The sequence below is a fragment of the Mastigoproctus giganteus genome, chromosome 1, assembly GCF_048544385.1.
Source record: "Mastigoproctus giganteus isolate SK-2022 chromosome 1, ASM4854438v1, whole genome shotgun sequence".
Lineage (NCBI taxonomy): Eukaryota > Metazoa > Arthropoda > Arachnida > Uropygi > Thelyphonidae > Mastigoproctus > Mastigoproctus giganteus.
In genome coordinates this window covers 957,681-1,502,591 of record NC_143575.1, presented here as the reverse complement: position 1 = coordinate 1,502,591, position 544,911 = coordinate 957,681, and the positions used below count along the sequence as shown (strand labels likewise).

At 38.6% G+C, this 544,911-nt stretch overlaps 3 protein-coding genes and 1 pseudogene across 7 annotated transcripts; all 4 read right to left on the bottom strand.

Moving 5' to 3' along the window:
• Positions 1–74,131: 74,131 nt before the first annotated feature.
• Positions 74,132–331,880, bottom strand: LOC150090485 (murinoglobulin-1-like). 2 transcript variants are annotated; one of them, XM_090371163.1, is made up of 33 exons: positions 331,737–331,880; positions 305,045–305,139; positions 292,367–292,524; positions 282,500–282,697; positions 278,880–278,935; positions 274,155–274,227; positions 265,939–266,052; positions 258,175–258,259; positions 254,450–254,558; positions 250,581–250,695; positions 243,215–243,333; positions 233,540–233,755; positions 226,618–226,815; positions 219,332–219,664; positions 216,800–216,949; positions 214,233–214,305; positions 205,687–205,754; positions 196,000–196,096; positions 186,020–186,239; positions 170,624–170,852; positions 168,093–168,332; positions 160,178–160,229; positions 153,334–153,426; positions 148,800–148,976; positions 146,430–146,668; positions 111,530–111,767; positions 104,872–105,062; positions 103,394–103,606; positions 96,845–96,963; positions 93,766–93,856; positions 87,025–87,099; positions 78,709–78,811; positions 74,132–74,332 (listed from the first exon to the last, which is right to left on the bottom strand). In XM_090371163.1, exons 2-33 carry the CDS (start codon positions 305,110–305,112, stop codon positions 74,286–74,288), a joined length of 4,557 nt encoding a protein of 1,518 aa, XP_090227289.1. In that variant the 5' UTR covers positions 305,113–305,139; positions 331,737–331,880; the 3' UTR covers positions 74,132–74,285. The 2 variants fall into 2 exon arrangements, with proteins under 2 accessions (XP_090227289.1, XP_090227298.1); XM_090371172.1 differs by having other exon boundaries at positions 186,020–186,188.
• Positions 331,881–336,051: 4,171 nt separating this feature from the next.
• On the bottom strand, positions 336,052–341,521 carry LOC150090484 (uncharacterized). The gene is made up of 2 exons (XM_090378421.1): positions 340,331–341,521; positions 336,052–336,145 (listed from the first exon to the last, which is right to left on the bottom strand). Exons 1-2 carry the CDS (start codon positions 340,639–340,641, stop codon positions 336,142–336,144), a joined length of 315 nt encoding a protein of 104 aa, XP_090234547.1. The 5' UTR covers positions 340,642–341,521; the 3' UTR covers positions 336,052–336,141.
• Positions 341,522–358,844: 17,323 nt separating this feature from the next.
• Positions 358,845–542,671, bottom strand: LOC150090482 (alpha-1-inhibitor 3-like). Of its 4 annotated transcripts, none has more exons than XM_090371129.1 (33): positions 542,612–542,671; positions 490,500–490,615; positions 468,513–468,670; positions 467,065–467,253; positions 462,249–462,301; positions 458,958–459,030; positions 452,769–452,882; positions 451,699–451,783; positions 445,503–445,611; positions 438,457–438,571; positions 437,457–437,566; positions 435,039–435,275; positions 433,347–433,550; positions 429,005–429,325; positions 422,971–423,120; positions 422,760–422,832; positions 421,449–421,564; positions 419,817–419,964; positions 413,511–413,628; positions 413,012–413,240; positions 409,307–409,546; positions 406,992–407,043; positions 406,766–406,858; positions 405,577–405,753; positions 404,965–405,203; positions 388,326–388,563; positions 382,497–382,672; positions 377,702–377,914; positions 377,443–377,561; positions 366,289–366,379; positions 363,692–363,775; positions 361,075–361,177; positions 358,845–359,151 (listed from the first exon to the last, which is right to left on the bottom strand). In XM_090371129.1, exons 2-33 carry the CDS (start codon positions 490,568–490,570, stop codon positions 359,102–359,104), a joined length of 4,548 nt encoding a protein of 1,515 aa, XP_090227255.1. In that variant the 5' UTR covers positions 490,571–490,615; positions 542,612–542,671; the 3' UTR covers positions 358,845–359,101. The 4 variants fall into 4 exon arrangements, with proteins under 4 accessions (XP_090227255.1, XP_090227264.1, XP_090227237.1 ...); XM_090371138.1 differs by lacking the exon at positions 542,612–542,671 and adding an exon at positions 536,198–536,217; XM_090371111.1 differs by lacking the exon at positions 542,612–542,671 and adding an exon at positions 501,267–501,395.
• On the bottom strand, positions 402,987–403,521 carry LOC150090483 (large ribosomal subunit protein uL11 pseudogene; annotated as a pseudogene).
• Positions 542,672–544,911: the final 2,240 nt, after the last annotated feature.

The following is a 544,911-nucleotide window of genomic DNA, read 5'->3' as shown; positions in this document are numbered from 1 at the left end:
GGGCTGGGCAGCTGAGGTGATTGTTCCCTCAGTTGGCAGATAGAGCTTGTTTAGGACTGGTTCTTTTTGTAATTTCGTGTAATCAAAATTTTGTGAGTGGTCAAGAAAGTTGTAGAGCATAATGCCAAGAACTAGGAAAAAGATTCCGGTCCCTCCAGTGGAAGAATCAGAATCAGAAGAATCTTCGGAGGAGAACTCGGAGTCTTCAGTTGAAGAAGTCACAGGAAAGGTCTCGAGTAGACCACCTGTAAAGAAAAGAATTCCAGATGGGAAGAGTTCAAGAGAGAAGACACCTTTAGATTCTCAGGAGAAGTCCTCGGAATATGTTAGAACCTACCACCTTGGAGAATTTGGATTTTTATAGAAGTAAATTTAGGTTTTTTGTATCGGCTTTAAAACAGCCAAGTGTACACGATCTGGATATTGTAATGGGATACTGGGACAAGATGGCTGAGTTGGTGCAGTCTTTGGCTGTTCGAAATGTGCTCCTTGAGACTAAGTTGAGCACTTTGATGGAACAGAAAGAAAAAGAAGTGGCTGTTCAAAGATCATATGCAGAGGCTGTCAGTTCCAGTGAGGTAAAGTCCAAGAATAAAATGATTATAGTGAAGGCAAAGGCGGACAAATATAGTACTAGTGACCAAGTTAAGAGTGAGTTGATGGGACGAGTTGCTCCTGTCTTAACTGACGTCAAGATAGTATCGGTTCGACCTATAAGAAATAAAAGGGTAATGATTGAAACTGCTTCTGAAGTCGATGTTAAGAAAATTGAAGAGTGTACGGAGGTACAAAAGCTTGGGATGGAGGTTGAAAGGCCCCTTCGTCGGTTGCCAAGATTAGTAAGTTTTGATGTTGATTCAGATGTAGATCGAGAGTCCCAAAAAAATGAATTGTGGGAAAGGAATTTGGTTGACGGATTCGTCAATAAAGGCCAAATTCTTTCCGAGATAAAAATACTCGCAAAGAATAAGGCAAGGAACTCTCCAGGGTACAATGTAGTGGTGGAGGTTTCCCCACGTGTAAGGAGATACCTTTTAAAATATTCAAGAGTGTTTTGGAATTGGAGCTCACACCGTGTTCGGGAGTTGTGGACACCGACGCAATGTTATAAATGTATGGTGTATGGCCATGTGTCCCGGTACTGTGATGCGGGCGAGTTCTGCAGTCACTGTGCCGGGAGTGGTCATACTTTTAAGTCATGTACACAAAGAGCGGATGCTCCAAAATGTGTAAATTGCTGGAGGATGAAGGTGCCTTCTGCACATGGTGCTAATGATCGAACTTGTCCAGAATATTTAAAGGCGGTTGATAATTTAAAGAGAAGAACTGAACAAGATTAGTTGGTATCATGTGGAGGTACCCCTTTTTTTAGTAATTGTAGGAAGACTTCTCCCGGTGGTGAGTGGGGGTCGTCAGTCACAGTAACGTCAGTGTTGGGGTTCGCAGGGACTGGACCGGTGTGAGTATTGTATGATCAATTTTGTTATTATGAATTTTTGAAAGATCAATTTTTATTATTATTTAGTCTGACAGGTATCAGACTATGTTTCACTAGATAGGGCAACCTACCTCCTCGTGGTGGGGACGGAAACTCGTGGTGGGGGCGGAGATGCCGACTCCACCGCGAGGCTAAAGGTTGTGCTGTCTTTTGTTATGTCATGAGTCAAGTTAGACTTTTGTAATTGTTTGTTGTTTTGTTAAAGATTGATTGACTGAAGTTATTAACAAATAAAACAGTTATGATTGTAAGTGGCAGATGAGCTACAGCTCAGGTGGCCATTTGGTTTAGCTTGATTAAATGAAATGTATTTGATAGCCTTCAGCGGCGAATAGGGGAAACCCTGGAGTTTGCCAAAAACTAATAAAATACTTTGACTTTGACTTGTATTTGATAGCTAATCTGGGGCAATTGCTGTATAGTAAGTGAATAGGCTAGTTGTCTAAGTGATTGAAATTGTTAATTTTTCGTCCCTTGCTGTGTTGTTTTTGTTCGATTAGCTGTCCTACTTCCACGAAGTCTGGAGGGAGCAGTCGGGGTTGATCCCGGCTTGCTAAACGGGCCCAAAAAGTTGATAGTTACAGAGGAATTTTGAGTTAATTCTTGTCCTAGCTTCTGGGACCATCCCCGTTAAACTTGGGGGCGGAGTTTTTAACTGCTTAGTGGATAGATTTCCTAAACGCATTATAAATCCATTTAGGGCGTACTGTGAAGAGACCTTTGATCCCTGAACTTTGATTGACTTTGTATAAATTGTATATAGTTGATCCCTGCTCACTGTTGAGCAGGGATTTTTATTGTAAATAGTAATTATTCTTTATTATATGAATGAGTTCTATAGAGGAAGAAGAGGTTTGTTTTTCGAGCGTGAGGTGATGAAAGCAACCTCTGATGTGACTGATGATTAGCGAGAGGAGATAAGTATGGAAATACATTCTCAGGTTCAAGGGTTAACGGAAATGGAAGTGTCCTCAGATAGTTCATTAAAACGGGCACCTCCAATTAGGAGGTCGTCGTCTCTTTCTGGCTTCCCACAATCACAAAGTTTGAGAGAATCTAGGAAACGAAGGAAAAAGATAGGAGAAGGTAGTTGTGGTAAAAAAAAGGTGTAGAAAAAGAAGGACGAGGATGTGTGAAAAAGAAAAGAAGAGAGGAAAGTAAGTAGAGGCCTAAGTATAGTGAATTTAAACGTATTAATAAAGTGAAGACTTGTTTGAGATCCTTTTTCATGTTGTTAAAAGTTGCGAACAAGTTAAGACTGAGTTGTGAGGCCGATTCCTGATAATGTAAAGATAAAGATTGTGGTGTGTTGGTGGAGGCTGGAGGGGATGATGATGTTCTGAAGTTCAGAGGTTGTACGAAAATTCAGGAGATTGGACTAAAGTTTTCTATACCAAAAGCGACTTTTCCGAAGATGGTGATGTATGATATGGAAAAGGATATTAACCAATCTGATTTTAAGGTTCAAATTTGGTTAAACATTTGTAAAGACTATGGTGTGACTATGCTGGACTTTAAGGAAGGTTTTGAGATTGTTTCTATAAATAAAAAAAAAGAGTGAATTATTAAATTGGGTAGTTGAGGTGAAGCCAAAAGTGTGGAATGTATTAAAAGATAGAAATAGATTGTATGCTAATTGGGTAGCATTTAAGTGCAGAGAGGTCTTTCCACTGACACAGTGCTACAATTGCTTGAATTTTGGGCATGTAGCTAAGTTCTGTAAGAGAGATCCTAATTGTGGTCATTGTGCGAGAAATGATCACACTTATAGGGATTGTATGCACAGGAATGAGGAAACCGCTTGTATAAAATGTAAAAGCAGAAAGAAGCAGGCGATTCATTCTGCAGTAGATAAGAATTGTCCAGAGTATGTAAGGGCTTTAGAGGTGTAGAAAAGTAGGATTAGTTATGGCTAGTTCTATTAAAGCGATTCAGTTGAATGCAAACTAGCTAAAGGAGTCGCTGCACAGTTACATTGTCAGATAGCAGCTCTAGATATTGATTTGGCACTGGTGCAGGAGCCTTATAAGTGGCAAGGATGTGTGAGAGGGTATCCTCGAAGATATCGAGTATTATCTCATGGTAGACATCCAAAATTGGCTATAATAATAAGGAATGGTGATTTGGTGGCCACTAAGATTCAGAATTTAAATACTGAAAACGTGACATGTAGTGAGATAATTGGTTCATTTGGTAGCCTGTACTTTGTGTCAATGTATTGTCCTTCGAGTGAGGACTTAGAGCGTTATATAAGACAATTAGAAAGAATGTGTGAGGTTTTGACTACTAAGCAAATTGTGCTGGCGATTGACACAAATTCAAACTGCATTCTTTGGGGTAGTGAGGAGTCTGATGATAGAGGTGAAATTCTAGACGACTTCCTTTCTGCCGCACGATTGAAGGTGTTAACAGAATGGGAAGTCTGCCTACATACTCGACGATACATGGACAGTCATGTATTGATGAGACCTTGTGCACGGGGTCCTTAATGAATAGGATAAAGAATTGGCAAGTAAATGATCAAATTATTACTAGTGATCACAATGCGATCACTTTCGAAATATGTTTCGAAAGGTGCAGGAGAACTGTAGTGGAGCTGGAAAGATTCTCAGTACGTACTCCCAATTGGGATAGATTGGATATGGCTTTTAATACCCAAGTGAATGAAGTAGATTGGAATATGTTGTCACCCATAGAACATGTTGTTATGTTAGAAAAAATTTTATATAGTGTATCTAAGATTAGTATGAATAAACTAAAAGTGAGAACAAGCTCTGTTCCTTGATTGGGAACAGAGTTAAATAATAAAAGAATTGAACTAAGAAGGATAAGACGTCGATTTCAATATTATAGGAGGGTTGGAGATGCTCATCTGTCGGTAATATATCAGAGATTGTATAAAGATGTGAGAAAAGGTTATGTAAAAGCTATTGTTAATGCTAATGGAGGATTTTTGGTAAAATCCTCCATGGAAAAAAATCCTCATGGAGGATTTTTTTTTTTTTTTTCAAGTTCATGGATCAAGGGATCCTTGGTCTTTTTACAAAGTTATTACTGTTAAATATTATTTTAGAAACATAAATTGTATAGTGAGAAATAGGGAGATTACTGCTCTAAATTGGCATGAAACTGTGAACATGATCCTAGACGAATTGTTTCCCCAGATTAGTGAAGATGAAATGTCGGAAGAACAAAAGGATATGATTCCAGAAAATTCAGTATATTTTGCAGACTGCATTGAAAATGATTTCACTGTAGAGTAGGTGACAGGTGCAGTGCTGCAGGCTGCGGATGGTAAGGCACTGGGCCTTGATTATATCTAAGTTAAGGTGTATAAGAGGGCATATAATTTAAGGTCTGGTGTCATTGTAGAAATGTATAATAAATGTTTCAGGAGGGATGTCTTCCCACCTGTATGGAAGGTTGCAGATTTGAGGCTCATAATAAAGAGTATGGATAAAGAGTTAAGTGAATCGGGGTCATACCGGCCAATTACTCTGTGGTCGATAATAGTAGTAGTGGCATGTGATGCAAGAAAGCAAGTGTATGAGCTTAGGCAGCATCAGCCAAAAAAAAAAAAAAATCACACCATTCCCTCTAAATGCCTGTCTAGTTCCTCCTTAAATTTATTTACCTCTCAACTTCCACAACGACAGATGGAAGTTTGTTCCAGCAATTAAACACCCGCTGGCTAGAGGCAAATTTCTGCACATCTATTCTACATCTGTCTTTGCTTAATTTGAATTTATGCTCCCTTACGTTCGTAATCTGAACAAGTGGAAGTATCCCATCAGAATTCAGCGTGCTCAACCTATTCAAGGCCTTATACACCTCAATCAGATCACCGCGCAGGTGCCTAGTCTCCAGCCACTGCAATTTGCAGAACTTAAGTCTCTCTTGGTAAGAGGATCCCTTCATTCCCCTCATCAATCTTGTTGCCCTTCTCTGTACACGCTCAAGCAAATCTACATCCTTCCTAAAATGAGGCTAAGATTTATGAAAGGCTATTAATCTAATGGCTAAGATTTATTATTAATCTAATGGCTAAGATTTATGAAAGGCTGTTGAACAGTAGATATAAGAGTATGAGTTTATACTCAAGTAGCCGGTATGGCTATAAATGTGGGTACTATACTTAAGATGCCATTTATCGTATGACAAGATATGTACAGGAGTATGAGGGTAGGTATGTATGACTCTGTTTATAGATTTTCATGGAGCCTTTCATATGTTTTGGTGGGAGGGCATCCTGTGAAGATTGAGAAAGATGCAATGTCCAGACAATCTCTATTCAGTTTTTAAACAATATTTTAGTGAAAGAAGGATTGTCGTAAGGACATCTTATATTGCAATAAGTAGAGATATAAGTAGAGGTTGCCCACAAGGCTCGGTTGTCGGTCCGCATGCTTGGAGCATCGTGCTGGATGATTTCTTAAATCGGCATTATGTAGGTCTTAATACTATAGCCTATGCTGATGACTTTTTGATATTAGTGTATGGAGAAACAAGGTCTCAAATATAGAAAAGTGTAAGTGAGATTTTGAGTGACTTGCTCGAATGGGCTCAGTTGTATGAGCTGCAAATTTAGCAAAGAGATTGAAAATGCTGTTGAAGGGGCTCAGTATGAATCAAAGTCTGGAAGTTTGCATAGGAGAGCGTATAGGAAATCAAACCAGATATTTAAAAATGAAGTAAAGTATTGCTCCCAAGGACTTTTTCGCTCCCCAAAAATTAACGGTGAAAAAGTACATACATTCAAAATACCGATTAAGCCAACCCACCACCCAAGCCGCAGCTTATATATGGTTTATGGCTCAACTCAATTCTAACTTTAGCTGTCTTTAAAACGTTTTAACAACTAAAAGAAATTTAAAAAATTTAACATAACTCAATTTTTTGGGAAAGCTCACACCACTTGGCCCTAATCAAGAAGAATTAGACTTTGGACAATCATTGCATATCCCCCCATCACAATACACTAGGTTTTCATCCCTGCCACTGGGAGGCAGGCTCTACCATCAAACTTCAACTGCGCTCTCCTTTTAAATACAAAAACAACAAAATTGTTAAAGGAAGTAAATTTGCACCTTTCTGCGAACATGCTCCAGATGAACTGTTGTTCTGGAACTGTTCATCCTAAAGACAATTCTAATTGACTCCTAATGTCAACATAGTTGTCTGACTGAAACATTATATGAGCCGTTGTCTTCTCTTCTTTTCTCCACAAGTACAATTTTCACTATCTACAAGGCCTACCAGGAAAAACCTCTTTGCCAACAAATGGCCTGTTATAGACAAACTAAACTGCTATTATATTTAAGCCATCCGAATAATTAAATTCATCTGCCGTGCTATGTGTCTTATGTCTGTTTATTGCGTGTGTTCTATGGTCGGTTTGTCTATTTTGATGGGCGAAAAACCCCAGTTTCTGGGGAAAACCGGGTACTTACGTCTGAGACCGACCAACTCAGCCACGGAGTGAAAAAAGCCCCATTAAAGTTCCTCGTGTCATGACGAGATTCGAACCCGCGCCTTTTCCATCCTGTGTGGGGAGGACAGTGACGATACCACTGTGCTACTGCACAGACGGCCTGTTATAGACTGCCTGCATTTAACTCGAATTGCTGCCAGGGTTTCTTTCTCATCTCAGAAATGTCTACTCGGGATAAGAACATGTATGTCACTCACCACCGTCTCCGAAATCTCCCATCTCCTTTGCTAGACCTGTACCAATTCACTCAAAATTGTTTTCTTCTCTTCCTTGACATCGTGTCTTGTGTACAGCCTTTCTTGATCTGGACATAAACTTATGTTCAAAATCGACCTTCTCAACTTATCTTTAGTGCAATACAGTAGTGCTGATAAAATGATTTGCAGATCTGCCTGAGAGCACTTGTAATGCCTCTGTCGAAACTGTTCAGCATACTCTAGTAATTGATAAGAGAGCGAATTTTTTGAGCCTGCGTAATATACTTTTTGACTATGGAATTTGACATCCTGTAAAGCCAAGCTATAGAAGCATAGGAAGTGACGGGGACAAATAGGAAATCATACAGTAAATTCTATGTTTAGCCCTTTATATCCCAATCAACCCTTATCACTCTCTTAAGCTTGGCACATAGTGTCCGAATTTTTCCTTTTAAATACTTGGCATACGTTATAAAATTGATTCGCTCTTCAATACTCACACTTAAGTACCTGACAACAGCGTTATGTCTTATGGGAATTCCTGATGCCCTCACTAGTGGAGGCCTATTCATTCTTAAATTCTCATAAGCTATCATATCCGCTCCAACATAATTTGTTTCCCAAAACTCACCTAGCGTCATGTACCAAGCATGAGGACCGATCACAGAGTCCTGAGGACATCTAACTACATTTCTCACAATTTCTGTATATGCCGTTCTAGCAATAACTTTCATCTCACAAAAATACTGCTTAAATACAGAAAACATTATTTGAGCATTCAGTAACCGTTATTCTGGATAGGATCCTATCCGACCATAGCCTGTCGAATCCAGCATGAAAGTCAATGAATATACGTAGAACACACGTCCCCTCATACTTTGCATATACTTAACCATCTGATAAATGGCATCCTTTGTGGACTTCCCCTTCTTATAACCAAACTGGTATCAGAGGAGAAGTGTTTCTCTATATAGATAATCATTACTCTGCTAATGCACAGCCGTTCACATATCTTCGCCATTTACCGACAGTAAAGCAATTGGACCGTATGCTCCAGGCTCACTCGGGTTCTTGCCAGGACTTTTGATAATCAATCTCAATATACTTTCGATAATCCCGTTCTCCAAACCAGGGGAAAGGAACTCCGTTACAGATATTATTAGGACATCAAATCTTAACTGAAAAGCCCTCTTCATTACCTTTGTCTATGTAATCTGTCAGAGGCCTCTGTTAGACCGAGAGTTTCGTATCTCTCAATAACCAGGCGGAATTAGTTAACTACTAAATAGTTAATACGGTGTCTTAGGATATTTTAAATTATTAAAACCATGCTTCTTTAAAATCTTTGGTCTACCCAAAATCAAGCTGGTACCATGCCATTGGATTTATTTATTGTCTACAGAGGGTTTTTGTACAAATTGAAAAAGGGTACATCAGTAACGTTTTTGGATATTACAATTGATTTGGAGAATAATATTAAAGAAGAAAAACAACGAATATGGAACAAATTAATGGATTTATGGCAGACCAGATGGGAAAGTCCTGAAAGACCTGATGTTGGAGCTGTGACGAGGAAATATATTCCCCAGGTGAACTATGCATTGGCAAAAACCGTGGCATCTTGGTTTACGCCTTCTATGTACACTTCTTATTTGTTAACAGGACACGGCTCACTTAGGGCCAAATTATATGAGAGAGGGTTGGAGACAGATCCTTTCTGTACATGTGGCGAGCAGGAGACTTGGATGCATGTAATTTTTTTATGTCGGGAGTATGAAGACCAAAGGCGGATTTTGATGGCGCATATTCCTGACTTATCATTTGATACAGTGCATTTGCTTATTGCAAATCGTGACTGTTTTAATTTATTTCAGGAGTTTTCAGCTGCTGTTTTGCAGGTGTCGTCCAGTGTGGTTTATGTGTAGTGAATGTGCTCCTGCTTCTTGAGATATTTAATGTGTTCATTGACAACCCCCCTATGTATAAATATGTGTTCTTAGAAGTTAAAGTTGTGGTGAGTTCATAGGTGATTTTTTGGTTGTTGGGACCGCGGGGTTGTGGAATTATTTGCATGAGATTATATTACAAACTGAGTAATTGATTTCATAGTCGTACATTGAATTGCATAGTGCATAGTGATTTTTGGTTGTTGGAACCGTGAGGTTGTGGAATAATTTGCATGAGATTATATTACAAACTGAGTAATTGATTTCATAGTCGTACATTGCATTGCATAGTGCTTATACTTATAACTCTGAAATCTCCCATAGAGATACCATTATCCCATAGACTTTGTATGGACGATAATGGCGACTTGAAATATTCTATTTTTGAATTTTGTCATGGAAACGGAAAACATTTACTAGCGCCATCGCAGTATTTTGATTTAATGTCATATGTTCATTAGTCTTCACTTATCTTAGCACTGTATTGCTAGTTTTCTTTTCGTCCATCTGCTGTGCAGAAGCTACCTGCCACCGAATTCACCTACCAAGCAAAAATAAACTTATTTCGCTTTCAGGGAAGAGGATTTTAATTAACAGATCTTGTGCGTTTTTTTTTTTTTTTTTTTTCCAATCCCATGGATGAAAACATACCTAGCTCTCAGAACTCTGAGTCTGAGACTATAGACTCAGATGCGAGTGCTAAATCTGCATCAGAACTCCTGTCTAAGAGTGCCAGGAGAAAACGTGCCACGATTATGTCTGATTCAGACAATGAATTCTCAGTTAAAGCTGGAAACGAGGGCCCAAAACGGACTGACGTAGATGCTGGGGAGCAGATAGTTAAGACAGCAAATGTAAAAACTGTTGGTAAAAAAGGAGAAAAGGAATTGCTAACATCTAGCTTCGCCAAAACTGGGAACTCAAAATATGAGGGAACTAATAAAAATGTGGGCAAAGTGTACCCTAAGACAGTGATCAAAATATGTGTTCAGATCTCCAATACTGATGAAAAGAAAAACTCTCTTACTTCGGATTTCAGTGAAGTAAAGGTATGTAAAAATCATGATGTACAGGATACCTCAAACTTAAGTTCTCTGAGTAATCAAGAAATTGTACATGAATACTCTGAAGTAGTTAAAAATCCTGAAAAGGAACAAGCTTTGCCCAAGTCTGACTTGACACAAAACACTTCTTTTGTGGAAGGATTTGATTTTTCTGAACCTCTTGACCCAACAAGGGTATATAATACAATTACAAAAATTAAAAGATCTTTAGGGGATTACTTAGCATCCGAATCGAGTAAGGTAACAAAGGTTGCCTCTAATTGTATCCAGAGTTTATGGTCAGATTTTGAAGCTGTAACTACTGCACTAATAATTGAGAATGAGCGTTTAAAAGTCAAGGCAGGGGAATTGCAAATAAGAGTAAACCTCTTTGAAAGCCTTTTTAAAGAAGATCCTAAACTTACGTCTTATGCGGACGTTGTTAGAGAAGACACTAGAACTAGGGCACAATGTCCGGCTGATCGGACTATCCCCTCAGGAGTTATTACTAAAGAACACATAAGTGTATCTGAATCCAGAACTACAGAATATGATAAACCCAGGAACAAAAGTGCGGTCAGTAGTGATCCTAACAATATAATAATATTAAAGCCATCACCTGACAGTTCAATATCCAGTGGTCAGGACATAAAAAACAAGGTCATCGACACAATGAGAAAAGAGCACAGAAATATCAAGATTAAAAACATTAGATTGTTAAGAAACAATGGTGTTCTATTCGAAACGACGAACTATACAGATGCAAAAACCATTTGCAATTCAACAACGCTGACTGGTATTGGTCTGGCTATGGATAAACCCCGTTTGCAACGTCCCACTGTTCTAATATACAATATCCCCAAGGATTATTCCAAAGAGGACATTGTAGAGGATCTCTACATTAAAAACTTGAAAGACTTTGGCTGTAGCTTGGAAGAGGTGAGGCAAGGAACCACTTTCAGGTTCAGTTCTGGTGCAGGAAATCGTGTTACTAACTGGGTCATTGGATTAGCTCCAAAAATATACAAATATATAATGCAAAATGATCGTATTTTTCTGGGGTTCTCCTCACACAGGTTTCGTCATTTTACAGCTGTTTCTAAATGTTTTCGCTGTCTGGGGTATGGACATTCAGCGCAAAACTGTTCGCACAAAACAGTCTCGTGCGGCCATTGTGCCAATGGACGCCACGTCTTCTCGGAATGCACGCACAAAGAGGAGCCACCAAAATGTGTCAACTGTAAGAGGAGAAATCGAGATTTTCAACATTCTGTTCGTGATAGTTGCTGTCCCGAATACATAAGAGCGGTGGAATTGACAGAAAAGAGAACACAATATGAATAATACGGCTAATCGAAATCCTCTTTTGAGTGTAAATTATTCTTACCAGGGCATTAAAATCCTGCAAATTAACGGCCAAAGAGCTAGAGCAACTATGGACGAGATAAGGGTGGCGGCATTTGAGAATAAAATGGATATTATTTGTATTCAGGAACCTTATTGCTCTGCACAAATTGATTGTAGAGCATTTAAGCTAATCGGCTTCCCAACTTCTGCAAGAATTGTGCACTCGCTTGACAGTTCGCCCAAGACAGCTATCGTCATTCTGAATAACGATTTAGTGGTCACCTCTATTTCTGGTGAGTGTTCTCAGAACGCAGTCTGTGTGCTTGTCTCCTCGAAATTTATAAATTTCTATATCGTTTCTCTCTATTGCCCGCCGTCAGAAGACTTCCAATTGGCTCTGCACAGTATAGATAGATTATGTACAAAGTTTGCCTCGAAAAACTTGATAATTTCTGGTGATGTAAATGCAAAATCCAATATGTGGCATAGCGGGTTTAATGACCCTCGTGGTTCGGCCCTGGAAGATGTTATTCTTGCTCATGGACTTACTGTTCAAAATTTGCCTAATAAACCCTACACTTTTTCGACTGTCAACGGTGAAAGCAACATTGATATTACTCTGACCTCTGTCAAAATTGATTGTTGTATCTCTCATTGGGATGTTGTCCCAGAGTTAATCAACAGTGACCACCGTGCCATAGTTTATGGTCTTCTTCCTGGGCAGCGAGTCGACGACCTTCAACTTACTGATCTTAGGAGATTTTCCATTAAGACTATTAAATGGAACAAATTTAAAGATTTTCTCTCTGCTGTCTTTACGACCGAAATGATCGAATCCCTTAATATATTAAGGGCTGAGGAGATTGTTGATTTTGTTCAAACCCAGCTGTATCTGGCCACGGATTATGCAGCGAAGAAAAAACACAACAAGACAACTCCTGTCCCTTGGTGGAACTCAGATCTTGCAAATTTAAGATCGCAAGTTCAGAACGCAAGGAAGGAATATCAAAATCACAGACATCTGTCTCAACAGGATGTTCAAGCATACAAGGATTCTTATAGAGATCTTCGAAGGAGATACCACAAAGAAATAGCTAATGCTAAAATAGATTGTTGGCAAGGATTTGTCAAACAGATTGGAAATTCAGAACCGTGGGGATTAGTTTACAAAATCTCCAGAAACAAATTAATCTGTGGAGAAGTGTACAATACAGTAAGAATAAACGGAGCAGAATCTGAGGACTGGAGCTCCACGGTACATGCTATAGTGTCAAGTCTGTTCCCTAAAGATATTCCTGAGTTGGATACATTGGAGCAAGGCAAGATACGTCTTGAAAACAGTATGTACACGGGTTCAACTGATATTGAGTGTTTTAATCTGTTGGAGTTGGGTTCTGCCATAGCTGGATTAAACAGCAAAAAATGCTCCGGAATTGACCTTGTGGAGAATCTTGTTATCGTCAAGTTTTTCAACTTTTACCCACAAGTACTGCTAAATCTCTTGAACAAATGCGTCCTGGAAGGATATTTTCCAAATCAGTGGAAATTGGCATTGCTCAAGATTCTTCACAAGACAGGGAAAAATATATCCGATCCCCGTGCTTACAGACCAATTTCCTTACTTGCTAATCTGGGAAAGTTATATGAACGTCTTCTGGCTCCCAGAATACTAAAGAAATTTGAGGAAAACCAACTATGCTCAAACTGCCAGTTTGGCTTTAAAAAAGGGAGGTCCACCGACGATGCTATTCTTACGTTGATGAACTTTATCCAGAATTCATCTTCTAAATATGTTTTGGCAATTTTTGTGGACTTTGAGGGCGCTTTCGACTCCCTCTGGTGGGAGAGTGCCCTCAGGTCTTTAAGGCTGGCTAAATGTGATAATTATGTGTACAGGGTACTGAGATCATACTTTAATGAGAGATACATTATGGTCAAGGCAAAGCATCTGTCTTACAAGGCCCAGGTTTCGAGAGGATGCCCCCAGGGGTCGGTGTTGGGGCATCTCCTCTGGAATGCCGTACTAGATCAGTGGCTCACGAAATCACACGAGGATTCTCTAAAGGTGGCCTACGCCGATGATCTCGTGATTGCCATAGAAGGAAGGTCACGCAAGGTATTAGAGGACAAAATTCAACCGATCTTAGATGATTTGGTGGCATGGGCTGACATCAACAAGCTCAAGATATCTCCGAGTAAAACAAATTTCATGACATTTAAAAACCACTTTAATTACGGAAGACCACCAAGAATTCAACTGAATGGTTTACAGATACCTTATGTTCCCCAAAACAAATATCTTGGCATAATTCTTGATGATAAATTAACCTTTCTCCCTCATGTCACCAAACTGAAGGAAAAAATTAGAAATTTTACTGCTTCGGTCATAAGAATCTCCAAAAGAGACTGGGGTTTGAATAAAAAGACCTTGAAACTATATTATAAAGCAATATTTCTGCCTATAGTTTCGTATGGAGCAGGTATTTGGCGCCAGAACGTCGTTAAGGTGATAATTAAAAACAAGCTACTATCAATTCAAAGGACAATGCTTCTGGCACTAAACTATGCCCCTCGTACAGTATCAAACAATGCCCTCCAAATTCTTGGAGGAGAACTGCCTTTAGATTTGTTTATCTTATACCGTGGCATGATTTATAAACATAAGAAAGGACTGCAGGTATCCATTATGGGAATTACAACCGACCCAGTTAGTAACTTAAAGACAGAACGGAAAAGATTATTGAGTGAAATGATTAGTATTTGGCAAAGTAGATGGAATGCGTCTGTGCACGGCGAAGTCACAAAGAAGTATATTGAAAATGTTGAGTTTGCTTCTACTCAACCTTCTGTTTCGTGGTTTGCACCAAGCATGTTTACAACGTACTTATTAACAGGCCATGGATCTCTGCGGGCCAAACTTTTCGACAGAGGTTTGGAGCCGGATCCTTTTTGCACTTGTGGTCAAATGGAGGACTGGATCCATGTTTTACTGTTTTGTCCGCAATATACAGACCAACTAGTATTGCTACTTAATCAGGTTCCAGATCTAGCTGAGGACAACGTGAAAATACTAGTTGAGAACAAAACAAACTTTGAGACTTTCCAGACCTTTGCAGAATCGGTCTTTAAGAAAAGACTTCAACTAAGATCTCAAATCCAAAATCGAGTATAAATCTGACAGCTGAGCAGTTAATATAAATGTTGGTATCCCATTAAATATAAATAGGATGACTTGTCAGATATGTAAAATTGAATTGTATTACTAGGATTTAGAGTCAAAATTCTATTATCTTTTGTACATATGTAAATATTTACTTTTTTTTTTTTTTTTTTTTTTTTTTGCTGGTTTCCAGGTTTGGGCAACCTGGGGACGGGATTGCTGGCACCCACCGGTATTGCACTATCTCCGGTGGGTGTGGGATTTGTGCCCATGGCACTTAAGGTAATAGTAGACCCAGGCTTGGCTGCTTGTGCCTGGGGGCAGGCAGCGGCTGCCTGGGTGTTGGCTGCTCCCTGATGGCAGGGTGGACATACACAAGCGATAAAAAGCTTGCTGAGTTTCTGCACCACCACAGACGTGCAAGGTGGAGATGGGCTAAGGCCTAGGAGCCACCCTTGATACAGGTAAAACACACACACACACACACACACACGTGTTCATATATAATATAGTATATATATAGGTATAATGAGAATGATAATGCTAATGTATATAAAATTGTATATATATCTTCTCTGTAAGTTCTTGTATATAAAATGTAAAGAATTGTGTGTACAAATAAATGGAAAAAAAATGGAATGCTGTTTTTGCAAGAAGAACTGTTCTCAGAGCCTTTCTTCAGAGGCAAACCTAGTGTCTTAATTGTCTTCATGGAGTTTCACTATTGGTTTCTGCATCTGGCTGGCGGCTGGGGTGCTGGACCTGATTCATGGTGTTGGGTCTGGTGCTCTGGTTGGTTGTCTTTTGTGCTGAATACTCCATTCTGGATTCTGCCGTGCTGGATCAGATTCACTGCGTCGGGTCTGGTGGTCTAAAGCGTCTATTATCCATGGCGTACAGTTGGAGATTGCTGGATAATACCGTTATTGGTTTTGGAGGTTCCAGTGCATGTGAAACAGCAGCTGAGGAAATATTCAGTTGAACTGTGATTTTTGAAGTTTATAGTTGTGCCATCCAGACTATTGAATATTATTGTTGTTTTATTATATATATATATATATATATATATATATATATATTTTATTATTATTATTATTTTTTTCCCTGCTGGCTCCCTGGTATGGGCAACCCGGGGCGCGGGATTGCTGGCACTCACTGGTATTGCACTACTTCCAGTGGGTGCTGGATTTCAAGTGCGAATAGCGCTACAGTAAAATCAGACTCAAGTAATTTAACATACTTTTTAAGGACTGCTTTGTAAAGACTATATATTCCCAAGTTCTCAAGGTAGATTTGGGCTTATGCCTGGGAGCTACCCTGAATAAGAACACACTTGCACACACACATGAGAGTTTAATGTTTGTCAGAGCATATAATTATATGTAAATATATCTTGTATATAAATCATGTATATACTTTTATGTACATAATGTTGAGACTATATTGTGTGTAATTAATAAATGAATGAAAAAATGAATGAATACCCAAAATCAACTAAGATGATTTTGGGTAGACCAAGGTCATCTTAGGTAACAACTCTGTAGGATAAAATTATAAAACTGTATTCATTTGGAACTTACGTTTAATACAATAAGGGAGGAGAAACTTATTTTCCAGGGAGTGAGTGTATATGGACAGATATTGCGCAATTCCTCGCACTAGTTCTCTGTCGTTGGCCTCTCACCAACAGAGCGGAAGGATAGGCGAGCATCTCTGTTCGCACGCCCACAATGGTACTAAAAAGGGTAGGCTGATGTTCCTGCACATTTAATATTTCCAACCCTGAAGCAGAAAAGAAGTCGTTGAGAGTTTCACCTTTTTCATTAGTCTCCCTACTACCCCAGAGCATGTAATTTGAATTAGAATCAAGAGCTATAATAATATTATTAGGCAACAACAAGTGACAAATTCTTTCCAATTGATTTACATATGGTGAAACTGTGCAGTTAATAGTGGTTAATACTGTATATTCTTCATCAACTGGATATGACTACGGTTTTGGATGCAAACTTTTTTCAAACTCAAGTTGCGTTTTAGCCAATGATGGCTTTAAGCATTGGCGAAACCCCGTTTTAATTAAACAACACGAGAATTCAACTGATCATAGAGCAGGTCTGCTCACATATTTATCACGAAAAGGCGGATCCACTTTCGATTCAAAATTAGATAAAACAAATTATAAAAAACAAAAATATTGGAGGCAGGTGCTACTACGTATTGTTGTAGTTGTACATACTTTGGCACAAGGAGGATTGCCATTTCCAGGCGATGACGAGAAATTTAATTCACCTCGAAATGGAAATTTTCTGAGCTTATTAGAACTAATTGCTCAATTTGATCCTTTTCTCGCAGGTAACACGACACTACACAACGCTAACACACACACACACACACACACACACATTACACTTTTTAAACTTCTGGCCTTCACAGAGTTCTGTGATACACAAACAGAGTACACAACGAGGAGATGGAGGAAACCCCTGGGACCGTTAGACATCGAACACTTTATTTACCTAGCAATAGGACCATTGTCAACGACCAACCTATAAATAGAACTACCACGGACTACTGGAATTGACTTCAACACAGCTCTGCTGCCAACGCTATTGGCGATCTCTTGCACGGTAATTTCTTTCCACTCCCAGGGGGAAGGAGATGGTTTCACTGTCTCCCCCCCCAATTTTTTTTCTCCTGGTGGGACATGGGCCTGTTCCACTGACCACAGGGATCACCTCCTCTATCGACTTCTTACTTCCTGTTTTCTCAGCTTTCAGTCTCTGTGTACCTGTTCACTCTCACAGTGTAAGCCACAAGGATCACCTCCTCTATCAACTTCTTACTTCCTGTTTTCTCAGCTTTCAGTCTCTGTGTACCTGTTCACTCTCACAGTGTAAGCCCAACACAATCTAAATTTAAAACTTTCAAATTCCATTGTACAAGTATTCCTCTTGGCTTCTCTCCCTTTCAGCGCTTAATCCTACCGAGTTTTTTTTTTTTTTTTATAGGTCCCGGCCACTGATATCTCAGGAAACTAGGTGGCAGGAGAATACTTACTTAAAACACTAGTGTACGTGGTCTGCCTCCACAGGGCCAAGTACGGTCCCGAATAGGGGTCCAAAGGTTAAATGACTAGATGAACAATGGTACATGACATTACACTTAACAACATCCATACACTTTTAAATATCTGGCCTTTACAGTGTACTGTAACACACGACACCGTATACTACGCGGATATGGGGGATATTCCTGGTGTCTTCAGACCCTAAATACACTTTACAATTTAGATCATATTGGTTGTTATGGGAATTCTGGTCCGGAAAACCATCATATTTATCAAAACAACTTGTGACGAAATTATTCATTTAATGACTAAAAAATAAGAAAATCTATTTTTGAAGGTTTATAAAGGAAGCCGGTTATTTCAGTTTGTCTGTTGATTCTACACCTGATCTGTCACATATTGGTGAATTAACTGTAATTGTAAGATATGTATGCCCTCACGATGGTCATCCCGTTGAACGATTTTTAACATTCATTCCAATAGAAAACCATTCTGGAGAAAATTTAGCCAATTTAATACTTGATTGTATTATAAATGAATGCAACATTGCTTTTAAGTGTAGAGGACAGTCCTACGATAATGCATACTCTTTCCCATGTCCGGGAAAGGGTATGCAGCAAAAAATTTTAGAAACAAAACAAAACACAGTTGGTAGAACCGTTGGTTTCTACACACCAGGTGGAAAAGACATAAGTTCGACTCCCATCAATGACATGAGGAATTTTTATGGAGGTTTTTCACATCGTGGTTGAGTTAGTCGGTCTCAGGCGAGGGTAGCATGGTTTTTCCTCCCGGAAACTTGGATTTTTTGTCGAGCAAACAGAAAATTGATCTCATAACACACGCAATTTACAAATATGGACAGTCCGCGATGCTACTGAAACCTTATTACAACAACAATAGCAAAGGAAAAAATATAAATATGCCATATATATATATATATATATATATACCCTGCACCGGACATTCGTTAAATTTGGTGCTGCCGTTGATTGTTGAGTAGACGCAATAAATTTCTTTTCAATTTTGCAAAAAACCTGTGCATTTTTCTCTACAATCGATAAAATGATGGTCTATTTTAAAATCGCATTTTGGATCCAAAACTTAAGTTCCAAAACGTCTTTCTGATGGCAGATGGGTGGCACATATTAAAGCTATAAGAGCAATTATGAATAATTATGATTCAATTATCGATGCTTTAATTAAATTTCAGGATGATGAATACGAAAATGGCGAAACCAAAAGAGAAGCCTCTGTTATCCACAAAAAAAAAAAAAAAGGAAGAACTTGAATTTATGATTATGCTTGTATTATGGAATTATGTATTGGAATAGTAGTAGTAGTGGCATGTGATGCAAGAAAGCAAGTGTATGAGCTTATGCAGCATCAGCCAAAAAAAAAAAAAAAAAAAAAAAATCACACCATTCCCTCCAAATGCCTGTCCAGTTCCTCCTTAAATTTATTCAACCTATCAACTTCCACAACGACAGATGGAAGTTTTTTCCAGCAATTAACCACACGCTGGCTAAAGGCAAATTTTCGCACATCTGTTCGACATCTGGCCTTTCTTAATTTGAATTTATGCCCCCTTAGGTTCGTAATCTGAACAAGTGGAAGGATCCCATCACAATTCAGCGTGCTCAACCGATTCAAGGCCTTATACACCTCAGTCAGATCACCGCGCAGGTGCCTAGTCTCCAGCCACTGCATTTTGCAGAACTTAAGCCTTTCTTGGTAAGAGGACCCCTTCATTCCCATCACCAATCTTGTTGCCCTTCTCTGTACCCGCTCAAGCAAATCTACATCCTTCCTAAAATGAGGCCTCCAGACCTGTACGCAGTACTCAAGGCGTGGCCTTGAGTATTTGAGTAAAATTATTGCCTTATACAGAGGGACAATCACTTCCTTCTCCCTGCTAGCAAAATTCCTATATATCATTGACAAAACCCCATGACCTGCCCTGGCAGCCTGTTTGCATTGCTCAGAAAACTTCATATCTGACTGCACAATTACTCCCAGGTCTTTTTCATTTTCTGCCATCTTAAGTGTAGTACCACCAGTGGCACGTTTCTCTGGGGTTACTTCTACCCTTATGCAGTACTTTGCATTTGTCAAGGTTAAATTTCTGTTGCCACTTCTTAAACCATCTGCCCAAATTATATAGATCCTGTTGCAGTAGCACACTGCCATTACTGTCATTAACAACCCTGCCAACCTTTGTATCATCTGCAGACTTCGAAACAAAGCCTGATATACCTTCATCAATATCATTGATAAATATACAAAACAACAGTGGACCCAACACCGAACCCTGTGGGACTCCACTAATAACATAATAGTTTTGCAAAACCAGCAAAATATTACAAGACCCTCAAACATTATTATTATTATTAGCTATATGGTGCAAGGAAGCCTGAGGCTAATGCTGCACCAGCCAAAAAAAAAAAAAAAAAAAAAAAATCTGAATTTCCCAGAGAGAGAGAGAGAGGGAGAGAGAGAGAGAGAGAGAGAGAGAGAGAGAGAGAGAGAGAGAGAGAGAGAGAGAGAGAGAAGCAGAACGGAATCACCAAGAAAGAAAGAGAAGAATGATGATATCCAGCTCAGGACCTGGGTGTGCCAAGCCCATACTCACCAAATGCGATCCCCTGGGATTAAATCATTAAGTACATGTTCAAATCTGTATGCATATTTATCAGATTTCATAAAACAAACGAGAAATAGTTTCGATGAATTTGAACAAAATGAAAAATTACCAGATAACATAAATTATAAGACTGCAAAGAAGAGCAGAAGATCTAGAAAAGTGCAGTTTAATAATGTTTGTTTTTTGGAGCATTAGCAACTAAGGCCATATTGCTCCGGGTAGTTTGCCGTGGTCATTCCCTGACCTTTCCGCATCCTCCGTATTTCGTGATCACGGGTTCGAACCCCCAGTCTAACCAAGAAGCGTGTGCTACGCACTACTGCCCACCTGGCTACCGAGGCGCCAGGTTAATAATGGAAATGCATCTTATATTGACGATATTTCTGCAAGAGTTAAACTTAGGATAAAACCATTCATTCCTATCATGGAACCTTTAGAAAGTAATTTACAAAGAAGAGCTGAAATATACAAGAATATTTTTCAAAAATTTTCATTTTTATAAAATTTTGGCCAGGCAGACAAAGAGCTCAGAGAAAATGTAAAAATTTTAGTAAATAATTACCCCGAAGACATAGATGATAACTTATACGATTTTAAATCGTATAAATTATCGTCGTATGATAATTTATACGATGATAAATTATCATACGATGATTTCATTTTCGTATGATAATCGTATATGAGAAAAATAATTCTCGAACAAATGAGTTTAATTATCAAAATTTATACAATATAACAATTCAAGGCAGAATATAGTCAGTTTTTCCAAATGTTTAAACTATATTTAGAATTTTTCTTACCTTGAAAGATAATTTAGCAGGCTTAAGGGGGTAAAAATTGATGCCGTACAACCATGATTCAAAACAATCCTTGAGCAACTTATATATGAAAAGTGACACAAGGTTAGAAGCTTATCTTTTGAAGATATTGTTTCAGATTTCGCCATAATGAAATCACAGAAATGAATATTTCAAATAATTTGAATCAATAAGTTTTTTATCAATAAAATTATTTATTAATTTTAAATAAAATATTATTTTATTTATCTGTTACAAGCAAAGAATTGCGTTTTATTTCATTTTTTAAAACAAAATGAATGAAAATAAGTCTTGTTTTATTATATTATTAATTTGATAATATTGCTATTATTATCAATGTTAAAAATATCTGTTTTTCTTTTTTAACAATTAATACAAACGTATCTATTACTATGTATGCAGCATTTTATACGCATCCTTTGCCAGGCAGGCACTTTACCCACCCGGGCTAGCCGGGTGGGTAAAGTGCCTGCCTGGCAATCCAAAGGTCGCGGGTTCGAATACCGCCTCGGGCTTGGATCAAAGTACTGAAAAAACCTTGGGAGGCGCATTATGGCCACAGAAGCCCATGCGCCAAGAACTACAAAAAAAAAAAAAAAAGAATACGCACCCTTTGATGAGCATGAAACGCTATTAAACCTAAATTTTACTCAATATAGGGGGGAGCCCCTTAAAAGTTATAGCTTAGGGGACACATCAACAACAACCTTAAAACTGGCTATGCCTTAACCCCTTTCGCATCTGGTACCCAACTACCTTTGAACGGCCCTACTTTGAAACTGTTACCTTAGCTGGTTAATTCCATTAAGATATAACTATAATAAAAACACTATTATTCCTCGAGATTTACCTGTATCTTATCTATCTTCCTGTGGAAGATAGATACAACGGGTACAGAGAAGGGCAACAAGATTAGTAAATGGAACAAAGGGTTGCTCTTACGAAGAAAGGCTTAAGTTTTGCAAATTACAGAGTCTGGAGACTAGGCACCGGCGAGGTGATCTGATAGAGGTGTATAAGGCTTTGAATGGTTTGAGCATGCTCAATGCCAATGGGATTCTTCATCTTTCTCAGAATAATCACCTCAGAGGGCATAAATTCAAATTGAGGAAAGACGGATGTCGGATAGATGTGCGGAAATTTGCCTTTGGCCAGCGGGTGGTTGGTTGGTGGAACCGACTTCCATCACTTGTTGTTGAAGTTGATAGCCTAAACAAATTTAAAGCTCAACTGGACAGGTATTTCGAACGAACGGAGGGGTGAAATGGGAGAGGGTTTTTTTTTTTTTTTTGGCTGATGCTGAATAAGCTTGCTTTCTTGCATCATATGCCTCTACTAATGCTAATGCTAATGCTAATGCTGTGGCTTGTCTATCTTATTTATCCTCCTCCCCGGGTTTCCCTTTCACCTGATGGCGTTTATTGCTCCATTGATAACCTGGAGGATGCCTTCGCCTACATCCTCCATATTTCTAGCTATACCCTCCTTTCCTGCGTACACTCTGCACTTCCCCGACTCTACCTTTTTTTTTTTTTTTTTTGTCTCCGTCCAGGAAGCTCTGGCGACCCTGGCGGAGACAAGCCAGAGTATAATGGGCAGCCTGGCTACCTCCTAATAGTGTGTGCGGGCAATGTGGAGTCCCATCAGGGCCCTGCGGCCAAATGCGAGGACATACAACAGAACCTAACGCAATATAATAATAATAATAATATGTCATATACAACACACAACGCTTTTCTGGAATTTACAGTAGACTGTATTTCTTAAGAGTGTACATATGGTGCAGATGCGGTAAACCACAGGTGGCGCCTGATCCTAATACTATGCACACTATACATGAAGATCTCTTCATACCGGTAAATACCGCGGAGTAACAGTGTTTTTAATTGTAGTTATATTTTTGTATTATTATTATTATTATTATTAGCCACATAGTGCAAGGAAGTCTGAGGCTTATGCTGCACCAGTCAAAAAAAATTTCCAAGTTACCCTGAGAGAGAGAGAGAGAGAGAGAGAGAGAGAGAGAGAGAGAGAGAGAGAGAGAGACAGAGAGAGTAGAAGGGATTCACAAAGAAATAAAAAAATGATGATATCCAACTCAGGACCCTGGGTGAGCCAAACCCATACTCACCAGATGTGAGCCCCTGAAATCTTAATGAAATCTTTACTCTCCTGGCCTTTAAACCGCAAAATTTGTTTAAATTAAATCATTAATGTTCGTACCGTTCATAATATCATTTTCTGTTGCTATTATTGCTAGATCTGAACATGCGGTTTTGACACATGGTGTCAAAACCGTATGTTCAGACCTTAAACACTTTTTGATAATTTTCAATTTTGAAAAGCTTTATTCTCCTGAAGCTACTGAACCGGTAGCATTTAGGGCCAGCTAACACAGTGTCTTGTAAGCAAGGCATAGGGGTGCCAACAGCTGGGGGTGCAGAAATTCAAAATTGTAATTAAACGTATCATCTGCGCGGTAGCACAGTGATCCTCCCCATCACAGTCTCCCCCACAACACCTGGTGGAAAAGCCTCGGATTCGAAGCCTGTCGATGATGCGAGGAACTTTAATTGGCTTTTTTTTCACTCCGTGGCCGTGTTAGTCGGTTTCAGGTGTAGATAGCAAGGTTCCCCCCCAGAAACTCAGGTTTTTTCATCCAGCAAAACAGACAAATCGACCAAAGAACACACACAATTTACAGACACAAATACGGGTTTATGTAATGAATTACAGGTGACCTAAATATAATAATAAATAAATAAAAATATAATTAACTTATCTCAAGGGCATTAAATACATTTCTGCTTCGAGGCGCCAAAAACCCTAGTGCCGCGCATAGCAGCATTGATAAATTCGTAGAGCTACTACGAATTTATTAATGATGTATTAGGAGACGAATCCAGGGGCTCATATCTGATAAGTATGGGCTTGGCACACCCAGGATCCTGAGCTGGATATCATCATTCTTCTCTTTCTTGGTGATTCCCTTCTAGTTCTCTCTCTCTCTCTCTCAGGGTAATTCAGATTTTTTTTTTTTTTTTTTTTTTTTTGGCTGGTGCAGGTGCAGCATAAGCCTCAGGCTTCCTTGCACCATAAGCCTCAGGCTTCCTTGCACCATAAGCCTCAGGCTTCCTTGCACCATATGGCTAATAATAATAATAATAATAATAACCAATTTCTGACATGAGAGGGCGTATTTATATCAATAAACATTAGACTAAGCAGACGATGTATGAGACGGTGGGTTAGAAGAAATATTAAAATCAGGTTAGACTTGTGAGAGTTCGTATATTTGTTTTGTGATTGAATCTGAAAAAAAAAAAAAAAAAAGGTGAATAAATGTGTTCTCAGTGAAGACTGAATATGGTTTCTGTTACAAATTGACTGACGCACAATAAAGAGGGAACGAGTTACAGAGAGACAATAAGTGAGGTAGGAAGAAAATATTTGATTTCATTTTTATATTGCACATAATTTCTATTAACACATACAGATTTATATAACAAACTGAAACAGCAAAGAGGATCGCGATAATCAGGTAAGAAAATATGATTCCATTTCATGAGTTTTAAATTATTCTTGACATGTAGCTACCAACCCATTAAGTATTTGTATTAATGCTCAAAAGTTTGGACACCATTGAATTAACCAATCAGTATCAGTGTACTGCTTAGTGTTATATTTGTATTATGAATTAAGCCAGGTGTGTCCAAACCCCGGAGTAGATGATGCCCACTTCATCACAAACGTTATGCGTCCACCGAGTTTAAAATTAGCGTCTCAGAGAATATAGCTTCACATTGATGTTTGAAAATATTCGTTTTTAATAATATTCGATTTAACTGTATTGTGAGTTTTTATTTATATATTTATTATTATTATTATTTTTTGTATCTTCCTCAGAATTTAGCTATATCATTATACCAATATAATGGGTGTGTTATTAGTATTATGTATTAATTGGTTGATTTATTGTATTAAATTAAAAAAAAAATAGTAAATACATACTATCGTATTTCAGCATCCGTGTATTGCTTAGTGTTATGTAGCGAAACATAAAGCAGTTCATCAAATGAAAAATATATGGAAGATTGAGTTATAAAACTAACACATACAAGTAAAAAAAAAAAAAAAAAACCATAGAAAACAGTGTGTGTGTTGGAATAAAACCATATATGTCGGGATAAAACAAAGAAATAGGAACCGATATATCCAACTAAAGCGAGTAGAAGAGTTAACGTAGCCCAGTGGTCAGGAGCGAGAGTGCATATCACGCGTTCCTTGAGTGGACGGGGGTTCAAGCCCGTGACTACTAAATACGATAAATATTTGTATTGACGATTTATTGTAAACTCTACTGACTTGGTTGTCGTGCCGGAGTATAAACAGAAATTTTTTTTTTTTTTTTTTAATTAAACTCTCTTAACTTTTCAACAAAACAAATGGATCCAACTTTAATGACCTAAAACATAAAGAATTAATATTATACGAAAATTCAGTGATAATTTTTAGTGAAATTTAGTTTTAATTAATATATGCAAAAGATAAAAGAGCTAAGTTTAAAAAATATAAAACAATTTTATAGATCCAAATGAGTGAAAGTAATTGGAATCCATAAAGTTAACATAGTCCTCTTCCTATATTCTCCCCCCCCCCTTTTTGCTGAACGCGATCGGCAACTATTTAGTCACAGAGCATGTGCAAGGCATGTGCAATATATTTTGACCTGCTGTCGTGAACATCATTAAGTTCACAAATAGGGCACATTGCCTCGACAGCTACTTACTTTGTGTGTATTTAATTATTTTATCGCTTCCCCCATTTCTTGTATGATAGTCTATTTTTATTGTACCTATTTTATTTGAATAAATTTTTTAAATAAACATCTGGTATTTATCTGTTCGTGAGTCGGTGCAATATGGGTTCAAAAAACGTAACTACTAAATACGTGATTCTCTTGTATCTCTCTGCCTTGTGTATCCTCTGATCTTATGCTTTTTATCAGGAGTATCAACAGGAAATTTATTTCAAATGAAAAGTTATGACTACTGATTTGTTCAGCTTTAAACATGAAGATGACCATTTCTGTAGAGCGCACTAAACAAAAAAAAATTCACGTATTGATCAGCTGAGGTCTAGTTCTAGTCATTCACGTAAAAAAATGACGAAATCTGACATGAAATCTCGAGTAAGTCAGACAGTAATGGAAACTTTCGAATAATTAATTTGTACTTGATTTCAGATTTGTTGAATACAATGAAGTCTTATGCGGCATTCTGATCAATCGCGCACCCAGGATTTTTATTTTGGGGAGTGGGAGACCAGAGCCACTTATTTGAACTAGGAACAATACTCAGTTTTAATTATCCCCCCTCCCCCCGCTTTGATCAAATCTCTTTGGTGAGGGCCTAAAACCAGTTAGTCCCTTTGGGTAAATATCTGTATATTTAATAAGGAAGCTGTTTTCTTTACTCCATGAGTGTGAATGATAGGCTTAACCGATCGGGATGGAAGTGGTCTCAAATTGAAGCTATTTCTTCCTAGGTGTGCACAAATTTGTTAAAATTTAAAAATTTACGAATTTTTCTTTTTTTTACGGAACGGGCCAGTTTTGTAGTACAAACAAGAATAGTTCAACATTCACTTCATAGATGGAGCCACAGGAAAATGTTAACTGTTAAACAGTTGTAAAGTTGATAAGGCATTTTTTTCTGATTAACAATTTGCACTTTCGCACAATCCTATCCTTTGTTCCAAAAAAAAAAATAATAATAATAATAAAACTCTGCTACCAATTGCGAAATTGCCTACCTTAAAAGTAAGAACTAATCGTTAGGATTCCATTGCACTGCGCACTATGTCCCCACGTTACGCACACGAGCTCATACACTTATTGCCGTTCGTTATGTTTAATACATTCAGAACTCATCATTTTATTGTTATCGTTATAAACTTCGAGTAATTTGTTTTGAGGTTATTTAAGGATTTAGAAGTATGTCACAGTCAAAACGCGGAAGATATGTCTGTCCCAAAATGCTACGTTGACTGGTCATGTTGAATGCCTTGTGGCAAAGAAAAAACACGCCTTTTCATGTTTCTGCAAATGTATTCAGGATCGGTCTTTCAGAACGATTCTGAAATTTATTTTACAGAAATGAGAAAGGATTCGACGTGTACTGGCTTACCTGCTCACAATCAAACATGGAATACATTTCTTAAGGACAGCTAGAGAAAAACTCTGCTAACTCTTATACTGCTAGTACAGAATAAATTGGAAGAAGTAAAAAGCAGAGAAATAGCAATCCATCAGTAGTCACATTGTTAGCAGCATTCCATATCTCATGCGCGCATTGCTTCAGACTTAAAAAAAATAATAAATAAATAAAGATATACTAATTACCTCATTAAACTCAAGAAATCACTGTAGAGATGATTATTCAGAGACACAGAAACCCTTAAAAGTTAGAACACGTTAATGATTCAACTGGAAATCTCAATGAGACTGTGCTCAAAATTTCGTGTTATTGGTTTTACAAAAAATATTGATAAAACTTCATGGAAATTAAGGTACTGCGTCAGTAGATAAGGTTGGGGTTCTAACCGAGTACGGCTCTATGAATTTTGGCGTAAATTTTCGTGCGTGCTGCTGCCTCGGTCTTTTGTTTTGCCGTTTCGGTTTTGAGCGTGTGCCGAGGTTTAGGCTTAGCTGTTGCGCCGAGGTTTAGTTGCTGATTCGGAGGGAATAATATTTTAGTTCTTATTTCGCCCGCTAGATGGCGCCACTTATTTTCGAGTTTAATTAAATATAAATTTTATTTTTCTGAGGCTCAAACCCATGTCATCATCAGTGGCAATCCAGTGCTTATCCCCACAGCTACCCTTTCAGTTAAGAAGAATATGTGTAAATGTACCTGTTATAGTTAAGAATGTGTGTGAGTGTGACGTAGGTAGTTTGTATATTCGCCTTGTTCTGATTGGAGGGGGTATGAACCGATGGTTATACCCCCGATGGAGGGGGTATGAACTGATAGTTAGTAAGGATTTTGGACTAAAGATGAATATGGCTAAAACAAAAGTAATGATGAACAAGTATGCCACGGAAAGGGAAATAATGATTGAAGGAGCAGTAATTGAAAAGGTGGAGTCATATACTTATCTGGGACAAGTTATTAGCTGTAATAATGATAAATGGCTGGAAGTCAAGAGAAGAATAAATTTTGGATGGATAGCATTCAGGAAATATAGTCACATACTGAAGAGCAATATCCCAGTTTGTCTGAAACGTAAAATAATGAATCAATGTATACTCCCCACCATGACTTATGGAAGTGAAACTTGGACACTCACCAAAAGAATGGAAGAGACGCTGAGAACTACACAGCGAAGAATGGAACGAATCATATTGGGAATCAGACTTTTAGATAAGAAGAGAAACACATGGATTAGGCAGCAAACTCAAGTAAAGAACATTCTTATCAAAACTAAAGAACTAAAATGGTCTTGGGCAGGACACATAGCTCGAAGACATGATGACAGATGGACTAAGAAAATAACAGAATGGTATCCAAGAGGAGCTAGAAGAAAACCTGGAAGACAAAGGCGGAGATGGATAGATGAAATTCATGAGTTTTCAAGTAGTAAATGGATGGCCAGTGCTCAAAACAGAAGGAACTGGAAAGTTGCTGGAGAGGCCTTCATCCTGCAGTGGATTGAAAATGGCTGATGATGATGATGATGAACCGATGTGCTGATTGGTCTCGGGGTATAAACCGAGTACCGCTCTGAGTTTGCCGGTGATTTCTGGTCGGTTGATGCCGTAGAAATCGTCTGTTTTTTGCCACATTGGTTTTCAAGGTAGCGTTGGAGGGTGTGCAATGAATTGTGGGTTCACGCACGCACACACACACACACACAAGCACGGGCGCACACACACACACACACACAAGAAAATTGAACAGTACACATTCTTTCCCAAGATCTGAAACAAAGGATTTGCCGGGAAAAACGTGGACGCTGTAGACTTCGACTAACATACGGGTACTTGGGGGCCACAACAGTTCGCGCACGTAGATTACCATGACATCAGAAGACCCAGAAAACTGTCGCCATCTGTTGAGCCATTCTGAAAGTTGAAAATCTGAAATTAAAGATTTTATTTAAGGTGTTTAAATATATTTTTTTCCCAATAGCTATGACTTTGACGTTTAAATATATATATCCGTAGCTTTGCAAGGTAGTATTGTGGCACCATCTTTTGGTTCTATCTGCAAGCTGAGAATCTGAAATTAAGGATTTTTTATTTCATTTTATGTCCTTTTGTTTAATGTTACGTGTTTTTTTTTTTGATGGCTAAATTTATATGTATATATTTTTACCCATAACTATTTATGATGGTTCCCATTTTCCTCTGCAAGTTGAATTTGTATCCTGATGTTTAGAGCCTTTCTATCTTGGGAAAAAACCTGAAAAGTAAATGTCTTGATGTGTATATATATATATATATATATATATATATACCGTCTTCGTGAAATACTGGCGCCATCTTCTGTTTCTATCTGCAACTTTGAATTTTTTTAATCTATATTTGAAATCATTTTATGTCTTTTTCTTTCCTAAAAGTAACTTCTCAATTTTTTTTTAAAAAGGTTATTGAGTAATGGAAAATTAAAACTTAATTTCTACATTCTAAGCAAAAAAAGACATACAATTTTTTTTTTCAAATAGATATATTTTTATTGATAAGTTTTACAGATGTAGTTACTAATCACAAAAAAAATCAACACAAACACTTACATATGCACATTGCTTTGATCAGAACGGATACTTCGTATATTTCACCGTGTAAGCAGTTTGAAGTTCTTCGATCATCGAAATTACAGCATTGTACAAACCATAATCGTTGAACTCCGTAACTACACCTTCTTTCAAACACTTAGCAGAAAAAATTTTAACACTTGTAGATGGTTCAGCATTTCTAACATAATAAGCATACACTTCGTTAAACGATACATCGATAGAACCGATAAACACAACATTCTTTATAAGCTCTCTAACACAGTCAAGATGTTCCAATATAACTGTTTGCATTAACAGAAATGCAGGTTTTTCGTTTTCTAAACGTTGAAGAAAAGAATCTATGTCTATAATTCTAATAGATATACCTTCAAGTTCAGAAATGTGTAGGGCAATTGTCGTTCTGCAGCTAGTGAGAATTGCTTCCAATAGAAATCACAAGCACCACCATCTGTATTGATTCGGAGCCCATGTAGTTGGATTTCAACTTTAGATCTGGCTCTTACGGAAAGCAAGATATCATCCATTTTGTCCTTGAATTCATCCCACTGTCTTCTCGATAACATCATATGCGTATTAGCTGTCTCGATCGTAACATGTGGCTCGAATTCGTAGCAATAAACACGAACTGTGCTACTGTGACGCAGACGTCTGTAGAAAGTTACGTTGTTTTCTTACTTCGTCAAATATTTCATGCCGTGACATTTTGGGAAAAAAAATTACAACAGTGGAAAAATTACAACCGCACAGAGAAAGTATCAAACTGCAAATGAAGTCCAAATGCTACCACATAACGTGCTCCGAAAACTAGTCACGCTGTTACAAACGCAAAAACTCGTGATGTGTCGGGAACCAATAGAATGCGCATATCGTGCAATGAAACAAAGGTTAGTTTGATCTCAATCCTAAGACTTTTTTGCTTTAACTGTAGGGTGATAATAACAAAAGCTAGTTTAACTTCAAAGAAGGTGACCGCGTTAAGATCACATGATGTTTGAACTCAGTGATAGTGATGCCCAAGTATCACTGCTCACTTTAATTGTAGAGTAAACAAAATATTTCTGGTCTCTCGCCCCAGCCCAATGATGTTATTAACAACACCAAATATCCGATTTTTCTTTTAAAAGAACTCATTTATCATTGAGCATATTTTCTACAATGTATATTCGTAACCTGGAGAAATGTTTCTTCTCAACCATGAAAATAACTAAACTTCCAATGCTCCAGGGTTCATTTGACACGTACCAAATTAAGATTGCTTTTCTGATTTGTGTCATGCATTCAAACCATTCCTATTTTTCTTAGGAATAAGAAAAACAGAGAGAGAGTGAGAGACAGAGAAAAGTTTTTATTTCCAAGGCTTGATAATATTTGTATCCCAATGTTTAGAGATGCTTTGTCTTTGAAAAAACTTGACTGCACAGGGAAAGTTTCAAATGCAGCCGAATTTTATTCCTTTTCTTAGGAATAAAACACTACAGAGAGACCCTTTCTTAGGAATAAAACACTACATAGAGAGAGCTTATTTTATTTATTTCTATTTACTGTATACATTATTTTTAAAATTCATATCGATCCTTTTCCTAACAATATTCAAAGTATCGCTTCTAAGTTTAATGAAAAAATATACGTTTATTCTGAAATCAAAAAAAAAAAATGGTTTAAACTATCAAGGAAAGTTAAGAGTTGGCGCCATCTAAGGAGTGTTTCTGCAAGTTGATTTATTATTATTTTTTATTAACTGACTTCTTAGAAAGACAAGCATGCGATTTTGTGTTTTCTTAAGTTCATAACATTCCTTAGAAAGACAAAATAGAATCACAGCAACCAAATATCTTTTTTTAACTCCAACGCAATTTTTTCAAAACAGTAAAGATTTTCTTTTTTTTCTAGCACTCACTGCTTTTCAAAAACTGCAGTTCAGCTTTTAAAATTGCATTTCAAAGCGCCAACCATTCAAGCCACACACTTTAATTACACACTTACAACGTATAGGATGTACAAGAGCGAACTTCGAACACAGAAACCAAAAAGACAAATCAAACGCATCCACAGGCCTTCGTGAATGTTCGGTTGGTTATACCAACAGTACCGCTGTCACTTCCTGCATACGAATTCCAAAATTCGATATCATCGTCAAGCTCCAAATCAACGTCGTTGTTCGCAGCCTGGAACTGGTCAAGGGAGTATGATGATTGCCCTGAATATGAACTAGGCATACATTTCAAAGCAAGAGCATAGCACAAGATGTACGATGACTAAGAAAACACAAAATCGTATGCTTGTCTTGCTAAGAATAGTATCCAGTTAATAAAAAATAATAATAATAAATCAACTTTAAACTAATTCACCATTTTGGTTGTGAGAAAAGGAAATGAGTTGTTTCCGTTATATGTGTGAGATACAGCATGTGATCATAAAGTGACCGTGTTATTTTTGAGATTAAACAGATTGCAAAAATATTAATAAATCAACTTGCAGAAACACACACACTAGATGGAGCCAGTCTTTAACTTTAAAATGCCATGTCATCGAACTTGTTAATTGCCTTGAAATGCATTTTCGAAAGCAATGAGTGTTAAAAAAAATCTTTACTGTTTTGAAAGCATTGATGTGTTGGTTCCCGACACATCACGAGTTTTTGCGTTTGTAACAGCGTGACTAGTTTTCGGAGCACATTATGTGGTAGCATTTGGACTTCATTTGCAGTTTTAGACTTTCTCTGTGCGGTTGTAATTTTTCCACTGTTGTAATTTTTTTTCCCAAAATGTCACGGCATGAAATATTTGACAAAGTAAGAAAACAGAACGTAACTTTCTACAGACATCTGAGTCACAGTAGCACAGTTCGTGTTTATTGCTACGAATTCGAGCCACATGTTACGATCGAGACAGTTAATACGCATATGATGTTATCGAGAAGACAGTGGGATGAATTCAAGGACAAAATGGATGATATCTTGCTTTCCGTAAGAGCCAGATCTAAAGTTGAAATCCAACTACATGGGCTCCGAATCAATACAGATGGTGGCGCTTGTGATTTCTATTGGAAGCAATTCTCGCTAGCTGCAGAGCGACGATTGCCCTACACATTTCTGAACTTGAAGGTATATCTATTAGAATCATAGACATAGATTCTTTTCTTCAACGTCTAGAAAACGAAAAACCTGCATTTCTGTTAATGCAAACAGTTATATTGGAACATCTTGACTGTGTTAGAGAGCGTATAAAGAATGATGTGTTTATCGGTTCTATCGATGTTTTGTTTAACGACGTGTATGCTTATTATGTTAGAAATGCTGAACCATCTACAAGTGTTAAAATTGTTTCTGCTAAGTGTTTGAAAGAAGGTGTAGTTACGGAGTTCAACGATTATGGTTTGTACAATGCTGTAATTTCGATGATCGAAGAATTTCAAACTGCTTACACTTGAAATATACGAAGTATCCGTTCTGATCAAAGCAGTGTGCATATGTAAGTGTTTGTGTTGATTTTTTTGTGATTAGTAACTACATCTGTAAAACTTATCAATAAAAATATATCTATTTGAAAAAAAAATATTGTCTGTCTTTTTTTCTTAGAAAGTAGAAATTAAGTTTTAATTTTCCATTACTCAATAACCTTTTAAAAAAAAAGTTGAGAAGTTACTTTTAGGAAAGAAAAAGACAAAATGATTTCAAATATAGATTAAAAAAATTCAAAGTTGCAGATAGAAACAGAAGATGGCGCTAGTATTTTACGAAGACGGTAAATATATATATATATATATAATTAAATTAAAACGACAGGAACTGTAAATAAGTAAATAATATTTATGAGTCAATGCAGTTGCAAGCAATCATGCAAAGAACCCATAATGTCTATAATATTACAGATAATAGAAAGAATAAGCAAATAAATCCAACAATAATACCATCAGGGACCTAAGATAACGCAAAAAAAAAAAAAAAAAAAAAAAAAAATTATCGCTTTTTACCGACAATCTAGATGACGTCAACTGGGGCCAACCACCCAGAATGAAGGCAAAAAACGACAAGAGGTTCTCTGTTTCTGTGATGATTAATATATGCTAAGTAATTTAAATCTAAACCAAATGTAAACCACTATAGGCCTAAAGTAAATCGAATATAAAACGAAAGATGATAATAAAAATTTTAGCAATATTAGAATCAAAGGTAGGAAATATAAGTAAAATATAAATGTAAGCATATATTAATCATCGTTGACCCGACAGAGAACGTAATCTAATGATTAAAATAAGATTAAATATATAATACATACTACATATTGACCGTATCTAGGACATAATGTAATAGTCGTCAAAATAATATGTGGTGTCCCCTATGTGATGGATACGGTAAAAATAAATAATTAAATTAAATTAACGCATAGAGAAACATGCAGATAGTAAGAAGAAAAACTAAAGGAGTAGGAATAATAGAACCTGAACTCCACAAAGGCGAAAAATAGTGGTATAGATAAGAAATAGTTTCTCCTACGTCCTCGGATTGCCCTAATAATTTCGGAGAAATAAAAATAAAGAGTGTAGGACAGTTTAAAGACATTACAAGATATAAGTTGTGGCTCGGGTATGCCCGGGATCGCAAACCCGTTCCTATAGTAGGACCCTGAGCTGAATTTGCATGTTATCTCAGCGTGAACTTAAGTAAATTTAAATAATATTTAACTATATTAACTATATATTTAAAAAAAAAAAAAAAAAAATGATACACTGTAATTTGCAAGCCGGTGGGTACAAGTTTTCTACGCCGTAAGACACCAAGAATGCAAAGTGTATCCTATTTACATATATACATGGCACTAAATATAACGATTATATTGAAAATTATATTAAAACAATAGGTTCAGAAAACAAATTTTTGAAATTAATAATGCTTATTGCTTTCCTGAAATGATATTTCAGGTAAGCGATGGGGAAATTATTATTGATCAACTTGCCGTACAACACTGTTAAGCCCGCTGAACAATTTTTATTACTATTGCAGATATAAGCAATCCTTAGACATTGTGATAAAATTATATTAGCATGCACTGATTTTGATATATTAGATTTCCAATTTGTAAGGCTTACTACGTTAAAATTGAATGCATCTCTTTTATTATATACGTTTACGTCTATATTATTATTATGCAATATTTCTATATGAAGATCCAGATAGTTTGCTATAGTATCAGAACTATTAGTTTTTTCCAATACAAGTTCTACTGGATATAATTTACTGTAATCCTGGACAAAATGTGGACAATTAAAAACACATATATCATCTACGTATCTATATATAAGTAGGTTATCTTGGAATTCTCTTTCTGTATAATGTAGATAAAGGTTTGCAATTATGCTTGATGCTGGACTTCCCATAGGGGTGCCAGTGACTTGCAAATATAACGATGTTCCGTCATATACATAATTATTAAAAATGCATAATTTTATTAGAGTATCCCAATAGGTTAAATCAACCTTTATAGCATTTTTATTTTCTAAATATAGTTTCTGGAGGACGACTTCTAAGTTATTAAGATTAATGCTCGTAAATAGACTGTTAAAGTCAAATGTTTGTATTTGATGAATATTGTTATTTTTTAGAGCATTTATAATAGGTAAGTTATTATTTATTATAATAGTTTTATTTAAGTTATATAATATAATTTTAAGTAACTTTTCTAACGTTTTTCCAGGAAATTTAGCATAACTATCTCTACATGATGTTACGAATCTAAAAGCAATCGGTGTTTTATGAAATTTGGGTATGCCATATATAAATGGAAATTTTAGGTTATTATACTTTAATTTTAATTTTTTATGCAATGCAATTAATTTTTTTGATGATTATATTATGGGAAGATGCTATCTGTTTATATGTATGGCTAGACTGTAGTTCATTTTTAATGATTTCTATATAATATGATTTACATATGATTGCATAATTACAAGCAGCTTTGTCAACGGGCGTAATCACAAATGTTCATGTATATCTTTGAGCTGCCTATTTATTAATTTGGTATTATATAGATTATCTTGTATGAATTTCAATTGATTATATTTGCTAGATATGATATTTAGCATTGTAAATAGCCACATGTGGTATGCCTCAACCGTTATGTTATGGTTGTATGCTGATTTTATACAATATTTAAGTAAATCTAGATATAACAATTTTTTAAAATTAGATTTAGTAATAGGTAAATTAGGTCGAAATTTAAAACCCAGTGATAAAATATCTCTAAGTTCAGGATATGGAATTATATCTAAATTGCCGGTTATAATGTGATTATGGTTAGGATCCACGTATCTATGAAATGAAGGTTTGTGGCAAACACATGTATCCTGTCCGATGTTAATATTGTGAACATTTGTAGCTATTGTTTTATAGTTACACGCTTTAAGACCAAATGGTCTAGAATATCTAAATCTGATATTAATATGTAAGTTATTAATAGGCAGCAAGTCATTGCGTAAATTAATAGTTTTATGTATATCTAAATCATCCATTAATTTGTTTTGAAAGTATAAGATAAGGACAGAATATTCTGGCTGCTTGTTAACATTCAAAATATGACATCTGAATTTGACAATGTCTGATATGATGTCCATAAGATGAGAAGATACAAAGACGTAATCATTGGTTTTTCTATTTAGTGCTTTGAGTACACTAAGTTTAATACTGAAAAGTGTGGTATGAATTTTACTGATATTTATAGGATCCGTGTCCCACATTTTGAATAAATCTATGAAGTCTCCTAGATGTTCTCGGTTGCTATTATGTGTGTTGGATTTTCTATATTTCCTATTGCGATTATATTTACCAAGTTTGGCAATTTTAAACATGTTATAAACGCAAATATCTTTTAAATTATTCGTCAAATATTTATGATTAAATTTATTATTTAGACCGTATGGATATAGTGTTTTATATTGTAACATGCTAATATCTTCTTGCAATAATCTATCATTTGCGTTATTAATTACGTTAAGTATTGAAATGAAAATATTACTAAAGGTATGTTTTTGGAAATGTCTAAATTCAATATCGTGTTCCAAATTACCTGTTTTCTTGCTGGATTTGTTATTATAAGTTTTAATATCGGAACGATGAAGGTTCATTCTAATATTTAGTTTATTGCTAGTTTGACCAATATATTTAACATTGCAAGTACGACATGTGATCATATATATGACGTTATTCATTTTACAAAATATATGTGAATTCGTATTAATTGTAGCATGATTTGGATGCATATAGGGGCAGGTAAGACATAATTTGTTGTTACAAGGTTGAAATTTAAGAGATGTGATCGGATATTAGTGCCAGAAGCATTATATGCTAAACTTCTCTGTAAAGTGTGTGATATTTGTGTATGTGTCGATGTATTAACATGGTTAGGATTACTATCCAGGGCAACAATAGTATCCTCGGTCACTTTTATCCTACTCTGCCGATGTAGTATATTATTATTATTATATTTAAGTGACATAATAAGAGCAAAGTTAATATAAAATAAAGTAAAAGCAAAGTTGAAATAAAATAAAATCAAGATGCGCAATCATAAATCCATGAAGGTAAAATTAAGAAGGATCGAAACAGTTAAGAAAATAGAAAAAGAAGAAAAAGCAATCTTAGGTAGTGTGTACTTAACCCAAGCAAAGCTTATGTATTTATAATTAAATTAAAACGACAGTAACTGTAAATAAGTAAATAATATTTATGAGTCAATGCAGTTGCAAGCAATCATGCAAAGAACCCATAATGTCTATAATATTACAGATAATAGAAAGAATAAGCAAATAAATCCAACAATAATACCATCAGGGACCTAAGATAACGCAAAAAAAAAAAAAAAAAAAAAAAAAAAAAATTATCGCTTTTTACCGACAATCTAGATGATGTCAACTGGGGCCAACCACCCAGAATGAAGGCAAAAAACGACAAGAGGTTCTCTGTTTCTGTGATGATTAATATATGCTAAGTAATTTAAATCTAAACCAAATGTAAACCACTATAGGCCTAAAGTAAATCGAATATAAAACGAAAGATGATAATAAAAATTTTAGCAATATTAGAATCAAAGGTAGGAAATATAAGTAAAATATAAATGTAAGCATATATTAATCATCGTTGACCCGACAGAGAACGTAATCTAATGATTAAAATAAGATTAAATATATAATGCATACTACATATTGACCGTATCTAGGACATAATGTAATAGTCGTCAAAATAATATGTGGTGCCCCCTATGTGATGGATACGGTAAAAATAATTAATTAAATTAAATTAACGCATTGAGAAACATGCAGATAGTAAGAAGAAAAACTAAAGGAGTAGGAATAATAGAACCTGAACTCCACAAAGGCGAAAAATAGTGGTATAGATAAGAAATAGTTTCTCCTACGTCCTCGGATTGCCCTAATAATTTCGGAGAAATAAAAATAAAGAGTGTAGGACAGTTTAAAGACATTACAAGATATAAGTTGTGGCTCGGGTATATAATTTTTTATTGCATAAAAAATTAAAATTAAAGTATAATAACCTAAAATTTCCATTTATATATGGCATACCCAAATTTCATAAAACACCGATTGCTTTTAGATTCGTAACATCATGTAGAGATAGTTATGCTAAATTTCCTGGAAAAACGTTAGAAAAGTTACTTAAAATTATATTATATAACTTAAATAAAACTATTATAATAAATAATAACTTACCTATTATAAATGCTCTAAAAAATAACAATATTCATCAAATACAAACATTTGACTTTAACAGTCTATTTACGAGCATTAATCTTAATAACTTAGAAGTCGTCCTCCAGAAACTATATTTAGAAAATAAAAATGCTATAAAGGTTGATTTAACCTATTGGGATACTCTAATAAAATTATGCATTTTTAATAATTATGTATATGACGGAACATCGTTATATTTGCAAGTCACTGGCACCCCTATGGGAAGTCCAGCATCAAGCATAATTGCAAACCTTTATCTACATTATACAGAAAGAGAATTCCAAGATAACCTACTTATATATAGATACGTAGATGATATATGTGTTTTTAATTGTCCACATTTTGTCCAGGATTACAGTAAATTATATCCAGTAGAACTTGTATTGGAAAAAACTAATAGTTCTGATACTATAGCAAACTATCTGGATCTTCATATAGAAATATTGCATAATAATAATATAGACGTAAACGTATATAATAAAAGAGATGCATTCAATTTTAACGTAGTAAGCCTTACAAATTGGAAATCTAATATATCAAAATCAGTGCATGCTAATATAATTTTATCACAATGTCTAAGGATTGCTTATATCTGCAATAGTAATATCAGCGGGCTTAACAGTGTTGTACGGCAAGTTGATCAATAATAATTTCCCCATCGCTTACCTGAAATATCATTTCAGGAAAGCAATAAGCATTATTAATTTCAAAAATTTGTTTTCTGAACCTATTGTTTTAATATAATTTTCAATATAATCGTTATATTTAGTGCCATGTATATATGTAAATAGGATACACTTTGCATTCTTGGTGTCTTACGGCGTAGAAAACTTGTACCCACCGGCTTGCAAATTACAGTGTATCATTTTTTTTTTTTTTTTTTTTTTAAATATATAGTTAAATATTATTTAAATTTACTTAAGTTCACGCTGAGATAACATGCAAATTCAGCTCAGGGTCCTACTATAGGAACGGGTTTGCGATCCCGGGCATACCCGAGCCACAACTTATATCTTGTAATGTCTTTAAACTGTCCTACACTCTTTATTTTTATTTCTCCGAAATTATTAGGGCAATCCGAGGACGTAGGAGAAACTATTTCTTATCTATACCACTATTTTTCGCCTTTGTGGAGTTCAGGTTCTATTATTCCTACTCCTTTAGTTTTTCTTCTTACTATCTGCATGTTTCTCAATGCGTTAATTTAATTTAATTAATTATTTTTACCGTATCCATCACATAGGGGGCACCACATATTATTTTGACGACTATTACATTATGTCCTAGATACGGTCAATATGTAGTATGTATTATATATTTAATCTTATTTTAATCATTAGATTACGTTCTCTGTCGGGTCAACGATGATTAATATATGCTTACATTTATATTTTACTAGTAAATTGATAAGAGGAGTGATTGATAATTGATAATTGATACTCCTCTTATCAATTTACTAATATTATTACCAACGTAGAACATATTGAGTAATACAACTCTGATTCATACTATCTAATTTATATTTTACTTATATTTCCTACCTTTGATTCTAATATTGCTAAAATTTTTATTATCATCTTTCGTTTTATATTCGATTTACTTTAGGCCTATAGTGGTTTACATTTGGTTTAGATTTAAATTACTTAGCATATATTAATCATCACAGAAACAGAGAACCTCTTGTCGTTTTTTGCCTTCATTCTGGGTGGTTGGCCCCAGTTGACGTCATCTAGATTGTCGGTAAAAAGCGATAATTTTTTTTTTTATTTATTATTTTTTTTTTTATTTTTTTTTATTTTTTTGCGTTATCTTAGGTCCCTGATGGTATTATTGTTGGATTTATTTGCTTATTCTTTCTATTATCTGTAATATTATATATATATATATATATACACATCAAGACATTTACTTTTCAGGTTTTTTCCCAAGATAGAAAGGTTCTAAACATCAGGATAAAAAATTCAACTTGCAGAGGAAAATGGAACCATCATAAATAGTTATGAGTAAAAATATATACATATAAATTTAACCATCAAAAAAAAAAAAACACATAACGTTAAACAAAAGGACATAAAATCAAATAAAAAATCCTTAATTCAGATTCTCAGCCTGCAGATAGAACCAAAAGATGGCACCACAATACTATCTTGCAAAGCTACGGATATATATATATTTAAGCGTCAAAGTCATGGCTATCGGGTAAAATATATTTAAATACCTTAAATAAAATCCTTAATTTCAGATTTTCAACTTTCAGAATGGCTCAACAGATGGCGCCACATCTTGCAAAGCTACGGATATATATATTTAAATATCAAAGTCATAGCTACTGGGAAAAAAAAATATTTAAACTCCTTATATAGAATCTTTAATTTCAGATTTTCAACTTTCAGAATGGCTCAACAGATGGTGACACAGTTTCCTGGGTCTTCCGATGTCATGGTGATCTCCGTGCGTGAACTATTGTGGCCCCCAAGTACCCGTATGTTAATCGAAGTCTACAGCGTCCACGTTTTTCCCGCCAAATCCTTTGTTTCAGATCTTGGGAAAGAATGTCTACTGTTCGATTTTCTTGTGTGTGTGTGTGTGCGCCTGCGCTTGTGTGTGTGTGTGTGTGTGTGTGCGTGCGTGAACCCACAATTCATTGCACACCCCTCCAACGCTACCTTGAAAACCAACGTGGCAAAAAACAGACGATTTCTACGGCATCAACCGACCAGAAATCACCAGCAAATTCAGAGCCATACGCGGTTTATACCCCCAGACCAATCAGCTCATCGGTTCATACCCCCTCCAATCGGAACAAGGCGAAATACAAACCCGCTACGTCACACTCACACACACTCTTAACTATAACAGGTACATTTACACTTATTCGTATAACTGAAAGGGTAGCCGTGGGGATAAGCACAAAGTATTTAAAGTAATCTTGAGAGTTAATGATGGCAACCAGGGTTTCCCCTATATCCGTTGTGTAGAAGGCAAAGCGCCAAACGCCGGCAAGGAAAAAAAAAAAAAAAAAAGATTTAATAAAGATTCAATAACTACTAAAGGAAAGCTAATTGTATTAATGTTGTGTATATATGTTGTAAATGTTGTGTGTGATGCCGGCACCTGGCATTTAGCAGCAGGAGGCCAAGAAGAGAGATATCTTAACCCCCTGCTCCCGTCCCTAACCACGAGGAGGTAGCCAGGAACTACTGAAGCGATAGTCGATAGTAAGGGGAATTTGAATTATCTTCCCGTGACTACTGCAAGGAAAGTTTTATAATTTAGAATTTTGAATAGAAAATAAATTAACTATATATAGTCGGTACGGATTACAGCATAAGATACAAAAGACAACACTCCAAGAAAACATTTCAAGGAGAGAAATAGGGAAATCAAATTTACAAGTAAGTTTTCAAGTAAAAGATAAGTTAAACAGACTAGTAAAGTTACATGTTAAGGGAATAAACAGCAAACTCAAAACAACAACGTTACATTACAAGTTATGTCATAGGAACAATTATTTACAGTGAAAAGAACTGAGAATTAACTTCACTTTTGTCATACTTTGACTAAAAATCTGACTAAGAACATTTGACAGTGTTGACAAGAGAAAAAACAAAACTAAGACAAAATCCGCGCAGTATGTGGGAGAGCAAGATCTTATCATCCCACACACCACGAGGAGAAACACAACAAAACAAGAAAATTTAACATCAAGGTTACCAAGGAATCAAATATGTAGTTTCCTTGAGACAGTAATTAAGAAACTGGAATTAAATTATAAGATTAAGATTACTTAGCTCTAGATATATCAATTAAGAATTAGGTAATAACTATTTGCAATAATAGATCTGATGTTCACCGAAAACACTAGATAAAATTATACCTTAATTCGTAAATCGAACTTAATCCGAAGAGAGTTACTAGACCGAAAACCGTGCAGTATGTGGGAGAAAAAGGCATATCATCCCACACACCGCAAGGACAGAAGACAACAGAATATTAAAAGTTAATAAACGAGAGTTATACTAGAGTAACTTAGATTAATTATATAAAATATACAAAATATACAAGAAATCCAGAACAAAACTAAACATAGGTGGTCCTGGATTCCACAGCATTATACGCTGCTTTAAAAACAGGACAACTAGGGTCCTTATAAGAATGATTGCAAATGCAATTTCTAGTTTTGCAATTGGAGCATGAGGATGAAGAATCCAGATGGTTGCAAGAAGAAATCTGGTGACCGGAACCACCACAATGGCCACAACGATGCACTTTCTGTCTGCAAAGACGAGCTCAGTGTCCATACTGCAGGCAAGTTCTACATCTAGTTGTGATAACGAAGTCTTTAATAGTATGCATAGACCAGCCAAAGAACACACGACTGTGCATACCAACAAATAATGAGCGTAATCTAGGAGAAACTTCGAATATCCAATGCAGATTACCTTTGTTCTTTGCATTGATTGTAAATCTTAATTTAAATTCCTTTTTGAAGTCTTCAAAGGAGAAAGAAGCAGGATTAAAATTTCTCAGGAAGATATCTTCAAGAAGAACCTCCTTTTCAGTTGTCCGAGGAACATCATACCGGATTAAAGTTGGATTAATCTTTTTTGGAAAGGTAGTTTTAAGCTGAAGGTCTTGAAGCTTAGGGCAAAGTCTAAGAGAATCCAAGTCTCGAGCAGACGCAGTCTCGACAGCAAGGCTATTGTCTCGAGTGGGTCTAAGAGACTTAAATCTGACATGTTTAAGATCGTTACCTAATTTCTCCTTTACAGAAGTACAAATATCGACACCCGAAGTTAGAGGACAATTAACATCAGGTTTGATGAGTAGAATAAATTTTTCAGAGGTAGGAGTAGAATCGACAGGAACCAAGTTTGGAGGAGACTGAGAAATTGCAGGAGCAGGAGGAGGAGCAGAATCAGGAAGTTGATTCACCTTAGTAAGAACGTCTGTCACTTGCTCTGAAAAAATATTTAATTTCAGTTGAAGTGCACTGATTTGAGCCTCCTTAATATCAAGAGATCCAGCAACATTTTCAACCGTGTTAAAAATCTCTTCTTGAGAAGAAAGTTTGTCTGTAAGGTCCTTTAGTTGAAAGTCTTTTGACTTTGTTAGCTCTGATAAGTGAAGGTTTTCCCTGGCGACTTCCTCCATAGAAGCAAGAGAGGTCTCCATTGAGGAAATAGAGGACTCCAAACCAGAAAAATGAACAAACTTATATGTTCGTTTTCTGGAAAATAATCAAGTCTCTTTCCTTAAGGTCCGATGAGACCTGGTCAAGTTTTGTGTAAACCTCCTCCAGTAACAAGAGAGAGGCTTCCAATTCCTTTATTTTCTAATTTTTTGAACTTAATTCCAAATCTTTAGATTCTAGTTCAGAAATAAATTTTGAATTTTGTTCAGTAGCAGAGTTATTCAATGTATTCAAGGCAGTAAGATGAGCTTCAGCTGCTTTTAGACCAGTACGAAGGAGATTAACATGATTAACAGCATGATTATAATGGCTAGCCATAGATAAAAATGATTCCTCAAGTTTTTCAGCCAATTGGGCGGCCATGACCCCATCTGCAGGATGCAATTTACGTCTATATCTCAACTCGAAACATTGATCTCTATAAAGATTAAAATCCTTATAGATATGATCCAAACTGGAGAAAGTTATGGGAACCCCATCACATTCTTCGCAGGCAGATTCCTGTATAGTAAACGAGAGATCAGTTCCACCCTGGGGAGGGGGAACAGAACCATCAGAAAGAGCTTGAAATAATTCAGAGGGGGCTAGATTGTCAAGACCTGGAGTAGAACAGTGAGCCATTTTAAAATTTTAAAGAATTATCAGGGTAAAAACATTTAGAATATTTTTAGAATTTAGAATATTTTTGGAAATCACCACCAGGGGGCGCCACCTATGCCAAAAGAAAGAGAAGAAGAAAATTAACTTAGAAATCAATTTTGAAGTTAAACAGAGCAATAGGAAAAAAAGTTATGGAAGTTTGAAATTTTTGATAAAATGTGTCAATTTTAGCCGGATGAAAAACCGGTTTTACAGAAAACCCTATAACTCAAAGACTATTAGATGAATTAGGCTGAAACTTTGAAGGAACAAGGAAAAGTATGTCTACTTCGAGATGCAGAACCTACCAAAAGTTTTGGGACACTAGGAAAAAGATATGGGCGATTTTAAAAACTTACCACCAGGGGGAGAAAAAACCCCTTGGGAAGAAAGAGAAGAGACTAAGCCAATAAACCTAAGATCAGATCACTAGGACCCATAAAAGCTGAGTAATTTAGAAAAGAATTTTGTAGCGCAAATCAGCCCAAAAACCTCTAAGGACACCCTCAAGAGATATAAAAGCCTAAATATAGTACAGACATATATAAGACGATGTCAAACTAGTGGTTTGTAAAATATAATACCTTAAACTAACAATTTTGCTGAAGTGGTTCCCAATAATTTTTACCAAAGATACATATATTAGGAAATGGCTGAAAGGATGTGAAAATCAGTATATACTTAAATTACAAGAAGCGTTGAATTCAAAATGTCAGCCTCTAGTGTAGGCAGCCATATTAACATAGTGCTCAGAGCAGTATGGGAAAGGTAATCAGACAACAGCCCTTGCATAAAGTAGTGAAGCCCCACAGTAATTACGCAGCAAGTTTAGAAGTTTCCCTCCAAAAGTATAATAGGGGAATTTCATTGGCTCCCTATTTGGGGAAGACAATATGGCAACCAAAACAACAAGACAAAATAAAATTCTAAGAGTCTGTAAGGCAAAGCCAATAAATTCATATCTTTTCACTGACTGGGTATCTTTTCACTGACTTTTCATATCTTTCACTGACTATTCATATCTTTTCACTGACTTTTCACATGAAAAATATAACAATAAAATCCCCGTGCTCCAAGCAGTCACCCGGTGTATCCAAAAAGTTTTTGCGAGTCCTGGACACTCTAAGACAAGAGGTCAAAGGCACCAATATAAAAATCATATAGTGAAGGAACCAATGTTAATTGTCAGCCATGTTATAACGTTATTGAATACAAAATATCGCTAACACTAACGGAAATTTCGATTAAATAGCACAGCGCTATTCCTTCACTAAATGACGGGAAAAGTAGATCAGTGGACTCACCACACATTAATCTTTGAGGGACACACCAACATACTTGCGGGGAAGGCCTGAAACACAAAAAAAAATCAGTAATCCAAGAGACTAAATAGTTGCATCCTCACAATACAAAGTCATCCACAGTAGTAGTCGGGGATAAGCACAGGACCACCAGTAACGACGACATGGGTTCGAGCCTTGGAAAAAGAAAAAGAAAATTTATATTTAATTAAACTTGAAAATAAGTGGCGCCATCTAGCGGGCGAAATAAGAACTATAATATTTTTTTCCTCCGAATCGGCAACTAAGCCTCGGTGCAACAGCTAAGCCTAAACCTCGGCACGCGCTGAAAACCGAAACGGCAAAACAAATGACCGAGGCGGCAGCACACACGAAAATTGACGCCAAAATTCATAGAGCCGTACTCGGTTAGAACCCCAACCTTATCTACTTGCGTCCAACATGGCGGCTAGCAAAAGTAGGAAAGCAGTGATTGTCAAGTTGTGATTCTGCCTACTGGCCTCTTAGGTTGATATGCCTAGGGTGTTTTCCCCCACTTGCCGCTGTTTTTAGATCGTGAACTCATTTTCCGATTCAAAAACAGCGGGATTAGGGGGAGAAATGCCCTACTTAAGCTAAGCACCCCCTTCCTCGACAACACAAAACAATCAGAAAGAAAACGCCCCCAGAATAATCTTCCAATCACAAAACTTGACCGTCAATCACAGCACTGGGTGGGAGGTGCCTTCACCTGTCAATCACTTCTTTCCTCGGCATGTTGGACAGGGTACCCTAATCTGGAGTCAGCCAAAATATTCTACATAGGCGCAATCTGCAATTTAAAAAAATTGCAAATTTCTTATACCACTGGTTCTTTGTGTGTAATAGCGTAAATTGCTATTTATTATTATTTTTACAAATTTATTATTATTTGCAAAAAGTTTTGCAAATTTTTGTAGTCTATAATGGTTAGCGTTGCCAGGTAAACTCTGCACAGATAGCTATTGGTGTCACCCATCCGCTGCCGCCCTGTCATTTGTCTGCAATTTCCAATGTCGTTTTTCTTCAACTTAGGTTTCAATATGCATCTTTCGGTTTAGTAACCCGGAATTCTGGTTTAATTTACCTGCATCATCTGGTTTCGCATAAGCACGCCAGTTGCTTTCAGGTAGACATTTTCAAAGTGTTCGTTTCAAATATCAGTGATCTGATTTAAAGTTAGTTGGCTCTTTTTCAACGAGGCTACTTGTTTTCAAATGTATGTGTTTATTTTTAACATTAATTAATGTAATCACATGTATCTTATCCCGACCTTAAAAAGGGCCTGTATACTTTATGAAGGTTGCATTATTCAACAGATTGATGTTCCCTAATGTACAGTATTCCATAACATGTACATTGTTCTGATATTGTGTATTTAAAAAAGAAATCTCTGTTATTTTCATTAGAGCAGATAAACAGTATGAGGTTGCAAATTAGTTTCCAAACGCATTTTAAGCGAGAATAAGCTTAGTGATCTTAAGATTACCCTTAAACAAGAGAATGATCTCATATTGCAAATTCTTGTGTGTGGTTTAGTTCCATCATGTACTGAGATTCTTAAGAGCAGTCGGAAAACAAGAAATACTCTGCATTGGATTTAATTACAGTGGTTGAGATCAAAAGGCAGTATTTGATGTACTTTTGGTGGATCGAATAGCAAGGATGTTTTAAATGGTCTCATCCAACTCACTTCCTTTTAGGATAAATCAAATGCAGTATATAAAAAATTTCCACTTTCACCAGAAGATTATTATAATTACAGGCCTGTATAGTCAGTATTGAGCGAAGTTAGAGGAAGTTATAACATATTACGCATTAGTAAATGCTTACATAAATATAGTTTGTTAAACACGGTTTTATTTTAATATCAGAAGAATAAAAGCAACAGACAGTGTTAAAAAGTACAACAAAAACCTGTCATATTAGGGCGCTCAAGAATTAAATTACTGTATATGCCTATGTGTATTATGCCCATTAATTGCGTATGTCGATTTGCCATGCTTTGCTTTACGGAATACCAGTTTCCAGGGGTAGGGGGAGAAAATTTTGTTATCTCTACTCCTCAGACCAACTAACTCGGACCCGGACTGAAGGAAGCCCATAAACGTTCCATGTGTTATTGATGGGATTCGAATCCCGTCTTTTCTGCCCGGTGTGGGAGAAGGGAGACTGGTGTAACGTGGTCAAAGAACCGATCCTTGGAGGATCTGTTCTTGGACCACTGTTTCTGTTTTGATAAATGCATCAGCAAAGTGATAAAGGGCGTAAAGATTAGAAGATCAGTGCCAGGCATACGCCTAAGGAATATCACCAGGGCTGTAGTGGGTATACGCTGTATACCCTCTGGATTTTTTTAGGTGAATAGCCTAGTTTTTGAAAGACTTAAAAAAAAAACAAATATTATTAAAATATTTAGTGAAAATTAAAAAATAAATTTATTAAAATTTGATTCTTAGGCAATACTTTGATTTTATTATTTTTAATATACAGTATATATATATATATATAAGTAACTAAATATGCCGCGTGTGTATATATATATATATATATATATATATATATATATATATATATATATATATATATATATATATATATATATACAGGACTGCGCCAGGCTATATAGATGCTCTTCTAACTTATTATTGCTGGCTCTAACCCCACGGTCATTTTTCTTATATCAGTTTTTTTTGGGGGAATTAAAAAAAAAGAAAATGTGTCCAAAATAATATATAATTTTATTTTTTAAACACAAAACATATATTATGATACATGAAGTAAATATGTTAAAAATAAATTAAAATAATGAAAATACATAATTTTCTTTGGCTGCAGACAATAGCAGTTTCAGAGAAAGATTTGAACCTGTTTTTTTTTTTTTTTTAATATTGGCCACCGTTTAGTACTACTAGAAAAAAAAGATATATATAAAATTCCTGTAGACTTCCAAAAAAATCAATTGTCTCAAAAGATATTTTTATTTTTGCACCATCATTCACCATTACAAATCTTAAAATAATTGTCAATTGTTCCTGATGACCGGCATCAGGTATACAATTTAAACTCAAAGAATAATATTTAGGTTTCTGTAACTTATCTAAAATTTTTGTCCTTATACTATTTCCTATTATATTTAAAATATCATTTTGAATTTTGTCTCCTAAATAATGTGGCATGTGAAGTTTATCAATCTGAATATGTTGGATGTGTTCCGATAAAGTGGAATCAAATTTGGCAATCATTTGTATTAATTGCAAAAAGTTTCCATTATTGTTATCGAATAATTTTGAATTGGTACCTCGTACAGCCAAATTGTTTTGCCAAATATTGAATGCAAAGAACAATTCTCTTTAATACAGATTGCCATCGTATTTTGTCTTGATTTATCAGACTTTGATGAGTATCTTACTGTAGATGTGCATCTACTATATTTTGTAATTCTAAGTTTTTATGGAAATTAATTAATTTGTTAGTGCATTCAGAATGCATATTGCATGAATATTCAGCTGTCTTGTTAAATGTTGCCAATCTTTGAATCCACCGTTTACAAGTGCAACTGAAACAGTACTACTGTATTTAAAAATAATTTACAATAATAACAGAAGACAGCATTTTGCGAAATCGAGTGCAGTAACTGATTGCGCGAAAGTGATTCACCGTTTTGTAATTTTTTAGTGTTATATTCAATAGAAAAGTTACTTCTATTATTATCTTTATTTTTTGGAAAATCAAATTTTTTTAATTGTTCTGTTTTGTTTTCAGCTAACATCATTCTTATTTTATTATTTAAAATTTTTGGCCATTTACCATAATCACTAAGTGAAATTAGTTGTTCTTGTATACCACTATTGTAATCTTCACTTTCCTCTTCATCCGAATTTTCTTCACTTGCACCTAGCGTTTTTTGCTGAATTGGAATGTCAACATCTTGGACAGGTGATAATTCACTTGTTTGTTTCTTCATCAATAGTAGTAAAACTAAAGGAAATCGAAGTTGATGGATCTGGCTGTGGCTGGATATCCAGAAACCTGGTAATCGAACTTGTTGGTTTTTTATTTGGTCGCGTTTCATTTTTTTTTTTTTTTTTTTTCTGTATTCATAACCAGAGTCATTTCCTTCATCAGACATCTGAGAAATATTGAAAACAAATGTTTTAAATTAAAAATTCATTGTTTGTTAATATAAAATACGACAAAACACGATACAAAAATTCAGTACACTGAACTTTTAGTCTCCTTAGTCTTTGCCGTCTTTTTAGTGTTTACAGAACATTGGTCTTTATCGTCTCTTAGTCTCTGCCGCCCCTTAGTCATTGACGCCCTGGTGCAGTACACCACCCGGATGGCGTGGCTATATATATATATATACATGTATATACACCCGTGTATATGCCGTATATCCTCTGGAATTTTATTTATAAGCACAGTATACTCTTCATACGTAACATTCACACACTACAGTATACCTTTTGCTAAATTTTACAACTACAGCACCCCATCACCCCAAAATAACTTTTTCACTCGGTATGGTCGAATTGAAAACAGTAGAGGTAGAAAGCGATCTGGGAGTTACGATACTGGGAGATATGGAGTTTTCTGAGAAGCGTAAACAGGCTCCCAGGAAAGCCCATGGTGTCCTATCAATGATTTATCGAACAATATCCTGTAGAGATAGCGAGATGGTAATCCAGCTGTACAGGGCAGTTGTCCAAGCATGGAGACCTCATCTGAAAAAAGATATTGAGCTCCTTGAAAGGGTTCAAAGAAGGGCTACTGGCATTGTTAAATCGGCAAAATAGCGACGGTGCGAAGAAAGACTTCGATTATGTGGCTGTAGAGCTTGCAACCAGGCACCTTTGGTGGAACCTGATTGAAGTTTATAAGACTCTGAGAGGGGCTAGTAAAATGAATGAAGGTGGAATTTTTACTGTTATAACAAATTCCAGTACTAGGGGTCATAAGTTCAAATTACAGGAGAAGTTTAGACTAGATTTTAGTAATTTTTCTTTTAGCCAGCGAGTTGTTGACTATTGGGAACAAGTTGCCTTCACAGGTAGTTGAGACTGACAGTTTGAAGAAATTCAAAGGTCAACAGGATAGTTAACTTTGTGAGGAGGGAAGTGCATAATTTGTATTTTCTTATCTACATCTTTTTTTTTTTTTTTTGGCCGGTACAGCAAAAATGTGTAGCTTCCTTGCACTATATGGCTAATACTAATACCAACAACAATAATAACCATTGTGCTGCCGTGACAGCAGACATTAGAAAATTTAATGGATTCTTTTTATTTATAATTAAACCAAATTAATTTTTATTTTAGTCTTGTTTTTAAATTTGACCAAAGCTTATGACTAAGTAGACATTCCTACAATGGCAATATAAATCACTGAAATTTGGAATAAGGGAAGAGCTAAATCAGTTATTAGCTGGTTACTTGAAACAAACAAAAATAATAATAAATAAAAAATAATAGTAACAGTAATAAATAACTAGTTTACCCTCGGCTCGCTTTGCTCACATACAATGGAACATCAAATGATGCTGGGCGTGGTCGTGTATTAGAGTTAGACAGTGAAGCATGTGCACAAAGTTGGTGAACATTATAGAGGCAGTTATGGCTGGAATAAGTGACGTAATTGACCCGCCGTATTCTCCCATTTGCTCAAATAAATATCAATAGGAGGAAAACTTTTTTTAACGTATAGAGATAATAAAAAAACCGTGAAAGTTGCTCCAGGGACCTACCTTCCCCAAGGCCGGAGTGGCTGCTAGGGTAGATAGTGGCATCATCTGGTGTTGCTCCCAAGAACTAATGCTACCTCTGGACGTAAGCCGAACCTAAACAGGTTCACCTCCATAGATGGATGGATGATTTGTTTGTCCGGGTCTGTGATGGTCTAGTTAGACCATCACAGAGATCCGAGGTGGGTTTGAACAAATGTTCCAGGTACTGCCCTACATAAATAGACAGATATCCACATGTCCATAAATGGATGATGTTAAAGAGAAATAATAATCATACAGCATCGAGTGTGGCACAGGAGAAAGCCATTTGCATTCAAACTTAAGCAAAGGGGTGGGTTCGAAAAGTTGGAGACTCTCCTAAGGAAGACAGTGGATCAAGTGGCACTGTCACCCGTATGACTACTACAAGAGAAGGGTAAGACCAGTTGAAAGTGTTTCCTGTGCAACTGTGCTAGTGACCAACCAGGAAAAAAGAAAAACTCCAATGCACAAAGTGGAGCATTGAAATGAATATGTGCATCATGTGAGCCTACCATGAAATAACCAACCTAGAGACCAATATGACAATGTACAGGTCGAGACTATGTATCGAGTGGTTGGAATTCGGATATTCATGTCACTGAACAGCGAATGGTGGACCAGAAAATGACTGTCATCACGAAGAACCCGATAGCTCCTGCAACCTTGGTAAAAATCAAGCAGGACACGATTGATCGACTACAAAAAAGAACAAAGAATATGGACAACAGAGAAGCAGAGGAGTAAGGACAAGAAGAAATACAACCCAGAACAGCTGAAGTGGAAAGAGATGAGGTTATGATATCGAGACGAGAATACAAGTGGAAGAAGGCCCTAACAGAATTCATAGGCATGGACCCCACAATGACCCATGTGATACTGAAGCAGAGATCCAATAGAATCCTGTGGAGAGTCACAGACCAACTCAATCGGCAAATAATATCACACTACCTCAACAAAAATGGTGCGACACTGCGGTCATCCACACAGCCGTATATGTGCTGCCATAAGTAGGATTAATGGAAGAGAAACGAAGAACAGCATCAGCAGAAGAACCAAAAAAAGAAGGAACCGCTACCACTGGAAAGAAGACTTTAGCAAAAGATAGAACAATTAGGAGTCAAGATAGGCCAATTTACCTGTACCAACAGGATAATAGGAGTAAGAAATTGATTGGAAAAGTGAAGAGCATCCTCAATAGAGACAGCTTCCACACCAAATAAGAGACTAAAAATCAGAGAATAGTAGAATACTTGGACACACACACTCAGGCAGAACCTCCTTGCACTCAGCAGGAGACTACGCCGATAAAAGAGAGCTTCAGAAGAAAATTAACCGAATCTCCTACGAGGACCAAAGATCCTACTGGAGTTTTGTAGAAGATGGGAAAGATGGAAACATGTCACCCAAGCAGAGCATGATCGAGGAGCTCTGGGGGAAACATATGGAACAGTGCAGTAAGACATAATAGCTGGGTGCCATTGATAGAACTAGAATGGAAGAAAACCAAGGATGTACAAGAGATGAGAGACTCGGAGAATCAGGAGGAAGAAGTAAACCACAGTCGATCAGTAACTTCTGCAACTGGCGAACTTCAGGAATAGATAACGTCCACAACTACTGGTACAAGAAGCTCTTTTGCTTGCACAAGCACCTAGCAGAGCAGTTCACCCAAATGATGAGGCAATCTGCACAGGTACCACAGTGGTATCGTCACCATCCTTCCCACACCAGGTGGAAAAAGCTTGGGTTTGAATTCCGTTGATGACGCGAGAAACTTTAATGGGCTTTTTTCATGGCTGAATTAGTCGGTCTCAGGCGTAGATAGCAAGGTTTTCCCCCCAGAAACTAGTGTTTTTCGTCCAGCAAAACAGACAAATCGACCAAAGAGCACATGCAATTAACAGACATAAGACACACAGTAGGGCAGCTGAATTTAATTATTTGAGTGGCCTAAAAATAATAATTTGGATTTTTAAAAAAATGATAAGGCATCCAGAGACCATCTTAAAATTTCTCACTCAAGGAATCATATTCTGAAGCCTAAAGACCAAGATAAAAGAAACTTGGAAAAATACAGGCCAATCACCTGTCTTTCAACGCTCTACAAGATCCTGACCAGCTGCATAACCAAGAAGATACCAGACCAATTGGAGAGCCAGAACATAATGGCCGAACAGCAGAAAGGATGCAAGCATATGAGCAAAGGATGCAAGGAGCAATTAATCATAGCTGCCACAGTTATAGATCATGCCTACAAGAAGTGCCGCAACCTGTACACTGTCTACATTGATTACTGCAAAGCTTTTGACTCCATACCTCATAGCTAGCTAATAGAGGTGCTGAAGATCTACAAAGTCAATCCGACAGTGGCAAAATTCCTAGAAGCAACGATGGCGAAATGGACTGCCACTGTTAAGGTCGAGAACATCACAACCAGACCAATCCCTATCAGGAGAGGAATATTTCAGGGAGATGCCCCGAGTCCACTGTTGTTCTGTCTAGCACTCAATCCGCTATCCATCACGCTCAACAGCAGCAAGTATGAATATAACCTCAAAGAAGGAAGGAAAACCCTGTACACCCTCACCCACCTGATGTACATGGATGACATCAAGATCTACATGGCAACCGAGAACGTTACTCCAGCAACTACTCCGGATTACCGAAGAATTCAGCAATGATATCATGATGGGATTTGGTCTAGACAAATCAAGATTCACGGATTGCATCAGGGGAAATTAGTTGGTTGAAACTACCAGCTGCAGATTGGTAAAAAGATTGAAGCCATGACAGAGGGAGAGACCTACAAATACCTGGGATGATGCAGGCTCACAGCACAAGGAAATTAAGGCCTGCTTAATCAAAAAATATCAGAGACTCAGAAGCCTGCCCAAAGCAAAGTTAGCATTACATTAGTAGAGGCATATGATGCAAGAAAGCAAACTTATGCAGCATCAGCCAAAAAAAAAAAAAAAAAAAAAAAAAAAAAACATGCTCCCATTTCACCCCTTCGTTCTTCCAAGTATCTGTCCAGCTCAGCCTTAAATTTATTTAGGCTATCAACTTCCACAACAAAGGATGGATATCTGTTCCACCAACCAACCACCCACTGGCTAAAGGCAAACTTCCGCACATCTATCCTACATCTATCTTTCCTCAATTTGAATTTATGCCCTCTCAAATGATTATTCTGAGCAAGAGGGAGAATTCCATCCACAGCATTTAGCATCCTCAAACCAATCAAGGCTTTATACACCTCAATCAGATCACCTTGCAGGTGCCTAGTCTCCAGACACTGTAATTTGCAAAAGGGTTGCTCTTCCTTCTTAAAAGCAACCCTTTATTCCATTCACTAATCTTGTTGCCCTTCTCTGTACTCGTTCCAACAGCTCTACATCCTTCTTAAAATGAGGCCTCCAGCCTGTATACAGTACTCAAGGTGTGGTCTGACCATTGCTTTATATAAGGGGAAGTTGAACGGAGGTAATACAGTTAAAGCCATAAACACCTATGCAGTCCCAGTGCTAACATACTCCTTCGGGATCAAAAATTGGACTAACACCGAGTTGGAGGATATCATGAGAAAGACCCCCCCGGAGTCAGCCATTGAGAAACTGACAATAGCTCAGAAAGAGGGAGTAAGGAGTTTGAGAGACCTCATCCAACAACAGAAAACAGCGATAGCTATCTTGAAGGATTACTACCAGAAAAATTCAGCAGCACTCTACCAGGCCATAAATAGATAAGTGGCATAATCTACTCAACCTAAGAGAGGAGTCCCCTCCCGCCCAGACGGCACAAGCGAAGCTAGAAAGATGGGCAAAGAAGAGAGTCCATGGCAGATACTACAATGACCTCCATTTTTCATCTTCCATACACCATTCTCCTGAGATAGACCAATTTCAGCCCCTATGGATGGGATCTTTAGAAACTCTTTCCGTAATCGAAATGACTCTAATCCATAACCCTTGAAATGATTGACAAATAGATCTTGTCACTAGTTTTAAGCGGGCTTAAACTCTCACTGGGGAACTATACAGATTGGAAGAACGTAACAAATAACGACAATATTTACATCAGGATTTTAAATATTTGCAGAAATGGATGCAGGGTAACAAAGTAGCACTTAGTTTTGAAAACAAGTAGTTTTTGCCTAGTTTGCCATAGGAAACTAGGCACCTGCGTGAATAAGCATTTAAGGCTATGAATTCTTACTCCTGTTCTGAGAACAGAGAGAGAGAGAGAGAGAGAGAGAGAGAGAGAGAGGGAGAGAGCATAATGAACTTAAATTTAAACATCCAGAGAGTGAGTGATTGTTGGAACAAACCATCTAGTGTTGTAGAAGTTGGTAATTTCAATTATACAAATTATTAGAGAGTATGGAGAGATAATATGGATGTGTTTTATTTATTTTATTTTATTGATTTATTTATTTTTTTGAAGCTGGTGCCGTAAAAGCTTGCTTCCTTGCATCATTTGTCCCGAGGGTGGTTCCTAGGGTAAGTGGCCCCCCATGTGCCAATCGCAATTTTGCCGTCCCCTTTAAAATTTTCTTCATATGTGTATGTAGATTTTGGCAACCCTTGAATGTTGGCACCTAGGTCCAGTGCACCCCTTTACCCTCGGGACAGCTCGCCCCTGTTTGTCACTACTAATATTAGTAATTTGATACTAATATTAGTAATTTGATATCCCTCTTTTTGATTTGTCTGTAAAATAAATTAATTAAATTTTACGTTTAATTTTTTTATTATATAAGGAATAAGTTCAACATGAGAACAGAATTTTTCCATACATCATTCATTAGTTTATTCCCCACTTAATTATGTAATTAATGTATGGGCAAGATCTAATTTAATGCTATAGGATTGCAGGGGTATATCAGCTCGATGATTGAAATCACATCACACTTTGTACAATTTACGTGCATTCAATTTCAAACATCAAGCGACTTTCTGCTCTCATTGAAGACTGAGCACCAAGTCTTCGGTGCTGGCCTTAGAGACAAATATTGTCATCCACAATTCTGGCCAAGTTGCTAATATCTTTTGTTTTTTGATTGCATAGCATCGCCAGTTTAGGCAATTTTGCTGTACATTTAAAAATCTGAGACATCGCCAGCTTAGCTGTTTCGATGCTTACTGGCTTTTCATCAGCTGGCAGGTAGATTATTAGCAAATCTGAACTGTGTATAATGTATTTTGCTTAAGTAAAACAGCCAAGCGGTGTAAAGTAAAACTTCATTTAAAAACGACCTTTTAATCCCTAGAATTTTGACAATACAAAGGTTAGCAGCGTGGTCAATGATAGGAATTAGGGTATGTTACTGCAAAAGAAACTAGGCAAAATTACTACCAAAATTAGCCAGGTGGGCTGAGAAGTGAAAATTGAAGTTTAACATTGAGAAATGCAAGGTACTTCATTTGGATAGCAGCAATTCCAAATAACACAATTCAGGAGTAAGCACACTCAAGGTAACTAAAAAGGATCTAGGAGTATTTGTACATGTGCAATTTTGAACATGATGTTCTTTGTGCAACATAATGTTCTTTGTGCCGCCCCCTTGAGCAAATGGGCTGAGAGGTGGCAACTGAAGTTTAACATTGACAAATGTAAAGTACTGCATATGGGAAGCAGTAACCCCAGAGTACCGTATCAACTGTGTGGTACTACACTGACAGTGGTAGAGAATGAAAGGGTCTGGGGGTTGAACATGACGTTCTTTGTGCAGTTTTGATAGGCTGCTAGGATTGTTCACATGTGGCATTCTGTCAATGATATAAGATACAGGTTCTTAAATTTTTATAATTTAAGAACCTGTAACCTGTATGTTTTTTAAACTCTGGTCAGTAGAGTATAAAAAAACTTAACACTAGAGTCTAGTGTCAGTTTTTAGCAGTTTTAAGTAAAGTGAGAAATAGAAATATTTCAATAGTTCTATAATAAATATATAATTTACTCACGTCTATCATTGTTTGTTGTGACTCCCAGAGAAGAACATTAACATTAGTAAAGGCACGTTATGTAAGAAAGCTAACTTATATAGTATCAATCAAAAAAAAAAAAAACTTCTAATTTCAGCCATCCACTCACACCAAATGTTTGTCTAGTTTTGCCTTAAATCTTAAGCTATCAACTTCTACAATGACAGATGGAAGTTTGTGGCGCCTCCGTAGCCAGGTGGGAAGGAGCAGCAGTGCATAGCCCGTGCTTCTTGATTAGACCGGGGCTCGAGCCTGTCACCACCAAATACGGAGGATGCGGAAAAGTCAGGGAATGACCACCGCATATCCCGGAGCAATATGGCCTTAGTTGCTAATGCTCTTAAAAAAAAAAAAACCGAAAACTGAAAAAAAAAATGGAAGTTTGTTCCAGCAATCAACCACACGCTGACTAAAGGCAAACTTCTGCACATCTCTCCTACAACTGTTTCCTCAATTTGAATTTATGCCCTCTCAAGCAAATATTCTGAGCAAGAGGAAGAGTCCCATCAGCTTGAGCATGCTTGAATGGTTTGAGCATTGAGCATGCTCAAACCATTCAAGGCTTTATACACTTCACTCAGATCACCTCGCAGGTGCCTAGTCTCCAGTCACTGTAATTTGCAAAACTAAAGCCTTTCTTCATAAGAGCAACCCTTTCTTCCATTCACTAATCTTGCTGCCCTTCTCTACACTTGCTATAGCATTTCTACATCCTTCCTAAAATAAGGCCTCCAGACCTGTATATAGGTACTCAAGGTGTGGCCTGACCATTGCCTTATACAAGGGGTATAGTCACATCCTTATCCCTGCTAGAAAAATTCCTGTATATCATACTCTTGCAGATCATCTGCTCAGAAAACTTCATATTTGCCTGCACAATTACCTCCAGGCCCTTTCATTCTCTACCACTGTCAGTGTAGTACTACACAGTTGATATGTTACTCTGGGGTTACTGCTTCCTATATGCAGTACTTTACATTTGTCAATGTTAAATTCAGTTGCCACCTCTCAGCCCATTTGCTCAACTTTTCTAGATCCTGTTGCAGCAGCGTACTGTCATTAGTGTCATTAACAACCCTGCTGACTGTATCATCTGCAGACTTGGACATTAAAACGGATATACCATCATCAGTATCATTAAAAAATACAGAAAACAACAGTGGACCCAACACTGGACCCTGAGGGACTCCACTAATAACATTAGTCCACGATGAACAGTGTCCATTGATTACCACTCTGTCTTCATCCACTCAACCATCCCTTTATCCATAGTAGCAATTTTCCTCCAATGCAATACTGCTCCAATTTGTGCAGCAGTCTTCGATGTGCAATAGTATCAAAAGCCTTTCTAAGATCCAAATAATGCTATGATATCAAAGTTACTCCTTGCATTCAGTTTCTCTGTGACCACATCATGGTATCCAATCAAATTGGTCAGACAAGACTTCCCCTTAACAAAACCATGCTGTGTCCGAGCTATAATTGAAGTCGTCTAGATGATCTGCAGTGCTTCTTTAATCAGTGCCTCCATTAATTTCCCTGGAACAGAAGTTCAACTAACAGGGCTGTAATTACTTGTTTCGCCCTTTGATCCTCCTTTGTGAATTAGGGTCACATTTGCACATCTCCAGTCCATGGGTATCTCCTCTGAGTCCAAGGAAGCCCTCATAATTATGGCTAAGGGCTTGCTTATTTCCTTTGCTGCCTCCTTCAATATAACTGGATTGATCCCATCCACCACCAGGTGGATGGGATGTATCCAATTTGCTCTCAATTATTATAAAATCATCTGGAATTCGGCAACAGAACAAGACTCTGGTGGGGATTGGTGAATACAGCACCACTGAATACCAGAACTGTTTGATGGGATTGATGTTGGTGAAATTGGAGGCCAAGGGAGTACACAAAATGCTTGAACATGATCCTTGAACCATTCCTGCGCAATGACGCTTGTGACACGTGGCATCTTGTCGAAAGAGTCCAATACCATCTGGATACATGGTCAACATGTAAGCAAAAATTTGGTTTGGTTCAAAACAATGTCAACATAGGAATTGGCATTAATGGTGTTTAATGGGGATGAGAGAGAGAGAGAGAGAGAGAGAGAGAGAGAGAGAGAGAGAGAGAGAGAGAGAGAGAGAGGAATGATGATATCTAGGTCAGGACCCTGAGTTTGCCAAGCCAATACTCACCAGATGTGAACCCCTGGGTAATGAGGAAGCTGGAACTTTGTTTCATTAGACTAGTCTATTCTTTTTGTCCAATATTCAGGAACTTAAGATGCTGGTCCACGCTCTTCTAGCGCCACAAATCATTTCACAAACTTTTTCAGGTTCTTCTCGTTACCCCATTGCACAGACATCATACTGACAGGAACTACCTGTGCCGTTGCTATATATGCTTCACTGGGCAATGATATTACTCCTAAGCACTGTGGATACAGGCTGGCCATAATGTTTTGGTTCATGAAGATATATTCCATTACAACAAGTCCTGAGATCAGATCAAGCTCTTTATTAATGCATCCTCTATATCATCTCCTTCTATACCATCCTATCACTGAGGATTGAGAGCCCTGTAGAAAGGAGATATTCAATCACATACATGTAATAGATACAAAAATGGAAATACTAAACAGTGGTTTCTGTGTACCACTGATGCTATTAAACATGCAAATGACATCCCAGCTTGCTTAGCTTCATGTCTTTAAATGCAAATCAGGCCTAACTACATGTAATTATGGGTACTATATAATGAAGGAAAGACCTTAATGATTTTGAAAGGGACATGATTGTTGGAGTATATTTAGGAGGAACTTTTGTCACTAAGACAGCTTAACTCGCTAACATTTCAGAAGGAACAGTTTGATGGGTCATGTATTTGCACAAAACTGAAGGGAAGATATCATTTGCAAAAGGCAATTGGGCAAAACTGTATACCTCAGAATTATGATCAATGCCGGCCACAAGCATGTTCAACTGATTCTGTTGAACAGGGCCCTGTGCTGAAATGGTCTAAATAATTATTCAGATCATTTTCTAGCAGGGATAAGGAGGTGACTATTCCCTTGTATAAGGCAATGGTCAGGCCACACTTTGAGTAGTATATACAGGTCTGCAGGCCTCATTTCAAGAAGGATGTAGAGCTTCTGAAACGAGTACAGAGAAGGGCAACAAGATTAGTGAATGGAACAAAAGTTGCTCTTATGAAGAAAGGCTTAAGTTTTGCAAATTACAGTGTCTGGAGACTAGGCACCGGCGAGGTAATCTGATAGAGGTGTATAAAGCCTTGAATGGTTTGAGCATGCTCAATGCTGGTGGGATTCTTCCTCTTGCTCAGAATAATCACCTGAGGGGCATAAATTCAAATTGAGGAAAGACAGATTAGGATAGATGTGTGGAAATTTGCCTTTAGCCAGCAGGTAGTTGGTTGGTGGAACAGACTTCCATCCCTCGTTGTGGAAGTTGATAGCCTAAATAAATTTAAGGCTCAGCCGGATAGATATTTCGAATGAACGGAGGGGTGAAGTGGAAGTTTTTTTTTTTTGGCGGATGCTGCATAAGCTTGCTTTCTTGCATCATATGCCTATGCTAATGCTAAATATCATCCTTGTCTTTTTTGCATTTCTATCAGTTAGGCTATGCCCATCTTAATGTCTAGTTACCCTCATTATCTTGATTAAGAAGAGTTTTTCGATGAAATCAGTATGTTCAGTTACGTTGTTTTGACTAACGCAATGTGTTTGGAAATACACAGTACATATATATGAAAAATTTAACAGAATTATACCTGTTATGTTGTCGTAGCCTTAAGATTGATTTTAACAAGCCCCATTACAGTGGCATTAAATCAGTGGCGTAGCCAGGATTTTTTGTCAGAATGTACATTCACAAAAAAAGTGCCATTTGCTTTCTAAAAAAGCACCACAATACCAAATTTCGGGATCAGAGGGCACAGTGTACCTGCTTGCCTACCCTGGCTATGCCACTGTATTGAATGAAAGATTCAATTCCATGCTAAAAATAGTTAAAATTTGTTTTAGGTTGTCCATTTCCTTGGAAAGACTAACTTCACTCTCAGTTATTTCCATTGAAAATGATGTAGCAAAAAAAAAAAAAAATTGGTTATGACAACATCATTAATGACTTTGCAGCCAAAAGGGCTAGAAATATTTTGTAATTATCAAAGTAATGTTTGTGTGCGATAATTGCTTTAATAATATGTAAATGTGTGTGATTATTGGTTTCTATTATTATTCTTTATTCGTGTTCCTATTTTTATGAGATGACTGCAGTTAAAACTGAACAGGACTGCGGTACCAGGTTTCATAGATAAATAAAGAATTCAGTTTAACTGGTAAGAACACAGTAACTAAGTTTAATAATATAAGTTATTTATAGGATGTGTACGAATGCTAAAGCATTTACTGGACAGGACTAGATGATTGTTGTTGATGCAGTGTGTGCATATGGCCGAGTGCCAGCATTTGTTACATTGTAAACCTACAGATGCCATGATTGGGTGTAGCCACACACCTCTATTGCAATTGAAAATGCTATGGTAACCAGATATGTGCAGTAACTCAAGCCAGTCATTGATGCTAGTGCCAGGGTTGGTCAATGACCTTGGTATCATGTCTGGGATTGCAGTTGTGTTGAATTGACCTGCAACTAGCAGGTCAATTCAACACAACTGCAATTAGGTGGGCATGGGCTAGCTCTGCAACTAGCCCATGCCCACCAAATACGGAGGATGCAGAAAGGTCAGGAAATGACCACCGCATATCCGCGGAGCAATATGGCCTTAGTTGCTAATGCTCCTAAAAACCAAATAACAAGCAACAACAACAGCTCTGCAAGTGCAGAGACAGCCAATTGAATGGCCCTTTCATGTTCTGAGAGGCAGCCCTGGAGCCTTCCCCCACATAGCAGCTACCACAATTGTGGCAGGTGATACAGTATATTGCACTGCAGCATAATAGAGGGGGAACGGTGTCTTCACCCTCGAGACAAGAGATCACAATCCCCTACCAGGATAGCAAGCTTATTGCATTGGCTAAAAAAAACCCCTTCCCATTTCGCTCATCCAGTCACTCCAAATGTCTGTCTAGTTCAGCCTTAAATTTATTTAAGATATCAACTTCCACAACAACAGATGGAAGTCTGTTCCAGCAATCAACTAGCTGCTGGCTAAAGGCAAACTTCTGCACATATATTTTACAATTGTCTTTCCTCAATTTGAATCTATGCCCCCCCTCAGGTTCTTAATCTAAGCAAGTGGAATATATCATCAGCATTGAGTCTGCTCAAACTATTCAAGGCCTTGTACACCTCAATCAAATCAACTCACAATTGCCTATTCTCCAGATGCGGCAACTTACAGAATTTAAGTCTCATCTGGTAAGAGAACCCCTTTGTTTCTCTAACCAATCTTGTTGCCCTTCTCTGTATTCATTCTAGCAACTCTACATCATGCCTAAAATGAAGCCTCCAGACCTGTATGCAGTTCTGAAGGTGTGGCTTAATACATTGCATTATAGAAAGGTATAATCACCTCCTTGTCTCTGCTAGCAAAATTTCTATATGCCATTGTGTCTGCAATTCGGCCCACACACGATAGGAGGGAGTACATAATGAGAGCCTTGTCAATCAATTTGGCCCTGGAGGAAATGTGCAAGGCTCAAGGGGTAGAATTTTTTTCAGCATGGTAACAGGAGATTTACAACTGCTTCTACAGGGATGGGATACACTTAAATATAAAGGGTGCAAGAATATTTCCTGATGCTATCAAGGCAGTGTTAGGTGGGTCAGAAAACTGATAGCGGGGGGGGGATTCACAGATTAAAAGGTCAAAAGTAGCTGCAGGCAGAGGTGAAGGTGATTCTTGTACTACTTTTATTAGAATAAGCTGTGGTCTGGAGCGAGGAGTGCTGGGGGGTTTCAGGGACTGATAGCAGTCATCGTGAAACGGGTGGGTATATGGGATTTGTTAGGGTAACTAAGAATAGGTGCATGTATACTTGCATGTATACCAATGCTAGAAGTATAGTAAATAAATTTGATGATTTGAAGTGTTGGTCAAGACATCAAAGGTGGATATTGTTGGGATATCAGAGAAGTGGTGTCACACAATATTAGGAATGCAGAATTGGAATTTGAACAGTACAATATGTACAGAAAGGATAGACAGGATAGGAAGGGAGGAGGTATTATGCTGTTAATTAAGAAAAACATAAAATAAAAAGAAGTGCATCCAGTTGATATAGATGAACAGTGCACTGTTGAGTCAGTTTGGTGTGACATAAGCACTGCGAAAGCAAAAATAAGAGTAGGAGTGTGTTATAGGCCTAATAACTCGAATGAGCACAATGAACAATTGTACAGAGAAATAGTGGGCTAGTAATTCAGAATGTCTTATAATGGGGGATTTTAACTTCCCAGATGTTGATTGGAATTTGTGGTTGGTCACTCTCACACTAGTAAGACTTTTGGGGATTTATTGGATGATTGTTTTCCTCAGCAGCATGTTCGAGAGGCAACCAGAGAGGGTAATACTCTTGATCTGGTTATCGGCAGTGATCATTCGTGTATTAAGAATCTGCAGATAAAGGAACCACTAGATGGCAGTGATCACAGTGTGCTGATGTGGGATTTACTTAAAGATATAATTACCATCAGGGGTAAAGGAAAGGGTTTTTGCTTCCATAAAGGTGAGTACAATGGTCTCAGACAGTTCTTAAATTCTGTACAGTTGGATCAACTGATGATCTTACCAACAGCAAATTCTAAGTGGGAAGCATTCAAGGAATTAATCGTGGAAGTTTCATACCTATTAAGAAATATTATTTAAGGTTTAGGCCTAAATGTTTATCAAATGAACTAATGAGACTCGTGATAGAGAAGAAAAATGCATGGGATGCATATAAATTATCAGGCGACACAGAAGCCCATAGCAGATATAAGCTAGTCTATAACCAAGTCAAAATTGATTGATTATCAAGTGGACCATGATTGGTCCACTTGATAATCGATGGTTCGACTGTTGATGATCCTGCTCAGATAGCAAACAAACTGAATGAGTATTTTGCATCTACATTTACACATGAGGAGTTATTAAGATTTGAAAATGCCAGAAGGTTATCAAATTGTAGCAGGGTGCTTAATGATTTCGTAATAACTGAGAGCAAAGCGGAGGAGAAATTGTTGAAGTTAAACATAAGAAAGGCACCTCGGGTGGATGAGATCAATCTAGTTATATAAATGGAGGTGGCAAAGGAAGTAAGCAAACCCTTAGCCATAATTATGAGAGCATCCTTGGACTCAGGGGAGGTCCCCATGGACTGGAGATGTGCAAATGTATCCCCAGTTCACAAAGGGGGATCGAAGGGTGACACCAGTAATTACAGACCAGTTAGTTTAACTTCTGTTCCGGGTAAAATAGTGGAGTCACTGGTTAAAGATGCATTGCAGGATCATCTAGACAAGACTGCAGCAATAATTCACACACAGCATGGATTTGATAAGGGAAAGTCTGATCTGACAAATTTGATAGGATATTATGATGTGGTTACAAAGGAACTGGATGCAAAAAATAATTTTGATATCTTATACTTGGATTTCAGGAAAGCTTTTGACACTGTTGTGTATGGAAAACTACTGTACAAATTGGAGCAGAATGGTATTAAGGGTAAGATGCTACAATGGATAAAAGGATGGTTGAGTGGGAGAAGACAGAGGGTGGTAATCAATGCGTGCTGCTCTTCGTGGGCTAATGTTATTAGTGGAGTCCCACAGGGTTCGGTGTTGGTTCCACTGTTGTTCTGTATATTTATCATTGATATTGATTTTCTACCACTTAAGGTGGTAGAAAATGAAAAAGACCTGGGAGTAATTGTGCAGTCAGATATGAAGTTTTCTGAGCAATGCAGACAGGCTGCCAGGGCAGTTCATGGGGTTTTGTCAATGATATATAGGAATTTTGCTGGAAGGGAAAAGGAGGTGATTGTCCCTCCGTATAAGGCAATGGTCAGGCCTTGCCTTGAGTACTGCATACAGGTCTGGAGGCCTCATTTTAGGAAGGATGTAAATTTGTTTGAGCGTGTACAGAGAAGGACAGCAAGATTAGTGAGGGGAATGAAGGGATCCTCTTACCAAGAGAGGCTTAAGTTCTGCGAATTGCAGTGGCCTTATACACCTCAATCAGATCACAGCACAGCACAGGCACGTGCACTGTGATCTGATTGAGGTGTATAAGGCCTTGAATGAGTTGAGCATGCTTAATTCTGATGGGATTCTTCCACTTGTTCAGATTATGAACCTAAGGGGGCATAAATTCAAATTAAGGAAAGACATGTAGAATAGATGTGTGGAAATTTGCCTTTAGCCAGCGGGTCGTTAATTACTGGAACAAACTGCCATCTGTCGTTGTGGAAGTTGATAAGCTAAATAAATTTAAGGAGGAACTGGACAAACATTTAGAGGGAATGAATGTGTGAATTTTTTTTTTTTTTTTTTGTATGGGTGGGATCTACACTTGCTTTCTTGCATAACGTGCCGCTACTACTACTATTGACAAAATTCTATGACCTGCTCTGGCAGCCCATGTGCGCTGCTCAGAGAACTTCATATCCGACTGCACAATTACCTTCAGGTCTTTTTCATTCTCTACCTCCCTGAGTGTAATACCACACAGTTGGTATGTTTCTCTTTGGTTACTGCTACCCATATGCAGTGCTTTGCATTTGTCAACATTAAACTTCGGTTGCCACTTCTCAGCCCATCTACGAGGGGTTTCTGAAAAGTAAGTTAACATTTTTTTTTTTCTTAATAATGGTGAAAGGGAATGAGATGAAACATGGTGGACAGATAGACCCGTTAATAACGTTCAAAAAGACCGCCATTGCAGTGTACTGTCGCCTCACAGCAGATTCCAGTTACAAAACGGTGGCTACCTTGCGAGTGTTATCCAAAACAGGTGTTCGTGAAGTTATTTGCTTTTTGAAAGCAAAAGGGTCTTCACCAAGGTGCATTCTCCGTGAACTGGTTGCTGTGTACAGCAAAAAGGTGATGACAAAGAAGCAGGTGTTTTTGGTGCAATGAATTTAAAGCGGGCTGTGTGGACATTGAAGACTGACATCATGGCCACAATGTTCTGGGATCACCAAGGCATTCTGTTAGTGGATTTCTTGCCGAAGGGAGGAACAATCAATGCACAGCTTTACTGTGCAAAATTGGAAAAACTGAAAGCCAACAGTCGACACAAATGACCAGGACTCCTGACAAACAGTGTGATTTAGTTGCACGACAATGCAGCTCCATGCCACTCATGAGTGGTTGCGCCATAATCGTTGGGAAACTGTCACATCTCCCCTACAGACCCGACTTAGCGCCTTCAGACTTCCATTTGTTTGGCCCTCTGAAAAAAGACCTTTCAGGAAAGCTTTTCACCACGGATGAGGAAGTTCATCAGGCAATGTGATGTTGGTTACTGTGTGTGTGGACACAGACTTCTTCAGTACTGGTATTGATAAACTGATCCATCACTGGGACAAGTGCATCAATAAAACTAGAGACTTTGTGGTGTGTAATTTCAACTTCGTATTATTAAACATCATTGAGAGAAAAAATGTGTTACCTTACTTTTCGGAAACCCCCTCGTACCTAACTTTTCTAGATCCTGTTGCAGTAGCATACTGTCTTTACTATCATTAACAATCCTGCCAACCTTTGTATCATTTGCAAACTTGGACATTAAGCCTGATATACCTTCATTGATACCACTGATAAATGCGCAAAACAACAATGGGCCCAGCACTGAACCCTGGGGGACACCACTCATAGCATTAGTCCACACATAGCATTAGGCCTTGAATGGGTTGAGCATGCTGAATTCTGATGGGATCCTTCCACTTGTTCAGATTACGAACCTAAGGGGGCATAAATTCAAATTAAGAAAAGACAGATGTAGAATAGTGTGGAAATTTGCCTTTAGCCAGCGGGTGGTTAATTGCTGGAACAAACTTCCATCTGTCGTTGTGGAAGTTGATAGGTTGAATAAATTTAAGGAGGAACTGGACAGGCATGTGGAGGGAATGGTGTGATATTTTTTTTTTTTTTTTTTTTGGCTGATGCTGCATAAGCTCATACACTTGCTTCCTTGCATCACATGTCACTGCTACTACTACATAGAGCAGTGTCCATTTATTACCACTCTCTGCTGTCTCCCAATCAACCATCCCTTTATCCATGCATCAACTTGCCCTTAATGCCATACCACTCCAATTTGTACAGCAGTATTCCATGTGGAACAGTATCAAAAGCTTTCCTGAAATCCAAGTATATGATATCAAAATTATTTTTTGCATCCAGTTCCTTTGTGACCATATCGTAGTATCCAATGAAATTGGTCAGACAAGACTTCTCCTTAACAAACCCATGCTGTGTCTGAACTATTACTGCAGTCTTGTCTAGGTGATCCTACATCACTTCTTTAACCAGTGACTCCATTATTTTCCTCGGAACAGAAGTTAAACTAACAAGTCTATAATTATTTGCATCACCTGTTGAACGTCCTTTATGAATTGGGGATACATTTGCACATCTCCATTCCATGGGAACCTCTGAATCTAAGGATGCTCTCATAATTATCACTAAGGGTTTGCTTACTTCCCTCAGTGCTTCCTTTAATATAACTGGATATATTCCATCTGCTCAAGGTGCCTTTTTTTATGTTAACTTTGCTCTCCATTATTACAAAATCGTTTAGCTCCTTGTTAGAGTTTAGTAAACTTTTGTTCTCCCCTTCCTTACAGAATTCTTCATGTGTGAATGTAGATGCAAAATAGTCATTCAGTTTGTAAACTATCTGAGCAGGTTCATCAACAGTTGAACCACAAACATCAAGTGGGCCAATCTGATTCATCCCCTTCCTTTTAGAGTTTACATAAGTAAAGAAGTCTTTGTTGCTTTGCATCCTTTGCCAAAGATTTCTTATAGTCAGCAATCACTTGCTTAACCTCCTTTGTGACTTGATTACAGACTAGCTTATATCTGTCATAGGTTTCTGTGTCACCTGCTAATTTATATGTATCTCACGCATTTTTTTTTTCTTTTCCACAAGCCTCATTAGTTCATCTGACATCCATTTAGGCCTAAATCTTGAACAGTACAAATTTGTATTTCTTAGTTGGTATTAAAAACCTGGTAGCTTCCAAAATTAATTCCCTGAAGGCTTCCCATTTCGAATTCACTGTTTTTAACATCATCAGTTGGTCCTACTGTACAGAATTCAAAAATTACTGAGACCACTGTAGTCACCTTTACGAAAGCAAAAACCCTTCCCTTTAGCCTTTATGGTAGTTACATCCAGGGCCGCTGCAACCCTATGTGTCGCCAGTAAGCAAAATCAAATTTGCTGCCCTGAAATATTTCGATTAAAAAAAAAATAAGGTGTAAATAATTATTATTAATTTATTGAAAAAGAAAAGAATTACAACAAATCTCACATATATAATATAATGAAACAACAAACAAAAATAACAACATCATTCTGAAATTCTGGAAATAAACTTTAAATTCTAAATCGCAGTAATCATACTCTATCGCAATAATAAAATAAAAGGAAAATTATAATGTTAAAAAATTATACAAATTTATGTTTCTTTGCCTTAAGAGATGTGATTTTATTAAATATTTAATTTATGTTTATTTGTTCCAAATAATCATTTTCTATTGAAATTATTGCCAAATTAGAGAGTCGTTGTTGAGACATTGTCAGTCGTAAATAATTTTTTAATAATTTTGAAAAATCCGTTCACCTGAGGCAACTGAAACTGGTAAAGTCAGAAAGGGTATTAATATTAGTAGTGGCATATGAGAGCAGAAAGCAAGCTTATACAGCATCAACCAAAAAAAAAAGGGGGGGGGGGAAACCCATTTCCCATTCACCTCTCCATCTGCTCCAAAATTTTGTAGTTCTTCAGTGAATTTATTTAAGCTATCAATTTCCATAATGACAGATGGAAGTTTTGTTCCAGCAATCAACCACGCGCTGGCTAAATGCCAATTTCCGAACATCTATTCTACAACTTTCTTTCCTCAATTTGAATCTATGCATGCTCAGGTTCGTAATCTGAGGAAGAGGAAGAATCCCATTAGAATTGAGCCTGCTCAACCCATTCAAGGCCTTATACACCTCAATCCAATCACCTTGCAGGCATCTAGTCTCCTGATGCTGCAATTTGCAGAACTTAAGCCTTTCTTGGTAAGACCGCCCCTTTGTTCCCCCTCAGTTGCATAAATTCTTAATGCAACTGCTGCATTTGGAAAAGTATCTTTAAACTTGTTTTTAAAAATATATTGTAACACTTCAGATGGAGTAATATTGTCTTTAATATAAATTTGAAGTACTCTTTTAAGTTCTTCAATAATGCTAAATCTATCAAACTCATTACAATCAACGTCACTTAATTTAATATGTAAACCTTTGCAAAGATTTAAGAAAACGTTATATGACCATTTTTTTCAATTCAGAAATATAAAATATTTTAAATATTTCTACATGTTCTTTCATATTTCTGAACCTTTCAGTTAACGATAAAATTGTTGTTTCCATAATTTGAAAGAAAAAAAATAATTTTGAAATTTTGTTGCAGATCCTGATTAGCTTCCTCTCTACTTTCATAATTGAAATGATGTCTTTTCCTTACAGTGCTTACTTCTGTAAACTAAGCAGCAATGCCAATGACAGTAACCATATTAGCCAAATCGAGAATTTTTTGGAATGCTTTCTCTGTTCTATTTTCTTGAAAATATTCCGTGATTTCCCATTGGTAGGGGTGTAAGGCAAGAATGTGCCCTGTTCCCCGTACTATTTGATTTATATGCTGAAGCAATGGTGAAAGAATTCAAAGAGGAGCTTAAGCTGTAAATGTTTTCATATTAATGCTTTCACCATTTGCTTTCTTAATTCAAGAAGGAATTAAGAAATAAAATGGTGAAAACATTAATATGAGCTGTTGTTACTATATGGCTTCGAAACATGACACTGGGATAGAGGAGATTAGATGCCTAGAAGCTTTCGAGATGTGGGTGTAGAGGAGAATGGAAAGGGTGAAATGGGTGGACAGAGTGAGTAATGAGATTTTGAGGAAGTAGAAGGGAGAACGTTAAAGAATTAAGAAGGAATTTAGTTTGATTTGGTTTTTAATGGCGCATTGGCAGCTAAGGCCATAATGCGCCAAGTCAAATTAAGAAGGAGACAAAATAACTTTACAGGACATGTATTGAGAAGAGAAAGCATGTAGAGGAAAGGGACTGAGGGGTAGATGTGTGGGAAGAGAACTGTTGGGAGGAGGAGAATTGGAATGGTGGATTGGATGATAAGAGGAAATTATGCAGGAATTAAAAGTATAGCACAAGATAGAGAAGCATGATGTCGATGGAGCCCTGAGCCTGTCTGAGGGCAGAGAACTTGAAGAAAAAGATTTTATAACTGCAAAATATAAATATGAAACACAGATCCAGATAAGCAACTTAACATGTCTGCAATTTCATGTACTGTATTTATCTCAAGTGAATTATTTGCCTGCCATGTTGAATACTGGTAAATGATGGAAGTTGCGTTGATCATCTGATTGTATAAAACCAATCAGATGACCATCGTGACTTCAGGGTATGTGAGACAGGCGGTTGGTTAGGTTTTAAGAGTAACACTAAGTTGCAGAATGGTAATACCTTTGGCTCTTAATTCATGCTTAGCAGCAGCACTAATTGGCTGAAGGCCAGAGATTATACGTTCCCAGTAAAGTCTCTCATAATCTGTTTGTTATATGGAATTTTCTTCATTCTATTGAAACTATTATAAATGTAATTTAACCAGGGGAATTTTAAAAAAATTGCTAAATAGAAAATTTCCCTATAAAGAAGTTCATTAAACAGAGGTCCGACTTGTGTATGTCAAATTTTTTTGGTGCCCTCCTGAACTGCTGCCCGTTAGCAACACTTACCTCGCCTACCCACTTGTGGCAGCCCTGGTTACATCTTTAAGTAATTCCCACATCAGTACATTATGATCACTGTCAACCCAGTGGTTCCTTTATCTGCAAATACTTAATGCATGAATAATCACTGCTGATAATCAGATCAAGAGTATTACTCCCTCTAGTTGCCTCTCCAACATGTTGCTATAGAAAACATCATACAATAAATCCACAAAAGTCTTGCTAGTGTGTAAGTGACCAATCCACAAGTTCCAGTCAATATCTGCAAAGTTAAAATCCCCCATTATAAGACATTCTGATTTACTGGCCCACTCTATTTCTCTGCACAATTGCTCATTGTACTCATCAGAATCATTCGGCTTATAACACACACCTACTCCCATTTTTACTTTCCCAGTGCTTATTTCACACGAAACAGACTCAACACTGTATTGTCCACCAACATCAATTGGATGCACTTCCTTAGATTTTATGTGTTCTTTAACTAACAGCATAACCCCTCCTCCCTTCCTGTTCTGTCTATCCTTCCTGTACACATTGTACTCTCCAAATTCCAATTCTGCACTGCTTATATCTGTGTGACACAATGTCTCTGATATCCCAACAATATCGGCCTTTGATGTCTTCATTAGCGCTTCAAGCTCATCAAATTTATTAACTATACTCCTAGCATTGGTGTACATGCAAGTATACATCCACCTGTTCCTATTCTTAGTTATCCTAACACAGCCCATGTATTTACTTGTTCCACTATGACTCCCAGCAGTCCTGTAAATCTCCATTAATTGCTTTCCAGGCTGATGCTCATTCTAATAGAAGCAGTGCAAGAATCACTTTTGCCTCTGCCTGCGGCCACTGTTAGCCTTTTAGTCTGTGTATCCCTCCCAAGCTAGCAGTTTTCCGACCCACCTAACACTGCCTCGATAGCATCAGCAAATATTCTTGCACCCTTTCTATTTAAGTTTACCCCATCCCTGCAGAAGCTGTCTCTTCTGTCAACAAGCACAGACCAGGCTGAAAAAAAGTTCTACCCTTTGAGCCTTGCACAATCTCTCCAGGGCTGAATTGATCGACAAGGCTCTCATCATATACTCCCTCTTATCGTGTCTGGGCAGAATTTCAATATCATTACATATTTTTCAACATCACTCCTATAATTTCTCATTGACATAAAGGGTTTTTCTTCTGTAAATATCAATGCAAAGTAACTGTTGAGTTCATCTGCAATATCAGCTGGGGTATCTAATATTATATAAGGGTCCTAAAGAAGAGAATGGCATTTATATATGTGAAGAATTCCTTATCTCCACCCTTTGCTCTCTTTGCCAGCAATTTCTCATAATCTGCCTTTGCCATCCTAACCTTTTTTGTAGCACTATTACAGATCAATTTGTAGCTGTTATAGGCTTCAGTACTTTTGATTGCTCTGTAACTTTTCCACGCCATCTTTTTATGTTCAAGTAATCTGGCAACTTCATTATTCATCCAATTTGGAATCCTCCTCATGGAATATTTTTTTAATGGTATGACCATGCTTAAGCCAAAATACATGTCTAGTCTGCTATAAACCCAGTTTAGGTTTTATTGGTACATTAGCAATGAAGACTATTGCACCCAAACTAGGTAATAAAAATAAAATTATAAACAGAAAAAATCAACATTAGTGACCGAGTTAACATCATTTAGGAAGCAGGGAGTGTGACCTTATGCTCACGACCACTCCTTCCTAAATGATTGCTCATATACTTCCAAAATGTTGTCTCGTATTTTCATTACCAATCTGCTTTACTTCAGTCCAAAATATTTAGTATGAATGATGTAACGTTTTATGCTCATGCCCGCTACTTACTCCACCAAATCAATGTTAGTGACTACATTAGTGTCATTTAGGAAGTGAGGTAATCTGCATAATTTCTGTTTCACATTTTCTGTAATGGGCCGAACACTGACTGTCGGACTGAAATTTAGTAGATGCCGCCAAAGGTGTTTCACATCAAGAATCAATGTTCATGACTGCATTAGTGTCATTTAGGAAGTGATGTAATTTGCATCATTTCTGCTTCACAGTCACAAATTTTAAAAAATTAAAAATAGCTAATGCATGGCCATCATCATCAGCAGTGGTGATTCCAGGATTTTCTGAAATGCTGGTTAAAGCTGTCTTCAGAGAATCATTAAGCTTTACTTGCCATGTAACAGTAAAAAAAAAAATCCACATAATTTTGATCAAAAGGGAGGGAGCTAGAACCCCTTGAGCATTAAATAAAATCAGTATGTAAGGCTCAGTTAGATAACTGAAAGCAGTAAATGAGTGGAATTCATCTATAAAATGAGGGCATTTGCATAAAATGTCTCTGACTGTTAAAATATTTGGTGTCGCAGTTCTTTCACATGGGAAAGGGGGAGGTACTATATTGGTGTGTATGAATATAAAGAAAATTTAAATCTTAAGCTATTACAGCAGTAAACTGAAGTAATAAGAAAATAAACATCTTTATTCATTAGTCTTGAAATACAGCAATGATGAAGTTAACAAATTATATGGCTTTGTTTATCAGGTGGGTACCGAGATGAGGGTAGGTGACAGTTGCCTGTGATAAAACTACGGACAACTCATGAAGGTTACCATTATGGACATCGACCATCCACGCTGTATAGGAAGGACTCCTCACGCTCTGAAAATGAAAGAAAAAGAAAAAAGCATATTTAGTGATAATAAAAATAAAATGTTGGTATTAATAGAGATTGCTGAAATTTTAAATGGAGAAATCAAAGCAAACACTTCTGCTGATGGTTGCAAGTTTCAGCTTTATGAATAGAGTAGAAGTTATAAAATTAATTACTTGTAACACTCTGAGATTGACTAACTACAACTGCTCATGAAAGGGGTTTTAGATATCCTTCCAGTCATCAATGGGAATTAAACCCAAACTTTTCAAAGGGTAGAAGATAGTGAAGTATTGTGGCGACTAAGCTGCCACAGAGAACACACTTAATGATTCCAAAAATTGATACAATTGTTTTACAGTTAATTTCTTAATGGATACAGCTATTGTAGGAAGCACTTTAAATTAAAAAAAAAAAAAAAAAAATTCAATTCATATTAGCATTAGCATTAGTAGAGGCATATGATGCAAGAAAGCAAGCTTATTCAGCATCAGCCAAAAAAAAAAAAAAAAAAAAACCCCCACTCCCATTTCACCCCTCCGTTCATTCGAAATACCTGTCCAGTTGAGCTTTAAATTTGTTTAGGCTATCAACTTCAACAACAAGTGATGGAAGTCGGTTCCACCAACCAACCACCTGCTGGCCAAAGGCAAATTTCCGCACATCTATCCGACATCCGTCCTTCCTCAATTTGAATTTATGCCCTCTGAGGTGATTATTCTGAGCAAGATGAAGAATCCCATTGGCATTGAGCATGCTCAAACCATTCAAAGCCTTATACACCTCTATCAGATCACCTCGCCGGTGCCTAGTCTCCAGACTCTGTAATTTGCAAAACTTAAGCCTTTCTTCTTAAGAGCAACCCTTTGTTCCATTCACTAATCTTGTTGCCCTTCTCTGTACCCGTTCCAGCAGCTCTACATCCTTCTTGAAATGAGGCCTCCAGACCTGTATACAGTACTCAAGATGTGGCCTAACCATTGCCTTATACAAGGGAATAATCACCTCCTTATCCCTGCTAGAAAAATTCCTGTATATCATTGACAAGACACCATGAGCTACTCTTACAGCTCGTCTGCACTGCTCAGAGAACTTCATATCTGCCTGCACAATTACCCCAGGTCCTTTTCATTCTCCACCACTGTCAGTGTAGTACCGCAGAGTTGATACGTTGCTCTGGGGTTACTGTTTCCCATATGTAATACTTTACATTTGTCAATGTTAAACTTCATTTGCCACCTCTCAGCCCATCTGTTCAACCTTTCCAGATCCTGTTGCAGCAGCATAGCGTCAGTAGTGTCTTTAACAACCCTGCCAACCTTTGTATCATCTGCAAACTTGGATATTAAACTTGATATCCCATCATCAATATCATTCATAAACACCGAAAACAACAACGGACCCAACACTGAACCCTGAGGAACTCCACTAATAACATTACTCCACGTTGAGCAGTGTCCATTGATTATCACTCTCTGTCTTCTGCCACTCAACCATCCCCTTATCCATAGCAGCAATTGTCCCCAATGCCACACTGTTCCAATTTGTGCAGTAGTCTTCCATGTGCAACAGTATCAAAAGCCTTTCTAAGATCCAAATATATAATATCAAAGTTATTCCCTGCATCCAGTTCTTTTGTGACTACATCATTGCATATATATATGCAATAATTTGAAAATAATAAAAAATAAATAATGGAATATCAATCTGATCACAAGAAAATTTATGTGACTATGAAATATGCATATATAAACTAATCAGATTAATGTGCAGAGAAGAAAAATGTGGGGGATATTATAGATTAGCAGGGGACAAGAAGTCTTACAGCACAACTATTCTACAATCAGGTCACTAAAAAGGAAAGTTCTGATTTAGTCGAGATGTTCACTAAGTGCTGAAATGCTTGTGTATTTGTTAGTGTTTATTTTTTTGGTATTATTTCATTTATGAGTATATTTCCATATGCATTTGTCTACAACTTCTATATTATTTGGGCTGTTATTGATTATGCAAACCTAATCCATTAATGAATCTCACGTAATGGTAAAGTTTAATGTTAAAATGAACATAATTTTGATGTAGTTCTTAAACGATTTTACTTCGAATTCTATTATTTTCTTACCGAATTTTCACATTAACCAAGTGAAACTATGTAAATACATTTAGGCTGTGTGTGTGTGTGTGTGTGTATGATATTGTAATTTAAAGATGTAATTTTAATATGGTCTAGTACAGGAGGAGGTCCACGGGGGTGACACCATGAGTTACCACACTGGGTGATACCAACCCTATTGACACCACTTAAAGAGGTGGAGAACGAAAGAGACTTGGGAATATTTATACAGTTGGACATGAAGTTCTCCAAGTATTGTACACAGGCTACTGGAAGAGCCCATGGAGTTTTGTGAACGATATACTTTGTTCTTGTTTTCACTAACATTGTTTATAATAAAAAATTCTCTCTCTTTTACACACACACACACACACACACACACACACACACACACACACACACACACACACACACACACACACACACACACACACACACACACACACACACACACACACACACAGTGGTGTCTAGGATATTCCAAGAAACAGTATTTGGAATTTAAGTTATATCCAAAATCTATTTCTCACATATTTATCTCTTTAATTGGGTTTTTAACAAATAGGTTCGTTTTTAACATTCGATAAGTTAAAATCTTATGTTTCAATAATAACTATTTTGTTCCATACTTTTCCACCAAATACCTGGTTAGGTAGTCTTTGCAATAAAGATTCAATGAGCTATAACTCTGATGATCACTTTAGTGCAGAAATTCCCAAACTTTGCACTACTGGATATTTTAAATTTCTGAAGGAAACACATCAATATTCGACATCTGTCGGCCACTGCATGAACTACTAGTTTGAGGTAGTTCGCAGTTTCAACATTACTTATTAAGTTTTTTGGACCTAACTACTTAATAATGGAACTGGTAGGTATTTCTTTTCACCTAGGGGTGCCATGAAAAAATTACTGACACACTAAGGGTGCTGTTAACTGAGAAAGTTTGGGAACCTCAGCTTTAGTGCATATATTGAAAGGCTTTTGATACTGTTGTACATGGAAGACTGCTGAACAAATTGGAGCAGTGTGGCAATGGAGGCAAATTGCTGCTATGAATAAAGGGATGGTTGAGTGAGAGAAGATAGTGGTGAAATTTGCGGAAATGTGCGGAAATTTGCCTTTAGCCAGCGGGCAGTTGGTTTGTGGAATAGACTTCCATCACTTGTTGTTGTTGAAGTTGATAGCCTAAACAAATTTAAGGCTCAGCTGGACAGGTATTTCGAATGAACGGAGGGGTGAAATGGGAGCAGTGGTTGTGTTTGTTTTTTTTTTTTTTTTTTTGGCTGATGCTGAATAAGCTAGCTTTCTTGCATCTATGCCTCTACTAATGCTAATGCTAAGGCAATGGTCAGGCTGTACCTTGAGTACTGTGTACAGGTCTGGAGGCCTCATTTTAGGAAGGATGTAGATTTGCTTGAGCGTGTACAGAGAAGGGCAACAAGATTGGTGAGGGGAATGAAGGGATCCTCTTACCAAGAGAGGCTTAAGTTCTGCAAATTGCAGTGGCTGGAGACTAGGCACCTGCATGGTGATCTGATTGAGGTGTATAAGCCTTGAATGGGTTGAGCACGCTGAATTCTGATGAGATCCTTCCACTTGTGCGCCTCCATAGCCAGGTGGGAAGGAGCAGCAGTGCATAGCACACGCTTCTCGATTAGACTGGGGTTCGAGCCTGTCACCACCAAATAAGGAGGATGTGGAAAGGTCAGGGAATGACCACCACATATTCCTGGAGCAATATGGTCTTAGTTGTTAATGCTCCTAAAAACTATATAACAAACAAACAAACAAACCTTCCACTTGTTCAGATTACGAATCTAAGGGGGCATAAATTCAAGTGCAGAAATTTGCCTTTAGCCAGCGGGTGGTTAATTGCTGGATCAAACTTCCATCTGTCGTTGTGGAAATTGATAGGTTAAATAAATTTAAGGAAGAACTGGACAGGCATTTGGAGGGAATGGTGTGTTTTTTTTTTGTTTTTTTTTGGCTGATACTGCATAAGCTCATACACTTGCTTTCTTGCATCACATGCCACTACTACTACTATATCTTGGGATATTATCTGTTGAATATAAGATGGGGTTGTTTTATACTTTCCCTCCAGTTTCTTATCATCTTGTTGAGTAATGTATGTACACAAGATAAAATCAGTTGTAAATGGCAATCTCTGGATATCACTCTGAAGATTTATAGGATATATTGGTGAGGTGTGATTGAATTCATATGTGACCATTTCAGTTAATAGTGATATACATGCAGAATACTCACCTCTCTCATAATAGTCATACACTCGGACAGTGGAGGGCTTTATATCCTCCACTTCCAACTCCTCTTCCACAAGAAAATCAAAACACTTCTCTTCATTTGATAGCTGCAAAAAATAAATAAATATATAAAAACTACTGTTCTTTCTACATATTATCAGCTAATGCAAAATGTGGGTTGTTTATTGGTTTTAAAGAGCATTAGGAATTCTTTAGAGAAGGGGATGCAAAATACTTATTCAGTTTGTCGGAAACCTTGACAGACTTGAATAATGAATGATTCTGTGGTAACTGAGTGGAAAGCGGAGGATGGGACATATCTCATCTTCCCAGAATATCTTGGGAGGATGGGATATGCCCATTATCTTAGCCCACAATGTTATAGTCAGGTGTGTGTGTGTGTGTGTGTGTGTGTGTGTGTGTGTGTGTGTGTGTGTGTGTGTGTGTGTGTGTGTGTGTGTGTGTGTGTGTGTGTGTTTACAAGCGAATTCGCATGTTGTTTGGGCTAAAAAGTGTGGAATGACTCTTAGATGGAACCTTATTTCTTCTTGGGATCGGCTAACTACAATCTTATTTAAGAATTCCTCCAGTTTTCGATAGGAACTGTCAGAGACGATGCAGAATGTGACAGAAATATAAACCTTTGCCAATAAGTAATTCTCCTCAAGAACTGCTTGTACTGAACTGCAATAAAATTATATTCAAGGCTTTATATTTCTGCATCCTTATTCAGCTTAGAGAATGCCTTATTTCTGGACTTGAAAAGCAATTTCTGTGTCAGCATATATTTTTTTTACAATAAGACACCGAAATGCATTTAATACTATTAGGCTGTTAACATAGCAAAGGTTTAGTTTAAAATCCTGTAAATGACTTAGTAATTCATTTAAAGCCTTTTCAGACAGGACTGAGTTGGCTCTTTTCAGGTTTTAAGTATAAGGTTTTCCCTTAATTATTCCAGCAATTGCCACCCCACAAACTGAAAAAAAAAACAAAAAAAAAAAAAACAGATTTTGTGTTTGTCATTTTCTGCAGAAAATCCACTGGCATTTCCAGGCATGAGTTGCTGATAAGGCAACTCAATACAATCCATCCCATTGACTATAATTCCAATCATACAATGTGGAGATGATGAGGAAATTTATTTAGATATAATTGTAGAGTAATCCTTTTTGAAAAGCACCAATTCCACTGAAGGAATGATATAGGATGTAGAAAAAATGGTAGAGCATGTTGTTATTGTTTGTTTTTGCATAAAAGAAGTAAAGCCATAAGTGTATTTTGTGTAAATTGATGTATTTTATATTCAGACTACATACATGCCTCTTCTGTTTTAATTGAAAGTTTATTCACACCTGTTTAATGCAACTGAAGAAGCAGAACCTTTAAGATTTCACATCAGTACGCATTGTCAAGTAAAAATTATTGGTAGTCATGGCCTAACTTTTTGATAAATAGGTTTTTGGTGCCCGTGGCAAATTTGTGGCTACTCGCCTTTTTTTCGATAATTGGTAAAATCATAATAAATAATAATAATTATAGTCGGGCCTCTGTTTAAAGAACTTCTTCATAGTGAATTTTTTTGAATTCCTCTGAAATTACATTTAAAATGGTGTCTGTAGAATGAAGGAAAATATTTCATAATAATGATGGTATATCAAGCTTAATGTCCAAGTTTGCAGACGATACGAAGGTTGGCAGGGTTGTCAAGGACACTACTGACACTATGCTGCTGCAACAGGATCTGGAAAGGTTGAGCAGATGGGCTGAGAGGTGGCAAATGAAGTTTAACATAGACAAATGTAAAGTACTACATATGGGAAACAGCAACCCCAGAGCAATGTATCAACTCTGTGGTACTACACTAACAGTGGTAGAGAATGAAAGGGACCTGGGGGTGGTTGTGCAGGCAGATATGACGTTCTCTGAGCAGTGCAGATGGGCTGCAAGAGTAGCTCATGGTGTATTATCAATGATATACAGGAATTTTTCTAGCAGGGATAAGGAGGTGATTATTCCCTTGTATAAGGCAATGGTCAGGCCACACCTAGAGTACTGTATACAGGTCTGGAGGCCTCATTTCAAGAAGGATGTAGAGCTGCTGGAATGAGTACAGAGAAGGGCAACAAGATTAGTGAATGGAACAAAGGGGTGCTCTTACGAAGAAAGGCTTCAGTTTGGCAAATTACAGTGTCTGGAAACTAGGCACCAGCGAGGTGATCTGATAGAGGTGTATAAAGCGTTGAATGGTTTGAGCATGTCAATGCCGATGGGATTCTTCCTCTTGCTCAGAATAATCACCTGACAGGGCATAAATTCAAATTGAAGAAAGACAGATGTAGGATAGATGTGCGGAAATTTGCCTTTAGCCAGCGGGTGGTTGGTTGGTGGAACAGACTTCCATCCCTTGTCATGGAAGTTGATAGCCTAAATAAGTTTAAGGCTCAGCTGGACAGATATTTTGAATGAACAGAGGGATGAAGTGGAAGTGGTTTTTTTTTTTTTTTTTTTTTTGGCTGATGCTGCATAAGCTTGCTTTCTTGCATCAAATGCCTCTACTAATGCTAATGCTAAAAATGTTTATACTAAAAAAAGGTTTTAGGGCTGAATGCTTCAGACTATGGAAAATTCACTAATCAAACAAGTTAGTGCATAGCATCATTTTATTTCATGGTAAATCACAGAAGTATGTAAAATGGCATCATTTTTGTTATATCTGATATTGTGAATGCCTTCACAATGAGTTGCCCTGATATTGCACTACTTTGAATAAGCAACGCTTCACCAGTGGAGAAGACAAATTTTTCTCCACTACTGTTCTTTTTTTCTCCATTTCCATTAGTCTTCTCCACTGGCAAAGCATTGCTTATTCAAGGTAGTGCAATATCAGGGTGACTTGTGAAGGCATTCACAATATAAGATGTAACAAAAATGATTCCATTTCACCCACTTTGGTGATTTACTACGAACTAAAATGATGCTATGAATGTAACTTGTTCGATTACCAAACCATTTATATAATTTAATATTTTTATAATATAAAAATAAAGAATTTCTGTATTTGAAAAATGTATTAAGTAGGAAAACATCATTATAATAATACACTGTGTATTCTTTATCATGACCTTTTTATGCGGGAAAGCTTTTTAACTGGGAAACTTCTTATGAGGGAAAATAATACATTACAATATATAGAGTTGCTAATGGGAATTAAGAAACCAAATCTAGTACAATACCCTACACAGAGTATCGTACTGTGTAGAATACAATACTCTGTATAAGGAAAGGGTGTGTGTGTTGTTCTTCTGGCCCCTTAGGCAGGGAGCCTGCCGAGAGCCGCCAACGCTCCCAGTTTCCATCACTGTCTGAGGAGGCAGACCAGAACACAAATAGGAGAGAATAGCTCTGGTGGAGTCAACCCTGGGGTAGTCTAAGCATCCAATAAAAGCCCAGAGGGAAAAAAATTCTATCTATTCTATATCTTTTCTATATTGAATAGATATAGAATAGATTTTTCTATAGAAAAATCTATTCTGTATTTTTTTTACATTTAAAATTTTTTAATGTTTTCTTACATTTTAGGTTTTGTAATTTTTTCTTACATTTTATAGACAACGTATTTTATATTTTTTCCTTTTACAATGTTTTTTTTTTTTTTTTGGTTTGTTCATTCATCCAACATCTCTTTCACACTGGGGGGGGGTTTGCAGTCAATATGATAAATGTAATATATCAATAATGAAGACATTTAATCTAGCCTATATGAAAGTGTAACTACTTAAAATAATTGGTCAAAATAATAGACAGTCACACATTTATGTGACCTTAATATATGAGGTAAAAGTTCCTTTTATGCCGAATATTATTACTTGTGTTCTTTCAGTCAGTTTATTTGATTAGTGTCAGTCAGTCATTCTCTCATATACTTATTTTCACTCAAGCACTTCCACATTCATCCAGTAATGCACACAGTCATTTATTCATCCACATTCATTTGTTCACTCAGTGAACTCAGTTTCCCATTCACCACAACACTCAGCCATTCTCATTCACACATATTCAGTCATTCACATTTCCTACAACATTTTAATCTTTCACATTGACCGCAACTGCTTAGTCATCCACATTTAACCCACTAGCCACTCACATTCACCAGAACATTCAGCCACTCACATTCACCACCACGTCCAGTCTGTGACATTCACCACAGCATTCAGGTAATCACATTCATTGCATCATTCAGTCCCTTACATTCATCACAACAATCAATCAATCACTTGCATACACGAAAAATACTCAGACTTTCAAATCATTAACTCACAGCCATGCATCTCACTTCTTGGCATTTATATCACTTATTTCCTAGCATTTATACTGCTCATTCACACAAATTACAACAGTGACTCTCAGCTTACTGTTATTCTTCAGCTGAGAGGTAGCCTAGGCTGCAGGCACCATTTAGCCTCCTGGTGGTCCTATTGGTTATTTGGTCAATTTAGGTATGTTTATCCAAGTCGGGTTTTAGGATGTGCTATGATGGAGGCAGTACTAGCCTACCCTTATTTCCATAAGAAAGCCGGGTGGTTTGACTTAGTTAATGAGCTATGGATTTGGTAAAGGCACTGGTTGCAGTGCCTGTCTTTGGAAGTCTCTCCTGATTTCAAATGCTTTTTGTGCAAGGTTGGTGAAGTCCTTATAAAGGCTCTTCTCCATTATAGATAGGTGTTCTTGGCTCCTAGGAGGGGGACCAATTTCTGTAATAAGCTGGTTTCTTTTGTTTTCATATATTATACAGTTGTACGTGACATGCGGCCAATCCTCACTTTCACCACAGGTACATTGTGGGTCATCAATCAGTCCTGAGGAAGCCACTTTGGCATTCAGAGATCCTATAACTTTGATATTATATACTTGGATCTTAGAAAGGCTTTTGATACTGTTGCACATGGAAGATTGCTACACAAATTGGAGCAGTGTGACATTGGAGGCAAATTGCTGCTATGGATAAAGGGGTGGTTGAGGGGGAGAAGACAGAGAGTGGTAATCAATGGACACTGCTCATCGTGGACTAATGTTATTAGTGGAGTCCCTCAGGGCTCAGTGTTGGGTCCATTATTGTTTTCTGTATTTATAAATGATATTGATGATGGTATATCAAGCTTAATGTCCAAGTTTGCAGATGATACAAAGGTTGGCAGGGTTGTCAAGGGCACTACTGACACTATGCTGCTGCAACAGGATCTGGAAAGGTTGAGCAGATGGGCTGAGAGGTGGCAAATGAAGTTTAACATTGACAAATGTAAAGTACTACACATGGGAAACAGCAACCCCAGAGCAACGTATCAACTCTGTGGTACTACACTGACAGTGGTAGAGAATGAAAGGGACTTGGGGGTGGTTGTGCAGGCAGATATGAAGTTCTCTGAGCAGTGCAGACGGGCGGCAAGAGTAGCTCATGGAGTATTGTCAATGATATACAGGAATTTTTCCAGCAGGGATAAGGAGGTGATTATTCCATTGTATAAGGCAATGGTCAGGCCACACCTAGAGTACTGTATACAGGTCTGGAGGCCTCATTTCAAGAAGGATGTAAAGCTGCTGGAACGAGTACAGAGAAGGGCAACAAGATTAGTGAATGGAACAAAGGGGTGCTTTTACGAAGAAAGGCTTAAGTTTTGCAAATTACAGTGTCTGGAGACTAGGCACCAGCGAGATGATCTGATAGAGGTGTATAAAGCCTTGAATGGTTTAAGCATGCTCAATGCTGATGAGATTCTTTCTCTAGCTCAGAAAAATCACCTGAGAGGGCATAAATTCAAATTAAGGAAAGACAGATGTAGGATAGACGTGCGGAAATTTGCCTTTAGCCAGCGGGTGGTTGGTTGGTGGAACAGACTTCCATCCCTTGTGGTGGAGGTTGATAGCCTAAATAAGTTTAAGGCTCAGCTGGACAGGTATTTTGAACGAACAGAGGGGTGAAGTGGAAGTGGGTTTTTTTTTTTTTTTTTTTTGGCTGATGCTGCATAAGCTTGCTTTCTTGCATCAAATGCCTCTACTAATGCTAAAATGCTAATGCTAAATGCTATGATTAGTCAATAAATAGGTTGTAAACAGTTCTAGAGTATACCACTTTCCAGCAGAAGCAGTGCAAGGATTACTTTTTCCTTGGCCTGTAGCTCTACTTAGTCTATTAGTCTGTGTATACCCCAAAGCTAGCAGTTTTCTGACCCACCTATCACTTCCTTGATAGCATAAGCAAATATTCTTGCATCCCTTTTATTTAATTGTATCCTAATCCTGTAGAACAGTTACTACTGTTAACAAGCACAGAAAATGCTGAAAATATTTCTAACACATTTGCCTTGCATAGTTTCTCCAGGGCTGAATTGATTGATAAGGCTCTTACACATGCTGTCTGTTATCGTATCTCGGCAGAATTTCAGATACTTTCAAATTTAATCCTAACTCATTACATTTCCCAACATTGCCCTGTTTTGGTGGTACCGATCTCTTAGTCTTAACATCATTAGTATGAATGTGAACATTGTCTTTTGTGCCCTTAAAAGATGATATCTGTTGTACAATATCAACTACTTTTGCCCCTGGTAGGCATACCATGGTCCTACTTGTCATTCTTTCGTTTTTGCATAATATATTTCCCCCTCACTCTGACAATAGAGGCACCGACAGTAACGGCTAAGGTAAAGAAAGCCAACTCGAGAACCATGGGAAACTTCGGGAAAACTTACTGTGCAAACGTGTTTCCTGCTACTGCAGTTTCGCCCTGCATTCTCAGTAAACAAATGATGTATGTTATCAGTAGTGGCAGTAGAAGTTGATAACGATGTATTGATTAGTTTTTTCTCATTATTAAAAGCAGATTATCGGAGTTCACGAGTGGGCTGAAATTTTACGTCCTCCAGACTGCCTGAGTCTTAGGCTGTTTATCTCCCTGCTTCATGCTGTTTTAACCTGATATGAAAACGACGTCTACAGACAGTGCGTGTTATTGGTAGTGGCAGTAGAAGTAACTAAGACTGAGGCAGTCTGGAGGGTGTACCCGTAAGTAAATTTTAGCTGCAAAGGCATTACACTCATGAACTCCAATTATCTTCTTTTAATAATGAGAAAAAATTAATCAATACCTTGTTATTGACTTCTACTGCCACTACCAATAACATGCACCATCTGTTTACTGAGAATGCAAGGAGAAACTGTGGTAGTGGGAAACAATTTTGCCCGGTAAGTTTTCCCAAAGTTTCCCATGGTACTCGTGTTGGCTTTCTTTACTTTTGCCACAATAACTACTTCCTGTGAGACCAGCACATTCTACCTTGGGGATTGCTGCAATGTTGCCTGATGTACAAGTGGAAGCTCTGGTGCTGAGTTGGGCAGCTGAGAGCTTGAAATATACCCATTTTAATTCCTTTGAGGGCATCTATCTTATTCTTCAAACTCTCATAAATACCCATCAGAATGCTGAGATGGCACCTATTTCTTCACATTGTATGCACCAAACACCCAAAGACATCATCCCCATTGGCTGTATCATGTCCTCTTTCTTGTCGACTGCAAACATTAGACAAGTAGCACATTTTGTTAGGCCCTGATTCATAGGAGAACTGTCCCCTGAGCTGCAGCACTCCTGCTACTTTGAGCCCGTTGTTGCTCTAGTCTCAGACATGAATTCTCCATAAATTCAATTTAATTTTACTATGCTGCACTAAGCCAATAGATGCCTAAATGCAGTAATACATATTACATTATGAAGTTTATATATATAATATCATTAGTGAATTTAATAGTCATAAGCGCTCAAACCACATTTAACTGCCTGACAAAGTGGAAGGAGACTGACTTACTAATGATGAGCTCTTTATACTAACTCAGCCATGGAGTAAAAAAAAATCCATAAAAGCTCCAGTGTGAGTGATGAGATTCTCATCTCAACCTTTTCCACTCTCAGTGTGCGGAGGCTGGTGATTATAACTAATGTGCTAAATATGAGGTCAGGTTTATGGCAAAATTTGATAGTTGTTTTATGGTGATGAGAAAATATGCTTTTTTTTTTTTATATATTAAATGAGTCCACTTCTTTGTATCATTTTCCATTCTAATACTAACACTAAATCTGAAAAAAATTAATGAGCTAAATTTATGTATCAGTGAGTATATTGTTTCTTTAACTCAAAAACTCTTCAGCTCTCACTTATGTCCTTTCGTAATTATATTACTCACTGACTATATTATATTATTTAGCACAAATTAACGAGCCACATACATTCTGGTTATAAATTATAACAATTTTGGACTGTCCTACCTCATCAAAATAGAAGTTTAGTTTGTTTTCATCCACTTCGTACCTTTTCAGCTGGACATGCTCATCAGAAGATAACTGAAAATTGAATAAAGGATATTTGTAATGATATTGTACAGAATGCATATTAATTAAGTAATCAAGCATTTAGGCTAGAGTTTACTAAAGGTGTTTTTTGGTGCTACTGAGAAATTCTCACTTCCCAATCCTCCACAAATGTAGTGGTAGTTTATTCCAATGGTCAGCTACTCTTTAACGAAAGCAAAGTTTTCGGACATCCAATCTATCAACCCCAGGGGCTCACATCTGGTGAGTATGGGCTTGGCAAACCCAGGGTCCTCAGCTGGATATCTCATCCTTCTCTTTCTTGGTGATTCCTTTCTACTTCTGACTCTTGCACACCTCTCTCTCTCTCTCTCTCTCTCTCTCAGGGTAACTCAGGAAATTTTTTTTTGGCTAGTGCAGCATAAGCGGTAGCAGTATACTCTGCCTCGGGGAGGGGATAATAATAATAATAATTATTATTATTATTATTATTATCCCCTCCCCGAGGCAGAGTATACTGCTACCGGGTGCATACACAGGTGGCAGATAGTGGAATGACCTTCAGTATGGAGGTCAGCTGTGAATAACCAATAAACAGCTGCAGACCAAACCTGGGCTCAGCTGGCTCCGGCTGTCAGTACTTAGCAGGGCCCCTGCCTAGGGTTACAGGCTTCCATGCTCAGGATAATGAGCGATGGCTTGTAGTTAGTAAATGACAGTTAGTAAACTGAGGAAGAAAGCAGATTTGCTACAACCTCAGAAGACAATGGTTGTTTCAAGTGAAGGAACTGCTGGGAAGAGAGATGGTGTTCTCGGTGAACACACCCGGCAGAAGGCAATGGTAAACCACTGCTTAAAATGCAAAGAATGCCATGGTCATGCACAATTTAAGAAAGGAAGACAACAGCGTAAAGGGGATCTCAGTTTTGTCAGATGCAGATGCCTCGCTCAGTACGGATAACCATGGACTGCAGGTGGTGCCAGATTGTCAACAAGAAACTATAAGCAGAACTAGCAGCACAGAAACAGACACACGTTGAAATTGGCTACTTGGAATGTGAGGACTCTTTTCCAATGCAACAAACTTGATAATGTAAAACAGAAAACGGAACGATTAGAAATTAACATACTCAGATTATGTGAGATCAGGTGGAAAGAGAGCGGAGACTTCAAAACAGGGCAACAAAGAATGATTTATTTGGGAGGAGACGGACACGAAAGAGGAGTTGGGGTTTTGTTGAATAGGACAACGTCTGAGAGCGTGTTAGGTTGGTGGGCTTTATCAGACAGAATACTGCTGGTCAAACTCAGAGGAAAACCTTTTGATATGGCCATCATTCAGGTGTGTGCTCCAACAGAAGAGAGTAGTGAAGCGGAACTAGAAAAGTTTTAAGAGCAGCTGGAAACAGCAAGGAAACAATGAAAATCTCAGGAAATTATAAACATAATTGGAGATTTAAATGCAAAAGTAGGAAGTGAGCCAGATGGAGATGTGATAGGAAGATATGGATTGGGAAATCAAAATGAAGGAGGCAAAATCTGGCACAGTGGTGCAAGATAAATCAACAAGTGATTACCAACACTTGGTTTAAAGAACATCCAAGGTGTCCTGGACATGGAAAAGTCCAGGAGACAATTTAAGAAATCAAATAGACTATATCACTATAAATAAATGCTTTAGGAATGCTGTCCTTCAGGCAAAGACATATCAAGGAGCGGATTATGGAAGCAACCATGTACCAGTAGTAGCCAAACTCCTGGTTAAGCTGAAAAAACTGAAACAAAGCACAAGAATGGAATGTTTTCAATTTGATCTATTGCAAAAAGATGATGGCATTAGGAATGCATACGCCGAGGCGGTCAGAGGCAGGTATGAGATACTTGCAAATGAAGGAAACAGCAAATGGCAAGCACTGAAGGAAGCCTTGACCAACACAGCATGTGAGACCATTCCAAAGAAAGAAAGGAAAAGTAAAAATTAATGGATGACGAGCAAAATCCTGAGCTTGATGAGGCAAAGGTAACAGATTTTTCCAAGATGCAGCGAAGAATATCGGAAGATGGACAAGAAAATTAAGAGGGAATGCAAAGAGGCAAAAGAAGCATGGTTAAATGAGCAGTTCCAAGAGATTGAAAAATATGAATGCTCACAGCCAGCTACAATGTACAGGAAGATCAAGGAGTTGGTGGGACATAAGATTTGTCCAGCAGTGGGCTGTATAAAAGCGAAGGACAGAACAGTAATCATGGAAAAGGGCAAAGTTATGAACAGAAGGACAGAATACGTCGAAGAATTCTGTCCATCATCGTTAGTTTTTCCCCACGTCGTCACTTTCAGGACGAATGTGGGGAAAAACCAACAAGCCATAGGACCCTGAAAGGCCCGGAAATACTGAAATTGGAAGTCAGGACAGCTGTATCCCGATTGAAAAGTAATAAGGCGGCCGGACCAGACTCCACCGTGACAGAAATAATAAAGGGCTTTGGATGATTTTGGCATTGCGATAATAGCTGAGGTGTTAAATGAGATATGTGAGTAGTGTGATACCAGAGGATCTTAATAAATCCATATTCATAGCTCTGCCAAAGAAACCAGGGGCTATTGATTGTGAACTACATTGTACTATTAGCTTAATAAGTAATATTACTAAAATTCTTCTAAGAATAATATTGATGAGGATAAGGAATAAAATAAAGCCAGAGATAAGAGAAGAACAATGTGAATTTATGAAAAATACGGGAACAAGAAATGCTATCTTCATGATAAAGATAATGTCAGAGAGGGCCATTGAAATGCAAAGAGACCTGTTTATGTGTTTCATTGATCATACGAAGGCATTCGACAGGGTGAAACATGAAGAACTCTTTGACATTCTAGATTGTTTGGAAATAGATGGGAAAGACATAAGGATACTCAGTAACTTATACTGGGAACAAACAGCCAGCGTAAGACAGGGCTGTGTTTGCTCTCCCGACCTATTCAACTTCTACAGCGAGGAAATTATGAGAGGAACACATGGAATTGGAGGATTTGCATTTGGCAGACAGAATGTAAACAACATCTGATATGCAGATGATATCGCCCTCATTGCCGAGACAGAAGAACTACAGGAACTTCTAGACTTTGTCTAGAAGTTCCTGTAGTTCTTCTGGAAAGAGAGAAGCCTGAAAAACAAGATGCAGGATTCAGAGACTGCTGGGAGTCATTGCGGTACAAGTAAACACATGGGTTGTGTTAGGATAGCTAAGAATAGAAACAGGTGCATGTATACTTGCATGTACACCAATGCTAGGAGTTTAGTAAATAAATTTGATGAATATGAGGTATTGCTCAATACATCAAGGGCAGATATTGTTGGGATATCAGAGACGTGGTGTCACACAGATATAAGGAATGCAGAACTGGAATTTGGGGAGTACAACGTCTACAGAAAAGATAGACAGGATAGGAAGGGAGGAGGGGTTATGCTATTAGTTAAGAAACACATAAAATCCAAGGAAGTGAAGGCAGTCGACATCGCTGGACAGTGCAGTGTCGAGTCAGTTTGGTGTGACATAAGCATTGGGAGATCAAAATTGAGAGTAGGAGTGTGCTTTAGGCCTAATGACTCTGATGAGAATAATAAGAAACTGTACAGGGAAATAGAGTGGGCCAGTAAATCAGAGAGTCTTATAATGGGGGATTTTAATTTCCCAGATATTGACTGGAATTTGGGGGCTGGTCACTCACACACTAGCAAGGCTTTTGTGGATTTATTGGATGATTGTTTTCTACATCAGCATGTTCGGGAGGCAACTAGAGGGAGGAATACTCTTGATTTGATTATCAGTAGTGATTCTTCATGCATTAAGAATCTGCAGATAAATGAACCACAAGGTGGCAGTGATCACAGTGTGCTGAAGTGGGAGTTACTCAAAGAGGTAACTACCATTAGAGGTAAAGGGAAGGGCTATTGCTTTCATAAAGGCGACTACGATGGACTGAGACAGTATTTAAATTCTATACAGTGGGACTAACTGATGATGTTACCAACAGCAAATTCAAAATGGGAAGCATTCAAAGAAGTTATCTTGGAAGCTACTAGGCTTTACATACCAACTAAAAAATATTGTTCAAGGTTTAGGCCTAAATGGATGTCAAATGAACTAATGAGACATATGGCAGAGAAGAAAAATGCATGGGATACATACAAATTAACACGTGACACAGAAGCCTATGATAGATACAAGTTGATCTGTAACCAAGTTACAAAGGAGGTTAGGCAGGCAAAGGCAGATTACGAGAAATCTTTGGCAAGGGATGCAAAGAAAAACAGCAAAGAGTTCTTTACTTATGTAAACTCTAGAACAGGCCTGGGCAAACGTTTTGGCTGAAGGGCCACATTAGGAATTCAAAAAGAAGGCAGGCCGCACGTAAAATACTATTTTTAGATATATATTATTTGTTATCATGAAGAAGAAATATAACATAAAAAAAAATTATTTTCTAACAACCAAGAATTTAATGAGATGAATGGAACTGTTTTACATCTTTTAACATTTTTTTAAATTTCGGATGTTAATTTTGTATTTGAGATTCTTAAAACTGCTTGTAAAAGTTCATCGGTGATGTCTGATTGTAAAGAATTTTTATTTAGATTCATGATGGGAAATGTTTGTTCACATAGAACTTAAAAAATTTTAAAAGATTTTTCCGGCAAAATCTTTTAAGTTCGTCGAATTTGTCCGAATTAAGAGTATTGTAAAATTTACAGATTTCCTCATGACGGTGCAATTCCCTTTTAATCGGTATCACACTGCAGATCTATAATCTGAAGTTGTAGTTCATTCGGTGCACTATCAATTTCTATTGAAAATGGGTCTCGCACTATTGCCAAACTTGTCTCAATTTTTCGGAAGTCGCCAAATCTTCGTGAAAAGTTGTCATTCAAAGCGTTGATAATTTCACAATATTTTTCAAATTTATTTTCTGGAATCTTCAGCAATGTCATGGTTGTAAAGGGGTCTACCTTGTTAATCAATAAATGTCGAAGGAACAATTGGAGTTTTGGCGCTTCCGTAGCCAGGTGGGCAGGAGCAGCAATGCGTAGCACACACACTTCTTGATTAGACTGGGGTTCGAGCCCGGGACCACCAAATACGGAGGTTGCGAAAATGTCAGGGAATGACCACCGCATATCCTCGGAGCAATATGGCCTTAGTTGCTAATGCTCCTAAAAACCAAATAACAAACAAACAGCTGGAGTTTTAATTGAAATCCCTTCAAACTTTTTAACATATCATGGGCGTATAAATTTTTCCCTTGTAACACGTTGTTCCCTTGTTGAAAGTGTGTCACGATGTCCAGGGTAAACACAAAATCACAAATCCAGTTATTATCAGTTAATTCGGGAAAGTCCATAATATTTTTCAGTTTTAAAAATAGAATGATGTCATCTTTAAGATCCCAAGTTAAACCATCGAATTTGGCCATGATAAGGAATATCTGTGTACTCAGATTCAATATCTTGAAGAACATTAACGAATTGTCTGTGTTTCAGGCCCCTTGATCGTATTAAATTTACTAGTTTAATAATACAAGATGTGACATGTTCAACTTTTTTAACACATTTTTACATAATACTCGTTGATGTATAATACAATGAATTGTAATTAAATTATAATCAGGATAATTTTCACAAATTTTATCCCAAATTTTCTTTAACGCTCCAACATTTTTACCTGTCAAACTTGGTGCTCCGTCAGTTGTTACGCTTATCATTTTGTTCCATTGTAAATTATATTTTGTTAAGCATTTTTCAACTTTTTCAGATATATCAGCTCGTTGAGAGCTATCGAGTACCATGCTATGGATTCTAATACTGATAATAATTGCTCTTTCAAATTTGTATCACTACATTCAATTCTTCTTACTACGGTTCGCCAAGATAAACTTATATTCTCAAATTTGTGTTTAATGTCAGGACATATAATTCCACAAGCTTCAGTCATACATTCTTTAATATAGTCTCCATCAGAAAAAGGCTCGTTGCTTTTTGCAATTATATGAGAAATAACAAAACTTGCCTCTACAGTAGCTTCTTGTTCCTTAGTTAGCCACATAAACACATTTTGTTGTCTAGATAAATTTTGAATCAATCCAGCAGCAGTTTTCTTTCTCGCTTCCAGAGTTAAATTGGCCCCATGTTCGGAATGTTTAGTAGTGAAATGTCTTTTAATATTGTACTCTTTCAACACTGAGACACTATCCCGGCAGATGAGACAAATAATCTGATTATTTATGTTAGCAAAAAAATATTTTGTGTTCCCCTCTTCATTGAAGACACGATGCTCTTGTTGAATTTTTCGGTTTTTATTTTTATATTACATAGTTATGTTCTGTAATTTGGATACTAATTCAGACTACCCTTTCCCTTGTTAATCAATATACCAAAAGATTCCAGTGTAATTTTTATGAGCTTGTGCCAGCTGACCTTCATACTTTTCAGTCAGAAATAATTTCTCACACTAGTTTCAGCTTCCTCTCAGTATATTTGCTCTGTGTACTATAGCACTTGCAAGGGTTCTAGAGTTGGAATTGGCTGCCTCTGCAAATAATATTGAAAAATCTAATAGTGATAAATGAGGATGCATGGTATTTGATGTTCTTTGTCATTTACACTTATAGTCGCAACATTACAATGAAGTACTTGTTCATACCTTTTCTATGGTTTCTTTGACAGGTGCAAATCCAGACAATAACTTGACCTCCACTATTGCCATGTTTGACTTCTCACCATCAGGAATATATCTACAAAAATGGAAATAGCATGGGATTAAGCACAGAATTTATATAAAGTAATATGGAATCACTTCATTCATGATTATGTTTCTATGTAAAACCAGTTCTTTCAGTTTATTCCTAATAACAATGGAAGGCAAACAACCCAGGGGCTCACATCTGGTGAGTATGGGCTTGGCACACCCAGGGTCCTGAGTGGGATATCATTATTCTTCTCTTCCTTGATGATTCCCTTCTACTTCTATTTCTGACTCTCTCTCTCTCTCTCAGGGTAACTCAGAAATTTTTTTTTGACAGGTGTAGCAAAAGCCTTAGGCTTCTTGGCACCATATGACTAATAATAATAATAACAAGACATGAAAAAAAAAAAACCAAAAAACAAACAAACATGCTTTCCGACTAATTTTAGCATTTTTTTTTTTGGATACCACAGGCTATTTGTGAGCTATTTTTAGGTTCATAATCCATCAATAACAGTGTTTTACCCCCACATGACTACTAAACAGAGTAATGGTCTTACAAACTCCTTTGACCCCTATGGTAGCTGTTCTAGACTGTAAAACTAAAATTAAATTTTATTTATATGTATAATAGCTTTCTGGTTTTGAAATACTAACTTCAGACCAGAAAAAAAAAGAACTGTTGTTACATTTCTACTTTTCTTATTGTTAGGCTGTAAAATGTAGTGTACCACATTTGGTGAAAGGGGTCGATTGTTTGTGGGTATTTCATATTTCCCTGTATTAAAGATTTCACCACACTTTAGTTGCCAGCCACAAGAGTGCTGGCAGCTAAAGTGTTTTGGTAGTGTTTTCTGTACATAAACATTAACTAGACAGTGATGATGCATCAATAACATCATTTCTATTTTCGAACCTAAACTACAAGAGGTGATCATTTAATTCGCTGACTGGTGCAAGATCTTATGTTAATTGCCATCATCTGAATATTTTGTGGATTTCTTCTTCTTGAAATACCCTCTCTTGAACTTTACACACTTTTGGCACTGTCATACCCAAACGTTAAATGCTTCTTGCAAGCCATTTTTTGAGAGACTGCAAAATGCTTGCCTTTCAGAGCTTTCTTCAGACCTGGAAACAGGAAGAAATCACACGGAGATAAGCCTGGTGAATAAGGGGGATATGTGGCAGAACCTTGGCACCTATGGCAGTGATCACTGACTGCACAATATTAGCTGTATGGGGACTGGCATTGTTTGATGGTGAAACTACTTCGTGAGATTCTTGTCATACTCTCTGCCTACCATCAGTGAAACACAAAGTGTATCATAATTCATCTGACCACCTAACTTTCTTCTACTGTTCCACTGTCCAATCACAACATTCTCAGCACCATTGAAGTGGAGGTTTTTTTTTTTTTTTTTTTTTTTTCCTGAAACAAGTGACTTCCAAATTGCCAATACCCAATTTATTCAATTTCCTGCACATGGTATGGGTTGAAATAGGGCAGTTCTGGGCTTGGTTGAATTAGATGTTATTTACTGCACACTGTTTGCTATTTTTTTGTACAGTCCTCAGAGTATGACAGCTTTACTCTTGAAGTACTGTTTTTCTGACACATTTATGCCTTTGAGATGTGGAAGAACCACTTGCTTTCCAATAATTAAAAAATGGATTTCACATTTTCCCCATTCTGGCTTCAGATTACTGCAGTCAAACAGCCTGTTCAGTTTTTATACTAAATGAGGCAACACATCATCATCATCATCATCCAAAATTGCAGTTTTCTTTGCATTTATTCTATCTGTGACTGTCTTAATACAAAGGTTCATATATTTTTTGGCAAGTGTGTCTATCTAGGAGCAGAATTTGAAAACTTGAGCAAATGAAAAATGGTCAAAACGATTGGTTCGGCAGTTCTAGTGTGATCTGGAACCGCTAGTCCAGTAAATTCTCTAGCATGGAAAGAGAATTTACTGGACTAGTGGTATGGGGAAGGAATCAGTTGAACCATTTTCTCATGCGTGTGTTTACTCTTATGATGAGTGATACCCAGGGATGGGCCATCCCAAGGGTGAAGGGGTGCCAACGTTCAAAAGGCACCTGAAAACCTGAAATGAAACTTACATACACATATGAAAAAAATTTTAAAGAGGGGTGCCAAATACCCTAGGAATGCCCCCGGTGATACCGGATACAGTTTAATGTGTGTTAGTTGTCTGATGGCACCAGGGGTTTCTCCCATCTCTGCTACAGTTTAATGTGTATGCATACTCACTGTTATGCTATTATCAGTAACATTAGTAGAGACATATGATGTAAGAAAACAAGCTTATGCAGCATTAGCCAAAAAAAAAAAAAAAAACCCTCCCATTTCCCCCCAATTCATTCCAAATGTCTTAAATTTATTTAGGCTATTAGCTTCCACAACAAAAGATGGAAGCGTGTTCCACCAATCAACTGCCTGCTGACTAAAGGCAAATTTCCACACATCTATTCTACAACTATCTTTCCTCAATTTGAAACTGTGCCCCCTCAGGTCTGAGCAAAAGGAAGAATCCCATCAGCATTCAGCTTGCTCAACGTGTATATCCAGGGTGGGTACAGTTTTGTGCTGTCATCAGTGTATTAATTGACTGGTAATGGACTATTTCATAGGCCCGTCCCTTGTGGAAATCTATTTTCATATTTCTGCCTTAAATTGTAATTCGAGTATTGCTGTATAGTTGTTTATTCATTTGTCTGAAAGTAATTCCTATGTGTGTGTGTGATGGTCATAAACAATATCACATCATTACGTCTATACTCTCATTAAATAGCAGCTTAGCTGACTTATTTAAAATGAGTAGTAATATAACAAAAAAAAAAAAATGTATTTAACAGAATATTTGGAAGAAATCCGTGTGAGGCAAAAATCGCTCTGCTAATATTCTCTGGCAGTTGATTAAAACTCATTAGTTTGTTCAGAAATGTATTGCGAAATTGTAAGGTGAATATGGAAGAAAGAAAGCAAAAAAAAAAAAGTCTCTAAACTCACCTGACACAAACTTCTGTCTCTACCTTCTTACAGTCATGGGATACACTTCCATTGGTTGACACTTTCAGTTCAAAGTCCTTTTTCTCAGAGATGCCTTTAATGTTGTAGCGAACAACAGTCTGAAATACACACAGTAAAAATTAATAAATAAATATATTTTCTTTCATATTCCGCAATGACCACACAGTCAGAGAGTTGAGTGCATACACACACACTTTCAAATAACATCTATTATATACCAAGAGAGGAAAATTGTATGAGAAAGGAGGCGAATTTTCACATAAAACAATTTCTTTGAAATATTTTTATTTTATTCATTTTTATTTTTTTTATTAATTTTATTTTAATTTTATCTTTTATTAAATTTATTTTGGCTAAGGTAAAGAAAGACAACACGAGAACCATGGGTAACTTACGGGGCAAATTGGTTTGCCACTATGGCACTCTAGTGCTGCTCGCATGGTAAACAGATGGTAGGTGTTATCGGTCTGGAGCAGAAGTCGAGAAGTATATATATTTACTGACATGTAGGCATGACATGGGATGAAATGATTGGTCGTGGGCAGGACAGACGACAAGATACTGTGTAATCATTGGTTGACATTGATGTGTATTTATGAACAAGGCATAATTAGTAATTAGTTTTGTAATGAACGGTAAACAGGTAGCAATGAATCTTTTAAAGATGGAAGAAATTTGTAAGGAAAATAAAACATTACTTAATTTTTTGATGAAAACTAAATTAATAAGACCGAAATTGTTTTAAGTGCAATGATTATTTTAAACTAATTGAATCATGAACAGTCATGGGGAAAGTTCTGGCATTGTAAAAAATGTTCTGCACAAGTTTTTTTATTAAAACATAGATTTATCGAAAATACAAAACTTCCATTAAAAAAGATAATGTATATTACCGGTATATACTTTTGGTAAATGTGCACGCCAGTAACTAAAACAGCATTTCATCTGGAGATTTCAAAAGTAACAGCAATTAAGTTTTATAAAAAAACTAAGAGATATTTGCAAATTGCAGTTATTAAAAAAACCCATTAAGTTAGGTGGATCGGGGAAAACTGTAGAAGCAGACAAAACTATTTGTGAAATCAAAACATCACAGAGGAAGCAATTTAACTGCTGAGCAGAAATGGGTGTTTGGAGCATTTGATAGAGAATCAAAATTAGTGTTCATGAAATTCATAAAAAAAATGGAAAGCAAAAACTCTTTTACGCATTATTATTATTATTATTATTATTATTATTATTAGCCATACGGTGCAAGGAAGGCTGAGGCTTATGCTGCACTAGCCAAAAAAAAAAAAAATGAGAGAGAGAGAGAGAGAGAAGTAGAAGGGAATCACCAAGAAAGAGAAGAATGATGATATCCAGCTTAGGGTGTGCCAAGCCCATACTCAACAGATGTGAGCCCCTTTCTTTACTTTTGCCTTGAAAATGTTTAATAATTAAGTGGGGAGACAACCCAGAATACACAAATTTACTTTACTGAAAATTCCTTTACAAAACCTTACTTTTGTGATTACCATCACAATAAATATGTTACATTTGTGTGATTACTTCAAAAATATCACGAATATATTTTTTATGGCTGTCATGAACTACATGAGAGTACGGTAAATAAATAAACAAACAAAATTTATTTGTTACCAAAATAAATAAATAAACTTATAATAAATAATGATAACATAACTGCATGAGCCTCACATAACCTTATAATAGGGAATTTTCTTTGAATGTATTCAAGTAAAAAATATACCATTATATGTTAATCATGATTTACTGAACAGAAGTGAAACAGCCCTAATTTTATTTGTCTTAAGAGAGTTTTAATTTTCTTTTGTGTAGGTTTGAATGGCATCCATCATTTCTCATCTTACAATAATTATTAAGCAAAATCTTTGTACAAGTCCAGCATTTTGCCATAATTCCTGAGAGGAATGCTTATTACAAATATTTTCTCTTTGAAATTCCTCATGGGATAAAATAATGTTAATTATTAGTTTCCAAGCTACAAATCTACAATTTTTCACATGTGTCGTGGTTCTGCTTACATAGCAATTTTTGCATAAAAATAAAAATATATGATAAAACTGAAATTGGCTGTTGCTGGGAGTATTTTAAACCTCCTCTATCTACTCTTCTGATTAAATTACAGTCCAAAGAAGTAGTATCTCTCTCTCTCTCTCTCTCTCTCTCTCTCTCTCTCTCTCTCTCGCATAAAGAATTATTTACAGTCATCACATTCTGGTGTCTTTGAAAGTGAATAACAATAGTACCCAGCAATGTACATTAAAAATTTGGTTGATGAAGATCATCTTCATCAACCAAAATACCAGAAAAAATATTAACTGCATCATCATCCTTTACAACTTCATTATCATTTGTGTCAAGATCATCAACGGTAAGTTTCTTTGAGGTGGATTATGGCAACTGCAATAATCTTAATAACTGTAATTTTTTTCCCAATTCAAAAATTTTTCTAATTGAAACATTGTTCCAGGATCTTGACAGTAGTCTGTGCTGTCCAAACCTTGCATTCAAAACATTAGTTTGAAATTTCCCAGGCAACAAATAAGTCATACGAAGCTCTGATGAATAGCATTGGTAGAGTGGTAGAGAATGAAAGGGACCTGGGGGTGGTTGTGCAGGCAGATATGAAGTTTTCTGAGCAGTGCAGACGGGCTGCAAGAGTAGCTCATGGTGTATTGTCGATGATATATAGGAATTTTTGTAGCAGGGATAAGGAGGTGATTATTCCCTTGTATAAGGCAATGGTCAGACCACACCTAGAGTAACAGGTCTGGAGGCCTCATTTCAAGAAGGATGTAGAGATGCTGGAACAAGTACAGAGAAGGGCAACAAGATTAGTGAATGGAACAAAGGGGTGCTCTTACGAAGAAAGGCTTAAGTTTTGCAAATTACAGTAACAAATTACACTGGCGAGGTGATCTGATAGAGGTGTATAAAGCCTTGAATGGTTTGAGCATGCTCAATACTGATGGGATTCTTCCTCTTGCTCAGAATAATCACCTGAGAGGGCATAAATTCAAATTGAGAAAGGACAGATGTAGGATAGACGTGAGGAAATTTGCCTTTAGCCAGCGGGTGGTGGGTTGACGGAATAGACTTCCATCCCTTGTCATGGAAGTTGATAGCCTAAATAAGTTTAAGGCTCAGCTGGACAGGTATTTCGAATGAACAGAGGGGTGAAGTGGAAGTGGTTATTTTTTATTTATTTATTTATTTTTATTTTTTTTTTTTTGGCTGATGCTGCATAAGCTTGCTTTCTTGCATCAAATGTCTCTACTAATGCTAATGTATTCTGTTGATTCCATTAAATGGTGTGGTTAATTTTAAAGCATAGTGAGCTTCCTTTGTGAATTTACCTTTTGTCAGGTTTAGATTTTTCCAGTTATCAAGCCATATAAGAAACTTCTCCAAAAATTGCTTCTTTATGTCCTCTGCAGCATTTGTTAATGGTTTTTGCATTTCCTATATGCCAAAATGCCTTAAATCTGGCATTTTGGCATTAACCACCTTCCACCAGCAAATAATAATTTATAAAAATTTTTCAGTTCCCTCAAACAAATGGGAAATTTTGAATAGGTCCTACTTCTAATACATCATTCACAAACAACTCATTAAAATTTTGAGTAACATATTTAACATTCTATCTCTTGATAGTTGTTGGCCACAGTGCTTTTAGTTAAACCAGTGGTTTCAACCTTTTTTTGTTAACAACACCCCTTAAGTAATTTATTTTATTTTGTGGCACTCCAACTCAAATTTCTGCCTGTTAGATCCGATTATTCGCTGTGTGTGTGTGTGTGTGTGTGTGTGTGTGTGTACACACACACACACACACACTAAATGTAACTTCTTAAAGGTAATGTTTAGAAAGTTACATATGATGAAATGGTTTCAATGAATAAAAGATTAATAATTTAGGTATGACAGATGCACCTAAAAATGCAAAGCAGCATTAAAGATGCAAGAGTATATATATAAGTTTGTATTAATATATTGAATAAAGTATGCATAAATAGATGTGAAAGTTACACAAAGTGCCAGTAACTAGAAGGGTGTGGAAATTAGAAAAAGAAGTGTAGTGGATTTGTGAAAGGTGAAAGAATGTTAATATCCTAAAGGTTATGATGAATTAAGAGAATTATGGGCAGAACTACCAAGCCAATAGAAAGTGGGAGAACTGTAAAGTAAAATTAGTACATCAAAATATAAACCATTTTTATATTAAACCATTAAACCTTAAACCATTCAAGGTGTATAAAGCCTTGAATGGTTTAAGCATGCTCAATGCTGATGGGATTCTTCCTCTAGCTCAGAAAAATCACCTGAGAGGGCATAAATTCAAATTGAGGAAAGACAGATGTAGGATAGATGTGCGGAAATTTGCCTTTAGCCAGCGGGTGGTTGGTTGGTGGAACAGATGGTTTGTGGTGGAGGTTGATAGCCTAAATAAGTTTAAGGCTCAGCTGGACAGGTATTTTGAATGAACAGAGGGGTGAAGTGGAAGTGGTTTTTTTTTTTTTTTTTTTTTTGGCTGATGCTGCATAAGCTTGCTTTCTTGCATCAAATGCCTCTACTAATGCTAAATACTAGTAAAAAAAAAATGCAAATGAAAATAAAATGATAGTGTTATCTGTCATCAGATATGGGGGGAACATATTTAGAAAATAGTTGAATATAGGTAAGGCAAATATGCTTGATCTGATGTCAGCTGAAATAAATAAATATTGACATGATCAAGTATTTCATCAGGGGACTACACCTGACCATGTATCAGGAACTGCATTTCTATAGTTGTCCATAGTAGTAGAAAAAAAGTGATAGGCCAAAAAACAACGAAAATGAAATTGGCAATACAGTATAGACTGTGTGTGTGTGTGTGTGTGTGTGTGTGTGTGTGTGTGTGTGTGTGTGTGTGTGTGTGTGTGTGTGTGTGTGTGTGTGTGTGTGTGTGTGTGTGTGTACACAGGGTGTCTCAAAAATACACGGCATAACTTCAGGAATGAGTTCCTCATATGTGACAATAAAAATATTTTATATCAACATAGTTGGAAATACTTGGTTCCCAAATTATTAACTGGAATGACTTATCTCCTGCAGGTGATTTCCTTCATCACAAGGTACTGACAGAATCTGGTGGTTTTCCATTCCGACCATGTACTCAAATCAGGAGCAAGTGGATATGCACTTTATGTAAGATTTGGCAGACGGCGATGCTTTGGAAGCTTGTCATTTGTACCACGAAAGTTTCCCAGAACGAAGATGTCCATACGGGAAAACGTTTGAAGGTATCCACCGCCTTTGTGAACATGGGACCTTTACACCTCGTGCTGCCGATAGAGGACAACCAAGATCTATGATGCCTGAAGTAGAGGAGTGGACAAACTGCCTGGCCTCCACGCTCATCTGATTTAAACCCAATAGATTTCTTCTTGTGGGGCCATTTAAAGTCATTGGTGTATTTGACTATGGTAGCTGATGTGGAAACTCCACAATCGAATTGTGGCAGGTTGTGAGACAATACAAAACATGCCAGGAATTTGGCATCGTCTTTGCGAGTCCATGAGACGTCGATGTGAGGCCTGTATTCAAGGAGAAGGTGGACATTTTGAACAATTACTATAAGGTGATGTGAACAGTTAAGTGTCATAGACAGACCTTTAAAACTCGCAAACCAAGCATTTCCGGAACTACATTGATATAAAATATTTTTATTGTCTACATATGAGGAATCCATTTCTGAAGTTATGCCATGTATTTTTGGATATCCTGTATATATATAAACAGTATGTAATCATTATAAAATATAAGGGAAACATTTAAATAACTACGAGTGACAAAATTTGTTTTGTGCGGGACCTGCCACTAAATGCTAAAATTCTCATCTGTGAATAACCGATGTCCTTTTTTCTTCTAAATTTAGGTTATTAGGAAATTTAAAAAAGTGCACATTATTCCTTTGTAATCACTTGACCTTAGGAATACAATGTTCTCACTTTCTAATCATTACTGACAAAAAAACACTTAAATGTGTATAAATCTAAAAATTTGCATGTGTATGAAGGTCACTAACTAAGGGTCATTAAGGAAAACAGTGATCGCCTCTTTGTGATGGCATCAGCAACAAAACTTTATCCAGCCTCATTATTTGGAGGGCGGTACTCAAACCCAACCATTTACAACAGGTGCCACTTGACTATGGCATTATACTATGGCCTTATACCGATACAGCTGTTTGCAATATTTGTACCATATGTTGATTATAGCATAAAATTAGTAGCACAGATAAGATATATTTGTAAATTAAAATGAATGCAGATAATTGTCTGTTTCCAATAGTTCATTTCTATTTATATTTGGAGTTTGCCAAGGTGTAGTCTTGAAGAACAGTTCTGATGCTTAACTGCATCAGGAAAGTAGATGTTACGAAAGAGAAGAGAATCGTACAACCTTCTGATTTTAGTAGCATTTAAAAAAGAGCATTAAAAATATGTGCAATAATCTTACTTGGACCAAAGCACACCCGCTTCCTTTGGCTTCCATGGCAAAATCTGAGGGGAGGTGGGGGATCTTCATTGTCTGTACGACCAGCTTATTGTCTTCTGTCAACTCGAACACTTCTTTAGAGTCTTCTCCTAGAACTTTCACATTCAGATCCATGGGTTCCAGCTTAACGAGAGTTGCATACTTAGCGAGGGCTTGCAATGCCATCACAGTGTCCTGCAATGAGAAAAACAGTATTCACTGAGAGAAGGGAAAAAAAAAAAAAAAGAGACTTGTTCAGATATGTTGACTTACAGGGTGCATCCCCACTAGCCATACGAGTATTAGGATATAATGTTCCGACATTCAGCAGTTTGTTAATTTTTTTCCTGTTATGTAAAGAAAGCCAACACAAGAACCATCTCAAACTTCAGGAAACTTACCAGCAAATTGGTTTGCCGCTGCCGCAGTTTCTCCTAGCATTCTTGGTCAACAGATGGTGCATGTTATTGGCAGTAGAAGTCAAGAATGATATACTGATTGACACATAGGTGTGACAGTGTTAAGTAATTCGTTGATGTTATAATATTATTATTATTATTAGCTATATGGTGCGAGGAAGCCTGAGGCGTACACTATTCAAAAAGTTAAGAAATTTAGACAGTGGAAAAGAAAAAAATTTCTTAACTGAACAAGCAAAAAAAAAAATTCCCGAGTTACCCTGAGAGAGAGAGAGAGAGAGAGAGAGAGAGAGAGAGAGAGAGAGAGAGAGAGAGAGAGAGTGAGAGTGAGTCAAAAGTTATTCACCAAGAAACAGAAGAATGATGATATTCAACTCAGGACCCTGAGTGTGCCAAGCTCATACTCACCAGATGTGAGCCCCTGGGGTTATAAAGAATCTTTCTTTCTTTTCCTATTATTTCCTAACCTAACCTTTAAGTTTAGGTTATGAAATATAAAGAAAAATAAGGAAACCATTTCCTATTATTTCATAACCTAACATTTAATTGTCAGGTTACGAAATATAATGAAAAATAAAGAAACCTTTTCCTTTTTTCCTAACTTATCCTTTAAGATTAAGTTAGGAAACCTAACTTTAAAACATACAAAGAAATCAGTAATATGGTTTTTTTAATAGTGAAAACACTTATGAACTCCAGTAATCTGCTTTTAATAAGGAGAAAAACTAACCATTACATCGTCTGTTACACCTGCATGTCAATCAATATATCATTCTTGACTTCTATTGCTGCTACTGATAACATGCACCACCTGTTTATCAAGAATTCAGGGAGAAACTGGGGTAACAGCAAACCAGTTTGCCGGTAAGTTTCCCGAAGTTTGCCATGGTTCTCGTGTTGGCTTTCTTTACCTTAGCCAATTGACCAATTTGACGATAAGAATTATTTGAATGATAATTGGAATTTTAATAATTTTCTGGTAATTGTGTATGGAATAACTGGAATGCTGATAATTTCACTAATTGGAATGGTAGCTCCTACCTGTGTTGAAACAAATCCTCCATTAGAATTTCTCTGCTGTGCAATCCACCTGACGATGGGGGACGCTTTAGCAATGTTTTCGGAGTCTCCTAAAGCTAACAGGGCAAGAACAATATAAGCTGCGGTTTCGATATCGGTAGAAGCATAAACCTTTTTTCCATCCCCTTGATTCCTCCAGTAGGTGAAAGAGCCTGAAATTAAGAAATAAATCACACTTAAAAAAAAAAAAAGAAAAGAAAAGGGAATCGAGTAATGAATAAGTGTTAGATACTGTGTATATTTTAATGAATGATTCTTAATGCACAAATAGACACTCTTCATGCATTTCTCTTATTGCCTCTAACATTTTTTTTGAAGAAAACTGTCATTCAGTAAATCCAGAAAATTTCTGGTGGAGTGGAACCCACAAGTTCCAGTCAGTATCTTTAAAATTAAAATCCACTATCATAAAACATTCAGATTTGTTGACTCACTCCATTTGTCTGCATAGTTGTTTGTCAATCATTTGGCCTGTAAAACTTTTGCTCTCAATTTTTTTTCTCCCAGTGCTTAGTTAAAATACTAAACTGATTCATCATTGCACTGCCCCCCCCCCTTTGTGACACGAAGCATAATTAGCACAGCATATATGAGGAATCCACTTCTTGTCGTGATCACCTTTTACAAACAAAATAAAGTTCATGTGCTTTTGTTAACAACAGCATTCTAGACTGTCTGTGAGAATTAATTGTGTAATCACCGAACACATAACAAAAGTTATTTGGTGAATTACCAAATACACTGACATGAAATTTTAAAAGCATGTTCAACTGAAACTGATTATTTTAGGAGCATCAGTGACTTAGGCCATATTGCACTGTATCATCATCATCAGCCATTTTCAATCCACTGCAGGATGAAGGCCTCTCCAGCAACTTTCCAGTTCCTTCTGTTTTGAGCACTGGCCATCCATTTACTACTCAAAAACTCATGATTTCATCTATCCATCTCCGCCTTTGTCTTCCAGGTTTTCTTCTAGCCCCTCTTGGGTACCATTCTGTTATTTTCTTAGTCCATCTGTCATCATGTCTTCGAGCTATGTGTCCTGCCCAAGACCATTTTAGTTCTTTAGTTTTGATAAGAATGTCCTTTACTTGCGTTTGCTGCCTAATCCATGTGTTTCTCTTCTTATCTAACAGTCTGATTCCCAATATAATTCGTTCCATTCTTCGCTGTGTAGTTCTTAGCTTCTCTTCCATTCTTTTGGTGAGTGCCCAAGTTTCACTTCCATAAGTCATGGTGGGGAGTATACATTGATTCAATATTTTACGTTTCAGACAAACTGGGATATTGCTCTTCAGTATGTGGCTATATTTCCTGAATGCTATCCATTCAAAATTTATTCTTCTCTTGACTTCCAGCCATTTATCATTATTACAGCTAATAACTTGTCCCAGATAAGTATATGACTCCACCTTTTCAATTACTGCTCCTTCAATCATTATTTCCCTTTCCGTGGCATACTTGTTCATCATTACTTTTGTTTTAGCCATATTTATCTTTAGTCCAAAATCCTTACTAACTGTGCATAACTGATTAAGATTTTCCTCTAATTCTTTGGGATCGTGGCTCATGACCACAATGTCATCTGCAAATCGTAAATGGTTTAGGTACTCTCCGTTCACATTGACTCCTTTCTGCGACCAGTCTAATCTTCTGAAAGCTTCCTCAAGGGCAGCAGTAAACAGCTTCGGAGATATTGTGTCTCCTTGTCGAACTCCTTTCTCGATTTTAAATTTGCTACTGTCTTTGTCTAGTCTAATAAAGGAGGTAGCACTCTCATATATTTTCTTCAAAATCATAATATATGGAGTATCTATGCCTTGTCTTTCCAGTGCCCGAAACATTGCCTTATGCTGTATAGAGTCAAATGCCTTTTCATAATCCACAAATGCCAGGCATAATGGTGTTTTATATTCATTTGCTTTCTCCATTAGCTGTGATATTACGTGAAGGTGATCCATAGTTGAGAATCCTGTCCTAAAGCTAGCTTGCTCTTTCGGTTGATTCTCATCAAGTATTCTTTCTAATCTGTTAGTAATGACCCTTGTGAACAACATGTAGATATGGGATAACAAGCTAATTGGTCTATAATTTCCAATTTCTGATTTATCTCCTTTCTTATGCAGCAAAACTAGGACTGCATTATTCCACTGCTTAGGCATCACACCTTTTCTAATGCACTTTGTGAAGAGCCTTGCCAGTTTTTGTGTTATGTCTCTTCCTCCCAATTTTAACAACTCTACAGTAACTTCATCTTCCCCCGGGGCTTTCCGATTCTTCATTTTCTTCAATGCATGTTCTACCTCATCAGGAAGAATATCGGGAATGTCGTATGTGTTGCTACTTTGCAATCCATGTTCCCCACTGCTGGTATCATTCCCTCGCTCCTTGTATAATTCTCTATAGTAGTCTTCTGCTATTTGAATTATGCCTTCTCTGCTGTTTATAAGTACACCATCGCTATTCTTCAGTTTCAGTATCATTTGTCTTTCTGTATTACTGCTCATGGCTGCTGATTTAAATCCTTTGTTTTCCCTTAATGCTTGTTCTACTTTTCTTGTGTTAAATCTTCTTATGTCCTCTCTGAGTCTCTTTCTAATGGCTTTGCATAACTCAGTATACTCAATTTTCTCCCTGTCAGTGTTTTCTTGCTCTTCATTTGTCGTCTTTGGTTCATCATGACAAGTGTTTCTTGACTAATTTTTTCTTCTTTGGATTTCTGTTTCCCTATAGGTTTTTTGGGCTTTATCACTTTCAGAAAGTTGTAATATTCCTCGTCGATATCTTGGTCCTGAGCAGTCTGCAGAAGCTCAAACTTGTTCTTAAGTTCCAGTACATACTACTTTTTCTCCTCCTCTGTTATTTCAAAGACCTTTGTATTATTTACTCGAGTCAGTTTTTTCCTTTTCTTTCCTACATCTATATCAAGTGTACATCTTACCATTCTGTGATCACTTCCAACATTTACCTTATTCAGGACGGTAACATTATTCACAATATATCTTCTGTTAGTGAGAATGAAGTCGATTTCATTAGTTGTTAATCCATTTGGACTCTTCCATGTCCACTTTCTGTTCACCCTTTTCTTGAAAAAAGTGTTCATTACTGACAGTCCTTGAGATTCTGCAAATTCCACAAGTCTTTCACCTCTTTTATTTCTTTCACCAATTCCAAAATTTCCTATAGTTCCTCTTTCTGCGCTGTTTTGCCTTTTTCCAACCTTAGCATTGAAGTCCCCCATAATAATAGTGTAGTGGGTTTTCTTCTCATCTAGAAGACTCTCAATTTCTTCAACCTCTTCATCATCATGGCTCGATGTTGGTGCATAAATCATTATAATCTTTAGCTTGTACCTCTTATAAATCTTGAGTATTAGTCTTGACACCCTTGGTGATGTACTTTTGAATTCCAAAATGTTGTTTTTTAAATCTTTATGGACCAGAAACCCAACTCCACCTTCACTCCTTTCACTGTTTCCATTGGTGTACAGCAGATTTCCACTTGATAGACTTATAAGTGACTCATTTCTTCTTCTTGTTTCAGCCAAACCGATGATATTCCAATTCACATTTTCTAATTCCTTTTCCAGCTCTAATATCCTGTCTTCACCGATGAATGATCGTACGTTATAACAGGCCAAGTTCAATTTCCGTGCATGGCAGCCTGGTCGTACCCAGAGATTCTTAGCACCCTCTGCTTCCACTCTGATCCTCTCGCTGCCGTAAGAGGGAGAGTGAAAGCTGCTGGGGACTGAGGGCCATTTGTATTGTTGTGCTCTCATTGCTGGAGGGTTTGGTGTTTTCCTCTTCACGCTGACCAGGCGTCTTGAAGAGAACCACCCTACACGTTCGTTGCCACCTAAGTGACGTAACAGGGCTTACCATCGAGAAGGTGTGCATGAGTGGATTTTAGGGAGGCAGGCCAACCGGACTTCTCCTAAATCTTCTGTAATAGAGAGATATTGGATCCATCAGTGTTTTAGGCTGAGTGTCTGATAACACACAGGATACCTGTTCCCCTCTAAGCCCCATTGCACTGTATGTTATATTTGTGAAATGAGTGTGTTTTTGCACTGTATACTGTATATATTGCACTGTATACTGTATGTTATATTTATGAAATGAGTGTGTTTTTCCTTTGGTCAATTTTTATCTTTTCTGGATGAAAATCTCAAGTTCCTGGGAGTTAAATCATGCTGCCCTGGCCTGAGACTAACTCAGTCATGTCATGAAGAAGGCCCATAAAAGTTGCTCACATCTTTGACGGAATTTAAACTCAGGTCTTTTGGTCTTTTCCATCTGGTGCAGGGAGGATGGCAGTTATACTAACTGTGCTACCAAGAGGGCAGAAACTGACACCAAAACTATGGGGCTATAACTAGAGCTAAAACTAAGCCTATAAAAACTATAAATCAGCACTAAATAGTGAATCAAAAACTAACATGCAATAAAAATTTTAAAAAAAGTTATAAAAACTAAAAAGTATATAAGGAATGAACATAAGGAATATATCTTACACAGATATAAGGAATGAAGAATTTGAATTTGGGGAGTACACTGAAAGGACAAAATTCATGGAATACCTTGTTCCTGGGCAATGCGACACTGTCACCCCTCTTGTTAGTGGACGAACCCACCACTTGGCGGGTATATAGGTACACTGCATCACTTTATTCACGTTCACGTAGATTCAATGTCAATATGGATAAAAGTCATTGTTTAACTGACTTTGAAAAAGGAATGATATTGGGTGTCCGACACATGGGTGGAGGTGGTACAGAAATTACATCTTGGAGGTGGTACAGAAATTACACCATCCTTGTTTAACAATATCAAGAGTGTATTGGGAATATGCCACTTCCGGAATAACTGTCCACTGTCATCGTGGACAGTGCTGTGGGCAAAGCAAGGTGTTGGATGAACGTGGCCGTCGACTTTTGTCTCGCATTGTTTCAGCCAACTGAAGAGCAATAGTGGCACAAATCACCTATGACTTCAATGAGGGAGGTACCAAAAATGTCTCCACCAAGACCATCATGGTGATCATTAGCTGCAATAGGTTATGGGAGCCGCCGACCCACCAGAGTCCCATTGCTAACACACCACAACATAGGACTAAGCTTCAATTGGGCAAAAGAACATTGGTACTGGACCTTGTATGATTGGAGACGGGTCTCCTGGTCGATGAGTCCCATTTTTAGTTATTTCGAGCAGATGGGAGGGTGCATATCTGGCAGAAACCACATGAAGCTATGCACCCATCATGTCAAGAAGGAACTGTTCAGGCAGGTGGACAGTGGGTAATGGTCTGGGGTATGTTAAACTGGCATATGTTGGGATCTCTGGTACGTCTAGATGCATCTCTGAATGGTCCGGGTTACATGTCCATCCTTGCTGACCATCTGTATCCCTTCATGTTCATCGTGCACCCACAGGACAATGGACTCTTCCAGCAGGACAATGTGCAACTAACCCGTGGTGACTAGAACATAGTTCAAAGAGCATTCCACAGATTTCACCACAATGGAATGGATTCCCTGTGGAGCATTTTTGGGATGCTGTGGAAAGGTCTGTTCGAGCTTTGGATCCTCCACCCAGGAATGTGATGGAATTATGGACAGAGGCACAGCAAGCAAGAATGGAAATACCTGTGGAATGCTTTCATGAACTAGTTGACTCAATGCCTTGCTGTGTGACTGCCCTTATCTGGGCAAAAGTTGGGCCTACCCATTACTACCATTAGTAAAGGCACATGATGCAAGAAAGCAAACTTATATGGCAGGAGTGGCCTACTTAATTTGTGATGCGATCTACTTTTTTCCTTCAAAATGTGCTGCGATCTACCATCTCAAAAATTACATTGCACAAATCAAGGGATGACTGTATATTTAAAATTCGTCGTGATCGAGCGAAATTAAATCCGCGATCGACTCGTTGGCTACCCCTGTTATATAGCATCAGCCAAAAAAAAACAAAAAAACACTCCTCATTTCACCCATCCACTTGCGCCAAACATTTGCCTAGTTCTGCCTTGAATCTATTTAAGCTATCAACTTCTATAATGACAGATGGAAGTTTGTTCCATCAACCACCCACTGGCTAAAGGAAAACTTCCACACATCTATCCTACAACAGTAGGATATATGTGTGGTTACTAGGTAGGTATCCCGTGATTTCTGTCCATCTACTTTCTAGACTGTTCTACTTCTACCAGCAGGTAGAAATAGAACAATCTAGAAAAAGATCACTGCAGTAAGATATGTAAAGCTCCAACTCCACAACGTAATCAGCAGACCAAGTAAGATGAACTGCACAAAATCTAAGTATGTGAAAACTAAAATATATGTATATAAAATACACAAACTGAAGAAACTAGGGAAAAACTGGCTGAAGATTTGAAATTAAAAAAAAAAAAAAAAATACACTAAACACATCATATCATATTTCTGTTGTTCAGCGAAACCAGAACATTGTTCCAAAACACACACGTGGCGTGCACACAGAAAAGTATTTGATTATTCATACACAGCATTTGTCTTTCAGTAGTCTTCATTGTAGCTTTGTTGTTTTATAAATAATTTTATATGCTGTTCATGTCTCATAACCCATTTTCTTACCTTTTTTAATAGCGAGGTCCCACATGGTTTCCAGGTACTTCTCTGCAGATGGATGGTCTGCCAGGGAAGCTGCATAGACAAACAGAGAGAGAGAGTAAGGAGATGCATCTTTTATGTTCTCTAGACACGATAATGCTGCTGTGGTGATATTTTCATTGGAGAACCCTGACTCCAGCAGGGCAATAAGGATGTACGCAGTCAGTGAAGCTCGGGAATCTATTTCTGCCTTGATTCCACCCTGGAAAAACAAAAGCAAGCTGATGTGACCAAATGATTGTGATTGTGATGGTAATTCCCATAGAGCAGTGGACTTGGGGATTGTTCGAAAAGTAAGAAGACGGTACGCACCCAGAGGTGTCAGTTCGGAATTTGAATTACATTCTGTTTTAATGACACATATGAATAGAAATTACCAGGTTTAGGCTTAGTGCACAAAATATAGTATGAATAGGGCATTTAAGTTGTGATTTTAGTCGTTGAAACAGACCCTCTGGCACCGTAATAGAATCTCCTTGTAGATGCTTTTAGATGTCTATATTTCAATGAGATAACAGTGTCTGTAAAAAGATTCGCATTCGAATACTGTCGATGACTCAATGTCCGGTTTATTTAGCTGTTGTCAAACGAAGGTATGGACTTTCATCATGATTTTTGCAGCGATTATCATCTCACCACCTTACAACACAGATCCCACGCAGCTTATGCCGACAACAAATTGCAAACACTACAACTATGGTAAACCAATAGATATAATTTAATACATGAAAGAGTTGCACATGTAAGTAATGGACAAAAAATTTGAAACTCCAAGGAGTAAAGCTTTTGCAAAACAGCAGCATCTGTGTGCCACTGACGAAGGCATAAAACATGCAAATCCCAGCATGCTCAGCATCATATCTGTAAAGTCAAACCTGGCCTAACTGCATGTAATTATTGGTGCTATGTCTTGAAGAAAAGGCCATAGTGATTTTGAAAGTGGCACAATTGTCGTGGCAAGTTTTGGCAGGAGCTTTGGCCACTAAGATTTTTTTCATGAGTAACATTTTTCAAGGCCATGTCTGCATGGGAAGGAACTTGCTAATCTTTCACGAGGAACAGTTTTCAAGGTCATTTTTGCACAGGAATGAATCTAAGTGGAAGACATGTGCAAAAGGCAAGTGAGTAAAACCGCATACTCAAAAATTGGGATGTTCCAACATTATTACAATGTACAAAGCGGGGAACAACAGCTAATCTGTTGTGCACCTCGACGCAAGAGGCCTGTTTCCTCAAAAATATTATGTCGAGAACTGAACAGAGATATTACAAACTGAATGAATATTTTGCATCAACATTCACACATGAGGAGTTATTCAGCGAGGGGAATGCCAGAGGTGTATTCAACTCTGGCAGTAAGCTAGAGAATCTTGTAATAACTGAGAGCAAAGTGGAGGAGAAATTGTTGAAGGTAAATACAAGAAAGGCACCTGGGGTGGATGGGATCTATCCAGTTATATTAAAGGAGGCAGCAAAGGAAGTAAGCAAACCCTTAGCCATAATTATGAGAGCTTCCTTGGACTCAGGTTAAGTACCCATGGACTGGAGATGTGCAAATGTGACCCCAATTCACAAAGGATGATCAAAGGGCGACACAAATGATTATAGACCTGTTAGTTTAACTTCTGTTCCAGGAAAATTAATGGAGGCACTGGTTAAAGAAGCACTGCAGGATCATCTAGACAAGATTTCAGTCATAGCTCAGACACAGCATGGTTTTGTTAAGGGGAAGTCTTGCCTGACCAATTTGATTGGATACTATGATGCAGTCACAAAAGAACTGGATGCAGGGAATAACTTTGATATTATATACTTGGATCTTAGAAAGGCTTTTGATACTGTTGCACATGGAAGACTGCTGCACAAATTGGAGCAGTGTGGCATTGGAGGCAAATTGCTGCATGGATAAAGGGGTGGTTGAAGGGGAGAAGACAGAGAGTGGTAATCAATGGACACTGCTCATCGTGGACTAATGTTATGAGTGGAGTTCCTCAGGGTTCAGTGTTGGGTCCATTGTTGTTTTCTGTATTTATAAATGATATAGATGATGGTATATCAAGCTTAATGTCCAAGTTTGCAGACGCTACGACGGTTGGCAGGGTTGTCAAGGACACTACTGACACTATGCTACTGCAACAGGATCTGGAAAGGTTGAGCAGATGGGCTTCGAGGTGGCAAATGAAGTTTAACATTGACAAATGTAAAGTACTACACATGGGAAACAGCAACCCCAGAGCAACGTATCAACTCTGTGGTACTACACTGATAGTGGTAGAGAATGAAAAGGACCTTGGGGGTAATTGTGCAGGCAGATATGAAGTTCTCTGAGCAGTGCAGACGGGCTGCAAGAGTAGCTAATTGTGTCTTGTCAATGATATACAGGAATTTTTCTAGCAGGGATATGGAGGTGATTATCACCATGTATAAGGCAATGGTCAGGCCACACCTAGAGTACTGTATACAGGTCTGGAGGCCTCATTTCAAGAAGGATGTAGAGATGCTGGAATGAGTACAGAGAAGGGCAACAAGATTAGTGAATGGAACAAAGGGGTGCTCTTACGAAGAAAGGCTTAAGTTTTGCAAATTACAGTGTCTGGAGACTAGGCACCGGTGAGGTGATCTGATAGAGGTGTATAAAGCCTTGAATGGTTTAAGCATGCCCAATGCTGATGGGATTCTTCTTCTTGCGCAGAATAATCACCTGAGACAGCATAAATTCAAATTGAGAAAAGACAGATGTAGGATAGACGTGCGGAAATTTGCCTTTAGCCAGCGGGTGGTTGGTTGGTGGAATAGACTTCCATCCCTTGTTGTGGAAGTTGATAGCCTAAATAAGTTTAAGGCTCAGTTGGACAGGTATTTCGAACGAACAGAGGGGTGAAGTGGAAGTGGTTATTTTTTATTTATTTATTTATTTTATTTTATTATTTTTTTTTCTTTGGCTGATGCTGCATAAGCTTGCTTTCTTGCATCAAATGCCTCTACTAATGCTAATGCTAATTACTGTCGAGTTGCACTTCACAAGCCATTCTTTACACTGGACAACTCACGTCATGTCCAGTGGTGCAAAGAACACAAGCATTGGACTCGAGCAGTGGGGGAATATTATATAGTCTGTCGAATCCACCTACACTTTGTTTGCGGCAAATAGAAGATCGCACATGTGACGCCAACCGAAGGAACCTTATGACACCGATTGCTTTTGCTTGAGCGCTATCCTTTAGCATGACAATGCTCTCCAGTGGACTCTCCCTTGTTCAGTTCTTTAGCTTGAAAAGTTAGCTCCCTGATAATTATTTTGTTTTGTTTGTTCTTAGTCACCTCCAGTCGAAAGAAGGTTATCTTATTTGTGAAGTGTCGGTGAGTTAAATGGCTTAGTTTCAAGTTGACAGTTGAGGTGTAGCTATTGATGTAAACGGATTTTTAAAACTGACTTTTGTTTGGAATTCTTTATATTTTTCAGTTATGGTGGCTATGGCTTTCAATATGTCTCCCACACTGTCAGCTTTGATATAATTAAATTTAATTGTGTCCTCTCAAATACTTAATTGGGGAGGAAAATAGTTTCATTTTTGGACAGTTGGGCAGCTGCACATAGTCAAGGAACATTTTTTGACTACTTTGTGCTGGCTTGGATTTATTTCAATTTTTCAACTCTTGCCTTTTAATATACAAAGACACGAAAATATCCAGACATTTAGCCTTCTTCCTCCATTGAGACAGTGATGGCGTCATGACGGGAAAGTTTGGCGGGATTTCGTACTATTGGCTGCCATCTTCGATAGTGACATCAGACACTTGACTTTTTTTATTGGAGAGGAGATATAGTGGAATATACATATACACTGTGCTGATATTTAGATAACTGTGTTACTATAAATTGTCATGCTGCTAATGGTTTGAGTAGGCTGGAAAACATCGTTGGAGGTTGCTATATTGACTGATTGTAACATAGATATTCAGCAATTCACAAAGTATTGGTTTTTAGTATATATATTCAATATAATAGTTGTTATACAAGGGTGTCTCAAAAATATTGGTACAAACGTTTAGGGGGAGCTAGGTAACATCTAAAGGAATGTGAATCGCATAGGAACCGATAACCGGAAATATCACCATAAGTCGGTACACGGCACTGTTCATCAGTTCGCGATAGGGAAAATTTCTGGTTTACTCATTCAAGCAGTAGTCACCGCACGAAGAGCATGCATCGATATACGAACTGTGAGCTGGCAGACATGCACCTAGTGTATGGATTAGCAGAGGGCAATGGACGAGCCGCTCAACGAATTTATGGAGAATGCTTCCCAGACAGATGTACCGGACCACCGTTTGCTTGCATGTGTGCATCAAAATTTGTGCGATTATCAGTCATTTAGAGGTAACAGGAGTAGTGTAGGCAGACACTTTCGACACGAACTCCCACCATAGAAGAAAGTGTGTTGAATACCGTCCAGAATAATCCTACTACCAGCACACGTGCCGTTGCCTCTGCCTTAGGAGTGTCTCGTTGCAGTGTACAGCGTGTCTGACCCGACGATTCCTTAAACCCTTTTCATATCCAAAGGGTTCAGTTACTGCTTTCCCAAGATCATCCTGCATGTGTGGCTTTTACGCAGTGGTTTCTCCAAGAAAGTGTTCAAGACTTGAATTTTCCAGCCTATGTTTTGTTCACGGATGAGGCTTATTTCACTCGGGAAGGCTTATTCAATCAGCACAATGCTCGTGTGTGGGCTCACAACACCCACACGGTGTGCACCTCCATGCGACACAACATCGCTTCACAATAAATGTGTGGGCAGGTATGGTCGGTGACTGCTTAGTGAACCCATACCTGTTACCATCCCGCATGAACTCCGTTAAATATTGGATCTTTCCTGAAGAAGTTCTACCAGGGTTACTTGACGATGTTCCAACAAATGTGAGACGCAACATTTGGTTTCAAAATGACGGGGCACCTGCCCATTATGGAAGGTGTGTTTGTGACCATTTGAACAGGCGTTTTGGGCGTCAATGGATTATCCGTGGTGGACCTGTTGCCTGGTCCCCACGCTCACTGATTTATCGAGCCTTGATTTCTTTCTGTGGGGGGCCATCAAATCTATCGTGTATGAATCGCCTGTGGAGATGGATGGATCTCGTGGCGAGACTCGTCTGCGCTGCTGCTACTGTCAGAGAAACTCCAGGTGTGTTTGACCTTGTCCACCAATCCATGCTGCGTCGGTGTCACGCATGCATTGCATCTCATGGTGGAACCTTCGAGCATCGTAACATCATGAAATGCATCCATCTCGTACTCCATTGTTAATATTATGTCAAATAAATGTTTGCCACTAATTACTGTCTTGTGTAATTTCTGCTTGTTGTGCCTCTGCTACTACTTTCCCGTGACGTTTCCGGTTATGGGTTCCTTTGCAATACACATTCCTTTAGATGTTACCTACCTCCCCAAAACGTTTGTACCAATATTTTTGAGACGCCCTGTATAATGTATATATGGCCTTGTTTGGGGCCCTAAATTACGCTTACAGAAGTTCAGTATTGATTTTTCTGTGTTTTATTGAAAAGGGTTCCTGGAATAGAGAAGTTTTTTCTCTTTTATTAGCTTAAGTTGGCATATTAACTTATTTTCTAGAGTAGCTTTATATTCCTAGTTGCGATACTTCGTTTAAAGTTTAACTTAGATAGAGTTTTGTAGGTATTACTTAGTATCGGTAAGGGTACAAATCCACGTGTTACAAGTTGCGGCTCCGCTGAGCCAGAAGATTTTTAGCCATATTTAGCTGCTTTATTGACCAATTGTTATATCAAATTATTTTCTATAAGTAGCTTATAGATCTAGTCAGGATCCTTAGTTTATTCTGAATTGAGACAGCGAGATTTGGAAGTTAATTAATACTTAAGTGTCCATAGATTTTCCGTTCATAACTTGCCGCCATTGTTATACGATACAACGTTATATCCTGAACTATGGGTTTTTTTTCACTCCGTGGTTGAGTTAGTCGGTGTCAGGCGTAGATAGCAAGATTTTTCTCCCCAGTAACTGAGGTTTTTTCGTCCAGCAAAACAGGCAAATCGACCATAGAACATACGCAATTTACAGACACAAATACGGGTTAATGTATTTAATTACGGGCAACCCTAAAATAATAATTAATATAAATCCCGAACTAGATAACGTAAGCTTAGTATAGTATATAATATAATATTGTCAATTGATCAGTAAAATATATTAATCTTTTTAAACTTCATTGTCAATTAAATTGTACTTTTTAACTAAATACATATAAGGACTAAGATTACAAACGTAACGTAATTAATTAATATATTACTTGATACGGAAGTTATATAAACGGAACTCGTAGATAATACTCGATACTGAAAAATACATAAGTGTATAGCGTTATAACTGTGTTGGGATACAGGTTTAGGGTTATAACTTTGTACTGAAATTGAAATTTTATTGAAAATAAATCGAAATCATGATTCAGACCAGAGCAACAAAGCAAAAGGCTCAAGCAAATGGGAGTGCTGTGGCTCAGGGGAGAACTGAGGGGGGCATCAAAGGGGGTGGGAATTTGCCCTCTGAATCACAGCCTTTTAAAATGCACTGTTTGCTTGATGTTTGTTGGGCAGTCGGGTATGGGACATGATATTGCCATAGGGGATATCTTTGTGTGCGTGCGTGCGTGCACGATTTAAGGAGAGTAAGGAAATCAGGCGAAAACTCAGCGTTGTTATGGGCCTATATGAGAGCTTGAAGGACAGGGTGGATGCCCTCGAAGAATCTAAATTGTGGGGCCCATCAAGCTCTCAGCTGCCCACATAAACGCCAGACTTGGTCATCACGCAACACAGCGGCAACCCCCAAGGCAGAATGCGCTGGTCCCACAGGAACTAGTAGTTGTTGGTAACTCTATTGTCAGGGAAACGGGGCACATGTTTTGTAAAAAGGATAGGTGGAACAGGACCAGGGTATGTCTGCCAGGGGCAACGGTTGATGACGCTGTAGAGCTGATATCATCTTTTAAGGGCACAAAAGGTGATATAGTTGTACACGTTGGCACTAATGATATTAAGAGTAGGAGACCGGCAGAATTACTTAACAAGTACAGGTCACTGTTGATAAAAAACTGTGAATTAGGGTTGAATTTGAAAGTGTCTGCAATTTTGCCCAGACACGATAGGAGGGAGTATATGATGAGAGCACTGTCGATCAATTCGTCCCTGGAAAGATTGTGCAAGGCTCAAGCAGTAGAATTTTTTTTCAGCCTGGTCTGTATTTGTTAACAGGAGAGACTGCTTCTACAGGAATGGGATACACTTAAATACACAGGGTGCAAGAATATTTGCTTATACTATCGAGGCAGTGTTAGATGGGTCGAAAACTGCTAGCTTGAGGGAACACAAGGACTAATAGATTAACGGTAGACACTGGCAGAGTTAAAAGTTAATCTTGCACTGCTTCTATTGGAATGAGCAGCAGCCTGGAAAGCAGTATATTTCAGAGACTGCTGGGAGTCATTGCGGTACAAGTAAACACATGGGTTGTGTTAGGGTAGCTAAGAATAGGAACAGGTGCATGTATACTTCCATGTACACCAATGCTAGGAGTTTGGTAAATAAATTTGATGAATTTGAGGTATTGCTCAAAACATTAAAGGCAGATATTCTTGGGATATCAGAGACGCGGGGTCACACAGATATAAGGAATGCAGAACTGGAATTTAGGGAGTACAATGTGTACAGGAAAGATAGACGAGTAGGAAGGGGGGATGGGTTATGCTATTAGTTAAGAAATATAAAATCCGAGGAAGTGAAGCCAGTCGACATCGCCGAACAGTGCAGTGTCGAGTCAGTTTGGTGTGACATAAGCATTGGGAGATCAAAATTGAGAGTAGGAGTGTGCTATAGGCCTAATGACACTGATGAATATAATAAGAAACTGGACAGGGAAATAGAGTAGGCCAGTAAATCAGAGAATCTTATAATGGGGGATTTTAATTTCCCAGATATTGACTGGAATTTGTGGGTTGGTCACTCACAGACTAGCAAAGCTTTTGTGGATTTATTGGATGATTGTTTTCTACCTCAGCATGTACGGGAGGCAACTGGAGGGAGTAATACTCTTGATCTGTTTATCAGTAGTGATTCTTCATGCATTCAGAATGTGCAGATCAAGGAACCACTAGATGCAGTGATCACAGTGTGGCAAAGTGGCATTTACTCAAAGAGGTAACTACCATCAGGGTAAAGGGAAGGGTTTTTGCTTTCGTAAAGGCGACTACGATGGTCTGAGACAGTATTTAAATTCTATACAGTGGAACCAACTGATGATGTTACCAACAGCAAATTCAAAATGGGAAGCATTCAAAGAACTTATCTTGGAAGCTACTAGGCTTTACATACCAACTAAGAAATATTGTTCAAGGTTTAGCCCTAAATGGATATCATATGAACTAATGAGACATGACAGAGAAGAAAAATGCATGGGATACATAAATTAATGGGTGACATGGAAGCCTATGATAGATATAAGCTGGTCTGTAAACAAGTCACAAAGGAGATTAGAAAGGCAAAGGCAGATTATGAGAAATCCTTGGCAAAGTGTGATTTTGTAATAACTGAGAGGAAAGTAGAGGAGAAATAGTTGAGGATAAATACAAAAAAAAAAAAAAAAGGAAACCGGGGTGGATGGGATCTATCCAGTTATATTAAAGGAGGTAGCAAAGTCACTAAGCAAACCTTCAGCCATAATTATGAGAGATTCTTCGGATTCAGGGGATTTACCCACAGACTGGAGATGTGCAAATGTGATCCCAATTCACAAAGGAGGATGAAAGGATGACACATGTAATTATAGACCTGTGAGTTTAACTTCTGTTCCAGGAAAATCAGTGGAGACACTGGTTAAAGAAATACTGCAGGATCAACTAGACAAGACAATAATGATATTAAGAGTAGGAGACCGGCAGAATTACTTAACAAGTACAGGTCACCGTTGAACAAAAGCCGAAAATTAGGGGTAAATTTGAGAGTGTCTGCAATTCTGCCCAGACACGATAGGAGGGAGTATATGATGATAGCCTTGTCGATCAATTCGGCCCTGGAAAGATTGTGCAAGGCTCAAGGGGTAGAATTTTTTTCAGCCTGGACTGTACTTGTTAACAGGAGAGATTGCTTCTACAGGGATGGGATACACTTAAATGGAAAGGGTGCAAGAATATTTGCTGATGCAATCGAGGGAGTGTTAGGTGGGTCAGAAAACTGCTAGCTTGTGGGGAGACAAAGACGAATAGATTAACATTAGCCACTGGCAGAGGTGAAAGAGATTCTTGCACTGCTTCTATTAGAATGAGCAGAAGCCTGAAAAACAAGATGAATGATATTTCAGAGAATGCTGGGAGCCATTGCGGTACAAGTAAACACATGGGTTGTGTTAGAGTAGCTAAGAATAGAAACAGGTGCAGGTATACTTGCGTGTACACCAATGCTAGGAGTTTAGTAAACAAATTTGATGAATTCGAGGTATTGCTCAAAACATCAAAGGCAGATATTGTTGGGATATCAGAGACGTGGTGTCACACAGATATAAGGGATGCAGAACGGGAATTTGGGGAGTACAACGTCTACAGAAAGGATAGACAGGATAGGAAGGGGCGAGGGGTTATGCTATTAGTTAAGAAACACATAAAAACCAAGGAAGTGAAGCCAGTCGACATCGCTGGACAGTGCAGTGTTGAGTCAGTTTGGTGTGACATAAGCACTGGGAGATCAAAATTGAGAGTAGGAGTGGGCTATAGGCATAATGACTCTGATGAGTATAATAAGAAACTGTACAGGGAAATAGAGTGGGCCAGTAAATCAGAGAGTCTTATAATGGGGGATTTTAATTTCCCAGATATTGACTGGAATTTGGGGGCTGGTCACTTACACACTAGCAAGGCTTTTGTGGATTTATTGGATGGTTGTTTTCTACATCAGCATGTTCGGGAGGCAACTAGAGGGAGGAATACTCTTGATTTGATTATCAGCAGTGATTCTTCATGCATTAAGAATCTGCAGATAAATGAACCACTAGGTGGCAGTGATCACAGTGTGCTGAAGTGGGATTTACTCAAAGAGGTAACTACCATTAAGGGTAAAGGGAAGGGTTATTGCTTCCGTAAAGGCGACTACGATGGACTGAGACAGTATTTAAATTCTATACAGTGGGACCAACTGATGATGTTACCAACAGCAAATTCAAAATGGGAAGCATTCAAAGAACTTATCTTGGAAGCTACTAGGCTTTACATACCAACTAAGAAATATTGTTCAAGGTTTAGGGCAAAATGGATGTCAGATGAACTAATGAGGCATATGGCAGAGAAGAGAAATGCATAGGATACTTACAAATTAACACATGACACAGAAGCCTATGATAGATACAAGTTGATATGCAACCAAGTTACAAAGGAGGTTAGGCAGGCGAAGTCAGATTACGAGAAATCCTTAGCAAGGGATGCAAAGAAAAACAGCAAAGAGTTCTTTACTTATGTAAACTCTAGAAGGAAGGGGATGAATCAGATTGGTCCACTTGATATCGAAGGGTCAACTGTTGATGATCCTGCTCAGATAGCTAACAAACTAAACGAATATTTTACATCGACATTCACATATGAGAAGTTATTCAGCGAGGGGAATGCCAGAGGTGTATTCAACTCTAGCAGTAAGCTACAGAATCTTGAAATAACTGAGAGTAAAGTGGAGGAGAAACTGTTGAAGATAAACACAAGAAAGGCACCCGGGGTGGATGGGAACTATCCAGTTATATTAAAGGAGGCAGCAAAGGAAGTAAGCAAACCCTTAGCCATAATTATGAGAGCTTCCTTGGGTTCAGGGGAGGTACCCATAGACTGGAAATGTGCAAATGTGACCCCAATTCAGAAAGGAGGATCAAAGGCTGACACAAGTAATTATAGACCTGTGAGCTTGACTTCTGTTCCAGGAAAATGAATGGAGGCACTGGTTAAAGAAGCACTGCAGGATCATTTAGACAAGACTTCAGTTATAGCTCGGACACAGCATTGTTTTGTTAAGGGGAAGTCTTGCCTGACCAATTTGATTGGATACTATGATGCAGTCACAAAAGAACTGGATGCAGGGAATAGCTTTGATATTATATACTTGGATCTTAGAAAGGCTTTTGATACTGTTGCACATGGAAGACTGCTACACAAATTGGAGCAGTGTGACATTGTAGGCAAATTACTGCTATGGATAAAGGGGTGGTTGAGGGGGAGAAGAGAGAGAGTGGTAATCAATGGACACTGCTCTTCGTGGACTAATGTTATTAGTGGAGTCCCTCAGGGCTCAGTGTTGGGTCCATTATTGTTTTCTGTATTTATAAATGATATTGATGATGGTATATCAAGCTTAATGTCCAAGTTTGCAGATGATACAAAGGTTGGCAGGATTGTCAAGGACACTACTGACACTATGCTGCTGCAACAGGATCTGGAAAGGTTGAGCAGATGGGCTGAGAGGTGGCAAATGAAGTTTAACATTGACAAATGTAAAGTACTACACATGGGAAACAGCAACCCCAGAGCAACGTATCAACTCTGTGGTACTACACTGACAGTGGTAGAGAATGAAAGGGACTTGGGGGTTGTTGTGCAGGCAGATATGAAGTTCTCTGAGCAGTGCAGACGGGCTGCAAGAGTAGCTCATGGAGTATTGTCAATGATATACAGGAATGTTTCCAGCAGGGATAAGGAGGTGATTATTCCCTTGTAAAAGGCAATGGTCAGGCCACACCGAGAGTTCTGTATACAGGTCTGGAGGCCTCATTTCGAGAAGGATGTAAAGCTGCTGGAACGAGTACAGAGAAGGGCAACAAGATTAGTGAATGGAACAAAGGGGTGCTCTTACGAAGAAAGGCTTAAGTTTTGCAAATTACAGTGTCTGGAGACTAGGCACCAGCGAGGTGATCTGATAGAGATGTATAAAGCCGTGAATGGTTTGAGCATGCTCAATGCCGATGGGATTCTTCGTCTAGCTCAGAATAATCACCTGAGAGGGCATAAATTCAAATTGAGGAAAGACAGATGTAGGATAGACGTGCGGAAATTTGCCTTTAGCCAGCGGGTGGTTGGTTGGTGAAGCAGACTTCCATCCCTTCTCGTGGAGGTTGATAGCCTAAATAAGTTTAAGGCTCAGCTGGACAGGTATTTTAAACGAACAGAGGGGTGAAGTGGAAGTGGTTTTTTTTTTTTTTTTTTTGGCTGATGCTGCATAAGCTTGCTTTCTTGCATCAAATGCCTCTACTAATGCTAATGCTAATGCTAAGATTTCAGTTATAGCTCGGACACAACATGGTTAAGGGATATTTTTGCCAGACCAAATTGATTCAATACTAAGATGCAGTCACAAAAGAACTAGATGCAGGGAATAACTTTGATATTATATATTTGGATCTTAGAAAGGCTTTTGATACTGTTGCACATGGAAGACTGCTGCACAAATCGGAGAAGTGTGGCATTGGAGGCAAATTGCTTCTATGGATAAAGGTATGGTTGAGGGGGAGAACACAGCGTGGTAATCAATGGACACTGCTCATCGTGGACTAATGTTATTAGCGGAATCTCTCGGGGTTCAGTGTTGGGTCCATTATTAATCGCAGCCAAATGACTTGAATGCGAATTGACTTGGTGTTGCCCCTGATGTTCTGGAGGCTGATTTGAACGAATTGCAGGAACCGTTCAAGAAATTTGTTGATTTAATGGGACGGGATTTCCCACTGTTGCATTCAACACAAGAAAGTTCAATAACTCTGTAAATATTCAAAGTGGTAATGTACTTGCAGTTGATACCTCGACATTAGACTTCATCTTTGCGTTAAAAAATAACCTTTTAGATGTTTTGAGGGATGGTGCAATGTTACCTCTTAGCATTAGGATTAGCATTAGCAAGGGCACATGATGCAAGAAAGCAAGCTTATATAGTATCAGCCAAAAAAAAAAAAAAAAAAAACCGCTTATTTCACTTGTCCCCTCGCTCCAAATGTTTGTCAAGTTCTGCCTTGAATCCATTTAAACTAGTAACCTCCACAACGACAGATGGAAGTTTGTTCCAGTAATCAACCATCCGCTGTCTAAAGAAAAACTTCTGCAGATTTATTCTACAACTGTCTTTCCTCAATTTGAATATATGCTCTCTCAGGCGATTATTCTGAACAAGAGGAAGAATCTCATTAACATCGACCATGCTCAAACCATTCAAGGCTTTATACACTTCCATCAGATCACCTTGCAGGTGCCTAGTCTCCATATACTGTAATTGGCAAAATTTAAGCCTTTCTTCGTAAGAGCAACCCTTTGTTACGTTCAGTAATCCATTCTCTGTACTCGTTCAGACAGTTCTACATCCTTCTTAAAATGAGGCCTCCAGACTCAGTGTGGCCTGACCATTGCCTTATACATGGGCATAATCACCTGCATATCCCTGCTAGAAAAATTCCTGTATATCATTGACAAGACAGAATTAGCTACTCTTGCAGCCCGTCTGCACTGCTCAGAAAACTTCATATCTGGCTGCACAATTACCCCCAGGTCCTTTTCATTCTCTACCACTGTCAGCATAGTACCACAGAGTTGATACGTTACTCTGGGATTACTGCTTCCCATATGCATCACTTTACATTTGTCAATGTTAAACTTCATTTGCCACCTCTCAGCCCATCTGCTCAACTTTTCTAGATCCTGTTGCAGCAGCATAGTGTCAGTAGTGTCCTTGACAACCCTGCCTACCTTTGTATCGTCTGCAAACTTCGACATTAAGCTTGACATGCCACCATCAATATCATTTATGAATACAGAAAACAATAATGGACCCAACACTGAGCCCTGAGGGACTCCACTAATAACATTAGTCCACGACGAGCAGTGTCCATTGATTACCACTCTCTGTCTTCTCCCCCTCAGCCACCCCTTTATCCACAGCAGCAATTTTCCTCCAATGTCACACTTCTCCAATTTGTGCAGCAGTCTTCCATGTGCAACAGTATCAACAGCCTTTCTAAGATCCAAGTATATAATATCAAAGTTATTCCCTGCATCCAGTTCCTTTGTGACTGCATCATAGGATCCAATAAAATTGGTCAGGCAAGACTTCCCCTTAACAAAACCGTGCTGTGTCCGGGCTATAACTGAAGTCTTGTCTAAATGATCCTGCAGTGCTTCTTTAACCAGTGCCTCCATTAATTTTCCTGGAACAGAAGTTAAACTCACAGGTCTATAATTACTTGTGTCAGCCTTTGATCCTCCTTTCTGAATTGGGGTCACATTTGCACATCTCCAGTCTGTGGGTACCTCCCCTGAGTCCAAGGAAGCTCTCATAATTATGGCTAAGGGTTTGCTTACTTCCTCTGCTGCCTCCTTTAATATAACTGGATAGATCCCATACACCCCGGGTGCCTTTCTTTTGTTTATCTTCAACAATTTCTCCTCCACTTTACTCTCAGTTATTACAAGATTCTCTAGCTTACTGGTAGAGTTGAATACACCTCTGGCTTTCCCCTCGCTAAATAACTCCTCATGTGTGAATGTCGATGCAAAATATTCATTTAATTTGTTAGCTATCTGAGCAGGATCATCAACAGTTGACCCTTCGATATCAAGCGGACCAATCTGATTCATCCCCTTCCTTCTAGAGTTTACATTAGTAAAGAACTCTTTGCTGTTTTTCTTTGCATCCCTTGCCAAAGATTTCTCGTAATCTGCCTTCGCCTGCCTAACCTCCTTTGTATCTTGGTTACAGATTAACTTGTATCTATCATAGGCTTCTGTGTCATGTGTTAATTTGTATGTATCCTATGCATGTTTCTTCTGTGCCATATGCCTCATCAATTCATCTGACATCCATTTTGCCCTAAACCTTGAACAATATTTCTTAGTTGGTATGTAAAGCCTAGTAGCTTCCAAGATAAGTTGTTTGAATGCTTCCCATTTTGCATTTGCTGTTGGTAACGTCATCAGTTGGTCCCACTGTATAGAATTTAAATACTGTCTCAGTCCATCGTAGTCCCCTTTACGAAAGCAATAACCCTTCCCTTTACCCCTAATGGTAGTTACCTCTTTGAGTAAATCCCACTTCAGCACACTGTGATCACTGCCACCTAGTGGTTCATTTATCTGCAGATTCTTAATGCATGAAGAATCACTGCTGATAATCAAATCAAGAGTATTCCTCCCTCTAGTTGCCTCCCGAACATGCTGATGTAGAAAACAACCATCCAATAAATCCACAAAAGCCTTGCTAGTGTGTAAGTGACCAGCCCCCAAATTCCAGTCAATATCTGGGAAATTAAAATCCCCCATTATAAGACTCTCTGATTTACTGGCCCACTCTATTTCCCTGTACAGTTTCTTATTATACTCATGAGAGTCATTAGGCCTATAGCACACTCCTACTCTCAATTTTGATCTCCCAATGCTTATGTCACACCAAACTTACTCGACACTGCACTGTCCAGCGATGTCCACTGGCTTCACTTTCTTGGATTTTATGTTTCTTAACTAATAGAATAACCTCTCTTCCCTGCCTATCCAGTCTATCCTTTCTGTAGACGTTGAACTCCCCAAATTCCAGTTCTGCCTTCCTTATATCTGTGTGACACCACGTCTCTGATATCCCAACGATATCTGCCTTTGACGTTTTGAGCAATACCTCAAATTCATCAAATTTATTTACTAAACGCCTAGCATTGGTGTACACGCAAGTATACATGCACCTATTTCTATTCTTAGCTACCCTAACACAACCCATGTGTTTACTTGTACCGCAATGACTCCCAGCAGTCTCTGAAATATCCTGCAACTTGTTTTTCAGGCTTCTGCTCATTCCAATAGAAGCAGTGCAAGAATCTCTTTCACCTCTGCCAGTGGCTACTGTTAATCTATTCGTCTTTGTCTCCCCCCAAGCTAGCAGTTTTCCGACCCACCTAATACTGCCTCGATAGCATCAGCAAATATTCTTGCACCATTTCTATTTAAGTGTATCCCATCCCTGTAAAAGCAGTCTCTCCTGTTAACAAGTACAGTCCAGGCTGAAAAAAATTCTACCCCTTGAGCCTTGCACAATCTTTCCAGGGCCGAATTGATCGACAAGGCTCTCATCATATAATCCCTCCTATCGTGTCTGGGCATCCATTGATTACCACTGTCTTCTCCCTCTCAACCATCCCTTTATTATTATTATTAGTCCTATGATGCAAGGAAGCCTGAGGCTTATGCTGCACCAGACAGAAAAAAAAAACAAAAATTCCCGAGTTACCGTGAGAGAGAGAGAGAGAGAGAGAGAGAGAGAGAGAGAGAGAGAGAGAGAGAGAGAGAGAGAGAGAGAGAGAGAGAGAGGAATCACCAGGAAAGAGAAGAATGATGAAATCTAGTTGAGGACCCTGGGTTTGCCAAGCCAATACTCACCAGATGTGAGCCCCTGTGGCAATTTGCCTCCAAAGCCACACTGCTGCAATTTGTGCAGCAGTCTTTCATGTGCAACAGTATCAAAAGCTTTTCTGAGATCCAAATATATGATATCAAAGTTATTCTTCGCGTCCAGTTCCTTTGTAACTACATCATTGTATCCAATCATATTGGTCAGGCAAGACTTTCCAATAACAAAACCATGCTGTGTCCGAGCTATAACTGAAGTCTTGTCTAGATGATCCTGCAATGCTTCTTTAATCAGTGGCTCCATTAATTTCTCTGGAACGGAAGTTAAACTAATTACATAATTCAGTTAAAAAGGAAGACCCAGGTAATTAATCTGTAATTACCTGAGTCTTCTTTATGATCATCCTTTGTGGAATTGGGGTCACATTTGCACACCTCCAGTCCAAGGGTACCTCCGCTGAGTTCAGGCCAGCTCTCATAATTATGACTAATGTTTTGCTTACTTGCTTTGCCGCTTCATTTAATATAACTGGATAGATCCGATCCACCCCAGGTGCCTTTCTTGTGTTTATCTTCAACAATTTCTCCTCTACTTTACTCTCAGTTATTACAAGATTATCTAGCTTACTGCCAGAGTTGAATACACCTCTCGCATTCCCCTCCCTGATTAACTCCTCATGTGTGAATGTAGATGCAAAATATTCATTTAGTTTTTTAGCTACCTGAGATGGATCATCAACAGTTGAACCATTAATATCAAGTGGACCGATCTGATTCATCCCCTTCCTTCTAGAGTTTACATAAGCAAAGAACTGTTTGCTGTTTTTCTTTGCAACTTTGCCAAAGATTTCTCGTAATCTGCCTTCGCCTGCGTAACCTCCTTTGCGACTTGATTACAGAGCAGCTTATATCTATCATAGGCTTCTGTGTCACATGTTAATTTATATGTAGCCCATGCATTTTTCTTCTCTGTCACATGTCTAATTAGTTCATCTGATATCCATTTAGGCCTAAATCTTGAACAATGTTTCTTTGTTGTATGAAAAGATTTTGTGATTATAAGGCTGGAATTCAGTGGAGAAACAATTTTGTGATTATAAGGCTGGAATTCAGTGGAGAGGGTGATGCTTCACCTAACGATAGAAAATGAGAAAGGCCCCTAGCTTTGCTAGTGTGACTGCCTCTAAAAGAGGAACCAGGTCTCGGGTGATAAAGGGCTTATGCCAAAGCATATAGTGATTGCCAGGGCAAGACAGAATAGTATCTGCAAAACTAGTGAAGAAGTGAGAAAGAAAGTCTCAAAAACTTTACATCTGAGTTTAAACAGTTAAAAATAAGATCAGTGAGAAATGTTCGTGAAAAAGGTATATTTTAATAGAAACTGCGTCAATAGAAAATGATCTAGATATGCTTAAAAGCTGTAATAAATTTAAAAAAATAAATTTGTCTGTGGACCTACCAAAGAAACTCAATCCTACGTTAATAATTTATGACATCAATAAAGATGTCTCTGTTTCTTACTTATTTGATCATCTTTATGATAAAAACTTGTCTGATCATGGAATTACAGTAGAAGAATTTAAGCGCACAGTAAAAATTAAATTTAAAATCAGGTCGCGGAATAAAAATAACCTACACTAGGTTATAGATACTCCTGATATTATTAGAAAAATTCTTATGGGTTTGGGTGCTAAGGTGTACTTAGGCTGTTCCATGCACGGTTGGAAGGACTTTTTAATTGCTTCGCGATGTTTTAAGTGCTGAAACTATGGACATTCGTCCAAGAATTTTCATCAGGAACAAAGTACCTGTGGGCATTGTGGCGACCAGGGTCACCAAATTGGTGAGTGCTCAAACAAGCAATCTACTGTCGTGTGTCCAAACAGTAAGTTGCGAAATCGTAAGTCTGGCCATTCTTATAGAGATATTAAATGCCCAGAATTTATAAGAACTCAGGTAGCCACTAAAGTTAGAACTGACTATGCTTAGTACACCAGTTAATAGAAATAATATTAGTGAAAACAACAAAACATTGCAATTGATTGTCCGCATGCAATTGCAGTTGTGAGTGATTTGTCAAAGCTCATTGTTGAGCATAATATCAAACTCCTTGGTTTACAGGAGGTATACACATATAAAGGCATTGTAAAAGTTTTGCCTTCTCGTTGTAGAGTGATTCCATCAGATGCAGAAACTACTAGAGTTTGGGCTGCTTTTGTGGTGGCAGATCCCGGGTTTATGGTCACTAGGATTGATAGCCTCTGTACTACTCATTCTGTTTGTGCGTGTTTGGACTGTCCATTTGGACAGATTTACTTGGTTTCCATATATGCACAGTGTCATCAACACCATCAGGCTACAAAAACTTTTCTCAACTATAGTGAAAACCTCTTAATCAGACTGTCTGGCGAAAAGAGTGCTTATTATGACGGAAGCTAACGCTTCATCCAATCTTTGGAATAGTCCGGTGACTGATCCTAAGAGAGAACTACTGGAAGAATTACTTAGAACTAACAATCTAACGTTGTGGAATTCTCATGGTCATCCACCCACTTTTGTTTCATCACAGGGCCAGTCGTTTATCGATATTACAATTTCAAACTCAACATTTGGGCAAGGTGTTAATAACTGGATGGTCCACACTTCGTGGGGACCATAATACTATAACCCCAGTGACCATAATACTATAACTTTTGACATTGCTACCAATTGCGACTCGCGTTCCTTGAGATGTTCTTTTGATTTCCCTCGTTATAAAACTAAGGAGGCAGAATGGAATAACGTGAATACACTTCTCCAGACGACATTAAATATAGGGCGGTTAACTGCCATGCACTGGAGGTGAAAGTACCAAAACTTATAAGCAAAGTTTGTGATGCCTCATTACAAAAAAAAAAAAAAAAAACGTAAGAAAAATTTTGTTCCATGGTGGATCCAGGGACTCACATCTCTAAGAAAAAATTTAAAGACAGCTCGCAAAAATTATCAACGTACTAAAATAGGTAATAGATCTCGGGTGGAGATTTGGCGTCTCGAGGAACTGTATAAAACGGCAAGGAGAGCATACTTTAATAGTATCTACAGAGAAAAGCGTTCAGCTTGGGATAGGTTAGTTGAATCTAAGCTTAAAGATGACCCTTGTGGTTTACCCTATAAATTGGTCTGTGAGAATATACATCCAGGCGAAACTTTTTCGTCTATTGTAACTTCGGCTAATGTCGAAACACTTACTTGGTCCGATTCTATCAATGCTCTGCTTGATGGAATTGTTCATCAAAATGTTACGGTCCCTGAAAGTAATGAACAGACTATAATGAGACTCGAACGTTTAACCTATGTTGGCAACAGTCATGAGGATCCTTTTTGACAACTTGAAATTAAGAATGCAATAAACACAATGAAAGATGGAAAATGTCCCGGAGTTGACCTACTTGAAGTTGCGGTATTGAAAAGGGTTTGGAAGGTCTGTCCTAAACTCATAATAAATTTATAAAATACTTGTTTAAATGAGGGGGTGTTTCCAAAACCTTGGAAACTGGCAAATCTGTAACCGCTATTAAAGAATTCCGGCAAGCCGCTAAATGTACCTACTTCATATAGGCCTATCGCCCTTCTGCCGATTCTCGGCAAGGTTATGGAGAAATTAATTGTAATAAGGTTTCAAAATTATTATTTCGCCAAGGAATAAAATGCTAAAACGCAATTTGGTTTTACAAAAGGAATGTCCACAATAGATGCAATTAAAAAGATCATGGTTTCAGTTTCTTCTTCACAGTCCAAATATGTCCTCGGCCTCTTCGTGGACTTCAAAGGGGCCTTTGACAACCTTTGGTGGCAAAGTGTCCTGGCGAGGTTCCGGGAGACCGGGGTCTCTGTTCCTATTTACCGGCTTATTTCAAGTTACTTTAGTGATAGATTTGTTTCTGTTATTTCAGGTTATTGTTCTGTGACGAGGCCTATCACTAGGGGCTGCCCTCAGGGATCCGTTCTCGGCCCTGTTTGCTCGAACGTGGTCCTTAATGGGTGGTTCTCTGTGGACCGGAATAAAGTTCTAAGAATTGCTTACGCCGACGGTCTTGTTATGTTAATTTTTGGATAATCAAGGCCAGAATTAGGAAACAGAGCTAATGATATATTGGATGGCTTAAATTGTTGGTGTTTAACACATAAAAAAATTTCAATCCCTAAAACTAATCAGATGTTGTTAAAAGGCTACTTAAATTTAAATCGACTCCCCAATATTAAGCTTAATGGTGAAGCAATTAAAATTACTCGTACTTATAAATATTTGGAATTATGTTGGATGACCGCTTTAATTTTGTTAATCATGCTAAATATGTATTACATAAGATCAAGGTGTTGATAGGTAAAATTTTGAGAATCACCAAAAATATCTGGGGCCTTAAGCCCGGTACTCTCAAATTGTATTTTACTTGTTTATTTTTACCAATAACTTGTTATGCTGCTGGTGCCTGGGGCTCCATTGTTCAGTTAGAAAGTACCTTTTGCAGGCACAGCGCTTTTTTCTTTTGGCTGTATCTAGGGCCTGCAGAACGGGTTCGACCATGGCTCTGCAGGTTCTCTGTTGTAGGATACCAGTACAATATGAGGTAATTTTTCAATACCTGCAGTATCATCGTAGGAAACATCTACCGGCTGGTGTGGGGAATTACTTTCCGAATCTCGATTTACCGGAAAAAAATGATATTGCTAGGCTACGGAGTGAATTTTTAAGGGATTGGCAACAAGACTGGAGTGAATCAGAGCTGGGTAGAATTACAAATAAATTCATTCCTAATTTCTCGGAATATAATAAACAGATGAAACCAGTTCATCTGTTTATTATATTCCGAGATACCTTAACAGCAAGTTATTCTCTTTTGGTTTGGTCAACTCTCCTCTGTGGAGCATCTGTTATTTGATTGCAACATATATTTGGATATTAGACGTGAGCTTCAAATCCTAACTGGGATATTTGATTCGTTCAATTGGACTCAGTTCTTAGAGAACAAGAATAATTTTATGGCTTTTTCTGATTATGCAGATAGGCTGTTTAACAGAAGAAAATCTATAATGAATAGAGATATACCTTGAAGTGATTATGGTGCATTACTTTATTAGTATGTATTTGGATTCTAAGATTTATAGAAGACAATGATTGGATATGAGCTGGATGTTTCATGAATGGAACATTGCAAATAGTTGTAAATAATCTTTGGACAGAAATTAAGGTTACATATTTCTGATCAGATTAATGATTCTGGATTAAAAATTGGAAAGAGTATTAAATGTATTTTTGCTGTATTACAAAACGTTAAACTATAGTCTAGCCTTATTATTACTGAATCAGACAGATGATTGGTTTTATTGTTTTTGAAAGTGATATGTTATTGAGTATTATGTTTATTGAACTTGGATTGCACTGCTGATATTTAGTTACTCTATATGAGACTTAGTTTGTACTTGGTTAGATTTCTCTTCCGTGTATGCGACTTTGGCTCACAGAAGTATAGTGGGAATTCATTATTGGTTTGTCCAAGCTGTAGATATGGCAGTTGTGGATGTGGATTGGCAGTTGTTGTTTTGTTGGGCGTTATGTGAAACTTGACGATTTAAGCATTAGCATTAGTAGAGGCATTTGATGCAAGAAAGCAAGCTTATGCAGCATCAGCCAAAAAAAAAAAAAAAAAAAACCCACTTCCACTTCACCCCTCTGTTCGTTCAAAATACCTGTCCAGCTGAGCCTTAAACTTATTTAGGCTATCAACCTCCACCACAAGGGATGGAAGTCTGTTCCACTAACCAACCACCCGCTGGCTAAAGGCAAATTTCCGCACGTCTATCCTACATCTGTCTTTCCTCAATTTGAATTTATGCCCTCTCAGGTGATTTTTCTGAGCTAGAGGAAGAATCCCATCAGCATTGAGCATGCTTAAACCATTCAAGGCTTTATACACCTCTATCAGATCACCTCGCTGGTGCCTAGTCACCAGACACTGTAATTTGCAAAACTTAAGCCTTTCTTCGTAAGAGCACCCCTTTGTTCCATTCACTAATCTTGTTGCCCTTCTCTGTACTCGTTCCAGCAGCTCTACATCCTTCTTGAAATGAGGCCTCCAGACCTGTATACAGTACTCTAGGTGTGGCCTGACCATCGCCTTATACAATGGAATAATCACCTCCTTATCCCTGCTGGAAAAATTCCTGTATATCATTGACAATACTTCATGAGCTACTCTTGCAGCCCGTCTGCACTGCTCAGAGAACTTCATATCTGCCTGCACAACCACCCCCAAGTCCCTTTCATTCTCTACCACTGTCAGTGTAGTACCACAGAGTTGATACGTTGCTCTGGGGTTGCTGTTTCCCATGTGTAGTACTTTACATTTGTCAATGTTAAACTTCATTTGCCACCTCTCAGCCCATCTGCTCAACCTTTCCAGATCCTGTTGCAGCAGCATAGTGTCAGTAGTGTCCTTGACAACCCTGCCAACCTTTGTATCGTCTGCAAACTTGGACATTAAGCCCGATATACCATCATCAATATCATTTATAAATACAGAAAACAATAATGGACCCAACACTGAGCCCTGAGGGACTCCACTAATAACATCAGTCCACGATGAGCAGTGTCCATTGATTACCACTCTCTGTCTTCTACCCCTCAACCACCCCTTTATCCATAGCAGCAATTTGCCTCCAATGTCACACTGCTCCAATTTGTGTAGCAGTCTTCCATGTGCAACAGTATCAAAAGCCTTTCTAAGATCCAAGTATATAATATCAAAGTTATTCCCTGCATCCAGTTCTTTTGTGACTGCATCATAGTATCCAATCAAGTTGGTCAGGCAAGACTTCCCCTTAACAAAACCATGCTGTGTCTGAGCTATAATTGAAGTCTTGTCTAAATGATCCTGCAGTACTTCTTTAACCAGTGCCTCCATTAATTTTCCTGGAACAGAAGTTAAGCTCACAGGTCTATAATTACTTGTGTCAGCCTTTGATCCTCCTTTGTGAATTGGGGTTACATTTGCACATTTCCAGTCTATGGGTACCTCCCCTGAGTCCAAGGAAGCTCTCATAATTATGGCTAAGGGTTTGCTTACTTCCTTTGCTGCCTCCTTTAATATAACTGGATAGTTCCCATCCACCCCGGGTGCCTTTCTTGTGTTTATCTTCAACAGTTTCTCCTCCACTTTACTCTCAGTTATTTCAAGATTCTGTAGCTTACTGCTAGAGTTGAATACACCTCTGGCATTACCCTCGCTGAATAACTCCTCATGTGTGAATGTCGATGCAAAATATTCATTTAGTTTGTTAGCTACCTGAGCAGGATCATCAACACTTGATCCATCAATATCAAGTGGACCAATCTGATTCATCCCCTTCCTTCTAGAGTTTACATAAGCAAAGAACTCTTTGCTGTTTTTCTTTGCATCCCTTGCCAAGGATTTCTCGTAATCTGCCTTCGCCTGCCTAACCTCCTTTGTAACTTGGTTGCATATCAACTTGTATCTATCATAGGCTTCTGTGTCATGTGTTAATTTGTATGTATCCCATGCATTTTTCTTCTCTGCCATGTGCCTCATTAGTTCATCTGACATCCATTTTGGCCTAAACCTTGAACAATATTTCTTAGTTGGTATGTAAAGCCTAGTAGCTTCCAAGATAAGTTCTTTGAATGCTTCCCATTTTGAATTTGCTGTTGGTAACATCATCAGTTGGTCCCACTGTATAGAATTTAAATACTGTCTCAGTCCATCGTAGTCGCCTTTACGGAAGCAATAACCCTTCCCTTTACCCCTAATGGTAGTTACCTCTTTGAGTAAATCCCACTTCAGCACACTGTGATCACTGCCACCTAGTGGTTCATTTATCTGCAGATTCTTAATGCATGAAGAATCACTGCTGATAATCAAATCAAGAGTATTACTCCCTCTAGTTGCCTCCCGAACATGCTGATGTAGAAAACAATCATCCAATAAATCCACAAAAGTCCTGCTAGTGTGTGAGTAACCAGCCCCCAAATTCCAGTCAATATCTGGGAAATTAAAATCTCCCATTATAAGACACTCTGATTTACTGGCCCACTCTATTTCCCTGTACAGTTCCTTATTATACTCATCAGAGTCATTAGGCCTATAGCACACTCCTACTCTCAATTTTGATCTCCCAATGTTTATGTCACACCAAACTGACTCCACACTGCACTGTCCAGCGATGTCGACTGGCTTCACTTCCTTGGTTTTTATGTGTTCCTTAACTAATAGCATAACCCCTCCTCCCTTCCTATCCTTTCTGTAGACGTTGTACTCCCCAAATTGCAGTTCTGCATCCCTTATATCTGTGTGACACCACGTCTCTGATATCCCAACAATATCTGCCTTCGATGTTTTGAGCAATACCTCAAATTTATTTACTAAACTCCTAGCATTGGTGTACACGCAAGTATACCTGCACCTGTTTCTATTCTTAGCTACCCTAACACAACCCATGTGTTTACTTGTACCGCAATGGCTCCCAGCAGTCTGTGAAATACCATACATCTTGTTTTTCAGGCTTCTGCTCATTCTAATAGAAGCAGTGCAAGAATCTCTTTCACCTCTGCTAGTGGCTACTGTCAATCTATTGGTCTTTGTCTCCCCCCAAGCTAGCAGTTTTCCGACCCACCTAACACTGCCTCGATAGCATCAGCAAATATTCTTGCACCCTTTCTATTTAAGTGTATCCCATCCCTGTCGAAGCAATCTCTCCTGTTAACAAGTACAGTCCAGGCTGAAAAAAATTCTACCCCTTGAGCCTTGCACAATCTTTCCAGGGCCGAATTGATCGACAAGGCTCTCATCATATACTCCCTCCTATCGTGTCTGGGCAGAATTGCAGACACTTTCAAATTCAACCCTAATTCCCGGCTTTTGTTCAACAGTGACCTGTACTTGTTAAGTAATTCTGCCGGTCTCCTACTCTTAATATTATTAGTGCCAACGTGTACAACTATATCACCTTTTGTGCCCTTAAAAGATGATATTCGCTCTACAACGTCATCATCCTTTGCTCCTGGCAGACATACCCTGGTCCTGTTCCACCTATCTTTTTTACAAAGCATGTTCCCCGTTTCCCTGACAATAGAGTCGCCAACAACTACTAGTTCCTTCGGGACCAGCGCATTCTGCCTTAGGGGTTGTCTCTGTGTCACGCGATGCCCAAGTGCAAGCTCTGGCGTTGATGTGGGCAGCTGAGAGCTTGATGGGCCCCTCAATTTAGTTTCTTCGAGGGCATCCACCCTGTCCTTCAAGCTCTCATATAGGCCCACAAGAACGCCGAGTTGTTGCCTGATATCGACACACTCCTTGCATCGCGCACACACAAAGACATCCCCCTTGGCAGTATCATGTCCCGTACCCGATTGGTCTGCAAACATCAAGCAAACAGTGCATTTTATAAGGCTGTGAGTCAGAGGACAACTGCCCCCCTCAGTTCTGCTCTGAGCCACAGCACTTCCATTAGCTTGAGCCTTTTGCTTTGCTGCTCTGGTCTGAGTCATGATTCTATTAATTTATTAATTAATTATGTTATGTTATTAATTATATTACGTTTGTAATCTAAGTCGTTATATGTATTTATTTAAACGTACAATTTAACTGCTAACGAAGTTCAACTAACGCTATCTAGTACGGTATATAACCTACGGTATATCTAGTACGGTATCACAATGGCGGGAAAGTTACTAACGGTAACGGTAGTTACGAACACGTGGAAACCCTTACCGATACTTTTACAAGGCCGAGTAAAGAATAAAAAAACCAAATTAATCAAAAAATCACAAAATAATGTTATACTACTAAATTTAAATCAAAAGTTTTAGAAAAACAATAATTTCAAATCAATAAATAAGAAAAATCCACTTAGCGGCTTTGAACACGACCGTCACTAGTAGCCTCGTCAGCAGACTGGGCCTTGATCAGGAAGGAAAGGAAAAGAAAGGATACACGCTGTATGTTTATGTTCTCTTTTAGATGTGTGTTGATTAACCTACTTGATAGGGTTAATGAAATTGTATTCTCTAAAATGGATGGAGTTTACATGCTAAAGCTGATTTCATCATTATTGCTTTGTTGTAGAATTTTAGTTTTTTTTTTACTGTCTTATTATGATCGTTTTGATTTCTTCGCATAAGTGCAGGAGTGAAAACACCTTTCCTACAAGGGTTAAATTAAATTAATCTCAAAAAGTGATTGTAGTTTTCATAACCAAATTTGGTATTTATTTATTTATTGGTGTAAATAGTTATTTGTCTATTCTTCTCTAGTTGAGAGAAATGTGAAATTGTTGGCTTTGTAAATAATATATATATTAGTTTTACTTTTATTTGGCTGTGTGGCCTTACCTAACTCTTAAGCTTTGTCTACCAGTATCTTTTAATCTTTAATCTCTTGCTGATTTCTTCTTCTGGGGATTCCTATTTCTTTCATCCCCTTGCTTTCCTTTTCTTTCCCATCCATACCATTACCCCTACTTCTCACGCTATGTTCCTTCCTTTTCATTTTTCATTATTTATTGGGATAACAAGTTTTCTTGTTATCCTAATAAGAGTCTTTACCTGTCTGTGGTCTCTGGCATGCCTCCACGTGGCATGGGATGGGAGTCAAGGGGCAGTGGACCAGGTGTTCACTGCCCTCTGGCTGCGAAGTTGTCAGGCGCCGGGATTCAACATTCAACATAACACACACACAAGCTTTACACACCAACTTATTCACACTTGCCGGCTTTGGCAAATTTGCTTTTCAGACGCTACTGCGATACATAGGGGAAACCCTGGAGACCGCCTCAAAAAACAAGAATACTTTAAATACCTTAAATGACAATGCTCTAGTCCCTAGAGCACAGGTGTGACCCAATGGTTTCAGGAGTATGAGACTGAACTTTTTCTCATACCATAGCCATCGCAGTCATCAGATCTAACCCGAAAAACAGTCTTAAGGGAACTTCTGAATAACCTCTGAGGCAGCGTTTTCCAGCTCCATTGAACAAGCAGAATTGATGACGTTTCCTTTGGACGAATTGTGTTGTATCCCTCCTGTTGACTTTCAGACACTGGCAGACTCAATGTTACTGTTACTGCTTATTTTACTGTTTACATTTTTTTTGTTCATTAAATCTACAATTAAGTGTGTCTGACGTACGTACAGTCTTGTGCAAATTAATGTAAACTATAGGCTGACCATAATTCCTTGAGGCCAAAACGGGACGGGGAACAATGAATGAGCTGATGCTTTGAACCGAATTCCAAGTTTTCTCAGCATCATTATGTTTCTGGCTACGTAGATGTTGGATAATGTCACTCCTACCTCTGTGACTTATGGATGACCATTTGGTCTTGAGGCCAAATGGTCACCATGACGGGGAGAAGAAATCTTGTTCGGAATGAACAGAAAAAAAATATTCATCAAAATGTTTTTAGGTCGACGTGGAGGAGGACTGCACATCATCAAGTTCACACCAAGAATAATTTTCGATTAATGTATTTTGCGTAACAAATTTTGGTCTTTTCAAGATCTTGTAAAACTTATCACACTCCATATTAAAATTTTTTGTTTTATAATTAACATGGCTTTCAAGGTTCCAACACTTAATCTGGATTTCTCCTTCGACCACAAGCAAATGTGGCAAATATTCTCTTCACGGAAGATGTACTTCCAGGTAGGCAAAGAACAAATTCCACAATATTACTAAAATCCTGGAAAGCTAGACATTTTTCACGCATTTTAGAAAATATTTAAACCCATCTATCAGGTCTGACAACTATTGCTTTTATAAATACCCACTGATCAAATATGCGAGTTTCGTCGACTCTTGTTCGTGTAATAAGCTCCTTATTGAGACTGTCCAGTATTTCTTTCCGTTCAGGTACCTTTCTCAGTAATATCCATTTAAAATTTCAGTATTTTCCAAGATGAATTTCCACTTGTTTACATATTCTAAGCTGGTTTCATAAAAGTTTTTAACTACTTCAAAAAACTTAACCTCACTAATTTCACCACCGTCTATTAACATTTTTGGTTTATTTTTAACATCTGTTATAGGAAGTTCGTTTTTTCTGGCTTCTAATATGTTTGTACGATTTTCAATATTCATAGCTTCTTCTGTAGCTGAAATATCTCTTTCAGTAAAACTAATACAGTATATGTTTGGAAATTTGAAACTTGATCTCTTGCGAGTGACAACCATAATTTCAAACAGGGATCTTCAAATATTTTTTTAACATAACAGGACATGTCTCTTGAGAAAGAAAATATGAACGAAGTCCATCAGACATGATTAAAATTCTGTCAACTGTTGGGCTTATGGACAGAAGCCTTGTATTTCCATGTTCTAATAATTTTGCATAATTGTCTTCTGCAAATTCACAAAATTTTTTTAAGTTCTTCGACTCTGACCGTATATATAAAAAAGTATTTGTCGACTGTATACCAATCGATATTGATTGTTTTGCAGAACAAAATAATCACTATCGCTGGGTAGACAGTTGACAGCACACGAGACAATTGTGAATAATATGTGCACCACAACCAGTAATCTCTCACTCCAACTCATTTTCAATTTTTCTCCATACTCTATTTTTACCAACTCTTTTACAACCTTCAAAATTTGTGTTAGTATTATCGGCACACAGAGGTAACGATTTTGTTTTGTAAGGAGATTTTATTTATTATTTTCTTCAACATTATACTTTGTAGTTCAGATGTTTCACCAGGTAAAGATAAAATCTATTATTTTAACTTTGACATCACAGTTTGGCAAAAAGTGCCGCACAACAATCGGAAACAGTTTCATGTCTTTTTTGTTTGACGCCTAAACTTTTATCATTCAAATCCATTATTACTTCATCCAGTATATATGATAAACGTTAGTAATCACTGCTCTGATTTTGTATGTAGAAAAGATTTTGTATGATTTTGTATGTAGATTTTGTAGAAGAAAATTTTGGTTGATAATTTTTTTTTTATCAATTTTGACAAGCAGTCGTTTGTACGAAAACTGTGATTCTAAGGCACGGTATGATAGGCAACACTAGCCTCGCATGCTGTGATTTTATCACTTTCTCCATCGTCACGTCTTACGATGATCGAGCTGATGCTTTGAACAGAATTCAAAGTTTTCTCAGCAACCTTATGTTTCTGGCTACGGAGATGTTGGTTAATGTCGCACCTACCTCCATGAGCAACAGGAAAATGAACATTACAATGTTGACAAGCCACTTTTGTTTTATCACTATACCAATTGTCCAGTTTAATAAATCTGAATTCTTTTCGAAGGTCTTCTTTAAATGCGCAATTTCTCTTTTTTGACATTTTAAAATTTGAGGCTTAAACCTTTTAAAATTATAAAATAAAAACTTTCAAATATGTCTATGCGATAACCGACAAGCACACAGAACAAATGCCGCTTTTACTACTGATCGACTACTGACACGCAACACATTGACCTGATGTTAAAGGGTTTTTGTTGGTCGTATTGGTAACCACCAGCAGATGGAATTCTCGGCATTCGATCGACGCGACCTCTGGTTACACGAATGACTAATACCCACAGTGGCTTGGCGCACAATAGCCGTAGATGCTGATGTGCCTAATAATCAATCAACCACCCAACCCGCAGTGGCGGCTATCCTACCATATAAATACGGTTATAGTTTATGTTTCGCCATTATTTAAGCGCTTTTTAAAGTCTTTTTTTTTTTTTTTTTTTAATGGGACAAATGTGATATTTTTAATAAAACGACGGGACGACCGGCGTATAGCAAAAAAAAAAAAAAAAAAAAGGGGACATAAGTAAACAGAGAGAGACAGTTTTCAAAAAGATACATTTATTTCATAATTTAAGTTCAAAAACCAAAAATACACTTTTTTAATAATTAATATGAATTACTAAAAGAGTATTCCTTCGGTATATTAAAAAAATGTATTTATTCGGTATAAGGAAGTGATATTGAATATATCGTAATATTAAATATTTCATATGACTAATAATAAGAAATATTTAATATAAATTTATCGTTTATTTTTGGATCATGGAATCACACCTTCATCACAGCACAAAGCATTGTATGTTTCAATGTAAAGAGGCGCCTCCGTAGCCAGGTGGGCAGGAGTGGCAGTGCGTAGCCGTGGGCTCGAACGGGGTGGTATTTGGTGGTCGTGGGCTCGAACTCCGTTCGAGCCCACGACCACCAAATACGGAGGATGCGGAAAGGTCAGGGAAGACCACCGCATATCCCCGGAGCAATATGGCCTTAGTTGCTAATGCTCCTAAAAAACAAATAACAACAGCATTTCGATATAAAGTTCCATTTCATGAGCTTTGTTGCACAATTCCATTTTTTTGAGCTTATTCTTACAGGTAGCCATTAGCATGAGTAGAGGCATATGATGCAAGAAAGCAAGCTTATCAGCAACACACACACACACACACACACCACTCCCATTTCACCCCTCCGTTCGTTCCAAATGCCTCTCCAGCTGAGAATTAAATTTATTTGGGCAATCAACTTCCACAACAAAGGAAGGAAGTCTGTTCCACCAACCAACTACCCGCTAGCTAAACACAAATTTCCGCACATCTATCCTACATATGTCTTCCCTCGATTTCAATTTATGCCGTATCAGGTGATTATCCTGAGCAAGAGGAAGAATCCCATCCGCATTGAGCATGCTCAAACCATTCAAGGCTTTATACACTATCAGATCACCTCGTCGGTGCCTAGTCTCCATACACTGTAATTTGCAAAACTTGAGCCTTTCTTCGTAAGAGCAACCATTTGTTCCATTCACTGATCTTGTTGCCCTTCTCTGTACTGGTTCCAGCAGCTCTACATCCTCCTTGAAATGAGATCTCCAGACCTGTATACGGTACTCAAGGTGTGGCTTGACCATTGTCTTATACAAGGGAACAATCACATCCTTAACCCTACTAGAAAAATTCCTGCATATATCATTCACAAGACACAATGAGCTACTCTTGCTTCCCGTCTGCACTGCTCAGAGAACTTCATATCTGCCTGCACAATTACCCCCAGGTCCTTTCCATTCTCTACCACTGTCAGTGTAGTACCACAGAGTTGATACGTTGCTCTGGGGTTACTGTTTTCCATATGTAGTAATTTACATTTGTCAATGTTAAACTTCACTTGCCACCTCTCAGCCCATCTGCTCAACCTTTCCAGATCCTGTTGAAGCAGCATAGCATCAATATTATCCTGAACAACCCTGCTAACCTTTCTGTCGTCTGCAAACCTGGACATTAAGCCTCATATACCATCATCAATATCATTTATAAATACAGAAAACAATAATGGACCTAACACTGAACCCTGAGGGACTCCACTAATAACATTAGTCCACGATGAGCAGTGTCCATTGATTACCACTCTCTGTCTCTTCCCCTCAACCATCCCTTTATCCATAGCAGCAATTTGCTACCAATGCCACACTGCTCCAATTTGTGCAGCAGTTTTCCATGTGCAACAGTATCAAAAGCCTGTCTAAGATCCAAATATATAATATCAAAATTATTCCCTGCATCCAGTTCTTTTGTGACTGCATCATAGTATCCAATAAAATTGGTCAGGCAAGACTTTCCATTAACAAAACCATGCTGTGTCCGAGCTATAACTGAAGTATTGTCTAGATGATCCTGCAGTGTTTCGTTAACCAGTGCCTCCATTAATTTTCCTGGAACAGAAGTTAAACTCACAGATCTATAGTTATTTGTGTCAGCCTTTGATCCTCCTTTGTGAATTGGGGTCAAATTTGCACATCTCCAGTCTATAGGTACCTCCCCTGAGTGAAAAGAAGCTCTCATAATTATGGCTAAGGGTTTGCTTACTTCCTTTGCTGCCTCCATTAATATAACTGGATAGATCCCATCCACCCCGGCTGCCTTTTTTATGTTTATCTTCAACAATTTCTCCTCCATTTTCCTCTCGGTTATTAGAAAATCATCTAGCTCACTGCCAGAGTTTACTTCACCTCTGGCATTACCCTTCCTGAATAACTCCTCGTGTGTGAATGTAGATGCAAAATACTCGTTTAGTTTGTTAGCCACCTGAGCAGGATCGTCAACTGTTGAACCATCAATATCCAGTGGACCAATCTGATTCAACACTTGCCTTCTAGAGTTTACATAGGTAAAGAACTCTTTTTCTGTTTTTCTTTGCTGCCTTTGCTTGCCTAATCTCCTTTGTGACTTGGTTACAGACCAGCTTATATCTATCATAGACTTCTGTGTCACCTGTTATTTTATGTGTATCCCCTGCATTTCTCTGTCACATATGTAATTAGTTTATCTGACATCCATTTAGGCCTAAACCTTGAACAATATTTCTTAGTTGGTATGTAAAGCCTAGTAGCTTCCAAATAAGTTAGTTCTTTGAATGCTTCCAATTTTGAATTTACTGTTGGTAACATCATCAGTTGTTCTCACTGTATATAATTTAAATACTGTCTCAGACCATCGTAGTCGCCTTCACGAAAGCAAAAACCCTTCCCTTTACCCCTGATGGTAGTTACCTCTTTGAGTAAATCCCACTTCAGCACACTGTGAACACTGCCACCTAGTGGTTCCTTTATCTGCAGATTTTTAATGCATGAAGAATCACTACTGATAATCAAATAAAGAGTATTGTTCCCTCCAGTTGCCTCCCGAACATGCTGATGTAGAAAAAAAAAATCATCCAATAAATCCACAAAAGCCTTGCTAGTGTGTGAGTGACCAACCTAGAAATTCCAGTCAATATCTGGGAAATTAAAGTCCCCCATTATTAGACTCTCTGATTTACTGGCCCACTCTATTTCCCTGTACAATTTCTTATTATTATATTCTTCAGAGTCATTAGGCCTATAGCACACTCCTATACTCAATTTTGATCTCTCAATGCTTATGTCACACCAAACTGACTCGACACTGCACTGTCCAGCGGTGTCGACTGGCTTCACTTCCGTGGATTTGATGTGTTTCTTAGCTAATAGCATAATACTCCTCCGTTCCTATCAAGTTAATCCTTTCTGTACACATTGTACTCCCCAAATCCCAGTTCTGCATTCCTTATTTCTGTGTGACACAACCTCTCTGATATCCCAAAAATATCTGCTTTTGACGTTTTGAGCAATACAGCCAGGCCTTGAGTTCGTTTAACGTGATTTCAGTTAACGCTATTTGAAAAATTATACCACTTTATACGATGCATTTTTTTTTTTTTTTTTTTATGCGATGGTTAAAAAAGATTTGAATCGCGCGTTAAGCTTACCGCGAGTCTTATGGTCAATAAACAAACGTTTTCCTGCTGCCCGCCTCGGTGTGTTCCATCAACCATTGAAAGAAGGCGTGTTATTTGTTTGTCTCCTGCTAATAAAGTCAATGCACACTTGCATAAAAATTCAAATTTTTAAATGAGCCAGATCAAAAGAAATACCTAACAGTTCCGTTTAGTAGTTAGGTCTAAACAACAATAAGAAATGTTTAAGCTGTGAACTAAACTATCTCGAGCTGGTAGTTCGCGCGGTGTCCGACAGATGTCGAGTATTGCTGTGTTTCCCTCTAAAATTTAAAATATTCCGCGGCGCACAGTTTGGGAACCGCTGTTTTATGCAATAAACATTTAATTCCATAATTATTTTCATTATCTTTTACATTGTATACAGTTAAAAAGTTATTTAAAAGGTATTTTTTAAATTCTTTATGGACATTCCAGAAGGTCAGGGATCAATTATATTTTTCCTATTAATTATTATATTCGATTAACGCGTTTCCGTTTTGCGCGATGCGGTCGCCGAACCAATTAATCGCGTTAATCGAGGCCAGCCTGTACCTCAAATTCATTAGATTTATTTACCAAACTCCTAGCATTGGTGTACACGCAAGTATACATGCACATGCACCTGTTCAAGTATACTACATAGCCCTTAGCTTTTCAATGGGATTAAAGTCATCGGAGTTTCTAGGTCATTTCACACACTTTATATTGTTGCCACCTAAAAACTCTGTTTTTTTTTTTTTTATGATTGACAGAGAGTAGGGTCCTCCTGAAAAATGGTATTCCCAATTGCATCTAGCTAGATGCAATTGGGAATGCCATTTCACACACTTCTCGATGCAACTGGGAATGCCATTTCACACACTTCTGCCTTGCGCAGATCGTATGGAACGATTAGTACCCAAGTTGAGTATGAATTATTATTAATTGTACCGACCCTACATATTCAGGGTAATTTTTCAGAAGACGTAGGGCATTTCGACAACCTTCGCCATCAGTACAGTGATAGCATAACGCAGTTCAGATTTGCAGCATGCTGTTCAGTAAAAATTCTAGGGTTATGACATTTTAAATGTTGTTTAGATAACGATTCTGTTACATTTCTGCAGTTACTTACCTTGAGGTTGCTGTGAATAACTCTCCCTACCTCTGGGAAACACCCATCCTTCTGCTGCAGATTTATCACCCACTCTACAGAGCGACTGAGATCGGTGTTGTCCACTGGAATGAACCGCTGAGCCTGTGAGAAAGCTTTAATCACGAACGCCGTCAGCCAAATACTTCCTTCTTTATCTGAATTCCCGAAGGCACTGTAGGAGCCATCCACGTGATGATACTTCAGTTCCCTCTGGTAACCTGGAATTGCAAGTTCACTATATTAACTAAGGGAAATACTCTTAGATGAGTATGTTCAAAAGTTGAAATCCCTTGCGAGAAAAATTTACAAGAGACAAATGAGACTTCGGCAAAAAAATTGATAGATAATTGCTGCTACATTGTAAACAAACTGAACAAAATCTTTATTTTACTCATGTAAGAATTAGATTACAAATTTCCATCGCAAGGATTCGTCTTTGATGACGGGATACGCATCTAATTCTTGACAAGTTAAGAGTAATTAAGATTTTAACCACTTTTGTTAATAAAATCTTGTTTCATAATAAGAGGAGCATTTGAAAATTTCGTGTCCTGAGTATGAAAGGTTAGTTAAGAATTTCTGTACTTGATGTACAACACTTAAAATAGTAATCCACCAAGTTTCATGCAGTTTGAATTACGTCTTTTTTAATTACACATGCTGAAGTCAACAAAGTTGTGAATGAGAAAAGATGAACAAAATCAGTCAACCTGCAGTCATCCAGTATTTGGGTTAAAGGGGCTAACACCAAAGGCAGTTCGTGAGGATATACTAAGACAATTTGAGGAAGATGCCCCGTCTATTCATTCCATGGTTAAGAAGTGGGCAGCAGAATTTAAACGAGGGAGGGAGAACCTGGAAGATGACCCGCACTTTGTGAAGACCTGCAACGTTCGTCACTCCAGAAGTTGTTGACAGTGTGCATGATATGGTAATGAGTAATCGACAAGTGACATTTGGTATATTGCCAGTGTCTTGGGCATCTCAACTAAACATATGTATCACATAACAACAGAGGTTCTTGCTATAAAAAGGTATCAGCACGGCGGATACCAATTTTTTTTACAGCAAATCAGAAACACAAGAGTTGTCAAGTCAATTGAACATTTGCATTGTTTTCAAGCAGATACAGCAAATCTCATTCATGGTCACAAACTTTGTACGGAAAATTGCTCGATCTGCTTGAAAACAATGCAAACAATACTAATGGAGTATTATTACTGGATTACCTTCAGAAAGACCAGATAGTCACAGGAGCATATTACGCAAATCTTGTGAGGCGTTTGCTTGAAAACTCAAAGATAAATGCCAAGGAAAACATAGCAAGATGTCTTGTTACGCTAAGACAACGTGCCTGCTCACAAGTCTGTCACTCATGACTGCACTGCATAAGTGCAGCTTTGAAACTTTGCACCTTCGGACTTTCATCTGTTTTCTAATTTGAAAACATACGTGACTGGCATTCATTTTCCCATCGACAATGACCTAATTTCTGCAGTGGATGCATTCCTGGAGGTCTAAGAGAAAGCGTTCTTCTGAGGTAGAATCAACGCAAAGCAGCACTGGTGGCAAAAGTGTTTTGACTTAAAAGAAGACTATGTTGAAAAGTAACAGTTACCAGGTTGCTCATACTGTATTAACCCTTCATACTGGCGCCTCCATAGACAGGTGAGCAGGAGCAGCAATGCGTAGCACACGCTTCTTGATTAGACCGGAGTTCGAGCCGTTGACCACCAAATACGGAGGATGCGGAAAGGTCAGGGAATGACCACCGCATACTCCCGGAGCAATATGGCCTTAGTTGCTAATGCTCCTAAAAAACCAAATAATAAAAACCCTTCATACTCAGGCAGCGAACTTTTCGAACGGTCCTCGTTGTTTGTTGTTTGGGGCATTAGCAACTAAGGCCATATTGCTCCGTGGGTATGCGGTGGTCATTCCCTGACCTTTCCGCATCCTCCGTATTTGGTGGTCACGGGCTCGAACCCCGGTCTAATCAAGAAGCGTGTGCTACGCACTGCTGCTCCTGCCCACCTGACTACGGAGGCGCCACGGTCCTCGTTAATACGTGTCATTCTCTGAGAACTAAGCAAGACATGTTTAAATTATCTTCATTCCTGTAATTGTTACACCATATTTATTTAGGATTTTGAGAAAGAGAGAGAGCGTAAATTTTTAAAGTCACCCACTTGAAACCACGTTTTTTTTTTTTAGTTTTTTTTTTTTAAATTTTTAGGCTGATGCTAAATAAAACAGATTTCCTAGCAACATTTCGGTTTTACTAATACTAATAATGCTCTAATCTAAAATAAATTACTTAAATTTTAACATAACAACGCAGGTTGTTACCGGTCTTCAGATGAGAAAGTGCCTGGGACTCAATAGCCTGTGTCAGTCTTCCTGTAGATTTCAGGTAGTCCAGGACAAAGATGTTCGGCACAAACAGAATCATGTTCTGTTCCCCGCATCCAGTTGGCAACCTCACCAACTTATCCAAACCTTGAACAGTAGGCCCCATTAAGTCTCCTGAGAAAAAAAATAAAATAAAATAAAAAATAAAATAAAATAATAATAATAAAAGCATGGAAATCTCATTCTTGTAATACTAGATTTTATAAGCTTTGTATTTGCCACACTGTGAAATAGCGCTGTGATCTAGGGAAATTTAAATTTCATTCAGAGTGTGTACAGGGTGTTTCAAAAATGATAGTCAATAATTTAAAGGTGAACTGTACAGACTACAATATGCAAAAAAAAAAAAAAAAAAAAAAAACCTAGCAAACATGGGTCCTTAAGTGAATCGTTTTAGAGATATTGCACATTTCTAATTGGGATCCACCACTGACAAGGTGAACTGTACAGAGCTGGGATCCAGCACTGACTGTTTGTTTAGGTTAAGTTATGCTCATTCTTTTCCTTTCCCCTCTCTCAATGCTCTGAGACGTAGCAGTACTTGTCAAAGGATAGTCAACATGGAAAGAGGTTATAGCAACGAGGAGTATGCGGACATGCACTTCATATATGGTAAAGCCAACAGGCAGTGCACTCGAGGCTGCACATTTGTACCAAGAAGCATTTCCCCGCCGAAACCAGCCCAACAGGCGCACATTCATCAGGGTACATCAATGCCTTAGAGAACATGGGCGCTTCGCACATGGAGTACGAGCAGGTAGGCCCAGAAGCATAACATCTGATGTTGAGGAAAGGGTGTTAGAAAAAATACATGTGAACATGTGTATATGTAAAGGGCGGCACCTGGAACATTCGTTCAAATCCGCGTCGTATCTCTTTGAAGAACAGTATCACTACAAATGGGCCAGATATGTGTGTGTGACGTAGATTTGTGTGGGTTCTGCTCTGGCCTCTTGGCCACCCAGAAACATCAGTCACCTGGACAGATGATTCTGGGTACTCATCCACACCATGGGAAGGTGGGCCAGTCCCAGTATGTCACGTAACATCTCAAAAGAGAATCTGACTCACCTGGTGTTGCCTGCAGGTGGGCCAGGATCTTCTAGGGGACCATTCCAGAGGGACATCAGCAAAAAAAAAAAAAAAACACAAACATTCACCCGTGGTGCAGGTTTTGAGGGAAGAAAAAAAAATAAAAAGAAAAAGAAGGAAAAAAAAAAGAAAAGAAAAAAAAAGAGAGGCGATGAAAGGAAAAAAATAATAAAAAATAAAAATAAAATAGAATAATAATATGCCTGAAAAGGTCAATAAGTTGATCGTTGATTGATGCTTGAGAAAGAACAGAACAAAATCCAGGAATTTCAACAAGGAGGGTTGCTCTGCAAGAGCGTATACTGAGTCATAGCAGTGTGTGGAGAATTTTACATCGCCAATTACTGTACCCCTACCATATCTAGCGTATACAAGGTTTCTGCAATACAGACTACCCTCCCAGGGTGAACTTCTGCCAATGGAGGCAACAACAGTATGTCCTGAACCCCCAATTTTTAAACAATATTTTGTTCATTGACGAAGCTGGGTTTAATCGTGATGGTATTTTTAACTGTCACGTTTGGTCCAACGAAAATCCTAATGCAATTCACGAGTCATGACATCAGAAACGTTTCTCGTTGAATGTCTGGGCAGGACTATTAGGAGACCGTTTAATTGGACCACACTTTCTGCCAAACAGGCTAACAGGAGAGCTGTACCTTCAGTTCCTGCAGAATGTTCTTCCAGACCACCTTGATGATGATAATGTTCCACTTCAGCAGCGCCAGAACATGTGGTTTATGCATGATGGTGCACCTGCACATTTTGATTGAGTTGTAACTCGATATCTAACTAGAAGGTATGGTCAATGGTGGATAGGTAGAAGTGGTGGATAGTAATGTAGCTTCCCAGATCACCAGACTTACATCCTATGGATTTTTGTATCTGGGGTCATGTAACAAACTTTGTGTACACTTCTGACATTAACACAGTTGAGGAATTGCAACGTCGGGTTGAAGGAGCCTTACAGGAAATCAGAAATGACCAAGGAATGCCTGAGTGGATTCGTAACTCAATGCAGAGAAGACTACAAAGCTGCGTACGGATACAAGGACAACATCTTGAACACCTTTTGTAACACCTGTAACATGTAAGATCTATAAAATCCTGTGGTGTTGAAACCAAAATTAAAAATGTATTATCATATGTTTAATAAAACCACCCTTAGCAAAGGATTCACAGCTTTTTGCTAAACTAATGCTCCCATAGTCATTGGCGGATCTTAACAGAAAATGTGCATTATCTCGAAAACGGTTCATTTTCGGCCCGTTGTTCACTGGAACTTTTTTTGCTTATTTTAGTTTGTACTTTTCACCTTTAAATTATATATATATATATAATTTTTTTTTTTTTCCAAAACCTGAAATTGAAAATGTGAATTTTCTGAGAAAATCCATATTTTGAATATTTCAAGTGTTAACAACTACATTCAACGAAACAGTTTTTTATCTTAAGCATTTTTGTGAAGAAAGGTTTTCGAACTTTTATCATAATCTTTTTCCAGTATTTTCAGAAATATTTTACTGGGGATAAATAAAGAATTTTAAGTGTGAGCAAGGTCAGCAGACTTTTGAAAGTGAACGATTGCTAAAGGAAAGTAAAATGAAAATAAAAAGTTGAGTGCGAAACGGAGAGTAAATTTATTAAAGAATAGTAAGTGGTCATCTTTATTGCAATAGATAATAAAGTTTTCACTTTATAATCCCTTCGTTGCCAGGAGGCTAGGAATTATAAAACGAAAACGATAAATTAGTTAAAATTTGTGCGGTGATCAGATTTAGGAAAAAGACAAAAAGGTAATTTTTCACGATCGCTTATTTTTACGTATACGAAAACGACCAGAAAAATTCAATACATTTTTATGGTCGTTGCATCACTAAACAGAAAAAGAAATGCTAAACCCGCTTAGCATGCATTCAATTTGTATACAGAAGCACCACATCGTGGTCTCAGTTGAATTAGCCCTAATCCAAAATAGTTCTCGCAGCATACTGTTTCTCTGTCTAGAGGTGTTCATTTGAAATCGTCGTGTTCTTTCTTTTTATTTTGGTGGTTATGTATCAAGGGATGGGTGTTCCAAGTAGTCGTCGAACTTGAAAGTGTAGTGCTTGGATCAAAAACATGATTTCGGTGAACAGTACTACAAGATGTAGTTCATATTAATTGTGTCTGCTTGCAGATCTGTTTAAATGTTATGTGGTTAGGTTACTGTATAAATTATATACTGGTTATGGCTTCCAAATGTGCAATTAAGCGAAACAATTTGAAAATTGAAGAGATCCAGATCTTTCAGATTATAAAAATAGGCTTTGCTGCTCCAGTCAGGGCCCGCTCAAGGCTCTGAAGAGCACAGATGTAAATAAAAAAATTCCGTCCTCCCCACTGCATGAAAAGATCCCATTGGTACTATTCATTTTGTCCTTCCCCCCACATCTTGAGGGCTATTCGGTCGCTTCTAGGTTTACATCTTAACACGGCCCTGGCGCCATTCACATTTAACACCATAATGCAGAAAGTAAAATCCCGTTCGCAGGTAGAAATATCTCACGAAACCAGCAGGGAAAAGAAGCTGAAAAGTATGCGAAGTCGAACATTTATTTGCCTAGTGAGTCACACATCGTAGGGAAAAAAAAAAAAAAAAAAAAAACAACACACTGAATGGACCGATATTGAGGAAAAAGGCAGAACAAATCTGCACAGTATCTAATAGAGAATCGAAGGCACAAAATGACTTGTTGGAGCAACGCAGTAATCAGGCTTGCTTAGGCTACAAGATTATTAGAAGAGAATGGGACATTGCTAACAATGAGTAATTTGGAGTGCGGATTTATAGTGTCTTGTAACATCACATAACGTAGTTGCAAGAAATGAAAACAACAGTACAACTTTAACAGTACAGCTGGGTTTTCTTCTATTTCCTAGCGCAGCAGTATTTCCTAATACGGATAATACCAGGTTGTCCTTGTTGCTACCGAATAATGTAAAAAAAAAAAAAAAAAAAAAGTAAATTACACCTTTTAAAAATAAGGCTGTGGGAAGCTTAAACAATTCCAACTGATTGGCATTAACTTAACGAGTATAAACTGTACCAATGGTTGTCATTACACAATCTGAACCTTCGTGGGTGGGATAAATAAAATAAACAAAAGCGGTCATGAAAATACAAATGATTTCACGATGATCAGTAAATTGAAACAGTTGCGTGTTTCGGTTGCTTATTGGAAACTTCTATCTTGGGAGCTGTGCTAAGCTTTTTTTAAGTCCGCAGACATGTACGAATTCACTGACGCTGCTAGGGTCAAACAGAGGTGTTTTGTCACAAGAGAATATCTTGCCTATCTCTCTTTTATGGTTTAGAAATATTCCCAAATATACTCACCCGACACAGTAAAGAAGGCCCTTGCAGAATCCTCCACTACGTCTTCCGGTAGGACCAGTTTTTGCTCGACATTAAACACTCCACTTGGTGTGTCTGTAATAAGAAAAATTAAACGTGTTACTTAAAATTCTACATTTTGTTAGCATAAAAAAATGCCCTAGCTTTAGTCTCTACTACATAGATTTAAGGCATTTCTAGGACTGGATTTAATCGCTTTACTGATCTAACAAAAATATTTATCCGGGAATGTTTTCTGTTTATACTGTTCCTCTTAACAGCTGGGTTTTCTGACAAAACATAACAAGAGGCACACTTGAGCCTGTAACAATTCATCTGCACTTTAGACAGTTATGTCTAAAGTATTTACTATGCCACCAAAGTGTCTACTATGCCACTAAAGTATCTACAATGCCAGCAAAGTGAGTCTCTTTGGTGGCCAGGTGGGCACCACTCACTTTGGTGGCCGTGCGTCCTCGCCAGACTCCGGGTGGCAGAGAAGGATAGGAGGATAGAGGTAGTCACACCATTCTGGAAAGTGACCAAGAGCATCCACAGGGGCTGCCCAAAGCGATCGGTCCTGATGCCGCTCCCGTGGAACATTCTCTTTGATGTTTTTTTTTTTTTTTTTTTTTTTTTTTAGGAGCATTAGCAACTAAGGCCATATTGCTCCAGGGATATGCGGTGGTCATTCTCCGCATTTTGGTGGTCACGAGCTCCCCCGGTCTAATCAAGAAGCGTGTGCTACGCACTGCTGCTTCTGCCCACCTGGCTACGGAGGCGCCTGCCTTTGATGAATTTCTTGCAATGGACCTGGCGGAGGTTGGTATTGCCCTCCATTTGCAAACCCTCACTCACTTTTCCAATTTCTCTCACAGTGGACGTATTGGGCTCAGATCGGCGCGTGGTCCACTAAGCAAATCAAGCCGTCGCACAATACTTTTTATGACAAGGAAAATGATCCGATGCCAGAAAAATGTATCGTCTTAAAGAATGCCATTATATCATGGGATTATCTGTACCGCGCTTTCTGGAATTGAGACATCTATGCTAAATTACAAATTCACGATCAGAAGCCGAACATCGTGATTATCTGCCTTCCTCGCTCAGTTTCTAAATAAGTTTCGTTTTATACTTTTCGACGGTCACGCCCCAGTGAATTTTTAAAATTGGTGAGCAGTCAGTTAACCATGCTTTGTGAATTTTTTTTGTTAGTGAATGGATTCAATCCCGGAATATGCATAGCATTTATTAGCATTAGCATAGGCATATGATGCAAGAAAGCAAGCTTATATAGCGTCAGCCAAAAAAAAAAAAAAAAAAAAGAAACCTTCCCATTTCACCCATCCATTCACTCCCAAAGTTTCAATTTATTTAAGCTACCAACTTCCACAACGACAGATGGAAGTTTGTTCCAGCAATCAACTACCCGCTGGCTAAAGGCAAATTTCCGCACATCTATTCTACAATTGTCTTTCCTCAATTTGAATTTATGCTCCCTCAGGTGCGGAATCTGAGCAAGTGGAAGAATCCCATCAACACTGAGCTTGCTCAAACTATTCAAGGCCTTATACATACACCTCAATCAGATCACATCGCAAGAAGCCTAGTCTTCAGAGTGCAATTTTCAGAACGTAAGCCTTTCTTGGTAACAGCAACCCTTTGTTCCACTCAATAATTTCGTTGTCCTTTTCTCTGTACTCGTTCCGGCAACTCTACATCTTCAATTACGTTCTGCAATTTGCAGAACGTAAGCCTTTCTTGGTAACAGCAACCCTTTGTTCCACTCAATAATTTTGTTGCCCTTTTCTCTGTACTCGTTCCAGCAACTCTACATCTTTTGTAAAATGAAGCTCCCAGACTTGTATGCCGTACTCAAGGTATGGCCTGACCATTGCCTTATAGAAGGGAATATCACCTCCTTATTCCTGCTACTAAAATTCCTGTATATCATTGACAAGACCTCATGACCTCTTGCAGCTTATCTGCACTGCTCAGAAAACTTCATATCTGACACATCCCCAGGACTTTTTCATTCTTCATATCTGACACAATTATCCCCAGGACTTTTTCATTATTCACCAACCTGAGTGTAGTACCGCACAGTTGGTATGTTACTCTGGGGTTACTGTTACCCATATGTAGCACTTTGTATTTGTCAATGTTAAACTTCTTTTTCCACCTCTGAACCCACTGCTCAACATTTCCAGATCCTGTTGCAGTAGCGTATCGTCCTTAAAACCCTACCAACCTTCGTATCGTCCGCAAACTTGGACATTACGCATGATATACCTTCATCAATATCATTGATAAATACAAAAAACAATGACCCCAACACGATCCCTGGGGGACACCACTAATAACATTAGTCCACGAAGAGCAGTGCCCATTGATTATCACTGTCTTCCCAGTGAACCATCCCTTTATCCATAGCACCAACTTGCCCTTAATGCCATACTGCTCGAACTTGTACAGTAGTCTTCCACGCGCAACAGTATCAAAAGCTTTCCTAAAATACAAGTATATGATATCAAAATTATATTTTGCATCCAGTTCCTTTGTGGCCACATCGTAGTATCCAATATAAATGGTCAGATAAACCTTTCCCTTAACAAACCCATGCTGTGTCTGAACTATAACTACAGCCTTGTCTAGATGATCCTGCAGTGCTTCTTATCAGCCTGCTGTGAACTCCTAGACCTTTCAAAATTACCCAGAAATACAAATTTGGAATTTAATTTTTTCAACGGTCATACCCGTGTATGTGTATTTCTCTGCGAAAGTATGTATGTATTTACGAGTTTATTTGGATGTTGTACGGGTTGAAAACCCAGAATAACTCACGGGAGAAAGCTATGTATCGTGCGGACTGAGCTACAGTGAGGGGGAAAAAATCATTTTAGATGCAGCATACAAAGAGATAAAGACGGCCTACAAATAAAATTACATGACCTCACTAGGACTGTCTGTGGTAATGGGACCATATAATTTTATTTATAGGCCACCTTTGTATGCTGCATCTAAAATGATTTCTTTTCACTGCATGGTAATCTGCAGGAGCATTTCAGAATTCTCTTTCAGGAGCATTTCAATACTCTCTTTCAGGAGCATTTCAGAACTTTCCTGTATTTGCCAGTGCAAGGTTGTGCAAGTGATCTCGTGTTATGGCACGGGGGCACGTTCATTAAATACTAAGGTGTGGATTTGAAAAAAATATTCATTTCTAAGTTGCGGAAGTGAATTTGTACCGGATTTTGCAGTTGGCATAACTTCAAGTCAGCTAGTGAACACACACACACACACACACACACACACACACACACACACACACACACACACACACACATATATATTAAATTATAAACTAGCGTATCATGGCGCTGGAGCATTAGGACCAAATTGGTAATTTTTTCCACGAATCTCCAAAAAGCAACCAAATATTTTTGTAACATACTTTATAGGCCTACTACAACTAATTAAAGTTGTCTTTGAGTGTAGCACAGCGGTTATCATCACCGTTCTTCCCGCACTGGTCGGAAAAGCCCCCGATTCGAATCCCATTAATAATGCGAGGAACTTTTATGGGTGTATTTTTATGAGATAAAACATCTCATACAGACCCATTAATAATAAAAAAACACTCAAAGACTAAAGAAGAACATGTATACATGTAATTGTTTAGTGTAGCGGCGGCACCTGGAACAGAGTTTAACTCCGACAATTATCGTTTTGGTACAGAATGCTGTAATTTTGACCAAATGTAAATCACATGCGGTTTGTATGTGCCACCTTAACCGAGCAGCAGCAGCAGCAAAGCTGTACCTTGAAGGTACTTACCCACCGAAGGCAGTGCTAAATCAGTGGGGGCCAACAGATTTCTCTAGTTGCCGAAACTTAAAAAAAAAAAAAAAAAAAAGGGGAAGAAAGAAATAGCCACTGACTTCTTCGTGAATTTCAGTACTACTAAGGATAATCCTGAAAGACAAGCAGGGTGCGAGAAGAAAGCATCCATTCATGATGATGCCTTATTGGAACTCATCGTGGAAGTTGTCAGTAACTGCCTTCTGTTGAAAACGTCAACAGCAAACGTTTGAAAATGGTTGAAATTGGAGAAGTTTTTTCATACCAACTAAGAAATATTGTTGAAGATTTAGGCCTAAATGGATGTCAGACGAACTAATTAGACATGTGACAGTGAAGAAAAATGCATAGGATACATATAAAATAGCAGGTGACACAGAAGCCTATGATAGATATAAACTGGTCTGTAACCAAGTGACAAAAGAGATTAGGCAGGCAAAGGCACATTATGAGAAACCTTTGGCAAAGGATGCAAACAAAAACAGCAGAGAGTTCTTTACTTATGTAAACTTTAAAAGGAAGGGAATGAATCAGATTGGTCCACTTGAGATCGATGGGTCAACTGTTGATGACCCTGCTCAGGTAGCTAACAAACTAAATGAATATTTTGCATCGACATTCATACATGAGGAGTTATTCAGGGAGGGGAATTCCAGAGGTGTATTAAACTCTGGCAGTAAGCTAGATAATCTTGTAATAACTGAGAGTAAAGTGGAGGAGAAATTGTTGAAGATAAACATAAGAAAGGCACCTGGGGTGGATGGGATATATCCAGTTATATTAAAGCAGGCGGCAAAGGAAGTAAGCAAACCCTTAGCCATAATTATGAGAGCTTCCTTGGACTCAGGGGAGGTACCCATGGATTGGAGATGTGCAAATGTGACCCCAAGCCACAAAGAAGGTTCAAAGGAAGACAGGAAATTAAAGACCTGTTAGTTTAACTTCTGTTTCAGGGAAATTAATGGAGGCATTGGTTAAAGAAGCATTGCAGGATCATCTAGACAAGACTGCAGTTATAGCTCGGACACAGTATAGGTTTGTTAAGGGGAAGTCTTGTCTGACCAATTTCATTGGATACTATGATGTAGTCACAAAGGAACTGGAAGCAAAGAATAATTTTGATATCATATATTTGGATCTTAGAAAGGCCTTTGATACTGTTGCACATGGAAGACTGCTGCGAGACATTGGAGGTGTGACATTGGAGGCAAATTGCTGCTATGGATAAACGGATGGTTGAGTGGGAGAAGACACAGAGTGGTACTCAATGGGCACTGCTCTTCGTGGGCTAATGTTATTTGAGGAGTCCCTCAGGGTTCAGTGTTGAGTCCATTGTAAATTTATAAATGATATTGATGATGGTATATCGGGCTTAATATCCAAGTTTGCAGACGATACGAAGGTTGGCAGGGTTGTTAATGACACTAATGACAGTACACTGCTGCAACAGGATCTGGAAAGGTTGGGCAGAGCACATGGGCCGGAGAGGTGGCAAATGAAGTTTAACATTGACAAATGTAAAGTGCTGCATATGAGAATCAGTAAACCCAGAATAACGTATCAACACTGTGGTACTGCACTGGCAGTGGTAGAGAATGAAAAGGACCTGGGGGTAATTGTGCAGGCAGATATGAAGTTTTCTGAGCTATGCAGACGGTCAGCAAAAGTAGCTCATGGTGTCTTGTGAATGATATACAGGAATTTTTCTAGCGGGGATAAGGAGGTGATTATTCCCTTATATAAGGCAATGGTGAGGCCACATGTTGAGTACTGTATACAGGTCTGGAGGTCTCATTTTAAGAAGGATGTAGAGTTGTTGGAACGAGTACAGAGAAAGGCAACAAGATTAGTGAATGGAACAAAGGGTTGCTCTTACGAAGAAAGGCTTAAGTTTTGCAAATTACAGTGTCTGGAAACTAGGCCACATGAGAGGTGATCTTTGAGGTATATGTTTTGTATGCAATAAAGAGTTCTTCTTCTTCTTCTTCTATAAAGCCTTGAATGGTTTGAGCATTCTCAATGCTGATGGGATTGTTCCTCTTGCTCAGAATAATCGCCTGAGGGCATAAATTCAAATTGAGGAAAGACGGTTGTAGGATAGATGTGCAGAAGTTTGCCTTTAGCCAGCGGGTGGTTGATTACTGGAACAAACTTCCATCTGTCGGTGTAAGAAGTTAATAGCTTAAATAGATTCCAGGCAGAACTTTACAAACATTTGGAGCGAGTGGATGGGTGAAATAAGGTTTTTTGTTTGGCTGATGCTATATAAGCTTGCTTTCTTGCATCATGTGCCTATGCTAATGCTAAGTTTCAATTAAAACTTTTCCATTGTCAGGCGACGACTGCGGAACTTTTTCCAGTAGGGAATTTCTAAAGTCACAGTAATAAGGGCAGTGGAAGACAATGTGCGTCCAGTCTTCTCGCTGCTGACAGAGACAAGTGTCATTCTTTTATAAACCCAACTGAACAAGTTTCGATTTGGTTGAACCGTGCCCAGTAATGAGAAAAGACGAGTAGATATTTGGAGAGAACCAAGATGAAATTCGTCGATCAGAAGCAAACAGTACATTATCTATAAACTTGTATGTGATTCTACCCTTGACTGACGTGGAACAATGATCTTACAAAATGTTGATAAGTTCCGACCAGATACGACGTTTTTCCTGCTTTATATCATTTAAAGAGTTTGCAGTAATGCCAGCAAATTCCATTGGCAATACGTGCTTGAGACGATAACAGAACGATCTAAATATAAGATGAAGATCCAAAGGACATCCGTGGAAACTATCTTGCAGGCACGTAGCATACAAAGCAGCATTGAGCACTGAAGAGAGTACAATGTAAGTCGAAACTTAACAGTTTTAATACTCTCAAACCACATAAGTGAACCCGCACAACCAACAAACGGCCGCCATCGTTAGAAGATCCTAGGAATGCTAGGAATTAATTGAAAAAAAAAAAAAAAATAGAAGAAATAAATACTCACCGTTCATGCAGAAGAAATTGTTATAGACTTCTTCCACCGGAAGTCCTTCTGCCTGAAAGAAATGGAGTTACTGATTGTTATAATTTGAATTTTAAACGTTTAAATTATTTAAATCCATTCATAAAACTGCAGTTTTATTGCAGATATTCAAAATAGAAAGGAAAATATGCAAATAAGCAACGTCGATCAGTGTTGCTCAAATTAATTTCCATGTATATAACTAAAACTTTCTGTACTACGATTCGCATATAACGAATGTCAGGTAAAACAGAGGAACTCGTAGTTAGCAAAGTGATGCTTTCTTTGGAACAACATTTTTCTCTTGTCTGTTGTTATTATCACTATGGACGCGATAATAACAGCGTTATATAAGTTGTATATTAAAGAAATAAAAAGAATAATGAAAACAAAGATTGTTTAATTCAATCCTTGCAGGCACTGATGTCGAAGTCTGTGCAGATTCAGTGCTATACTGCTGAAAAATGCAAAGGCCATCCCTCGGTACTTGTAGAAACTATTTGAGAGATGAGTCGAACTGTAAATGAATTAACTTCTCTTTTACGTTTTAGAAAATACACGCGTTTACAAATACCCAATATATCCTTGCGGGTAGCATTATATTTATAATCACCGTCCTCCAACTATATTGGGTGGAAGAGGCCTGGGATCTAATCTTGTCAATGATGCGAGGACATTTATGGACTTTTTTTTCGCTCCATGGTTAGTCGGTCCCAGGCAAGGACAGCAACGTTTTCTCTCCCGAAAACTTTGGTATTTCTTCCAGAAAAACAGGCAAACCAAACAGAGAATACGTAATTTATGGAATAACACACATTGCAACCCGCCGCTAGTATTTTGATAATTGTCTTTATATAAACTTGACTCTTTTTTAAATTGTTATTGTTAATGTTTTAATACGACAATTAACACATTATAAATATTCTAGTTGTCTTTTTAATTTTTCTCTAGCAAAAATAAAAATATTAACTCAATAAAAACACTGTCTTAATTTTTTTCTATATGGACGGGGGCGCAAATATATCTCGGGTCGGCCCTGCTTGCATATACCTCAAGAGTTCTGTTTGTTACCGCAACAGATTATACACTGGTGTGCAAACCTTAAGGACCAGTCAGGTTTTCACCTGTAGCTTCTCATAGGAGGGGCCTGGATATGGGAAAAGCATACCAAAGGAACCACGTGAGGTACAGAAATAATGAAGGAAACAATAACGGAAACAAAACGGTACAGAGGGACTTTATTCAAAAATGGCAACATAGCACTGGCTGCCATGATATAGATGCATCACTGCCAAAGATGGAACAAAGGAAAGAGGTGGTCCTCAGTAGAAGATATGGCCACCCCTAATGCCAATGCAGGCTTTGGACCGCCTGTCCATACTTAGAACAATGTTTTTGATAAGCTCTTGCGGTAACATCGTCCATTCCTCTGTCAGCACCATTTTCAGCTGGTGAACATTTTCTGGTGGGTGCGGACGTGCCGCTAGTCGTCTTCCCAGAGCGTACCATATGTGTTCGATGGAATTTAGACCGGTGGAACGAGCAGGCCGATTCATACGAACAAGGTCCTCACTTTCCAAAAGCATATGAACAGCTGCAGTGCGATCGGGTGTGGCGTTGTCATCTATAAACACGAACTCGGGGCCAATAACACCTCGGAACAGACGCGTATGGGGAAGGATTACCTCAGTAATCCTGCCCCATGCGCGTCAGGTTATAGTTCCGCCTTCCAGTATCTGGAGTTGTGTACGTCTATACAAATAACGCCTCCCCAGACGAGAACACCTCGACCGCCATATCGATTCCTTCAGTGTTGTTTGCGAGGTGATACCGTGTGCCAACCTCTCGCCAGATTAGCTGACGTTCAGAATCGCTGCGGAGACTGAATCTACTCTCATGAATAAAGAGTACCTTACCCAATTGCGCTGCTGTCCAGTCCTTGTGTTTGTTCGATGCACTACAGTAAACGGTGTCTCCGATGGGCAGGTATTAAAGGGACACAGCGTACTCGCCGTCGGGCAAACAGTCCACCTTTGTGGAGTCGGCTGGCCACAGTAAACCGTGATATCCTGCGTCCTGTGCTTCTTTGCAATGGATATCGCTGTCTGGTGTCGGTCCCTCTTGGCCTGTAGGAGTATATAGCTATCATCATTGTACGTTGTTTTTCGTGGACGCCACTACTGGTCCTTCGAACAGCTGTACCTGTTGTTCTGAAGACGACCACGCACATGCGACGATGCTATGGGCGATACTGAGTCCACAGCCACACTCCTCGAGCTTCCTAATTATTCGACCCCGGGTAAAATCATCCAGACGTAGTCTACTGGCCATTTCGTTGTCTGTAGCACTGTATGAAACCTCTCTATTGTCAGAGTCTGCGGAACAGTTTCCACCGCTGCAGTGCAAGTTATTGCGAGGTCTCTTCCTTTGGATCTATTTGTCATCTATCGTGGCCTTTGCTTTCGACATAAAAAACAAATACCTTCAGACTTACTTGGTATCCAGCTAAATTTAAATGAATATCCTAATAAAGAGAAATCCAGATGCTTTAACAAGCTAATTAGTATCTGGCAGACCAGATGGAACACCACCTTACTTGTAGTTGCCACAAGAAAATTCCTGCCTGATGTGACCATCTTGCTCTCTAAATCGGTTAAAACTTAGTGCTCCTTAACTATTATTTTTAGGCTATCCGAATAATTAAATTCATCTGCCGTGCTGTGTCTTATGTCTGTTAATTGCGTATGTTCTATGGTCGATTTGTCTGTTTTGCTGGACGAAAAATCCAAGTTGCTGGGGGAATACCTTGCTGTCTACGGCTGAGACCGATTAACTCAACCACGGAGTGAATAAAGCCCATTAAAGTTCCTCGCCCCATCGACGGGATTCGAACCCGGGCCTTTTCCACCCGGCGTGGTGAGGACGGTGACGATACCGCTGTGCTACCTACCTGCGCAGATAGTGTTCATTAACTTATTTATTTATTTTTTTCATTCATGTGTTGTTGTGGCGGATCCCAGGGTTCCCCCATAAGCCGCTATTGTACTTCTTGTGTTGAAGTTTATGCCAAAACCGGCCATTTGTATGTAGTGTGTTGGACGTGTAAGTGTTATTATGTGTTCTGGTGTTATGTTATCGGCCGGCGCCTGGCTCTTAGCAGGTAAGAAGCAGTAACACCTGGTCACTACGTCTAACCCCCCCCCCCCATCCCCGCCATGCGGAGGCGGCCAGGATCAACTATCTCCTGCTGGGCAAGCCCAGGGCATAACACCTGAGAGTGCCCGAAAAAAGAATGAAGTGGAAAAGGAGGAATACAGAGGGAGAAGTTTGGGATCTGGGGAGGTAAATGGATAGAATAGAGGAGAATCAACAGAGGGACTCTCCAATAGTTAGAAGTTAGAAGAAGTAAAACAGGAATAAAGTAGGGAGAAGTGGACTAACTTCTCTAATCCCATGGAAAATCCCATCCTAGGAACTAGGATCAGCAAAACATCTTAATTTACAGTTTGCCTGACCCTTGTAGGTAGAACGTCTTCAGTTGTTGAAGAAATAATTGATCTTCTAACATAAAACACAGTGAAAGCAAATTCCACGAATTCTGAAAAGCTCCACAGAAAGACACTATGTGCAACTTTAACTATGGTGTTCATTAACTATGGAAACTTCTTTTCTGGTAACTGGACATGGCTCTCTCAATCAAAAACTCTATCAGTTTGGCTTGCATAACAGAGATCTCTGCAGCTGCGGGAATACAGAAGATTGGAGTCACCTGTTCTTTAACTGTGTAATCTACGACGATCTTAGGGCGAAGATCCGAACTGACGTTCCATATCTCTCTCTCCAGGGCAGGAGGAGGTGCTTCTACAGAACAAGAACCATCTTTCAGCTCTTCAGAACTTTGCCTCCGAGGTGTTTGCTCGCAGAAAGAGACTCAACGCCGGAGTATCGAACCAAAATAGCCCACCAAATACACCTGTGTGAGTCTGCTAGCCTGGATAACAAAACATGTACTTTCAGACGACATTCAGATTTCTGTGTAGTGCTGGACACCAAAATTAGCTATATTTTCTTCTATGGGTCGCGTACGCAAGTACTATCATTGCACTGATCCTTTAAAGGTCATCAGTTTGACTTCTGAATTATCCTGGATACAGGAGTACTGAAGACTACTTTTTATTATTATTATTATTATTCATAACCAGCAGTACCGTTCTTTTTTTTGTTAACCAGCACCACTGCCATTTATTTATTCTTATATTAATTAATGAATTAATTAATTTTTTAATATATATATTTTAAAAAAAAATTCTATTATCCCAACCAGCACCAATGTATTATTTTTTTATTATTTTTATTATTTTATTTATTTTTTTCCTTCTTATTTAACTATATTTAATTTTATTCTATTTTCTTTCATAATCAGCACCACAGGTTTTTTTTTTTTTTTTTTTTTTTTCTCTCTCTCCCTCTTTTTTTTTTTTTTTTTTTTTGTTATGGGCCCCAGAGGATCCTGGCCCACTTTTTTGGAAACACTAAGTGGGTCAGAGCCTCTTTTGAGACAGTACGTGCTCTACTGGAACTGGCCCACCATCCCATGGTGTGGACGAATAGCCACAGTCATCTCTCCAGTGACTGATGCTTCTGGAAAGCAAAGAGGCCAAGCCAGAACAGAACAAAGAACACACAGAATACACGCAAACCTACACCAACATATTTCTGGCCCTTTTGCAGTTGACTTTGTTCTTCACAGAGGCGGAGTTCAACAGACGTTCCAGGTGCCGCCCTACACATATACACATGTCCACATGGTTGCAAGGAAGGCCCATGGTGTCCTAGCGATGATTTATCAAATATTTGCTAGTAGAGATAAGGACCTCATAATCCCATTATATAAGGCTATTGTTAGACCACACTTGGAACAAGTTATGGGGGAAAAGGTTTAGACTGGATTGCAGGAAGTTTTATTTTAGCCAGCGAGTTATAAATTACTGGAATACGTTACTTATTCCAGTAATTTAAGTTGAAATAAGACAGCAAGAAGTTGTCTTATTTCATTTTCTTTTATTATTTAATATTTATTAATTATTTATTTTTTTTTTTTATTATTACAGTAAACTCTCGCTAATCCGATTACAGTTAATCCAGATGGAAATATGAAAAATTCTGTTCACAGTTGAGTACTTTGACAGACACACGGGATTTATGAATCAGATGGCCCTATCTGACTGCGCAGCGAGAGAGAGAGAGAGAGAGAGAGAGAGAGAGAGAGAGAGAGAGAGAGAGCATTGAATTGCGTGTCGTTCAGTATCGTTGTTGATGAGTCGGATGGATGTTATTGTTTTTTCGCTTCATTTGCGTACTGCTTTATACATATGTACAAAAGTTAACATATTTTATATAATTATGGGTTCTAAAGAATTAAAAAGTGAAATAAAAAGAAACATTTTACTTTAACTATCATTAACAAGCTCAAAGTGATAGAGCAACTTAAAATGGTGTTCCTGGAAATACAAAATTGCTGAAGAATTTGGTATTGGGCAACAGGCCATGCCAGATATTAATATATATATATACAAAGGGTACTAGGAAAGTTTTGCAATATGACGCAACAATGAATCACATGAAGCTGCTTGTTGCTGCATGTTGAGACATGTTCATACGTGCATAGTAGCCGCCGCGCCAAGTCGATGGGCTCAGTTATTCATTAGTAGTGAGAGTGTAAAATGCTTGCAATGGCATCGTGGTCACGAAATGAGATAAGGACAGTTTTGCGGTATAATTTCGTGCGTGGTTTAACCATAGACCAGTGCTTAGAAGAAATGACTCTTGCACTAGATGATGATTGTCCACATCGTACAACGATATTCAGGTGGTATAGAGAATTCCAAAGGGGAAATTTCACTCTGGAGGATTCGGAGAGGCCGAGAAGGCCACGAACGTCAGTTACGGAGGAAAACGTTACTGCTGTGAGGAAAATGCTTGACGAAAACAGGCGAGTGACCTACCAACAGATAGAGGATACTTTGGGCCTAAATGCACCAGCAATTCGTTCGATTCTGCAAGATCATTTGCACGTGAAGAAACTTTGTTCTCTCTGGGTGCCGCATCAACTGACTGAAGAGCAGATGACACGACGTGTGACTTGGTGCCGGGAGATGTTTAAAAAGTTTGATAAGGGACAATCTCGGTATGTGAACAACATCGTGACAGGTGACGAGACTTGGCTGTACTATTACGATCTGCCGACCAAGGCTCAAAACAAAGTTTGGGTCTTTGATAATGACGACACACCCGTAATTGTCAGAAAATCCCGATCTGTAAAGAAGAAAATGATAGCTGTATTTTTCAAATCGAGTGGAATTGTGGAACGTGTCGTTTTGGACACGCAGAAGACAGTCACAGCTAAGTGGTATACTGAACAATGCCTGCCTAAAGTCATTGGATCTATGAAGAACCTGCGGCCAAAGTCAAGAATGGACACCTGGTACCTCCATCACGATAATGCTGCAGCTCACCGCGCCAAAGCCTGCACCGAATATTTGACCACGACAGGACTGAAACTTCTCGAGCACCCTCCCTACAGTCCAGACCTTGCTCCCTGCGACTTTGCACTGTTCCCGCATGTGAAAATGAAGCTAAAAGGGAGGCGGTTTTCCAGTGATGAGGGCCTTCTACGGGCTTGGGACAACGAGTGTGCTTTACTCCCTAGTGAAACTTGGCAGAACTGGTTTAAAGATTGGTTTCGGAGGATGGAGAGGTGTATTGAATGTAGAGGAAATTACTTTGAAAAAATTAAATAAACAAAGCTGTATTGCAAAACTTTCCTAGTACCCTTTGTATTTAAGATATTAGTTGTAGTGGTAAGTTATAATAGTGCAATAATAGACAAAGTTAAGCCGGCTATAATGTATAATACGAAAGCTAGTAAGTTATAGCTTCTCAAGCAACCCAACGCCTTATGCAAGAGCCCAACGCAAACTAGAAAAAAGATATATATGCCAAATAAAGTAAGGAAAACGTTACATATCAATAACATTAAAAGAAAAATTTAAATGTTAATTATAGGCAATTAGATACATTGAAAGGGACTTTTTCAAGGGCTAACCCTTTCAATGTATCAACCATAATTAACGTTAACGAGCTATCCGTTTCTGTAGTCATCATCCAGCATAACTGTGTCCAAATGATAGTCAGGTAGTATAAGATAACCAGGTAGCATAAAATAACATTAAAGATGTATAACAACCATCCTTTGGATGGTTGTTATACATCTTTATATATATATATATATATATATATATATATATATATATATATATATATATATATATATATTTATATATATATATAAATATATATTCTTCAGAAGTTAGCATCAGCAATAGTAAAGGCACATAATGCAAGAAAGCAAGCTTATATAGCATCAGCCACAATAAAAAAAACTTCTCATTTCACCTATCCACTCGCTCCAAATGTTTGTCTAGTTCTTCCTTGAATCTATTTAAGCTATCAACTTCTACAACGACAGGAAGAAAAATTCCTGTATATCATTGACAAGACACCATGAGCTACTCTTGCAGACCGTCTGCACTGCTCAGAAAACTTAATATCTGCCTACACAATTAGTCCCAGGTCATTTTCGTTCTCTACCACTGTCAGTGTAGTACCACACAGTTAATACGTTACTCTGGGGTTACTGCTTCCCATATGCACTACTTTCCATTTGTAAATGTCAAACTTCAGTTGCCACCTCTCAGCCCATCAGCTCAACTTTTCTAGATCCTGTTGCAGCAGCATACTGTCACTAGGTGACAGTACGCTGTCACCTAATGACAAAAAAAAAAAAAAAAAGCCTCACTAAACTACGTTACGATTCTTTGTTACAAATGACACTTACCTCGACTAGTAATGACCGTGTCACAGCATCCCTCGCTGTAACTCTGGCTATTATCTCATTATCGCAGACATTATCCTCCTCAATAGACTGCGCAAATACAGTAAAGTTGATGTTGCCGATCACTTTTGGCTCCACCATAAACTTGTGGACTACGCTCTTCCCTCCGCATACACACAGTTTGGTTGTCGGGGTGTCACCGAGAAGAGTGAAGTTCTCACTGGGCTCCAGAGACAGCTTGATCTATGGTCAGAATTATATTAATTTAATTAAATGCATACTTTTTATTGGAATAAATTGTTACTACTGTTGCATATTTAAAATTTCAACTTGCTCTGATTAACAATCTTAAGGGTCACTATATTTATTAATTTATTTAAGCAATACACCACTCGAACTGGGGATATTGTTAGGGGTTGTAAAAACATCTCCTTTGTTTAGTTAGTATAACTGCATTAAATGCAGTGTTAAAATTGAATATCTTATAAGGATATTCACCTTTATTGTGATAATTTTAATACTATAAATCCTGATAAATTGTGTGTCTTTGTTTTAATATAAATAGTTTTTAGAGTTATATATATATATATATATTTTTTTTTTAAATAATGATTATTTATGTAACACATAAAACGTGATTCTTAAGTCAAGAATTGCATTATACCTATAATTAATAAATAAATGGAGATAGTCAAGGTTAATAATTACCATCTTAAACCCTTATTTTTTACACCTTTCTTGTAATCAGTGTAATCAACAAATTAATATAGTGGTAATTGTTTCTGCCATAAAGAATTCTGTACTTTTAGGAAAGGGTTTTTTTTTTTTTTTTTGTAATTTTAGGGAGAACTAATATATTTACATATTTCGTTATTATTCAAATTTAGAATTTAGGCTGTGACTATAAGAAGAATATGGAGGCTCAGATTACTATTTGAGCCCCCAATGCATGTTGATAAACTTTAGTACATACTGTATTTTGTGGAGTCTGCTACAGTCAGAAGAAATTCATCAGGAGGATCAAGGTCATTAACTAATTTCTCTGCGTCGCACTGACGCCACAACACTACCCCTTCTTACGAACAATTGGTCTAAGAGCAGTCGGCATCACAAATTGTGTTGGTGAAAGGCATACGGAATGAGAGAGAATAGGGGAGCTAGAATGACCTTTAGTGGCCGTCTGATGATTTTTTCCCTCTGAATATAGATAGCAATTCTAAATACAATTTAAATATTACTTTATTTCAGCTTATCGTGGTAGGAGAATTTGTGAAATAAAAACCAAATGAAGTACAGGAGAAATGCAAAATAAGACTGATAAAATACGAGTTAAATTGAATCGTATACAGTTTTTAATCTCGTTCTAATGATGCATTAGCCATTCTCTTATTATATTAAGGAAAATATTTATTCGATGGGTTCGTTTAATAGTTGTAAGTAGTGTTTGGTTTAGTGTTTTTTTCTGCTTTTCGAGTACTCTTATAGACGAAAGTTTGGATATTGATGACGTAGTTTGCAAATCAGTTGCTAAAAGTCAGTGAAATTAAATATGACAGTGTACTCTCATATCAACTTTCACTGACTTGTGTCATACGATATCTTATGTGAAGTTATAGTCAAATCATGAAATTTATGAAATATGCAAATTAGCTCCTGCAAAACTAAGAACCTCACAGTGGAGATCGCGATTCATATACGGAATTGTATGTCTTCTAGAAAGGAACTGTGGCTGCTCGAACATATAGTAGACGAAGTCGTCGAACCCTGACCAAATTTGTGTTCTACAGAGTGAGGATACTTTGGGAACAGAGTGGTCATGAAGCCTCCAAACTTGAATCCCATTGAACATATATGGGATGCTCTAGGCAGACGAGTTTCAAGAAGCCATCAACTTCTAAAATCTTTTGTGAACCGCAAACTATTGTTGTGGAAGAGCAGACTTCCATACTGATAAGACACTTCACTCCTTTCACTAGTGATTTTCATATTTTAGAAATAGCAAAAATTTAACCATAAGAATTTTACACACGGTATCTGTTGCATTATAACATAAAGCACTACCATATTTCATTGACTTGTATCAATATTTTTCAACCTAGTGTAATCTTATTATTTATTTCCTTAACTTTTTGTCCATATATGTTTCATTTGCTAGCCGTATTCTTCTTGTGAATTGTCAATCAGTATTTTTGTAGCGTAAAAAATGTACAATTTGTGTATTTGTAAGATATTTTTATCATTTCTTGCAATGTGAAATTGTGTATCGCATTGTTTTGGGCACTTTCCGCATAGCTAAAGTATTATTATACGCTCCACTCGATGACGGATAAATAGAGTTTAATACATTTCACATAAAATAACTAAGTTTTAAAAAGATACTGGTGATGTGTGATAAGCGCCAAAGAAACTTAGGCTATGAGGAACAGTATTTTATGTCCGTAATTACACGTATTCTTTGGTGGATTTGCTGATTGCTGGACGAAAAAGCCCCAGTTTGCTGGAAAAGAAATCATTTCTTTCAAAAGAGCACTTACTGGCAGGCATTCAGACAGGTAGTTGAAGACAGACACCGTGATGGGAACTTTCTCTCCTCGAATGACGGAATACGGGAGGCGGAACGACAAGAAGAAGACTTGAAAGGCAGTGACTTTGCTTTCCTGTGACAGACCTATTCCGAATTCTCGGTGAATGCACACGGCGTCACCAACCCATTCCGTAATGGTATGGGGAAGTTCTTGCTTTATCTCCAGCTTCTCAGAGTCTCTGGAAAAGAATAAATATAAAATAATATAAACATGCAAGCCGATAACAGAGTTAATGCCCAAAATTTCAGCTTAATTTGAAACCAATGATGAGAAAGTGAAAGGTTGACGGAGAGAAGCCGATCAATGACACACTGCTTTAAGATAATCTAATTTTTTATAGACCAAATATTGGGACTGATGTTCACTATCTTGGGCTGAAAGTGCGGTCGGTAAGTTACCACGAGGATACTACTAGCCAAAAATATTTTTGTTATCGTAGGTTCTGAATGTAAATAATAATTTACATAAAAACCTGTTTGATGTCTCACAAATGTTTACTGTCCAATGGTCTCCAGTCATTAAGCTGTGAAGAGCTTCCTACAAATAAATAATGAAGTTACGAGCAATATTTGTTTACAGTAATGCTCCGATTATCGGGGGAGGTTTAATCGGATTGCAGATTAATCAGAGACGAAAAAAAATGATATAAATGTCTTAAAAAATCAATTACAGTGCTTACTTACAATAATATATTTTTAAATGTAAATGTTTTATAAACATACTGCTTATGGTCCCACAAACCCTTAATCCGCCACTGGGAGTCTATTGTACAATCCTGTTCCTTAGAGCAGTGGTTCCCAAACTGCTCCAGAGGATCAGTGGATAATTTCTGTAACGGCTACTTTGAATTTTACTTATTTTTTTAAAACAAAATCTACAATATAAATATCGTTACAGACTGGATGTCGCACTCGACATGAGAAATCAGTTGTCTACAATCACTCCTAACTTTTTTAAGACTTGGGAGTGAGTCGAAAACACACCATTCTTCAGACTAGTAGCCTATGAGGTACGATTGGTTGTATACTCAAATAGTGACAGTTTATTATTCAGTTATGTTTTGTGTCAGTCTGGAAAAGGTAGATTGTAAACATAATAAATCAGTGCTGAGATATAAATTTTTAAAATTGGATACCTATCGTCCGACCACCCCATATTTAAGTAATAGTAATAGTGGCATGTGATGCAAGAAAGCAAGAGGGCTTATGTGGCATCAGCCAAAAAAAAAAAAATATTCATGCAATCATTTCCTCTAAAATTTTGTCCAGTTCCTCCTTGAATTTATTTAAGCTATCAACTTCCACAACGACAGATGGAAGTTTGTCCCAGCAATTTCCACACATCTATTCTACAGCTGTCTTTCTTCAAGTTGAATTTATACCCCCTTAGGTTCGTAATCTGAACAAGTGGAAGAATCCCATCAGAATTCAGCATGCTCAACCAATTCAAGACCTTATACACCTCAATCATATCACCTTGCAGGTGCCTAGTCTCCAGCCACTGCAATTTGCAGAACTTAAGCCTCTCTTGGTAAGAGGATCCCTTCGTTCCCCTCACCAATCTTGTTGCCCTTCTCTGTACACGTTCAGGCAAATCTACATCCTTCATAAAATGAGGCCTCCAGACTTGTACGCAGTACTCAAGGCGTGGCCTGACCATTGCCTTATACAAAGGGATAATCACCTCCTTTTCCCTGCTAGCAAAATTCCTGTATATCATTGACAAAATCCCATGACTTGCTCTTGTAGCCTTTTCTGCATTGCTCAGAAAACTTCATATTTGACTGCTCGATTACTCCCAGGTGTTTTCATTTTCTATCACCCTAAGTGTAGTACCACACAGTTGGTACGTTCCTCTGGGGTTACCTCTACCCATATGCAGTACTTTGCATTTGTCAATATTAAACTTTAGTTGCCACTTCTCAGCTCATCTACCCAAATTTTCTAGACCTTGTTGCAGCAGCTCACTGACATTACTGTCATTACCAACCCTGCCAACCTTTGTATCATCTGCAAACTTCGACACTAAGCCTGATATACTTCATCAATATCATTGATAAATATACAAAACAACAGTGGGCCCAACACCTAACCCTGTTTGTGGACTAATGTTATTAGTGGAACTCCACTAATAATATTAGTCCACGAAGAGTAGCGTCCATTGATTTCCACTCTGTCTTCTCCCATTCAATCACCCTTTTATCCACTGTAGCAACTTACCCTTAATACCATTTTGCTCCAATTTGTACAGTAGTCCTCCATGCACAACGGTGTCAAAAGCTTTCCTGAAATCCGAATATATGATATCAAAATTATTTTTTGCATACAGTTCCTTTGTAATTACATCATAGTATCCAATCAAATTTGTCAGACAAGACTGAAAAAGTTTGGGAAACACTGTCTTAGAGGATTCCTTTAATCTTTAAGCGCGTGCACATACAAACAGGTATGCATCCATTGATCATCATTTAGTGCGTGTTAAGCGGGCAGACACACTTTGAGTTTCGGTTGTTCAGTAAGTACTGTACATACTTATTTTGTTTGCATTTATTTTAAAAATTTTTAAAATTGCGTATCATGTTAAAAAGAAAAAGAATCGTTCTTTCAATACAACAAAAACTTGAACTCATTAATAAGCATGGAAAAGGTGCTGGAATGTCAGCTTTACTGAAATAGCACATGAACAATGTCACTGAACAAACTATACGAGATTTAATAATAAATAAGAATAAAGTTATATTAATCGGATTTGCTAAGAAGTTTTAGATAGTGCTGGCAGTATGCAATTAATTTTTTTATATATATTAAATGCATATTGTTCATAATCCAGATTTTTTGCTTATTTGTGTATTATCCGAGGAAATTAATTTTACTACCTTTCTGGCTAATTTGGAGTCTTCTGCATTTACTGCGCTCACTACGTGCTTACTTGTGCAGAGGTATTCAAACGATGGTCTGTGTACCACGTGTGGCGCAGATCATGTGTTAGCACGCGGTTTCCTTAAAAAAAAAATGGTGATACAAAAATATTTATTTTACTGCATCCTCTACGTGCAGGGTTTCCCGACCAGTGTCTTAGTACCATGGGCGGTGCCATTGTTGTGAAGGGATATGCGGTTTCCTTAAACAAAAAATGGTGATGCGAAAATTTTGATTTTTTATTGATAAATATTATTACTATTATTACTATTACTATTATTAGCTATATGGCGCAAGGAAGCCTGAGACTTATGCTGCACCAGCCAAAAAAAAATTCCCGAGTTATCCCTAAGAGAGAGAGAGAGGGGGGGAGAGAAAAAATAGAAGGGAATCACCAAGAAAGAGAAGAATGATGATATCCAGCTCAGGACTCTGGGTGTGCCAAGCCCATACTCACCAGATGTGAGCCCCTGGGGTTAATACATTACAAGGATTTCATTATTACAGTGTACGAAAGAACATTAACGTTTGTCAATACACTACAAAGATTTAGGAAAAAAAACAGTATGTGGCAAAATTACAACAATAAAATAATAATAATAATAAAAGTAACAAATTATTAGTTCAGTGATATTCATAACATTTGTTGTAAAAATGTTCATTGGTAAATATGGGTCTACTTCTTTTATATCCAAGAGTCTCAGTAGTAAGAACATTGAGCTATTTTTCCATAATCTGTTCCATACTGGAGCGAAAACGTGAAATTCTTTCTTGTTGAACAAGACGGTACATTCAGTGAAATTAAGAGAAGTAACACAGCATTAGAACACCTGCTGTGAAATACTTATAAACACTAAAGGAGGTCATATTAAAAACTGTATTTCTCTGGTACTTGAATCATGAAATAAATGTTCCTCTGTATTCACATTAACTTCCACATGACCGTAAATTGTCGAAGCCATATCAAGTTCAATTTCATTTCGACGATAGTTTTGAGAGTCGAAAACCAATATTCTATAGTTCGTTTGGCGAAAGATGAACACGAGGAAAATACATGTGACACCTAAAAGCTAGTAACGGATAAAGGATAAAGGTGAAAAATGTTACGATGATATACAGAACGTTATGATGAATTATTTCCGTAATTAACAACTTGCTGATTATAAGTGAAAGAAACCTTCCTTACAATCCAGTCGAAGTCGCTTTCTCTCTATTTTGAATATATCGTCTCTAGTTCTGGAATCATGTATAATTGAAAGTGTCACTTTCATTCATTTACTGCCTCCCTCTGTGGCAGTAGATGATTGAAATATTTCTTCAAACAGGTGCCGTTTGACTCATGTGGTATTATAACCTCTCTCTCTCTCTCTCTCTCTCTCTCTCTTCTTTCTCTACTGTTCTTTTTAATATGACCCCAACAAGTGTAAAAGTTATTTGAGGTTATTGTTTCCCAGTGTAAGATTTGCATTTTGCTGCATTAAAACATAGCTGCCTCTTTTCTGACCATCGACGAAGCCTATCCAAGTCATCATGAAGGAGCGTTTCTTGGCACTGATCATTAACCACTCTCCGAATCTTCATGATCATCTGCATATATCGACATCCGGCCATCTATCCCCTCGGAGATGTCATTTATGATAATCAAAAACAACAGTGGTCCTAGAGCTGATCCTTGGGGCCCAACTTCTGTAGTTACACAAATCTGAAAAGTAACCATTAATCATAACCTTTTACTTCCTGCCTTATACCCACCTTGGGGATCCATCCTAGAATCTTACCCGCATTTCAGCATGTTCCAGGTTATACAGTAACAATTGATTTATTCTCATGAGAGAATAAATCAATTTTGCTAAAATACAAATAAACGATGCCTCAGGAGTTACAGTGTAAAAATAGCTATCTAGGTTAGTTAAACATGATTTCACTGTAACAAACCATTTTGATTAGCCTTTAAGAGTTCATTTCCAAATATCCTTGAATTATGCTCTTTATCATTACATTCCTAATTTTCTCGACCACTGCAGTCAGACTGGCAGGTTTTAGTTACCCACTTCACCCTTAGAACCGCCTTTACATATTATATTACAGTCCCTGTGTATCACTAGATACACAGGGACTTTTCCAATCCAGAGGAACCTCTGTCGTGTCAAATCATGCTTTCATAATTGCGGTTTTTCAAAATTACTGAGCATAAATACTGAGTTTATTAGTTTATTTTTAATAAACTTATTCTAACAAGTTTTAGTTTAATCTCATTAGAATTGCTCTTGTAGGGTTGAAATCCTTTATTCTACACCTCACCTTAAAATCTTGGACTTTAATTAAATTGGTTTTCCAATAAATGCACTAAGGCTGTTCAAGATAAGAATGTGCATATCGCAATTGGCTTGCATCCAAATCTCCAAGTTCATTTTAGGCCTACCGCAAAGCTAACAACAATTTTAAAGCAGTTATTACTCAGTCCAAACTAGATTTTGAATAGGCTAAGAGTAGAAAGATTGTTTCTTATCCAAACGGTAGTCGAGCATTCCGATCTCTTTCCAAGGTTATTGGTCACAACTTTTGCCCAACCCTACTCCCACCTCCGTTAGAACCCGATGGTTTTATTGCCACTTCAGCTAAGAATAAAGCTGATCTACCAGCATCATACTTTTATTCTAACTCTTTTATCGATGATCATGGTAACACTCTTCCTACCATTCCCTCTCAGTACACTCCATTCAATGTCTCCCGTGATCTTCCATCAAAAGCATGTCAGAAGAATTTTGAACAGTCTAGATGTCAAGAAAGCACCAGGTCCTGAGGATGTTTCTCCAGTCGTTCTCAAAACCTGTGCTCCTGAGCTTGTTCTTGTGCTGTGTTTTCTTTTTTACACTTTCGTGTTCACTGGTGTTTTTTCTTCTGCTTAAAAATTTGCTCATATCCAGCCAGTTACAAAAAAGGGTGACAAATCCTTCCCATCCAATTATCGTCCCGTTGCACTTCTACTCTTTCTAAAGTAATGGAGAAGTCCGTTAACCACTAACTCGTAAACTATCTAGAAACCTTCCATCTGATCAATGATTGCCAGTATGGATTCTCTCAGTGTGGTTCCATCTGAAATACACTAGCATTTGTTAAATTTAATGAAACTCAAGCAGTTGCTCTTGACATTTTTGACATTTTAAAGGCTTTTGATCATGTTTGACATAAAGGTCTAAGTAAGCTTCCATCTTATGGTTTTCCAACTGTTTTTCTAATTGTGCTGTCTCTGCCTCCTAACTTCTCCACTAATGATGGTGAACAACAGCGTTAGTGGAGAAGTTTCTCCACTGTTTTCTCTTGTATATTAATAGCGTTCTTCTATTGACCAGAAATCCTATCCATTGTTTTTCTGATGATAGCACATTGCATTCTACCTTCCACTTTGAAACCTTGCTCTGCACAAACAACTTCAACTTCTCGAATATCCACTACTAGATCCTTAAATGCTTTTCTCCAGGCAATTCTCCAATGAGGCAAAGATAACTTATATAATTTCAACCTTTAAAACTCAGTCCTGTCTTACATCTTGCAAAAAAGATTATTCTGCTCCTGTGCTTATTTTCGATGACAGATTTCAAACATGGTCACATACCTCTATTAGGGATTACTTTGATTTTTTATCTCTCATATCATAAGCATATCAAAAATATTGCTCCCTCTGCGTCTAAAAATTTGGGTTTTCTCTTTCGTTATCGGCGTTACTTTTCTTCTAAACAGCTGTTTACTCGGTACAAATCTCAAATCCTCCCTACCATGGAATATTGTTCCCACTTCTGGGGCAGTTCCCCATAACCTCTCTGAGGCCTCCAGACTTCATGCAAAAGTGGGAAGTTAGGTTAATTAATGACCCATCTCTTACGAAGTGTCTCCACTCTCTCATAGACTTTCTGTTGCATACCTTTTCTGTAGATACTTCCATGGGCACTATTCTTCTGAATTGGCTTCTATAGTTCCCCCGCTCTCTTCCTAACCACTCCGAACACGTGCCACAACTAGTGAGCATCCTTTTACTGTCCAGCTTCAACCTCACAGAACTAACCTTTCTTCTTCCTCAACTTCAGTTTTCTCAAATAACCTTCATATATATTTCCTGAAAATTACACTCTTCACAAATTTAAGTGTAATATCAACAATTATTTTCTTTCATCTTCGCAGCCTTCAATCCACACATAGTACTAAATACTATACGTTCGTGTTTCAGGTTTTCATAAAATATGAGGTCTAAAATATTCTTACCCCTAGTATTTTCTCTGACAATGCTAATGCAAATAATAGTCATCTTTTAAATCACTCATAATAAGACATCATACTTGCTCGCCCAATCCCCCTTCACGTAGAGTCTTTCGTCTTACTCATCACAAGCTTCTGGTCGGTAGCATATCTCCGTCTTATTTTACCTTTGTATTCTGCTGCTTCGCACCAGACATTCTATGTTGGTATGCATAACACGAATCTGTGAAAACTAGTCGCGCTCTCAAGCTGTTTTTGATAAGAAGCATCACCTCATCCATTTCTATGACCCCCCTTCCACTTCTATTCTTCTCTATCCTTCGTGTCGGTATGAACTGAAGGTGCGAATGATAGAAAAATTTTTTCGCTCTTTTTCGGTAGATGCAGAACGCGTCCAATTCCTTGTGAGATCTAGCCATTTTAGTACTAATACTAAAGACATTGTACATACCATAAATTAAGCTGGTCTGCCTTTTCCGGGTGGCATCTAGTTTCCGTTATGTGAGTATTAGTTGTTCTAACCAGGAGTTCGAATTCACTCATTTTATTGACGACACTCCTGACATTACTGTAGACCCATTTAAGGCTAAGTATTCGTGTATAGTTTATTTCCCCTATACTTTAGTATTTTGCGGTCAGTGGCAGTTGTTATTATTTTAGTACAACAGCTCCTCTCAAAAAAGTACTACGGTCCATGAGCTATCTGATTGCGTTAGAATTTGGGAGAATTTCCACAAGCAGAGGGATATTCCCGTATGATATTGTTATGTATGTGAGCTCTCAGTTTCTCACGATCAACGACCCAAAATTATAAAGCAAAATCATTTATTAAACAAATTTATTTGCTAGTATATACATCTGGTATCCATTTACATTTAATTTATTCATTTTCCTCATTTAATCTGTTAATATTATATATATAATACGTGCTATCATTTCCATAAATGTTCTTTCAGTTAACAGTATCAATTCTGTCTACAATTACTATTGCTCAACTAATTCAATCCTAATCATTTCCTCCTTTTCTTTGTGCAGATTCCTTTCGTGGAGTGCGGTGCAACCCCTCTTCTTAGATAAAGTCTGCCGTATAGCTCTTCGCGTCAGTGGCGTATCTAGATATCATCGTAAGGGGGGGGGGGGAGCATAGCGACCAGGCTTTTAAGTTTTTTTTTTTTTAGAACGCTTCCTGCGTTCTTTTTCTTTAATTTCAAATTTGTGGTTAAGGGGACATATGTCCCCTCTGCCCACCCCTGAATACGTCCCTGCTTCGAGTAGTCTTTTTTTCGGGAGCAGTTCTCTGTGAATACTGAGGGAAAATACCACAGCAGTAGTAGAAGCCAGGGCACTATCTGTCTGGCTATCGAATCAACTTCTAACACAGGAACATGCCGACGACAGATAAGTTAAACTTTCTATAATATATAACGTTACTGCCTAAGGAGTAACTGGACAAGACACGCACCATTTTACTTTACTTTTTTCAATACATTCTCGTAACACAGACTTCTCTTCCCCGCACTACTAAAACAGTCTGTAGTGTTCAGCGGAATTCTTCACTACGTAGCAGGACTCACCCAGAACCGAACCTGGAACTACAACAGCAATAACCCGAACTAACAGCAACCACAACCCCCATTTTGGCGCGAAAACTTTATTTAATTTTTCTCGTTTTCTTATCTCCGCCCGATTTAAACCTGACCCAATCACGGTGTGTTCTTTAAACTCATTCTTCCAATACTCACGTTCTGTTTGCCCCACACAACGGAACCCCTTCATCTGTTACCTCTAGATCCCCTGCTGGCCATATCTTTGCAGTTGCTGCATACCCGACCGCCTTCCCCGAAATACCTTAACTGTGGCGTCCTCAAGTAGCAGAGTAATATACAAATTGAACAATTGTGCTGACTACTTCCCTGAGCGCCTTTTAAATTTACCCATTCTTTCATCGCATAGCTCTCTACTTGCTACTTTGTCTATTGTTTTGAAACTTTTAATTTTAACCTACTTCCGCACTTGACCAGACCGTTGTTTACCATATTAATTAAGTGTCCTACCGACAGGCCTACCTCTTCCACTTATCGAAATATTTCCGTAATGATGTTTTCTTTATTCCCCGAGTGCCTTACTTCCATACTGTGTTATTACTAAGAAAAATATATTTCTAAGCCTTTGTTTCATAGTTCAAGCTCTTTCGAAACATTGCTACCCTCCATACACCTTGACACAGCAAGAGTAGCTCATGGTGTCTTGTCAATGATATACAGGAATAAGGAGGTGATTATCCCCTTGTATAAGGCAATGGTCAGGCCACACCTAGACTACTGTATACAGGTCTGGAGGCCTCATTTCAAGAAGGATGTAGAGCTGCTGGAACGAGTACAGAGAAGGGCATCAAGATTAGTGAATGGAACAAAGGGTTGCTCTTACGAAGAAAGGCTTAAGTTTTGCAAATTACAGTGTCTGGAGACTAGGCACCAGCGAGCTGATCTGATAGAGGTGTATAAAGCCTTGAATGGTTTGAGTATGCTCAATGCCGATGGGATTCTTCCTCTTGCTCAGAATAATCATCTGAGATGGCATAAATTCAAATTGAGGAAAGACGGTTGTAGGATACATGTGTGGAAGTTTACCTTTAGCCAGCAGGTAGTTGGTTGGTGGAACAGACTTTTTATTATTATTATTATTATCATTATCAGTTTATTCAACAAACACCCTGTACAGAAATTTTCTAGGAGGGTGGCGCATACATACATCCAAATACACTTATTAGAGTGTAACATAGGATTAAATATCAGCAAATACATAAGATATATAAACATAGAGGAAGAATTACTTACATACAGAAATCATGCATTCACAGAAAAATTACAAAACAATATATATACATAGAAAAAATTACAAAGTTACAAAACAATGTACATACATAGAAAAATGACATCGTCATTTACACTATGCATTGGTCCTCATTGTCATTCTCTGAACAAAAGGAAAACCCTCAGTCCTATAAGAGTCTTTGGAAATTTAATATATCGTTCATTTAAGATTTTCACGAGTTCGAGGGCACTTGAAGTCTTTCTTCAATTACGTTCTTTACCATATTTCTAGTTTCGTATACAGATCCGCGGCAATGAGCTTCATGTAAGTTTTCTCGTGGCAGTACCTGTCCTGGTCTATTTTGAGGTCTCTAAACAGCTCCAGAGTATTGGCAGGAAACATCCGCCTTAATCCATCCGTGTGGTGGAGAGCGCTTCGGAGACTATGAGAGGGTTGTGGAGGCGGGCTCCAGGGCGGGGCCTTACTACAAGATTTTCAATTTGAGGGGTATCTAAATTCCCAGTGAGAAGTTGTGCTAGAGTGCAGATGTTACGTATTATGATCATTTGAATCTACTGAACTGTGTTCAAGTTTGCGTACAGTATGGATTTCGAAATTGTGAAGGGTTTCCCAGCAATCCTATTCAACCACCGGAGCAACCAGTATTCTAGGCTGAGAAATTTCCTGATATAAGTATTTGGAGCAGAGGACCAAATTGTCGAAGCATATAAGGATACAGGAACGATACATCTTTGGATATATTGGGTCACTAGTTGCTGGTTTCGAATCCCAGTTATTTCCTGTCTGTGTGTGTGTGCTGTAACATATGGCAGCGAGAGTTTTCGTTCTCGTGTTGTGAAAGTGCCTTTGGAAGGTATGACCCTCGTCCCACGTCACTCCTAGGTCGGTGTATGAGTTAACTTTCTTAATCTATGCTCCATTAATAGATAATTTGATTTCATTTTTTATCTTCGTATTAGTTATTGTCAGTTGTGCTGACTTGTCTAAGTTTAGCCACAAACCGATTTTGCGTAGCTATGTCTCCAGTTCATACAGCTTAGCGTTGGCATGGAAATTGACGTCGGACACATGAGATCCTTCGTTAGAGACAACAAAATACTTAATATTATCGGCATAGGAAATAAAATTCTGATTCTGCGCCAGAAAAGGCTCTAGGGCGGCAGCAAACAGCAAAGCTGATAAAACTCCTCTCTGAGGGATGCCCCAAGTGAGGGTGTATTCTGCACGGAATTCTTGGTGTTGTACAATGAGGTGCTTTGCTTTCAAAATGGTCTTGATGATCTGCAATAGTTTGCCCTCAATGCGGAAATAAACTTTCAATATGTTTTCAAGTTCAGGTAACGACATATTATCGAAAGCCGCATTTATATCAAGGAATATGATGTCAATTTGGGCTTTTTCATTTAATGCTGCTGCATTCTGAAGAGAGTCTCCAACAGATTAGTAGTAGTGGATCGTCTCGGTACTACGGTATGGAGGTGGAGGTGGCCTGTGTCCATCGCTTGTTGTGGAAGTTGATAGCCTAAATAAATTTAAGGCTAAGCTGGACAGGTATTTCGAATGAACGGAGGGGTGAAATGGGAGCGGTGTTTTTTTTTTTTTTTTTTTTTGTATCACCGTCAATATCGTCTGTCAAACGAAAACTTGCGAGATATGCCAGTATTAATTTGACCAATATCATCATATAAACGCGTATCTGTATAAAACCCTTATTCCCCATGACTAGCAGTTTCCCTGATATTGGCAAAAAACCCTTCTGCTGTCTTTGTTCGATTGTAACACGTCTCTTCTTTCAGTGTATGAGGGTGAGGCAATCTGCGAGAGGAACCATCCTCATTGCAGATAGCAAATTCAGTGCACCGGGCAAAACGACCTGCTGGTGATTATAGTTTCAATCAGGAAGGACACTCGAGTTCCACAAACTTCGTTTTGTATGTCAGTTTGAGCAAATTAAAGAGCATCACTTGGTGCGGTACTCTTACTGTCTTTTGATACATTCAAATCCATTTGTCTGTGAACTCAGTTAATTTATTAACCATCATCATCATCATCATCATCAGCCATTTTCAATCCACTGCAGGATGAAGGCCTCTTCAGCAACTTTCCAGTTCCTTTTGTTTTGAGCACTGGCCATCCATTTACTAGTCAAAAACTCATGAATTTCATCTATCCATCTCCGCCTTTGTCTTCCAGGTTTTCTTCTAGCTCCTCTTGGGTACCATTCTGTTATTTTCTTAGTCCATCTGTCATCATGTCTTCGAGCTATGTGTCCTGCCCAAGACCATTTTAGTTCTTTAGTTTTGATAAGAATGTCCTTTACTTGAGTTTGCTGCCTAATCCATGTGTTTCTCTTCTTATCTAACAGTCTGATTCCCAATATAATTCGTTCCATTCTTCGCTGTGTAGTTCTTAGCTTCTCTTCCATTCTTTTGGTGAGTGCCCAAGTTTCACTTCCATAAGTCATGGTGGGGAGTATACATTGATTCATTATTTTACGTTTCAGACAAATTGGGATATTGCTCTTCAGTATGTGATTATATTTCCTGAATGCTATCCATCCAAAATTTATTCTTCTCTTGACTTCCACCCATTTATCATTATTACAGCTAATAACTTGTCCCAGATAAGTATATGACTCCACCTTTTCAATTACTGCTCCTTCAATCATTATTTCCCTTTCTGTGGCATACTTGTTCATCATTACTTTTGTTTTAGCCATATTCATCTTTAGTCCAAAATCCTTACTAACTGTGCATAACTGATTAAGATTTTCCTCTAATTCTTTGGGATCGTGGCTTATGACCACAATGTCATCTGCAAATCGTAAATGGTTTAGGTACTCTCCGTTCACATTGACTCCTTTCTGCGACCAGTCTAATCTTCTGAAAGCTTCCTCAAGGGCAGCAGTAAACAGCTTCGGAGATATTGTGTCTCCTTGTCGAACTCCTTTCTCGATTTTAAATTTGCTACTGTCTTTGTCTAGTCTAATAAAGGATGTACCATTCTCATATATTTTCTTCAAAATCATAATATATGGAGTATCTATGCCTTGTCTTTCCAGTGCCCGAAACATTGCCTTATGCTGTATGGAGTCAAATGCCTTTTCATAATCCACAAATGCCAGGCATAATGGTGTTTTATATTCATTTGCTTTCTCCATTAGCTGTGATATTACGTGAAGGTGATCCATAGTTGAGAATCCTGTCCTAAAGCCAGCTTGCTCTTTCGGTTGATTCTCATCAAGTATTCTTTCTAATCTGTTAGTAATGACCCTTGTGAACAACTTGTAGATGTGGGATAACAAGCTAATTGGTCTATAATTTCCAATTTCTGATTTATCTCCTTTCTTATGCAGCAAAACTATGATTGCATTATTCCACTGCTTAGGCGTCACACCTTTTCTAGTGCACTTTGTGAAGAGCCTTGCCAGTTTTTGTGTTATGTCTCTTCCTCCCAATTTTAACAACTCTACAGTAACTTCATCTTCCCCCCCGGGGCTTTCCGATTCTTCATTTTCTTCAATGCATGTTCTACCTCATCAGGAAGAATATCGGGTATGTCGTATGTGTTGCTACTTTGCAATCCATCTTCCCCACTGCTGGCATCATTCCCCTGCTCCTTGTATAATTCTATGTAGTAGTCTTCTGCTATTTGAATTATGCCTTCTCTGCTGTTTATAAGTACACCATCGCTATTCTTCAGTTTCAGTATCATTTGTCTTTCTGTATTACTGCTCATGGCTGCTGATTTAAATCCTTTGTTTTCCCTTAATGCTTGTTCTACTTTTCTTGTGTTAAATCTTCTTATGTCCTCTCTGAGTCTCTTTCTAATGGCTTTGCATAACTCAGTATACTCAATTTTCTCCCTGTCAGTGTTTTTCTTGCTCTTCATTTGTCGTCTTTGGTTCATCATGGCAAGTGTTTCTTGACTAAATTTTTCTTCTTTGGATTTCTGTTTCCCTATAGGTTTATTGGGCTTTATTACTTTCAGAAAGTTGTAATATTCCTCGTCGATATCTTGGTCCTGAGCAGTCTGCAGAAGCTCAAACTTGTTCTTAAGTTCCAGTACATACTGCTTTTTCTCCTCCTCTGTTATTTCAAAGACCTTTGTATTATTTACTCGAGTCAGTTTTTTCCTTTCCTTTCCTACATCTATATCAAGTGTACATCTTACCATTCTGTGATCACTTCCAACATTTACCTTATTCAGGACGGTAACATCATTCACAATATATCTTCTGTTAGTGAGGATGAAGTCGATTTCATTAGTTGTTAATCCATTTGGACTCTTCCATGTCCACTTTCTGTTCACCCTTTTCTTGAAAAAAGTGTTCATTGCTGACATTCCTTGAGATTCTGAAAATTCGACAAGTCTTTCACCTCTTTTATTTCTTTCACCAATTCCAAAATTTCCTATAGTTCCTCTTTCTGCGCTGTTTTGCCTTTTTCCATCCTTAGCATTGAAGTCCCCCGTAATAATAGTGTAGTGGGTTTTCTGCTCATCTAGAAGATTCTCAATTTCAGTGTACATTTCTTCAACCTCTTCATCATCATGGCTCGATGTTGGTGCATAAATCATTATAATCTTTAGCTTGTACCTCTTAGAAATCTTGAGTATTAGTCTTGACACCCTTGGTGATGTACTTTTGAATTCCAAAATGTTGTTTTTAAAATCTTTATGGACCAGAAACCCAACTCCACCTTCACTCCTTTCACTGTTTCCATTGGTGTACAGCAGATTTCCACTTGATAAACTTATAAGTGATTCATTTCTTCTTCTTGTTTCAGCCAAACCGATGATATTCCAATTCACATTTTCTAATTCCTTTTCCAGCTCTAATATCCTGTCTTCACCGATGAGTGATCGTACGTTATAACAGGCCAAGTACAATTTCCGTGCATGGCAGCCTGGTCGTACCCAGAGATTCTTAGCACCCTCTGCCTCCACTGTGATCCTCTCGCTGCCGTAAGAGGGTGAGTGAAAGCTGCTGGGGACTGAGGGCCATTTGTATTGTTGTGCTCTCATTGCTATTAACCATCATTAACTTTTAATAAACATATCTACAACACTATAATTCTGTAACATAAAAACTCCCATTGCTCGGTTACTTCTAGTATAAATAATCGATTATATAGTTGTAAATAGTTGTATTTTAATTAAATATAACTTTTATAATTGTAATGGATGCAAATCGGTATATTTGACATTAAAATATAAAATGTAATAATAGTATATTAAAAAAAATAAATGAATTCTTTAAATAAATAATTTTTTTTTGTATTGGTTAGGCAAGTTAACTGACATATTTTTTTTGAAATAATAAAAAAAAATAGATTACTTGAGTGTGTAGAGATCCCACAACCACGTTTCAGGAAAATAATTGCGAATTGCCACTGCTGATTTCGCCGTTTGCTGCTCCTTCACTGGAACTGATACAGTAGGTGGAGGCCGAGGAGGAAAGGGAGTTGTTGTAACCATGGGACTGGGTCTTCGATTAGGTCCAGGTCCTGCACGTAGATCAATAAGCGTCGTAAATTGAATTTCCATTGTACTGGTAGCTATAAACACATTAATTAAGATGTAAGGTGTCGGTAGTGTATTTCACAATGATTAAAAATTTGAGTAGTGGTATATCAGATGACAGGTGTGTGTGTGTGTGCGTGTGTGTGCGTGTGTGTGTGTGTGCGTGGGCGCGCGCGCGTGTTTTCAAGGGGGCCCTGTCACAGATTCCATCTGCCTAAGGCATTTATGTATGTTGAACAGTTATTTTCAATTAGAGCGTACTTGTTCATTTTATAGAGCGAGTATGCTCGAACTGCAGCATTTGGGGATGGCCACGTGTTCCTTGTAGCAGTGGCGGCCCCAGTTCATTTAGATTCGATCTAAATTTCTTATTCTATTCCATGCCAGGGGTGGAGAGAGAGAGAGAGAGAGAGAGAGAGAGAGAGAGAGAGAGAGAGAGAGAGAGAGAGAGAGAGAGAGAGTTCCACAACCCTGTTGATGATAGAGGTACCAGATTTAGATTTTGTGTGGTACTTGGACTTGATTAATTTTTCTGGAGTCGAGTCCGGGCGAGAGGTTTGTAGGTTGCGATGAAAGATCTCATCAATGATTTTTCCTGGGGTTGAAATCCTTCCACACGTCAAATATTATTACCGCCGGGCTCTTTTTCTTCGGCTGCTCTGCAGTCAATCCAAGCGAAGAGATAGCTGGGTCGTTTGTTATATCTTCTGTCTCTTGTTGTGATTTCGTCTCAATCTTTCTGATCTATTTGATTCGCGTGGTTCTGAATTGATCTTTCAGGTTTGTGATAACTATGTTCTTTACTTCCTCACTGGATTTAATTTCCTGGCCTATGGGTTTCAGGGTGACGATGTTGGAAGTTTTCAATAGTGTTCTCTTCTGTGTTGTTGGTCGTGCAGTAGCCTCATTATTTGACTTGTCAGCGTCCTCAGCGTGTCTACATGAGAACGAGGGAGCTGTGGAATTTGTTTGTTTCCTTCTTCTATGCAGACTTCGATTTTGGAGTGGCCTTTCCGTTTTTTATGTGCACATTCAGAAGGAGGTACTCCATCTTGGATCAGATAGTAATGATGTCTTCTCTTTGTGTGGTTGTAATTCGATTATTGGAGTTGCCCATAATGCTCTTCAACTCGAAATAGAGGGCCAGGACTTGGTCCATAACAGGTCCCTCCGGCAATGACTAGTCTAAGGATGTGTTATTTTCGCTTTGTACGTTGGGTTGGTCTTGGGACTTCATTCGGTCAAATACACTTGTGTCGCTCTCGTGTTTCTTAGTGTCTTTTTTTTTTCACTCGCAGGGCCAGGCCTGCATTCGTCTTGGTCCTTTTGGGACTTGGATGCTGTGCTCAGCTCTTACTGTTCGTTCTGGAAAGGGCAACAGCAAGTTTTTTTTTTTTTTTTTATCAATTCGGTCAAGTTCCTCGTCTGACATGCCAAAGCAATATTCGGATTATCGAGCGGACTACGGATAGCAGTCCGTTCAGCAAAATGAGCGGTCACACATACAGTTCCGTGGTTTTGTCGTCGATGGGCGATGTTTTGGGCTATTTCACAGTCGGGAAGTCGCACAAGCGTAAAGATGGTCCTAAGGAGACAGTTTATCTTCTATCCTAGGTTATCTGATGCTGCCAAGTCGATGGTGCAGTCATAAGATGGAAATTTGCAGTTGTTCTGGAAAGCACCTAGTAGGACATTGCTGTGGTGTGAAGGGTGAGGTGAAAATATCAAAAGTTCAAAGACTTCAAATTTGCAGCGCGCAGTAGAAACACTTCTCATAAGCACGTTAGCCGACCGGGCTAGCCAGGTGGGTAAAGTGTCTGCCTGGCAACCCAAAGGTCGCGGGTTGGAATCCCGCCTAGGGTTTGGATCAGAATAAAATGCAAAAACTTTGGGAGGTGCATTATGGCCACAGAAGCTGATGCGCCAACAACTAACAAAAAAATAAAAATAAATAAAAAAATAAAAATAAGCACGTTAAGGCAAATCGAATGAGGGGTCTATCCAGTCGATAGGCCAATTAGGACTGGTCTGTGGAGGTGGCTATTTTATTTTATGATTATTATTTTATTTTATTATTATTTTTTTGGGCTACCTAGAAGGTCCGAAGACATCCAACGACGCAGGAGATTGTGACAGAGAAACAGTTCAACTTTTCCCCGGGGATTTTCGAGGATGCTGAAGGCGTTGGTGAAGGTTAGAATGTCATGGGACAAACAGAAAAAAAGTTCACTCGTTGCCGCCATGTTATGCTATGAGATGCACATGGCAATAATTGCAAAAATATTTGTCTCACAGTGAATCCTATGTGTGGAGCGTGTTCTATGTTCTACACCCTAAATTACTCGGGCGGGTGGGATACCCCTCCCAAGTCAGAAAAGCAGGATATAGACGTGGAAGTCGTGTAAAGTTCGTAAACGATACTCTTCAGTGTTGCGTCAATGGCGGTAAAGTGTGTTTAGGGTCTAACGGCACCAGGGGTTTCCCCCATCTCCGTGTAGTCTACATTGTCGTGTGTTACAGAACACTGTAAAGGCCAGAGATTTAAAAGTGTATGGATATTGTTGGATGTAGTGTAGTGTACCATTGTTCATCTGGCCATTTAGCCGCTGGACCCCTACTGAGGCCCAACGTTGCCCACACTTAGCCCCGTGGAGGCAAGCCAGGTACACCAGTATTTTTAAATAAGTACTCTGGCAGGTCCTGCCACTTAATTTCCTGGGATTTCAGTGGCTAGGACCCCAAAAAAAAAAGGGGGGGTGCGCTAGGGTTTGGGTCAGGCCAAAGGAGTTTTAAGTTATACAGTGTTCGAATTAAGAATTTTGGGTGTAGGGCTAGGATAATTTTGACATGGGATGAACGCTAGTTGGAAAGCTAGAGGGGGAGGGGAGACTAAAGGCTGGGGGGTGAGAGACAGAAGTATAGGGTCGATAGAGTAGATGACCCCAAAATCAGTGAGGCAGGCCCATGCCACACCAGAAGGAAAGAGGGGGCGGCGGGGAGGAGACAAGGTAACCTTCACCTTCTCCCCGCCAGGACAGGGGAGAAACAGGGCCGTGCAAGGGAGCATGGGTTCAGGATCGCCATGTGGTATTGGCAGCAATGCTGCGTGAAGTCATAGTTGGCAGAGTCCAGTCCAAGAAGGTAAAATTCGAGTAGTGCAATCCTGGGACAGACAGGTCCCATCCAGGTGGCGAAGTCATTTCAGTAGTGAGCTGCATGAAGATATATTTGGTAGAGCCAATCCGAGAGGATCAAATCCGAGTAGTGTCAATCCTGGGACAAAGAAGTCCCGTCCAGATAGCGGAGTCATTTCAGTGGTGGGTTAACTTGGTGGGAGTCGAAGCCGGAGCGGCAGTCATGGTAGATGGAGGTGATGTGTAAAGGCACAATTTTTGTGCAGGTTGAAAGTATTCACGGGGATTGCAGTATGCTGAAGCAAGTAGTGGTCTTGACACATGGCTGATTAGGCCGTTACATTGTCTGGTTGGGTCTGATTCTGTGGTTGTGGTAGGGTTTTCCGCCTCGTGAAGAGGCCCTGAGCAAAGTTCGAAAGGGCTGTGTAGGTATGGTGGTCTTCCAGGGGATGTTGCTACTGATCTCTCGGGATGAAATGAATTTGTGTGATGAGAGAAGATCTGAGGTCATCATATAGTAGGCAGTCATGCATCAAGTGGTCTCAGGTTTCCTGGGCACCACAGATGCAAAGGGGGTTGTCGGAAAGTCCAAGAAGGTTCAGTTTGCTGCGAAAGGCATCATTCCCTGTTAGGAGGTACGTGGTTAGAAGGCCTGGGGAGAACCAGGATGGTGATTTTGGATATATTTTGTATATGTAAGGTAAAAATTTGCTGGTGATGGCCCCTTTGGTGGATTCAGACCATCTAGCTTGCCAGGTCTGTTGTAAGTAGGTTAGGAGTCTGCCACTGGAATAAGTGTTAGCAGCATCCGTGGTAAAATCAATAAAGGTGGTAGACTTTCCTCTGCTGAGCTGATACAGCATCCCCACATGGGCCACCTCAAGGTCTAGGGGCAGTACACCGGCGAGGACCTGTAGAGCGTGCGTGCGTGCTGGAGGTGCAACATGCTCTGGTTATCGTAAGGAGAATTGGCCGTTGAATGATGTTCAGCTTTCTTCGTCCTACCACAGTGGAGGCTTTGTGGAACCATATGCCAGAACCGTAGGTGATAGCTGGTATGAATATGGCTTTATACAGAAATGCTAGAGTGCGTTTTTTGAGCCCCCAATCTCGGCGGGTCACCCTGGCAACCAGTGCAATGTAATTTCTTATTTTCTTCTGTAGATAGTTGAGATGTGGGAGAAATGTTAGTTTGCTGGCGATGATAATGCCAAGGAGTTTCAGCTGAGTAACAAGCTTGATGGTTGTGCCCTGTATCTTGATTTGAGGCGGCCTCTGCGGATCAAGATAGCCCTTCAGGAGAATGGATTGGGTTTTTGTGGATGAGATGCTCAGATGGTTTTTCCGGACCCACTCTTGCAGGGTCGTAAGAGCTCTGTTGGCAGATACTTCAACTTGAGCCCTGGAATCCCCTGCCAGGATCAGGGAGAGATCATCAGCATATGCCAAGATCTGGACATCGCCGAAGTCAATACTGAGAAGCTCGTCGAGTACAGAGTTCCAGAAAAGTGGGCCCAGGACAGAGCCCTGAGGGCAACCTCGGTGGACACGATGTTCCACACTGGAGAAGGGAGCCTGAACCACAATGCTCCTGTCACTGAGATAGCTGGCAATGCAGTTGTAGAGATTTCCTGGGAGCTCAGCGCGTCTCAGCCGTCCGAGGACGCTAGGCCACCATAGGGTGTCGAACGCCCCAGCAAAGTCGATCGAGATGACGAGGAGGTACTTCTGGGTGCAGTTCCTGGCAGCATTTGTAATGGTCTCCAGCGCATCGACCGTAGACATGCCCGGTTTGAATCCAAATTGATTTCGTGCTGGTAGCTGTGCAGTTGTAGTGCTTTTCCAGTCTCTGTCTAAGGAGCTGCTCAAAGACCTTACTCAGCACAGAAAGGAGAGCAATAGGTCTGTACGAGTCAGGGCGATCGTGCGGTTTGGTTGGATTTTTGAGTATGAGCCGAATGGACGCAGTTTTCCAATCAGTTGGGAACCATCCCTTTAGCAGGCAATGGTTGAAGAGGTTTAGCAGGGTTTCTGGAGCGAATTCGGCAACTTTTTTTAATTATTTCGGGCTCGAGCATGTCCAGGCCTGGTGACTTGTTATTTTTCAGTCTCCCAACGGCCATAGAGAGATCCTCGACGTTGAAAGGCTCTTCCACGAGTGTTGAGTTATAGTTGTTATTGTTGAGGCAAAGCTGCTTTTGTTCTGGTGAGTTGTCATCTGGTGGCTGTTTGAAAGAGTAATCAAGTATGTTTGAAATTGAATGCTGCCAGGTGGAGGTCATGTGGCCTTGTGGGGTGATTGTGGAGCGAATAACTTCAACTCTTGGCAGTTTATTTGTTGTTACTTTGAACACGACAACCCAGGGGTCAGAGTTATCAACTGTTGATACCAAGTGCTCCCAGGACATTCAATTTCTGCGGGGGGCCAGGATCGCCTGGCCCGTTGGAATGCACGCTTCTTTTGGCTTACTTCACGTCTGAGGGCCTGAAGCTCCCCTGACCACCAAGAGACCGCCCCAGGAATGGGATTTTTCCGTTTTATTGCTGTATTTGCAGCGTTCGTAATTATGTCCGTGACCTTGCGCTGATGGGAGTCTGGATGCTGAACTTGCACATTCTCGGTTTGTAAGTGCAATATCCCATTGATGAGTGTTTCTTTAAACAGGCTCCAGTCAGCTTTGTTCAAAGCATATCTGTGTTGCTTCTGTCTGAGAATTGTGGACTGAGTGATCGATCTGTACATGTTGAAAGTTATGGCTCGATGGTCTGAGGTGGACCAGCCCTCCCGTACGGTCCAATCTGACAGAAATCTAGCAAAGGACCTGGTGGAGAGAGTCACGTCAATCGTAGCTTCCCAAAGTGAGCTGGAAAACGTCGGCAGGCTGTTGGGCCTATTTATTACTTCCTGGCCACTATTGGCCAGGAACTCCTCCAACCGCTGTCCATTTGCAGCACCTCCACGCCCTGGGGTCTCACTGTGCTAGAGGGCAGAGCGGCAATTTACGTCGGCACAAATGACAATCTTTGCACCCGCCAGTTCTGTTAAGACATGTTGTAGGTACTGGACTGCAGGTAGGATGTCCTCTCCCGTCCTGCAGTAAGGGAAACGGCATAGAAGTCGTCCAGAGAGGAGATGATGTGGGCACAGGCGGCCCATGGAGGGCAGAGATGAGATATCTGCATCACAATCAAGTGAGGATTCCTCACAGCGATCGCCGCCCAGGGTGTCACACCAGGAGGCTGGACAATTTTGTAGGACAAGGGGTATCCCCTCATTTCGTTTGAATGAGTTGTTGTATTAAGAGACTGTCGATGTTTTCCTCATCTGCCTTCTGTCGGAGTTGTCCCACAACGGCCTTTGCCCGCTGCGCGTTTATTTGCAGGAATTTTATCTTGTTGCTGTTATACTGTTTATGCAGTATCCCCATAATTTATTCGTTGTTGGAGCGTGCTCTTGGCCTTGATGTAGACAGGGCATTTATTATCCCGAAGTGAGTGGGCATGAGGTAGATTCTGGCTTTTACAGTTAGCACAGATTGGTTCATTGGCCTTGTTCGGGCAGGTTTCATAGCTTTGGCCTTTATCAGCACAGTGACCACAGATCTGTTCTGTCTGGGTGCACGTGTGGGTCGTGTGACCGAAACGACAGCATCTGAAGCATTTTTGGGACAGCTACATGCTCCTTGGCCGATCCATCGACAATAACGCCGAATAAATAACGTGTCTGATCCTACGTTAGAGCCCTATATAAATTAAAATAATCTCACCACTGGCTTCCTCGTTGAAAGTTCTAGAGAGTACCAAATCGGAGTATTAACTGCGATTTATCTATACTAATAAGCGATTTGACAGGTTGGCAAATCTCACTCAGGTCGATCAGTTCATCCAGAACTCTACCAAACAACCCAGTTAGGCAAACTCTGCCAAACGATTACATTTATGATCACACCTTATGACATATTCATTGTGACAAGCTGTGGCTTATAACCAATTGGTTGTTGAAGCAGTCAAAGAAGTTAACAACTTAAATCCTAATGATTGATCTCCAGAATCTTCGAAATTAATTTACAATACATAGAATGTCTTCAATTTGTATTCCATAGAGCAAAAGGTAGCGTGGACATCACGTTTAACGGCTATAATAGCGATCCCGTCACTAGAGGAGTACTGCAGGGGAGGAGTCATTTTCCCCCCTTACTGTTCGCTGCAGCTCCTGAACGCTTCCTTGCATCCCAACAGGATTTTTATGGAATAAAGCTGCCTTTATCCCATACCATTATATTCCTCCATCAGCTGGACGTCAGCGCCCAAAACCCACTTCATAAAATTTCTCGGGTTAGAGTATTGGATTCTTAAATAGCTTAATACATAAAATAACAGGGTGGCAGTATACAATTTCAAGGTCGGTGCTGTACTAGACGTGATGCCTTGTAAGCAGCAGACTGATTCCCAAAGTATTTTAACACTTACTAAACTTATAACCAGGCGCATCGATGCCCCCAGAATCGACGATATCGGTAGGACAACAGGACGCTACCAGGCTGACCCTCGTCTTCCACTTTAAGCAGGGCTAGACACTCTAGGACACTTATGTAATATGTTTCCCGGAAACACAATCCAGCTTATCAACAGACTAGAGATTTATCGAGACAAGTTATGTGACTCAAAAGCATACAGGTCGAAGAAACTGCACGAAACCTTCACGCGGATGGAGATGTTGACATCAACACTGAGTGGACAGAAATCATGGGCTACCTACCTAGTAACGGTTAGACCAACCTTCCGCCCGGATAAGGGCAGTAACAAGGCGAGGCATTGAGTCCACGAAAGCGTTTCAGATATTTCTATCCACGCTTACTGCACCGCTGTTCATAATTCCGTCGCATTCCTGGGTGAAGGATCCAAACGGACCTTTCCACAGTATCCCAAAGATGCTCCACAGGGTTCATGTCCCGTGAACTAGAAGGCCATTCCATGGTGTTGAAATCTCCGTAATGCTCTTCGAACCATGTTCTTGTCACCACGGATTTGTGGGGAGCCGCATTGTGCTGCTGGAAGAGTCTGTTGTCTTGTGCGTGCACGATGACCAGGAAGAGTGCAGATGGTCTGCAAGGATAGACACGGAACCTGGACCGTTCAGAGATGCGTCTAGACGTACCAAAGGTCCCAACGTGTTCCAGTTGAACACACCCCATACCATTACCGACCGTCCACCTGCCTGAACAGTTCCTTGTTGACATGACGGGTGCATAGCTTCGTGCGGTTTCCTCCAGATACACACCCTCTCGTCCTTTCTAAATAACTGGAAACGGGACTCATCGGACCAGGAGACCCGTCTCCAATCATCCAAAGATCAGTGCCGATTTTCTTTGGCCCAGTTAAGGCGTAGAGTCCTGTCTCGTGGTGTTAGCAATGGGACTCTGGTGGGTCAGCGGCTCCCATAACCTATTGCGGCTGATGATCGCCTGATGGTCTTGGTGGAGACGTTTCTGGCACCTCCCTCATTGAAGTCGGTGGTGATTTGTCCCACTGTCGCTCTCTGGTTGGCTAAAACAATGCGAGACAAAAGTGGACGGCCACGTTCATCCACCACCACCTTTCTCCGCCAACAGCGCTGTACACGATGAGATGTTATTCCGGAAATGGCGTATTCCCGATACACTCTTGATACTGTCGAACGGGGATAGTGCAGTTGTAGTACCACCTCCGCGATAGAGTAACCTTTGCGTCGGGCACCTACCATCATCCCTCTTTTAAAGTTGTATAAATTTATATGTTTTTTATATATAAACTTTTGTTTATATATAATGCAAATAGTTAATTAATTGTATTACGGATCGCCCTCCTGGCTGAATGGCTGTGTAAGGCCATATTTATTGGTTAAATAAACTGATTTAATAATAAGAAGAATAATAATATTTAGTAGTTACGCGAGCTTGAATCACGGTCCACTCAAAGCGTGCGTGTTTCTGCGCTCTCGCGCTTGACCATTCGGTTGAGTCGAGCCTTTTTTTTTTTTTTTTTTTTTGTACGTTGAGCCTGTGGTTGATGGTTATTTTGTGTATAGTTTCTGAAAATTATAACTTACAGACATTCAACCTTAATGTTACACTATTTTCAAGCCATTATGGTTGGTACATATGCACTTAAAAAATTCCAACTACCTTTATCTTTAGGATCACTATAAGAAAAAAAATAGCATAAACACAAACTGCACAGGAGCATAAGCAGTTGTACACGTGGAATCGTTAGGAAACTTAGTGACCCTGGCGGAGGTCAGCCAGAGTACTATGGGCAGCCTGGCTCACCTACCAGTAGTGGTGGTGGTGATGGTGGCAGGCAACGCGGGGGTCCCACTAGGGATCCTGCGGCCGAGCAGCCAGAGACACAAAAACAGCACATAGTACTACTACTCTGACAGAAACCAGACTACACTTTTTCTGGCTTTTATAGAGATTCTGTACTTCTTCACAAAGTACCACCGCGCAGATGTGGAACCACCAGTGGCGCCTTCCACAAAACACTATGCCACTATGTACACGTGTAACGTAGTATAAATATGTGTGTGTGTGTGTGTGTGTGAGAGAGAGAGAGAGAGAGATAATGTGTTATATTTGCACACTGTTATATATGTATGTAAGGATGTTAAAAATCTACTTACGCATGGCTGGATGTGCATAAGCAATTGGGTGATAGATCCATGTTTGGCAAGGCCGTGTGATAAGAGTTAGATCACTGATCACTACCCGTTGAGAGTCCTGTAAATACAAAAATAAATTGTTAAATACGGAATAAATTGTGAAATGCCTGTCAAATATAGAACGAAATAAATTATTAATTATAATACAGGCATTCTGGTAAATACCGAATGCCTGTATTTGGTACCCATTTAGATGAATAAATTATTGAATTTCTATAAAATACAGAACGGAGTAAATTGTTAAATTCCTATTAAATACACAACAGAATAAACTCTTAACTACACAATAGAATAAACTCTTAAATACACAAACGGAAAAAATGTTAAATGTCTGTATAATTAGCCGAAATACCCAACTTTCTCTAAGAATTCAATGTTATTCCCTGGTTGCCTCAAGAGGCATGACACTTTATAAAAAGCGATTTGATAAACAGTTCTGATAAATGATTTGAATACTTTGAAATTATGTTGGAGTTAAAATTAAATTCTAAGTAAAATATTTTTATTCATTTGAAATGTGTTTGTATAAAGCCAGAGATCAAGAGACTTTTATCAAAGATTATGTTATGAAAACTTTTTTCAAAGATTTTTTTATGAAAGCTGGAGGTTTTATCAATGCCAAGGTAGTGAAGTACCCCTCGATTTAACCATTAGATTTAAACATAGGCCTGGATCTTCTTCTGGCAATGAATAATAGGTTATGGCAATGGTTTAACATCCTCTTACTAAGGCGAATGTCTAAATTATTTCACAATTGAAATACTAGATGGGGTCTATCCAATTAAGGGAGGCAGCAAAGGAAGTAAGCAAATTCTTAGCCCTAATTATGAGAGCATCCTTGGATTCAGGGAAGGTCCCCACTGACTGGAGATGTGCGAATGTAACAATTCACAAGGAGGGGTCACAAAGGGTGACACGAGTAATTACAGACCTGTTAGCCTAACTTCTATTCAAGGAAAAATAATGGAATCACTGGTTAAAGAAGTAATGCAGGATCATCTAGACCATTGCTACTCAAAATGTGGTTCCCGGACCGAGTCCGGTCCACGACGAACTGTAAATACGAATTTACAATTCTATGCGAACGTTAGCGGTCCGCATTGGAAATAAAAGAAACTGATCCGTCACCACAAATAGTTTGAAAACCACTGATCTAGACAACACTGCAGTTATATTTCAGACACAGTATGGGTTTGATAAGGAGAAACCATGTCTGAAAAATTTGTTTGGATACTATGGTGTTGTCACAACTGAACTGGTTGCAAAATGTAATTTTGATATCATATACTTGGATTTCCGGAAAGCTTTTGATACTGTTGCATATAAAATACTGCTGTATAAATTGGTGCAGTGTGGCATTCAGGGCAAGTTGCTGCTATGGATAAAGGGATATTTGAGTGTGAAAAGATGGAAAGTGATAATTAATGGACACTGCTCTTCGTAGACTAATGTTAATAGTGGAGTCCCCCAAGGTTCGGTTTTAGGCCCATTGTTGTTTTCTGTATTTATCAAAGATATTGATGAAGGTATGTATATCAGGTTTTTTAATGACAATAATTACTGCAACAGGATATAGAAAAGTTAGGCAGATGGGCTGAGAAGTGGCAACTGAAGTTTAACATTGACAAATGTGAAGTACTGGGTAGCAGTAACCCAAGAGAAGAGTACCAACTATGTAGTACTACGCTCAGGGTAGTTGAGAATGAGAAACATCTGGTGGTAATTGTATAGTCAGATATGAAATTCTCTGAGCATTGCAGACAGGCTTCCAGGACAGCTCATGGGGTTTTGTCAGTGATGTACAGGAATTTTGCTTGCAGGGACAGGGAGGTGATTAACCTTTGTACAAGGCAATGGTCAGGCCACACCCTAAGTATTGCATACAGATCTGGAGGCCTCATTTTAGGAAGGATGTAGAGCTGCTGGAACGAGTACAGAGAGGGCAACGAGATTGGCGAGGGGAACAAAGGGTGCTTACCAAGAAAGGCTTCAGTTTTGCAAATTGCAGCATCTGAAGACTAGAATCTGACTGAGGTGTTTAAGGCTTTGAATGTTTTGAGCAAGCCCAATGCCAATGAGATTCTTCCTCTTGCTCAGATTACCCACTTGTGGGAGCATGAATTCAAATTGAGGAAAGATGATTGCAGAATAGATATGCGGAAATTTGCTATTAGCCAGCGTGTGGTTGATTGCTAAAGCAAACTTCTATCTGTTGTCGTGGAAGTTGATAGCTTAAATAAATTCAATGAAGAACTAACCAGACAAAGTTTTGGAGGGAATGGATAGGTGATATGGGAAGTGTGTGTGTGCGTGTGTGGTTTTTTTTTTTTGGCAGATACTGTATAAGCTTGCTTTTTTGCATCATATGCTGTCACTACTAACGCTAATGGTAATGTATAATGTTCCACATAGGACAGATGAACCAATTATAACTTTCGTAAAGGTCGAATCACCAAGGGTTGTCGTCATGCTTCATGCACCCATTCCAATAGATAATGACCTACATTTTGTGGAGGTTCAAAACCTGTGCTGTGAATTTCCACAATCTTCTGAGCCACTTTCTTTTCTTTTCGGCGGTATACGTTTCAACGATCATTGCCTCGTTCTTTATAAATTTAGGATTCGACTTACCCAATTGAACAACCTGTTACCCGGCCTCTTTCTTAATGCAGTAACAAAAACTAATACAATCCTAACTAATTTTCAAAATCTTCCAAACTCATTATCTCTGATAGAATAAAGACAGAGCCCTTATTATACGCCCTCCATTTACATATCAGGTTTAACTGAGCGACTAAAATTTAAATAAATTTTCTGTTTATACTCCGGGACAACCAAACAGTCAGAGGAGTTCACAAGATAGACAGAATACAAGAAACAGCACCGTATTCAGCAGTCACGGGCTTGAACCCCCGTCACTCAAGGCACGTATACTTATGCACCCGCGCGCCTGACCAGTAGGCTACGGCGGCCTCTCCTAGTTTCAGCAAAACAAGGAGCTGATATTCCTGATGCTTTTCTTCTTCCAGAAGGGCCCTTGTCCAATCCCATTTATGACAAGAGATATTTTTAACGGCTTTTTTCACAACACGGCGGAGTTATTTGGTATCAGACGAGGATTGCATGGTTGTATCTCCCGGAAGCACATGTTTTTTGTGCAGAGAACAAGCAAATCGATCCACACAATTTACAGATAAAATATACTATTGCCGCTAGGTTCTTTAGGTGGACTCTCGCACTATGCCGGTGATTAACATGGTGATCGGGATAGTCGTTACTTGCGGCATACCTTTGACTTCCTGTCTACGGTTTGAGTACTTCCTGAATTTTTCCTCATAGGTTCACTGCAGGATGCTGGTGTTGGGCACAGCTATGTCGATCAGATAGTTAGTCGTTGCTTTCTTGTCAGTGAGGGTTAGGTCCGGTCTGTTATGCGGAATCACCTTGTTCGTTCTTATGGCGCGATCCCAGTAAAGCCCTGGGTAGGAGTTTCTAGTACAGCTTGAGAACTTGTGGACTTGTCGAAATCTCTTCCATACTTTGAAAAATAGCCATTCATGTTCTCACTCCTTATATTCTCCATTTCTTTTATCGTCCATTAGCCAATGGGATTTATCCCTCTATGCTTAGTTTTGGATTTATTCCTCCATAAAAGTGATATGAGATGCAACAGGGAATACCTTTATTTTTTTGCTATAGGATGGCTTCTTTCAACCAACTCTCCTAGTCCAACGCGTTAACGATTAATTTCTAACAACGATATAATTATAAGATTAATTAAACGTCTTCCGCACTGTCAGAACAGTAACGGGACAGCCCCTTATGGTATCAATATTGGACGTCCAACTCAATCCAGGGTTCCAACCACCACCCCCCTTGCCAGTAAGGAAAACGTCAGGTCCAACATCATTAAAACTAAATTTAAAATTAAAATTAAATTTGATATAAAAAAAAGCTTATCTGCATATAGAGCAATATTCTCTTCATTCCTCAAGTTGGACTAAGGCTTTTCGAACCTACATGCTCTTCTTCCTGTGAACATATTATAAGATTAATTAATGTGAATTAATTAATCTTATAATTATATCGTTGTTAGAAATTAATCGTTAACGCGTTGGACTAGGAGAGTTGGTTGAAAGAAGCCATCCTATAGCAAAAAAAATAAAGGTAATCCCTGTTGCAAGTCATAAGATAATAGAATATAGGAATAATTGAGCATTTAATAGCTCTCTATTGTCAAATTTTATTGAACTTGAATAGAAATCATGACTCAGACAAGAGTAGCAAAGCAAAAGGCTCAAACTAGTGTAAGTGCTGTGGCTCAGGGGAGAACTGAGGGGGGCGGTGGTCCTCTGAATCACAGTCTATTGAAATGCACTGCTTGTGTTATGTTTATGGACAATCAGGAACGGGACATGATATTGCCAAGGGGAATATCTTTATGTGTGCGCTATGTAAGGAGTGCGAGGAAATCAGGCGACAACTTGGCATTGTTATGGGCTTATATGAGAGCTTGAAGGACAGGGTGGATGTCCTATAAGGATTTAAATTGAGGGGCCCATCAAGCTCTCAGCTGCCCACATCAATGCCAGAGCTTTCACTTGAACATCACGCAACACAAAGGTAAGCCCCCAAAGCAGAATGCGCTGGTCCCAAAGGAACTAGTTGTTGTAGGTGACTCTATTGTCAGGCAAACAGAGAACATATTGGGCAAAAAGGATAGATGGAACAGAACCAAGGTATGTCTGCCAGGGGCAAAGGTACATGACGTTGTAGGGAAGATATCATCATTTAAGGGCACAAAGAGTGATATTGTTGTACACGTTGGCACTAATGATATTAAGAGTAGGAGACTGGCAGAATTACTTAACAAGTACAGGTCAATGTTGCATGCAAAAAAACGTGCATTAGGGTTGAATTTGCAAGTGTCTGCAATTCTGCCCAAACACGATAGGAGGGAGTATATGATGAAAGCCTTGTCGATCAATTCGGCCCTGGAAAGATTGTGCAAGTCTCAAGGGGTAGAATTTTTCTCAGCCTGGTCTGTGGTTGTTAACAGAAGGGACTGCTTCTACAGGGATGGGATACACTTAAATAGAAAGGGTGCAAGAATATTTGCTGGTGCTATCGAGGCAGTGTTAGGTGGGTCGGAAAACTGCTAGCTTGGGGGGGGGGGGTACAAGGACTAATAGATTAACAGTAGCCTCTGGCAGATGTGAAAGTGATTTTTACATTACTTCTATTGAAATGCAGTTGAGCAGCAGCCTGGAAAACAAGGCAATGGGAATTTCCAGGACTGCTGGGAGTCATAGTGGAACAAGTAAATCCATGGGCTGTGTTAGAGTAACTAAGAGTAGAAACAGGTGCATGTATACTTGCATGTACTCCAGTGCTAGGAGTATAGTTAATAAATTCGATGAGTTTGAGGTGCTAGTGAAGACATCAAAGGCAGATATTATTGGGATATCAGAGACATGGTGTCACACATACATAAGCAGTGCAGAACTGGAATTTGGGGAGTACAGTGTGTACAGAAAGGATAGACAGGACAGGAAGGGAGGATGGGTTATGCTGTTAGTTAAGAAACAGATAAAATCTAAGGAAGTGCATCCAATTGTTGGTGGACAATGCAATGTTAATTATCTGCTTGGTGTGACATAAGCACTGGGTAAGGAAAAACGGGAGTCGGTGTGTGTGTTATAGGCCTTATGAATGTGATGAGTATAATGAGCAAGTGTGCAGAGAAATAGAGTAGGCCAGTAAATTAGAGTGTCTTATAATGGGGAATTTTAATTTCCTGGATATTGACTGGAATTTGTGGGTTGGTCACTCACACACTAGCAAGGCTTTTGTGGATTTATTGGATGATTGTTTTCTACATCAGCATGTTCGGGAGGCAACTAAAGGGAGCAATACTCTTGATCTGATTATCAGTAGTGATTCTTCATGCATTAAGAATCTGCAGATAAAGGAACCACTGGGTGGCAGTGATCACAGTATGCTGAAGTTGGTTTACTCAAAGAGGTAACTACCATCAGGGGTAAAGGGAAGGGTTATTGCTTTCGTAAAGGTGACTACAATGGTCTGAGACAGTATTTAAATTCTATACAGTTGGACCAACTGATGATGTTACCAACAGAAAATTCTAAATGGGAAGCATTCAAAGAGCTTATCTTGGAAGCTACTAGGCTTTTCATACTAACTAAGAAATATTGTTCAAGGTTTAGGCCTAAACGGATGTCAGGTGAACTAATGAGACATATGGGAGAGAAGAAAAATGCGTGGAATACATATAAATTAACATGTGACACAGAAGCCTATAATAGATATAAGCTGGTCTGTAACCAAGTTACAAAGGAGGTTAGGCAGGCGAAGGCAGATTACGAGAAATCTTTGGCAAGGGATGCAAAGAAAAACAGCAAAGAGTTCTTTTCTTATTTAACTCTAGAAGGAAGGGGATGAATCAGATTGGTTCACTTGATATCGATGGTTCAACTGTTGATGACCCTGCTCAGGTAGCTAACAAACTAAATGAATATTTTGCATCGACTTTTACACATGAGGAATTCTTCAGGGAGGGGAATGCCAGAGGTGTATTAACTCTAGCAATAAGCTAGATAATCTTGTAATAATTCAGAGTAAAGTGGAGGAGAACTTGTTGAAGATAAACACAAGAAAGGCACCTGGGGTGGACGGAATCTATCCAGTTATATTAAAGGAGGCGGCAAAGGAAGTAAGCAAACCCTTAGCCATAATTATGAGAGCTTCCCTGGACTCAGCGGAGGTACCCATGGACTGGAGATGTGCAAATGTGACTCAAATCCACAAAGGAGGAACAAATGGAGACACAGGTAATTATAGACCTGTTATTTTAACTTCTGTTCCAGGGAAATTATTGGAGGCACTGGTTAAAGAAGCATTGCAGGATCATCTAGACAAGACTTTAGTTTTAGCTCGGACACAGCGTGGGTTTGTTAAGAGGAAGTCTTGTGTGACTAATTTAATTTGATACTATGATGTAGTCACAAAGGAACTGGATGCAAAGAATAATTTTGATATCATATATTTGGATCTTAGAAAAGCTTTTGATACTGTTTACACATGGAAGAATGCAGCACAAATTGGAGCAGTGTGGCATTGGAGGCAAATTGCTGCTATGGATAAAGGGATGGTTGAGCGGGAGAAGACAGAGAATGGTAATCAATGGACACTGCTCTTAGTGGACTAATATTATTAGTGGAGTCCCTCAGGGTTCAGTGTTGGGTACATTGTTGGTTTCTGTATTTATAAATGATATTGATGATGGTATATCAAGCTTAATGTCCAAGTTTTCAGACGATACAAAGGTTGGCAGGGTTGTTAAGGATACTACTGATGCTATGCTGCTGCAACAGGTTCTGGAAAGGTTGAGCAGATGGGCTGAGAGGTGGCAAATGAAGTTTAACATTGACAAATGTAAAGTACTACATATAGGAAACAGTAACACCAGAGCAACGTATCAACTATGCGGTACTACACTGATAGTGGTAGAGAATGAAAAGGACCGGGGGGTAATTGTGCAGGCAGATATGAAGTTCTCTGAGCAGTGCAGACGGGCTGCAAGAGTAGCTAATTGTGTGTTGTCAATGATATACAGGAATTTTTCTAGCAGGGATATGGAGGTGATTATCCCCTTGTATAAGGCAATGGTCAGGCCACACCTTGAGCACTGTATACAGGTCTGGAGGCCTCATTTTAAGACGGATGCAGAGCTGTTGTAGAGAAGGATAACAAGATTGGTGAATGGAACAAAGGGTTGTTCTTACGAAGAAAGGTTGTTCTTACGAAGAAAGGTTTTGCAAATTACAGTGTCTGGAGACTAGGCGCCTGGAAGGTGATCTGATAGAGGTTTAAAAAGCCTTGAATGGATTGAGCATGCTCAATGCTGATGGGATTCTTCCTCTTTCTCAGAATAATCGCCTGAGAGGACATAAATTCAGATTGAGGAAAGACATATGTGGGATAGATGTGCGAAGTTTGCCTTTGAATATTTCTAACAGATGTTAGAAGTGTGGTTGATTGCTGGAACAAACTTCCATCTGTCGTTGTAGAAGTTGATAGTTTAAATAGATTCAAGGCAGAACTTGACAAACATTTGGAGCGAGTGGATGGGTGAAATAAGGGTTGTTTTTTTTTTTGGCTGATGCTATATAAGCTTGCTTTCTTGAATCATGTGCCTTTGCTAATGCTAATGCTAAATTTACTTATAAAAGTGATAGTAATAGTTTAATTATTCTACAAGAAATTGTAACTATCATGAAAATTAATTACTATAAATAACATTATAGTGCTTAATTATATGGCACTATCACTATATTAAACTCTTTTGCGAGAATCGTTGATCACATAGAATAATTGGAGCCTGATGCCGGCCGTCCAGTTGATGTCATATACGTGAATGTATACCGAGCTTTCACTTCGGTGGCTCATAAATTTTTATGTAGGAAGCCGATTTTTTTCCGTTGGTTTAGATAGATAAACCAACAGAATAGATATCTTGAATATCAATACAATAGATAACTTGATCATTGGCAATACAAATTTCTAATCAATGGCTCTTAGTCTCCGTTGTTCATTCTGAATATAGAGTGCCCCAGGTTTCCACTCTGGCCCATTACTCTTCAACCTCTAAGTCAACGACTTAGCTTACTTTTTCAAGAAGTGTGATTTACCTTTTTTAGCTTATGCTGTTCCCTTTAAATTTTATAGCATAGTCAGCAATATGGCTCATCTTAAGTCTCTATCTACATTAAAAGTATAATTCATAGAGGACAACAGATGTTAGGTCTGTTACTGGGACACTTTATTTCATTGTTTGGTCTCCATGGGCTGCACCTGTTATTATTTCTGTAGGAAAAAAAAAAAATCAACCTTAAGCCATAAAACAAATGCTTGGATTAGATGGCAAGATTTGCTTTTATGAATATCGCTACGAACAATACTTGAATAGATATTGCTTAAAGCTCCTATATCAAAGGAGAACCATTGCTGGACTTCGCTTTTCACACAAAATTGTTAACAAGTTAGTTTTGTTGAACACAAGCAGTTGCTGTTGATATTTTAGAGGCTTTTGATCGTGTTTGGCATAAAGCTCCTCTAAATAAGTTTCTATCATATGGATTGCTATATCTTATAGACTGGTTATTTTAATTGAGTATCTAGTTTTCTCTCTGATCGCTCATTGTGTGATATGTATGACTTCTCCACTAATGCTAGTGTTGCCCAAGGTTTAGTTCTTTCTTCCAGTATTTTCCTCTCTATATTAATGACCATCTTCCAATGACTTGAAATCCTATCCATGGTTTTTCTGATGATAGCACACTGCATCTCACCTTCCAGTTTGAAAAACCTTGCTCTGCACAAACAACTTCAACTGCGCGAATATCCACTACCAGCTCCTTAAATGCTTGTCTCCAGGTAATTTTCAAATGGGACAAAGATAGCTTATATAAACTTTTGGGTTTATTTGCTCCTTAGATTCAAAATGTTTATTATATTTAAATAGTTCTGTGCGAATTATCATTGAGTACGCACTTGTATTGTGCTATTTATAAAAAATAAAATGGAAATCATTTATATATTTATTTGTTTATATAACCATATATTTACCACAAAATCTCCGAGGGCATCAACAGATTCTGAGTATGTGTTGTACAGCCTTCCATGGTAGAATGGGTCTGTAAATAATAAAACAGTATGATGTTTAATATGATATGAGCAATTATACAATGTAAACTCATGAAGTAACATGATTCCTTATCTACAAATTTTATTTCAACAGATTCTATAATCCATCGACTCGAATTAAACGGAGTCGACACTGAAATAGAAATAAATGAATAAATAAAACATTTTCTCTTTATGCTCCGCGATGACCATATGGTCAGAGGAGCTCAAAAGGTAAAGAGAGAGAGAGAGAGAGAGAATACAAGAAACAGCACCGTATTTGGCAGTCAAGGGCTTAAAACCTGAAAAACTCAAAGCATGTGTACCGATGCACCCTCGCGCACGACCACTGAGCTACGGCGGCCTGAGGTTCATCGGCCTCTTGTAGAGAGGTCGTCATCTCTATTCCAATGAAGAACACTTCATGTTAACTACATGAGTTTTTGTGACCGATTAACATGCTGGACCACTAACTTTGATGGTACTGACTACTGAAACAATTGCTCCAGTTGATTGATTAGACTGATTGCGAACTGCGAACTGTTAATTGGTCTCCAGACCAAATATGATTAATTGAATGGTACACATTACTGTGTTAAAAATTTAACTCTCCTTTGTAAATATTCATGAAGATTCTTGTGTATAAATACTTTGTAATTATAATGATTTTATGTTTCGTCTTGGTATTCATAATGCTAAGAGCTCGCAATCATTTAATTAATCACTCACTTTTGTTGTCCCATTATTACAGTGCAGACTGTTAACCTCTAACTGCTTAACTTTTGATAGGAATATTGCTCAATTGTAACATGTCTACAGTCAGAAATAAAGATTTATTTATTTATAAGAAAACAACTAAGGATCGCCGTCTCCTGCTCGCTTCTTCTCTTACAACTTGTATAAAAAAAAAAAAAAAAAAAAAAAATCTGTGTAATGAATGTATTTTTAATTTTGATTAATAATTTACAGCGAATTTTGTATTCGGTATAGATAAATCAAATAATAATTAAAAGTTAAATTGAAATTGTAAAAGTGTATTATTAACCAATATCTTTCGCAGCAGACAAATTGATAAACACTTCTTTATACAAAATATTGCTAATCGTATGACTCCGCAAGATTTTTGAGGCCTGTTTAAATTTTAATACCTGCTAGGGTTGCGTATAGGGTTTCTTTCCCGAGATTCGTCTTTTATTGGATTTGAAAATCCTGGAAATTGGATAAATATCACGGAAAATCCTCATCAGTATTGTGAGGTATATTTACTGTCTTATTATTTTTTTAAATTTTTATTTTTAACCCCTTAATGTCTGATCTAAAATCATTTATTTGGCAGTATTTTATTAAGCACTCCAATAAAGAAAGTGCAAAATGTAAAAAGTGTGGTTCCATAAGGAATGCACCAGTCTCGGTAGACCAGAGGCACTCAGTAGATAAATTGACTGAGTGAAAGCTCAAAGCACTTAAGGACAGCGAAGAAAGAACTTCTATTGGTATGCGAAAGCAAACATTATTAATGTATTTTACTAAGAAGGAAAAAGATACCCTGGAAGAAATTGTTAGTAAACTTGTTGATGTTGATGGATTTTCTGTAAATGCAATTACAATAAATAATTTTATAAGACGGGCAATACGAGACAAAGGGTATCCGCTTCCTGCAAATCCTTGACGTAATAAATGCCATAAACAATATATCTTTAGGGCTAAAGTTAAAAATGAAATTTCCGCAAAGAAAAAAGCAAGGTCAAGGTTTAGTATCTCTTGACGAACATTCGTCTTTGAAAAATAGAAGATACGTAAACATTCATGTGGATGAAGGCAAATTTTGGAGCTTAGGAATGCTACGAATTATTGGGTCATTTTCTGTAGAAAATGCTGTAAGAGTAGTAGAAGCTAAACTAGAAGAATTTGATCTCAATATTCTGAAGCATTGTAGCTTGTGTGGCGCCAGTATGATGATTAAATTTGGAAAACTAATGAGTTAAAACGTCATTTATGGCTCATGGCATATATCTTTCTGCGTGTGACATTCTTTTTAAGAAAACAGGCGATTCTGATATAAATATTAGCGCAGAAAACGAGTCAGATGAAGACGAGTTAGGCGAGGAGTTGAGCACTGCTGTGTCGAGGTTTCTCAGTTAACTCATCAATTTCAATTGAGTAGTTAACTGCATCTGAGAAAATTAATCAAATTGCCATTAATGAAGTCAACTACAATGTCGACGAAGAAGAAGGCATTAAAATCGTCCGAGATATTAATGAAACTCTCAATAAGGTTAGAAGAATTGTAAGGTTATTTAGAAAGTCAGCACTCTAGAATTAAATTTTACAAAATTGTGTGAAAGCAGAGTATGGTCATGAAAAGATATTGATTTTAGATTCCAAAACTAGTTGGAACAGTTTATTGGCAATGCTTGAGCCATTTTTAGAAATAAGATCAGCAGATACCAAAGCCTTGATTGATATAAAAGAAAAGCGACCTCTAACTAATGAAGAATTTGATGCCCTTAACGATATTGTGCCAGTCCTGCAACCAGTAAAAATTGGCGCCGAATAATTGTGTAACCGTGATGCACTAAGTCAACAAAAATCGGGATTTGCCAAGAAAATGAAAAACTCTTTAATACAGAGGATTAGTGAGAGAAGAAATACTACTTTGGTTATGCTGATTCAGTATTTAAACGTTGGAAAAAATATGAAAATTGTGTAGTGCTCTTGGCTTACCTACTTTACCGAATAAGAAATCATTATTTGAATCTGTAAAGGTGACATTGTGAAGGCGAATTACAATCTAGCTCTTCACTTTCAGAAGAAGATGTCAGGAAATTTCACAATCCATGACACTAGCAGACAAATTAGAATCAGCGATACAATCAAAGACAAAAACTATGCATCGTTCAACTTTTTCATGTTAGGCCTAGAGTTTAAATAAGAATTTGAAGCAAGAACTGTTATTATTCGAGACAATAGGGAACAGAACCTCAAACATCACAATTTATTTAATGCACTGAAAAGTATTCCGTCAACTTCTGTTGAATTCTGAAAAAGAGCCTTTTCTGCAGTAGATTTATTTATAACCAAGTTGAGAACTCGTCTCAGTGATCGAAGTATCCAGTGCTTGTTTTTTAAGAAAATATTTTAAAAATTTTGATTGACTTTTAAATATTTTAAGATAAATACTTTTAAAAAGTTATTTAAAATAAAATAGTCTTTTTTAATTTTCAAATGCACTTAATTATAATTAAAGGAATATAATGCTGTTGAACATGATAAAAATTATTTTTAATGAATAATAAATAGCCATCACTGATAGTGAATCAATTCAAGTATTAAAATGTACAAATTGTCATCTAGGCATCAGTAGGTTAAAAAGGCCTCGGACTCCGGTATTCATGATGAAGGTTAAATTAACGCTTGCTCCGGAGAAACGGAAAACACAAATAGGTTTCAGGTCCTTTTTAATAAGGTAAAGCAAAGTAAAAACTCAAAACAAAATTAAACAGAAGCTTTCAGGTCTAAGTGACTCTTCTTCAGTTGTATTTTAACGTTAGTACAAAAATAAAGAATGCGCGATCGTGGATGACCTTCCTTAGGCATAAATAATTAATTTTCGTAATTCTAAAAGCGTTTTAACTGCAATCTTCACACAAGCATGAAACCGAAATTACAACTTCATAATGAAAAATGGAATTATCTTATTACCGAACAATAAAAAAATTATCGTTCTCTTAATACAGTTGGTCGTCGACTTACGACCGACTTCCGTTCTGACTGACAGGTCGTAAGTCGATCTGGTCGTATGTCGGCCATATATTTATCAACAGTATTTTTTAACCTTTGTAATCTTTTTATCATCTTTATGATTTATTTTTATAATCTTTTATTTTTCATTTTAAATACAGTAATGTTTTTATCTTTTACTTAGCGATACTGAATATACCTTCGTTTCTACGCCTAGGCTATCTCTCTCTCTCTATGAGGTTAAATTCAAACGTTCTCTACATTTTAATTGGTTTATTATTCATACTGTTTATAAAAAAACAAAACTACAATCTATAATTATATTGTACATAATGTACTGTAAACACAAAAATACAATCTAAAATTAATGTAAAAATTAATACAAATGAAATTTACAAAATCAATTTATTATTAATTAATTAATTTATTATTATTATTATTTTTTTTTTGTGGTCGTAAGTGCGGCCGGTCGTAAGTCGCATAGGTCGTAAGTCGACGACCAAGTGTATACTGTCGTTTCCTGGATTTCCAGGAAATTCCGTGATAAAGAAAGTTGCATGCAAAGAGAAACTCTAGTGCGCATCGAGAGACAGCCCATGAACTATGCGAAGTCCAACGCGATTGAGGATAGGAAAACACATGTTAAATAACGTTAGAGCAATAACATTTGTTGACTGTCATAGAGAAAGCCAACCAGAGAAGAAACTGCTTTATTTTAACAACAAAGGTAACCTGTAGCTTCCTTCGCATTCAGTATTATATGGGGAAAGCCGTTCCTAGGGTTATATATTCCTGTGTAAATTTAAAAAGGTGGCATTCTATTTATCGAAAGTGCACTACTACTAGGAAAGTAAATTTTGTTGCCCCTGTGGCGGATTTCATGTTGATCAAGCAATCCGCTCATATTTGAACTGCCCTGGATATTACCATGTTTCTTCTCGGATGTTAAGATCAAATAGTGAACGATCGATCTGACTGGTTTTCAACAACCCATCCTGACCAATAAGCTTCCCTAGCTATAATTAGCTTGCATCGCCTGAAATCATTCCCGTCCTTAAGCGTTAATTACTTGGTTACTAAAAAATGGGGATGCAAAAAAAAAAAAAAAAAAAAAAAGGAAACACATGAACTAAATATTCCACCATCATTAACATAGGTTGAACTATCTTTTAAAATCAGAAACAGTCACAAATACTGCTGAACATAACGGGACACTTGCGGGATAAGATTCTTTTATTGACACAATATTTAATATCATGCTGGCTTGCCTTTATTATACAATATATCTTCAATAGACTCTAAGCCAATTTTTGGTAAGAGAAAGGCGGTATTTTGGTCATTTCTTCTTCAACGCGAAATTAATTCAGCCACTGATTTTTATGGGGTACTGGCTTGGTCCAAAGTCCACGTTCCAGGTCATTACAAAGGTTTTCAGTATGGTTAAGATCAGAGATTTGGGCAGGCTAATAAAACTTTTGCGTGCCACGTTTACAGAACAAGTGATCACAAACCGTGCAGTATGATTTGGTGCACTGTCATGCCGAAGCAGAAAAGATCCCTTGTGCTATTAGTGTAAGATGAGCGAAATTGTCCAGAATGTTGACATACTAGGTATTTTTGGTATGTCATCGTTGGTCATTGTCCGGCATCGACGATCAAGTGATATAACTCTGAAGCACTTTTAATCGCTTGTGAAATAGCTGTAGGGAGACTAATTTTGTCTTATATATCTTCCTCCAGAAAAGAGAATCAAGAACGAAACTTTTCTTGGTTGTACTCCAATTGAATCTTTGATTCCAATTGGTGTACATACCAGGGAAGAAAGGCGATAATTATTGGAGGTTTTAACATCCCCCCTCCTCTCACTTCCTTCAGATTGCTAAATATAAGAGGAAACTTATGATGTTACAAAATTAAACACTCATATAACACATACGGTATTTTTTTTTCCTTTTTGCCAATTAATTTCATTTATAATTTCATTTATAATGTAAAACTCCTGGCCATGTCGCCGTGTTGAGTATTATTGTCTCTAGTACATGTCCTGTACTTATTAGCAATAAAGAATTTATTTATATAACAAAAATACTGCAAACTGCAACAGACAATACTAAAGAGGTTTTAACTGCAATCTTCACACAAGCATGAAACCGAAATTACAACTTCATAATGAAAAATGGAATTTCCCAATCATGCCATGCTGAAACGGCAATTGATACCCCGATGCGAAAGTAATGTAAATTACTTGAAGAGCACAAGTTGTTTGATGATTTTTTCTACTTTTTAATATGATTAATGACTTTAAATTTTGGTAATAATAATAATGAAAATAACAGAAAAAAACAAGAAATTCCAATGCACATATATTGTTCTTGTCTTGTGAATTTTTGGTTCATCGTCTACTGAGTGTAGAGTGCACCACTTTTTATCATAAACTAGCTCATACCGGTTTGTCATATATTATGTCTGTGTTCACAAGCAGATGTACATGCTGTTTTGGCTGAAAAATTCACTGGAGGAACCCTACACCGTTCGCCCGAGAACTGCTGACTATAGATTCTATTAAAGAGATCTTTAAGAATTCCTCCTGTCTCCGATGGAATGAATTCTCAAAATCTCTTCAAATAAGTGACAAGTGGAGAAACTATTATAACTGTCAGAAAGGACACATTTCTTTTGTTGGTACACTGCGATTCATGCTACGAAAATTTATTTTGTTTCTCAGATCAAACTAAACATAATTACAATTAATAAGCTTTCGGCTGGGAGGCAGCCTTCTTCAGATTGAATACATGAATGGCAGTTGGAATAGAGATGTGCACTGCCAGGATGGTGCGTGAGGCGCGTGGTTAATTATTTGTTGATGTTTGTGGCTGTGACATATGGTGGTGACGTGGCCAGCGTTTGTCTATGGATAAAATTACTGCCTCTGTGATGGGATTAACTTGGCAACCACTGTTCCCGAGTGTGTGCTGACCGGAAGTCGGTAAATTGGCCAGCAATGTGTGCTGGCAAATTTACCAACTTCCGGTCAGCACACACGCGGGGCCACCTCCTCTCCACTCCCCGAACCTTGCTAACTCGCGCCTGGACGCACTCCAGCTCCGCAGATGAGAGACGCAAAGAGATCACCAGTGTCAAAGTAGACCTTACGAAGTGTGGCTATCCCATCGACGTCCTTGACAGGTGTGATCTACAGGCACGCGACAACGTGACGACCAACAGCAACGCCAACAGTGACGAGTCATCCACGAGGGCATTTATCCCATACTACCCCAACCTGTCACAACAGATCGGTAGAATCCTAAATTCATATGGGATAAAATGCATCCAACTCCCAGGCAAGAAACTGCGTTCTCTTATCTCCAACGTAAAAACACCCGTCCCCACTCTTCTACAGAGCGGTTTGGTCTATTGCATTTCTTGCCGTGACTGCACCAGCTGCTACTTTGGAGAGACTGGACATCGACTCGAGAAACGTCTCAGAACATAAAAGGGCGATCCGTTTGGCAGATGTAGAACACTCAGCTATCGCCGAGCATGTCTGGACAACCCGCCACGACATCGACCCACACCGCGATGTCGTGGTTGTGGACAGGTCCCACAACCACGACAAGTGGAGAAACTATAATAGTTTCTCCACTTGTCACTTATTTGAAGAGATTTTGAGACCTAAAGCGCACCTGGTTGGAATCGTTAAATATAAAATGCTCGGATGCCTCTTTGAACAGGAACAGTGGTTGCCAAGTTAACCCCATCACAGAGGCAGTAATTCTATCCATAGACAGACGCTGGCCACGTCACCACCATATGTCACAGCCACAAACATCAACAAACAATTAACCACGCGCCTCACGCACCATCCTGGCAGTGCACATCTCTATTCCAACTGCCATTCATGTATTCAATCTGAAGAAGGCTGCCTCCCAGCCGAAAGCTTATTAATTGTAATTATGTTTAGTTTGCTCTGAGAAACAAAATAAATTTTCGTAATGAATCCAGAGCACGTAGGCCTTTTTTACTATGCGATTCATGCTGGCAACCCAACGTATAAACACATTGTTATAAAACACCAATATTCCCTGTCAGCTTATTCTGCACGACGCATTGCCAACTGCTCTCCTTTAGATAAGTCTGGACTCAACTCTATTCCGCCACTGGTGAAATTTTTATTGCACTTTTCAGTCGTCAGCGTGGGCAGCACAGTGGTTATAATCACCATCCATTCCGACACCCGGTGGAAAAGTTCCAAGTTCGAATCCTGTCAGTGATGCCAGGAAATTTAATTGTCTTTTATCACTTCTTCGCTGAGTTAATTGGTCTCAGACGTAGATAGCAATGTTTCCCCCCACCGGAAACTCAGGTTTTTTATCCAGCAAAACAGGCAAATCTAATAGAGAACATAGTTTGTGGACATAATACACATGGGCAGATGAATTAGTTTTCGAGTGGCCGTAATATGACACTTTAATTTAAACTCTCAAGTCGAGGCTGTAGTTAGCCCTATAATGTATTAGGAAAGAAGCTTATGTAGAAGGAATGGACTTTTCCCCCATGAGTTATTCTGGGTATTTCAGCCAACACAACACTTTAAAGCAGCCTCTCTTCGGCAGACAAATACAGTACATAATACGAATGCGAGAACTAAACTGTGGTGCGTTAAAATAGTAATTCGTATTGGTTTGTTTCTGTTAGAGAAAAAATGTGATTAATTTGTCTGATTTAATTTCATTAATTATTTTGCATACCTGATTTTGATTCATTTCCACAAACATAGAAAGGTTTTTCTCCTCTTCTTTGGTTTTCAGTCGCTTTGAAAATCTACTAGGAGAGAAAAAGTATGATGAAAGAAATATTCGTTTCTCACTTTGATTAAAATTCAAATACATCAAAACTCGATTTAATGCGAAATCTGGTTGTCTGTTAAGCTCTAAAAAAAATATACATATTCGGAAGTTCGGGGGGGGGGGGGAAGAGAGAGAGAGAGAGAGGAGAGAGAGAGAGAGAGAGAGAGAGAGAGAGAGAGAGAGAAAAACGCTGATCCCAGGTACATGGGATGAAGCTTAGAAGAAGATATTTGAAAATAATGAAAGAAATTAAATTTATTTATTAAGCGATTAATCGCTATTTTCTATGATATCTGTGATACAACATATGGGATCGCCTAATTGTCCTGGTCCAGTTTTTTCTCGATTCCACTGCCTTTAACAATGAAGAAACCACTGTCCTAGTTTTAAAAGATTCTCCTTTGTTTTTCACGGTAAACTCTCAACTTTGGTTAATTTGCGATTGCCACTTCGTTTTCCCAAATCACTGGATTTTGTATGTGGTGAATGTATTTCTTGGCCTCACTTAATTCTATCCCATTATACCGATTTTTTTGGGGACTATCTCCCAAGGTTCGTTGTTCTGGTTGCATTTCAGAGTAGGTATGCTTTACTTCTTCACTGATGGTATTTCCTTTTATTTTTGAATATACAGGGTGTCTCAAAAATATAGGTACAAACGTTAAGGGGAGGTAGGTAACATCTAAAGGAATGTGAAACGCATAGGAACTCATAACCGGAAACGTCACCGTAAGTTGGTACACGGCGCTGTTCATCAGTTCGCGAGAGGGAAAATTTCTGGTTTACTCATTCAAGTAGTAGTCGCCGCACGAAGAGCATGCATCGATATACGAACTGTGAGCTGGCAGACATGCACCTAGTGTATGGATTAGCAGAGGGCAATGGACGAGCCTCTTAACGAATTTATGGAGAACGGTTCCCAGACAGACAGACATGTACCGGACCACCGTTTGTTTGCGCGTGTGCATCAAAATTTGTGCGATTATGGGTCATTTAGAGGTAACAGGAGTAGTGCGGGTAGACCGCGTTCGACGCAAACTCCCGCCATGGAAGAAAGTGTGTTGAATGCCGTCCAGAATAATCCTACTACCAGCACACGTGCCGTTGCCTCTGCCTTAGGAGTGTCTTGTTGCAGTGTACAGCGTGTCTGGCACGACGATTCCTTACGTTCCTTTCATCTCCAAAGGGTCCAGCTACTGCTCCCCCGAGATCATCCTACACGTGGCTTTTGTGCAGTGGTTTCTCCAAGAAAGTGTTCAAGACTTGAATTTTCCAGCCTATGTTTTGTTCACGGATGAGGTTTATTTCACTCGGGAAGGCTTATTCAATCAGCACAATGCTCATGTGTGGGCTCACGACAGCCCACATGGTGTGCGCCCCCATGGGGCACAACATCGCAATAAATGTGTGGGCAGTAACTGAACCCTGCTTAGTCGGCCCATACCTGTTACCATCCCGCATTAACTCCGCTAAATATCGGATCTTTCTTGAACGAGTTCTACCCGGGTTACTTGACGATGTTCCAGCAAATGTGAGACGCAACATTTGGTTTCAACTGACGGTGCCCCTGCCCATTATGGAAGGTGTGTTCGTGACCATTTGAACAGGCGTTTTGGGCGTCGATGGATTGGCCGTGGTGGACCCGTTGTCTGGCCCCCACGCTCACCTGATTTATCGAGCCTTGATTTCTTTTAGTGGGGCCCTCAAATCTATCGTGTATGAATCGCCTGTGGAGACGGAAATGGATCTCGTGGCGAGACTCGTCTGCGCTGCTGCTACTGTCAAAGAAACTCCAGGTGTGTTCGACCGTGTCCGCCAATCCATGCTGCGTCGGTATCACGCATGCATCGTGTCTCAAGGTGGAACCTTCGAGCATCTGTTGTAACATCATGAAATGCATCCATCTCGTACTCTATTGTTAATATTATGTCAAATAAATGTTTGCCACTAATTACTGTCCCGTGACGTTTCCGGTTATGGGTTCCAATGCGATTCACATTCCTTTAGATGGTACCTACCTCCCCTAAACGTTTGTACCAATATTTTTGAGACACCCTGTATAAAATGGGCGTGCAGTTATATTACACTTAAATTTTATCCATGTTGTTTCATCTCCTTGCCTGGTACTCTTTAAGTTAATACATTTTTTACTCTGTTTCATCCTTACTAACTACAAGCTACTACATATTGTAAGCGTGCATCATGTAGTAAATTAGATGGAATTATCCAGGCATTGTTATAGAAGAGGAAAACCCATTCGGAATAAAAATATTGGTACATGCGACTACAGACCATCATTGGTAAAAATTGCTTATTTAAGCGGATCAAGTTTTAAAAAGAAAGCTCGTGTTAGTTATTCGAATAGGGGGTATTAAGAACAGACCTAAACGTTTTAGCAGTTGACTAATTTTTCACCAAATTTAGAAGAGTAATAGCTCCAACAATGGATTTTAAAATATGCCACTCACCTGATCTAGCGTAAGTCTTTTCTCTCCGTTCAAAAGTTGCACGCTTCGGTCTACAACCCCAACTCCACACACCGAATTCTCTTTTGCCGTCAAAATTAGGGAAATTGGAGTTCCAGGTTGTTTTTGGCTCTCATCGAAATTCAGAGAAACCTAGAAGTGAAAACGCATGAAAGCAATTTAGAAAGTGAAGGTAGTTTATTTTTCTTTTATCACCGTGGCCTGTTGCAATGAAGGTTAGAATAAATGAAATAATCAGTTTAATTTGATATGCGATGTACATAGCTCTTTCATTCCCTATTCCAGTATACTGTAGAAGATTAAAACTGATTTTAACTGTAGAAGATTAGAAGTGAAAATTTTTTAAGACAGTTTGGACCTTCTTTCGTATTTAGTATTTTCATACATAGGAAGTTGTCAATTCAAAAAAAAATAATAAAAAAAAAATAAATAATAATAATAATTGTAAGATGAAATTTTATTAAAATGTAACTGAGCAAAACTATATTTGGTGTGAATGTGTTATTTTTTGTCGAGTAACGGGCCACCATCTGAAACATACTTCAGATGTTTGATATTTATATATAGCGATTAATCAATATGCCTATATGTATAATCGAAGGAGTCAAATGATTTATCATAATAAATTGATTATATTCTTTTGATTATGCTGATTGGTAATTAGCAAAACTAATAATTTGAATATGAGTTTAATCGAACGAAATGAATTAAAACCTCTTAATTATGCTCATCACTATGTAAAAACAACAAAAAATTTAATGTTCAAATTTATGTCATAAAAATATCACGTGAAAAGGGCTTTAAACAGTACAAAGCATTCATAACAACATCCGGAGCAGGAATGAATAGTGTTGTTCTCTAACATGAATCAGTTGTGAACTAGTGAACCAGATATTCAGTTTTGAGTAACCAGTGTGGCACAGCACCTAGTAACATTATCAATGTGTCTGTTATTTGAGTTTCAGTTTCAAATTCGACTGCCTTGTTGTTTACAGTACGAAATTTTTCTGATATTATGGGAGACTAAAAATCTGTTTACTTTTGCCTATACGATTATAATTTATGAAGTTCACAAGAATTCCGCTGATATGCCGAAAAATTCCCAACTCAACGAGTTTATTTGAATTATGCACATTGCACAGATGTAGATCCCTTTAAAAGAGGCCATAAAATAGAGGTGGTTTACATAATGGATAATGTGAAAATTCAATATCTGTATAAACCAACATACGTTATTTAAGCAAATAAATAAGATAATGAATAATATTTATAAATAATAGCCGTTAAAATAAAACTAGAATAAAAAAAAGAGTTAGTCTCAACTAGGAACCCTCCTCAGCAAACTCAGACCAAGTTTCTTGATTGAAGCTTAGCAGGGGCGGGCCGTCCCAATGGTGATAGGGGTGAACTGCACCCGGGCGTCAGTGTTCAAGGGGAACTTGAAAACCTAAAACTTATATGATGAAAATTTTAAAGGGGGCGCCACATACCCTAGGAACGCCCTTGTGAAGCTGTTTGATAAAATTAGTAAAGTTAATAAAAGGACTGAGGTTAAATTTGTTCAATACGTGGAGCAAGTAATTCAAAGGGCAAAATTTACCATGGTTTGTGCGGTATCGAATTAAAAAAAAAGCCCAGTGTATCTGAGAGTTCTGGTAGGAATTTGGAAGCAAATATTTTTGGCAATAGCGTATTTAAAATACAATGGCTATTAAGAACTTTATAAATAAATTTTATACTAGCTTCCTGTCTTCTCATATTCATGAAATTCATTTTGTATTTATTCATGTAAGAGTAATAAAAGTGATTATGATAGTGGCACTCCATAAATTGGCAGATATTTTACTCGTATAACTCTAATCCGAATTTTTTTCGATTTTGTCAGAGACAGTACCTGAAATCGAGTTCCACACAGGAGATCCAGATTCCAAAACGGGCATGATTAAGGCTATGAAAAAGCGACTCGTTAAGTGTAGAGCTATAAAGAAGGGTCGAAAAATGCTTTATAAACCACCTTTTAATAGCCTTTTCGTATTTACATGTCTTACAAACGAAAGTTGTGCCCAAATCAATAATATAGTAACTCTATTAATAATTTGATTGTTTATAAATTCGGAAAAGTCATCGCTCTTAATAGGATCTCTATAAGTTATTATTTTAGATTTATTTGTGTTGATACTAAAATTATTTTCCACAGGCCATTGGACAACCATAGATTACGATTTATGAAGGTTATTACATAAATCTTAAAACTCGTATTGCGTTGTATACTCGTATGGCTGTCGCTATTAAAAGTGAGGATTTTAATTTCATTTTCGAAGGGCTATTGCACATTGTTCCAGTGACAAATGCTATCAAGAGGATATGCAAGGGGACTATGGTGACTCTGTGTCCTGCTAGCCATGTGTACCCTGCAACATTGTACTAGGGTGCAAGGCTAACTCAAAGATTACTAATTACACAATAATTTCTGTTTCATGGTTAATGATAGCTATGAAAGTTCAAGTTTATTACCTTGTTCTGAAGACATTTCTCAACATTAATTTCTTTGTTGTCCGATACGACTTCTCCGTTTTCCTTCACATAGTAAACGACTAGTGTGAACTTTGGTGCCATTTGCTGAGTGACTAGAATAGTTAATGATTGCCTTCCAATTTTTGAATGTCCGGATTTTAAATTTTTCTTGTTAAAGCTCTTCCCTGCTTCTGTTTCCGTGGTGTTTGACCCGTTGTGGTCATAGAGATTGTCTTCCAAGTAAGTTTCATCTTTGTACCCAGTTATGTCGTCCTTCTCTTCAAAAGTAAACTTCAAATCTCCCTGGTTCATGATTGCGCCTCGAACCACCACCTACTCAAGATATTAATGAAAAAAATTAATAAATTTGATGTGAGTTATCTTTATAAAGAAGTCGTTAACATTTTATAATTATCACTTCGATAACATACACTATTACTATATAACGTATAACTATCACTTCGATACGGCTAAAATTTACGATAATAAATAACACATTTAATAATGTATTCTTTGTTGTTGTAATAGGGTTTTAGGAGCATCAGTGACTAAGGCCCTATTTCTCCTAGTCGATTTTCTGTTTGCTAGACGAAAAACCTGACTTTCCGGGAGAAAAAACCATGCTACCCTCGCCTCAAACATGATGTGTATTTACCCGCTAATAAGTAAAATCACTAATTGAATCTTTAGAATCACTAATTGAAATAACTAATTGAATCACGAACAAAGTCACATTGGAAGTTCTGGCGTCGTAAAAAATGTTCGTAACATAATTTCACCGGTAAACTTTTTCGAAGTTTGCCGTGCTTCTCTTGTGGGCTTCCTTTGCCTTTTTTTTTTCTTAATAAACAATTTGTCCACCAGTGATTCTAAAGAAAAAAAGGTCAGGTTACTCCTCCATTTCGGGAGAGTTTCAATCTCCCATGGGATTCAATTTCTACTCCTGAGCGATAACACCCACCGTCTGTTTACCGAGCGAGCAACAAATCAAATGCCGTTACGGCAAAGTACTTTTACCGGTAAATTTTATCGAACTTTTGCATGCTTCTCGTGCAGGCTTTCTTTACCTTCGCCCCTTGTTTTTTTTTTATTTTATGCGAGCTGTATATTTTTTTTCCAGTCTTTGAAAATATCCATCTTATTGGATTTTCTATTTATAAGAACTAGGAGGTTATTTTACTTATTAGCGGGTAAAGATCGCTGTTGAGAGGTTCATCAAGAATTACTAGAGAAAAGACCTCGAGCATCTTGGTTAAACATACTAAAATAATATTCGTGTCTTGTAAGCATAAAGTAACAGGATTATAGGAGAGAATTAGTTAGCTCATAGATATCACTGATTTTTTTGCACCCACTTCTACAGCTCCATTGTATGATGTGCTCCATTATTTGGTTTTTTAAGAGGAAGATGATTCTGTCTGCTTTTTATAACTAGATTTTTTAAAGCGATTAGGAGTTCCCCTATCTATACGTAGAAAGAGGACTAGAGAGCAAATGGAGTGGTCTGTTGTTGAGGTTGATCCTGTAGGGCAGGGGTCGGAAACCTGCGGTTCTCTGAACATGTGATTGCGGCTCTTTAACTTTTAACCCACATGTACGACAAGCGACGTATTTCCGCGAGCAAATATTTTCGACCATGAACTATATTAAAAATAAATCAAGAAACCGTCTGAAAACAATGCGCGTCTCTCAGTTTGTTTAAAGATGAAAATTACGGCATACTCGCCTGATCTTGAGACATGCTCAAGAAGTTCAGCAGCAAAAGTCACATTTGACTCGTACCTAATTGGATGTTTGTTACGTTTTTTTCTGTATTAACAAATAATATTTCAAAAAATATATTTTTCAATGGAACACCTTCCCACTCTATTCCGTTTCTTAAAAAACTTCCCTCCCCATCTCAGCTTGAGCTGAAGTGCGGTTCTTCGGATTATTTTTTATTTTATTTATTTATTTTTTTAATTATATCAAAAATTGCTCTTCACTCAAAAAAGGTTGCCGACTCCTGCTATAAGGAAATGTATATCTCCCTACGGCAGAGTTTGATCCTGTAGGGAAATGTATATTTTCCTACAGGATCAAACTGCAACAGACCTCTACATGAATCAACCTCTGCAACAGACCTATATGGAGAGCCAGTATTCAATAACGTTAAATTCTGTTTGTTGATCAGAATTTCGATAAGCTTTCTTTCCACATCTGAGATTGAGGAATCCGATAATGCATGATCTGCTTTAAAGTCGTCTAGTAAACAAAGTGGATTATTTGGCGGAAGACAAATTAAGACCAATATCAAAGTAGTACCAATTACTATAAGTATGACAATGCTTCTAATGAGGTTTGCAATGGAATGCTTCTGGAGGAATTCTTGAGTCCAAGAATAGGGCTACTCCTCCATGAGCACTATTAGTATTAGATCTTTTTGTTTGAAAAGGGTATAATTTTTGATTGAAGGGGAGCATGAGGTTCTAAATTTGTACTTTGTAAGCATATGTTAACAGGATAGTAGCGGTCAATTAGCTCATAGATATCATAAATTTTATGCGACCACCTCTGCAGTTTCTTTGTAAGATGTGTTCCGTTATTTGGTTTTATTTAAGAGGAAGTTGAATCTGCTTTTTTATAACTGGATTGTTTATAGCGATCAAGTTTTGATTTCCTTTTCTGGGAAAAGTGAGGCATCCTGAGTCATTGCCATCTTCCACATCATCACCAGCATGTATTTCAAGCAGTTATTTTTAACTGGTTGTATCATCCGCATCCATTCTTGATAAGTGTGGTTGTTTCACCCGGTTTTTCGATTTCTCTGCTATTTGACAATGAGGAAGGCTTTGGGATGAAATTTAGAGTGGTGTAAATGAGATTTAGATAGATGCTGGATCATGGGTACGGATCCAGCACAGTCTGCGATCGGCATCTCTACAGAGATTATTTCTGTCTTCATGCTACTGACTGCGACTGTGGATAGCAGACGCATGTGTGCATTTTGGCATACTTCATTTAACTTGTTTTCTTATGTCTTGACAAGAAATTTTATTTTCGATCTTATATTTTTCAATTTTTTTTTTTTCAGTGTTTCAGTTGGTACTCCGCAGTGTTCTAAGCAATTAGAACACGGCGGAGTTGGGTACCTTGCATGCTATTTGTGCATGCAGTTAGTATTATTAATAGCTACATGGCGCAAGGAAGGCCATGACTTACGCTGCACCAGCCAAAAAAAAAAAAAAAAAAAAAAAAAATTTAGAATAAAATTAATAAAACAAAAGGAAATAGACAATCTATCGTTTCCATCCTCCTGTAGGTAACTATCCAGCTGACCTTTGAATTTCCAAGAACTGTCAGCCTCTACCATTAATATAGGTAAATTATTCCAATACTTTATAACTCTCTAGCTGAAATAAAACTTCCTGCAATCCAGTCTAAACATCTCCCCCTGTAATTTGAATTTATGGCCCCTAGTTCAAGAATTATTTATAACCGTGAAAATTTCGTCCTCATTCATTTTACCTCTCAGAGCCTTAAACACCTCAATCAAGTCTCCTCCAAGGTCTGCAACCCACATATTCTAAGTCTTTCCTCATATGGACGCCCTTATGCCGATTTCACCAGGCCGGTTACTCTCTTTGGACCAGTGTAGCGGTGTTCTCGTGTCGGACAGAATAAGGACCAACGGCCACACCCCTCTTCATGTTTTTTTTTTTTTATGAAAACCCCAAACACGAAAGGTATCAAAACATATAGTACTTAGTACCGTGCATGGGTTGAAGGAGAAGTATGGGGGGGAGGGGATGCCGGAAACTTTGCTCTAGAGACTAAACATGGGTTTCACCACTTAAAGCCTCCAATAAGCAAAGTGGTGGTATTTCACCGGTTGATGAAGTCATCTACCACACTTCATGTTTTTTATAGGATTACATAACTGCGCAGAAGTACCGAGAACAGATACTAGAACCCTATGTCCGGCTTTTTAGGGATGAGATTGGCCCAGATTTTCTTTTCATGCCCGACCCCGCCACAGCACACAGAGGTCAAGTGGCGGAGGAATATCTTGAAGCTGAGATATCCAACAACTGGTGTTGCAAGCACGATCAGTCGGCTTAAATCCGATCGAACATGTGTAGGACGCCCTTGGGTATCGCAATGCACACCGATAACCATCTCCTCGATCACTTGGTGAACTAAAAGCTGCGCTGGTGAAAGAATGGAATTTTTTTCCACAGAATCTTATAGACACCCTTACATTATACTCTCATTTTAGTTTACCTAGTGCTTATGTCACACCAAACTGACTGAATTGCACTAGCCATCCATGTCGGCTGATGCATTTGATGTCTTAATCAGTACCTCAAATTTATTTTCTATGCACTTCGCATTAGTGTACATGCAAATATAGATGTACCTGTTACTTTTAGTGACCCTAACACAGCCAATGTATTTAATTGTTTCATGATGACCCACTGCAGAGCTTTAAATTCCAGACACTTTGCTCCAGGCTGGTGCATCTTCTATTAGAACCAGTGCAAGATTCATTTTCGCCTCCGATTGCAGCTCTAGTTAATCTATTAATCCTTGTATATCCCCCCGCAAGCTTTCAGTTTTCTGACCCATCTAACACTTCCTCGAAAACCTCAGCAAATATTCTTGAATCCATTATATTTAAATGTATCCCATCTGTGTAAAAGGCGCTTCCGTAGCCAGGTGGGCAGGAGCAGTAGTGCGTAGCACGCTTCTTGATTAGACCGGGGTTCGAGCCCATGACCACCAAATACGGACGATGCGGAAAGGTCAGGGAATGACCACCGTATATCCCCGGAGCAATATGGCCTTAGTTGCTAATGCTCCTAAAAACCAAATAACAAACAACAATCTGTGTAAAAACAGTTTCTCCTTTTAAGAAGTACAGATGACGATGAGGAAACTTCTACCTCATGAGCCTTTACATAGTCTCTTCACGGCCGTGTTGATTCACAAGGCTTTCAACATGGCCATCGTTAATAGTACTTTTGGTATAATCACCGTCCTCGCCACACCGGGTGGAAAAAGACCTGAGTTTGAATCCCATCAATGACGCGAGCAATTTTTTGGGTCTTTTTTTTAACAACATGGCTGCGTTAGTTGATCTCAGCTAAGGGTAACATGGATTTTTCTCCATGACACAGGGGGTTTCGTCCAGCAAAAAGCAAATCGACCACAGAACAGAAGCAATATGACCTAAGTTGCTAATGCCCCTAAAATCCTACAATAACTTACAACTTGTTAGTCATTTGAAGATTGAATGACCGAGTTAACAATTTCTTGCTAAGACGTATCGTTTGGGACTCCGGATTAATTTAGTCGGTGGTACTTGAAAATCTTCACTAATTTCCCAGGAGACCAGCTGCAGAAATTAATTTCCGACGAGTCAATTTTTGAAGCTTGGAACGTGAGAAAGTGACAATGGAGGAGTGAAGTAATGTCTGCTTCAACCTTTCAGCCGTGCTCGATTTTATATGCTATCGTTGGTAGTGTTTTGCGGGCAGAATTGTGGTATTCATTGCGTGTTTGGGACAATGGTGATGTTATACTTGCTCTTGAGAAAAGGCTCTTTTGAAGTGTCTATCTTTGGAGAGATGAAGAACAACTTTACTGATTACCCTCCTTCAGTTCTTTAAAATTTGCATTGGTGGGCAAAGGGCCTTGCTTCGTGACGATGTCGAAGGACAAATAGTAATAGGCGCAGAATGGAGCAGTTCCTTGTCTATGGACTGATCATTCGTGATGGCATTAGTCCTGGTAAGGTTCTTGATTGCCATTGTATTGTCCGAAGTCAAATCTTCATCAGGATTAGATAGGTTGTGAATGAAGTAGGATTCCTTCTGGGTAATGGAGCTTTCATTTGAGATTCGGTGAGATGAGAAGATGGATTTGCTGTAGCTTGTGCGTAATATTTACAACTGATGACGGAAGTCTGATTAAAGGATCAGTAGAAGAAATTATGGTACTGGGAGGATACGGAGTGGGATCTGTGTTTAGTCCAGAAAATTATCAGTAGATTGATGATTCTGGATGGTTTTCCCCTTTGTATTTAATGGTGAAGCTGGATAAGCATTACTGAAGGGCTTGAAATTGTATTCGCCTAACGTAGAGATAATTTTTCTTGCCCGAGAGGTCATGTTTTTAGTTCTTTCCTTTTTGACGTAAGCTATAATTTTCTCTGAACTGAATAGATGAGTTATTGCAGAGTTGTCAATTTTTCCATGTCAGAACCAGAACTCAGCCATATTACCTGATCTCAATGCAGTTATGTTATCTTGAAGTTCAGCAATGAGCGCTTTAGCATATATGAATCAGTATCAAGAAGGCGAGTCGGATCGATAACAGGAGTCGCGTGGAGCTCTATTACATTCAGAGGCAACTAACTTACAGAGCTGATTAATTGATGAACAAGTATTATATTTATGATAAGATAGAACATGAAAGGGGTATGGAGGCTGGAGCATGGAAGGGGTATGCAGTGCCGAATCAGAAGAAAGTTCATGTTTCATCTGGACAGGTTTTGAACAGAAGAGAAGTTAGCTGGGTATACAGCAAGGTATGGTGTTTTGTTGTTTGCCTAAAAGAACAAACAAAAAAAAAAAAAAAAAAAGCAGACGCCTGATGAGAGATCACGTGCTGAATAGGAACCAATGGCGCCGGAAGTAGGATCATCTGTATGAGGCTTATTGCTGAGTAATCAACAACTGTCACATGAATAGTTTAATTGATGGTTACGATTAAGCTTTTGTCAAAACAGTTTGTTAACATCTGGTACATACTTGTAATAAGAAGGCGACACATTGTAGCATGAATTCAAAGTCATAGCGACAATTTCTGTAGTGATTTCAAGAAACTTGACTACTTGTATCAGCCGTAATTGAATTGTAGTATGGTGCTAAGAGTTGAATAAAATCAAATCAGTTAAAAGACAGCCACTGTTACCTACAATAAAATAAGCGACGTTGACTCGAAATAATGACACACACACACATACAATAAAAAACATTGTGTAGAGTAGTGTTTGGAGGAAATGAATTGAATTGGATTAGATGACTTAAATAGACTTAGTAAGCTTGGGAGAATGGTGTGTAAGGTAACCCTACTGTAGACAGTGGAATGCTGGTCAGACTTGTATAAGTAGTACATGTAAATACTAGTAGGCTGGGCTGGCATAAGAAAAATATAGAAATACAGATATCGTGTTCTCTCTCTCTCTGTTAAATATTTCTCTACAATAATACTGATATGAAGTCGTTATATTTAGTTCCTACCTCATAATGGAGAAGATAACTGAATCCAATTTCACCCGTGAACATAACCTCCAACTCCTTAGGTTGTTCACATGGTATGACATCCTCCACTTCGCGCATCTGAAGATAACTTCTGCTCGGGGAGTACCACGGTGTTAGTGTCATTTGGGCTCTCTCTCTGAATGTGCCGGAGTATCCTTCCGGAGGAGGGATGTCTGCCTACAAAATATATATCCAAAGAATAAAACGTTGTCAAGAAGAAAGAAATGCTGAATATTATATATTATCGCTCCCACCGCAATAATAAAGTTATTTATTTATTAATAATTAAAAGATGGCATTTAAACCCTAAAACACTTACCACATCATGATAATCGCAGTTTATACGCTGCCTAGTCAGTGCCATCGCTGACAGAACAGTGCATATAAGCACCGTTCTCTCCACAATGGGTGGAAAATCCCGGGTTTGAATCCCGTCAGTGACATGAGGAATTTGTATGGACATTTTACACAATGTGGCTGAGTTAGTTGGTCTCAGAAGAGGGTTGCATGTTTTTTGTACCGGAAAGTAAGGTGTTTTGTCCACAAAAAAGTTAAGTTGACCACAGCACATATGCAATTTACAGACATAATATATATATACAATGCCCTACCATTAATATCCGGACATTAATATTTTTATAAATGTCAAGTGATGTGTTCCTCCACTCAGCCTTTAATGCAGCCACAAATTCAGCCTTGTTTTTTGGACGATCTCAACGAGCACGTACCCAACGATCCAATTCATCCCAAAGATGCTCGATATGGTTCAGATCAGGACTCTGGGCTTGCCAATCCACCTTTTCTACACTCCTGTCCTCAAACCACTCTGTTACGACCGGAGCAGTTAGCATGGCGCTACAGGTATTGCTAGGTATGGCTCTACAGGTATGGGCCGTCCCCGAAGTATTGCCATAATGTTAGAAGTGCATAATTATCCAGGCTGTCCTGGTAGTGCACAGCATTCATGGTTTTGTCCATAATGACTAATGGGCCCAAGCAAAACCATGGAAGGAGCTCCGTACCACGACACTGCCTCCACCAAGCTTCATTGTTGGGAGGATACAATCAGGAAGGAAAGAACTATTTCCCTGGCATTCGCCAAACCCAGGAACGGCCATCAGACTGGTAGCGTGCGAACCTCGACTCTTCTGTCCAAAGGACTGTTTTCCATTACTGTACAGTCCAGGATTTGCGCTCCTTACACCATGTTAATCGTCCTCTAGCATTTGTTGAGGTGATAAATTCAGTTGAACTGTTGAGGTAATTCTGTTGAACGTGTAATCTTGCATACCCACTTTTGCAATTGTCTGTTCGAAGGCCAGTGTGCATATTTATAACAGGTTTTGCGATGTGTTGCATGTATGCATGGGACCTGTTACCCTATCCATGGAGGGATATCCGGTTATTAATGGTAGGACATTGTATATAAACCTTAGACAGGAAGTCAGACAAATGTAGCATATGGAACACGTAATGACCATCCCGATTAGCGTGCCAACCAGTAGAGCATGGTTCCAATGAATCTCCATAAGAATGAAAATCTATCAGCATTAGGCCTTCCAGTGAATACTTATGAATACATACATTGTACACCAGAATGCAGCAATCTTTTAGCATTAGTCAAGCCATATGATGCAAGAAAGCAAGCTTATACAGCATCAGCAAAAAAATCTTCCCATTTCACCCATCCATTCACTCCAAAAGTTTGTCTTCTAACTTGAATTCATTTAAGCTGTCAACTTCCACAATAACAGATAGAAGTTTGTTCCAGCAAATTTCCGCACATCTATTCTACAACAATTTACCTTCAATTTCAGTTTATGCCCCCGTGGGTTTGTAATCTGAGCAAGAGCAAGAATCCCATCAGTTTTGAGCAAGCTCAAACCATTCAAGGCCTTATATACCTCAATCAGCTCACCTCGCAGGTGCCTAGTCTTCAGACACTGCAATTTGCAGAACTTAAGCCTTTGTTCCATTCACCAATCTCATTGCTCTTTCTGTGCTCGTTCCAGAAGCTCTACATCCTAAAGTGTAAAATGTTTTCGGGTCAAACGGCGTCAGGGGTTTCCCCCCATCTCCGTGTAGTATATTATTATTATTTTAGGGTTGCCCGTAATTAAATACATTAACCCGTATTTGTGTCTGTAAATTGCGTATGTTCTATGGTTGATTTGCCTGTTTTGCTGGACGAAAAAACCCCAGTTACTGGGGAGAAAACCTTGCTATCTACGCCTGAGACCAACTAACTCAGCCACGGAGTGAAAAAAGCCCGTTAAAGTTCCTCGCGTCATCGACGGGATTCGAACCCAGGCCTTTTCCACCCGGTGTGGGGAGGACGGTGACGATACCACTGTGCTACCCGCGCAGACTAGTCCGCGTAGTATAATTGTCTTGTGATACAGTACACTGTAAAGGCCAAAGATTTAATGGATATTGTGTTGTGTAATGTGTTTGTACTGTTGTTCGTCTCGCCTTTTAGCTGTTGGGCCCCCTAATGGAGCCCACCGTTGCCCACACTTGGTCCGGTGGAGGCAGACTAGGTACGCCCAGTATAACTATATTTACTCTGGCAGGTAAAAAAAAAAAAAATGTTACTATAATTTACGCTGAAATGGGACAGGCCTAATGCAATAGGGTTTTGTTGCATGGTTGACTTAAGTTTTTGAGTGTGAGTTTGGAATAATTTTGGTTTCATTAGACACGGTCGCAAAGTTAGAGAGAGGGGTGGGGAGACTGAAGATTGGGGAGGTAAGACAGAGGCTGGGTCTATAGAGAAAGCGACCCCAGATGGTGAGTGAGGCATGCCCATGTCCCACCAGAGGGAATAAAATGGGGTGGCGAGGAGGGGAGGAGACAATAGACTTCTCCTTCCCCAACCCAGGAAGTAGGAAGAACGTAATGTGCAAGAGTGCACTATTATGGGGAGGCCAATAAGCCGCAGAAATAGTCATGTCCAGTGTGTTCGTCTCAGAGGTCAGAGCCGCTGGTGTCAGGTTCAGGAGATGTGTACAGTCAAGTCTGACTTGGTGATCACTGGTGTCTTCTGCCGCAGAGGGATCTTAAGACAGGTGAGCAGTGCACTGCGTGATTCCGTGTCCGGTCCTGGTCCTGTTGCAGAAGGTCCTTAGTGTGGTTATCTCAATCTTTCCGTTTGAATGTTTCTGTTCAATTAGGTGGAGTTGTTTCATTCAGTTACTGGCTTTAGTTTCCTTCCTAAAATGAGGCTTCCAGACCTGTATTAGCATTAGTAAAGGCATATGATGCAAGAAAGCAAGCTTATGCAGCATCAGCCAAAAAAAAAAAAAAAAAAAAAAAAACACTCCCATTTCATCCCTCCGTATGCAGTTCTCAAAGTGTGGAAGCCTGGCCATTGCCTTATTCAAGGGGACAGTCACCTCCTTATCGCTGCTAGGAAACTTTTTGTATATCGTTCATAAGACCCCATGAGCTACTCTTGCACACTGACTTCCATGCTCAGAAAACTTCATATCTGACTGCACAGTTATCCCCTATCATTTTCAACCAACACTGCTTTGATTGCAGTGGAGAATGAAAACCACAACAATTCGTATGTTACTCTGGGTTGATACTACCCATCTGCAGTACTTTGCATTTGTCAACGTTAAACTTCAGTTACCGCCCCTCAGCCCAACTGGAGTGAGAGGTGGCAACTGAAGTTTAATGTTTCTAGATCCTATTGCGGTAGCGTACTCTCATTATTGTCATTAACAGCCTTGCAGACCTTCGTATTATCTGCAAATTTTGACATTAAGCCGCCTGATACTTCATCAATATCATTGATAAAGACAGGAAACAGCAATGTGCCCAACATCGAACCCTGGGGGACTTCACTAATAACATTAGTCTACGAAGAGCAGTATCCATTGATTACCACTCTCTGTCGTCTTCCAATTAACCATCCCTTTTTCCATTGCAGCAACTTGCCATACTGCTCCAATTTGTACAAGTCTTCCACGTGAAACGGTATGAAAAGATTTCCTAAAATCTAAGTATACGATATCAAAATTATTTTTTGCATCCAGTTACTTTGTGACCAGATCATAGTATTCAGTCAGATTGGTCAGACAAGACTTCCCCTTAACAAATCCATGCTGTGTCTGAACTATAACTGCAGTCTTGTCTATATGATCCTACAGTTGTGATAAATGGTCATTTCCCGCAGAACAGAAGTTAAACTAAAAAGTCTGTAATTACTCTTGCCACCCTTTGTGAGTTGGGGATACATTTCCACATCTCCAGTCCGTGGGGGATCTCCCCTGAGTCCAAGGATGCTCACATAATTACGGCAAAGGGTTTGCTTATTTCCTTTGCTGCCTCCTTTAACATAATTGGATAGATTTCATCCACCCACAGAGAGCAAAGAGTGAGGATACGGAATTCTTCACATATATAAATACAAAGAAGAGGAGGAGAATTATGACCTTTATCTAATGGACGTGTGATATTAATAGATACCCCAGATGATGTTGCAGATGAACGCAACAGTTCATGGTTATTTACAGAAGAAAAATCCGTTATGCCGATGAGAAATTATAGAAGTGAAGTTGAAAAATGTGTAATTAATGATATTGAAATTTCACATGATTATTTAATGAAAATAACTTTCTTCGAGCCTACACGCGAGTACGGCTCCTGAAGTTGATGATATATACCCTGTAATTTTAAGGGATGCGGCAAACCAGTGCACTGGACCATTAAGTTCAGTGCACTCACTTGCAACATCGCTGGTCTCGGGGGAGGTTTCGCTAGGTTGGAAAAGTGACAATGATACATTAAGGCGGTTCTATGAGTGTAGTGGAAAATTACCGACCAGTCAGTCTAACTCCGGTAGAAGGCAAAATGATGCAGGCAATGATCAAGGGTGGAATTCAGGATCATTTAGATAGAAATGGAATTCTGAAGGATACGCAGCATTGTTATGTAAAGGAAAAAATCATGTTAAACAAATCCGGTTAGCTATTTTGACAAGGCCACTCATCAGTTGGATATAGGGAATAATTTCGACATTGTTTTTTTAATATTTGAACAAAGCATTTGACTCAGTCATACATGAGCGGTTACTTTATAAGCTGGAACAGGTTGGAATCACAGGGAAAATCCTTATATGGATAGCAAGATGCCTTCAGGGCAGTAGGCAGAGAGTCGCGATAAATTGTCATTCTTTGGTTGGGATTAATATACGAAGTTGGGTTACCCAAGTATATTGAGACCACTGTTGTTTTTGAGTTTTTTTTAATAACATCGATGAAGGGATAGAGGGAGTGATGTCTAAATTTGCAGATGATGTAAAGATCGGTAGAGCAGTTAGTGATCACCACCAAGCAGAGCTGCTTCTTCAGAGTGACCTAGATATACTTCAGGGATAGTCAGAAAAGTGGCAGCTGTACTTTATTTTAGCAAAATGCTAGGTCTTACACCTGGAAACCAGTAACCTCGAAATAACTTATACACTTGGTGCAGTTTAACTTAAGTCAGTATTGTAAGGAAGGGACTTGTGTGTTACGATACGGTCAGGCATGAAGTATTCAGAGATTGTAGGCAGGTTGCAAGGAAGGCCCATGGTGTTCTATCGAACAATTTCTAGTAGAAATAAGGATGTCATAATTCCATTATACAAGGCTATTGTTAGACCACACTTGAAGTGCTGTGTTCAGATATGGAGACCGCACCTAAAAAACATATTGAGCTGCTTGAACGGGTACAGAATCAGTTAACTCGTCTGGTGAGATCGGCGAAAGGTCGTACATATGAGAAAAGACTTAGAATATGTGGGTTTCAGAGCTTGGAAACTAGTCATCTTAGAGGAGACTTGATTGAGATGTTTAAGGATCTGAGAGCCAAAAGTAAAATGAATGAGGATGAAACATTTACGCTTATAAATGATTCTTGAACAAGCGGCGATAAATTCAAGTTACGGAGAGAGATAATATAGACTAAATTGTAAGAAGTTTTATTTTAGCCATCAAGGTAGAAATTATTGGAATGACTTACCTACATGGGCTGACAGTTTGAGGAAATTGAAGTGTCAGCTGAATAGTAAAGGAAATGCATAGGTTGTGTATTTCCTTTTCTTTTATTATTTAATTTTATTATTATTAATATTTTACTCCTTTTTTTTGCTGGTGCATCATAAGCCTCAGGCTTCCTTGCGCCATACGATACTAATGCTAATATTACCCCAGGTGCTTTTCTTATGTTTATCTTGTACAATGTCTCCAGCCGACCGGGCTAGCCAGGTTGGTAAAGTGCCTGCCTGGAAACTCAAAAGTCGAGGGTTCGAATCCCGCCTCGGGCTTGGATCAGAGTAAAATGCAAAAACTTTGGGAGGTGCATTATAGCCACAGAAGCCGATGCGCCAACAACTAGCAAAAAAAAAAAAAAACAATGTCTCCACTTTGCTCTCAGTATCTGGAACACCTGTAGATAGTCAGAGTTCCTTGCTCAACAGAAATAAAATAATAATTTTAACCGTACATAAGCAACACGTCGTGAACGTGGTAGCAGTATCAGTCACGGGGTGGAAAAAGTCCCATAAGGATGAAAAAAAAAAAATAACGATAATAAATTACTGAGCGAATTAAGACAGTTCTAGCTAACTCCACACCTTTTCCGCTGGGTGAAAGCAAACATTGATTCATGCTATTCATAGAAAATTCCGAGCTCGCTGTTTAGTACATAAAGACTAATTATTGAATTAAAATATCTAATTAATCCGAATTCTGGTTTGGATTTCTACGATTATAGTCCTCAAATAAGCATCAGATATTGACATTGTGTGCCACGTTGAAATTAAATATAAAAATATTCTAATTTTTATCGCATTCATGATTGAGAAGGAAAGTCATGCAAAAGAAACACTAATTGGTGCAGATAAACTTACCATAACACTCAGCTTATATTCATCGACTTGTGCAGGAGGAACGGTGAAGTGCACATTTCCTTCAGAATCGGACTTCAGATCTTTGCACGTTTTTCTACGTTTTGGAAGAGTATGCTTCAGTTCGCGCTCTATCCATTCTCGGTAGGGAACAGGTTCAATGCACACTTTTACACTTTTTTCTGGAAGGCGAACTCCGTTGGGATTTTCAACGTACAACTAAAGTTGAATGAGAAACTGTATAAGGATATATAATATATACTTCGTGTAATGAATACATCATAATCATCCTGCTGTTCTTTCCAAAATTCACCCGAAATCCAGTGCTTCTCGCTCGCCGGTTCTGCAAGCATGGAACTGGATTTTTTAAAACTACCTCATACTTTAATGCGTATATGACCTGTATCATACTTGAAACTTCGAACGCATGGGAGTTTATGCCAAAGTTAAGTTTAAAGCGTTATGTTATATAGAAGTCATCCATAAATGAACTATTTAATTTAAATTTTTTATTACTCAGAATTCATTTAAGGCCCAGTTGAAATACGCCATATCGACACATCTGGGAATTCGGAAAATGAATCATAGTCAGCATCCACGCGTCCAGGGATAATTATAAAAGCAACTGCATTCATGCTAGTAATAAGTAGATCAACAAAGCACAGCAGACAGGTTAAGGAGTTGAGATTAGTAATTTCCAACAGGGTTATAGCTGGATATGGTTTGAGTAGATCACAGAAACTGATGAAAGAAACCGGAGGATGCTCAGAAGAATAGTAGATAGATCCTCATTGAATACTAACATCAGTTCCTGTGGCCTTTTTTAACTCATACTAACATCAGTTCCTGTGGTCTTTTTTAACTCATACTAGCATCAGTTCCTGTGGCCTTTCTGAACTCATACTAACATCAGTTCCTGTGGCCTTCCTGAACTCATACTAGTGTGAGGCCTCATTCATGTGGCCTTTCTGAACTCCTTGTTAACAGTATGATACGTAACAAGCTGCATAACAGTGGATTTAATGAAAGAGCATACAAACCAAAAATCACAGGGCACAGTATCGACTTTCTTGGAACATAACCTGTCATATCTGGTCCATGTAACTTTAAAAAAAAATGTGTTATGGAGTTACGAATCGCACAGTTTCTAATCTGATGGCCAAATCTGGGTCTGGCATATACGCAGAAAACGTAATTTACCAGAGTGCGTTGTTTAAACTAAATTTTGTGAAGATGCTGTCACCATCTCAGATTGTTTCTCGTGGTTCGGAGTTGAATTGTTTCAGAAACAATGACTGACATGTGGTCCATTGACATTCTGGGCGGTACCGCTCCTCCTACACTGTGCCAGCAATATAGGGAAGGCCTTTTATTTTTCACATAGTGCATTTCTGTATTGCAGAGCCTTTAGTGATTTAAGATACCGTCCGATTCACCAACCTGTTCAATCCTTTTGAAGCCTTTAGGATGAACTGAAGCGTTCATCAAGTACTTTGACCTTGGAACTGATGTTAGTACAAGGATAATACGTTTCAATCTGCATGCAATTGTAATTTATGGAACAGCTGTTGCACACAAACCAAACATTGCAGCATACAGCAATGTACGGTGTTGATTTGCCTAGTGCAGAAATCAGGCCAGTTGTTGTCATTATTGTTATGTGGTTTTAGGAACATTAGCGGCTAAGGCCATAATATACTGATCCGTATAAACTGGACGAAAAACCTTTCCGGAGGAAAATCATGCTATCACCGCTTGAGACCAGCTAACTCAGCCACGTTGTGTAAAAGGCCTATACAAATTTCTCTCGTCGACGAGTCTCAAACCCAGGTCTTTTCCATCCAGGGTGGGAGGACGACGATTTTACCAACTGTGCTACCCACGAGGGCTACAATCCAGACGGATTGTACAATCCCCTTAATTAACAGCTGAATTGAATACTGTGATGAAGGAGGAATGGACTAAAATCACCTTTCTCGTATGAAAAATTAGTTCGGAGTTTACTGACAGGATATATTATGTAATTAAGGTCAAAGGTAGGCCTCATGTTATTAAATATTGTATCAATCAAAAGTTTTCATTTTAAATTGCCAGTATCTAATTACTGTCCTCGTGGTAGCACAGTTGGTAGGATCTCGGTCCTCTACACACCGCGTGGGAAAAAAGACCTGAGTTCGAATCTCGTCGATCACAGGAGGAATTTTTATGGATCTTTTTCACAACAGCTGAGCGAATCGGTCTCAGGCGAAGGTAGCATGGTTTTTTTTTCCCCTCTCCCGGAAGCTCGGGTTTTTCGTCCGGCAAAAAAAAAAATCGACCCAGAACACGCAATTTACAGACAATATAATACAAGGAGCAACATGGCCTTAGTTACCGATGCTTCTAAAACCCAATATCAACAACAACAACAACCCAGTTACTTTTCGCAATTTATTGAATATACAGCCTCCAGACAAAAAATGACTTATATTCATATAACAAATTGAAGAAGTGTATCTTTTACATGTGTTTGCTTAAAGCACTCAAATTAGAGAATAAGGTTAGCCAATTTTTTAATATATGGTAATAAGGAATGATGGTATTTAGCAAGTATAAAAAAACATGTTACTGCTATGGATAAAGAGTGGTTAAGTGGAAGAAGATAGAGACAGAAAGTGATTATCAGTGGGCAGTGCTCTTCAGAACTTATTTTATTAGTGGAGTTCCTCAGAATTCAATGCTGGATCCATTTTTGTTTTCAATATTTATCAGTGCTATTGATGAAGGTATAACAGGCTTAATGTCTAAGTTTACAGACTGTACAAAGGTTGACAGTGTGGTTAAAAACAGTTATCAGGGTGAGCTACTGCAACAAGATCTGGGAAAATTTGGTCGATCGGCTGAAACGGCAGTTGAAGTTGACATTGATAAATGCAAGGTACTGCACATGGGTAGCAGTAACCCCAGAGTAATTTATCAACTGTATGGTACTAACTCAGGGTAGTGAAGAATGAAAACGACATGGGGAGTAATTGTGTAGTCAGATATGAAGTTTTCCAGCAGTGCAGATAGGCTGCAAGAGTAGATCGTGGTGTCTTTTCTATGGCATACGGAATTTTGCTAGCAGGGATAAGAAGGTGATCATCCCTTTGTACACGGCCATGGTTAGGCCACACCTTGAGTAGTGCATGCAGGTCTAGAGGCCTCATTTTAGAAAGAATATACATATCTGCTGGAACGGGTGCAGATAAGGGCAACCAGATTGGTGAAGGGAATAAAACGGTACGCTTACTTAGAAAGGCTTCACCTGCAAATTGCAGCGTCTCAAGTCCGGGGAGATCTGATTGAGGTGTTTAAAGCTTTGAATGGATTGAGTTAGCTGAACGTTAATGGTATTTTTCCACTTGCTGAGACTACACACATGAGGGGGCATAAATTTAAGTTGAGGAGGATTGGTTGCAGGACAGATGTGTGAACCTTTGCCTTTAGCCAGCGGGTGGTTGATTGTTGGAACAGGCTTCCATCTGTTTCTGTGGAAGTGAATGGGTTGAATAAATTCAATGCAGAACTATACAAGTTCTTGGAGAATACGGTGTAGCTGTAAATGAATCTAACTTCAAAGATTGTTCGATTAGGTATAGTCCATTACAGCCGCCAGGTTCGTATCTATCTCCAAGTTCGTTACGGCGATTTGTAATTAATTTACCTGTTTAATGTATACCCTCTATACATGTGGATATATAGGGATGAAACCATTATTGATTAAACTGATGTAATTAAAGAAATAAAAAATAACCTCACATGAGAAGTAAAGAGTGTCAAAGTTCACAGTTATGTCAGAATTTATTATTTTTGGTTGTTTTTTTTTTCCTTAAGTAATGTAATGTAATGTTAGAAAAATATTGTAGAAATGGATTACATATTTGTGGTAATTCAGAACTAACTGCTACATTGTTTCTGTTAAATAATTTTTACCCTTAACAAAACAAAGCTAAACGAAAATTTGATTTTTAAATTCATATCAGTGATCACCGAGATTTTCTGTATTGTACAAAGTATGTTAGGTATTGCACGAGTTACATTATTAATTCCCCTAAATTTTCAGCAGTAGCAATTAGAGATTAAAGCGATTTCGAAAATGATACAGTCGACTTTTAGTTTTCTGTTTTTCTTGCAGTATGGATTTTTTTATTTATTATTATTATTTTAAATAATATGCAATATACAGGATGTCTCAAAAATACACGGCATAACTTCAGGAATGAGTTCCTCATATGTAGACAATAAAAATATTTTGTATCAACATAGTTCCGGAAATGCTTGGTTTCCGAGTTATTAACCGGAATGTCTTATCTCCTGCAGATGATTTCCTTTATCACAAGGTACTGACAGAATCTGGTGGTTTTCCATTCCGACCATGTACTCAAATCAGGAGCATGCGGATATGCACTTTATGTACGGTTTGGCGGACGGCAATGCTCTGGAGGCTCGTCGTTTGCACCACGAAAGGTTCCCAGAACGAAGACGGCCAGACAGGAAAACATTTGAAGGTATCCATCGCCGCCTTTGTGAACAGTGGACCTTCACACCTCGTGCTGCCGACAGAGGACGACTAAGATCTACGACTCCTGAAGTCGAGGAGGAGATTTTGGATGTTGTGCATGCCACTCCTCGAATCAGCACACGCAGAATAGCAATGCAACTGGCTGTTCAACGTTCGACTATTTGGAGAGTGTTTTGAAAACACCAACTGTATCCTTACCATCTGCAACGGGTACAGGCCTTGTCACCAGAAGATTACCCTGCGCGAGTAATGTTCTGCTAGTGGTTCTTGCAGCAGTGTGTTACAACTCCTCACTTTCCTGCCTTAGCGATATTCACAGATGAATTACAGTTCACACGAGACGGAATCCAAAACTTTCACAATCAGCATGTATGGGCTGAGGAAAACCAACACGCAGTTCTTCCATCATATCACCAACAGCGGTTCAGCCTCAACATCTGGGCGGGTGTTTTTGGTGATAAGTTATTTGGGCCCCATGTAGTAGTACTAGTGGCATGTGATGCAAGAAAGCAAGTGTATGAGCTTATGCAGCATCAGCCAAAAAAAAAAAAAAAAAAATCACACCATTCTCTCCAAATGTCTGTTCAGTCCCTCCTTAAATTTATTCAGCCTTTCACAACGACAGATGGAAGTTTGTAACAGCAATTAACCACCCGCTGGCTAAAGGCAAATTTCTGCACATCTATTCTACATCTATCCTTTCTTAATTTGAATTTATGCCCCCTTAGGTTCGTAATCTGAACAAGTGGAAGGATCCCATCAGAATTCAGCGTGCTCAACCCATTCAAGGCCTTATACACCTCAATCAGATCATCGCGCAGGTGCCTAGTCTCCAGCCACTGCAATTTGCAGAACTTAAGCCTCTATTGGTAAGAGGATCCCTTCATTCCCCTCACCAATCTTGTTGCCCTTCTCTGTATACGCTCAAGCAAATCTACATCTTTTCTAAAATGAGGCCTCTAGACCTGTACGCAGTACTCAAGGCGTGGCCTGACCATTGCCTTATACAGAGGGACAATCACCTCCTTTTCCCTGCTAGCAAAATTCCTATATATCATTGACAAAACCCCATGACCTGCCCTGGCAGCCTGTCTGCATTGCTCAGAAAACTTCATATCTGACTGTACAATTACTCCCAGGTCTTTTTCATTTTCTGCCACCTTAAGTGTAGTACCACACAGTTGGTACGTTTCTCTGGGGTTACTTCTTCCCATATGCAGTACTTTGCATTTGTCAAGGTTAAACTTCAGTTGCCACTTCTTAGCCCATCTGCCCAAATTATCTAGATCCTGTTGCAGTAGCACACTGCCATTGCTGTCATTAACAACCCTGCCAACCTTTGTATCATCTGCAATCTTTGACATTAAGCCTGATATACCTTCATCACTATCATTGATAAATATACAAAACAACAGTGGACCCAACACCGAACCCTGTGGTACTCCACTAATAACATTAGTCCACGAAGAGCAGCACCCATTGATTACCACCCTCTGTCTTCTCCTATTTAACCATCCTTTTATCCATTGTAGCAACTTACCCTTAATACCATTCTGCTCTAATTTGTAGTCGTCCATGCCCAACAGTGTCAAAAGCTTTCCTGAAATCCAAATATATGATATCAAAATTATTTTTTGCATCCAGTTCCTTTGTAACCACATCATAATATCCTATTAAATTTGTCAGACAAGACTTTCCCTTAACAAACCCATGCTGTGTCTGACTTATTGCTGCAGTCTTGTCTAGATGATCCTGCGATGCAGCTTCAACCAGTGACTCCATTTTTTTACCCGGAACAGAAGTTAAACTAACTGGTCTGTAATTACCCGTGTCACCCTTCGATCCAAACAAACAAACTTCCAACCAAACTCACAGGGCAGGCGTATAGAAACTTTCTGGAAAACAACATGCCTGGTTTGTTGAACGACACGCCACTGATCATTCGTCAACAAGCACACTTCATGCACGATGGCGCTCCCGCACATTTCAGCCACTTAGCCCGCAATTTCGAAGGTTTTCCGGTCGGTGGATAGGAAGAGGTGGACCAACTGCCTGGCCTCCACGCTCACTGATTTAAATCCACTAGATTTCCTCTTGTGTGGCCATTTAAAATAATTGGTGTAGTCGACTCCGGTAGCTGATGTGAAACTCTCCGCAATCGAATTGTGGCAGGTTTAGACAATACGAAACATGCCAGGAATTTGGCATAGTTTTCGCGAGTCCATGAGACGTCGATGTGAGGCCTGTATTCAGGCAGAATGCGGGCATTTTGAACAATTACTATAAGGTGATGTGAACATTTAAGTGTCATAGATAAACCTTCAAAACTCGAGAACCAAGCATTTCCGGAACTATGTTGATATAAAATATTTTTATTGTCTACATATGAGGAACTCATTCCTGAAGTTATGCCGTGTATTTTTGAGACACCCTGTATATTTATTGCATATTCAGCTCTCGTAACATGCTTTTGCCCTCAAGTTCATTGAACAGCCTAAAATAATAACAATAATAATAAACTTGAAAGTAACTCAAGTTACTTTTTCTCAAAGCAGCTTTTAAATAAACTAAAGTTACTCTTTAAAGTCAATATAATTAATTCAAATTGGTTGGCTGATAAACGTAATTAACCATGTTTGATTTAACACATTGCACTATCTTTAACGATTGCACATGCCACGAGTTACTATTAAAAGTGTTGAAACGTGGCTTAATGCATAACTTTCTTTTGACCGCTGTAATGAACTCCACCCATTCAATTCAGAGCGTTACTTTGATTATCTCGCAATGAAATTATATTAGAATTGGCATTATCAGAGGCATATGATGCAAGAAAGCAAGCTTATACAACATAAAAAAAAAAAAAAAAAAAAAATTCCCATTTCACCCATCCATTCGCTCCAGAAGTTTGTCCACTTCTTCCTGAATTTATTTAAGCTGTCAACTTCCACAAGGACAGATGGAAGTCTGTTCCAGCAATCAACTACCGGCTGGCTAAAGGGAAATTGCCACACATCTGTTCTACAACTGTCTTTCTTTAATTTGAGTTTATGTCCACTCAGGTTTGTAATCTGGGCAAGAGAAAGAATCCCATCAGCATTGAACCTGCTCAAACCATTCAACGTCTTATACACCTCAATCAGATCACTTCGCAGGTTCCTAGTCTTCAGACGCTTCAATCTGCAAAACTGAAGCTTTTCTTGGTTAGAGTACCCCTTTTCCTCTCCCAGTCTTGTTATCCTTCTTTGTACTCATTCCAGTAACTCTACATCCTTCCTAAAATGTGGCCTTCAGATCTTCGTAAGCACTACTCAAGGTGTGGTCTCTCCATTGACTTATACAATAAATAAATTTTTCATTTATTGCAACTACAGCAAGCCCATCACAGCACTAGGCTAGGGGCATAAATTCAGTACAAAGGAGACAAATATATATATATATATATACAGTATATAAAAAATACATAGGATATTCTATATATACATTAACAACGAATATGAATTGTAATGATCAAAAATATATATTGCAGAACATCACATTTGGCTCTCGGATGCAGTTACTGGGTTGCAGGCAGGCAGTTGTTTGTATTTCTCATAATTTGTTTGGAAATGAGACTCCTGTAGGCTTCAGAGTTGAGCAACCTTTTACAATCAATGTTGTGATAATTTATGAGGTGAAGGGATGCATTGGGGAACATCCTGTCCATTTGTTTTAGTCTGGAGAGTTTGGATTTGAATTGTTGTTGGTTTCTTGAGTTTTCTCTGTTGGTGGGAGCTATTATGTTGGCTAGGTTTGGTGAACTGGATGCAAAAGTAATTAACTTTGCAAGAAGCATGACTCCAGACTCGTTGATCATCTGTTGCAGAGGCTTTGTTTTTAAGTTTTTATAAAGCTGTTGCCTGGATATTGTACGGGGAAAACGAAGTTTATTGTTTAGCCATCTAAGAACCCAATACTCTAGCGCAAGGAATTTTTTTACGGTAACTTGAGGAGCACCAGACCAGATTTCGGAGGCATAGGACAGAATGGGAGAAATGCATCTCTGAACATGGTTAATGACTGTTTTTCTATCTTGAATCGCCTCTGTTTCTTGCTTGATAAGCCATCTTGATTTTTGAATTTTTTTAGCAACATATACATAGTGAGAATTAAATGAAAGATTTTTGTCAAAAACAACTCCTAGGTCTTTGTGAGCAAATACGTTGGGAATTGAAACATTTGCAATTTTAATTTCTATGTGGTTTGGTTGTTTCTGTAAGGAATAAGTTATTTGAGCAGATTTGTTTATATTTATAGTCAGATTGAGATTCATCTCCTTATCTCTGCTAGCAAAGTTATGTTAAAGATTTGCTTAGTATGTGCGAATATTCATGCTTTTGGGAAGTGCCTGTATACAGTATTCAGTCTGAAGTTTCCCTTAAATATGCCGCCTAAAAGAAAAGGAAGTATCGAAGGAATTTTAGTAATTCAAAACGCGAATGTAGGTCATTTACTTTTAGACAATTGCTGTGTTGTTACGGAAATTTGACAGTATGATTTTGGAGTGGGGATTGTGTAAAACTTTGGTCGTTGGTGGTCCCACGTAGAATTTCTGTATCATAAGGGATATAGATCCCCAAAACCTGTATACCGTTTATTGGGGATATACTGTATCCCCAATAAACGGTATACTGTTTGTATTTTGCAACGGCAAACAGTTTTTTTTTTTTTTTAATGTACTGCACAGTATAATACTTTTTAATGTAGTGTACCTTGTCTTTTTCTAGATGAGATGCGTTTGTTCCCCATTGTGTACAGTAAATTGCAGTATTTTCACTTTGTTTTTCTTTCTTTATTATTATTTTTTTTATTTTTGTTTCTGATGTGACCATCCGAAATCTGATAGATTCCACATCCAAGCATTTTTCTTTCAATAAATTTGTAATTTGCTGAAGTTTAATGTTTGTAGTGGGGCGCAATATATTAAATAAATAAACGCATCAATAAAAGGTAGAATACTTTTAAAGTTGTTTTATGCGTGTTTTAGTTTGATATTTGAGTGGTCTACAGAAGTTTCTGATGAAATGGATTGGCAACAAAGTAAAGTTTTCATAAACAACTGTTTAGGCATTAATGAAATTAATGGTCTAACTTACCATTCCACTGTAAGGAAGACCAGTTCTGTACTTGTTATTTTTTAAGGTGGATGCAGAGAAAAACAGCTTCACCGGACCTTGGTGTCTCTTAAGGGAGTACGTTGCGTTAGCAGTTAGATCTGTTGAAATGAGAGCATTTCGGAGAGAAAATCAGTTGTAGTTTGAATAACATTCAATACTTACGCAGAATAAAACAGCAATGCAAGTATATGCTTCTCTAATCTTAAATATGAATTTAATTCACAAGACGGCTTCATAACTTATGTCCCTAATAGGCGAATATGATGCTTTGTTTGAACAAAAATATTTTAATTAATAATTAACAGCCTCGTCCGATTTTTTTAATGATATATTTCCTACAGTAGAATAGTAGATTACGTATGTACTGTATAAAAGCAATTAGTACGCAGTGTCTTTATACCGGGGGAGAGGGAGGGACTAAGTATTATCCAGAAAACACTTGAAGCCTTGCTCTACTAGCTTTTGGGCTCAACCAGTTTAGGTAAAGCCCAGAAGCTGCGTGCCATGACGGGAGTTAGTATTTTCTTAGATGCAAATAAAGATTACTTTTACTAGTACTCTTCATGATATCACTCATCCCTTAATGACACACAGATTCAAAATCGATAACTATCCTTATAGTTATCGATTTTTGATAACTATAAGGATATCTATATGATAACTATAAGGATATCTATATGATAACTATAAGGATAAGGATATAACTATAACTATTTGATAACTATGTTTCTTTCTAAATTCTAAGATAAAACCTCCCTCCTCCATTTTCATAAATGTTTTTGTGGTTACGTAAAACGTCTATGAAAATGGAGCTTTTAGCCCTTAACTCCTTTCTATCTCTGCCAGTAACTTTCTCATACTTGAGTGACTTAGCTCAAATATCCGGAACACAGTTTTCAAATAGAAATGTTTTTGTGAAAAAAATTCAGTTTTGAAAAACTGAAAAGCACTCATCCTTAATTTATATACAGAGGACAATAAACTCACAAAAGAAGCATATGTGAAAATTGTGTTTTATGTGCTTCCTGTGTGCTATAATTATGTACTTTGTTGCATTTATCTCCGACTTTTTTGTTCCTTGTACTTTATGGTTTCCATGTGTGATTTCTTCACATTTCTGTTTTCCTGTTATTTTATTATCTTGGTTTCCTTGTCTGTTGTTATTTTACTGCCTTAGTTTTCGTTTCCTTATATGTTAATCGAATTTTTTTTCACAGACCCCTTCTCTTTACCACTCTCCTAGCATATGGATGCTGCGTTGGTGGAAAACGCAATTTATTTACTTTTTGAATAAGGAATAATTATAACAGTGTATAAATTAAGTTTGAAACAGAAACGTATTCGTCCCACTCGAAGCACCATACAAAATTCCCAGTGTTCATTAGGCTCCTGAGAACAGAAAATCTACGATGGCTTAATCTCTTTTAGAATGAAAGATTGATAAACCGTTTTATGAACTGATTTCCTACACTCAGAACCCTCCCTAGATTACCACTTGCAGTTTATTCAAAGCGCAACCTGGAACAAACATTGCCAAATGAAATATGAGGATCCTGACGGCCTCGACGCAATGGATCCTACACGCTTTAAAACACAAGCCGATCTTATCCAAAACTCAACAATCTTAATGCTTTCTGCAACAAGCGTCGTGTAGTGAGGTTTTCGTATTCAGTGTTACTAGGTATAACAATATATAACTTATCATACCCGTGGGCCACATGCACTCACTTTCTCTAACAAACAAATAATTCACCTACCACTCTCTACAGGTTCCTCCCAAACTGAATTAGAGAACAGATATGTAGATTACATTTCTTATTATCGGGAACTGTGGCTTGGACAATTTCAACAGCTTCCGCTTCCAGAGCATATCATTACGTTTACTCTTCCATTCCTGCATGTCCTTTTGGTCTGATATAATTCCCAACTCCGCAAAAATGGTTCTTCGATCTCGACATAGACCTTCTCACTTGTGCTAGCCGACTGCTCCACACACAATCGCCTCGAGTAACACTGTATCACATGAATGAAGAAACTGAGAGGGATCTACATATTCCACCTATGGGAACAGGAAAGCAGAGCCTTCGCTTCCATCGAAAGAATGTTCTTCACAAAGACCCCAACAGATGCGAATTTAACGAAGGCGCCTTAATGCGATCGTTTAATAATCGAGCGCCACTGGTTCTAAATCAATTAGGCGCAAGACAGTTCTTTGTACAGAACTTAAAGGTATACCAGTATGGAGAGTGGGACATTCGGTAATTACGACAATTCAGTGAATTCTCTGCGAAAATTCAGTATAACAATCATGTATACGCCCGACTACGTGGCTACCGATAACAAAATTAAAAGACAGTGTTTCCTTAAACAACGAGTGGAACAGCAATTATCAGGATAAAAACTGTTATATTAGGACCACCTGAGAATTACCTTATTCTGACCTGTGTATTATGTCTTAAATTGCTTGGGTTCTCTGATCGAAGATAAACGCGAGTTTCTGGGGGAAGAAAACTTGCTATCATTGCCTGAGACTGACGAATGGATGAGTACCTAGACAAGCAGATCAGAGCCACTGTAAGTCATTTTCAAGGAACTAAACCATTTCAGAGGAATTACTAACAGTCCAACTATTTAAATTTAAAACCCTGCTTAGTTTGGACTTCATTTATACGGCTTGCTCAGTTATCGATTAATTTTAATAACCTTCGTGTCAATTATTTATTTCCAGTGGTACTGTCCCTTTTTTTTTTTCTTTCCAAACACATATATCAAACAACCAGCGCTCATTCGCTGTTTTATTGTTTGCCTACTTCTATTATACGGAACCACAATGCTCCGTATTCCTTTCGAGAAAACTGCGTCATCACTAACTTTTCTTTCTTTCTTCCTTCTTATATCTGTGTCCCCGAATTAATCCTGGCTTCTTCCTAATCCCCAACTAATCCATGCTACTAGAAAAACATAAGCTTCATCTGCTTTCCCAATGATCATCTTTATTTATTTTTCCTTTTTTCTCTACCAGTAATTTTTCACTGGTTTCTCAATCGTCAACTAATCCATACTACTAGAACAGCATACACTTCAACGGCCCAATGGGGAAAAAACCCAACACGGATCATCTTCATTTTTTCCTTCTAGTTTCTTTCCAGTTGAAGTTTTTTCTGTCTTTCCAGTCCTCACCCAGTCCACGTTGATAGCTCCTCTACAAATGTTTTTTTCTAATTTCCCCACCTTGAATAATCCAATTTACTATAATAGTATCGAATTGCATACTTTTACACCAAATAAACAATTAAAATGTATATTATGTTTTCTTTTTTGCCACTGGGCCGGCCGCAGTCAGCGTGCGTGGCTATAAAAAAAAACAAAAACACGCTGCTGGTTCGAGTCTGTACTGTGCCGAAGATTACACATCGTGAGCTAAAGCGCCAAAAAAAAATAATCATGGTTGACTTTAATTTCATACAGATATACAGGGTGAGCATAAAGTCTTTCCCTGATTTCAGACATTTATTACACAAGAACTATGCTGGGTACAAACATACCGCTTTTTGCAAATTTTACCTCAACTCAAAAGGTTTTTTTTTTGCCACCTCCGTGTACTTCTACATGTGCTCCGTTTGTTGCCTGGAGAACGTCTAGTCGATACTCGATTTCTCTCCATGTTTTTTCCAACATCTCTTTAGTAACCGTGGCGAAAACATCCGTTATCCTCGCCTTTAAAATTTCAGTATCAAGAACTGCAGTCGAATATATTTTGTCCTTAATATACTCCCATAAAAAAAAGTCAAGAGAGATAATGTCCGGTGAATGGGCTGGCCATGGTGTTGGACCATCCATCCCAGTCCATCGGTTAGAAAATGGCATTTAGGAACTCACGACCAATTAAACTCCAGTTTTCCATCTTGTTGGAAAATTATCCATGGCTGAAACTCTTCTAATTGAGGTGCAACGTATTGCTCCAACATGTCCAAGTAAACGTTCGCTGAAATGGTGGGCTCAGCAAAAAAAATGGTCTAATAACCTTGTTGTGCATTAGGCCGCACCAAACGTTCACTTTAGGGTTGTCCCTCTCTTTCTCAAAAACAACACGTGGGTTCTCTGACCACCAAATACGGACATTGTGTCGATTTACCTTCCTCGAGGTGTGGAAGGTAGCCTCATCAGAAAAAAAAACACGCTTAAGGTAACCATTGTTTTCATCATCAACTCGCTGCAGAATCTCTGTGGCAAAAGCAGCACGTCGGGGACGATCGTCTTGCTCCAAGGTTTGAACAATTTGCACTTTATATGCATACAAACGAAGCAGGTTTTGCAAAATTTTAACCATTGTCCTCTGAGGTATGCCAAGTTCACTTTATGCTTGACAAGTTGACTTCCGAGGAGTGCGTTCAAAAGCATCACGCACGGCATCAACAGTCTCTTCACTCACACCAGGCCTACCAGTTCTTTTAAGGTCCCCAACACTGCCATCTCTTTAAACTTTGCATACCAACCTCTGATGTTTTTAACATCTGGCGGATCTCGCCCATACTCTCTTCTAAAGTTTTGCTGAACTGTAACTGGCGATTTTGTTTCATGAAACCACAAAATACACTGAGCTTTCTTCTTCATCGACGCCATTTTGATACTGGCGATTGCAGCGATGTATCCATTGTAGCGATTGCAGCGCTCCCTAGATCGTCCACAATTGTGCAACTGTACAGCGTAAAAAACTCTAAGCATTGGCCTTCGTTATGACACAAGGTGCAAGTTTCTATCTAGCACAGTATTTTTTTTAAGTGATAATTTTTCTTAATCAGGGAAAGATATTTATGCTCACCCTATATATAGCAGTTACAATAAATATTTAATCTCTTTTGGCCTCATCCATCAAGGGAATAAACGGATATTTATTTGTTTTATTTGCTTTCTCCATTTCTGCACTTATACGTTGCCAAAATTTTCTGCGATTTCCTAAACCTTTTACTTGATTAATATGTCTCTATGTGGTACACCAAGTTTTTGCACATAACACCGAGCTAGTGTGTGACAATTTGTCTTGCTCACGAAATTGTCACATGCACGAAACTGTCATATCACCGAATTGTCATGCACGAAATTTTTGTACGACGAATTGTCTTACACGTAATTGCTGTGATTTCTAAGCCATAAAAATTGCGTCATTTGTATCAGCCTGTAGATTTTTAATGGCCTCCAGTCCAACATCTGCAGTACACCAAAGTTTGAGGAGTTTAGGTCTTCCAGCCCTAAACTCCTCGACCAAAGTGTAATTGTTGGTGTAGAAAGGATAACAATTGAATCCAGTTAGCGCATTAACGTTAGGTAGCAAGCGGAAATTAAGTTTAATTTTTCTTATGTTGACCGTTGCAACTTTGTCCATCTGCAAACACACTACCTTTCCTTGTGTGAGATCGCTTCGGTCTAAGTAACCATTTATGCATGCACCACTCATTGTTTTATGCTGAGCAGATTGCATCTCTCGTATCTCACACCAATCACAATCATAAATACGTATCCAATCGTAGTGTGTCTATAGAAACATCTAAAACACAGGAATACTGAAAGAATACTCAAGTTTTATTATTTTTTTTTGTTATTATTGATGGATTTGTTCTTTGTGTACACGCAGGGGTGTTCTGCTAGTTCTTTTATAGGTGGGCTAGTTAACGTTCGTCCCAGTATACTGATCAGACCTTTCTATGTTCCAAACGGGAAAGATGACAGAGGCACATTGCGCAATCCAATTACTGGGTCTTCGCAGTGGCTTATGCTTAATGCTTGAAAATTTCCAACAGTGGTTTAGAAATATCGGCGTAGTCAGGTTTGGTGCACGATTTTACTGGCGCAATAGTAGCAATGACTATTATGCGCCAAGCCAAGCGTTAGTCAGGTCTGGAAATGTTGTGGGGCGAGAAAGCGAGTGGCCGCCTGGTAGTATTGCAGAAAGGTTTTTTCCTTCCTCTAGAGTGGGCCCCTCATAGGAATCTTACCCACCTTTTGGCAACATCAATTGTGTCAGAGTCTCGAATTGAGACAGTATGAGTTGTATTAGGAGTGGCCCACCTTCCCAGAATCATCTCTCCAGGTGACTGATGCTTCTGGATAGCCAAGTGGCCAGACACAATAACAGAACATGCACACTACTCACACAAACCTATATTATTCACATGTCTGGCCCTTTTGCAATGGTTCTTTACGAGATACGAGGCGGAGTTGAACTGACGTTCTAGGAGCCGTCCTTTACACACACACACACACACACACACACACACACACACACACACACACACACACACACACACACACACACACACACACACACACACACACACACACATGTCCACATGGCGCATAGTGATGAGAGTCACGTACCATCTAGTACTGCATTTGACACAGAGAGTTGGCCAGTCTTCTGTGTGATGTCGATTCCACAACTGTACCCCTGCTGGATAGTTTCACAACTGGATGGTCCCCTTCAGTTCACTAGGTGCAAAATTATTATATTCGAATTATTATATTAAGATCACCCGTAATTTCTTATGTAAACCTGTATTTGTGTCTGTAAATTGCGTGTGTTCTCTGGTCGATTTGCCTGTTTTTCTGGACGAAAAAACTCCAGTTTCTGGGGAAAAACCTTGCTATCTACGCCTGAGACCGACTAAGTCAGCCACAGAGTGAAAAAAAGCCCATTAAAGTTCCTCGCATCATCGAAGGGATTCGAACCCGTTCGTTAGGTGCAGTGCTCCTGACCTCGCACATGGTGGATGTACAGGGTTACTAATAGTCTCATCATCATGATGGGGAAAGTGAAAGATTTCGGTGTCGCAGAACAACTGGGCTTTTAAAAGTTCGGTGCACTTGATTCACAAGCAATTCAGATTCTAGATAGCAGCTCTAGGCATCAGACCTGGTATGATGTCTCTAAGAAGCATTAGGGATCTCAGAGATATGCAATATTTCAACATGACATACCTAGTAACAGGTTTATTGATTTTAGGGGATGCCTATAGAGATTGACTTCTTTAATTTCAAGTAAGCATGGTTTCCTTCATTGACCTGCGAGCCTTTCCCAAAAACCGACTATTTTTCAGACAAAATTATGTACATAACATAATTTATTTGTTGCTTATATTTAAAATTTAAATATAACTTTGCGATATATGTAATCACATTTAATTATGTTAATTTTCTTTTAGATTTATTTTAATATTGTATTCAGTCAATATAACTTTGGTTTCCCCTGTTATCATTGAAATATTAAAATAATACGTTTCACTACTCTTAACATATTTCAATTAAAATTAATTTTCTTACACCAGAAACAACGATATGATTTACTCACCAGTATTTTTTTCCAGTACTTGTGCATCAAGACGAACGGAAGGAAGAAAATAGCCTCTGGCTACTAAGTCCTCAATCTTGTCGAAATTCAGTGTGTAGTTGTAACAGCCTTTTATCTGTTTATCAAAGAAGATTTTCTTTCATTCATTGCTTGCTTACATTTCATTGTTTCTTACTAAATATATATTTTAATTGTCTCCTGAATTTTTTAATTCATCCTGGAATTATTTTCAGTATTTAATAGAATACGATTACAATCATTAAAATGTTCCTTCGTCCACATAATGTAGAGAGTAATTTAATATTTTTCATTTAGTCCATTTTTTTAATTAAAAATAAATAAATAAAATAAAAATAAATAAATAAAAATCAATATTTAACCATTGCATAGTAGTCGGGGTGGGGGGAAGGCAAAACCGATTTCTGCATTTTTTATTTGAATATCTAAAATAACTTCGATTGCTTTTCAGCAGCAATCAAATAATAAATGTTTTAGGAATGTTGGCGTATATATAAATTATTATTAGTATAAGAACTTTTAGAATTTATGGATTCAGGAGTGAAAAGTTACGGATTCAGTACAGTGAAAGACCAGCACAGTTTGTATTATGTGCGTTGTCTGTTATGTTCTGGACGCTTGGCTACCCAGAAGCATCAGTCACCTGGGGGAGATGATTCTGGGTACTCGTCACCACCACGGAAAGGTGGGCCAATTCCAGTAAATGGGACTCCTACGGTCTCAAAGTTAAAAAAAAAAAAAAAAAAAAACCTCTCTGGGGTCCACTCCAGAGAGGAAAAAAAATAATAAAAAAGGGAGAGAGAATAAAGAAAATAAAACAAAAGAAGCATAGATCTTCCAATTGTGCAACTATTGAAAACAGCAGCATCAAAACACATCAATGCATCCACACCAGATAAATTTTATCAACCACGTATCACTGGAATCATACTTTTCCTTAATTCAAACACTTCTCTAGCAAATGCCTGAAACATTTGAAACTTACTACTCTCTGTTAAAAAGAATAGCTTCTTGTCCTGGAGCTGTACTGTTGAGTATTTCTCTCATCGCTGTCCCGGCATTGTCATATATTCAACAATCACATAGTATGTGCTACCAGCCTTCCCTGACCCCAGCAAAAACAAAGGTCCATGTTACTTAGTTCTAATTCATGTAATTTCTCATTCATTGACCCGTACCCTGTAAACAAGAATGACGACTGTAAACTAGGTGTAAACCAATCGCGAACTTTTTTATCATTAAGAAAAGTCACATTCGGGATAAACAACTTGGTCACTCTTCCTGTAGGTATGGTCTCCCATCTTGTCTGCCATAAATTGATTACTTCATTCAAACATCTTTTCTTTTCGCCTCTACAGTCAAAGCGAATATTGATCTCTATACCAAAAATTTCTGTAGGAATTTCCCTCTTAATACAGGAACAAAGACCACGATACAAAAAAATGTAGATCCAAAGATATCGCTCCGGCCAACACCTGCAGCGCTGCAGTGGACACCATTCTGCACACTCTTAGGGCTATACCAGACGCGGCGTAGGAAACCTCAGCTTCTGGCATCACATGGAAGCATAGTGTTTTGTGGAAGGCGCCACCAGTGGTTCCCCGCATCTGCGCCATGGTACTTTGTGAAGAATTACAGAACTTCTGTAAAAACCAGAAAAGTGTAGTGTCTAGTTTGTGTCAGAAATACGATATTAAAAATAAATCAAGAAACCGTCTGAACAATACAAGTTTTTCAGCATGTTCAAAGATGAAAATTACGGCATACTCGCCTGATGTTGAGACTCACTCAAGAAGTTCAGCAGCAAAAGTCACATTTGATTAAAATTATAATTATTTAAAATTTTTTTAGGAGCATTCTTTCTACAATACCCCTTTTTCTTAATTATTTCCACCCCCTTTGTTTCATTTCATTAGTATAGTTTATTTTTTCTCTCTACTGGTTTGCTGTGCTACTGGCATGTTTCATTTTAGTTTATATGCACCATTCGGTGGAATATGCATTAATGCTGCCACTGATGTTTGCAATACTATTTTTTTCCTTCATATTCTTTTCATTATTAATTTGTTAAATTTTACAATATATATACAGTAAACCTCGATTTAACGGACACCGATATAACGTATTTTGGATTTAACATACCGGACAAATAATACAGTAGTGTACATATTAATCTCGACCATATTATTTTTTTAGGTTATACAAAACTTCGGTGTTATTATTAATTAAAAAATTAATAATAATTATCTCTTTCCATTATTGTTTTGATAATTACCTACTTTAATTTTTATAATCAAATTCAGGAAATTGTTTTTTATTCTTTCTGAAAACGTGTTCAAATAGCTGTTTTCCCAGATTACAGATAAGAGCAGACGGTGACTTACGAGCTGAACTTACGAGCAGGTCTACCGACTCGCTTTGTTTCGGTCTCAGTCTGCCTCAAGCTATCGTGCGGTCAGGTTGTATACAGAGTTTCTGTGATTTCTGAATTATGACTTTGTTTATTAAATAATTTTGCAATCCTTACAATTTAAAATGGCATCAAGTGATAGAGGAGTTAAAAGAAAGCGTGTGAACTTAAATGTGGCACAGAAATTAGAGCTAATTGAGAAATTAGAACAAGGCGTGTCGGTAGCACGTGTTTGTGAAATTTACGGCGTAAAAAAAAACTGTTTCTGTATCCGTAAGTCAAAGGCCCAATTGCAACATAATTTGATATTGTACATTACTGTATATTGTATTAAAGCTTTTTTTTTTACATTAAGAACAATAAAAAATGTCCCCCACCATGTTACATTCAATTTAACGGACTTTCGGCATTAACGAACACCCCTTCTCCCCTATTATTCCGTTAAATCGAGAATTTACTGTATATATATATATATTTCTTTTTTAATCTATTTCGATATTCTCCCCCTGTTATTTTTTTTATTAATGATATATTTTCATTTTCTTAATATTATAACTTTAAAGATGTTATCACGGAAGCTACTAATCATTAGTCGCTTCCGTGATTGCATCTTTAAAGTTATTGTTTAATCGACCTATATTCGCTCAATCCAATTTATAAAGGAACATGTAGAATCTTAGACTATCGTAGTTCCCCTTCTGAAATTAAAATATCTGCTCTTTCCTTTAACAACCGAGACCTCACTCGTCATCATTCACCCTAGTACTCCATGCTCACAAAGAGTAGTAACATACCTCTCTGTGTCCATGCTCACTCCCTGCTAAGGATGACAGTACCCTCCGGTACTATCATCTCAATAACAGTATCTGGTTTACGAAACTGTCTTTGAAAGGTGAAGCTCTTGTCCCACATCACTCTGAGATCAGTCTATGAGCTGACTTTAATAACATATGCTCCATTCGATTATCCATTAGTTATCCATTCGATGACTATTCGATTCTTTATGTTCGTATTAGTTATGGTCAGTTTTAGTCATAAACCTATTTCAGATAACTATGATTACAGTTCAGAAAGCTTGGCGTTGGCATGCATATTGACGTCGGACAAAAGAGCTCTTTTCTTAGAGACAACTAAATAATTTACATCATCTGCGTAAGAAATAGGATTATGATGTTGCACTGGAAAAGGTTCCAGGGCAGCATCAAACAGCAAACCTGACAAAACACCTCCCTGGGGAATTCCCCAGGTGAGAGCGTCTCCCAATTAAGTGCAAGAAGCAAAATCCAATTGAGTGTAAGTGTACCCAAAAGCTCCTAATTAATCTTGAACTAACGAGCTGAAAAATGCGACTGCAATCTTCAAAAGAGCATAGGCTGAAATCCAATTGTGGGATAAGTTATAGACTTTCTTCACGGTAACAATACATAACGATAAAGCGTACCTCGGTTTTAAATTCCTCCTTTGGGCTATTGAAATCTGTCCAATGTGGTGGGCTCTCCACTGCTGCCACTATTTTTAAAGTCCCCTCCACATCTTCTCCATACGTGTACCTGCAACAGAAAACGAAATGAGTCTCTCCCCTCCAATGCTTTCATTTCTAATCCTCTTGAAAGATTAGAAATCCTCTTTCAAGGATATTAAAGTTTTTTTTATTATGTAAACAAATAAGGCTCTACACGGAGTTATTTGTTTTAACATTACAAGAACACAATTTCTGCCTAACCCAGAAAAAAAGACTGTATAATAGCATGCCTACAGCTCTGTGGCATGCTATACAGAACTCAGTTTGGTTGTTTAGAATTTGTGCCTTGGTACAAATTCTAAACAACCCAACCGATTGAGCTGACGAAGCGCCAATATTCCATATTTAATTTGATGTTTAAGGGATTAAGAACCATGCTTCCCTAGATTAACTCAGTCATTGTGTGAAATTTGTTAATCATCTTCTTGGAAAAGGTTAGTTGCAGCAAAGATATGCGAATACTATTCGCCGAATAGCAAATTTTCACTCATCCATGCTGAAACCAATATTTTCCAAACGAACTGGGTATATTTTTTAATAGCGGATTCTATTTAAGCTTGCTTTCTGGAACCTTTTTTTTTCCAGTTACTAATAACCATATTTTCTTTAAAATTAAAAAAAGCTAAATTACTTAAACTGTGGATTTAGTTTGTTTCTTTTCCAGTTAGTATTAGTATTACTATTGATACTATATTGGCTATAAAATACAAGGAAGCAGACTTTTCTTACATTTTGTCAAAAACAAAGGGGAAAAAAAAGAAAAAACTCAATCATTATTATTTTCCCCTCCGTTAAAAAGAAGCTATTCAGTTTGCTCTGAACTTTGCCAACCTCTTCATCTCAATCACTGTTGCAGGCATTTTATTACGGTGATATGTATCACGCTACCCGAAGTTAAACTTCATGACATTCAGCCTTCTGTTACTCGCCAAAATTTTATATTTGTAATCCCTAGTTCTTTTGTCTTCTACAAGTGAAAATATACCTTCCCCTTTCATTTCATTGTTTCTCTTCACTTTCCTTCTTTGAACCCACTTCTAGAATATCTTTTTTCAAGCGTAGCTCCGCCTCCAGATCCGAACACGTTATTCTAAATGCGATTTACTATCGTCTCATACAAAGAGACAATGACATCACTTTTTCTACTTGCGAAGGTCTTTTCTACACGATGTGCCATCGTAGCTGCTTGTTTAAACTGCTTGGAAAATTTCATGTGTGACTGAATCGGAAACTCTCTTTTAATTCTCGAAGTACTTTTAACTCTTCTCCCCCCCACCCCAAGCTTCTAAATAACTCCTGATTTCTCTTTTTCAATTTGACCTTATCTAAATGTAAGGCCTTACGTTTAGCAGCAGTAACTTCAGTTGTCAGTCTGAAAACCATTTGCCAAAGGGACCATATCACATTACTCCACTGCTTGTGCAAAGAGCACAAGCAGTGGAGTTATGTGGTATGGTCCGAGGAAACCTCCTACACTTTGTTTGTGGCAAATGGACAAGTGCACGTGGACCAACCGAAGGAAACTTTCAACTCTGATTGCTTGTTTCCTTCTGTCATGGCTGTTCTGCAATGGTGTGGGTTGCAGAACAGCCAGAACTTTCTCGTGGGATGGTTTGGGTATACTAATTCCATTAGAAGGCAAGGTTGATGCCAATCGCTATTGAAGAGTCCTGAGTGATCATCTTCATCCAAGGTCAAGCATTTCTTTCATGAAGAGAGAGAGAGAGAGAGAGAGAGAGAGAGAGAGAGAGAGAGAGAGAGAGAGAGAGATTTATCAGGATGACAATGTTCTAATCTCCAGAGCACAGTTGGCAATCCAATGTTTTGAGGAGCATAAGACTGAACTTTTGGCTGTTGCAGTCATCTGATCTAAACCAGATAGAAAAGCTATGGTAACTTCTGAACGACCTCTCAGGCAACGTTTTACAGCTCCATCATACAGCCAGGAATTGATCACATTTCTTTTGGACGAATGGTGTCGTATCACTCCTGCTGAGTTTCAGACACTAGTAAACTCTGCCACGACGTATATTGGATCACGTGGTCCAATACCCTATTATCGATTTTTCGTTGATCTTTCCATTTTATCCCCATTATCTTTATTTTACCGAGCGTGTAGGGACAGTACGGTCCCTACACGCTCGGTTACTGCACTGTCAAGTTTTGAATGCAGTTTGTACCTCTAGCGATAACCAAATGGAGGATATTAGAGTCTCTTCTACTTACGCTATTATATTGGAACAAATAACAATCATTCAGATCGCTCATAAATGTGCTCTTCCACGGCGTATTTCTAATCCACGATTTACAATCCATAAAATGCGATTGTCTAATTATGAAGTCTCCCATAATGAGACAATCGCAGATAGCTGCCTGTTCATTTTTCAAAGGATATTTTGTCATTCATTATAATCGTCTTGTCTGTAACATACTCCGATTATCATCTTCCCTTTACCGCAAATCATCTTGCCCCACGCAGATTTAACGGCCACATGAATTTGATCTGGGTATAGTGTGATCACTTTCAGAGAGCTTTTGATAGGAGCATGACTTCCTCTCATTTTCGACCTAACCCATTTCTTCTGAACACGCTGTGCTCAAACGCAGTGAAATTTTTCTTTCCTATATCTGTATGGTCTCCATGTCTCAGTTAATCCTATAATAAAGCATTCCACAGTCCGCTTATTGAAAAGCTTAAATTCATTTAAAATATTGCTAGCATTACTATACAGATAAATCATTTGCATTTTTTTTTTTTGGCTTTTTACAACTACCTGAATTCATATCTACGTCTCAATCAGATCAACTTTTGATAAACCACTCATCCTTAACTATCGCTATACCACATGCTTTTGAAGAACATAAGAAATGGTGATTACTTGCGGTGATTATTCAATCTCTGTTCGACTTTGCTAGCGTTCACACTCTGATAATTTCGAGAAATATTTCTTAATTCATAGAGATCTCCTGTGGTTGATGATGGCAATCCTAAGTAATGGAATGAGTTCGTTGACGAAGGATCCAGTCACCAAGTCCAGAATGAAAACGGTGGGTGTATCTCAGTGAAACTTCAATCCTATTAACTGCAGTGCTTATGCCCTTCCTGCTAAGTAGGTATATTAGACGCAATCGTGTATGCCGATTACTTACCACAATTTCCACTGGTAATGGAGCCTGAGACTCAATATTATAAATCAAACTACAGGCACATCTGTATAACTTACGATTTATTTGTAGGTTGAATGGGACTGCATAAAAAAAAACACCAATAAAAATGAATTTTTTGGAGGAATAAAACAATAACACCCATCCCTCTCTTTTTTGTGTGTTTTTGACAGGAAAAATCAAATCAGTCTTTTCCGATATGGTGCAATGAGAGTAGCGACGCCATTCACTGCGAAGCCTGCATGCTATTTTATTGTTGTTTTTTTTTTATTTTGTTATTTATTTTGGAAAAATGCAAAAAAATCAGAAGCAAATCGATTTGATTTGCCTCCCAACATGAGATAAGTTGCCTACACCGACTAAGTAGTCCACAGTCCAGGTAATCGGTCTCCCCTTGTAAGTAAATATCATCGTCATAAATATGACTCAATATGCAACACTTGAACAAGAAATGTAGTAAAAGAGAATTAAAAACTCACTTAGCACAGATGGTGAACGTTGCTTCCGTGTCAGTGTCCAGTGTGTAGCCGATTGGATTAATGGTCACTTCGAACTTCGGCAATTCTGAAACAAAAAACAAAAAGAAAGTATTTCTCCACTTGCTCACCCTCTTTTCGCTCAACGATAAAAACGAGAAGCAGCTTTTATTTTCCCCATGGAAATTTGACTCTGTGTTTAAGAAATTGAAATTCTACTTTTATGCCAAAACTGTACCCCTGAATTTCAACGTGAAGGGAACCCACGGTTCATATATACTACTTTTTAACGGTAATGTAACCAATTTGCATAAATTATTTTGTAGTTTCGTCTGGGTCAATTCGGCAGGTGATATTTTAGGTATTCAGATTTGTCCGGATTATGAATCCCCCTACGGTAAACAGTTCGAAAGAGGGATGGGATTTGCTGCCGCTTTGCGTTTAATTCGATAATGCATCACTTACTGTCGGTTCAGTAGTTTCATGAGTTCAGTTCATTGATTAATAAAATATGGAAAAAATTAACTGTACAGAAAAGTCTTAGTAAGCTGGGGAAATAGCTGTTAATAACTTTACATGCAGCTTTACTGATACATTAACTAGCGTAATGTGAAAAGAAACGAAATATCGAACTCCTAGCTGAAGTTTTGCGAACATATCAAGCCAAAACTTATATCAAGTTGCAAAATGTGCATACATGCCACATTCCGAGTTTTACTAATCAAAATAAGTAAAATATCTTAATCAGTACGAACAAATCAGTAGTAAAATGACAATTAAAGTGTTAGAATATATCAAACTAACTCGTATCTCATTATTTTTGTTTTTAGATTTATATTTGATTTCTTTATTAATTAATTAAACTACCCTATAAAGAAAGTTTATCCCAAGTAATCCTATGATGAGCGAGCTAGCTAGAGAAGTCTGAAAGATCTGGCAGCTACGAAATCATCGTTGCACAACAGAATTCTGATGGTGATGTTGGGCCTGGCAGGGAAAGTGTCAAGGCTCAGCATGAGAAATCCCTTTTGTTTGAATCGGGACATGGAACTTACGAACAATGTTGAAATGTGGGAAGCTGGAGAGCATCAAAAGAGAAATGCACAGGAATGGTATTGATGTGCTTGGAGTGGTGGGGACAAGATGGAGTGAAGTGGGCCAATTTGTAAGTAGAGACTATAAAGTTGCAAACTGAAAGTAGTGGTGGACAGGGGAGTGTGTCAGTAATTATGACAAGAAGATTCCTGATAGCACTGGTAGATGTGGAATCGTTGGGACATAGACTTATCATGGTCAGATTTTCACAAAATCCGGTTGTTATGGTAATTATACAAGTTTATATGCCAACCTCAAATAGTGCTGACGAATTAGTTGACGAGACATATGAATACTTGGAAGAATTAATACGGAAAACCAGATCAAGAGACAACGTAATAATTATGGGGGATTGAAATGCGGTGGTTGGAGTGAGAAGGGAAGAAAAGACTGTGGAGAACTTTGTCTAGGTGTGAGAAACACTAGAGGTCAAAGCTTAGTGGAGTTTTGTACAAAAGAGAGACTGATATTAGCAAATACGTTGTTTAAGGCACCACTCCGCAGAAGATATACATGGAAGAAGCTAGGAGACTCATGAAGGTACCAAATTGATTACATTTTAGTTAAACAGAGATACCGTAACCAAGTGAAGAAAGCAATGCCCTATCCGGGAGCCGATGGAGATTCAGAACACTCACTCGTAAAGATGAATGTGGAACTGAAATTGAATCGCCTAAATAAAAGGAAATCATTCATGAGATGGAACATCGATAAATTTAGAGAGGAGAGTGCAAAATATGTGTTTCAAGATCTGACCATTGTTATCGCTACTAAGGAAACTACGATCGATCTAGAGCAAAACTGGTCTTTAATCAAGGAGATGACTTGTAAAGCTGCATGGTAAGAGTGAAAAAATTAGGAGGACGCCTTAAATCACAGATGTTTTACTGCAGAAAATAGATGAGAGGAGGAGGAGGCTGAAAGGCCAAAAAAATAATGATGATCAAAGGAACTATGGTAGACTGAAGAATGAAATTGATAGGGAATGCAGGAAGGCAAAGGAACAGTGGTGGGCAGAGAACTGTCAAGAGATTGAAACGTTCGAACAACAAGGTTGGATGGACTTGGCGCATAGAAAAATCAGAGTTAACGAGGAAGAGTAGTGGAATTCAAACGAGAGCAATGTGGGAAGAAAGGGATTGACAGTACTGAATTTCGAAGAACAAGGAAAGATGGAGGAGATATTTTGAATAACTTTATTAAGACTCAAACACGTACACATGGACGAATACGGCACTAAAAGAACAAGAAAAAGAACAAGAAAGGAGGAAATAGCTAAACCTGAATTCAACACGGCCTTAAATTCCCTTAGCAATAACAAAGCACCAGGAATTGATAATATACCTGCAGCTTTTTGTAAAATACAGTGGAGAAAATCTGAAGAAAGCCTTATTTGAACCGATAACGAAGATATACAGGGATGAACTTTGGCCAGAGGAATCCCCATACTTAAGAAGGTGACACCAACAGTATGCCGAGACTACAGAATTATAAGTCTTATTACCCATGCATCCAAGATTCTGTTGAAAGTTATCAAAGTACGTATGGAGAGTCATATTGAAAAATTTCTGGATGTGCCGCTTTCGAGAGGCAGATCGACGAGAGATGCTATTGGAACGTTGAGAGTGTTGGGAGGAGGGAAAATATATAACATGGGAAAAAAGCTCTATGTGTGCTTTGTGGATTACGAGAAGACGTTTGATAGAGTAATCTGGAGAGAACTATTCCCATTGTTTGAGAAAATTGGATTCAAGAAGAAGATTATTGGACTGATCTGTGACTTATATCGAAGACGAAATGCGAAGATAAGAGTGAGGGGAGAACTGACAGAAAAAGCTAAAGTTAAAAAGGGAGTAAGACGGGTTGCTTACTTTCAACTGAATTGTTCAATGATTTTGCCGAACTGGTAATTAAGGAGGCATTTGGGAATAAGAAGTGGGGGGGGGGCGGCGGTTGAAAAGTATATGATCAAGCCATACTAGCAGGTTTGCCCTGCTATGTTGCAGGGCAAACCTGCTAGTATGGAAACTAAATAAGAAAGCGTTGAAGTATGGAATGAAGATAAACGTGATGAAAACAATGGCAATGATGATTAGCAAAAGGTCAATTCCCTTTTGAATTGAGATCGATGGTGTAAGAATAGAACAGGTAGATCACTTTAGGTATCTGGGGCAGTTATTTACACAGGACATTTCATGTCAAACTGGGATTCAAACCAGAATTGCAATGGCAAAACAATCTTTCAAGAATAAACTGTCGTTGATTACACAGATGTCACAGGAAATTAGGAAGAAGATAATAATGACATATACAGTATGTGGTCAGTGGCACTATATGCAGCAGAGACATGGATTCTTACAAAGAGAGACAAAAAAGAGACTTAAGGCCTTCGAGATGTGGTGCTGGCGCAGGATGAAAAAAATTAAATGGACTGAGAAAGTGTCAAATGGAAAGACCAAAAAATATCTTCATCGGGACATTGCTGGATGAAGAAGGAATTAAATGGACTGAGAAAGTGTCAAATGGAAAGACCAAAAAATATCTTCATCGGGACGTTGCTGGATGAATAAGGATTCCGAAATTTTGAGGAACTGAAACAAACGGCTCAGGAGAGACAAATGTAGAGACAGCTCATCAGAGGAACTGACCAGTCACAAGACTAAATTACTGATGATGATGATGATTAATTAAATTGAATTATTATTAATTTTGTAAATACATATCTAGATTTTGAATTTTTTTAAAAGTTTCTCTGTTGCTTTCTAAAACGAAATGCTACGCTATGTAAATATGCATTATATTTTAACTAGACAGTATGAATCAGAGCTGTACTACTCAATATGTTCTACGTTGATAATAATATTAGTAAAATAATAAGAGGAGTTTACCTCAATATAGTGCGTAGAACACCTCCGTATGATACCCTCCAGAAATTAAAACGGAAAAAACGAAAAAAATCGACAACTTACCGGTACATTAGAGTAAAATATAAATAATTAAATAATCAATTTAACACAATACAAATCAATTTAAAACAATTAAAAATCAAATTAACGCAATTAAAAGAATCTAACGAAAATATTCAAAACGATTTTCCTTCCTGAAGTGTTACCGGTAAGTTGTCGATTTTTTCGTTTTTTCCGTTTTAATTTCTGGAGGCTATCATACGGAAGTGTTCTACGTACTATATTGAGGTAAACTCCTCTTATTATTTTACTAATATTATATTTTAACATACGACCAAACAAGATTTCTAACCGTCATTCACAAGTCTCATTTATTTTGTATCTGCTGATTAAGTCGATTTTACACGTCAACATTAAATAAAAATTAATATCTATAAAAACTGCATTTTTAGTATAGTAATAGAAATTATGCATTCTGTGGGTATGGACAATCAGTGGGTATGAAGATCTGTAAAACTTCGCATGGGTATGGACAATAATTTACCTATTGACAGAAAATGTCATTCATCCCCCCTCCCCCACGTAGCCTCAGATAGAAAATCGTGTTACGAATGAAACTAGATTTTCCTGCTCACCCCGTCTCAGTGGAAAGGATTAAATAGGAATTATCGGACGAAACCACATGTGTCCCCTCATCAATAGCTCATGTTTCGTGTAGTCCTGGTAGTTTAAATTTGCAATTCTAATGAAATGGACAGAAAATAGAAGTTTTCACACACGGTTAACTTCAAATTGTGCCAAACGTGTAAACAGGTTGAAAGACAATTCGGTCCTTCAACAACCTAAAAAAATATATATATAATACCTTTATTTTTGAATTTGTATTTGAAATACAATGAACGCTTTAAAATCGGGCACTCTTGGGGAGTGTAGGATTTTAAAGCAGTGGAGTAGTTTTGGAAAAGCACTAACAACTCGGCTTATTGACATCTGTAAACATTAACAGTGACTAAAAGGGGTTTTTTGAAAATATTTTTCCGAAATTCTGTTATGTGGGCACATGTTATGGTCCGGTGCGTCTTATCGACCGGAAGTACGGTAATTATCTTGTTACCTTGTACGGTAATTATCTTTTAAATAATTGTTTTTCACTTCATGCATATATGGTCCCCGGGTGCCAAGTGTCCGTGGCCATGCGATTTCAGTGCGTTATCTCTAAAGGCCTTTCAGTGAGTGAATAGGTTCTTTTTTGTTTCTACTACTGTTTTTTTTATTTTATTTATAAATTAGAATAGCTCTTTCGCACTACAAGAAGTAGACAGAGGCCCAGAAGGCAAATCCACCTTTCTGCTTCTTTTTCCAACGTTTCTAACTAGAAATCGAAGAATTTTGAGATCTTGGGAATGGATAAGTTTTTGAAATATTTTTTCGTTGTATTGACTTAATTATATTTAATCCTACTCTGTAAATATCTTTATAGTCCTAGTCACGTTCGTTATTCAGTTTTAAAGTTATTTAGAAATTTTATAAGTTACGACTGATATAAGTAGAACCTGTGTATCGGTGATTAACTTGTTCTGTAGTGCAAGGTGGGAGAATTCTAGTGTTTTAATAATACTAAATGGGCATCTGGAAAAGTTCGAATCACGTAGGTTGGTGTTAATAGATAATTTTATTATCTATTATAATAAACTTAACTTTGCAAACACAATAGCCTAAGACAAAGTATAAACTCGATAACACAATGCGTATAACATTAACTCGATACCCTAATATATACATTTAATAACGTAAACGCAGTATGTATTATTGCTGCATGATCGGTGGATAGTGTTATTATTGCATTTATGTGTATTAATTTAGTGTAGTATTCTCAATTAAATTGAATTTGAACGAAAATCATGCCTCAGACCAGAACAGCAAAGCAAGTGGCTCAAAGCAGCGGCAGTGCATTGGGGTTGAGGAAAAACTGTGTGGGAGGCGGTTTCCCCCTGAATCACCGCCTTACGAATTGTACTACTTGTTTGTTTTTTATAGATCCATCTGGAACGGGACATGATACAGCCAAGAGGGCAAGGAGAGATGTTTTTGTGCGACCAATATAAAGAATATGAAAATATTTAGGTGTCAACTCAGGGCTCTGATAGGCGTTTATGAGAGCTTGAAGAACAGGGTGGACGCTTGGAAAGAATTAAATTTGGGCCCATCAAGCTCAAATGCCAACCTGAACGCCAGACCTTGAACTTGAGCATCAGAACCCTCAAGATATAATGCCCTAGTCCCACAGGTTTTATCAGTGACTTTGTCGTCAAGCAAACGGGGAATATATTGGTCAAATGAGATAGGTAGAATAAGACTAGTGGCTCAAAGCAGCGGCAATGCTTTGGAGTTGAGGAAAAACTGTGTGAGAGGACGGCCAGGAGGAAACAGTATGACGTTGTAGAGCAAAGCAGATATCACGGCTGTAGTGGAGGGTATACGCGAGTATATTATAGATATAAAAATATCCCCTGGATTTTTTTACGTGAATAAAATAACGTATACCTTCTGGTTTTCGAAAGACATGAAAAAATAAATATTGTAAAAATTTAAATCATTGACTATTAGAAACTTTTCATATGCTAATTACCAAAATGCAGAATATTATGTTGGAAAATCGCTTGTTTTATGCGGCGAAGCGAATTCGATTAATAAGTCTGTATGCACAGCATGCTCTCTGATTTTTGTAACATTCATAGAATATACTTTCTGCTAAATTTACGACTACAGCACTGGCAGATATCGTTTAAGAGCACAAAAGGTGATATTATCGTACACGTCAAATGCCAACCTGAACGCCAGACCTTGAACTTGAGCATCAGAACCCTCAAGATATAATGCCCTAGTCCCACAGGTTTTATCAGTGACTTTGTCGTCAAGCAAACGGGGAATATATTGGTCAAATGAGATAGGTAGAATAGGTCGCACTAGTGACACAATTACCGTCTACGTGAATGCAGTACATCTATATAATTGCCAAGTGGTGGGTTTGTCCACTAGCTAGAGGGGTGATAGCATCGCCTTTTCAGGAACCAGGTTTCCCATACATTCTGTCCTTTCAGTGTACATAACTTACCTAACAAGAAGCGCATTATGACCAAAATAAGCCTAGAGTTCTCTAAAGGAGTAAAAACTTACTGTACTGTCGTCAAATAGTACACTAGCAGCATATGGGAATGGTTTATACAATTAATCAATTAAATGTAAATTATTTATTCCTTTTACTCATTGCCAGACGCGTACTGTGCATTAACGTTTTTATGTCTCCGACATTTCTTTTTTGTCCTCCGTGGCCTTATAGTGGCGTCATCTCTTGTCCCTGGTTTAGCTAGGGCTGGGTTTAAGTCCCGTCGTAGAGAGAATTTCTGAAGTATTGCACAGCTACTTAGACCAACAACAGTAACAACATTTCTTTTCTAAAAATCCGCAGCAATTATGATGGTAGGCAATTAGTTTAGGTGGAACGTTGTCATCCATGAGTACTTCAATTCTTCGTTTCCATCACAGTGTAAAAATTCCTTTTTCTTATCCGAACGGTAGCTGAGCCAGTGGTTAATTTAATTCGATTACAAAACGCAAACATGCGAAGGTCACAAAATTTTAATGGCCCAGCTAAATTTCTGTTCTTTTTGATCTCGTATCTTTTAGGTATTGAACTAAATTTGTGCAGGGTTCCTGATAATTAAAGATAAAATTCTTAGTTTATTTTAGTGCCAAACTTACTTACCAAACTCCTCCACACGAAAGGTCTGCTCATCGAGTTGGTTCTTTAGTTCCAGATAAATCTTCCACTCTCCCTGCACAGGCTCCTCAGATAGGAGCATGTCCACCTGGACGATACCTGCAAGAAGACCGTCTGCATGAATTCTGTACAATATATTAGAGCTAAGCATCCCATGTTTATAGTATTGCAATTCTGCATTTCAACTACTAGTATCTGGTTGGCACCTACCTTTGTTAATTAACAGTATTAATCAACTGTTAATTTTTAAAGTGATTGAGCAATTAATAGCTTTTGCCCACATTAAGACAAATTATGCTAACTTAAGTAACTGGATTTATGTCAGTGGGCTTATGGCAGAGGTTTACATGCTGTTTTATTATTATTAACTGTTTATTTCTCTTTCGAGACACCCATTAACAGCACGTAGGGTGTGGATGTTATTTCAATATTGTTCTTGTTTTTATAACTTTTTCAGAGGCCTTTGATGGCCTGGTATTATTTATTTACTCTTAATTACAAAAAGAGAGCTTTCTGTAAAAAGAAAGGAAAAGTAATAGATCATTTAAATCATTTTCTGTTAAGGTAAGAGCGTACACTTGGAGCAATAGCTCTCATAATAATATTAGACGCTTGTGTAAACCTTAAGGAAGTTTAACATTTTTGGAAATATCTCATCATAACTTTTCGAGATTTCAATAAAATTTTGTATTGACATCTGTAAACGAATAATTTATAAAGTCCACCAAAAATGTAATTAACGTACACGTCATGAAAGAATACTCCTCAGCTCATGAAATTATACAGATTTTGACCGTAATTAATGTATTAAAGTGTGTGTGGGGGGGGTGATTTTTATCATCCCTTACTACTAAACAACTCTCACACCGAACTCCCATGCTGCCAACGAAGTTATTCAGGAATTTAGTAGTCAATAAATTGTATTACTGTTTTAGAGCAGATTTTACCCTTTTAGAAGAAGGAGGATTGTGATTTTAATTTCGGCTCCAAAAACATCCTAGATATCTTCTGCTGGCCTCCAGTCGAATTATTTGGCACTCAATTCACTGGATATTTTAGCTTTTCGGAAATTCAGCAACCAGTTTATATCCTATGGGGAAATTCATTATCGTCCATAAAATTTAAAATAAACTGCTCTAAAATCGGGAGCAACCTTACACAGAGTACATTTGTGTTGTACAGCAGTTAAGGCTTCACCCTCGAAGGTACGGAAATTCGTGCTGTTATTAATATTGATGATCCCCTTCCCTTCCACTTCATTATTTCGCCTCCGTCGAAACTATTCTTTTCTTGTATGCGGGAGAGCTGATATCCCACAAAACGTTCTCTCCTGATTACATCAGAAAATAACGTTTTGTGGGATATCAGCGTAAAAATCACTCTGTAATCATCGTGAGCATCACTGTTTAAGCTGAATCTTGACTCAGCAGAGAACTGAACTTAACCGAATTGAGCACAGTCTACCAGTTACTGTGTTCAATAACCTATAATAAGCAGCGGAATTCCAAATTCGCAGGTTTTTCGATCCCAACCAAAGGCGTAAAGTCTATGGTTAAGACATCAACCAATACAGCCTGCAGGCGATCGCAGCTGCCATGCAAGGTGATATAGAAATATGACATTTTTCTGTTGCGTTTGCCAGATATCGGTCATCTTTTCATGTTAGAGAGAGAGAGAGAGAGAGAGAGAGTCTTCATTGCAACTTAAGAAAAAGAAAAGGTGGTTACAGAGAACTTAATATTGCAATCGACCCGTCACGGCACGCAGGCCAGGGGTTAGCAACAATGATACAAAGTGAAGTTAAAAAAAAAAAACCTCAGTCCAACTGATGTCATTGCAGAGAAAGCCCCTTCTTTCGATATCTTTTATCACATGCGAATTTGTTGAGATCAGAATCAAGTTTGTAGACATTGGAGAGCATCTGAAAAGGGAGGAATCGATCTGTTCAGGAACAGTCTCGAATTCCTGGCGGCCAGACTTGGAGTAGTCCGCAAGGCAGAGATCGAAATTCTCCACCAGCATGTGTTCCAAATGGATGGCTCGGAGATAAGTCCCGCAACCATTTTCACTGTGTTTCCGCGGCATGCTTTTACATTTACTTTGATTGCAAGTTTATCCATCCTGAATTGTTTCCATTACTTGAGATAACATTTTCGGACACATTTAAGAACCTGGTGCCCTTCATATATCGTTGGCTTATTTATGTTATTCCAACGTTTCTTCATCGCTGGAAATCAACCATATCCTTGCCATGTTATACACTCCCGTAAAAGAAACCTATCAGATACGTTCTCTCGCCCAGCGAGAATGCCCTCGTGTGTAGTACAGTTGGTATAACCGCCGTCTACCCCCACACCGGGTGGGAAAGACCTGAGTCCCCTTGATGATGCGAGGAATTTTTATTAGCCTTTTTTCACACCGTGGCTGAGTTAGTCGGTCTCAGGCGAGGTTAGCATGATTGTTCATCCAGAAAACTGAAAATCGATCACAGTACACATGCAATTTAGACAGTATATACGTAGCAGTATGGCCTTAGTTGCTAATGCTCCTAAAATCCTATTATAACAACAACCGGCAGGAATACAAGTGAAAAATACCATATTCCTAGAAGGGGTATGTGAAATTTGTATGATGCGAGCCTTTTGTGGCATTTTATGTATCATGACCGTAAAATTTATATATGTTATGTTATTTATTAATTTATATATCGCCTAAAATTTATACTTTTGGGACCTAAACAGCATCAACAGAAAAAGAAACTATTCTTTAAAGACTGTCGCTCTAGTGATATGCTAGTATTTTTATAATAGATTTTTCCGTAATATAGTAATAACAAGCAGAAGAGGAATAATTATATTCAATTACTATTCGCATGCTGTAGAACTGTACCGTTGTGTATTGTGGAGGCGAAATCCAAAAAACGACCTTAATTAAGAAAGATCGAAGGGGTAATAACTGAAAGGAAAATTTGCGTTAAAAAAGATAGAGGTCTTTTAGTCGTTCGGTTTCTATAGAATCAGTCTATGAATAAACGTATTCGAGGTATATGTTTAATGAATTATATTTAGATTGTAATCTTTAACGAGATTTGTTTCAAAATAAAGCTCAACTTTACTCAAATTTGGTTGCGTTTGTCTATTTGATGGCTATCCCCTGGTAATAGAGAGGCCAACCCTTACAGGCCAGGCCAATACGGTTGAGAATTTTCTTTTGCTTTTGTATATAATGAACACAGGTGGAGATAGGCGTAAGCGTGGGTGCCACCGACAACAAGATTATGTCGTCGGTTACATAGAGTATATCAACTTTATGGACAACTTTCGTTTAACAGTGCAATGACATATCTAAAACTCGTACTGATATTTGGCGTTCCTTTCAATTAAGTAATTTCAGTTAGGCTGCCGTAGCCGAGTTGTCAGGCGAGAGAGTGCATAAGTACACGTGCTTTGAGTGACCGGCGTTCAAGCCCGTGACTGCTAAATATGGTGCTGTTTCTTGTAGTCTCGTAGTCTCTGTATCTTGTGAACTCCTCTGACCTGTTAATCTGGCAATCCATAAGATTGTGGCAGTGCTGGATTATCTAATTTTTTTTTCTTCTTTTTTTTTTCCTCTCTTTAAATGCTCCTGGCTTGGTTCTTACGATGCCCCATAAAGGAAAGACGTAGCAACTTACAATGTTAAAAGAAATCACTTAATATCTAATGAGGGACCAATAAGACAGGCTGTCATAGCAGTTTTTCATCTTTTAAATAAATTGCAGATTAACACCTTGTGGCGATGACACTCGTTTTTGAAATATCAACGAAACTCGTTGCGAAGTTGAAATTTGTTCAGCTGTCGGCGGTCTTGAAGCAGTTTTTAAATCCTTTTGGCCACGGAAATATATGAAAGGAAAAGACAGTCCTCCCAACTTCACTTAATAGCATTAGCTATTTTATAAAACTGAAGCCGTGATTTTATATAGTTAATTTTTTCATTGGCATAATATATTCAAAACAATATACGTTGTATGATATTGCTATTAGAACAAAGAGTCGCGTGCTAATATGACGCAGCTCGAGATAGTTATAGTTCAATTGAAAGCTTACGACACCTGCCCAGAAAACCAATTTCAGTATCGAAGAGTATGTTCTCAAAATCGATTCAGATAAAATTCGTGATTTGCAAATTCGAAGAGTAGGGTGTGTTTAATGAAAGTATCTAAAACTTTTAAAAACGCAGACAAGTTGATTTTTTTTTTTTTTTTTTTTTATGTGAACCCCAAACACGAGAGGTATTAGAACCTATAGTACTTAGTACCGTGCTTGGGTTGGAGGTTGAGAAGACGAAAGAAGATATTTGTTGACATTGGACTTGAACTTCTGTAGATTGTAATTTTCAGGAAATACGTATGAAGGAAGGTTGTTCCAGAAAACGGCAGTTGAATGAATAAATGAGGAAGATGAAAAGTTGGTTCTGTGGGTTTGAAGTTGGACAGTAAATGGATGTTGGCTGGTGGCGGCACGTGTTCGGACTGTTTTGAAAGAGAGAGCGGGAATTATAGAAGCCAATTCAGAAGAACAGTGCCCATGGAAGTATCTGTAAAAGAGGCATGCAGCAGAAACAGTGCGTCTATGAGAAAGCGAGTGGAGAGACTCTGTTAGAGATGAGTCATTAATTAACCTAACTGCCCTCTTCTGAATGGAATCAAGAAGCCTGAGAGAGGTTTTGGGGGCACCACCCCAAATGTGAGAACAATATTCCATGGCAGGGCGGATTTGCGATTTATACAGAGTGAGCAGCTGTTTGGAAGAAAAGTAACGCCGAGAGCGAAAGAAAAAAACCAAGTTTTTTAGATGCAGAGGAAGCAATATTTGTAATGTGCTTGTGCCAAGAGAGATTAGAAGTCAGGGTAATCCCCAAAAGAGATATATCCTTTTGCCTAGAAATTGAAGTGTCACTAAAGATAAGCATAGGAGCAGAAGAATCCTTTTTGCGAGATATAAGACAAGACTGAGTTTTAGAAGAGTTGAAATCAACTAAGTTGTCTTTGCCCCACTGGAGAATTACCTGAAGATCGGCATTTAAGGAATTGATAGCAGATTTTCGAGAAGTTGAAACTGATTGAGCAGGACAAGATTTCTCAAAACGGAAAGTTGAATGCAATGTGCTATCATCTGCAAAACTATGGATAGGATTTCCAGTCAATGGAAGAAGGTCATTGATATACAAGAGGAAAAGAGTGGGGGAAAGAACTGAACCTTGGGGGACACCGGCATTAGTGGAGAAGTTAGAAGACAGAGAGCCATCTACCATCACCCTCAGTGAGCGATCAGAGAGAAAACTGGATAACCAATTACTAAAAACAGTTGGCAAACCATAAGATGGAAGCTTGTTTAGAAGACCTTTATGCCAAACACGATCAAAAGCCTTTGAGATGTCAAGAGCAACTACTTGTGTTTCACCGAACCTTTCCATTGAAGTAGTCCATAAATGGGTAACATAAGCCAGGATATCACCAGTGGATCGACACTGACGGAATCCATACTGGTGATCGTTGATCAGACGGAAGGTTTCTAGGTAGTTTAAGAGTTGGCGGTTAATTGATTTCTCCATTACTTTAGAAAGAGTAGAAGTAATTGCAATGGGACGATAATTGGATGGGAGGGATTTGTCACCCTTTTTAGGAACTGGCTGGATATGAGCAAATTTCCAAGCAGAAGGAAAAACACCTTTGGAATAAGAAAGTGAAAAAAGGCGGCAAAGAATAGGAGTAAGTTCAGGAGCACAGATTTTGAGAATAAGTGGAGAAATACCATCAGGACCTGGAGCTTTCTTAGCATCAAGATTCATCAAAACCCTTCTGATATCCTTTTGACGGAAGACCACAGGAGGCATTGAATGGACCGTGTTGGGAATTGTGGGAGGTGTTTTACCAAGTTCATTAATACGTGAGCTGGAAGAAAAATGGGATGCTAGCAGGTCAGCTTTATCCTTGGCTGAAGTGACAACAGAACCATCTGGTTTGGACAGAGGTGGAAGCAGAGATGGCCAAAAGTTGCGGCCAATAGCTTTGGCAAGAGACCAGAATGCTCGGCTACCATTAGGGCAAGAAGCAAGTTTTCTACTCTTAGCCTGTTCAAACTCTAGTTTGGACTGATTAATAACTGCTTTACAATTGTTGCGAGTTTTGGTGTAGGCAGAAAATGAAACTGAAGAATTAGAAACAAGCCAATTACGATATGCAACATTCTTCTCTTGAACAGCCTTAGCACATTTATTGGAAAACCAAGGTTTAGATAAAGGACGAGATTTTAAAGTGGAGTGTGGGATAAAGGATTCCATTCCTGCAAGAATAATTTCACTGACACGATCTGAGCAAACGTTGACATCAGAAGTTTTGAAACAGTAATCCGACCAAGGAAAAGAAGAAAAGAAGTCACGCAGGTCATCCCATTTTGCATTTTTGTAATGCCAAACAACACGAGGTTGGGAATAGCCATGAGATAAAGGTTCCATTGGAGAAGAGACAATCACCAAGTTGTGATCTGAAGTGCCTAAAGGACCTCTCACTTCGACCGTGTACTTAGAAGGGTTGTTTGTGAGAAAAAGATCAAGCGTATTAGCTGTATGATTCGGATTGTTCGGTATTCTTGTAGGTAAATGAACAATCTGTGCTAGGTCATTAGTAATTGCAAAAGCCTCAGCATCTCGACCTGCTGGGTCGGTGTGACTAGAAAACGGAAGCCAGCTGGAGTTGTGAACATTAAAATCACCAAGGAAAATTACCTCACTGTTAGGAAAGTTGGACTGGAGAAAGTCAAGTTGCAACGAGAGGAAGTCAAAGAGCTCCAAGTGATTAGTGGAGTTGGGAGAACGGTAGAGACAACAGATGAATTTGACACAATGAGGTAGAGAGATTTTAAGCCTGAGAAGATCGAAGAGAGGAGATTCCAAATTGCCAAGTCTCTGACAGGGAATATCAGAACGGACATATGCACAAGTACCACCTTTGAGGCGAAAGGAATCATACAGCGAATAATTTGGGCATCTGAGATGAGCAGTAGTTGAATCAACCGATAACTGAGATTCTGTCAGAAAAAGTACATGTGGTTTGGCAGACTGCAAGTGGAAATGGACATCGTTGAGATTAGAATTGAGACCACGTATATTTGTGAAATGAATTAGGAAGTCCTTGGGAGGTTTAGATCTTTTCGCAGATAAGCTTGTTCTATTAGTTTGACAATTCATGGTGTATTCAATAGTAAGAAAAAGTGGGTGGGACATGCTGTATGAAGTAATGAAATTTTTGGATATGGCGTACATGTGGTAAGAATATACCCAGATCCTTGACATAACGTGGCCTCGACAATGCTCCCCGCATACACACTACTCGGACTCCCTCCAGTCACTATCTGGCAGAGTAGAGGTAGCAAGATTATACACTAGCTGATCCGGAAGCCTCCTAGAGAGTTACCAATAGGTTCGGTCCGGTGTACTAACTAGCGGCCGGCCTGCGAACACCGTTTTAGAGCTGTACCCTCGAAATGTAAGGAATATTGGATCTCCCCACGACGTTCATCATAACCTCAAAAGTCATCAATCATACTGCATGATGGAAGAGATAGTGAAGGGTTTACCGGAACTTAGCTCTAGAGACTAAACATGGGTTCCACCACTTCAAGCCTCCAATAAGCAAAGTGGTGGTATTTCACCGGTTGATGAGAGTCATCGACCACCTAGTACTGCCTGGTAACATAGAGGGGCGGCGTTCCTCCATGTGGTGTGGGCGCCACACCTCGACCCCTGCTTACGTTGGTTCACACCTGGGTGGTCACCCACCATGTGCTTGTGCATGGAGGTTATACCCAGGATTACTAACAGTCCCACCATCGTGAAGGTGCAAGCAGAGGATTTGGCTGTCACAGACCGTCCGGACTTCGCCGAAATTGGGTCCACTTGACTTGAGTGTCACCCGAATATCAGTTCCATCAGCGTTTTAGACTCCCAGGTAGCAAGTACAGCTTGTCTGGCATATCTGAGAGAATGTCTGTGACAACCTATTTGTCGGTGGTATGGAGACTAAAACCCAGATTGGGAAGGTTACCTTTCCTTTTAATATCTGGTTATTGCAGATTAGGCCTTCCGATCGTGTTTTGAACGAAGATTATTCAAAGATCCTTAAATATATAAACAAGCATTGAGATGTAATTTCCGCTTACCAGAAGCAAAGGATAAATTCTTCCACTGAGCTATTCTTGTTTGGGAAGCATCTTCTATCCACAAGTATCCCACCTAAAGATCCAAAAGAAATGCACCATTAATCAGCAGGTATATCTGAAAAAATATTTTTTTCTAAATGCTAAAAGTTATAATGAATTTTATCAGTTAAAAAAACAATTCTTGCAGTTTCTCAAGGTTAATATTTTAACAAAAATTAGGTAGAAACCATTGTAGATGGCGATTATCCATCGGTACATTTCAAAAGTAAAAGTGATACTGAGCAGCAATGAGAAGCAAGTTTGATGCCTAATAAGCACGAAATGCGGATGGGTCAAATAGGGAAAAGTAAGAAAAAAAAGATGGCTGCTGCAGTTACAGTAACTCCAGTTTGTTTATATACTGGTATATAAACTATGCACAAAGGCTATGCAAGCAGCTCGGAATATTTATTTATTTATTTCATTTTAAAAATATGTATATACACGACACAGGAGAGAACATGCTCAGCAAATCAGTTGTAACCATGTAGTGTTAACAAAACTTTCACTTTTTAAATTAGGAGTTAGCAATGTATATAATTCCAGAATCAGAGGTGAACATTACCAAGTGCATTTTCGAGTATTAGTATCCTGTATTTTTCGTACAAAATATGAGTGGGTTGATTCGCAGGCTATTATACACTGTGCTGCCACTTTATTAGGTACATCTACCCAGTAGCGTGTTGAGCCTCCTTTATTAACCTTAAAAACAGCCTGAATTAGTCTAGGCATGGATTGATTGAACAAGATGCTGAAAACTTTGTGCAGAAATGGAGTGCCATGCCGACATGAGTGTGTCATGCAGCGAACAGCCCTTTCCAAAGGGCTGTTCGCTGCAGGCCTGAAGACGTACAATAGGATTGAGATCCAGGAACTGAGCGGGCCACTGCAGCAAAGAAATGTCATTGTCATGTTCCTGGAACCATTCCATAGTGATTCGGGCTTTGTATACCGGCGCATTATCCTGCTGGAAGTAACCATCTGACTGAGGATAAACTGTCAACATGAACGGATGCACTTGGTCAGCAACGATGTTTAGGTACGATGTGGCATTCACACGTGAGTCTATGGGTATCAATGGACCCAACGCGTGCCAAGAAAATATTCCCCACACCATAACACTGCCCCCACTACCTTGCACATTAGTCGGCGGACATGACAGGTCCATGGATTCATGTTGTTTTCGCCAAATTCTGAGCCTTTCATCAACATAATGCTCCAGGAACTTCGACTCGTCAGACCACGCAACTGTTTTCCAATCCTCGATAGTCCAGTGCTGGTGTTGCTGTGCCCACAGGAGGCGTGCTCTCTTGTTCTTCATTGATAACAAAGGTACGCGATGTGGCCGTCGACCGTTGTAGCCCATTCGCGACTAGTGGTCCATTGCGATATTTTGTTCTGCGCATCAAAGTTGTATTCTGACGTTATGTGTGACATTTTGGTGTCTGACGTGATGTGCGACTGTTTGCTTGCACAATTCTAGCCATCCTCCTCTGACCTCTCTCATCAACAAGCGATTTTCTTCCACAGGAGTGCCGTTGAGAGGATGTTTTCTGTTCGTTGCACCATTCTCGATACACCCTTGAAACTGTGGTGCGTGAAAAGTTCAGGAGAACTGCCGTTTCAGAGATGCTTTGTCCAGCACGTCTTGCACATACTGCCATGCCACGTTCGAAGTCCGTTAGATGACTCCTTTTCCCCATTCTTGCTACGGTTTGTATGCTTAACTGATACTATAAAGGTTGTTCTGCTGCATTTATATCCAAAACTGTGGTCATGTGACTTGCAACGTTGTGGGACAAACCATTTGTGTGGATAATAGGGGTGTACCTAATAAAGTGGCAGCACAGTTTATATGTCTAAGGTTAAAGCTATATATCTAGGAAAGACTCTTTACTTGTGTAATCTCTAGAAGAAAGAGTATGAATCAGATTGGTCACTTAACATAGATGGTTCGACTGTTGATAATCCTGCTCAGATAGCTGACAATCTGAATGAGTATTTTACTCATTCAGATTGTCAGCTATCTGAGCTGACAGTCTCCTTCCTTACAGAATCCCTCATTAAATGAGGGATTCTGTAAGGAAGGAGAGAACAGAAGTTTACTAAACTCAAACAGGAAGTTAAATGATTTTGTAATAACTGAGAGCAAAGTGGAGGAGAAATTGCTGAAGTTAAACATAAGAAAGGCACCTGGGGTGGATGAGATCTATCCAATTATATTAAAGGAGGCAGCAAAGGAAGTAAGCAGACCCTTAGCCCTAATTATGAGGGCATCTACAGACTGGAAATGTACAAATGTATCCCCAATTCATAAATGGGGATCGAAAGGTGACACGAGTAATTACAGACCTGTTAGTTTAACTGCTATTCCTAGGAAAATAACGGAGTGACTGGTTAAAGAGGCACTGCAGGATCATCTAGACAAGACTGCAGTTATAATTTAGACACAGTATGGTTTTGTTAAGTGGAAATCTTGTCTGAACAATTTGATTGGATACTATGATGTGGTCACAAAGGAACTGGATGCAAAAATAATTTTGATATCAAATACTTGGATTTTAGGAAGGCTTTTGATACTGTTGCACATGTGAGACTACTGTACAAGTTTTTTTTTTTTTTTTTTTTATGAAAAACCCCAAACACGAAAGATATCAAAACCTATAGTACTTAGTACCGTGCATGGGTTGAAGGAGAAGTATGGGGGGGGGGGGGATGCCGGAAACTTTGCTCTAGAGACTAAAGATGGGTTTCACCACTTGAAGCCTCCAATAAGCAAAGTGGTGGTATTTCACCGGTTGATGAAAGTCATCTACCACCTACAAGTTATAGCAGTATGGTATTAATGGCATTATAATTTATCCATTGTAGCAAGTTGCTACAAGGGATAAATGGATGGCTGAGGGAGAAGACAGAGAGCGGTAATCAATGAACACTGCTCTTAATGGACTGATGTTATTATTGGAGTTCCCCAGGGATTCGTGTTGGGTCCATTGTCGTTTGCTGTATTTTACAATGATATTGATGAAGGTATATCGGGCTTAATGTCCAAGTTTGCGGACGATACGAATGTTGGTAGGGTTGTTAGTGACAGTAAGGACGGTACACTACTGCAGCAGAATCTAGAAATGTTGTACAGATAGGCTGGTAGGTGGCAACTGAAGTTTAACATTGACAAATGCAAAGTACTGCATATGGGTAGCAGCAACCCCAGAGTAACATACCAACTGTGCAGTACTACAGTCAGTGTAGTGGAGAATTAAAATAAAAAAAAATAAAAAAACTGGGGATAATTGTGCAGTCGGATATGAAGTGTGTTTATCAGTGCAGACAGGCTGCAAGAGTAGCTCATGGGGCTTTTGTCAATAATATATAGGAATTTTGCTAGCAGGGGTAATGAGGTGATTATCCCGTTGTATAATAAGGCAATGGTCAGGCCACACCTTGAGTACTGCATACAGGTCGGCAGGCCTCATTTTAGGAAAGATGTTTAGCTACTAGAACGAGTACAGAGAAGGGCAGCGAGATTAGTGAGTGGAACAAAGGATTGCTGTTACCAAGATAGACTTAAGTTGTGCAAATTGCAACGTCTGGAGACTAGGTACCTGCGAGGTGATCTGATTGAGGTGTATAAGGCCTTGAATGATTTTAGCAAGCTGAATGCTGATGGGAGTATTTCTCTTGCTTAGATTCCGCACCTGAGGGGCCATAAATTCAAATTGAGGAAAGGCTGTTGTAAAAGAGATGTGTTGGAAATTTGCCTTTAGCCAGCGGGTGGTTGATTGCTGGAACAAACTTCCATCTGTCGTTGTGGAAGTTGAAAGCTTAAATAAATTCATCCATTCACTCCAACTTTTGGAGTGAATGGATGAGTGAAACGGGAATGGGTTTTTTTTTTTTTTTTTTGGCTGACGCTATATAAGTTTGCTTTCTTGCATCATATGCTTCTACTAATGCTAAAAGTATTAAGTGGATATGCCGTGTTAATGTCAATCTACCTCGTATAGATTGGAAAGCATGGACGGACAATACACAATGGGCAAACTGATTTCTGAGCAATCTGGATGACTTATTTATTCCAACATGTCAGAGTACAAGGGGGATCTAATATTCGATGTGAGTTTACATAAACTCACATCGAATATTAGATCAATTATAGTGTTCGATGTGAGTTTATGTAAACTCACATCGAACTACGGAGGCTATAAATTTTCTTGTCGCTGCTTTCGCATTGCAATAATGAGCCATTTTTGAATCGGGTGTTGACGTTGCAACGAAAAAATGGCTTATGACAACAACAAAAAAACAAACAAACCCGATTATATCACTGGTTATCATCCTGTAATTATCGAAATAGGAACTTCGATATGCTACGCACATCGAAGACCCGATTTCATATACAGAAGATTTTATTGATTTTCTGGTGAAATTACGATAGTATTGTCCATTACTTCCCCCCCCCTCTGAGTAAAATCTTTTCGTTCTTATTTTTATGTATATTTTAATTTTCCCCTAAAAATCCGCACGAAGTTTTTTAGTCACGTAATAGCAGAAGAACGAAATAAGTCAGGTTGCATTCTTCATCTTATCTGGTTAATCCAGATAAGATGAAAATAATAAGTAACTATGATGGCATCAAATTTCAGTTTAAGAGGAAGAAGGTGTTTTAAATAGTTCTCTACTCACCATGTCTTCATCAACAGGCTTTAGAGTTGGCAACACTGGGAGTATTCTTATTTTGACTGTAAAAAAAAAAGTAAAACAAGGTGGTTAAATCACGTAATAGTAGTATTTTTGCGTGAAAACAGTTGGATTTATAATATATTGTACCTAATTCAGAGAACTTCAAGAATGGTAAGAGTGCTGAAGAATGAAAAATACGACTACCACCATCTAAACCTTAAATAACCTAAACTTCATCACTTTTTTATACGGTGAACGTAATCATTTCAATTATGAAGAGCTCATTATAACGACCGGCGCTGATAATGAAACTGAAACATGGCAATTTAGAAAAGGCTAAGAATAGATTATTTAAACAGAAATGCAATAATTTACAGATGGATTATTTGTTGATTTACACTTTTCTTGAGGTTATTTGAAATAAATGTATATACTGTATATAAAAACATACATACAATAAATTTAATATATACACAATTCGATAAATGAGGCCGTCGTAGCCGAGTCGTGCACCTTGGTTCAAACTGACCACAAAAATACAGTGCTCTCTTGTATTCTCTCTGTCTTATGAATTTCTCTAACCGTGTGGTCATCCTGAAATATCAACAAAAAATTAAAAATGGCAGGCGTAGCCGAGTCATCAAACGCTGGAAGTACAAGCGTGCACTCCCTTTGTGTTTTCTGGAAACATTGTTTCCAGGAAACACTATAAAATATATTCATATATAAGGTATATAGCAAAACCTGCTATATATATAGGTCTTTGTAGCTGTCGCAGACATTCTCTCTGGTATGTCAAGCTGGGCTTGCCAGCTGGGCTTGCCAGCTGGGATTCGAAAACATTGATGGAACTGATATTCAGGCGCCACACAAATCAAGTGGACTTAATTTCTGCGATGTCTGGTTGGTCTGTGACAACCAAATCCTCTTCTTGCACATTCACGATGGCGGGATTGCTATTAACCCCCGTGTGCAAGTCATGAAATACTGCACCTAGTATACTGGAGGAAACGACCCAAGTCCAAACCAACTAAGCAAGCGTCGAGTTTGGCATCCACACCACACGGAGGAATGCCGTCCTTCTGTGTTACCAGGCAATGCTAAGTGGTAGATGGCGCTCATTAATTGCTTATTAGAGTCTTGAAATGATGGAACCCCTGTTTAGTCTCCAGAGAAAAGCTCCCGCAAATTCCCCCATCTCTTCCATCATACACTATAATTGATGTCTTTTGAGGTTATAATGTACAACATGGCTAGATCCAATCTTAGAATATAATAAAATAGAATCTTTAATTGCAGAATGATATACAAACAATACATATTTACAAAAGAGATATGCATGAGAAAAACATATATGTTACATAAATCCAGATTATTGGAAGGCAACAAAGCACAGTTCTACATTTTCAGTTCGACGAGTACTCCCTTCCTTTTGTTGACCACTTCTGGAGGTCCCCGTCGATCACTTGCAGTGAGGGCAGCATTTGCTTTGGCAGGAATCTGCCGGTTAGTACTAGCCAGTTATGGTTTGCTAGCGCAGCTGCGCTGATGACTGGAGATAAGGGGGAGGAATGCGCCAAGAGCAGTGATCTCAGAAGTTCGGCTTTGTAATTTTACCTTTGGCCATCTTGATGATGAACAGCCGCCTTCTTTCTCCGATGTAGGATCGGAGCCTGCGCAGTTGAAGGGCATATGCTGTTGTTGTTGTTATTTGGTTTTTAGGAACATTAGCAACTAAGGCCATATTGCTATGGGTATGCGGTGGTCATTCTCTGACCTTTCCGCATCGTCCGTATTTGGTAGTCACGGGCTCGAACCCCGGTCTAATCAAGAAGCGTGTCGTCCTGCCCACCTGACTACGGAGGCGCCCGGGCATATGCTAACTGCGTTGATCTGAGAGCTGGGGGAAGGTGGAATTTGGTGTTAGCCCATTTTAGAAGCAAGAATTCGGCAGAGAATATTCTTTTAATGTTAGATTCGGCAGCCGAGGTCCATATCTCTGAAGCATACAGTATTGTCGGGTATAAGTTTGATACGATTGCAGCTGTTGTTTGGCGACCCAGCGTAGTGAAGTCAGCTTCGAATGTATGAGGTTTATGTGATCGTTGAAGGATAACTTGGAGTCGAAAACGACCCCCAGATCTTTGTGCGTTTGAACACTTGTAACTGAGGAGCCATTAAGCACAGCCTCCAACGTTGTTGGGCTCCCCTTTAGTAAAAAATTATTTGTGCCGATTTTAGGGGGTTAATTTGGAGGTTGAAAGCATTAAGATAGCTATGTCCTGTAGTTTATTATCGATTTGTTGAGTGGTTTCGGCTGCCGAGTCGGATGGCGATATCCTAGTAAGGAGCTTGACATCGTCAGCATATGTGATCCAATTGCATTTGTTGGCCGCCACAAACGGCACCATGATTTCCGTGAAAAGAACTCCCCAGACAGGACCCCCCCTCCTTGAGGCACACAGCAGTTATGTGACGCTGGAAGGTCTTTGTTCCAATCTTTAGCACAAGGGTCCTCTTGGATAGGAGAGATTCTAGGAACCAGAGAAAATCGCCGCGGACATTGAAGTATAAGAGAAGAAGGAGATTTGGTATATAGATGGCATCAAATGCAGAATGGCTGTCGCTAATTCTCGTAAAACACCCAAAAAAACAGCAACAACAATTTCATATGGCATCCTCCCCACCTTCCACATTTGAATACATTATGAAAATTCGTGATGTATTCAGTAGTAAGTCATGACTAATAGAAGAGATGTATCTGCGAAAAGATCTAAACTTCCCAAACACTTCCTCTTTCATTTGACAAATATACGTTGTCTTGGTTCCAATCTCAATGATGTCCACTTAAAGTCTGCCAAACCCCATGTACTTTTTCTGACAGAATCCCAATTATCGGTCTATTCAACCACTGCTCATTTCATTTATTTAATCAGGTAAAGAAAATTACATCCATCCCCTTGACAGCATTCAAATGCTAGGAGGGTAAACAGAATTATAAAAATGAATACAATATCAATATTGATCAAAATTTGTCCGAATTACTCGTGTTTCCGAACATGAGGAACTAGTGTTTGCGATCGTGTTTCTGAACCTATAGGTCATGGAAATTGATTGAATCATAAATCCTTTTCCAAATCCCGTGGTATCTAGAAACTTCGCAGATCCCTAAATGGCTCTTAAAAATATGTGGAAGGTTCAGTCATGGAAGTCGCCTCCAAATGTAATACCATTCTTACCATTTGTGCATTATGAGCTTCCTCACAAGGAAGCTCATAATGCATGAATCTTTTGTCGAAGTCATGGGACTAATATAGCAGAACTAGAACATAGCTAATATTATTAGCTATGTTGTAGTTCTATAAAATACTAATAACATTTTATAGCTAATAACTAATGTAATTTTGGCGCTGCGGGATTTCAATTTATTTGGACTTTTTTTAAATAAAGCATTTTTTTTTTAAAATTCAAGGACTTTGTTAGTTTGTAAGTTGATATGGAGAATGCTTGGCAAAGTTCTGAATTTTCGGAATATCACTTATATTCATCAAAATATGATGTTGTGATTTAATAAAAGATATAAAAGATCAGAAAGGACCTTTTCATGATTAAATGGAAATTACCTGTTTGGCTGGGTTTGTAGATTGGCTTGTCTGTTTGAATGAAGGTAACAATCTGGTCAGAAACTTTCTCGGTAAAGAGAATTTCTTTTTTTCCGGATATGTTGTATTTGTCTTCAGTGTTGAAAGACCCTTCAATTTCAATCCATCCGCGCGATTCTTGTGTATTTGGAACTGGAAGATCAATCATCGTATTGGGACCTAAACAGAATTACGAAAATAAAAGAAAAATTTATATTGTTTTATTTGATAGTATGAATCAGAGCTGTAATGCTCAATACATTCTACGTTGATATTAATATTTTTAAAATAATATGAGGAGTGTACCTCAATATAGTACGTAGAACACTTCCGTATGATACTCTCCAGAAATTCTGGATAGTATCATACGGAAGTGTTCTACGTACTATATTGAGGTAAACTCCTCTTATTATTTTACAAAAATTATTTTATTTGATAGTTGCATACAGCCGTATGACACATATTATAAAGCAAAAATTAAAATAATATTTTTCTATTGGAGAGCCATTTTGAATATTTCTTATTCCAGTAAAAGCATATAAAATATTCTCTAGCCTTCATAGGAGTTTATGTAGTGCTGAAGTTTTGCTTAGCGATCGATCAGCTCTGCTTGTTGAAGACCGAGCGCCGAGGACTTGGCGCTCATTCTTCATTAAGAGCTGACTCCATGATCGAAATCGAACGTCAAATGAAAATTTAAGCGCAGATAAAGCTTTCACATTTTGATTGGGATACATGCACTTATGTCCATCCTCAACAATTTGTCCTCCACTTTCATTTTCAGTTATCACAAAGTCATTCAGATCCTTGGTAGAGCTTGATAAATTTCTAACATCCCCTTCCCTAAACAATTCCTCATGTGTGAATGCAGACGCAAAATACTTATTCATTCAATTGGTCCGCAACCTAAGCAGGATCATCAACACTTAACTCATAGGCAACAAGTGGCCCAATGTGATTCAACTCCTTCCTTCTACAGTTAATATAAGCATAGAAGTCTCTGCTGTATTTCTTTGCTAGAGACTTCATATAAATCTGCCTTAGCTTGCCTAACCTCCTTTGTGTCTTGTTTACAGACTAATTTGTATCTACCATAGGCTTCTGTATCACCTTATAATTTATATGCATTAGCATTAGCATTAGCATTAGTAGAGGCATTTGATGCAAGAAAGCAAGCTTATGCAGCATCAGCCAAAAAAAAAAAAAAAAAAAAAAAAAAAAAGTAACATAAATAAATAAAAATAACCACTTCCACTTCACCCCTCTGTTCGTTCGAAATACCTGTCCAGCTGAGCCTTAAACTTATTTAGGCTATCAACTTCCACGACAAGGGATGGAAGTCTGTTCCACCCACCAACCACCCGCTGGCTAAAGGCAAATTTCCGCACATCTATCCTACATCTGTCTTTCCTCAATTTGAATTTATGCCCTCTCAGGTGATTTTTCTGAGCTAGAGGAAGAATCCCATCAGCATTGAGCATGCTCAAACCATTCAAGGCTTTGTACACCTCTATCAGATCACCCCGCTGGTGCCTAGTTTCCAGACACTGTAATTTGCAAAACTTAAGCCTTTCTTCGTAAGAGAACCCCTTTGTCCCATTCACCAATCTAGTTGCCCTTCTCTGTACTCGTTCCAGCAGCTCTACATCCTTCCTGAAATGAGGCCTCCAGGCCTGTATACAGTACTCTAGGTGTGGCCTGACCATTGCCTTATACAAGGGAATAATCACCTCCTTATCCCTGCTAGAAAAATTTCTATATATCATTGACAATACACCATGAGCTACTCTTGCAGCTCGTCTGCACTGCTCAGAGAACTTCATATCTGCCTGCACCACCACCCCCAGGTCCCTTTCATTCTCTACCACTGTCAGTGTAGTACCACAGAGTTGATACGTTGCTCTGGGGTTGCTGTTTCCCATATGTAGTACTTTACATTTGTCAATGTTAAACTTCATTTGCCACCTCGAAGCCCATCTGCTCAACCTTTCCAAATCCTGTTGCAGCAGCATAGTGTCAGTAGTGTCCTTGACAACCCTGCCAACCTTTGTATCGTCTGCAAACTTGGACATTAAGCCTGATATACCATCATCAATATCATTTATAAATACAGAAAACAATAAAGGCTCCAATACTGAACCCTGAGGGACTCCACTAATAACATTAGTCCACGATGAGCAGTGTCCATTGATTACCACTCTCTGTCTTCTCCCCCTCAACCACCCCTTTATCCATAGCAGCAACTTGCCTCCAATGCCACACTGCTCCAATTTGTGCAGCAGTCTTCCATGTGCAACAGTATCAAAAGCCTTTCTAAGATCCAAGTATATAATATCAAAGTTATTCCCTGCATCCAGTTCTTTTGTGACTGCATCATAGTATCCAATCAAATTGGTCAGGCAAGACTTCCCTTTAACAAAACCATGCTGTGTCCTAGCTATAACTGAAGTCTTGTCTAGATGATCCTGCAGTGCTTCTTTCACCAGTGCCTCCATTAATTTTCCGGGAACAGAAGTTAAACTCACAGGTCTATAATTACTTGTGTCAGCCTTTGATCCCCCTTTGTGAATTGGGGTCACATTTGCACATCTCCAGTCAATGGGTACCTCCCCTGAGTCCAAGGAAGCTCTCATAATTATGGCTAAGGGTTTGCTTACCTCCTTTGCTGCCTCCTTTAATATAACTGGATAGATCCCATCCACCCCAGGTGCCTTTCTTGTGTTTATCTTCAACAATTTCTCCTCCACTTTGCTCTCAGTTATTACAAGATTCTCTAGCTTACTGCTAGAGTTGAATACACCTCTGGCATTCCCCTCGCTGAATAACTCCTCATGTGTGAATGTCGATGCAAAATATTCATTTAGTTTGTTAGCTACCCGAGCAGGGTCATCAACAGTTGACCCATCGATCTCAAGTGGACCAATCTGATTCATCCCCTTCCTTCTAGAGTTTACATAAGTAAAGAACTCTTTGCTGTTTTTCTTCGCATCCCTTGCCAAGGATCTCTCGTAATCTGCCTTCGCCTGCCTAACCTCCTTTGTAACTTGGTTACAGATCAACTTGTATCTATCATAGGCATCCGTGTCACGTGTTAATTTGTATGTATCCCATGCATTTTTCTTCTCTGCCATATGCCTCATTAGTTCATCTGACAACCATTTAGGCCTAAACCTTGAACAATATTTCTTAGTTGGTATGTAAAGCCTAGTAGCTTCCACGATAAGTTCTTTGAATGCTTCCCATTTTGAATTTGCTGTTGGCAATATCATCAGTTGATCCCACTGTATAGAATTTAAATACTGTCTCAGTCCATTGTAGTCGCCTTTACGAAAGCAATACCCCTTCCCTTTACCCCTAATGGTAGTTACCTCTTTGAGTAACTCCCACTTCAGCACACTGTGATCACTGCCACCAAGTGGTTCATTTATCTGCAGATTCTGAATGCATGAAGAATCACTACTGATAATCAAATCAAGAGTATTACTCCCTCTAGTTGCCTCCCGAACATGCTGATGTAGAAAACAATCATCCAATAAATCCACAAAAGCCTTGCTACTGTGTGAGTGACCAGCCCCCAAATTCCAGTCAATATCTGGGAAATTAAAATCCCCCATTATAAGACTCTCTGATTTACTGGCCCACTCTATTTCTCCGAACAGTTTCTTATTATACTCATCAGAGTCATTAGGCCTATAGCACACTCCTACTCTCAATTTTGATCTCCCAATGCTTATGTCACACCAAACTGACTCGACACTGCACTGTCCAGCGATGTCGACTGGCTTCACTTCCTTGGATTTTATGTGTTTCTTAATTAATAGCATAACCCCTCCTCCCTTCCTATCCTGTCTATCCTTTCTGTACACATTGTACTCCCCAAATTCCAGTTCTGCATTTCTTATATCTGTGTGACACCACGTCTCTGAAATCCCCACAATATCTGCCTTTGATGTTTTGAGCAATACCTCAAATTCATCAAATTTATTTACTAAACTCCTAGCATTGGTGTACACACAAGTATACATGCACCTGTTCTTTTTCTTAGCTACCCTAACACAACCCATGTGTTTACTTGTACCCCAATGATTCCCAGCAGTCTCTGAAATATCCTGCATCTTATTTTCCATGCACTTCCCATGCTTCCAATTTTCCATGCTTCCCATGCACTTTTCTTCTCGCCAGGTGTCTCAATGGTTCTCCAGGCCAGGTGTCTCCAAGCCTTGAACAGTATTTCTTTGTTCTTATGAAAAGCCGCCTAGTAGCTTCTCTGATTACTTCCCTGAATACTTCCCATTTAGAATTTGCTGCTGATAATATCATAAATTCGTCCCACTGCACACAATTTAAAAACTGTCTGAGACCTATGTAGTCACCTTTACGAAAGCAAAAGCCTTAGCCTTTACTCTTGACAGTAATTATGTCCTTAATTAAGTTTCCCATTAGTACACTGTGATCTCTGCCACCCAGTGGGTCTTTTACCTGCAGTTTTTTTTTAATGCATGAAGAATTACTGTCAAGAGTATTGCTTCCTCTTGTTCCCTCTCTAACATGCTGCTGTAGAAAACAGTCATCCAAGAAATCCACAAAAGTCTTGCTAGTGTGTCAGCGACCAACCCACAAATTCCAGTCAACATCTGGAAAGTTAAAATCTCCATTATAAGACATTCTGATTTACTGGACCACTCTATTGCCCTGTTTAGCCCTTTGGTATACTCATCACAATCATTGGGCCTATAACACACTCTTACTCTCAGTTTTGTTTTCCGAGTGCTTATATCACACAAAACTGACTCGTCCCCGTCAACTGGATGCACTGCCTTAGATTTAATGTTCTTCTCAACTAAGAGCATAACATCTCCACCTCTCCTGTCCTGTCTGGCCTTCCTGTATACAATGTACTCCTCATATTCAAATTCAACATCAGTTATATCTGAATGACCCCATGTCTCTGCTATTCCTACAATGTCACAATGTCTGCATTTCATGACTTAATCAGTACTTCAAATTCGTCAAATTTATTTACAGTGCCCCTAGCATTTACTGTACCAACAAATACACTGTGTATCCTCCCCAAGCTGTATCAGACCTCATCCAGAGTCAGATCAAGTTTAGTTGGACGTAGAGTCTCTGTCTGTGACCTTGTTTAGTTGGACGTAGGGTCTGTGTGGTTCAAGGTCACAGGTAGTAGAGGGAAGATGACAGTCGGTGTATGTTACAGACCAAATGATTCTGAGGAGTATGAGAAAAATCTCTATAAGCAACTTGAATGGGCAGCCAAATGTGATTGCATCATTATTGACGAGTTAAATCTCCCTGTTAATATTACATATCATGGATGGGGGCAAATAGACCATGGGGGAAACAGATTTCTGAGCAACCTGTATGTTTGTTATTTATTCCAATATGTCAGAGAAAGTAAAAGAGGCTCTAATATCCTCGACTTGGTGATCATCAAGGAACCAAAACGCATCCAAAACTTGACAGTGCAGGAGCCAATAGCGAGTAGTGAGTACAATGTAATAAAATGGGTGGTGACCAAAGGGATTTCTGTGGTCAAGTGGAAAGCGGAGGGTTTCAATTTCAAGAGAGGGGACTGTAATGGAGAGAAGTATATTCTGGGCTCTCTTAAGTGGAGTGAAAGCGATAAGCTGTTGGATACGAAATCATTATGGGAAGTATTCAAGAGATTTATTCTGGAAGCTACTAATACCTATCTGGTATTGGTAGCTTCCAGAATAAATAAACCAATACCAAATAGGTTAAGGGTTTAATTGAGCTAAATAAAAAAGTATGGGACAGTTATTGACTATAGTGAGATACTGAGTTATGAGTATTATAAGCGTACACGTAACAAAATCACTGGGGGAGTAAGGCAAAAGCTGATTACGAGAAATCACTAGCGTAGAGAACTAAAAATGGAGACAGTTCTTTCCGTAAGTGAATATAAAAAAGTAAGAGAGGGAATTAGATAGTCCCTTACTTTATCGAACTGGAAAAGTCATAGAAAGCCCAGCAGAAGTGGCAGATGAGTTGAATAGGTATTTTGCAACGATCTTTACAGTTGAAAGATCATTCGAACTACGGGGGATCAGTGACAAAGAGTCATATTACTGTAAATTAAGTGATAGCCATCCCACAGAAGAGTATATGAGAAAAACTGCTGAAGCTGTACGAAAGTAAGGCTGCGCATGAATGCATCATTCAGTTGAGAATGTTAATGAAATCATCATTAGACCGGATCTTTGTGGGCAGGACAGTTGGTTGAATCGCCGTAATCCCAATACCGAGTGGAAAACACCTGACTTCTAATTCCGTAAATAATACTAGGAATTTTTATGGGTCTTTTTCACAAAGTGGCTGAGTTAGTCGATGTCTAGCGAAGGTACATGGTACCCTCACCGGTTTAGAGACCACATTACAGATATATTATATACGCCGCAATACGGTCTAAGTTTCTGATGCGCCTAAACTCCTATAACAACCAGCCAACCAACCATTTTCAGGGAGATACCCTGGATTGAGGAAGCACAAACGCCCCCCCCCCAATCTACAAAGGAGGGGCAAAAGACGTAATGGACGAATGTAGACCAGAAGTTAACTTCAGTGGTGGATAAAATCGAGCCTATTACTAAGGATCATACAGTCCAAAGAATATAATAGTAATGGATCAGAGCATGGCGTCCTGAAGAGGAAATCTTTTGTGACCAATCTGTTTGCTTATCATGACGAAATCATAAAATGTTTGGATGCTAGAAACAATTTTGACATTATTTACCTTGATATGTAAAGCTTTTGATATGATTCCTCGTGAAAGGCTATTATATAAACTGGAAGAAATTGGGGTTAGAGGAAAGATCCTTTGTTGGATGGCTGAAAGACAGCAGACAGAGAGTAGTGATAAATGGATATACCTCAGGGTAAATCAGTGTAGAAAATGAACACTTTCAGTGATCGGTGTTGGGGCAACATCTGTTTCTGATTTTATTTATTTATTCTCCTTAACGAGGGAGTGCAGGTGAAGTTGTCAACGATTGTTGGTGATTTAGTTAACGACCTGACCCAGGTAATTTTTTTTAAGTGACTTAGATTGGTTGATTTGAAAAAATGGAAACTGAAGTTTAATGCTTCTAAATGTAATGTTTTGCATCTCTTGGGAACAGAAATTTAGGAGTTACAAGCTAGTGGAAATGGAGTTAAAAGTGATCTAGTACGAAAATACTCAGGGATTACGATTCAGTCAGACATGGAACTTTCCTCGCAGTGTAAACAGGCGGCTAGGAAGGCACATGGTGTCTTGTCTATGATATACAGGACCTTCGCAAGAAGGGAAAGGATGTCATTGTCCCTTTGTATAAGACGATGGTGAGACTGCATTTAGAATATTTTGGTCAGGTCTGGAGGCCACACTTAAAACTTCTAGAAAGCGTTCAGAAAAGGGTAACTAGATTGGCAAGGAATGCCAATCGATGTCCATATGAAGAACGGCTTAGAAAGTACAGTCTACAAAGCTTGGTAACTAGACATCTTAGGGAAAGGGGAAGAACTTGATAGAGCTGTACGAGGTCCTGAACGGAACGGAACGGAACGGTAAAATAAAAGAGGGAGATATAATTTCACAGGCAAGAGAGAAGAATCAAGAGGTCCAAGTACAAAATTTTGTGGCTGAATCTCATGAAAGTTACGTCATCTACCCGAAGGTAAATTGTCATAGATCACTGGAATGAATTACCTAGAAGGGCTTGCGAGGTGGACAGCGTGATAAGCTCAGAGTTGAATTGGACCGGTCCTTTTCGACAATGGGAAAGGTATGAAGGATGGATTTTTTTTCTTAGCAGATGCAGAAAAATCGAGCTTTTTTTCATTATTCAGCCATTATAATAGTAATGCTAACATCAGTTGCGGGCACAAAAGGATATTCTTACCAGGAAAGACGGTGATTCTGTAAATTTCATAGAAATGAAGACATCTGCATGGTGACCTAACAGAATTGCATAAGGCTTTAAAAGGGCCAATTAAACTGAATTCTGATAGCATCTTTACTTTTTCTGGGGTAAAGCATACAAGGGGCCATAAATTTAAATTAGAAAAGGGTGGTGGACATAGCTACGGTAATTTTCATTCAACCAAAGGGTAATAATTGTAATATACTTCCAACAATTTATTACCAACTTGGTATTGTGCAGGTGAGCAGTTTGAACAAATTTAAGGAAAGTTTGGACAAATTATTGGAAGTAATTGTCAAATGAACGTTTTTCTTTTTAATTGAATGGTGCTGCTTATGCCTTGCTTTTTTGCATCATGTTGCCAATACTAATACTTCATACGAGCAGAATTCCACTTTTACGTTGTAAAATGGCATGGGACACTTCGCTTGTGGCCTGCGGATAATAACGGTAACAAGAGCTTTATTTGTTCGCCACATGACCGCCAGTTTGTTATGTTGACCGGATTCACCCATCTTTATACTATTATGCGTTGCTGCTAAATGAGTATAAATCTCTAAATTTCTTACTGCAGTTGTAATCGTTATTTGGAATTAAGCTTATAACAGCCTTTGGAATGGTAATTTCGCCCTATTAGTCAGGGTACTGAGTGGTGCTATAAAGGCTTTCGTTGCTAGAGTCGGGAAACGAAATAAAGGAACAGTATCTGGCCATTTATACAAGTATTAATGGCCAGCTACTGTAATCCATGATTTTGACATTAACTGGCTCACGTTCGATACAATAGATAATGATTTAATCAAAAAATATAACTTTGGCATTATTTTCATTAGTTATTATTATAATTATTATTAGCTAAGCTTTCAGTGCACTTCATCTTGATCAGTTTATAATTTGGCAATACTGGGTTGTGTCACCGGTGAAGACTTCAATTCTTCGGATTGAAATATAATTGATGGGTGCAGCCATACGCCAGAAAATTTACACCCAAATTAGGATGACGGCATCGAGCCTGACTATAGTAAAACAAGTACACTGGTGTGCAAAATTTAAAGACCCATCAGGTTTTTACTTGTAGCTTCTCATAGATGTGGCCTGGATATGGGAAAAGCATACCAAAGGAGCCTCGTGAGGTACAGAAATGATGAAGGAAATAACACCGACACAACAACGAAAAAAAAAAAAAAAATGGTACAGAGGGACTTTATTCAAAAATGTCAACGTAGCACTGGCTGCCATGATACAGATGCATCACTGCCACAGATGGAACAAAGGGAAGAGGTGGTCTTCAGTAGGAGATATGGCCACCCCTAATGTCGATGCAGGCTTTGCACCGCCTGTCCATACTTAGAACAATGTTGTTGATAAGTTCTTGCGGTAACATCGTCCATTCCTCTGTCAGCGCCATCTTCAGCTGGTGAACGTTTTCTGGTGGGTGTGAATCGGTGGAACGGGCAGACCAATCCATACGAACAATGTCCTCACTTTCCAAAAGCATATCACAGCTGCGGTGCGACGTTATCATCCATAAACATGACCTCGGGGCCAATGGCACCTGGAACAGACGCACATGGGGAAGGATTACCTCAGTAGAGTAGCGTGCACCGGTTACAGTACCGCCTTCCAGTATCTGGAGTTGTGTACATTCATCCAAGATAACGCCTCTCCGAGAACACCTCGACCGCCATATCGATCCCTTTCAGCGATGTTTGCGGGGTGATACCGTGTGCCAACCTCTCGCCAGATTAGCTGACGTCCAGAATCGCTGCTGAAATTGAATCTACTCTCATCAGTAAAGAGTACCTTAAGTAAAGATTTTGTGGTTGTAACCTTTAGAAATAGTGTTGGTCCTTAAGTTTTGCACACCAGTGTAAGACTGAAACAGCAGTTGTGATTGGACACTTACCTTCAATAGTGGTGGTGGAATCGAACAGCACTTTATCTTGATTGTCATTCCGTAAGCGAACTGTTACAAGGCCCGTCTCCGTCACATCAAACGTTTTCAGCGATAACTTCTGTGTGCTGTCCTTCTCTAGAGAGTATGGGCTGGTGAATAGATAACCCCTACACAGTTGGCAAAAGGGAAAGTTAACACACCAATATACATCACTCGCCTAAGAAGGTAAAAAAGTTATTGTTTCGTTAATTACATTTCAGTAAAGTAGAACTAAAAACTCGAATTGCCATATTAGGGTCGTCCGAGGAAACTCTCATCTGCCCATGTGTAATATGTCAAAATAGTTAATCATACACAACTCTAAAAATTTTGTGTGTGGTATCCAGGATCCAACTCAAGGTAGAGAATATCATTTGGAGATTAATAGTATCCATATGCAATACCTTGCATTTATCGATGTTCAATCTCAATTGCCACCTCTCAGCCCATCTGTCTAATTTCTTTAGTTCTTGTTGCAGTAACATACCCTGATTTCTCTCATTAACCACTCTGCCAATCTTTGTATCAACAGCAAACTAAGATCCTAAACTTGATATGCCTTCATCAATATTGTTAATATAAGTGGGCGGAAAATTGTACAGGGAATACAGCAGCTGGTTGTAAGGCCACGTGAATCGGGACAGTAATCGGGAATTACTGAAAAACTATGCAGGGAATGTTGAAACTATTCTAATATTCAACTGAAAAATTCTTGGAGGAAAGCACTGTTATAAGTAACTACATACGATGTGTTAGAGAAACAGCGAACATAAAAGACCTATTTGTATGCAATAATGGGTGCAAGAATTAGTCAACACATGCATAATGACATAATAGAAATATATCAGAAACATGAAGTAATTCTGATATACTTGATACAGAATTTGAATATAATACCACATCAATGTGTAGGAAGGAGAGACGAATAAAAGCATAACTCCTCCTTCTCTTTTATTTATATTATTATTAGCTACATGGTGCAAGGAAGCCTGAAGCTTATGCTACACCAGGCAGAAAAAAAATAAATAAAAATTCCCGAGTTATCCTGAGAGAGAGAGAGAGAGAGAGAGAGAGAGAGAGAGAGAGAGAGAGAGAGAGTCAAAAGTAGATGGGAATCACCAAGAAAGAGAAGAATGATGATATCCAGCTCAGGAGAGAAGATGTTATTATTTTAAGTGTAAAAGGTGCTCCACACATTGAATGTAGCATGCTTTACCCTCCCATTTTTGTTCTTCCAATACGCATGGTGTAACATGAGCACTGGAGAACAAAAATGGGAGTAGGAGTTTGTAGGGGTGCTCTTACGAAGAAAGGCTTAAGTTTTGCAAATTACAGTGTCTGGAGACTAGGCACCAGCGAGGTGATCTGATAGAGGTGTATAAAGCCTTGAATGGTTTGAGCATGCTCAATGCTGATGGGATTCTTCCTCTAGCTCAGAAAAATCACCTGAGAGGGCCTAAATTCAAATTGTGGAAAGACAGATGTAGGATAGACGTGCGGAAATTTGCCTTTAGCCAGCGGGTGGTTGGTTGGTGGAACAGACTTCCATCCCTTGTAGTGGAGGTTGATAGCCTAAATAAGTTTAAGGCTCAGCTGGACAGGTATTTTGAACGAACAGAGGGGTGAAGTGGAAGTGGGGGTTTTTTTTTTTTTTGACTGATGCTGCATAAGCTTGCTTTCTTGCATCAAATGCCTCTACTAATACTAATGCTAATGTTATAGGCCACATGACTGTTATAAGGGTACTTTACTGGAAACAGAATAGTAGCAGTACATTTCTGTATTTTCTGGATAACTTCTTTCCCCATGCATGTGTGTGTGTCAGCATGTTAGAGATGCCACAAGGGAAGGAAATATTTTTGATCTTGTAACTAGTAGGCATTAATCAGATAGAAACAATCTTAAAATAAAATAATGACTGAAAAGCAGTGACACAGTGTATTAAAGTCTGGTTTATTTCAAAATATTATCAAAGGAAAGAGAAAGAAAGAGCTGTTTTTCAAGGGGGGGGGGGTAGGAGTTCACATTGGTCTTAGACATCATCTGAGTTCTTTTCAGTACAACCAGATAGAATACACGGAGTTATTTTAGAAACTACGGATCTGATAGGTAGTTCCAATAAAAGGGAATTATTCAGTTCAGAGAAAACAAAACGGGTGTCTAAAGAACGGATGATTCTAGTGACAAAGAGGAGAGCTTCTTAGAGTGATTATAAATTATAGTAGTAGTAGTAGTAGTGGCATGTGATGCAAGAAAGCAAGTGTATAAGCTTATGCAGCATCAGCCAAAAAAAAAAAAAAAAAATTACAAAACAAATCCGTCTAAATGTTTGTCCAGTTCCTCCTTAAATTTATTTAACCTATCAACTTCCACAACGACAGATGGAAGTTTGTTCCAACAATTAACCACCTGCTGGCTAAAGGCAAATTTCCGCACATCTGTCTTTCCTCAATTTGAATTTATGCCCCCTTAGGTTCGTAATCTGAACAAGTGGAAGAATCCCATCAGAATTCAGCGTGCTCAACCCACTCAAGGCCTTATACACCTCACCTCGCAGGTTCCTAGTCTTCAGCTGCAGCAATTTGCAGAACTTAAGCCTCTCTTGGTAAGAGGATCCCTTCATTCCCCTCACCGATCTTGTTGCCCTTCTCTGTACTTGTTCTGGCAACTCTACAGGTCCTTCCTAAAACGAAGCTTCCAGATCTGTATGGAGTACTCAAGATGTGGGCTGACCATTGCCTTATACAAAGGAATAATCACCTCCTTGTCTCTGCTAGCAAAATTCCTATATATCATTGACAAAACTCCATGACCTGCCCTGGCAGCCTGTCTGCATTGCTCAGAAAACTTCATATCTGACTGCACGATTACTCCCAGGTCTTTTTCATTTTCTGCCACCTTAAGTGTAGTACCACACAGTTGGTACGTTTCTCTGGGGTTACCTCTACCCATGTGCAGTACTTTGCATTTGTCAAGGGTGAACTTCAATTGCCACTTCTCAGCCCATCTGCCCAAATTTTCTAGTCCTGTTGCAGTAGCATACTGCCATTACTGTCTTTAACAACGCTGCCAACCTTTGTATCATCTGCAAACTTCGACACTAAGCCTGATATACTAAGCCTGATTATCAAGAGATCCTGAGTCCTATGGTAAATATAAAGCTAATTGGGCGCTTAGAAATTCTGAGGAACATTATGAGAAGTTCTTAGCTTTGAGTGCAATGAAAAATTCTCTTAGGCTCATAGTAGAAAAGAAAAATTATCAACCATATTGATAACTTTCTTGGTGACGGTAACTAATGGGAGTGGAACTGGTAAAGTCATTCAAATCAAATGGAATATGGCAGAAAAGAGAAACTTTAACGCACGGTATCGAAAAAAGCAATGAAGAAGATTAAGTTAATTTAAATAAAGGTTACTTTAATTAGATTAGTATTAGCCATATAATGCAAGGAAGCTAAAGGCTATTGCTTTAACGACCAAAAAAATAAATAATAATAATAACTAAATAAACAAAAAATAATAATAATTAAAAAAATAATAATAATTAAAAAGAATGAAAAAAATATAAAAGAATAATAATCAACAATAATAAGAAAATAATGAAATAATAATAAATAAATCAAAATAATAAAAATATAAAAGAAGGTATATAAAAAAGTAGATAAAAACTGACTTCGCTCCTCACGTAGATAACTATCCAGTTTAAATTTCACTCTGTCAGCCTCAACCACCCGCAGAGGCAATCCATCCTAAACTGCTTCCACAGTAATTTTAATTTATGGCCTTTAGGTCTTGGAATACATTATAACAGTGAAAATTTCTCTTTCTTTCATTTTACTGTCCCCTCTCAGATCCTTATAAACTTTGATCAAGTTTCCTCTAAGGTGTCTGGTTCTCTATCTCTGCAGCGCATATAATCAGATGAAGTCTTTCCTGGTACGTTTGACCTTTACCTGATCTCACCTTGCGAGTTGTCAGTCTTTGCACCCTTTCAAGCTCATTGTGTTTTTTTTAGAAATGGTCGATGTGGTCTCCATACGTGGACACAGTATTCCAAGTGCGGTCTTACAATTTCTTTATACAGTGGATTATGACTCCCTATCTCTACAAGCTGTTGCGATAAATCATCGATAGGACACAATGGGCTTTCCTGGTCTCCTGTTTACACTGCTCAGAGAACTTGATATCTGCAGGTATCGTAACATAGAAAATTTTAACATAACCAGTAAAGTGTATAAGTTATTTTAGTGTTGCTGTTCCCCGAGTGCATTATTTTTTGCATCAAACATAGCTGTCACTTTTCTGACCATCCTTGAAGCCTGTTCGCGTCATTAGGAAGGACACTGCTTGGCACTGAAAAGATCCTTGGGACCCCACTTCTGATGTATACCAATCTGAAGAAGATCTATTATTAACAACCCTCTGCTTTCTGCCCTGCGATCCATCTTAGAATCTTTGACCGTAAATGCTTTGCTAAATCGAAATAAACAATGTCGAGATTGTTCCCTACATCTAGCTCATATGTAACTGTGTCAAAATAACTTACCAAGTTAAACATGATTTTAGCTTAACAAAACCACATTGTGTGTAATTCCGAATGCCATTTCTAATTAAATGTCCCTACTGCACTCTTCATCGTTGCCTCTAAGATTTTCCCTACCATTGAAGTTAGACTAACTGGTCTGTAGTTACTGACTTAAATCTCAGAACCATCTTTATGTACTGGCAATATGTTGGCCCTTCTCCACTCCAAAGGAATCTCTCTTGAGTCTAATACTGCCGTAATAATTAACCTCAATAGACGACTCTCTCAAAATTACTCGGTATATGCAAGCAACTGCAACTACTTTTCTGTAGTACCGTTACAGATAAGCTTGTAGCTGTCGTCGGTCTAAATTCTTTTCATCTCTCTGTAACTTTCCCCTGCCATCTTTACTGCTCTATTAAACTAGCCAGCTCAGTATTCATCCATCTCAGCATCCACCTCGTGGTATATTTTCTTAAAGGTACATGTGAGTTTATGGCTTGTATGATTATTGCTTTGAAGGTATTCCATAATTTTAATGTGTTACTCGCCCTCTGCAATCAGCCCAATTGATCGATGGCATGTAGCGCCTTAACAAAACCGTTAGTCCCCTTTTCTAAAATTAAATCCTGGTCGTTACCTTTAACTATTGTTACATCTATTCCTAATTAACAACTGTATGGTAACTATCTACCAGTGGTTCCAGTACTTTGAGCCCTATCGTTTCATCTGATTCATGAGTAATGATCAAGTATAGACACGGGTGACCAGTGCAATGTTGAGTCAGTTTGGTGGGACATAAGCACTGGGAAAACAAAATTGAGAGGAGAAGTGAGTGAGAGAAGGCCTGATGACTGCGATGTGTATGCCAAACAGCTGTACAGAAAATACAGTGGTCTAGTAAATGCGAAGGCCTTATAATGGGAGATTTTAACTTTCCAGTTGTTGACTGGAATTCGTAGGTTTGTCACAACACCAGCAAGACTTTTGTAGATTTATTGGAAGATTGTTTTCTACAGCAGCATATTAGAGAGGCCACAAAAGGAAACAATACTCTTGATCTGGTTATCGGCAGTGATTCTTCATACATGAAGAATCTGCAGGTAAAAGACCCAGCGATTACGGTATTACTAATTAAAGACATAAATACTGTCCAGAGTAACGGGAAAGGCTTTTGCTTTCGTAAGGGCGACTACAGCAGTCTCACACAGTTTTTAAATTGTGTGCAGTGGGACCAACTGATGAGGTTACCAGCAACAAATTCTAAATGGGAAGCATTCGTGGAAGTAATCATAGCAGCTTCAAGGCTTTCCATACCAATGAAGAAACACTGCTCAAGGCTTAGACCTAAATGGATGTTAGATGAACTATTGAGATATGTGGCAGAGAAGGAAAGTACACGGGATGCATGTAAATTCAGAAGCCTGTGGTAGATATAATTTACATGCGATGCATATCAGGAACCTATGGTATATAAAAACTATATATAATTAGCCTGTGATCAAGTTATAAAGAAGGTTAGGCAAGCTATGGTAGATTATGAGAAGTCTCTGGCAAAGAATGGAAAGCAACTCATCAAAGACTTCTAAACTTATATTTTAATAGTAGCAGGAAGTATTCAATCACATTAGGCCACTGGATGACAATTTGTTAACTGTTGATGACCCTGCTCAGTTTTCTGACAAATTGAATAGGTATTTTGCATCTGCATTGCCACATGGAGAATTGTTTAGGGAAGGGGATGCCATAAGTTTATCAAACTCCAATGGAGAGCTAAATGACTTTGTGTTAATTGAAAGGAAAGCGCCCCAGTCATATTAAGTGAGGCAGCAAAGGAGGTAAGCAAACCTTGAGCCATAATTCTGAGAGCATCCTTGGATTCAGGGAAGGTCCCTATGGACTGGACAGGCCAGAATGTATCCCCAATTCATAAATGAGGATCAAAAGGTGACATGAGTAATTACATACCTGCTTGCTTAACATCTGTTCCAGGGAAAATAACGGAGTCACTGTTTAAAGAAGTAATACTGGACCATCTGTACAGGAATGCAGTTATACTGCGGTCACAGCATAGATTTATTAAGGGGCCGTCTTGTTTAACCAATCTGATTGGTTACTGTGCAGTAACCAAGGAACTCGATACAAAAAATAATTTTGATATCATATACTTGGATATTAGAAAGCCTTTTCATATTGTTGCACATATAAGACTGCTGTAGAAACTGAAGCAATGTGGCATTAAGGACAAGTTACTACTAAGAAACTCAAACCATTATATTAGAGCCGCTCGTAATTTTTTACATATACCCATTTTATGTATTATGTCTGTAAATTGTGTCTGTTCTCAGGTCGATTTGCCCGTTTTGCTGGACAAAAAACCATAGTTTCTGGAGGAAAAAAACTTACTATATACACCTGAGACCGACTAACTCAGCCACGGAGTGAAAAAAGCCCATTAAAGTTCCTTGCGTCATCGACCAGATTCAAACCCGGGCCTTTACCACCCGGTATGGGGAGGATAGTGCCGATACCACCGTGCTACCGCGCAGATAAGTTACTACTAAGGATACTGGGATTGTTTAGTGGAAGATGACAGAATGGTTATCAGTGGGCACTGCCCTTCGTGATTTAATGTCATCAGTGGAGTCCGCCAAGGTTCAGTGCTGTGCCCATTGTTGCTTTTCAACATTTATTGAAGTTATTGATGAAGGTATACACCGATGAGTCAAAACATTATGACCAGCGAGCCGTTATGCAAATCGAAGCAACTGCAGGTGAACTACGGCACATGCGCGGGTCGGGACACTGTATAAAAAACACCTGATGCTGAGCTCCGTTAATCAGTGTTACTCTTGTTCTTCAGATGGGAAGGGCAGCAGACTTAAGCGAGTTTGACAAAGGCCAAATTGTAATGGCCAGACGACTGTGTCAGAGCATATCCGAAACGGCACGGCTGGTGGGATGCTCAAGGTCAGCCGTGGTTAGTTACCTACCGAAAGTGGTCTGCGGAGGAAAAACCCATGAACCGCCGGCGCGGTGTTGGACGACCACAGCTGACGACCTTTGGCCTTTGCATACCTCGAGGTGTGCAAAGGCTCTCCAGGATGGTACACGGCAACAGAAGGGCAACTGTGGCGCAACTCGCTGGTAATTGGAAAGCTGGTGACGGGAGTAATGTGTCACAACACACAGTATATCGAACCAGTGGAAAATGGAGCGGCTACGCAGCCGCCCCATTTTCAACAGGTTCCAATTTCAATGCAGCCTCCCCTATTTAAACAGGCCCTACGAACCTGTTGAAAATGGGGTGGTTTACCGGCGACAACGCCTACAATGGGCACGCGAGCATCGAAACTGGACCGTGAGTGATTGGAAGAAGGTCGTCTGGTCCGATGAATCACGTTTCCTGTTGCACTATGTGGACGGCCGGCTACGTGTGCGTCGTTTACCTCGGGAAGTGATGGCGCCTGGATGCACCGTCAGACGAAAACAAGCCGGTGGCGGCGGTGTCATGCTTTGGGCGATGTTCTGATGGGATACCCTAGGTCCAGTCATCCATGTGCCGGGCACTCTGACGTCTACCACCTAAACTTCATTGCTAGTCTGCGCGGATAGCACAGTGGTATCGTCACCGTCCTCCCCACACCGGGTGGAAAACGCCCGGGTTCGAATCCCGTCGATGACGCGAGGAACTATAATGGGCTTTTTTCACTCCGTGGCTGAGTTCGTCGGTCTCAAGCGTAGATCGAAAGGTTTTTTTCCCCAGAAACTGGGGTTTTTCGTCCAGCAAAACAGGCAAATCGACCAGAAAACACACAATTTACAGACAGAAATCACATGGGTAGATGTAATCATTATGAGTGACCGTAATAAACAATTTGATTTGATTTTTAAACATAATTGCTGACCAGGTACACCCTTTCATGGCAACGGCCTTCCCCTCTGGCGATGCCGTCGTTCAGCAGGATAATGCGCCATGCCACATCGCCCGAATTGTTCGAGACTGCTTTGCGGAACACGAGGAAGACTTCAAGGTATTGCCCTGGCTTCCAAATTTCCCAGACAACAATCCCATCGAGCATCTGTGGTTCGTGTTGGAACAGCAACTCCGATCTGCGGCGTCTCAACCACAGACCTTACTGGAGTTAAAGGATCTGCTGGTTACATGTAGGTACTAGCTACCACAAGACACATTTAGAAATCTTGTAGCGTCCATGCCTCGCCGGGTACGAGCTGTTTTGGCTGCACGTGGAGGACCAACACCAACAACATTATGACCACTGTATAGGTGGTCATAATGTTGTTGGTGTTGGTCCTCCACTGTTATGACCACTGTATAGGTGGTCATAATGTTTTGGCTCATCGGTGTATTTTAAATTCACGAATCAGGCTTAATGCAAAAGTTTGCAGATGATATAAAAGTTTGCAGGCTGATCAATGACAGTAATCAGGGTGAGCTACTGCAACAGATCTAAGAAAATTGGACCAATGGGCTGAGAAATGACAGTTGAAGTTTAACATTGAGAAATGCAAGGTACTGCACATGAGTAACTTATCAACTGTGTGGTACTACACTGAGGGTAATGGAGAATGAAAAAGACCTAGGGATAATTGTGCAGTTAGATACGAAATTCTCTGACAGTACAGACATGGTGCCAGAACAGCTCATGGGGTTTTGTTAATGATATACAGAAACTTTTCTAGCTGGGATACTGAGGTGAAACGGAATTATAAAAAGCACTAAAATTGAACATAATAACAGTAGCTAATGAAATCTGTCCAGTTATGTTGAAGGAAGCATCAACATTGGCCAGGATCATTAGCTATTATAATGAAGGCATCCCTGAGTTCAGACGCAGTCCCTATAGACTATGGAAATGTGCAAACATCTATACTGCGAGATAAACATCTGTAATAACCCACCAACTATGTGTTACCACATTTGGGGTAGTGGATAATGAAAAATACCTGGAAATAATTCTGCAGTCACACATGAAATTCTCTGAGCAGCAGTGCAGACGGGCTCCTAGGACATATTATGGTGTTTGGTCAATGATATACAGAAAGTTTGCTATCAGGGATAAGGTGGTGATTATTCCGCTGTATAAGGCAATGGTTAGGCCTCATCGTGAGTAATGCATACAGTAGTGAAGGCCTCTATTTAGGAAGGATGTGGATCCGTTGGAACCGGCGCAAACCAAGTGGCGCCATACCAACCAACTCATGGTATGGGTGGAAACAATACATTACTAAGCTAATTCAAAAGAAAATGGTATGGAAAGAGGCAAAAGAAGTGGGGTCGAAAGATCAACTACATTTAACCTTTTGCAGACGCTTTTTAAATCCACGAAGCAATAAACGAAAAACAACAGATGTAAATCATATTTATGGATGTTAGGGCGACATATAATAATAGAAGCCTCCAAGTATTTCCCTATATTTTGAAAGAATACTTCAGCTTAGTCATGTCATGTATTGACAACCGTTGTTAACTTCTTTTTGTAATAATTTTAAAGAACCCAAAAATTCACGCCTGAAGACGGATTTCGATATTGAAATCGTAATGTAGCCAATCTTTTTAGTTATTGGAATTATTTTGGTCTAATTGTACCAATACTCCTTTGCATCGCCATAAATTAATTAAAATACTTCATGTGGAAAAGATTTTGTATTAAATATTACTATGAAAACACTATTAAACGTTACTATGAATTCCCACATTATTTGTAGGAATGGAAGATACACACCACATAGAAGGTCCAAAGCTAAATGAACAAGCTGTAAGAATACATAAGTTCGATAGGATTAAAATTCAACCATGAGAAGTCAGTGAATTTCATAAAAATGAAGGAAAAAAAAAGAATAATTAAAATTAACAGAAATCCAATACAAGTGGTTGCATCACACGTAGACCTAGAGTTAACGTAGGAATAAGACTTGTCCTTCAAAGACCAAATCATTTGCTTTAAGAAAAACATTAGGATCCATGGTCTATTAAATAAGAAATAAATAAATAATAAAAACCTAAATATAATCAGAAGCACAGAGAAAGATGATTACTCTCAATCACCCTCTGTCTATAGGGATCTGATCGTCTACACCGGTTTGCTATGAAAGGATGATGTTGAACACGGAATACTGGATCTTGAACTGTACGGGGCCGGAAATAACTTTTCTCACTCTTTCCCGAGATCTGTACTATGCACCATCATCAGGATAAAGCCATATGGACCAAAAAAGTAACTTCAAATATGCGCATTACCTCTGATGAAGGTTATGGTCGGAATATTTGATGCACCAGTGGCAAATGAGCTACTCAGACTCCCAAAGAATAACCCAAGGAATGTAGCAGAACAATGCATTCTAAGCGAAAAGCATAAGAACCTGGAATGCACAAGGGCAGTGTTTCCAACAACGCATTATTTGTATTCAACACCATAAAAATAGATGCTGAGAAGCAATACAGAAAGGAGAAGAGGGGAAATTTTTATAAACCAGCGGATGGCAAAGACCACCCAGAATAAATCTCAATAATAATGCAACAAAATGGGAAAGGAGCAACGGCCAAAGAAACAACAAGCATTTGAAAGCTAAATTTCTAATAAAAATAGCTGAATTAAAGAATAAAGTAGTGTAACACTTGAGGAGTATACTTATATAAAGAACAATAAAATTATGATGTAAAATGTTCGTACGATCTATAAAAGTTAAATAAATTAATAATAATCGCCCTTCTGGCTTATGTGCCCTGTAAGTCATGTTTGTGGCTTTAAATTTAATAAAATAAATAAATAGTGATCTTCTCGGTTATGCGTTTTCCAGTATTAGCTCATCATTCAAGAACGTTATTATTACGTTATTCATTCAGTGGTGCTTATTCTGTTTGAATTCTCTGAAAACTGCCTATACACACTATATTGGGGAGGGGATTCGAATCCCATCAAGACGTTGAGGAAATTTTATTGGCATATTTTTTCACACCGTCGCCGATCGGTCTCGTGCGAAGGTTTTTTTGGTTTTACCTCTCATCTTTTCTAGTTTTTCAGCAGACACGCACACTGACCGAATCATTCACTTAAATAGAGACACACGTTATGTATCATGGCCTTTGTTGCCTTGGCGCTTAACACACCTCCCCATCAACAACAAGTTGAAGAAGCAGTAACCTGAGAAATAATTTTCTTTGAGCTTTGGCTGTCAACGAGTTTTCCAACAAGCAAACAATTCCTGTATTTATGGTTTTACTGTGCAGGAAATGTGCCAAAAATCTGTCTCTGTGAAACCACAAAACTGCATATTCGTTGCCTCCTGTGTGCGGTGATTCAGTTCGTATTCTAAGACGGTTTCAACAATGGGGTGGCGATTATTAGCTTTACCACGTCTTGTTTTAATTCCGCTTTTTCTAATCTGCAAGGTATCTTCATCATTTATCATAATCGCGGCAGGCGACAAGAAAGCAGGAACAGCAACTGAAAGCTGTAGAGTGGGGACATATGCCACAGCAGTGTTATAAGGTGAAGTAATGTAAGGTCGCACAAAACACAGACGCAGAAAAATTGAAAGACCCGATCTTCTTCTTCAAGACCTTGTAATAATAACATATTATCCATGAATATGCAGACTTGTCCAATTAAAATGAAACTCTTCTTGCAATAAAACTTAATTTTGTTAAAACGAATTCAGAATTTAATAAAAACTAAAGACTAAAGGACTCTGCTGGAACTGTCCATCTTAGTGTTTTTAGCGTCCTAAAGTGTATCACGGATATAATCACTGTTCTGTCTCCCAATCGCGTGGGAAAGGTCAGGGTTCGAATGCCGTTAATGACGTTATCTGTGTTTTTTTTTTTTTTTTTGCCCAATGTGGCTAAGTTATTTGGTCTCAGGGGGGTTGCATGGTTTCCCCCTCTCCGGAAACTCATGTTTTCTTCTAGAAAACAAGTAAATAGACTACAAAATACAAGCAATTTACAGACAGTATACTGCCGTCTCACAGCCTTAGTTGCTTTGGCTCTAAACACACTCACTCATTCACTATTTTTAGTGCGCTTAATGCAATTCTACGCTCATCAACGATGAATATGTTCATCAACGGCGCAAATAAAATAATACAAAAACTCACCGCCTTCCATCAGCTGTCTGAGTAAATATGAACCATCCGAATAAAGTTGGGAGCAAGAAATTGATCATCACTTCACCTGTGTCTTAGATTCGGTTCTGTAAAAAAGAACAGGAGAAAAGCCAATTAATTTAACAGTAATACACTTCTCTTAAACGTCAGTTATGTATATTGTTAAAAGTTACTAAAAACATAATAAAGTAAATATTATAAATCGTGTTATAAGTAGTTTATTTTTATAAATAATTGAACTGATAATGTTTTTTTTTTTTTTTTTTTTTTTGGTTTCTTTTTTTAAACGGTTTTAAGTGTGCAGTGAATTTTATTTCATGGTAGGAGGAATCTCCAGTTTCACGAGGTGCAAGGTGTTACTGAAAATTTTAAAATACTAAAAAGGGTAAATTAGTATATCAATATTATAATGGATAAATGATGCAGGGAAGCGACCTTTTTCTGCATCTGCCAAAAAAAAATAAAAATAATCGATCATTCATACCTTTTAAGTTGCCAAAAAGTGCTAGTCCAATTTCGCTTTGAACTTCATCAAACTATCAACCTCGACCACCCTTACATACAGTTCATTCCAGTGATATACGACAGCTGCCCAAAGGTAAACTTCATAAGATACAACCTTTTGTTCATTCATTCCCTTCAGGGCATTATACGCCTTTGTCATGCTCTCCTAAGATGCCTAATTGCAAAGCTTTCCAGGCCACACATTCTAAACCATTCTTTGTATGGACATCGATTAGCATCCCCCACCAACGTAGTTGCCGTCTCTGAACCTTTTCTCACAAGTTTCATGTCTTCAAGTGTGCCCACCAGATCTGAACACAATAGTCTAAATAACGTCTTACCATTGTCTTATACATAGGGACAATGACGCCCTTAAATGATTACATAGGTTTTCTTCTGGAAGCTGTTATCGACCCCTAACTGTATCTTCCTTGTCTCGCACTTTTGCTAAGTTGTAGCGTCATGCATCACGTGGGCGTTCCATCCAGTATCAATAAGTAATGTTGACGTGTCTAAATTGCTTTTCGAAATGTATATACACAGGGTGCTTCTAAGTACTTCTGAAAAATTGGAGGGGTGGCTCGGAGGATAAAAACAATTAAAATATCAGTTAAATCATTTCAACCATTTAACACACAATCTTCTGAAAATTTTGAGTAGCAGGCTGATTAACTTAGCTGATAATTGCTCCACGCTAATACCCAATACATGAGTGTATAAACTATAGCCTTCAAGTGTTTTCCATGAGTAAAACTTCAAAGGTCTGGAGACTTTGCTGGTCATGTTACAGGGCCTCCTCGTCCAGTCCATTACTGCAGGTATTCAGAGTTATTGAGATATTGCGCATTTAGGTAATCTCTGAATGCACAATACGAAGACTAAAGTCTGCCTGGGTTTTATGGTGCATTTTTCAAGTTTTTTAGTTTCACTCCGAATTGCATGCGCTGCTTCTTCGAGTAGTAGTGATAAAACTTTTAGGAAGCCAAGGTACAAATTCCTGTACTGCTTGCTGGAAACATATGTCTCATGAAATATAAATGTTGGAATTCAACTGCGAATTTGAAACTGCGGCAACACCGCAGTTTCAGTATCACCAGGCTCTTATCACCTGATCGGCAACTGTCGCTTCGCTCTGCATCACGTGATAATTTGTTTTCGCCTCAAATGCATCTTCAACTCACAGCAATCCTCGAATGCGTCCAAGTGCTGGGTGATTTGTTCTCAGTTAACGGTTGTTCTCTGTGCGATTCCTACTTTTTGCTCAGTATTTGTGTCATGTAAGATTAATATGCCCCGTAATTGTGTGAATAGCCCGGATGACTTCTGTTACGTATGTAGAGAAGTCACGTTAGCTTCCAGAAAGCGTCTCTTAACTCGAGCCATAAAAAAAAGGCCTACTTCCTGTACTTTGGGTGTAAAGTAGGCGACCAGGACAATAACTGGGCTCCACACACAAACTCAATGCGTGAGTGAATCGAAAGGTACGTTTTATGCCTTTCGCAGTGCTCATGATATGGAGGGAGCCAACAAATCACGTCACAGACTGTTACTTCTGTATGGTGCCTCCTATTAGATGAAGTCACTGATGAACATCAACTTGATATACGTGAAGTACAGCAGCCGTCTACGTCAAGGGATCCACCATTTTGTCCAAATCTTTATCCTTCTGAACCACATAGGATCACAGAAAGCGAGCTTAATGACCTCATTAGGGATCTCGAACTGTCGAAGAATACGGCAGAGCTTTTGGCCTCGAGGCTGCAACAGCGGAATATTCTGTGAAAGTGACAACATCTCGAAATAAAGATTATAATAAATTCTATCAAACAGAATGTGAACTCAGTGTTTGTAAGGATACTGATGGTCTAATGGCAGCAATGAACATGAGGCACGTTCTAGAAGAATGGCGACTATTTATGCATACTTCTAGGGTTAGCCTTGAGGCTGTGTTATTACACAATGGAAATATGCTGCCTTCAATACCTATTGCATATGCCGTCCACAAAAAAGAAACATACGCAAACATGGAGAGCATCCTCTTAGGCGTATACTATCTAAAGTATGAGTATGAGTGGCAGACTTGTGGTAATTTAAAGGTAATCCCCATTTTATTAGGACTACAAAAGGGTTACACTAAGTATTATTGCCTTCTCTGCGAGTGGCATAGTCGTATCAAGGATATACTACGAGAAGAGGAGTTAGCCTCAACAAAAACCATTAACACCTGGAATGAAGAACGTAGCATTTGAACCTCTGATAGATCGAAATAAAGTTTTGGTTCTACCACTCATCAAACTGGAGCTCGTGAAAAATTTCGTGAAGGCCTTGGAAGTGAATGGTTCTGCATTCACATACTTGAAAGAGAAATTCCCAAGACTTAGTACAGAGAAAACTGTGCCTTCCGTATGCAATTAAAGTAGACATTTTCATTGGTCTACAAATAAGGCAACGTTTCAAAGACGAAGTTCGAATGTGTCCTTAGTGATTGTTATAAATCAGCGTTTCGAAATGTTTCGACAGGTTTTCTACGAAATGTTAAAGCCGGCAACTACAGGCAGCTTGTGGAAGATCTCATTACTTCTTACGAAAAACTGGGGTTACAACATAAATAAATTTTCTGTTTATACTCCGGGACGACCAAATGATCAGAGGAGTTCACAAGATAGACAGAATACAAGAAACAGCACCGTATTCAGTAGTCACCGGCTTGAACCCCGGTCACTCAAGGCACGTGTACTTATGCACCCGCGCGCCTGACCACTAAGCTACGGCGGCCTGTCGTTGAAGATGCATTTCTTGAACTCACACCTAGATTTCTTCTCGCCAAACTGTGGTGCCGTCAGCGATGAACACGGGGAGCGCTTCTATCAAGACAGCGCAGCGATGGAACAAAGATACAAAAGCAAATGGAGTGCCGCCATGTTAGCTAATAATTGTTGGATGGTGAAAGGGGATGCTTCCGAAGCTGAATACAAGCGAAAGGCGAAAAGGTCCCGTGTTTCATACAGGTATGTTAGTAGCTACATCTTACTGCCATATAAATAAAAAAATACCTTGTATAAATATAAAAAACTACTTTTATCGAAAACAAGAGCCAATCTGCCATTTTAAGCTATTTCCGTGTTTAGCACCGAAAATCTATAAAGTAAACTTACTTTCATGCCCGTAACAAGATATGACCCAAAATTTGTTTTTCAGTGTGAATTTTATGAACATCAGTGACTTAGACTGCAAATCCTATCCATAGTTTACCTGATGACAGCACATTGCATTCCACTTTCCAGTTTGAAAACCCTTGCCCTGCACAAGCAGCTTCAACTTCTCAAATATCCACTGTCAATTCCTTAAATGCTGATCTCCAGGTAATTTTCTAGTGGAGCAAAGATAACTTAGTTTATTTCAATCCTTCTAAAACTCAGTCCTGTCTTATATCTCGCAAAAAGAATTCTTCTGTTCCTATGCTTATCTTCGATGACACTCAAATTTCTAGACAATTACACATATCTCTGTTAGGGTTTACTCTGACTTATATTCTTTCTTTGCATAAGTACATCGCAAATATTGCTTCCTCTGTATCTAAAAAACTCCTTTTCTCTTTGCCTCACGGCATTACTTTTCTTCTAATCAACTTCTCACTCTGTACAAATCGCAAAACCGCTCTACCGTGGAATATTGTTCCCACATCTAAGGCTTCTAGACACCATTCAGAAGAGGGCAGTTAGGTTAAATAATGACTCATCTCTAACAAAAATCTCTCCACTCTGTCTCATAACGTTCTGTTTCTGTTGTGTGACTTTTCTGTAGACACTTTTATGAGCACCATTCTTCTGAATTGCTTCTATAATTCCCGCTCTCTCTTCCAAACCAGTCAGCATTCTTTTACTGTCCGACTTCAAACTCACAGAACCAACTTTTCTTATTCCTTTGACCAGGTTTTGGCGCATTATAGCCTTATTTGCTAATGCGCCAATAAAACCCAACCAACCAACCATCTTACTCCTCATTTATTCCTTCAACTTACGTTTTCTGGAACAACCTCTCTTCTTACGTATTTCCTGAAAATTACACTCTACCAAAATCAAGTCTAATGTGAATGAGTATCTTCTTTCATCTTCTCAACCTTCAACCCATATACAGTACTAAGTACTACAGATTTTAATACCTCTCGTTCTTGGAATTTTCATTAAAAAAAAAAAAAAAACATATTGCTTCGTGTTGTATTATGCCTGTACAAGCTTGTGTTTACAGGCCGATTGTGCGGACTAAAAAATCCGGAATAACTCACGAGGGAAACCTCTTCCCCTCCTCTGAGATCGGCTAACTACAGCACACCGATTGAAGCAACCTTTAGAAATTCCTCCAGCCATTAATGGGATCCGGACAAACTCCAAATAGTGACCAGTAGCGAAACCACTATACTGTCATCGAAGAGACTAGACTAGTCTACTACCAGTGTCCACACTGCACTGTTACCTGGGCATCACACATGTTTTCTTTAAAAGAGCGAAAGGAGAACGTTGGTTAATGCAGCTAGTCGGTTAAGAGGACTAACATGGTGAAGACAATGGAACAGGGTTCCCACATCTGGGGTTCCCACACCCCAAAATCCAGGTATAGGTGCGAATGACTAAGCAAACATCTAGTAGCTGGTTCCCTCCGAAGTTTTCCCTCAGGAGCTGGCGCTCTAGGGAATCAGTCTTATCCGGTAAAGCAAATGAATAGGGGCCTCGGGGCCGAAATGATCTCAACACGTTCTAAAACTTTAAATTGGTGAGAAATCGGGTTTGAACATCCTTTCTTTCGGCTTTCGTTTGACTCGAAGCCGAACGAAAGGATGTGAGTGCCCAGTAAGCCACTTTTGGTAATCACAGCTGTCGTTTTGAGATGAACCATTGAAAATGCCATAGCCATTTTTTAAAATTCAAACATCCACAGCTCCTTTTATTGCTTTTAGGTTCCGAATCGATCCTGGTGTGCGTAAATCACGTTTATATAAATCAATCAATCATTTTAATATTTTATTGTATATAATATACGAAAATAAAAAAAAAAAACAATTACATTGAAAAAAAGTAATGAAAATGTATTCATAATGTAATTAACGATGACGAACTAATTATTAGAACGCCACAACGTTCTCGGCAAATCTAATAGCGCAATTCGGAGAAAAGCTGGTTTGAAGCAAATTAAAAGAATATGTTTGGGGGAGGGGAATCACGAAGTACGTTCCAGTATCACTTAAAATAAACAAAGAGCTATTGTTTTGCAGTATCAGTTTTGTCAGTTCTTTCATAATAATGAACTTTTATTGAAGCATGAAATATAAAATATTATCCCAAATGATGCTGTTTAGACTTGGATGTTGAATTCATTTGCAAAACCGCCCCAGAAAGAAACCTGAACTCCTTTTTTTTCTCCCACCCAGTTGAATATTCTCTGCCAGTAAGCACGGCTGTGATGAATTATTAAAATACCAATCATCATTTGGGATGCTGTTGTTATTTAATTGCTAATGCTCCTAAAAACCAAATAACAACAACATCCCAAATGATTGGTATTTTAATAATTCATCACAGCTGTGCTTACTGGAAGAGAATATTCAACTGGGCGGGAAAAAAAAGGAGTTCAGGTTTCTTTCTGGCGCGGTTTTGCAAATGAATTCAACATCCAAGTCCAAGCAGTATCTATTTTTATAAAGAAAACTGGATTCAGCATTTATAAATGGGACAAAGTCTGCAACATATTTTCCTTGAAGCAATCATAATCAATTGAATGTCTAACAGACAATTCCAAACAGACATCCCCATACAGAGAAATCTTAGGTAAGCTAATGTTTAAAAGCGTATGGTACTGATAGTTTAATATAAAATACGTACGATGTTAAAAATTTACTCATGTATCTTTTGTTAACCCCTGGCACCACCATGCCGTGACGGGACTAATTGTATGTCTATCATTGCTGCAATTAAAGATTCTATTCTATTCTATTCTTGCTTTTTTCCGAAAAAATTGTTTTTCTGCTCCTGCTTTTTTCTGAATACTTTGTTTTCCTGCTTAGCTTTTTTGTGAAAGGCTCCTGTTTTCCCTCTTGCTTGCAGTTACCGGGTCTCCAGAATTTCGAAAGGCAAAGATATCAGCAATGGTAGTGAAAATTTCTACCGGGTTTTCTGCTTGAAGATCACCAAGGTCCTCCAGAAATAAGTAATCTTTCAGGTGTCTAGAGTTAAACTTACCTTGACTTAGATAACATATCTAGCAATATCTTATCTACGTTATTTAAGATTATGTAAATTATTACCTCATTTCTCTTATCTTTTGAAGGACACCATGCAATAAAACTACTATTATGTTTAAAGTTGGCCGTAGATGCTATGATATAACGGAAGGGTTATGACAGAGGAAAAGAACACCTTTCGGCAAGCCGAGTGCATATGGATAAAACAGCTGGAAAGATCGAGGGGTAAACGAGCTCTCCTCGAAATCTGTTTTTAGGAGGCTTCTTGCACTCACTACAGAAGGATATTTATTTATTTATTAACACACAACTATATATACATTCTCAAGTTATCTTAATCAATTTACATACAATATTAATCAATTTATATACAATATTTATATACAGATTTATATACATGCTCTTATATATACTGTAGTCTTTCTGTACATTGATTGTGTGTGTCCTGATATGAAGGGTGGCTCCTAGACACAAGCCCATCTCCACCTTTTACTCCTGAGAAAGCTCAGAACGTCTGCAAGACAGGCCTGAAAAAAAGAGCATTATGTCAGGCCATTTCGCCACCAGGGATTAACTAACACCTGGATCCACCATTCTCTATGTGTGCTGTAATGCACAAATCCTGCACCTACCGGAAGTAGTGCTATACTGGTAGGTGCCAGCAATCCCGCCCCCAAGGCTGCCCAAACTTGGAGGCCAGCGAAAAATAAAAAATAATAAAAAATAAAAATAAAAATAAAATAAAAAATAAAAATAAAAATTTTCCAACTAAGAACAATGTACACTTGTTGAAAAAAAAAGCAACATTATACGATTATTTACATGCAAATAGCAAATACATACACTTACATTAACTTAACACTTAGAAACATTAACATTAACATTATCTCCACTTTAGAGTCCATCCACAAATGCAAGCCTGAATTGGGTGTCCAGGAGCAGAAGATCATCTCGCTGTAGACAAGAAACATCCTATAAAGATGACATTACACGAAGTGTTCTGTCGTCAAATGTGCAGCACTTCCCTTAATTGGTATCCTGCAATAGATTTCTTAGCTCCTGTCTTCTTTTAAAAACTTTGGCCGAGAATTCCTGAAGCAAAGCAAAGATGTCCCACCTCTGAACCAAGAGAGGTAAATTATTCTCCGTGAGGTTTGGCAACCTATTTAGTAATTCCTGCCTGTCTGAAGTATACAGTCCGCATTCAAGGATGACATGTCTCCAAGATTCCACCTCACCGCACGAACAGTAGGGGTCAGGTTCTAATCCTCTTTCAAATAGTTTGGCCCTTAAGCCATGTCCAGTGATTAAGTAACTCGTGGTCATGGTGGGAGCAAACCAAGACGACACCCTCCTGTCCATTGCAAAGCTTACGGCTGGAATGAAGCCTCTTGTAATGGTTCCATACTCACTCAAATCCCAACGTTGCTGCCAGCAATTCACAAGCTCGCCCCAAATTCTACGTTTTTCCTCCTTTATGTTGTTATTTGGATTAGAGGTGATATTCAATATTTGTAACGCCCTTCCCTTCTTTAAGTTATATACAATACCTCGGAAAATAATGTGTAAATCCAAGGGGATGGTACCTGCAATAACCTGTAAGGCATTTGTCGACACTGTCCTTGGAGCGCGTATAACTGTAAGCAACATTGTACGTTGCAGGGACAGAAGCTTGGCTTTAGTTGTAACCTTGGTAGCAGCCGCAAACCAAATACCAGCACCATAATCTACAATGGGAAGAAATATCGTCTTGTAGTACAATACCAGAGTTTTTTTGGATAAATCCCATTCCTTGCGGGAAATTCTAACAACTGCAGCTACGAACTTTTTGATTTTTTCATTGATTTTAGTGACATGTACATGAAACCTGAGACGATCATCTAAAGTTAAACCCAGATATTTGGTGTTCTGTACATATGGAATTTGAGTACCATATAGGGTTACCTTTGGCGGCCTTCCATAATCGAAGTGGTGTTTAAACACCATGAAATTGGTCCTGGTGACAGAAATCTTTAGTTTATTCAAACCCGCCCATGCCACTAAATTATTCAAAACTGACTGAATTTTTTGTTCGAGAATTTGTCTTGATCCTCCCTGCACCGCCACCACCAAGTCATCTGCATATGCAACTTTGATGAACTCATCGCTATCCTTCGTGAGCCACTGGTCTAGCACTGCATTCCAAAAGAGAGGTCCCAAGACTGAACCTTGAGGGCATCCTCTTGAAACGGTAGTCGTGTATGATAAATGCTTTGCACATACTCTAATTTGTCGATCCTTAAAGTAAGATCTGAGGACTCTGAACAGGTAGTCATCACACTTTGCCAGTTGCAGTGACCTGAGAGCACTCTCCCACCAAAGGGAATCGAAAGCGCCCTCAAAGTCAATAAAAACAGCAAGAACATATTTGCTGTTTGCCTCCTGAATGTAAGTCAGCAGGGTTGAGATTGCGTCCTCAGTGGAACGTCCTTTTTTGAATCCAAACTGGCAATCAGAGGAGAGATTATGTTCTGTAAATAATTTAAAAATCCTTGGGGCAATCATCCTTTCAAATAATTTGCCAAGATTTGCCAATAAAGAGATTGGCATGTATGCTCTGGGGTTTGTTTTTGGCTTTCCCGGTTTATGCAAGATTTTTAAGAGCGCAAGCTTCCATTCGAGAGGGAAAAGCCCTTCTAGCAGGCATTTATTAAATAAGTTTAATAAAATCTCAGGGAAGAATTCATAAAATTTTCCAATTACTTGATTCTCAATGAGGTCAATGCCAGGACATTTTTTATGGTTCAATTTAGCTACTGCAGCACCTAGCTCGAGCATATTAAAAATGGCAGTTTCGGTTGTCCCCTTATATTCACGATTAATGCGTCTAATTTCCGCTTGATCAGGGCTGTCCATAAACGGCAAATCTTCCGGAAATAGGCTACTCACTATCCCTTCGACTGTAGATTCCCAGTCCGAAGTTTCTTGATTCTCTCTAATTATCGTGTTGTAAATTTCACCACACAAAAGTTTATTTCTTGAAAGCTTATAGATTATACCCCAAGGGTCAGCATTTCCTGTTTCCTTCACCAGACGTTACCAACAATTTTGCCTGCTATCAGCAATTGCTTTATGGTACCTCTTCCTCAAGTCTCTGTAATCATTTTTCAAAGCCTGAGTGTCTGCGTCCGATAGATGCCTATTCCTTTGGTATGCTTTTCGTGTTTGTTGAGTTTGTTTTCTCAATTCAGCTAGTGTCGAAGACCACCATGGGACAGAAGTTCTTCCTGTCTGTTTTCTTTTCGTCGAGTAGGCCATCGCTTGATATAAATGATATTGAACCAGAAAAACATATTCTTTTGCTGTTAAGGTGTTAATGATTACTTTGTTATCTCCATTAAAAATTGTATTCAGATATTCACGAAACTTGGTCCAGTTCACCCTGTCCATCCGAAAACGCCTTAAATCCCTTATTGTTATATTCACTTGCCTATCCTCCGGTAAAATCGAGAAGGTGATTGCTCGATGGTCACTATTAATTAGATACGGATTGACGTCCCAATTTTGCACCCTATCCACCAGATTAATGGAGGTTAAAGTAGCATCTATATTAGATTCACCATTTGTCGTCGAGAATGTATATGGTTTATTTGGCAATTCTTTACACAGAGATTATGATCCAAGATCAGATCAACCAACTGCTCGCCTCGAGCATCAGAAAAGCCGCTGTTCCAAAGTGTAGACTTAGCGTTGAAATCTGCTGTAATTAGTAAGTTTTTAGTTGAAAATCTGCTACATACCCTGTCAAGTCTGTGTAAGGCTGGCTGAATATCTTCTGAGGGAGGAAAATACTGGGAAACCAGATAAAACGACTGGTCCCTGGAGGAAACCAGGATACAAACTGTGGTAGCAGAACATTCACTTGAGATAGTTGTTATTACTAGTTCACTGTTAAAGATAATTATGGCGGCCTTGGGTCGATCGTCACTTGAGGCAATAATCCTTGCCGAAATTGGATATCCTATAACTTTATACGCTGAACCCCCTACCTGAGAAGAGTAATACGGTTCTTGCAAGCATACAATATCAAACCCCAGATCATCAGCAGCTTTCCTAATCTCGTCCGCCGCTGCACGAGATCTTTGCCCATTAATCTGAAGAATTTTTATTTCGCCGTATTGCAGGTTAACACTTGTTGAATCAATTACCGTTGTATTATTCATGTCTGGTTCTTCGGTCTGTCAATTCAACAGCTTGAAGATACTCAGGGCATTTATTATCCCTGACCGAGTGATTACAATCCCTACCTCTACGTTTACAATTAACACACTGTGGTGGTTCCTCCTTGTGAATACAGTCAGAAAAAACATGGCCTCCACCCCCGCAGTGGCCACAAGATACAGCTTTATGGGAACAGAACTGCGCACTGTGACCATATCCTAGACATCTGAAGCATTTGCTTACAAGTGTAAACTTACGAAATCTATGTGACGTGAAACCTAGATAAATTTTGTCACTCTGAATCACGTGTCCCATAAGGCGTGGGCCGAAACCAATAACCCAATTGGTCACTCTGGTTCCGGTGCCAGAGTTAAATCTGAATGTAATCTCATTCTTAACTTCCTCCTGGCTAAAACCAAAGTCTTTTAAATTTTTATTAATTAAATCCTCCAAAATATCCTCCTTAGAATATTCCTTCGGGACACCGTAGATCAAAATTGTAGGATCGGACAATCTGGGTTTTTCTATTGATAATCCTGCTTTTTTTAATGCAGAAGCACTTGAGATCTTCTTGGCATCATCAGGATTTGTTGTCTCTAACAACACACCTTTATTTCTCAAAAGACGTACACCCTTGATTTTCATGTCCTTGTGATCTTTTTTAATCACTTCAGTAACTGCCTTCCTGATATCCTGGCTAGACGCCAGGGAAGATTCTGCTGAGGGCCTTAGTATTAGTATGTTTTCGGAATCAGAGATCCCACTTCCGGAATCCATCCTATCTTCACCAGCAATTGGTCTGCCCGAAGAAGCTGCCACCTCCACTGAAGACGTTAGCAGAGGAATCTCTGTTATTTCAGGAGTCTGTCTATTTCGCTTTGTCCCACCACGAACAACTTCCGTAAAAGTCTTATGAGGATGTAGATCACGTTGGATCTGTATCATCTTGTCCAAAAGACCTGCTCTGATTTCCAATTCAGATGCTTTGGTCTTAAGTCGTTCATTGTCAATTAAGATTGCGGTGGTAACTGCCTCTAGATCCGCCCATAGACTATGAATGCGGTTAGAGGCAGACTTAGTTATCTTGCTAGAATCCTTTGATAGAAACTCTCCCAGAGCTTTCCTGATTTTGGCAACCGTCGCATATACAATTGAAGCATTCAAAGACCCACCCCAGGTCCAATCCCTCTGTTAGAGAAAGATCTTCAGAAGATTCTGTTGGAATCGAGTTACTATCGACAATGACCATCGGCGGCTCAGAAGCCAACGAAACAGAGGGACTCTCCACCACAATGTTTTTATCTCCTCGAGCTTGAGTAATTCTAGGAGTTTTGGGAGTTTTCTTCCCCCTGCATCCCTTTTTTTTCTTAGATGAATCCGTAGACTCTGATCCAGAAGAATTCTCAATGTCAATATCTTGTGTCAGTATCCTAACTTGGTCATGGTCCAAGTCAGTATCCATGTCAGATAAGTGTAGGCAAAAAAAAAAAAAAAAAAACCACACGACTATTGTCTATCCTCTTGTTCTAAACTTGTCTTCTCAATCCTAATAGGATACTCATTAGTACCCTAAAGACAGAGTTATATCAATATGTCTATGTTCAATATGTATTTCACTTATCCAGCTGGATGGAAAGTGGAAGGGAAGTTCTGAAATCTTCGAAAAGCAGTGTCTAGATCTCAGTCCCTAATAGCCTGAGGGCGCCAGAAAAATTCTTGAAATTAAGTATTTTTATAAGATCCTCACCTACCAATAACGGGGTCCCAAGGACCAATAGATGAGGAGAAATATCAACTTTAAGATTGAGAAATGATAGCCCAAACAAGCCCACAATGTTATCCAGCAGAAGGCTTAAGTAAACTAATGAACAAACGATATTAAGTCAAAATACTGCGATGGCGCTAGTAAATGTTTTCCGTCTCCATGACTAATTTCAAAAAATGGAATATTTCAAGTCGCCATTATCATCCATACAAAGTCTATGGGATAATGGTATCTCTATGGGAGATTTCAGTGATATATGTATAAGCACTATGCAATGCAATGTACGACTATGAAATCAATTACTCAGTTTGTAATATAATCTCATGCAAATAATTCCACAACCCCACGGTCCCAACAACCAAAAAATCACCTATGAACTCACCACAACTTTAACTTCTAGGAAAACATATTTACACATAAGGGGGTTGTCAATGAACGCATTAAATATCTCAAAAAGCAGGAGCACATTCAGAACACATGAGCCACACTGGACGATACAGCGCCCTCTACTACAGAAGGATATGTTAACTGTGTTTTTGTGCGCTTTCATTGGAACAGTAGTATTATAGTTTAGAAAAGAATCAGCAAATTTTGGTTATTGAAGAGCGCTGCGCTTTTCTGTAACCTTCAAAACTGTGTGGAAGTTTCAGTAGAGCATTGTTCTGTATGAAAATAATTCAATAAAAGGTTTAGTACGAGTGTAATCATTGCTTTACTGGTCAACTGGAAATTACGAAAAATGCCAGAGGACCGATGTAGCGGCTTTAGTGCAAAATGAACTTTAATTACATTGGCTCAAAAAAAAAAAAAAAAAAAAAGAAAGAAAGAAAAAAAAAAATTGTCGTACCTCCGGAGCAAAAGTTGCAGATTAAAGAAAATCCACTGATTCAAATATAATACCAAAAATTCCAAAATTATGTCTCCATCACGTCTCCGCTGAAAGGTATACTGAAATTTTAGTAACTTAGTGAACGTAAATTTCAAAACTCTGCAATAATACATATGCTATCTTAAATATGACTCTTATTCATTTTAAAATATTTTAATCGAACAAAAATGTCTGAAAATTTCAGACATTTTCCCACATAGGAGGTATTCACCATGTTAGGCAGCAAACAAAATTCTGAATCCAGTGATAACAAAATGTCAAGAACACATTTTGGGTCACATAGGAGGTTTTCTAATATCAACGACGATATAATGTACTACATTCCATAGGTTTCCTTAGAAATGTTTGCTGTTCAGAGAATTTTTTTTATTATTCATTTTGCTTTCCCCCCTTAAGAAACCAACAATAATCTTCCATAATGGCAGCGACCCTGGCACGCTTTCCATCATGGATATGCCCTGATGAAAGCATTCCCCTTTGCCCATCACTTACATCTCTCAAATTTTGAGGAAACAGAACTGAGATGGGAATGAATAAAATTAATTTTCAAAGATATTCTACAGCCCATATCTTCATAACATTGCAAAATAAATTCATGATTATCTTCTTTCCTTCTTCGAAGATAAAAAAAAAAAAAAACCTGTGTACAAGTCTAGAAGCCTCATTTTAGGAAGGATGTGGATCTGTTGGAAAGAAACAAAATCAGTATGAGGGACAAAAAAGGATATTCTTACGAAGAAAGATTTGAGTTCTGTAAATTGCAGTACCTGAAAACTAGGCCTGCCAAAGGCCTTATTGAAGTGGTTAATGGTTTTAATGAGTTGAGCAAAAGAAATGCTATCATCCGATATGCCATCGGAATTTAATAAACTTATATTGTATTATTGTTATTCACATATGTTAGGTATAGTTTTTACATGATAAGTGAGCAGGATTATGGTTACGACTTTAGATTAGTATTAGTAATATATGGCTAAAAATGCAAGGAAGTGGACTTTTTCTGTATATCCTAAAAAAACAAAAAAAATTCATCATTCTTAACTTTTCCGTTGCCAAAAAGTGCCTGTCCAATTCCACTTTGAACATGCTGCCCGCAAATAAAGGTCATGAGATGCAGCCTTCTGTAATTCCCCAAAATTTTGTATTTGTGCGCCTTAAGTTTTCTCTTTTCTGCCAGCGAAAATATACTTCACTCGTTCATTTTATTAATCTTTATACACCTCTGATGTCCCAAACTTAACCCTACAACGATGCCTAGTTGCCCAGCTTTGCAGTCCTCGCTTTCTAAGACTTTTTCCCTATGCACATCGTTAGCAGCCTTTACAAGTCTGGTTGTCCTTTGCTGAAACTTTCTTCAAGTTCTAAGCCGTTTTTCAAGTGTGATCACCAGACGTGAACACAATACAGTATTATAAATTACTTCTCACCATCATCCTATACCGGAGGTTCCCAAATTGTGGGGCGCCCCTCCTTAAAGGGGACGCACTTGGTTTTTTGGGGGGAGGGGGAAAGCGTTATTTTAATTATTTATTTTGTTTTATAAAAATCCCAAAAATACGAGAGGTATTGGAACCTATAGTACGTAGTACCGTGCATGGGTTGGAGAAACACTTTATAAAACACCTTTTTTAATGAGCATGGACAAATCATACCACTAATCAGTTCATGGATTTCCCTAAGAAACTTATTACAGAATTTAACTATGCTTAGAAGATGTTTTCCGTCTAACATCCTCCAAATGTACAACACCCTGAAGATTGATCCCCACAAGTTCTGTGATGAGAAAGCGTACAGATCTGAGAAGATACAGGACATGTACCACCACATACAACTGTAGAAGTTTCCTGATTATCTCCTTCAGGATGGAATCTCCCATCAACTCTACTTTGCTGAAGAATTAATTTGTTTTAAATCATTATGTGTTTTGTATATGTATTAGCATATACATATATTAGGACGCGTATGTGTTTATATGTGTCTACCTTTTGCTTGTGTCACAATATATTTGTATCTGCTTTATTTGCTCACTTTAGATGTTATTTGTTGGAAGGGGACTAATGTTTATAATATTAGAAACTAATGTTTATAATATTATATAGAAACTAATATTTATAATATTATATAGAAACTAATATTTATAATATTATATAGAAACTAATGTTTATAATATTATATAGAAACTAATTTTTCTATAAAATAGAAATAATAATAATATGCGTAATTTATGTACGATTTCTATGTTTGCTCTCTAAGTTTTTATATAACTAAGTAAATACTTTATTTTATTTAAGTAAATACGTAAGCAAATCGTAAATTTAATACGTAAGTAAATTTCACGTATTTACTTAAATCTGTTGAGTATGTGTATAAATTTATAAAAGTATATATAGACCGGTGTTCAAAGAAAGTGAATCACCTAGGAATTTAACATTTCTAATCCTTTTTCACGATGCTAATGTTACATTAATGACTGGCATCACAAATAGAAATATAAACAAAAGATATTTATTAATAGTTAAGTCAAAGCTAAGTAATATTTGACAGTTGCCCTAAAAATATTCTAAAATGCGCATTTGCATCCTTTATACAACAGTTTTGGTAAACACGACAATTATGGCTGAAAAGTTATCAGAATTTTCTTCACTTTATCATTTTAAATGGAAAACAAAATGAAAAGTTCACCAGGTGCAAACTAATATTTAGTTGAACCGCCTCTGGCCCTGATGACAGCAGCACACCGTCCAGGCATTGACAAGATCAATTTCTCAAGATAATCAACTGATAGTTCGTGGTTCCAAACACCAATTATGAAGTTCAAGAAGGGTCTTTGGTTTCTTTCTGGCAACTGCAGATTCCAAACGATGCCAACAGTTGTCTATAGGATTCAGGTCCGGACTGTTTCCTGGCCAGCTAAGGTTCACCAGACGTGTTCACCAAACAGCCAGTTACCGTTCTTCCAACCATTTTTTCACCTGTAACAAATGTAAACATATTACTGTCGAACTTCTAATGCAGAAATGAAGCTAAAGTAACTACAGAAGTGCCTACTTACACTTTTCGCCCCCCGATGACAAGGAGCAGAGTTGTCCTGAAAGAGTTACTTGCCAGGTTGAAATGGTCTCTAATGGTCTCAATTTGCCTTCCAGTATAGCCAGGTATCCATTGGCATTTACGGAACCTTTTATAAACTGCAGATGATCTACTCCGCGATATGAAATGCACCCCCATATCATTTGGCTGGTAGGGAATTTCACTGTAGACACCATTCAGTCTGGATGATATTCTTCACCCCTTCTACGGCGAATTGTTTGTCTCCTATCAGAGTCATGCAGATTGGATTTCTTCTCATCCAAGAAAATAACTGACTTCCACTGCTCAGGGGTCCATTTGATATGCTCCTTACACCAAATTAATCGGGCCTTTTTCGTTTTTTGTGTGAGGAGGGACTTGTTCTCAGGACGATGGGCTACAAGTCCATTTTTGAAGAGGCGTGTTCTGACTGTTACTGCACTTGCTACCACTTCTGTGCGTTCTTCCCATTCTCTTTTCAGCTCAGACGAAGAAGCTTTACGGGTTTTAAGGTATACGCGCTTCAGAAGGCGGTCCTGTTTTTGCGTAGAGACTCGTTTGCGTCCGGTTCCTTTTTTCCTATCAGCAGAACCAGTATTCTTGAGTTTGGAAAGAAATCTACTCACTGTCGACTGATTACAAGACACTCTGTAAGCAATATGACGGGAAGAACATCCTTCCTCACGTAAAGCAGCAGTAGCACTCTTTCTTCGTGGCGTCAACTGCACGTTGACGTCACGCCATCTCGCCATCCTGACACAAGCAAGGAATGACTGCAACTCTTGCAGAGCGTGCTTATATAAAGCTGAAAGTAACAGCTGATGCAATATACGTCATCACCTATGCGTGTCAATCTTATCTGATGCAATCTGTAAGAAATATTGCCATATACTTACGTTATTATAATTATAACGACAATTATAATTTTAAGGGGTGATGCACTTTCTTTGAACACCAGTGTATATACTCATAGCTAAATTTTATATCGGATTTGTTTTTTTATACTTGTTCTGGAAGATGGAGGGGTGAAATTTATGAAATGTTTTAAGTGGGTGCAAGGTATACGAGTTTGGTAGCTCCTGTCTTGTACAAAGAAATGATGGCAATATTTTCCCTACTTGCAAAGTTCCTATATACCATAGACAGGACAATATGCGCCTTCCTAACTACCTGTTTACACTACACGGATAATTTTATGTCTGACTCATAAATCCTAAGTCTTTTTTGTCCTAGACCACTTTTAACTCTAGTCTCCTAGCTTATACGAGGTGGGTATGAAAACGTTTTTCCTCTAACCTTCTTCTGTGCATTCTAATAAACCTTATGTTTTATTGGCTGTATTGCTTGTTTATGTAGTAATATATTCCAGAAGTTTCATTGCCCTAATTCTTATGTTACTTTTGTTATAGAGCTGAATGTGTAACAGAATCATCATGGATAAATTTGAATATCGATCCATTATCAGATTACTGTTTTTGCAAGGCAAACATCCAAGGCGTATCCATGATGAGATGTTTACGATGTATCTGTTCATCGTCATACGATGAACAGATACATCGAAAAGCATCGGTGGAGACTTTCAATTTCGGCTAGGAGAGCGTCCGTGACGAGGAAAGAAGTGGATGACCATTAACATCTCACACTGCTAAATTCGTTGAGAAAACTGAACAGCTGATTCTCAATGACCGCCAGATAACAATAAACAGATAGTTACTGAGACTGGAATAAGCTATGGATCAGCGGAGAGCATTATTCATAATAATTTGAATAAATAAGGTCTCAGCAAGATAGATTCTTCGCTTACTCACATGTCTTCAAAAAGAAAAAAGACAGGTCTGCTCTGCTGAATTAATCACCATGTGTGACAGCGATCCTGACCTGTTTTTTTAACCCAATTGGTAAATATGGATGAATCGTGGATACATCACTTTGACTGAAAAACAAAACAGGTTTCAAAACAATGGAAACATCCATCATCACCAATTCACAAAAACCAGACTGCAGGGAAAACGCCATCTGAAGGGAGCGTGTTGGTATCAGTTTTATGGGATGAGATGGGCATTCTTCTCACAGGTTACCTGAAGAACTGTACCACATCAATACACATTACTAAAGAAATTTAGTGAAGCAGTTACATGAGGCAATTAAGGAAAAGCGACGCGGAATGCTCAGGAAAGCTGTGCTGTTGCTTAACGATAACGCAGCAGCCTGCAGTCCCGTTGTCGTGAAGCAACAGCAACCATTGATCTTGTTCGAAAGTTAGGACTTAATACCTTGCCACACCGGCCTTACTTCTCTGACTTGGAACTTTCTGATTTCTTCCTCTTTCCGTAGGTGACATCATTTTTGCGTGGAAAGCATTAACGCATTGGTTTTTTTTTTTTTTTTTTTTTTTTTTTTTGGCAATGCAAAGATAATTTCTGCGACAAAAGCATAGTTTTTCAAGAGCAAAGTGAGACCTACAAAAATAGCATAAGGAAGTGCCACAAAAGATGGAAGAATGTGTCGCTTTGGGTGGTGACTGCATGGAGAATTAGTAACGTACTCGTATGTTCCAAATCTCAACCTCCTGTGACACGTAGAACATGGTCAGGGGAAAAAGTATTTGATATTCCCTCGTAAGTTACTCCTGGATTTCTGCTCCTCACGTGCAAAACTTTACATTTAGTAGCATTAAACTTACCTTTTTTGCGACCATTCGGGAAACCGACCTAAGCCAAGTTGAAGCAAAATAGGGTGGTTTAGCTTGTTAACTATCCATCCTATCTTTAAATCATCTGTCGACTTTGACAACTTTCCCTGCATTCCCTCATTAATGTTGCTCTACTTGGGAACCCACTTTCTACACTATGGTATTTCTATACTTTCTACACTACATCCATCCTATAATAGTTCCATTTATGACTGCTCTGTCTGTCTGTTGCCTTAATTCAACGAAGCATCTTACCATTAATTCCAATTTGCTCTAGTTTGTATCATGGGACTTTCATGTGACTCTATCAGAAGCTTTCCTGAAGTCAAGGTAAGTTTGTATCATGGGACTCTGTCAGCTTTCCTGAAGTCAAGATAAATAATGTCGTTTTTTTTTTTTTTTTTTTTTTTTTTTGCATCCAACTGTTTTATGACTTCATCATAATAAGTAACTAGATTGGTTAGCAAGACTGTCCCACCATCATGAATCTGTGCTGTGCTCCATTAAGGTCATTCCTGTTGCAATTGCCCTGTATTGTATCCTTAATTAGAGACACCATGTTTTTTCCTAACGCTGAAGTCAGACTCACTGGTCTATAGTTTCTCATCACCTCTTTCGCACCTCTTTTGTGGAGATATTACTGTTTCCTCAGTCCAGGGGATCTCCATTATATCGCTTCTGGGCAGAATTGCAGACACTTTCAAATTTAATCCTAACTCGCGGTTTTGTTTCTCAGCTTATATATTATCGGTGTAGATACACCATAGTTTACCCATAAATTTGAACTACGTATGTAAGTAAAGGCATCGTTTTAATTGTATCTCATGTTGTGGGTGCCTTCACAACGAAATAACTGGTATTGCACTGTTTCAAGTAAATAACGGTTTTCAGGGTTATTTATTTGAATAAAATTTTCAGTACTGATATTTACTCAAATAAATATCAGATTACCCAACATTTTCAGGGCATATTCTGTTAGTGATAATGGAGTCTTCCCTGGGAAGAGTCCATTATCATTTCCTATTCAGCAGCCCTCAGCTCTCCCTCCCACAAAAAGCTCTATTAGTTTCGGGCTTCATAGCATTTCATTATTCCAGAAAGAAATGTCAACGCTGTAGGGTTGCATTATTGCAATGCAGTAACTGAATTAAAATAAAAATTAGTATGCCCTACGTCCGATTTCGATCACAGGAAGAAATTTTCTGATCTTACTGACGAGACCGAGCACGAGTTCTCGACCGTAAGGCTTGGGCTTATGTTCAACTTAGAGGAAAATACTATTATTCACGGTTCTCTAAGTTGATAATGTGTTTTGAATTGAATAGTATAGTCGAATCCGATATGCATTTAAAAATCTAAGACACCACTGGGACAGCTGTTTGAAGCTTAACCTGGCTTCTCAGCTAGTAAGCTTCAAACAGCTTAGGTGACTCAGATTTTCGTAAAACATTTTTTACACAGAAAAGCCATTTCAGATATATTTATTTATTTATAAACTTCTCACCCACAGGACACGCAGACCCTAGAATGGTGAGAACGCTGAGAATTACAGAAAATCAATACAACACAGTTACTACTATTAAAATATCTATATCTCGTTTATATATATATATTAAAATATATGGATTATGCAAATCAGGCATTCTGGCCCCTTCTGATTTACGAATTAATGACAGATGCTTCCTGTGCCCATGTTTTGATGTTTATTCGTAAGGTAAGTTTAAAGGGCAATTCAGATCTTTTCGGCACGCACAGAATGAAAATCGCCTTAAACATACATGTATAGATGTAATACGCAGACGCCATACTCCTTATTATTTATATAAAACTAAAAATAACAACTAAAAAAAAAAAAAGAAAAAAAAAATATATATTAAATGTAATATAAAATCAAAGTTTCAGTTGATGGATTAAAATAAAAATAAATAAGCAAGGTATGACAGATGCACCAAAACGCGCAAAGCAGCAGTAAAGGATGCAAAGTATATACAGTGTATACAGTGTATGTAAGAATAGTTGTCTGATAAAATTTTGCATAGCTGGAGGTGAAAAATACACAAAGTGCCAGTTACTAGAAGGGCAAGGATAGTAGAAAAAAGAAGTACAGTAGGTTTGTAAAAGGCGAAAGAATGTTAATATCCTAAAAGTTATGATGAATTAAGTAAATTATGGGCTGAACTGAAAAGCCAATTAGAGGTGAGGAAACTTTAAAGTAAAATGATTAATACCAAATGAATAAACAAAATAAAGTAAAATAAAAGGTGCTGGAGCCGTCATCAGATATGGGTGGGCAAATTTAGCTATAAGTAGAAAATAGGAATAGCTAAAATAGAAAGCCAGGTTCCTTACTAAAAGGTTGGGCTTTACATCCCCATCTAGCCAGTACGTTTGATAACTTTTTGTATACTTTTTATTTTTCTATTTCTACCTTTTTTCCCGTTCGTAAAACTATCAGTGCAATACGAGGGTGATACGAATGTTCCAACTGTCCTCATTCTATCGCTATTTTTCGTCTTTCTTTAACCACTCCTTTATCCCTTTCCCATCCTTAATTTAATATGGAATTTCCACAAAATTCCAACACCAATATATTTTTCCAGATCTACTTAAATTCAAAAACCTTTTTTCCCACTCTGAAAACACTTAATTATATTTTATTTTTGCTTTATCCTTATTTTTACCTTAATTTTTGTATCATTGACACTTAATCCGTTGGGACTATCTTGTCCATACTATAAGAGAATTGTGGGGGGGGGGTGGAATTTCAAATTGATTAATATTATAGTTTTTTATATTTTATAGTTATTTTATTTTGTTTTTACTGTTCCCTTATACTAGTTTATCCACCTTATTTTAATTTCCCCACTTACACATCTGACTTTACTTTACAGGAGAATTCCAGATTCAAGGGAACTTCTTAATCATTTATAATTCCTTTCGGACAGGCTGAGTGTTCAAGAATGACAAACAACACGCACATTAATATATAACATAACATTTTATTTACACTTATATACACAATATAAAAATTAACAATTCTCAAGCACATATTATTATTACTCAAATTTGCCTATGTATTATCAGTTATATATGGCAATTAAATACATTGGTTTTACACTAGAAAGATTATTTCTTTATACACAACAAACTTAATATCTTTACAAAACTGCTATAGCTTCTTCTTCACACATGAACAATAATTACTTAAGAGGATTAGGTACACCCTTTCTCCTATTTAAATCAAATCCTTACCTTATAAATTGATTTAGGAATTTCACTCTTAACTTCCGTTTTAACTAGTACTCCATCTTGTCTTAGGGAATATAATTTCACAACTTTCTTTAATCAAGACAGATAATACATTTGACACCAATTTCAGGACTAATGCTGGTCCCAAGGGTTAGCTACATTCATAAGGCTATTTCTTTCTCTGTATTCTCTACCCTTCCCTTCCAAAATGTATTATACCTATATGTTAGACAATAACTAATAACAAATATCAAATTTCTCTCCTTTGCTTTTCTACATATGTCTAATTATACATTAATCAAAACCCCTACTGATTTATTTCTATATTTATGCATATACAGTATTTATATCTTTGTATATCCTTCCTTTAACATCTTTCTAAACATTATACTAATCTGATATTAGAGTTCCAACAGTCCTTTATTTGTGAGGGAGAATACTATATAACTAGTCACTTACTTAATTTTACGAATCGGATTTCTCCGTTTTGGGGCCTTCAGCTCCTTGTCTGGGAATGGCATCATCGTTTACCAACTGCATTCATCTCAGGACTTCAAGTTTCTCCATGGTCTGTAGTCTGCATCTGGATAGGGCATTATTGTGTCTTTTAGGAATTCATGGGCTCGTCTTCGATACTGCTACTTAACCTTCGGTTCAGCTATTCTGGCGGACTAGGAATTACAACTTTATCTTCTCAGCTCACTTATCTGTGCCTTGCCTTTATCACTGCCACTTTCACAACCTTCCGATTACGGACTAGGCTTATTTTCTCCTTACCAAGGCTCCTACTTTCAGCTTCACAAGGCTGCTTCTTTCGGTTTACCAAGGTACCTCCTTTCACTTACATGTACCTGGCCACTTTCACTGCCTTCCGATGACGGACTAGGTTTATTTTCTCCTTACCAAGGCTCCTACTTTCAGCTTCACAAGGCTGCTTCTTTCGGTTTACCAAGGTTCCTCCTTTCACTTATTTGCACTCTGGCCACTTTCCCTTCCTTCCGATGACGGACTAAGCTATTTCTCTCTACTATATTTCTTCCATGACCAACTACTCGACTGTTCTCTTTTATTATGAAACTCATCTAACCCTTCTTAACCCACTGACTGTACTTAAACTTATCTTACTACTCCATCTTAACTTTGTCAGAACATTCTCAACTAGCTGACAGGACAGGACTTATCTAACCCTACACTACTCCATCTTACCTTGTCAGATCTTTCCTAACTGGCTGACAGGACAGGACAGGACAGGACTTATCTAACCCCACATAACTTATTACTCAATTTTCCCACTAACACTGTCAAAAAAAACCTCACGTCTGTCTTTCCTAACTCATCTCCACAAACCGCCAACAAAAGCCCAACCCTGTGTTCTTTTTAACCCATTTTCACAAAACACTAGCAAAAACTCAACTCAGTAACTTTTAACTCATTCTTTCCCTAACACCGTCTAAAAACTCAACTCTATGTTTTTACTAACCCATTTCCACAAACACCAACGAAATCTCAACTGTGTGTCTTCTGTCTCTCCCCGTTCACTCACTTTTTTGTCATCTCAATTTAGCAACGCCTCCTTATGTCGGGCCTGCCTTTTTTCTGAGTTTACCCAATCTTCTCATTTTTGTCAACTTTCATCATTTCCTATTCGTCCTTTAAAATTTCTCAAGCTGTATATTCAGAGCTCATTTTAATAAATTTCCAAATTTTTCCCAGGCAATCGGCTGCTTTGAAGTTCGCCGTCACCTTCGCCACCCCTCGTTAAACTTAGCAGATTTATTTTACATGCTCTAACGACCTTGCCATCGCCGACAGTCAGACGCAAATACCTGGCCGATATCTCGGTGTAACCGGACAAAGGGATGTCCCACGATGTTCAGTCTTTGTTCTTCAGAGCCATATTTATTCGCACCTGCACGCCAGTAGTGCTGTCACCATTCCCGTTGTTATTGTTTGTTCTTTGCCACGGTGGGAACTGAAATGTATCCCTAATTGCTAATAGCTTACCGCTCCCTTCTCTAATTCAACCTTGTCTAATTTTTAATCCTTGTGAGTGACCTAGAATAATATTTGTGACTGGAAATGTTTACTGTCCTATTTTGCTATTTCCTAAGTTTTATTTTAAATAAATCTCCCTCATTTCTAAAATATTAACATGTACGATTTTTCATCTTACAGAATGTACTAATTTTATTCTTTTTGCTTTTCTGGCTTTATTTCACCTATCTTCCACTGTTATGGATAAGTATAGAAACGAAGTTCGTGATACATAGTCAGGTGTAGTCCCCTGATGAAATACTTGACCATGTATCAATATTTACTTCAGCTGACATCAGACTTTGCATTTTTGCTATCTCTGTTTTCGACTTATAACTAAATTTGCCCACCCATATCTGATGACAGCTCTAGCACCTTTTATTTTACTTTATTTTGTATATTCATCATTTGGTATTAATCATTTTACTTTACAGCTCCCTCACCTCTAATTGGCTTTGCAATTCAGCCCATAATTTTCTTAATTCATAACTTTTAGGATATCAATATTCTTTCGCCTTTTCAAATCTACATTACTTCTTTGTCCACTATCCTTACCCTTCTAGTTCTTGGCACTTTGTGTATTTTTCACTTCCATCTATGCAAATTTTATCAGACTTATCTATTCTTACAAGGCCGCCATAGCCTAGTGGTCAGGCGCGCTGGTGCATAAGTACACATGCCTTGAGTGACCGGGATTCAAACCCGTGATTGCTAAATACGGTGCTGTTTCTTGTATTCAATCTATCTTGCGAACTCCTCTGACCGTTTGGTCGTCCCGGAGTATAAACAGAAAATTTATTTATTTATATTCAAGGTTTGGGCATTGCTAATCTTAATTCAAATTAACTGAAATCAAATTAACTGATTGAAAATGCAAACAGATTATAAAATTCTGTTAATTTCTAGGCCGCCGTAGCCTAGTGGTTAGGTGCGAGGGTGCATAAGTACACGTGCCTTGAGTGACCGGGGTTCAAGCCCGTGACTGCTGAGTACGGTGCTGTTTCTTGTATTCTGTCTCTCTTGTTAACTCCTCTGACTGTTTAGTCGTCCTGGAGTATAAACAGAAAATTTATTTATTATTATTCTATTCAAGTCCTAAAAAAAAAAAAAATGGCTACCTAACAGCGTCATCTCAATTTGAAAGCGTCGTCGAAAGCTCAACAGGTCATTAACCTAAGTATCTGGACTGTATGCCCAATTCTGTCCGATACATAGCTCTTTCATCTTAATACTGAAAGTAGCAAGGCGAAAGAGATCTGGACTGCATGTCCAATTCTGTCCGATACACAGCTCTTTCATCTTAATACTGAAAGTAGCAAGGGGAAAGAGATAGAGAGATTGGACCAAAGTTTCGCTTGGCCTAGAGCTTAAGTTTTCGTTTGATAACAAAATCGAGAATGTTGTTGAGGAAGTACTGTTGGAGCTGACACAATGTTTGAAACGACGAAACATGAACAGTGTGTACGTGTGTTAATTTTCAAAGCAACTAAGGCTGTGAGGAGCCGGTATACTTTTTCTGTAATAGCGTGCAATTTTTGTTTCCTGGATGAAAAATGCACGCTATTATACGAGTTTCTCGGAGATAAACAAAAGTTGCTAAAAGTTGCCTTCGAGGCATGATGTGAACCCAAGCCTTATTGCATGGAATGATTTAGTCGTGATTTAGAATGCACGTGATTTAGACCACTGTGCTAACTGCGAAGGCAAAACATGAGCAGGTTCGTGAAACAATGAGATAGACATTCATGTTTATTGGTTGATTGCCTGTGTAACAGTTGCTAATTACAGCAATCGCGAAATCCTGTGGTTCCTTTTGAAAATCAGGGATATACTTCGGACATAAGTAATAAATTTGTGCGCAAACTCGAGCCGCCGTCAGTGTGTCCTATGATGAAGTTACTGCTGTGGGCTGTATTAGCCTGTCGCGTGCCTCTCGCACTGTCGGGCTGGATGTTTGTATACATTGGCATATGACTATATACTTGAGAAGTTCGCATAGAACAGATTGGCGGTCAGCAATTTAAGAAAAAAAGTAATTTCACTTACCCGTCTTTCCACTGCTTCTGAAATCTCCTTGACATGCGTTCTGCTGCCTTTACACTTCCTTAAATAGTTCTCTAGGAGTGAATTTTCCCCTTTGTTGTGCAACACACGAACACACCACTGGCCTTCAGTTAACTACTGTACTCGGAACAGGAATTCTTCACAGAAAGCCACTCACAACACTCCGTTCACTGTACTCGGCGTATCACAGCTATCCATTCGCAGTTTTGGCCTGTGCTGATGACGTCATTGACAATTCTGGGGAGGGGATGACATGCTGTCCTGTTTGACATGCTTCCTTTGGGATAGGATGCTAATTTATTCAACAGAGATTTTATGCAACTTTCAGCATTGTATATTCTCCAGTCTTCTCTACAAGATGGTTTTTTTTTTTTTTTAATTGCCTCAGTCTGGTTACGTGAAAAATGAGCCGGATTTTAGTGATTCAGTGAAACCGCAAACATATCCGCGTTATATAATGTGACAGGCATGTCAGTGTATATATACGTGCATGTTTCTTACAAAATCAAAATGATTAATTACAGTTATGGTCTTTTAACAGTTAGAACTGAAAGACGGAAGTTCAAGGGGCCAATTTGAATTTGCGTTTCACGTGTACTCTTTCATAATACTTAAATGTTATTTCTCCATTATTATTACCTTTCTCCATTATTATTATTACCTTTCTCCATTATTATTAATTTTACTGTGACGGGTACTGGTACCAGGTATGTTGAGTGATTGCTGTGTCCGGTTACTATGTTATCTTATCTATGTAGTCTTTGTTCATAAAATCAGTTAAAACCTAATGCTCATTAACTCATCTCATCTTGTTCGTTCGCTACCAGAACCATCAGCTCATCCGCCTTTAACGACTCTTTTATTTTAGTTTTTCTTCATTTGATTCTTAGCCTCGCTCTCCCACCTGATAAGTCAGAACTAGGAGAGCTCGTTACCGACCGTGCCCCGTGGAGGCGGATATCTACTATCTAACACATAACTTCATAAAGGTCAATTAACTTCTTGATCATTGTGGTCCTCTTGCATTTACAAACTCCGAACTCTAAAAAGCAACTATATAAATGAAGCACAGTATAAATAAAACTCAAATCGATTTTACATATACAGTTGCGGACAAAAAAACTGCATCACTTGTGAATTTTACAAATAATGTTTTGCACTGCATTGTGGGTTGCAGAAATGTTCGAAATGCATTTGTTAGATGGGATATATATCTCTGTGAATGAAATCCAATAAAAAGACTCCACCTGATATACCTAATTGCCATAAATATCTTCGCTAGGATAAAATGCGTAATTAATTGAAATACGAGAAATCGTGCAAATGGCAATCATGACAACCAAACATACATTTTATTCATTTACGTGTACAAACTGAAATGACAAGTTAATGTAATAGTATTATGTACCGTAAATCAGCAAAATAAGTCCTCAGTATTTTGTTGTTCCTCCTCGAGCTGCAATTACAGCCTTGCAACGATCTGGCCTAGAGTTAATGAACTTGTGGATATACGGTTGCCCAATTTCGTGGTACCACACCCTTACAATGCTCTCCTGCAGCTGAATCTTACTTGGCTTCTTCTGGCCAATTTTGGACGACATTATATACCAGCAATTTTCAATAGGGTTGAAATCTAGACTGTCGCCGGTCCAGTCCAACACTGTATGCCAGCATTTCTGAGGTATGGCTGCACCTTAAGGGAGAAAAACGAGGGAAAACATTGGTGTAAAACTCATCATTAAATTTAAATAGCATAAAACATACCATTTTTTTTTTTTAAATGTGTGGCAAGGTGCTGAGTCCTGTTAAAAAATGCAGTTTTGGACGTCTGTGTGATGATCCCTAATAACCGGTTTCAGGCACTCCTCCAAGACAGCAGTGTAGGTTTCTGCATTCACCTTTCCGTTAATAAACTTAATTCACCCCATCCCTTTGCTTGTTATGCATCCCCAGACCATCTGACCGGCGGGCGTGAAACTTTATAGTCGGTGTTATGCAGTCAGGATGGTATGCCTCCGATTTTCGTCTTCTGACATATCGCTTCTCATCCGAGCCATTCAGGTTGAATTTCGATTCGTCAGAAAAGATGACGGTGTCCCATTGCTCTTTTGTCCACGAAACATGCGTTTTAGCCCAAGCAAGTCGTTTCTTCCTTATTTGTTTTTTTGGTCAACAAAGGCTTCTTCTTGGGCCGATAGGCATGTAGACCACATTCCGAAAGCCGTCTTTGGACAGTTGGTGCACTTATTTCAACACCATCTCAAAGTCCAGTTTTAGATCAGGAGCACTAGCATGGCGATTACGAAGGCAAAGCCGTTTCAAATATCGATCTTGGGAAGGCGTAGTCACTCTCTTACGGCCTGATCCAGGTCTTCTCTTCACATCACCGGTTTCACGCTTTAATTTCAGCATCCGGGATACTGTTGACTATTTTATCAGCGATAGTACGCGTAGAAAGCCCTTCCTGGGACAGAGCAACAGCTACACTTTTTTCTTGGTGTCAACTGAACATATGGAGCCATGCTTACACCTTCGCAAAACAGGATACTAATGAGCGTGTGTCCCTTCTAACGCCGTATTTATATAAACGCCTGATGAAATACCTTGCAATTACTATCTGATACAATAGAAGCATTATCTGACGCAATACCTTTGCTTTGCGACAAACGAAACGACTTTAATCAAACAATATCTTATACATTTCACTACAATTTTTTTTAAGGTGATGCAGTTTTTTTGTCCGCCACTGTAAATAAAATACTGCATAATTATATACAATTAAGAGTGAAAACTGAACAATGAGAATCTGCCACTATATACAAAATACGCAATTTTCAAAAATGAGGATCGAGAGCCCAATCTCACAATCTAATTCTGAATGGATGACTAATTTTTTTCGGAAATCTATCCTGGAACAACTTAAAACCTTCCTCACTCAAGTTACACGAGTGAGGGTCCCAGGGGCTTCGCTCGCAAGGGCACTTAAATTTTTCCTCTGAACCTTTAAATTTATCTTCTCAACTACTAATTTTACCCGTTTCACCGATTTAGGGGATTCACTCCTAACCACCAGACCAGCGAGGATGTAGGGTAAGCTAAACTGTATCAACAATTTAGTAAAAATAATCATAAAAGTGATCACAACAGCATCACGATTCACTAATAAGCGCTTAGATCAGTCGCTCCTAGATTTAGTTTCTGGGGCAAAATCTGGCAGGACATTTTTTTATTATTTTTTTAGGGTTACCCGTAATTAAATACATTAACCCGTATTTGTGTCTGTAAATTGCGTATGTTCTATGGTTGATTTGCCTGTTTTGCTGGACGAAAAAACCCCAGTTACTGGGGAGGAAAACCTTGCTATCTACGCCTGAGACCAACTAACTCAGTCACGGAGTGAAAAAAGCCCATTAAAGTTCCTCAGTAGGAGTGGGGGCACTTTGAACCAAACTGACCAGGGGGGGCGGTCTGTCAATCCTCCCTTCCCCCACCCCACCAACCCTCCCCTCTCCGAGCTCGCGGTCTGCTTCCCCCCTCCCTCCCCTACCCCCGAAACACTTTGAACCAATTTTGTCAGCGGGTGGTCCGTCGACCTACCCCTCACCACTAGGTGGCGCTGCCATCGAAACACTTTGAACAATTTCCAGCGGATGGTCTGGCGACCTTCCCCCTCCCCTACCCCCGAAACATTTTTGAACCGATTTTGTCAGCGGGTGGTCTTCCACCCTCCCGCTCCCTACATACGCCGCCAGGTGGGGCTGCCATAGAAACCCATTTAACCTAGCTGACCATGGGCAGTTTTCCACCCTCCCCCTTCTCACCCCCGCCGCACACTGTTAAAACACGCATAGTGTCTTATGACGTCATAGTCCTTTGAGGTAATTCTTGGAATTCAAAGAGAGGGTTTTGTTCCCCCATGAATTTGAAAGTGTTTTTTTTTATTTTGCTGCTGGATGGTATATTTTTAAAAGAATTTTAAATGAGAAGACTATTTTAAACGTTATTTTTAGGCAATAAATTAAAGTATTCATGAACAAATCAGTGGTATTATTTTAAGTATTCATGTACAAATCAATGGTATTTTTTAAAGTATTCATGAGCAAATCAAAGGTATTATTTGAACATAATTAAAGTATTCATTAACAAATCAATGGTAGTATTTTACCAGTTGAAAGTGATTTTAAATAACTTTTAAGGAAGACACAGAATTATAATAAACGATGTCATTTATTGAACACTGTTAACAAAATTATTTACAAAGGAATCATTATTCTGATAAAATCTTGACACAGCTCTCTTTTCAAGGACAGTCCACAATTCTCCCATTACAAAAAGTATGAAAAGTACTATAAAGGTAAGTATCTTCTGTTCCAGGGTTAGTGTTGTTTTACCTGCAATAAAGAGAACATGTTAGAAGATTATTATAATCCCACTGTGGTGGGGAGCTTTGCTAGTGTTAATGCTTTACAAAAACATACAAAATTACCCAAACATACTGTGAAAGAATGGTTATCGGGACAGCCCACATATGTGAGACACAGACAGCAACGAAGAAATTTTCCTCGTAACCAGATGAAAGTTCCTGGTCTTCACCATACATTTCAATGTGATTTAGCCAGCATGTCAAATCTTGCTAAAGCAAATAATGGTGTTCATTTTCTTCTCGTGTGTATTGATTGCTTTTCACGATATGGCTGGGTAAGACCATTAAAATCTAAACATTCACAAGAAGTAGTTAAAGCTTTCAAATCTATTTTTAAAGAAGAAGAAGAAGTACCATTTAATATTAATAGTGACCAAGGAAAGGAATTTACTAATAAACAAGTGCGTGTATTATTCAAATCTAAAAATATCCACTTTTACACCACTAGAAGTGAAAAGAAAGCTTCTATGGCAGAAAGATTTATTCGAACATTAAAAGAAAAAATTTATAAATGGGTTACATATTCAAAAAATGATAAATATATTCATGTGCTGCAAAAATTAGTGAAAACTTATAATGAAACTGTACACAGATCTATTGGTATGGCCCCTGCAGATGTCACCATGCATAATGAAGAAACAGTTTATGCTAAATTATATAGACCCCATCCAAAAGTTTCGGAACCCAAGTTTAAAATCGGTGACCATGTTGTTCTTAGTGATGATAGCCATAATTTTCGAAAAGCGTTCAGAGGGAATTGGTCTGAGGAGGTGTTTTTCATAGCTCAGGTAATCAAAAGGCACCCTGTAGTATATAAGGTTAAAGGGAGAGATGGTGAGGTGATAGAAGGGACATTTTATGAACATCAGCTACAGAGAGTCCGTTTTGATAACGAGGTACCTGAAAACGTGTATCTGATTGAAAAAATACTTGGGAAGCGTACAGTGCGTGGCCAGAGACAGTTACTTGTGAAGTGGCTTGGATACCCTGCATCCTACAATTCTTGGGTACGAAGCAAAGATGTTTTACCTAACCCTACCAAGTAATGCAAGTATGGACATGTATCCCGATAACACCCAATCACGTTTCAAAGTTCAATTACCCCGGGAAATTAATCTGAGTGGGAAGTGGGTGGTGGCACTTTCTGAAATCCACCTACCAGGAGTGTGGAACAATATCACAAAAGGATACGATGAATTTCATGTACTTCGCGACGATTATGACTCTGAACAAATTTTACATGTGCTTTCTTTAAAGTATAAAGATTATCAACATCTTTTAGATGAGTTGAACAGTGTTCATCCCCTTATTTCATTTACAGTACACACAAAGACTGTTGCAAAATATCAATTTTCAGTGAATGTGCATGGAAAAGGTAAAATACAATTGCCCGAGAAACTAGTAAAATTATTTGGACTTCAAAAAGCAGGTGTACGGGGGAAAGGCTGCCGTGTATTTACAGATACATCTGTTGGTGAGAGTGTATTACCTATCAAAGGTCAAATTTCTTTTGCCCCAAGTGCAAGAGATGTTGTTTTTACTCTTGTTACTGGTGGCAGTTACCAGATGTGTGTGCTTCCCCATGGAAACTATAAATCAATCTCTAGTATTCTTGATGCAATGTTGAGCATTTGCCCGAGTTTAAGTGGAAATGTTAATTCAGACGATACCCTGACTTTACATATACCAGAAAACTTTTCATTAGTGTTTCCACAAGATTCCCCAGGTTTAGGTCTTATGCTTGGTTTTCACCAGATTGGTACTAAATTGAGTGGAGCTGTCAGCGGGAAGTACCCTGCAGATATAAAACGGGGTGTCTCAGCGTATTTTGTTTATTCCAACCTGATTCAGGACCAGATTGTAGGTGATACGTGTGCTCCACTGTTACGTGTTGTTCCCTGTATTGAACAGAACACATTTACATACGAAAACCCAGACTATTACCCCCTTTTGAGACACAGGTTTCACACCGTGTCCATCAGTATTTGTACAGACAGTGGACAGTTTCTAGAGTTCAGAAGTGGGAAGACTTTAGTGAAGCTGCATTTTCGTAAAGATGAGTGAATACATTGATTACTACAAGGTACAAGCGGGAGGCGGTAATGCATTTGCCGGACAACCTTTGCAGCGTGGGTACGGACTTGGTAGCATTTTTCGTTCAGCATTCTCTTTTCTAACCCCACTTTTGAAACCCGCTGCCCGTTTTGTGGGTAAGCATGTTTTAAGAGCAGGTCAAAACGTGATTGGTGATGTTTTGGAGGGGGTGCCCCTCAAACGATCCTTTATAAACAGAGCATCGGAAGTCGGTCAGTCCATTTCAAACAAGGTTCTGAACCAGAAAGGAAGAGGGAAGAAGAGGAAGCGCAGAGATATTTTTTAAACATGGAGCTTATGATGTCAGAACTAGATCTATTTCAAAAACCGGCTATGAACCTATCTATCGAACGTTCATCTTATGTGACTTTTCAACCACTAGGCAGTGTGGATAGTGGAGGCCCCATCGAATTTTTTATTCCCGGTACTTCAGAAGAATATTTAGATTTTGGAAAAACATTTTTACGTCTGAAAGTTCGTGTTACACATAGTGACGGGAAAGAGATAGATGCCACATCTGTGAGTGTGGTGAACAATTTTTTTCATTCCCTTTTCAGTCAGGTCGATCTGTTTTTACAAGATAAATTAATCAATGCATCAGCAGATACTTATCCCTACAGGGCATATTTAGAAAAACTTCTGAATTACGATCGCGGTGCCAAATGTACCCAATTAACAACAGAACTGTATGTGAAAGATGACGTTGCGGATGTCAGTGAAATGTTCACCAAGACAGAATGCGGGATGTGTAAACGACAGGATTCAATTGCAAAATCAAGGAGTGTGGAACTTCTAGGGCGCCTACATCTGGATTTGTGTCACCAGGCAAGATATATCGTTAATAATGTGTCACTACGTATTCGTCTAGTGCGAAGTAACCCAGAATTCTGTTTATTGGCCGTCACCACAGACATGAAATGCAGAGTTCATATTCAGGAAGCAACCCTCTTCGTGCACAAAGTGAGATTAAATCCTAAAGTTCTGTTAGCCCACTTGACTGTGCTTGAAAAAAATCCTATTCACTACCCCATAAACAGGGTGCAAGTCAGCTATTACTCGATTCCTAAAGGTATGAGTGATTCTACAAGAGACAACATCTATCTGGGCGACATTCCTTCTCGATTAGTTATAGGTCTAGTTGCAAGTGAAGCATTCAATGGTTCGTACAGTCGCAATCCATTCAATTTTGCCCACTTCAATTTATGTTATCTGGTAGTGTCAGCTGATGGTATTCAGCACCCAAGTCAACCTCTGACACCTAATTATAAAGAGGGTCATTACACCAGATCATACCTCTCTCTTTTCACATCACTGAACAAGTGGACACGTGATGTGGGTAATGATATTTCATATAAAGAATACCTAGAAGGTAATGTGTTGTATGGATTTGACCTCTCTCCTGACCATAATGCCGTAGGCGAACACATCAATACTCATAGACGAGGAAGTGTACGTATCGAGCTGAAATTTTCTGCTCACCTACCCGAGAACGTTACAGTGGTGTTGTTCGCAGAGTTTGAAAACATCCTGTCGATCACCAGGGATCGCTCGGTACTTCTGGATTATGAACACTGAACAGATTGAACAGATTTTACAGATGGATGTCTACACACGGAAATTTCCATTGGGAGTGTGTGCACGTGATGAACTACCTACACGGATGCTACCAAAACCGTGTCTCCTTGTAGTCAATACAGATCCCTCACATCTACCTGGGCAGCACTGGGTTGCCTTATTTCTACAAGAACAATGTGGCGAATACTTTGACAGCTATGGTCGCAAACCAAAAAAGGACTTTGTGAAATTTTTAACTAAACAATGTAAAAAATGGACGTATAATGCTACTGTTATCCAACACAAGTTGTCTATAGCCTGTGGTTTACACTGTATTTATTTCCTTACACACAGGTGTCGTGGCTTAACCATGCACCAGATTGTTAATGTGTGTTATTCTCCCGATTTGTGGATGAATGATGTTATTGTAACTGTTGACATAACAGAACATTTGTTTCTAAATAAAAATAATTTTAAATAAAAAAAAAAGATGGTTTTTACTTACATTCGAACCCATTTCAGCTTTCTTGCCCTCAACCGCCTTGGGGAGGGTAGGAAAAAAGATGATTTTTTTCTTTTCTTCACAGGAACATCTTCAACAGGTGGGGGTGGTGGCATTTCTTCCGTGTGTACTGATGGTGCAAGCTGTCTTTTTAGACCTAAATAAGTCTGTAAAGTGGTTAAATATTCTCTAACTTTACTTTCAACATCCAAATCTTTCCTTTGAAGAACAGATGACATTTTGTCATCCAAACTTTCAATTTCTTTCTGCTCTGGGGTGTTTAGCAGTGTGAATTTTTTATACAGCTGATTCATTTCCTTATGAGGGATGTGAGCAATGGTACTATTATGCTACCAAGTAGGGGAAACAAAGCACCACCGTGCTGGTGAATAAGTTTTCGCCTTTGTATGAAGGGCACCTGTTTATTTCCTAATAATCTCAAGATTTTCTTTTTCTTGGAGAGCTGTGAATGCTGTTTGCTACTTAGAGGGATATTGCCACAAAGGAGATTTTTACAAATTTCACAAAGAGATGTGATTTGTGCTGGCGTAGTGTGTTTTAAGACAGCTGTGGCTTGTTTTGGAGTGGCTTCAGAAATAAACTTGATGAGGTTTTTGTGCTTTCGGAGTCTAGAAGCCATATGGGTACATAAACAACGTTGGGGGCCTCTTCTGGCAAAATATTACTTCGCAGACGGAGCACCTCAGGTGTGTCCTGTTTAAAATCTAGGAGCAAATAAGAATGTGCTCGACTTGTTGCTTCTTTATAAATGTCAATCAGCACACCCGACCGTCCAGGAAAAACTTGTGTGGCAAGATGAGAAAATTGCCGAGAGTCACGTGGGTTTTTGAAAACTATCAAATAGTGTGCGTTAAGACTGATAGTTCTAAACTGTGTACCCTGACAAAATAAATTTTGTGTTAGCAGAATCACACTTAGACTCCTGTGATGTGACCCTTTTATAAAAATTTCGGCTACTTCGGTATTGTCTTTAGCCTGATGAATTAAATCATCGATAATTAGCAAATTTTCAATACTTGGGTCAAACTGTGGTGGTTTTAACCCGTTTACAAACTCTACTTCTAGGAAACTGCTGAATTTTTGCTGGTACTCTGAATAGCAGTACACGATTCTTTTGGGTGGTGGGGTTATTAATAGGTTTCTATTACGAATGAGGGATAATACAAATGTTGTTTTCCCTGACTGGGTGCCCCCAGAGACAATAGATGTAAACGGATGTACAAACATTTTAAAACTGGTTGTTGTGAGTGGGAGGATATATATATATATATATATATATACCGTGTTTGGGGAACAGGTTAAAAATATTGTGCATATTGATTTGTTCATGAATACTTTAATTTATTGCCTAAAAATAACATGTTGGTTATGAGTACTTAAAAATACCATTGGTTAAAAATATTGTTCATGAATACTTTAATTATATTCAAATAATACCTTTTATTTGCTCATGAATACTTAAAAAAAACCATTGATTTGCTCATGAATACTTAAAAAATACCACTGATTTGCTCATGAATACTTAAAAAATACCATTGATTTGCTCATGAATACTTTAAAAAATACCATAGGTTAAACTACTTTAATTATGTTGAAATAATACCACTGATTTGTTCATGAATACTTTAATTTATTGCCTAAAAATAACGTTTAAAATAGTCTTCTCATTTAAAATTCTTTTAAAAATATACCATCCAGCAGCAAAATAAAAAAAAACACTTTCAAATTCATGGGGGAACAAAACCCTCTCTTTGAATTCCAAGAATTACCTCAAAGGACTATGACGTCATAAGACACTATGCGTGTTTTAACAGTGTGCGGCGGGGGTGAGAAGGGGGAGGGTGGAAAACTGCCCATGGTCAGCTAGGTTAAATGGGTTTCTATGGCAGCCCCACCTGGCGGCGTATGTAGGGAGCGGGAGGGTGGAAGACCACCCGCTGACAAAATCGGTTCAAAATGTTTCGGGGGTAGGGGAGGGGGAAGGTCGCCAGACCATCCGCTGGAAATTGTTCAAAGTGTTTCGATGGCAGCGCCACCTAGTGGTGAGGGGTAGGTCGACGGACCACCCGCTGACAAAATTGGTTCAAAGTGTTTCGGGGGTAGGGGAGGGAGGGGGGAAGCAGACCGCGAGCTCGGAGAGGGGAGGGTTGGTGGGGTGGGGGAAGGGAGGATTGACAGACCGCCCCCCCTGGTCAGTTTGGTTCAAAGTGCCCCCACTCCTACTTTCCTCGCGTCATCGACGGAATTCGAACCCAGGCCTTTTCCACCCAGTGTGGGGAGGACGGTGACGATACCACTGTGCTACCGCGCAGTAATCTGGCAGGACATATGATATCAGAGTCTTAGAGTGCCACCTGGGCAAATATGCCCATATGCACATTTTACTAAAAATTTAAAAACTAACTTTGTCACAATAAATGGCAAAGTAGTCATTTAAAATTTGATTAAAATTTTACTCTGATATTATTCTGATTTTACAAACTTGATCATTAGCCTATTACCGCAGAGGAATAAATTAATATTCTCTGCGGCTCTAGTTACCATCCCTCCCTTGAGGAGGGTGACCTCTACTTTCCAAAGTTTGTCTTCTATTAAAAATCCTATCAATATAATTATTAAATAATCTAAAATTTATTCTATTTTCAAATAGAATACACAATCGATCTTCACTCAATTCAAGAGTCCCTTCAAAAACAAGTCTTAAGTCGGCATAGAGAGGACAATGCAACATGACATGAATTCCAGTTTCCAAGACTCCACACGCACTTAGCCCGGACTCAACCAGACTGAAATCATTTAGCCTGGCCCTCAGCCCATGTCCTGTCAGCACAAAACACGCCTTCAATCCAAATTGCAACCAAGGCTTACTCTTATAATTTATCAGTTCAACGGATGGGAGAAAACGAAAAGTTTCTCGTCCCTTGTCAGAATTCACCCAACGATCTTGCCAAACTCTGACAAGTTCGCTCTCAATCCTTCTCCGTTCAGCCATGTACAATCATCTATCCGGCATGCCTGCACCTTCAAAACACGAGCGAATGCCAAGAAGCTCTTTGTGAATACCTCTCCTCAGACAATAACATAATCCAGAACGGATCACCAAGAGATCCGCCGGCATCTTACCTGAAATTACTTGTACTGCATCAGTTGACACAGTTCGACACACTCGGGTCACACCCAGAAGAGCAAAATCTGGCAGGACATGTGTGTGTATAGGTAGGGTGGCTCCCGGAACGTCCGTTCAAATCCACCTCGTTTCTTTGTACGTTGAACAGACTCTGCAAAACAGGCCAGCGTGTATTAGTGCAATGTTCGTGTAGTTTAATGCATGTTATGTTGTTGTGTTATGCTGACCTCTTGGCTACCCGGAAGCAGCTATCACCAGGAAGGCTGCTTCTAGATACTCGTCCACACCACGGGAAGGTGGGCCAGTTCCAGTAGATGGGACGCATAAAGTCTCAGGTTATGAGACAACAACACTTAAAAAAAAAGAAAAAAAAAAAATCCTCTGGGGGCCCAATCCAGAGCTTTAAAAAAAAAAAAAAAATATATATATATAAATAAAAAGAAAATAAATAAATAAAATAAATAAAAAAATAATAAATAAATAAATAAATAATAATAATAAAATTAAATAAATAAATAAATAATAATAATAAAATTAAATAAATAAATAAATAATAATAATAAAAAAAATCCTCCTCATCATCACCATTAGTCTCTTGGGCATTCTGGACACACTTCAGTAATGTTTTCAACACACTATTTTGGTTTAAGTGTTTAACAGGCGTTTCCTCAGTTCAAAGGCTCCCTTTGCAAAATCCTGGAATAATTGAAATACACTCCTATTAGATAAGAACACTTCTTCCCGACCTAACTCATTTTCAGCAATTATTTCCCTGATTATTTCCCTGACAGTATCATAAATTGTACATACATATAAGATATGGTGCCAACTTTCAACCTCACCACAAAAACAGAGATCTGTATCCGAAAGTCCCAACTGAAATAATTTCGCTTTCATCGAGCCGTGACCTGTTACCAAAAATGATGTTTGTAAACTTGGTGTAAACCAGCTTCGAACTGTTCTGTCACTTAAAAAGGTAACATCAGGAATAAATTTCTTTGTCACTCGACCAGAAGATACAGTATCCCATCTTGTTTGCCACAAGTTAACAATCTCATTTAAACATCTTCTCTTCTCCTTCTTAATGTCAGAATTTATGTCAACTTCTATGCCAACAAGTCTAGTAGATATTTTCTTCTTAATGCCATAGCACAGCCCTCGATAAGCCACGAACAAATCCAAGGGGACTGCCCCAGCCATCACTTGAAGTGCAGTCGTAGCTACAGTTCTACATACCCTTAATATACTGAGAAGCATTGTTCTTTGTAGTGAGTTTAATTTAGCCTGAAATCTAACAAGAGCCACTATGTGAGACTAAACTTCCGCTGCATACGTAACCATAGGCAGAAACACCACCTTATAATACAAAAATAAAGTTTTATTGGACACACCCCAATCTCCTCTTGATACTCTTATAATATAACCGGCAAATTTCCTGATCTTGCTATGTAGATGTGTTATATGCGCATAATAAGACAACTTGTGATCAATAATGAGCCCCAAGTATTTAGTTTCAGAAACCATAGTCAACTGTCTCCCATTTAATTTTATTTGCGGCGGTAGTCCCAAATCAAGTTTTGTTTTAAAAAGCATCATTTTGGTCTTTTGGGGGCTAATGGTAAGCTTAAATCCTTGTGCCCAGGTATTAATATCATTTATTACACGGTTTGCATTTTGCTCCAAATCGTGTCGTGACCGACCTGCCACAATTAATGTGACATCATCAGCAAAAGCTATCACGTGACAATTTACTTGTGGTCGAACCAGCCAGTTCTGTATCACCAAATTCCAAATGGAAGGACCTAATACAGAGCCCTGAGGGCAACCTCGTGTGATTTGTCTTTGAAGGAGAAACTGTTTAGACCTTACAGTCACATATCTCTCAGAAAAATAACTCCTGAACAGACTGTATAACTGCTTAGAACACTCAGCACGACACAGTTGAGAAAGAGCTGCCTCCCACCATACTGAGTCGAACGCACCTTCAAAATCTATATATATATATAGCAAGTTCATATTTTGAATCAGAGTTTGAAATGTATGTATGAAAGTCCAGAAGAGCATCCTCGCATGATTTCCCCGGTGTAAAACCATACTGATTAGGTGTAATCATGTCATGGCGTTCTAACAGTTCTTGTAAACGTATTGCCATTAATCTCTCTAACACTTTCCCCAGATTAGCCAACAAAGCAATTTTACGGTAAGACTTAAGCTCAATTAAAGGTTTCCCAGGCTTCCTAATTAGCCTCAATAAAGCAATCTTCCATTTCAATGGAAACAGTCCTTCCTCTAAGCACTTATTATATAACAAAAGTAACATGTTAGGTATCAACTTAAAAAACCTCACTATAAATGCATTCTCAATCAAATCTATTCCTGGACATTTTGCAAAATTAAGTTTCTTTAACACTCCTGCCAGTTCATCTATTGTAAACGCCATGGTATTACCTCTAGCTACATAATACTGATTTTTTCTCCGCAGTTCGGATTGGCACTATGAGTCTAAGATGGGATCGTCAACCGGGAACAGCCTGGTTAATATTGCATCTACTGAATCCTCCCAGCCAATAGTCTCAGTAGAATCCTCTTGAATTGTATTAAATACCTCCAAACTTCTCAGTTTATCTCTTGACAACTTATATAGCAAACCCCAGGGATCATTTCTCCCCGATTCTTTTACAAACAATCGCCAGGTTTCTCTCTTCCGAGTTGCCATGGTTCTCTTGTAATTATTCTTAAGAGATACGTAATTTTCATGCAATCTAACTACCTCAGAATGACCCCAGTTCCGATGCCGCTGGTACTGTCTCCTAGCTCGATATACAGCCCGTCGTAAGACAGTCAGTTCGTTTGTCCACCATGGGCAGGATTTTAGTTTAATTACCTTCTTCCTACCTGACTTATGTGCCGCTCTTACTATTGAATCCTCTATAGTATTAGCTAAATATATTGCAGATTCACGAACTATCTGTTGTTGTTTATCTGAGGAAAAGTCCCGAACAACAGAAGCTTCATACATGGACCAATCAAACGATTTCAATGAAAACCGAACAATGTGCGGTATCCGATCTTGAGTACCAGTTAAATCCGGCACATTCTTCACATAAAACAATATGGCTCGATGATCACTTGATGTCCAATCAGGCATTACCTTCCAGTTACAAATACAATGTCTAATACCAGAAGTTGTTATAGTTAAATCAATATTAGATTCACCCATTGGTCCACAGACAGTAGATAGTTGATTTGACTTGTTCATTACAAATAAATTATGGCTCGATAAAAACTCTTCCAGCAATAAACCTCTCATGTCAGATGTTGCACTATACCACAATGGAGACTTTGCGTTAGCATAGTCTCCATTGTGGATTAAAATTATTTTTTTATTCAGTTGATTGCAAATTACAATCTCCCCTTGTACGCCGTGTAAGGCTGAGAAGTATATTAACAATGCAGAGGATAAATTTACAAAAATATTTACAGTTTAGCAATAAAGGAAATATGTATATTAATATAAACATTTTGTGCTTCATTGCTGGATGTCTTCGTAGAGGAGCATTCACAACGCTAAAATTTATTAACTTCGTACCCGAATGTCTCGATGACAGCATAACTCAGAATAACTAAAAGACGATGGGTTCCCGCTAGTAGTGTTGCAACTCAGTTGTTTCTTGGTAGATAGCCTTTCTGTAGGCCTTATTGGAGCATAGTTTTTCACAGTTAACCTGAAACCGGTTTAGGGTTTCTATGGTATTTAGTGAGAACATCCTGTTTAAACTTTTCAAGGAGTTTAGATTAGAGCGAAGTAGCTTAATTTGCAGCGTGTACAATTGCCTCTAACTTCATGGGCGAGATTATGCCTGTAAGTACTGGCGCATCATATATTCCTGTCAATAGCTTGGCTAGGATATGAATATTTGTCCAAATGACAATAAACATCCACGGTGTCCCCTCCATATTTGCATACAAAATGCCTCTGGAGACAATGAAGGGGAATTTGAGAATCTTCTTTAGCCACCTGAGTATCCAATATTCTTTGTTTAGGAAGGTTTTAACGTACGTTTCGGGAGCTGAGGACCAGATGACCGAAGCGTATAAGGCAACCGGGGCAACGCACCTAACGATGTATTCCTTCACCAGTTGAGCATTTCGAACCCCAGCCAATTCTTGTCTTGAGCGCCAGATGGTGGCTAGTGTTTTCTTCCTGGTAGTAGTGAAATGCTCAGTGAAGGATAACTTGTTGTTCCAGGTAATTCCCAGATCCTTGTGATGATCGACTTTTTTTGGATGGGTTGGCCATTTAAGAGAATGGTGATGTAATGTGTTTATGCTTTCTGGAAAAGGACATCTGGGCCGTTTTAAGAGGGTTAATTTCGAGTCCAATCGAGGCGAGGAAGTTGGCCAGATTAGTTAACTGCTGTGTGGATTGTAAAGCAACGTTATCTTACCATCACTACTGTTGGATGGGAAGAATATTTTCAGGTCGTCCGCATAGGTGAGGATGTTATTGCAGGTTGAGATGAAAGGATCGAGGGCTGCGGCGAATAGTGTCACAGAGAGCAGTCCTCCTTGGGAGGGGTGATCTCAGCGACAATAATCACAAATCTGCAAAATTATCACAAATGTTGTGATATTTTGTTGAGCAGTTGTATCCATAATCTTTCCAAGGTTGTTTAACACAGTAATAGGTAGATAACTGGCTACTTCTAATTTCGAACGTTTTTTTTTTTTTGTGAATAGGAAAAATATAGGCTGATTTAAAATGGACAGGATAAATTCCCCTGTATCAGGGATTTATTAAATGTATAAACTAAATGCTTTCTAATGGTTCCGAGCATCGTTTCCAGAATATATGGGGAATTTCATTGCTGCCCCTGGAGTGATTGTTTTGTAAATATTTCATTGTAAAGAGATTTTGGGATCCGAAATGCATACTCCTTTTGGCACTTCTATTTCCACTTCATTGCTAGAGTAGACGAGGTATAATATGTTATTCTTATGACTTGATTTTCCACGTTGCTATCTGTTCATTAAGGTAGCAGCTCCATAATTTCTGTTATTAATTTAGTATGATGAATTAAGTAATTATTTTTGTCCATTATTTGGAATACTGAGGTGCCCTAGCAGAATTAGAGTATCAGAAAAATTTAAAGATAAAGTTTATTGATCGATTATACGATCAACTCAAACATGTACTATTACTTAATAGGGGAGTATACAGACAAGTACAAACAGTATAATATTCTTTTCAGGCGTGTTAGCATTACATGCATAATACGGATATTGTCTTGACCATGTCCATCTGTCTGTCTGTCCGTCTTCATGTGTCAACTTAACCGTAACAAAATCCAACTCATGTAATATCTTAATAAATGTAACAACATCCAGCCACTGAGAGTCCTGAAGGACTGTGTTAGGTGTCTGACGGCACCAGTGATTTCCCCCATCTCCGCTATTGGGTATTATAGTCTCCAAACTATGTTTGCCTTGCAAATTCTTTAACTTTAAATTATTGCTATTCACTCAATAATGAGTGACTGATTATTAGATTCTGTTTTTTTTTTAACATCTATGGACGAAAACTGAGCGATTACATATTATTTTCCTCACTTCTGGCAGATAAAGCAGCATATATATAGATAACAAATTATCTTTAAATTAATCTCCAATATTAAGTTCAGATTTTTTTTTTTTTATTTATTGTACCAGGCATTCCTTGCCAAATCCTGTCATCTCGCCTTAAATTACAATACTGTACATAAAATATTTATTACAACTTTACACTATTATACAGAAAATGAGCCCTTCAAAGTATGGAACGCTAGCCAAAGTCCATCCCGCTCACTCTCACACAAAGAAAAGAACAGCACCCACACATTTTGGCAGTACAGAACTGAACAGCACAAGGAACTGCCCAGTCCAGACGATAGCAACTCAGCACCACAATGGGTTGTTTATACAGGGTGTCTCAAAAATACAAACGTTTAGGGGAGGGAGATAACACTTAAAGGAATGTGAATCGCATAGGAACCCATAACCGGAAACGTCACCGTAAGTCGGTAGACAGCGCGGTAGTCGCCGCACGAAGAGCATGCATCGATATACGAACTGTGAGCTGGCAGACATGCACCTAGTGTATGGATTAGCAGAGGGCAATGGACGAGCCGCTCAACGAATTTATGGAAAACGCTTCCCAAACAGACGTGTACCGGACCACCGTTTATTTGCGCGTGTGCATAAAAATTTGTGCGATTATGGGTCATTTAGAGGTAATAGGAGTAGTGCTGGCAGGACACGTTCGACGCGAACTCCCACCATGGAAGAAAGTGTGTTGAATGCCGTCCAGAATAATCCCACTACCAGCACACGTGCCGTTGCCTCAGGAGTGTCTCGTTGCAGTGTCTTACACCGCTTTCATCTTCAAAGGGTTCAGTTACTGCTCCCCCAAGATCATCCTGTACGTGTGGCTTTTGCGAGGTGGTTTCTCCAAGAAAGTGTTCAAGACTTGAATTTTCCAGCCTATGTTTTGTTCACGGATGAGGCTTATTTCACTCGGGAAGGCTTATTCAATCAGCACAATGCTCATATGTGGGCTCACGAAAACCCACACGATGTGCGCCCCCATGAGGCACAACATCGCTTAGCAATAAATGTGTGGGCATTAACTGAACCCTGCTTAGTCGGCCCATACCTGTTACCATCCCGCATGAACTCCGCTAAATATCGGATCTTTCTTGAACGAGTTCTACCAGGGTTGTACACTTGCTGGAACATCTTGACGATGTTTCAGCAAGTGTGAGACGCAACATTTGGTTTCAACATGACGGGGCGCCTGCCCATTATGGAAGGTGTGTTCGTGACCATTTGAACAGGCGTTTCGGGCGTCGATGGATTGGCCGCGGTGGACCCGTTGCCTGGTCCCCACGCTCACCTGATTTATCGAGCCTTGATTTTTTTCTGGGGGGGGCGTCAAATCTATCGTGTATGAATCGCCTGTGGAGACGGAAATGGATCTCGTGGCGAGACTCGTCTGCGCTGCTGCTACTGTCAGAGAAACTCTAGGTGTGTTCGACCTTGTCTGCCAATCCATGCTGCGTCGGTGTCATGCATGGATCGCATCTCATGGTGGAACCTTCGAGCATCTGTTGTAACATCATGAAATGCATCCATCTCGTACTCCCTGTTCATATGTCAAATAAATGTTTGCCACTAATTACTGTCTTGTGTCATTTCTGCTTCTTGTGCCTCTGCTACTACTTTCACGTGACGTTTCCGGTTATGGGTTCCTATGCGATTCATATCCTTTAGATGTTACCTAAACGTTTGTACCAATATTTTTGAGACACCCTGTAGAATAATAGCTTTCCTCCTCCTTCCTTATGTTATTTAAGGGTAAGCAACCCACCGTTAATCGGAACGGTACCGCACATCGTATGCCTACCCTAATCGATTAGGATTCCGCTTCAATAGCTAGAGGCCAACTTGAAGATATGCTACCATTGACTTCCAACGTAGTTCTGAACTTATTCAGACCGGTGTTAATCACTTTTCTCTAGCCTAATCATCTTGGGTCTGCTCCTCCCGCAGGAGGAAGTGTTATTAGAAAAACCTTCAAGGCAAAGGATTGGAACGCTAAAAAAGTTTCCTTCGTTGCAATGAGGCATACCTCACATAGTGGCGTCAACTGCTGAATGCGAGGCACATTACCTACTAACTCTTTACTCAGGTCGTGATTCTCGTGGCAATTAAACAAGATGTGTTCCCAGTCCTCTCGTTCCCATAAACACATTGCCCGCTCACTGACACCCAAGGGCTTTAATTTAGCAAAAAACGAGCCATGTCCAGCAATAAAGAATGTGGACTGCACATTTGGATTGAACCAGGAAGAATATACCTTTGCTAGCGTTTTCGACATATGTAAGAAACGTGTTTTGTTATCAGTGCTTTGACGCTGCTACCCACTGTTCCTGCCATAACCGTCCACCAGGCAAGCCTATATCCGCTTCTTTTCCTCCTTGTAGCCACGATCCCATTACATTGCAATGGACATTCTCTCATACATTTGGCCATTTCCATGGTAAAAGCACATTGACCTAAAAAATAGACGCAAATCAAGAGGCATTCTTCCTTCGCGTTAATACCTGCAGCGTATCATTTGACGCAGTACGGCAGGCCATACTCAGCCCTAACGCACGCCATCACTCTCTGAATTGCGAGTATCTTGTGCACAATTGCCCTTCGCAATGCACAGTCTATTCAAACATGAGCACCATAACTAACAATTTGTAAAAAAGCCCTAGAGCTCTGCTTTTAACTCCCCACTTCGTCCTGGTTATTCTTGCCATCATACCGACAAAATAACGGATCTTCTGCGAAACGTGATTGAAGTATGACACAGATCTTAGACCTCTGTCCAGTTTTACTCCTAAATACGCTGCTGTTTTCAGACACTGTCGGCTTACATCTTCTACCCTAGTGACTGGGTTCCTCGTGACAGAAAGATGGCCTTCGTAGCTGATACTCTTGGTAGTTGTTGCTCTCAACTTATGAAGAAGACACCAACCATGCATTTCTCATAACACAAAGTTTGAACTTCTAGTTCCAATCGTGAGTTTCCCTCAAGTATGACCACGTCATCTGCATAAGCTGCCATCCGTGTATTTGGGTATGTCAGGAGTAGCCAATCATTTAGTATTAATTCCACATAAGTGGTCCAAAGACAGATCCCTGTAGACTTTCCCGAACCACCCTGTTTGAAACGATTATTAGATTTTATTTGTATGAGGAGGGGTGAAAACCCTTTTCTGGGTGTCTAATAACTGTAGGAACAGTTAATTCCTTATTTAAGTTATATTTTTGGGGGAGAGAAATACAAGGTACATCCTTGATAATAGTAATAGCTTTAACTTCTTTAATTTTAGGAGAGTGGTTATTAACCTCTGTAAATGGTAATTTTCAGCTACATTCTGAATTAAGATACCTGTTGGACCGAAGTGAACAAATTGCTGGTAGCTGCGAACTTTGGAAACTCTTCTTACCAGGTTAGATTTTAAAATAATTTTTCGATTTTTAAATTTTTTTTATACTTTACAAACGGCAATTCAAATTGTTTAGTTAATAGTTTGAATTGCAACTTCGTAAGCCGAGACTAGTAAATCGGAACACAATAAAGTAAAAAACTGTGTTAGTCAACTGTAGTGTACTAAAGTATAATAAATAAATGGTTTCTAAATATAACATATTTTAAATTTCAATTAGAAAAATTAGGATTGTCACGCCAAACGATGTCAAAACTGATGGCGGAATTCCCAGCTGCAATTCTCCAACGAATTACGGGAGAAATGGGGCCTTTGCGTACGCTCGTTGTCGTATGTAAGTCTTGCTTTCATTAGCTGATAGTGAGAGATATTTCTTTGATGCCGAAAGTGTTACAAGTGTAAGCATATTATCGTGATTAAGTCGCTAAAGAAACTAATTGCTACCCTAAATCAAATTCAATCTGGGGCTCGTCAAAAAGTGAATTCGAACTGCTAGTTAGGAGAAGTAAGGCTGAGATAATAGGGCTTACAGAAACGGAGATAAGGGATGATGAATTTCAGTACGGTATCTATAATGTATTTAGGAAGGATAGCGAAGATAGAAGTGGCGATGGGGTCATGCTTCTTAACAAACGTAGCCTGAGCGCGACGAAAGCTTTCCCGGATTCAGACGTTTTGCATGCTAGTGTAGAATCTGTATGGTGTGAAATAGTTGGAAGGAAAGGTATAATGAGAGTGGGAGTAATCTACCGCCCAGGTGATTGTGAAGATTATGATGAGAGCCTCTACATGCAAATGGAATGGGCAAGTAAGCATGAATGTCTTATGGGTGATTTCAATTTGCCTCTAATTGATTAGAGCAAATGAAAAGGGAACTCCACATGGGAGACAAAATTTTTAAATCAACTGGGTGATTATTATTTGTATCAACATGTCAGGGAACGTACTAGGCAAAAGAATATGATACACCTCATTATTACCCATGAACTCTGACATAATAGGGCTGACAGTATAGGAGCCAGTAGCAGGAAGTGATCACAGTTCTACGGTGGACGCTGAAGAGACAGAGGTAGGAGCAGTTAAAGGCAAAGGAATGGGTTATAATTTCAAGAACGGAAAATGTGAAGGCTTAAGGTGCTACATGGCCTCTATTAACTGGGTAGATATCTCACAGAGAGCGAATACAATTGAATTACGGTATACCTTTAAAACATTAATCACTGAAGCCTTGAATGCTTATATACTATTAAAAAATACTCCACGAGGAGGATTCCAAGTTGGATGAATAATGAAGTTGCCAAATTACTTGAGCAGAAAAAGATGGCATGGAAAAGTTAGAGCAATAAAAAGTACTGAAGCCTCTAACAGCTACAAATTGATCTGTAATAATGCCACTGAAAAGGTTAGGCTGGCAAAGGCAGATTGTAAGAAATCGCTGGCAAAGGGATGAGGGATAAGGAATCCTTCGCATATATAAACGCAAAGAAGAGAAGGACAAACCAGATCGGACTCTTATGTAATGGACGTGGGACAGTATTAGATACCTCAGCTGAAGTTGCAGATGAACTCAACAGTTTCTGTAAATATCGAACACGATATTTACAGAAGAAAAACCCTTCACGTCAATGAGAAATTCAGGGAGTGAACTGGAAAAAAATGTAATTAATGACGTTGAAATTTCACACGTTTATTTACTGAAAAAAAACTTTCGAGCCTACAGGCCAGTAAGGCTACTGGGGGTTGGTAACATTTACCCTATAATCTTAAGGGAGGCGACAAGTGAGTGCATTGAACCATTGAGGCTAATTATGAGAGAATCACTGGACTCAGGAGTGATTCCATTGGATTGGAAAAGTGCCAGTGTATCTCCAATACATAAAGGCAGTTCTAAGAATGAAGTGGGAAATTACCGGCGGTTAGTCTAACTTCAGTAGTAAGGAAAATCATGGAGGCTATGATCAAGGGTGGAATTCAGGATCACTTAGATATAAATGGAATTCTGAAGGATACTCAGCATGGTTTTGTAAAGGAAAAATCACGTTTAACTAATCTGGTTAGCTATTTTGACAGGGTTACTCAAGAGCTGGACTTAAGGAATAATTTCGACGTTGTTTATTTGGATTTCAGCAAACTATTTGACTCAGTCCCACATGAACGGTTACTTTATAAGCTGGAACAGGTTGGAATCACAGGGAAAATTCTTAGATGGATACTAAGGTGGCTTCAGGGCAGGAGGCAGAGGGTTGTGATAAATGGTTATTCCTCAGATTAGGTTGATGTAAGGAGTGGGGTTCCTCAAGGAACAGTATTAGGACCATTGTTGTTTTTTATAAATGACATCGATAAAGTGATAGAGGGCGCGATGTCTAAATTTGCAGATGTAAAGATTGGTAGAGTAGATGATTGCCAAGCAGAGCTTCTTCAGAATGACCTAGATAGATTTCAGAGATAGTCGGAAAAATGGCAGCTATGCTTTAATCCAGCAAAGTGTAAGGTATTGCACCTGGGGAACAGTAACTCCAAAATAACTTATATACTTGGCGGCGTTGAATTAAAGCCGGTAGTGGAGGAAGGGACTTTGGTATTACGATACGGTCAGATATGAAGTTCTCCGAGCATTGTAGCTGCAAGGAGGGTGCATCCTTTTACCTGGAACATGGTGCTGCAGTAGTGGCTCTCCCGATATTTCGATAACGTCAAAATAATAGCGTACGCAGACGATCTCACCATCTTGGTAAGTGGTAACTCTAGGGCCGATCTTGAAGCTACCGCAAATTTTGTTCTCCGGGATCCCTACGATTGGGCTGTGACTAATAAGCTTAAAAATCAGCTTGTCAAAAACAAAGATGATGATTATTCTTGGCTCAAAGTTGGATATCTGTCGTCCTCCGTTGGCCAAGAACAACAATATTCGTTTCCACAAAGTTAAAGAGAACAAGGTTCTAGGAGTGGTAATTGATTCCGGTCTCACTTTTATTTCTCACTTGAGAAACTTATCTAAAATACGTAGATTTACTGTTGCAATAGTTAGGGTGTCCCGTGTTGAATTGGGTCTCTCTCTAGAAAAAAACTTAAGGATCTATTACAATGCAGTTTTCCTCCCTCTGGTCACGTATGCTGCCGGTGCGTGGTTTCACAGGGCACAGCTCAGTCACTTCAAAGCAAAACTCGCCTCCTTAAAGAGAATCATCTTGCGATGTATAGTTAAGGTATGCAAGACAGTCTCGACGCAAGCTCTGCATGCACTGGCCGGAACATTACCTTTAGACTTGCAGGTTACTTATAGAGGATTTTTATACAAACTGAAAAACCAGAATGATTCCGAATTTCTGGGAATCATTATCAACCTTAAAGATGATACTAAACGAGAAAGAAGGAGACTATGGAACGAATTAATATCTGGCAGTCTCTATGGGATACAGCTCCCGTTGGTGCAACAATGAGAAAATTTAAATTTTCTGTTTATACTCCGAGACGACCAAACGGTCAGAGGAGTTTACAAGAGAGAAATACAAGAAACAGCACCGTATTCAGCAGTCACGGGCTTGAACCCCGGTCACTCAAGGCACGTGTACTTATGCACCCGCGCGCCTGACCACTAGTCTACGGCAAAAGTTTCATTTCTCCTGGATAAACGTGTTCGATTTTGGTTCTGCATGGATATATTCACATCTTACCTGTTGACAGGACATGGATCGATGAATCAGTCTTTTTAGGTTCAATTTATCACAAACGGATCTCTGTCCGTGTGGATCACCAGAAAGTTGGGATCACTTGTATCACTGCTTCCTGTATGATGATATCAAACTTCCTCTTCATGCACTTACTAATTTTCAACCAGAACAGGAGTCGTCTCTACTTCAAAGTCCCGAGTCATATCCGATTCTTCAGGCTTTCGCTCAAGGTGTTCAGTGTCGACAGATCTCAACAGGATGCAGCACAATGGCCCTGTTGATGCATAGCTGATTAGATCTCCTTTAATAATAAATATATAAACTGAAATCCACAAGAAGTGTAATTTTTCCTCTGGATTAGGCCCGCAGACAAAATTAAGTGCTTATTTTTTTTTTTTTTTTTATTAGCAACACCACTTTCTTTTGTTTATTATTATATTTTTTTAGCAGCACCACTACCTTCTTTTGTTTTATTTATATTTATTTATTTTTTATTAATCTTATTTTTATTATACATGTTTTATTTTGAATTCTTCTACTTCATTTATTTCATTTTTATTCATTTCTTTTCCATATCCAGCACCATGGGTGGTCTGGGTTTTTTTTTCCCCTCTGGAATGGGCCTCCAGAGGATCCTGGCCTATCTTCTGGCAACACCAGGTGGGTCAGTCTCTTTTGAGACAGTACGTGCTTTACATGGACTCCCCCCCCCCACTGTGTACAAACTGCAACACTCAGCTCACTGTCCAATATATACTCATTGATTGTCCCAAATACTTTAGTGACCGTCAAGCTATGTTTACCTCTTTTTCCAGAACGAACATTTAAGTATTGCTGACCTCCTGGCAGATACGCCACACGTGGCCAAAGTTTTTTCATTCCTTAAACTGATACAACTGAGGCGCCTCCGTAGCCAGGTGGGAAGGAGCAGCAGTGCGCAGCACACGCTTCTTGATTAGACCGGGGTTCGAGCCCGTCACCACCAAATACGGAGGATGTGGAAAGGTCAAGGAATGACTACCGCATATCCCGGAGCAATATGGCCTTAGTTGCTAATGCTCCTAAAAACCAAACAAACAAACAAACAACAACTGATACAACTGTACAACGCAGTATGAACTTCAATAACATTTATATACATAAACTATATATTTAACATCATCATAGTTAGGCGCATTATGGTCTTGCTGTCCTTGCGCCGTAAAGCCCTTAAACAAACAAAATGGACTGGCGCACCTTCTCGTGGTGTGGACGAGTACCCAGAATCATCTGTCCAAGTGACTGATGCTTCTGGGATAGCCATGCGGCCAGAACAGAACACACAAACCTACGTCATTCACATTTCTGGCCCTTTTAGAGTGTGGTACTATTCTTCACAGAGATAGGCGAGTTTGGACTTCTAGGAGCCTTCATATAAACATGTCCACATATGGTTGCAAGGAGGGCCCATGGTGTCCTATCGATGATTTACAGAACAATCGCTAGTAGAGATAAGGATATCATAATCCCATTATATAAGACTATTGTTAGACCACATTTGGAATACTACTGTGTTTAAGTATGGAGACCACACCTAAAGAAAGAAACTGTTCTTCTTGAAAGAGTCCAAAGACACGTAACTCGCCTGGTGAGATCGGCAAAACAGCGTCCATACGAGGAAAGACTTCGATTATGTGGGTTGCAGACCTTGGAAACTAGGCACCTTAGAGGAGACTTGATTGAGGTGTTTAAGGCTCTGAGAGACAAACGAAATGAATAAGGACGAAATTTTCACGGTTTTAAATTCTAGAGCCAGGGGCCATAATTTCAAGTCACGGGGAGAGTTGTTTAGACTGGATTGCAGGAAGTTGTTTTAGCCAGCGAGTTATAAATTACTGTAATAAGTTGCCTACATGGGTGGTAGAGGCTGACAGTCTGGGAAAATGCAAAGGTCAGCTAGATAATTACCTAAGGGAGGAAATGCATAGGTTGCAAGAGGGAAATGCATAGGTTGCATTTCTCTCTTGAATGCATTTCCTTTTCTCTTATTATTTTTTTTTTTTTTTTTTGCTATTTTATTATTATTATTTTATTTTTTGGCTGGTGCAGCACAAGCCATAGGCTTCCTTGCACCATGTGGCCATTACTAATACTGTACTGATCAAAGTGTCTGATGCAATGTCGGGCGAAGTGCTTACGAATCCCGTCCCAGAACCAAAGCATTCTGTACCGATTGATTCCAGAAATGGATTAATCGCTGCAGAATGCTGTAGTTCCACAGGATGTAGTCTTAATTTGAGACTCGATTGGAATAGATGAGAATCTATCGTCCCCGATAGATGGGGGACGATAAGATGGGGGGGGATGGACGATAGATGTGCGATAAATTGCTTTCAAGCAAGCAGCGACCGATTGTCGAACAAATTTTTTAGTATAGAAGCGGATAGTTTGAATAAATTTAAGGAATAGTTGGGAAATAAGAGGTGGAAAGATATTATTTTTGTTTTTGCTATATAAGCTCACTTCTCTACATCATTGGTCACTAATGCTAACTCGTGCTCACTTGATTTAACCAGTGAGAATAATTGATCTAACCTGTTATTCCTTCGCGCTGCAAGAAAGATAGATCAGCGTATGTATGGGCGATATGTTATCTGTTGATAAATGAGTCTAAAGACAAGAATTTATTATCTTTATTTTGGGAATTCATTTTAAACAAAGTGTAACAAATGTATATATTTGTTAATGGTACAATGTGGCAAGTGTGTATCACACATGCCCGCCTTTTACACGGGCGGATGTTTCAAACATGGCACAGGTGAAAGTCAAGAAACGAGTGAGGACGAAGGTAAAAACCAGCCGATTCCAGTTGCTTCAAGATGTGTATGAGATCCAATGTGGTTCGGTATCACAGTAAACGGATGGGGAAGTCCCCTCAGGTTGAACACTGGGAAGGGATGCTGTAGCCTGCGCCCTGGCTCCTCTCTGAAACAAAACACACCATTTTAGATAGGAACGCTTCCTACAAAGACAAAGCGTGTCAAGTGAGAAGGCAAATAATAATAACGCTCTAAAATTAGAGAGGTAAGGTTATGAAGATAGGGACCGGTACGATTTCATGACAAACTTTTCAATTTTTGTTCTGTTCATCTTGTGGAAAAGCAACTTATTTCTGCTCCTTTGGAAATTTTTGGAATCTGTAATTGCACGTTCTCTTGTTTCATGCCTCTGTCAGCATTAGTGAAATACAGAATTTCGTTGCCACACCAATAAGTGTTTTTCTTAAAAGATTTTGGAATTCCTAACAGATTATATGAAACCTAATCTAATCTTAATGACGCAGTAAAACGATACAGTATGAAAATATAGCTTATAAAAGTTCCCAGTGTCATTGACGAGATTCGAATCTAAGCCTTTACTCGCGGTGCAGAAGGACGGTCATCGTAAATCGCCAGAACGATCGGTGAAAAGTTTGAACAACAACAAAAAAAGGAATAGAAAAACGTTTTCTGAGCTCGAGAGTAGGCTTGGATTTATTAATATGTTCCCCTTTCCCATTAAGCGTGCTGCTTGTTGGGTTAGGATAGATCACCTTTCATCAGCAGTTATTGCTTCTGCTTGCTACTTTGTCTACTGAGGATAGAATCTTACGATTTCACTAACAGTTCTTTGTAATATTTTGCAAATTGTTTATTTTTCAAACTTTTGCTTTTTATATGCAATGCAAAAAAGTCATTACATACGCAACATCAAAAAAAAAAACTTTATAAAATATTTTCTAACTTTATGCGTTGTTTTCCACAACTGCTGTGGTGTACGAAACCATCGTCTTATAGCAATCAGACTAATGTTTTCAGTGGCATCTCTCAGGCTTCAGTGCTGGGCCCCCTATTGTTTTCAATATTTATTAACAGATTGAAGGTATATTAAACTTTAAAGTCCCAATTTGCCGATGAACTGGGCGATTAGCGATACGATCAGGGTATTCTACTGGAACAAGACCTAGAGAAATAGGTAGGTGTGAGCAGTAGAAGTTTACCTTTGATGAATGCAAAGTCCGGCATTGTAGATGTCAGTTTCCATTTTTTTCAGGTATCGAATGTGTGTGCCTTAATAAGGGTACGTATTTAACAGGCAGTAACTATTATATAATATTCATTGTGCATCGTAGCGATGTGGATGCAACGTTACTTCTCCCTAAGTGGTTATTAACAACCTAACCACTAATTGTTACTATTGTAAACAACCTAACCTTATTAAAAAAAAAAATTATTTCACATCAGTTTTAAGTACACAACTTTTCCTTGTAACGGCAGAATATGCCAAGGGATTAAATACAGAAAATATCATAAAATAAAATTATTGTGGCAAATTTATAAGTTGCATATAGTCATTTGTCAGCTAAGAAAGGAGTTGTCACTCGTAGTAAGTCTTCCTACAAGTCGAACTACAGGGAATAAAAGCCTACTCCTCGATGAACATCGGTTATAGAGAATTTCAAGTTTAGGTAATCTAAAAGGAATTAAAGATAAATTGGTTACTTTTCCCTCTAGTTCCCTCCCCCTTGTAGTGGGTTGCTATCCACTTTTGATTTTTCTTGACATCACTTGTGATAGCTTGCCAGTTGTGATTGCTTGATGTAAGAAAGGTTTCAACTGGTCCGTCTTGCACTCAATTCTCTAGTCTTTATATGAGACTTTTAACAGCTGTTTTGGATTGTCAGAAAGAAAGAAAGAAAGAAAGAAAAAGAGAGAGACGTCTTCTCACATGGTGCAGTTCCCAATTCACAAATCAAAGCAACAAATAAAACAGCGATCAATCTTATCAAAAAAAAAAAAAAAAATGAAATCCTTTTGGCGGTATATTTGGGATTATCGTTGTTTGTTTGTTTCAAGATATCTTACTTACCAGGCATGTAATAGTCGAAAACTGTCACAATGGCAGGCTTGGCATCTGGTATGGCAATATCTTCTTGCACCTCAAACTGGAAACATGATTTTTTGTTCTTAAGCTACAGAGAAAGAGAAAATATTAGGCCAAATAAAATCTGGATGAGAATGGAGAAAATTACCAACCCACATTTATGCATATTTGGTAACGGTCCTCACCAACTAGGGTTTTTTCCTAAATACGACAGATAGTATGTATAACGAAAACAAAGTTTATATGATTTTGTAAAAATTGCGGACATGGAAATGCACTACTACATTCCACGTTCATGATCCACGAAGGTAAGGGCAATGGGATCAGCTTTTGCACAAATTTCCCGTTACTGACAAAACAAGTGAACCTGTAATCACATACGTTTATAGCCACAGAAGATGCGCAGTTATGAAATTAGGAATAGATGGAAGGTATTGCCAATAAAATAAAACTACCAACGTAACGGGCTGCGTACCATTAACCCAGCGGTTTTCAATCGGGGTGCCACGGCACCTTAAGGTGGCGGAAGAACATTCCGGGGGTGCCACATAATTTGGGTTTAAGTTACTTATTTTTTAATTTTTTTTTATGTTTTTTTTAATTTTTTTTTTAATTTATGTTTATTTCATTATAAAAAAGGTGTACAGTATCTTTTTAATTTTGTGGTGATCTGTAATCGATGTTTACTTAGTACCTCTATATAAAGAATAAAATTATATATATATATATATATATATATATATATATATATATATATAATTTTAGAGAGAGAGAGAGAGAGAGAGAGAGAGAGAGAGAGAGAATCGGATCTAACAGGCAGAAAATTGAGTGGGGTGCCACAAAATAAAATAAATTACTTAGGGGTGCCGTTATTAAAAAAGGTTGAAAAACCACTGCGTTAACTGGACGTTCGTCCCTATAGGAAGCAGTGATGTAAAATGCCTTAGTCTAATGGCATTAGCTATAGTTTAAATTTAATAAAGTAAATTTAACTTGCAACCTTTATTTTTTTTCACTCAATTTGACTCCTTCTCCCTTTCACGGTCGTTAATTACAAAAAATTTATCCAACTTTTTTCAAAAGATTTTTATCCGCTTTTTTTCTGAAAAAAAAATAAAATAAAAAATAAAAAAAAACAGTAAATAACGATAAAATTGAAATTTAAATATTCTGCTTATTTTCATTAACGGATTGGCCGTCAGGTATGCTAGTGTACATAATGAAAACGTCGGATGATTCTGTAATGATTTTTTAACGCTTGTGGACATGGGCATGCTTACTACATCCCATGTTCATGATCCCCGAAGATAAGGTCAATGGGATCAGCTGACCGTCCGTATATCATAGAATGCAATCATGTGTGGTGCGAAGATAATTAACGGTATATCTTTCAGTAAAATTCAACATTTCTGAAGAGCACAACGTCCACAACAGTACCTTTCTTGAAGCAGTCAAAATCATTTTAATGTCTAACAGAAATCCACAGACAGAAGGATCTTAGGTAGGCTAACGTTGGAAAGAATACTGCGAATTCAGCAATGCAGCTCAGATCTTGTGGGAAAGTATAGGCAGTGTGACATGTCTAAGTATGGTTCTCAATTTAAATATTGTACTAAATTTAAATAAAAAGGAAACGTTTTATTTATTTCGCATAAATAAAATGAAAGAGAAGCATAATATACGTGCATGTAAAGGACTGCTTATGAACTGAGCAATAATCGATATTGCTATATAGCCGACCGGGCAAAGTACCTGCCCGGCAACCCAAAGGTCGCGGGTTCGATTCCGCCTCGCGCTTGGATCAAAGCACTGCAAAAACCTTGGGAGGTGCAATATGGCCACAGAAGCCGATGCGCCAACAACTATCAAAAAAAAAAAAAAAAAAAAATATATTGCTATATAATTTTAAGTCAAATTATGGAAGATGGGATGTTATTTTAGTCATAAATTTGGTAAGAATAATTCAATTGAATTTAACGCAGATATCTCATGCTAGTGGATCTCCAGCTATCGCTCAACGTTCTCCTTCGCTGTCCCCTTATTGGTACTATTCAGGTTGCATTTATTATTTGCTTTATTCATGTCAAGATATCGCGCACACAGTCTAAATCTGTTAGTTTGTAAGAACAATGGTGCTTAATTCATCGAACAAATTGTAGAATGATCCTCGAAGCCATGAGAGTGGAAGCAAATTAAAGTGGCTGGCGTGCGATGGAGCTGGAGTAATTAAACGTAGGAAAAAGCTCTTAATTCCAATAGTTCCTTCTCTGCAACAGCCGTTACAAAACAATTTCTCTGCTGTTGCAAGTTCGAGCTCACACTGCCATCAAAAATCTGTGGTCCATGTGAACTGTAGCGCCGAAAATCCGGACGCTTTTAACAGTTCATTACATATGTTTACAATGAATTTATAAAAAACTCTTCTGGCTTCAGCTATCTAGAGAATAAACGGAAATTTATTTCTTATTTTGGTACATAAGAAATGATTGCAGCTGTGTACTGTTACAGTATGTGCGAAATATTTAAAAATAAATTGATTTAATAATAATACTGAACTTGATTTAATTGAGGCAATTTAGCCTTTTACCTAAAGTTGCCTTACCTCATCAAAGTAGAAATTCACTTTGCTGGAATCCTGAGAGTTAACCTCTGCTCGTTTCACCTCGGTCTGTGGGTCATCGGTGAGCTAAAAGGTAAAATAACTACGTCACAAACAACGAAATTGAAAAAAAAAAAAAAAAAGAAAGCGCAATGCTGTGGCCATGTGTAAAAAAGAATATGCTGCAGAGGAATCTCCACAGATTGTCCGCTCTAGGATATTTCTCTGTAATTTCACTCGCACGGAAACTGTTGTTTGTATTCTCGTATGCACATGCTTTATTGTAAAGATGGCTCAGCCTGCCATTGACCAATAATTCCCAAACTGTGACCCGCCGGACTTGAGAACAAAAACTTTTTTTTTTTTTTTGAGGTAGCTAACAATCCCGTTAACAGTGATGGGAGATACATCTGCGTCTATAACGATCTAACGTATACTAAGTATGTTAAATAGAAGTTATATACCATTGAATTTAAAAACTATTTATATTTTTACATGTTATACACTGCTCGACAAACTTAAAACGCGTAGAAAACGTGGTGTTACCCGTGTAGCTTTCGTTGAAGCAGGACAAAAATTTTGTATGGTGGTGTATCATAGGATAACAATGAAATGAAGAGAGAGCGAGAAACTTCAGAAAGGTATAACGGACATTTATAGGAGCTGTATAAGAATTACCGAAAAGATCATGTTACACAAGTCGATACAAGATGCTCAAAAATTTGGTCACGTAGCATTAGTACTGAGAATGATGCCCTCCAATGGCTAAACAGGTCTGACAGCGATAAACCATGCTCAACCTTAGGGTGTCTATAAGATTCGGTGGCAACAAATCTCATTCTTGCACCAGCGCAGACCTTAGCTCACCAAGTGACCGAGGAGTTGGCTGTCAGCTTACAATGACGTCCACATAGGGATTTAAGTTTGATGATCGTGCTGGTCACGGCAGTCATTGGTTATCTTCAGTTTCAAGATATTTCACCACCACGTGAGCTCTATGTGCAATGACATTGTATTGCATGAAAAGAAAACCTGGGCCAACCTCACCCCCCAAGATGTCGCACAGTTACCGAATACAGATCCTCGAACCCTATCAAAAACATGAAACTGAGTGCGGCCGTTAATCATTAATCCGCCCATACGGAGAACACCGCCTCCGCCTTAAGTGTTCCTTTCTCTGATGTTGGAAGTGTGGCACCGGATTTCTCGTTATCTCCAGACGAAATAACGCCTAGGATCTGTTTATAGGCTAAAACGGGACTCAATAAACAGAACTGTACCCCATTTGTCAGAGGCTCCAAGTTATCACTGCACAGCTCGTCGAAACTGGTACCATGTTCATGGCACCAGTTTCGACGAGCTGTGCAGTGATTTTAGGTTAGTGGAATACAAACCACTGGCTTCCTTACGTAGATTCAACTTGAATTGAGCCTTCTTAACTCAGTCCGGTTGGAAATTTGTTCAGCTGTGACCACAGCGAACCTCAAGAGACAGTTGATGACAGCACATCGTAGAGTTCTTGTCTTGCTGTTAGAAACAGATAGCGGTCTGCTTTGGTAACCTTGGCCAGCTCTTCTTGTAATGGTTCTCGTCTCCTGAAACTGCTTTCATAGTACGGAAATAATGCGTGGCACATTAAGTCAACATGCCCACTCCTCATGCGATTGCCCGGATTCAAGTCGTTAAACGGCCCGCTATCTCATTAATTATCTAAACGACGATGAATTGCCATCCTGAATACTGGAGATGGGGCTATCTCACCGAGCAAGCCAAAAAGACGGGAATGAAGTGATGTAGTCTCAACCGGTGTTATAGGCATGAATAATTTTCATAATGTGCGGCTCTGTGAGGCAGTAGATCGATTTCTATTGGATATTCCGAATTGGAATCGCAGGTTCGCCATTATATAATAAATAATTGGCTTTGACGACACTGTTCACCATAAAATATTCACGAAAAACATTTTCTATTAATTTTATTGAGCAGTGTCGTTCAGTAGTTTTGTGGTCCGTGACCTCTACCTCAAATATAAAAATGGTCCTTGTCTAAAGAAAGGATGGGAACATTGCATTTAAAAAATGCAGCCTTCCCCGCATAGAACTTTGAAACAAACATTGCTAATAAAATGTTTCTGCATGGTCTGTATTTCGTTGCGAACCTTACCAGGAAATCTAATAAATAAACGTTACCAGGGAACGTATTTAGCAGAGTGCATCTGCCTGAATACGTTCCTGTATTCAGTAATACAAGGTCCCCAGAATATGTAATCATCAGTTTGGGAATTCAAGTTTTCGTTGCTTATTTCTGTCAAAACCACTTCACAACATTCTAGGAGATGCAAGATATCTTCCCTTTAGGTTTTTTCAGGAGGGGAGCTGTTGCCTGTCGCGAACTCTGTAGTATCATATCGCGCACATTTCTAAACTCAGGGAGACGTCTCTCTGCGTTCACCAATGTGCAAGTCCCTTAACGAGCTTCATTTTTAATGGATTTTCAATGTCAACAGAATCAGTGCCTCGTGTAGACAGCTGAGATAAATTGCATAATTAAAATATCTCAAGTTGCACAAAGCAACATGAATATATTTAACTACTACTCACCCGCTTCAAGGAATCTCGATCAACGTTAAATCCGGAAACCATTTTCACTTCAACGATTGCCATGTTGGACGTTTCACCCGAAGGTATGAAACTAAAAACAAAAAAAAAAAAAAAAAAAACTGCATTAGGGAAGAAAAAAAATATATATCTAACTTGTACTTACTGATACACTTACTGCAAGCTAATACACAGATTTATATCAACGGAAGTATGTAAACGTCCGCACAGTAACTCAATGCCATTCATAGTAAGCAGCTTCCGTATAAAAGTGATATCGGGGACCTCCTAAGAGGACTGATTTCTTTGAGGGGGGGGACTGGTATCTCTACAGACTGCAGCGAAACTAAACTATGACACTGCTTACCAATGGCATAAAGTTGTCTTAGAGACGAATGAAAATCTATGCTACTTCATGCTGACTGTAGGGCCAAAATTGGGAAAATACCACACGAAAGTTTTCGTCTATAATGTGCTACCTGTAGGTTTCAAGCAAGGCGGTGGGTATATAATGATTTGGAGTGCCATTTTCTGAGAAGGCCAAATGCTGCAGTATCTCTCCATGGTCGGATGACTTTCCAAAGTGGCCTGCTACTATATCGATCCGAAATCGTTCTTGAATGGTTTGAAAATCACTATGAACAACATATCCTGCCCCTATAGATTCCTAGTCTCGTCCTGTTAACCGTATGTGGGCATCTTGGAGAGAAGACGCATTCAGCTGGAAAAACCTCCTACAATCACTTCGAATTGTCGTTTTGTGCTATGTGTTTTGGAAGAATGGTCCCGAATCTCGTTGGACAACATTCGATCTCTTATTAGTTCAGTGTCACGCCGAATATAGCTGTTATCAAAGCTCGCAGATATTCGCCGCTATATACTGTTTTAGCTACTATTTTCCATTTTTTTCCTTCAGTGTAGGTACTGTAGTAAATCACAAACAAATTTTCTTCACTTGCTGAAATACATTAATTTTCAGAAACGGGGACTTGTGATAGACAATACATTTTTACGAATTTGGGGAATCTGCTACTTTCTGTACTGTCGAAACATGTATAATTTTCTAGTTATTACATGTCCTGTCTCAAATGCTTTACTCTCATGCTGAAGTTTATATTTTGTCACACATCCAATTAAAATCTTTAATATTAGTATTGGCAAAATGATGAAAGAAAGCAAGATTATGCAGCATGTAGCCGAGTGGTCAGGTAGGAGTCTACGTAAGTGCTCGCGCTTTGAGTAATCGTGGTTCAAGCCTACGTGACTACTATATATACGGTGCTGTTTCATATATTCTAACTCTTCTGACCATGTGGTAGTTCCAGAGTATAAACAGAGTTTTTTTTTTTTTTTATCTGCTATGGGGAAAAAAAAATAAAATTAATGCACTTCATTTACTACTAATCATTTCCAATAATTGATCCAGCCTTCCTTTAAATTTATTTCAACTATCTACTTCAGTACCTGGATGGACGTTTATTATTTCAACAACCTATCACTCTGGCTGACAGCCAATTTCCAGTTTTTTTTTTTTCTGAAACTGTCCTTTTCCAATTAAAACCTGTCTCCTTTGTGTCGTCCGTCAGAAATGCAGCTAAAAAAAAAAATTCTGCTTTTTCTCGGGCGAGAGGCATTTTCCTCCCTCCTCACCTCCTGAAACTAATCATAAAATAGCATTAGTAGAGGCATACGATGCAAGAAAGCAAGCTTATGCAGTATCAGCCAAAAAAAAAAAAAAGAAGGGAAACCTCCCATTTCACCCCTTCATTCGTTCCAAATGCCTGTCCAGCTCAGCCTTAAATTTATTTAGGCTATCAGCTTCCACAACAAAAGATAGAAGTCTGTTCACCAATCAACACCCGCTGGCTAAAGGCAAATTTCCGCACATCTATTCTACAACTATCTTTCCTCAATTTGAAACTGTGCCCCCTCAGGTTCTTAATCTGAGCAAGTGGAAGAATCCTCTTGCTCAGATTAAGCTCTTCTTTGTACTCGTTCTAGCAACTCTACATCCTTCCTAAAATGAGGCCTTCAACACCGTACTCTAGGTGTGGCCTGAAAATTGCCTTGTATAACGGGATAATCACCTCCCTGTCCCTGCTAGCAAAATTCCTATATATCATTGACAAGACTCCATGACCTGCACTGCTCAGCGAACTTCATATTTGACTACACAATTACCCCCAGGTCTTTTTCACTTTCCACTTTCCTGGGTGTAGTACCACACAGTTGGTACATTTCTCTTCGGTTATTGCTACCCATATGCAGTACTTTGCATTTGTCAATGATGAATATATGCCCATTTGCCCAATTTATCTAGATACAGTTGGAGTAGCATGCTGTCTTTACTGTCGTTAACAACCCTGCCAACCTTTGTATCATCTGCAAACTTGGACATTAAACCTGATATACCTTCATCACTGTCATTGATAAATATACAAAACAACAATGGGCCCAACACCGAACCCTGAGGAACTCCACTAATAACATTGGTCCACGAAGAGCTGTGGACATAATTACCACTCTGTCGCCTCCCACTCAACCATCCCTTTATCCATTGTAGCAACTTACCCTTAATGCCATACCTCTCCAGTACAGCAGTCTTCCATGTGCAACAGAATCAAAAGCTTTCCTGAAATCCAAGTACATAATATCGCGTCTATAAAATAGGCTCGATTTAAAGACTTTTTATACTGATGTCTCATGCTATAAGTTATCTTGGCGCAAAGTATAAAAACTGCCCAACCCACCAGTTAATATTTCGAATTCATGGTTTGTTGTTGTTTGTTATTTGGTTTTTAGGAGGATTAGCAATTAAGGCCATATTGCTCCGGGAATATGCGGTGGTCATTCCCTGACCTTTCCGCATCCTCCGTATTTGGTGGTCACGGGTTCAAACCTCGGTCTATTAAAGAAGCGTGTGCTACACACTGCCGCTCCTGTCCACTGGGTACGGAGGCGCCCGAATTCATAGTTTAATTACTGTACCTAATATTTAGTGTACTCGCACCGCATGGTAGAAGAATATTTCCTGAGTTGTCGACGTGATAGGTTCTCTAGCGTGATTCTGCTTCCTTATGGATCATTTGAAATCCAACGATGAAATGCCAATCCAGTATTAACGCTTAGCTATTTCTCACGTCCGCATCGTTAATCACCATCACCCATTAAATACATTATTAATCAACTATCAAATAAATAATTGTGCGGTGTTTTAAGTAAGCTGAGGGGTCCAAGTAAGCTGCGTTCCTTTCAAGCAGGAGGGCAGCACTCATAAAACACTTCCCTTCGGTGTATTTACAATTCCAAATCATCAAAATTAGATCGAATCTGTATATTTTGCAGACTGAAGTCCTGTATTATTTAAATGTGAGATAAACAGTTCTTTATGAATGTCAACTCATCCTATATAAATGCCAAATTAACTTGATTGAAGATTGTCCATGGAATATTCCACGAGTGCTGATGGAATTCAGTGACTGAAAGACTAATATTTATGAATAGAATGAGATTCCCTTAGTACACATCAGCATCCTGTTTTTAGCATTTGTTAAAGATCCCATCTGGACATTCAAGTGAGATTCATATATTAATCCCATGAAAGAAAATATATCCTTATTTACTAATGCTCCTAATCTAATCAGTTAAAAGTACGAATTCATTACAATTTTAAGAATAATACTGAAAAAGATACACGGAAAAATAATCTATATATGTTTGAAGAAAATTATCAGTTGTTTTTATGTAAACAGATGATTAAAATCATTTACAAAAATTATTCCAATAAACCAAAATGTATCCCACGTAGCTCTGTATTTGAAAACATTTCAAACTCACTTTGGGGTCCGCTTTCAAGCCAAGTATCTTGTGCTATCCGTAGTCTTGTAGCTCTGGCCATCTGCAGCAGGATCTGGAAAGGTTGAGCAGATGGGCTGAGAGGTGGCAAATGAAGTTTAATATTGATAAATGTGAAGTACTACATATGGGAAACAGCAACCCCAGAGCAACGTATCAACTCTATGGTACTACACTGACAGTAGTAGAGAATGAAAGGGACCTGGGGGTGGTTGTGCAGGCAGATATGAAGTTTTCTGAGCAGTCCAGACGGGCTGCAAGAGTAGCTCATGGTGTATTGTCGATGATATATAGGAATTTTTCTAGCAGGGATAAGGAGGTGATTATTCCCTTGCATAAGGGAATGGTCAGACCGCACCTAGAGTACTGTATACAGGTCTGGAGGCCTCATTTCAAGAAGGATGTAGAGATGCTGGGACGAGTACAGAGAAGGGCAACAAGATTAGTGAATGGAACAAAGGGGTGCTCTTACGAAGAAAGGCTTACGTTTTGCAAATTACAGTGTCTGGAGACTAGGCACCCGCAAGGTGATCTGATAGAGGTGTATAAAGCCTTGAATGGTTTGAGCATACTCAATGCTGATGGGATTCTTCCTCTTGCTCAGAATAATCACCTGAGAGGGCATAAATTAAAATTGAGGAAAGACAGATGTAGGATAGACGTGAGGAAATTTGCCTTTAGCCAGCGGGTGGTTGGTTGCTGGAATAGACTTCCATCCCTTGTAGTGGAAGTTGATAGCCTAAATAAGTTTAAGGCTCAGCTGGACAGGTATTTCGAACGAACAGAGGGGTGAAGTGGAAGTGGTTATTTTTTATTTATTTATTTTTTTTTTTTTTTTTGGCTGATGCTGCATAAGCTTGCTTTCTTGCATCAAATGCCTCTACTAATGCTAATCACACAAGACCAGACTTCAAACTGTAGCGGGATTGAAACATTTTCAAATGTTGTTCTAGATTATTGGAATAAATAATTTAAACCATTTAATCTACACACGTAGAACTTGTGTAGATTAAAGCTATACAGCGCAAGGAAGTCACGGGCTTTTGCAGCACTGGCCGGGAAAAAAACAACCGAGTACATAACATGCGGAGGCACCTTGTTTCAGCAATCGACTTGCTGGCTTAAAAAAAAAAAAAAAAAAAAAATTCCCCTGTAATTTGAATTTATGACCCAGGGTTCTGGAATTTTCACGAACCCCTTCAGAGCCTTATAAACCTCAATCAAGTCACCTCTGAGGCGCCTGATTGCCAAGCTCTTAAGCCTACATAACCCTCGTGAGTCTTTTCTGATATGGCCGCCCTTTTGCCGATCTCATTATGCTAGTTTTGCCCATCGTTGGACCCTTTCAAGAAGCTCAGTCTTTTTTTCAGATGAGGTTCAAGTCATCCTGAAGGAGCACTGCTTGGTACTGATCATTAACTACCCTACCAATTTTTACATCAAGCCTTCTATCCCATCGTCGATGTAGTTTATAAAAATAAGAAACAGTGGTCCAAGACAGTTTTTGAAGAGACAATCCTAGCGCAACTTATTGAGCTCTGTTTTCATCACAGACCTTGCCACCTTCACAAAGTTTTCCTTGGGAGATCTACTACCACCAATCTCCTTCAAAGGCTGTTTCAGATACAGTAAGCATTAAATTCTCGAACCCAGCTCGACATGATTTTTCTTTACGTTAAATCTCCATACGATAGGATTTCCATTAGATCTTTACTTAAGATCCTGAAGAACTACTAAAAGATTTCTGATAACTTCCTCACTGTACTCAAACTCAAATTTCTGCAGGAAAGACTGTTCCTTGTTGAGCACAAGGGTTTCTCACGATCTTTGGGGGGGGGGGTTCACGGGGTGGCGTTTTGTCAGCAGTGCTGTTTGCAGCGGCTTTGGAACTTCTGCTATCAAATTTCCAAAACATGATATCGTACGCAGCCGATCTGAAGCGCTTCATTCATTCGGATCAGTTGGAGCAAGCGCACTCTTTCTAAAGAGCTGCAACAAAACAAATCTCTCAGATAAGAACCATTCTTCAATATTGCTCAAGACCAATATTGAACCATTCTTCAATATTGGTCTTGAGCTAAATGCCAAAATATCTGCCCAGATGACGTTAAAATAGAGGAGAAGAATAAATCGAATGCACGTGTATATAAATGAGCATCAAAATTAAACTTGCAATTATCACAAGGACCTAGGTTTGGTCTGGAATAAAAACCTATATTTTCTGGAGCACTTCAAGGAAACGAGAAACAAAATTCTTCGCAGCCCTTTGGCCAGCTCGACAGGAACTTGTGGGTTACGGCAATAGCAAGCTGAAAACTAATTTTGCCCGAATTTTTGTGGTGGTGCCGGTGGCACTCTACGCATCGGAAATGTGGTCCTCTCCCCCACCTGCGGCAGTTCTTGCGGATCTAGTATTGGCCTCTTCGATTCCTCAATAGGATTCAGGACATCCCCTTACTATTTCTATGGCTGTACTGCATTCGCTGCATATAACGACCCCTTGGAAGCAAATCATCAACAGTTGTAACATAATTACCTTCTTCAAGTTCATTGCGGGTAGACTACATGCTCTTAACATCAATGGCCTTATCCTGACCACGAAGAACAGCGGAATAATTATCCGACAAATATCTATGATCAGACCTGCCCCCAACCAAATCAGCTCGCTCAGCCATATGTTTCCAACAAACTCGATTCGACTCCTCAACGACCTAAATATCAACCCTGAGACGATTTGCGTGGACAAAGTCTATAGACTAAAAGTTTTTGCTGATACCTACACATTCTTGCAATTTTAGATCTTTTTCACCATCGCTTTACGTGGTTTCTGTGTTAGAGGATGAGTATGCACTCCTCCTGTTCCAGACAGCCCGCAGCATCTTGCCGGCACACCCGCAATCTTCTTGGATAGACAATGAATGTATTTAGAGTATTATGTTTAATATAATCTGTGTTAACTTCTGTAATTATTGACTTGATCTCTGTATCTTTTATTTTACCCAGTACAGTATAGATATTCTATTTTTTTTTTTTTTTTTTTTTTTTTTGTTAGTTATTGGCGCATCGGCTTCTGTGGCCATATTGCACCTCCCAAGATTTTTGCATTTTCTACTCTGATCCAAGCCCGAGGCGGGATTCGAACCCGCGTCCTTTGGGTTGCCAGGCAGGCACTTTACCCATCCGGCTAGCCCGGTCGGCAGATATTGTATTAATCTCTTATAGTTGTGTTTATCCTTCTAGCCTTTGATTGCTGTCTAGGGGTGGATGTAACTTTTCTTTACCTAATTAAACAAACAAACCGATCCTTGGGAGCCCACTTTAACCAATCTGAAGAATATCCGTTAATCACAACCCTCTGCCTTCTATCCTGCAGCCACCTAGCAATCCATCTGAGAATTTTTTCAGTAATCCCAAGATGTTCCAGCTTATATAATAACCTCACCTCTCGTGAGAGACCGAGTCAAATGCCTTGCTAAAATCCAAATAAACTATGTTGAAATTGTTTCTTATATCCAGCTTATGAGTAACTGGGTCAAAATAGCCTAACATGATTTTCCCTTAACAAAACAATGTTGTGTGTTATTGAGAATGCCATATAGAATAGAATCCTTAATTGCAGCATGATATACATACAATTAGTCCCGTCAGGGCATGGTGGTGCCAGGGGTTTACAAAACATATTTACAAAAGAGATACGCATGAGTAAAACATAAGTTACATCAGATTATTGGAAGGCAACAAAGCACAGTTTTACGTTTTCAGTTCTACGAGGATTCCCTTCCTATATTTTTTTTTTTTTTTATATTGTCGACCACCTCTTGGAGGTCCCTATCGATGGCTTGCAGTGAGGGCAGCATTTGCTTTGGCAGGAATCTGCCGGTTACGGTTTGCTAGCAGCTATGCTGAAGACCGGAGATAAGGGGGAGGAATGCGCCAAGAGCAGTGATCCCAGAAGTTCGGCTCTGTAATTTTACAGGTGGCCATCTTGATGGTGAACTGCAGCCTTCTTTCTCCGATGTAGGATCGGAGCCTGCGTCGTTGAAGGGCTTCTGCTAACTGCGTTGATCTGAGAGCTGGGGGTAGGTGGAGTTTGCTGTTGGCCCATTTTAGAAGCCAGAATTCGGCAGAAAATATTCTTTTAATGTTGGATTCGGTAGCCGAGGCCCATATCTCTGAAGCATACAGTATTGTCGGGTATAGGTTTGATACGAAGTATCTTTTTACCAGGTTTGGGTTGGGTCGGTGATGTGGAACAGCTGTTGTTTGGCGACCCATCGTAGTGAATTCAGCCTCGACTTTATGAGGTTTACTTGATTGTTGAAAGATAGTTTGGAGTCGAAAACGACCCCCAGATTTTGTGCGTTTGAACATTTGGAACTGAGGAGTCGTTAAGCACAGGCTCCAACGTTGTTGGGCTGCCCTTTAGTGAATAAATTATTTGTATCGATTTTAGGGAGTTTATTTGGAGGTTGAAAGTACTGAGGTAGTCAGCCATGTCCTGCAGTTTGCTAGTGATTCGGCTGAGTGGTTCGGCTGCCGATATCCTAGTAAGGAGCTTGACATCGTCAGCATATGTGATCCAATTGCACTTGTTGGTCACAAACGGCATCATGATTGCTGAGAAGAGAATGCCAGACAGTACCCCACCCCTTGAGGCACACCGGCAGTTATGTGACGCGTGAAGGTCTTTGTTCCGATATTTAAAACAAGGGTCCTCTTGGATAGGCGAGATTCTAGGAACCAGAGAACATCGCCGCGAAAATTGAAGTAGTTTTCTAAGAGACGTAGGAGATTAGGTATATAGATGGCATCAAATGCGGAATGGATGTCAAGATATATAACTGACAATCCCTGTCTTTGTTCAAAGGCTTCTAAATATCTATCTAAATGTCGCTGGATTGCACTCTTAATCATTGCTTTTAAAATTTTCCCTACAGACTAACCTGTCTGTAGTTACCAACTTCGCTCTTAGAACCCATTTATATATTGATGATACGTGGCACCTCTCCAATCCAAAGGAATCTGTCCAAGTCCAAAGATGCCCTCATAATTAACTTCAATGGTTCAATACACTCACTGGCGGCCTCCTTCAAACTTACTGCGTATGTGCCGTCAGCGCAAGATTTTCTAATAAACAATCATCTGTAATTTCGAAATCACTAATTTCATATGATTCAGCCTCATTCACACAGCCTGTTCTCGGTATGAAGGGTCTTTCGTCAGTAAACACAGATGCAAAGTACCGGATCAATTCATCCGCAACTCAGCTGGCTTGTCTAAGACTTCCACGCAGTGCACAAGGGTCCGATCTGATTCGCTTTTTTCTTCCTTGTATTCTCATTTACGAAACATTCCTTGTTGCCATTCTTTGCTCTCTTAGCAAGTGCTTTCTCACACGCAGCCTTGGCCTCTCTAATCTTATTTGTGGTACTATTACAAATCAACTTGTAGCTGTTGTTGGCTTCAGTACTCTTCATCGCTGTGTAACTGTCCCATACCGTCTTTTTCTGTTCTTCTTGACTGTCCCGCTCCGCATTCATCCATTTCAGCATCCTCCTCATGCAATATTTTCTTAATGCCATGTGTTCATGGCTTCTGTGATTTTTGCTTTAAAGCTATTCCATAATTCAAGTGTATTTGCCTTCATTGCAATCTGCCCAATTAATAGATGCCATATAGAGCCTTAAACTGTCAAAGACATGTTCTGCAATTAAAACCAGGGCCTTTACCTTTAACTACTACAACATCTTACTACTTCTTCAACTCTAACGACTGCGTGATCACCACTTACCAGTGGTGTCTATATTTTAAGCTCTGTGATGTTATCTAATTCGTGAGTAATCATGAGCTGGTCAGGAATATATTCTATGACATACTGGTACAAATAATAATCGCCTAGTTTATTTAACAAAAACGTTTTTTCCCTTCCACTTATTTCCCTTGCACTTGCTTGCTATTCCACCTGCACGTAAAGCCTCTCGTCATACTCTTTACAATCTTATGGTCTATATATTACTCCCACTCTTATACCTTTGCTTCCAACTAACTTACACCACGCAGATTCTATGTTGGCAGACGTAACTTCAGGCTCAGCAAAAGCTCGTTTCACGTCAGACTACTTTTGATAAGGAGCATGACGCTACCCCTTCTATCTTCCCTAGGTAGATTATACGTACCATAGAACTTGCCATTCCCAATTTCTGGGTGGCACCACTCTTCTATTATCCCTGTTATGTTTGCATTAGTTGCAGGAGTTCAAATTGAGCCATTTTATTGATTAACACTCCCAAAATTACTGTACAGACAATTAAGACTAAGTATTCTTTTGTAGTTTACTACCCTGACCTATCCCTTGAAGTTATTTAGACTTGTTTCACTAATTTCTCATCCTGCGCATTTGATACTTTGCTACCCTCAGAACATCTTGTTTACGTCGGCTGTTGTGGCAACAAACAAGAATTTTTGATGTGAGTCTAAGCATTACTTTGACCAATATCACCAGATAAACGCGGATCTAAATTGAGTAGAGGTTCTGTAAAACGCAGTATGGTTACACCTAGCACTCAGATAACACTCAAACCGGCTCTTGCAGTGAATGAATATGTCCAAGGATCATGGTGCTACTGAAAAGAGCTCTTCCAGGAGAGGCAGTTCGTAACGCATGAGGTTCTTGCGTAAGACTGACGACTTGAAATAAGTATTATACTTTGTCGAAAAGTTAATTATGTTTTGACAGTAGACTGCTTTCCGATAAATCTGCTTGTCAAAATACTTTGAATATAATTAGGAAATGAGTTTACATGATGATTTTCCATGAAATTTCTCTAAATAACCACTCTTATATCAACGTTGGTTTTCATAAAAGTTAGCTTATTTAGCCTTAATAACTAAACCTACTATACAATCAGATAATTTCGGGAATCTTTGTCGGAACCCGTCATCCGGTCATACTTGGCTGTTAACAGTGCAGCCAGTTATGGTCTGATGATGGGTTCCGGAAAAATTCCTGAAATGTTATCCTAATTATATGGCATATTTAATCAATAAAGCTAAATAAGCTAACTTTTACCACGATATGATATGAGTGGTTAATTAGGGACAAAACTTCCATGAAAATACTTTAATTGTCAAGAAATTATGTATGTTCAAACACAGCGGCTTCCACAAGTTTATCTAAAATATTAAGACTTTAAATGCCGAATCTTTTCTCGGTGAGAAATCTGCACAATTAATAACTAATTCAGTTGTCGAAAATTCACAAATGTTTAGTAGGGAACGTTTCAAACTACATTGTAACCCTACCTGACACAAATGTGGATGACAGCCCTGCTGCAGCTACCTCCAGCTCCTCTTTCTGCTGACACTTCGAGGCTGAAAGTGTTCTGTCTGGTATCATTTTGGACGTTATACCTTAAGGTGGCCTGTAACAGAAAGATCGTCGGTTAGGTTAATGCCAAATGCAGGTAATCAAAGCAGCCATCACTCTCAAATGTTTACTAAGAATAGCCCCTTGTGACGGGCACTATAAATATAGCGATGGCATATCCATCAGTCTACTTACCTGAACCATGGCACATCCACTTCCTTTGGCCTCAACATCGAGTCCCGTTGGAACGCTGGTGATTTTCTCTATCTGCATCACGAGCTTGTTCTGCGAAGTAACCATAAAAGTTTTACTCCAGTCTTCACTGACAGCTGTCACTGTGATATTGGGTGGATTACGTTCTACGATAGAAGCGAAGGCTGAGATTGCTGTCAGAGCCACCATGGTATCCTGCAAGAAAAACACTCCCACTTAGCCCGTAATGAAATAACTTTGAGAGGGAGCTAAAACTCTTTAAATATTACAGCTGTGAATTACAGGCTCCGAAAAAACGATAAGTGTTTGCCTTTTTATTTACCTAATTGTTATTTTATATTGTACTTTATACGTAGTCTTATAGTTATAGTTACGCTAGTTATTTTTAATTTAGATAGTTTTTGTAGATTACTACTTAATATATGTAAAACCGTTATTTCGTTCGAATCTTGTCGCCATTGTTTTTGTATAGAGTAGTAGGGAATTCAAATTTTTAGTTGTGGTAACTAGGTAGCTCTAACGTACAATTATATATCGTAATACGCATCACTGCATTTAGGATTCTATTAGATAGCGTAGTATTGACAATTAATTAATTAAATTTATTTATTGATCTTATCAATTTAAAATATCATGCTCCAGACTAGAGCAGCAAAGCAAAGGGAAAAGTGGCAGGAGTGCTGTGACTCGGGCAAAAACTGAGGGGGGGGCGATTCTCCAACGCATCACACCCTAAAAAAATGTGCAACTTGTGAAATGTTTGCCGAACTCTCTGGAACAGAACATGATCTAACCAAGGAGGATGTCTTTGTGTGTGCCAGATGCAGAGTGTTTAGAAAGTAGGCATCAACTCAGCGTTCTACTGGGCGTCAATGAGAGCTTGAGGTGTAGGGTAGATGCCCTCGAAGAAATTAATATGAGGGGCCCGTCAAGCTCTCAACTGCCCAACTCAACGCCAGAGCTCACTCCTGAGCATCAGGCAACACAGCGGCAATCTCCAAGACAATGTGCTGGTCCAAAAGGAACTAGTTGCTGTTGACTCTATTGTCAGGGAGACGGGAAATATATTGTGTAAAAAGGATAGATGAAATAGGACATGTCTGCCAGGGGAAAAAGTTGATGACGTTGTAAAGCATATATCATCTTTTAAGGGCACAAAAGGTGATATTGTTGTACACGTTGGCACCAATGACATTAAGAGTAGGAGATCTGCAGGTTTACTTAACAAATACAGGTCAATGTTGCAAAAAAAGTCGTGAGTCAGGGTTAAATTTGAAAGTGTCTGCAATTCTGGCCAGACACGATAGGAGGGAGTACATGATGAGAGCCTTGTCAATCAATTCGGCCCTGTAGGGAATGTGCAAGGCTGAAGGGGTAGAATTTTTTTCAGAGTGGTCTGTGTTTGCTACCACTGCTTCTACAGGGATGGGATACACTTAAATAGAAAGGGTGCAAGAATATTTGCTGATGCTATCGAGGCAGTGTTAGATGGCTCGGAAAACTGCTAGCTTGGGAGGGATTCACAGACTAAAAGGTTAAAAGTAGCCGCAGGCAGAGGTGAATGTGATTCTTGCACAACTTCTATTAGAATATGTAGCGACTGGAGCGAGGGGTGCTGGGGGTTTCAGGGACTGATGGCAGTCATCGTGAAACAGGTGGGTATATGGGATGTGTCAGGGTGAATAGGAATAGGTGCATGAATAGCAATGCTAGACGTATAGTAAATAAATTTGATGATTTGAAGTGTTGGTCAAGACATCAAAGGCGGATGTTGTTGGGATATCAGAGAAGTGGTGTCACACAATATTAGGAATGCAGAATTGGAATTTGAGGAGTACAATATGTACAGAAAGGATGGACAGGATAGGAAAGGAGGAGGTATTCTGCTGTTAATTAAGAAAAACAAAATAAAACGAAGTGCATCCATTGATATAGATGAACAGTGCACTGTTGAGTCAGTTTGGTGTGACAAACACTGCGAAAGCAAAAATAAGAGTAGAAGTGTGTTATAGGCCTAATAACTCGAATGAGTATAATAAACAATTGTGCAGAGAAATGAGTGGGCTAGTAAATCAGAATGTCTTATAATGGGGGATTTTAACTTCCCAGATATTGACTGGAACTTGTGGGTTGGTCAATCACACACTAATAAGACTTGTGGATTTATTGGATGATTCTTTTCTGCAGCAGCATGTTCGAGGGGTAACCAGAGAGGATAATACTCTTGATCTGGTTATCAGGAGTGATCATGCGTGTATTAAGAATTTGCAGATAAAGGAACCAATAGGTGGCAGTGATCACGGTGTATTGATGTGGGATTTACTTAAAGAAATAATTACCATCAGGGGTAAAGGAAAGGGTTTTTGCTTCCGTAAAGGTGAGTACAGTGGTCTCAGACAGTTTTTAGGTTCTGTACAGTGGGTTCAACTGACGATATTACCAATAGTATATTCTAAGTGGGAAGCATTCAAGGAATTAATCGTGGATGCTAACTAAATGTTTCATACCTATTAAGAAATATTGTTCAAGGTTTAGGCCTAAATGGTTATCAAATGAACTAATGAGACTCGTGACAGAGAAGAAAAATGCATGGGATACATATAAATTATCAAGCGACTCTGAAGCCTGTGGCAGATATAAGCTAGTCTGTAATCAGGTCACAAAGGAGGTTAAGCAGGCGAACGCAGATTACGAGAAATCTTTGAAAAGGATGCTAAGAATAACAGCAAGGATTTCTTTACGTATATAAACTCTAAAAGGAAGGGGATGAATCTGGTTGGTAGACTTGATATCGGTGGTTCGACTGTTGATGATCCTGCTCAGATAGCAAACAAACTGAATGAGTATTTTGCATCTACATTCACACATGAGGATTTATTAAGGTTATGAAATTGTAGCAGGGTGCTTAATGATTTTGTAATAACTGAGAGCAAAGTGTAGGAGAAATTGTTGAAGTTAAACATAAGAAAGGCACCTGGGGTGGTTGGGATCTATCCAGTTGTATTAAAGGAGGCAGCAAAGCAACTAAGCAAACCCTTAGCCATAATTATTAGAGCATCCTTGGATTCAGGGGTGGTCCCCACGGACTGGAGATGTGCAAATGTATCCTCAATTCACAAAGGGGGATCGAAGGGTGACACGAGTAATTACAGACCAGTTAGTTTAACTTCTGTTCCGGGTAAAATTATGGAGTAACTGGTTAAAGATGCATTGCAGGATCATCTAGACAAGACTGCAGCAATAATTCAGACACAGCATGGGTTTATTAAGGAAAAGTCTTGTCTGACAAATTTGATAGGATATTATGATGTGGTTACAAAAGAACTGGATGCAAAAATTTTGATATCATATATTTGGATTTCAGGAAAGCTTTTGACACTGTTGCGCATGGAAGACTATTGTACAAATTGGAGCATAATGGTATTAATGGTAAGTTGCTACAATGGATAAAAGGATGGTTGAGTGGGAGAAGACAGAGGATGGTAATTAATGGGTGCTGCTCTTCGTGGACTAATGTTATTAGTGGAGTCCCACAGGGTTCGGTCCACTGTTGTTTTGTATATTTATCAATGATATTGATGAAGGTATATCAGGTTTAGTATCGAAGTTTGAAAATGATACAAAGGTTGGCAGGGTTGTTAATAACAGCAATGGCAGTGTGTTACTGCAACAGGAGCTAGAAAATTTGGGCAGATGGGCTGAGAAGTGGCAACTGAAGTTTAACCTTGACAAATGAAAAGTACTGCATATGGGTAGAAGTAACCCCAGAGAAACGTACCAACCGTATGGTACTACACTTAGCATTAAAATTTTTAGCATTAGTAGAGGCATATGATGCAAGAAAGCAAGCTTATGAAGCATGGTTTGTTTGTTTGTTATTTGGTTTTTAGGAGCATTAGCAACTAAGGCCATATTGCTCCGGGAATATGCGGTGATCATTCCCTGATCTTTCCGCATCCCCGTATTTGGTGGTGACGGGATCGAACCCCGGTCTAATCAAGAAGCGTGCGTTACGCACTGCTGCTTCTTCCCACCTGGCTACGGAGGCGCCATGAAGCATGGTGGTAGAAAATGAAAAAGGCCTGGGAGTAATTGTGCAGTCAGATTTGAAGTTTTCTGAGCAATGTAGACAGGCTGCCAGGGCAGGTCATGGGGTTTTGTCAATGATATAAAGGAAGTTTGCTAGGTGATTGGTGATTGTCCCTCTGTATAAGGTCAGGCCATGCCTTGAGTACTGCGTACAGGTCTGGAGGCCTCATTTTAGGAAGGGTGTATATTTGCTTGAGCGTGTACAGAGAAGAACAACAAGATTGGTGAGGGGAATGAAGGGATCAAATTGCCAAGAGAGGCTTAAGTTCTGCACATTGCAGTGGCTGGAGACTAGGCACCTGCGCGGTGATCTGATTGAGGTGTATAAGGCCTTGAATGGGTTGAGCACGCTGAATTCTGATGGGATCCTTTCACCTGTTCAGATTATGAACCTAATATAAATTCAAATTAAGAAAAGACAGATGTACAATATATGTGCGGAAATTTGCCTTTAGCCAGCGGGTGGTTAATTGCTCGAACAAACTTCCATCTGTCGTTGTGGAAGTTGATAGGTTAAATAAATTTAAGGAGGAACTGGACAGGTATTTGGAGCGAATGGTTTTTGGAGGTTTTTTTTTTTTTTTTTTTTGGCTGATGCTGCATAAGCTCATACACTTGCTTTCTTGCATCACATGCCGCCACTACTACTACTAGATCAAACGCAAATAAAAAAGAGACCCGAAATTACCTGTGTTGAATGGAAGCCCCCAATTGAATTTCTTTCTTTAGTGAGCCACCTGACTATTGGTCCAGCCCTATCCAAATCATTGTATTTAAGAAGAGTGAGGATGGCATAGCCCGCAATTTCCACATTCGCAGGTCGAGTGAAATCCTTTCCAGGAATGGTCCAGAAAGTAAGGCCATCTATCAGAAAGAAAAGAAAAGGAAGCACGATATTAGTATCACTCATCGTTGCATTGCCTGTAACATCGAGTGCTAGGACTATCCAAACTGCATGAGGGAGAAAGAAAAAGAAAAAAAAAAAAAACTACAGCCGTCACCAATATGAAATTCCACATAGTCATTCCATTTGTTGGTTTCTCTTTCTATATCATTCACGCACTTTCAACTCACTCTCTTCCTCTCCCCCACAACAGTCGATTTTAACCGAGCCACAAATATCACAGAATTTTTTAAAAATTTCTCCTAAATATTTGTAGAGTTATAGCAGTGTTTATGGTTAACCCATGGTTCATCCCTTCTAGAGGAACAGATGGCCTCCTCAATGAGCAGAATTTAGCCACACAGTTCTGTAAATAAGTTGCACGAATTCCCCTTTGAGCAAACTTTCTATTGGGAAGGGAAATTCTGATTAATCCCATCACCTCAAAGTTTCGGATATATTCCATCCATGACAAATACTTTAAACACACGGAGAAGAGGTAGTCGAAATAATGACTAAAAATCATTCATTTAATTTCATGTTTTCACTCTGACACTCAAGATACCTCCGTGAGAAGAAGGCTACACTGAAGTCTTAAAAGATGACTTTTTTTCTTTCTTTTTTTTCAATTACTGAGTAGCCAAATGGATCACCCTTCGGACATCCAGAATGGTACCAGTACAGTGTTTGCATTACCGATGTCTTCGGTTAAAGGACTGTTTCACTTTATTCAATCCGTTCTGTTGCGGGGCAGATCCACAGTGTTCTTGGGTATTTTTTTTTTTTTTTAAATGTGGGAGTGGACAATATTACAATGATGATACATATGACAATAATTGAAAGCTAAGCTCGAATTAGCTTAAGTTTTAGCAGCCTTTACATAGTATACATACAACATGAATGATTGCCATAAAATTAATATCACATAACAGTATTCTTCCAATTTACAAGATCTTGGGGTGGGGAAACGTATCTGATCGCTAGTTCTTGGATCGGGCACTGTTCTTTTGCATCAAGTAGTATATACTTGATTTATACTAAAATTTTATCAATAATTCTTGGCTGTATTTTTAAGGATCGCATTATTCGAGTTAAAACAAATAATGTTATTAATGCAAATCGAATTTGTAGGAAGATCGGGTAGAACCAGTTATAGCAGAGGGGAAAAAGTCAGAACAGTGTTGCAATTTTGAAGTCAACTTCATAATAATAATTTAATTAATTATCAGGAATATGAGGATACATTGGATAATGACGTGATATGAAAAATGTCAACTATGCTAGTGGCGTAGAAGGCATTATACCTACGCATGGGCATAAATTGAACTGCAAATTATTATTTTTTTCCAGTTTCATGCACAGTGCCACATGAACTGGAGCTGACGGGTAGTTGGGATCGAAATTTCAATATAAGGCTGGCTTCATTTAAATAACATCCTTTTACTTTTAAAATGTATGCATCCAACATTTTACTAAAACATGCTTAACGTTACGATGTTTCTTATTAGTTACTGCTTACAGTTCTAAAAATCAGTGTCACTGCTTATATAAGCCGATAACATCAATAAGCTTCTGTTACTTCATATGGGGCTTTTGAGAGCAGGAGCCTTGCTTGCGAGTAAGAAGACTTGCGTCGTTAATTGGCATATCAGAGTTCTGTTTAAATTATTGCTCTGGTGGGTCGTGCTCAGAACCTTCCAAAAACTATTTCGATTAGTGCCACGATCAGTAATAAGATAAGCTGGTAATTGAGTTTTCTTGTGTTGTCCTCCGTTACAACATAATGGTTTCACCACTTGTTAATCTTTTGGAGATGTTCAAATACATCGGAATATTTTCCGACGAATTATTCTGAGTTTTCTGCCCTCATAACATGTGAATTGACCCGTGTGCATATTATACAGACTTCGTGAAGACACATTTATGCACACAGTAGAATAACATGGTTAATGCTAAAGCCCTATATCATAATATTAACAATATGCATTCTCTAACTCATGGTTTCTTAACCAGGGGTAGGGGTCCGTGGAAGGATTTCAGGGGGTCCGTGAGCTTGGATGGGAAAAAACTAAACTCATTAATTTCCTTCACTTATGAATGCATGTAATAAATTACAATTGTATTAGTTGTATCTGTAGTCGCCAATAGAAATAACAGATATTTTCATATCATATTATAGTTACTGCATATCTCGAAAAATCACTTACGCTCATCGTTACTTTGAAATTACGGCAGTTATTAGACCTGCCACTAGATCGCACTCCTGCTGTGGACAGACTATCCGGCAAATCAGCGCCTAGTAGGCCACTTTGAACACGAATAGACACGCTGGCTACGAGTGTAAACCAGGTATGTTCAAACACGTCCTACGGTTTAGATAACAGTTGAAGTGTGTAATTTAACCTTTTCGCTGCTATGTGCGTGTATACCGGTCCAACGGTGGAGGCCCCTGCAGTGCTACAGGCGTGTATGCACGCCCACCCTGTGTCTGTCCATGCATACAGTCTTCGTATATGTCTTTCTTAGTTGCTAATATTGCATTAATTATTTAACATTTGTTACAGACCAAATTTAAGTTGAAATATCGAAGAAAAGAAAGTATGATGAAAACTATGTATTATTTGGTTTCACTTGCATTAATGAACTTGATGGGACTCAAATACCGCAGTGTTTTTTGTGCGGAAAAATTTTTGCGAACGGAAATATGAAGCCAACAAAACTGAAAGACCATCTCAAGTCTGTCCATGCTGAAAATGCATCTAAAGATGCTGGTTTTTTTCGTGCGAAAAAAATCTCAATTCGAAAAAGCAGGGACACTTCCAAAATTTGGATTTGCCATTTCACGAAAACCTTTTCTTGAAGCATCTTATAAAGTTGCTTACCGGATTGCCAAGCAAAAGAAGCCCCACACTATTGGAGAGACTTTAGTAAAGCCATGTGCACTGGAAATGGTCGAACTGGTCTGTGGACTGGAAAAGAGAAAAAAACTGGAAGCTGTTCCCTTGTCAAATGATGTAATACATTCTAGAATAGTTGATATGTCTTTTAATATTTTGAAGCGGGTCATCGAGGAAATGGCAGCCTCGCCATTCCCCTTCAGTATGCAATTGGATGAAACTACAGACATTTCTCAATGTAGCCAGCTCCTTGTTTTTGTTCGCTATGTGCATGCTGACGCCATCAAAGAAGAATTCTTATTTTGTGAGTCCTTTCGGAAACTACAAAGGCCGTCGACGTTTTCGAAATGGTAAAAAGTTTTTTTTACAAACGAAACTTTGAACGGAAAGGAAAACTTCATTCTCTTTGCACCGATGGAGATCCTGCGATGCTTGGTAATACATCTGGTTTTGCTACTTTAGTGAAAAAAGAAGCTCCTCGTTGTTGTCACTCATTGCTTTTTACACAGACATGCACTGGCAACAGACTCTTCCAACAACCCTGAAAGAAGTATTGTCAACAGCCATAAAAGTTATCAACTTTATCAAAAGAAGTTCTCTGAATCATCGTATTTTTAAAAGATTTTGTCAAGAAATGGGAGCAGAAAATGAAGTGCTTCTCTACCACACAGATGCGCTGGCTTTCAAGAGAACAAGTCTTGAAGCGCTTGTTCGAACTAAGGGCAGAAGTTTCACTTTTCCTGGAAGAAAGAGAAAACCCACTCTTGGAACATTTTGAAAGGAAGGATTTTATCCATGGGTTGGCTTACCTGGCAGATATTTTTCACCATATGAATGAGATAAATCTTTCCATTCCAGGTCATGAAGTCACCAGTATAAATGCAACTGAAATATTACAAGCTTTCTTGGCTAAGTTACCAATATGGAAGAAGAGAGTAGAGACCGACATTCTTGCAAACTTTCCACTGTTGCAGGAAGTGCTTTACCAAGATGTAGTTGAAATGCAAACTTCTCTCTCAATTTTTTGAAAAGAGATATCTGCGAACACTTGGAAACATTACAGAACTCTTTTAAAAGTTATTTCTATCTTGATGGCATGAAAATTGAACCATGGATCCGAAATCATTTTCTTTCTGATATAAACTGTATCGAAGATGTTGACTTAACCAAAGATGAACTCATTGATCTTAAGTCAAAAAACTTACTACGATTGGAGTTTACCTCAAAAAGCCTTGGAGAATTCTGGTGTTCCCTGAGAGAAGCCTATCCTAGTCTTGTAAAGCGAGCTATGGAAGCTTTGATACCATTTGCCACAATATATCTGTGCGAATCGGGATTATCAGCACTTGTAAATCAGCACAAAAAATCGAAATCGATTAGATGTCCAACATGACATGCGTGTTACCTTGTCAAATACCACACCACAGTTTAATGTTCTTATTCAAGATAGACAACAACAGTCTTCACACTGATATGTCTTAAAAAATAAAATTTAACTTCAACTTTCCTATATTTTAAATGTATTGTATTATTCAATGTATTAAGAAAGAAACACATATTACTGTATAAATGTTTTTTTTTTTATTTTGGTAACTATTTCATTAAACTGGTTTTTTTGTAAGAGGGGGTCCTGAGAGGGGGTCAGTGGCATTCACCTCACTGGCAAAGGGGTCCGTGGAACTAAGGAGGTTAAGAACCCCTGCTGATGTGGTCGCAATAATTTTCAGGCTCAATAACCATTGTTTTAAGAAGATTTACTGTTTTTTGGGAACGGAGTCCAAAGATTGACGGATATTGAAAGTTGTTCTCTATATCTAGTGATGGCTATACACGGGACGCACTGACACCATAAAGACACCAGGAATCCACCACTTGATGAAATCCAAGAGTTCATACTACTTCCATTCTAGCAGTATATTAGGAACAGCTAACTGCCTGGAACTCTCATGCAGTTTCTCCGAAGGAAAATCAAGGCTCTGTCCTAAAAGGCACTACGTTTCTTCTAAATGATTAGTTTCTCAGAAAGCCATTTCAGCATCCACAATTCCAACCCCAGAATAGCCCTAAAGTTAGATTGTGCAAACAGAAGATAAGTGTTGAACCATAGGTAATCAGAAGCTGAATATATAGGACAAAGTACTTTAAAGTCAGGCTGGAAATCACGTACTTATCCATTTCAAGGTTTCAGTAAGCCATTAGGAATTTAACTCTTACAGAGAAAAATGGTACTAAAAGCTTAATTGGGGATCATACATGATATTCACAGAATAAGACAGACAACTAGACATCTCTTATACAAAAATTTTGGAAAAAAAAAAAAAAAAACATTGCTACTTATATTAGCTCTCTGAAGACGCGTACTTAGACTTATTCGGGTTTATTGCAAATCGAGACAGCTCAAAAAGTTCAACAGATTATGTATGGCATTTAGAACTATCAAATTAAGCTCATAAACCCAGATATTTGGATTATCAAATCGTCCGCAGGTAACGCTCTGATAAGATTCTTTCCAAAACTTGAAAGAGCAGCCTTTAACCCCAATGCAAGGCTATTCGCCAACGGGGAGGGGGGACCCTGACAGAGTCAAAGGAGGATGCGACATCAAAAAAGATTGCACGCAGATGAAGATGTGCATTCCAGACTAGATGAATTTTCCCAATAAGCTATCGAAGCCAATCTCTCGATGCGACGATGAACGTTATGAGAGAGAGAGAGTCCCATTTTATATTTGACTTACCTTTCTGCTGAGCCATATTCATGAGTTGGTCGAGGTAGGTTTTTCCTAAGGGACTTCCTGCTAAAGTTGCAGCATAAGCAAAGAGGGCGAGGACGTAAGGGGTTGGCTTTTGTTCCTTCTGTATACATTCCAGGGCGAGGTCAATTACAGTGGTATTTGTGTAGCCGATGTTCACCAGAGAAGCCAAAATGAATGCAGTCAGAGGAGCAATCGAGCCTGTCGTGCTGTCCAAGCCTCCCTGTAAGGAAAATGCAGATATGAAACAAAATAAAACCACTACAGTGAGATAAGAGCACTTATGTAATAGGCGGCTCTTATCTCTATCGTTATATATTAATACTGTATTATAATAATTGTATTTTATATATATATATATAAATATATATAAAAATATTAATACGTACTGTATTGTTCAATGTTGGCATTCGAGGCGAGCGGACGCGCTTAGTCAGGGCTCCTCAGTTAAGTGGTTTACTTTTGGATAGTGCTTTTAAATATTTGATTTATTTAGATATTGTTGGATTATTTTGTTATAGGTTTTCCTGTAACAGTTTGATTTTAATAATATTATAGATATAATTTTTTAAAGTTAACTTTCATTGATATTTATTTAATTTTATAATGGTAGTTACGAGATCTGCCTTAAACACGTCACAGGGTATCGTGACTCACACGGAAATAGCCGATGGCGATTTACGGGTGAGTAATGATTTAATCCGTTGTGGAACCTGTGGAATGTTTTCCAAGGTCGACCCGGTGACTAATCCTACCTCACCTGGGGATTCTTTTCTTTGTGATCGATGTAAGGAGTGCACCGATCTGAAATTACAATTTGGTGCACTTATGGAACAATTTGAGTCCCTGAAAAAAAAGGGTGCTTTGCCCTCGAGAATAATGCATCTGGGAGCTCGTCAGGGACTCAAGACTCCAGCAATCTACCAAGTGATGCACACCTGATTCGAGTCTCAAAACAGAAAAACCAAGTGCAAACTACTCTGGTTAAAAAGGACATTGTTTTATTAGGAGACTCCATTGTCAGGGAAACGGGGAATATTTTTTGTAATAAGGATAGGTGGAGTAGAACCAGGGTATGTCTGCCGGGAGCAACTATTGATGATGTCACCAACAGATTGTCAGATTTTAAAGGGGGTAAAGAGAATACTATTATTCATGTGGGGACTAATGATATTAAACGTACACGATCTGACGATTTGTTGGAAAAATACAGGACCATACTGAGGAAATGTCGCGAGCTAGGCCATAATGTCTATGTGTCTGCAATTCTGCCCAGATCCGATAGGAGGGATTATATGTTAAGAGCCTTGTGGATTAACTCAAGACTTGAAGTAATCTGCAAGGCTTTAGGGGGGAAATTTCTATCAACATGGCCCACACTTGTAGGTAAAAGGAATTTGTTTTGTAGAGACGGGATACACTTAAACAAAGGTGGTGCAAAAGTTTTTGCCAGTATTATGGAGGATACCTTAAAGGTTCAGGGAAACTGCTAGTTAGGGGGATTGTGGGTAATACTGACACGCGTTTATCTGATAATATTGGTCAAAGTAACTCTTGCACATACCTTAAGAGTTCTTATCTGTTACCCCAACTGGACGTATTATCTAGATGTTCTGGGGGCAGAAACGTTTCACGTGAGCGGGTAGCTAATATCAGGGAAGAAAGCCTAAAAAACTTCAAGGGTTGTGTTAGGGTTGTTAAATATACAAGAACAGTAAATCTTAATTGTTTATACAGTAACGTTAGAAGTGTCGTCAATAAAATGAGCGAATTCGAACTGCTGGTTAAAACAAGTAGCGCGGACATAATAGGGCTTACAGAGACGTGGTGCCACCCAGAAATTGGGGATGACGAGTTTCAGTACGGCTTGTATAATGTATTTAGGAAGGATATGATAGATAGAAGGGGTGGTGGGGTAATGTTTCTTATCAGAAGCAGCCTGAGTGCGACGATAGCTTTCCCGGATTCAGACATTTCACATGCTAGTATAGAGTCTGTATGGTGTGAGATAGTTGGAAACAAAGGTACAATGCGAGTAGGCGTAATCTACAGACCAGGTGATAGTGAAGACTATGACAAAAGCCTCTACATGCAAATGGAATGGGCATGTAAGCGTCAATGCCTTATTATGGGTGATTTCAATTTGCCTCTAATTGATTGGAGTAAATGGGAAGGAAACTCGACATGGGGAACAAAATTTTTATATCAACTAGATGACTGTTATTTGTATCAACATGTCAGGGAAAGTTCTAGAGAAAAGAGTATCCTAGACCTCATCATCACACATGAATCAGATGACATAACAGGGCTGACAGTAGAGAAACCAGTAGCGGGAAGTGATCACGGAGTTCTACGGTGGATGATGACGAGAGAGGTAGCAGAAGTAAAAGGCAAAGGAATAGGTTTTAATTTCAGAAAAGGAAATTACGATGCCTTAAGGTGCTACATGGCCTCTATTAACTGGGTAGATATCGTGCAGAAAATGAATACATTTGAACTGTGGTACGCTTTTAAAACATTAATCACAGATGCCTTGAATGCGTATTTACCATTAAAAAAAAAAAAAAAAACCTCCACGAGGAGGGTTCCAAGTTTGATCAATAGTGAAGTTGCCACATTACTTGAGCAGAAAAAGGTGGCATGGAAAGGTTACAGAGCAATAAAAAGTACTGAAGCCTATAACAGCTACAAGGTGATGTGTAATAGAGCCACAGAAAAGATTCGACAGGCAAAGGCAGTTTATGAGAAATCACTAGCAAACAGAGCAAAGAGGGGGGATAAAGAATTCTTCACATATATAAATGCCAAGAAGAGCAGGACAAACCAGATCGGACCTTTACGTAAGGGAAAGGGGATAGTAATAAATACACCAGCTGCCGTTGCAGATGAACTCAACAGTTATTTTGCATCGATATTTACAAATGAAAAACCTTTTGTGGCAATGGGAAATTGTGGGAGCGAAGTTAAAAAATATGTAATTAATGATATTGAAATTTCGCAAGATTATTTAATGAAAAAAAAAAGGCTCCTGGAGTTGATGGAATATACCCTATAATCTTAAGGGAGGCGGCAAGCGAGTGCATTGAGGCTAATTATGCGAGCATCACTAGACTCTGGGGATATTCCCTTGGATTGGAAAAGTGCAAATATATCTCCCATACATAAGGGTGGCTCTAAAAGTGAAGTTGGAAATTATCGACCTGTCAGTCTGACTTCAGTGGTAGGGAAAATCATGGAGGCAATGATCAAGGGTGGAATTCAGGATCACTTAGATATAATTGAAATTCTCAAGGGTACTCAGCATGGTTTTGTAAAGGGAAAATCATATTTAACAAATCTGGTTCGCTATTTCGAAAGGGTCACTCACGAGCTGGATTTAGGGAATAACTTCGACGTTGTTTATTTAGATTTCAGCGAAGCTTTTGACTTAGTCCCACATGAGCGGTTGCTTTATAAGCTGGAACAGGTTGGAATCACTGGGAAAATCCTTAGATGGATAGAAGGATTGCTTCAGGGCAGGAGGCAGAGGGTTGTGATAAACGGCTATTCCTCAGATTGGATTGATGTAAGAAGTGGGGTTCCCCAAGGATCAGTATTAGGACCACTGTTGTTTTTAATTTTCATAAACGACATTGATGAAGGGATAGAGGGTGTGGTGTCTAAATTTGCAGATGATGTTAAAAATGGTAGAGTAGTTAATGATCACTATCAAGCTGAGCTTCTTCAGAGAGACCTAGATAGACTTCAGGAATGGTCAGAAAAATGGCAGCTATGCTTTAATCCAACAAAGTGTAAGGTATTACACCTGGGAAACAGTAATCCCAAAATAACTTATTCACTTGGTGGAGTTCAACTAAACCCAGTACTGGAGGAAAGGGACTTGGGTGTTACGATACGGTCAGACATGAAATTCTCTGAGCATTGTAAACAGGTTGCAAGGAAGGCCCATGGTGTTCTATCGATGATCTATCGAAACTTTGCAAGTAGAGATAGGGACGTGATAATCCCATTATATAAGGCTTATGTTAGACCACACTTAAAATACTGTGTTCAAGTATGGAGACCGCACCTAAAGAAAGACATCGAGCTTCTTGAAAGGGTGCAAAGACGGGTAACTAGCCTGGTGAGATCGGCAAAAGCGCGTCCTTATGAAGAAAGACTTCGAATATGTGGGTTGCAGAGTTTGGAAACTAGACACCTTAGAGGAGATTTGATTGAGGTGTTTAAGGCTCTGAGAGGCATCAGTAAAATGAATGACGTCGAGATTTTCAAGATTATAAATGATGCTAGAACTAGGGGACATAAATTCAAGTTACGGGGGGAAATGTTTAGATTGGACTGCAGGAAGTTTTATTTTAGCCAGCGAGTTATAAATTACTGGAATAAGGTTACCTTCATGGGTGGTAGAGGCCGACAGTTTGGGGAAATTCAAAGGTCATCTGGATAGTACTTTCGGGTAAGGGAAGCGCATGGGATGATAGGTTTAATTTCCTGTTTTTTTTTTTATTAATTATTATTATTTATTTATTTTTAAACTTTATTTTTAATTTTTTTTTTTGTTTTTATCGTTGTTTTGTTCGGATTTTTTTTTTTTTTTTTTTTTTTTTGGCTGGTGCAGCATAAGCCATAGGCTTTCTTGCACCATGCGCCATTACTAATACTCTTTAAAAAGAGGGAATGGATAGGTCCAAGACTAAGTAATGAAGTTCTTTAACCTTCCATCCCTCAATCATAACAAGGACATTCACGTGACATCTGTACGATCCCATTTTTTAATTTTTTTTAATTAGAAAAATATTGAATTAATTGAACAATTTAATTTTCAATTTAATTTTGAATTGTGTGAAAGGGGAAGACGAACGATACGTCGTTAGCTATTCAGCATTGACTTAAAGGAAATTAAGACACTTACACCACGTGATAGTTTTAAATATAATTGAAGTAGATCGCATCATTCTACATTAATACTTAGGCGACGTTTCGAGACTCAACTCAACCGCGTCATCAGGCCTATAGGATGACGCGGTTAAAACATGAACGAAATCAAATTGTCACTTGTAGGCTCACACCAGGATTGCATCAAAATTCATTAATGTAACTTCATAATGTAATTCTGTTACAACGCTGTAATTGGAAATTTGTTTTCTTTCATGTTTTTACTTCCCCTATACGCCTAAGGATGGGTTCAGTTGAGCCTCGAAAAGTCAAAGTATTGAGTATAAACTGAAGTGATGGACTTAAATAAATATTTAAAATTAACGAATGGTATATGGTTTTGAATTTCCTTTAAATCATAGTTAATATTTAAAATTTGATTTTAACTATAAAAACTTTTGAGAACCAATCTATTGATTGTGATTTTCTAAACCAAATTAAAAATATCGACCGAAAATAAACGAGAGAAACCAATATTAATGAAATTCTTATGGTATTTACCTGCCAGAACATCAGACAATCCTAACAATAACAGTGAACACTAACTTTATCTCACAAATAATCTTTCCAAGTACATAATCAAGTTAAGTTGTCCTCCAAGTACCCCAGATTGGCGAGTCTCTTCTGGAATGGAGACTTTCCCTTGTTGCTGTTAGGGGCCTCGCGTTGTTTTGTATTATTACAAGAATGCGAAATGAGTTGTTCTGCGAAAATTCTATTCTTCTTGGTTGAATTACTGTGCAAATCTTCTGATGCCAATGTTTTCGCAGATCGTGTCAATGAAAGTATTATTACCCAGCATATGTTTGGCCATAATCCTCCATAGTATACTACCTGGACTACCCACTATCACCAACCTCACGGACACACACACACTTCTCAGAATAGCAACAAAGAGCGACTTGATACTGTGTTCCTCGATATTAAGGCGGCTTTTGACAACCTGCCCATCCATTCGCCATTTTATCCGATTATTTCAAAATCTCTAGCCACCTATTAGAGATCTTCTCAAGAAGATCTAATAGGTGGCTAGAGGTTTTGAAGTCCAGACTACAGTCCAGAGACGTCATCACCGAACTGTCTACTCCAGAGGGCTCCCCTAAGGGGAGGTTCTCTCTGTCGCCCTCTTCGCCGCATCTTTAGAATCCTTCCTCGCAAACCATGCTAACTTTACCTCGTATGCCGATGATTTAAAATCTTTTATTGTCACAAAATTCTCTACAGTGTACCACTGTAACCTCCACCCGACAGCTAAAAGAACTTTAAATTACCTTCATGCAATTGGGCTCTTCATAAACAGAGAAAACTGCTCAACTTACTATAACCAAAAAGAGAAATATCAATGATGTGAATATCATGATTGGGAACTCTTCAGTTAAAAAAAGTAAATCAGCTTAAAGATCTGGGCATCACCTGGGACATAGACCATACATACACTCTTGCCTCATTTTAATGCCACCAGGGAAAAAAAAAAAAAAAAAAAAATTCAGCTATATGGGCTGTGAAACAGGAGATCAACTATCATGATGCGCAACTATATTCTTCGCTGCAAAATCTCCATTCCCTTACATACCTCTACTATATGGTCCTCGGCACCACATCATACCAAACCAGGTTCTTATCCCTCGAATACTGGATTTTAAAATGGCTGAATAAGATTGCAGGTCTACCACCTACTATTTTAAAATCTGTCACGCTCTCCAAATCTAAATTTGCTACCATGGAGGTATCACATCATTCTAGGAACCATGTTATCCGGCAACTAGGAATCATGTTGTCCGGAAAACTAAACTCGCCTGATATCTGGGAGATCATTGCCAACCTCAGGTAGGAATAAAAGCCTTACCAATGCACTCCCATACAGATCTAAGTAACATGACCACCTTGGATTATATGTTTCCATTTAACTCTATTGAAATATTTAACGTGATATCCATAGACTTCCAGAAGCTGTACAACGACAAAACCTACAGATCTTCCACTCTCGCAGATATGTATGCCCTCATTAAGCTTTAGGTGACATTATGTCTGTGAGGCTACACTGCACGCGTTGATCTATTTATGTATTAAAGCACGTATTGTATTAACCTGTCTGACTACTCAGTACATAAACTGTATATAGTATGTCATTTTTCATTCATGTAACCATATTAATTCATGTATTGTCATGTAACCCGTGTCCTCTAGCTGTAAAGGTACATTCCTTTGGAAATACAGGAACTCCTCGACTTACGTAAGGGTTGCGGAACGCTACGTAAGTCGGAATTTCCCCCATGTTTGTGCCAGCACTCGCAACTGTACTCGCTGATTTGATTGAATCAAAAAATAAATGTTCAACTAATATGGAAATAGAATTTATTATATTTGTTCAATTTTTTATCTCATTGCGCAGGAAAAATTACAAGTGTGCAATTTAAAAAAAAATTTTAAATTACAAAAAAAAAAAAAGAGACAGGCATAACGTCATTAAGTTTTACCCCTCGATCATTTGTGCCAGAATTAACGTCTTCAGCTGATAAGTACGGCGCTGCGGAGATTGAGGACTGTGGAGACTTAGAAGGGGTCGCCCGCTCAATCTTACGTAAGAACATATTAATGGATGACTGGACGGTGGCTTTTCTTTTCATCGTAGATTTCTTTGCAGCAAGCAAATCATTCATCCGTCTGTTAACTTTTAAGAATCGTTCGCTGTCAGGATACATCTTCTCAAACCTCACCATTGCAGATGCAATTTCACGAAATTGCCATCTCTCTGGTGATAAAGTGTCTCGGCGCCTCATTTGGTTCATCTTGAGCTTCATCAACATTTTCTTCTTTCACTATCGCTGTCTGCAAGTCAATAAGTTCTTCGTTAGATAATTCATTCTTTTCTTCCTCTATTAACTTCTCCGCGTCTTTGGCATCAACCTCCAACTGAAGTAGCTCTGCAGCCTTTTATAATATTATTATTATAAGCCATATGGTACAAGGAAGCCTGAGGCTTATGCTGCACCAGGCAAAAAAAAAAATTTCTGAATTTACCCAGAGAGAGAGAGAGAGAAGTAGAAGGGAATCACCAAGAAAGATAAGAATGGTGATTATCCAGCTCAGGACCCTGGGTGTGCCAAGCCCATACTCACCAGATGTGAGCCCCCGGGGGTATCTGTAGCCTCTTCATGTGATTCGTCTTTTTCAAATCTTTCGAAGCCTTTTACGTGCCGTGGGCATATTTTTTCCATGCGCCATTTAAACTATTAGTAATTTCCCCGCAGGCCTTATTAATCTTTAAGATGGCGTGGTAAATATTGTAAGATTTCCAAAAGTTTCAACGTAAAATTTTTCTCACCGTCTACTGCAGACAATGCCTGAGCAATTGTGTAAATAGTATGCTTTTAAATTCAAATAACACCCTAATCCATAGGTTGGATGAATGAAGTCGTGTTTGGCGGTAGAAATAAGACTCTCACGTTCGAATTGAAATCATCTAGATGCGTAGGACGTCAGGAGCATTATCTAATAGAAGCAAAATCTTGAAAGGAACGTCGTTGTCTTTACAATATTTTTCAACGTCGGGGATGAAGCAACATTTAAACCAATCCTCAGAGAGATATTGTTATCCATGCTCTCCGATTCGATCGGAAATGCACGGGTAGGTTGGCTTCATTGATGCCCTTAAATGCACGAGGATTTCCAGAATGCTACACAAGCAGTGGTTTTAATCTGTAATCTCCCGCTGCATTAGCCCCAAGCAAGACCGTGGCCCCATCTTTTGACGTCTTGAAACCTGGCATTGTATTTTCCTCTTTGGCAATGTATGTTCGATGCGGCATTTTTTTTCCAATACAGAACAATCTCGGAAACGTTAAAAATTTGATGCGTTGAATAGCCGCCTTCATCAATAAGTTTTTCCAACACATCACAAAATTTCTCTGCAGCTGCAGAGTCGGCACTGGCGACTTTACCGCATACTTTAATGTTTTGGAAACCAGCGCGATGCTTGAACCTATTAAACCACCCACTGCTTACCACGAACTTGGGTTTGGGTTCGCCGTACTTATCCTTAATACCTTCATAAATACCTGCTTTTGCTTGAATGGTTATTAGACTCAGGGGCACTCGCTTCTGAATCTGATTTTTCCATCTGTATTAATAACAGCTGTTCCATCTTCGGTAGAGCACCTGGACTCTTTTGTGATCACTGTCGATTTTAAGTGCGTTGATCCTTTGACATGTTCTTTTATACGAGCACTGTCCTTTAAAATAGTATTCACTGTTGAAGCAGCGAGAACTAATTCCCTTGCAATAGATGACAAACTTTGTCCTGCTTCGTACTTCCTAATCATCTTCATCTTCATTTCTAAATCAATTTCGTTTCGTTTCCTGGCACTACCACCACTTACACTTTCCTTTGGTCGCTTTCCCTTCATTGTAATATGTAAATAGGAATGAAGAGAAGTTTTTGAAATTTTGTTTTTTTATATGATTGAAGATTCCAGTGAAGGGAAACACATTTGACCATAATACGGTAACGTAAAAACCCACAGAATTCCAGTTACCGGGATTTTCGCAAATGCAATAAGATCGAGTTTACTAGTGGTTTATAATAGATTGCGCTAAAGGAAAAGCCCAACAAACCAGAAAGTTCAAATTGTTTTTTGGGATGAAGGTGTAGTGCGATTTCCATTATAAATATGACCTTTTAGAGAGATAAACAGCTTAGTAATATAAGAAAAATTTCAACTTCCTAGGCGCGAATTATCAAAAACAAAACAAAAAAAAAAAAAAAAAACACCAATATGTTATTGCGTTCACATTACGATATTTTCACGGTACCTCCCTTCATTCCTACGGAATGCAAAATACGTTTCTACGATTTTTTTCAAGTTTGCACCGGCCAGAAAAAAAAAAAAAACTTACGTAAAGTCGAATTTCCGTAAGTAGAGTATTACGTAAGTCGGAGAGTTCTTGTAAAGTGATATTAATAATATTGCAGAGCAGAAATCTTTTATCCCACACTTCACCTTCCACACTTGCTTCTTGTCGAAAGAAGCAAGTTTTTGGCAATACTCATAATGCTCAACAATAGCTGAGCATTACGTTCTTTTGTAAAAGCTATTGGTCGCATTTTTTGTCCATCTATCCTCCCACCTCTGTTACAGCCTGCTGGTTCTATTCCTCCCTCCGCTACGCTAAGGTCTAAGTCGACTTACTAGCGTCCTGCTTTATTTCTAATTTTGTATTGATGATTTTAAACCATTTCTAAAACACTCCATTCAGTTCCTCCTGTGTTCTTCTTTCAAAACAATGTCAGAAGAATTTTAACCAATCTTGATACCTAGAAAGCTCCAGATCCTGGTGGCACTTCTCCACTTGTTCTCAAAATCTGTGCTCTGTTCTGTGTCGCTTTTTTCAACTTTTTTTTAAGTCCACGGATGTTTTTCCTTCAGATTGTAAATTTGCTCGTCTTCAACTAATTGCTACTAATTTCCTCTATTCTTTCCAAAGTAGTGAAGTAATCCATTAACCGCCAACAAATAAACTATCTAAATCCTTCATCTGATCAATGATCGCCAATATCGATTCCGCCAGCGTAGATCCCCTGGTGATATATATATATATATATATATATATATATATATATATATATATATATATATATATATATATATATATATATATATATATATATATATATATATATATATATCAGCGTAGATCCCCTGGTGATATATATATATATATATATATATATATATATATATATATATATATATATATTTTTTTTTTTTTTTATGTAAACCCCAAACACGAGAGGTATTATAACCTATAGTACTTAGTACCGTACTTGGGTTGAAGGTTGAGAAGACGAAAGAAGATATTTGTTGACATTGGACTTGAACATCTGTAGATCAAATACATAAGAAGGAAGGTTGTTCCAGAAAACGGCAGTTGAATGAATAAACAAAAGTTGGTCTGTGAGTTTGAAGTTGGACAGTAAATGGATGTTGGCTGCTGGCGGCACGTGTTCGGACTGTTTTGAAAGAGAGACGGGAATTATAGAAGCCAATTCAGAAGAACAGTGCCCATGGAAGTATCTGTAGAAGAGGCATGCAGCAGAAACAGTACGTCTATCAGACAGCGGGTGGAGAGACTCTGTTAGAGAGGAGTCCTTAATTAAACTAACTGCCCTTTTCTGAATGGAATCTAGAAGCCTGAGAGAAGTTATGGGGGCACTGCCCCAGATGTGGGTACAATATTCCATGGTAGGGTGGATTTGCGATTTGAACAGAGAGTGAACAGCTATTTGGAAGAAAAGTAACGCCGAGAGCGAAAGAGAAAACCAAGTTTTTTAGATGCAGAGGAAGCAATATTTGTAATGTGCTTGTGCCAAGAGAGATTAGAAGTCAGGGTAATCCCCAAAAGAGATATATCATTTTGCCTAGAAATCGGAGTGTCACTAAAGATAAGCATAGGAGCAGAAGAATCCTTTTTGCGAGATATAAGACAGGACTGAGTTTTAGAAGGGTTGAAATCAACTAAGTTGTCTTTGCCCCACTGGAGAATTACCCGAAGATAAGCATTTAAGGAATAGGTAGCAGATTTTCGAGAAGTTGAAGCTGATTGAGCAGGACAAGGTTTCTCAAAATGGAAAGTGTAATGCAATGTGCTATCATCGGAAAAACTATGGATAGGATTTCCAGTCAATGGAAGAAGGTCATTAATATACAAAAGGAAAAGAGTGGGGGAAAGAACTGAACCTTGAGGGACACCGGCATTAGTGGAGAAGTTAGAAGACAGAGCCATCTACCATCACCCTCAGTGAGCGATCAGAGAGAAAACTGGATAACCAATTACTAAAAACAGTTGGCAAACCATAAGATGGAAGCTTGTTTAGAAGACCTTTATGCCAAACACGATCGAAAGCCTTTGAGATGTCAAGAGCAACTACTTGTGTTTCACCAAACCTTTCCATTGAATTAGTCCATAAATGGGTAACATAAGCCAGAATATCACCAGTGGATCGACACTGACGGAATCCATACTGGCGATCGTTGATCAGACGGGAAGGTTTCTAGGTAGTTTAAGAGTTGGCGGTTAATTGATTTCTCCATTACTTTGGAAAGAGTAGAAGCAATTACAATGGGACGATAATTGGATGGGAGGGATTCGTCACCCTTTTTAGGAACTGGCTGGATAAGCAAATTTCCAAGCAAAAGGAAAAACACCTTTGGAATAAGAAAGTGCAAAAAGACGGCAAAGAATAAGAGTACGTTCAGGAGCACAGGTTTTGATAACAAGTGGAGAAATACCATCGGGACCTGGAGCTTCTTAGCATCAAGATTCGTCAAAATCCTTCTGACATCCTTTTGACGGAAGACCACAAGAGGCATTGAATGGAGTGTGTTGGGAATGGTGGGTGGTGTTTTACCAAGATCATTAATACAGGAGTTGGAAGAAAAATGGGATGCTAGCAGGTCAGCTTTATCCTTGGCTGAAGTGACAACAGAACCATCTGGTTTAGACAGAAGTGGGAGCAGAGATGGACAAAAGTTGCGGCCAATAGCTTTGGCAAGAGACCAGAATGCTCGGCTACCATTAGGGCAAGAAGCAAGTTTTCTGCTCTTAGCCTGTTCAAAAACTCCTAGTTCGGAATGATTAATAACTGCTTTACAATTGTTGCGAGCTTTGGTCTAGGCAGAAAATGAAACTGAAGAATTACAAACAAGCCAATTACGATATGCAACGTTATTTTCTTGAACAGCCTTAGCACATTTATTGGAAAACCAAGGTTTAGATTAAGGATGAGATTTTAAAGTGGAGTGTGGGATAAAGGATTCCATTCCTGCAAGGAATAATTTCACTGACACGATCTGAGCAAACGTTGAAATCAGAAGTATTGAAACAGTAATCCGACCAAGGAAAAGAAGAAAATAAATCTCGCAGGTCATCCCATTTTGCATTCTTGTAATGCCAAACAATACGAGGTTGGGAACAGCCATCAGATAAAGGCTCCATTGGAGAAGAGACAATCACCAAGTTGTGATCTAAGGTGCCTAAAGGACTTCTCACTTCGACCGTGTACTTAGAAGGGTTATTTGTGAGAAAAAAAAGTTGTCTGTATGGTTAGGATTGTTTGGTATTCTTATAGGTAAATGAACAATCTGTGCAAGGTCATTAGTAATTGCAAAAGCCTCAGCATCTCGATCTGCTGGATCGGTGTGACTAGAAAACGGAAGCCAGCTGGAGTTGTGAACATTAAAATCGCCAAGGAAAATTACTTCACTGCTAGGAAAGTTGGACTGGAGAGAGTCAAGTTGCAAAGAGAGGAAGTCAAAGAGCTCCAAGTGATTAGTGGAGTTGGGAGAACGGTAGAGACAACAGATGAATTTGACACAATGAGGTAGAGAGATTTTAAGCCAGAGAAGATCGAAAAGAAGAGATTCCAAATTACCAAGTCTCTGACAGGGAATACTGGAACGGACATATGTACAAGTGCCACCTTTGAGGCGAAAGGAATCATACAGCGAATAATTTGGGCAACTGAGATGAGCAGTAGTTGAATCAACCGATAACTGCGATTCTGTCAGAAAAAGTACATGGAGTTTGGTAGACTGCAAGTGGAAATGGACATCGTTGGGATTAGAAATGAGACCACGTATGCTTGTTTATTTGGTTTTTAGGAGCATTAGCATCTAAGGCCATATTGCTCCGAAGATATGCGGTGGTCCTGACCTTTCCGCATCCTCCGTATTTGGTGATCACGGGCTCGAACCCCGGTCTTATCAAGAAGCGTGTGCTACGCACTGCTGCTCCTGCCCACCTGGCTACGGAGGCGCCGAGACCACGTATATTTGTGAAATGAATTAGGAAGTGTTTGGGAGGTTTATCTTTTCGCAGATAAGCTTACTCTATTAGTTTGACAATTTCGCAGATAAACTTACTCTATTAGTTTGATGTATTAGCTTACGTTACCTATTTTTAGACAAAATCAATGGAAAAGTTTGGTGAAACTCAAGCTATTTCCCTTGACATTTCTCAGATCTGTTTGGCATAAAGGTCTTCTAAAAAGCAATCTCTTGAATTCCGATTGTTTATTGAAGTGGGCATCCAGTTTTCTTTCTGACCGTTCGCTGAAAATGATGATAGATAGCTCTCTGTCGTGTAACGTCTCCAGTAATGTTGGTGTACCACAAGATTCAGTTGCCCCCAACCAACTCTTTTCCTCTTATATATTAATGACTTTTTTCCATTGACTGAAAATCCTATCCGTTTTGTTGATGATAGCACGTTGCACTCCGCCTTTGGGAAACCTTGAGTTTCAGAAGCCTTGCACTGCACAAATAGTTTTACCTTCACGAATAAAAAAGGTAAACTGCAGCCATTATCAACCCATTACAGAATGGAAGCCTCCTCAACAATTCATGCTGAGGGAAATGGACCATAATCTGCCACGCTTGTCCAGTGCGAATTGGCAGATCGACCGTATTTAGCAGTCAGGGGGCTTGAACCCCTGTCTAGTCAAAGAGCGTGTGCTACTGCACTCCCTCTCCTATTCATCACCAATTCCATAAATGCTGATCAATTTCATCTCAAATTTCCACCACTAATTCCATATATGTTGATCAAGGTAATCCCCAAATGGGGCAGAGATAGCTTAGTTAATTTCAATCCCTTCTAAAACTCAGGCCTATCTTCCAAAAAGGTGTCTACGTTTTTTTTATTTCAGTACTTTCACTCGTCTGGATCTTTTAGTTCTCCATTTATTTTTTCTATCATGTCACGTGGATGATAACCAGCTATTGTGCATCCAACAGACTGACAAGTTCCAAGAATTTCTTTTACTGCCCCTTCCAACTGGCGGGCCATGGAACGAGGCCTCATGGTTCGTGCAATGGGGATGATATCATCAAATGACAAATTGCCACTGTTTCACTTTTTTCCTGTCCCTAGGAGGTTCCTTTAGAGCTCGAATAATAAACGAAGCAGCACTTAAGAACTACTTCAATTTGTGCTTGTCGGTTCTGTATGATAAGCTTAACGGTAATCTTTAAACCTTTCTAATCAGCTGTTGCCTTAGCAATGTCATCACCAACTTTCTTTGGACACAAGCCTAAAGGTCCAACCTTTGGTGCAAGAGAGGACTAACTTCACCACCAACAACCCTCAGGTAAACAACTTTAATTTCGCTAGGATCGAATTTAGGTGGCATTTTATTTTCTCAAATAACTAGTGTGGTGTGAATGAGCCAGATAGCCCTACCAGAAAAATGCACCACCTTACTTATCCTTTGCTTAACTTTGATGACACTCAGATCCCTAAACAAGATCACATATCCCTATTAGGGATTTACCCTGGCTTCCAATCTCTCTTGAGATAAGCACTGCACGAATATTGATTTTTTTTCTTTCGCTCTCAGCGTTACTTTCCTTCCAAAGAGCATTGATCTTTGGAATTACAAATATCGAATACGCTGTACCGTGAAATATTGTTCCCATATCTGGGGCGGTGTACCCACAACTTCTCAGGTTTCTAGAGTCTATCCAATAAAGGGCTGTTTGTTTGTTTCGGGATTTATTAGGCGCGTTGGCAACTATGGCTATAGTGCGCCATCAATAAAGAGCAAATTAAAGGCTCATCTCTTACAAAGTCTCTCTGTTTGCGCGAGTAGCGCAGTGGTATCGTCACCGTCCTTCCCACACGGGTGGAAAATGCCCGGTACGAATCCCTGTCGATGACGCGAGGAACCTTTGAGCTTTTTTCACTCCGTGGCTGATATTTTTTTTTTGTTTTAGTTAATTGTTGGCGCATCGGCTTCTGTGGCCATAATGCACCTCCCAAGGTTTTTGCAGTACTCTGATCCAAGTCCGAGGCGGGATTCGAACCCGCGACTTTTTGGGTTGCCAGGCAGGCACTTTACCCACCCGGTTAGCCCGTGGCTGAGTTAGTCGGTCTCAGTCGCAGATAGCAAGGTTATTTTCGTCCAGAAAAACAGACAGTGCTCATAGGAGTATTTTAAGACAATTCTTAAGATACTCCCATGGGCACTGTTCTTCTGTAATTCCCCCTTTCGCTTAAAAAAAAAACAGTCTGAACGCGTGCCGCAAGATCTGAGCATCCATTTACTGTCCAACTTCAAACTCGCAGAACCAACTTTTCTCATTTATCCCTTAAACTTTTGCATGCTGGACCAACCTTCCTTCATACATATATCCTGAAAATTACAATCTGCAGAAATTGAAGTCTAATGTCAACACGTATTTCTGTCTTTGCAACTTTTAATCCACGCACGATATCAAGTGTTATAGATTTTAATACTTTTCGCGTTTAGGGGTTTCATGAAAAAGATAGAAACAGAAATAATTTAACTCACCCATGACCAGATAAGTCAGAAGTCAACTAATCATTTTGACAAGAATATAATCAATACCGTATTTAAACAGTTACTCGGGCTCAAAACAGTCCGCTCAACGCAAATGCGTTTGCTACAACACTTCCGCTCGAACCACTTGATTATGTCAGGCCTGCTTCAGATTTTTCTCTAGCCTATATATCTTGAAGCAATGAACTTCTTTAACTCCCTGATGATTACGTTAAGTTAAGTACATTAATTTCCAGTTTTACAGAACAGGAAATGCCCTCTCGAAACAGAGTAGCGTCATTGGGTAACTACAATTAATATGAATTATTTATTGTGCTGGCATCGACTCACCTTCATGTATCCTTGGAACACTTTTCCCACCTCCGGAAAGCATCCATCAGCCTGCTGTTTGGTGACGATCCACGTGACAGAACGGTCTAATTCGCTTTGTTCGATAACTACATACTGCTTAATTCTATTAAACGTCACAATCACGAAGGCCGTGAGCCAGATGCTACCTGTGGAATCCCGGTTCCCAAAAGCGCTGTATGACCCGTCGGTGCGAAGATAGTTCAACTGGTTCTGACGACCTGAAACGGGAATTTCATGATTAGAAGCAATGCAACAAATTGGTATCTCGTGTTGTAAGAGTATGCGGTGTGTAATTCTTTCACTGTATTACGATTTGTGGCAATCTTCATTAATCTTCATATTTCTAGCCTCCCAACAGCACGTTGTGCATTGCTGTATTAACGACTGCGGCTAGTCTATTATTGAAATGGCAAAGAAGTGTTTTTATGAATTATCTTCTTCCGATGCCTTTAATGCATACGTATGAAATTGTACTTTGGCTCTTATTTAGCACGGCATAGCGTTGAGGGTAAAGCGCCACCGGTGGTAACTCCGCCTAGCACGTCAGGTGGGGAATGACGGACTAACATTCTATGGAAGAACTGCACTTACCTATAATTATGTTCCTCACAGCCTTCTGTTCAATTTCTGGAGTCAGCTGGCTGGTTGCATTCAGGTACTCAAGCACGCAGATGTTCGGAACGAGGCGCACTAGATTCTGCTCTCCACATCCGGTAGGTTGACTCACCATGTATTCAAGTCCTTGAAGAGTTGGACCCATCAAATCACCTGAAAGATGAAGAATTTCTTATTAAACGGACTACAGAAAGCTAAATACATCATATGCAAGTTCTGCGTGACTGTTAATGCAAAAAAACCATACTACATGCAAATAAATGTAAGCTTGAATTTGACTGTGAATGCTTTGTTGTTTTATCTGTGAAGAGGAAAAATTAAACTGACCACATAAAAGAATTCCCAAAATAAATTCTGGTGTTTTATCGTATATCGGTATGTGAGAAGACATGTCGATTCATTTACTGAGCCTTGGACATAATACGTTTCGAGTAGTCAAAATCTTTGTGTCTGCATCACCTCCACTCCAAGTAGCCGAGTGGATGAACCGCACTACAAAGAAATCTCCGTCAAGATGACTTGCAGGAAATTTCTGCCATGCATTGACTGTTGTCAGCCACCTACGTTTTAATTTGTTTTCGAGTTTTTCTAGCGGCCATTTAACAGTTATTAAGGAGATGAATGCACACATAATTTGAAAGCTCCTCCTTGACTATCTTGTGATATTTGCATCCAACCTCTAAGCGTATATACTTGAAGAGTAAAAATTGTAGTTTATTTTTAAATCAAACAGTCCAAGCCAGTGCCATAATTAACATGGTGAATCCACGATATTACTCGTACAAATCACCATTACAGAAATTGTACGAGTGGAGTGCCAGCTTGAGAAATAATTTTATTGCATATTATTACCAACGCTGATGTTAGGTGCGAGACAGTTTTTTTGTGTTAACATTTACGTATCGGCAGCTAAGGCCATGAGGCTTAATTTTATTGTTTATGTAAATTACTCTTGTTCTGCGATCGGTTTGTGTGTTTTCGAGGGATAGGGAACCCTGTAAACCTTTGCCTGACATTGACTGTATAAGACGCTCCCTTCTCGATGGATTCAAGTCCAGGAATTTTGCGTACGGTGTGGGAGGAAAGCAATCGTGGCCTCTTTTTGAATGTTGAGAGGACTGTGCGAATTGGGGAGGGCATGCCGACGCATTCCACTATTTTTTACCTGAGGTAGAGAAGAACGCTCGACCGGAGTCTTCCACCACATCTTCGGGGAGAACCAAATCGTATTTGGCTTCGAACACTCCACTCTCGTTGTCTGAAAGAGAAATAAAGAATCGGTAAAATCAGTCTGAGGATTAACTGTTACATATGTAACGGTTATTCTCTCCCTCATTCTTCACATTCAGCCCCCCCCCCTCCCTCATAGTTTTATAGTTGTGTAAACTTACCTCTGGGGCAGAAGAAATCGCTGAACGTCACTTCTTTGGGGAAACCTTCGGGCTGCAATAACGAAAGGGAATCCAAATTAAAGAGTGCTACTACGGGCTGGTTTATTTTTGAAAAATAAAAGCGCGGAAAACTAACCGCAACTTAGCCTTAAGTTCTTTGCGATAGGTTAATAGATTAGCTAGCTCAAGCTATTAACCCATCGGTTGACTGTCTTTCTGCCGACTGATAGTGCGAATATAAAATTTGCAAGTCGGTTTTTTTTAAGCCTGACCTTACTCAATAACAAAGTTGAGGTATTTTGCAAAAACAAAAAAAATCCATTTTATTTTAGGCGACTTAATTTGTTTAATGAAGTTAAGTCACATAAAATACAATAATTATTGCTTCGTTTTTCATTAAAATGCCACATGGACATCTTCATCATGAACATTTACGACGTATTAAATTCCTTATTAACGTAATCTAACTATAAAATTAAATATGGTCAAAATAGGGTGGTTAATGTTTATTATGTATTTAAGGAACATATTACTGTTAAATAAGTTTAGGTTTCCTGTTAATATGCCGAAGAAAAAAACTTTTTCTAAAAATATCTCCACGAACAACTTAGTTGTATTCAGATTTAGTCAGCCTAATGGGAATACAAAAGGGTGTACTCTAACAAATTTCTATAATTGTGTTCAAAGTGTTCCGCCGGATCTCACTGACACGCTCGCTCTGTCAATTCGGTAAAATAAATGGAGTCAATAGTGCAATACATTTTGTGTGCGGAGTTTTCCTCTAGTGATAGGATTGAATATTCAGTAACCGATCAAAACCGATGACAGGCGACTGAGCGTCCAAAGAATAACACACCGTGTTGATCCGTTAATTGCATTTCACGAGTCTTCAAAGATATTACGCATAAATTTATTCTCAAATTTGTCTTTTCCTTTAAGCCAGTAGAAACTCCATTACTTCGTATAATATATCCGCACTCGTAGATTTCCGTGTATTTTTCTAAGTTCATCTTTGCCGTGTAGCATTTTAAGCTTTGTTTTTCTCTTAAAAATGGATAGCTTAGAACATGAACTTATTACTTATGTTTTTTGAGATTTAACTTTACTGTTTTTTTTAAGAAATCATTTCGCAATATTTAACAAAATGTGATTGTTTATAAACTTCTAATGTTTTGAGCTCCGTTTTTGTTTCTATGTCCCCTCCCACGGGCTTTCCTCAAGTTTCCATCCAGTGTGATCGGCTATGACGTTCGAACAAATTTGCCTTCATAAATGAAGGTATGCCACTGAAACTACAATGGCATATATTTAATTTTTCTGAATAACGATCATCTAAGAGATATTTGTAAAAGAATAAAACGTTTACCTCAATATGATACGTAGAATACTTTCTTACGATACTTTCCAGAAATTAAAAAAAAAAACTTTAATCCAGTATGATACTCTCCAGAAATTTTAATTTCAATTTCTGGAGAGTATCGTACGGAAGTTTTCTACGTATCATATTGAGGTAAACTTCACTTATTCTTTTACAAATATTGATATCAACGTAGAACGTATTGAGTATTACAGTTCTGGTTCATACTATCTAAGTGGTATTGTGCAGGATCCACAGCAGAGATTTAAGGTTTAATCTTTATCTTATTTCACTGATGATACTTTGATTCAATTCTTACTTCAATTCTGCCTGATGTGATTGATTCTCCAGATGCATGCAGCTGTCTCGCTTGTATCTCATTCCCCATGTAGGAGAGAATATAGAGACCACGATGTCCGAATTCGTTGCCCATCTTGTTTATCTTGATTGGCTTCGTTAGCTCTTGAATTTGAAACCTTGTTAATAGTGATAACTACGCATGCTTATGCGTGTATATGTATGAGTATATTTCTTTGTACGCTTCGACATTATTTCTATGTAAATTCAGTTACCTTATTATATGTCTGTCATACAGTGTTTCATCTTAGTCTCCGGTTTTCTGCTGTGACGGTCATTATACACCTTTCAATTGCTTTTCACATTCAATAGAGACTGTTTTATTGATCAGAGAAGAAATTCTCTTGTACTGTTCGATTACTGGCCACAAACGTAACAGAAACCGTCGGTTTATTAACACACTGACGCGAAATTTCAGTTTTAAAACCAATAAATATTACCACTCTTAAGGAAAATGAAATATTCAGTTGCAGTTTTAATTTTTCTAAGAGCAGACTACGAAGTAACAAATGGGCTCCGCGTTTAGATATTAAGGGGGGGGGGGGGGTGATTAGAAAAATTTAAATAGAAAGTGTACAATGAAAAGGAGATTCTGTCTTACCTGTACTATAATTCCATCAGTTATTCCATCTCTGGCCGACTGACTCGCTACCGCCTGTCCTTCGCATAGCCCATCGTCAGGTATGGAAATGGCCATGACTGTGAAGTTAACGGTTCCTAAGGCTGTTGGTTTCACAAGGAACTGTGTTGTGACACTCTTGCCTCCGTGCACGCACTTCTTATCGGTTGCAGAATCGTTTAGCAAAGTGAAGTCGTTGCTGGGTTCCAGAGATATCTTTACCTGGAAAAGGAATCGCAGAAGGTTACTCCAGGAATAATGTCGAGGGTGAAAAAATTGTCTACTGCAGAAACTTAGCTGCACGTATACTAGACATACAAATGAACAACAGAATAGAACTGAGATAGAAATATATATATATATATATTTTTTTTTATTTATTTATTTATTTTTTTTCTAAGATTTATCAAAGTAATAATCAACGTAATTAATTTTTAAAAAGGTAAGAAGGTACATTAGTTACGACTAATATACTATGACGCTCGATGTACCACAACAGTATTGGCACTTCAATACGCAATTTAATTCTGTTATTGATTCTGTGTTTAAGTATCTATTAAATCATTCAATTTATTTAAACATTTCGTCAACATAATTAATAATATGTATTTTTTACACTTTAAAATACTTTGTTAATTTTGATTAAAATCAATAATATAAAATCAATTTAGATAGGCTTAACGCAATTGATTAGCTCATTTTAAAAGATATGAGTGAGAAATATTCTCAAGTGCTTCGCTATATTCTACTAATTTTCAGGATATAACAGAACTCCCTCATTAAAATAACAAACCATCTGGAAATAAGTGTCCTTTATTTCGTAGATTTGTAGTTTAGAGTTTGTGCTGCGTGTCAATCGTTTATTTTTTTCAATATCTCATAATACAAGTATGAATATAAGTGAATAATAAAAATAGCAGTTTAAAAAATGAAATAAAACAGCCACAATTATTTATATTATCACAACTCATCCATACAACTGCCTCCTTTAAAGACAACGGCAGTGCATCCCAGTTGATCAATTTCCTGTTTATCCAGTTTTTCCTAGTTTAAATATATCAGTACGTTTCCTCTTTTTTTCTTTTCTCATCCAGTACTGTACTTTAGTTACAAAGAGAAACTGAGTCTGCCATTCTTTTTACATTAAAATTAGTTTTGCTTTACAGTCTTTGTTATTTCTATTGTACATTACTTATGTATTTTTTTTTATTTCTTTTACATACTATAAAAAAAAAGGTACGCCTCCACGAGTTTCTCTAAAAAATCAAAACATCTGCTTCAATTGGAACCACAAGACTATCAAAGCGGTGATTTTGCCTAGTGGATGACTGACAACATTATTGAGTTCGCAGAATCCTGAAAGTTATTTAACATCCAATGGATGGATGATGCGAGCTTTCACTTACGTGGATCTTTGATAAGCAAAACTTGCCGAATTTGGTCTTAGGCTATTGCGGACCACAATTATCCCATAGATTAATGAACACGTTTAGAAGGAAGCATAATTTTTATTCAGGGCAGCGTTATACTTTATATTGACAATGTCAAACATCTCCTAGCGAAACCTCGGAAGAGAAAATTATCAGTCCCCATTTTACACATAGCGCCGAACTAATTTCAGCAGGCATTTAATTTGGAATAAATCAGAAACACTGGGTGGTTACAGAGATATTCCTACACATTTTAAGGTCGCAATCTGTTGATAGGTAGCGAACATTACATCCAGAATTTTGATGGTAGTTGTGGGGATCACAATGACTCATTTTGATTGCTTATTAAAAAATAAATGGTGGACTCATGGAGATTTGATCATACATAAAAGACTGGTGAAATTTTTACCACTGTTACTCAAAGCCTGCTTACCTCTATTCCTTGACCATCAAGAAATGAATTTATAACTCCCGTATTTGATGATTTGAAGCTTTGGGTATGCTGAGGAAGGAGTACCAATACTACTTAGGGGAATTATTTGGTTAGTGATTTTTAGATCAAAATATTTGTATTTAAAGCTATTGAATGGAACTGATTTGATTTTTGTGGTTAAGCAAACACTTGAACCATAAAATAAATACAGCAGATACATATTGCTGTTAATAGGGTTATAGGTAAGGCAATGTGGAATTCTGTTTTATGAACCTAACCACCCTATATCAAAACAAAAATAAATAAAATAAACCTGTTTTATTTATTTATTTTTGTCTTGATGTAGCAGTGGTAATGTTCATATTTGTGGTTCAAGCCTTTTCAATAGCTTCAACACTAGAACTACGTTTTCATTCCGCATTATAAACATTTGTGTTTAGCTTTCTCTTTTATCCGTGACTGCTAAAATACGGTTAATGATTGCATTCTTTACAAAATTGTAAACTCTGACCTCTCAATTGTGCGCAGTATAAACAGAACTTTTTATTTTTAAATACTGGGTATGTTTAATGTAATGAGTGTAGTCAATTGATTGAGGGGAGAGAAAAAAAAAAAAAAAAAAAAAAAAAAACAGTATGATGTATAGCTCAGGGGAATATAATGAACGAACCTTACTCTGGATAATATCAATAGTGACGATGCGGAGGAATTCGACCCGTGAACGAATTCGAACGTTAGGAGCGTGGTCAGTAATCTCCAAGCTTGTGGGTTTAGAGATAACGCTGTTTTCACCAATAAAGTTCGGACGGGATTGATTGAGCAGCGGTAGCAACTGGTATAGCTTGGAATGAATGCTCTACTGTCTCGTCCTCTGAACGTGTCGAATTCGAAATATGCAGCTGTAGTATCGAATACCGTGAGGCGCTGGCGACACTGTTTCAGAATATTTCTGCTCCTATTGGATTATGAATGTGGGATGTTTTCGTATTCATTCCCGTGGGATCTGAGTCTATACTTCTTACCCTGTACTGGTAAGAACGCTCAAATCTTTTCGGAGAGAAAAAGAATCGTCTCCGTGTAATGTAAAGAACCTTCAGTTATTTGGTTTGCTTATTTTTATGCATTGTATCAATCCTCGTACAGAGACGATCGCTCTACTAATCAACACCATATGGACTAACATGTACAAGGGTATCACCTCTGTTAGTCTCAGATATGGAACTTCTATTGCAGCTCATTGTGCTGCACTGATCATTTAGCAAGTCAATCACATGTCATTTTACAACACTTTCTTGTTCGATGCATTACTATTTTAATAAATGCAGTTCCTTGTGCTGCATGACTTCAGGTGGATTATCCATTGCTTATCTCAGAACATAAACATTTCAAACGGCTCAGTAATGATGTGCAGTTCCTTTTGTTGCTGTTGTTATGTGTCTCAGATTAAAGTATATAGGACGCTTTCAGTAAGACCACGCAGTTCCTTGCGCGCCACTTGAATTGCGCATTTCTTCTTAGAGAGTTCTTGTGCAGATGGACTGCGGAAATTTTTGCTTACTTTTGAATGGATGTATCTCATTTTCTATACGATATTAGAAATTGCATATATGGTATTATACGGCGGGGTCGCCAGAATTTGGCAGGGACGTTAGAAGACAAAACAAAAGTTCCTTCTGCGACCTCTCAGAATGCAGAATTAATGCTCATCCGCGCTACCCGTTGGATATTCACTGAGGAGCTCTGTAGATGAAATAGTTTAGTTTAAAATCATCTACAGAATATTTCATAAATACTAAACTATTAGAAGACAAATATGGCACCTACCGGGAGACCTTCCGATAAATAGTTGAAAATCATGACATTGATGGGCACCGACTCTCCGCGAATGACGGAATACGGGAGATTTAATGAAATAAAGAACGACTGGAATGCAGTTAGCGAGGCAATATCAGAGACTCCAAGTCCTGTTTTGCGATCGAGACATACTGAACTTCCGTCCCATGTTGTGATCGTGTGTGGAAGTTCACGCTTCAGACTCAGTTCTCCCTCGTTCCTGCGAAAAGAAAGAACACATTAAATGCATCTAATTTATTCCACACACAAACAAGAAAGGCAGCCATCCTAACCAACCCACCCTAAACTCACTGTATCAGTTACAATTAACCAAACGATCAAAGATTTAATTATCGCAAACACCATTGGAGCATAGTTTTGTTACATTCAATTCCGCTTTTAATGTACCCAGTACTACAGAAATACTCGTTGTATTAGACAGAGCGTACAAAATTGTTACCCATTACGTTTATATGGAAACCGTACTTACCCGATATTCTGCATTTCCCACAGAAAAGTCTCCGGAAATTCGGTTCGGATCTCCACGGTGGACTTGGTCGCACTGTCAACAGATGTCGTCGTCGTCTTGGAAAGTGGAGTATTTTCCACTGAAAATGAACAAGAAATATGTATTAAGGATGATATTAACATCCTATGGCAAATTTTCTATAACCCACCCAATGAGAAACAGTTTACGTATTTCCCCTTATAGGAAATCGCTGCACAAGGGGGGAGGGGGGACATATCACTCAACATGTTGGGCTGTGAGTGATCGAACCATTCGATCAAAACACAACCAACTAACGAAGCTGCTGTTATCCGCTTACTACAGCACGCATTTCGGAAGCAGAAAGTACGTTTGTGAGATGAGTCCGTCCGTGAACTGAAGCCTGCTTCCTATAAGGGCGGGGAAGGACATAACTATCTAAACTGCCCATGATGAGGGCTCTCTCATGCGAGTCTAACAGTAAGGAGGTTGCATGTTTCAGCTTATAGGCTGCCACGAAAATTTCACGGCCATTGTGAACTGTAAACCTGCCTTCCCTTAATTCAATGTGTGCAGTCATAATGACCATTTAAACTTGGTCATTCATTTCCCAATACGTGGCGTCAATTCTAATATCAGTGCTATCCATTTTCACCTACAATCTGCCAATCTCCACTTACTTTTTCTATCAGACTCCCAGTTAGTTGCATAAACCACTTCTCATTTCAGTTGCTTATGCAGTCTACGATTCCTTTCGCTTCAAATCTGTATTTATAGTATGCTCTCATATTTTTTGTCGGAGAGTTTATAGTTGGGAAACTTTTTTTAATCTCCTTTGGCTTAAATCCTTGCCGTATTCTGTTAACTTCATCTGCTGCCTCTGTCGTTATCCCAGCTCCACTAATCACTCTTGATTCTTTGACCCTTTCTTTCAAAGCTCTGTCTCCCGTATCACTTTTCTAACAGTAAAATAATCTTCCTTGGCAATTTTAAATGTTTACAACTCCAGTTTTAATCCAGCAGGTCTAGACGCTGGGACTTTTGCAACTAGTGACCTCATATAACTTGTTCATTTTCCTACAAGAATACCAGGAAATTCTAACCACACTCTTTTGATCTTTTTTCTCACCAACATTGACTTTAAATATATTACCAATTTTGGAGGTCTTCTAGACACCTCAGATGAAAACTTGGTGATGGTTACTTCTCCAAAGAATCTTCTCTCTCTCCTAGTTTTTAGGCATTACTGGAATGCTAAATGCAATGACCTGAGTGATTTCTATTCTGCTTTTCTTGGGAGAATAACTGTTAAATCTTCTCATCCCAGTGGCTTGTTTACTCAGATCGTATCAGTGACATTATTCTTGTAGGGATGAACCCTTTTACGAGTACTTGCAGGTTACCCGAAAACTTTCTTATCTAAACGGTTTCCAATACACATGCAAAGCTATTCAAGATAAGAATGTTGCATATAGAAATTGGCCTATATCCAAATTTTTGCCTTCATTTTCTGCTTACACTAAAGCTCGTAACAATCATAAAACAGTTATCGATCAACTAAACTCAATTTTTGAACATGTTAAGAGTAGAAAACTTGCTTTTTGTACAAATTGTAGTCGTGCATGCTGGTCTCTTAACAAGCTATTAAGCTGCAACTTCTGTCAGTAACCTGCGTTACAATCTGCTGGTTCTATAACATCCTACTTTTTTTTCCCCCAATTTTGTACTGACGCTCTCGGTAAATGACTTCACAGCATACCCAGTAAATTCATTCAATGCCTCCTGTAGTCTTCCAACAGAAGGAAGTTAGAATTCAAAACAGTCTAGTTGTCAAGAAAGCTCCAGATCATATTTCCCCACTTGTTCTACAAAATTTGTGCATCTGTTCTGCGTTGCCGTTTTAGCCTTTCTTATTCCACTGGCGTTTTTCCTTCTGTTTGGAAATTTGCTTATATCCGGCCAATTCCTACGAAATGCGACAATTCTTTACCTTGCAATTACCTCTACTATTCCCAATTTCTTAGAAAATTCGTCAACCCAACTCCTAAACTATCTTGAACCCTTCCATATTATCAAGGATCACAACTATGGATTTTGCCACTGTTGTTTCAGCACTTGCTGATCTTAGTCATCGTTTGACAGATTCGACGAAAAAGTTCAGAAACTAAAACAGTTGCTCCTGCTATGGATTTCTAAGACTTGATTGTGTTTAGCTTAAGGGACTTCTAAACAAGCTCCTAGCTAATGGATTTCCGACTGTTTTTTTTTCCAATTGAGTATACAGATTTCTGACTGACTGTTCATTGCTAATGATGGTACACGGTTCTGTCATTAACTTCACTAATGCTGGTGTTCCAAGATTCAGTTATTTTTTCCGCTCTTCTCCTTTTGAATATTAAAGACCTTCCATTGACTGGAAATCCTATCCATAGTTTTGCTGATGATAGCACACTAAAAAATGAAGGGCTTCTCGAATAAAAGTAAAAGTAAAGTGCAGCCATTATCAACCCACTGCAGGATGGAAGCCTCCTCAACAATTCATGCTGAGGGAAATGGACCATAATCTGCCACGCTGGTCCAGTGCGGGTTGGCAGATCGACCGTATTCAGCAGTCAGGGGCTTGAACCCCGGTCTACTCGGAGAGCGTGTGCTACTGCACTCCCGCTCCTGCCCACTCGGCTACGGAGGCTTCTCGAATATCTTCCGCCAATTCGTTAAACATGACAAAGAAAACTTAATTAACTTCAATCCTTGTAAAACTTAGTTCAGAAGGGGACAATCAGATAAATTGAAGACCCATCTCTTGCTAAGTTTCTCCACTCTGTTTCACAAACGTTCATTTTTTACTTCAGTGGACATTATTTTTCTGAATAGGCATCTATAATTCTTCCACTTTTCCCAAAGTAGTTCGAACCCGTGCTGCAACCAGCCAGTATCCATTCACTGTTTAACTCCTGATTCCCAGAACCAATTGTTTTCTATTCTTTTATTTCTTCTACATCTGTTTTGTGTACAACGTTCCTTCAAATCTATTTCCCGTAAATCATGAATCAATGGAAATTCAAGTCCAATGTGAATCATCAAATCAAATCTAAATGTCAGTATATTCTGCATGCTCAGCCTTCAGCACATGCGCAATACTAAGTACTATAGGTTATAATACTCATCTTATTTAGGTTGGGGGTCTTATATAAAAACTATTCTAGCCTCTGCCATAACGAGAAGAAACGGAAATTTATTGGAGTCGCAACGAGAGTTGTTCATCTATGCCCTTTTTCGAGAGGCATGGGTTCAACTTCTGTTAGAAGAAAAAGGACGTTTGACGATGTTTTTGCAAAGGTCTTGGAGTCGGTAGAAATAGTCAAACTGTTCCCATTCCTCCCAGGCACCCGGGTATGAATCCCACACAAGCAACCGACCAACTCCAGAATGTGTGCGGTTTATAGACATATCTTGATACATACCCCATGGCGTTAGTTATCTCATCGCTTTACTAAATCCTAGGTATATAAATGTGAGATTCTTCCCCCTAGCTTTCCAACGCGGTCAATGGACATGTCTAAACATGTCGAGTGACTGCTTCAGTGTTTAAATTTGGTAACTGTATCTTTGCATATTTAAGCTATAGTGGGTGGTGGGCCACGGCAAACTTTTACTTCTGAAGTTTGAGCTGTTCGTTATTTGCTACCTGCTTTGGATCGTACAGATCGTTCATTGGCACTTTACTGGTTAGCTGTCAATGACTGAAATAAGAGGGTTTTTTTTTTTTTTTTTTTGTATTATTATTAAGTTCACAAGCGGTGATGTCCTGTCCTGGGAGAGGTAGTGCTTTGTGGGTTTTCAGTTCTTTCCAATTTTCATTCGTTTGCATTTAGTGATGCTCACTCTTTGGCAGGTGTGGGATATTCCACTTCAATCGCTATATTGAAGTACTGTATAGGGAAATACATTCCTGACCAGCGAAGCACCCGGAATCGTGAAAAATAAACCAAAACTGCACGGACACAAATATAAATACCCGTAAGCAACTCTGGTGAGGATAAGTTGCAAACTGCACTTGGTTAAAGGTTTCCATGTATTTAGTAAAAAATAAATTAACTGAAGTGATATTGATTTTTAAGGAGAACTAGTTGATACGAATTTCTTAAAATGTAGTAAAAAAGATTGTAAAACGTCGATTAAAATCTGGCAAATATGCGAGGAACAACAAAGCCTGAAATACTGTGGGTGTTGTCATGTAGAAAAGACCGTTTTTCCGGACATGATTGAATATACACACAAGAGAAAAATAAAACTGATACGGATATCGTGCACAAAGGTTAACAGAAGTGACAGTTTCAGGAAATTTGTAAATAAACAAAAATAGAGTAAAAAATGTAAATAAACAAATCGTTGCCTTTCCTAGAAATTTGCCGTTTTGTCTTTTCTAGAAATCTGTATTACTCTTAGGGACAACTTAATTTAGTGCAAATACATAGCAGGAGCAACTGTTTGAGTTTCTGAACTTTTAGATGTATGGATTTCTAATTATATTAGAAATCCATACATCATGACCATAAATCCAAATTTATTATAGTGGCATCGTTTCATTACGTCTCATATTGTGAATAGCTTAACTAGTTGCCTCTCCTGTTATACTTTGAATAAGTAAGCTTCCCCAATAGAGAAGACTATTGTTTCTTATTCTCGGTGGATACTACCACCATTAGGCATCTCTGATATTGTTGAATTATTTTCACAACTGGGTTGTTAGCTGTTATACCATCGGGTACCTGCCCACCCACCGATGAAGGGCCAAATAGCCCTGATCGTCTGAACGGTGGTATCCGCTGAGAATAAGTAAAAATAGTCTTCTTTTTGAAGAAGCGCGTTACTTATTCGAAGTGTAACCGGATAAGAAACTGATTGTGAAGTTAATCACAATGAGATGTAATTAAACGACGCCACTATATTAACTTAGGTTAATTTACTGCGTATAGTCATGATGTAGTTGCACTAACCTCTGCGTCTGAAATTTGCCCTCAGTCTGAGGGCTTTAGTCCTGAATTTTTATTAAGTGTTACGACAACTTCAAGTAAATGAGATACCGTCTCATTGGTCTTCTCAGCTTTTGGAATTTTATTCCAGTTATTCCTCTTTACTTCTGTTTCACACGTGGCTAATTCTTATTTTCATTGTAGAGGAAACCCCAATTCCTATCTGAATCAGTTCAATATCTATGGGATTGACGGCCACTCAAAACTGGACAAGTTCAAGTCAACACGGCTCTCTTCATTAGTATTTTTCAATTTCACAAATGTTTTACAGGAGTGGAGCACAATACCAGCAGCCTTCTACGATCCATTAAAGCGGATATTATGACCAAAGGTAGGCCAACTAACTAACTATTAACTTTATATAAATACATGTTTTGTTCATGTTTACAAGTGTCCAATGCTTTTTGGTAGTATAGTGTACATAACGGCAGAGTAATGTGAAATGGCTAGTGTTGTGAACTTGAGAATTAGAACGCAAATGAAATTCTTAAACTTTATGCAAGTGTGTGTGTGTGTGTGTGTAGCATCAAAACAACACAAGGCCATGAAGTATCATTATACTGACGGGATTCGAACTCGAGCCTTTTTAGTCCTCACAGGTAACACGGTTGTAACTACTGTGATACCTGCCCGGCGAAATCGATAAGGATAAATAAATGCAGTCTTATAGTTCGATTATTTTTTGTACTGATAATTGCAGTAGTACCGAAAAAATCGCTGCGTTACTCTGTCGGTCACTACTTCCCGAGCTGCGAGAATCTAGAAAGCAGTTCCTCACACTTCGTGTAGATGATGTGCTGTTGTACATTTGGGCAAAACATGTCTGTTTTGCCCAAGTTCTGTATTTACAGTCTGTTCCTGTATATGAAATTTTTGTTGCCCGAAACAGATTTTTAAGCAGATATTTAAATCCCTCAAATAGTCGTGAGTACACTGATGGCTGTTGCAGAATAATGTTCTACATTACTGCTTCAGTGATTTTCTGCAGTACCGAAAAGGGTGTGAAAGTAGGCTGAAACCATTTTTTGGAAATAAATGCCAGCAGCACTTATGTCATATTCGTAATGCTAATTAAATCAATTTTAATTATTAAAAATGGATGTTCAAAATAAGAGTGGCCACTCTTATTTTGATAGTAATACACGTAAACAGCTTTAGAGAGTAATCAACTGAGAAAGTTAGTTCTCGTAGGAAAGAAAATATTTAAGTGGATGTAAGTACTGTTGGTTAAATTTGTGTACACAACTAGATTGAGACGAGATCTGGTCCTTACTTGACAATGATGGCGGTGCTGCATCATAAGCCACAGCTCCAGAAAAACCTCCACCTCCCAATCTGCTGGCGTAAGTAACGAGTTGCACTTCAGCCGTGCAAGGACGGGTCACTATCAGGAAATCAGACATCACCAATTCTCCCGCATCCTAAAAGACATTATAAAAATCCCTTTTAGTAATGAAATAAACTTCTTTATTTTACAGTACAATAGTAAATAGGGAAAAAAATGATTGTGTGCCACAATTAATCACGAGGGAGTCCACATGAAAAGGTGATGAGACCCATTCCGGATGGAGAGCTCTCGCTCGCCACAAAGTACTGTCGCTCTCGTGGTCACATTAATGACCATATCGGAAAGATGCCGACACCTATAAAGTGTCCGGTATTATTTAATTAAACTTTTAGTGTAAACTTAAACATGTCTAATTATAATGTACAATAAGAATTACGTCTTCAAAATCTACAGATAAATGTAGATTTGCGCTGATACGAAAAATAAATAAATCTATTTGTCCTACCATAAATAGAAAGATGATTGAGGTAAGAGAAATTCCCTGAAGGCAGTAGATGCCAGGATAATGACGTAAACCAAAATAGATGCAATACGAGTGCATATTGATTAATGAAACTTCAATGTAAACTTGCAATACAAATAGTTACCTAATCGATTCGAGGCTGTATTTGTTCAGATTAACAATGCAGCCAGTAAAATACAGTAGATTGGAATTAATCATTCTCACTATTAATTATATTAGAAATTTACGAACTTAAAACGTTCATGCAATGTGCACAAAAATGTAAGGTTTTAGGCTCATCACTGACTTAAACCATATTACATCGTATTATATGGTGTCTTGTGATTTGTAAGTTAGGTAAAGGTAATCTGAGAGAACCACCGAAATTTGCTCCCCATTGCACGCATCAGTTGTCAGCCTAATGCGAGTAGGTTTTACGGAATGTCTTCCATTCTTGTATATCTTACTTTTTTTTTTATTTAATCATGGAATCATGAAATCCAGTACGACAGGCCATTTGCTTTCTTATAGTTTTGTTGTGGTTTATTTCGTGGGAGAGTGGTATTTGTTGTCCAACGTAACTAGGAGGGGTAGTCAGAAAGTTGAGAACGAAATATAAAAAAAAACCTAGAATTTTTATTTTTCAAGATATTCACCAGAAATTAAATGCACTTGTATCTATTTTACAAAGAGTTTAATCTTCCAAAAAAAAAATAATAATTAAATAAAATAAAATAAAAAAACAACCTATAATCAGTCTGGGATTCAAACTAGGCTTCCACAAATGATTTTAGCCATTCATCATCATAAAATCAGAGAGAATGGATGTGTGAAAATGTTTTTTTTTTTTTTTTTGGATGATGCTACGTAAACTCATTGAGGGAAACCATTGAGGCCCTGTAGCAACTGCGCTATTGCACCTCGAGAAATCCTCCCCCGTAATATACGAGAGTAAAATAATACTACTAATAGTGGCTCACATCAACGTTAAAAAATATAAACACATCATAAAAACTCTCATTATTTGTCATTAAATTCGCGAACACTCAGAGAGAAAGGTTCTCTTAGTTGTACACAAAATATCTTCACGAAGAACTGTTGTGAAATATACTCACATGGAATGCTGCTATTGAGTCCACATAACGCGAACTGTAACTCCTCGGAGGTATGTACCGTCTTCTGATTGGTGCGATACTTCTCTTCGAAGTATCATGTAGAATCGGGCCGGAACCTATAAACAATGAGAGCTTGATGTAATCCTAAAATGGCATTAATTAGATACGCATAACAGTTTAATAATTTTCCACTCTTCATTTTGATTTTTAGCCTCCTTCCTAATGATATGATAATTCAAAATGAAAAAAAAGTTAGGGCAAACGGCAGTCGTGTGAACCTTTCTTTGAACAGTTTCTCAATTGAATTCCTGCACTGATGCAAGACTACAGCGAGCAATTTTTTTTTTTCATTTTTATTATTAAAGTAAATTTTCCGAGATTGCCAGTTTCACAAAATATTGTGATCCCCAGGCTGAGGGAGGTTACAATCTTTTACTGGATACAAAAAATAAAAAATGCAGGGTAATTAATAAAAATAAAAAAAAATTAAAGCCAGTTACACACAGAATTGCGTGTGAGATTACGTTGTCTGATATCAGGACAGAATTGCTATAATTAGTACCAATTAACATAACGAAAAAGAAGGATCTCAGTTTTTGAAATATGCCACTTGACAGTTCAGTGCTCTTGAAACGCTCAAGGAGTATCCATTTTCAACATAACATCGCTTGGGATCGGGAAAGTTTTAAAATCGTATCCTTGTAATAATTTCGGAAAGGATGTTTGTTTTCGCATTTTTATTTGCGCGGAGTTGCTTCATTAGGAAAAAGTTTACTTCGGACCATGGACGAAGCTTTGCATCTGTCGCTAACGGATGCCTAACATTGCACATAGCATACGCATATTTTTTCTCTTTCTTAAGCTGGACGTATTATATTGTTTGGCGTTTATATAGTTGCATATTTTACATCTGCACTAACAAATGTATGCCCCAGCAGCCTTACACTGCTATTTTATTTCTGTTTGTCTTTTCTTTTTAACGATTAAATTTTAAGTTGCCCCGAAACTTGGCTTTCGGCGGTGCCAGGTTCTGGGTCCGCCGAAAGCCAAGAGAAATTCTTCACCTGCGAAGTGCAGTGGTGTGGGATGGATTTTTGTAGACGGTACAATGGATGGATTAACTACTGTTTTCTACCAGTATTTCGCGAAAATTTCCATAAAGTGTATTAGTCCTTATCTACATTTCGATGCTCTTTGAAATTAAGAAAAAATATGAATTTGAATTTTTGTTTCTAGTCATGGATGTAAAAGGTTGTGTACTGTGCGCACGCGTAGAAAGAGAGCGAGAGAGAGAGAGAGAGCGAGAGATACCTGCAGAACGAGGGCAGTAATTCTTTCCGCTGTAGTAGGAACCTGGATCAAGACCTCGAAGCAAGTTGGACACCTGAAAAAAGTCGCAGAAGTGTTATAAACGTAATATTGAATGAGAGCACTTTTTATTAACTCGCAGTGCTCATTTGAAGGTCATGGAAATTAATATTAAAATGGGATCCGAAACCTCCCAGTTCGATGGAGTCCTTACCCTTTCCTTAGTAAGTTCTGTACCAGAACGTATGAGAGAAACACTTCTGTCCACAATTCCAATTCCACAGAGTGATGACGGTGAGGCCTTCACTGTGATGGTACTCATGGTGCCGGGCTGCTGGCGCTGCTGATCGAACTTCATGGACACCTGCAAATGGAACAACAAAGTCATTATACCGTGGGCCTTGCAGCCTACAGACTGTTTCTACTAGGGTCAGTGTGGGAGAGGGGAAACTGTTGACGGGGCTACAAAGGAAAGTAAGGTCAACTGCAGCGCCCTCTTCTTTCTTTATACTAACCAGTATGCAATAATAAAAACTAACAATCTTTTAACAAATTATACTTATGAAGTTCATAGAGATGCCTAATTCGTTACTCTAGTTTTTGCCTGCTTCATCTTTATTTTTGATAGTGTTCGTTTCAGCTGTAACAAGATTCCTTTAATTCCTATCTTATTAATTAGATAATTCGGGTCAGCCTTTAAATCAATAAATTCCAGTGTCTTAGATAGTCAGTCATTTCAATTTTTCCTCTATTCAGGAGAGCACTTCACATAATATGGGAATTCTTGAATATTTCGGGCGTAGAGAGACAAATTATACGAGTATTATATTCGGACTTAATTATATGGCTCGTTGTGAAGGGAAGGAAGCTCCCAGAAACCCAGTTCTACCACCATACTACCAAAGAAATTAATCTTTAAACGGAACGGAACTTCCAATACAATTGGAATACAATTAAACAAATTTGTATTGAAGGAAGAAAAGTACAGTAAAGAAGGAACAAAGGAAGGAAAGTACAGTAAATTTTGCGTATGTTTAATGCGTTCATCCAAATTTTATAGTTTTAATTATTTATTCTCGTAAACGGTTTTCCGTTTTTAATTATTCTGACACAATGTCTTTTCGCACTCATGGTCTCGTTGGGTTGGTTTGATGTGTTTCCGGGTCGTGTTGGGGCTTTCGATTTTATCGTGTGTCGAATCGGTCATGTCTCTATGAGTTAAAGAATTCATTAAAATTATTTTATCCTTTATCTTATTCGTTTGCATTTGGTGAGCATTGACTGGAATCATTCTGCGCAAGAGATTGAGGTAATCTCTTACTCTTTTAAATTTAAAAAACTTAATTTGACTCGTTAAAAAAAAAACCTCATGTATTTTAACAAGCTTTCCGTTTCGTAAAATTTTTCATATCGACCCCTGATATATAGTACATGAAACTATCTACATAGCATTAATGTAGCAATAATAAGCAAAAAGTTATTTTTCCTTTGAATATTCATTCATGACTATTTAAATATTTCAGTGTTTCTTCTGTTATGTGTATTGTATATTCCTATTAGTTTTGCTGGACGATTTTGCTGAAGTAGTAGAGGACGATACTTCAGTTGGGTTGACCACCCAAAATATTTGCTATAAGCCCGAAATCGATATTCAAAGAACGAGAAATTTGGCGTACGTTAAATGTTTTGTTTCATTCAGAAAAGTTATTTTAAATCAAAATCTTATTGATTCGGGCAGAAGCAGCTTAAACTTAAAACAGCTTAAACTAAAAAAATAAAAATGTATTAAGACTGGAGATACGAATGATCTATCTTCATACATCGTCGACTAGAGCTAAGACTAGTGTTTTCATGTAACGTTTTTGAAGACGTGAAAATCTTTTAGAAAACACAATACGTGCAGCTTTTTGCTAAGGAATTGTTAAAAAAAAAAAAAATTCACCGTATAAAATAAAGGTTTTGCGAAAACTTGAAGGAATGACAGTTGCCTCTTGCAATAGATTTTTGTAACACGTCGCACTTGTGTTGGATATGGTACAGGAGTTTTGCACAGATGGTCGGTTTCATAAAAATGCAGCCACCACAATCTCAATATATTGGGACCTGCACGGGTATCACGTTACAGCAGGGTGGTGTGCGTCCTTCCATACGTCCCGAATTACAATGTCAACGGTACAGTCTGCTGATCGTGGTGACCAAAATCCCTTCGAATTAACTCTACGTGAAAACGGACTTGACTTCACACGAAATATGCAATTCCCCACCTTGCAGGAATTAGAGAAATATGTCATTTTAATATTTGGAAATCATGAAAAGCATATTAATCTGATATATCCAGAGCGTAATTTAAGTCATGTTTTGCTGCAAAACAATAAAATAAGTGAATAATAAAAATTCATGACACGATTATAACATAGGACTTTGTTTAATTTTACAAAAGGTAAAAGAGTGGCGAGAGGTTCATATTCTCATATTTTGCCTGCTAAATTTTCCTGAAATTTGCACAGCTTCCTTTGTAAAAAAAAAAAAGCTAGCATTTACATCCTGGCGAGCAGCGAATCCGCCGCGAAATGCTTGCGTTGGTGTGTATTTTCATCCAACCTCAGCTACTGCAATATCTGCACCTTGTAGAACTTTCACCTGAGCTTATACATTGCCCACATACTTTTAAACCTCTGGTTTTGAGAGAGTACTGTCTAACACATACAACGAAATGCGGAGATGGGGGGAACCCCTGGTGCCCTGACACCCTAAACACACTTTACTTTTTAACCTGAGCCGTGTGTGGGTGTGTAAATTGGCATCCACTGCCAGATGTTCCACTTTGTTCGGGCTTTCCACATTTGTCATCACCCTTTAGTCTTCAGTTGACTCTGACTTTTCTCAAGATATACTGCATAATCTTCCTTAATCAGTATACCTCCGTTTTTTTTAATTCAAGTTTCCATCAAACATTACCTAACCAGGCTGACTGTAGCGGAAACGAATAGTATTAGCTGCTCCTTGGACCTTCGAGAAAAGCAGGTAATATAATGGTACCTGTGATCGGGAGTTCGGTTGTTGTTATGCCGCGCTAGCACTCTAAGACCAAATTACTCTGTGTGTAATATGTATGTATGAATGTGCGTGTTCACTGAAAACTAGGAACTTACTCCTCTGTTGACGAGGCGATACAAATTTGTGCAGTCTCCGACGAGATTCGAACGCAGACTTCCAAATGAGCAGCTAGTGGCGGAAACACTATATTGAACGAAGGACCGTTGTCAGGAAATGGAACTATTTTAAATACAGGCATTTATATTGAAGTGCTACTGTTGCTTCCTCTTTATATTCATGTTGTGTGCCCTTACACAACATGAATATAAAGCTTATACAAAGCTGGGCATTGGCATCTTCAGTAATCGATTGGCTGCCTCATTTTCGTCGGTCAAGGCCTAAGTTGCTGAAACGCGTTTAATAACCAAGCATCTGCATTAAATACTTAATAATAATAAGATTCTTTATTAACATAAATTTTATACAATAGTGATTCCTTACACAGAAAACCAGAGGAATCTTACAATTTGTTGTTTATACAAGTGATTTTGTTTTATAAAAAAAAATAAAAAATAATTAATAGATCAAAGCAGCAAAGATGATAATCAAAATGTAAAAATGAAGTAATAATTACAGCGAAAAAGAACTACAAGTTGAGCAGAACATAAAATGACATCGGGTAACTAGCTAAGATCGGCACTTACATAAATGTCCTTTACAAATAGCAAGATGGGACAAGATGCCATCGCGATATGCCTTGTCTATAGTCCACAGGTCGATGTTCAAAGAGTTGAGTGTCCAGAGTCACATTTGGGAAGTGTCTCTTGAAATTCTGTAACCGCTGGAGCCTTGAGCACAAGGAGGGGGTACTACGGAGATGTCTGCCTGGCAAACGCCAACCAACCGTGTTCCAGATGTTGATGTGATCCTGCTTAGCTGAGCACAGATGAAGGAATGATTTTATTTTTAGCACAATGGGCTCTGTGGACTATGGGCGTATATTGCAGGTTGCAGCAGAAAGTAGATTTAGATGTTGTGTAGATCTGGTGCGACCAGAAGTTGGCCCACTTCAGCACCCAGAATTCGAGGCCCCATAGTTTCCTGAAGTTGGTGGGTGGTGCCGCCGACCAAACTTCCACGGCATAGGAGAGTACACTACAGAAGTAAGTTGCAAGGTGTTTCTTGATTATTTGCTTATTGTGCGTTTTGCACAGATCAATTTTCATTCCCCAGAACGCTCTCAGGGCTTTGGAGTACTGAGCTTGGATTTGTTTTTTTATAGGTGAGGTTGGCATCAAGGATTACTCCTAGGAATTTGACACAGTCTGTGGGAGTCAGAACATTTCCTGCCAATTCTGGAAATAGAGAAGATGCAGAATCAGTAGAAGTCATCCGCTTTGGCGTAAATATGAGATAGTTTGACTTCTCTGGATTGACTGACACTCCAAAAAATTTACCATACTTACAGAATGTATTTAGGTAGCTGTTTACAGCTTCAGAGGCGGTTTGTCTTTCTTGTGAATCACCAACATGGCGTTTGCATGGTAAGTAGCAAATAATATCATCAGCATATGATAGGAAAGCTGGAATTTGATCCATTAGTGGAACGAATATTGCTGCAAATAAAAAGGCTGAGAGAGAACCACCTTGTGGGATCCCTACTTCTATGCTTTTAGTGACTGTAATGCCATCGCCTTTGAAGTGAAGCATTCTCCTAGATAGCAAATTATTGAGGATCTCGAGCATATTCGTAGAATCTCTCAAGTAAGGCAAGAAGGGGTGTTATTTGGACTGAGTCCAAAGCAGATTTCATGTCCAGAAATATGGAGTGAAGATCTTCGTTGTCAATTCCAGGGCGTGAACTATTTTCTGTGATAAGGACTGTAGGCAGGTTACAGTAGATCTATTAGGCATGGCATAATGGGTATGTTCTGGCCTATGCGCAAAGATTGCGAGTGCTACATCATTATAGATGCACTTCTCGAGGCATTTCAGGAAGGGAGAGGCAATTGATATTGGCCTGAAGTCAGCCGGTCTTTTCGCACGAAGCTTTTTCGGAACTTCATATATTCCTGTCAAAGACGGGAGGAATTTTTATGGGTCTTTTACATAACGTGGCCGAGTTAGTCGGTCTCAAGTTTTTTTTTTTTCTTCCTGGGAAATTCGAGTTTTTCATCCAGCAAACCAGAACACGCAATGTACAGGCATTATATACGACGCAATATGGCCTAAGTTGCTGAAACGCGTAAAATTCAACAATTTAATAGTACACCCAGCAGTTTAGAGAACTGCTGGAAGTTTTCCGATTGAAAGATGCTGATCGAATTTAAGACAACTGGGTGGCCACCAGGTTGTCGGTTCAAAGTACCAAAGATGTTAATCATTATTTAGAAGGCACGATCTTTGCGAATTTGATCTTCAAATCCAAAATCGCAGACGTCGAAATATAATGAATTCTTCCCTCAGGAAAGTAGTGGATTTGCTGCGCGAATTGGCTGATTTCTGGTCCACAGCATACTCCAGATGAAGAGTATTAAAATTAAGTCATCGGATCACGCTGGAACGGCATATCCTTCTGAAGCATGCATCCTCAACATACAACAGCAGCTCCTTAAATGAGAAACTATGTTGTATTCAATGCGCTCCGCGCCACTGATTTCCTTAAATTTTCCAGAATATTATCATAGAAGTTGTGAAGCTCACTACAATTTGAGAAATTTAAATGACTTGAAGATTCATCTCTTTAATAAGTAGGATACAAAAATTTATCCTCACTAGGATAAAGAAAAAGCCAAAATATTTATAACCCTAACTAATCATGGACGCCCTATTCGTTAAGTTCTGAACTACTTCATGTTAGTTCCATGGTCGTCAAATTCTGAACGACTTCAAGTCAGTTTAATTCAATAGACTTTTGCTGACAAATACAGCAGATTCAACTAAATAACCGTGATTTCAACCGTAAACTCAATGTCGCAATTTATACTTTTTTCTTATCTGTATTTTTTTCTTATTAAGATGTACAGTACAATTTTTATATTACCGTCATTAAGGAATATCTTTTAGAAGCCTCTGGCTTCTATGTACTCTTCCTCCCTCTCTCTTTATTACATGTAACTTTGAAGGCGTAAATAAATTATTTATTTTATTTGTCGTTTCGTGCATCACAAAATGTGTCGAACTGTAGTGTAAGTCAGAAAAGAAGCACCTACCTCGTTTTCAAAGCATTGAGATATCGCGATCTGTCTCGAGTCGGCCACGACTTCTCCTTCGGGGGTGATGAAGTACACCAGGAGCTTGCTTTGAGGAGACAATACGGGGGCGATATCCAACTTCAGGTATTGTATAGCAGCTACATCGCTCAGATTCAGCGGGTCATCTTTAGGTGACACAGAACCGTTGCCATTCGCTGGTTGTTCCCAAATGAGATTTCCATCGATGTATGAACTATCATTCCCAGTGCATACATCGTCGGTTCCACTAAAGGTGAATTGGTGAATTCCTTCAAGGGTAACTTTTCCACGGGTCAGGACCTGAAAAAGTAATATCAGAACTACCTTTAGAGGATAAACAATAGGGATTTTTGTTTTCGAAGAATAATACCAAAGAGTTCTTTAGGCAACTTATACTTGCATTTGCAGTTATATAGTTTTTGGCGTTAAAAACGTTTTTACTGGCGTTATTCTAAAAATTTTATAACGAAAAACCGTCATGAAAATTTATTTCAGTTTAAGTTATCTTCTACTGGACCAAATTTAATGAAATTTGGCACGGAGCTTCATGTTAGCTCTATACTAGAGGAAAAACTTTCAAACCTCTGAAAACGACAGTAGTTTTTCCAGGATAGTGGAAAATATGAACATGTGATCAAGGAAATTCTCACGTAATAAAGGGAATAATATGGACGTTGGAAAGCTAAGGAATTTAGAAACAGAAATATTGATGTTTTAAGATACGAAAAAAAAAAAAAAAAAAAAAAAAACACTTTCGGAAACTGGGAAATTCGTTAATTCGAAAACGCATCTGGTTTCAAGTCACCTGGTGTTTTCAGATTGAGCGTAATTTTTTTTTTCTTTACAATTAAATTCCGAGGCTGGAAAAGAGTTCTGCACATTTATGAAAACATTCTTAAACTTGGACATGCCATCAGATCTTTCGATAAATACTATACATAATGGAACAACTGGCAAGGCTCTTCACAAAGTGCATTAGAAAAGGTGTGACGCCTAAGCAGTGGAATAATGGAATCATAGTTTTGCTGCATAAGAAAGGAGATAAATCAGAAATTGGAAATTATGGACCAATTAGCTTGTTATTTCACATCTACAAGTTGTTCCCAAGGGTCATTACTAACAGATTAGAAAGAATACTTGATGAGAATCAACCGAAAGAGCAAGCTGGCTTTAGGACAGGATTCTCAACTATGGATCACCTTCACGTAATATCACAGCTAATGGAAAAAGCAAATAAATATAAAACACCATTATGCCTGGCATTTGTGGATTATGAAAAGGCATTTGACTCCATACAGCATAAGGCAATGTTTCGGGCACTGGAAAGACAAGGCATAGATACCCCATATATTATGATTTTGAAGAAAATATATGAGAGTGCTACCTCCTTTATTAGACTAGTCAAAGACAGTAGGAAATTTAAAATTGAGAAAGGAGTTCGACAAGGAGACACAAACAAGCTGTTTACTGCTGCCCTTGAGGAAGCTTTCAGAAGATTAGACTGGTCGCAGAAAGGAGTCAACGTGAACGGAGAGTACTTAAACCATTCACGATTTGCAGATGACATTGTGGTCATAAGCCACGATCCCAAAGAATTAGAGGAAAATCTTAATCAGTTATGCACGGTTAGTAAGGATTTTGGACTAAAGATGAATATGGCTAAAACAAAAGTAATGATGAACAAGTATGCCACAGAAAGGGAAATAATGATTGAAGGAACAGTAATTGAAAAGGTGGAGTGATACTTATCTGGAACAAGTTATTAGCTGTAATAATAATAAATGTCTGGAAGGCAAGAAAAGAATAAATTTTGGATGGATAGCATTCAAGAAATATAGTCACATACTGAAGAGCAATATCCCAGTTTGTCTGAAACGTAAAATAATGAATCAATGTATACTCCCCACCATGACTTATGGAAGTGAAACTTGGGCACTCACCAAAATAATGGAAGAGAAGCTGAGAACTACACACTGAAGAATGGAACGAATTATATTGGGAATCATACTGTTAGGTAAGAAGAGAAACACATGGATTAGGCAGCAAACTCAAAGGACATTCTTTTCAAAACTAAAAGAACTAAAATGGTCTTGGGCAGGACACATAGCTCGAAGACATGATGCCAGATGGACTAAGAAAATAACAGAATGGTACCCAAGAGGAGCTAGAAGTAATCCTGGAAGAGAAAGGCGGAGATGGATAGATGAAATTCATGAGTTTGTGGGTAGTAATTGGATGGCCAATGCTCAAAACAGAAGGAACTGGAAAGTTGCTGGAGAGGCCTTCATCCTGCAGTGGATTGAAAATGGCTGATGATGTTGATGATGAATGGAACAACTATAGAGGTGTACTTAGTCGTGAACTCTTCAATTTAAAAAGTATATATCCTACTTTAGTCAGACTTTCAGTAACCGATATGTAATTATTAATAAAATAAAAACATTCTTATATTATCCATGAATTTTATTAATATCTGAAAATTAAAACCGTGCAGATGATTTTAAATATGCTAGCGGTAGGATACATTATGTACCTGCTACAGAATTTTGTTTAATTTTCTAGTGCGGTATGTTCCTGGTTGAAAATAAAATTTAATTAAGTTATGCAGTGTTATTTATTATGTAAAAAAAAAAAAACTGAGAAAAATCATACAGCATAATGAATTATTTTGAAAACACTGCGTTTTCCATATATACTGTAATTTAAGTTCCTGCTTCAAATACCTTCCACTGTTGTTTCCTAGAAGAAAGGAGTTCTGCTTACTCTGTAGATAACATTAAATCACAAATTCAGTGATTCAACTCTTCTTGCTTAAGTGCGGCGCTTTATAATTTTGTGTTTAGTAGTACAGTCTGTTGGAGGTGACGGTCCAGCAAAGTCTGCAACAAAAGAGTCTTCGCTATGTGTATCACTGCTTCCTTTGTCCCCAGATTTTGGGGATCTCGGCAGGTTCTTCATTATGTGGAAGAGTCCTTATTGCAGATAGTGTGTACGCAATATGATGCTGTGCTTGCTTCTTTTGGACACTCCTATTCTTTGTCACGTAGAAGCAATCGTCAGTGTGTTTTTGCAACACCACTGCTACAAGCATACGTTTAATCTATCTTCCCAGTTAACCACATCCTTATATTTGTGGTGCATACTGTATATAGAACCAGAAATTGTTCTAATCACCAACTTTAAAACCTAAGAACCAATAATACTCGCTTTGAGTAATAATGTAGATTTTATTCCTCTGAGTTTGTTGTCAACCGTCCACACACTTAGCAGAAATTGTTTGGGTGATTCTGACAATTTCTTTGCTTCTACTTAAACATTAAAAAACTGTTCAATGCTAAGAAAACACAGAAGAAATAATGTGTAATAGACATGCAAATAATTGTCAATGTACTCACAGTACAACTAAACGCTGCTGTAAGAGAGAGAGAGGTGTGATGCACGCAGATAAGATGGACATATTAACCCTCCTCAAAATTACTACCATATCTCAGCATATGTACACATTATTTGCAAGCAATAAAAACGTCGTTGTCATATCAATTTCCCTAAAATTTATTAAGATATACGTATTATGGGTAAACGGAAAAACATGTAAAAGTAGAAGTTCCGATGTAATGTTGAATAAGAATTATTTTCCAAATCTACGCTTAAAAATTGACTGCACATGTAGTATATTAGTGTTGGTAATAATCACGTTGGCCTATGTTTATCTTACACTCAATACTAGCAATCCCCCAAAACAAACATTTATGCGGTTGGTGGGGTTTTAATTGAAAACAGAGGAAGAAAAACATCTGAGAGTTACGATACTGATGGATAGGAAATTCTTTGAGAGGTGTAGACAGACGGACAGGAAAGCCAATGTTTTTTTATCTCATAGATAATTTATCGAAAGTCAGCTTGTATAGGTAGTAATGCCACTGTATACAGCAATTGTAAAAACTACACTTGGAATACTGTGTTTAAGTTTGGACAACTTGGTCGAAAGACGGTCAACCCTCAAGATAGGATCAGCAAAGCCTGTGGCTTGCTTACACTATAATATATGTTACACTAATATATAAGATATATTAAATTCGAGAGGAAAAGGAAGCGGCAAAGAAACAAATATTTATTTGTTTCTTCGCCGATTCCTTCCTTTTTCTCTCTAATTTACACATCTTATATTTTTGCTGACGTGTTGTTGGATATTGCTTTTGCAGTCACTTCCATTCTTGGTTTCCTATTTTTTTTCCTTTCTTTAATCTCTTTTATATAAATAAATAACACTAATACCTTCCGAGGATCTTCATGGTGAAGTTAGACTTCAAAAATTGATTACCTGATAGAAGAGGTTGTATTCTATGCCAGGCTTGGGGGTGTAGAGGATTTTGAACGCATGCGTTTTGCCGCACTCCACTGGACTGTATTCTGGCTGGATCTGGACGAATGTGCCCGAAGGAGAGTACCAAGACTTTAGATAAGTGCTACTCTGAGGAACTGTCATTGACACGTCGTTGTTCTTCGTGATATTCTTGGCGGTGGCCTGCGAGGTAAAAAAAAAAAATACTGTTAGAATTTTCAGATAGTCATCGAGTCTTAGCTGAAGTTCTGAGATGGACGGTACGCTACTCTACTTGGGTGCGAGATTTTCGGTGGTAATAACACCCGTACAGGTGGACTGTTGACCCAGGCCCGGTGCTAGGGATGGGCACCAGCTGACCATATGTTGGCTGCACCCTGGTGGCATAATAGCATGACACAAACAAAACAACACACATACACTGACACTTTTCAGGCCCATTATGCAGAGTTTCTGCACCATAACAGAGTACAGAGGCGGAGAGGGGCTAAGGCCTAGGAGCCACCCCCAATATACGAACACACATGCAAACACACACACAGTACCTTGATTACCATTTTATATATATATATATATATATATATATATATATATATATATATATAGGTAATAAACAGCAAAACTTTCAGGAATAGTTGTAGCTTTTGCCCACATCGTCTTAATGTGGCTCTACCTGGGTACTAAGTTAGTACCTATTAAGCTTTGAGATTTTTGTTGATGTTTTGGCTCATCAGCAGTTGACACCATATTGCATAATTTTGTATTAAAACCGAAAAAAAAAAAAAAAAAACTGTTTCCAAGAATTTTTTTTGTGATATCGACTAATCAAGGCAGATTGCGACATTTCTCATGGTCCTCTAATTTATATTATTTTTTTTTAGTACATTATATCTGTACAGCGTAATCACGGAAGGATCAGTTTGCCGCTGCAGGTAGAAAAATCTCGGGATAGAGTTCCCTCTCAGTTCGTGAGGAAAACTATTCCTTTGCCCTCTCGGGTAACAGTAGATTATATCGTATTCCGACACCGGATGACGATAATCCAAGTTCGAATTCCTTAATGAATAAGGAATTTACGAATTATTTTTCGCAATATGACGGAATTAGTCGGATCCATGCGAAGGTTGCATTTGCTGGAAAACTCTGGTTTTATGTCCAGCAAACACACCGAAAAATACACGCAGCTACGGATACAATACTGTATACTGACACTTCATAGCCTTAGTTTTTTTGGCGGCCCCCAACCTATTCTGCCTGAAGTTGGCGAATTACCGTCCCGATTGAAGACACGACATCCGATACATCATATGTGACATCACTTTCTTTAACGGTCTGGTATGTTCACTGAGTTTTATTGTGCATCACTTTTTTTTGCGTTTTAAAAGTACCATAATCTTATGCGAGTCGTGCTGAGGTACAGGAAAACGAGCCATTTTCTGAGTTACTGAAAGGTTCTAATACCGACTTTTATTATTATTTGTTTATTGCTCCGCATTACATGTGGCTCCATGTAACCCACGGACATGTGTCCTGGGTTACATGGAGCCACATGTGTGCTTGACATTACCTGCAAGATGTGGGATGGCCAGGTTTGTCCTGGAAAAAAAAAATGGAACAAGTGTTCAAGTTCATATTTGAGTGGGGAACAGCATTTCCTTTGGTAGTACTTACCGAAATGGATATTTCAATGACGTCAGTGCCGTATCGAGGGATGGTGTAGGGAATGATTCCGTTTTCGTCGCTGGTAAAGTTTTTGCATCTCGACACCTTTCTCGACCCTAACCAGCCGCATTCGACCGGATTTGATCCCTCCTGTTTACCGCAAATTGTTCTCTCCCACGAGATTCTGGTACATACTTCAACTAGCTTGTCGGCAGCCGGGGTCTGGTCTGGATTTTTTACTTCAATCTAAGAAATAAAGAAAGAGGAATAAACAGACTTTCTAAGAAAACACTATTAGATACATTTAAAGTGTGTGGTAAAATCGATAATTAAGATATATACGAGAGACGGTGTGTGAGCGAAAGAGAGAGAGGGAAAAAAACGGATCACTCATGGTATTAACCCTGAATACACAATGATCTTTAACCTAATCCGCTCGAGACACTTTAATCAATTCTATATATTTTTTAATAGACTCGCCATCCAAGGACCTGTTGTTACTACAAACGTATTTACAGAAAAAATAAAAATGTTTACAACCTCTTCTCTAGGTTACTTAACACATCAGAAAAATATATATGTCTCGTGCTTTACCAACGGTAAGAAATCGGTCGGGTCAGCATTACTCATCATCTTACAACTTGTTTTCCTTAAGCTGGCACAGTGAACTATCCCATGACTGCAAACGCTGAAGGTTGTTGAAACCTACATATTCAAAAAAATGGAATGAATAAAGAAGATAAGTTTCCTGTGTGAGGTGTTAAGTGCCAATGTGAACAGTTGGACATGTTCTAGAAAATTGTGGAATCATAGTTGCCAAGACAGAAGAGCAATTTAAGGTTATAAAAATAAATTGTGTATACTCTTGGACGACCGGAGTTCACGAGACGGAATACAAAAATAGTACCTTATTTTCAGTCACCCAAAGCACGTGTGCTTATGCACATTCGAACTGAACTTGCCCACTTGGCTAGGGTTGTCCATAATACAGAAGAAGCAGTATCCATAACCCCTCATACAGTAGAGTAAATATAACTAAAGTGATTTTAGACTAATGCGCATCAAAAAGGACAATATTCATTTTGTACGCAGTGTCAATTTAGTACTCAATTTAGTTTTTTTTTTTCTTCTTCAACCTGCGTATTCATGCTAGCCAATGCAGACGTGTCCACTGCCACTTATACATTCGCCTGGGAACGTCTCTGGTAGAATATACACAACCTATTTAAGCTTCATTTTAAAAAATTAAATGATTTTAAAGGTTGGTTCCGTTAGCTCTGAATGATCTCGGGATATTCAAGCCATTTGGAACTCCCACCCATGTTACCTGCATAAGTACAAAGGGCTTTCTCTTTAATCAGTTGAAACATTTATGCGAGCACGGCAACGACAATTTTCCTCTCTCTCTAGCCAACCGATCTACTAAGTCACCGTAGCACTTTTCACACACCGAGGGCCAGAGCCGTGCCGAGGCGAACGAGGCTCTTGCCTCAGATTAAAAGCTGAAAGGGCAAAAGGAAGATTAAATAATTGCCAACGTTGCCATGATTAACAGTAGGGCGTAATTTTTTATTCTTGCTTTTGTACTAAAATGGCTCGGCCCTGCCCGGGGGGGGGGCACTTTTTGAAGTAACAAACTGTTTCTCTTCAGCGTTCAAACAATCCTATTGTACAGTTGTGCTGTTCTGAAATTTGTCGCAGGGGGTTTCGTAGAAGCGATGTTTCTGCAGGATACTGTATTTTAACTTTCGTGACCTGAGAGAAATACGACAGATGAAGAACGAATAACTGAACTAATAAACAATATTGAAAAGGAAACCTCGTTGCAAATTCTGCAAGGCAGATGAAAACAACGAAGTTGAAAAAAAGAGATATGAGCGGAGCTTATTGGAAGTTAGAAAAATGTTAGACTTAATATGATAGCATAGCTTAATTTATTATGGTACTCACCTTTTTTTATAATCTGCAATTGATGTTTGAATAGGGTGGATGATAATTTTAATTTAAATTAGGAGTAAGTAAGTTGGGGTTTAAAAACAGAAGTTAAAATATGCGCAAGGAAGTAGAAGTGCACGTCTTCGTTCTTGGTTGTCAATATTAAAGTTGAAAATAAATGGTTAATACTGGAGGCCAATAGCCATAACAAGTGGCTTTCGTTATCCACGTCTTCAGTTGGCAATGATGGGTTGAGAGTGAACGCGTGTATTTAAGAAAGCTTAGTTCCCATGATGCTCCTGGTTACATGTGCAAATCTCAGGTGCACGAGATTCCAAGCCGGTGCTATAATACCATAATAAATTAAGCTATGCTACCATATTAAGTCAATTGTAAATGGTATTTTAAGTAATCTACAATTATCGAAAAATGTTATACTTAACGAAATAAACTAAACCACACACACAGACAGAGGTCTAATCTTGCACTTACCCTCCCTCTGTAAGGTAGTCCTGGCTTGAAGTAGCTTGTAGCGTCCAGAAATGATATGCTGAAGGGAATGTTCTGCCTGTAAATGGACATAGTAGTGTTCTGCTGTATTCCTAGAGATAAAAAAAATTGAAACGTCATACGTAGATCATTGCTATGTTGGAGTATATTGCTATGTCTATCGGGAAGGAATTTAAATAAATGTAAGTTTAAAGAAAGAAAAAAAACTTATTAGTAGGGTATAATACGTCATAAACTTCTGCTTATATCCTCACTAAGACGGACATGTTTTTTTTATTAGACTTTTTCGTTATTTCTTTTTATTTAGCAAATACCTCTGACTCCACGTCATTGTCTTGGAGGTCAAAATTGTGTTGACTCTTCGTCATGAAATTCGTTATATCCATTACAAAAAACAAATGATATCTCGCTATTGTAAGTTATTTTATATAAAGTTTCTTTGTAGCATTGCCGTTGTCAGCTTCTTTATATTTCCACTAATTTGTAACCAATCCATCTCCTATCATGTGCCTTTATTCATATAACTTAATATTTGTCCAGTTTATATAACTATCGTTCAACAACAAGTTGTACTTGATCAGAGCTCAAATGAGCTTATTATAGTAATTAAAGGATAAAGTATTAATGCGATAAAAATAAAAAAAAAAAGTTAAAATGCAAGTCCTTAAAACAACCAATACTCCTCTCAGACTGCATGTTTGGAGAGAGATAAAGCTGACAACCGATTTTACGTTTAGGACTATTCAAGGATATTGTTAATACACATTTTTCATGGATGACCCCTGGCATTAACTTACCTTGAAGGGCTGCGCTGTGCCGGCCCATCCGAACACTATAAGAATAAGACTGATAGACTACTGGAAGTAGAAGCTATACAACAGAGTGCGCTACAAATCAGCTGATGCAACCGAATTTAAATATTTTTGTTGTACATAACAAAGGCAATTAAGAGGAATTCGAAGCACATTAAGGGGACACTCACCTGAACCGCCCTCAGTGACGACAGCTATTATTTTGATTGGTCTGTACGTATAATAGCGCGCTCCTTCGTACTCCAGCTCTGTCACATTCACCGAATGCGTGTAACACGTATCGAACTGTAAGAACAAAATTAATTAGTTCAATGAAATAAGAACTGCTTAAATAAGCATGTACAGGACTTCACGATCATATTCCATCAACAAATTGAATTAGTTGAAGTTAGAAGCAAGTAAATAATGAAATACAGCCTTTCTTCACACATATTTGACTCCTTTTATAATGAAAAGTAAAAGGCTTATGGTTACAAAAATCTGAATTTTGTTAATTTTAAATATACAAATCAAAAACTAAATTAGCAAAAACTCAAAGCTCTCCCATGGTGGAGTCACTGCTTACATAATCCACACACACCATACTGCGCAAATACTCTGTCAAAATAATTACATTGATTAATTATTTTATAAATAAACATCAATAACAACTTCAATATTTTAAAGACAACAGGTTTTAACGTTCGCAAAATATACGAGTATGTCTATGGAAGTCAGTTCCACGTTCAAAACACGTATACAGTATTTTATAATTCCACGTCCATTCTTGTATGCATTTTCTGAAGTCTATCCCGACTGTTTATGTACCTCGCACCTCCGATTTTAAATAACCCACTTTTTTCTAGCACAAAGCCGTCACATGATGGTGTAGATTTTGTCGATAAATAAACACATGCCAATAATAATAAAGGACGAAATAACTTAAGTTGAAGGGCTTCAGTGTTTTGAATATGATAGTGAATTTCTGGTTGGGGAGAACATATTTTGTTCCCACAGTCAACCATTGGAGGAATTAACTCTTTAGAGTGAAAAGAACCTTGTCATATTGAACGGTTTTCCTGATTCTTAGTATCAGCTGAATATAGTAATATTAGTAACAAATGATGCAAGAAAGCAAGCTGATATAGCATCAGCGAAACACACACACACACACCCCTTCCTAACCCTCCAAGAATTTGTCTACCTCTTCCTTCAATTTATTCAAACTATCCACTTCCATAACAACAGATGGAAGCCTATTCCAACAATCAGCCACTCCATTGGCTGAAGGCAAACTTCAGCACATCTATTCTGTAACCAACCTTCAACTTAAATTTATGCCCCCTCATGTGTGTAGTCTCAGCAAGAGGAAGAATACCATTCATATTCAGCTTATTCAATCCATTCAGGGTCTTAAACACCGCAACAGACGCCGTAATTTGCTGAACTGAAGCCTTTTAGGTAAGAGCACTCTTTTGTTCCCTTCACCAATCTCGTTTCCCTTCTCTGTACCCCTTCCAGCAGACCTACATTATTCCTAAGTGAGACCTTTAGACCTGTTTACATTATTCAAGATGCGGCCTAACCATGGTTTTATACAAAGAGATAATTACCTCCTTATCCATGCTAGCAAAATTTCTGTATATCATTGACGAAACTCCATGAGCTGTTCTGGCAGCATGTCTGCACTGTTCAGAGAATTTCATGTCTGATGGCACAATTACCCCGATGTCTTTTTCATTTTCTATACCCTGATTGTAGTTCCAGAGTTAAGATACACTGAGATCACAGTACTTTGCACTTGTATATATTAAACTGCAATTGCCATTTCTCAGCCTGTGGACCTAATTTTTCTAAATCTTGTTGTAGTAGCATACCGTGATTACTTTCATTAGTTAACCACCCTTCCAAAATTTGTATCATCTGTAAACTTTGACATTAGGCCTGATATACAAGTACCTTCATCGATATCATTAATAAATATTGAAAACAACGAGGAACTCCACTGATAGCATTAGGCCTCAAAGAGCAGTGCCTAGTGATAACCACTCTGTCTTCCACTTAACTATCCCTTTGTCCATAGCAGTAACTTGCCCTTAATGCCGCATTTCTCCAGTTTATACAGCAGTCTTTTACCGTATACACTTCAACTGGTGAAAGAAGGTTCATGTTCTAATCCCTTCAATGATACGAGAAACCCCTGTGGGCTCCCCCCCCCCCCCAATTCTCACTTCGTGGTCGAGTTAATCGATCTCGGGCGTGTATATATCCTTAGGTTATTTGGTGATTCTTTTTCTTCTTGGAGTTAAGATTACCCCTATAATAAAATTTTCAGATCGCTAAAATCCAGTGGCCATCAAGTTTTGGCTTTTCTTCTCCCAAAATCTTAATACATTCATTGGAGATTACTTGTATTTGATCGATTTCTTTACCATGCAGAAAATTGTCAGGTTTTTTTAACCCCTAAATGATGCAATTGTCCAACAAAATGTCTGAAAATATTCTCACAATATCAGAATTTATGGTATCCGAGCAAAATACTGTCTTATGGAGAAACTTAATACTGCACTCAATTCAAAAAATTTTTAGCATGCGGCCCTATTTCAGTTGTGTTATGTGAAGACTAATACCGCATACTTTAGTGTATCAACAAATCCAGAATGGTTTTAATGAGATAGGGTTTTAACATAAATGGCCGTTTAGACCTTCCAATTTAATTAGTTCAAATAAATAAATAAATAAATAAATAAACTTCCGTAATTTCATTGAAAAACTAGTTAAAACAGTACTAGGCCTTGAGTTTATAAAGTTGCGAATTATTTTTTTTAATGCCAGAAGTAGCCCCACCATTGCACACACATTCGCTCTTGTTCTTCTGTGTGTGTGTGTTCCAAAGCAATTAAATTGACTAGGCATCATAAAATTCGGCCATAGAATAGAATAGAATAGAATTTTTTTGAACACAGAATTCAAAAAAAAAAAATTCGAGAAGAATATTCTATGGCCGATTTCTTGCTTTCTGAACAGCTCTTTCTAACCTAGGTGCCGTAAAAATTCTTCTCGAACCCAGGTCTTTTCCATACGGTCTGAGTAGGATGGAACGATTATGTGTACTTTGTTACTCACCAGGGGGGACGCACAACACCTGAAATAAATGACTGTCTTTTATTTTTTCCCTAACTGCGTTTGCTTTCCTCAGTTGCTTAATCTGTGGAAATAGTCATGCTGTGTACTTAAAAGAACTCCCCCCATCTCTGTCCTTCATGGGTTAACTTTTGCTCTCAAACTTAAGGAAGTGTAAAGTGTCAAAGTTGGCTGTGCGGGTGCCTTGTGTCGCTAGCACTGATGATCCCAAACAGGGAGATGATTTAAACCGTGAGCACTGTAAGTGTTAAATTGAAAGCCAGAAGAATATATGATGAAATCCATGTAAGAATATAAAAAAAAGGAATATAGTTGTCTGGTATATTACGCTACAATCAAGAATAGATTACTAGCAATACTATCGTTAAACAATCCCACTTTCGCCACTGGCTTCAGAAACCTGTTAGTAAAAGTGGACGACCTTCGAAAAGATTTATGGTGTGACATTACAGTCTGAGCAAGTTAATTAGTATAAAAAAAGCCATTCCTTGACATAACATGTTATTTTTTCCTTGCGTCCAAATTATGGACATGGCATCCCCATAATTAAATTGAAACCGTGATATCAAGATAACTTTCCCCCTTCCTCTAAACGTACACAAACTGCCAAATTCAGAAAAACATTTGTCAAATCTATTTTTTAAAAAAGGACAGTTGTAGTTAATTGCAATTCTAAAACTCGTGGAGTATAACATTCTATAAGTTCTAGTGTCAATTGATCTACTATATACTTCCCAATTTTCTGAAACTCGTGACTAATTCAGAAAATTAACTTCTAAAAAATGCTACAATTTTAAAAATTGCAATAAAATTAATTTTAGAAATTGGCACTGAAACTGCACTACTTGGATTGAATTTAACTTAGATTAGCTTTTCTTGTTCAATGCTGTTGTACATGCCTTGTACAGCCAGAGGAGAAAAACGTAAAATCCACGGTTTCTGAGTCATTCACACTAGTCATTCACGCTCTAGATTTGCTGGATTGTATATACTATGTCGGAGTAAGCCGAAGAGTAGGCGTTTCACAATGTTCCTTCGAGAATGGCAGTTGAGGTAACAAGGTTTGTTGTTATTGATCTTCTTTGATGGCCGATCCTAGCGAATTCTGTGGTCAGACAAAGAAGTATTCTCTCAAGGAGTTTTAGATTTAAAGCAGTGGAGATTTACCTGAATGTGCTGAGAAAGTTGGAAGTTTTGCATTTGAGAAGGGGATGATTAGATAACTATGCCAACTAGTAAGGAAAATGTGTAGTGACAAACTTCTTGAAGATTGCAATGACATTCAGTTATGACAGGGAAAAAACATTTTACCAGGTGCTCCATAGCACCAATTGCTGCAGAGGGTTCGAGACTGCTTCAGCTGTTTGGTGAGTATGATTAACGAAATAAGGCCATCAAACAGAGGAAATTGTGAAATGGGCGGAACGGTCCTGAGTGGAGAATCTAGACACGGGCATCGTCCATGCATTGGGATTGAAGCCGCTCACATTAACAAAAATTCTTTATTTTCAATTACAGGTTTGTTCGTATAGAAAGATTTGTCCTTATAGAGTGTAACCGTATAAAAGTACACCAATGGTACACGCCATAAGAAGAGCAGCATTGAAGTATGTTTGTTTTTTTGTTTTTTTTTTCAGAGTCTGTGAGGCTAGAGTAAAGACTGTCCCTGGGCCAGCAGATTCTTCGATTTCAGTGTTTCCCTGGTATAAACATTTTGAAAGAAGAATTGGTTCCACATTTTTTTTTAAATGGCCAATCATATTAAAAAAACATTCCTGCAGTCATGAACCCCTGATTTTTTTTTTTTTTTTACCAACCAAGAGAGTGGAATATATTTATTGACTCATCGAAGCAAAGCCTCAAAGGAGTTCTTCATAGTGGAAAAAGTATGTATCCATTCCTGTAGCCCATTCACGCTTAAATAACACTACGAAAATGCTAAGCTTTTTGAAAAAAAGCTTAGTGCAAGGATTACTAGTGCGTGGAGATTGTAAAATGATTGGTCTGCTACTCGGCCAACAACTCGGATGCCTTGCTTTCTGTGCCAGTGAGACAGGCGAGCAAGAAGCGAACTAGCAAATGAATGGGTGGCCACCAAAACAGTTTCAAAAATTAAAAACATGTTACTAGTAAATCGAAAAACTGAGTACTGTTACTTGTTCTGCATGTTAGTTTATGTATCAGTAGGGCAAGATGCAAGAAAGCAGGATTATACAGCATCCGCCAAAAAATATTTCCCATATTGCCTGTCCATCTCCTCTGATACTTCTAGTTCCTCCGAGGCAGTTGAGGTGTATAAGGCCTTGAATGGATTGAGCAGGCTAAATGCTGATGGGATTCATCCTCTTGCTCAGATTACAAACCTGAGGGTGGACATAGATTCAAATTGAGGAAAACAGTTATAGAATAGATATGCAGAAGTTTGCCTTTGGCCAGGGGGTAGATGATTGCTGGAACAAACTTCCATCTGTTGCTGTGGACGTTGATAGATGAAATAAATTCAAGGTAGAACTAGACAAACATTTGGAATGAATGTATCAGTGAAATGGGCGGTTTTTTTTTTTTTTTTTTTTTCTGGCTGATGCTGTATAAGCTTGCTGTCTTGCATCGTGTGCCTCTACTAATGCTAATTTATAAAAACTGGCTAGTTTTTTATAAATTAGCATCACCAGATGGAAATTTGTTCCAACAACCAACCGCTCGCTGACTGAAGGCAAATTTACACACATTGATTCTTAAATTATCATTCCTCAATTTGAATTTAAATGTTTCCTCATGTGTGTGGTATGAGCAATAGGAAGGGATTCCATCAGCATTTAGCTTAGTCGATCCACTCAAGGCTTTAAACGTGTCAAGCAAATCTCCCCGCAGGTACCTGTTTCTCGAAATGCTGCAATGTGCACCGAAGCCTTTCTAGGTAAGAACATCCTTTTGTTCCTCCTCACTAATCTCGCTGTTCTTCTCTGCACTCGTTGAAACAGATCCGAATACTAAAATGAGGCTGTCAGATCTGTACGTAGTACTCAAGATATGGCCTAATCACTGCCTTATAGAACGAGATGATTACATCCTTATTCCTACTGGAAAAATTCCTTTATATATCAGCGATAAAACCCATGAGCTATCCTGGCAGCCTCTCTGCACTGCTCAGAAAATTTCATGGAATTTGTTATCCTGAACCATACTGGATGGTACAAAGCCCTTAATCCATTACTCTTTATTTACTAAAACTTTGTAGGCTTTCGGATCCTCAATATAACCTTCATTCAGGCTAAATGTAGGGCTAATTATTTTTAGTAAAACAACGAAGAGTGTGGATACCTTCAACCGCACGCTGAAGATTCTTAGTAAAACTAAAATGTGGACGCCGGCAATGCACCATGGTCCATACAATAAATGTGCGAATGAAAAATAAATTAACGACGCAGTGAAAAGAAAATGCAAGAAATACATTTTTGTTGTATGTATCCTGGTGGGGTAGGAGTGTCCACCCTTTATCCCTGGTAACGCGATATGAATTTTATATATGCCAATCACGTCCTGAGGTATTTTATCCATCATATCGTATCTTTTACGTACAATAATGATTACTTATTGTTTTACTTATAACCATTAGCTCCTTTCTGCCATTTGGCCAGAAGAAAATTTCCGAAATGTAGCGAATGAAGTTTTAATAAATTGGGAGCACAAGGACTTTGTATCTTCCAGTATGTTTCGACAAAATTAAAGCTTGTTGCTAACACGAGAGTTGTCTCCTCATTAAAAATAATTCGAATTCTCTCACACATTTCCTCGACCATGAAAATTCTTGCAATGAACTTATTACATTTCCAAAAATATACATTAAAGTTAACTGGCGCTGGTCTGTGTAATCCCCATGGAATTTTGCAAACATCCACGTTGCGCTTTGGTTTAAGCTGTTTTGCAATCTTTTCTTTCTAGCGGAACAAACCTTCGATATTTCGAAATTGCTTAAAGTTGAATGGCAGCTTGTAAGCAGCCTGCTATCTAAATGGGTCGATATCGTGGAATGGGTATTACTAATGCTTAATTTCTGTGTTAGATAAGTGTAGCAAAAAGCAAGTTCACTTACCGGAATTTCAATTTCCAGGGTGGGGATTTTCTCATTTGGGTTCCAGGAGTAAATCTCGTAAGAAATATTTAACTTCAGCGTACCCTCGACGCCCTTCCCGTAGGTGTAACTGGAAATAAACGATGCTGTCAGAAACTGATAAGAATTAAATCTAATTTATGAGTTCATCTTTTTACTTATCTTACCTTTTCTGTGTGGATGGCTCTTCTTGACTGGGCTTTACTTAATCAAACGATATAGGCGAGTGAATGGTCAAACGCGAGGGTGCAGTATTACACACCTTTGAGTTGACGATGGTTCTAGCTTATGTAATTCTAAATACTGTTGACCCTTGAACAACACGGGTTTGAACTGCGCGGGTCCACTTATACGCGGATTTTTTTCAATAAATATATTGGAAAATTTTTTTGGAGATTTGCGACAATTTGAAAAAAAACTCAGACGAACCGCATAGCCTATATATAACAGCTTAATTTTTGATGTTTACACATGAGGCGATGTATGCATAAACTCGACAGAAGAAAAAATGTATATGAACTAATAATTGTATCCCGTTTTAAAAACGGGTAGCCTACGGTTAGTCTATAAAAAGTTAAAATTTATCAAAACTTACGCACACTAACACTTACAGACGGTACATGGCGCCATTCACAGTCCAGAGAAATGTGAACAAAAGTAAAGATGCAGTATTAAATCATAAATGCATAAAATTTACTGTACTACTGTAATGTCTGCGCGGTAGCACAGTGGTATCGTCACCATCCTCCCCACACCGGGTGGAAAAGGCCCGGGTTCGAATCCCGTCGATAACGCGAAGAACTTTAGTGGGCTTTTTTTCACTCCGTGGCTGAGTTAGTCGGTCTCAGGCGTAGATAGCAAGGTTTCGCCCCCCAGAAACTGGGGTTTTTTTTCGACCAGCAAACAGGCAAATCGACCAGAGAACACAAGAAATTTACAGACAAATAAATATATGGGTAGATGTAATCATAGGTCAGAAAAATATAAAATACAGAGGCGCAAAAACCTGGAATAATCTTCCTGAAAATATCAAAAATGCCATTTCACTAAACAGGTTTAAGAAGCTCCTAACTGAACACATCACCAGGGATGTCTGATCTAAATCACCTTCCACTCAACTCCTGAACTTTCCACAATGCATACCAGTTTGGAAATTATGTAAACAAGTTGAAGGAATAGCTGTCAAAAAGTTTGTAATACTCTACGCAATTATTTCATAATTTTTTTCATTCATACTTGTTATTGTAAAAGTACTCACAATGTAATTATACGTACTGTTGTTAACCACGTGACATATGTAGTTGGTTTTCGAAGGTCTCTGTAATGGAATGTAGAAACATGTCTGATTTATTTATGATGCATCTGTTAAATAACACCTGTGTAATTTAAGAGCTGTTTTTATTGTTATCTTTTTCAAAGGGAACACCCCCTAAAAAGCCTGTGGCTTATGTGTTCTCCCTCCCTTCTTGCTGTTATCTCCCAACAATTGTAACACAAAATAGGGATAAATAAATTATCAATCTCGTATTGAAAATGCAGCTTTTATATGGGTGCAAGATTGCTATAAGAAAGGCATACCTATAGACTAATATGATTTGAGAAAAAGCGAAGTCATTATATGACAACTTAAAGCAACAGGAAGGTGAAGGATATAAAGTTGGAGAATTTAATGCCAGCAAAGGATGGTTTGATAATTTTAGAAAGAGGTTTGGCTTAAAAAATGTCAAGATAACAGGAGAAGCAGCATCTGCCGACCAAGAGGCAGCAGACGAGTTCCCAGACGTCATTAAGAAAATCATTGAGGAGAAAGGATATCTGCCTCAACAGGTTTTTAATGCAGACGAAAGTGCCCTATTCTGGAAAAAAATACCACAAAGGACATTTATTAGTAAGGAAGAGAAGCGAGCACCAGGATTTAAGGCACGAAGGGATAAGCTAACTCTACTGTTTAGTGCAAATGCAGTCGGGTTTATGATCAGGACTGCCCTTATCTATAAAGCTGCTAACCCCCGAGCCTTGAAGGGAAAAGATAAACACCAGCTGCCAGTCTTTTGGTTGAATAACAAGAAGGCCTGGACAACGATAACCGTTTTTCTGGGTTGGTCCATCGATGCTTTGTCCCAGAAGTCAGGAAGTACCTTGCCAGTAAGGGACTGCCTTTTAAAGTTCTTTTGATATTGGACAATGCCCCTGGCTACACAGAACCCCATGAGTTGAATACCGAAGGCGCCAAAGTGGTCTTCTTGCCCCCAAACACAACGACTCTAGAACAGGGGGTCATAAGGACCTTTAAGGCTCATTACACACGGTACTCCATGGAAAGGATTGTCAACGCTATGGAAAGAACCCCGATAGAGAGAACATCATGAAAGTCTGGAAGGAAAAAGCTGTAAAAGCCATCAAGCCCGAAACAATAAATTTCTGCTGGAGAAAGCCGTGTCCAGATGTTGTGTATGACTTCACAGGATTTACGACAGAGCCAATCAAGGAAATCATGAAAGAGATTGTGGATATGGCAAAAATGGTGGGGGGGGGGGGTGAATGGTTTCAAGATATGGATCTTGGAGAAATTCAAGTACTAACGTAGACACCACACCAGAGGAATTAACAGAGGACGACTTGATGGAGATGAGTGCTTCAGAACCAGTGCCAGACGATGAGGAAGAAGCCGTAGAAGAAGCAGTGCCAGAAAACAAATTGAACAGACAATCTGGCAGAAGGTTCCGATTATTCAAGACTGCTTTTGACTTCTTTTACGACATTGACCCTTCTATGATACGGGCACTGAAACTAAAGCAAACGGTGGAAGAAAGATTGGTACCGTATGGAAACATTTTTAGAGAAATGAAAAAGGAAAAGTCAGACAGAAATTACAATTACGATGCATTTCTGCGAAGTTACAGAGTGTGCCTGCCTCTCCTTCCACCACCCCTGAGACAGCAAGACCAACCCCTCCTCATCCTCAACGTGAAGACGACGAGGATGAAGACCTTTATGATGATCCACTTCATGAATAGTAAATAATCATCATGCCGTGTTAATAAACTTATCTGTTGTGTATGTGAGTGTCTTCGTGTGAAAATCTAATAACTGTACTGCAAGAATGTACGAGACGTTTTTGTGTCAGTGTATAGGCTAGGCTACCATAAAGCAATCATATCGCTGCTTCTTCGTTATCAATACATGAATCGTTACACCTGTAAATAAATATGAATTTCTTTTTCACATTAACTTTATTTTTGATGTCTAGTGTTAGTAATACGTATAATCTACAGTGTTTTGTATCATATAAGACAATACCGATGTAGGTACTGACAGACAGACGATTCATCTTGTAAACAGACGACGTAAAAACTTACGGTATCGATAAATACAGTAGTGTAAATGTACTTTCTCTTCCTCATGACTTTCTTTTCTCTTCCTCGTGATTTTTATTGTAAGAATACAGTATAATACATATAACATACAAAATGTGTTAATCGACTGTTTATGTTATCGGTAAGGCTTCCGGTCAACAGTAGGCTATTAGTAGTTAAGTTTTTGGAGAGTCAAAGTTATACGCAGATTTTCGACTGCGCGGGGGTCGGCGCCCCTAACCCCCGCGTTATTCAAGGGCAACTGTACTGTGCTTTTCTTGAGTCTACCTATTTTGCAAACTTTTCACCATCTCTGGCCATTCCATATTATAAAAATTATTTTATATGGCTTTAGAAATGCCTTCTCATAGACTGTGTAATCTACTCAATAGAGCCAAATTACACTATTTCTTGTACCAGCGCTCATCTGTTATCTGCGATTCTTGCGATTCTTAGATAAAGCACTTCGGAAAGTTATCACAATTAACAAAATCACGGTACAAGTGCCCAGATATCTTAACAATTCAAAATCCCACTTATTAACGAATAGTCATCGGAAAATAATGACCCATCTTGAGATAACCCAACGTCTGACTCATTACCCGATTTTTCCGAGGTGCACGAAATAAAGGTTTGATAGTTTAATTTTGGGCACTTGGAGGAACATATACGTTACTTAGAGTAACGCAGTGATTTTTTTCCACTTGAACACTTGAAATATTATTTTTATTTGGTGTAAGACTTTAATTTGTAGATTAATTTTTATTTAATCGGAATTGAACCAAAAGATGGTCCCCCCGTAGGGCGAATCAGCTACGGCTTCTTCCTATAGTTATGTAGTACACAGTTAAAATGAGGATATTTAAGGCGGGTTTTACGATTCAAAAGTTCATACGTCAGTCCACGTAAGTTCACAGAGCTAGCAACACATTGCCTTGCTAGTACTGTATACCGTCTTGTGAACTTACGTGGACTGTGCACTAGCAGGCGAACGGAAGTCCATTCATTCCAGCTAAGCGATGAAGCACTTGAGTTGAACTGGAAAGCTATAGACCATTACAGATGAAGCCAACTTTGTCATTCATATAGTCAGAAAGAGTGAGTTACTAAGTGAATATCGGGGACAACGGTGATGAAGAAGGAGTAAAGGGCAAAACATGCTGACTCACTAAATTTCCAGAACAGGGAAAGGCTCTGACAAGGTCCTCTATATATTTTGTTGCTTCAAAGCATTTCTGCACCAATTCCTAGGGGGTTAAATATTTGCAAGGAATTGGATCGAAACATCCTTTCAAGTGATACAAGTCGGCGTAAGCTGCTTACCAGAGCAAGGTTATGCCTACCCGCATGATGTGGGAAGGCAACAAGGTGGAAGATAGCTGGAAATCTATCCTCTTCGTATTGAAATGCGCAATGAGGATTTTTTTTTTCTTTTTTGTAATTATCGGCTGCTTCCATAGCACTGGTTTCTTGTTCACATGGAGAATGGTACACGAAACAGTGAAGAGTCAAACTAACCATATTCATCCAACGTTAAATCCAATATTCAGTTCCAATGTGAGACATGTATCAGGGGCTGAGTAACAAATGACAGAGGCATAAAGTGGAATGGGCATAAGGCACCTCGGATATACAGGACAATGTCCTTAGGGTCATGACATCCGACCAGCCCCTTGTATGTTGTTGCCTTTCTAAATTTAAAATTATGGTGAACGGTGTATCCTCCAGTCAACAAAAGGCATAGATCAATGTGAAGGTCAACAGGTTCTAATTTGATTCTTCCAATTTTTGTCAATCCTATTTACGGTTTTCTTCTTTGTATTTGGAAATGGAACTGATTTTGAACAATCTAGTTCTAATCCACTGTTTTCCATGGTTGGATCCGATCATTACTGCTTAGAATCACCTCGGGTAGTAGTTCACGTTTTCATGAGGTCACGAAGGACTTGATATCGAAACAAGAAAGGGTTCCAATGCTGTCGCAAAGAGAAACTTTGGATCACATCGGATGTGAGTCCTTAGATCAAGTGTAACAAAATGTTACCATTTAGACGGGATATCACAAAAATTAAAATGTTCCTGAATGATTGATTTCAAAAGTAGATTAGTGATATAAGTACTTCACATTTCGGTGACCGAATTGTATTTTATTCCGTTTCAATCTCTAAAAATTATGATTCGATTATTTTTTTTAATTCAAGGATGGATAAAGTTACTGTTATAGAGTCAACCAAGTTATTTTTTTTTGTTTTTTTAAAGTGTATGACATTATTTTGTATTGCATTCATAACTCATCTAATCCAACCTGACAGATCATAACTCGTCTTATCCTGCGAATAAAGTGACACGTATAATCGTAAGTTATTCTAAATATTTCTGTTTTGTCCCCTTGACTTGTTAGTTTAGGGATAAGTTTTATAAACTAATTTGAAATAGAATTTAAACTTTTTTCTGTTTCGTGAAAAATTCTGAAAAGTGGATGGCTAGTTTGGAAATGGGATCCCTCGATTATTCATTTCAAAAATTACCACATCACTAACATAACCCTACAAAGCTTTGTCATATTAAACGTCCTGCAAACGCAGTTTGTTTGTGCTTTGTGAAAACTTCAACCTGTTCATTAGAGAGGATACAAACCAAAGTTATAGAATGCGTATTTTTCCATGATTAGAAAAGTAATTGAAGTCATACCTACCTCCATAAATACTGTACCACTTTAAACTATTAAAAATAAGAAGAAATATGCTAGGATTAAGATTTATATTAAAGTTGCTTTATTTATTCGAAGCACGCATTCATTCGGATAAGCAGTGAAAACTTACTTGGCGCAAACGGTGAAGTTAAACATCTGCTCGTCCAACGTTACATACGAGGGAGGGATGGCCACAACCTGGAATTTCGGCAGAACTGAAAGTAGAAATATGTGAGTTCAAATGTATGGGCTACTAAAACATTTTCTGCGCTATAAAGAAAAATTTTGGAAACCTAAAAACCATTTGTTGAGAAACTTTAAGAACTAATGCTTCGTGACTGACTAATACATTTTTAGATAATTTCTTTACAAGTATTGTCTATGTAAATATAAGTGACACTTTATTTAGTTCAATGTCTGGATATCTTTTATACTATTATAATATTTATATACATAAAATGTAAATAAAAATCATTTCTTCGGGCATCCTCACCTAAATTGTTGTGCTCCGGGATATTGATAGTTTTAATCAAGTTTTCATTTATAAATTATTCGAAGTGTTCATTCAAATAATACCATATGTTGATATCGTAAAGTTTAGGAGAATTTCAGCGCCAGATGAGTTGGGCTGGCCACTATGGTCTAGCTATAAATTATGCTCTGGCTGACCTTAATAAATAACTGGGGTTGCAAATTAATTTCCAGCAGCGTGAACTGTTTCCATAATCGCCATTGTATGGCATCAAGGGCCGAGTAAAAGTCTTCCTTTTGAAAAAGGAAAGAACATAACTACTCATTGCATTAAAATTGCAAAATTCGTCCAATAATGAAGTCCTGCTGTCCATTTCTGCTAGTTTTAGTTCGGATAACATTTTGATATTAGCTAGGTTTAGCTGGCATAATTAAACTGCGCAAATAAAAAGTAAAGTAAAAGCTAAAAACTGACTACACTAACCTAGCCTATCTTGACTTTTGTGCGCACATACACAACTTGATTTATTGTATAACATTCACTCTGCTCTGTGCACTTGTTATTGAGATTTGTACTGTACTTGTTTTATTTACCCTGCTAGCATATACTGGAGTACACGGGTGAAGTTGTGTACTTCTATTCAAATAGAATAAATAAATATAAAAGAGCATTAAAATAAGTAAAAAAACTTTTACTGTAGGAGAACATTCATGACGTTGTGTACATACCATATTCTTCCACAGTGAATCTCCCGTAATCTACGTTTCCACTGGTGTTCACGCCGATTCTCCACTGGCCTTGAACAGGCTCATCGCTCAACTGATACTCAAACTGGACTATCCCTGCAATAAAATAAGTTGTTTTACAAGTGATGTCTTATAAAATTTTCAAAACGGGAATACTACTGACACGCTCCATCTACTGTAAGTGTAAATTTTTGCAAGCGAAGGCAGTAGAAGCAACATTTAAGCCCAAGATGCAAAGTGGCTTCTTAATTGTTCTGCTGCTCTCTGTTCTGGATTTTATTACACACGCTAAAAAAAAAAAAAAAATAATAAGTCTCCTCTGCACCTCTGTCGTGGAATAAATCGCGTACGAAATAAGAATATAACGTGATCCGAAACCACTGATCGATTCGTTGTAAACTTTGTCCAGAATTTCAATGCCTAAAGGTTAAAATTAATCATGGCTGTCAAGAATATATTTGAAGAATATTTCGGTATTTTACTATTTTCAGTATACGTGAATTCTACCGGTGATTGGGAAAACGAGATTGATTGTCGAAATTTAAACTAGAGACCGTGCTTTGTGTAAATTTATGGATATTAGTGGAGTCCCTCGGGGTTCAGTGTTGGGTCCATTGTTTTCTATATTTATAAATGATATTAATGATGGTATATCAAGCTTAATTTTCAAGTTTGCAGACGATACGAAGATTGGCAGGGTTGTTAAGGACACTAATGACACTATGCTGCTGCAACAGGATCTACAAAAGTTGAGCAGATGCGCTGAGAGGTGAAAAATGAAGTTTAACATTGACAAATGTAAAGTACTACATATGGGAAGCAGTAACCTCAGAGTGACGTATCAACTCTGTGGTGCTACACTGACAGTGGTAGAGAACGAAAAGGACCTGGGGGTAATTGTGCAGGCTGATATGAAGTTTTCTGAGTAGTGCAGACGGTCTGCAAGAGTAACTCAGTGTCTTGTCAATGATATACAGGAATTTTTCTAGCAGGGATAAGGAGGTGATTATCCCCTTGTATAAGGTAATAGTCAGGCCACACCTTGAGTACTTTATACAGGTCTGGAGGACTCATTTTAAGAAGGATGTAGAGCTGTTGGAACGAGTACAGAGAAGGGCAGCAAGATTAGTGAATGGAACAACGGGTTGCTCTTACGAAGAAAGGCTTAAATTTTGCAAATTACAGTGTCTGGAGACTAGGCACCTGCGAGGTGATCTGATAGGTGTATAAAGCCTTGAATGGTTTGAGCATGCTCAATGCTGATGGGATTCTTCCTCTTGCTTAGAATGATCACCTGAGAGGGCATAAATTGAAATTGAGGAAAGATAGATGTGCGGAAGTTTGCCTTTAGCCAGCGGGTAGTTGGTTGGTGGAACAGACTTCCATCCTTTGTTGTGGAAGTTGATAGCTAAATAAATTTAAGGCTGAGCTGGACAGGTATTTGGAACGAACGGAGGGGTGAAATGGGAGCGGTTTTTTTTTTTTTTTTTTTAAGGCTTATGCTGCATAAGCTTGCTTTCTTGCATCATATACCTCTGATAATACTAATGATTGGTGCTCAAACTTCTGCTGACCAACGGTGCACATTCAGTGTCCTATACAGTGACAATATGGCCTCGGCAATAACAGGTACGACAAAACTACAGTAATGCAGTGTTTTAGGGAGGAGGAGGAGGACATCTCTTCAGCCGACGCCCGCCGTCCTATGGAAAAGGAGACATTCAAAACTGTATGTACTTTACAAGTGTGCACGAATGCACAAGCTTCAGAGCACTGACAAATTTTTTCCCCACCTTTCTCGAACTACAGTATAAAACCTGCCACTAATGACATTTAGAGTAGAAATCTGAGAACTGACTTAACAAGCACAGGGAAATGTTGAGGGAAAAAAGTCGAGAGTTATGGTAAATTTGCTCATTCTGTCCAGATGTGATAGGAGGGAGTACATGAGAGCCTTTTCAATCAATTCGGCTCTGAAGAGATTGCGCACGGCTCATGTGGTAGATTTTTTTCTTAGCGTGGTCTGTGCTAACAAGAGAAACTGGTCCTACAGAGAAGGGATACACTTAAATAGAAATGGTGCAAGAATATTTGCTGATGCTATCGAGGTAGTGTTAGGTGGATCAGAAAACTCTTAGCTAGGGGAATACACAGATTAATAGTAGCCGCTGGTAGAGGTGAAAGTGATTCTTGCACTGCTTCTATTGGAATGAGCAGCAGCCTGGAAGACAAGATGCAGGGGATTTCAGAGACTGGTGGGAGTCATTGCGGAACAAGGAACTACATAGGATATTGTGTTATAGTAACTAGGAGTAAACACAGGTGTATGTATACTTGCATGTACACCAATGCTAGCAGCATAATAAACAAATTTGATGAATTTTAAACACAGGTCAAGTCATCGAATGCAAACATGTGGAGATATCGGAGACATGGTGTCACTCAGCTAGAAAGGATGCAGAATTTCAATACGGGGAGTAGAATGTACACAGAAAAGACAGACAGGGCAGGAGGCAGGCAGTGCAATGTTGAATTAGTTTGGTGTGACAAGCATTGGCAAAAGAAAAATGAGGGTAGGAGTGTGTTATAGGCCTAATGACTCTGATGAGTACAACGAACAGTTCTGCAGAGAAATAGAGAGGACCAGTAAATTAGAATGTCTTATAATGAGGAATTTTGACTTTCCAGATATTAACTGGAACTTGTGGGTTGGTCAGTCGCACACTAGCAAGGCTTATGTGGATTTATTGGAGGATTGTTTTCTGCAGCATGTTTGAGAGGCAGCCAGAGGGAGTAATACTCTTGATCTCATTATCAGCAGTGATTATTCATTCATTAAGTATCTACAGATAAAGGAGCGACCAAGTGGCAGTATCAAAGTGTACTGATGTGGGATTCACTTAAAGATGCAACTACCTTCAAATATAATGGGAATGGTTTTGCTTTCGTAAAAAGGTGACTACAGTGGTTTCAGAGTCCTTAAATTCTGTACAGTGGGACCAACCGATGATGTTACCAACAGCAAATTCGAAATGGGAAACATTCAAGGAATTAATCTTGGAAACTACTAGGCTTTTCAAGCCAACTGAGAAATACTGTTCAAGGTTTAGGCCTAAATGGATGGCAGATGAACTAATGAAACTAGTGGCAGAGAATAAAAATGCACGGGATGCATAAAAATTATCGGTTGATACAGAAGCTTATGGTAGATCTAAACTAGACTGCAATCAAATCACAAACGAGGTTAAGCAAACGAATGCAGAATACGAAAAATCCAAAGGGTGCAAAGAAAAACAGACTGCTTTACTTATATAAGCACTAAAAGGAACAGAAAGAATCAAATTGGTCCACTTGATATCGTTGGTCGACTGTTGGTGATAGTGCTCATACTGCTGACTGACTAAATGAGTATTTTCCATATACATGAGAAATTATGTAGGGAAGTGAATGCCGTATAGAATTCCCTGTTACAGTCTATCAAACTGTAACAGGGAGCTAAATGAGTTTGTAATAACCGAGAGGAAAAATGGAAGAGAATTGATTAAACATAAAAAAGCATCTGGGGGATATGGGATCTATCCAATTAAGTGTAGTAGCAAAGGGGATAAGCAAACCCTGGGCCATAATTAAGAACATCTTTGGATTTAGGGAAGGTTCCTGTGGACTGAAGATGTTCAAATGTGTCTCCAGTTTTCAAGGGTGGCATGAATAATTACAGAATTATTAGCTTAACTTCTGCTGCTGGGAAAATAATGGAGTCGCTACTTAAAGAAGTGATGCAAGACCATGTAGACAGGAGTGCAGTTATACTTCATTCGCAGAATGGGTTTGTTAAGTTTTGTCTTGTCGGACCAATTTGATTGGATACGATGACGTGATCACAAAGGAACTGGTTAGAAAAAAAAACAAAAAAAATTTTGTATCATACACTTGGATTTCAGGAAGCTTTTGATACTGTTGCACGTAAAAGTTTGCTGTACAAGTTGGAGAAGTGTGGTATCGAAGGCAAGTATGCTATGAATAAATGTATGGTTAAGTGTGAGAGGACGGAGAGTAGTTATCAATGGACAGCGATGTTCGTGGCTTAATTTTATTAATGGAGTTCCACAGAGTTCGGAGCTGGACCGATTGTTATGTTTTTTTATTTATTAATGAAGGTATATTAGGCTTGATGTCTAAGTTAGCAAATGGCACAAGGGTTGGCAGGGTAGTCAATGAAGGTATGCTGCTGCTGCAACAAGATCTAGAAAAATTAGGCAAATGGACCCAGAAATGTCAATTGAAGTTTATATTACATGTAACAGTAAACCCTCGATTTAACGGACTAATAGGGGAGAAGGGGTGTCCGTTAATACCGAAAGTCACCGGGGGGGGGCAGTCTTTGTTCTTAATGTAAAAAAAAGCTTTAATACAATATAAAGTACTGTGCAATATAAAATTATGTTGCAATTTGGCCTTTGATTTACGGATATCAGAAAGTGTTTTTTTTACGCCGTAAATTTCACAAACGCGTGCTACTGAGACGTTTTATTCTGATTTCTCAATTAGCTCTAATTTCTGTGCCACATTTAAGTTCACACGCTTTCTTTTAACTCCTTTATCACTTGATGCCATTTTAAATTGCAAGGATTGCAAAATTATTTAATAAATAAATTTTGCAATTCAGAAATCACAGAAAAACATTCTGTATACAACCTGACCGCACGATAGGTTGAGGCAGACTGCCGAAACAAAGCGAGTCGGTAAACCTGCAGTTTAGTGTCCCGAGTCACCGCCTGCTCTTATCTGGGAAAACAGCTATTTGAACATGTTTTCAGAAAGAATAAAAAAAAATTTCCTGAATTTGATTATAAAAATGAAAGTAGGTAATTATCAAAACAATAATGGAAATAGGTAATTATTATTAATTGAAAATTAATAATAACACTGGAGTTTTGTATAACCTAAAAAAATATGGTCAAGATTAATATATACATTACTGTATTATTATTTGTCCGATCCTTTAAATCCGAAATATCGGGGTCCGTTAAATTGAGGGTTTACTGTATATGGATATCGGTAATCTCAGAGTAATGTAGCAACTGTGTGGTACTACACTCAAATAGTAAAAAAGATAAAGACTTGGGGGTAATTGTTCAGATATGAAGTTCTCTGTGCAATGCAAAGTCTGCCAGGACAGCAAGAGCCTGTGGCTTCCTTGCACTCTATAGCTATTGCTATTACAGCTCATAGGGTTTTGCCAATGATATACAGGAACTTTGTAGCAGGGATAAGGAGGTGATTATCCCCTTTTAAAAGGCAAAGTTTATGTCGCATCTTGAGTATTTCATACAAGTCTGAAGGCCTCATTTTAGGAAAGTTGTAGATCTGCTGGACGGGTGCAGAGAAAAACAATAAAGGGCGAAGGGAAGAAAAAGGCGGTATTACCAAGAGAGGCTTCATATTCGTATTGCATCACCTTCATGATTAGGCACCTGCAAGGTGATCTGATTGAGGATTTGAAAGCTTTCAATGGATTGAGCAAACTCGGTGCTGATAACATTCTTCCTCTTGCTGAGACCACACACAAGAGGGACATAAATTGAAAAAGGATGGTTGCAGAATAAATATGAGTCAGTTTACTTTCAGCCAGTGAGTGGTTGATTGTTGGAAGTTTCTTCCATATTGTTGTCGAAGTGGATAGTTTGAACAAATTCAAGGAGGAACTTCAACTATTTGAGGGATGATTAGGTGGAATGGGATTTTTTTTTGATTGATCTATAAGCTCAAATGCATCATTTACCACTACTAATAATACTAAATTTTAGTGCATTAAATGTAGTCCGTATCTCCGTGTTAATCCGTGTAAAATTCTGTTATTCTGAAAGGATGCTGCGTGCATTTGTCCGCATTCGTGATATCAATTACACATTATAGTTTATATTATATGTACTTGATTATGCGGCCTTAACCCAATTTTTATAATTCTTACAGTGTTTGCTTTTCTTATTGTATAATTTGACTTCAAATTTGTGCAATAGCCCTTCTTCGCTATCTTGCAACTCTTCGTGGGTTTTGCCAGTTCCTCCCCCCCCCCCTTTCTGTTAATCATGCTTTATTAACTTGACGATAGATTAACGAATATATATAAAACAAAAAAAAAATCATTTGTGCCATTCTGAGTAAACTCACCTCCTGGAAACTGAACATCATTCCACTGTTCGAGCCTTGTCTGTTTAGGATCTTCTATCCACACCAAAGCAGCCTGCAAGAAAAGAAATTTTCTCAGAATTAGAAAACAAAGACAAGAGAAGCCATGAATATTAATTCACTCTCACGTGCAGACTGCTGTAACTGATATCCAACAGTCTAATCAACTTATTTAAGATCGAGTTTGGGGAGGGTTGGGAATGCCAGGACTGTGGCAATGAGGCTTCCGCACAATACTTAAGAATCATTTCGTTACCATGAATTTGTTTAAAGTAGCAAAATTTAAGGTAAGAGATTAAAGCTGCCTCAGATAATCGGATACTCAGGGAATGTTCTATGTTTAGCCGCAGTTTACTGAAACTACATGAATTCCGAAAATTTTAAAGCTCAATTTTACTTGAAAATTAAATACTTAAGAATCATTTCGTTACCATGAATTTGTTTAAAGTAGCAAAATTTAAGGTAAGAGATTAAAGCTGCCTCAGATAATCGGATACTCAGGGAATGTTCTATGTTTAGCCGCAGTTTACTGAAACTACATGAATTCCGAAAATTTTAAAGCTTAATTTTACTTGAAAATTATGCTACGTGGATATGCGCAATTACTGAGGCGAGCGTTTCATTGTTGCCCAATAAAATTACCATTCGCGAGATTTCACGATGGCGAATTGGTAATAGTGTTTCAAATGAGCTTTTTTATGAGTCTCCAGGAGCTTTTTAAAAATTGGTCTTGAGAATGCCGTCTGGATTATGCCAGTATCAAAAATTCCTCCAAGTCTCTAGAAAGGTTTTTCGAGGGTGTCCCCAAGGTTCAGTCCTGGGGACCCCTAATCTGGAACATTGTGGTTCAAGACTGGCTGGGTTGCTCTCTCCAGAATTGCAAAATTTTTGCTTTCGTCAATGACCTGACAATTGTGGTCTCAGGCAGTTCTCGTGCAGTGTTGGAGGTGAATGCAAACCGGATTTTAACTGACCTCTCCACCTGGTCATTGGCTAACAAACTTAAAATTAATCCAGCGAAAACAAAAATCATGCTTTTTAAATCCAAATTGGATCTCAGGCGGCCTCCCCAAGTCAAAATATTTGGCAAGCGGCTTCCTATAGTCACTGAGGCAAAGCTCCGCGGGGTCATTATTGACCATAAGCTTTCCTTCTATCCTCATCTGATTCACATAAGTACTAAAATCAAAAAAATTCACAGAGTCAATTTTTAGAGTTTCCAGAGGGGAGTGGAGTCTCTCTAGGAAGTCACTCTTTCTCTACTATAATGCTGTTTTTCCTCCCCATAGTCACCTATGCAGCAGGAGCTTGGTTTCATCGGGCCACCAATTCCAAAATGAGGTTAAAACTGAATTCCGTCCAGTGGAGCATGCTCCTCTCTATTCTCAGAGTCTGTAGAACAGTTTCCACCGCTGCAGTGCAAGTTATTGCGGGTCCCTCCCATTGGATCTATTCGTCATCTATCGTGGCATTTGCTTTCGACACAAAAAACAAATACCTTCAGAATTACTTGGTATCCAGCTAAATTTAAATGAAGATCCTAAAAAAGAGAAATCCAGATGCTTTAACGAGCTAATTAGCATCTGGCAGACCAGATGGGACACCACCGCACTTGGAGCGACGACAAGAAAATTCCTGCCTGATGTGACCTTCTTACTCTCTAAATCGGTTAAAACCTGGTGCTCCTTAACTATGGAAACTTCCCTTCTGGTAACTGGACATGGCTCTCTCAATCAAAAAAAACTCTTTCAGTTTCGCTTGCATCACACCGATCTTTGCAGCTGAGGGATTGGAATCACCTGCTCTTTAACTGTGCAATCTACGACGATCTTAGGATGAAGCTCCGAACTGATGTTCCAGATCTCTCTCCAGGACGGGAGGAATTGCTTCTGCAGAATAGGGATCATCTCTCAGCTCTTCAGAACTTTGCCTCCGAGGTGTTTGCTCGCAGAAAAAGAATCAACGCCAGATTAGCGCACCAAAACAATCCACCAAATACAACTGTGTAAGCGGGACAATAGTTTGTTTCTCTGATTTATTTTCTTCTATGGTTCATGTCTGCATGAATTGTTATTGCACTGATCCTAAAGGTCACCAGTTCCACATCTGAATTATTCTGGATACAAGAGTACTTATTGAAGACAATTTTTTTTTAATCAACCAGCATCGGTCACTCTTTTTTTCACCAGCGCCATTCTGGTTTTTTTTTGTTTTTTTTTACTATTTGTTCATTATTCCTTTTTTTTCTTTATTACTTTTATCCCAACGTGCCTTTTTTTCTTTTTTTTTCACTAATGTTTTTTTTTTAACCAGCACCACGGGTTGTGTTTATTTATTTATTTTTTATTATTATTTATTTCTCTCTCCTTTCTTTTCCTCTGGAATAGGCCCCCATAGGAATCTGGCCTACCTTTTAGCAACGTCAGGTGGGTCAGTCTCTTTTGAGGCATTACATGCTCTACTGGAACTGGCCCACCTTCCCGTGGTGTGGACGAGTACCCAGAATCATCTGTCCAGGTGACTGATGCTTCTGGGTAGCCAAGTAGCCAGAACATAACACACACACACATATCTGGCATATTTGTAGTGATACTGTTCTTCGCAGAGACGTTCTAGGTGCCGCCCATTACATATACATATGTCCAAATATGCCAGTGTAGGGGGGGGGTCTACTATGTCAGATGGCACAGTCGTGAAATTTCTGCCTTAAAGTTGAAGTTGCATCGCAAAAGCAATTAATACAAATTACGGAACCAGCGTGACGTAGAAAACACTTTGTGAAATGAACGCTGGTGTATAGGACTTCAGTCGTGACACTCAAGTGGAATTTCTTCGTGCGCCTCACCCAGTGATCAAAACTGTTTTAAAATCATATTTTTGAATGAGTGGAGCAAGCCAAAATACCCTTGCTAAAAGTAGACATGCCTCAGTGCAGTTACGCAGTTTAAAATATTTCACACGTAATACAAAACAGAAATATTAAAATCATTTCGACTAAGTAGATCTCTCACCTCATTCTCCACACTGGGAGAGTCATATTTGAATTGAAAAGGAGTCGTGCAGCTCCCCAAAGAGGTACTTCTATGATTTGGTGTACGTTTAGGTTAAAAATTAAGGAATATTTGAACGCTGAAATAGGGAAACGTTCAGAAACGCGCACTGCAGGCTGTTTGAGAAAGCAAATTTACTGGAAAGTTAGTTACTTTTATAAACGCATTGATCCGCAGGAAACTAAAATTCAGTGATATACAAGCTGTGTGTTTGACTATTTACCTTGTCCTCGACTGGTCGAAGAGCCCCGTCCAAAATAAGGATTCGAAATTTAACTGCAAAGAAAAATAAAAATTGCTCATTTTCTTGAAAGTCTCTCTATAAGAATTTTAATATGATTAAAAACTTTTAATACAATTTTTAAATACGATTAGAACTAACAATAGCTATCCATAGAAACAACTTAAAACTGATATTTTCTATGAATTTCAAGTGAACAGTTTAATCACAACCATATACCACATGCGATTAGTTACACTTTAGGAAGTATTTCATAATACGGTGACGCACGGTGGGATGTTCCATTCTCGTGAATGAATTTGCGTGTCTGCAGGGGCTTCGGTTGTTGCATTTTAGGGGCGTCATCGACTTAGACCATATTGCACTATTGTGTATTATATAAAAATACACACACAGACACTTTTTTCTGTTTATACACTGGGACAACCACATAAAGGTCAAAGCAGTTCACAAAATAGAAATTATACAAGAACTTATCGTATTTAGTATTAGTAACGGCCGCATGGTGCAAGAAAGCCCATGGCTTATGCTGCACCAGCCAAAAAAAAAAAAAAAAATCCGAACAAAACAATGATAAAAACAAAAAAAAAATAAATAATAATAATTAATAAATAAAAAAAATAAAATAAAGTATAAATAAAAAGGAAATTAAACCTATCATCCTATACGCTTCCCTTACCCGAAAGTACTATCCAGATGACCTTTGAATTTCCCCAAACTGTCGGCCTCTACCACCCATGAAGGCAACTTATTCCAGTAATTTATAACACGCTGGCTAAAATAAAATTTCATGCAGTCCAATCTGAACATTTCCCCCCGTAACTGGAATTTATGTCCCCTAGTTCTAGCATCATTTATAATCTTGAAAATTTCGTCCTCATTCACTTTACTGATGCCTCTCAGAGCCTTAAACACCTCAATCAAATCTCCTCTAAGGTGTCTAGTTTCCAAACTCTGTAACCCACATATTCGAAGTCTTTCTTCATAAGGACGCCCTTTTGCAGATCTCACCAGGCGAGTTACCCTTCTTTGCACCCTTTCAAGAAGCTCGATGTCTTTCTTTAGGTGCGGTCTCCATACTTGAACACAGTATTCCAAGTGTGGTCTAACATAAGCCTTATATAATGGGATTATCACGTCCCTATCTCTACTTGCAAAATTTCGATAGATCATCGATAGGACACCATGGGCCTTCCTTGCAACCTGTTTACAATGCTCAGAGAATTTCATGTCTGACCGTATCGTAACACTCAAGTCCCTTTCCTCCAGTACTGGGTTTAGTTGAACTCCACCAAGTGAATAAGTTATTTTGGGATTACTGTTTCCCAGGTGTAATACCTTACACTTTGTTATTTAGTAGTCATGCGTGCGTGAACCACGATTACTAAAACCTCTTGTACGTCTGTCCCTGTTACTGCCTACTCGGCTTTGTGGGGCCAATTTTGCATGTTAGGCGAACCGAAAAACAACGGATAAACTCAAGGGGAGAAATCTCCACTCCTCTGCCTGAGATCGACTAACAAGTAGTGAAACCACTATACTGCCGCGGGAAGAACTCTTGCTTGTTCAGACACACAAAAAAGCCATTCATTGGACGCCGTTGTTGGCAATTTCGGAATTAACAGTCAAAATCCGCGAGAACTTCGCGGAGTGACTATTACCAAAATGTAACAGCTTGTTAAATCTTAAATGACGTTGGCGTCTGCCATACTATTGTTATCTATTTATTTATCCACAAATTTCGGACCGCTGCAGACTATGTGCAAGAAGGATGTGTTATACGCTGGTGTTCAACGAAAGTGCATCACCTAGGAATTTCACATTTCTAACAATTTTTCGCGATGGTATGTTACATTAATGACTAGCAAACAGAAATATAAACAAAAGATATTTATTAATAGTTAAGGCAAAGCTAAGTAATATTTGAGAGGTGCTCTCAAAGCATTCCAAAATGAGCATTTGCAACCTTTATACAACAGTTTTGGTAAACACGACAATTATGGCTGAAATGTTATCAGAAACCCTCACGTTTGCTTCAGTTTATCATTTTAAATGGAAAACAAATTGAAAAGTTCACCAGGTGCAAACTAATATTCAGTTGAACCACCTCTGGTCCTGATGACAGCAGCACACCGTCCGTCGAGGCATTGACAAGATCAATTTCTGAAGATAATCAACTGACAGTTCGTGGTTCCAAACACGAATTATGACTTCCTGAAGTTCACGAAAGGTCTTTGTTTCTTTCTGGCAACTGCAGATTCCACACGATGCCAACTGTTCTCTATAGGATTCAGGTCCGGGCTGTTTCCTGGCCAGCTAACAGTTGTAATGGACCCTTCTTCCAACCATTTTTTCACCTGTAACAAAATGTAAACACATTACTGTCGAACCTCTAATGCAGAAATGAAAATAAGGTAACTACAGAAGTGCCTACTTACACTTTTCGTCCGATGACAAGATGCAGTTACTTGGCAGGTTGAAATGGTCTCTAATTGGCAGCAATTTGGCTTCCAATTTAGCCTGGTATCCATTGACATTTACGGAACCTTTTATAAACTGCAGGTGATACGAAATGCACCCCCATATCATTTGGCTGGTAGGGAATTTCACTGTAGACACCATACAGTCTGGATGGTATTCTTCACCGTGTCTACGGCGAATCGTTTGTCTCCCATCAGAGCCATGCATGTTGAATTTCTTCTCATCCGAGAAAATAACTAACTGACTTCCACTGCTCGGGGGTCCATTTGGCAGCTCCTTACACCAAATTAATCGGGCCTTTTTGATTTTTTTTGTGAGGAGGGGCTGCTTAGGACGACGGGCTACAAGTCCATTTTTGAAGGGACGTCTTCTGACTGTTACTGCACTTGCTACCACTCCTGTATGTTCTTCCCATTCTGTTTTCAGCTCAGACAAAGAAGCTTTACGGTTTTTAAGGCATAAGCGCTTCAAAACGCGGTCCTGTTTTGGCGTAGAGACTCGTTTGCGTCCGGTTCATTTTTTCCTATCAGCAGAACCAGTATTCTTCAGTTTGGAAAGAAATTGACTCACTGTTGACTGATTACAAGACACTAAGCAATATGACGGGAAGAACATCCTCACTTAAAGCAACAATAGCACTCTTTCTTCTTGACGTCAACTGCACATAACTCGCCATCCTGACACAAGCAAGGAATGACTGCAATCCTTGCAGAGCGTACTTATATAGCTGAAAGTAACAGCTGATACAATATTACGTCATCACTTGAGCGTGTCAATCTTATCTGATGCAATCTGTAAGAAATATTGCCATATACTTACATTATTCGGACGACAACTATAATTTTAAGGGGTGATGCACTTTCTTTGAACACCAGCGTATATCAGAGGTGCGGGGTAGGGTACCACATGTACATTAGGTTACTTATAGAATACATGCCGAGGAATTTACACAAAAGTTCAGTTATACTGTATTTGCCTAAAACGTTTAATTATATACATTTCATGAAGTTACGACAATTATTTGTAGATGCATAGTAGCTAAAAATGAATTATTTAAAAAATTGTTGTTTATTATTAATATTATTAAAATACTGCTAATTCTCTAGTTTGGGCTTGTCCTCTACGACCATTTGGCCAGGAGGCTGGCATTCAGTCATTCATTTTTCAAATAATTCTATCCTTCAGATATTAATCGTCTGATAATTATTTTCTAGGGTTTTCGTTCTGTGAAAGAAATCTTCGCAGTATTTATCCAGTTATATACCTAATTGACTGAAGATTATTAGGGTATTAACTGGATACATGTTTATAGGTTCTTTCAGAGAATTCATATTTGTAAAGGTTAGCCAGCTCAGGTGGTGATTGTGAGATTGATCTATTCTCGTCTCTTTTGGCCCGAGATAAAAGCTGATACATTTGGAGCAGCCCTTCAGCCGTTGGTGTCGTACTAGGGTGAGGATATTTCTTGTTTAGACGATGGATCTGAAAATAGTAGCAAGACTGCCCAATACCCTGTTCATCCATCCTTGTAAACAATATTCTAATCAGAGGCATCTCTGTTTAGGTAGGAGGCTGGAGAACAGGACCAAATTTCCGGAGCATAAAGCGGTATTGGTATAAGGCACTTCAGAAAGTACTGGCTTATCAGCGATGGATCATGACACTCAACACCAGCTCATGTCGTATAGCGCACAGTATTGCGCAAGTCTTTGTTTCTCACCCTGTCGAAGCGAGGTTGGAAGGTGTTCCCTTAAAGCCCGGGAGGCCTAGGTCCATGTGGGACCTCACCTTTTTCACCTGTTCGCTTCTTAAAGATTTCAATATAGATATTTTTGAATTGGTAAAGGCTGTCAAAAGTTGACTTGGTAGCCTAACAGAGAATCTAACTTCAGTGAGTGTCATTTTTTTTTTTTTATAAATGTTTATTCCGATATTTAGAACTAAATTATATAATTAAGCTTACGACTATTTTTGCCATTGTATTAATAATAGGACTCCTGTAATGTAATAGCTCGAGATACAATCACTGTTGGAAGGCTTCTCGTTGCGCAACTCATTAGTCAACGAGCATGGAATATCCGTAGTGCGATGTAATACGGGGCGATTCGTTAAAGCAGGGCAAAGTACTACCTTACTTGAGTGAGACACACAATCGCGTATTATCCTAATGTGTATACCAGAATCCCGAGCTCAAAGGAGAGTCAAAAGTAAATTAAAAAAAAAAAGTTTCACTAAAAAAAAAAAAATCACCTTGTGTCACCTGTCGTTAAGACATACACAAACATCCCAATCTATGTAGATGCTGTACGCAACTTACCTGTTTGTCCAGGCTGGTACTGAGGTTTGTCTGTCTGAATGATCGTTGTCAACTTGTTCTGGTAACGGATATTGACCTGTTCGTCTCCTGAGAAGATGTAGTGGTCGTCCTCGAAAGTTCCATTCAGCTGGAGACGCAAGCCATACTTCAGCTTTTCCGGCACTTCGAGTGTAATGGTAGTTTTTGCATCTGCAAGAAAGAATTAGCCGGCGTGAAAACATTGCATTGTGGCGGAAAACACCTTTTCCAATTTAAAATTTCACATTTTTCTTTACAAGTCGAAATTTATTAAATTTCGACGACTTGTAAATAAAATGAGATGAGAAACAAAAATTAAAATTTTAATTCAATTAAAGAAACAAAAACTAAAATTTTTGTTTAAACGAAAATACTGTATAATTCTTTTCTTTCAATTCCGATGATTCTTAACGAAATAGTCCTCGGTATAATGCACGCGATTCTGGCTAGAAACGGGACCTTCTTTATTTATTTTTTAACGGTTGTTTCAGGGAACGGAAGATGTTGATACACTGTTCCTGCAATATAAAAGAAAGTTGTGATTACAACTTGTCTATGAGATGGCACCTTTGCTTTCTTTCGAATTTTAATCAGAGAAGTTCAAGAGTTTCATGCTCTGCCTTTTATTTTCTGAATCCTTATGTTATGCTTTGCGCCATAATTCTCTGCATCCTCATGTGTACAGGTTTCATTTGGTGTTATATCATTTGTCAATAAGTCACCGCCATCTGCAGATACCATTTTCTTCATCGCCAAAAAAATCTGAACGCGCGAGCAGATGATTTTTCTGTTGTCAGCAATCAATCTTGATGTCCAATGGGCGTAGACAAGATTCGTTTTATAACTAGGAATAACACCCAAATTGCGTAATATGAAGGCTAAGAAATACTGATATGATCAAAACTCCTCAGGATCGATCTTATGGCGATCATCACGCACGTTTTGAGCGGTTAATGCAAACCCTCGAACAACAGGACCATCGACTTTGCCATCGACTCCTGTCGTTTTAAATCATTTAAAACAAAGCTGCTTTTAAATTATAGCTCAAAGACTATTATAGGAAAGCACAGATTCTGCGTTAGCTTATAACATGGAATAGGTTTGGGTTTTTAAGGTTTTTTTTTTTTGTTTTTTTTTTTATGGGTTGCGTTGAGAGCAGCTGCTCTCAACGCAAAATGATTACAAGCATTTCTCAGCTGCTCTCAACGCAAAATGATTACAAGCATTTCTCAGCTGCTACAATATTAGTTGCAAGCAAAATAAACTACTGTGCCTTTCTGCTCTGTTATGTAACGGATCGGTCTGTTTGCTATTGAATTAGAAAAAAATTTTTTATACAGATTATTATATCTATTCAAGTTTCTTAAAACATTCTTTGCACATAAAGTGTACTGTATACAAATATGCTAAAGTCATGCTGCATAACTTACCACTTACGACTTTTTCTGTCTCAGTCAAAACTGTTCGGTTCTGGGTTTCGATAAGACTTAGAGTGACTTTTCCGGTGGAAGTCACTTGAAACAGCCTTAGTTCGTATTCTGCCTTTGATCCAGCAATAATGGATCCTGGTCCGGTGAAGATAAAGCCTCTGCAAACGAAAAACAGCTGTTAGTACTTATTCAAATATTATATATAGATATACGAGGGGGTGGTAAAAATGATTTGTATTCAACCCAGAAGCATTTGTGATAGAAAGTTGAAATAAACCATGTATTACACTTTTCAACAGACATGACATTTTTGCCACCTTTCAACACGCTTCCGCAGGCCAGTTTTGTAAAAGTCCTCTGATTGTCCTTCAAACCACATCATCAGCAAGCAGCAAATTGTTTTCCACGAATAAAAGACCGCGGCAGCAGAAATAACCAAATCATTAGCAGCAAATTGTTTTCTTCGAAGAAAAGACTTCAGGGTAAGAAAGAGGAAGAAATCCGCGGGCGCAAGGACGGGAGAATAAGCGGCAATATTTCTGTTTTTCCTGGAGCATCGACAACACTTCATGTGCACGTTGTGCCCTTCCCTTCTTCTGATAAAAGGTCAGATGTCTGAGAACCCATCTAACAGGCACTACTCGTATCCAACTGTTGCTCCACAGATCTTACTCTAGTTTGGAACACTTCAGCTGGTTTTGACGCTAATACATTTTTTTGTTACAGCAGTCACTCTCTGTAACTGCTTTAACAGAACAGAGAACAGCAGTAACAGAACAGCCATACGACAGAGTGGTTATCAATGGGCACTGTCCTTCGTGGACTAAATGTTGCTAGTGAAGTACTCCAGGTTTCATTGCTGGGCCCACTGTTGTTTTCATTATTTATTAATGATATTTGGGAAGGTATATCAGGCTTAATGTCTAAGTTTGAAGATTATACAAAGATTGGCAGGGTGATTAACAACAGTAATGACCGTATGCTACAGCAACAAGATCTAGGAAACGGGTGGATGGGCAGTGGAAGTTTAACATTGACAAATGCAAGGTACTGCCACTGGGTAGCAGTAACCCCAGAGTAAATTATCATCTGTGTGGTACTATGCTCAGGGTAGTGGAGAATGAAAAAGACCTCGGGGTAATTGTTCAGTCAGATATGAAATACTCTGAGCATTGCAAATATGCTGCCAGGAGCTCGTGGTATATGTCAATCATATACAGAAACTTTGGTAGCGGGGATGAGGAGGTGATTATCCCTTTGTATAAGGCCATGGTTAGGCCGCAGCTTGAGTAATGTATACAGGTCTGGAGGCTTCACATTAGGAAGGATACAGATAAGGGCAACCAGATTAGAACAAAAAGGTTGCTCTTACGTAGAAAGGCTTCAAGTTCTGCAAATTGCGGCGTCTGGAGACTAGGCACCCGCGAGGTTATCTGATTGATGTGTTTAAAACTTTGAATGGGTTGAGTAAGCTAAATATTAATGGCATTCTTTCTCTTGCCGAGACCACACACACACACACACACACACACACATGAGCAGGCATAAATTCAAGGAAGAGCTAGATAAATTGTTAAAGAGTAGGGATTGGTGAAGTGTGTTTTTTTTTTGCCTTAATTGAGGAATAAGCTTGCCTTCTTGCATCATCTGCCATTACTACTAGTTGTTGGGCGCCCTGGGACTTCTTCATCATGCTGACATTTAAATTGTTTATACCAATATGCAACGACGCTGTTAATCTAGGCAGTCTTCTGCATAAACAGCGACCATTTCTTCGTGGATTGTTTTGGGTGTTTTCCCTTACGCAAAGAGGATCTGAATCACAGATGTGTATTGCAATTTATTCACTGGGACACTTCATTCAGCGCTGCAGAGGAAAAAAATGAATTGTCTGATCGAAACCAAAATTTGTGTGGTTGCTATAGACATTAAAGTATCAAACAAGATAAAAATTATCTTTCTGTCACTACTTCTGGATGAATGCAAATCTTTTTTTTTAAACCCCCTTGTGGATATTTAATACCTTGAAGGTATTATAGATCCACAAGCACGCGTTCATAACATAACTCTATTATGTTTGTAGAAATGTGTGTGTTCACGGGTCAATTTCTATGTTGTGTGCGGGCAGAAAAACCTAGAATAAGTCACTGGGAGAACCTACACTCTCTTCCTAATGGGATCGACTAACTCCAGGACTAGTACTTTAGAAATTCCTCAGTCGCGGACGTGAATCGAACGAAGATCCAAAAGAGTAGCAGAGGGCGATATATATCACACCGATTGTCACTTTTCGAGAAATATGTGAAGGAAGGCTGTTCCGGAAGACAGGAGTAGAAGAGATAAATGAGGAAGTGAAAAAGTTGGCTCTGAGTTTTGGAGTTGACAGTGAATTGATGCTTACTGATGTCGACACGTGTTCTGACTGGTTTGGAAGAGAGAGATAGAGGGAGAATTATAGAAGCCAATTAAGAAGAACAGCGCCTATGGATATGTCTATAGAAAAGACATTCATCAGAAATTGAATTAAGATAGAGTGGTGAGACTTTGTAACAGAGAGACGGGTCATTAATTAACCTGAATTATTATTAATCCTCTAAACTGACTGAATTAACAGTCAGTTTAGAAGATTGAGAAAGGCTTTGCAAGTGCCATCCCACATATTGTTTAGAAGAAAATTAATAGCCAGAGCGAAAAACGTCCGTGTTTTGGATTTTTTTTTTAATGCAGAGGAAGTACTATTTTGATGTGCTTGTGTTTGCAGGGGGGGGGGAGATTACAGTCAATCCCTAATATATGTGGACTGGGTTTTAGAAGGGTTGCAATTAAGTGTCTTCCCCCTATTGTTGAATTTCTCGGAAATCGGCATTTAAAAAATTGGTGGTGGATAGTAATAGTGGCATGTGATGCAAGAAAGCAAGCGTATGAGCTTATGTAGCATCAGCCAAAGGGGAGGAAAAAAAAAAAAAAAAAATTCGCACAACCATTCCCTCTACATGTTTGTCCATTTCCTCCTTAAATTTATTCAACCTGTCAACTTCCACAACGACAGATGGAAGTTTGTTCCAGCAATTAATCACCCGCTGGCTAAAGGCAAATTTCCGCACATCTATTATACAACTGTCTTTCCTCGATTTAAATTTATGCCCCCTTAGGTTCGTAATCTGAACAAGTGGAAGAATCCCATCAGAATTCAGCGTGCTCAATCTATTCAAGGCCTTATACACCTCAATGAGATCACCTAGCAGGTGCCTAGTTCGGCATCTTGTTTAAATAAAAACAAAAAATTCTCTCCTGCAGGCAAAAGAAGATTTTGCCATCTTGAGCAATATGGACAATGCAGCTCACCCTGTGAACTTATAAAGAAATCTTGCGCTGCTGTATCATTGGGTCGGAGTATCTGAAGACGTGGAAATCGCAGAGAAAGTTCTGTGGTGTATGGAAGGAACGACACAACGAAAAGAGATGTTCGTGTCGGACGGCGCCTGGATTTCTCCCATCTCCGCAACGAAAAGAGATGTTGGTTTATACTTTATACGAAGAACGTCTGCCGGAAGTTATGTGGAACTGGTGAACCAAGGCTCTGGTCAAACTCATTTTCCACGCGAACTTCAATACATTATCCTTTGCTCCAGTCCGAAAACTCGATTACTAAGTTAGTTTTGGACAAAAAAAAAAAAAAAAAAAAAAAAATTCATATTCGGGCCACCCAAAAAAAACTCATCGGCCCGTGTGTGTTATGTCCATAAATTGCGTGGTTTCTGGTCGATTTGTCTGGACGATGCGGGGGGGGGGGGCGAACTTGCTATACACTCTTGAGAATGACTGATTGAGTCGGCCACGGAGTGATAAAAATGCCCATAAAATTTCTTCACGTCAATAACAGGATTCGAACCCGGGCCTTTTCCTTCCGGTGTGTTCCACTGTGCTACTCCCGCAGACAGTCAATTTCGGACTTCTTCCTTAACTTTGTTTGTGATGAGTCGAAATAGGAAAGTTGTGCATGACACTGCCACGTGGCTAAGCCAGCCAAGAAATTCCCCTCTCGCAGAGTAACATTACTGAGGATGTTCTTTCATGTATTATGGACTCGCCCGCATCATACTCGATCATTTATGTATCGATAAAAATAAATGAAAGTTGCATAATGAATTCTCGCTAGCAGAAATCGATGCTGTGCTCTGAGATTGCTTCACGTCCTCGCGTGGACAGGTGTTTCCGTTATGTACAGTGAAAGAGGCAGAGATTGTTGCGACATTAAAAATGTGTATGTAGCTTGCGAAAGCGAGTAGTTGCAACTAGAATGGGGCTCTGGTACCACGTAGCAGCAATCGTTCATACAGTTGATCCGATCCGATCCGATCCTCCCAAATCCGGCAATTCATTTTCCAACTATTGTTAGGAAAATAGGCGAACCGGCAAACTGTCCAAGAAGCATATGAACAATGTGCAGGTGAAAATTTCACCTCAAAGTCCTAAAAGTTTTAGGCTATTATAGCCCTTCTTTCTTGTAATTGTTTAATCTTTGTTATGTCTGTGCAACGATTACAAATCTTTGTTAATGTGTCACTTGTATACTCTCTTCCGCTGTAAACCCTTCAGATACCATAGTACAGCGTAGGTACTTTGAGTACTAATTCTGTTTCAATATTTTTCTTCCAATAAACCGATATCCATTCTTGGAAAAAAAAAAAAAAATTATCGATAGTAGGGACCAGGTGTACAATAATGTAGTTTCATATACAATATATTGCTTAAAAATGTTCTACTTAAATTTGGGTACGACCATTAGAATTTACAAGTGTATGAATCGTTAATATGGATTGTTTTGAAATTACCACATATCGATTCACGCAAATTTGATACCTTTCTCTTCTCTTAGCAGCGATGTACTCACAATCAAGATTACCAAATTATTCATATTTACTTTTGAACTTCGCAAAACGTTTTGCAATTTGTGCATGGAAGCAGGTCTGGATTAGTTGTAGTAACCGGCGTCCTAGTTGCCGGGCCAGTTCGTTCCTGCATGGAAGCATTAAACTGACAAATTCACTAACCAACTCATGAAGCGTGGCATCCACAATAGCTTTCACTTGCCTATTTACCGCCTTAAAAAAAAAAAAAAAAAAAAAGTATTCACCCAGAAGTAGTTATGATAGAAGGTTAAAATCAAGACTGTATTACACTTTTTCAACTGTCACTACACAAAATGACATTTTTCTACCTCTTAGCACGCTTCAGCAGACCAGTTTTGTAAAAGTCCTCCGACCCTCCTTCAAACCACGACTCGGCAGCCGAAATCACATCATCAGCAGCAAAATGTTTTCCACGAAAAAAGGAATTCAGGGCATTAAAGAGGAAGAAATCAGAGGGTTCCAGATCGATGGAATAAACAGGTTTTGGCAATATTTTGCGGCACATCGACAACATTGTGCACATTATGTTCTTTTCTTCTTTTGATAAGGAGTCAGAAGCCTGGGAACCCATCCAGCAGCCACTTTACTCATATGCAATCGTTGATAGATAAATGTTCGGCACAGATCCTGCACTAATACGGCGAGCTTCCAGGATTAATATTTCAGTTTTTTCAACACTCTTTTGTTACAGCAGCTACTGGACATTCTGGGATTTCTTAATCGTGTACTGAGGTTCTTCTACAATTTGAATTGTTTATACAGATGTGCAACATCAGTTAATATGGGCAGGCTTCTCCATAAACAGCGACCATTTCTTCGTGGATTGTTTCACTGATCATCTGATTGAATCAGTGATCTGTATTCTACTTTATCCATTGTGACACTTCACTTCATTCAGCATTGCAAAGAAAAGAAAAAAAAAGAATTGTGTGAAAGAAACCAAAAGTTGTGGTTGCTGTAGAGATTAAGGTATCAAACAAAAAAAATTCTTTGAATCACAAATACTTCTGGGTAAACCCAAATTTTTTGAGCCCCTTTCGTGCTTTGCTCCTACTGTATTGCACAATGTTATACTTTTCGTGGTGCTGTTTGTTACTTTTTCTCGAAAAGTATGATGGCGAAAGCTCTAACTACAACTAAGAAAAAAAGTGTTTTCTTATGGGTCTTAATTTTTTTTTTTATAGTAAAGGATACACTTTGCGGTGTCTATTAAAACGCAGAATTTTTTGCACTTTTTTTTTTTATTATATAGGATGGAAAGTTAATCATTTTTAAAAATTAATAAAAAATGAATTCCGTAGAATATTTTGTTTTCACATACTTCTGTAGCCTGTAATGGAGTTTCTTTTATATTTTTAAATCGAGAAAAAAAATTCACACTGTGACCGAGTTAAAAAATCGGTCTCAGGTGAGGGTAGCATGATTTTTGATTTTTTTTCTCTCTGAAAATCTTGTTTTTCGTCAAGCAAATTGACCATAGAACAGACAATTTACTAACAATTATTAAAGGGCAATATGGCCGGCCTAATTGCTGATGCGCCTAAAACCCTACAACAATAACCAACCAGCAATATTATGAAAATAATCATTGGTATCGAATCTGCTTGCACAGCGCGACTTTCAAATAGAAACAAACTCAAGGAAAATTCAATTCTTACGGTTTTTTTTTTGTTTTTTTTGAAATGGCGCATTTATAGACAGTTTTGTCTCTCCGAATTCCCTGAAATGCTCACAGAATTTAGGTTTATGCTATTCTCCTCAGAGATGTTTCTGGGCGAGTGTCAACAACAGAAACGGACTCAGGTGAGTTGCTGCCAATTCTACACATATTAGCATTTTAAACAAAGAAAATATAAATGAATTTTCTGTTTATACTCCGGAACAACCACAAAGTCAGAGAAGTTAACAAATAGAGAAAACAAATTACAAAAACATCTTATTTAGTAGTTGAGTTGGATCGCGAAGTGTTTTTTTCTTACGGGGAATAACTGTTTAATTATTAAAAATGATCAGATATATATATATATATACACAATGGCGTAGCTACCATGTAGGCAGGTAAGGCAATTGCCTCCGGGCCCGGACCCTTTAGGGGCCAGGCGTCTTTGGCTATCTCCTGTTTTTGCAATTTTCATTAATTAAGTAGGGGTCCGAACATGTTTGCTTCCGGTCCCGAAAAAGGGTAGCTACGCTACTGACTATATACTTACTAACTTACAAAACTGGCATCTCGTCAGGTGACAACGGCCAGGACTGCAAGCAAAGTATCAACACCTGTCTTCATCTCATTTCGGATGTAAACTCAAGCCAAAGGGTAAAAAGCATAAACGTAAATAAAAATGAGAATAAAAATTTTGTTACCCTCTGGAAACAGAAATTTCTGTTGTCGATTCCAGTTTTTAATTTCTCCTCTTCTTTTGTATCAACTGTAAAGTTCACCAGCTATTTTCAAAAAATAAAAACCCACCCTTTTAATCCTTGTAAAATTTTTCATTTTGTTCACAAAATTCTCATTTATTTCGGTAACAAAAAAAAAAAGAATTCTCATTTTAATTTAGGTTTTGCCTTTTACCCTTTTTTGGCTGGTGGTTTACATCAGAAATGAAGACGTGTTGCTATTTTGCTTGAAATCCAGACCGTTGACACCTGACGAGAAGCTAGTGTTGTAAGTTGGGTGGCAAACAAAATTTGTCAATTTTGTAATTACTTTTCTCTTATTATACGTTTCTTCGTTCGCTTCTATCACTATCTCCCTCATTTTTTTTCTTTCACTTTATTGTCCATACAGTGCATAGGTTTATGCATTTGCTGCCTTTTCCTCTTTTTTGTTTCATTTTTCTGCCTTCTTGTTTCCATTTGTTATTCTAACACACACACACACACACACACACACACACACACACACACACACACACACACACACACACACACACACACAATGACTTGCATGTCTAAAAATAGCATTCTCAGGATAATGTTTGGTTAAATCTCCAGCCTTTATGACAGCCTGTATAGTATCCGTGGGATACTCTCCACCATCCAAGTAGCGACCAGTTAATTTGTTTATGGGCAGTCCTTCCTCACGCGCACTCGACGATCCAATTCATGATCGAAGTCAGGACTCTGGGCTGGCCAATCCCAATTTTTGATGCTCATGTGTGAAGTGTTGTCCTAATGATACAGGTATGGACTATCACCCGACGTGCTGCCGCAACGTAGAGAACGACCGTCAGACTTGTAGACGATGTACCGAAACCAGTTATCCCAAAGGACAGCTTTCCATTTTCTTTTAATATAAGGTTTTAAGCGCATCAGTGACTAAGACCATATTGCACCATATGTGTGCAAGTTGTATGTTCTGTGGTCGAAAAATCAGGCCACCTTCACTTGAGACCGACTAACCCAGCCACATTGTGAAAAATTCCTATAAAATCTCCTCACTTCTTCGACGGTATTCGAACAGGACGGCAATTCTACAAACTGTGTTACCCACGAGGGCAACAATTACACACACGCGCTAAAAACAAATTTTCGCACATCTATTTTAAAACCATTCTTTTTTCAATTTAAGTTTGTTTCATGAACAGTTTAGAATAGCATCGTTATTAAGTTACCCCAATTCATCTGAAGCCTTAACACTTCAAATAAGGTCTCCTCACAGATGCCTGGTTTCCGGGCGTTGGAATTTCCAGAATGGAACTGTTTCTTCATAACGATTGTGTGGAATTTGTCCTGACTTGATCTTCTCTGCACCCATTCCAACAGATCCACATCTTTCTCAAAACTGTCTCTTTTAGATTTGTTTGCAGTATTCAAGATGCAGTGTAACAATTGCCTTATACAACGGTATAAATCACCTCATTGTACCTACCGGCAAAACTCCTATATATCATTGACAGAACCTCATGAGCCGTCCAAACAGTCCATCTATACTCGTCAAAGAATTCACACCCAAATGTACAATTACTCTCATATCTTTTTTCGTTCTCCACTTCCTTGAGTGTGATACTGCCCAGCTGGTATGTTATTCTGGAATTACTGCTGTCCATATGTACTACCATCCGTTTATCATTGTTAAACGCAGAATTTCCGCTTCTCAGCCATCTACCTAATTTTTTTTTTTTTTTTTTTGGTCTTGCTGCAGTATTACGTTTTGATTCCTGTCAATAACCACGTTACCAACCTTTGTATATAATTGGCAAACTTAGACAATAAGCTTGATATACTTTCATCAGCATTGTTAACTAATATTGAAAACAGTATAGGGCAGGGGTGGCGAACCTATGGCACGCATGATATAAATTTGTTGGGCACGCGGAATTCAGAGCTTCCCAAAAAAAAAAATTTTCAAACTTCGAAACATCACTCCAGGAATCCACCTTGAATCGTGACCTACGCACGCTCGTTCTCTCTGCCAGACATGTGGTGACATCACACCATTCAGTAAATAGCTGTATTCATGCAGTGATTTGTTTGAAGTTGTATGGTGAGACGTACTGACGACATTGTGACAAAATTGTGTGATTAAATGTCCTGAATATCGTCTTCCAAGGGGCACGCGAAAAATTCAGAGGGGCCGCGCGGATAATGTTTTAAAAGATTTAAGCCAGTTTTGCCACGCCCTTAAAAAAGGTCCGTCACCCCTGGTATAGGGCCTAGCATTAAATCCTGAAGAATTCAACTAATAGCATTAATCCAAGAAACTGTCTTCTCCTACTCAACCATTCCTTTATCCACAGCAGTAACTTTCCTTGAATGCCACGCTACTCCAATCTGTACAACAGTCATTTTGTGGAACAGTATCAAAAGCTTTATTGAAAAAATAAATATGATGCCGAAGACTTATTTTCAAAAGATTATTTTTTTTTTTGCATTTTTCCTGGAACATACAAGTACTGTATGTACAATATATGGTAACTATCAGCTAACTAACTTCATGAGTTAATAATATTCACTGCTGCTCTCTGGTATTGCTGCATTTGAGAATGACAGCGCTAGTAAGATAATACTTTACTATCCTTATACTTTCTCGTAGGATTTCTCCCGAAATCCAAGGAATTACAAGACAGGATCTGGTCACTGCTTTGGAATTTCTGCCACCAAATCCGGAAATTTGGAAGTTGCCGGATTTGATGGTTTTACTACTCAATGCTTCCCTCCAAAACTTTCCTGACTTTGTTTAGGCCACGTTTGCTTTCGATGAACTGTTGTTCCGTGACCGATAGGAGATCGGGCTAATTCCCTTCCTTGAAGTAGTAATTCGCATTATTTTGACTTGCAAGAAACCTCTTGACAGCTGTAATGGCTAAGCAAACATCCGCTGACTACATCTGCTGTTGCGGATAACGGTGACAAAGTAATTTGTACTCGGGTGGCATTATGGTGTCACACCTCAGTCTGCTGCGATCTGTCAGAAGCGAGCTGTTTGGGCCATTATGGATTGTTTTCCACAGCAAAAATTATCTTCAGCGAAAACATTGCCGTGATTAGCGACACAAAAGAAACACTTCTTACCCAACTGTTATCGCTGTGTATCCTATGGATACCTTATCATGTTTGCATTAGTTTTGCCCAAACTTAACCAACATCAGCGTCATGTGGCTATCTGACTGCTAATCTGTTATTTAATTGATTTTAATGCAACGAACATGACGTTAGATAGAAAGAGAGAAAAGAAAAAGTATATTCCAGGGGGTGGTTTAGGGAGATTGGTCAATAACTGAAAAAATAAAATAAATTTCACGGCTGCGAGGCGTTGTTTCCTGTTTGTAAACTGCGCGATTTACACGTCCTATAATACATCCACTAATGGCTTTTTGTGGCTGGCAATGATTGACGCTGTCCGTAGACCCAGGACTCTCAAATTCACGGGTCGGAACCGCTTCGTTCTTCCACATGTGTGGAATTGTGCCTTTCTCGGGACCAGCTGTGCGTCAGCCTTTGGGAATTGGCTTCCACATTGCGAAACTGACATACGTTTCTTTTCTTCCATTGTTCATTGAGGATGACGGGGATGGAGCCTTACAGACCTTATGCGTCAAGAGGCACGAGTCAGTGAACGTCATTCATTCATTGTCAGCAAGGTCTCCTACGCATGACAAAGTCCTTGGATGGAGCAAAAGGAAAGTGTTTTGGCAGGGTGAAAAACGACTTCGTGACTACTGAGGTGCTCCGTGACACTAGCATATGCAGCTGCTTGGACTCCGTGCACGCACGTCCACTTGCGACACCCTCCCGGATTTCCGGGATTGACGAGGTGAACGTTGAATACCTATTCCCTACCCCTTCACCTTTTAATTACAATAACGTTGTTCCTTGGCGAGGATGGCCAAGGAGCACCAGCGCACTCATGGCCTTCCTCAAGCATACTTCACTATGTTAATGGTGCACTTCATTGTACTCTAGCCGTGTCCAGGTAGAAATAACCTCTCATTTACGCAATTACCCCTCTTCCAAGTCGTCCATAATAATCATTTAGAATTTAAAATAACGCTCCATGGAGGTTATTTTTGTAAATTTACCCGCTTTCCCCGAGAACTCACTCCCACGAACAGTGAACTTCGTCGCAGCATTTATGCTGCGTTATCAGCTTTGCTCATCTTCGCAGCTTATTGACTCTATTCGATTATATTTTCAAAAAGATTTTGAAATCTTTTTGAAATACATTCCAAAGGGAAGATATGCCTTTGAAACCATTCTCATTTCAGCATATCCATGTGGTATCCTTAAACTAGCAATAATCTCAACTTCATTCAATCCTTAAAAAGCACTGACACGTACATAAGTTATTTAAATTTTATTTATTTCGTATGATGTGATCAATACACGAAGGAACCAGTTTTTTCTTGCTTCCTTCGTATATCGTGGCCGGGATATCCAACCAACCGGTTGGTTCGGCACCATCGTGATATCCAGCCCGAGGCGGGAATCGAACCCGCGACCTTTGGATTGCCACGCAGGCACTTTACCTACCCCTCTAGCCCGGTCGGCAGTTACTTACATGGTTGAACGGTAAGATCAAACCACTCTGTCCTTAACCTTGTTCACTTTCATTCCTGCTCAACACATCCAGCGAAATATATTTTTTCTTTAGCTATGCTATTGATTACAATAAATTCTCTATTTCTTAGTTGAAGATGTACACTTGATTCTTCAGAACGATAACATTCTTCAATCATCGAACTTTAGAAAGTGATTAATAGACAAACTGATCTTACCAGAGCCAGTTCAAAGCTGGTCCTCTGTGATCGTACCCGGTTCCGCTATGTGCAACAGAAATTATTTTTATAATATATAAAAATAATTTCTGTTGCACATACCTCAACGAATTATTCACGCAACATTTTGTAGTACTTTACTAATTTCCTCCTCGATTTTTAATAAAAACCGAGACGTAACATACTTCAAGAATCTTCTGTGATTTAATAATATAAACAGCAACATATACTTCATATCGTAGTATGCGGTTAACATTTTTGTAATGCATTTTATTCATTTCCTCCTGAATTTCAATAACAACTTAAAGACAAACAACGTACTTTGCGTTTCATCTGTAATTAATATAAGTAAAATTATTAATGCATTATTTATATATTTAGTAAAACTTAGAACAAAAGAAAACGAGAAAATTAAAAACAATTACTTCATATGCGCAGACTGAGAATATTTCTAAAAACATTTATTCATCCAATCAGAGTAGGAACAAGAGGATTGCAACAAACAATATCCAGTGGTGCTTCAGCTACAGCAAACAGATCCCAATAATGGGAAAACTAATGAAGTGTACAGAATTTTTGCTGTACCCTAATGAAGTTTACAAATTTTTTTTTTTTAAATCCTTTTAATGAATCCTAATCTGTTAAAACTTGCTTTACTACTTCTCTCCATGAATAGCGAATGAAAACTTGAGGCATTTTTAGATGACAGAATGCGTCGGTAGACATTTACATCGGACAGGTTGGAAGCGCGGAAAGCACTTAAACCGCAAGCTGATGCAATCATCCATCCAGCGATAGATGATTGCATTGTCATCTTGTATTTAGGCGTAGCAAATTTTCGCAGGTGACGGGATTCAAACTTCAACATTTGGTCCAGTAGCAGTCAACCGGTGTTTGCTTCCAAATAACACTACCTGAAACGACTGTTGAAGAGAAAATGGGGGGGGGGGGGATTCTGCAACAGCATATCCTTATGCAAGTTCTGAGTTTCAGCCAGGTAGCATCTTATTAGAATGCTTAAATGACGCAGAAAGCTGACAGTATGCATCCCCCCCCCAACGTTCCTCCAAAAACAGATTAGATGTTCACTATTAGTGACCATCCAATTCCACTTTGCTAAATTTCTTATCTCGGCCTCGATGTGAGGTAATTTATTCCAATAATTTACACGTCATGGTCTCTTTATTAGGAAGATCGGGTAACAACATACTGGACCGCCGCTAGTCCAAATAACCGCTACGGCACGACGTGGAACGAAGTCAGCAAGGTGTTGAAAAGTGACGCGAAGAAGTCTGCACCATTCGTGTAACAAAATCGTTCTAAGTTTGCTCAAGTGATGGTGGCGGAGGATTTTGCCAACGAAAACGCCTTTCTGGTTCATCCCACAGATGCTCAGTGGAATTGAAGTTCGATTGTTTCCGCTGACCAGGATAGATAACTGAAGTCTTCCCCTACTCGTTCACGCATTTCACGGTGGATGATTGCATTGTCATCTTGTAAATATCCTTGATAGTAATAAACATAATACATTGCTGGGTGTAGTCGATTCTCAAAACGATATTCAGATGTGGTCTGGCATTAATTGATCTGTCGCTTGAAAGCAATTAACGCTTGATCATCCACTCCAGATGAGAACCTTTCACGTCAACTCCTATTTTCGATATTATTGCTTCTGTTCACGAATGTTTTCCGGGCTTTTTTTTATCTATTAGCCAGAGTCGAATGACACTAATCTTTGAACACTCAAGTCAGCCATCCTTTCTGAACGCGCACTGACAGTGCGCGTTTAGAATACTTAACAGAATATTCAGAATTACAGAATACTTAACGTATTCTGTAACCCCAGGAACGAACCACTTTTAATCGTCTACAACTTTCTTTCGCTTAATAAAATAAAGTCTATAGAACTTAGTACAGCATACATTCTTTAGTGAATCATGTTGTCAACAAGCAGCGTCAGGTAATGCGAAGTAATCCCCTCCGTCTAACGCACGCCCATGAAGTCCACCGTGGAATTGGCAACCAAAAAGTGTAGAAAATGAGACCTATTAGGAGGGATGTAATTACACGAGGGTGTGCGTGGGGGAAAGGAGGGGGCTGTATACCTGCTAAATGATCTTTATGGACATTCCCGAACGTGTTTGCTGCCGTTATGCGGATGCTTTTACGTTGTTTTCGCCACGGAACTCGCAACAAACTTGTGACTCTCCGTCCCTACTTGCACGCAGTTCTCGCACGCCATCCGGTGGTGCAACACAACACGATGGAGTCAGATTGAGTGTAGGCAAGCAGTCACGGAGAGAGACTCCCGTTACGTTCGAGTCAGATAACTTTCGTAACAGCCGAAACGAAATTCCACTCATTGACAAAGCGAATGTCTCCTCAACTGCGACGAACACTGGCTTCCCTGCATCGCAGGAAACGAACTTCCCATTTCGGCTATGGAAAGCATTTTAGCGTTGCTTAAGGCAAGCATGATTGACGTCGGACAGGAGGCAGTTGACTGCAACAAATTAAGTCTACGTCTTTTTCGTACTGCGCGCCATGGAAACAAAATTAAATGATCGTATTTGAAATGGGTGGGACTCTGACCACCAGGCATTGAACCCCAGAATGAAATGTAGTTGTCCATACTGTGTGGAGAGTAACAGCGGAAAAGCATCCATTAATTTTTCTATTGGCATTCACCAGATTCCCTAAAGGTGAGGACCGAAAATTACATTTCAAATAAACAAAGTTCTGCTTATACTCCGGTACGGCCACTGATTAATGATTGCGTCATTTTGACGCAATCATTAATCATATTATCAGTCACTTACCCCCAAATTCGAACCTCTTTTTGTACATATTTTTATTTATTTACACAGGCAATCCCGATTCATGAAGTTCTTATACAGAAACAAATACATGGAACAATAGAAATAAGAATGAAATACAATAATCTTGATATAATTAAAACCATTTAAATATGCACATAAAATCGTGTTAAAATAAAAATTAGTTAATGTGTTTTCACCTGAGAAATATTCTTAAACGTGTAATGTTCTTAATGTTTTTAGTTCCATCTAAATTGAAGCCATTCATCAACACCTTCAAATGATGTTGAAAGCAACGCTAATAAAGGGATCCGAATCAGATGATTACTAATGAAAAAGTAGTTTATGGAAAAATTCTTCCGTTCAATGTGATTTATGTTAAAAATATTGTTTACATTTTTGATATTTAGATATGAATAAGCAATATTTATTAATCCAAAGTTTATTTAACACTCAGAAAGAAAGCAATCATTTAGCCACTTAAGCAGTAGCCACCTTTTATAAGTCCATGTATTTGTCTTCTAATAGATGGTGGTTTAAGATGATATTTAGCATTAGCATTAGCATTAGTAGAGGCATTTGATGCAAGAAAGCAAGCTTATGCAGCATCAGCCAAAAAAAAAAAAAAAAAAAAAAAAAAAAAAAGTAACATAAATAAATAAAAATAACCACTTCCACTTCACCCCTCTGTTCGTTCGAAATACCTGTCCAGCTGAGCCTTAAACTTATTTAGGCTATCAACTTCCACGACAAGGGATGGAAGTCTGTTCCACCCACCAACCACCCGCTGGCTAAAGGCAAATTTCCGCACATCTATCCTACATCTGTCTTTCCTCAATTTGAATTTATGCCCTCTCAGGTGATTTTTCTGAGCTAGAGGAAGAATCCCATCAGCATTGAGCATGCTCAAACCATTCAAGGCTTTGTACACCTCTATCAGATCACCCCGCTGGTGCCTAGTTTCCAGACACTGTAATTTGCAAAACTTAAGCCTTTCTTCGTAAGAGAACCCCTTTGTCCCATTCACCAATCTAGTTGCCCTTCTCTGTACTCGTTCCAGCAGCTCTACATCCTTCCTGAAATGAGGCCTCCAGGCCTGTATACAGTACTCTAGGTGTGGCCTGACCATTGCCTTATACAAGGGAATAATCACCTCCTTATCCCTGCTAGAAAAATTCCTATATATCATTGACAATACACCATGAGCTACTCTTGCAGCTCGTCTGCACTGCTCAGAGAACTTCATATCTGCCTGCACCACCACCCCCAGGTCCCTTTCATTCTCTACCACTGTCAGTGTAGTACCACAGAGTTGATACGTTGCTCTGGGGTTGCTGTTTCCCATATGTAGTACTTTACATTTGTCAATGTTAAACTTCATTTGCCACCTCGAAGCCCATCTGCTCAACCTTTCCAAATCCTGTTGCAGCAGCATAGTGTCAGTAGTGTCCTTGACAACCCTGCCAACCTTCGTATCGTCTGCAAACTTGGACATTAAGCCTGATATACCATCATCAATATCATTTATAAATACAGAAAACAATAAAGGCCCCAATACTGAACCCTGAGGGACTCCACTAATAACATTAGTCCACGATGAGCAGTGTCCATTGATTACCACTCTCTGTCTTCTCCCCCTCAACCACCCCTTTATCCATAGCAGCAACTTGCCTCCAATGCCACACTGCTCCAATTTGTGCAGCAGTCTTCCATGTGCAACGTATCAAAAGCCTTTCTAAGATCCAAGTATATAATATCAAAGTTATTCCCTGCATCCAGTTCTTTTGTGACTGCATCATAGTATCCAATCAAATTGGTCAGGCAAGACTTCCCCTTAACAAAACCATGCTGTGTCCTAGCTATAACTGAAGTCTTGTCTAGATGATCCTGCAGTGCTTCTTTCACCAGTGCCTCCATTAATTTTCCGGGAACAGAAGTTAAACTCACAGGTCTATAATTACTTGTGTCAGCCTTTGATCCCCCTTTGTGAATTGGGGTCACATTTGCACATCTCCAGTCAATGGGTACCTCCCCTGAGTCCAAGGAAGCTCTCATAATTATGGCTAAGGGTTTGCTTACCTCCTTTGCTGCCTCCTTTAATATAACTGGATAGATCCCATCCACCCCAGGTGCCTTTCTTGTGTTTATCTTCAACAATTTCTCCTCCACTTTGCTCTCAGTTATTACAAGATTCTCTAGCTTACTGCTAGAGTTGAATACACCTCTGGCATTCCCCTCGCTGAATAACTCCTCATGTGTGAATGTCGATGCAAAATATTCATTTAGTTTGTTAGCTACCCGAGCAGGGTCATCAACAGTTGACCCATCGATCTCAAGTGGACCAATCTGATTCATCCCCTTCCTTCTAGAGTTTACATAAGTAAAGAACTCTTTGCTGTTTTTCTTCGCATCCCTTGCCAAGGATCTCTCGTAATCTGCCTTCGCCTGCCTAACCTCCTTTGTAACTTGGTTACAGATCAACTTGTATCTATCATAGGCATCCGTGTCACGTGTTAATTTGTATGTATCCCATGCATTTTTCTTCTCTGCCATATGCCTCATTAGTTCATCTGACAACCATTTAGGCCTAAACCTTGAACAATATTTCTTAGTTGGTATGTAAAGCCTAGTAGCTTCCACAATAAGTTCTTTGAATGCTTCCCATTTTGAATTTGCTGTTGGCAATATCATCAGTTGATCCCACTGTATAGAATTTAAATACTGTCTCAGTCCATTGTAGTCGCCTTTACGAAAGCAATACCCCTTCCCTTTACCCCTAATGGTAGTTACCTCTTTGAGTAACTCCCACTTCAGCACACTGTGATCACTGCCACCAAGTGGTTCATTTATCTGCAGATTCTTAATGCATGAAGAATCACTACTGATAATCAAATCAAGAGTATTACTCCCTCTAGTTGCCTCCCGAACATGCTGATGTAGAAAACAATCATCCAATAAATCCACAAAAGCCTTGCTACTGTGTGAGTGACCAGCCCCCAAATTCCAGTCAATATCTGGGAAATTAAAATCCCCCATTATAAGACTCTCTGATTTACTGGCCCACTCTATTTCTCCGAACAGTTTCTTATTATACTCATCAGAGTCATTAGGCCTATAGCACACTCCTACTCTCAATTTTGATCTCCCAATGCTTATGTCACACCAAACTGACTCGACACTGCACTGTCCAGCGATGTCGACTGGCTTCACTTCCTTGGATTTTATGTGTTTTTTAACTAATAGCATAACCCCTCCTCCCTTCCTATCCTGTCTATCCTTTCTGTAGACATTGTACTCCCCAAATTCCAGTTCTGCATTTCTTATATCTGTGTGACACCACGTCTCTGAAATCCCCACAATATCTGCCTTTGATGTTTTGAGCAATACCTCAAATTCATCAAATTTATTTACTAAACTCCTAGCATTGGTGTACACACAAGTATACATGCACCTGTTCTTTTTCTTAGCTACCCTAACACAACCCATGTGTTTACTTGTACCCCAATGATTCCCAGCAGTCTCTGAAATATCCTGCATCTTATTTTCCAGGCTGCGGCTCATTCCAATAGAAGCAGTGCAAGAATCACTTTCACCTCTGCCAGTGGCTACTGTTAATCTATTAGTCCTTGTATCCCCCCAATCTAGCAGTTTTCCGACCCACCTAACATTGCCTCGATAGCATCAGCAAACATTCTTGCACCCTTTCTATTTAAGTGTATCCCATCCCTGTAGAAGCAGTCTCTCCTGTTAACAAGTACAGACCAGGCTGAAAAAAATTCTACCCCTTGAGCCCTGCACAATCTTTCCAGGGCCGAATTGATTGACAGGGCTCTCATCATATACTCCCTCCTATCGTGAAATTTATTTAGATTATCGTGAAATTTATTAAAATTATCGTGAAATTTATTTATTTATTTAGATATGTTAAATAAAGTTATATAAAAAGTTGTTTCTGTCAATAAAAATAGAATCCTCTTTAAGCTAGTGCTTTACCACTCTGCTTTATGCTTTCATATGCGTCATTTAATACATTGTAGCTAAAATTGTAGGCTGGGCTGCCAAATTCTAATATTAAAGATATTAGAATTAAAATGATAGCTAAAGGTGACAAAATAACATCTTCCTTAACTCAGTTATTTAATCCCGAAGACAGGCGTTTTATAAACCTAATTGTTTGTAAGCTCGTGAAATGTTATGATTTTAAAAGGAGCAGTTATGAGAATAATTCCTTCTTACAGATGCCGTCAATCTTTCAGTCCATCTGGATGAAAAGACTACTCAGTTTTCATTGATTTCTGAACGTAAGTTATTACCGATGAACGTAGGCTCATCGAGGTAATATGAATGCCAAAGCATTTCAATACAAGCGATATTCGTGCACCTGAACCATATTTGCAAATCGAAACTGCTTCCAACCGGATCCAGACTTATTGTAGAAAAAGGCCTATAAAAAAAAAAAAGTGCAGAAATTTTCCCTGGGAGCTAATTTGCGACTGCGCTTGTATATGCTGGCTATAGAAAATGCATGGTTTTATTCCCTAGCTGGTGGGATTACCAGAAATCATGGTCTTTTCTTCCTATCCCCTTCCCCCATTCATTTTTTCAAAATTCAATTCATCCAGTTAAATTGAATCACGTGTTGTCTTTTCTAGTACACTGGTGTGCAAAACTTAAGGACCAACACTATTTCTGAAGGTTACAATCACAAAATCTTTACTTAAGGTACTCTGTACTGATAAGAGTAGATTCAGTCTCAGCTACGATTCTGGACGTCAGCTAATCTGGCGAGAGGTTAGCACACGGTATCACCCCGCAGACATCACTGAAAGGGATCGATATGGTGGTCAGGGTGTTCTCGTCTGGGGAGGCGTTATCTTGGATGGATGTACACAACTCCAGATACTGGAAGGCGCTATTGTACTGAGGTAGTCCTTCCCCATGTGCGTCTGTTCCGAGGTGCCATTGGCCCCGAATTCGTATTTATGGATGATAACGCTACATCCTATCGCACTGCAGCTGTTGATATGCTTTTGGAAAGCGAGAATATTGTTCGTATGGATTGGCCTGCCCGTTCTACCAATCTAAATCCCATCGAACACATATAGGACGCTCTGGGGAGACGCCTAGCGGCACGTCCACACTCACCAGAAAATGTTCACCAGCTTAAGATGGCGCTGACAGAGGAATGGACGATGTTACCGCAAGAACTTAACAACATTGTTCTAAGTTTGGACAGGCGGTGCAAAACCTGCATCGACATTAGGGGTAGCCATATCTCCTATTGTGGATCACCTCTTCCGTTTAGCAACATAGCACTGGCTGCCATGATACAGGTGCATCACTGCCAAAGATGATGGCAGTGACGCATCTGTATCATGGCAGCCAGTGCTATGTTGCATAAAGTCCCTCTGTACCGTTTTGTTTCCGTTGTTGTGTCGGTGTTGTTTCCTTCATTTCTGTACCTCACGAGGTTCCTTTCGTATGCTTTTCCCATATCCAGGCCACTCCTATAAGAAGCTATAGGTAAAAACCTGACTTGTCCTTAAATTTTTCACACCAGTGCAATAAAAGAAGGGCTGTACGCATTTTAATTGTTAATTTATCTTTAATATACGCAAATTGTTAATTAAATAACTTTTGAGCTTGTGTAGATTTTACGCCATGAAATCAGAAACACTGACTTTCAGAAGAAATTGTATTGTGCTTAATTCAGTATAGTATTAGAAATGAGGACCAAGTCGTATCCTGTGCCCCACATCATGCCAGCCATCCGTATACTCGAAATGTGACACAATAGACTAATTGGAAGATGAAAATCACTAGCTTTGGTTAATAGTAGGGTGCGAATGAAGAGATCACAAATCTTACTGCCGTTTTGTGTGTTTAGTATTACACGACACAGCACTAAAAACAAAGCCGCAACATAATATCCGAATCTGCTTGATTTAAATTATTCGTCTTATCACTCACAGTGAGGATGTACCGTGCTTTGAGCACATTATCAATGTGCATCTGCCACGCCTACATATAATAACGGGACTAATGAAAAAGTTTAAGGTCATAGATGAAGGAGACTGTCCTTAGTATCTCGTTTCAGAATTTCGAGAGAAAAGCGTTTTAACTCCATGCTAGTATTTTCAAAGGAGAGCAACGTGATAATTTCATACCGACTCTTTCACAAAATAGAAGTGAATGCTTGGTTAAGTTTCCAGAGAGTAATGTTGTAGCAGTAGGGTTTTAGAAGCATCAGGGACTAAGGCCATATTGCTCCGCGTATACTATCTGTAAATTGCATGTTCTGAGGTCGATTTTCTGTTTGCTGGATGAAAAACTTGAGTTTCCAAAAAAAAAAAAAAAAAGCATGCTACCCTTGCTTGAGACCGACTAACTCAGCCACGTTGTGAAAAAAGGCCCATAAAAATTCTTCACGTCATTGACGGGACTCGAACTGCGAGTCTACCAACTGGGCTCAGATTAATGAAAAGTTAGTCATTTATGTACCAATCTACTAGAAGATTTAACGATATTCTGCTTTATTAGTTTCAAAATAAAAATAATAATAATAAAAACTTGCAACGTATGTGTGACAGTTATTTTCTACATATTTACCTTGAGTTCTTTCCACAAAACGTTGGTGAGTGGAGAAAAGGGTGAAAAGTTCTCCCAAAATATAAAGGCAGTGGAAAAACAATACCCTGGTAAATGGAATAAGGCAATGATAGCAGACTGCTGTTAGTGTGTGAAAATAATCCCCTGGCATATACTGCCATGAAGGGAATTTGTCTCTCACCAATGTAAACTTATGTATCTTGGTAGAACAAAAAGATTTATTTATTTATTTAATAGATTAGATAATTGAGAGCTATTAAGTGCTCAATAATTCCTATATTATATTATATTATAAATCAACAGGGATTACCTTTATTTTTAATATAGGAAGTTTCTTTTCCAACTCTCCTAGGAGAGTTGGAAAAGAAGCTTCCTATATCAAAAATAAAGGTAATCCCAGTTGATTTATAATTATTTATTTAATATACTTACTTTTGGGCGATCCCTGTCTGAACCAGTGCGATTACCAAGGTCACTGCCACGAACGCCACTGACCGATACATATCCACTGGTGGGTGGCTGCGGATTTCCTGTTTCTTGCTTGGCTGCTGAAAAAAGGAAACGGGGAGATTAGGTTTGTATGAATATATATTTCTAAGGTACGGCAGCTCCTGGAACTACAGTTCAACTCATCCCATGTGAACTCTGTGAAGCTGCGAAATAGGCAAATATGTGAATGTGTTCTTTGTGAGTAGTGTGGATGGTGTTATGTTGTTTGGCCTCTTTGCAACTAGCCATCACCTGGGAAGCTATTCTCCGGAGCTCGCCCCTATATAACTTAGACTGGACGAGAACAAATATAGGGATATGTGTAACTTAGACTGGACGAGAACTTTGTTGTTGGAGATGTTTTCATGAATTGCCTCGAAACTGACTTGTTAAAGAGAATCTTATTAACCCCAGTGTTATTTTCGCCTTTCTAATTTATTAAAATTATAGAAATTTATCATAATATATTGTCCATAATTTATGACAGTCCCGTACTTGGTTTCATGATCGCCAAACCGAATATTCGCATTACAATTCGCCGCCTGCTAGACAGCACCAGTCTAGCAGGCGGTGAGGGTCAGTGGAGGTGGGAGCGGAAGGCAGATTATGGCGCGATGGGGAGGATTCACCCTCGCATATAGCGCCTCTAATCATCGTTCTTCCACACCGTGCGAAAAAGACCTGGGTTCAAATCCCGTTAAGACGGGAGGAATTTATGAACAATTTCACATCATGGGACAGATATGAAATAGTTCATAAAAATTCCTCCTAATAGTTCATAGCCATCGTTCAAAGGCCGATTTGTACAACATACAACTCGGCCCTTGAAACACACACTACACAGCTATAAGACAATGGCGCAATATGGTCTAAATCGCTGACACATCAAAAACAACATATCTTGCTGTTATTATAAACAGAACATTCACTGACATTTAGCTGGATACGATCAATGACTGAAATACGATTCTTTTCGGAGTACACAGGTGTTGATCGCAAGTCACTCATACTTTGGTGCGCGTGCACCTCCTTGTGCATTTTGCACTGTGAGGGCTAGCATTGCTTTATCTTTCTCTTATTTATATGATTTTATTTCGAATATGATGGAATCAGAATCGCACCTTTCTAAGTATAACCCTAATTGCAGCACTAACTTGCTATGTTTGTTCTGTGGTATTTTTAGTGTTTCTTTTTCTACTGTTTCTCTTGAAAAAGTAGCAAAGAGAAATAATCAAAGAGATAATCAGATCTTCGATCAAAATAAGTTTCTCTGTTTTGCCAGATTTGATATCTTCTCGAAATTTCTGAACCGCTACCACAACCTATTCTCACACATCTCATATCCATAAATGTTTCACCGGAAGTGTTCTCCAATTTCACTAAAAAATTGCTCTTCTGCTCTAACAATTTAATCGCACTTTGTTTTCCACAAAAACTGCTTCAATAAAACAGTTATTTATTGCTACTGCAAAATAAGCTGAATCCAAACGACTCTTATTGCACAAGACTGTTGAATCATGCAGTTTCGTAGCTAAGAAGCGCCACCTCACCATTGTTGCCAGATCGCACAAAAAATTAGATTACTTCATTGTCAGACCTATTGGAAATTGCACCTCTTCCCGTATGCATCTTCCTACTGCGATGCGCTTCCGGGATATCCCAACGGTTGCACTTTCTTATTTCTTCTCAGGAGTTGTTTCTTCCCTTCTATATTCTAGGTTTTCCGGCCTTTTCATATACCTCTGACAATTTCAGCAGTGTCCCTCTAGTTTGTCTCATTGTTATTAATCTAGCACATAACCCATCCGAAAATGGCAGAGAAATACTACAAGGTTGGCCATTTATTGCACAACAGTGGCGTGCCCATATAACTAACAGAGCCAACGATTTCGTCGCAACTGGAGAAAAATTATTTATACAGGTGGCAGTAACAAATATTGTGGCATAATGCCCACGCAAGCAACGTACACGCTATGGATGAAGCGAAATATTAATTCGCACCACTGATGAACACTTTCTTCGTATAGTTGCAAACATACTAAAAATAATTAACGCATGTCTATATGAGTAGAGTGGACACTTCCAGCATATTATTTAACAGTTTTAATTAAATTTTGTATTCATTTTTAATAAAATTGGTTATTATTCCAAACTACTCAATTTGAATTATTGCAAACAATGGAATAGATTAGGGGGTATCCTCCCATTGCTGTAACCATGTCCTCATGAATTGCCTTTGGCGTTAGTCCATGTTTTCTCAAATAATTGATGACTGCACGGAGAATGATTTTGTTCATCTTTCCTCGCTCACGCAACATTGTTGAGTTCAAGAATGTAATTAAAGACGTTATGTTAAATCGGGTAACCCTGTGAATAAAAAAATATAGTTGAATTTTGATCTTCAATAGAATTAGGATTTTTATGTCGAAGGAAATCACTCAATTGATGTAATCACCATTTAAACCCTTAAGATTTAGAGTTGTTTTGCGTTCATCTCTGTGGCTGATCTTCTAAGATAGGGGACGATTTAACATTAGTGATATATCTGATTGACAGAAACGAAAAATTAACCATCGAATTTAGCTCTAATTTAACTAGTCGTTATACAATGTACTGTATAACACGAATAGTTACCATAAAACAACCTAATATAAATACTTGTTCATAAAACATTTATTTGTTCCACTTTACTCAGGATATAGGGGAAGGGGATTATCCCATCTACAGCCTGAGGCGAGGCAATCGTCCCCTCCTGGATTCACCACTGGTTATTTTCTGGCCATATGCTCGATCCCCCCACAATAGGAGGAGATGGAGATCCTAAAGTGTTCAACTCTTTCCCCACCCCTGGCACCTGAAAGAATAGATTTCTTTCCAAATCTCAAGAATACTGGTTCTGCTGGTAGGAAAAAAGGAATCTGAAATTCCTAGGTAATGCACTTTCTTTGAACACCTGTGTATAATAAATCCGGATATACATGCGTAGGTCTACCAGTTTTTTCCATTGGTTTTTGTAACCGGGCTCTGTCTCCTTTTCTTTCCTACTTTAGTAAATCCATTATTTCCTCATCACGTTAACGACCCTGCACGATACCTGCTTTGCGTGTTTACACACTACCACTGTAATAAAGAAGTACTGCGTCATCAATTGTGGGATTGAAACTAGCTTTTAAATGACGTCGCCGCGGTCCTATTTAAATAACTTAGAAGTGTAGATCGGCACATCCGGTAGATAGCACACTGCAGCCGTAGACCTGCCCCTTAACACGCTCGAACAAGTACAATGAACAAACTCACTAAAAGGCAGTATCTACATTGTGCAGGAAAGTTGGTTTACCGACCGAGAGGTGAACGATATTTTCCAGTCTCCACACACTTTGGCAATGGCAGAATTTCTTTGGTGAAGTGCGTGGTCGGTATGAATTTCAGCCCGCGTCCAAGGAAAGAACTTTACCAGTGGAAAAAGGAGCAGCAACTGTTCCCGGAATAAAACCATGTCAAGGTTCACACGGGGAGCTAGTTCGGGAAAAGATACAGGAGAGGGGGAAAAAAAAAGTTTTTGACTTCCATCCACAGATTCCGAACTATTTAGTTAACCGTGAACTACCTTGAATGTGCTTAAAAAAGGGAGATGGAGGGATTCATTCTTTAATATGTTATTTAAAAATAAATGCATAATATAACATGTATTATAAAATTTCACTACAATCATGACAAATATAACAAGTGTCGTGAGGAAAAAATCATATATTTAAGGATGAATAAATAAAATAAGACAAATAATTTGCAAACGAGGGCGCTGTCGTAATAAGTCGGCCCCATTCCTTCGCTGACATTAAAGGAGTGGCCAATGAGTAAATGCTGTTTATGATCTTTCCACCATAGTTTTTGTTGTCTATTTTGTTGTCTATAAACTCGTTCCGGGACAGATGTAGGTAACGCCACTGTTCTTTCAGTACATGCACACTGAAGGTTTACCCTACACATTCATATGAGGAAAGCTGAACAGTGAAACGTTGAGTCGAACAGTCTGGAGTATGTTAGCATGATTTTCTGCTACTTAAATCGGGGAAAAATTTTATTAATTCAATGCATTCAGAAACGTTTTCCGAGGTATTTATCCCAATCATGAAATGTCTTGAGAACGTGGACATATCATGGGGTCCACACTGTCTTCTGAGAAGTAATATTTCAAAGTAATCAATTGGCTTTTAAGTGAAGTATTGTCCCAATGGGTTCGCCAGTAATCATTGGAGCAAATCCGCCAACAGTGAACGACAGGAATGGCCAGCTCGATCCCCAACAACAGGGGGAGATGGAGATCCTAAAGTGTTCAACTCTTTCTCCACCCCTGGCCCACATATGATTGTGAATATTCAATTATGTTATTACACTTTTTTTAATATCATAGCCGGATTTCTCGAGGCGCAGTTGGGTACAAGTTTGAGGGCTGCGGAACATTGCAATTACTGTTGGTTCGGAATTTCCCGCGCATTATTTTAAGTCCTCTGTTCCAGTGCATTAGGGCCCAAGACTACGCACATCCAGCACTGAATATCATCATGAAAATTAGCACAAAAATTAGCACAAAAGAGAAACACGAAAGTTGTTATTACCTTTATCAGTAGAGGGAAAAAAATACTGAACGGACGATTACTTTTCTTTAATTCCGCTGCTTGTATCACGATGGTAGGACTGTTAGTAACCTTGGTTATATACCCACATATGAATAGTCAAAAACACTGCGCATCCCGTTACGTACTTTCAAAAATAATAGAACATTCAAGCAAAAATATTCAAATAGCTTGTAAAATAGAATAAACAGTAGGATACAAGAAGTAATTAAGCCCAATTTATCAAATTATGAATTAAAATCCTTCTCAAAAAAAGGCAACAACTATTTTTTTTAAGACAGTAGCAGTTGTATATACTAATTTACTTCCTAAATTTTATTTTATTTCAGCCAAAAAAAAACACACACACACACACACTACACACTTCGTCCATCCATACCCTCCAAGAATTTGTTTAGTTCTTGAATTGATTCAAAGCATCCACTTCCCCAACAACAGATGAAACTATTCGAACAATCAACCACTCACTGGCTGAAGGAAAAATTAAGCATGGTCTTAAAAAGGCCTCAATTTGATCACCCCACAGGTGCCTAGTCACCAGACTCTGCAATTTTTAGAACTCAAGCCTTTCTAGGTAACAGCAAACTTTTGTTTCCTTCGCCAATCTGGTTGCCCTTCTCTGCACCAGTTCCAGCAGACTTACGTCCTTCCTGAAGTGAAGCCTCCAGGCCTATATACAATACTCTAGATACTGCCAAATCATGGCCTTGTACAACAGGAATAAACGACTCCTTATCCCTACTAGTCATGTTTCTGTATATCACATGAAAAAAACCCCATGAGCTATCCTGCAGCATGTCTCACTGCTCAGAGAATTTCATATATCTCACTGCACAATTACACCCAGGTCTTTTAAATTTTCTACTACCCTGAAAATGTGTGGTACTACCGAGTGTAGTAACACACAGTTGATAAGTTCCTCTAAGATTTCTGCTACCCATATGCAGTACCTTGCATAAGTCAATGTTAAAACTTCAACTGGCATTTCTTGGCCAATCGACCCAATTTTTCTAGATCTTGTTACAGTAACATATTCATTACTGTTCTTAACCGTCCTGCTAATCTTTGTATCATTTGAAAACATTGACATTAAGCCTGATAAAACAATAATGGGCCCAGCACTTAACCCTGTTAAGCTAACAGGTCTATAACTACTCGTGCCACCTTCCCTCCCCCCCATGAATTGTGAATACATTCGCATATCTCCAGTCCATAGGGACCGAACCTGAATTCAAGAATGCTGTCATAATTATGCCCAAGGGTTTGCTCAACACCTTTGCTGCCTCTCTTAATGTGATTGGATAGTTCCCATCTATACCAGGTGCTTTTTTTTGTTTTTTTTATGATCGACCAACAATTTCTCTTCACTTCCCCTTTTAGTGGGCACAAAATCATTTGGCTCCCCGTTGGACTCTGATAAACTTCTGTCATCCCCTCCCCTAAATAATTCCTCATGTATGAATGTAGATGCAAATTACATATTCAATTTGTCAGCACCCTGATATGGTATCAACAGTTAACCCATTGGCATCAAATGGCCCAATATGATTCAACCCCTTCATTTTACTGTTAATATAAGCATAGAAGCCTTCTTCGCTGGATGTTTCTCACAATCTGTCTTAGCTTGCCTAACCCCTTTGTGACTTAATTACAGACTAATTTATATCTACCATAGGCTTCTGTATAACCTGATAATTTATATGCATCCTATGCATTTTTCTTCTCTGCCACGTGTCTTACCTGACATTCATTTAAGTCTTGAACAGTGTTTTCTTGTTAGTGTGAATGCCGAGTAGCTTCTTTGATTACTTCCCTGAATGTTACCAACAGCAAATTCCCATTTAGAATTTGCTGTTGGTAACATCATCAGTTGGCCCCACTGTATAGAATTTAAATACTGTCTGAGACCACTGTAATTACTCTTATGAAAGCAAAAGCCTTTTCCTGTAGCATTAGTTATGTCTTTAAATGAATTCCACATTAGTACACTGATCGCTGCCACCCAGTGGTTCTTTTATCTGCAGATTCTTAATACATGTAGAATTACTGGTGATGACCAAACCAAGAGTATTACTTCCTCTTGTTTTCTCTCTAACATTCTACTGTAGAAAACAGTCGTCCAAGAAATCTACAAATATCTTTCCAGTGTATGAGTGACCAACCCACAAATTCCAATCAACATCTAGAAAGTTAAAATCCTCCATTATAAGACATTCTGATTTATTGACCAACTATTTCTATGTATAGCAAGTATACTCATCAGTTATTAGACCTATAATACACTACCACTCAATTTTTATTTACCCAGTGCTTATATCACACCAAACTGCCTCAACCTTGCACTGGTCACCCATGTCTACTTGATGCACTGCCTTAGATTTAATATGCTTCTTAAAGAGCATAACCTCTCCTGTCCTTCCTTTATACTTTTACTGCCATATTCAAATTCTGCATCCCATCTAGCTGAGTAACATCATTTTTTGGACCCACTTATCACTGCCGATATAGCATCAGCAAATATTCTTGCATCCCTTCTGTTTGAGTGTATCCCATCCCTGTAAAAACGGCGCCTCCGTAGCCAGGTGGGAAGGAGCAGCAGTGCGTAGCATACGCTTCTTGATTAGACCGGGGTTCGAGCCCGTCACCACCAAATACGGAGGATGCGGAAAGGTCATTCAGGGAATGACCACCGCATATCCCGGAGCAATATGGCCTTAGTTGCTAATGCTCCTAAAAACCAAATAACAACATAACAACATCCCTGTAAAAACAGTCTCTCCTGTTAACAAGCACAGACCAAGGTGAGAAAAATTCTATCCCATGAGCCTTGCACATTGTCTCCATGGCCGAATTGATTCTTTAAATATGTACTTCCTCCTATTTTGTCTGCGCAGAACTGCAGACACTTTCAAATTCAATCCAACTCGCGACTTTTCCCAACCCTGTGCTTGTTAAGTAAGGCCGCAGATCTCATACTCTTGTACATGTTGGCACTAATGATATTAGGAGTGTCCTTATAACATCTACTTTTGCCCCTGGGAGACATACCCTGGTCCTCGGATTAGAAGACAGAAAATGCAATACTACGCAACAGGAACTGTAATGCAAAATAACTTATTCAAATCTTTATCGAAATCATGAAACATAAAATTACTGTTTAACTGTGAATATTATTGAAAATAATTGCTATTTTGGACACCATTCTAGCCGGTCGGCTATGTAAAAGGGATGAAAATAAACATTTGATGAAATAAACAGATAATTCTCTTTACTAGCGAGTCAAGATGCATCCCTATTAGTGGTTGTCGGTAGCATGAGCACCCCATCAAGATTATGGGGAAAAGACACTTGATGTTGCGGAATAACAAGTGTGGGACGACATCACCACTAATGGGTGCACACCCATCATGTTTCATGACAAAACCTTGACTGTCGACAGAGATGACATTTTAGAATCATATGTGCGGCTGTTTCGGGATGCAATTGCACCCACAATTTTTGTGGATGATAAACAAGCTTCCTCGTAGGATCAAGTGGCTGATGAATTTCATCTAGAGAATTGTCCCAATAGATCCGGAGACCTGAACGCTACAGAACATGCCTTGAGATGCTTTGGAATGTGCTGATTCTCCATCTTCGCCTAGAACCCTACGTGGGCTACGATCTAGCGTTAGAGAAATTTAACTTTTTGCATGTTGACCTCCACAATTACTTTGTGGGCATCATACGAGCACCGCATGATGGTTGTGTAGTAGCGAATTTAAATGCATGTTAAGCACCAAAACAAACAAACTGTTCTTCAGTTCGTTTGTCTGACAAACTATGGAAAGAAGTCAAGTTCTGCCGTTCAGAACTTATACTCGCCTGTGCCATATGGTGTGGTAAGACGGTAATCGTAATCATTGTGGTTTTTATGTGCGTCAGAAACTTGGGCCACATTACCCCATTGTGTAATATATCTGTAGATGTGTGCATTTTTTATGGGATGAAGAAACCGAAATAAGTCACCGGGAGACTCTCACCCCTTCTCCCCTCGATTGACTGACTAAAGCTTTGATTGAAACGCTTTTAGAAGTTCCTCAGATCAGCAATGGACTCGAACCCCGACCGCTGCAAGCGAGAGTGAAGTCTCGAAATCCTGTCTGGAGAATGTAATCACTCCATTAGCAACAAGAGCTGTATAGCAATAAAGGGGGGTGATGACACTCCCTTAACCCTTTATTTATAGTATGAAATGTGTACGATTTTCATGAGTTGATTATTCTTAAATGACATTCGCTGTTTTTACGAGTCATTCATCTGTATTGAATCTCGACAGGGAGCGATTTCTGAAAATGTGCGCCTTTAGTTTTTTGCACTTCAGTGTATTTAGAACATTCTTGGAATTTTTATTTATTTATTTTTTTTTATCATAGGACTCGTTGGGGATCATATTGAATAATATAGTTAGGGAATAGGCGACCTGTTATTTATTTCTCTTCCTTGCAGAATCAACTCTAAGTGGATGCGAGAAAAGTACTTCCTCGTTCTGGTAACAAAAACAAAGAAAACAGAGTCCCAGTTTTCAGACTGGATCATAAAACAGAGTGCCTCCTCCATTAAGCATTTTCGCGCTGCTTGTAGTTGGATTTGATAGCCCACGCATTTATTTTGCACTCAACATCCCAGCTTTACATTTCTATTTATACACTTAACAGGTTAAGAAAACTCGTTTACAAAGCGCAAGATTTATACAAGTTTTACGATCTTATACAGATATAAAACTATTTAATAATATTTTTAAAAAAGTATCAAATTCACAATAATTGTCAACTATTAACAAATAAGTTAAAATTATTTTAACCATTATAAGTATGAAGTCAAGGGATATTTTAATACAATAACTTAAGTATAATTCCAAAATCAAGAGGGGAAAAAAATTTCGGCAAATATTAGCGATATGAATACAAGGGATATATAGTGATAGATTTTTTTTTTTTTTTTCCTTTTCGAATTCAGCTGTAAACATGATGCTGAACGTGGTCACATTAAGAGTGATGCAGTTGTGCTCAAATATTATTCCCAAGTCGGAAACCTACGTATGGTAGGATTTCTGCATCATAGTCAAATAAAGTTACATTTTTTTGGTCCCTAAATAATCTCTTAAATTTATGGATAGTTAATTAAAATTATTGGTAAAAGTACAGAACACGGTGCCCCTTTGAAAATCACGTGCCTAACCTGCTATGGTTAGCGTTAGTTAGGGTGTTTATCCCACCCTTGCCGCTGTTTTAAAATCAGGAACTCGTTTTCCTATTTTAAAACAGCTGGAAGAGGGGGAATAAACACCCCAAGACCATGGCAGGCTGAAGGTGCACCATGTTCTGGAGTACAGCGAAATTATTATATATCAGTCCGGAAACTGTGAAGCCGGCCCCACTTCCTATTTTCTGTTAAACTCGTGGACAGAAATAAGAGGCGAGCACTGCTGAACTCTATCCCGTTTAATTTTCTTTCGCTAGAAGCGATAATGTGAGCGGATAACGGCCTGCTCGCCGGTTGCTGATAACGTCCTTCATTAATTTCTCAATCAGCCACCGGATGATCGAAGCGGAACCGCTTATTCCAGATGAAAGCGAGATCGCCTCTCGAGCGAATATTGCGCACTCAAGTACTACGTAGTTGAGAAATGCCGCGGTGCAATCTGCATCATTAAATCGCTTACAGCGAAACCCATCGTCCCCCCACCCTTTGCGGTTAGTGATGAGTTGTTGACTGAGATCACTACGGACAAAATTTCTTCCTTTAAAAGAACGTCTTTGAAACGCACGACACGAACAGACCCGTCACATCAGAGACCCCCCCCACTTGGAAGATAATATCTCGGCATAACTTAAAAGGGTTCGTGCTTAAATGACAGAAAAAAATCTACCATGAAACCTGTTTAGAAGTGATACGAAAAACCTCGGTGACTCTCCCATACCGATAACTACTTAAATCGTCTTAAGAAAGCCCGAGCTGTTTAAAAAGACTCCCAAGAGATCACACGCGATTTCCACGTGCCCACTAATCGCTACATAAAAAAATTCGTACTCACCACACAATCGCTGTCAAGTCACTCCGCCGATGAAAGAGCGTTGGCGTGCACCGTTCGTTTCTTTTTAACAAGCCCGATCACGTGGTTTTGTAATCAGAACGCGCGTAACAGACCCTCGGCACGAAACGCACACTCGGAATACGGATGGCTGACGTCACAAACACTTGATCGGAGAAACTCATCGCGCTTTTGTCGAAATGATGGCGCAACAGTCGCACTTGCGTCGGTTTCGGTGAGCGGAGATTCCGCTTTCCGTCGACAGCTAAGTAACCATCTCATCGCTCGGGCCAAATGTCAGAAAACGTCGATTGGGCAGAAATTGGCGCAGATGAGGACAAACAGAATGACCTCAGCAGAAACAAACAGTTCCTGGACAAACATTACGTGGCGAGCTTTATGCCGCCGCGTTAACCTTCACGCAATGTTTCTGCGGTGCCGGAAAACCCGCAGATAACCGAACAAAGTCCCATGCGGCGACAGACATGAGTCGAGTGGCTAGAGCAAAATAGGAAACAGACGCGCCTCACGTAGACACACCGATTTCTTAACTCCTTTGATTTGTGTACTGAAATCCTGCTTTTCAAACTGCGCAACACTCTTTAAACATCTTCGCCACGTATCACTCGTTTTACAAGTTTGCGTTCGATTCAAGTCGGCGACAGAAGTCTCGGCCAGAGGGGGAGGGGCGGATCAGTTCCCTCTCCGTGTCGTCAATAATGGGGGCCTTACTGTCCACCACGCCTGAGACCAACTAACTCTGCCACGGAGTGAAAAAAGTTCTGATTATTGACGGGATTTGAACCCGGGCCATTTCCACCCATTGTTGGGAGGATGGTTATAACCACTGTGCTATCCACGCAGACCTTACATATTCATGACAAGATCATAATCTATAAACTACTACTTAGATCTTGTGTTCTGGGAAAACAGTCCATCTACTCATTAATGATGCCTCATTACTTTAATTTTAATTTTAATAATCGATCTTAGCCTCATGCCACCACCTGAATAGGTCCAGATGACACTAGTTTCTGACTCTGCCAAGGGAATGCGGTTCTCCACTACCTACACGAATCACGAACTGAACAATGCGACTACAATATGCCTCCAAACTTTACAACTGGCATAAAAATATAAATAAAATACAAATAAATAAACTATGTACAATATTTACACATATATACTCCAATATACTAAAGTTAAAGTGAAAATAATTACAATAATTATACATTGCATCCAATTATCTGCTTTACACATTAACAACAAAATCAATATGCAAATAAAAGTAATTACCGTATATTTATATATTATTTACATTATTTGCACATGTACACAACTCTTTATATTTCCTCTAACAGCAATAAAATCTCTCCTTCGATCAACATTAGCTAATTCAATAAATTTCAAATAAACTTCCTCGCTGCTTAGAAGCTCGCTTGGTTCTCCTCTCATCAAACGGCTTTCTAAAGGTATCTTTGAATCTGAAAATCTATCACACTCCCATAGTAAATGCTGAGTTCTCAGCAATTCCAGTGACACGGTTGAGATCTTCAACTAATCCTAATTCATGTCATCTTGATTTTAAATCATGTACTGTAATGAGCATCCTAGAATACAGCCCTAATGATGGCCAGTCTCTAATGTGATAGGCCAATCACACCAGATATAAAACTATTGCTGACTCGGCCCAAAGAATGCCAACATGCTTGCGACAACCTCTGTACTTCTAATGAAATCTACTTTTTGTTTTAAGTTATTTCTTTCATATTCTTTTCTTATCTCAGGACGTGAATGTACTCCATACATCTCTATAGACTTAGTTTCAAATTCTAGTGTTTTTTTGTTTTTTTTCATAACAACCAGATGTTGGTTCACATCCTACGACCAATTGCAAGGCATTGTTAGCACAGTCCTGCAGTCCCCAGTCACATCCAATGGGGCAAATTTTCGTAACAGTCTGTACATTATATTCCCATGCTCCACATGTTTAGAATATCCACTGCTTTCTCTTTTATACTCCATTTCACTCTCACAAGCATTTTTATCTTCAAATATACAACTTTAATTTTATCTTTAGCATATTTTGCGTCAGGCAAAACGGCTTACTTCTCATTCGCAAGTACGCCAAGGTACTTAACCTGGTATGAGACTGGACTTCCAAAAATCCGGATTATGCGGTATCTGCCAGAACTCAATGTTTCTTTCAGTTACACCATTTTCTGCATGTCTCCTCATTTCTTTAAATTCATTATGGTCATAAGTATATTCTTCCAGTTGTAATCTGGAGGTTCGTCCAACTAAATTTAGCAAGTCGTCATCATTGGCTATTGCGTCATTGTTTTCTCAATTATGCTGTATTAATTCATCTAACACATATATCCAAGAGTATAGCTATATTACTGACCTTTCATAATCTCCTCAAATTTACTTTTCATAGTAACGGTTCTTCACCGAAATAACTTCTCAAAATCTTATAGATATTATTGGAACTAAGCAAGTTAAGCTTAGTTCTTGGTCCTTGAGGTTGTCACAGACATTCTCCCAGATATGCCAGACAAGCTGTACTTGCTACCTGGGAGTCTAAAACGCTGATGGAACTGATATTCGGGTGACACTCAAGTCAAGTGGACCCAATTTCGGCGAAGTCCGGACGGTCTGTGACAGCCAAATCCTCTGCTTGCACCTTCACGATGGTGGGACTGTTAGTAATCCTGGGTATAACCTCCATGCACAAGTACATAGTGGGTGACCACCCAGGTGTGAACAAACGTAAGCAGGGGTCGAGGTGTGGCGTCTACACCACATAGAGGAACACCGCCCCTCTATGTTACCAGGCAGTACTAAGTGGTAGATGACTCTCAATAACCGGTGCAATACCACCACTTTGCTTATTGGAAGCTTGAAGTGGTGGAACCCATGTTTAGTCTCTAGAGCTAAGTTCCGGTAAACTCTTACCCATTTCTTCCATCATGCAGTATGATTGATGACTTTTGAAGTTATGATCAACACGTGGAGAGATCTATTATTCCTTACATTTCGAGGGTACAGCTCTAAAACGGTGTTCGTAGGCCGGCCGCTAGTTAGTGCACCGGACCTATCCTATTAACTCTCTAGGAGGCTTCCGGATCAGCTAGTGTATAATCTTACTGCCTCTACTCTGCCAGATAGTGACTGGAGGGAGTCCGAGTAGTGTGTGTACGGGGGGGATTGTCGAGGCCACGTTATGTCAGGGATCTAGGTATCAGGGATCTAGGTATATACCATGTGTACGCCATATCCAAAAATTTCATTACTTCATACAGAATGTCCCACTCACTTTTTCTTACTATTGAATACACTATAAATTGTCAAACTAATAGAGCAAGCTTATCTGCGAAAAGATCTAAACCTCCCAAACACTTCCTAATTCATTTCACAAATATACGTGGTCTCAATTCTAATCTGAACGATGTCCATTTCCATTTGCAGTCTGCCAAACCCCACGTACTTTTTCTGACAGAATCTCAGTTATCGGTTGATTCAAATACTGATCATCTCAGATACCCAAATTATTCGCTGAATGATTCCTTTCGCCTCAAATGTGGTACTTGTGCATATATCCGTTCTGAAATTCCCGTCAGAGACTTGGTAATTTGGAATCTCCCCTCTTCGATCTTCTCTGGCTTAAAATCTCTCTACCTCATTGTGTAAAACTCATCTGTTGTCTCTACCGTTCTCCCAACTCCACTAATCACTTGGAGCTCTTTGACTTCCTCTCTTTGCAACTTGACTTTCTCCAGTCCAACTTTCCTAACAGTGAGGTAATTTTCCTTGGTGATTTTAATGTTCACAACTCCAGCTGGCTTCCGTTTTCTAGTCACACCGACCCAGCTGGTCCAGATGCTGAGGCTTTTGCAATTACTAATGATCTTGCACAGACTGTTCATTTACCTACAAGAATACCGGACAATCCTAATCATACAGCCAACACGCTTGATCTTTTTCTCACAAACAACCCTTCTAAGTACACGGTCGAAGTGAGAGGTCCTTTAGGCACTTCAGATCACAACTTGGTGAGTGTCTCTTCTCCAATTGGAGCCTTTATTATCTCTTGGCTATTCCCAACCTCGTGTTGTTTGGCATGGGATGACCTGCGAGATTTATTTTCCTTGGTCGGATTACTGTTTCAAAATTTCTGATGTCAACGTTTGCTCAGATCGTGTCAGTGAAATTATTCTTGAAGGAATGGAATCCTTTATCCCACACTCCTCTTTAAAATCTCGTCCTTTATCTAAACCTTGGTTTTCCAATAAATGTGCTAAGGCTGTTCAAGAGAGGAATGTTGCATAGCGTAATTGGCTTGTTTCTAATTCTTTAGTTTCATTTTCTGCCTATACCAAAGCTCGCAACAATTGAAAAGCAGTTATTAATCAGTCCAAACTACAGTTTGAACAGGTTAAGAGTAGAAAACTTCTTCTTGCCCTAATGGTAGCCGAGCTTTCTGGTCTCTTGCCAAAGCTATTGGCCGCAACTTTTTCCCATCTCTGCTCCCACCTCTGTCCAAACTAGATGGTTCTGTTGTCACTTCAGCCAATTATAAAGCTGACCTGCTAGCATCCCATTTTCTTCCAACTCATGTATTAATGATCTTGGTAAAACACCTCTCTGCATTCCCAACACGCTCCATTCAATTCCTCCTGTGGTCTTCCGTCAAAAGGATGTCAGAAGGATTTTGACGAATCCTGATGCTAAGAAAGCTCCAGGTCCCGATGGTATTTTTCCACTTGTTCTCAAAGTCTGTGCTCCTGAACTTATTCCTGTTCTTTGCCGCCTTTTATAACTTTCTTATTGCAAATGTGTTTTTCCTTCTGCTTGGAAATTTGCTCATATCCAGCCAGTTCCTGAAAAGGGTGATAAATCCCTCTGATCCAATTGTCGTCACATTGCAATTACTTCTACTCTTTCTAACTTAACGGAGAAATCCATTAACCGCCAACTCTTGAACTACCTAGATCTGATCAACGATTGCCAGTATGGATTCCGTCAGTGTCGATCCACTGGTGATATTCTGGCTTATGTTACCCATTTATGAACTAATTCAATGGAAAGGTTCGGTGAAACACAAGTAGTTGCTCTTGATATCTCAAAGGCTTTTGATCGTGTTTGGCATGGATTTGGATCTTATTTGGTCCTATAAACAAACTTTCATCTTATGGTTTGCTAACTGTTTTTTGTAATTGGTTATCCAGTTTTCGCTCTGATCGCTCACTGAGGGTGATGGTAGATGGCTCTCTGTCTTCTAACTTCTCCACTAATGCCGGTGTCCCCCAAGGTTCAGTTCTTTCCCTCACTCTTTTCCTCTTGTATATTAATGACTTTCTTCCATTGACTGGAAATCCTATCCATAGTTTTGCCGATGATAGCACATAGCATTCCACTTTCCATTTTGAGAAACCTTGCCCTGCTCAATCAGATTTTCTCGAAAATCTGCTACCAAATCCTTAAATGTCGATCTTCGGGTAATTCTCCAGTGGGACAAAGACAACGTAGTTGATTTCAACCCTTCTAAAACTCAGTCTTGTCTTATATCTCGCATAAAGGATTCTTCTGCTCCTGTGCTTACCTTTGGTGACACTCCGATTTCTAGGCAAAATGATATATCTCTTTTGGCGATTACCCTGACTTATAATCTCTCTTGGCACAAGCACATTACAAATATTGCTTCCTCTGTATCTAAAAAAAACTTCGGTTTTCTCTTTTGCTCTCAGCGTTACTTTTCTTCCTAACAGCTGTTCACTCTCTACAAATCACAAATCCGCCCTACCATGGAATATTGTTCCCACATCTGTGGTGGTGCCCCCAAAAGCTCTCTCAGGCTTCTTGATTCCATTCAGAAGAGGGCAGTTAGGTTAATTAACGACATGTAGCATCTCTAACAGAATGTCTCCATTCTCTGTTTCATAGAAGTACTGTGTTGCTGCATGCCTTTTCTACAGATACTTCCATGGGCACTGTTCTTCTGAATCGGTTTCTATAATTCCCAGTCTCTCTTTCAAAACAGTCCGAATACATATCGCCACTAGCCAACATCCATTTACTGTCCAACTTCAAACTCACAGAACCAACTTTTCATCTTCCTCGTTTATTCATTCAACTGCCATTTTCTGGAACAACCTTCCTTCGTACGTATTTCCTGAAAATTACAGTCTTTAGAAGTTCAAGTCCAGTATCAACAAATATCTTCTTTCATCTTCTCAACCTCCAATCCAAGCACGGTACTAAGTACTATAGGTTCTAATACCTCTCGTGTTTGGGGATTACATTAAAAAAAAAAAATAAAAAAAAACCTTCTCGTAACACTCTCCCATTACAGTCCATCGAATGCCCGAGAAGTCAATAAAGATATCAGGAAGACGTACTTCCTGATTCATCTGCTCCTCTTCAACGATATAGGCCACAGCCCTCTCTGTTGACTTACCATTCCAAATCCATATTGTCTATCAGATGCAAATTCCCTCTCCTCATAGATTGCATCTATTCTTTTAATAATCAACCTCTCAGATATCTTCCCCACATAAGCCAAAGGACAATGGGCCTATATGAGCTTGGATCTTCTTTATCTTAAAGGCCTTCTTTCCCAAAGTTTTAGCATTAGCATTAGCATTAGTAGAGGCATATGATGCAAGAAAGCAAGCTTATGCAGTATCAGCCAAGAAAAAAAAAAAAAAAAAACCCACTCCCATTTCACCCCTCCGCTCGTTCGAAATACTTGTCCAGCTGAGCCTTAAATTGATTTAGGCTATTAACTTCCGAAACAAGGGATGGGAGTCTGTTCCACCAACCAATTACCCGCTGGCTAAAGGCAAATTTCCGCACATCAATCCTACATCTCTCTTTCCTCAATTTGAATTTATACCCTCTTAAGGTGATTATTCTGAGCAAGAGGAAGAGGAAGAATCCCATCGGCATTGAGCATGCTCAAACCATTCAAGGCTTTATACGCCTCTATCAGATCATCTCGCCGGTGCCTAGTCTCCAAACACTGTAATTTGCAAAATTTAAGCCTTTCTTCGTAAGAGCAACTCTTAGTTCCATTCACTAATCTTGTTGCCCTTCTCTGTACTCATTCCAGCAGCTCTACATCCTTCTTGAAATGAGGCTTCCAGACCTGTATACAGTACTCAAGGTGTGGCCTGACCATTGCCTTATACAAGACAAGTCACTTCCTGATCCCTGCTAGAAAACTTCCTGTATATCATTGACAAGACACCATGAGCTACTGTTGCAACCTGTCTGCACTGCTCAGAAAACTTCATATCTGCCTGCACAATTACCCCCAGGTCCTTTTCATTCTCAACCACTGTCAGTGTAGTACCACAGAGTTGATACGTTACTCTAGTACCTTACATTTGTCAATGTTAAACTTCATTTGCCCTCTCTCAGCCCATCTGTCAACCTTTCCAGATCCTGTTGCAGCAGCATACTGTCAGTTGTTGTTTTCAATATGCTTTCAGCATACTCCTCCTTTGTGAATTGGGGTCATATTTGCACGTCTCCACTCTATGGATACCTGCCCTGAGTCTAAAGAAGCTCTCATAATTATGGCTAAGGTTTGTCTACTTCCTTTGCGGACTCCTTTAATATAACTGGATAGATCCCATCCACCTCGGGTGCCTCTTTTATGTTTATCCTCAACAATATCTCCTCCACTTTCCTGTCAGTTATTACAAAATCATCTAGCTCACTGCCAGAGTTTACTTCACCTCTGGCAGTTATTAGCCTTCCTGAATAACTCCTCATGTGTGAATGTAGATGCAAAATACTCGTTTAGTTTGTTAGCCACCTGAGCAGGATCATCAACAGTTGAACCATCAATATCCAGTGGACCAATCTGATTCATCCCCTTCCTTCTAGAGTTTACATAGGTAAAGAACTCTTTTCTGTTTTTCTTTGCATCCTTTGACAAGTATTTCTCATAATCTGCCTTTGCCTGCCTAATCTCGTTTGTGACTTGGTTACAGACCAGCTTATGTCTATCATAGGCTTCCATGTCACCCATTGATTTATGTGTATCCCATGCATTTTCCTTCTGTGCCATATGTCTCATTAGTTCATCTGACATCCAATTAGGCCTAAACTTGAACAATATTTTTTAGTTGCTATGTAAAGCCTAGCAGCTTCCAAGATAAATTCTTTGAATGCTTCCCATTTTGAATTTTCTGTTGGTAACATCATCAGTTGATCCCACTGTATAGAATTTAAATACTGTCTGAGACCATCGTAGTCGCCTTTACGAAAGCAAAAACCCTTCACTTTACACCTGATAGTAGTTACCTATTTGAGTAAATCCCACTTCAGCACACTGTCATCACTGCCACCTAGTGGTTCATTTATCTGCAGATTCTTAATGCATGAAGAATCACTACTGATAATCAGATCAAGGGTATTGCTCCCTATAGTTGCCTCCCGAAAATTCTGATGTAGAAAACAATCATCCAATAAATCCACAAAAGCGTTGCTAGTGTGTGAGTGACCAACCACAAATTCCAGTCAATATCTGGGAAGTTAAAGTCCCCCATTATAAGACTCTCTGATTTACTGGCCCACTCTATTTCCCTGTACAGTTCCTTATTATACTCATCAGAGTCATTAGGCCTATAACACACTCCTACTCTCAATTTTGATCTCCCAATGCTTATCTCACACCAAACTGATTCGACACTGCTCTGTCCAGCGATGTCGACTGGCTTCACTTCCTTGTATTTTATGTGTTTCTTAACTAATAGCATAACCCCATCTTCCCTTCCTATCCTGTCTATCCTTTCTGTACACATTGTACTCCCCAAATTCCAGTTCTGCATTCCTTATATCTTTGTGACACCACGTCTCTGATATCCCAACAATATCTGCCATTGATGTTTTGAGCAATACCTCAAATTCATCAAATTTATTTACCAAACTCCTAGCATTGGTGTACATGCAAGTATACATGCATCTGTTCCTATTCTTAGCTACCCTTACACAACCCATGTGTTTACTTGTACTGCAATGACTCCCAGCAGTCTCTGAAGTACCCTGCATCTTGTTTTCCGCGCTGCTGCTCATTCCAATCGAAGCAGTACAAGAACATTTTCACCTCTGCCAGTGGCTACTGTTAATCAATTAGTCCTTGTATTCCCCAAGCTAGCAGTTTTCCGACCCACCTAACACTGCCTCGATAGCATCAGCAAACATTCTTGCACCCTTTCTATTTAAGTGTATCCCATCCCTGTAGAAGCAGAGTCTCCTGTTAACAAGTACAGACCAGGCTGAAAAAAATTCTACCCCTTGAGCCTCGCACAATCTTTCCAGGGCCGAATTAATCGACAAGGCTCTCTTCATATACTCCCTCCTATCGTGTTTGGGCAGAATTGCAGACACTGAATTTAAAATTCTCTGCTGACACTGCAGAGACTTTTAAATTCAACCTTAATTCACGGCTTTTTTTCAACAGTGACCTGTACTTGTTAAGTAATTCCACCGGTCTCCTACTCTTGCTTTTCCTTTACCACGTCCTCTTTCCAGACTTTTCAAATGCTCTTTCAGAAACGAATTATACGTCTCCACTAGTATAGCTCCATTAATCTTTAAAAACGTCTTAACAACTTTGACTTCTTTCATGTCCTTGTCAGGAGCCTTCCGTTTTTACATGCACCAACTGCATCATTCAACTCAGCTATTGAAAACCCACAAGCGTCTTCATTACCCTCATACTCCATCTCTTTTTTAATTTAGACCTGTTCCAGGCTGTCCAAACTCTCCCTATCTTCCGGAGATATAGAGACCAAAATCTCTTTCATGGTGTCTCTGCAGCCAATTGCCCCAGCAGAGCTAGCTCTCTTAAAAGCATACATTATCTTCTCCATTTTAAACTCATCAAATAAATGAATGGACTGAATTACTACGACAAATTTACAAGGACATGGAATGGTTTCTAATGCTGCTCTTCAGCTAATAAACGAAACTCTCCCTTTAGATTTACATTTTACTTATCGAGGACTGTGTTGAAACAAATTCCAAGAACTTGTATGGATACAGAGAGATTAATCTAAAAAACAGATTATAAGTTTACAGAAAAAGATATGTTGGAATTGCTTTCATTAATATCTAACAAAATAGGTTGGTGTTATCCTCAACTGCCGCAGTAACTAAAAAATTCTTACCGGACGTGACTGATATATTGGACAAAAAAGGTTAAGATATGGTTCTCTTTGGTTATGGGGTTTTCATTTATTGTGACGGGACAGGGTTCTCTCAATGAGAAGTTATTTGAGTAGGGACTCTATGATTCAGATGTTTGAATCTACAGTGAAAAAAATTAGCAACGTGTCTTTTATGAATGTATCCTATATGAAGATTTAAATTAAATTTGAATGTATCCTATATGAAGATTTAAATTAAATTTCAATGTATCCTATATGAAGATTTAAAAAATTTAAATGTCGAGGCGAAAAATTAACCATTTAACTCCATTTAGTAGACATTAAAGCAAGTTCTTTAATGTCTACTAAATCTGCATTTCATATGATGCAGAACTATGAATGTTGAGGCTTTTCGGCGAAGAAAGGAAATGTTATCAAATGGCTGAGTTTAATATTGGTAAAATACACCGATGAGTCAAAACATTATGACCACCTACCTAATATGATGCTGGTCCTCCACGTGCAGCCAAAACAGCTCGTACCCGGCGAGGCATGGACGCTACAATATTTCTAAATGTGTATTGTGGTATCTGGTTCCCAGACGTAACCAGCAGATCCTTTAACTTCTGTAAGGTCTGTGGTTGAGGCGCCGCAGATCGCAGTTGCTGTTCCAACACACCACAGATGCTCAATGGAATTGATGTCTGGGGAATTTGGAGGCCAGGGAAATACCTGGAAGTCTTCCTCATGTTCCGCGACCAGTATTGAACAATCCGGGCAGTGTGTGCATGGCACATTATCGTGCTGAAAGACGGCTCCGCCAGAAGGGAAGATCGTTGCCATGAAAATGTGTACCTGGTCAGCAATGATGTTTAATGCTGGTAGGTGGTAGACGTCAGAGTGCCCGCACATGGATGACTGGACCTAGGGTATCCAAGCAGAACATCGCACAAAGCATGACACCACCGCCACCGGCTTGTTTTCGCCCCACAGTGCATCCAGTCACCATCACTTCCCCAGGTAAACGACGCACACGTACCTGGCCGTCCAGATGGTGCAACAAGAAACGTGATTCATCAGAACACATGACCTTCTTCCAAACACTGAAGGTCCCGTTTCGATGCTCGCGCGCCCATTGTAGGCGTTGTTGCCGGTGAACCGTGGTTAGCACGGGCACTTGGAGCGGCCTGCGGCTATGCATCCCCATTTTCAGCAGGGTTCGATGTAATGTGTGTTGTGACACATTACTCCCATCACCAGCATTCCAATTACTGGTGAGTTGCGCCACAGTCGCTGGCGGTTCGTGGTTACCCCCTCTCGGACCACTTTCCTTAGGTACTAACCACGGCTGACCGTGAGTATCCCACCACTTTTAAAGGGGCTTTTTCACTCCGTGGCTGAGTTAGCCAGTCTCAGGCGTAGATAGAAAGATTTTCCCCCCCAGAAACGAGTTTTTCGTCCAGCAATCAGACAAATCGACCATAGAACACACGCAATTAACAGACATAAGACACAGTACGGCAGATGAATTTAATTAATCGGGTGGCCTAAATAAAATGGTTTGGTTTTTTGTTTTGTTTTTTTTTTTTTTGGACATGCTCTGACCCAGTCGTCTGGCCATTACAATTTGGCCATTGTCAAACTCCCTTAAGTCCCCTAGCTCTCCCATCTGAAGAACAAGAGTAGCACTGATTAACGGGGCTTAGTATCAGGTGTTTTTTATACTGCATTCCAACCTGCGCACGCACCGTAATTCACCTGTGTTTGCTTCGATTTGCATAACAACTCGCTGGTCATAATGTTTTGCCTCATCGGTGTATGCTGACTCTTGTACCGTGTCAATATATTATGATCGTACTGTATTTTGTAGTGGAAATCATTACCTTTCTTGCTCTTTCTTTCTTTCTTTTTTATTTTGTTTTCATACCACGGAATTTTTTTCTTTCTTCTTTTTTTTTTTTCTCTTTTTTTCATACAATGGGATTTTTTCTCCTCCAATGGAGTTTGTTCTCAGAGGAATCTGGTCCACTTTTTGGCAACACTAGGTGACTTAGTTTCGAATTGACACGACATAGTAGCATAGTATTTGGGGTCAGGCGCCACCGGTGGCTTCCCACATTTTCGCAATGTGCACTCTGTAATGAAATGCAGAACTACTGCAAAAGCCAGGAAAAAGTGTAGTGTCTTGTTTATGTAGTACTGTATTGTGTTTTGTTCTGTTGTTGTGTCTGGCTGCTCGGCCACAAGGTCCCTAGTGGGACCCTACGTTGCCCGTCACCACTACTGTGGCTCGTCTCCGCCAGGGTTGCCTGGGCTTTCTGGATGGAGACCAAGTGAAAAAAAAACAAAAAAAAAAACAAAAACAAATAGGAGGGTGGATGAGTGGAGGTAGATAGCATGAGAGTGGGATTCATAGTCAGGAGGAAGATAGAAGAACGAGTAAGGAAGGCATCCTTCGGTTGAGGTAGGTAGGTGAGGGATGAGGAGTGGGATACTCCCTATTCTGGGCCCTTCCATTAGGCAGAGAAACTTTGATAGAGTTGTAAGACTAGAGTGCCTGCATATAGAGGGTCGCCATTTGGCAGCTGTTTTCAATGATTCATCCAAGTGAGTTTTCTTTAATTGTTGGTTTACTGGTCTAGCCGCTGGCTGAGCTGTGATAGAATTATCATCTTGATCTCAAAAGCATCTTGTGCAAAGGATGAGAGCTGTTTGTAGGTGTCTTCTTTGGCAAGGAAAAGGTGCTCCTCACCACGAGGGAGAGACAGTAGAGAGGTGAGCATGTGGCTTCTAGGGGCATGGTAAAGGTGGCAGTAGTAAAACATATGCTTCCAATTTTCGTCTTCTTCGCAAACACAAAGAGGGTTATCATCAATTCCAAGTTTGGTCAACTTGGCTGTGAAGGGACCATGGCCGTTAATATATATGTAATGTTCAGCCCGGGAGCGTACCAAATTAGTGGGGTCGAATGGGTCATCGAGACATCTGGTACTAATCTCTGGGTGACTCGTCCTTTGGTCGAAGCAGTCCAGCCGGACTGCTATCTATGAAGGAGGTGGGTTAGATATGTTTTTCCTTTCCTGTTTTTGGTTGTTGGTGAGGTTGAGAACATAGGCTATGATTGTCATTGAGGCGGCATGAAACCTACTCGACTGGCCTACCTTCCCGTGGTATGAACGAGTACTGAAGTAACTATCCAGGATATCCCTGCCTTTGGGTTGCCAAGCGGCCAGAACAACACAATATACATTCCTACATTATTCACATATCTGACCCTTTCGCAGTGGTATTGTTCTTCACAGAGATACGAGGCGGATTTAAACTGACGTTCTACGAACCGCCCTTCACAATAACACATGTCCATGTCTCTTAGCCGTAATCCTAAAAATGGGCTATCTCCTTTTATACCTGTACACAAATCATTTGCTTCTTTAATAATATACATTTAAACAGAACATTAGAATACAGAGATTTGAAGAATATTTAAAATATCTTGCATGTGTCATTCCTACATTTGGATGTGCAAGTATGTTATCGTGTGATGATGGTACGCCGAACCTCAAAGGAGCGTGATTGATACCCGAAAGAACTTTGTTAAGTTTCTCTGTTTTTAAGCTTGTTTACAGTGTGATGGAATGGCAAGACATAAAGGAGACCGTTAATAAAAAGGAAAGCAGCATTCCTACTGTCTGAGAGATAACAGGCAGTGAAAGTGTATTCCTTTCATCGTGTCGTCTATCTAATATTTATCTCTCTACGAAGTGGGAACTTTGAAATCGCAAAATTATTTTGATTATACGATCGATGTCTGCTGTAAAATGACTCTTTCTCTCTCTCTCTCACACACACACAGACCTTTGAGGGCATCTCCTCTTTCTTGTTGCTTTACTGGATGCTTAGGATTCATGCTCATTCAACTTTCATCCAGCAAAACAGGCAAATTGTTCACAGAATGAATACCCCGAGTTGCCGGGTAAAAGAAACACGTGCAAACTCGTCCCAGGCCGACTAACTCAGCCATGAGATGGAAACGGACAGGTATTTTCGACAAAACTCACTGCCATTTTTCCAGAGCTTTATTTAGTTAAGATTTAAAATAGCCTATGTATATAAAGTGCTTAGCATCATAATACACAGCCATTTCTGAATAAACAGAAAATTTTTAAGGTGGCATCGTTTTAGGTTATATCTCATATTGTGAATGCCTTCACAACGAGTTGCCATGATATTGCACTACTTCGAATAAGTAACGCTTCACCTAAGGAGAAGACTAGTGTTACTTATTCTCAGATAGGTACCACCACCCAGACAGCACTGTTTCAGGGCTATTTGGCCCTTCGTCAGTGAGTGGGTAGGTACCCAAGTGATGCAATGATGGCAAAAACAGTTATGAAGTATAACTCCACAATATGAGAGATGCCTGATGGTGTATGATGTATTTAGACTAAGGCGCATTTAGGGCTAGAGCCTCATGATGAGGCTCTAGCCCTAAATGCGCTAGAGCCTCATGATGAGGCTCTAGCCCTAAATGCGCCTTAGTCTAAATACATCATACACCATCAGGCATCTCTCATATTGTGGAGTTATACTTCATAACTGTTTTTGCCATCATTGCATCACTTGGGTACCTACCCACTCACTGACGAAGGGCCAAATAGCCCTGAAACAGTGCTGCTAGGGGGAGCTTGATGATGTCCGGAGTTTCCGAGAATAGGTAACAACAGCCTTCTCCACTGGGGAAGCGTTGCCTATTCGAGGAGTTTATGAGTTTTTGAGTGGTGTGAGTTGAAGGAGTTACTGTCCCTTTCATTCTTCTACACTGTTTCTTTTCCTCTTCCACTCCTACTATAACTTTCCCTCTACCTTTTTTGCTTTTCTAAGTCTAATAGGGACAAGTGGATATTCGAGTAGATATTCACATACATACATCAAATAGCCCTGAAACAGTGCTGTCTGGGTGGTGGTACCTATCTGAGAATAAGTAACACTAGTCTTCTCCTTAGGTGAAGCGTTACTTATTCGAAGTAGTGCAATATCATGGCAACTCGTTGTGAAGGCATTCACAATATGAGATATAACCTAAAACGATGCCACCTTAAAAATTTTCTGTTTATTCAGAAATGGCTGTGTATTATGATGCTAAGCACTTTATATACATAGTCTAAATTTGTTCGCAGCTTGAGGCTCTAGCCCTAAATGCGCCTTAGCCTTAGATTTAAAATAGCTTCATCGCGTTGATTCCAGGGACTAAGTTGAACGTTTAGAATTCTTAATATAGCATGTTCTTTTGTATAATTTATATTTTGACGCGTACATTCCAATTCTCAGTAAATCTCTCTTTTGTTAATCCCCCTCTCGTGTTGCAACCGTTTCTCTGCGATTGTGATCTAGGACAAACATTTATTTCATTATTTCTCTTATGGTGCAATAGAGCATATCCTGATTTCCCACTCATCACCTATTAAAATATGTCCTATTTAAAAGGCTTTTATTCACGTATTTCCATATGTCAGTTGTTAAAAACACCTGTTTTATGGATATATTAGACAACAGCCGTGAGGTGTCAGTTATTACCTGTAAATTTTATTCTTTGGTCCATTTGTCTATTTTGGCTGATGAAAACTCTAGTTTCCTAGAAGAAGAACCGCGCAACCCTTGAAGGCACTGTTCCTTCCGTCCTAACAGGATTCAAAGCCGGGTCTTTTCCACAGTGTGGAAAGAACTCAGAACGTTAATAAAATTCGAGTGTATATGAACGTAGGTTTTTTGTTTTTCTGAAAACCAACAAACCAACCATAAACGTTAAACTGGAACCTTAATTTTCACCTTTACATTACTCTTATCTTTAATTTTCTAATAAAATATTTTCTGATAAAATATTATTTTTATTAATTTGTCTCCAAAGACACAGTTGCAGTTTAATTTGAAGGCGAGTAAAGGCTCTAAATGGTAAAGTATCACTCTTCGATCCTTCGCCGGGAGGTAATGGTCTATTCTTCCTTGCTCAGACAGTGGAAGCGTAGTTTACTCTTTCTGTACAATAATCAGTTTCTACTGCTTATACGCCATTTTTTGAACATGTTGAAACCTTGCACTATGCTACAAGATCAGTTTTGCTGCATGCTTTCCTATCTATATGATTAGCCTTTCCCATTAATAGAACTCAGAATTTTTGAGTTCTGTTAATGTGATACACTTCTTCCTTTAGGGTCAAATGCACTTGTTATATCATGCTGTAACATCTATATAAAACGATGAGCTTCCTATTAACGATTTTTTTTTCTTACTTTTAAGAGATTACCTTAAAAGTAAAGTATGGTAAAGTGTGTTTTAACCTACTTTTCAAAAACTGAAATTGAATGAGATCACCATATCTGTGCATCCACCTGACTGGGCTGGCTGCTTAACGCTCGGATATGCTCAACGAGGTGGTGTTTATTCTATTCTGGATTCTCAAGGTTGTTACGACAAAGTAATGAAGGATGTGAGGCGTCAGTCAGTGTATTGTATCTTCAAACAGTGTATTTTATTGTTAGTTTACTTGTTTTCCTGGATGAAAATCTGGAGTTGCACAGGGTGAAGGAATGAAGACACTGGAAACTTTGCCCGAAATCCAGTAACTCGGCCACATTTATGAGCTTTTTTTTAATCCCCCCATGAGAAAAATACCCATGAAAGTTCATTCCGTCTTCAGATGTTTGAAAATTGAGATTCGTGCCCAAGTTTATTCCGTAAGGTGGTGTGGAAAGTCAGCATCGTAAGCACTTTGCTACCGTGAAGGTCCAGTGATATTGCGAACAGATTGACCAAACAGGTTGTCCGCAAATTTTGCAATGTTATGAGCCGCTAAATAGAATAGCAGAATCCTGTTTTACGAAGCCTCATTACTATTTTTATTTACATATTTATTCCTTAGTGGAATAGCAAACAACGGAACCATTCGGTACAGAAGATGCATATACGTAATAGTATGGGGGGAAATGAAAAGAAGCGCTAAGCAGTTCATAAAAATAACAAAAATATTTAAAATTTTAAGAAATAACATTGCACGTGATTTCTGGTTCAATATAATCATCATAATACAAAATTGTGCAAAATCCGGATTTCTCGAAAATCCGGCACTTTTCGAATATTTCTTCGAGGGTAGTTGACTATACAGGGAAGGACAAGAGAGAGAGAAACAGGTTAACGGGATCTAAAAAAAAAAAAACATTGTAGGCGCCGAATTTGTGCATCATGTTACATTAATAATTTCCAACCTGTGTTTGCAACCCATACAATCATTCATTTTGCGAGGCATGCAATACTCACTGGCCAAAATTTAGAAACGGCTTTTTTTTCCCCTTCTTTTAAGAAAGATACTGTTATAGACTTTGCCCTCTTCAAAAATGTTGATTGAAATTTTTGTTTATAAGATGGCCCCACTGTCTAGCTTGTCTGTTGGAGGCATTTCCAAAGCTTCATTAGAAAGAGAAGATCCTAACTCGGTTTTAGTATTTCTAAACTGGATGAATATTCTCTCACACTCAGCATTGCTATGAGGAGTTGAAATTCTCCAAAGACGAGCAACGCGTCTGGTGAGATGGGTAGAAGAACGTCCATACGAGGAAAGACTTCGAACATCTGGGCAATACAGCTTACATAAATCCTGTTTTTAAAATATTGGAAACTACATGTCCATGGTAATATTCCTTTAAAACTAAGAACGTATTTAGACATTCTACTGTTCACAGGTGATCATCTAAGATGACAGTTTAATGGCCAGCTCTGAAGATGATTTGCAATATTCGCCCCATCATTTAAAAAACCTAGTTAAAAAAAAAAATAAATATATATATATATATATATAACATGTAAATATCAATATAAAAACCGAAGTATTGGCTTTCCGTGGTGAAGAGCTTATAAAAAAATTAGGCAGATGGGCTGGGAAATGGCAATTGAAGTTTAATGTCGACAAATGTAAAATACTGCATATGAGTAACAGCAACCCCAGAGTAACGTACTAAATGTGTGATACCACACTCAGGGTACTGAAAAATTAAAAAGACCTGGGGGTAATTGTGCAGTCAGCTATGAAGTTCTCTAATCAGTACAGACAGACTGCCAGGACAGCTGATGAGGTTTTGTCAATGATATACAGTACATGAATTTTTCTAGCAGGGATAAATAGGTGATTATCCCATTACATAAGGCAGTGGGATAATCAGGTCAGGCTATATCTTGAGTAGTGCATACAGGTCTGAAGACCTCATTTTAGGAAGGATGTTGAGCTTCTGGAACGAGTACACAGGAGGCAACGATATCGGTGAGCTGAACAAAAGGGTGCTCTTAAGAAGAAAGGCTTCAGTTCTGCAAATTGCAGCCTCTGATGGCTAGGCACCTGCGAGGTGATCTGATTGAGGTGTTTAAGGCTTTGAATGGATTGAGCAAGCTCGGTGTTGGTGGAATTCTTCTTCTTGCTCAGACCTGACTGACACACACACACACATGACGGAGCACAAATTCAAATTGAGGAAGGACGGTTGCAGAAAAAATGTGCGGAATCAACGAGTGGTTGATTGTGGAAGAGATTTCTATCTGTTGCTGTGGAAGTTGATAGTTTAAATAAATTCAAGATAGAACCAGTCAAACTATTGGAGGGGATGGACAAGTGAAATGGGAGGTGTCCGGTTTTTTTTTTTTTTTTTTTTTTTTGGCTGATGCTGTATAATCTTGATTTCTTGCATCATTGCCACTGCTAATGCCAACTGCTTCAGAAATAATATTTATGAGAACTTATGCTATACCAGACTTGACAAAAAAACAATAGGATATAATGGAAGAAAATAAAAACTAATGGTTAAACACATTCAAAATAGATGAACACGCATACAAAATAGATGAAAAGATAGATGAATAATCAAAAAGTCCCAGAACAAATATGCATTATAAAGTAACTAGGAAATCACGGCGGAGATTCTAACAAGCCCCGGGGCTTAATACTTATTAGCAAAACTGTCATATTAGGGCCACTCAAGAGCTGTCTATGTCTACCCTTATTATCTTATTACGCCCATAAATTGTGTGCATTGCCTAGTCGATTTGCCTGCTTTGCTGGACGTAAAATTCGAGTTTCTGGAGGGGGTGGGGAACACCTTACGCTCCACGCTTGGAACCGACTAAATCAGCCATGGAGTAAAAAAAAAGTCCATGAAAGTACGTCGCGTCATTGACGGAATTCTAACCCGGGTCTTTTCCATTTTTGTGACGAGGATGGTGATTATAACCACTGTGTTACACGCGAAGATTTTCATAAGGACAAAGGCGAAGCAGATGAAAAAATATCGTTTATAGAAATTTCAGAATAGATATTCCTCCAGCCAGTTTAAAACTGTTGCCCATGATTGGTACTTTAACCCGCGAGAATGCGGCTCTTGATTCTTTCCTGTGTCACCCTAGTTCACAATTTTCGCGCAACCACTCTCGTCACGATTTCGCTTACAATTTCAGAATGCAACGTTCTGAAATTAAATTAAATGACTGCATGTAAACATGCAGTTATTTAATTCCGTTCTCGTTATTATTTTAGGATCAGTTTCGATTCTAGAGTCCAACGTTTCTATTCGCTGTATAATCACGCAGCTATTTTATTTATGTGTAGTGAATGTTACCTGTCGCATGCTGAAAGGATTAATGAGGGGATAATTGTAGTACTGAGAGTGAAACACAGTTGTTAAGCTGGATTAACGAATGTGCAGATTATGAACTAAATAGGGACTTTGGGGGGGGGGGGATCAGCTACCATGGGCCCAGACATTGATTAGTCCGATCTAAGTAGTGGCTTGGACCACAGCCATCACTTAGAGAAAAGAGAAATTGGAGGAGGAAGACGGGCTCATTGATCAAAGTGAAATATTAACATATTTTCTGTATTTAGCTACTTGTATAACATCTTATCATTTTTTTCTCATCTCTATTCTTCACGAATTCCCTGAAGTCTTCTCAACAAAATATGTAGTCACTCCCTTCTTTATCATATGTGACATATATCACATACTGAGGATTGACAAAATAATAGAAATACCTGCGAAGAGATTACAGGTATAAACAGATATGGTGTTGGACCACCCTTTGCTTTTAAAACAGCTTGTATTCTGCGTAGAATAGATTCAAATAAATCTTTATACGTTTACGTGTGATAATTGCGCAGGCCAAGGGAGACGCTTAACCTCAGTTTCATGCTTCTCAAACCAAAATTTGACACCTGGCTGTGTGTATTTGGAGCATTAAAATCTTCAAACATGGCATTTGTGGGAAGCAATGTTTGCACCATGGGATGAATCCGATCACTTAGAATATCAAGATAATCAGTGGTATTAATTCGTCCAGAGCGATGATAGGCCCTAAAGAATACCAAGATATTGCTGCCCAAACCACTGTTGATTTTCCTGCAGGTTTGACGTTTGGCACAAGACAGTCAGGATGATGCGCTTCCTTTGGCATTTGCCAAGCTTAAACTTTCCCCGATGTCGGAAAAAAGTGTGAATGATGATTCTTCGGAAAATATGATGTTTCCAATCATCAAGTGTCCAGTTTTTGAGTTCTATGAACCATTGCATCATCGTTCTAGCATTACGATCAGTAACAAGGGCTTGGAAATAGCAGCTCTGCCATAACTTTCAGTTTTATGAAGTTCTCGTCGAACTGCTTCCCCAGCAACTGGGCTGCTCAGATTCATTAAGTTTTATAGTTATTTTTGAAGCAGTAGTTTTATGTTTTCGGGCTACAATTCTTTTCAGTGTCCGATGGTCTCTTTTAATCAAATTCGATTTTCTGCCACGATTTGTCCAATCAGATTTTGTTTTTCCATTCTAGATGAATGCAGACATCACTTTTGATATAGTTGTTCTGGATACATTAAACAAATCAATAGTTATAGTCACCGAAGCCCCTACTGAACGTGCATGGAAAATTTGATTTCTTTGGAATTCAAACAGATCAGTCATTTTTCTCACGTATGTACCTTTTGATATCGCTTCTAAATAAACATCAACTTTTATCGTCATTCCTTCACAGTACCGCCTGCAAGAAACAAATAAAATAATAATAAATAATTATCACTGCACGTTCATAAATATGCCATACACAAACTGCTACTTTCATATTCACTATTTTGTCCACCCTCTCTCTCTCTCTCTCTCACACACAGTTTTGTTCGCTATCTTTATACCCTCCTCCGTTTCTCCTTCTATTCCAGTCACCTCTCTTACTATTACCATTATACATACACTCACCGGTCCGAAAATTAGAAACATTTTTCAATTGGTTTCAGCGGATAATTAAATATGGTATGAATGTAAGTTGACACATGGTATGATCACAAGTTGCTTGATATCAGATAAATACTGTACGCTTTCCTCGGGCTTCTTAGTTGCTCCGGTCATGGGCAAGACAAGTGATCGTTCCGATTTTCAGAAATATATTATGTTGGAACATGTTTAGCATGTTTAGCGAAAATTGAGAAAATAAAGGAAATTAATGGTTTTTCGAAAGTAACCATCTCAAAATCATACGATGAGTAGAAGATGAAAATAGCTCTAAAATGAAGAAATATGTTACAAAGTCAGTATTTCAAGATCTCACGAATTTAAATAAATTGTGCATCAGAATAGAAGGTCCAGTGTTCAAAAAATGACTGAAAAATTCAAATCTGGCAAAAAAAAAGGGGGGGGGGGAAGCCTTATATCCAACCGAACTATGCGGCTGGAGTTGAGAATCGGGCAGGAGCTGAACTTATATCAGATATATTTACAATATCTAATTCTCCAGTTCTGAATCCAAGTGAGAAGGTTTGCGATTGGGAAAGGGCAGTCGGACTTCGCGGTTCTCTAACGACAGCAATACAGCAGCTGATAAATATCTTGATGGAAGAATGGTCAAATTTGCATCTTGACCCCCTCAGACACCTGAGGGGATCAAGAAAAGGTGATCGGGCTGTAAGAAAAGGTGATCCTACCATATATAGTGAATAAAAGTTTGTAATTTTTTAGCCAGTAAGTGTATATTGAACAGTGTTGGGGAAAGACCGCATTCTTATCATTTCTCTTTTTTATTTTTATTTTTCTTGCATTATCTACCAATATTTCCCATATCCTTCGGTATTATTTCTTTATATCACACCTGATGATTGTATAAAATGGCCGATGAATGTGAAACTTATATACATTCACTAAGTTAATCATATAGAATAACCGGATTAAGTGATTTATAGTGAGCCATTTCCTTTCTATTCTAGAAAAAATAGATTAAATGTAGAGACCGGACACGTGCCAGATCTGCGACTTTCATATGATAAATTTACCGTATTTTGTTTGATAAAATCGCCATATACAAAATTTTTTTAGAAATACCAACTTGAGAACATTGCTTGCAATTTGTAAGGGCATTTGTGCCAGCTGATGTATCGCGACTTGTCAATTAAACATATATCTCACACACATTTTGATGCGTGCATCCCAGTCCTATTTGAAAATAAGTTATTCTCAATCTTTTAACCAATTCGGTCCCTATAGCCAAATTTAATATATCCTCACACGCCGCAGCGATACATCTTCACTCGGCGACATGCTCAGTGACAAGGTAATAATATTTATCGTTTTCATTCCAACAGTTTAGAAACAAAATCGCTCGACTGCGTCGACACAATATTTCCGAATCTACAGTGTTAGCATACGTCCTGGTCTGGAACTACTCTAAAACCGTGGCTAAGGCCAGATCTAGAGTTCATGGGGGATCGGGTGCGTTGCAGCCACTGCATTCTCGATAAGGACCGACCCTGACTATGACAAAAAGGGAGATATCTCCGAACCCTACAGAAGAAGTGTCAAGATATTCAGTGGGTTACTCGTTGTGTCACTCACTCTAGGAATTTCTAGAATATCTACAGGAGACCATGTCTCCCCAAGCTGAAAGTGTCTTCTAATGTGAATCCATATAGTTTAGTGCGGTGATGTAATGGAGTACGTTTACATTGGTGTTTCTTAGAAGCCCATGACGTTCCATGCAGCTCTCACTATTCGTGGACAACCAGTTTGGTACCCAAAATAAACACGGAAGCACAATGCAGAGTCGAAACACTCGTAATACATTCTGCGTGTCAGTTCAGGTACGTGGAGGAATCCCATCGTTCTCCTACCACTTGACAGTTGCGCGAGTTGTCCAATACCGGAAAACGCATAATATTGTAGCAACAGAGACATAGAGATTCTCTCCGAGATTGACACCTGCCCGTCAGCTTACAGTCCATCAGCGTGTGGGTGGCAAAATGTCCCCGATGTTGCATCGTCTGCTCATTCAAGCCGCTTTTACTTTGAAGTTTCCACTGTTCGCCCTGTTCCTTCCTTTCTTTTGTTTGCTTTTCATTCCTTTGATTCATTTACGATGCGACCTACGTCTCCACCTTTCACTCCTTCCGGAATGGCTGACATCCGGAATATGTACTTCGCAGATAAAACCGCCCAAGAACGTGTCGGTGAGATGCGGGCTTGTGCTCGTGGAAACGCAAGGGCTGATCTCTTGGGTGAGAATTCTCGGCAAACGAGGGAAGGTCTTCAAATGGAGTTGCGACACGCAGAAGATAACCCTCCACACTCCTTCCATCATGCACTCGTAGTGTTAGCAATGCTCTACAGTTGATTGTCGTTGGTTGATTAAGTTCATAACTTCATATTAAGCATACTCCGACGTTCACAGCTGCCAGCACTGCCAGCATGATTCAGACTCTTACGGAAAATACACTACAGATATCATAAAAGTCCCGACCCTTTCGTCGCAGGCACGTAAAACTAATGTGCCCGCTTGATAACCCCAAAAATCCTCGGAGTTACGGAGAAAAACAGTTTGACAACGGCGCCCTCCAGTATCAAAATTCTAAACTACTCGTGCAAATGAAATCAAATGACACTGACATCGATTTATTAACATGATAAAATACTTCGTAAAAGCAGTGAAAGCAACGAATATCTCGATCACATGCGATCAAAGTCTTGATGTTACTCTTATACCAAAGTGCTCTTCCGCATTCAAAATATATTATCTGTAAACTGTGGATATTTAACAGTCGAAAAGCCATACAACTCTCGGCTGAGTAACTCGTAGAAAGTGTAAATAAAGCCCACAAAGTTCTTCTGCTGTTTGTTATTTGACAAAGTAGGCTTAACTTTAAAGAGCTCTGCGACATTGTCACAATCAAATTATTGATTATACTCTAGCATTATTATATAACAATATCTAAATATCAGAATATGTGTGTATGGTAGATAGAGGTCCCACTGAGGCTCAAGTTCAGCAAGAGCCACTCCTCTCACGAACTAACTTCATGAGTACCCTTAAGAGAGCTTCTACTAAAACCCGTTGGATCGTGGTGATCAAACTACGATAAATCAGAACTATCGGATTAAAATAGGTCCAACTAGGAACCAAAACAGATAAAATGCTGAAAGTCGCGGGCCGCAGGACCAGTTCCTTACCACTAATTATGCAATTTTGGAAAATGAATTTAATTTGTGTTATCAACATTCGTACTTAGAGATTTTGTTTTTTACGCTTAATATTTAAATAAAATCCATAAATTATTACATAATATTAATAACATCCCTATTATATGGTTGTAATAATGTTGCTAAATGAATCCTAAGAAAGAAATATGGAAAAATCGAATATTACTAAAAGCGGATATTTTCAAGAATCAATATGAAACTATATTTTGTGACACGCTAGTTTTAAACTTGGGGGACGCATGGCACTTGGAAGCTGCCTACATGGCCGGGGTCCACACAATGCAAAGGAATGGGTCGCTGGTTGGACACCCCTGGCTTAAGAGAATGGAACCAGAGAATATTGCCAAGGTCACAAGCTTGGTTCTTCCAAAGCACCTTGTTGCCTCGGAAGTCTTTACCACGTGACAAAGGACCTCTGTTCGTTGAGTTGTTGAACTTGGTACCACATATCCACGTTATCAGCAGGAGAGCGATAGACATTTCAAACCGATTGATATCGCCATCACTAATCGATCAGTAACTCTCACTTGAAATATTGGCAATGAAATGAAATAATGACAACGTGGGATAACACCAGATACGTTTTTACTTCAAGCTGACTACTTCCGCCCTTCCCCTATTGAACTCCACGTGGATAAAGAATGTATACATTGTATACACCGGTGTCCATGAATTAAGTAACAAAACTGGGACATGAAATATAGCGGCCCAGTCTAATTCAATAAACTTTCCTGCTACCCCAAAAAAAAAAAAAAAACTTCCGTTTTATCTTTTTTTTTTAGGGGACCCTCAAAAAATTATTGAATTACTAATTATTTTTACATTATAAATATTCTGTCAGGAATTACTAGTTACTGTCAGTTCAGAAGTAGTATCGTTTTCTCATTAAAAAATTAAATAAATAAAATAAAATAAAACCAGAAAACAAAATTGCGCTAATATTTTATTTCCCAATATTGACCTTCATCTGCTCATTATTTGGAAATTTTTGTAGGTCTTCTTGAAGCAGCATACATGGATTCTATCTTTACTGTCCTCCCATTATTTATATTATTGGCAAATAATATAAATAATGGGAGGATACACCCTCCCATTATTTATCACGCATACATCCTGTAATTTGAATTTGATAAACGTTCTGTTTATCATATTCAAATTATACATCCGCGATATCATTCTGATGTACAGGGTATTTCTAAATTACACCGACAAAATTGTTGGAGTTCTGCGTGCCAAAACAAGTAAAAGAGTTGGTATAATAAACATACTCGTACATCCAGTTCTGAACAGTTACAGAGAAATGGATCTTTGAATGTTAAAAAAATGGATATGGAGTTTTAAAAGGTAAAAAAATAATAATGATGAAATTATAAAAAAAAATAAGAATAAGCAAGTATGTATCTAATATGGATAAACACTTTATTAGGTAATGTGGCTGCTTATTAACTTTTTATTAATTTTTTCCATTGAAAACGCTATCGCCATTTTTTTAAAATTCAAACGGCCAGATCTGTAACCGTTCAGAATCGGGAACACGAGTATGTCTGATTCTGTACAGTATTTTACTTGTTTGTTTACTTTTTTTTATCAGTTTTTTTGCCGGTTCTTGGACCACTGTTGAATTTCATAAATGATATCGACGAAGGGATAGAAGGCGTGATGCCAAAATTTTCAGACGACGTAAAGATTGGCAGAGTCTTAAATGATCAGTGCCAAGCAGCACTCCATCAGGATGATTGAAGACTTCATAGATGGTCAGAGACGTCGCGGCTGTGTTTTAATGCTGCTAAATAAAAGGTCTTACACGTGAGGAATTGCAACTCACAAATAAATTATACACTTGGTGGGGATGAATTAAAAACAGTGGAGGAGGAAACGGATCTGGGAGTTATAATACTGACAGATATGAAGTTTTCTGAATTGTGTAAATAGGCAGCCAGGAAAGCCCAAGGTGTCCTATCGATGATTTATCGAACGCTATCCTGTAGAGATAGGGTGGTCATAATCCCACTGTATAAGGCAATTATAAGACCACATTTGCAATACTGTGTTTAAGTATGGAGACCTCATTTGAAAAAGAGACATCGAGCTTCTTCAAAGGGTCCAAAGACAGGCAACTCGAATGGTGAGATCGGCAGTATGAGGAAAGACTGATTATGTGGGCTACTCAGCTTGGCAACCAAGGTACTTTAGAGGTGCCTGATTGAGGTTTATAAGGCTCTGAGAGGAATTAGTAAAATGAATGAAGGTGGAATTCTCACTGTTGTAAAGAATTCCGGAGCTAAGGGTCATAAATTTAAATTACAGGGGTTGAGTTTTCTTTTAGCCAGCGAGTAGTTAATTCCTTGATCAAGATGCCCTCGCAGGTAGTTGAGCTAGTTAACTCCTCAGCTCAACTACCTCGCAGGTAGTTGAGGTTCAGTTTGAATATGAATAAATTCAAAGGTCGACTGGATAGTTACCTCCTGTGCGAGGAAGTAAGAAGCATATAATTAGTATTTTCTTATCTACTTTTTTTTTTGCCAGTGCAGCAAAAGCTTGTGGCCTCCTCGCACTAAATGGCGAATACTATTACTACTATTTACGAACTTTATTAATTTATTTTATTTTATTTTTTTTGGTACGTAGAACTGTAATTTTAAAATGTTCTTTCTGTACATCGGATGTACAGCATGTTTTTGATATTCTTTTTATATCAGCAGTATTAAATTTAAACCAGTACTTTAAATTAATCAAAATTATTGATTATACTCCAGTATTAGCATATAAACGCGTGCGAATATGAATTTTCAGAGTGTACAAATAGTTCTACATTATTTGTACAACTATTCGATAGTTCCCCATTACTTTCCAATGATCCTATACTCTTACAGCCAGCTTTTACTCTCTGAGTGATCATATTATACTTATCCCCAGCATGCTTCGTGTTTCCCTCTTATTTTTCAATTTAATGCAAGTCTAAATAAATAAGACGGTTCGAAGTAGTCAAGAATCGAATCAACCTATGCTAGTCACGAAAAAATATTTGGTCCCTGTATTATTCCCCACCCCAACTAGCTTTTTCCTAAAACGGTTATCACTTCAAAACCTTATCAGCTAATATTCTTATACTTTTTGTGTTTGCGTGTCCTCGCGATAGGTTTTGATGATTAAAACGAGTGGTTTTAATCACCGTCCTCCCCACATCCCCACACTGTGCAAAAAAAGGCCTGAGTTCGAATTCTCTCAATGATGAGAGGGACATTTATGTGCCTTCTTCACATTGTGGCTGAGTTAGTATGTTTCAGGTGAAGATAGCAACATTTTTCCTCCGGCAATCTCTGACAAAACAGGCAAACCGACCACAGGACGCACGCAATATCCGAACTTAATATATATATAAGTGGGTGAGTTTATTCTCTCAGGTAATGGTAATATGAAGTATTTATTTTTATTTTGTTTAAGTTCAAGTCCATCCCATTCTGTCAAAAAGTGTAAGCTATTCTGAGAAATTCTACCCAATGAACCATGATTAAAAATTCTCTGGCTATACTCGTATACTCTTGTCACGCATAAGTAAAATTACAGACACTGGCACATTGAGCTCCAATTGGTGGCTTTTTCTCAACAACAACTGTGAAGTAAAATATTAGATTATAAATTAATAATTATCAATGTTTAATGCTATTATTAACTGCGTGTAGAACAATATCACTTTTTGTGCCCTCAAAATATCATAACTCCTATACTATTATCGAGTCTGGAAGATATATGATGGTCCTTTTCCGCCTGTCTGCGCGGTAGCACAGTGGTATCGTCACCGTCCTCCCCACACCGGGTGGAAAAGGCCCGGGTTCGAATCCCGTCGATGACGCGAGGAACTTTAATGGGCTTTTTTCACTCCGTGGATGAGTTAATCGGTCTCAGGCGTAGATAGTAAGGTTATTCCCCCAGAAACTGTGGTTTTTTTCGTCCAGAAAAACCACATTTTCTGGGGGAATAACCTTGCTATCTAGGCAGATGTAATCATTTACGGGTGACCCTAATATCATAATTTGGTTTTTTAATTTGGTCCTTTTCCGCCTATCCCGCTAACAAAATGCACTGAGATAGCTTTTCATTAGGAGCACCCTAACCGTGACTTCGTGCGCATCCACTATGCCACCTCGTAGCTCACAATGTCGATATAAAGGCAGAAGCTGGCAATATAGTATTCAACAGACGTAGAATTCAACGTTCTGCACGAAAAATGAGCCAAAGACAGGACCTAACCGACTTCCAACGTGGGGATTAATATCATGAAGCATACACAGTTATTCCAATTTACTCAAGCTCTAGAAGTGGCGAATGCTCCCTACATGATCTGCCACTGGCCGTACGTCGTTGACCAAAGGGCGAAATAAGAACCCACAGGCTATAGAAGGGAATTTACTACCACAGTATAGCAACCTACCACACGATTCTGCCCTCAGTCTGGGCTGAGAGTATGGGTCCTAATTAGACGGAGGGTGAGTTAGTGTCCATTCTGGGCACATCTCTTTATCATCAAATTTCAGTGGCATACTAGAAATTGTCATCTAGTTGGTAGCGAATATGCCAAGAACACGGCGCCTCTTAAGATGTACTGTATATACTCCAGACTAGACCTGCAGCTCTAACTTGAAACAAGCTGTTACTTGCAGTTCCGTCGAAGTGCGGAGAACCTTGCTTCAGCTTGATTAGATGATCGGTAAATAACAATTTGGAATCAAAAGTTAATTCAAGGTCGGTTTGAAAATAAATTTGTTTCCTTCAAGCGAGATGCGAAGTTGAGTGGTCGTGGTTTAAAAGCATAATTTAGCAAGATGGATTTAGGATTGATACTCAGATTAAATGAAGAGAATTAAATCGATAATTCACCTAATTTCATGTTGATGACAGTGATATAGGCTAGGGGATCCTCGTCATGAGTTTATTGTCATCATTATAACTTAAGATATCATTGGCTAAGAACGGAAATCTATTGCATTGAGCAGCACTCCTGATAAGCCCTTGCCCTGCAGCACACCGGCATATAAGTGTGAGCATATGTCCTTATCCTTTAGCACCAGTGATCATCAGGAAAGTAGGGTTTTTCAGGTAACTATAGGATGTCTCCTGTGATAAAATAGCAATCATGAAGCAAGAGCAATGCTGACTGCCTCAAAGGCCGCATTGATACCATTCTAAGTAATGGCCATATCTTCCTTTTTACTTGAAGATGTGAAGGATGTGATTAACGGTGGAGATTATTTTCGTATCAGCGGGCCTGCCTGGTATTGCTTAATGAACTTGAGGAAACTTTTATGGAAGTATCTATTTAGTGATGATTGGAGTAGTACATTCTCTGTAACCTCTAAAAGGCTGGAAGGGCAGGACCCGTGTGAAATGGTTAAACACATTAGCTTGAGGAGTTTTGGCAAGTGGACGTGTGTTGTACCTGTTCCATTGTTCAGGGAAGTAGTCATCGCGAAGGTAGTTGTTAAATATTGAAAGCAATGGGACTGTTTCTGTTCCAAACAACAGCATAAAACAATATATAATAGTTAATAAACTACAATACTTCTAAAAAATCTCTATCACCTCTAAATCCAGAGAAGACATTATCAGGATCAGTCGTGAGGCAAATAATTTAATAACTGCGGTCACTATTTATTTTTTTAATCTTCCAAAGAAACTAAGGCTGTGAGGCGTCAGTGTGTGTGTTATCATTATATTATGTGTATTCTGTGGTTTGTTTGTCTGTTGTATGGTCTGAAAACCCGAGTCTTCGGGGAAAAATCCATGCAATACTTACCTGAGACCAGTTAATAAGCCACGTTGTGGAAAAAGCCCATTCCTCGCCTCACTGACAGGAATTCCAATTCAGTGTGAGGGTGGACGGCGTTTATATGCACTGTGTTAGGTATGAGAGTGAAAAGGTCTGAGTATGAACCCCATCAATAACGGTAGGAACTTTTATGTGCTTTTTTAACACAGTTCAGGTCTGGGTTTTACATCCAGCAAGACGTGAACGCGGCAGGTGTATGAGCTTCGGCTTGGAGAACCTCTAATATAATACTATTTTCTCTCTTAAAATACTTTTTATAATTCCACAAAAACTGAAAAGCAAATGTTCAACCTACATCAGCCTACGAAAGGCGGAAGTTTGTCAAGTTTGTCTAAGAATTTAAATTTTAAAGTAACTCAGTCTACTCGTCCATCGTCCAGTTGAAAATAAACGCATGTCTAATGTGATCAGAATGATAAAAATTATACCACCATATAACTTAAAACACCATGTGATAATAGTTGGTTTGTTTTATATATTTATATAGAAACTAACCTAGCATAACCATTTACAGTATGTACAGTGCCAGACAAAAAAACTGCATCACCTTGGAAAAAGTAACATTTGTAGTGAAACGTATAAGATTTTGTTTGATTACAGTCATTTTGTTTGTCAAAAAGCAAAGGTATTTCGTCAGATAACGCTTCTATTGCATCATACAGTAATTGTAAACTATTGCATCAACCGTTTCTATAAATACAGCGTTGGAAGGGTATACACGCTCATTAGTATCCTGTTTTGCGGAGGTGGCATAACTCCATATTAGGCGCACTATAGCCCCAGCAGCTTATGCGCCATTAAACCTCCATAACACACACACACACAACTCCATATATTCAGTTGACACCAAGAAAAAAAAAAGTGTAATAAGGTGAGTACGTCTTCCCAAGATCGATATTTGAAACGGCTACGCCTTCGTAATCGCCATGCTAGTGCTCCTGATCTAAAACTGGACTTTGAGATGGCCTCTGGTGTTGAAACAAGTGCACGAACTAGCCAAAGGCTGCTTTCAGAATGTGGTCTACATGCCTATCGGCCCAAGAAAAAGCCTTTGTTGACCCAACAAATGAAGAAGAAGCGACTTGTTTGAGCTAAAACGCTTGTTTCATGCACAAAAGAGCAATGGGACATCGTCATATTTTCTGAAGAATCGAAATTCAACCTGCATGGCTCGGATGGGAAGTGATATGTCAGAAGACGAAAATCAGAGGCAAAGCATCCTGACTGCATAACACTAACTGTAAAGTTTCCCGCCGGTCAGATGGTCTGGAGATGCATAACAAGCAAAGGGATGGGGTGAATTAAGTTTATTAACGGAACGATGAATGCAGAAACCTAAACTGCTATCTTGGAGGAGTGCCTGAAACCCGTTATTAGGGATCACCATACAGACGTCCAAACTGCATCTTTCAACACGACTCAGCACCTTGCCACACAGCAAAATTGGTAAGTTTTATGCTATTTAGATTTAATAATGAGTTTGTCTTCTTGTCTCACAAGCTTAAAACATACTTACACCAATATTTTCCCTAGTTTTTCTCCCTTAAGGTGGAGCTATACCTCAGAAATGCTGGCATTACACTGTTGGACTGGCCCGGCAACACTAGATTTGAACCCTATTGAAAATTTCTGGTACATAATATCGTCTAAAAAGAAACGAACAAGTAAGATTCAGCTGCAGGAGAGTATTGTAAGGGTGTGGTACCACGAAATTGGGCAACCGTATAGCCAGAAGTTGATTAACTCTATGCCAGATCGTTGCAAGGCTGTAATTGCAGGTGGAGGAGGAATAAGAAAATATTGAGAACTTATTTTGCTGATTTACAGACATAATGCTATTACGTTAACCTGTCATTTCAGTTTGTACACGTAAATGCAATAAAATGTATGTTTGGTTATAATTTGCATGTTTTCTCATATTTCCATTAATTACTCATTTGACTCTTTGGGAAGATATTTATTGCAATTAGGTATGTCAGGTGGAGTCTTTTTATTCTATTTTATTCACAGAGATATATACCCCATCTAACAAATGCATTTTGAACATTTCTGCAACCCACAATGCAGCGCAAAACACATTATTTGCGAAATTCACAAGTGATGCAGTTTTTTTGTCCCTCACTGTATAAACTAACCTTGTTACAGCTGCGATACCATTTCAATCAGTGCCCTCTCCAGTTCATAATAAAAACAACAATGATATATTTAAATCTATGCAAGAAAATGGGTGGGCAGTTTCCTTCAACGTTAATTTAATGTGTTATTTGTTCCCTTACATGCACATTCAGCTGTAGGGGAGAGATCTCGCATTCTGGATTCTTGTCGATTGACACTGCTTTGAAAGGGTGACAGTTCCGGTCTCTGACGAAGATATAGCATTATCGTGTTTTGATTTTTTTTATGTAATGATATCTTAAAAAAATTAATTCCTGCAGTCTTGAGGATAGAAGTGTTTTACGAGTATATTCCTCTCCTCGTGTTGGTAGCCTCCCAGATCTAAGCACACGCAACGTGAAAAATTATCTGATTGTTATCTATTCGATCATTAACCACTGGGTCACGGCCAAAGGTCCTCATCTTGACATCACCCCTCCTCCACAAATCAACACGTTCTGCTGTTTTTTTTTTTTTTTTTTCATGGAAAACTGTGCGGAAGTAAGGAGTGAAAAAAAAATGGAGTACATGACTGTTCTCAAAATGGTAAACTGACATCGGTGTAGTGTGAAGGCCTTTATGGCACTCAATGTCAAGGGCTGTGTTGTTAAAGCAACTTTATTCCGATTTTGTAATCTTCGACACGGGTCACCCCAGCGTGCCATAGAATATTAAATACACGGCGGATTGCTAATTAACGAAATTGAATTCTTTGAAGCGGATCCATCCGACATGTAAAATATGAAATGCTTCGGGAGATCGCTCTTGTGAAATATTTCGGGAAATTGTACTCGTGTGATTTTGCAATTCTGTTATTATCGACATTTGGAAATTCCAGCGAAAGCAGTTCGCCTTTCTCCGAGCCTAACGATAACACAAAACTTACGCGTTGCAATAGCGAGAATGATGATATTATACAATTTAGCTCGGTTGTTTATTCGTAGATTATGTAGTGAGGCAGCCAAGGCCTTGAGGTCACTATGTCGTGTCTTCAGTAAATTTCTTTATTCTGTAGGCGATTGCTTGTTTTTGAGGAGTGAGAACCTGTTTCCGAGAGAAATCATGCAACTTTTGCCTAAAAATCGGAGTACTCATACTCCGATTTCTAGGCAAAATGATATATCTCTTTTGGGGGATTACTCTGACTTCTAATCTCTCTTGGCACAAGCACATTACAAATATTGCTTCCTCTGCTTCTAAAAAACTTGGTTTTCTCTTTCGCTCTCGGCGTTACTTTTCTTCCAAACAGCTGCTCACTCTGTTTAAATCGCAAATCCGCCCTGCCATGGAATATTGTTCCCACATCTGGAGTGGTGCCCCCAAAACCTCTCTCAGGCTTCTTGATTCCATTCAGAAGAGGGCAGTTAGGTTAATTTATGATTCATCTCTAACAGAGTCTCTCCACTCGCTTTCTCATAGACATACTGTTTCTGCTGCATGCCTCTTCTACAGATACTTCCATGGGCACTGTTCTTCTCAATTGGCTTCTATAATTCCCGCTCTCTCTTTCAAAACAGTCCGAACACGTGCCGCCACCAGTCAACATCCTTTACTGTCCAACTTCAAATCCACAGAACCAACTTTTCATCTTCCTCATTTATTCATTCACTACCGTTTTCTGGAACAACCTTCCTTCATACGTATTTCCTGAAAATTACAATCTACAGAAGTTCAAGTCCAATGTCAACAAATATCTTCTTTCGTCTTCTCAACCTCCAACCCAAGCACGGTACTAAGTACTATACGTTCTAATACCTCTCGTGTTTGGGGTTCACGTAAAAAAAAAAAAAAAAAAAAAGACTTAACACTAACTAACTCAGCCACGTGTTACAGAACAACAGAATATCTCATTAATATTTAATAATAGATTAATAATAAATTTAATATTAATAAATAATTATTAATAATGATAATTGATGTTATCATTACTTAGCTTCAAACTATGGTTAACCCAAACGCTTATACTACTTTACTCGTAGATTGGCCACTGCTACTTCAGGTCTTCAGCGGATCACAAATGCTTAAACAGATAGTCATGCTAAAATTTGATAATTCATTAGTTGCAGGCAGAAACATAATAGCAGATTATGCTGTTATGTTTAAAAGGCACGTGTGTGTGTGCGTCCTTTTGAAGTTTTCGTGGCCAGAATGGTTTGAACGAATATCAAGTTGAATTTTTTTACGCCTCGATAGCGATCAGATTTTATTAGTATTTCTAAAAGAACAATTAAATTATTTGGAAGGGCTTACCTGTTAACGTGATGAGGGAGTGGAATCTCTTGTTCTGGTTGGAGTAGACTAGGGTGGAAGGGGTGAACTGACTGTTTAAAGGTTGGAGTCCAGTCAACTATCTTAATTAATGGATAATTAAATTTATAAGAAAAAGTCTAATAATTATACGACAATTGTACATATAAAAGAGTATAGTATAATTAGAATATATTGTGTTGTAAATGATCAATTCATTATCAAATCATATCATATCATTACCAAATTGAAAACTTGTAGTACCACTCCTCGCAATGTTCTATCCCTCATAAGCCTGAAGACGAGAAACAGTGAGTTCCCAAAACGCGTAAGAAGTAAATTTTTGATACTGAAGTGGTTCAATTCCTTTAAGTCATATCATTTCGATAATAAATTACTTAATCTACCACGTTATATGATAGTGTAGTGTCTATCAATTCGTTAAAGTAACAGCCTTATGTTCACTAACCGAGGTAACCTGGTCCGCCTGTAAACGCAGTAATATATGAATTAACAGAAGTTAATTTTTTTAAAAGGAGCTAACCAATTCACCTATGACTGCTGTCCTTAGTGTGTGTTGTCTCTGAAACGAAACTGTCATTTGAAAACTGATGGAAGAGCTGATATTCAGATCAATTATATGACCAATGTGTGTGCAAAATTTCTGTAAGATCTGGTAATTTTCCAATTAAATCCTCTGCTTATGAGACTCTGCTGCTGCCGATATACTCGTAAGTGCCAAATCTTCGCGCCTACTCCGGTCAAGCCTCTGTGGAATCATTATTGCATTGAAAATGGACAAGTAGGGTTATAAACGAGGAAATACTGATGAGGGTAGTGGACTACAGTATAATTGAATTAGACATGTACTGAGATAGAGGGAGAATTTGTTAAAAATTGCAATTGAAGGGAAAGTGAAGGGCAAGAGACAGGAAGAAGGTGGAGAATTTTAATGTTGAATGATCTGACTGAGGCTAATGGGTGTCGCAGGCTGAAGGAGATAGGGAAAGATGGAAATGCGTCGAGTTCTAGTTGCCACAGACCAACCATGTAGCAGAGAACTTATGATGATGGTTTTAAATTTCATAAATTTTAATCTTAAACTACTTATAAATTCAAATTTTATACTAAAATCACTATTCGGCCATTAAAAGTTACTCCGTGGCCAAGGGATTTTTTTGACCCCTATTTCTGATATGATATTAAAGTAAGCATAAGATGAACACATAAATCAACGTAAATCTGTTCCCAATGAATGCACGAACTTCAAACCTAGGGAGTCTGAGTGAGCTTCAGCTTTTAAGGTTGCTAAATAGGGAAAAACTTAGAAAAACCATTTCTCACCAAAACTGCATTCACTATTGTTGACGTGAAGAGTTATATAAGCGCCAAGTCAAAATAATTCCCGAAAATTGTTCTGACCCTATAGCAGATTTTTAGAGCGTGAGCATACAGACGTGACGTAAAGAACTCGATAAAAATGCGTTTAACAGTGCGGAATAGCTCATTCTTTTCAGCAGAAATGAACAAAGGAAAAGAGATCAACTTTAAACGTGGTACGATCGATGGTGATTGGCCGGTGTTTTGTACAATCGACAGTTACTGTCTTGCAGTATTCTAACACTGCTGCTAGTCCAAGAGTGGACAAATATAGATTAAGCAGAAACAGATGCAGCTGTAATTCTTTGGTGAAGGAACGAGGTGAGCGGTGGATGTTTTTTTGCGAGGGATCGTCGTCAAATGAAGGACAGTTGACCGATGCATTCAATGCAGGTACCTCGCAAGAGATTAGCACTCTCAACTTATGGAGAGTTGTTACACAATGCATTGCAGAAAGCTTGTATGTATGTAATGCTGGTGGAGTAATAATGGTGTGTGTGAGATGTTTTCTCTTGTCACCTGATCGCACTGGCCAACAAAATCGATTAGACATTTATTTGCGCTTCATCGCAGATCAAGTGCATCCCACAATGTTATTTAACTACCCTGATGGAGATGAGTACTTTCAGGACGATAATGATCTTGCGTCTTTCCGTAGACATTATGGCAAGGCGTAAGCCTTCCATTTCCCCACTCCATTCCTTCCAAATTCCTGTCCAGCCTTAAATTTATTTAGACTATCAACTTCCACAACAAAAGAAGTCTATTCCACCAATCAACCACCCGCTGGCTAAAGGCAAATTTCTGCACATCTATTCTATAATTGTCTTTCCTCAATTTGAATCTATGCCAACTCAGGTTCTTAATCTGAGCAAGAGGAAGAATCCCATCCGCATTCAGCTTGCTCAGTCCATTCAAGGCCTTATACACCTCGATGAGATCATCTCTCAGTTGCCTAGTCTCCAGGTGCTGCAATATGCATAAGTTATGCCTTTCTTGATAAGAGCAACCCTTTGTTCCATTCACTAATCTTGTTGCTCTTCTCTGTACTCGTTCCAGCAGCTCTACATCCTTCCTAAAATGAGGCCTCCAGACCTCTACACAGTACTCTAGGTGTGGCTTGACCATTGCCTTGTATAACGGGACAATCACATAACCTGTCCCTGCTAGCAAAATTTCTATATATGTCATTGACAAGACTGCTCAGCGAACTTCATATTTGACTGCACAATTACTCCCAGGTATTTTTCACTTTCCACTTCCCTCAGTGTAGTACCACACAGTTGGTACGTTTCTCTTCGGTTATTGCTACCCATATGCAGTACTTTGCATTTGTTAAGGTTAAACTTCAGTTGCCCCTTTTCAGCCCATTTGCCCAACTTATCTAGATCCAGTTGGAGTAGCATACTGTCTTTGCTGTCGTTAACAACCCTGCCAACCTTTGTATCATGTGCAAACTTGTACATTAAACCTGATATACCTTCATCGATATCATTGATAAATATACAAAACAACAATGGGCCCAACGAACCCTGGAGAACTCCACTAATAACTTTTGTCAACGAAGAGTAGTGTCCATTGATTACCACTGTCTGTCGTCTCCCACTCAACCATCCATTTATCCATTGTAGCAACTTACCTTAATGCCATACCTCTCCAATTTGTACAGCAGTCTTCCATGTGCAAGAGTATCAAAAGCTTTCCTGAAATCCAAGTAGTGTATATGATATAAAAATTAATTTTTAACGTTCAGTTCCTTTGTGACCACATCATAGTATCCAATCAAATTGGTCAGACAAGACCTCCCTTTAACAAACCCATGTTGTGTCTTAACTATTACTGCAGTCTTGTCTAAATGATCCTGCAATGCTTCTTTAACCAGTGATTCCATTATTTTCCCCGGAACACAATTTAAACTAACAGGTCTATAGATACTTTGTCACCTTTTGAACCCACTTTGTGAATTGATGATTCATTTGCACACCTCCAATCCATGGTGTCCTCCCCTGAGTCCAAGGTAGCGCTCATAATTATGGCTAAAAGTGTGCTTACTTCCTTTGCTGTCTCCTTTAACATAACTGGATAGATACCGTCCACCTCATGTGCATTCCTTAGGTTTAACTTCAACAATTTTTCCTCCACCTTGCTCTCAGTTATTACAAAATCACTAAGTTCCCTGTTAGAGTTTGATAAAGTTCTGGCATTCTCCTCATTGAATAACTCGTCATGTGTGAATGTAGATGAAAAATACTCATTCAGTTTATCAGCTACCTGAACATGATCATCAATAGTCAACCCATCTATGTTAAGTGGTCCAATCTGATTCATCCCTTTCCTTCTAGAATTTACATAAGTAACGAACTCTTTGCTGTTTTCTTTGCATCCTTTGCCAAAGATTTCTCATAATCTGTCTTCGTCTGCCTAACCTCCTTTGTGACTTGATCATAGACAAGCTTATATCTGCCATAGGCTTCTGCGTCACCTGATAATTTATATGGATCCCATACATGTTTCTTCTCTGCCACCAGCCTCATTAATTCATCCGACATCCTTTTAGGCCTGAACCTTGAACAGTATTTCTTTGTTGGAATGAAAAGCTTAGTAGCCTCCGAGATTAAGTCCCTGAAGGCTTCCCATTTGGAATTCAACGTTGGTAACACCAGTTGATCCTACTGTACAGAATTTAAAAACTGTCTGAGCCCCCTGTAGTCACCTTTACGAAAGTAAAAGCCCTTCCTTTTAGCCTTGATGGTAGTTACATCTTTAAGTAATTCACACATCAGTACATTGTGATCACTGTCACCCAGATAATGAACCACTGATCACTGTTGTGATCAGTGGTTCATTATCTGCAAATTCTTAATGCATGAATAATCACTGCTGATAATCAGATCAAGAGTATTACTCTCCCTCTGTTTGCCTCTCGAACATGCTGCTGTAGAAAACAGACATCCAATAAATCTACAAACTCTTGCTAGTGTGCGTGTAACCAACCCACAAGTTCCAGTCAATATCTAGAAAGTTAAAATACCTCATTATAAGACATCCTGATTTACTGGCCCACTCTCTTTCTCTGCACAATTGCTCATTATACTCATCAGATTCATTAGGCCTATAAAAGACACCTACTCTCATTTTTCCTTTCCCAGTGTTTATTTCACACCAAACAGACTCAACATTGCATTGTCTACCAACATCAGTTGGATGCACTTCCTTAGATTTTAAATGTTTCTTAACTAACAGCATAACCCCTCCTCCTCCCTTCCTGTCCTGACTATCCTTTTGGGGAGTACACATTGTACTCCCCAAATTTCAATTCCGCACTGCTTATATCTGTGTAACACCACGTCTCTGATATCCCAATATATCTGCCCTTGATGTCTTGATCAGCACTTTAAATTCATCAGTTTTATTTACTATACTTCTAGCATTAGTGTACATGCAAGTATACATGCACTTGTTCTTACTCTTAATTACCCTAACACAGCTCATGTATTTACTTGTGCCATGATGACTCCCAGCAGCTCTTGAAGTCTTCAGCAACTTGGTCTCTAGGCTGCTGCTCATTCTAATAGAAGCAGGACAAGAATCAGTTTTGCCTCTGCCTGCGGCCACTGTTAACCTTTAATCATGTATATCCCCCCCCCCCAAGCTAGCAGTTTTCCGACCCACCTAACACTGCCTCGAAAGCATCAGCAAATATTCTTGCACCCTTTCTATTTAAGAGTATCCCATCTCTGTAGAAGCAGTCTCTGCTATAAACAAGCACAGACCAGGCTTTAAAAAAAATTCTACCCCTTGAGCCTTGCACAGTCTCTCCAGGACCTAATTGATCTACAAGTCTCTCATCATATACTCCCTTCTATCGAATCTGGGCAGAATTGCAGACATTTCACATTCAACCCAAACTCGCGACTTTTTTTCAACATTGACCTGTTCTTGTTGAGTAAATCTGCAGATCTCTTACTCTTAATGTCATTAGTTCCAACGTTTACAACAATATCACCTTTTGTGCTCTTATAAATGATATCTGCTCTACAACGTCATCAATTTTTTCCCTCGGCAGACATACCCTGGTCCTGTTCCACCTATCCTTCATGCATAGTATATTTCCCGTCTCTCTGACAATAGAGTCAACAACAATAACTAGTTCCTTTGGGACCAGCGCATTCTGCCTTTGAGATTGTCTCTGTGTTGCCTGATGCACAGTAGTCAGCTCTGCCGTTGAGCTGGTCAACTGAGAGCTTGATGGGCCCCTCATATTCATTTCTTCGAGGGCATTTACCCTACACCTCAAGCTCTCATAGACGCCCATTAGAACGCTGAATTGGCGCCTAATATCTTGACACTCTAGGCATCTAGCACACACACACACACACACACACACACACACACACACACACACACACACACACACACACACAAAGACATCCTCCTTGGCTAGATCATGTCCCGTTTTAGATTATGGTTTTCTGCAGCACACTTCTTAGCTCATAAAAAATAAAAGTTCCTTTAGTGTTCAGTAGAGACAACGGATTACCATAACAGAATTGCATAACTTGTTTTCCCTTTACACGTTACTAATTTGTAAATACAGTACAGGTATAGTAAAAATAATTTGTAAACAACTAGGGGACCTAGTTGTTTGGACTATATTTACTAATGTCGTCCACGAACTGTGTGAAGCGTTGGCAAATCTACCGCAGAAGCGATGAGCTTTTGCCTTAAGAAAAGTGCGTTTTGTTTTTTTTTTTGTTATAGAACAGTGTTTTGTTTTGTTTACAATACAATGAATATCGCTGCACGTAAATGTAATCTTTCGCCAGTCAATATAAATTTCCAAATGACTAATCATGAAAAAAAAGCAGTTTCAAATTATATAACTAAAAATATAAATGTGCACTCTAACTGGTTTCATTCCGAAATCTACTTGTAATTTCTAAATAAATAAGTACCTGTTGCCACTGCGGGCCTTTTCTATAATTAGAAATCTGGCCATCCTTACAAAATAAGTTATAAAGTTGATATTCAACTTACTTAAGCACTCAAGAAATATATTTCCTCACAAGGCCGTGCGTTTCTTCATAGAGACTGCTACTCAAGCCCGAGACAGCCGTACACTTATCCGGGAACAAAACCGAGACTTCCTGATGTGATATCGCGACACGGAAGCGAAGACTTCCAACCAAAGTACAATGTACGGGAATACACCATTCGAAGAAAATGCGACATTTGATTCATCAGATGCGCATTGAGGACCCCCCAGCTACAGGGCTGTTACGTTTCTAACATTTCCTTGGCGCCCTGAGAGCATAAATCAAGTATCATTAGGTATTTTGGGCCATGGCAATAGCGGATTTAGCACTTTTGGGTCCCTAAGGGGGAACACTTTTTCGAGTCTATATGGTATAAAAAAATACAGAATTACACATTGTCACCTGCATGCACAAGACCAATGGAGGCGTTTGTTTTTTTAATGACCTAACTTTGAAATACGCTGCAAGCAAGTGACCGCAAACTTTGTGCCTTGCCATTGTGCCTTAGATATAGTAATTTCGGATCGGTTTAAATTGTGAGACCCTAAACGGTTGCTTACTATGCGCCACTGGACTTTCATGCTGAAAGCTTACCAGATTCAACCGAGGGATCAGATCAACTGATCTGAACATGGAGGATATGATACCAACGCAAGTCGATCTTTGGAAAGAGTTGCACGTTTTGTCTCTACCTTAAATGAGCTTTTCCTCCTAGCAAGAAATTCCCCCTAGCAGTAGATTATATGCAATTTACAGGCATAAAAAAATATGCAAAAATAAAAGCCATAAAAAGAAAGAAAAAAAAGATGGATGTCAGTTTTTACGGGCACTTCGTTATATACAAGAAAAACAGGTTTTCACTTAAAAATCGTGTTGGTTGTGTTATTTATATATGCGGCCCAAATTTGTATATTAGCATTAGCATATGATGCAAAAAAGCAAGCTTATATAGCGCCAGCCAAAAAAAAAAAAATAATAAAAAAAAACCTGCTTTCTGTTTCACCCATCAATTCACTCTTTATTTAAGCTGTCAACTTCTACAACGATAGATGGAACTTTGTTCCAGCAATCCAATCCACCACCCACTGGCTAAACGCAAATTTCTGCACATCTATTCTACAAACTCTCTTCCCTCAGTTTGAATTTATGCCCCCTCAGGTGCGTATTTGAGCAAGAGGAACAATCCCATCAGCATTAAGCTTGTTCAAACCATTCAAGGCTTTATACACCTCAATCAGATTACCTCGCAGGTGCCTAGTCTCCAGACGCTGCAATTTGCAGAATTTTAGCCTATCTTGGTAACAGCAACCATTTGTTCTACTCACTAATCTCATTACCCTTCTCTACAGTCGTTCTAAACGACTAACTTAACATCTTGCTTAACATCTTTCCTAAAATGAGGCCTCCAGACCAGTATGCGGTACTCAAGGTGTGGCCTGACCGTTGCTTATACAAGGGGATAAGCACCTCCTTATCCCTGCTAGCAAAATTCCTATATATCATTGATAAGACCCCACGAGCTAATTTTGCAGCCTGTCTACATTGCTCAGAAAACTTCATATCTGACTGCACAGTTACCCCCAGGTCTTTTTCATTTTCCACTATCCTGAGTGTAGTATTCCACAGTTGGTATGTTGCTTTGGGATTACTGCTACCTATATGCAGTACTTTGCATTTGTCAATGTTAAACTTCGGTTGCCACCTCTCAGCCTATCTGCTCAAGCCCTTAATGCATTAGTGTGATATACCTTCATCAATATTATTGATAAATATAGAAAACAACATCGGCCTAACACCGTACCCCTGGGGAACTCTGCTAATAACATTAGTCCATGAAGTGCAGTATCCATCGATTATCATTCTCTGTCTTCTTACACTCAACCACCCTTTTATCCATTGAAGCAACTTGCCCTTAATGCCATACTGCTGCAACTTGTATAGTACCATGTGCAACAGTATCAAAAGCTTTCCTAAAATCCAAGTATATGATATGAAAATTATTTTTTGCAACCAATTCCTTTGTGACCACATCATAGTATCCAATCAAATTGATCAGACAAGACTTCCCCTTAACAAACCCATTCTGTGTCTGAATTATAACTGCAGTCTTGTTTAGATGATCCTGCAGTGCTTCTTTAACCACTGATTCCATTATTTTCCCCGGAACAGAAATTAAACTAACAGGTCTGTAATTACACGTATCACATTTCGATCCCCCTTTGTAAATTGGGGATATATTTGCACATCTCCAATCCGTAGGGAACTCCTGTGAGTCCAAGGATGTCCTCATAATCATGGCTA

Bases quoted from the DNA above. Each gene is read 5' to 3' on its own strand.
- LOC150090485 (XM_090371163.1), bottom strand. From the start codon at position 305,112: ATGATCAATTTCTTGCTCCCAACTTTATTCGGATGGTTCATATTTACT. The intron at 282,698-292,366 runs GTAAGTGTCCAA...AATTCTGTTTAG, and splicing joins TTCCACCACCACTATTGAAG to GTCCCAATACGATGATTGAT. The intron at 226,816-233,539 runs GTAAGTTTATCT...TATATTTTGTAG, and splicing joins AATATAAGCTGAGTGTTATG to GCAGACATCCCTCCTCCGGA.
- LOC150090484 (XM_090378421.1), bottom strand. From the start codon at position 340,641: ATGAATCAGCTGTATAAAAAATTCACACTGCTAAACACCCCAGAGCAG.
- LOC150090482 (XM_090371129.1), bottom strand. From the start codon at position 490,570: ATGTATCGGTCAGTGGCGTTCGTGGCAGTGACCTTGGTAATCGCACTG. The intron at 433,551-435,038 runs GTAAGTACTACC...TTTACCTCGCAG, and splicing joins TCATTGAAATATCCATTTCG to GCCACCGCCAAGAATATCAC. The intron at 413,629-419,816 runs GTAAGGACCAGA...GTTCATTTTCAG, and splicing joins AGCACCGCCATCATTGTCAA to TGGAAAATACTCCACTTTCC.